Genomic DNA, 576,575 nt, shown 5'->3' with positions numbered 1-576,575 from the left:
AGTCACTTAACCCCAATTGCCTCAACAAAAAACAAAAAGAAAGAATCTCAGCTTCCTCAAAATTCATGACTGACTTCACTCCATCTTGGTCACAAACAAGGATCATCACCCCCTGGATCTCACCATTACTCAGCAATATTCTACTTTCTTCTTAAAAAAAAATTTCTGATATTCCTGTTTGACCAGAACCTTCTATCCTTCCATTTCTTCCTATGTATTACCTCTCCTATACCAATTCTTTGTTTTTATCATGACCTGCAATCCCTCTCCTCCGAAGTACTTTCTCACATCCGTATCATTGCTGTGACTTCATTTTTCTGCCTTCCCAGTCTCCACTCAGTCTCCATACCATCTTCTACTCTCAAATCCCTTGCCCCCTTGTCCCACACCTGCTCATTCCTTGTCAAACCCCAACCCTAGGTTATTTTCATTATTCCCTCATCCATTCCTGCTCATGTGAATGGAGCTGGAGAAATAAACATAAATAAATATGTCATTTGTTATCTATTTATGCTCTTTTAATAATATTTATCTATTTATTTTAATAACACTTGTTATCTATTTTATGTTATTTATTTGTTTATTTTAATAAAATTTATATGTTATTTTAGTAACATTTGTTACCTATTTTATGTTGCTGTTGTATTTGTCCTTTGTTGCCAAAGAAGACCATGCCATCAGAGAAATAATGACATGATTGGCACTTGACTTTGTTTTGAGTGAGGGAGGGCTGTACAGGTCACCAGCTTCACTTCTCCTCCAGAGCCATCTGAATTCAGTGACCTGATATTCCTCAGGATAACTGGATAGCCAGTTTATGTTATCTAATCTCAACTAGGCCCTCACTGTAGCAAGGCAATCCTTTCACTATTCCCTAATTGATTCCCTATCCCATTCTCCTTAGAAGCTGTTTCAAACCTTCCCTTCTCTCCTCAAACTTCCCCCACCCTCTTTCTTCTGTCCTCTTATCTGAGGACCTTATCTCAGAAAACATTCATTGTGAGAATCTTCTTTTCTTATCAAAACTTCTCGCATTTCTCACTTTCTCCTACTTTCCCCTAGTGTCTAACCAAGAGATGACCCTTCTTGTTATTTTCTTCACCATTTTTTTGGGTTTCCTTTAGCAAGCTGTTGACTCACTTTTCATGCTTTTCTTGCATGGCTCTCATTTCTCTTCCCAATTTTTCCCCCACCTCTTTTAATTGATTTTCAAAATCCTTTTTGAGCTCTTCCATGGCCTGAGACCACTATATATTTATTTTGGAAGTTTTGGATGCAGAAGCCTTGACTTTTATGTCTTCCTCTAATGGTATACATTGTTCTTCCTCATCTGAAAGGATGGAAGAAAGTATCTGTTCACCAAGAAAGTAACTTTCTATAATCTTATTTTTTCCCCTTTATCAGCCAGTTACTTGACTTTTGAGTCCTTTGTCAAGAGGAAGGTATAATCTGGAAACCTGTAAGTTCTCAGTTCTCCCAACATGGCACAATCAAGGGACAGGAATTTACTCCTCTCCTAGCCTGTGCACTAGTCTGGGAGCAACCAAAAAATTTTCTGCCCAGGATCTGCAAGTAGGGTTCCTTCTCCACAACCGCCTCCAGTTCCACCATGCCAACACTCCTCCTTACCCTAGGACCACTATTCAGGGTTGAGACCCAGATCAATGGCTCAATTCCCTCAGGGTCTTTAAGCTGAGGGCTCCAAAAAAGGATGCTTCTGCTACAATGGCTGCTGCTGGCAGGGCTAGACCGAGTTCCCCTCTCGCCCATGTGAAAGAGCTTTCTCACTGACCTTTGAAACTGTCTTTGGTGTTTGTGGGTTGAGCAATCTGGGAACTGCAGCTGCTATCTGGGATTCCACCCCTGAGGCCTGCTCCAGTCCTGTCCCTGCTGCGCCATGCGGCCAACACTGAGCTGTGCTCCGTTCCAAGCCCAGTGCAATAGACTTTTCCTGTTGGCTTTCCAGACTCTCTTGGGCTGGATATGTCTTTCACTCTGTCATTTTGTGGCTTCTGCTGCTCTACAGTTTGTTTAGAGTTTTTTACAGGTATTTTCTGGACTATAGGGGAGAGCTTTTATAGGTCCATCCTTCTACTCCACCATCTTTGATGACCCTTCATGTTAAGGCCAACACTTCTTCACATGCTCTAGACTTTATTTCATCCTCTCTAGCAGACCACATCCTTAATAACCCTCCTCTTTTATCTTCAATCTCTATCTTTTGGTTTCTTTGCTAGGGCCTTCAGACTTGCTCAATACTCTCCTATCCTTAAAAAAACAAAAACAAATCCCCAAAACAAAAACACCTTCGTTAGACCCTACCTTCTCCTCAAACTGTCATCCTATATCTTTCCTCCTTTTCATAGCCCAACACCTTTTGTTCAGTCTTCATGATTCTGTGGACCATAAAGTCCTTGGAATTTTCTTGGCAAGGATACTGGAGTGATTTGACATTTCCTCTCCAAGTTGATTAAGGTAAACAGAGGTTTAGTGACTTGCCTAGGGTCACACAGTAAGTGCCTGAGGCCAAATTTGAACTCAGGTGTTCCTGACTCCAGGCCTAATGCTCTATCCACTGAGCCATTTAGCTGTCCCCAGCCAAACTCTTAATTAATGTAATAATTCTAAATCTGAAGGAACTTTCTCAGTCTTTATCCTTCTTTCTTTGCCATATTTAACACCATTGTCTACCCTCTCCTTTTGCATACCCTATTCTCTCTAGGCTAACACTACTCTCTTCTGATTCTCCTTGATGGCTGACTGCTTTCTTCATTTCCTTTGCTGGCTCAGCATCCCTATCACACTCTCTAATTATGGCTGTTCCCCATATGGGGAACTAAATGTGGCTGTTCCCTCCTCTTCACTCTCTATACTCTCTTGGGAAATCCTCTGGGTCTATTGTCATCTCTAAGCAGATGACGCATAGATCTACATATCCAGCCTGAATTTTTCTTCTGAACTGCAGTTCCAATCACTAGCTGTGTATTGGACATTTGAAACTGAATTCCCTGAGCATATCTCATATTAAACCAGTCCAAAAGATTCATGGTCTTTCCGCATAAAACTTTCCATCAGTCACACTTCTTTACTTCTCCTAAAGACACACTATTCTTCCATTCTTTGAGGTGCATGACCTCAACTTATCCTTGACCCCCACTCTTTCTTGCCCCACATATTTAAGCATTGGCCAAATCTAATTGTTTTTATCTCCACCTCTCTCCCATCCAACCCCTTCTTTCTACTCACATAGCTATCACCCCAAGTTGGGTTCTCATCAACTCTTGCCTGCAACAGTAACAATAACTAATATTTAATATAGTATTTAGTATATTCCAGGCACTGTGCTAAGCGCTTTACAATTATCATCTCAGTTTATCCTCACAACCCTGGGAGGCAGATGCAAATATTAACTTCATTTCACAGATGAGGAAACTGAGGCAACCAGAGGTTAGATGAATTGTTCAGGGTCATACTGCTCGTGTCTGAGACTAGGTTTAAACTGACTCCAGGCCTGGCACCCTACTATTGAAATGGCTTTTTAATGTTTTCCTGGCTCAAGTCTCTCCCCACTCCAATCCATGCTCCACATCAAAATTATTTTCTTTTCAGTCATTTCAAGTCATGCCTGACTCTGGGTGATCCCATTTGAGGTTTTCTTGGCAAAGATACTGGAGTGGTTTGCCATTTTCTTCTCCAGCTCATTTTTAGATGAGGGAACTGAGACAAAGAGGGTTGAGTGACTTGCTCAGGGTCACACAGCTAGGAAGCTTCTGAGGCCAGACTGAACTCAGGAAGATGAGTCTTCCTAATTTCAGGGTCAGCATGTTATACACTGCACTACCTAGCAGCCCCAGACTGAGCTAGATGATAATAGACAATTAGGAGGATTCAAAACTGGGTACAAAGTAGTAAAGAAAATTAGTAGAGTTCCTTGTCAACCTGGCAAGTGGTCACTACTGGAATACTCTGAGCATCCTTGATTGGCCCTGCACTGCGTAACTTTTTCATCAGTCACAGATAGCATATTCATCAAATCTCCAAGTCACAAAACTTAGAGAAATAGCCAAAATATGGAAAACTATCAGGATCCCAAAACATCTTAACAGGCTAGAGTCATGGACTGAATCTAGGATGGAAGTCAATGACAGTAACTGGAAAGTTGTGCCCCTGGATATTAAAAAACCAGTTTCACCCATGCAAAATGGGAGAAACAACATTAGATACCAGTTTATATGAAAAAGACATAAATGTTCTAGTGGGCTGTAAGGTCAATGAGTCACTTATGATGTGACAGTCAAAAAAGAAGCATAGATTACAGGAATAAGAAGGAATAGTTTACCTGGTCAGATTTCATCTGGATCATTTTGTTTAGTTCTGGGCACTTTGGGGTTTTTTGTTTCCTTTAGTTGTTTATTTTTCCAATTATATGTAAAGACAATTTTTAACATTCATTTTTACAAAATTTTGAGTTTCAAATTTTTTTCTTCCCCTCCCCTCTTCCTTAAACAGTAAGCAGTTTGCCATACATTATATACGTTGGACACTTAGTTTTAAGGCTGGGCGTTTGGAGGAGGGCAGCCAGGATGGTAGGATCAGGGCTCCCAAGAGATGTGAATATCATTTGAAGGACTTGGAGGTGGGTGGGACATGATAGCTATCTTCAAGCATCAAGGGCTGTGATTGACATAGGAAGGGAAGGAGATTTTTATTTTGGCCCGAGGGTAGAATCAGGAGCAATTCTGGCTTCACGTCCCAATAATTACAGCTGTCCAAAAGTGGAATGGCCTGCCTCCAGAGATGATGGTTTCTCCTTTGAAAGACCCCTTGGCAGGTACATTATTTGTATTTGTTCTTTTCATACTTATTTCATATATACTTATGAAAGGTGCTTCAAAAGTCTTAGCATAGTTTTCAACTATTAAAACTTTCCTTTTTTCCCCATACTCTTCTCTACCTTCCCTTCAACTATTAAAGCTTAAGACTGCACTAAGACTTTTGGGACACCTTGTATACGTACTTGTCTTCCCCAGTTAGAAGCAGCAGTAAGCTCCTTAAAAGTTGGTTTCACTTTTTTGTACATCCAGCATCTATCACAGTACCTGCCATGCTTATAGTGTTTAATAAATGTTCACTGATATTATAGGAGGGAATCTTTTCATGTATGGGTTGGATTGGATGACCACTGGGTCCCCTTCCCACTCTCCAATTCTTGTGATTGATCCAACCCAAATACTGCTTACGATGCCAAGAATCACTGTGATACCCTCTACCCTCCTCCCAAGGTAGTATACACCAGTGGCCAACATCAGTCAAGTTTGGATGCAACATGTATGTCATCAGTATGTTCTATACTATATGGCTCTAGTTAACTTACTCTTTTCTGTGTACCTACTTTTACAGAATTTTTCTAGGGCCTTAACCCCACAAAGCTCATACACAAATATGATTTTTATTCCTTGCATTTGGCCGAATAGTTGACCCAAGAGATGTCCATATTTTACTGCCTCACAAATATCACCTGCCACGTAGTAACACTGAGCTTTCAGGTGACCACTTTCTAGCAGTTGGGGCAAAATCACCAGGTGTCTCCAGGCTTGGTAAGATGACTCATGGCTATACTAAGCTCCTAGGGACAAAGCCTAGAGCTGTGACTTCATTAACAGAATATTCCAGGTGAGGAATTTCTCTCTACCAATGCTGGTCAGCACCTTCTCTGCCACTTACAGCCTAAGAGGACAACCTAGAGCTAACATATGTCCCACAACACTTTTGAGTGCAGATTAATATGTAGTTGCTTTCTGATTTTAACATGTTGATAAAAAAATAAATGCGATTTTCTAAGTCCATATGCAGCCCGCAGCGGTCCTTATGGCTCCCATTTCTGTTGCAGTTTGACACCACTGACCTGTCACACTTGAGGTCAAATACCTTGTCCAGGGGTCACACGGCCAAGATGGATCATAGGCAGAAGTTGATCTTTGACCTTCCTGACTCTAACCATTACTCAGTGGCTGCCTCCAAACTCCTAATGCCTTAAACTTTAACTTCTCTAATTTCTGGAGGCTTCATGCTACAAAGCAAGCTTCTGCCTTCACCTTTTCTTCCCTGCACACTTCCTGAGCATACGGAAGATAGCTGACAGGTAGGTAGCATCCTTTCATTATTTGATATTGTTACCTAAAGACTCCCACCAATCCCCAAGTAAGCACAAACACAAAGTCTCATTATTTAATTTTTCATCATAATCTAATTCAACATCAACACCTCCATTGGGATGCTGCTGCTGCCAGTTACCAGCACTGGCATGGTGTGAAAGCTAAAGTTTCTTTCTTTTTGCGGCATTTTGAAAACCATCATGCAGTCTTCATGGGCAGAAGATGGGCAACAGTTTACACCAAAAAGGTATCAGAAGCAAAAAGCTGATAATACGCTGATGCCCAACGTACCAAGGGGAGCATGTTAAAACCCTTCAGGGAGGATGCTACTGCAAAGCAACCTCTGGAGATCCTAGTACATTGGTTGTGTGGGTATTTTAATGCTGTGTAGAAGTTATACCACCTGAATGTGTCTTAGATAAAGTCACTTGCCCTCCCCACCCCCAAATAGACAATTAACACTGTTATAGCCAGTATGGAAGTAGGACCGAGGCCCTACAACTTCCCAGACTTTTGGACTCTGGATCCTGGGCTATCTCCACCAAAGTAAAAAGACAGGTGGCAGTGGTTTAATCCACCTGCAACATGGTACCTCCTGTCTATTTGGCTAGGCTGGCTTGTTGCCTTGTTGGTGGCAGCTGGTTGGTGACTGGTGGAAGAGAATGGCAGACTCCCCTTTTTCAAAGGGTTTTGTTTTCCTGGATGATAGTTGTGGGCCAGGATGAGAGCAGGGTTGATGGTTTGGAGGGGACACTAATATTCCTGGGGATCAGTCATGCCCCTGATATTCATCAGTATGTTTTATACTATACAGCTCTAGTTAACTTACTCTTTTCAGTGTACCTACTTTCAAAGAATTTTTCTAGGGCCTTAATCCCATAAAATTCATACACAAATATCATTATGATTTTTACTCCATACCTCTGGCCTAATGGTTGACACAAGAGATGTCAACATTTTACTGCCTCACAAATATCAGCTGCCATATAGTAAGTAACACCCAGTTTTTCAGGGTGATCATTCTATAGTGGCTTCATTGTGATTTAAGTGAATTGATTTATGAGTTGAATAATATTATGAACGTAAATGAATACCCAGTGCATTTCAACAGGACTATTTCAAACAGAATATTTATGCCATATGGAAGTACGAAATATCTTCCCATTGCTGCATATTAACTTCCCTCACCAACAGGAGGATTAACAGAGAAAAAAAACTGAAGCAAAGGAAAAGTTAATCCAATGCCATTGGAGATAATTAAAAAGCCAGCACTGGAAATATTAGGCTTGAATATGAAAAAGGATGCTTATTCCCTCAAAGCATCCAGACAGATTAGCCAGATACTGGCAAAGATTCATCAGAGAAAAATGCCTAGCAGCACTAATAAGATGATTCCATAATAGCTAAACTGAATTTAGGATAGAAATATAGGAACAGGAAGCTATGAATAGAAGAGAAAGAAGAGGGATGAAAGATAATCTCTCCCAACCAAGGGATTCTGCTATTTGACTCTCTCTAAAGCATAAAGCTTGCTAACAGCCCTAGAGATTTTCGCAAGAAAACAGTACATGGGTTTCAGAGAATGTTTCACCTAAAGGATATTCAGTCAGTGGGATATGATTCTTTAAACACACCACTGAGATGTGCACCGATCAAGTGAGCTACTTCCTTGTCTTCCGTTCCCCACAGTGAGATTTCAAAATATCCCTAGAAGAACTAGAATCCAAGCTCTAGCAACTCCTGTCAAGCTCCACACTCTAAAGGCTTTATGAGAAGGTCCAGCAACGAATGAACTTTGTTGTCTATTGTCTAAGGTAAGCACCAGCTTGGTTTTATGTTTGAGGGGGTCCTATCACCAGAATGTTAGCCTCAAGGTGATGACTTTTTTTTTTTTTTACAGCAAACTCACTAACACCCACACAAGAATGTGGAAAGGTTATGATCTGTATCAGTGGATTATAACTGACAAAAGCACAGATCTATATTAAAATATTGACTCCAAGTCACTTCAGACATACTTCGTGGTTATAACAAAATTATTGTTGATTTAAAAACTGCATGTAAAAAAAGTTTTTATTTAAAAACATCTAGAAAAATTAGTAGGCAACGTTATCTCATGTTATTAGTAGCAGATGAAGAATACTGCTAAGCAAGTGCTGTTGGCTGCTTAATTTAGAGCAGGGCAATAACAGCAGCCATATACAGCAGTCCCTTTGTGAAGACCAATGCAAAAATTCAATTCCTCAATTGACATGGGAACATGGAAGTTCCTCCAAGTTCCATGGGACTATCAATAGCCCAGGTCCCTAGTTAGAAAGAGGCAGGTAAGAAAAAATCAGAGAATTGAATCTGAATGAAGATGAAGAACAATTGTAAAAAAAACAGATCATTCAATTTAATTCAAGTCAAGATGAAAAATGTCACAATCCCTGCCCTCAAGAAGTTTACAATCTAATGGCATGGACAAGAGATACACAAAAATGCGTATAACACAAGGTAGAATTCCAAGAGTTAGAGCTGGGAGGGAACATTGAGATTATCCTTGATAATCTTATCTCTTACTGAAATGAACAAGGGATGTTTCAGAAATTCACTGATTTGATCAAGGTCACACAGCCAGTAAGAGCCTGAAACCAAGGTTCTGTGACTTTAAATCTAGTGCTCTTAGAATGGGAAAAGGGCAAAAGCGATCAGGCAAAGCATTCCAGAAAATGTAAGGGAGAAACGACTTTAAGCTTGTGCGCAGTGACAGAATGTTTCTTGGAAGAGATAGCACCTGAACTAAGCCCTAGAGGGAGAAAGGATTTCAATAAATGGGAGATGTGTATGGAGTCCATGGAGAAGGCCTGGGAAAATGGACAGAGCTAAACAATTACAGAACAAAATCAGGGAGGAAAAAACCCCCCAAACCAAAGCCAGGAATAGCCAGAAGTTCAGAAACCCAAACTAATAAACTAAAGACAAAGGAAAACGATTTGGGAGGTAACAAAGCGATTTTGGGCAAAGTAGTAGAAGCTTCAGTTTATAAAGGGATGGTGAAGTTTGAATGAAAGGGAATGAAAGCAGAGGGAAATGAAGAGTTGGTTAAAAAAAAAAGACTTCCTCTTCTAAGAAGGTTTCCCTAACTCCTCTCATCCTATTCGAAGGGTTTATTTGACTTACCCACAACCCAGATAGGCAGAAGAGACTAGTTCTATGAGGTAGAAGATATGCATGGAAGAACCAGACCCCATTTCCCCAATGCCTCCTCTTCCTCAGTCATGTTATTCATTTCTATTCCAGTGGCGCTTGTGATACCTTCCCTCATCTGCACTTTGTTTCTCTCTACTCCTGACCCTTTCCCTTAGGGATCTCTTCCTCATCTAGTGACACTCCTCTATCTTTCTACCTTTCTGCTGTTCCCAAGGGCAGCCTTGACCCCTTTGACAATCTAGCAATGCTGCTTCCTGCAGCCCAACCTTCAGATCCCCTGAACTGTCATTCCAACTCTGGACAATTCACTTTCAACAAATGCTCCTGAACAGCTCTTGCTCTGTGCCACAAAGGACCCTTTTCTTTTTTGCATAAGCTCATCTGTAAAAAAACATTTCTGCTCCAACAGCCTTATTCCCTCCACATCATCAGCGATGCTTCTCACAAAAACAGGAAGGAGAAATTCAAACTAGACGCAGTCAGTAGCCAGTTCTTCATCATGTCCACTGCTTGGTGACAGAGGCAAGAAGGGCTGGGGTTGGGGAGAGGACATTAAGTTCAAAATTTCCAGACATTTCTATAACTACTGCAACTGGAGATTCTATCTTTCCCCCCAAAAAGTTCAACAGAATAATGCAGTATTATGAAGTCACAACGAAATTCACTGTGATGTTGATATATAAAGGATTGTGATCCACAGACAGCAGGTTATAGGAACAAGAGTTCAGTCCATCTGTTTGCCAGACTCGTGACACCTGCTTTAAGAGCTTCATCCTAAAGATAAAAAAAAAAGTGACAAAGTTAAGCTACACAGAATTACCTTTCCACATAGTAACCCTTACTCTGGCCAACATTCCTGAGAGAAGTATGCAAGCAATCTTGCCAAACCACTACATTCAACTGTTTTCTAGCAGACACACATTCTACTTTGCATTCCTGCATAGGGATAGCAAGGCAAGAAGACCTGGGTTAAAGTCCCACCTCTGACACTTACTGGTGACGTAACCCAGGACGAGTCACTTCACCCCTTGATTTTCCAGGTAACTCTGCAAGGCTGTAAGGGGCCAAGCTGCAGTGGTCAAAGAGGGTTTTCTTACTTAGGAGTCCCCTACATGAATGAAATCACAGGCCCAGACTCTACTCCTAACCCCTATGAAATATTCCAGATTATAAAACCCACAATGGTCCCTAAATGAAAACTTAGGAAAGAGTTCATTTCAGAATTTGGTCTACTGGTATCTCCCAATTCTGAGGACTTTCGCTGGCTCCTCCACACCCGGCATGCTCTTCCTCACTATCTTGGCTTCCTGGCTTCCTTAAAGTCCCAGCTAAAATCCTACTTTCAAAAAAAAAAAACAAACAAAGAACACACACAAAGCCTTTTCCAGGCCTTTCTAATCTTAGGGCCTTCCCTCTGAGGCCACCCAAAATTTATCCGGTATAAATCTTGTCTGTACGTAAGTGTCCATATATTGTCTCCTTGGGAAAAGAGACTATTTTTTGCCTTTTTTGTATCCCCAGCTTAGTATGAGGCCTGGCACTTAGTAGGCAGCTGATGAATGCTAGCTGACTAACTGCTGGAAAAGACAGAATTTAGTGGGAAAGGCAAGGGGCAGGTGCTCCCTGAGAAGACAGAAGTAGATACTTTCACTGTGATCTTATCCAAGTACTGAGTCTTTCTCATTGCTTGAACACAATCCTGATTCAGTGGGTTCATTGGAAAATTCATTTCTTTACTGACCTCCGTTTAAGTGAGTAGGTTAAAAGGCCTAGCCTAAAAAGGTCAAGGTTTCCTACTGCAACCTGGGCCACCTCTAGTCATCCTGATGAATTCTGGTCACTGGACCCAGGCAGCTCAGGAGGAGAAAGTGAGGCTGGTGACCTGCACAGCCCTCCCTCACTCAAAACAAGGTCAAGTGCCAGTCACGTCATCATTTCTCTGATGGCATGGTCTTCTTTGAAAACGAAGGACAAACATATTTCCAGAGCTTACCTTTCTGAGTTCTCCTCATTGCCTTTATCTCTGGTATGGAATATCATTGTGTATTTAGCTATGGAAGGAGGTGGCCGAGATATTTTCATCCCTTGTATCTCCACCCTGCAAAAAGAAAGGCACCATGTAAAGCTAAGTGAACGCAAAGAGGAATCCCACAGAACTAAATGATAATGAGACAGACATGGGGCTTGTTGATTTGACCTCTCTGTGACTCAGTTTTCTCAGTCTTTAAAATGAAGGCGCTGTACTCAAGGGTCTCTAAGTTCCCTTCCAGCTCTAAATCTATAATCCTATGATCTACTATTCACATTTGTCCAAAACTCTCTACTAAGACAGCAAGGTCCTTGAAAAGTTAAATTAAGATAAAATTTCGGGCCCCACGGCTACATCACTATACGAGTAACACCACAGACATTATGATCAGTCTCACCCCATAAGTGACTTGCCCATGTCACATGGAAATAATGGAGCAAAGTTGGGTTCAAATAGAGAAGTTTCTGACTTCAAATACAGTGCTTTTCCTACTGGAAAATTTTGTCCTGTTTTATGTTTCTTTAAGACCCAGTTCAACAAGCAAGTCGACAAACATTTATGAAGTACTTACTATGTGAAAGGTACGGCACTAAGCCCTGAAAACACAAATACAAAGGATGTTAAATTTAGAGTTGGAAGGGACTTAGAGGTCATTGAGTCTAGCTCCTCCATTTTACAGATAACAAAACTGAGGCACAGAAAGGGTAAGTGACTTGTCCTGAAACAAAAACTACTAAATGCCTAAGGCAGGATTCTGATTCAGGTCTTCCTAACTCCCAAGTACGGTAACTTATCCACTATACCAAGATGCCCCTGCAATAGTCCTTGCTTTTGCTCTCTTAGGGCAAACAGTGGATAAAACACTGAGCCTGGAGTCAGGAAGACCACAGTTCAAATCCAGCTTCAGTTTTCATCTGCAAAATGGAGATAACAGTACCTACCAACCAAGGTTGTTGTGAGGATAAAGTAAGACAATAATTATGAAGCACTCAGCACAGTGCTTGGCACATAATCAGCACAATATAAACGCTAGCTACTGTCATGATTACTATCTATTCTTTAAAAGCTTTTTTCCCCTTTTTTATTATTATGAACTTGAAAAATAAAAATGAATATTTCTCTATACAAAGAAGAATATAAAAAGAAGTCTGCACATGAAACCATGAATTTACACCGGGTACATATTGTTTTATTTTTAACATTTCAGAATTAACATGGTACCTCTAATATTTCCCTGCTTGTCTATGTCCCTTTTTGGACTTTCTTCTGCTCTTTTCCCTTTATTTTTTAATGATTTGTTGATTTTTTTTTTCTATCACTATCCTCTAACTCCCCCTTCTCCCTGATTCAGCTTTGTAGGCTGCCCTTCTTCACAGCACAATAGTACTCAATTACAATCACGTACCACAACTTGTTCAGAAAAACCTGGAAAAGCTTAAATGAACTGATGCAAAGTGAAGTGAGCAGAACCAGGAGAACGTTGTACACAGTAATAACAACACTGGATGATGAGAACTGTTAATGACAGCTATTCTCAGCAATGCAACGATCTAAGGCAATTCCAGAAGACTCATGATGAAAAATGCTGTCCACATCCAGAGAAAGAAATGGGAGAGTATGAACACAGATCAAAGCATACTATTTTTCCACTTTATTTTTGAGGGCTTTTTTTTTGGTCTATGTTTTCTTTCACAACATGACTAATATGAAAATGTTTTATATGACTGCACATGTACAACCTATACCAAATTGCTTACCATCTCAGGAAATAGAAAGGTGAGGAGGAGGAGGACAGAGAGAATATGGAACTCAAAGTTTTACAAAATGAGTATTAAAAATTGCTTTTATGTATAATTGGGGGGGAATAAAATATTATTAAATAAATAAAAATTAAAATATGTTGTATAACTGCCAGTAAATTTTAAGTCCCTTGATGGCAGGGTCTATGTTCATAGAATCACAGATTCAGAGCTGAAAGGGCCCTTAGAGGTCACTGAGTCTAGCCCTCTCATTTTACAGATGAAGAAACTGAGGCGTAGAAAAGTTAAGTGACTTGCCCAGAATCACACAGCAAGTAAATATCTGAAGCAGGATTTGAACCCAGGTCTTTTCTGACACTAAATCCAGTGTCCTATCCACTATACCAAAATAGTTCCATGTTCCTTCCTCTTTGAATTACCAGCCCCTAGCAATATTGTCTTTCACAAAGTTGGTATTTAATTTGGCCCAGCTGAATTGAACTGGTGAGGGGAATCACTGAAGGAACTTGCATGGAAGAGCTGAAAAACATTTCCCTGTTCTGATCTGACATCCCTGAGCCACTACACACCAGGATCCAGAATCTCTCGCAGCAGGACGTGTCAAAGAGCTGAGAATGGAATTCTCTTTCCCCAAAGCAGGGGTCTTCTCTAGGCACCTTCCTTAATTATGCAGACTTAACCCTGGATAGGGTAAGGACAGGCTACCCCTAAATAGGTATTTGCATGCTTTAGTAGACCACAAGGTAATTCTTAATCAATGGAAAGTTGCAAACATTATAAAAATGAAGCACTTTTAAAGACTCAAGAACAACCACTGAACAACACAATAGCTATCCCACAATCCCAGAGAATCAATTATGAAGAACACTACCCACCTCCTGATAAACAGGTTCAATATGGGCTCGATATGAAGAAAGAGATATACATTTTTAGACATTCAATTCAGAAATTAGCTTTGCCCTCCTATGTGAATTTGTCACAAAGGTTTTGTTTTTCTTTTTAAATGACAGAGAATGTATCAGCAAGGACCCTGGCATGCACAGGAGGGCCTGCTAAGAACACAGGTTCTTAGATCTGCTTTTCTAAAAGGAAACAACTTTTGAGGGGTCAACAATCACTTTAATCAAGCACGTATATCATGCACTTAGTCCAGGGGAAAAAGTCAGCACCCTGAACTTCAGAGAAAATACAAACAGAAATTACAAAGACCCAACAGACGTGCTTCCAACTGTCTGACCATAGATAACACATACATCGTTACCAGAGAGAGAAGCACTATCTGGATTTTCAAAGCCAGGGGGTTTCTTAGAGGCTTCCCAGAGTCTCATCTGGCACATGAACTTTCTTCCAAAAACTAAGCCCCAAAACAAAACCTCACCTCAGAGTATATACACTCTTTTCAGGGCTGGAGGGCACAACACTCATGACCCAGTGTCTCATTAGAAATTAACAAAAGGTAATGAGGCCTATTAATGGTCAGGGAAGATCTTTAACTCTTCCCCACCCTCCCACCCCTATTAACCTTACAGGGAGGTACTGGTGGAAGAAGTAAGAAGGAGAAAAAAATGGTTTTTTTAATTGAAAAAAATCTAATTTTTAAATGAAGTTAGTGTTAGGTACAAGCTTGGAGAACACAGTCCAAGGGCATTTGCAATTTGTTTCCACTTTATAATGAAAACTGTGTCTACATTTCATTTCTTCCTACAGAATTAGATCCTCATTAATGTAAACAATGAATCCCCTGAGGCAGCCACATCATTCAAATTTGTTTATTTTGATTATGCTAGAACCAATCACCATATTTCATACAATTATAACTTCAGATACTATGGATTTATTTTGTTTTGTTTTTGGAAGCAACTGGGGGTTGTGACTTGCCCAGGGTCACATGGCTAGTAAGTGTCTAAGGCCGGATTTGAACTCAGTTCCTCCTGACTCCGGGGCTAAAGTTCTATCCACTGTGCCACCTAGCTGCCCCCTAGAGAGTATGGATTTGAAATATATAAGACCTCTTTAGGGATTCATTATTTGCATTAATTGGGACCCAGTTGTAATATAGTATCTATGCTAACAAAGACATTCCTGCACTGGGCCAAAAAGAGGGTTTTCTCTGCTGATTCACCTGATTCTAAGGTCATCATCTTCTCCACCCCAGCCCCAGTAGTTGTTGGAGAATCCATTCACCATGGAAAACTGGTCTCTTGTTAGAGCAGAAACACCTCCAAAATATCCCTTGTAACGCAATCTGTAGATTAAAAAAAAGTATAGGGAAAAAAGAATGAGTACAAAGCAAATATTTCCAATAAACACCATATGTATTTTATGCTTTCCTTGCTAACATCCTGTGAATGTTTTGATGTTAAACTGACAACCATCCACCAATTTTCTTAGCATCATCCAACCCCCCAACTTTCTTTACTCACCTTTTTAACTTATTCCCTCCCTCATTCACCAAACAAGGTACCATTTTACCTATTCATTTCTTCTTCTGCATGCCTGTATATGCATGTATGCATGAATGCACGGATGTCTAGGTATCTCTTTGTATCATGGATTATTATACTCAGTTGCTCCTTAGGGACTACCTGTTCTTCTTGTACATAAATTAATAAATGCAAATAAAGGGGGTATACTTCCATGAAAATCCAACCCCACATCACCACCAATCAGTACATGTCTGATGATGCCCTTAGAATGTATCTCAGAAGTTTTCCTGAATTAAAAAGTAAAAGAAAAATGCAGTGACTGTCCATGATCCAAAGGAACGAGAATAAAACATGCTGCCAAGATGCAGAATGAGACATATTTTTTGGACATGACCAAGCTGAGAATTTATTTGGTTTGACTATGCAGATTTTTAACAAGGATTTCATTTTTCTTCCTCCCCACCCTGACCCACGGGCAGGGGATAGGGGAGTGAGAAAGTGGAGGAGTAGGAAGGAGGCACAGAGATACAGTAAAAAAAAGAGAAAAAAAAATGAGGGTTAATTTTTTTAAAAGAACCTTGAACCTAGCCAAAAATATGAATTTCTTTTTCTTCCTCTTACCATCACCACCCACCTACCCAATACAGAAGCTGAATGTCCCCTCAGGGGCATAATTGGTCCAGACTCCTCACCCCTAAAGGGTTCTGATGCCTTGTAAAACCATTCCAGGCTGGAAGAGGGAGAACCAAGTCCAACTATGCCAGGGAAAGGCCTAATGACCCACTATTCTAGGTGTTGGCTCTGCACAAGGTGATGGATGTTGGTCACCCTATGGAGGATAACCAGTAACAGTCAATCCATCATTTCTCTAAGTATGTATCTGTGTTTCAGCTGCTGGTGAGGATATGCGTGTAGGGTTGTGTCCCACATATGTGCATGCCTGTGTGTATCAATTGTGGTAAATAAACTCAGTGTATTTCAATGCGTATAAAGTAGATGGCCAACAGCAGGTGACAACAATTAGTTGAACATATGACTGAAATGCCAGTTGTCTGAGGGATTTCACACCTGCAAAATCAGGCAGGAAAGACCAAGAGGCATCTGTATACAAGATGTCTAACAAATATTATGCCTTATGAGATGAAATAACCGAAAAAAGACACCAAGGTCAGATTGTTCAAGACAAGGAAAAGATCTGCAGTTTTTTGGATTTTTTTCCTGAGGTAAAAGCTTAGGAAAGTCAAGTTGTAAATATACCTCTAGGGGCATCAACAGAGTTGATGGGGAAAGAAAAAACCCATGGCTGCCATTTCCCTCAAGTCTGTGGGTAGCACATAGTCTGACTCAAGGTAGTCTTGCAGAGACAACTACACCCTCAGACTGGGGGCCACAAAGGAAGCCTCTAATTCACCCAGCACTTCGTACAGCGTACTTAAAAATCATCAGATCTAGACCTGGAAAGGATTTTGCTATCATATAGTCAAAACCCTTTTATTTTACATATGAGGAAACTGAAATCCAGGCAGTTTAAGGGAATTTATTCAAGATCCTGCAGGACATCAGAGGCAGGATCTGAACCTACGTTCACACTGCCTCCCTAATTTATCTTATCTTGTTATTTTATATTATTATATTACCTTGTTATATTGTAAGATTTTAGATTTAGAGATGGAAAATGTGAATGGTCACTGGGTCCAACCCCCGCATTTTACAGATGAAGAAGCTGAGACCCAGAAGAGTGTAAGGTACTTGACCATGGTCACAGAGCTAGTAAGTATATTGGAGGCAGGATCTGAATCTAGATTCTTCTAACCGCATTTCCAGCACACTCTCCACTATACCCATATTGGCTCTCATAGGGACTTAGGCTAAGTGTCCCAAATCCTCATCCAGTTGCAGAGCAGAGTTCTCATTTTAATTTTTTTTGGGGGGAGGGGGCAGGAAGTGACTTGCCCAGGGTCACAAAGGCTAGTAAGTGTGTGAGGCAGGATTTAAACTCAGGTCCTCCTGACTCTAGGGCCAGTGCTCTATCCACTGTGCCACCTAGTTGCTTCCCCCCACCCCCCCCACTTAATTCTCAACAAGATTCTCAAGATGCACTATTGATAGTCTTGAGAATTATTCAAAAAGATCTGTGGCAAGAAAAGACCACAGGAAGTAGACCTAAAGATTGGCTCTGCTTCCAGGGTCTTTAATTGTCTGGTTCTTCCTTATTCCCTGAAGACTGACCACAAACATGCCCAGAGGAGAAGCAGAAGGTGATATTCATTCAATGTTGTGTTTTGTTCTCTGGGTTTATTTTTTTGAGTTTTGGGGGGACACAATTGGGGTTAAATGACTTGCCCAGGGTCACACAGTTAATTATTAAGTGCCTGAGGCAGAATTTGAATTCAGACCTTCCTAAATCCAAGGCCCGGTGCTCTATCTATTGCTGTGCCACCTACCTGCCCAATATAATGTTTTCTGTGTGGTGGACCCCTCTGGCAGTCTAGTTATAGACTTTGGACCTTTTCTCAGAATAAGATTTTTAATAATTGAAAGAAATGCAAATTTCAGTTACAGCACAGTAAAAATAAAGATGTAATTTGTTTGTTTTTCCCATCCAACTTCACAAACCCTCTGAAATCTATCTAGGAGCCCACAGACCGCAAGCTAAGAGCTTCAGATAAAATGTGAGCTGCAAATATTATAATTCAATTAAATTTAACAAACTTTAAAAAAACTGTTATGCGAATGATGCCATGTTTTGACAGTCCTCTATTGCCTGTTATTTGAATTAGCTAATCTCTCTGGTCCCTCCATTTTTTCCTATATCCTCACCTTCTCCATTTCCAAACCCTTACTGTTAAATTTTGTAAGACATCAATATAACCAACAACAGAATTCAATCAGCAGTCACTGGACACTATCCCTACTGAAAGGTTGGTCTTTCTAGTGTCTCTGACTAGAAGGCATTATGTTCAAAATATTACTCTGAAAGACCTAGGTCAGTAAGCATTTACTGAGCTTCTACCATGTGTAAGGCACTGTGCTAAGTGCTAGGAGTACAAAGAAAGGCAAAAGACACTCCTTGCTCTGCAGGAGCTCAGATTCTAAAGGGAGAGATCACATGAAAACAACTACGTTCAAACAAATTAAAAACAAGACAAATTAGAGACAATCCACAAAGGGAAGACATTAGCACTAAAGGGCATCAAGAAAGAGGTTAATAACAAGATGATAAAAAAAAAAAACTGCTGACAACTCCACTCCTACCTGTAGCCAGTGCTGTTTCTGCCAACCACCAGGTGTTTTGGATGAGCATCACACATGTAGAGGTTAAGGTCATTTTCTGGTACCAGATCCACATCATGGAATATGAAACAATCCCAATTTTCTTCCTTAAGGGCTTCTAGGTAGCCAACATTCAGGAGCCTGGCTCTGTTAAATTTGTCATTTCCAGCCTTAAGGTATTAAAAGGAATGGGGTGGTAATAACCAGATTTACAACTGAGTTACAACTTTGTACCATCCTTTTGAAATCATAAAATTTACGTAACATCAATAACGTTCAGTGAAGTTAAAAAAGCATGGTTAAGGAAAGTAGGAGGGGAAGGAGATAAGAAAAAGGGGTGCTCATAGAAGGGAGTGTGGCCTGGAGTAGTTAGAAGCAACACTTCTGAGAAACGACAGGGTGAAAGGAGAGGACAAAATAAACTGGGGGGAGAAGAGGATGGAGGGAAATAAGTTAGAAGTCATAACTGCAAAAAAAATTCAAAGCAAGTTTCTCTAATAAAGGCCTCATTTCTCAAATATGCAGAGAAATGAGTCAAATTTATAAATATAAGGGTCATTCCCTGATTGACAATGATCAAAAAATATGAACAGTTTTCAGATGAAGTAGTCATATGAAAAAATGATCCAAATGACTGACTGGAGAAATGCAAATTAAAACAAATTTCATGTACTACCTCATACCTATTAGACTGGCTAATAGGACAGAAAAGGAAAATGAGGCATATTGGAGGGGATGTGGGAAAATTGAGACACTAACAGACTGCCGGTGGAGTTGTAAACTGATTCAGTCATTATGTTGAACAATTTGGAACTATGCCCAAATATTTACAGCAGCTCTTTTCTGGTGGCAAAGAAATGGAAATTGAGGGGACGTCCATCAATTGGTGAATGGCTGGACAATTTGTGGTATATGGTTATGATGGAATACTACTGTGCTGTACGAAATAAAGAGCTAGAAGCTCACAGGAGAAACCTGGAAGCACATGAAATGATGCAAAGTGAAATGAGCAGAACTAGGAGAACATTGTATCCAGTAACAGCAATATTGTAAGAAGATGTAAATGACTTGGCTATTCTCAGCAATACAATGATCCAAGATAACTCTGAATTTTCTTTTGTCTGTTTTCTTTTACAACATCATTAACATGGAAATGTTTTGCATGACTGTGCAAGTGTAACCATATCAAACTCCTTGCCTTATTAATGAGGGAGGTAAGGAAGACAGGGAGAGAATTTGGAACTTAATTTTAAAAATGAATGTTGAAAATTGTTTTTACATGTAATTGGAGAAAGTAAAATACTAAATAAAATGGGAAAAAAGTGAGGTTAAAAAATATTCATCTTGAACATGACAAATATATACACTATTACCCTACAGTTGTATTCTGTATTTCCACTTTGGGTTTAAATATTCCACTAGACAGCTAATCATAAAAATCTGGGCAGTGCCCACTTTAAGCCACTTAGCATGCCTAAAAGCAGCAATACAGGGCTGATCATTATAAAGTAGATTGCATTTTCTACAGCATCAAGGTCACAATTAGGGGTTATAGACTTTAGCAAGGACTCTAAATCAAAGAATTAGATGACCACTAAGCAATCTTTCAGCTCTGGATCTATAATTCCAAAGCTAGCCTAATTGTGGCCAACAATGCCCCAAAATCCAAGTTACAACAATGATAAACCTGCCATAATCATAAAGAAAAAGTGTGTCCCAAGATCTATAAAATGGACATAAATATGTCACAATTAAAGAATATACATAACACACAAAATAGAACTTTGGGACTTCTAGAAAGAAAGAGGAATGAGAGGTCTCAAGCAAGCCACATGCCTCATAATACACCCCCCCAAAAAGGACACAGAAAATAGGTCATCTTAATGACTGATCATGATTCCAGAGAAGTAGTGATGAATAATGCTGCCCACCTCCTAACAAAGAGGGCATGAAATAAGTATGCAGAATGAAACACACATTACTGCATATTGCCAATATGGGGATCTGTTTTGATTATCGAGGTATATTTGTTACAAGAATTTTGCTCTTCTTTTCTTTTTTTTTCAATGGGGAGAAGGGAGGTAAGAAAGAGAAAATAAATGACTGTTAATTGAAAAAAATCAAATCTAATTTTAAAAATCTTTGTCATAGTTTCAGACAAACAGAGGGATAAATCAGAATAAATGTACATCAAAAGAGTATCAGGAGTAGCGTAAGAAATGATCTAAGAAATATTGGAAAAAACACTCAACTAGGTAACACTCAAGGAATTTGAGGAAAAATTAAAATGGGGGTGGGGAGGTAAGAGAACAGTTAAAAAAATAAATGTAACTATAAAATCCCAGGAGAAAATAATGAAAGAGAGAATTCAGCTAAGGAAATCTTGGAAGGAGATGATGGCAAAGCTCATTAAAACAGACAAAGGCATAGAGTAATTAGTAAATATAGAAAGACAGCTAAAAGTTGGATCAAGAAAGGGGCAGTGCAAGCAGAAAAAAAAGCTCAGAAAATGATTCAATCTGAAAAATATCTGGAGGCAATTCAGGTGCAAGTATGGTATCCCCTATGGTATCCCCACAGAACAGTGTAGGGTAACCTGTGATTTCACTGCTACAGGGAAGCAGGTGAGGTGGTTAACAGAATGCTGGGCCTGGAGTCAAGAAGAAATGGGTTCACATTCAGTCTCAAATACTTACTAGCTGTGTGACCCTGGGCAAGTCATTTAACCTCTGTCTGCCTGAGTTTCTTCATATGTAAAGTGATGATAATAACCACACCTACTTCCCAGATTTGTGAAGCACTTAGCACTGTGACTGGTGCTTAGTAAATCCTTCCTTCCTTCTCAGGGAAGAAAACTCCCTCTATTAATGCAGATCCAAAAATATCAAGGGGAACTAGGAATAAAATTGATGGAGAAGAATGTCAGATTTCAAGTGTGTGTTTTTTAAAAAGTTCTCATCCAGTAGCAGATGGTTTTGATTAAAAAAAAGAAAAAAGCTCAGTGGACAAAAAGAGAGAATACAGATATCGAACCAAACATCCATAGGCCAGTGTTTGACAAACTCAAGATTACAAAATGCTGAAGAAAGAATCATTAAAAATTGTTAGGAAAATTGGACAGAAGTATCCTGGAAAAACTGATTTTAGACACATTCCTTACAACATATGCAATAATAAATTTCAACCAAAGATCCAAACATTACAAAGATTTAAATGGAAGGCAGAAAAATTGACTTTATTGAATAAATGGAAGGAATTACTGGAGACAAAGTAGACAGACTTGATTATGAAATATGGAAAGATTTTGTGTAAAGGGGTGTGAAAAGGAAGAAAGAAATCTTTTCGTAACTGTGATGAACCTAATATAAATTTATGAGTAATACCTGCTCTCCAACCCATAATGACTGAAAAATATTAACAGGCAATTTTTGAAGATATATACACTGCTAATAATTCCCTGAAAATTATTCAAGTATTTTAAATAAATAATAAAAATACAAATTTAAACAACTTTGGAATACTGCCCTACAACTATCAAATTGTCGAAAATAATTTGAAACTGTATTATTGAATATGGAAGAGACTTAGGCAACAGGCATTTATTATATAGTATTGCAATGGAAAATTGGAGCAATTTTTTTTGTAGAACAATCTAGTAAGAGCCAATAAAAAGCTAAAGTTAGCTGTATAATTATGATTCCAGGACTCTATCCTCAAGACACTGTTAAACAGAAAAAAAGATCTTTGTATAAAAATATTCATAGATGTTTCCCTTGTAATTTAAAAAAAAACAACTGGAAGCAACCTCAACATTTGTGAATAGCCAAATAAATTATGACATAGCAACATAGTGGAATACTATCACACAAATGGCAGATGGTTGGTTGGTTGTTGGCCTTCATCTTCGAAGAGGACCAAAATGACATCACCATGATAAAGGTAAATTTCAGTGTGTCCAACTGTGGGTGATCAGACCAATATGAGCTCGGAATGCTCTACCACAGACTGGGCACATATAGTCCATTTGAATATTTGGGGTAGATATCCCAAATTTGCGCATCCTGTATTTACTTTGTGTAAATAGCAGGTAAGAATACAAACAAATGAGGGAAAATTTATACAAAGCATTGCAAAGCAAATAAGCATTAGAAGAACATTCTATTGTTATAAACACACACACAGAGCAAAAATGTCTATAAATATACCAAAATAAAAAAGGAACAAAGTTAGTTATTGTTATTATTTTGACAAAGCTATTTTCTTTATCTGAGATACTGCTCCTTATTTTGTTTGTATGTGTTGGGATTATATTTATAATTTCAAAAAAAAAATAAAAACTAAACAAAACACTGTTATTCTGTATCATCTGACCTGTAACTATTATCTTAGCTTATTACAACTTCTAAAATATTGATAATTTTGCTTGGCTTCTTAAATTTTTAATTACTTTCCTGGAATGATTTTAAAAAGTTTTTCAGGATAAAGACAAGCATGACAACTTCCAAAGCAACATGTTGGATTTACTACATACTTTTTTTTTTTAGGCATGCAGACAACACACTGTTGACAGAACTGTGAAGTGGTCCAAACAATCTGGAGAACAATTTGGAGCTTTAGCCAAAGGACTATAAAATTGTGCATACCCTTTCAGTCAGCAATACCTCTACTAGGTCTATATTCCCAAAGAGATCAAATAAAAGAGAAAAGGACCTATATGTACAAAAATATTTATACCAGCTCGTTTTGTGGTGGCAAAGAACTGGAAATTAAGAGGATGCCCAACAACTGGGGAATGACTAAACAAGTTAGGGTATATGATTGTGATGGAATACTATTATGCTAGAAAAAATTATAAGGGGGATAGTCTCAGAAAAACTTGGGAAAGGCACATTTGAACTTCTTCAAAGGAAAGTAGCAGAAACAGAATATTACACACAGTTACAGAAATATTGTGACAATGATCCACTGTGAAAGACTTAACGGCTCTCCAAAGGACTCGTAATGAAAAATGCTATCCACCTCCCGGAGAAAGAATTGATGAACCCTAAGTGCAGACCGAAGCATACTTTTTCACCTTGTTTTTTTTTTGCTTTTTTTTTCCAACATGGCTAATATGGAAATGTTTTGCATGACTTCACATTATAATGAGTGTCACATTGCTTGCCTTCTCCAGCTGTAGGAGAGAGGCTGGAAGGAGAGAAAAAATTTGGAATTCAAAATTATTAAAAATAAATTTTTTATAAAGGCAAGCTCTATGTAACAGATTAATGGATTCATACGTAATCATCTTTTCCTGTTGTACACCATACATGGAAAGGCTTTGGGTCTTTAAATGCAGAATAACTAATTTTTAAAGTTTTACAGAGAAGTTTAATTGATGATCTTTCCTTAAAGGAATAGATTTCTTTACTGTAAGGACCTCAGAGGTCATGTAATCCAGTCTCTTCCTTTTGCAAACAATTAAAGGTCACATAGTTAGTAAGTTTACATATCACATATGATACATTTTTCCATTATTGTAAATAGCATTTATAATAGTATAAATAGTATTCTCTCTTAATCTCCTTCACCCCCCACTTTTTGTTAGTAATATATAAAAATACACAAAATACACAATATTTTGTGACCTTTTCTTATACCCAACATTAATAAAAATCTTGGCATACAAATTCATTATACTGTACTTTTTCAAGAAGAGTGAGAAGTCTTTCACAACTAGACAGATACTCTGGTGAACCAACAAAGTTAAATGTGTGACTGATGGCAATGACAAGTCAACAAAAGATCTATTTTAATTAATTACTGAAAGGCAAAATGCAAAATAGTGGGGACTGCTTGTTTAGTACTTTCAAAGCCACAGTGCAACAAAAGTTACCAGTACATGATTTCATCAAATAATTGCCTCTTTCTAGTCCTTCCTCATATAATAATCACTCTTGATGATGAAAAAAAAATTAAAACATCAGCTTATGTGGCATGCAATAAATATTCTGAGAACATTAGGGAGAGAATTTAGGGAGATTTTTATTTTTAATTTTCTTTGGTAGGCAATAAGGAATCACTCAAGGTCTTGAGTAGAGAAATGGCATGATCAGATCTTTTTTGTAACCATATGAAGGATGGACTGGATGATGCTGATACAGGAAAGATTAATTAGGAGGCAACTGCAATAGTTTAGGAAGGTAATTAATGAGAGTATTACTAACACGAAAAAGCAAAAAAATTGCTTTCTTCAGCAAGCTCCTTGAAGAGGCAGTAAAATTTACCAGAGTTTGGTCAAATGGAACCCACATACCATGGGACAAAAATTTTCTCTTGCCCCTTTACAGGGATTAAAAAAAAAAAAAGAATAGTAACTTTATCCAAGAAAGGTTGAACGATAGCAATTTTACCCAAGAAAAGTTAGAAAGATGACCATGTAGTCAAATAGAATCTTACAAAGTAGATTTGTAGGATCAAGGGACCAATTCCAGTAACTGCTTACCTGATGAATGACATAGATGCCATATTCCATTTGCTGTCTCTGCAAGAATGGATGGAGGTGTTTCAGCAGGTACAATAAGTGCTTCTCTCTATTCCGGTGTGGAATTAGGATGGCAACCCGTTGTAAAGCCTTACAGTCTTCTGGGTGGTAACGGCCCTTCTGAACTTTAGGATTCTCTGTCTGCACTTCTCCCCATGTGAGATCTGACTTGAAAATAAGTTTGCTGGTTCCTCCTAAATAACATATATAGGCATCAAAAGTCTAGTTTCCAAGCTACCAACATGCCAAACAGACAAAATTCTCATGTCCAAAATGGGAACCCTGGAAAAAAACCTCAATCTTTGCTTCTCTTATTGGGAAAGAAAACTAGGAGAGAGAATAAGATTCTTTTCTATTCTAAAACTCTATGATCCTCTAGTAATTTTAATTTATATTCTGTTAAAGCATGACAATATTATTATGGAATAGGATTTTACAGTTCTAATTAGACCCAGCAATTCTACCTCTAAGTCTATATCCCAAAGAGATCAAAGAAAGAGGAAATAGACCCCATGATTGGGAAATGGTTAAACAAATTATGGTATATGAATGTAATGTGTATTATTGTGCCGTAAGAAATGATGAAATGGGCAGTTTCAGAGAATAATGAAACAATGCAGTGAAGTGAGAAGAACCAGAACAATTAACACAGTAACAACATCATAAGGAGAAATAACTTGAAAGTCTTGAGATGCTGATCAAGGCCATGACTAACTGGGATTCCAGAGGACCAGAGATGGAGCATACTACCCATCTAATGACACGTGATGGACTTAATGCTCAGAAAAGGACATAACTTTTGGACACGTCCAATATGAGACTTTGCTTTGCTTGACTATGCATTGTCATCCTACTGGGGGGCTGGTGGGGGAGAAAATAAGTGCTTGTTAATAGAAAAAAATTCATTAAAATTTAAAAATTGTAACTACATAATATTTGAGACAACATACTCAGGATGATACAGTGACAAGGGTATCGAGTTTGTGGTGAGATAGTAGAACTGAACTTGGGAGTCAAGGCCTAGGTCTGAGTCTTAGTTCTAGTACTATCTATCTCTGTGATCATCATCTAGGTCAGACTACTCTGCACCTCAACATCAGCTAGAAAATGAGAGGGGATGAACTCGATGAAGTGCAAAACTATTTCCATTGCTAACACTGTACTATTTTCTATTCCCAAACCCGAATGGCTATCCATGTGAGAGAATAATAGCATATGGTTAACATTTATTAGCATTTTTATGATTTGCAAAGCACTTTAAAAATATACTACCTCAGACAGTTTCAAAAAACACTTTGGAAGACTTGTATGAACTAATGAAGAGTGAAATAAGTAGAACCAGAAGAATAATTTATATAGTAAACTCTGAAGGACTTATAAACTCTGATCAAAGTAAGAACCAGCCACAATTCCAGAGAACCCATTATGAAGCATGATAACCACCTTGTGACAGAGTGGTGAGAACATCAAAATAAAGAATGAGATATTCACTAAGACCTCCTTGGGGAAGGGACTTGAACAACTGGGCCAGAGAAAGGTACAAGATGTTTACTAGTCCAAAATACACCTGTTATCCCAACTCTGGCAGTAAGTGGGAAGTGGATGCATTTCAAACAGGAAAAGGAACCGAGGAAAGTGGGATTCTGATGAAATCAACAATGAAAGGCTAGGCTTAGAAAGGGGCTGCACAGCAACGGAGGCCTTGTAGTCCCCAACTCCACAGCAACCCAGGAGTCAGCCCAAATTCCAAGGCAAGACAAAAACAAAAGTCCAACACCAGTTAAAGAAGAATAGCTATTTATATTTAGGTAGTGAATTTGCTTCAAGAAAACATTCAGGAAGAAAGGAAGAGAGGTGAAAGAGAAAGTCCAATGTCTTGAATAGCCAGTACATGACCACCATGAAATGAAGGTTAGGGGAAGAAGGGATCTCCACAATCAGAAGTAAGGGCAAGAAGCAGAAACCTAATCTACAGGCAGTCTATATCTTGATCACATCATCACCTTGAACTTAGCACTGCAGCGCCTTCCCTCTCCCTAAATCTACTTCTGCAGACTTCATTGTTTTTGTTCACGACAGCCTCATTTACTCAGTCTCCCAAATGGGAAAACCTTAGTGTTATCTCTCACACTTCTCTCTTGTATCTAACAGACTATGGCTAAATGTTCTCCCGTCCCTTTGGTGCCAACAGATTTCCTACCCATCCTGTTTTGTTAATTAACTTTTTAATTTTTATTTTCATTTGCAAATTTTCTCCCTCCATCTACCCTGTTCCCCTACCCAGTAAGAAAGTAAGAAATAGGATGCCCATTATACAAATGAAGTCATGCAAAATAGTTTCACATTAGTCACGTGGGGGGAAGAGAGGGAGCAAAAAAAAAAAATGAAAAAATGTGCTTCCATTTGCCTTCAGAGTCCATCAGTTCTCTGTCTGAAGGTGGAACACTTTTCATCTGGAGTCCTTTGGAACTGTCACAGATCACTGCATTGATCAGAGGAGCTAAGCCTTCAAGAGTTGTTCATTATTACAGTACTGCTTTTACTGTGTACAGCGTACTCCTAGTTCAGCTCACTTCACTTTGCAATGTCCCATAAAGTGTCCCTGGGTTTTTCTGAAACCATCCTCTTTCATTTTTTACAGCACAATAGTATTCCATCACAATCATGTATCAGCATTCCCCAATTGATGGGCATCCTGTTTCCAATTCTTCGCCACCACAAAATGAGCTGCTATAAATTTTATTTTTGCACATATTGGTCCTTTTCTTTGACCTTTTTGGAAAAAAGACCTGGTGGTAGTACTGCTGGGCCAAAGGGTACGCAAGATTTATAATAGCCCTTTAGGCATTGTTCCAGTTTGTTCTCCAGAACTGTTAGACCAGCTCACAGTTCCATCAACAGTACATTAGGGTTCCTATTTTTCCACATCCTTTCCAGCATTTGTCATTTTCATTTTCTGTCATGCTAGCTAATCTGATGGGTATGACATAAGTACCTCAGAGTTGTTATAATTTGCATTTCTCTAATTATTAATGATTTAGAACATTTTTTAACATGACTATTTATAACTTTTACTTCTTATTCTGAAAAGTACCTATTCATATCCTTTGACCATTTATCAACTGGGGAATGGATCACTTTTGTAAATTTGGAGTAGTTCCCTACTAGAAATGAGACCTTTATCAGAGAAACTTGATACAAAAATTTTTCCCCAGTTTCCCCATTTTCTTTCGAATTTTGACTGCATTGGTTTGTGCAAAAATCTTTTAATTTAATGTAACTGATATTATCCTTTTTATCTCCTGCAATCCTTTCTTTCTTATTTGATCATGAGCTCTTCCCTTACCCATAGATCTGAAAGGTAATTTTTCCATGTTCCCCTAATTTGCTTATATCACCCCTTGTATCTGAATTATATAACGATCTTGAGCTTTCCTTATTATATAATGTGAGATATTGGTCCTGATCCCCCATTTAAAGTGTAATTCAAATGTCACCTCCTCCATAAATTTTTTTTTAAAAAGCCCACAGGCTTTCCCATTTATACTTGTCGTAACATTCTATTCTAAGCCTAATGTAATTATTATGTGTTTGTGTCTTATCTCCCCATTAGGTTATATATTTCTTGGGGACATGGGCTCGTGGGCTCATAGTGCTCTGCATGGAGGAACTTAATAAATGTTTTTCAAGGGTACTGAAAATTGAATTTAAGCGACCTCAATCCTAGAAGTCTTCCAAATTCCAGCCCAAACAGGAGTGAACAGACTACCCCAAAGGATAAAATCTAGAATGTGAGTTTCAAACAAGAAGGCAGGAGGATGACGGTGACTATTACCACTAAAAATAATAGCCAGCAATCATACAGTTCTTTAAGATTTGTAAAGTTTTTAATAGGTGGTATCCCAAAAGTCTGGGGCAGAGAGAGGTTAAGTGACTTGCCCAGAGTCACACAGCTAGTAACAATCTGAAGCAGGATTTGAATTCTGGTCTTCCTGTCTCCAGTTTTAATACTCTATCCACTGTGACAGCCTCTTGACTAAGGAAGAGTAAGGCCTTAATCTGTACATTTTCATGAAAGAACAAGGTTATGTGTTAAGATCTCTATAATTTTGTAATTTCCCATGTCCATTTTAGACCACTTTTTGTTACTCTGTACTCATTAGAAAGAGAAAAGAAGAAGCAACAGAAGGAGGAGGAGGAAGAGGAAAAAGAGGAAGAGGAGGAAGAAGGAGGAGAAAGAGAAGGAAGAGGAGGAAGAGGAAGAGGAGAAGAAATACTACTAAAGAGTATGTGCTGATTTCAGGAAGTAAGGTATCCTCTCATCTGCCCTGCCACTGCCCCTCTTCTCCCTGCCTGGGTCAGGAAAACTCCCAAAGAAGCCTCCAGGTGCCACACTCACCCACCCACCCCTCCCGCTTCCCATAGAAGTTCAGTCCCACAGCTGAGCTGTCCCGTCTGGCAGGTGAGTACAAACTCACCATAACGTAGCTCACCCTAGGCAATGCTTCCCATTCTATTTGGCCAACCACCAGGAAAGCAGAACCTAGCAGGGCACCTTGTTATACTGCCTTGGCACCACCTCCAAACCCACAGGTAAATTGTTAACTCTGGACACAGTAAACACATTGATACCACCATGGCTACTGGAAAGGCTGTGACAACTGCCTGCTATAAAGCTTCATTTACAATCTCTGTGACTCACAGCCACATCCCTGTGGCTTCCTCAGACCACAACTCCCTGTCCTGGACACCCCCTTCCCCCTATATCTGTTGTTTCCACTCTATTAAGCACTAAGGGTACAGAGGCAAAAGGCAAGCTACCTCTGCCTTTAAGAAGCTTCTAGTCTAGCCAGAGGACATAGAATCTATACAAATAGATGGGGTAGGTAGCTAGATGGTGAAGTGGATAGAATCTGGATAGAGACCAAGAATCAGGAAGACTCTTCCTCCTGAGTTCAAATCTGGCCTCAGACACTTACTAGCTGTAGGACCCTGGGCAAGTCACTTAATCCTGTTTGCCTCAGTTTCCTCATCTGTAAAATGAGCTGCAGAATGAAGTGGCAAACCACGCCAGTATCTATGCCAAGAAAATCCCAAATGGGCAGACTGAGTAACAATGGGGGAAAAGAAGGAGATTAGAGAAGTCCTCAGTAGTAAGTTAAGTTAGAGAAGTACTAACACAAGGGAGGGTCTGAAGTTTCACGTTGAAGGTGAGATATGGTAATATCTATAAAGAGCTCAGCACAGTACTTGACACAAAGTAAGCACTTAATCCTTCCTTCTTCCCTCCCTCCTTTCCTTCTAGAACCTGACAGACCCCTTTTCAGAATTATGTTTTTTCAAAACAAAAATACATAGAACTACAAGGGAAACGGATTATATTAAAATACATTTATTAAAATACTAGAAAAAAGTATCTTCTCCATAGCTACTAACTTTCTGCTCAATGCAATTACCCAGTTTTCTCAGTATTTCATGTTGAAGGTAACATTTAGACTGAGCTTTAAAGGAAACTAGGTTCTCTAAGACAAATGAGTATATTCCAGACTTAGGAAACCACACAAAGACACGGAAGCAGAGATAGAGGGCCAGGTATAATGAACATCATGAATAACATATGGATGAATGAGGCCAGGTTGTCTAGTTGGTTTGTGGGATTAATATGTAACTAGAAAGGTAGCCTGGAACCAGGTTGTAAAAAGTTTTAACTGACAAACAGAGGAGTTTATATTTGATTCTAAAGTGATAAGGGAAGATAAGGGAATAAGATAATAGACAATAGATAAGGGATAAGGGAAGATATCGGAGTTTATTGGGTAGGTGTGGTAAAGTGGCATGCTGTAAAAAAATCACAGCACTGGAAAACCAGGCTTCAATAAAGTCCACTGGAATTCAAATAGAAGCACTTGACCAAGCCTTAAACCCAAATCGCTCTGGCTCTCACCGATTCTTCAACAACAGGTCCCAGTCCAAGCCTCACTTGGTCACTGTTTGGGTTTTGATGGCTCAGAGTGAATGTAAATAGCAGTTGTTTCAGTTTTGGCCAGAAACTCAGAAAGTTCAACCCCTTTCAGATTGTTTTTTTTTTTAAAACAGATAAAAGAAGACATTTTTTTGGCCTCATTTCTTACCTAGCCTTAATCATTGAATGGGTGTTACCTCAGACAAACTGAGACCTGGGAAAGACATACAGGGCCATCTCCTATTGTCCTGACTCATCCAGCCACTGGACCCAGATGGCTCTGGAGGAAAGAGTGAGGCTGTTGACCTTGAACAGCCCTCCCGCGCTTGAATCCAATTCACCTGCAAGTCAAGACATCACCTTCCTGATGTCACTGGTCCTCTACTAGAATGAAGGACAAAACAACAGAAATCACTTTGAAAGCTGTATGAGAGACATACTGGAGTAGGTAGGCCAATTAGGAAGCTACTGAAATCATCAGAAGAGGTTCAACAGGCCTAAAGTCTAAGGTAGTGGCTGCATGAGTAGAGAAACGGGGATGCACATATGAGGCAATTTATTCAGAGCCTTCTAAGTCCTAGTTCCCTGTTCTAGGCATTATTACGGTTACAAAGAAAAACAAAACAGCCTCTGACCTCAAGCTTACATTCTGGATAGGGAGACAGTATGTCCACATAGAAGTACAAAAAATATATCAAGTCAAGTACAAATTAATTTGGGAGGCAGAGGGAACCAGTAAGGGGGTTGATCAGAAAAGGCCTCACCTGGTTTTAAAGCTGAGCTCTAAAAGGAATGAGGGCAATGGTGAAGGTGTACCTTCCGGCCTCAGTAGTGGGAGATAGAATGTTGGGTAGGAGGTCCAAGCAAGAGGGCTGGCTGGGGAAGACGTTTGGGATAATGATCTCTAAATCTTTTCATTTGTATTTACCTAGGTACACAACAACAACTCTAACAATGATGAAAATTAGTCAGGTATACAGCAGGGATTCTTCACCCACTGTATATCATGGATACCAAATGAGATAACATTTATAAACAGCTTACTTAGTATTGTGCCTAGCACATGGTAAGCACTTAATTCATCCTTTCTTCCTTCCTACTGCCTATAGATCCCTTCTCAGAATTACGCTTTTCAAAATATAAAATACACAGAATGACAAGGAAGACCAATTACATTGAAATATATTATCAAAATATTACAAGAAAATTAGTTTATGTAGCCCGGGGTGTTCATGCCCCTTTGGTAGAGAAGACTATACTATTCACTCATTATCTTCTCACTAGCTTTTGGATCACTATTTACTAACTTTCTGCTCAATGCAATGACCTAGTTATCTGAATACAAGATACACTTTTCAGATATGGATGAAACTGAAGTTAAAGGTCATAACAAATACATCAATGGACTTCAAGGAACATATAGTTCCCTAGTAGAGCCCACTCTAAGAAACAAAATTCAAAAACAAGTTAGGAGATTATACAAAGTGACTCTCATTATCTTATTTCCAGTAAAATAAATTGGCTATTTCTGGAAATTAATGAATTCTATCTTACATTACCAAGTAGTAAAGAGAGTCATATTAAAGCTAATGTCAAAAATTGTTTTTTTTTTAAAAGAGTACCCCTGAAAATCTGTTGTTCATCTTTTATTTTAAAATCATTTCTAAAAAGACTTTCTACAGACCCATGGAATTTCAAGGTCCTATCTTTATTTACCAATTTCACTTTAAATCACAGGGCCATATGAACCAGATCACAAACTGTGTCCTATCCCTACTCAAAAAATTTCAGTGGCTCTCCTTTGCCTCGAGGTTAAAATACAAATTTCTCTTTTGGGCATTTAAAGCCTTTCATATCCTGTCTTCAACCTATCTTTCCAGATTAGTTTCATATTAATACCTCATTGGAAAAACAACTGACCTAGAAAAAAGATAATTTAAGAACTCTTGGACCACTTGGAAGCCATGATCAAAAACAAAGCCTGGACAGCATCTTTCAAGAAATTATCAAGGAAAACTTCCCTGATATCCTAGAACTAGAGGGCAAAATAATAACTGAAAGAATCCACCTATCACCTCCCCCTGAAAGAGATCCCCCAATAAAAACCACCAGGTATATTACAGCCAAATCCAGAACTCTGATGTCAAAGAGAAAATACTGTAAGCACCCAGAAAGAAACAATTCAAATATTGAGAAACCAGTCAAGATTACATAGAATTTAGCAGTTTCTACATTAAAAGACTGGAGGGCTTGGGATATGGTATTCCAAAGGACAAAGGAGCTGGGATTACAACTAAAAATCACCTATTCAGCAAAATTGAACATAATCCTTCACGCAGGAAAAATGGTCATTCAATGAAATACAAAACTAGAGCTAAACAGGTTAATTTCATATTACCCTACGTAAGGACAAGCAAAGTAGGATCTTCTGCTGTTTTTATTTTAGGATAACCAAGTGCCTCTGACTGAATCATGCCTTTATCCTCCTGCTTCCTGCCTTGTGTTACACTCCCAAAAGCTGCCTTTTGGGGTTTACTGGCTACATTTCTTGCTCAAAGATCAAGCCTCAAACCCAATTCACTCTGGAGCTTATAGACTGGACAACAAGTCCCCACCTACCTAGCACAGAGTGGATGTAATTACTAAAAAGTAATTGTTTTTCTTTTACCCAGGAACCCAGAGAGTCTTCCCCTCCCAGTTTGATTTTTTTTTTTTATTACAGGGGCCATCCCTAGAGTAATTTAAAGAATCCTATTCATTGATTGGGTGTATCTCACTCAAAGTAAGATTGTGATAAGCCCTAAGCCTGAAAGGGCCAGGGTCTCACATTGCCTCCTGGGTAGTATTGTTGACCTAGATGGCTTAGGAGGAGAAGAGAGGCTGGTGACCTTGCACAGCCCTCCCTCACTCACATCAAAGTTAACTACAAGTCATGTTTTCATCTTGATGTCATGGTCCTCTTTGAGAATGAAGGACAAACACAATCTGTGAGTGAGTAGCAGCTCTTCTCCTCTCCTCCCTTTTCCCCTCCTCTGGTGTTCTGCCCAGGGGAAGGAATACTCCATGCCCAAAAGCTGCCTTTTTTTCCTCTGGGTTTACTGACTACATTTCTTGCTCAAGGATTAAACCCAATTCACTCTGGAGTTCATAGACTGGACAAGGAAAGTCCTCCTTTGTTCCCTATAAAATTAAACTTCCACAAAATGTTATTACTGATTTTCCTGAGCTGTTGAGGTTTCCCCCAACTTCACATTCAGAACTTACTCTTTCATGTACTTCATATGCTTTCTGTACTTAACTAATTTCATCTATGTTGTTCAGAAACAGTTTTTTTTTGTCTGTCTATGGTACAATGACTGGCACATAGTAGGTATATATTAAATGTGTCCTGTATTGAGCACAAATACCTATTTTATGTGTCACAAATACAATCAAATAGCTTCCCCGCAAACACAAATAATAGCTAGCATTTATATAGAGCTTGAAGGTTTGCAAAGTGTTGTTTTCTCATTTGATCCTTACAACAGCCCTAATTCTGAGATAGGTGATAGTATTGTCCCCTTTTCTCAGAAGAGGAAATTGAAGCTGTAGAATTTAATGGCCTTGCCTGGTACCTGTATCACAGCTATTCACTTAATGTGAGGCACTTGAACTGGGCCTTCTGATTCCAAGTCCAGTGCTCTATCTACTTATACCACTTGGGCATATTATGATACAATGTTCTTCAAAAATCTACTACTTTAAATTGTATATATTTTAGATTTTTCGAAGAGCTTCTGAAATGCATTATCTCATTTAATCCTCAATACCCTGAAAAGTGAGGTAGGGAAAACATTACTGCTATTATTCAAATAATACCATACACAATTAAGAAAGAAAGATACAAATACAAAAGAGTAATTGTGTTGCGATCAACTAATTAATTCTCAACTTTTTCTGCCAGTTTCTCAAGGGTTAAAGCACTGCCATGCCAAGAAATACCACTGGTGCTTAACAGACCAGGGGTGGGGAACCTGCGGCCTTAAGGCCTTAGGATTTGTTCTATAAAATTTGGATTCAGTCAAAAGGCTGCACTTAAGGACCCAGAAGGGCATATGTGGCCTTAAGACCATAGGTTCCCCACCCCCTGGAAGAGACCTACCAACTCAATTCTATCTAACTTCTACTGGGTCCTTGCTAAGGCTTCCAAACCTTCTGTTCAGCAGTTCTTGATCCTTTTCTGTGTCATAGACCCATATGGCAGTCTAGTAAAACCTACGGACTTAGTCTTGAGAATAATATTTTTAAATGTATCAAATAAATACGTAGGATTATGAAGGAAACAAATTATATTAAAAATATATCAAAATATTTGTTTAAAAGTTCACATACTCCAGATTAAGATTTTCTGCTTTAATTTTTTTTTTTTGCAAACTTCCTAAAGTTTATTCCCTAGGGGCTGTTGCTCTCAGTTACCAAATCCAGTCTTTCATTTTCTCTAACTTCCCTGTAGCATACAACACCCCTCTTAAAAATTTTCCAACCTGAAATAAACGAATGAATAAAAATGTCCCAACCTTCAACTTGTCTACTCTCCACTATAAAAATTCCCTTCCCACCTCTCCACTTTCTCATTGACTTAATTTATTTAATCTACTTCCTCCCCAGATACCCCATGGCTCAGAGCACCTCCTACCCCACCTCCTACCTCATATATCCCAGACATTCAGCTTTCCCATTACAAAACCACTAAATCAAATGAATTTCCAGTCATCAGCTCCATTCCTGACAGCATTTCCCTTTGATTAGATGCTCCTTTAGCAAATGTCTGAATATTTTTCTTTCACCTTAAAGTCAAAGTTATCTAAAAACCCAAATCCTCACTTTCTCTCCAAAACCATTTTAATCTGATTCTTTCCTTTCTTCAGTTCTTTCACCTCATTCAACTTTTATGTCTAATTTTTTCATCCTGATTAGTTACCCCCTCCTTATTCAGCTTTTTGTTTCTCTACAACGTAGTCTTTTCTTCTCTAATGATGATAGCCACTAGGGCTGAGACAAAGGAAATGATGTGTATAGCCCTCAAAAGCTACCTGAGAAATCTGGAAGGGACTCTAAGGTATAGAGACCACAAAGTAAAAGTTCCACAAATGCTCACTAAACTTTTTGTGTTAGCAAAAACAAAACCAAAAATGCAAGACTAAGGAACGGCTGAACAAAACAGATCACATGTGACACGAACTTAAAAAAGTACCGTTACTATGGGGTCCTAAGAAAGCACAAATAAAACAAAGTAGAGAAACATAGGAAGACAAAGAAAACCGAACAGATTTAATTGAAGAGGGCAGAACCAGGAGAACAAGAAAAGAACCCTAAAAAGCAGCCAAATCCAAATTAATCGTAATGGCCTATCTTCGACTCAGGGAGCACAAGAAGGCTCACCTCTTGGTCTGCTAGGTGGTGCAGCAGATAGTCAAGATCAAATCCCGCCTCACACATTTACGAGCTGCTTACAAGTCACTTAACCTAGGCCTCAGTGTCCTCATTTGCAAAACAGGGATAATGACAGCACCTGCCTCACAGAGTTGTCTTAAGGATTAAATAACAGAACATATTTGAAGCACTTTGCAAACCTTAATGATAATAACCCTAACGTGCTATATAAGTGGTAGCTATTTTATTATTCTAGAGAGGCTAGAGATAAGGAGAAGAGGTGACCTCCAAGGTCCCTCCTGGCTCTCAATCTACAGATCCCATGCTCAGTGTTCCCAGGAAAACCTCTAAGACTAAGCCTCAAAACTGCAGACATGGTTTGGTGGAGGAAACTTCCTCAGGCTCCCACACTAAAGAAATCACATCCAAAGAAAATTAAAGTCAAGCACAAAATACTTACTCAGGTATGGAGACAAAAGAGGACATTTTTTCAGTTTTGATTCTGTCACGGAAGCCTTGTTAGATGAAGCTAACTCCTTCCTCCAAATGATGGTCCTGTTGAAAATCTTTGCTTTAGGAATCTCTTGGATGGCAGCAACCAGGTAGCTTGAGGTGGCCCATCCAATCACCATCATGCATAATGCAAAGAGCAGCAACAGTCTGAATTTATATGGAAGTTGAAAAGTCAAGTTTATACCCATGTCTTATTATTAGAGGGATAGGATGTTCCTCACCACCTCTCATGAGACAGAGGGAAAAAATGGTTAACCTAGAAGAAACTTCACAGTCCAGTCACAAGTTGTACGGCAACAGGTACTGCAACGGCAATTCTTTTTCCATGGTTCTATTCCAATAATTTCTGGAAAATAATCACAAAAGATATTTTACTTCAAACAGGCATTCCAAACTGAAATATGAGGGTATGTTAAATAGGTGTATATGTGCTAGGTGGTACAGTTCCGGACTGGGAGTTGGCACAACATGACTTCAAATTCTACCTCACACATTAGTGGTATGACCCTGAACAACTCAAGCTCTCTGAGCCTCCATTTCTCCAACTACAAAATGAACTTAATGACAATACATGTTTGTTGAGAAAATCAAATAAAATAATCTTAATTAATTCAATTAACCTTAATTAATTAAATAACCTCAATTTGTTAATAACAAATTAAATAACCTTAAAGTATTATATAGATGTTTGCTATTATTATTTCCAACTTTAAATTATTCATATATATGTGTATATATGTGTGTGTATATACATATATATATATATATATATATATATATATATATATATATATATATATATATATATACACACATATATATATGAGATTTCTTTAGTGTAGGAAACTTAATAAGATCAATTTACCAATCACGAGTTTTAGAGACCAAGTTAATCTTGACCCATGGAGAGACTTTTTTTTTTTTTTGGCAGAAATATATGAATGGTTAGGGGATGGCATAAGTAAATAGGAGTGAGAAGGAAAAGTGGGGAGAGATTCTGAAAGGTTCAGTTCAGTTAGTTATTTCAGTCATGTCTGACTCTTCATGACCCTATCTGGGGCTTTCTTGGCAAGATTCTTGAGCAATTTGCCATTTCCTTCTCCAGCTCATTTTATAGACGAGGAACAGGGGCAAACAAAGTTAAGTGACTTGCCCAGGGTCACACAGCTAGTGTCTGAGGCCAAATTTGAATTCAGGAAGATTAGTCTTCCTGACTCCATACCTGACACTCCATCTACTGTGCCACCTATATGTCCTAAGGTGTTACCGTATATCTATTTTTCACGTGGTCTAATAGGGCTGTGCTCATCCCCCATAGAATCACCTCTTTCAGTGGGACAATAGTCCCTAACAACTTTTTAGATATTCTTAAAGGTAAGCAGAATAAAATACAGTCACTGTGTAGGCAGCCAACTTGTGACTCTATGAATTTCCCCCAGACATGACGACATATTTGGCTCAGGAAGAGAATTTGGGATGGAATAAAGAAGAGGCTTTTCTCCAAAGTCCAAGTAAATCATAGAAAAGCATGTTCCCTGTCACTCTGAGGACAATCAAGTTCATTATCATTGGTTAATGAATCCCCCAGTATCATCAGTTATTGTGCCATGTGGCATTTACACATCACACATCCCAAAGCATGCAGAATGAGAAGCAATAGGCAGAAACTGCAAAGAAGTAAATTTACACTTAATATCAAGAAAAATTTCTTTAACAGAGAATAGTGTAAAAAAAGTGAGTGGACTCCATCTCATTAGAGATTTTTAGGTAAAGGGACAATAATCACTTGTTGGATTATCTTGCAGTGAGGATCCTTTTTTGGGGTATGAGTTGGATTAAGATTTTGATCACTGAAGTCCCTGACTTCTCTGAAATTCTGTGATTTTACGGACAGGAAACATGTGGAAAATTTCAACATAACAAAGATCAAAATCAGAGAATGAACCTGAAAAGTGACCTATGGGGAGCTTTTCCACTGGCAGGGGGATAAGTACAAGAGATGACTTCCAAGGTCCCTTCTGGCTACAAGACTGGGATGAAGTCAGTGAAAGGGTTACAACTTTGCTGTAATTAATTTTGTGGAGAAAAAAGCTAAATATGAGAAAGAAACATAGGGAAAAGGGGATAGGGTTATAGGGTGTTTTGTGTAATGGAGACCAGAAAGTCAAGAAATTCTGATTCTGCCACTTTGGCCTCTCTGGGCTTGAGTTTCCTCATCCATAAATGAGTTAGACTAGAAGCCCTCTAAGGTCTCTTCTCTTCTGGTCAAGAGATTTGCCATACAGAAACCAAACAGACATTTACTGCAATAGTCTGAATTAGAGGTGAGGGTGCCAATTAAACAATATCACTATAACATGGTGATTAGGTACAAAGGCTAACCCACAAATGTAATAAAACTCTGTCTGAATTAGAGGTGAGGGTGCCAATTAAACAATGTCACTATAACATGGTGATTAGGTACAAAGGCTAACCCACAAATGTAATAAAACTCTGTGTCTGGTCAAACTACTATACCAAGCCCTAAGCTCACATTCTGAGTCCTGGAAATAACGGGCTGTACAGCGCTAGAAATGCCATAGGGTTATAATTTAGAACTGAAAATGCGTCCCATTGAGTCAAACCCCTGGATTTTACCAATTTCAGAGAAGTTGTTTCTTGCCTCATCACACAACTAGTAAGGGTCACCAGGCAACTCTCAACCTTCCATCAGCAGCCCAAAGAACATTATACCCCACCCAGGATATGCTAATCACCTGGAATCTTATCATCAGGCCGAGTGACTCGGTTTTTTACACAAAATACATAGTCAACTTCTCAGTGATCTCTCCCCTCTGATTAGAGGACTGGAAGGTGGAGCCCTAATCTCCTCCCAAAGTCTTCCTATATAGAGAGTTTTAAACCTTCAGAACTTTGCAATGAACTGTCCACTTTACATCAGTAACTCTGGTTTGGACTCCAGGAACATCAAGTCCTTTGTCCCCCCACTCCCTTTTTTTTAGTTTTCTTTTGTGTGTGGTGTTTTGGAGCAACTCGGTGGTTTGGTGGATAGAGCATGAGGCGTGGAATCTCATCGGGAAAATGAGCTGGAGAATAAAATAAGCCATTCCAGTATCTTTGCCAAGGAAACCTCAAATAGAGTCACACAGAATCAGACACACCTGAACAACAAGATTATACATTATAAACTCCTTGAAGTCAAGGAGTTTTTTTCTTTTATCTTTATTTCTCAGTATCCCCAGTGATTAGCCCAGTGCCTGGCACACAATGGGCAGTTGTTCATTCCCTGTGGACGAACTGGTCACGGAGGTCGTCTTGGCAAAGATACTGGAGTGGTTCGCCATTTCCTTCTCCGGTTTTATGCAGGATGTGGTGCCTTAGGTGACATTCAAAGAGTATCACACTTAACATGCACAGCCTTTACCCTCTCAGGGCTTCTTAAACTTAAACTGTGGGTCAGTTTAATTATAATATAATTATATTAATACATAATATTTATATGTGACAATATCATATATATTTGTATTTATAATTATGTTAATTATAATGTAATCATAATGTAATGCAGGGCACTCTATTCCTTGGGTCCCCAGGGCCTAGGATAAAATCACTCATACTCCAATGGTTATGTGATCTCTTTGATTTGGAAGTTATCTCCAATAAGGCAGATCCCAAACCACAGAGACCATCCTTCGAGATGCCAGGTGAAGTCCTTATCTAAATTCTTCATAAAGGGTCCACTCAATGTACTAGAAGACTTCCTCAAACTGTCCTGACCTTGGAAGAATACAAGTAGATTGCTCTGCCTGTCCACCTGTCATCCCTCACACCTGTCACATGAGGACAAGGCTGGGGCACCTGCAGCCTCAAGGCCACATGTAGTCCTCAAATGAGTCACTTTGACTAAATCCAAACATCACAGAACAAATCCCCTTAAAGAAAATATTTGTTCTGTAAAGCTTGGATTCAGCCAAAAGTCCACACCCAAGGACCTAGAAGGCAACGTGGCCTTAGGGCCCCAATGACCTACACCATTTCCAAACCCTTGGCCCACCCTTCTACAATTCTGGCATCTCTAATATGTGTTGTATTCCACTTTTAGACTGTAGGGACCGTCTAGCTTGCTTGTTTTTGTACCCCCAGTCCTTAGCATGGTGGCAGCCACATAATTAAGTGATTAATAAATGCTTTTTTCATTATTCCTCCTCCTTTGGGCCCAACTCATATTCCATTTGTGCCGTCTGTTAAAGAAATATGTACAGATGAACAACTCTACAGGTTATCCATTCAAATATATGTGAATCTGAGTAAAGGCCATTTCTTCTTCTATTTAGTCTTTTCTGTGCATATAGCCAGGCCAAGCATACATTTGTCACCTATCCTAAGTGTACTCCTAGACCAGATCTATGCTTCAAATGCTCAAAAATTACCTATTCATTCTCTTGCCTCAAGGAAAAACTCCCCCAGCACCATTTACAATGCATTTTATTCCTCAGTTAACAATCTTAAAGTCATTCTTAGTCAGGAAGCCTTCGAGGTTTCTGGTAGACTCTGGATACCGATTATTCCTATATTCTATATTCCTTAAGGAAACATTGCATGTCAGGGCTAGAAGGAGCCTAGATGATCATCTTCTAAACCTCCTTCATTGGGCAGCAAAGGAAACTGAGGTCCAGAGCTTAGAATGTGCTGGTAAATGTTTAACAACTAGCTCTTCAGGGGGAAATGTACACAGAGTACCCTTTTAAGTTTAATCGGTGTTCTTACACTTTCTTTTTTGAGGCAATGGGTTAAGTGACTTGCCCCAGGTCACACAGCTAGTACATGTAAGAGGTTGGATTTTGAACTCAGGTCCTCCAGACTCCAGGGACAGCTCATAATCTACTGCTCCACCTAGCTACCCAACTGTTTTTCCTCCTTACATTTTCTCCCTCACCTTCTTAAATCCAAAGGATCGAGAAAAAAATAAATCAAGTTTGCTGATTTCCCAGGGGGTAATTCTCATACTGAAAATTTAATAATCAGCTGCATTTGGGCCGGTTGAACAATGTTGCTGTGAGAGTTGTAACTGATCTCATTTAATGTCCCTCCATATAGCTCAGGTTTATATAAGTAGCACTTTAAGGCTTACAGAGCACTTGATTCACAAGAATTCTATAAGGTAAGTAGTACCAAATAATTATTATTCCCATCCTATAATATAAAGATGAAGTTCAAAGATATGAAGGAAGTTGCCACCCAATGTTCTAGAACTATTTTGGGAGCTCATATTTTAATATATGTCTTCTGACTCCAAGATTATTGCCACCACATCTTTTAATAATACATTTGTGATGATGATTAAATAATAGTGAATAATTTTGCATATATTTTATATTTACTGATCTACCTACATGCTGATTCATCCTAAAATGAACGTAAGACTTTTGAAAAGATTTCATTTTTACTTTGTGTCCCTTGTGCCCGGAATGTTACAGCTGGAGCTTAATAAATTCTTTAGAATGAAAGTGATTTCTCCCTTTTCTTAACCCTTGCAACATTTTGGTTCTACTCATCTTAATACTGTCTCCTTTCCTATAAGCTAGCTAGTTATTGACCCTCTTTGCCCAATGAGGGGGAAGAGTTCATAGAACATATCAATTACAGTTGTGTCCAAAGAAGAAATAATTTAAAATTATGCCCAGTTTACTCTTAAAAGTTTACTAAAGACATACCCTTTTCTCTACAACTTCTCTCTTCCCTCCCCTATTACTTACCAGAAAACTTGTACATTGCACAATAAATGAATAAAAGAGAAATTGAACATGAAATTCTGACTATTTAACATGAGGATGTTACTTGGAAACTGACAAATCAACAGCTGAAACTAGTGAAGCTAAACCAGGGGTGGGGAACCTTGGCCCCAGGCTGCAGGTGACCCTCTAAATCCTCAAGTGCGGCCCTTGGACCAAATCCAAACTTCAGAAAATGGCATTCAGTCAAAGGGCTGCACTTGAGGATCGAGAGTGCCACATGTGACCTCGAGGCCCCAGGTTCCCCACCCCAGAACTACTCCTAGTCAGATCTGATCTGAACCACAGGGCATTAAAGTAGGGACTACTTTATAAGGGCCAGGAAGGCAAAAGTATCCCTAAGTTCCTAAGGGCCAGAAGATCACAGTGGTCTGGAGTCTGCCTCAAGGCTATCACTGACCTGGGGAGAGGACCTAGGGCAGGGCCTGCGTACCATTCGAAGATTCCAGCGTCGTGGACCCAGCCTCCGGATGTGCAAAGTACTGCAGGGCATTCAGGAAGATACCGGGATAATTAAGAGTCCTCCCACGAGATTGGCAGGTCTAGAAACAAGTACGGAGCAGAACACCCGGTAACACATACTGCGCATTCTACCGCTAGCCTACCTTTCCAACCTCACCTCGTAGTAAATCCCCAGGGTCTCCAAGCAACCTGCTACATCCCTTCCCCCAAAAGTCTCTGCTTTCTCAAATCCTTGCCTACCTGCCTCTGCTCACATACTGGGAATGCACTGCTCATAATTCCATCCGTGGAAATTCTACGATCTTTCAAAAGGCAGGGAAGCCTTGACTCAATATCTTGGGGGAGGCTCGGTCTTTTAAACAGCAATGGGAAAAGCCAATAAGGTCCTTCAAACTTTGAAAAGGGCCAGCCCACAGCCGTAGCGGTGGCTTCAATTCCTTGCACCCGGGGCAGTCCACAAGTAGGTTATAAGCTTGCCTACAGGCCCGAGGCTGACCCTGGAACGCCAAGGGGGCTTTAGTTATTCCTCCCTCCCCCCCCCCCACCTTGCCAGTTGGCTTCCCCTTAGGCAGCGAGAAAACAAAAAGAAACTCAGCAGGGGGGCCCTGTAATGGCGCCCCAGGGACCTCCATCCAAAACCCGGCACCACCCCTGGGTTTTCGCTTTCTGCGCCCTGGCCGGGCCTCCACTCTCCCCCTCCGCCCCCAAGGACCGCGGGCTCCAAACTCTGCCTTCCTCCGTGGCCCCGGCCGCCAGCCGCACTTCGGCCCCCAGGCCTCCAGTCCGCCTCCCGGTACCCGGGCTCAGAACCTGCTGCAGCATTCCTCTTTGCCCAGCCAGCCCTCGGGGCGTTAAGCCCAACGCGCGGCCCCCTCTCCCCAAGCTCTCCGGGGCATCTGCGTCCTCCCCGCCCCTTCTGCCCAGGCCAGCCTCCAGCCCCCAGAGCAACACCCGAGCGGCCGGCCTGGGCAGCCGGAGCTCAGACTCACCAGGCAGAGGCTGCCGCGACTCCCTCCAGCGGAGCCAGGGCCCGGGAGGGGAAGTCGGGAGGCTGAGGGGAGGGGGCACCTCGGTCCGGGACCCCGCCTCCCAGCCGGGCCAGATATTCCCTTCTGCTCCTCCCTCCTCCTCCTCCGGCCGCTGCCCCGCCCCCTCGGAGGCTGTCCGCGTGAGGCGGGGCCATCTCCAGCCTCTCCCAGGCTGGCTCTCTCCCTACCTGAGCGGCAGCTGCAGCTCCCCACTTAGGGACACACCTGGGTGCCCGCAGGATCAGGCGCTGGACAACGAGCCTTCAGGAGCCGGGCACTCACGGTTTATCAAGTGCTTACTATGCGCTGGGCACTGTGCCAAGTGCGAAACATACAAAGAAAAGTGCAACATTGTCCTTGTCCTCAGCAACTTCTCATTGTAACGGAGGAAACAAATAGATACAAGATATAAAACCGCAACCATGACAGCTCGTGTCTCTAGAGCACGTTCAGGTTTCATAAGCACTTTATTCAAGTTATCTCACTGAACTGTACGGTGGGTGCTATTATTATCACCATTCCACTAATAAAACAAAACAAAAAACAAGCTAAGTGACTTGTACGATCGCACAGGTAGTCAAGGTTGAGATTTGAAGGGTGGTTACTAGGGAGTCTGAATACAGATCAAAGAATATTATTTTCACTTTTTTGTTTTTCGCAGCTTTTCCCTTTTGTTCTGTTTCTTCTCTCACAACATGACTAATGTGTAAATATATTTAACATGATTGTACATGTATAACCTATATCAGATTGCTTGCCGTCTTGGGGAGGGGAGGAAAAAATTTTGGAACTCAAAATCTTATAAAAAATGAATGTTGAAAACTATCTTTACATGTAATTGGAAAAAATAAAAATACAGAAGGAGGAGGAGGACAAAGAGGAGGAGAAGGTGAAAGACAAGGAGAAGAAGAGGAAGAACTCAGCAGTCTGGAAGTGTTGGATCTGCCTACCTCCATTGTAGCTGTAGCAGTAACACTTAGGAAAGAGAAAAGTCCTTGATAAAACAGTTGTTTTACACAAAAGACAAAGCTAGTAAATGTTTAACAGTGGCTCTGTGAAAAAAAAAATGTTCATGGGATGTACCTCTAAATTTAGTTTGCATTATTATCATTTTCCCAACAGTTTCTTAAGTCTGGACGATCAACAAAGTCATCAATTGTGCCAGATTTGTAGGGATTGCCAGTTTCTGGGTTGTAAATGCTTACAATGAAAATTTAACAAGCCTTTTTGAACTATCTTCAGTATACTCCTAGTTACTCCCAGTTAGAAGAAAACTTAAAAAGCCTACTTCTCAAAGGAAGAAATTCAAACTACCAACATACATATGGAAAAAAATGCTCCAAATCATGAATAATTAGATAAAAACAAATTTAAGCAACTCCAGTGTTTCACCTCACGTCTATCAGATTGGCAAAGATGATTTAAAGAAAGGGAAAATAACAGCTGTTGGAGGCGCTATGGGAAAATAGGCACATGAATGCATTATTCCTTTTCCTGTGAATTGATCCAGTCCTTTGGAGAGCAACTAGAAACTATGATTCTAAAAGATACCAAATTGTGCATAACTGTTGATATTCAGTAATAGTGATAGTAGGCCTATATGCAAAATCAATGAAAGAAAGAACCAATATGTACCCCCCAAAATGAATTTAGTAGTTCTTTTTGTTGTAGCAAAGAACTTGAAACTAAAGGATGCTTATAAATTGGATAATGGGTAGGCAAATTATATTTGAGTCTGGGTAGGTATATGCATGTAGTGAAATATTACTACAAAATAGAAGTGATGAAAGAAACAGTTTCAGAGAACCTGGGAAGATTTTAGAACTGATGCAATGTGAAGGAAACAGAACCAGGAGAATAACTTATGTAATAATAACACTACAAAAAAAAACAACTTTGAAAGATTTAGGACATTCTGATCAGTGCAATAACCAATGATGCTTCCAGAAAGCCTGATAAGAAAGCATGCTACCTAGCTTATAACTCAAGGTACAGAAGGATATATACTTTTGGGGGGACCTGATCAGTGTCTGAATTTGTTTTCCTTGGCTATGCATATTGGTTACAAGGATTGTGGTTTTTATTTTTTTTAATTGGGAAGGAGATTGAGGAGGAATGGAGTTAGCAATAGTATTGTCAGAAAAAGAAAAAGAGGGACACTAAAGGATTTTCCTAAATGCACAGAAAAGAATAGAAGGAAGTTCAACAAGAAATATAGCCAAGCAGGACAGATTTGAAAGTAATTTTGAATTTAATTGTAAGGCAGGGTAGACTGAATTAATGAACCTCCACATAAAGTAAGTGATTCAATGCCATGCCCTGGTACTTTACTTAACCTGATAAAGAAGCTTTTGTATTCCATCATATCAGTCAAACGCAGTCCAACTAAAAGTGAAAAGGCCTTAATCAATTTACATGTCCCTGATGAACCAGTGGATGAAATGGACTGACATGGCTCGGAAGTAATATTGGGATTGTCTGAGGAAACTTAGCTCCATAGGGATCATCTATAAAATACAAAACTAATTCCAAACCAGGTACCAAAGTAAAGCATTTTACTTAGGTTAGATGGAGTATGTGGGGTGGGAGCAGTGATTTGAGAGATTTGCTCATTTAATCCCATCTTTACACATTATATACTTTTGGGAAAACAAGTTATATATAACAGAGATTCAAGATTTCACATATCCTCTTTTTCTGTTCTGCCTTGTGCATGGTAATGTTCTCTATTTCAATGTTCCATTAAATTCAGAATGATTTTTTAAAAAGGTATGACTGCTTCCTTCATTCACAGATCTGAAAGGTAATTTCTTCCTTTTTCCATTAATTTGTTTGTCATATGACCTTTCATATCTAGGTTACTTATGTCTTTGATACTTTTCTTGGCATATAGTATAAGAGACTGGTCTGAACTTAATATCTGCCATTCTGCTATCCAGTTTTACCAGGAGCTTTGTTTTTTAGGTTTTTTTCTTAATCAGATAGTGACTCCTTATGCCAGTAGGTGGGGTCTGATTTGTATGGTGGCTATGAAAGTGAAGGGAATCTCTCTTCATAACAATGGGAACTGACTGGAGGTAGCCAGCATCCCGCCCTACGGCCTCCAATCCAGTGATTCTGGGTCCTGATATTATAATTCCTATGCATCCTGCTGAGATGGAAGCCATGAGATAGGATGAGAGCAAAAGTGAAGAGAAGCCCTGGAACCTCCTGCCTATGGTTTAGAAGAAAAAAGAACCCTACAATTATCTTTTTTCCTGCTCCTGGGGGGGAGGGTGATTCCAGGGCTTGAGGGAGCAGGAGTGGGTGGGGCTTCTCCACCAAAGAACTGGTGCAGTTGCATAAATTCAAATAAAAAACTGAGGAATTCCTGGAGGCTTGGTTTAATGGAATCAACTGCTAAACTGGTCTTCACAACAGAACAAGAAAATGATAAATGCTGGAGAGGATGTGGGAGAGTTGGAACACTAATTCATTGTTGGTGGAGCTGTGAGCTCATCCAACCATTCTGGAGAGCAATTTGGAACTATGCCCAAAGGGCTACAAAAATGGGCATACCCTTTGACCCAGCAATATCACTATTAGGACTGTATCCCCAAGAGATCATAAAAATGGGAAAGGGTCCCACATGTACAAAAATATTTATAGCAGCACTCTTTGTAGTTGCCAAAAACTGGAAGTCAAGGGGATGCCCATCAATTGGGGAATGGCTGAATAAATTATGGTATATGAATGTAATGGAGTACTATTGTGCCATAAGAAATGATGAACAAGAAGACTTCAGAGAGGCCTGGAAGGACTTATATGATCTGATGTTGAGTGAAAGGAGCAGAACCAGGAGAACTTTGTGCACAGCAACGACCACAGTGTGCGAGAGTTTTTTCTGGTAGACTTGCAATTTCGTAATAATGCAAGAACTTATTAAAAAAAAAAATCCCAATGGTGGATTTCTAAGGCAAAATGTCTTCCACACTCAGAGAAAGAAATATGGAAGTCATTCGCAGAATGTAGCAGATCATGTTTGTGTGTATGCATGTTTTTGTGTATCATGTTTTGATTTGTTATATGATTTCTTCCATTTATTTTAGTTCGACTACATAGCATGACTATAGTGAAAATGTATTCAATAGGAAAGTATATGTAGAACCTATACAGAATTGTACGCAGTCGTGGGGGGGAGGGGGGTAGTGGGGGGTAGGTGTGGGGGGGATAAAATCTTAATTTTATGGCAGCGATTATAAACCATTAAAAATAATAATAAAAAAATTAAAAATTAAAAAAATAAATAAATAAATTGGTCTTCACAGTGGATTTGCTTGGATTTAGGGAGTTCTCTAAGGATTTAGTATTACTACTACTACTACTATTACTACTGCTGCTGCTGCTGCTGCTACTGCTGCTGCTTCTACCACTACCACTACCACTACTGAATCCGCTAAATTTATTACAGCCTTCAGACAAGAACTACCCCCTGTTCCTTTTTTTCAAGTAGCTAAAATGGGAAATTATTCTCATGTGGACCCAAGATGCTTTCCCACTGCAGTTGACTTCCCAAGGGGAATGAAGGGAATGTGTAAGGGAATAAGTTTTATAGATTGGATTTATGCACTCCTCTTCCTCCTTCTCCTCCTCCACCACCACCACTACCATCATCACCACCACCACTGGCTGCCATACTCTATGCCCAGTCTGCCCCAGGAGTACTGAGATCTCCATTTCTAGGTGGAGTCCCTCTAGAATTAAACTATATAGATGTAGGCAGATCAGATGGTAAATTCTGAGCTGAAAGTTCAGGGAGATTCAGTATGAGAACATTAGGGATCCTTTAGCCCCAACCCCAGGCCTAAAAGCACATGCCCCATTTTGATCATCTAGGGGAGGCTACAGAGGGCAGACTATGGAGAGGAGGGGTATCGTGGGCTCTAGGAAGTCAGTATCATTCTTCTTTGGCAACCTCTATTCAGAGAGTTATCCCAACCATCTGATGCAGCTAATACCAAAAAATTTCAGATCCCAGAGTGGGTAAAAGATAAAAAATAGATCTCTAGTAATGGGGATAAAGAAAATTGTAGTATTTCATTATACCATTTCCTTTTACAAAAATCCTTTGTTATCCAAGAGGAAGGTAGAAGGTACTTGGTAGCTTATGGTGGACTATGGGGAGCTGAACAAAATGATCGTGCCTGTTGTTACATCTGTTTCTGACTTTATCACTGCCGTAGACCAGGTTAACCTAGACCCAAATGAGTAGGTGGTATGGGGTCATCCACCTCACTACATTCTTATTCTCTGTTCCTGTGGCTGAGACAACTCAGAAGCAGTTTGCTTTCCTAGGAAAAATTCCAGTATAATTTCATCATTTTTCCCCAGGGCTACTCAAATTCTCTTTCATACTGCTACATTACTATATTACTGAAAGAAGTCTCCCTTTCTGATGGCATTGGTGTATACCACTATTTTGATAACTTAATGTTGACTAGACCTGATAAGGCCATAGTGGCTGAGATCCTGTGTAGCCCATATAGGGAACAAAAGGTGAGAAATCCACCCTAAGAAATCCAGGGTCCAAGCCTCTCAGTCAAGTTTGGAGAATTACAGTGGATGGCAAAAATCCAATGGAATCTCTGTACTATTAAGGAATAAACTAGTGACATTTACTTCCCTACAATCTATGGAGGAAGCCCATAGAGACTTTTTGGACATTTCAAGTTTTAGAGAACTTACATTCCCAAACTGGATATTTGATAGCCCTTATTTACCAAGTTCCTAGCCTCTTTAATATGGGGTCCAGAAAAGGTTATAGCCCTGGAAGATCTAAAGCCAGCTGATCCAGCAGTCTGGCCCCTTAGGTCTTTCCAGCCTTTCAAGGTCTGGTATTGTTAATGTATTTTTGCATAATGGGAAGATCTTTTCCATCCATTAATAGGCCCATGTGACCTGCTTGAGTTACACTGAAGCCTGAGTCACAAGAGTCTGTAGTGGGAGGATCCTGGCCAAATGGTTGGAGCAGGAAGGGGTAGAGCAGAGCTGAGAGGAAGTGGGACACAACAGTTAGAGCAGAGGGAGAGAGAGGAAGCTGGAAGAGAGCTGTGATGGTTCGTTTCTGGGAAGGCCCTAGCATGGGGAAACCTTGGGGATGGTGGTGCCCCCTGCATTGTTATTGTGTATAGATTTCTTGGTTACTATGATGGATTTGGCTTTCTGGTGTTTAAATAAATGTTTTGGTTCTGTCTTCCATGTGGTAAGTCTGTTATATTTTGCAATTTAAAATTACGCCAGCATATTCATAGCCACCATAGGCACTGTGACTATCATGCTGGCACTACAGGTCCATATTTCTGGAGGTCAATGTCCATAAATGCCAGCCTGAGTAGAGTCATTGGCACATACCAGGATATGGTGTGAATAAGCAACTGTTAGGTTTCTGGTACTGTAAGTTCCCCAAAGTAGCCGCTCTCTCTACCACTTTTGAAAAGCAGTTGCTCAGCCCTGCTACACCATGGCTAACTAGTCACAGGGTATCCAGCAGCTGCTGCAGGATGAGGAATATGTCACCAGAGGTTTCCTAAGCCACAAAGGAAAGCACCAGAGACTGAAGCAAGCCAAAGAAGATTCCTCGCCTGAGACTAAACAGTTCTGACTGCAAAGAGGAGAAGCTGAGGCTTTTAAGTAAGCAAATAAGCTGCAGCTCTTGGTTGTCATGGTAGTTGTAGCACTAAAGTAAAGAAGGAAACCCAGGAGATGTTCATCTACCAGAACCACTTCCAGGAGATCAGGGAGGAAATCCTAGAAAGCCTGTTGACTTTTGTGTGTGCCATCTTTCCAGAAATTAATAAAAAACTGTGCCATAATGGATAGGAAAAAGGAAATAAGTGCGTTTTTCATAAGTTGGTGGTTCAGTTGCCCTACTGTAGAATGCAAAGCTTTAGCCAGACTGCAGTTATGGTCTTGTGTTGAGACTTTAAATTATCTCCATATAGTTTTTGATGTAGTCATTCAAACTTCTTAGAGACTAGCAAATCTAACTACATAACTACATACATACAAAGTGAAAGCTCATCCAAAGATTTCATGTTCTTAATTCTTATTTCATACTATCTCATTAAATGAATATGACTTTGTTTTGCCTTTTGACTGGTAAGCAAAAGAATGCTACTCTGCCTTCCTAGGTGGTCTTAGTGAAGAAGAAAGTTCCTTAAAGAAAGAAAATGCAGTTCTATGTAGCTTTCTCAAGGGTTTTTCATTATTTTAAACATAAATGAAGCCTTGAGAAGTAATGGGCATCCTTAAAATAACTCCATCTAAATGGGGGTTAGAGCCTTTGAATTACCCTGTATGGAAGAGAGCCTGCTTACTGAACTCAGATGCTTTGTTAAGAATACCAACTTACATTTAGTACACAGATGGTTACTTGAAAATAAAGACCATTTAACACAAGTACTCCTTAGTTGCATCTTTTCCTCTGGCTCACACACTTTTTAAAAACAAATAGTCCAGAAGAAGGGAGCCAAGATGGTAGTGACTGGATGCAATGTAATTGAGCAAACTACTCCAGACAGATCTAGAAAATGCAGCAGATCAAATCCTGATAGAGAATCTACTAAAAGTCATTCCAAGGCCTTTTCAGCATAGGCAGGGAGGTCTTTGAACACTAGAGAGATCTGATCAGGAGCACTTTGGTGAACAGGGGAAAGAAGAGGTCTTGGATCTATCCTGAGGTATCTTCAGACCCAAACCAGGGCACTGCCATGAAACAGGTACCAAATGGCAGTTTTGCTGCCCAGTACCCAGTCCTGGGTTACAGATCCAGGTGGGGAAGCCTTAGACAGCGTAAAGAGAAAGGAGGAAGTTCAGAAGCCAGCACCAGCAGCAACCACAATGATGTGGCTCAGACCTAAGGTGCAAAGCAAGGTTTCACTTCCAACTTCCGGCTCAACCTGCCAGGGGAATAACCAAGGCAAGAATCCCAAGCCAAAGGGAAGCTGTTGCTCCAAGCCAACAAAATTTTCCAGCTGGCTGATAGGGGAGGCATCCAGTAGCATTCTATTTTTGCTCAGACACAAATCAGACTCTGCCCTATTTCAGACCACGTTGGGAACACTGAAAGATTACAGGTCCCCAGGTTGTCTCTGAGATCCTGAAATAATATACCACCCTAAAAAGCAGCAGGAGGATCAGCCTAGACTTTCCAAAAGTGCCATAGAACCCAGCCCTAACATCAAGTCCATGGGAAAATGGACAAACAAAAAAACACCCCACCATAATGAGCTATTATCATAGTAGAACAAATACAATCTATTAAGATACAAAGGGAGAATAGAATGACTCCAAAAAATCTACAAACTTTATCTCAGAGAAAAACATACCTTGTCACAAACTAATTAAAACTGCTGGAAGAAATTAAGCAAGAGTTTTAAAAAAGAGTTAGAAAATCTTTTCATAAATGGAATGAGAGTGCTTGATGAAAAAAATTGGAAAATAAATGAGAGCTAAAGAAGAAATCATTGGAAAGGAAATTAACAGCTTGGCATAAGAAACACAAAACCAAGCTTGCTCAAGTAACAAAGTCACTGAGTACTCAAATGGACCAAATAGAAACCAATGACTAAATTAGTCAATAAATTAAAACAAAATCAAAAGGTTGAAAAAAAATAGAAAAAAGTTACCTTGTAGCAAAAACAACTATCTGGAAAATACATTAGGGGAAAATTTTTTAAAGAATCATTGGATTATCTGAATACCATGATCAAAAAAAAGGGAAAAGAACCTAGACATCTTGTTTCAAAAAAACTTAAAAGAAAACTACTCAGATCACTGAGAGTCATAGGACAAAGTAGAAATAGAGGGAATCTACTGGTCACCTCCTGGAAAAAAAAATGCAGAATGAAAACTCTCAGGAACATAACAGTCAAAATTCAGAGCTTCCAGGTCAAAGAGAAAAATGCTGCAAGCAGACAGAAAAAAAAAAAGAACTGAAGCATTGATGAGCAACAGTCAGGCATGAGTTAGTAGTCACAACTGTGAAGAAACAGAGAACTTGGAATATGATATTCCAGGAGGCAAAAGATGTAGGATTACAACCAAGAATAACTTACCCAGCAAAACCAAGTATAATGATATAGGGAGGAAAAAACATGACATAGAAGACTTCCAAGCATTTCTGATGAAAAGAGCAGAGCTGAAGTTCAAATACAGGAATGAAGATAAGTATAACAGGGTAAACATGAATGAACAATGATAAAAGACTATATACAAGGATAAACTGATTATATTCAAATATGAGGAGATGATACGGTTCCCTCTAACCCCTTTTATCATCAGAACTCATAGAGGGAGTCTCATTAGACAGGGCATGGGAAAGATTCTCTTCTGTCTTGATGATCTCAAGCAAAAAATGGAAACAGAGGGAAAGAAGCGTACATGTTGGGATGAGGGAAGAAATAAGGTTAGTGAAAATTTTTTCGCATAATGAGGGTACATTAGTAGACCTCTATACAAATAAGAAAGAGGAAGTAAAGGGGAGCAGCTGACCATCAAAAAAAGGAAGAATAAATGTACATACAGAATTAGGTAAAGAAATAGATTTCACCTAATAGTGAAATAGGAGAGAAAGGGGAGAATGCAATAGGGGGATTTAGAGGACGTACAGATTAAGGCCATTGTTGTTGTTGTTGTTTAGACGTGTCTGACTCTTCATGACCTCATTTGGGATTTTCTTGGCAAAGACGCTGGAGTGGTTTGCCATTTCCTTCTCTAGCTCATTTTTACAGATGAGGAAACTGAGGCAAACAAGGTTAAATGACTTGCCCAGGGTCACACAGCTAGTAAATGTCTGAGGCCAGATTTGAACTCAGGAAGATGAATCTTTCTGCCTTCAGACCTAGAGCTCTATCCATTGTAGCACCTAGCTGCCCATTAAGGGAGGGATTAGTCCTAAGCAAATCAAATTATAAGGGATGTGCAAAAAACATGTGTATCTCTTTTTGAGGTGGCAAAGAATGGGAATCTTAGGGGTACCCATCAATTGAGGAATGGATAAATAAGTTATGGCATATAAATGGGATGAAATATTCTTATGCTGATCTCGTTTCTGTGTAATGAGCAACCAAAGGACTAAAGATGAAATCGTGCTACCTAACCCCTGATGGAAACAACAAGATGAATATTTTTTAGTACATGACCAATATAGAAATTTATTTTAATTGACATACAGGTGTGTAATACGTTTTGTTTTTACCTGTATTTACAATGGGAGCAGGTGAGTGGTGGGAGACTGAGAAATGTCAGGTGATTTTAGGATCTAGGATGATTCAAACAAAATATATTGGGAGTGGGGGGAAGGAAAGAAAATGTGGGAACTCTGATCAACATAATGATCATCCACAATTCCTGAATACTCCTGATGAGATATGCTGTCTGTCTCCTCACAGATTGGTGATGGGCACGGAATGGTGATTGGGACATTTTTTAAACATGGTCAATGAGAAAATTTGTTTTTCTTATCTAGACATGCTTACGACAGGATTTTGTTTTTCTGGCTTTCTCAAGGTAGGGAAGAGAGGGAGAGATGGCTGATCTTTGAAAATGAAATAAAATGTAATTATTTTTAAAAAAATAAAGTCTAACACCCTACTCCATCTCCTCCCTTTAATTCAGCTATCTTATAGCATGTTATTTGAGAAATTCATAGTCCCCAAAGTCTTTAGAAAATGTGTACTGTGGGCACCTTAGTAGGAAAAATAGTAGTTTTTCCTTACATTAAGTAGTACATGTTAGTCTATTTGCCTTTTCTCAGGAGTGCCCCACAGTACTGATTTTTGATATCTTGTTTAATTTGCAAAGAGGTTTCTTTTCTAGTGTGCTAAATGCCTCATACCATTCTGAAGGCATGTAAGTGTCCTATGTACTGAAGCTGATAAAATATTCATTGAACTTCCACTCCATGTTCAGTGTTGCGTTGGGTACAAAGAGGCAGGCACTAAGGTTATAGAAAGAGAAGAAGAAGAAGATACCAGCCAACCCTCAAAGAATTCTTTGTCTATTCCTTTGCTGTGGTTAAGCTTTTTAATCGAAGGAGAAGGCACTGGAATTTATTGGGATTTTTTCATCAGAATCTCATATTTCATCTTCCTCATGCTAGAGGTGAGCTAGTTACCACAGGAGCATCTTCACAAATCTCAGGACTTTCAGAATTATCACAGGTACAATTATTTAAACTTGGGACCCCAAAGGTCTGTAAGATTTGATAACTCTAGACTTGCCCTTAGGTATTCATTTCCTAGTGTCCCTATTGGGAACTCCTCTAGGTAACCCTTTCTAGCTTTGTGATTCCTAGGTCATACTCTTAAATGTTGTTGTGTTAAAGTGCTGTATAGATCTACCCCAGAGTCCATTAAAGTAACTATGCTATAATTTTATTATTTTTTACCTATAGGATGAAAATAGGTCCAGAACCTCTCTTTTTACTGAAGCAGGAAAGTGACAGCACCTACAAATGCCAGTCAGCATCTTCTCTGTTACTAAGAATCTTGGTCTATTTTGCCAATACTTTTGCTCCTCCCCCAAACATTAGACCTGTGAGAATTGAGTCATAGAATTTGCATTGGCCATACTCACATTTCTACTTATTGCTATTGTATAACTTTTAGTTTTCTCCACTTCACTTAAGAACATTTTCTCTCAAGACTCCCTCTGGGGGCAGAGCCAAGATGGTGGAGTGAGAACACAGACTCATCTGAGTCCTGCCACAAATTCCTTCAGATACTTCTAAACAGAGAATCTGAACAAATTTTAGAGTGGCTGAATCCACTAGGAGACAGAGTATGCCAGATTTCCCGCCCAGGACAGCCCAGAAGGTCAATGGGAAGGATCTGTTAAAGGGGCTGGCAGAACACAGAGCACACAGGCTGCACCAGTGCAGACTGTAGCAGAGCAGAGCACGAATTGCTGGAGTGGACTGAAGCAGAAGCAGCAGTGTGATTTCTCAAACATATCAGCACAAGACAGGAGTCTTGTAGAGCTAAGTGAGAGAGAAGTACAGGGCCTGCAGTCACAAAAGCACCCACTTCTGAACTAAATGCTTGGAAGTCACCTGCTTGAACTTCTGGGAGCCAAGATGGCGGAGTAAACTATAAGTATTCTCACCCTCCCCTTGTTGACCTTGAAAAACCTAGAGTATTTCTTCAAGAAAAATCATGGAATAGTGGGATCAGCCAAAGGGGTAAACAGTCTTTAACCTCAGGAGGCTAGGGAGATCATCAAGGAGAGTCTCTCTTGCTGTGGCTGAAGGGGACCTGTATAGGACCAGAGCTGTCCCAGACAGCCCCACCTCAGCAAACCAGGAAGAGACCCTGAGCCCCAGGGGCGGGGAGCCTGTAAGCACCAACACCAGGACCCCAGGCATGCCTTAGCACAGCCAGGGGAACTGGGCAGACACCAGTGCAGACAGGGATTCACCAGTCACTGAGTCTACCTGTGCTCTAGCTCAGGAAGGTGGAGACCTCCTGTGGCCAGATCACCCCTCCCCCACACCTCACAAAATGAGCTTCAGGGTAATCCAGGGGAAAATCAGAAAGACTCCACCTGGCCTCAGCCTTGGCACATACCAGCCAGCTCAGCACCAGGTAAGCTGCAGCATTCTAGCTACTAGCTGAAAGACCCAGAGGCCACAACACACAAAGCTTCAAGTTCTTAGCACAAGAAATGTGGGACAGAATTCCCTGTGCCCCAGAAGCAGAGATCCACTTTAAAAGCCAGGAAAAAGGCCATCACCATGAGCAAGAAGCAAATCAGAAAAGCAAAGACCATAGAATCTTACTATGGGAAAAGAGAAGACCAAAATACCAATTCAGAAGAGGAACTATATCCAAAGGGCTACAAAAATAGCCAAAATGTGCATACACTTTGACCCAGTAATATTGCTTCTAGTACTATATCTCAAAGACATCATAAAAATGGAAAAAGGTCCCACATGGACAAAAATATTTATAGCAGCTCTCTTTGTGGTGGCCAACAACTGGAAATCAAGGGGGAATGGCTGAACAAGTTATGGTATATGAATGTAATGGAATACTATTGTGCTATAAGAAATGATGAACAGGCAGATTTGAGAAAAACCTAGAAAGACTTATATGAGCTGATGCTGAATGAAATGAGCAGAACCAAGAAAACATTATACACAGTAATAGCCACAGGGTACAAGGATTGTTTCTGATAGACTTAGCCCTTCACAGCATGCAAGGACCTAAAACTTTCCCAAAGGACTCTTAAGGCAAAATGCCATCCACATCTGAGAAAGAACCATGGAATCAGAACACAGAATAAAGCAGACTATTTTCTCTTGTTATGTTTTGGTTTGGTTTGGGTTTTCTCATGGTTCCTCCCATTCATTTTAATTCTCCCATGCAATGACTAATGTGAAAATGTGTTTAATAAGAAGGTGTGTGTAGAACCCATATAAGATTGCATGCTGTTTTGGGGAGGGAAGAGAGAGAGAGGAGCAGAAAATTTAAAACTTATGGAAGTGATTGCTGAAAACTGAAAACAAATACATTTATTAATTTGAAAAAAAAAACACCCCCACTCACCCACACAATATGTCCTTCACCTAGTCAGAGATTCTACCTTTTTATGTCTTTTATTTTTCTCCTGGAAAAAAGAAATATTAAAAAAAGGCATCATAATCAATCTCTTTGAGATTTGCTGACTACTATAATTCAGGAAAATGTCTGTGTGTGCACACACACACACAAGAATAGCAGGTGCTTGCCTGTCAATGAGCCTTCATTGCAACTGATAACATAGGAAGTAGGGTCATGCAATCATCCTTCCCCTGGAGTTGTCTATTTAGAGTTAGCTATACAAGATGGTGGCTCTCACAAGATGAGCAGAGCACAATTACCAATCACATTTGGGTAATGTGTACAGATACAGAGTAAAGTGGGCAGAACTAGAACAATTTATGCAAAGACAATATTATAAAGAAAAACAATTTTTAAAGACTTAAGAATTCTGATCAATACAGTGACTAACCACTAATCCAGCAGATGAAGCAACTGCATAGTGAAAGAGGGGGTGGACTAAGTAAGGTACAGGAGGCATTCTTTTTAGAAATGACCAGTTATAGAAATTGATTTGCTTGACTACATATATTTGTAAAAATGATTTTGTTTTCTTCCTTCCTTCCTTTTTTCTTTCCTTCCTTCCCTTCTTCCCTCTTTCTTCTTCCCTCCCTCTCTCCCTTCTTTCCTTTTTTTTTTAATTTGGAGGATGGCATGAAAGAGTGAGGGTAGCTAGGTGGTATAGCGGATAGAGCACTGGGCTTGGAATCAGGAAGACTCATCTTCATGAGTTCAAATCCAGCCTAAGACACTTACTAGCTGTGTGACCCTGGGCAAGTCATTTAACCATTTGATCCTCAGTTTTTTAATCTGTAAAACGAGCTGGGGAATAAAATGGCAAACCACTGCCAAGAAAACCCCAAACAAGGTCACAAAGAGTCAGACATGACTAAAAATGACTGAACAACAACAAATGAGAGTGAGGCAAGATAGGGATAAGGAAGCAGGAAAAAAAAGGAAAAGAGAAAAAGAAAAGAAGTTTATTGAAACATCTTCCTTAAAAATACACAGAGGAAGAGAAGGAAGGCCAGAAGGAATTACAAATAGGAGAACTTTGAAAGTTACGTTGAATTATTATATATTCAAAAACAGAAAAGCAAGTCATACAAAAGAGAGATTCACAATCTCATGTATATTCCTATTTTTCTTCTATTTTATAAATGAAACTGCCTGTTTTATTTGATGTTTGTTGAGTTCAAAATTTCTTTTTTAAAAAAGACAAAGAAGGAGATAGAGGATAGAGTCTATTCAAGTTCATGTAATTAAACTTCAAGATCTCAATAATGTAGTAATAACAAAAAAATTTACCAGTTCCCATTTATATAGCACTTTAAAGGTTTTGATGAGAATCAGAATGATGTAGCCTATAGATAACTGACCTTAGAGTTAGGAAGACCTGCCATCAGGTCTTGAATGGTACAGCTACATAACCACAGCCAATTCACTTCAATACTCAGAGCTCCCCAGCAACAATCTCGGACTATAAACAGCAAACAAAATTCGGAGGTGAAAGGAGTTTGCACAAGGTGAGTGCCTAAACTTACAAAATTACCATTCTAGGTTTAAAGAAAGGATTTACCAAGTACTTTCTTCACAACATGCCTATGGTATTAAGTAATATAATTATCAATATTAATCCCATTTTGCAGGTGGACAAAATGAAACTCTTAGAGATTAAGTGTTTTGTTGATGTTCACTTAGCTAGTAAATAGCAAATCCAGAACTCCCAAAGTGGAACTGTTTCTATTATGTGATGCTATCTCAAGCTTCATAAAAATGTCTTGAAGACAGTCAGCAACTGAAATTCCTGAAGGTTTTATGTATATATACACACACATGTATACATTTACACAAAATCCATAGACCAACTGCTGCTGGGGATGGAAGCTCAATTCCATGTGGACAGTCTCGGGCGGGTAAAGGTGGGAACTTCTAAATCTTAGAGTTCTCACGAGACCCCCCAGGAAACGACTGGGAATCGAGGTGAACCGAGCTATCTCGTGTATTTCCGCCTCTTCCCGTGAGAAACGTGATGGGAGGAGCATCCCCCTCGAGACTGTCCCGGGTCTGGGCACACCTATTGTTATCTAACAGGCACGGTATTCAGGTGCAAACTATGCGGCTGGAGAGCTTAATTAGGATCAGCAAAGCCTGAAAGCGCTCTTAGGCGGGAGGGGCGCAGACAGGACAAAAGGCTCCATTTTTCCTCTCTTCGCTCTCCCCTCCCCCTCTCTCCCCACTTACACTTCTACTTCCAATCTCTTATTGTAAGATCTTTGCCTCCTTGGGAGATTCCTCGCTCCCTCCTAAGGAAGAATTCCCCTACACTTGTAACCAGAACCCTGAATAAAAGCTTAACCCTTGTTCGACTCTGGGAGGTCTCTTCTCTCATACGACTATCCGGTTTGGCCAGCCGAAGACCTGCGAGAGGTAAGGTAAGAAGACTCGGGTAGCCCTCAGGCCTCTAGGCCTGGCAAACTGTCAAACAAGGTTGGCCCCAAGATTTCAGACAAGAGATGATTGAGGGGGAAGAAAGGCAAGAGGATGAGAGACTATCTTTGATATTCTTTTTTTCAGTGAGGCAACCAGGATTAAGTGACTTGCCCAGGGTCACACAGCTAGTAAGTGTCAAGTGTTAAAAACCAGAATTGAACTCAGGTCTTTCTAACTCCAGGGCTGGTGCTACCACCTAGTTGCCCCTGAGGACAGACTATCAAGAAGAAGCTAAGGGAGAGAAAGTAACAAAAACTCTGAATTCTAAGTTGTCAAAAAAAAAACCAAAACCTTCCAGAAATAGATTGAGTTGTTATAGAGCATAAAGGGAATCACAGGTAAAGAAAATCAATTCCTGTCTTCCTGGTTCCTGAGGAGCATGGTTGTACAATATGAGAATTAGATCCTCTCCTGGCTCTGATCCCACCCCTCCACTCACCTCTCCATTGACCCCTCATCCTCTTTTTTAACTAGTAGAGAAGCCACTGTCCAGGGCCGCCTTCTCTTTTCTCCTTCTACTCTCCCTTGGCAGCTTCATCAGCTCATATGGATAAAATCATCATCTCTAGTTTAATGACTCCCAGATCATATCTAATCCTAGTTTCCTGAACTAAAGTTGCTCATCACCAGTTGCTTACTAGATGTTTTGAACTGGATATCGCATTGGCATCTTAAACCCAATATGTAACAACTTGACTCATCTTTCCTCTCAAATCTGCCTTGTTCATTTTTGCCAAGGGCACATCATTCCAATCTGTGTCATCCATGAATCCATTCATCATCTAGTAAGTTGTTAACAACATGTATGTATGAGTATATGTGTATACACACACAGAGTCCTCTAAATTCAGAAAGAAACAAGAGGGCAAGGGGATAGGAAGTGAGGGAAGGATCCTGGGGATGGGGGGGGGGGAAGGTTAAGGAATAAGAGGGCAAGGTCGTGAGTAGAAGTAAAGCATAGGAGTGAAGAAAGATAGGAATAGGATGAGAAGGATAATGAAGAAAATAGAAAGGAGGAAAATATACTACAAGTAATTATAGTTTGGAATGGGAATGGGAGGAATTTACCCATGAAATGGAAACTGAAAGCACATTAAAAATTTGAATTCAACAATATGTTGCTTCGAGGAAATACTATGAAAATGAGAAATACACATAAACATAAAATAAAGGTCAGGAGTAGAATTTATTAAGTAAAAAAAGCAGGGGTAGTAATCATGATGTCAGACAAACTAAAAGCTAAAATAGATTTAATCAAAAGAGAAAAATATAGAAACTACTCTACGTGTCAGCCCTATTATTTAATATTGTTTTAGACCATTTAAGATAACTACACAGTGTGAAAAACCTGAGAGTATACCTGCCAAAACAGACACAGGAACTATACAAATATAAGCACAAAATATCTTTTATATAAATAAAGTTAGATCTAAATAATTGAAATAATATTTATTGTTCATGAATAGGTAAAGCTAACATAATAAAAAAATGACAATTTTACCTAACTGATCTATTTATGTAGTGCTGTCCCAATTAAATTACTAAAATAATCTTACTGAGTTAGAAGAAATAATAAGAGGGTTTATTTGGAAGAGCAGAGAGTCAAGGAAACCAGGAGAAAAAGATATGAAGGAACCAGATTCAGTAGTATCAAACCTTAATCCATATTATAAGGTGAGAACATTGTTGAAGCATAAGATGGACAATTTTGATTATTTTAAATTATAATTTTCTTGTATAAATAAAACCTCAACATCTCTCTCATAGACACTGCTATAGTTCAGGCCTTCTTCAACTTTCATTTGTTCTATTGAAATATAGTCTCCTAACTGGACTTTCTACCTTGTGTCTCCGCACTCCAAATCTTTTTTCAAACTACTGTCAAAATCAAGTGGAATAGACTTGGCACTCAAGATGCAGTAGGCAAGGAATATAGTAACCTTCTGTTTGATAAACCCAAGGACCCCAGCTTCTGGGATAAGAACTCATTGTTTGACAAAAATTGCTGGGAAAACTGGATAACAGTGTGGCGGAAATTAGGCATAGACCCATACCTGACACCGTACACAAGAATAAAGTCCAAATGGGTACATGATTTAGGTATAAAGATTGATACCATGAATAAACTGGAGAAGCAAGGAATAGTGTATTTATCAGATCTATGGAGAAGGGAAGAATTCTTTACTAAAGGAGAGATAGAATGCATGATGAAATGCAAAATGGATAACTTTGAGTACATTAAACTGAGAAGTTTTTGCACAACCAAACCCAATGCAACCAAAATCCGGAGGGATGTAGTAAATTGGGAAAAAATTTTTACAGCTAAGCTCGGGGATAAAGGCCTCATTTCTAGAATATATAGAGAACTGACCCAAATGTATAATCATACAAGTCATTCCCCAATTGATAAATGGTCAAAGGATATGAACAGGCAATTTTCAGAGGAAGAAATTAAAGCTATCTATAATCATATGAAAAAATGCTCTAAATCACTATTGGTTAGAGAGATGCAAATCAAAACAACTCTGAGGTACCACATCACACCTATAAGATTGGCAAACATGACAGAACAAGAAAATGATAAATTCTGGAGAGGATGTGGGAGAGTTGGAACACTAATTCATTGTTGGTGGAGCTGTGAGCGCATCCAACCATTCTGGAGAGCAATTTGGAACTATGCCCAAAGGGCTACAAAAATGTGCATACCCTTTGACCCAGCAATATCGCTACTAGGACTATATCCCCAAGAGATCATAAAAATGGGAAAGGGTCCCACATGTACAAAAATATTTATAGCAGCACTCTTGGTAGTCGCCAAAAACTGGAAGTCAAGGGGATGTCCATCAATTGGGGAATGGCTGAATAAATTATGGTATATGAATGTAATGGAGTACTATTGTGCCATAAGAAATGATGAACAAGTAGACTTCAGAGAGGCCTGGAAGGACTTATATGACCTGATGCTGAGTGAAAGGAGCAGAACCAGGAGAATTTTATGCACAGCAACAACCAAACTACTGTCAAAATGATTTCTCCAAAGCACAGATCCCCTACTCAAGAAACTCTGTTCAGTGATTTTCCAATCTTGTCTGACTCTTCATTTGGCTTTTCTTGGCAAAGATACTGGAGTGGGTTACCCTTTCTTTCTCCAGCTCATTTTACAGATGAGGAAACTGAAGCAAACAGGGTTAAGTGACTTGCCCAGGGTCATGTAGATAGCAAGGGTCTGAGGCCAAATTAGAACTCAGGAAAATGAGTCTTCCTGACTGCAGGCCTGGAACTCTATTCACTGTGCCATTTTGCTGCCCCCAATAAACTCTAGTAGGTCCCTCTTACCTCTAGGATTTTTAAATTTTCCTATTTGGCTTCATCTTACTTTTCAGGTTTATTATACATAATGACCTTTCATGTACTCTTCAGCTGGGCCAAACTGGCCCTCATACTGGTGCTCACACAGGGCTCCCCCATCTCCCATCTCTGTGCTTTTTCCCTGGTTGTCCTCATGCCTGGAATAATTTCCAGCTCACCTCAGTCTCTTTAGTATCCAAAACTTCCTTCAAAGATCAGCTTAAGTACTACCTTCTACAAAGGAAGCTTTCCCAATACCCTCTAATCTAGCTAGTAAGGCCCTACTCCACCTCTGTCACCTGGTATCTATTTTGTATCCACTTCTACATGTATGTGTAGTTTAGCCTCTAGACTAAATTCATAGAGGACAGGAAATATTTTTGCCTTCCATAGGGATTCTCTCTCTCATTTACTCTGAGCCGGATAATCCTCCTTCACTCTTTACCAATGTATAGCTACCTACTTACTCACTCACTAAATATGAATAGAGCTCATGCTACCTTGTTAGTACTCAAATGCACCAGTATGTACATACACATCTCACAGAGCGCCAATAGGTGGCAGAGTTAGATCTCAAATGTTAGAGAATGACTTCAGAGACCACAGGATGTTTCTGTGGGTGTTCTGATACATTCCAGCATCATTTCCTGCGATGGCAGGCCATTAGATGACGTTTACGGGGTCGAAAGGAACATTCTAATATGTTTCATTGGAATTTATAAATGAACTACCTCATGAAAGTGTTTGAGCTATTTCCTCACATATAGAAGTCAGGTTTGTAATTTCTAGAGTCATCCATTCACCAGGATGTAGTCTGCTTTGTGCAAAGTATAGCATTAAGATGGATGGCAGTTTCACTTCTCTCCCTCAAATAATAACCATAAAACTATAAAATGGAGAAGCATATTCAGCAACCTCACTCCATTAGATCTCATCTATAATCTTTTCCTTCTAAAATGAAATTCAATTCAACGAGCATTTATTAAGCACTCTCCATATACAAGACACTATGAAAAATGAAGATAAAAGAGTCCCTGCCTTCAAAAGACTTACGGAAGAATAAAAGGAAAAGAAAACATATACTAAATATGTACAAAATTTGTTGTCATTGAGTTTCATGTGCGACTCCTCCTGACCCCATTTGGGGTTTTCTTGGCAAAAATAAAGGAGTGCTTGGCCATTTTCTTCTCCGTCTCATTTTGCAGACGAGAAACTGGGGCAAACAGAGCTAAATGACTTCTCTAGAGTCATGTAGCTAGTCAGTATCTGAGGCTAAATTTGAAATTAGTTCTTCCAGACTTCAGGACCAATGCTTTAACTTCGCCGCTCATATGCAAAGTAGGCCCGTCTTATTTTGCATTAAATATAAAGCATGTACAAAGTAGAAAAGCAATATGGTTCAATAGTAAGAAGGACAGTTTCACAATCACAAAGGCCTACATTCAAGTCTGGCTTCTGACACATCCTTGCTGTGTGACCTTGGGCAAGTCATTTAACTTAGTGCCCTAAGCAATTCTCAAAGACTGTAAGCTGTAAAGCAGTTGCCAATCTGCATTGATAGATGGAATTTCCCCTATACCACTGAAATCACAGTTCTAGTCCCCATATACATAAGAAAAGTCTGAATGCAATGTTAAGCTTTAATTGTTTTAATAACTTAAAACTTTTCTAAGACTTTTGAGATATCCTATGTTTGCATATACTTATGTGCATTTGTATGTATACATATATGCATATATGCATACATACACAAAACACATATACATGTATATGTATGTGTATATATATATATATGCATATATATATATATATATATATATATATATATATATATATATATATATATATATATATATATATAGGAGTGTGCTGGAGACAACTCTTATCACCTCTTAAGAGTCAATTATTAAATTTTCAGTGTGAGAATTCATACCCTCCAAAAATCAACACACTATAGATCAGGGTTTGACTTGTTATTCAGTCATTTTCAGTCGTGTCTGACTCTCTGCAACCCCTTTTGATTTTTATTTTTGCAAAGATACTACAGTGGTTTGCCATTTCCTTCTCCAACTCATTTTACAGATGAGGAAACTGAGGCAAACAGGGTTTAGTTACTTTCCCAGAGTCACACAGCTAGCAAATATCTGAGGCCAGATTTGAACTCAGAAAGATACGTCCTTCTGACTCAAGGTCCAACGCTCTATCCACTGCAGCACTTTAAAAAAATCATGGTGAGGGGAAGCTAGGTGGCAGCTAAGTGGTACAGTGGGTAGAACATCAGTCTTGGAGTCAGCAGGACCTGAGTTCAAATGTGACCTCAGACATTTACTACCTATGTGACCCTGGGCAAGTCACTTAACCTCAAAAAAGGGGGGGAATGGTAAAAATGTTAATGATACAGATTAAACTTCAAAGCATATCCTGCACAATTTTTTTGTAGAGTCAGTTAAATATCAGAACACCTACACACACTTATATGTGTCTATACACATAGGTGTTCATGTTCATGGACATGCATCATTTGTACATATACATACAAGGTAATTTCAAGAAGACAGGCATGACCACCGGAGGGAGCAGGTAAGGAGGAGGCACAGTGCATCCCTGGGAATGTAGTCAAATAAGATTTTTAGAGGATTAAAATACCTGAAGATCATAACTGTGCACATCTTTTGAATACTTAAAAGGTAAAACAATAAAGTCACAGGACTTCTGTACTGAGATGTAGTGGAAAACACTCTAGACTTGGCGTCAGAAGATTTGGCATTGGATCAACTCCCAGCTCTGTAGCTTACTAATCCTGTGACCTTGAGCCTCTTAGCTCCCCTCCCGGGGCCTCTGTTTCCTCCACAGTAAAATAAGGGAGAGTTGGACTAGGTGAATTTTAAGGTCATTTCCAGCACTAATATTCAGGGAAATAAGCATTATCCCCTTCAAAGCAGTCATCATGGGAGGTTATATAAACATTTCAAAGATGCCGCACTGATCAAAACAGTTTTTGAACTTTCTTTGGAATCGCCTGCAGTCTCTGTTTGGAAGTCACAGAAGAAATTTTGCCTTATTACTTCATAGGCACACCTTAGGAGGTTTTTTTCCCCTCTCCTTTATTTCTATAAATGTTATTACCTGTTTAATCTTCAACTTTATTTACCAGATTTCCCTCAGAATTACTTTTGGTTGTTTCTAAAAATCAAAACCACCTTCAAAGAATGAAGATTTACCACACTAAGCAGATGGTGCTGAAGGCACCTAAAAGAGGAGTGCTAAAATGTTTTGAGTAATAGTAGCATCCTTGGAATCATTGCAAATACAAGGGTGTGGAGCAAAGCACATTTTTCAGACTGCCCTTTTCAGATATTTAATGACTGCCTTGAGTCACCTATTTGCAAATTATAAAATGTTCAAAATGAGGAGTGGCTCATTCACCATTTGTTAGGAAAATGTAAAAGAAATTATACTTCTTTACTTCTTTAGAAGGTCTGAGGAACTTCTTCAGTTTACTTGATGGCATTATAAGGCCAGTTGCCTTTGGCTGGGGAAAAGATTACTCAGTAACCTTAAAAAGCAGACAACATTGAGGAAAGTCAGAAACAATCCTCCCTACGAGTCAAGAGAATTAACTATAAAGTCATGTAGTCTCAGAGCAAAACAGGCCCAGAGATCCCAGTGAAGTTACATGCCCAGCACAAACAGTGTAAGGACACCACAAGACGAAAAAAGACATCAGGCCCTTTTGTGTTGCAGGTATTAGTTCCCTTGACTATTTGTATGCCCCGTGTGTTTGCCCACTTTAGATGGTATGTCTTTATGGGTGACTGAGTCCAAGGTTTATGAGCAGAATATTTTGTTACTACTATTGATGCTGTATGGTTTCAATAAATGCCTTTGCTCTGAGTTAATTTTACTAACTGGCTGACTGTTACAGATGAACCCACTGATTGGGGCTCATATATTATAGTTTTAGGAGTGCTGACCCTGAGAGTTGAGATGAGAAGTAACCTATATAGAGCTGCTCAATATGATTAGTACTGAAGGGGATAGTACTATTGGGATATATAGGTTCATGTCTCTTAAAAATCATGATCCCTAAAATGTGGGAAGACTTGTAAGGAGAACCAAGAGAACAACTTACGCAACAATGTAAAGGAAAACAGCACTGAAGGGTAACAGAATTCCTATACATTCAATCATCAGTCTTGATTCCAGAAGACTATTTGTGAAATACAGTCTCTGGAGGGATGGTGCAGAAGAAGGCATACAATGGCCAACGGACATAGACATAGACGTGGTCTGTTTTTCTTAACTACATTTCTCTGTTACAAGAGAAATTTCTATGTGTGTGTGAAGTGCCAGTCAAAAAACATTTATTAAGCACCTACTATTTGCCAGGCACTGTATTAAGTATTGGGTATACAAAGAAGCAAAAGACAATCCCTGCCCTCAAGGAGCTCACAATCTAATGGGGGAGACAACAATCTCACAACTACGTACAAACAAACTATATACAGGACAAAAAGAAAAGTATTAAGAAAGGAAAGGTACTAGAATCAAAGCCAGAAAGCAGGGGGTTGGGAAAGTGATAAAAGTGCAAGAAAATATTCAGTGAAACTTTTTTGTTAAACAAAACACATAATTATTTCAGTCATAGGATCTTTATCTAGACAAGGAATTTTTAACCTTTTCTATGTCCCGTTACCTTTGACAGTTTGGTAAAGCCTATGCACCCCTTCTCAGAACAATGTTTTTAAGTGAATAAAATAAAATACCTACAACTAGAAAGGAAACCAATCATTTTGAAATAAAATAAGTTGGTTTTTTACAAGTTCATGGATCCTCTGAAATCTATCCATTGATCCTCAGTTAAGAACCTTTCTTTGATCTAGACCATGGTTAGATTTGGAGTAGCATGACCAAAGGGTGGCTGATGAATAGATGAAAACACTCCAGGGTAAGTAGGAGAAAACAGGGAAGTTTTGCTCAGCTGCAATAATAGGGTTATAGATTCAGAACTGGAAGGAACCTCAGAGCTTATCTAGTCCAGTTCCTTCATTTTATAAATGAGGAAATTGAGACCTAAAAAGGTTAGGTATCATGCACAAAGTTCTACAGGCAATAAATAACATTTAGGTTTCAGTTACAAGTCTCCTTTCCCCAAACACAGTCCTCTTTCCCCTGCACCATCCTGTCTCCAATATAGTATGACTATCCAAACATCAGAAAATACTACAAAAAGTCTCAGCCACTGGATTTCAGGGTGTGGGATGTGGCCATTTGCCCAGAGTCCTTTGCCACAGAATAAAACATAGCCAGTGCTTGAAAGCTAGCTATTCAAATGAAGAATCTGGAATAGTTTAAAGATTCTAGTCTTCTTTCTTTAAAAAAATAAAGTGAAATCAGGGCAATATTTCTAACTGAGAAGCTGGAGAGGTGGCAAAGAGTCAAAAAGAGGCATGTGGAAGGGGTGGAGAAATGGGCACTGAAAAAACCAAGCCTCATCACAACCAGGGTTTGGAGAATGTCCTTTATTCTCATTGCTTGCCTTTTTCCTCTAATTATCTAAAAATAGCATCCCCAAATATGGCACCAAGTAGATGATTTCCTTGCCTCCTCCTCCAGTTAGAGAAAAGTTTTCTGGCTCATAGTACCATGCTGGTATCCCTTCTTTGAAATGCATTGGTGACCAGAAAGTTATTTTGCCAATAAATGCATAAAAGTCACCCATTAAGTAGGACAAAAGCTCAAGTTTTCTTCAACCAACCCAGAGCAGCAGAAGCTTGCTCTAGGCTCAATCAAAGCTACCAACATTACTTTAGCTTCCATAAGAAGTCTAAGTTATTACGGAATCATTTACTAGGACAACATTTACTATTGCTGCAGGACTGTGTGTGGGCATGGGTAGATAGAAATAGTCATAGCAGCTTATATTTGTGTAGTTCTTTAAAGTTTGCAAGTGTATTACATAAAGTATCTCATTTAATCCTTACAGTAACTCTGTGAGGTAAGTGCTATTTTCAGACTCAATCTACCAATGACGAAACTGAGGCTGGGAGCAGTTAAAAGACTTTGCCCAAGGTCACACAACTGTTTTTAACAATGGAATCAGATTGGTAAGTATAAATCAAGCCCTATTTACCCAGTTGCCAAAATAATCTTCCTAATATTAGCACAGGTCTTATCATTGCCATTTCAACGCTCAAAAACATTCAGTGGCTCCCTATTCCTCATAGGATAAAATAGAAATGACATAACCTGATATTCTGAACCCTCCACAACTTGGCTCCATCCTACCTTTACAATCTTATTTCAGATACTATACCTTCCAACTAAACTAGACTAGTAGCTAGTCTACAATTTGAACCTGCATCTCCATATATTCAGGATTTCCCTCCCATGACTAGAATATATTCCTTCATCGCTGATACCTGCTGAAATCCTTCAAGGCTTAATTCAGTTGCCACCATCTTTGTGAAGTTTCACTTATGAGTTTCACCCTCCTTCTGCCTTTTTTACCTCTCCTCCTCTCTCTGCCCCCATTGCTAACAGGGTTCTCTGTCTCTTCAAGAGCATTTGTCTGGATCTCTCTTTTACCCTCATTAATCTCTCCCTGGTGTTCTACTGACTTATGTAACACCTAAGACACCCTTCTTTCACATATGAAGCCTCTAGCATAGCTACCCCAAGATACAAGATACTCTATGGATCTCTATCAACTCAAAACCATTGCTACTGAGCCCCCATTGGTGATCTTACTGTTTTTCTTTAGTCAGCCAGAAAACACATATAATTCAAAGAAAAGACATTTAAATGAAGCAATAAGTTTGTAAGAAAAGTCAGTCAATAATCATTTATAAAGTGCCTACTATGTGCCTGACACTGTACTAAGTGCCTGGGATATAAAAAGAGACAGACAGACAGTCTCTGCCCTCAAGGATCTTACAATCTACTGGAGAAGATAGGCAAATAAATATGTACAAACAAGCTATATGAAGGATAAAGAAGAGAAAGCATTAGAATTATAAGGGATTAGAAAAAGTTACCACATAATATTTCCCCCATAAATATGGGGTATATTCTCCTATAAATACACACAACATCAATGAGGATAGTGAGGACACATAGGGACTGCACATGAAGGACATACATTTAGGGAACACATGTGACCTGGGCACATATAGAGAAAGGCCTACAGTGTGGTAGGTTGTCTTTGATTGATACCATCACATGCTTGAAGGTTCCTACCGATCTTGGGGTGACTTCTGCTCAGTCAATCAATCAACATTTATTAAGTACCTGCTTAGGTGTCAGGCAATGTGTTTAGCTCACAATCTAATAGGGGAGACATCATGCAAATAAACATTTTTATAAGCTATATACAAGATAAATAAGAAATAATTAATAGAGTGAAGGCTAGAATTAAGAGGAATTAGGGAAGGCTTCCAGGAAAAGAGGGACTTTATTTGGTACTTAAAGAAAGATAGGAAAGCCAGTTGGTGGAGTGGAGGAGGAAGAGCATTCCAAATATGGGGTACAGCTAGAGAAAATGCCCAGAGCCAAGGGATGGAACGTCATGTTCATGAAACAACAAGGAAGCCAGTGTCACTAGGTTGAAGAGTATGTAAAGGGAGGAAAGCAAGACAGAAGTCTGAAAAGGTAGAAGGGGTTAGGATGTGAAGGGCTTTGAATGCTAAATGAAGAATTTTGTGCTTGATCCTGGAGGCAATAGGGAGCCACTGGAGTTTGGTTGGTTGGTTGCAGTCCTTTGTTCACAAGAGGATCAAAATGATATCACTATACTAAAGTCAAGTTGTAGTGTATCCAACTGTGGCTGATCAGATCAATTTAAGCTCAGAATGTTCTACCACAGGTTGGATGCAAATAGTCCATGTGAACATTTGGGGTGGATTCTCTAAATTTGCACTTTCTGCATTTTCTTTTGAGCTACTTCAATTCTGCTTTGCTCACAGAGCACAGCACCTTTTCTGAGGTGGGCATGCCATGCTGAGTGGTCCTGTGCTAGTGTCTCCTATGTCCCACAATCAGATCCAAAGTTCATGAGAGAGACCTTGAGAGTGTCCTTGTATTACTTCTTCTGACCACCATGTGATCACCTGCCCCAAGTGAGTTCTCCATAAAATAGTCTTTTAGGCAAGTATACATTTTGCATTTGAACAACATGGCCAGCCCATTGAAGTTGCACTGTCTGAAATACAATTTGAATATTTAGTACTTTAGTTCAAGAAAGGACCTCAGTGTCTGGTACCTTATCCTGCCAAGTGATCTTCAGAATTTTCCTAAAACAATTCAAATGAAAGGGATTCAGTTTCCTGGTGTGGCGCTGGTAGATTGTCCAGGTTTCACAAGCATACAACAATGAGGTCAGTACACTGGAGCTTTCTGAGTAGGGGAATGACTTGGTCAGACCTCCTATTTAGGAAAATCAGCCACTTTTTGTGGCTCATTGGATAGATTGGAGTGGGACAAGAATTGAGGCTGATAGACTCACCAAGAGGCTATGAAGTGATGAGGGCATGTACCAAGATAGTGGCAATGTCAGAGGAGAGAAAAGGGAATCAGAAGTCAGCAGAGTGGTTGAGAAAGGATTAGGTAGATTTGAGAATTACCAACATAGGGCTGATAATTAAAGTTAATGAGAGCTGATGAGATCACTAAGTGAAGGAGTAAAGTGGGAGAAGAGAAGAGGGTCCAGGACAGACTCTTGTGAGACATCCATGGTTAGATGGCATGATCTGAATGAGGATCCAGCAAAGGAGACTGAGAAGTAGTCTGTATGACAGGACAAGCATCAGGAGAGAGTAGCGTCCCAAAAACCTAGGGAGAAGAAAGCATCAAGGAGGAGAGAGTACTTGACAATATCAAAAGTTCCAAAGCAGTCAAGGAGAATAAAGACTGAGAAAAGCCTACTGGATTTGGCACCTAAGAGATCACTGATAACTTTGGAGAGAGCAGTTTTGGTAGAATAATGAAGCTAGAAGCCACTTTGTAAGGGGTTAGGAAGCAAGTAAGAAAAGACAAAATGGAGGCACCTATTATAGATGGACTTTTCATGGAATTTAGCTATAAAAGGCATAAGCGATGTAGGATGATAATTATTGGGGATGGAAGCATCAAGTAAGAGTTTATTAAGGATTAAACGAACATGGACATGTTTATAGGCAATAATGAAAGAGCCATTAGACAAGGAGAAAATGAAAATCAATGAAAGAGTGGGGATGATGGAGGAGGCAATTTGTTGAAGGAGATGGGATGGAGTGGGATTGTTTGAGCAGGTAAGGGAGTTAGCTTTGGTAAGGAGTAAGGGCACCTCATCTTGTGAGACAGGGGCAAAGGAAGAGATGGTGGCAGAAGGCATTCATATGATATGAGATGGGGAAGAGGGGAGAAGAGGGAACTCAGAAAATGGTCTCAATTTTTTCAGTAAAATATGAGGCAAGGTTCTCAGCTAAGAGGGTGGGAAGGGAGATCCATGGGAGGTTTGAGGAGGGATAAAAGGTTTGGAAGAGTTGTTGTGGAGACTGAGATTGTGAATTGATAAGACATGCATAATGCCTTGCAGCAGTAAGGCCCCTGTTAAGGTAGTATAACATAACTTTTTAGTGCACCAAGTCAGAATGGTTGTGTGATTTTCTCCACTTTTGCTCAGCAGCACATATATAGAAGTGAAAGCAGTGAACGAGTGGTAAGAGTAATCCAGGGCCAAGGTTTGGTAGGACATAATTGGTGAAATGATAAGAGAGCTAGGGATTCAAGAGAAGAGAACAGCATAGAGTTGGCTTGGTTCACCAAGGGGTCAAGATGGAGAGAAGAGGTGAAGGTGGCTAGTGCAGGGGAGAAGAACTAGAAAGGAACAGAGGGGCTGAAGGATTGGAGATCTCTATACTGACAAAGGGCAGGATTTTTTAAGGAAAGCAGGAGAAGCAAAAAAAAAAATCAAAAGATTATGGCCAGATAAGATTTTGGATTTCTTGGATGTGGAGACAGTATATTTGCGAGTGATAGGAAGATCAAGGGTATGACTATCTTTGTGTGTAGCTGAGGTGGAGTGGAGAATTAGTTGGAAAGTAAATAGTTGAGTAACTGAGTAGTTAGGGTATTTGAGGGAGAGTCAATATATATGTTGAAGTCCCCTATTATGAAGGCTGGAATTAGGGAGGAGAGAAAAATTGTGAGCCAGGTATCAAATTAGTTGAGAAAAGGGGAGGTGGGGTGTGATCCTGGGCTACCAGGATTTTGATTGGGTAGTAGATATGAAGAACATGAAACTCAAAGAGGAGAGGTTACTGAGTGACAGAGGTAAGGGAAAAATGTAGAATTGGCCACGGGGAACAAGGAGTATTCTATGTCCTTCATCTCCACCAGTGAGCTGAGGGGAATGAATGAAGGTGCAGATAGCACTGGAAGCAATGGCCAAGGAGGTTGTGTGATCTGGAGAAACCAAATTTCAGCAATGGCTAAGAGACAGAAGGAGCAAAAGAGGAAAACAGTTAGGATGAAGGGAAGTTTGTTGGCTATGCAACGAGCATTCCACAGGGCACGGTGGAAGGGCTGGCTGGTGTTCAGCTGAAACTTTGAGGGGTATGGTTGAAGAGGACGGGAATAAAGAATTGGGTGATGGAGCATGGGGAATGGGTTTTGGAGAATGACCTACAGAGGTTGTGGATCACTGGAATATGAAGGGTATGACCAGATGAGAGAAAGCTCAGAGTGGAGGATGCCATTCCTGTTCCCAAAGGAGACTAGAGATACTACTGGAGGCAAATACAGTATGTGATGGGAGGCATGTAGTCAGATGGTCAGATGGGAGGCCCTGCTTCACCACTCCTTTTCCCTCTGAATGATGGAGATTAGGTAGGAAAGCACACAGACAGAAGTTGAACCTGCACAGAAGGAGAAGTAAGACATGTTTCCTACCAACTTTACTCTTCTTCCGCCAAGGGACAGGCACAGCAAGAGATGAAAAGACTAAGGTCAAAGGGAAGTTTGGCTGTCTTTGTACCAGAGGTTCTCCACATCCCAGTTAGGAGATTGGGCTGGCAACAAGAGGCAGAAGTTGCCTTTGGCACAAGGAAGTTGTTGCTTTGGGGCAGATGGAAGACACCAGCCCAGCCCTTTGCTATCTTCTTCAGTGACACTCTGCACCCAGCAGGAGATGGAAGATGCCCAGTTCAGCCCTTTGCCATCTTCTTCAGTGACACTTTGTACCCAGCAGGAGATGGAAGATGCCCAGTTCAGTCCTTTGCCATCTTCCTCAGGGACACCCTGCACCCACCAGCAGATGGAAGGCACAAGGATCTCAGGCAGGGAGAGGAACTGGCTTCTTTTGTCTCGGGAATGTAGTCTCAGCTGTGTATCGTTCTACTCAAGCTGACTTCTGGGTGCATAGATTCTCTCTGCTACCAACATAGGGCCTTTATCTCTTCAAGGCCTCTTGCTGCTATCTCAACTCCTGTCCTGTAGTGTAGAGAAGCTAGAACTTCTTAGGGAGAAGAGCAGGCAGACAGCTCTTTAATCACAGCTACCACACCCAGCTAACAAAAGACAGGAAGCCTGACTGCCTTCTTTGTAAAAGTGAGAGACAATGAGAGTAGAATATTCTATATATTGTCAAGCACAATTAATGTGTTCCTTGCTTTTGTTGAATTGCTTTTTTCTTTGTTTTCTATTCTTTAATTTTTTTTAACTTACTGGACAGAGTAGAAGAAGAGATATTCCAAAGATTCTCTCTGGTTTAATATGGAAATTTTTAAAATATATTTTTATTGATGTCATTACATATTTCCCAATTACATGTAAAAAAAAATTTAACATCCATTAAAAAGAATTTGAGTTCCAAATTCTCTCCTTCCCTCTCATCTCTCCTCTTTCCTTGGGAAAGCAAGCAATTTGATATCAATTATACATGTGAAGTGATGCAAAACATATTTCTTTATTAGCTGTGTTACAAAACAAAGCAGACAAAAGAAAAAGAAAGTTTAAAAAGTATGCTTCAGTCTTCATTCAGAGATCGTCAATTCTTTCTCTGGAGGTGGGGAGCATTTTTCATCATGAGTCTTTTGGATTTATCTTGGATTATTGTCTTGACCAGAGTAGCTAAGTTGTTCTCAGATAATCATTCTTACACTGTTGCTATTACTGTCTAAAGTGTTCTCCTGGTTCTGCTCACTTCACTTTGCATGCATTCATATAAGTCTTCCCAGGTTTTTCTAAAACCATCTTGCTCATCACTTCTTATAGCACAATAGTGCTCCATCACAAACATATACCACATCTTGTTCAGCCATTCACCAAATGGATGGTCATCTCCTCAACTTCCAATTCTTTGTCACCACAAAAAGAGCTTTGGCATACCATAAATTTGAGCCAAAATCAAAGGTAAGCTAAGAAGACAGGTTCATTGTTCTATATTCTCTTCGGTGGCATTTCAGTCTTTATTAAGCATTTCTATTAGTAGGAAAACCTTGTTGTTTTCCTTCCATATTTGGTGAGAACTTGATGTTTCCACACTCATATTCATGTTGTATACTTCCTGGAAGATAACAAATTCCTAAGGACTATGTCATTTTACAATTCTTTTTCTCTTCACTGTATAGCATAATTCCTGATGTCTTTTTTTTCTACATGTGTGATTTCCTCAGTGTTGTAAACACCCACTCAACAACTATTCTTCAGTTTATAGTCTGAGACAGTTGCCTGGGGCTCTGGAAGGTTAAGTGACTTTTCCAGGATGACACTTCTGATGTCAGAGCATGTGTCCGATGCAGCCTTTGAACCCAGGACCTCCTGCCTCAGAGGCTACCCCTCTATCTCCTATGTCACAGTGTTTTCCTCCTTATAGATATTAGTCATGTAATAAATTTTCGTGGAATGAAATATGTGTAAGCCTCCAAAAAAGCATCCCTAAGTAGCTATTAGAGTTTCAGAAATCTGCTAAGTACCTAATATTGGCACAATGTTTGTGACTGCTGAAATCTTTATGTCCCTTTGTTTGATTACCTACTTTGTTAACTGCTTTCAGGGGTTAAGAACATATGGAAAGTAAATTTACACATACTGAGGATTGGCAAAAGTAGAGTTCTCAATGAAGAGAATATTTTATTTTTATGACCAATTAGAGACAAATATTATTCCAGTGGATACATAGCACCAAAATAATAATGAAATTTGATGACTGTAAAACAGTCTGGCAGAAATTAGGTTTAGACTAACACCTTACATCATATTCCACAGTACATTCTAAATAAATATGTGATCTTAATATTAAAGAAAACACCAGAAAAAAATAGACAAGAAGCATATCAAATACTTCTCATAGATATGGGTAAGAGATGTATTCTTAACCAAACAAGAGACAGAAGTAATTACAAAAGATAAGATAGATAATTTTGATTATTTGAAATAGAAAAGCTTCTGCACAGACAACATTAATACATCTAGGATAAAAAAGGAAATGATCAAATAAAAAAACTATTTTTTCTATCAGATTTCCCTGATAAAAGTTTGGCATCCAAGATATACAAACAATTAATCATTTTTATGAGATGAATAGCCATTCCCCAATAGATAGGTGGTCAAAGGTTTTGAACAAACAAGTCTCAAAAGCAAAATATTCACAACTACATGAAAAAATGTTCAAAATCACAATAAAAATAGAAGTAAAAATCAAAACAGCCCTGAAGATTCACCTCAAATCCTATAAACTGACAACAATGACAAAAAAATTACCATATTGGAGAGGTTGTAGGATGATAAGTACTCTGATACCTTGTTGGTGGAGCTATGAAATGATAAAACTATTTTAGAAAGCAATTTAGACTAATGCAAAAAAATGACTAAAATGTCCACAACCTTTGAACCAGATACTCCATTAGAAGGCTTGTACCCCAAAGAAGACATTAAGAAGAAAGTCCCTATATATGATAAAAATATTTATAGCAGCACTTTTTATGATAAGGACAGAGGGAAGGAAGGAAAGGAAGAAAGAAAAACAAAGAAAGAAAGAAAGAAAGAAAGAAAGAAAGAAAGAAAGAAAGAAAGAAAGAAAGAAAGAAAGAAAGAAAGAAAGAAAGAAAGAAAGGAGGAAAGAAAGAAAGAAAGAAAAAGGAAAGGAAGGAAGGAAAGAAGGAGGAAGGAAGGGAAGGAAGAAAGAAAGAAAGAAAAAGAAAGAAAGAAAGAAAAGAGGAAAGGAAGAAAGAAGATGCCCATTAAATGGGAAAAGGCTAAATAAATTGTGGTGCACAAACGTAATAGACTATTATGGTACTGTAAGAAAAGCAGAGACGCGTGGAAGATCTACATGTACTGATGCAAAGCAAAGTAAGCACAACCAAGAAAACAATATATGCAATAATTACAATATAAATGGAAAGAACAACACAAAAAAATTTCAAAATTGTGAATATACCAAAATCATAAAAGTCAAGCATGACTTGAGTGAAGAAATATGAGTGGCACCCCTAACCTACTTCATTGTCAAGTTGCACATTGCGCATGTTTTCAGACTTGTTCAGTGCTTTGATCAGTTGTGCTGATTTTTTCCCCTCTTCTTTTTCTTCCCTCCCCTCTTTAAAAATATTATTTGTCACATGGGATAACTCTGAGGAGAGGGCAAGGGATGCTGGGGAAAACCATGAGAATGAAGAAAACAAAAGACATAAATAAAAACTTATTTTAAAAAATTCAGTGGAAAAATATCATTCAATTTTTAAAATTATTCACTTTCAATTTATTCAATTCCATCCAACAGTACTTTTTATACACGTAACATATGCAAGGTATTGTTCTTGGAACTGGTATAAAAAAAGAAAAAAGTAATTACGGTCCTTAAGGACAGTATACAGTCTATCAGCTCTTGTAATTAAATCTTTCTTAGAGAAGGGTGAGGAGAGACGGGCTAGAAATGTCTATTATACAGATGACACCCCTCTGTTATACGTGGGGGGACAGCCTCATTACGTTGAAATAAAATAACTAAGGTGTTGTTGGAGTGAATACCAATCTCCCTTAATGTTAGTGCCTTCCCTCTGTTGATTATTTTCCATCTAACCTGTGTATAATTTCTTTGTGCCTTGTCATTTTGCCTGTTGCCTTTCCTGTTAGACTGTGAGCATTTTGAAAGTAAGGGCTGTTTTTACCTTTCTTTGTATCCTCAGGTCTTATCATTGTGTTTGGAGCATAGTAAGTACTTAATAAATGCTTCTTGACTGACAGAAAAAACTGAGGAAAGTGAGTTTCCTACTTGTGGACCCACTTCATAGACAAGGCAGTAGAAATAAGAGTGGTTATGGAGTCAGAAGACCTGGGTTCAACTATTTAATTTTTAGTATTTATTAATATTTACTATCTGTGTGACTTCAGGCAAGTACTTCCACCTCTCTATGTCTTACCTGGACTTCACCCCTGAAAGCAATTTGTCAGACAGATAACTAAATTGAGGGACATCAGTTTTTAAGCGAGCACAAAGATGGTGCTAACATTCCATGGACTTCCCAGAATTTCTAGAGCTGAGAAGTTACCTCAGGCTGCTTTTTCAGATGCTGATACATCCTTTCCAGAGATACATCCTATGAACTATTGTCTTTTATAATGAACAAAAAATGAACTATTATCTTTTATAATGAAAAAAAGGCAATGTGAACCTCAAGTAAAATTTACAGTTGCTATTGATTGTGTGCATATGTACATATTTTGAGTGGGAGAGCTGAACAGTGATAGATATATGTGCCAAAAAGTATTCATACCTTAACTTTTTCTGGTTGCAACAACAACAATCACAACAAAAAACTGAAAACAAAGTGATTGCCCATCAGCTGGTGAATAACTAAATGAACTGATTTAAAAGTATGGATGAGCAGCTAGGTGGCACAGTGATAGAGTTCTCGGTCTGGAGACAGGAAGACCTGAGTTCAAATCTAGCTTCAGACATTTACTAGCTGTGAGATTCTGAGTATGCCACAGTTTCCTCATTGGTAAAATGATCTAGAGAAGGAAATGGCAAATCACTCCAATATCTTTGCCAAGAAAACCCCAAACGGGGTCACAAACAATCAGACACCTAAAATTACTGAATAGCAACAAAAATGTCTGTTGATTTCACGGGACTGTGGTAAGAAATGTCAGCATAGTACGAAGTCAGAAAAGTATGGGAAGCTTTACATAAACTGATGCAGAGCAAAGAAAGTAGAACCAAAAGAATATGTATAATACATATAATATGTATAATTTACATAAATTAAGACAATACAAAAAGATACCAGGATCCAGATTAATATATTGCTTTATCTTGACTCCACAGGACCAGTGAAAACACAGTCTTCCCTCCTCTTAATAGAAACATGGCAGATTCCTACGGCCCCTTCTCATCCCACAAGTAAGAAATAGTGTATATTCTGTGTCTGTTGTACTGTATGTTTCTCATAACTTGTTATTGTGGTTGTGAAAAAGAAAGGGTTGCATGAGAGGCAGCTGAAAAGTAAAAAACTAATAAAAAAATTCAAAAATAGTAAAAAAAAAGCAACCCCCCCTCCCAAAAAAGCTATTCATAAAATATTTTAAAATAAGTTTTGGGTGATGGGCAACAGGGAGAGGGTTTCAGTAAAGGAGAAAAAGGTAAGAAGTTTGTGGGATAAGATGCCAGTACACCATCTTTATCTGGGATGCCAAGAGATAGCAGTGGTTAGGAAACTGAGCATCCAGGGGAAAGCTGAAGTGAAAGGGGAGGAGTATAAAAGAGGTAGAAGATTATAGTGTGTCAAGTTCTAACAATAAACCGTGTGTATCAGGAAAACAGTTTTATTCAAGAGGGCTATTTATAGGGATGTTTTTCCTCAGAATTCCCTTCCCCCATCTCCTCCCTTTTGTGTTGAGAGGCGCCTGGCAGATTGGTAGCAAGTTACAGACCAGAGACGGGAAACTATGGAACACAATGAACGGGGAGTGGACAAATAAGCGCCCAAGAATAGGACTTGCTCCGTTACTTTGGGATCCCAGGAGGGGAGGAGACGGATGAGATCCTGAAGGCTCCCTATTCTTTTCCTGCTATTCTCCAAGTCATAAACATTAGCCAACTAACCTCCAAATTAAACTGTTCTAGCACTCTAGCACCTAGAGTGCATCCAAGTGAAAACAAATCAAAACAGATCTAAAAGTTTAAGGCTAAATAAGGTTCCAGGGGAAAAAAAAAACCCCAAAAAACCAAAGGCAAAGAAAATAGCAAGAAAAATATTGTACCAAGAGAACACTTTTCACAATGATCATACCACTATAAAGGAAAACAACATTGAGGACAATAAGTGCTCTGATCAATATAATGACTTTACATGGCTGATGGTTAAACATTCTTCCACCTTCTCAGGAAAATGGTGGTGAGCTATGGGTGCAGAATAAAGTGAATAGTTAGATACAGCCAATATATTTATTTGTTTTGCTTGATTATACTTCTTTGTTAAAAAGAGAAAGAGTTCTGTTTGGACTGGGGGCAGGGGAAGGATAGTGGGAAATGACAGCAAAGATACAAAGGGTGTGATGAAGTAAAATATTTTGTAAACATTAAGGTTATATAAATGCTTTGTTGTTTACTTGTTTTTCAATCATGTCCAGCTCTTTCAGGTCCTTTTAGGAACATTTTAGGTGGTCTTCTTGCAAAAAGACACCATTTCCTTCTCCAGCTCATTTGACAAATGAAGAACTGAAGGCAAACAGAATTCAGTGACTTGCCCAGGGTCACACAGCTAGGAAGTGTCTGAGGTTAGATTTGAATTCAGATCTCCAGGACCTATCCACTCTATCCACTTTGCCACCTAGCTACCCCGCATAAAAATGCTACTTATTATTGTTATTAGTACATAAAAAGAAGACTATGGGGAGTGGAGAGGGCAGGAAGGCAAGAGAGTCCCGATTTGTGCCAGGCACTGTGATAAGCACTTTACAAATATTATTTCAGGTGCTATTATTATCCTCATTTTAAAACTAAGTAGGGAGAAGGGGAGTGATTTTCCCAGAGTTGCACAGTTAGGAAGTATTTGAGGCTGGATATGAACTCAGGTCTTCCTGACTCTAGGCCCAGGACCCTATCTACTGTGACACCTAGCCACCTCAGTCAATCAACATACATTTCTTAAGTGCTTATTATATAGTAGGCACTGTGCCTAGTGCAGGGCATACTAAAACCAAACCAAAACAGCCCCTGCCTTACATTTTAGTGGTACACTAAATTGGTAGAATAAGAATAGGGATTAGACCTGTGACTCCATTGGTACAAAGAACTCCTGGATGAGAAAATTCCCTCTATCAATATATTGTCAGTACCTTCTCTTCAACTTATGGTCTTAGAGAGTTGTTAAGAGCATTTTATTTTGTGTGTGCATGTGTGTATTTTTCTTTTCTTTTTTACAATTTTACATAATGTAGGGTTTTTTATATATAATTTTAAATAGTGATGTTTTTTCCAATTACATGTAAAGACAATTTTTAACATTAATCTTTTTATAAAATTTTAGATCCAAATTTTTCTCCCTCCTTCCTTCCTAAGATGTTATTTGATATAGGTTATGTATGTACAACCATGTAAAACTATTTCCATATTAGTCATATTGTGAAAGAAGAAACAGAACAAAAAGAAAACACTACAAAAAAATAAAGTGAAAATATTATACTTCAATCGGCATTCAGACTCCATCAGTTCTTTCCCTGGATGTGGATAGTATTTTCTGTCATGACTCTTTTGTAATTGTCTTGGATCATTGTATTTCCAAGAAGAGCTAGGTCATTCATAGTTGATCATTATGCAACGTTGTTGTTACTATGTACAATGTTCTCCTGGTTCTGCTCATATCATTTTGCATCAGTTCATGTAAATCTTTCCAGGTTTTTCTGAAATCTGTCTGCTCATCATTTCTTATAGCACAGTAGTATTCCATTACATTCATATATACAGCTTCTTCAGTCATTTCCCAGTTGATGGTCATCCCCTCAATTTCCAATTCTTTGCCACCACAGAAAGGGCTGCTATAAGCATTTTTGTACATGTGGGTCCTTTACCCTTTTTTTTATGATCATTAAGAGCACTTTACTGGACTTCTTGTTTAAGTGACATGCCCAGGGCCCCCCAGCCAGTATATATCAGAGGCAGGTCTTGAACCAAGGTCCTCCTGGCTTTGAAGTCAACCTTCTATCTGCTGTGAAGAGTATGTACTGAGTAGGCTCCAGCTCTGCCTCCCAGAGTCAGGTAGTCTACCTCTGTCTCCCAGATTTCTAGGGATAGCATTAGGAGTTTGGAAGTATCACTTGTCTTTTGTTATCAGTTCAAACTCCTATTAAAGTTTTGCCCCCACTGTGAGGTACCAATGAGTTGTTACAGTCCAGTTCCATTTAAGCACTTAACATCACTTAACTTTTATAAAGGGATATTTACTGTAAAGATATAGCAAGAACAAAAATATAAATGTTTTCCTACCTAACTCTTGGAGGCACACATCTATCATACTTTAGGTCCCTGGGGAGAGTGGGCTCAGACTTAATTTGGCTACTCTATAGCACAAGAGTGAAATTGCTTCCAAATGAGTCTTTACCTCAGATACCACTGGCCTTGGTCCTGAAGATCACTTCCAAAGGTCACTCCTAGTTCCTGAGGACATCAATGCTGAGCTAAATCCCAAACCCAAATGATGGGACTCTAGATGGCTGGATGCTAGGATTCCCAGACGTTTGCTCTTTTGACTTTCCAAACTCACAAGATTGGAGCCTCAAGATTAATCTCTTTCACCTAAACAGATAGCAAGGCAAGCAATTGAGGCCCATTTTTCATAGGGTACCATGTCAACCTCAAAAAGGACAAGGACTAAGACCTCTGCCCTTACAGCATCATCTCTCACCAGATGCTGTCAGTGAAGGAGTCAAACAAGAGGGACAATTGAATGAAAGAATGCAGGTGGCTGACTAAGGCCATTTTGGAGTTACCTCCAGTACTAAATCTTCTGTTAGAGCCTATGGAGAAAGCTTTTCTTAACCAGCAGATCAGAACTCATTACAGAATGTCTATGTGTGCTCCAACGTCTCTCAAAGGGATTTCTATTACACAGCAGGCTCTTCAGCTCTCCACATGAGAAAACTCTATCTGAGTTACTCTGTGTATGCCCCAGGCCCCATTACAAGTAACCATAATCATAATTGTATAACATTTTAATTTTGCAGAACACTTTATGTACGTTAACTCATTGATCCTTACAACAAACAACCTGTGAGGTAGATAACATTATTATCTTCATTTTACAGCTGAGGAAACTGAGGTATAAAAAGGTTAAATTGACTTGACCAGGGTCCTACAACTAGGAAATATATGTATTTAAACTCAGGTCCTCCAGATTCCAAGTCCTGTGCTCTAAACACTGGGTCATCTAGACACCTTAGAGGGGCAAGCACTAGAAACTGGGGGTACATGGGAAGGCTTCTCGGAGGAGATGGTACCTGAGCTGAGGTTAAAGGAAACTGGTGATTATTATAAGAAAGTGGGCAACAATATGGCACAATGGGTAGAACTCTGGCCCTGAAGTCAGGAGGACTTGAGTTCAAATCTGATCTGAGACTTACTAACTGTGTGATCCTGGACAAGTCACATAACCTTGTTTGCCTCAGTTTCCTCATCTGTAAAATGAGCTGGAGAAGGAAATGGTAAAACATTCTAGTATCTTTGCCAAGAAAACCCAAAAAGGGTCATGAAGGGTTGGCCACAACTGAACAACAACAGGCTGACTGCATGTTCATCTATCTTTTACTCCTCTGAATTACGACCTCCAGTTTATACTTTGTAGCTGGGATCCACTATGGTCAAAGGCATGAACACCATTCAAGCCAGTCTCTCTCTTAACTGAACAACAAAAGGTGGTAAGCAACAGAGGCAGCATTTGAACTTGGATTATCTGACTCCAAAGTCATTGCTCCTTCTATTTTCTGCTGAATCAGCCCTCATCCCAAGTGCTATTTGATGGCAGATGGCATCAGAGGTGATTTAGGATAAATGGGTCTTGTGTTGCTGGTTTCCTTCAAGACTCAGTTAAACCTTTTCTGGTCCCCTCAAGCTCCTTCTTGAATCTGTTTGAACATGCATGGTGTTTTCCTAGGCAGAATAGAAGCTCTTTGAGGGCAGATTTGGTTTTGCTTTCGTCTTTGTATTCTCAGCACCTAGCCCAATGCCTGACACACAGTAGACACTTAATAAATGCTGGACTAATTGATTGAATAAATGCTTACTGGACTTGTTTATATTTTCTGGAGTCCTCAAGCCCTCTTAAATTCAGAGAGTGCAAGTTCAATGGGCTAGTCCTATTGTTCGAATGTCAAACATACATTTGCCAAAAAGACTATTTTACAGAGAACTCACACAAAGCAAGTGCTCACATGGTGGTCAGAAGAAGCAATGAAAGGACACTCTGAAGAACTCTGGAATTGATTGTGTGGCATGGGAGACATTGGCACAGGAACACCCAGCATAGTGGGCTCTCATCAGAGAAGATGCTGTGCTCTATGAGCAAAGCAGAATTGTAATAGCTCACATGAAACATAAAATGCAAAAGTTTAGAGACATCTCCGTTCCAAAGGTTCTTATGGACTATTTGTGCCTGACCTGTGATACAGTCTTCCCAGCTCATATGGGTCCAATAGGCCAGTCATATACACTGTACCTGAACTACAACATAGTGATGCCATTTTGGGAGTCTTCAAACATGAAGGACAACAACCAACCAGTTCGTGAATAAGAGAAATTCTAACAAAGGCCACCAAAATGAGAAGAGGTTTGGAAACCATATGTCTCATGAGGAATGGATGAAAAAAACTAAGAATACTTAACTTGGAGGAAAGGGGTAGTGGTGGGAGGGGACCATGAGAAACAAATTCAAATTTATTCTATGTTGTTTCACAGAACAGAACTAGGGCCAAGGGTAGAAGTAATGAGAGGCAGATAAAGAACAACCTTCTAACAATTAAAGATAATCAACATGGGAAAGGCACAGGCTAGATGAACAAGAATGCTTCAGAGGGGGTTCATTCCAAGGGTGAGTTGGGTTACATAGAATAGAGGAAGGAAATAAGCATTTATGAAGTTCCTACTGCAGACCAAGCACTGTTCTGAGTACTTAACAAATATTAACCTGCTTGATCCTCACCACAATCCTGAGGGGTAGGTGCTATTAATATCTGCATTTTACAGTTGAGGAAACTAAGGCAGGAAGCACTTAAATGACTTCCCCAGGTTCACATAGCTAATAAGTACTTTGAGGCCTAATTTGAACTCAGGTTTTCCTGATTTCAGACCCAGTGCTCTAACCACTGCACCACTTAATTGCCTCTAAAAGCTGCCTTTCTAAATCAAACATTCTCTGTTTTTATGGACTCTTTTAATTCACTCATTTAGGTACCTGACATTACTAGCAAAAATTCCCAACATACGCTATTCTTACTAATTTAGGAGAAACAACTTTCTGCTGTGCTTTACATATTTTTCCATTCAAATTGTTTTTTTTATTTTGTTCTGTTTTTTTACAAAATATGCTATATTTTTGTGCTGTTCAATAAAAGGTAAATCTAACATTCTACGGGTATTTCCAACATGGTGTTATTTATTTCTGTGCAAGCTTCAATACAAACAAACCAGCACCACAGAAATAAAGAGAGGGAGAATTTATCTACTCAATAAAATTTCAAATACTGAATTATGAGATGTCCTTTCCTGATATTACCTCTCTGTGCACTTCCATATTTCCTGTTGTCTTCAGGACATCTCTGTCTGGAGGTTCTAAAACCTGAAACTTCGTACATCCCCAAAAGAATTTCATTATTCATTCCCCCATTTCATCACTATCTCTTTTTTTGTTTCCAAGGCTGGACTTTTCTCTTTATATTTTTCAAGTTTTAAAGTTTATTTTAAACTTAAATACAAAAGAAAAAAAAGCATTGTCATGTAAACAGCAGACCATTAGAGAGGAATAGAAAGCAATAAAATTTCATTTCAAGAAAACCTGTATAATAAATACTATATCTTGTTTTAACCTGCCCAGCTTTTATTTGCTCTCTTGTATGTTTTCTTTTGTCCTCTGCTGTGCACTTTTAATTTTTCCCTCTTCTTCCCTCCCCCAAGAAGGCTACAATTAAGTGTGGATATATTTTGATATGTGTGTGTGTGTATGTATCTATCTATGCATAGATATCTATAAACATGCATATATGTACAAACATATACACTCAAACACATATATGTAAGATCATATTATGCTTATCTCCACTTGTTATCTGTTTCTCTGAAAGTGAATAGCATCTTCCTTCTTAATTCCAAGTATTTACATATTTTTCTAAATCCACCAGCTCATCATTTCCTACATCACAACAATATTCCAACCCAATCATGTACTATCTGAGAGATTGTCTATGAGAGTTTTTTCCCTTAATTTTCTACATTCCCTCTATTCTTGGCTATATAGTTTTTATTTATACAGGAAAATGTTAATTTAAAATAATTAAAACTATCATTTTATAGTTCAATAATGCTTTCATCTTATAATATGGTTTAAGGTACTACTACTGAATCTGGTTCCTTCATATCTTTTTCCCTTGATTTTCTCGAAGTTCTTGACTCTCTATTCTTCCAAATGAAACCTGTTATTATTTTTCTGACTCAGATAATTTTAATAATTCAATTTGTATGACATTACATAAATATATTAGTTAGGTAAGGTTGTCTTTTTATTATTATATTATATGCAATATAGTGTCATATGAAATATTATATTAATATATTAAGTTATAATATTATAAAATAGTATTTATTATTATATTTAATATTGTATATTATTGATATGTTACATATAATTACATCATATTTATGCATTATACAAAAATTATATTTATTATTATATTATATGTCATATAATTAATAATCATATTTCATTATAATATTATATGTTATAATATTATGTTATATTATCATATTTTATTAATAACATTGTTTATTATTATGTTTAACATCATACATTATTAATATATTTTATATGATTATATCATATTTATATTTTATATAGAAATCATATTTATATCATGTTAATGTATTATATATAATTAATAATTATATTTTATTATGATATTATATATTATTCTGTTCCATTATAACATATTATTATATTAGCTTTACATGAACAATAAATATTGCTTTAATTATTTAGATCTAACTTTATATAAAAGGTGTTTTGTGTTTATATTCATATAGTTCCTATGTCTTTTCTGGCAGGTAATATTCGTATTTCTTCATACTATCTAGTTATTTTATATGGTCTAAAACTATTGACCAATGTAACTGACAGTGTAGTTTACCCATTTTCCTCTTTTGATTAAATGTGTTAGTTTTAACCTTGTCTGAGATCATGATGATTATCTCTGCTTTTATTCCCCTAATAATTCTACTTCTGGTCTTTATTTAATGTTTTTGTATATCTCTCATTTTTATAGTATTTCCTGAAAGCAACATACTAATTCAAATTTTTAATCTGCTCATCACTACCTCTTGTCCAACTTCCCATTATCAGCATCAGTACTACCACGTACTTTATCCAGGTTATAAATGTAGAGACTCTTCTTCACTGTCTACACCACCAGTCATTTGCTAATTACTCTTCCGTAATCCTCATTTTAGAAACAGTTAAGTGGCACAGTGAATAGAGTGCTGGGAAGATCTGAGTTAGCTAAGAATCTGAGTTAGCTAGTAAGATTTTTACTAGCAGTGAGACCCTGGATAAGTCACTGCAGCCTGCCAGAGTTTCTTTAACTGCAAAATGTAGTTAAGAGTAACACCTACCTCACTGGACTGTTGTGAATATCAGATGAGATAATATTTGTAACACATAGCACAGTGCCGAACGTATAGCAAGGCTTACTAAATTCTTATTTCTTTCTTTCCTTCCTTCCTCCTCTGGCACCTATTACATCCATTTCCACTGCTACTACTCTGAGACCAGACTCTGCTTCAGTCTGGCCTAAAATAGCTTCTTAGCTGGGCTTACTGCCTCAGGTCTGTCCTCCCTTCAATCCATCCTTTGAAAAATGGTGATTTCAATATTGGTTCCAAAAAGACAACAGATGAAACCTATCTTCCTCCTTGTGGGAGGATGGGATGATAGGACTACAGGTGCCAAATGCTGTATACCATCAGTAGCTGCAGACTGAGATGGTTTGCTTAACTGTTTTTCTTTGTTACATGGGAAGGTTCTATGGCGGGGAGGACATTTGGGAAAATGAGAGTGGTATTTAAAAAAATAAAGAAAACTAGGGACTGACTGTTTGATGTGCCTTGGAGTGTTATTGCTGGTAGAAGAAGAAAAGCACTATTACTGTTTTTTAAGTAATGATGTGGCCAGAAAGGGACCAGTCCTAGAGTCTCTCATCTTTTCCCTCACATCACCTCCCTCCCAAACACACACACATGCTCACGGGCCCACACACACACACACACACACACACACACACACACACACACACACACACACACACACACACACACTCTTCATCTCTATCCTAGTATGAAAAGAAAGGTGAGTTGTTTTTTGTTAGGATAAATGAAGTGACCCATTTAGAGCTTACAGACAATCTAATCTGGCCAGTGACCAGAGACTGAGAACTAGTGCTAAGATTGAGAACCAATTGTTTAGGGGAATATCTTTCCCCTAAAAAAAAGGGGATGGGGAAATGGAGTTCCCGGGTAACAGTGATATGATGTGCTGTTTCCCTTCTCTGATTGCTAAGGACCATCTGTTCCTTCCGGTACACCATTTTTCTATTTTGTATTATAATCATTTGTGCCAGGTGTCTTATCTCCTTTTGTAGGTAGGCACCTGGCCTTATTTATTTTTGTATTGCCTCATTGTAATAAGTGCTTGTTGAATTTAAATTTGTCAGATCTTTGCTACATAGGTCCTCCACAAAGCTGATGGCAGAGATGATGGTGGTGGGGATTCAGAGACAGGGTCTTTGTGAGTTTTCCTATCCCATATGTTTTTTTCTCCCATTACACATTATACCACTTCATGAGTTCTGCAGTGCAATCCAAAGTGACCTTTTTCTTGCTCCTTACATAAAACAAGTTGTTACCCATGCCTAGAATGTCCTCATTCCTCATCTTTGACTGTTAGAATCCTTAGCTTCCTTCACAGTTCAAGTCTCCCTTACAACAGGTTGGACTATATTCAATTCAGTAGTTTAGTTCTAATATTTGACTCAAGTTAGACATTAAAAAGTAATTCAACTTCAAGCCTGAGAGAAATAGGGAGACTCAGACTCCCTAAAAGAAAAAAGTGGTAAACCTTAACCAAGAAATAGACTCCTTGAAAAGTAGAATACAACAAAGAGAAATCAGTGAGACAGTAAGAAATAATAGAAAAAAATCAGAATATTGAAAAGATACAAGAAAATATGTTGTCTAATATAAAAGCAATTGACTTGGGAAACAGATCAAAGAGAGATAATTTAAGAATCACTGGACTCATAAGAAAGGAATTTGCCAGATTAAGGGCAGTCACCTAACTGAACTCTCCCAACATTCCCCTCCAAATAACTTTAAAATGAAGCCTCTAATCAAATTTTGGAACAGCTCAGCTAACAAAAGATCAGGGTGAGACATTTTTCTGGCCTAAGAAAGCTTAAGAGGTCAGCAAAAGAAGTCTGTAACACTGGGGTGGAGAGCTAGCAAGAGCCCACACACACAGTCTGGCAAAAGAAGCAGCAGGAACTTTGGGAACTCTCAAATGAGAATGGTAAGGAGGTCAGACAACTGGTCAGAAAGAGATTAAAGAGGACCCTTTGCTGGCACAGAGTACAGCTAGTGCTGACTGTTAATTCTATTACCCATACACAGTTCTGGGTCACAGGAGTACTGGTGGTCATCACAAGGGAGTAGGGGCCCTGGCCATAGTTCCAGAGCCAAGAAGGGTATTAGCATATGCAACTTCAGAGGACCAGAGGCCCTTCCTGGGTAAACACCAGGGCACAGACCAGAAAAACAGTGGCTGCACCCTTTCCAGGATTACACCACCTTGGAAGCACCAAAATCTTGAAGACCCCCAAAACTAGCTCTAAAAATAACAGCACAACAAAAGCCTGAAACTTGGAACAATACCTTATTACCTCCAGGTGAGCAAAGCCCAACTTTAACATAAAGTTCAAAGTTAAGAAATAGGCTGAGAAAATAAGCAAATAACAAACAAAGAACTTAACCATAAAAACTGGAAAGTGACAAAGAAGACCAAGACATGAACTCAGAAGAAGAAAGCAATGTGCAAACAAGCAAAGCCTCAAATAAAAATGCTAATTGGACACAAGACCAGCAAGAATTCCTGGAAAAGTTGAAGAAAGAGATAAGAGTAGTAAAGGAAAAATTGGGAAAAAAAATTAGAATGATACAAGAAAATTCTGAAAAGAGAATTAACTGTTTGGTAAAAGAAGCAAAAAAAAAGAAAAAAATACTGAAGAAAATAACACCTTAAAAAACCAGAATTGGCCAATTGATAAAAGAGTCACAAAAATCCATTGAAGAGAAGAACTCCTTAAAAAGCAGAATTGGCCAAAGGGAAAAATAAGTACAAAAATTAACTGAAGAAAAAACTTTAAAAAACAGAATTGGTCAAATGGAAAAAAAGAGTTATAATAGCTCACTGAAGAAAATAATTCCTTAAAAATTAGAATTGATCAAATAGAAACTGATTCCATGAGACATCAAGAAACTTTAAAACAAAATTAAAAGAATAAAAAATGAAAGAAAATATGAAATATTTCATTGGAAAAACAACTGACCTGGAAAATAGATTGAGGAGAGACAGTTTAAGAATTATTGGACTACCTGAAAGCCCTGATCAAAAAAAGAGTCTAAACATCATATTTCAAGAAATTATCACCTAAAATTCCTCTGATATCTTAGACCTAGAGGGTAAAATACAAATAGAAAGAACCTACTGGTCACCTCCTGAAAGATATCCCAAAATGAAAACTCACAGGAATATTATAGTAAAATTCCAGAGCTCCCAGGTCAAAGAGAAAATACTCCAAGCAGCCAGAGAGAAACAATTCAAACATCATGGAGTCACAGTCAGGATCACACAAGATTTAGAGGCTTCTAAGGAGTTGATGACTTGGAATATGATATTCTAGAAGGCAAAGAAGCTAAGATTATAACCAAAAATAACCTACCTTTCAAAACTGAGTGCAATCCTTCAGGGGAGAAATTGATATTTAATGAAAGAGAGGACTTTCAGGACTTTTTTTAAAATTTATTTTATGTTTTCAACATTCATTTCTACAAAATTTTGAGTTCTAAATTTTCTCCCCATCTCTCCCCTCCCCCCACCCCAAAGTGTGGAGCATTCTAATTACCCCTACCACCAATCTGCCCTCCCCTCTAACATCCCTCCCTTCCCTTATCCCCATCTTCTCTTTTGTCCTGTAGGGCAAGATGAATTTCTACACCCCATTACCTGTACTTCTTGTTTCCTAGTTGTATACAAGAACAATACTCAACAATTGTTCCTGAAACTTTGAGTTCCAACTTGTCCTCCTTCCTCCCTCCCCACCCATCACCATTGAGAAGGCAAGCAATTCAATATAGGCCATATATGTGTAGTTTTGCAAATAATAGTCATGTTGTGTAAGACTATATTTCCCTCCATCCTATCCTGCTCCCCACTTCTTCTATTCTCTCTTTTGACCTTGTCCCTCCCCAAGAGTGTTGACTTCTAATTGCTCCCTCCTCCCACTGCCCTCCTTCCATCATCCCCCCTGACTTTCAAGACTTTCCAGAGCTGAATAGAAAATTTGACATTCAAAACAGAAGACTAAAGAGAAACATAAAAAATGTAAACATGAAAGAGCACTCAGAAGGGACTCAATAAAGTTAAACTGTTTACATTCCTACATAGGAAGATAACATACATAACTTCTAAGGATTTGAATCACTATTAGGACAGTTAAAAAAAGTTTACATAGACAGAGGGCATGGAGGTTAGTCTATTATGTTAGAATGATCTCCAAAAATTGAAGGAATGAGAAAGAGGGATGGACAGGGAGAAGGGGAAAGGGAGAAGTAGAATGAGGAAATTTTTCTTACGTTAAAAAAGGAAGAGCTTATACAATGGAGAGGAAAATGGGGGGAGGTAATTGAGAGCTAAGACTGAACCTTACTCTTATTGGAATTGGTTCAAAGAAGGAAGAAATATGTGTGTGTGTGTGTGTTTTCTTGCTTTAAAAAATATGGCTAATATGGAAATATATTTTATATGATTTTACATATGTAATTGATAGAATATGGGGTCAGTGGATGTTGGAGAAAGTAGAAAGGATGAAGAGAATTTGGAACTCAAAATTTAAAAAGAAAATAATATTAAAATAAATAAATTAATAATAAATTAAAATGGTTAAAAAAAAGAAATTAAACTGAGTCTATTCCCTACCCCCACACCCAGAGACCAAGGTGTTACTGGAGAGAAGAGACCCTTGAAGTGCTGGGAAAAATATTTGTACATTCTTTCTTGCTATGTCTTTGAAGTAATATTCCTGTCCAAAATAATAGTAACAATTATAACAAATGCATTCTTAAAATCTTTACAAAATTGAAAATCTCTGTACTCCAATAAAATTATGATTTTTTAAAAAGGCGTGGATCAAATCAATGGAACAAACAAATATATATCTATTGCACATTAGCCGCCTCTTATCACAGAGTTGATGGAATCAATGTGGAATGTTACATACTTTTTTAGACACGGACAATGTGCAAATCTGTTTTTCTTGGCTATGTGCATTTGTTACAAGAGTTTTTTCCCCTTCTCTCAGTTTATAATGGGATGGTGAGCCTAAGATGAAGGGAGGGGCTGTAATTCTGATGCCAATAAAAGAAGGCTGTTGATACATTTGTAAAAAAGTTTATAGGAGAGAATGGAAGGAAGTTCTGAATGAAGCACAGACAAGCAGGACACTTTTGAAAGTGACTTAAAGAATTTATTATATACTTAAAAAAAAAACAAGTAGCATATAATGGAGGTTCATGACTTCATTATAGAATCATCTTTTTTGTGTTACGTTGTATGTATGGAAATGTTTTTTTTAGAGGTATTTTTATTTATAATAAAAATTGTCCAAAATAATTTTCCAGAAGAGAAAAAGGCACTCCCAATTCCTCATGGATGCCTTAGAAGTCTGAAGGAGTGGTAAAACCACTATATGGCACCCCATTCTGGAAGTGCAAGTAGAAATTGGAATAAACACTCCCAAAGTTTATATAGGTTACCACTATTTATTTTGTTTTGTTTTGACATCTGCGTCCATGTTACTTTCCTCCTTAAAGACAAAGACTATTTTCATTTTTCCATCGTATTCCCAGTGTCTAGCACATAGTAGGTGCTCAATAAAATGTTTATGGTTTATTCATTGATTGATCTCCTTCCCCAGTCCTCATTTTCTACTCCTCCTATGCACATCTGGTGGGTGGTGGTGGTGTGAGCTCTTATTATATTGTGAATAATGCATGGCATCCCTTACTAAGTAATGTCATTCCAATCATGAGTCAAGTCATGAAGTGTGACTCAAGACTTAACTGCACCATCACTTGAAAAAGAGATGAAAGGAAGTTAATGAAGATAAGACAATTCCGCTAAGCCCTCAAATGTCCAGTTTAGAACAACAGAGAGAACCAGTCCCTGAGAAAGAATATGGTGAGCTCAAGTACTTGGGAAGGAAAAACTGAACCACTTTGAACCTTGCTGACTAAAGGCTTTGTTTAATGAATAAACAAGAATAAAAAGAAACTGTCAACAGGGGCAAATAACCCCCTCTCCCCGTCCTCAACCCTATAATGCCAATTTATCTTTTAAGAAATTTTTATTTTCATTATGAACTTTCAAAACAACCAACAGTCATTCCAATATACAAAATATACACTATTTATACAAGAACCAAAGAAGGGGATGGCATAGGAAATGTCAACTTGTTATTGTCATTCTTTTTCTTAAGGGTAGCAACAAATCTGTCCTGTTTGTATCCCCCTTCTGACCTTTTTTGTTTTTTTCAGAGTATTTTATTACATTGATGTCATTTCCCCCAGCCTCCACCCCATCCCTCTTCCCTTTATTACAAATAAGCAAAGAGAAGCCAGTTCATTGGCCATGTTTGAAAATGTACATCCCATTCTCTACCTCTAGTCTACAACTTCTCTGCAAGAGTGGGAGGGATGTTTCATTATCAGTCTTTTGAAATCATAATTGGTTCTACATTGGTCACAGTCTTGATGGCTTTAAAAGTTGTTTTTGGCTATAATATTTTGGTCATTGTACACTTGGTTTTCCAGCCAATGACATCTTAATGTTCGTTTGGTCTTTTTTTCAGTAAAGTCTGGCTCTTTGTGGCCCCACTTGGGATTTTCTTGGCAACGATAATGAATTGGTTTGCCATTTCCTTCTCCAGCGCATTTGACAGCTAAGGAAACAGAGGCAAACAGGATTAACTGGCTTGCCCAGAGTCACACAGCTAGAAAGTGCCTAAAGCCAGATTTGAACTCAGGTAGATGAGTCTTCCTGACCCTAGACTCAGAACTCTATCCACTATGCCTCCTAGCCTCCTCATGCCTTTTAAGATGCATACTCATTTAATGTGCACCTGACAGGGCATCAGGAAGAGAAGTTACACAATTCATTAGACTTTAAAGAACACAGGTATGGAAGTCATATGCCTCCAAAAATGGAATTGTAATTTGGTCTCTCTGCTTCGGGGTAGCCTTCTTCCAGTCAGTCAACACTATGGCTTATCCTATTAAACTTCTAACTCATATTAGCACCCCCTAGGGAGAACTAGGTCCTCTGTTGACATCATACTATCACAATTTAACCACACAAACAACCTGCAGCAGAATGGGAAAGCCCTTTAAAACCCCAAACTCTGGATTTGCTTCCATGCACCTAGGGAAAATTTTTAGAAAAGCAGCAAAAAGAAATCAGGAAAGAGAAAGAGTTAGAGTGGCCTAGATGGATCTTTTTGAGTGAGGCTAAAAGCGTCATTTCCCACAGGTGCAGGGCAAGGAGGAGTTGAGCAGAAAAGAACCTGATAGGGAAGTGAAACAATTTTTCAGCTCCAGTCTGAGTCAATGCTTTCAGTGTCTGGCTTCATTATTTAATCTGACATCCTGACTTCTCTCCAAATCATATGGAATCATTTTCAAATGTTGGTAGGAGGATGGATTATCTATATCTTCACACTTCACCTTTTAGTGCAAATGGTTGAAAGTTGATCATACGTGCATGTGAAGACAGGTAAAAGGTGTAATGGGTAGAATTCTATAGTTACAATCAGAAAGATAATTGACACATCCTAACTATGAGACTCTGAATAAGTCACTTCACCTCTCTTGACCTCAGTTTTCTCATCTGCAAAATGAGGACAATAATAGCCCCTACCTCTCAGAGTTTTTGTGGAGATAAAATGAGATAATATATGTTGTAAGGATATATAATATATAAAATACTTTGCAAATCTAAAAGCACTATATACATCTTAGCTATGACTACTATCAAATCAGTGGAATTAAATATACTTTACTGTCAATTAGAATTTATTCAATCAAAGTATTTGAGTTCCTGTAAAGCACTCAATACTACATTGAGTACTGTACATCTGACAATTTGAACCCAGCTTAAGATAATTAAAGCAGGGGTCCCTTTGTGGGATAACATAGGTAAAATTACAGAAAAAAGTTTTGGCTAAAGCCAACCACAATGCAGGCTTTGCTCTGATTTTTTTACAGTCTTTATCACATGACTATGAATCCCTGGCAAGCCCTGAAGCATATAGTACACTTGTACTACAGATGACTTGTTACTTACTATATCTAAATTAAGGTAGAATAAAGTCCCCTTGGCTCAATAGTAGCAAACAGTCGGTTCTATGCCCCACCGCCCTCAAACAAACAAACAAATTCTTTCAAATAGGTCTACAAAATACAACAAACAGAATCCTTATGGGGAAATCCAGGAAAGCCAAGAAATAGAAAGTTCTCATTGTTATCCTAGGTCAGCATAGGGAGACAGACTGAGAGATCAGTGGACACCAGAGATAGGGTCTTGCCAGTAGCCCATGGCCATGAGGAGCACTCCAGTATTCAGGGAGAAGATGTGCACCAAGATAAGGGTAGGTCCCAAATCTATACAGGTGCAGCTTTGTCACGCAGTTTCAGTTCACAAGTTCAGGGTGAATTGAGAAGTGGATCTGAGCCCAAGTCTCAAGCTGAGTACTAAGCAAGGTGTATATTCTAAAGCAGCTACGTGACTTAAAGCCTAGGTACCGAGGTGTGGAACCTGCAGCGTCAAGGGCACATGTGAACCTCTAGGTCCTCAAGTGAAGCTCTTCAACTGAATCTAAACTTCACAGAACAAATCCACTTAATAAAAGGATTTGTTCTGCAAAACTTGGACTCAGTTAAAAGGCTGCACCCATGGACCTAGAAGGCCACATGTGGCCTCCAGGTCACAGGTTCCCCACCCTTGGTCCAGGAGAAGAACAGAATCTCAATTCTAACTTCTAGCCTAGTTGGAAGCCTGCAGAGGAATAATTAGGGCAGGAAGCCCAAACCAAAAGGGAACTTGCCATTCCATCACTGTAGCAGCACAACTTCCCAGCCAGCTAATAGAGCTTGAGTCCAGCATCATTCTGTTGTTGCTCAGATGCAAACTCAGGTTAGGAATTTGAAGATCTCAGAGCAGGGAATAGCAGTCAGATATTTTCCTGGATCAGATCACTCTGGGAGCATTGTAAGCTTATAGGTCCTTAGCCTGAGCTGTCCCTGAAATCCTAGAATAACATAACACTCAACACCCCCAAGAAGCAGCAACAGCACCAATCTAGACCTGGCCTCCAGAAATACATATAGCCCGGGCCAGGCCAAAGCCAGGAATGAGCAAACAAAAAAGGAATCCACCATGAAAGGCTATTGCAATGACAAGCATCCTAAAGAAACAAACTCAGGCAAAAAGAATGACCCCAGAGCATCTCTAAACAAAGCCTCAAAGAAACCTATAGCTCAGGAACAAATTTTCCTGAAAGAGGTACAGCAAGAATCTAAAAAGAGTTTAAAATATGTTTTTACCAATGAAATGAGAGGAGAATATGAAGAAAATTCGAAAAGAAATGAGAGTTACAGAAGAGAGAATTGGAAAGATTTAGCAGCTTGGCACAAGAGGTACAAAATCTTGCCCAACCACAAACTCCTTCTTCGTCATCTTATATCTCATAGATGCCTTCTATCACTATTTCCTCCTTTGCCTTTCTCTCACATGAAGAGATGACCTTGTATGGATTTGGCACCTCCTCTTATCTTGGTGCACATCTTCTCCCTGAATACTGGAGTGCTCCTCATGGCCATGGGCTACTGGCAAGACCCTATCTCTGGTGTCCACTGATCTCTCAGTCTGTCTCCCTATGCTGAACATCCATTTCCTCCAGCAAATTGGTGCCTCTGTCATCTCCACTTTATTAGTTATCTTCAATCTCTCCTTGTCTATCCACTTATTCCCTACTGCTTATGAACATGACTGACTAGCTATTATCCTCTATCTCTTCTGCCCTATGTAGCTTAAATCCAACACCATCTACAATAGATGCCTCTGTTTTTTTGTCTCTCACTCTTTTTAAATTCTTACAATCTGGTTTCCATCCTCATTACTCTAAAATTAATCAAGTAATAAGCATATATTAAACATATCAACATACTGGATATTTATTAATTGCATGATTGTCCAGACCTATATTTTTTATGGAAAATTTTAATGAGGAAATTCCCTTTACCAAGAAGGGATAGTGCGCTGTAGTGATTTACTGACTTAACCTCACTCAGAGGTTATTTGTCAGAGGTAGGAGTACTTGAATTCAGGTTTCCCAAACTGAAGACTCCACTCTCTCTCTCTACTAGACCAGGAAGCTTTTCAAGTTGTCTGTAAATAGAACATAGATATCTAGTTTCTGGGTCCTGGATGGAAAGGGTATCCTACAGCCCAGCAACTTTGCTGATATGGTGATAAAATTCACAATCAGAAGTCTTTTTTGGGAGTGTAGAATTATTATGGTAAAACAACCTACCAGCCACTCTCCTACTAGGTCTTTGTGGGGCTGGGTGGGACACTTAGGCAAGCGCTGGTCTGCAGACTGAGATAGAAGAAAGATGGAAAGGAAGAAAATTGGGAGAAGGTATGGGACTCATTGATTAGACTCAGGATAACTGGGTTATAGAAGGATCTGATGAGGGTCATAGACAATGAAATTTGATTTGGACTTCACTACCTGCTGGCACCCAGGGATTAGGAGGCACTACCATCTAATGGAAAAAGAACTGAACTAAAAAAATACAGGTGATTTGGGGTCAGGTCCCAGTTCTTCCAGTAACTATCCTGTGACTAGTCATGGGACAAGTCATAGAACTTTGGGATTACAGTTCTAGAGCTAGAAGAGATCTTGGAAGCCATTTTACTATTTAATCTCTCCACTTCACTTGACTCATCATTAAAATGAGAGTGGGGATGGACTACACGACCTCTAAAGTCACATATTCTATATGCATTGGCAGAGGATAGACAATATTCCTCAATTACAATGAGGAATGTTATTCCTCAGTTACACCAAATAGCCTATCATTTGCCCTTCAGGCAAGTATTTTAGTTCAAAGCATCTACAATTGGCTTGAATTTTGCCAAACCAAGCTTTATCACCCATCTGGGGAAGGCATCTCATTATTCCTAAACAGGAAAGAAAGATATTTTTTAGGACAGCAAAGATCAATTACAGGAGTCAGTTACAGTATTAGACCATTACCGTTTTTTTCTATGCCAGCCACTGTGCAGCATATAGAATTGTGTTTGTCCTTTGTTTTCAAGGACCATGACATCAGGAAAATGATGATATGACTTGCAGTTGACTTTGATTTGAGGGAGGAAGGGCTGTGCAAGGTCACCAGCCTCACTTCTCCTCCAGAGCCATCTGGGTTCAGTGACCAGATATTTTCATCAGGATGACTGGAGATGGCCCAGGATGCAATGGGAGACCCTGCCTCTTTTAGGGTAAGGCATTTTCAGGTGCTCACTCACTTAGAGTGAGGTAATGTCCATTCAATGAGTAGGTTTCTTTAAGAAGAAGACAAGAGATAGCCCCTTTAATTAGAAAAAGAAAAAAAAATCAAGCTGGGAGGGCAAGACCCTCAGGATTGCTGTTCCAAAGAGAAACAGTTAGTATTAATATTTACTCTAAGCCAGGAGGGTCTAAAAATAGCCATTAAGTGGAACTTAGGCCAGGACCTATTGTGGTCCAATCTATGGGCTTCAGCATATAGAATACTGAATAGCAAAGAACTGAGTATACATCTATTCATATCTTTTATAAGTTCAAGTCTATAGAGGACTGTAATCAGTCAAATTAGTCAAATAAACAAAATTTATTGTCAGCAAAATTAATTGTTCTCTATGTGTTTACAGCATGTTACACACTGTGGTGAATATATGATGAAGGTATAAAACATTGTCTGCCATCAAGGATCTAAACATCTGCTTATGAAGATAGGGTGAACACATCTGAAATAACTGTCATTGTCATCAACACATTTTTTAAAAATTATTTTATTGTTTTAATTGACAAAAATCTACTTTCACTCTCTCCAACCTTCCCATTAGAAAAAAAGAAACAAAAGAAACCTTTGTAATAAATGTGCATCATCAAACGTAACAAATTCTTGCATTGGCTCTGTCTTAAAAATATATGTTTTAATCTGCACCTTCATCATGTCTCTGCGAAAAGGTGAATAGTGTATTTCATGGTGGTTCCTCTGAGATCATGACTGGCTATTGCATTGATCAGAGTTCTTAAGTGTTTCAAAGTTGTTTTTATTTAAGGTGTTTTTGCTCTTTTATAAGTCATTGCCCTGGTTCTTCTCACTTCATTCTACATCAGTTCATAACACCCTTCCCGGGTTTATCTAAAAGTCTTTCCTTTTTTCTTTCTTCCAATAATATTTCATTACATTCATACATTCTAATTTGTTCTGTTATTTTTGTTTATAAATGGGTACCCTGTTTGTTTTCAGTTCTTTGCCACCACACAAAAAAAGCTTGCTTCTATAAATATATTTTTTTAATATTTACATCCCCATTGGTTAGCACCACGCTTGGCACATTGCAAGGGCTTAAGAAATACTTTTTTCATTCAAATTGTATGGTGTCCAGCAAAGAAAGTGATCAAATAAAAAAGGAACAGTTAGGGAAGGTTTCACGGAAAAAGTAGCCAGAGAACTGGCCCTTGTGGGTTTTGAATAAACAGAGAGGAAAGAAGAGGCCATTTCAGGTGAGTAATCCAACTACAGAAGCCAAGGCACAGAGTTAGAATGAGAATGAAATGTACTGAAACAGGTAGGAGATTGACAGGATGGAGGGTGCGCCATTAGAGATGTAGGTCAGATTAGAGAGGGCCTTGAAAGTCAGGCAGAGGGGTTTAGATTTGGTTTGAGAGAAAAGGCTGGCCTTATGAATAGACAGACACCTGAGGGTGTGATTAATGAGAGGGTGCCAAGTATCCCCAAATATCAATTTCACTTTTTGACATAGCTTTATTTCTTTGAGACTACAAGGCTTCCCTGACTTTTCAGATCACTTCTTAGAATGAAAATACCTGCTAGAGGAAGCCATGCCATTGCCTATGCCTATGGGAGAAGACCACAGACCATAAATAGAAGAGGTATTAGAGGTCATCTAATCCAACCCCCTCATATATGAGGAACCTGAGGTCTGAAGAAGTTAATTAACTTGCCTAAGGTACTAAAGTAGTAAATAATAATAATAATAATAATAGTATTACTACTAAGGATTAGCTAGCATTTATATCTCACTTTGGAGGTAGTGAAGTGGTTGAGTCAACTGAGTGCTGGGCCTGGAGGTAGGAAGATCTGAGTTCAAATGTGACCTCAGACACTCACTAGCCGTGTGACTCTGGGTAGGTCACTTTACTTCTGTTTGTCTTAATTTACTGAAGAAGGAAATGGCAAACCACTCCAGTATCTTTGCCAAGAAAACCTTAACAGACAGCATGGTCCACAGAGTTAGAAAAGGCTGAATAATATAGCATTTTAAAGTTTACAAAGTGCTTTACAATATTACCTCATTCAATAAATCTAGCAGGGGAAGTGTTTTAGAATTGAGGAAAATAAGGCAGGTGGAGACAAAGGGATTTGCCCAGGGTCACGCAGCTAGTAAATGTATGAGGTCAAATTTGAACTCAGGTCTTCCTAATTCCAGGTTCTGACTTCAGCTGTCTGCTAAACAATTTTGATGTTTTGGGGGGGTGGGGAAAAGGGTGAGAGGGGGATGGAAGAGGGTGGAATTATACCTGTGATTAAATCAAAGTAGCAAACTCCTTGTATAAAAATTTTCTTTAAAAAAAATTTTAAAAATTTCCTCCAGCACAGAAAGCAGTAACCATCTGTAACTGATAATCTTAGAGAGTTGCCTAAAGATACTGAGATGGTAAGCATGACAGGGAAGACAAGCCAGGTCTTCCTGACTCCGAGATCCAATCTCTTTTCACTACGTTTTAATATTATCGGCTAACACCTTAGTAGATATTGAACTCAGTACCACAGACATTCACTAGGTGTTTGACCCTGGCAAGTCCCTTGGCTTCTCTTTAGCTGTAAACTTGATGGAGCCAATGTTATGTTAGAAGTGAGGTAAACTGTGTCCTATTCTGTCCCATCCCCCTCCAGACTGAGGTGGTTTAGGGAGGGGCATGGCCTCAAGATTTTCTAGAGGCAAATGTTTATTTCTTGGTTTGTTTTTGAAGCAAATATCCATTAGCAAAAGTTACATGATGTTAAATAGTTGTGGCTAGCCAGTGGCCTCTAATAAAATGTGTGAGTGTGTGTGTGTGTGTGTGTGTGTGTGTGTGTGTGTGTGTGTGTGTGTGTGTGTGTGTGTGTGTACACAGCCTATGAGGGTTTTAATCAATGGTAGAGAAGAGACATCCCACCAACCTAGTAGGCTACCTTAGAATCAGGAGGGATAGATATAGCAGCCTGGCTCTGGGAGAATTGAGCCAGAGAGATCACACACAGTGAATAAAGAGGCAGACCTGGAATTACCAAGACGAGTTCAAATGAGATCTCAGACACTTACTAACTGTGTGACCCTGGCAAAGTCACTTAACCCTGTTCCCTCAGTTCCCTCATCTGTAAAATGAGCTGAGAAGGGAATTACTCCGGCATCATTGCCAAGAAACCCCTCGCCCCCCAATGGGTTTGGACCCAACAAAACCCAGGACTATGGTGAGGATCAAATGAAATGACAATTGTAGAACCCCAGGCAGTAGTAAACACTGTATAAATGTTAGCGATTGTTATTTTGAATTCCCTTCCAGCTCTAAATTTATGATTCTATAATCTTGAATCAGAAGAGAAGTAGGTTTAGGAGAAAATATGGTAAGCTGTCTACCTGCAGTGGTAAGTTTGAAAAGCTAGCTGTGGGACATCGAGGTGCAAAAGGACCCAAAGCAGCTGGAAATCCAGGTCTGGAAAAGAAATGAGAACAAGAAATAGCTTCATCCTTGAAGAATGAATGAGGAAAGGAAAAAGGGTGCATTCTTTAGCAACTTGCAAAGGAATGAGGAAACTTACACAAAAGAGACAATCCCTGCCTTCAAGGAGTTTACATTGTATCCAGAGGGGTGGGTGGTTAGAGAAGAGTGTTTTGGGGAAGTTAATGACGAGACTTGGGGCAGTAAATAGATCAGCCCCGCTTCCAGGTCCCGGGAGAGGTTTCTGCCGTTTGGGCTTGTGTGGTGGGATATGCCCATCACCGCAGTAGACGACCGAGGTGAAGCATTGTTGAAGTAGTGCTGGCTGAAGTCATAGGAAGGAACGGAGGATATTGTCAAGGAATTGTAGACAGATGAGGGAAGGACTTCGGGGGACTACAGATCTTTGGGGACATTTGCTCCCATCACTATTTTTTACGTTTGCCCAGGAAAAAGAGGGGGGTGTCACCCAAAAAAGTGTAAAAAAAAAAAAGGATAGCAGTTTAAAAACACTAGAGAACTTTTTTTTTGGAAGTCCTATCAAATACCCCCTGCCCCTAAGTAAACGCCCATCTCCTCCTCAACTCTTCAAAGAGAAGACTTTGTGGGACAGGAAGCCTGTGCTCCGAGTTGCGGCAGGCCCATTGGAAGAGCAGCGATTTCCTTTCAAGCGGCCCAGTTATCTATAGACTCAAAAACAGTCTCCGAAGAGCCCGTCCTCTCCCCCACCCCTTTACTCCTCAACCCACCCACCTACTTCCTCCTACTCTACACACAGATGCAGAGGGCTGCCAAAAATTTCCACCCTCCGCGCCCACCCCCAACCTCCCCACCTCCCTAGCTAACTTCCTTCCAGCATTTCCTGAGCTGGATGATCCTAGGATTTGTAAGACAGGAAAAAAAGGAAAGAGTGAGGGCGGTCGAGAGAGACAGGATGCTTGTTTTTCATTTGACCAAAGCGGTCTGAAGGCAAGACACCCCGGGCCTAAGAAAGCAAGCTCTCTGCGGACTCTGCCCAGGCTCCCTCTTCCCTGGCTTGCTGGTGTGCTAGCCCATTATCCCCCTCCGTTATATTCTCCTCCTTCTCTGAATATATTTAGTCGGGAAGGGAGTGAGGGAAGGAGACCGCTCCCCTTCCCTCCAAAGCAGAGGAAAAACACCAGAAGACCCAGCAGGAGGCTGTGAAAGTCCCTGGGACTCCAGCAAGGAAGTGACACTCCCAACATAACATCGACTTCAGCTGCCAAGTCCGAAGCGGGGCCCTCCTCCACCCACTGCTTTCCTTTGATGAGAACTCTTTGGATTGCAGGCTATGCTCTCTCCACTGCCTCCTCCGGAGCCGGGCTGCGTCCTTCCCCTCCCCCGCCCGAAGAGGGGCTGAGCGGAGCCGCCCCGGGTTCGCTTTCATGTGGATGTCTCTGATCCCGAGTCCTTCTCTCCTCCACACCCGATGTGACCCTCCCGAGCCGTGCTCCAGGCGCTGATCTCAGCAGGAGAATCCATCTTCAGCCCGGTGCCAAGCGGAGGGGGAGGGAGGGACCAGGAGGGGGGTGAGCCTCTTTGGGACTAACTCATGAAGAACAAGGGTGCAAAACAGAAGCCGAAACGAAAGGGTGCTACCGGTGCATTTGGCTGTGACCTGACTGAGTATCTGGAGACCTCGGGCCAGGATGGTAATGTGTTCATGCTCTTGCTGGGTCTTTTCTTTCCTGAGGTGGGGGGTAGGAAGGAGAGGAGAAACAGACCATGCCAGGGTGAGCTGGGTTCGGATCTCCCAGGGAATTGGGTGGTAAGCGTAATTAACTACGCCCCATAGGCTCTTAAGAGGATCCGCTACACTAGCTGTCACCCAGCTCTGCCCCGTCGTACGGGGCAGTCCGCGGAAGCTGCCAGGTCCTCCGGAGGCGCGGGCTCCTTGGTGCTTGGGCGCTGCCAGCTGATCCGCCGGCTCTCCTCTAGGATGCCGGTGGAGAGTGGACTCTCTAGTCCTGTCCCCAAGCTGGGACGCTGGCAGATAGCTGGAAGAAAGACGGACGGAAAGACGGATGCATGGGACTGGCGGGCTGAAGGGTTTGCTGCCTGGAGAGTATCAGCCTGGAATGTCTTGGGTGTCCCTCCCTTATTCCAATTTTAGAAATCCCATCTCCCTTTTTAAGAGTGTATTGGAAGGGAATGGGGTGGGGGGGATCCTTACTGGGGGAGTGGTTGTGCTAACATTTTCTGCATTTCTGAACAGATGCCAGATTTATACTACCTCGCTTCTCTCCGGCTCCCCCCGCCCTCCCATGCCTCCTCCTGGGCTTTCGGATTAGCATATGGTGTGTCAGACAAGGGGAGTGTTGTAAAAAGGTCAAAGGGCTCTGGCTTGAAAATAGTTTGGGATGTGTAAAAGAAACAGAGAACATTTATGTTTTCAAGGTTGGAGAGAAAGAAAAGGGGGCCTAGAAGGGTAGAAACAATTTAAAGATTCATTGCCAAAAAAAAAGTAGCGTCAAACAAGGCAATAACAGTAATGTATTTCAGGTTAGAATATAAATTATGGGAAAAGCCAGAAAATTGAGTGTTAAGGCTCCTCTTGTAAAATTCACTGTCCCCAGCACCACCACCCTCATCAACTAACCCATCACAATTGAGCCTTGTCCATTTATAAACAGCTTGTACTGCATTTATGTTCGAAATTGTAGCAAAAAGGGAAGTTTGAATGGGGCTGCACAGGGCATCATCCACACCAGGGGCAGTATTCCTGCAATGGTAAAAGTTATCTTAAAGACACTTGAAGGGGCTCCCCACCGTGTTTGTCCAGTGTTCTGTGTCCCGCACAACAGTCCAGGTCTTCTGCTTTAACTTACTTAAAAAAAGTTTAAGTGGCAACACTTAGTTATTTGCAGCTTTGTAACACATAAAATATTCCAGTTTACTTCATAATAGCGTAATGTAATAATAATTAAAGTAGCACTTTAAGGCTTGCAAAGTATTTTACAACATCTCATTTAGTCTTCGTTACAACACTGTGAAGTAATGCTACAATTACCCCTTCCCTTTTGATAGATGACAATACTGAGGCTGAGTTTGCTTAGGAAACTTGCCTAGCTAGTCACATGGCTAGTTAAGTTTCCCAGGGAGGATTTGAACTCACGTCTTCCCCTAACTCCAGCTCTTGTACCCTATCCACTGCTGTGGACTGTCTCTTTCCAGAGGGTCTTACCTTATTTAAACAAATGGATAACTAAACTAGAACTTACTGGGGGAACACAAAAGTGAATCAGTCATCAGAAAGTCCTTGACTTAAAATTCGGAAGTGGTTTATACATATATTCAATTTTTGTAGCACTCCCATGACCCATATTTGAGTCAAGAAATAAATGTGGATAGATTCTCCTTGGGGCAGGAGAGAGCGTTTTAAAAAAATTTTTATTTTTCCCAATTACAAAAATTTTTTAACACTCATTTATGAAAATTTTGAGTTCTACATCTTCTCCCTCCCTTTCCTTCCCTCGCCCTGAGAGGGTAAGCAATTTGCTATAGGCTATACTTGTGCAATCCAGTGGTGAGAGAGCTTTAACTCTGTATGAGCATTATTAGGTTTAAGTCAACAAGCAATTCAAGTCAACAACTCGTATGAAGTGCTTATTGTGTGCCAGGTATTGCCACACTTCGACACCTTTTCTGCCCTCTTCCCATTTTCTCAAGTGCATTCAGGTTCAAGCCCATATGTAAAATGAATTCCTTTGATAAACCACCTTTAAGCGATTCCCTGCTTCTGGTCTGTTTTGTTTGTTTCGTTCCTTCTTCCTCCTCCCAAAGGGAGCTGAGAATTGGGGGAAGGTAGGGAGGGAGATTGGGGGGAGTACTTGTCAGCTGTACTCTAAAGATCCTAGAAATTTAGAACAGGAAGACACTGCACTGTATGACCTTAAGGTCAAGGCACTTAACCTAAGGTAAGGGTTGGAGTAAAATATTTTCTTCCAGCTCAAATCTAGTATTTCTATTATTCTAAACTATCAATCAACAGGTATTTATTAAGCTTCTATTATGATCCAATCACTGTGTTAGGTTATAGGGACACAATGACCACAATGAAATATATAAATCTATAAAAAATAGATAGGAAGGAAGTGACTTTTTTTTGTAGGACAATGTAGCAGCAGCTGAGTGAATCAGAAAAGATTTCATGTAGAAGAAGGTAGTACTTGAGCTGAGTCTTGAGGAAACCGAGGCATTTCATGAGGTAGATGCATTTCAGGAATGGGGAATGGCCAATGCAAAGGCATAGATGAGAAATGGAATTCGTATATGGAGAGCAGCAAAAAGAGAAGGTAAACTGAATCATAAAGTTCATGAGAAGGAGTGGTATGTAATAAGGTTGGAAAGGTAGATTGGGACCAGGTTGTGAAGAGCTTTAAAGTTTTATTTGTATCTTCTGTGTTTGACATAGTAATTTGCATATACTAAGAGTCTGATAAATATTTTTTCATTCATTCATTTAAATTTCAAACAGAATGTGGAGTTCATATTTGATCCTCTAGTAATAGAGAACCACTGGTATTAAAGTAGAGAAATAACATGATCAGAACTATGTTTTAAGACTGTCTCCATGGTGGTGGTGGGGAGGGTAGATGGGTATGAATTGGAGTGGTGAGAGGCTTTAGGCAGGGATACCAAATAGGAGATAACTGCTTTAGTTCAGGTGAGAGGTGGGGTCTGGACTAAGGTTGTGTGTGTGTGTGTGTGTGTGTGTGTAAAGAAGGGGATACATGCATTTTAGAATATAATGAGTTTGTTTAAACATTGAGTTTAAGGTGCCTATTGACATACAGTTCAAAATGTCTAATAGACTTTAGATGGTGAGGGACTGGAGCATAGGAGATATTGTTGATCTCGGAAGCATCTGCAGAGGTGATAATTTAACCCTTGAGAGCTGATGAGATCACCTAGAAAGAGTACAGAGAGTAGAAGGGGGACCCAGGACTTTTTGGGGAGGGGAGAACTTGTTTTGTATCCCAAGCATTTAGCTCAGTGCCTAGTACATGTCATCTTGTCTAAAAGACAAGCTGCATATAGTGGAAAAGTATGACATCAGAAGAACTAGGTTGAATTTTTGACTGTCACTTCCTTGATCTGTGATCTTCCCCACATCATTTTATTATCCTGCAAAATGGAGATAATAGTAGAATTTTGGAACTGAAGCCTGGTCCAGTTCCCTCATTTTTCACATGAGGACCTTGAATAAGTGAGACCAGAAGAGTCAAATGATTTTCCCAAGATCCTATAGCATGTTAGTAGCAGACTGGGGGCTTGAAATCTAGATTACCAGACCAAGATAATTACACACACACACACACACACACACACACACACACACACACACACACAGCCTTTCTTTCTGGAGGTTATAGGAATCAAATATGAAGATTTATGTAAATTCTATGTAGCCATAAAATCCTACACAAATGTTCACTGTTATTAATCAGATAAAGAAATGAAGAAAGGAAGTATGGTGGAGTTGATGGAGAGTTGGTTTTGAAGTGAGGAAGACTGGGTTTAAGTGAGAGGCAGCAAGGCAAAAAACTAACTTCAATGGCAAGAACATCGAGGTTCAATCCCAACTGTCTCTGAGATCCTAGGAGAGTCACAACATCTCAGTGTTCTAGGCAACTCTCAAGACTATAAGCTGCAGAAAAGATACCCATGTGTATGGTAGGGGGAGTTACAGTATCCAGTAATTCCCTATTCAGGGAAATCACAAGTACAGTTCCTACCTTGAGCCACTCACTTAATCCATCTCTGCTCCCTAGGCAACTAACTCTTTAAGCCTTTAAGGTCCAGAACAATTGTCCAACCGCAGTGATGTAAGAAATACCCTACACCAATGAAACCACAGATCTGCTAAAAAAAAAAATTAAAATTTAAGTCTTATTCTGATGACTCAGTGTGGTACGGAGGTGATCTGGTTTCTCAAGCCATGTTGGCCAGTTTTGGAAGCTGAAAATACTCGGAATGCAGTCTAGATCAATTTGGAAAAGTTCATTACTAAAGTTGGGAACCAAGTAAATTAGCTGGTTCGGTTATGGTATTTCTGAAACCACTAACCAATTCCTAGAGGGGTTGTGATCCTGGAAGTGGAAAGAATACCCATACTTGATGAAACCACAGATATTTCTAACAACTGAAGAAGTAAACTGAGGCAAAGAAGGCCTAAGCAGCAAGATCACAAAGTTGATTAATGACAGAGCAAGGACTAGAACCTGAATCCAGTTCAATTCTCCCTCAGCATTTGGCAAATTAGTGTCCTATTTTTTAAAGTTATGAGCAGATAAGCAGCAATGGATCTACTGAAGTGATTAAAGGATTCATGTTCTAAGACAACAGTGAAAACTGAATACACACAAGCAAGAGTTTAGCATTGTAATTTAAAGAAAGCTTACCCCTAAGCCATCCATTTAATGATTGGCATAGTAATGATTTTTCAGCATGATAGTTACAAATAAAAATTATATAAATCACTGTACTTTTGTAATGATTCTGTACATGGAAATCCTGGAGACAATGTGAATGATAAATACTGAGGAAGACAAACCTCTAAGAGGTTTAGTATAAACCAGAGAATCTTGAGTTCAAATCCTGTCCCCACTTACAGCAAGCTGTGTGTCCTTGGAACAAACAAGTCACTTTCTCTCTGGACTTCAGTTTCTTCATCTGTAAAATGAAGAAGTTGGACTTGGTGATGTATGAGATCCTTTCCAACTCCAAATTTATGATCTTATTTCAAGCAAGGAAGAGAAGTATGTAGGATTAGGGGTAGGGGGTGAGGGTGGGGAGCAATAAGCACCCGGAGAGGGAAATGGCTCCAACAATCCCTATTACCTTTGGATAATGTTCTCCCATAGGAAGTCCTTAGGGTTTAGAAATTAAAGGGACTTTTTGGGTGAAGATCTAGTACAAAACTCTCATTTTACAAAGGAAGGAGACCAAGAGAGGTAAAATGACTTCCAAGATCACACAGGTAAAGAGTCAACATTCAAAACTTGATTCTCTGACTTCACATTCAGGGTTTCTTCTTATAAATACCTGCCAGCCTACTCCAGGTAATGAACCTCCATCAATCAAAGACTAGGGTAGAGCCTCTGAAAGACATGAATGAATGAATAAAAGAGAGAAAAAGCATTTCTTAAACGTTTGCTAAATGCCCACCACTGTTCTAAACACCTGGGAAACAAAAACAAAAGTGAAATTGTCCCTCTCTTCGAAGAACTTACATTTCAATACGGGGAGGCAGCAGTTAGACAGGAGTGGAGGTCAGGGAAAGGGAGGTGAGAAGATGGAAAATTGTGAATTAATGATCAGACCCACAGTTGACTTTTCCAGGAATAACCTTGGTATGGGAGGGTTGATTTCATTATTGAGCCCAGCACTAAAGATGGAATACTGGAAGGGTGTGGAACTGTTTGGGAAAGCTATAGAGTGGGTGGGTGGTTAGGATGTGAAGCATGGTCATGGATACAAAAGTAGAATTCACCTCTTAAACTCCAAAAAGCTGTGTCTTCCTTAGTATAGATAGTCAATTCAGTTGAACACAACGTTTACTAAGTGTATAAGGCAGTTAGATGGTGCAGTGGATATCTTTGCCAAGAAAATCCAAGTGAGGTTATGAAGAGTTGAATGTGATTGGAATGACTCAACAACAAAAATAAAAAAGAATAGTCAACAGGACTGGTTCTGGTCATTATAAGCAGACAAACTTGTTGTTCTTGGAAGACTGTGATTATGGAACTGTGGACACCTCTTAGTCTAAGAAAACAACTTAGCTTCTGTCCTAGGCATTTAGGTGGCCCAGTGGATAAAGTACTGAGGTTACAATTAACGAGACTCATCTTTCCGAGTTCAAATCTGGCCTCAGACACTTATTAGCTGACTGGACAAGTCACTTCACCGTCTTTGCCTCAGTTTCCTCATCTGTAAAATGAGCTGTAGAAGGAAATGATAAACTACACCCAAAATGGGGTCCTGATTCAGAAACAAAAACAGTCCCCAGTTATAGGTACTAGACTTATGGAGGTGGATGTGGGCACCTTTCTTTGAAACTTGTAGTCTCAGAGAGCCTAGAACCCCAAGAGTTTCTTTGAACTCAAAATTTCAGAGTCTATAACACCAAAAATTTCTTTGGAACTGATAGTCTTAGCCTAGAACATGGAAAATTTAAATGTTGTGTCTACGGTCGTGCACCCAGTTATTTGTTAGAGGTAAAACGTGAACTCAGATCTTCTTGGGCTCTGAGGCCAGCTCTCTATCCAATACATATATCACATTGCCCATGGCACCTTGCTGCTTTTCATTTTTGAAAGGAAGAACTTAAACCATGTCTTTCTTGCTCTAAAATCAACTAATTATCTACTGCTTCTTATTTCCTCTCTTAATTTCCGATTTCATGCCTCTCCATTATGTGTGGGGCTCTGTGTCTGGTGCTGAATATTAAAAGCACAAAAAGGAAACAAATCTGCCCTACTCTTTTCATGAATTGTTGAGGCCCTAAGTATTCATCATCTGGTGGCCAACCTTCTGGGGATGAGCCCCTCTGAGCTAACAATCCATCAAGCATTTACGAAGTACCTACTCTTCCCCACTGTGTTAGGCTCAAAGCTAAAAAGGAAATTGTTCCTGCCTTCAAGGGGCTTACTCCTTTCTTGAGTTGCTGCTGCCCAAAATATTCAATTATCTGGTGACCAACCTTTGGAACATGCCGAGATTCTGCTGATATAACCCAAGACTCACTGCCTGGCCACAAGAGTGGCTTTATTACTTTAGAGGAGAAAAAGACAATTGACTGATATAATATTAATCTTTGATAGGACTGAAGGGAATAGGGAAAGAAAACTGGAAGGAAGATGGGGAAAAGATAGATCACTGAGGGGGATATTTATTAAATATTTTATATCTATTAAATATATTAAATTTAATAAATAAAATTAAAATTAAATGTTAAAATATTAAATATTTGTTGTTATATTCCAGGCAATGGGACTCATAGTAGATTAGGAAAAAACCCAACCAAACAAACCCAGATACAGCCCCTGCCCTGAAGGCAAGGCTATTGTACGGTATAATAACAGAAAGAAAGCTAAGGGCATCCGAGGCAGAGGTCAAGTATTTCCTTTTCTTAGGGCCATCTTAGTTTATCTGCCGCTGCACTTTGAGGTTGTGGGTGGGCCTTTCTAGAGATCTGTCTCAGACACAATTGTGTTTAAGCATAATTCCAAGTGGCAGATTTCTTTATCGCCCTCCTTTTAACCCCTTCTTCCCTGACCAGTTGGTGTACTCAAAGCAACAAGTTCACCTAACTGTTCCTTTAGAGCCAGGCTGGGTTCTATTATAGTGGGTCCTAGATTTGTAGCTAGAAGGGATCTCTGAGGCCATGCAGTCCAACCCCCTCATTTTACAAAAGAGGAAACTGAGGCACAGAGACATTAAAATGACTTGCCTAGGGTTAGAACTTGAGCTTAAGTCTTCTTTCCTTCAAGTTTAGTGCTTAATCCCCTATGCCACACTCCCTCTTTTTGGGGAGGGGTGGGGGTGCTTCTTTTATTTGCTGCCCTGCCTTATGGCAATGACGTGCCTAGTCAGTGGGTCTTCCCATTTCTCTTCCTTTCTGGAAAAGGAGAAAAATCATCCATTCTTCAACTACTGAGGGTGACTTTGTTTCTTTTCCAAGAAATATGAACTTGTCCCACATTAGCAGACTCATGAGAAAATTCTTTGCAGAAAATGATGTGAACATTTGCAGGGAAGTACTTGGGCTAGTGATTCACTAAGTGTCCCTTACCTCTTCCTTGTGAGTCATTTATTCTGAGTCTTTCACTGGGGCTTATCTGGGATCATGTGACTTACTGAAATCTTACTGAGAGACCTTTTTAAAAAAATCCGTCCTGGCTACTCTTCCCCTTTTAGTCTGGGATGGAGAATCTCTGACCTCTCCTAATAGGTCTGCTTTATTTCACTGAGCCCCTGACAAGGAACTTATGAGGTCAAAAAGATCTGGTACTACTCCTATAATGTCCAGATAACCAATTCTGCCCTTGGGGAGCAGTTGTGATCATTCTGTGCAGAAGATAACTTCAGATGGTTCCATTAAGAGAGTTAATTAACCCTCATTGCTTTAGATATTTTTGGAGGAGGTGGGAAGTCGCTATACATATTATGTCCTCCTAGAATACAACTACACCATAAATCTGGATTTAATTTTGAAAAAGAACCTCAGAATAGCAATCCCAAAATATTCATTCCCAAGGTAGCTTTCCAGAGCTGTGGAAATCAGACATCCCCTGTCTCTTAAAGAATCAAGATAAGGAGATAGCACTGTTTTTTATTTCAAAGGAATCTTCTGCCCCAGCTGATAAATTGACTAACACTTCTAAGCTTCTAAAGCAAATCTTTAAAACCTAACTCATTCCTTTATACACTTGGAAAGCATTCAGAATTCTTTGGTGAAACAGATCTTCATTTTTCAAACTGATCTTCATAAACTTTGAAGGAGGCTATGAAGTTGAAATGGAAATCCCCAAACTCTATGTAGAGTTGGGTTGAAGAGACTTTTTAAAATACCAAAATGGGTTAGGGAGGGGGAGAAGGGGAGGAACACAACTTAACTATCAGAAGATAAATGTTTTATAATTAATATTAATTTAATAATAAGATTTAATATTTAAAGAAGTAGGATGAAAACTATTAAGATTTTTTCACTTTTCAAGGAGAGGGACACTATCTAATACTTTTTGTTCATCTCAGTATCCGGTACATAACAGTGTTTGACATATTGTAGTCACTCAGTAGCTATTTGTTGACTAGATGAATGAATGACCAGTTGTTATCCAGTGTGGAGAGAGTAATTCTAAATTCCTTAAAAGCCTCAGAGGATGATAACAGTCAATAACTTACTTGAATCACAAGCCCAAATGAACAACTGAGTATAAGGAAGAAAGTTACCATTTGCCAAACCCCAGGAGCTTAAGAATCTACTCTCTTCTATCTGTCTGTCCAGTTTCTTTCCCTTTCGGTCCATCCTTTTTTTTATGTTCCACTTGTTCTTAACCTCTCTTATTTTTTTCTTTCCCTTAGATGAGTTGAACATTTTATTCTGTATTGCCCAAATACAAAACAGCAAACAGGATTACATATGCATACACACATACATACATATACATACACACACATATATAAAATCACCAAGGAAAAGCAAACAATTAAAAAATCTTTATGTACAAATGCCACCTGCTTTTTAGTTTTGTACTAGAGGCGTAGCTTTTCTACTATTAAATATGGAGAGTTAGTTTAGTCAATTAGTTCACACAAATTTATTAAGTGTCAGGCATTGGGCTGAGAATACAAAAAAAAGGGCAAAAACAGTCCTTGCCCTCAAGAAGCTTAGCATTTAATTAATGGGGTGGGAAACAGTACATATAGGTATATATAGAATAGATGCAAAGGAGAAGGCTCTAGCTATTTGAGGAGGAGGAAGGAGAAGAAGGAGGGATGGGAAAGGCTTCCTGCAGAAAAAGACATTTTAGTTGTCTTGAAGGAAACCAGGAATTCTAAGAGGCACAGCTGAGGAGCAACAGGGATGGAGTAATTTCTTTAGTTCATTATGGGGAGAGACACGGTTGGTCACTCTCTTGAGAGAGGAACATAATTCATCAGTGGAACTGGAAGCTCCAATTCAGGCAGAGGTGTGAAAAAATTTTGGGCTTAATAAGTGAGAATCTAGGGTGATTTGATAAAAACTATAAGGATCTGAGAACTGGGGAAAAAAAGATACTGGAGCAGATAACAATGGTTTAAAGTGAGGGTGGGGAATCTTCGCCCTTGAGGCCACAAGTGACCTTCTACGTCCTCAGGTGCAGCCTTTTAACTGAGTCCAAGTTTTACGGAACAAATTCTTTTATTAGGGGGATTTGTTCTGTGAAGTTTGGATTCAATCAAAGGGCCGCGCTTGAGGACCTACAGGGCCACATGTGGCCTGGAGGCCTCGGGCTCCCCTCCCTTGGTCTAAAGGGTTGGGGATAACCATGAAGGATAAAAAGTCGATTGTATACAAAAACTTTGACTTTTCTGACCCCTCTACGGCTAATCAGCGGCCACGTCAGGTTGTGATCTAATCAGGCCACATCTCTTGAGACAGCATCTCCCACATGAATCCCCTCCACTCTGCTCCTAACACTACACCAGTGTAATTCACATTCTCTGGATCTGTAGCACATTCTATCTTTCATCTCTGTGACTTTGCATAGGCTCCTTGTCTCTTGTACTTGGAAGACATTCCATTCTCCCAGCTGCTCCTTGGAATCTCTAGTGTTCTTCCAAGCTCCTTTCAAATGCTACCTCCTAAAATGACACCTTTCCTGTACTCTCCCCCTTCCCAAGTTTCTACTGCTTCCCTCCTCCCTGGGTTTGGCTTGTATTTACTTTGTATATTTAGTTTGTCCTTGTTGTGTACATGTTGTTTCCCTCAGACACTGCCCACTCCTTAAGAACAGTCTTTCATTTTTTAACTTTGAATCTCCAGTGCCTAGTAAACAATTAATAAGTTTTTGAATTGATTGATTGAACCAGACTACTGTGATAGCCTTTCCTCCCTTCATCTTTCATAGTTAGGTACCACCTCCTGCAGGAAGCCTTCCCTGAAACTCTCAGCTATGTGATTTCTCCCTTCTTTAATCATTCCTCTTACTCTCTAAATCTCTCCCAGGCAGCTAGGTGAGCAGTGAATAAATAAAGCACTGGGCCTGGAGTCAGGAAGATCTGAATTCAAATTCAGACTCAGACATTTACTAGCTGTGTGACCCTGGGCAAGTCACTTAATCCCATTTGCCTTAGTTTCCTCATCTGTAAAATGAGCTGGAGAAGGAAATGGCAAACCAGTCCAATACCTTTGTCAAGAAAATCCTAAATGGCATTACAAAAAGTTGGACACAACTCTTACAACAACAAAACCAGTGTTCTTTCCACCATCTCATGCTGCCATAAAGTGAGGAAATAGAGGCTGAGATAAGTTAAACGACGTACATATAGTCAGAAGTGAGGTTTGAACCCAGGGTTCTCTTGACTTCAATTCTAGTGTTTTTTTCTACTTTTCCACACTGATAACTCACTTTGTAACTTTCTTATGACCCTATGTCTTATGTGTGCATCCAATACATCCATCCATCCATCCATCCATCCATCCATCCATCCATACATACCCTTATCTTATCCCCCTTTAAACTTTTGGAGGGCAAGGACTATGTCTAACTGGTCTTTGAATCCAACACAATGAATAATGGAATACAATTACATGTATTAGATGCTTAATAAATGTTGATTGGTTGCATGCATGCATACATGAATGAATGACTGAATCATTAAAGAAACAAAAGTAGCCAGTCTCTGAGTTCCAAGAGCCTAGATTAGGGAAGAGAATTTTTTATGCTCATCAATAAATCATAATAGCCAAAAGTTACCCAGGTAAAACCTTGACAGGTCTGGGGAATCTTCTCCAGAAGCTCCCTTTCATCACAGAGGGCACCCCTGGAGCTATGCTAACTAGGTAAACCTTGACTGTAGCTGCTCCAAGTCTTCAGGTTTGAGCATATAGAGGGAGTTATGTTGTAAAATTTTTATTTTCTTTAAAGAAACTTTGCTTTATATCTGCCAATGTAGTATTTCTTCCCCAAACAAATTTGCTTTTCATCTATGTTCATTCAGCTCCACCCTACTGACCAATCTTTTCCTGAGTACTCACCAAAACAAAACCTTTCCAGTCAATGCTTCCTTGACTGCCATCCTTCCCCACCCTGCCCCCTAGGTACAGAGTTTTGTAGTCTGCCACCACAGAGAAGGATGACTTCAGGGACTTCTGGAAGACTACCTTATCCAAAGCAAAATTCTCTTCCTCTTGATACAGGACATTCCATAAATTCAGAGGCAAAGACTTGGTAAGAGTCTCCCCTGTAAGAGAGAAGGCTTGATGTTCTAACATCCTTGGGAGTAAAATCCCAGAGGACTTGATGCTTACTGATTTTCCCCTTTTCTGAACTCAGAACTCCATCATTTATGGTCTGTCTCACAAAATTTAATTATGTGACATCTTGTAGTATTCTCCAGTGGCTTCATCTGAAAGTTTTATCTTCCCAATTTAATTGCCAGCTTTTCGCAGGAAGGCATTATATTTTATTCATTATTTCCCATAACCTCTTAGTATGAGTCTGGGCCCATAATAAACAGTCAATATCTGCTTATTGATTGGCCCGTGTTTGCTATTCCAGACAGCTGAGAGGTTTTGAAGGCAGCTGCAATCATTTCATATGAGTCTAAAACCATCCTGGAGACTTAATCATGGAAACTTTCATTTATCATACATTTGTATTGTACACAACAAATACAGTGCATTTAAGGTCACCGAAGGGATTTATGTTTACTCTAAGACAGAAATGGAAACCAGGTCCAGAGTTTAGGTGTGAAACTCTCAGAGCCATTGAATATTTGATTAGATCTGTTGGACCAGAGTTCAACAATTGAACAAACATTTACCAGCTTTTAGAGGCCTTGTACTTTGTTGTTGTTAGCCATATCCATTATGTTATTCCAATGAAAAGCATAGATCCTATGTCAGGGAATTAATAATGCAAACACGGTTAAGTGACTTGCCCTGGGACACACAGTTGGTGAGTGCCTGAGGTCATATTTGAACTCAGGTCCTCCTGATTTGGGGCAGTAGCTCTATAAGCTAGAAGCCATCTAGTTGCTCTGAGGCACTTTCTTAGATGTTGATATATGCAAAGCAGGAAAAAAAAAAGAAAGGAAACCCTTTAATAACAACACAAACCAGTTCTTGCCCTCAAAGATTTTACTGCCTTGAAGTCCCTTCTTGATTTGAACCATATCCTCATGCTGTGTTAGGAAAACCAGAATTCCTGGAGTCAGGGGCCAGGATATCTTTTGCTCTAATGTAGGTCTGGCTGATGTATGCCAGGCCATTTCACTCCTCTCATGGAGTGATGATGAATGACTTTATTGAACTATCCCATTACTCTTTTGCTGAGTGATGGAATGTGACACAATCTACCTGCCTACTTCAGATTTGAGATAATATTTGTCATCAAGAGATGAGGATACTGAAGAAAACCCTTTGCCAATAGAGACAGCAAAGATGCACAGATTTAGGGAGGCCAAACCCTGGCTCTACAAAAGGACAAATAGGTAAATAGAGAAAGAAATGACTGGAAAAATAACAGTCATCTTAAAATGACAGGTATACCTCCTTTCAGGGGCAGTAGACTCCATTACGTAGTTTGAAATGGGAATTAAAACTTAGCTCAGAAGTAAATGTATAGAATTTCAAATGGAATTTTAGCAAATATCCATGATTTTTTTCTCCTCTTTCTTTTTCTGAATCTTTCCCTGTTTTTAATCTGAGACATTCTTCTAAAGTGCTTTGAACCTAGGTGGAATTTTCACATGGGAAATAGCTGAGGGAAAGAGAACAGCAGGAGCATCACTCTGAATAGGAAGTACTTTTTAAAAAAAATCAATAAAATTATAGTATTAGAAACATCTGGCTGTGAGTTGAACCAGGTACTGGAAGAATGAGCATCAGATTCCCCAGCTCAAAAGTACTAAGGTGTAATGGCAAGAGGGCCAGGTTTTGAGTCAGGAATTCTGCCTCTGACACTTATTGGTCGTGCAGTAATAATGGGCAAATCGCTATTTGTCTGAGATTCAGCTTTTTCACCTGTAAAAACAAGGATGAGAACACCTGTAGTGGTCACTTCACGGCATAAAATTGGAGATAGGAACCCAGAACCACATTTCTGCATTATCAGCACCATTTTAGAATAGATTCTAGACTTAGAGACTTTTCAGTCTTACTTGTTTTATAGATGAGGAAACTGATACCTGGCAAGGTGGCACGTCTTGTCCAAAACAGGACCAAAACTCAATTCCTGATCTAGAATCCAGTGTTGTCATAGCATACCACACTGCAGTATTCTGATTGAGATTTTGCTCATCAAAGGAATGATATCCCCAAGGGAAGCCCACTCCTGAAATAATGATATTTGAACTGTAATTCTATAACATTTACACAGTTAATTACATACTGTGCATCCTATGATATTCCTATAACAATAGAATAGATACAATTGTTGTGGGTAATATATGATTATTGACATAGGGCTTTGATTTTTGTTAAGAAATCTTAGTATAGATCTGCCAGCTGTACAAAGACTTTGGGAATATTCTGTATGTTACTCTGTTTGGTCCTTACAACATACATTTGAGGTAAATGCTTTATTATTACTGCTGTACAGATGAGGAAACTGAGGTAGACAGGTTTGCACACAACTGACACAGAATTCAGATTCAGATCCTCTGACTCCCCAAATTCGATGCCTTTTCTTTTATACCTCCTAATGAAAACTAATTCAAAAGATAGCTTTTAAAAGAAGAATCATGAACTATCAATAATCATAAAAGATCATAACTGTAGAGCTGGAAAGGATCTCAGAGGCTATCCAGCCTAATCCCCTCATTTTACAGATATAGAACCCCAAACCCAGAAGTTACATGATTTGCCTGAGGTCACACAAGTACTAAGTGTCAGAAGTGAGATTTGAACCCAGAGTACATGAAAGATTCCAAATCACTAATAATTTTTTTTAAAAAGTAAATTTTTAAAGTTCTGAGTTTTCATCTCAGACCCATCAGATTGGCAAAAAGACAAAAGACAAAAATGGTACTTGTTGGAGGGGCGATGTAAAGACAGGCATGTTGATAATGCATTATTGGTAGAGCTGTGAATGATCCAACCATTCTTGACAATTGTTTGTAATTTTACTAGAAAAGTCATTAAGTTGTGTATAACTTTTGACCCAGGAAATATCTGTAGTGAGTAGACATAAACTAAAGACAGAATGAGAGGTCCTATAAAAATATTCATGGCAGCACTATTTGCGGTAGCAAAGGAAAATGTGGGCTTGTTGTTCAGGGAAATGCTGAGCAAACTGACATATTGATGTAATGGAATGTTACCTCATAGTAAGAAATGACAAGTATGAAAAATTTGGAGACAGATTTGTAAGACCTAATGCAGAATGAAGTAAACAGTGCCAGGAAAGCAATATGCACAGTGAACATAATGTAAGAAAACCAGGGTTGAAGCATCTGAGAATTCCCAGTGAGCAATATTGATTCTGAAGGACTGAAATGGAAAGATCCCTCCCTCTTCTTCATAGAGAGAAGGGAGACAATAGCTATGAAATAAGACACGTTGTCAAGCATGGAAAGGAGTCGGGTTGTTGTGTTATAAGCCAGCTAGGTGGCATAGTATATAGAGCTATGGATTTGGGGTTAGGAAGCCTTGGGGTTGAATTTGACTTCAGATATTTGCTAGCTTGTGTGACTGTGGCAAAGTCATTCCTTCATCACCTCATGCCTGAATTTTTGCAATAGCCTGTAGGCAGGTCTGCCTGCTTCAAGTCTCTCCTCACCCCAATCCATTTTCCTTTCAACCCCTAAAGTGATTTCCCTAAAGTTCAGTCACCCCCTATTCAATAAACTTGAGTGGAGTTTATTGGAGGCTTCCTGTGACCTCCAAGATCAATTTTAAAATGCTCCATTCAGCTTTCAAAACCCTTCATAAACTAACCTACCTTTCCAGGTAGGAAACTAAAATTTTACACCTTGCTCCCTGCCATATTTTCTTCTGTACAGTGACACTGGCCTCCTTTCTATTTCCACAAACAAGACATTCCATCTCTCCTTTCTAGGCATTTTCTCTGGCTGCCTCCCATAATTGGAACTCTTTCCATTCTCTCTCTATGATCTGACCTCCCTAGCGTCCTTTAAGTCCCTACTACAGTCTCACCTCCCTAACACCTGTTAATTCTAATGCCTTCTCTCTGTTAGTTATTTCCTACTCATCATGTATATAGCTTGTCATATATATATGTATATATATACGTGTGTGTAGATATATGTTTATACGTATAGATACAGATATCTATATAGACACACGTGTGTGTATTTGTTGGCATGTTGATCCCCCCATTAGATCATGAGGTCCTTGAGAGCGGGGGGACAGTTCTTTGCCTTTTTTTTGTAGGCTCAGTCCTCAGTACTTAGCAGAGTGCCTGGCACACAGTAGATGCTAAATAAATGTTTATTGATTGACTGAAGAAACTTGTATTGATTCTTCTGTACCGAACATGGGAAGACGTGGGTAAGAGTTGTACAGAATGGGCAAGTATTCCGGTTTTCACTGGCATCCTTCTTGGAGAAAACGTCCAGATTTATGAGATTTCAGGTCCCTTTAAGTATTTGAGTCTATGTTCACACACACACACACACACACACACACACACACACACACACACACACACACACACACACACCCCTTCTTTACCCCATCTACTGTACTTCCAGCTTTTCATTTATCCTGGTATTTTAAATAAATTGTCTGTAACTTTCCAGAGTCTATTCATAGTTCCTCTTATCTCCAGTCTCAGTGGGTCAAATTGTCTTTCCCCCTCACTATTGTTTTAATTTGCTTTGCTTTTCTTGTTAGTGATTTGGAACAATTATTCATAGGAATGTTAGTAGTTTGTAATCTTTTGAAAAAATTGAAAAAATATTCCTTAACCTTACTGGGGAATAGTTCATGATTAGAAATTTTCAGTTTTACCAGAGATATTTGATATAAATGATTGTTTTCCCCTGAGCACAAATGTTTTTCCTTCTCAGTCTACTTGTTTTTATTTTGTTCATACAAGACCTTTTTAATTTTGTAAGATAGAAATTATTCATTATAACTTGTTTTGTTAAGAGCTATGAGTTTTATTAATGGCATCTTGCTTGGAGTTTGCCTCCTATGTTTCTCTCTCTCATAGTTACTTCCTACTTCCTATGTTGTCTACAGGCTGCAGTTTTCAACTTTTTCCATTTCCAGACTCAACAGTCATAATTCCTATATTTTTATTTGTAGCCCAGAAATCAAAATCTTGTTTTCATATGCCTTCTTCCTAATTAACTGTTCATTTTCCAAATGTGCTTTTCTCTTTTGAAGCTTTTGTTTCTCGCTAGCAATAATGACCTCCTTCGTGATGCTTATGGTTGTCATTTTCAATTGTGTCCAACAGCTTTGTGACCCCATTTAGGGTTTCCTTGGCAGAGATAGCGGACTGGTTTTCCATTTCCTTCTCTAGCTCATTTTTACAGATGAGGAAACTGAGACAAACAAGATTAAGTGACTTGCCAAAGGTCACACAGCTAGTATCTGAGGATGGATTTGAACCCAATAAAATAAGTCTTCCCGACTCTAGGCAAGTGGTGGCAAAAATGCGTCTCTTCTCACTAAATGTAAAATGCGATTTTGATTTGTAAATAATCTTCAGAACAGGGACTAATGTTTCCGGAATGAAATGTCTATGTAGGATCTTAAAAAATATATTTAAATGCTAAGAGAAATTCTTGTTGGCTTCCCTGGACAAGATTGCCTTTAATATGCATATATGTTTTGTGAATCTTAGAGTCTTAGAGTTTGAGAGGTCTTAGAGGTCATCTTATCCAACTCCATTCCCAAGGGATGAATTCCCTTTACAACATTGTCATTAAGTGGTGATTCAGGCAATGCTTTAATTTCTCCAGTGATGGATCCCAGCTGGACTAGGAAACTGGTGACTTGGGAGGAGGTATGAAACAGTTAAGTATACTTTTTGGGGATAAAAAAAGAGGTGCAAAAGGGAGAAAGAGAAAGAGGGAGAGAGAGAGAGAGAGAGAGAGAGAGAGAGAGAGAGAGAGAGAGAGAGAGAGAGAGAGAGAGAGAGAGAGGAAGGAAGGAAGGAAGGAAGGAAGGAAGGAAGGAAGGAAGGAAGGAAGGAAGGAAGGAAGAAGAAAATAATGAATCAAAGACATATAAGCAGTGGACAGAGCCTGTCAGAAAAAAATAGAGAACATATCTAGGGCAGATGATTGAAAATAGTCACCCAGCTTGGGATGACCTTCTAGAACAGATAGATGGAAAGGCCAAAGAGCTGAGGAGAAAAAGATTTCCTCAGAGGAACTGGAAAGGCTAGTGAGGGAGATGCTAGTTTTTAGTATATTTTTTTCCAAATATCCAAATAGGAGCACTTGACATGCAAACATGAAGCATTTTATTTTTTTCAGAAGTCAAAAGAGGACTAAAGGCTAAAGCCAAAACTAAAAGGTTGAAATATGGTGAGCTAACCAGAAAAACCTTACCCTAAGGGCTACTGCCTAGAGGAAGAGACTACTGAGTAAGAGTTAAAATATGGTGCTTTTCACTTTACAAAATGCATTCCCACAGCCCTGTGAGATGATTAATACAAGAATTATTAGCCCCATTTTACAGATAAAGTAACTGAGACTCATAGAGGTTAAACAAATTGTCTCAGTTCACATAGCTAGTTAGTGGAAGAGCCAGGATTTGAACTTAGATCCTCTGACTTCAAATTCAGCCTCCTTTCTATTGTACCAGGTGAATTTTTAAATTTCTCAGAGTCTCAGTTTCTTTTTATATAAAGTGAGGGCAACAAAACATTTGATTTAGGTAGCTACATCAAAGGGTTATTGAAATTATCAAATAGAATTATATACTTCAATCCGAAAAAACTATATGAATATAAGTTATTGCTCTTCCTTACTGGGAATGAAGAAGACAAGACATTCACACTCCTGGGGTATAGAGCCATTACATTTACTGTACAGTGAATTCACTGATGTGGCTATTCCATCCAACAGTGCAGATTGCAACACATAAGCCTTCTCAACCTGTGTGACCCTTTCCCATATTCTCATCCTTCCATAAATCCTCCAAAGGAATCTGTACTCTAGAAAGTTTAGACAGCAAGCAAATATTAAATACCTACTACGCGTCAGTCAATGGGGATACAAAGAAGGCAGACAAACAAACCAGCCCCAAAACAGTTCCTGCTCTCAAAGAGCTCACAGTCTAATGGGGTTGAGTAACTGACAACAAACCACTGTGTTCCAACAAGATATGTTTTATGAGATTAATTGGGGCTGATCTCAGAGGGAAGGCATTAAGATAAGGAAGCCTGGGAAAAAGCTTCTTGCAGGAGGTGAGATTTTAGTTGAGACTTGAAGAAATTCAGGGAAGCCAGGAGGTGAGGAGGAGGAGGGAGAGAGTTCTAGGCATGGGGGGCTGTCAGTAAAAATGCCTGGAGTTAGAAGATAGGTGTCCTATGCAAAGAGTAAGGAGACTAGTGTCACTTGATTACAGAATTTGTGGAGGAGAATAGTTCATAAGACTAGAAGGGTAGGGACAGGGCAGGTTATGAAGGACTTTAACAGCAAAAAAACCCCAAGGATTTTATATTTGATCTTGGAGGAATGGGGAGACATTGGAGTTTACTAACTGGGGCAGGGGTAGGATGGGGTGTGAAGTTGAAATGGTCAGAGTTAGACTTTAGGAAGGTCACTGTGACAGCTTAACGGAAGATGTACTGGAATGGGGAGAGCCTTGAGGCAGGGAGACTAACCCGAAGGCTATTGTTATGGTCCAGCAGGTGACAGGCTATACCTGAGTGGTGGCAGTATCAGAGGAGAGAAAGGAGGTTACAAGAGAGATGGAACAAATGTAAAATCAACAGACCTTAGCAACAGATTAGATATGGAGTGGGGGTGGGGGGTGAGAGAGAGTGAAGAGTTAAGGATTACTAGATTTTAAGCCTGGGGAACTTGGAAAAGTGGTATGGTACCCTCATAACATGGTGCAGCTACCACGTAGGGCTGTCACGTCTTATTTTTCATACATTAAGAGCCAAATTATTTTTTGTGCATCTCTTTGCTATTTTTTACACTGCTCTTTGTGTGTGAATCATTTTTGATAATCAGTTGCATCCGATTTATGTAAATGGCATACATTTCCTTTGCTTTCATTGACACAATTTTGATTCTTCAGCGACCCTAGTCTTCCATGATTTGTAGTCAGGTAGTATCTGACTCTAGGCAATTTATACCATGGCTTCCAGGCTGAATATAATAGGTAAGCCACAAATATTTATTGAATAAATATTGGCTAAACTTTATTCTGAGATTAAAAACAAAAACAAACACAAGCATGAAGACCCAGGGAGAAAAAAAATTAACGGTAGATGATAAAGCAGCCAACTGAATAATATTTATTTAGACTTTAATGCAACATTTGGCAGTGAAATCTCTCTGACGGTTTCAGTTATAAAACAATTCAGTTACAAATGGGGTGGTTTTTAGCTAAACCATGTCTTGTTCCATTCACAGGTTCTGTTACCATAAGTAGCCCCTTCCACTATTTCTTTCCCATCTGTTTCCTGTGTGATGTGTATTATTGGGAAACAATGATCTCACAGCTTCCCTATAAATCCACACCTCCCTGGCTTGCCCTCCCCCACAATGCATATTTTCATTTCTCTTTCTGGCTTTTGTCTTACTGCTGCAATCTTTCAGGCAGTATTTGTTTGGCATTGGCTGTTGCTTTCTTTTTGATAAGTTTAAAGTTTAGTTTCATAGAGGTCTTCAAAACATCTCTTTGGTGGGTACTTGATTAAGGCAGTTGTTATTTGACTAATGACTCACTACTAAACTATGGTTGTGTCTCCTGGCATAGTGGTAAGAGCAGAGGTCTTGAACTGGTAAGGGTCCCATGTGATGTAATGGTAAAATCCCTGGTTCTGGGCTGGAGAAGTGCTATCTGTTTAACCATCTATTTAGTCACTTCATCTCTCTGGGCTTCTGTTCCCTCATCTATAAAATGGGGATAATGGTCTTGTATTAGCTGCCTCATAAGGTTTCTTGACGTGGGGGTGGTGATTTGCCCACTGTGGGACGTCATGAGAATAGCGCATGACAATGAGAAGGACCTATGATTTTCTTAGTATTTGAGAATTCTCTTGGTGGGGGAACTCTCTACCAAAGCAAATCACAACCCAGTTGTGGCTTAATGGATTAATTCTAGGATGTTATCTGAATCACAAAGAAGTTAAATGACTTGTCTAGGGTTACCCAGCTAGAAAGTGGTATCGCTGGGATTTGAAACAGTCATTTTGGCATTTACTCATTTCTTAAACTTTTGTACAGTGATAGAACCCTTTGATTTAAACAAAACTTTGATAGAACGCTTGTAATAAAATCCTCTAACATCATTATTTCTAATGCTTAGTAACAAATATATGACAAATTAAAGCAAAAGCAAACCAAAAATACCCTTGGTGTTCCTTACAGAACATTTTAAGAAACCTTGTCCTGTACCCCGATATTTCTAACACCTGAGAAATATTGTTATGTTTTTTAATATGAGGGATTTTTTTACATGACAGGGGTTCTTAACCTGGTGTCCATGAAGCCACAAGGGATCTGTGGATAGATTCCAGGGTGACCTTGGATGGGAGGAAAAATCACATCTTTATTTTCACTAACCTATAGTTGAAGTTTAGCATCTTCTTCAATTATGAATTTAAAAAGATTCTTCTGAGAAGGGGTCCATAGACTTCACTGGATTGCCAAAGGGATCCATGACACACACAAAAAAGTTGAGAACTCCTGCGCCATGTCTTAAATGCAGTCCTTCCTAGCTGGCTTTCTCCTTCCTATTCCTTCTCCCCAGGGCTTCTGGGTCATAGTGCTAAGCATGAATTATCCTTGTAAAATATTATAAGTGAAGAGGGATAGAAGATTGAGTCGATTACATATGTTGGTTCCAGGGCATACATGAAGCCTTCATGTCCGTGTAGTTCCCTGCTATCAGCTTGATTTCTGTCCTTTTTAGTCCTTTTAAATTGATTTTTATCTACTTTATGTCTATATCCCCTAAATTTCTCCTATTTCCCCTCTTCTCTCCCTTATCTTATTACAAAGAACTTAAAAAAAATTCAGCAAAGCCATTCAGTATATTGAAAAAAAATCTGACAATATATGCAATGCTCCACACCTGCAGATCCCCCACTCTTGCAAAGAAATATAAATAGATGTCTTCTCATCTCTTATTTGATGTGGAGCTGGTTCTTTATAATTTTGCAACATTCATTTTCACTTGTTTTGTGTTTGTTTTTCTTTCCATTTCCATTGTTGTAGTCACTGCTTATATTGTTTTCTTGGCTCTGCTTACTTCATTTTATATCAATTCATGTAAGTCTTTCCATGCTCTCTATATTCATATTTCATTTCTTATAACTTCTTATAATTTTCCATTGCATACATGCTCCATAATTTTCTTAGCTATTGCCTGATCAATGGGCATCTATTTCATTTCCAATTCTTTGAAATTATAAAATGTGCTACCATAAATATTTTGGTGTATATGGAGCTGTTTTTTGTTTTTTTGTTTTTTCTGGTCAATTACCTTCTTGCTTACTAGGGGAATCTCTGGGTCAAGGGGCATAGATATTTTAGTTACTTTATTTGCATAATTCCAAATTGCTTTCTAGATTCACAGTTCTACCAACAATGCACTTATGTGTCAGTCTTTTCATAAGCCCTCCAACATTGGCTGGTAATACCATTTGTAAATTTTGCAATTTGCTATGTGTGAGGTAAAACCTGAGTTATTTTTATTTGCATTTTTCTTAATATTAGTGATTTGGAACATTGTTTTATATGGCTAATAGTTTGTAACTGTTTTGAAAATGCTTCGTTTATATACTTTGACCACTTATCTATTGGGAAATGACTTTTGGTCTTATATATTTCCATTAATTGTCTATATATCTTGGATATGAAACTCATCTTAGAAATTTGGTTTTTTCCTCTAGTCTTCTTCAGATGAATTATTTTTTAAAAGTTTTAGTTGATATCTTTTGTTTATACATTTTCGTGTACAATTCCTCACCCCCATTCCTCCCTATTCCTACCTCAATGAAACTTCCCTTTTAAAAAAGATCAACAGTTAGGCAAAAATAATAAAACTGAGACTGTGGGTGTAAACCTATCAAATATTCTTCATTCATAGTTTCCCACATCTCCAAAGAAAGGAGGGAGGTGCATTTCTTCACCTATTCCCCAGAATTAAAATAGGTCATTACGATTACACATTTGGCTTCATTTTAATGTTCTTTTCATTTATATTATAAGAATCATGTTTTATTTTGTTTTCTTGGTTCTACTTTCTCCATGCTGCAATAGTTCACCCAAATCTCTCTGTTTCACTGTGTGTTCTTCATATTCATAAGTTTTCATGGCAGAATAATATTCCATTGTGTTCACATTCCACAATTGGTTCAGATGTCCCCCCTATAGGTACCCACATTGTTTCCAGTTCTTTGCTACCACAAAGAGTGCTACTATGAATACTTTGATACATACGGGATTTTTCTTTCTGTCCCTGACCTTGATGTTTATGCCCAACGGTAGGATCCCTGAATCAAAATGGATGTACAATTGAATGACCTTTTAGACCTATTTTTAATAATTTGCCTTTTCCTCATAAAATTTGAATGTTAAAAAAAACTTTTTGAATTTTTATCAAGTTAATAATTCCTGGATGGTGAGTTAGATTTTACCACTTAAAGAATCAAGAAAAGATTATTTTAATTCTATCACTCTCAATTTCACATTTGTCTGTGCCTCTCTCTCTCTCTCTCTCTCTCTCTCTTTCTCTGTCTTCTTTCTCTCTATAACAGTTGCTGAATAGGGGAGGACTTCCTATTAAGCTACAAATGAATGAAACAAATTACAAATGAACAGTATGATATGACTACTTAATAAACTTCGAAGTTTAGAAATCTCACCAAGTAGTGTAGAAGTTGTATTCCAGCATCTGGGACCCAACAGTCCTGATCTATGGTGTATTAGGTCAGCCTACATCTCCGGTAATGTGTTTCCTTCTTGGGCACCACATTTTAAGAGGTACATGCCCAGAGGAGAGTCATCAGACAAGAGGAGACATATTTTAAGAGGAGTTGTTGATGGAACTGGGTTTTGGGATATTTTGTTACCTGATCTGACCTCAGACAGTTTCTAGCTGTGTGACCCTGGGAAATCCACTTAATTTCTATCAACCTCCGTATCGTCATCAGTAAAATGGCAGTGATAGTAACACCTGCCTTCCAGGGTTGTTGTGAGGATAGAATGACATTAATATTTGTAAAGCGGTTTGCAGAACTTTAAGTACTATGTAAATGCTATTATTATCATTTGTTAATATAATTGCTAGCTATTATTATCTTCCCAAAAGTACACCAGAGGGGGCACCTCAATGTATGGAATTATAGATCTAGAGTTAAGAAGACACCTTAGAGGCAACTGGTCCAGCCCTTTTATTTTATTTCATGTTACACTGTATTTTTATTTATTTTGTTAAACATTTCCCAGTTATAAGTTTACAAGTATAAGAAAGAAAAAAGTATGTTTTAAACATCTTAAGGAGCATTTTCGTAAACTTTTCCATCTATCTATATACACCCTTAATAACATTTGGGCAGGTAGGTGGTGCGGTGGTTAGAGGGCTAGTCTTGAAGTCATCAGTTCAAATCTGGTCTTGAATATGACCCCACCATGATTTTTTTAAAGCATAGAGAGTTTTTTGTTCCTTTTTTTAGTTCTAGATTCTCTCTCTCTCTCTCTCCCTTCTTCCTCACGCAATGAGAAGGCAAGATAAATAAAATCTAATACAAATACGTAATAGTTATTCAAAACAAATGTCTGCATTAGTCATGTCTTCCCTCCCTCCCCAAAAAACAAGAAAATTTAAAAAAAAAATAAGCTTTAATCTGTACTTTGAGGCCATCACCTCTATATGTAGTGGTTCCATTATGAGTTTGTTGGAATTTCGGCGGATCATTGTATTGATCAGAATTACTATGTCTTTCAAAGTTCATTATCTTTACAATATTGCTATTACTATACTGATCGTTCTCCTAGTCCTGCTCATTTTACTTTGCATCAGTTTATACGATTCTTCTAAGATTTTTCTGAAACTATCCTCTTCATCATTTCTTAGCCATAATATCAATCCTCATATTTCATGTATGAAGAAGGGGTTTGCCCAAGGTCACACAGGGAGTAAAAGACCCCTTGCTTTTTCCACAATACCCTGCTTCTCTCACCTGATAACTCATGAATCTTAATAGTCAAAATAAAATACCAAAATATTACATTGTATAGATACATTTTATTTAGTTAGTGGCATCAGCAGAGGACAGGTATCTTGATAGATCATGCTTCAAGAGGTATGGGTTGACTTAAAATGGGCTTTTGGACCAAAATGGAATTTTCTAGGATTTGGGTTCTGAGATCATTCTGGGCAGTATCATAGGAAATCAGAATCCTGGTGTTTTTACAAAAAAAAAAAAGAAAAAGAAATTCCCTTCAAGATGGCAGATGGGGCAGGATATGCCAGTTTCTCCATAATTAATTACATCTCCTGAAGTATTGGTGGCAGTGCCTCTGCTTGCTTGTTGGCATCCTAGTCATAATCAACAGCTTTGGAGAGTTTCTTCCATTCTCCCAACCACTCCTCCAGCTACAGGAAGTGTGTGTGGGGGGATGGGGAGTGGGGAGAACAGAGCTTATGTTGGTTGTGCTGACTTTACAAAGAGCTGGCTGGGGCAGAGTGGAGCACTTATGATCTAATCAGGCTACAGAACAATTGCCAAATCTGACATTGTCACCACCTACATTTTCCAATTGTTCTCAGTTAGGGGGTGATTTATTTGTGACTTGCACAGGGCACCATGAACAAACCACTCCCAGAAGTTATTTCCATAGGCCTGGGCTGCAGGTGTACATGTGGTTGATCCCTTTAGCTTTATGTCCCAGGGAAGCTTGCAGGCCAATCCTTACCCTTACTGTCTCCAAGTGTGAGAAGCAGGGTGAGGGTTTTAGAAAGAGATGCCCTACATTTATACAATACCACAATATTCCCACATACATCATCCCTCTGAATCTTAAAATAACAATGAGATATTATGATTCTAATTTTATAGACTAGGAAGTGGAAACTCAGAAATTTAACATGTTTGAAGCATTGTACTAAGTATTAGGACTAGAACAAGGGTTAAGTACTGTATCATGGCCCTCTTTGGCAGTCAGGTGAATCCTAGGGACCTCTTATCAGAATTCTTTTAAAAATGCATAACTGAAGGAAATGTTAAATTTCAGTTAGAGATCAAGGAAACTTTAAATTTCATCTTTCCCCATTTGACCCCCTGAAATCTATCCATGGACTCCTTAGAGGTCCATAATATCAAGGTTAAGAGCTCTTAGACTAGACGCTAGGTTTATTGACTCCAATGCCCTATTTGCTACACAACACAACACTACAACAGCTAGAACTAACGTTAAGTTTTCAGTATGTGCCAGGTATTGTGCTGAGCACTGGAAATATGTGTGTGTGTTCATCCTTCATTGCTGAAGAAGACCATGCCATCAGAGAAATAATGACATGACTTGCACTTGACTTTGTTTTGAGTGAGGGAGGGCTGTGTAGGTCACCAGCTCATTTCTCCTCCAGAGCCATCTGAATCCAGTGACCAGATATTCATCAGGATGCCTGGACATGACCCAAGATGAGGCAGTTGGGGTTAAGTGACTTGCTCAAGGTCACACAGCTAGTGAGTGTCAAGTGTCTGAGGTGAGATTTGAACTCAGGTCCTCCTGACTCCTGCACTGGTGCTCTATCCGCTCCACCACCTAGCTGCCCATACTGGAAATACAAATATAAGCAAAAAGGAAGATAGTTTCTGCCCTCAAGGAGCTTGTTTTCTAATGGAGGAAGATAACATAAAAAGATTCTGCTGGGGTTGGTAGAGAAAGTTTGGAGAGTCAGGATTATACCCTGGAGAGGAATGAAGACATTGTTGGCCTGGGCATTTCCCTTAAAATGGAGGTTCAGGGAGGAACCAGCTATGAGGTGAGAGTACTTCCAATATGAGAAGTAGTCCAGGGCTAGAGCGTGTCTGCAGGGTAAAGAGGCTTCCATACTATGTACAGGTATAGTGCTTATAGACACTACATTTGTGTATGAGCAGCAGCCTAGGAAGTGGCTGTCTTCCATCTTCTTAAAATAATGCTGGAATAATCCACTAGCCTGTGCTGAATTGAGGCTTTCCTTCTGCCATTCAGAAATCCCTGTCACAACCTGAGCTCCCTCAATCAATAAAATAATGACTCATTTATTTAGCACTAAGAAGCACCCAGGTATAGTGGATAGAGAGCCAGGCTGTGGGTCAAGAAGACCTGGTTTCAAGTTCTGCTTCTGATCTGCTTTGGCTGGATGACCGTGGGCAAGTCCCTCAGAGTCAAAGTTGAAGAACAGACAATGACCTGCACTGGTGAAAGAAGCTTCCTTGCCTGGGAGCTCCCTATACCAATGAACTAACAGGTTCACTATCTATAGAGAAATGGAAACACATATTTATATTTGTCTGTATTTACATATTTCAAACATATGTGTGTATGTGTATATATAAAATATTGTCAGTATATTGCTAAATCTGACATTGTCGTCACCTACATTTTTCAATTTTATGTATAATATATACACATATGCATATGTGTATGTGTGTGTATGACATTTTTGAAACTTTACAACGCTCTATAAAAGTTGGCTATTATTCTAGAATTATATATGTATATTTGTGTATATACATATAAAATTTACATTTTCAGTTATATAAAATACATAATTACATTTTCAATTGCTTTATATAATAAAACATTTTGGAAACTTTACAGTGCTCTATAAAATTTGGGAGTATATATACATATCCTACATATGGGTGTTTGAATAGCCAGCTGTTTTAGAGCATTGGAAAGTTTCCAAAATGTTTTATTTAAGCCTCATGGCTATCCTATGAGGTAGATACTACTAGTATTATCCCCATTTTGCACAGATGAGGAAACTGAGATGCAGACAGGGAAACTGATTTGCTATGGTCATATCACTGGTATTATAGACTAGTTTCAAAATCAGGTCTCTCTGACTCCAAATTCAACATTGCATACAGCACACTAGAAATTCTCAAAATGTTTTTAGTCTCAGGACGCCTTTACACTCTTAAAAATAATTGAATACCCCAATGAGCTTCTATTTATGGAGTTTATATCTATTGATATTTACCATATTAGAAATAAAAATTTTAAATAATGAATTCATTTAAGAACTAAAAGAAGCCTATTACATGTTCATAATAAAATTTTCATGAGAAATAACTATATTTTCCAAAATAAAAAAATTAGCAAGAAGAATGGCATTGTTTTGCATATTTGCAAATCTCTTTAATGTCTGACTTAATAAAAGACAGCTGGATTCTCAGATTTGTTTCTCCATTTAATCTATTGCATTATCTATTACAATAAACTGTTTTATTTAAAGCATGGAAAAAAAATCCAGCCTTACACAGATGTATTGTTGGAAAAAGGAAAATATTTTAATAGGCAAATAACATCTTAGTATTATTATGAAAATAGTTTTGATTTTGCAAACCCCCTGAAAGGTAGAAAATGTGTCTCAGATATATATATGTACACACACATATTACTATTGATTTCCTCAGCTCACTGACAAGGAAACTGATTTTTTTTTGGTGGATCTATTGTGGGCTAAGCATAGTGTTTAGCACCGTGGGGGATATAGGTCCCTTCCCTAAAAGTCTTTGTTGAAGAGAGGAGACCTATGCCTAAACTGATAGAGAACCATACAAGGCAGTATATGTGCTAGATTATGTGGTACAGATTCTAAGTGTGTTAAATGGTTAGGAAAGAAAGAGGTCAATGTATGGCTGGGGAGACTGCATGGAAAAGGTGGTACTTGATGAGGCACTGTAGGATAGGTAGAATTTAGATGAGTAGAGAGAAAGGAAGCAAGCATTTTTGGCTGGACAAACAATAGAAGGAATGGCATAGAAGGAGAGGAGCCTGTCCTACTTAAATGCTGGGAGATTCTTTTGGAGAGTAATGAGAAATAGATTATATAGGTAGGGTGAGACCAGATTTAGAAAAGCCCTAAAAATGATAGGCTTTTAGGTTTTAAGTGTTAGGGCATAGGAAACCATGGTAGTTCTTGAGCAGGTTAATGTCATCATGAATTAAAGTTTTTTAAGTAAGATTAGCCTAGCAGCAGAGCCATGTATCACCCAAAAAGGAGGTGGGCCAGTCATACTGTGAGAGTGAGTAATAACAGATGGGAAGGCTTAGGGCTTTACTAGTATCCATGAAATATTAAAAAACAAGGAGAAAGATCTTTAATATGTTGGGTAGATTATCTGTAGACAATTTATGAAAGAACCATAGATAAGACCAACATGAATATAGAGGATTAAAAAAACTTAACCATCTGGTTCTGTGTTTTTAAGTATTCATGGTAACCAGGCAATTGGTTAGTTTCACTTCTGTTTATAAGTGTTATAGGTGGCATAATTATGGTTCTAATATGAATCTCCAGTTGTCCATTTTGTTAATAGGGAAACATGGGCTTTGTCGCTTCATAAATAAAAAATTATCTCCTTAGTTATTTAAAAGGCATGTAATACATTTTTAAGTTAATCCTAACTCACCCTAAACATGTATTCCTCTATGATCCTTGGCTGTGAGTAGGGAAAGAAAGCAGAGCCAGAGATATCGGAGCCAAATAATGTGTATGTTGGATGGAAAGCTGGAATGGAATCAGGCAAGGATGAAAACAGTGGTGCCCATTTTAAACTCTAGTTTGGGAATGGAAGAGTTCTCTTTTCCCTTAAAAAAAAAGTACAGAAATTTGTTTTGCTTGACTATGCATATTTGAACAAGAATTTTCTTTTTCTTTTTAAGGGAAGGGGAGGTGGGAGGAAGAGGTGAATTTTTGTTAATTAAAAAAAATTTGAAACAAACTGTTTTCTATCAATCGTTCAAAAATCTCCTACATTTAAAAAAAAAATCTACATTTCTGAATATATCCCTCTCCTTTCCACCTACTCTGAAAGCCATCCCTTTTAACAAAGAAGGAAGAAAGATAGGTTGGGGGAAACAAGGTGTTGTTCAGCAAAACCAATCAAACACACCAAGTCTGACAACCTATGCAGTGCTCCATTCCCATAGTCCACCATCTTTCTGCAGAAGCAAGGAGATTCATTTTCTCTTCCGGAAGCGATCTTAATAAATATCACTTTGGAAAAAAAAAACAGACCAACCATCCCAAAGACAAAATTTTTCTATACAAACTTAAGAAGAGGCTAAACCTTAGGGAAATATAAGAATTAATGATTTTAAAAATAGAAATACAAGCTGTTTCATTTACTTGTTTGAATAGTAGGGCCAGTTATAGAACATTAAAACATGTGGCAATTGCTGTAAAAAACCAAGAACAATAAGAAAACAAATCATATTTATTACTTAAAACAATAAATTATAAATCTCAATAGACCATAAAACTAATTAACAAGAAACAATAAATCTGAAGTCAGAAAACTAGAAACACCTTAAATATGCAACATCAGAAGAATGGTTAAATAAATTATGGTACATTAAGTAATAATAATCGTAGCCAATATTTATATAGCACTTACTGTGTGCCAGACACAACAACCCTAATAGGGGCCATTGCCGTTCTTGCTTAGTCATTTCTCAGCCGTGTCTGACTCTTGGTGATCCTATTTGGGGTTTTCTTGGCAAAGACACTGGACTACAGTGGTTTGCCATTTCCTTCTCCAAGTTATTTTACAGAGGCGGAAACTGAGGCAAACAGGGTTTAAGTGACTTGCCCAGGGTCACATAGCTAGTAAAATGTCTGAGGCCAGATTTGAATTCAGGAAGAGAAATATTCCTCACTCCAGGTCTAGCACTCTATCCACTGTGTCACCTAGCTGCCATGTTTCAAAGTGAAGTAATGATAAAGGTGGAAAAAGATATGAAGTGGAAGATGGAGACCTTGGGGAGAAATAAGAATGGGACAAAGATATTGGAATGGGAGGGAGATGTGGTGTGGCTTAGGCTTCAAGGTTACCAAGACAGAGTTGAAATGACCCTTATTCAAAGAGCTTTATGCTTTATGAGGGAAATGGCATGTACCCACAGAAGCAGATAAAAGTATATATACAAAATAGAAGGTAATTTGGAGCAAGGGAAGGCATTAACAGCTGGAGAGGATTAGAGGCTGGGATGTCTGAGCTTTAAAGGATACTAGGGATTATTCTAAGAGGTAGAAGTAAGGACATTTCATTCCAGACTGAGAACAGTCTGTACAAAGACATGGAGATGAGACATGGGGCTGTTATTTGTGAGGGACAGCAAGTTGGTATAGAATTCATGAAGAATAGTAATACCTAATAAATCTAGAAAGATAAGATAGAGCCAGAATGTGAAGGGTTTTAAATACCAAATAAAGGAATTTGTTTTTGGCTCTAGAGATAATGGGGAACCACTAGAACTCCTTGAGGGGAAAAAAATGCCTTTAGGAATATCACTTTGATAGATATGTTGAAGATGTATTCATTTTTTAATGGTATTTTATTTTTTTCAATTGCAGGTAACATCCTTTTTTTTTTTTAAGATTTTAAGTTTCAAATTTTTTTCCCTCCCCTTCTTCCCTCCCCAAGACATTAAGTTATTTGATATAGGTTACATGTATATGTACAATCATGTAAAACCTATTTCCATATTAGTCATATTATGCAAGAAAAAACAGAACAAAAGCAACAACCTCCACCTCCCCCCCAAAATCAAGAAATTGAAAATAGTATGCTTTGACCTGCATTTAAACTCCGTCATTCTCTCTCTGGATATGGATAGTATTTTCCATCACGAGTTTTTTGGAATTGTCTTGGATCATCATATTGTTGATGAGAGTTAAGTCAATCATAGTTGATCATCATACAATGTTGCTGTAACTCTGTACAAAGTTCTCCTGGTTCTGCTTACTTCACTCAGTATCAGTTCATGTAAATCTTTCCAGGTTTTTCTGAAATTTGCGAGCTCACCATTTCTTTTAACACAATAGTATTCCATCACAATCACATACCCCAACTTGTTTATCTGTTCCCCAATTGATGGGCATCCCTTTAATTTCCAATTTTTTACCACCACAAAAAAGAACTGCTATAAATATTTTTGTACATGTAGATCTTTCCCCCTTTTTTATGATCTCTTTGGGATACAGCTCTCATAGTGGGATTGCTAGATCAAAGGGTATGTGCAGTTTGATTACCCTTTGGACTTAATTCCAAATTACTCTCCAGAATGGTTAGATCAGTTCACAACCCCACCATCAGTGCATGTGTCCAATTTCCACACATCTCCAACATTTATTATTTTCCTTTTCTGTCATATTAGTCAATTTGATAAGTATGAGGTGGTACCTCAGAGTTGTTTTAATGTGGATTTCTCTAGTTAATAGTGATTTAGAGCATTTTTCATATGACTATAGATAGCTTTGATTTTTAAGATGTAATAAAGGGGAAAAAATCATGAGGCAGGGAGACCAGTAATTAGGAGTCCATTGCAATAGTCCAGACTAGAGGTAATGTGAACCTGAACTAAGGTGGAAATGTGTGAGTGGAGAGGGAGAGGCAGATGAAAGCAATATCGTGAGGTAGAATAAAAATGAATGAATGAAAAAAACATTTATTAAGGCTTACCATGTCCTAGTCTCTCTGTTAATAAGCAAAAAAGATAGAAGTACAGAAGTGTGACTGTCCTAACCCTCTCAAAGCTTCCATTTCTTCATTTAAAATTTTAATTTGAAATGAAACACCACAATAGGAAAAAAAAGTAGAGCATAAGAGACAATTGTATGGGAAATGAATCTCAATTCCATGCATCTTGCCTTTTTAAAAATACATAATATTACAGTGCTTTCAAAGCTGTCCTCTGTCTCTGTGCCTCATTCTAAATTTGCTTATGCCGTGCCTTTAAATTTTTTTTCAATTCCCCCCCCTTACTTTGTCTATTTTGGGGGCTTCACTATTGCTAGCTCCCCTCTTTTCCCTCAAATCTCTGTCCCGGTTTAAAAACGAAAACCTTATAACAAATAAATATAGTCAAGGAAAACAAATCCACATAGTCTCATGCCCCAAAATGTATGTCTCTTTCTGAAAGAACAGGGGAACACTACACATTTAGGGAGTGGTGGCCAGAGCTGGGTGTTTTGGGCTAGGAAGTCACCGGGGTGGTGAGTGGAACAATGGGGGAGCCAGTTGACACACCCTTTCCAGAGGCAGTGATAGTTTTATTTTGAATACTGTTCCCAGAGCAAAACGTGGAAGCAGATGGGGTGCAGACATCTGGGACTGGAAAACGATCAGGGTGAAACAGCATGGCCAGGGCCGAGTCTTCAACTTCAAACAGAATTTGCATTTGAAATGTTTAAGAATTCATAGGTCATCTCAGTGACATTCAAATGATATTTCTGCAAATTGTAAACAGAATTTGACAATTTATGGACCTGAAAAGCAATAGGTTTAGCCAGTTGCTTATGTGGCTCCTAGTCCTTCCCTTCCTGGATTTCAGAGTACTCTAAGGAAGGAGTAAGGCACCTTCTCTTTATAATGTAATTCTCCTTCCTTGGTCCTGTGGCGCTCCATGTTTTGGGTCAACAACTGCGTTCCTTAAGTCCTCTCCATTTTTGGAAGACCATCTCCACTTCAGACTCCTTCCCACCTCCTTTTATCCTTCCCTTTTATCTGCTATCCATTGCTCAAATTTAACTTTAGCCAGGTTATACCCTTGGGATCAAGGATGGGATGGTGGAAGGGGTAGGTCCCCATTAATGTCAAGAGAATGTTAAGAATTCAGATCTAGACATTCAATAAGCTACTGGGGGCTGCTGAAATGTTGATGAATAGGGAAATGGATGCCTGGCAGGGCACTTTTATATGGAGACTGTCTTTATGTGGCTTCCTCTTCACCCATGCTGCCTATCTTCTATCGAGTTGTCAGAAATTCATATGTGATAACTCTATCCACCAGAGTCCCTCTTCATCACCTGCAGGTTCATGAACCTAAAAATATTGCTGCCTCTCAGGCTAGCAACCCAAGAAAGAGACGATTGGGATTATTGAGGCCCAGAGACCATCCAAAACCAGAACATACTGGGTTAGAATTAGATTCTTCATTATGGCTTTTGTCTTTACCGAGAATTTTTGGAGGCAGCTAGGTAATTCAGTGGATGAAGTACTGGGCCTGGAGTCGGGAGGATCTGAGTTCAGCTGTAGCCTCAGACACATACTAGCTGTGTGACCTCGAATAAATCACTTAATCTCTATTTGCCTTAATCCCCTGGAGAAGGAAATGTCAAACCACTTCAGTATCTCTGCAAAGAAAATCCAATGGTCCATTGGGGTCATGCAACAAGATCTCTTTGTTCTTTAGAATCTTTTTATAATACTGCTAGATTCTGTTTTTTGTCTTGGCCTATATTTGGACTCAAGGGTATGCTGGTAAATATTTAACAACTGCCTCTCTGCAAAAAAAAGTACACACTATATACTTTTAAGATTAATCTGTAGTTAACATTTTCTTCATCACTTTCTTGAGTCTAGATAATAAGAAACAAAAAATCAAGCCCTGTTTGATATATTTGCCTTTCAAGTTTTAAATACTCACACTGAAAATTTAACAATGAGGTCTTCAGTTGGCTCCAGCATACCATAAAGAAAGATGGAATGGAAGGCAGTGTGGCACAGTGGAAGGAGCATTGGATTTTGAATGCGATGACTTAGGTTTGATGGGCTTGGCTACTTTCTCCCTGGATTACCTTAGGAAACTCACACATAAATGATAATAATTGTATCTTTGGGCCTAGAATTTCTTATCTGCAAAAGGAAGCAGCTGAGTCATAGGCTATCACTAAAATCCCTGACACAGAATACCAGAGTTGGCAAAGACCTCAGTGGCCATACATACATCAGCCTATGTTCTGAAAAGATATGGCTCCAAAATGACAGGGCCTACCAGGATCATTAGGGTTTATAGTTCCACAGGATCTTAGTCCAGATTTTTAATTTTACAAATGAAGGAAACTCACCCAGGTTTGCACAAGGCAGGGAAGAGAAGTAATATGCCTGTACATAACACTTAATATCTGCCAGGCACAGTGCTAAGTGCTTTACAAATATTATCACATTTAATCCTCACACTAACCTTTTGGGGTAGGTGCTATTTAATCCCCATTTTACAGTTGAAGAAATTGAGGTAGACAGAGATTAAGTGACTTACCTAGGTTTACACAGCTAATAACAGAGGCTGAATCTGAACTCCTATCTTCCTGACTTTTGGTCCAGCAGTCCAGATCCACTATACCACCTACCTGCACCTAAGTATGGCACAAGTGCTAAGTATCAGAGTCTGGATTTGAACACAGGTTCCCTGACTTTAAATACAATGCCTTGTGAGATATGTTTAAATCAACAAGTATTTACTGAGTAGTCACTAAATACCTAGTGCTGTTTTTTTTTTAATTGATTCTCCATTTTTGACGTCACATTTTTTTCCCAGTGTACCCCCTCCCCAGCAAGCCTTTCCTTGTAACAAAAACTTATCAAGCTGGTCAGTGTCTGTGGCTTCCCACACCCATAGTACTAGCACCTCTTCCAAGAAAGCAGGGAGATCAGAGCGCTGTTTTCATAGATAAATAACATAGCTCCTATTATCTACAACTCAGCAAGTAACAAGAATGTTCTTCTGTGCCAATGAAGGTATACTCTTGAGTAGAGTATGATTTATGACTTATTCTATTAGTAGCTACAGATTTGCACTGGTCTTTCCAGGCTCTTTCACCTGGTGCTTCCCTCAGCCAATAGCCTACATTCACAAAAGAGACAGTTGGGGTTTAAGGTCAGTGGCCTTGAAAAACATAAAGCCCTCTAGTTTACAGGGGAAGCAAACCTATGTCCTTGGCATCCCAGTTCTATGATCTAATCAGCTGAGCCAACCAACCACAGACAATGGAGGTCCGGGGATAGAGACTGGAGGACATTCAGGGGCGGGGGTGGAAACCAGGGTGAAAGAAAAGATATGACTCAGTTAAGAACAAAGACACTGGGATGGGAGAAACATCAATTATATTTGAGCAGGATGTCTCCAGGTGCTAAGGAAGTGCTTACTCCCTAGAGTAAAGGCTTAATTAACACGAGGTACCAATCCTGGAAGGATGACAGGTGGGAGGCATTAAAGACCAGATTTGGTCCAAGAAAATGTTTTTCTTTGGGTGGAAAACAGTGATGTGAGGAGCAGTCTAAGCCTTGGGAAGGGATCCTGTGTCAGCCGCCTCCTCCTCAAGTTTCATGTTAGGTTTTTATCATTCATCTTAATCACACAATTGACCAAAAGGTTCAAAGAATACAAAATCCCACTTTGTTGAAAATTTAAAGAAAAATTTTTTTTTCATTCACTACAAGAAATTACATCTTTAAAAGACTCTCTAGCAAGGTATTTCCTTGCTGCATATATTGAGATGAAAGAATATTCATAGGTGGCTATGATAAAAGATATAAAATGTAATAAGATCTTCTGATTATTAATAGCAGTCAAAGCATGAACCAGAGGTACTGAGTTGAGATGTCAACTGTAAGCAGGACTGCTCCAAAGCTAATGTGTTGTTTAATTATATTCTTTTTTTAGAAGCAAGTTATGTTTTAAATTCCTAATTTCAAATATAATCACCTTTTCCTCTTCTTTGTATATGAAAATGAATGTATTTACTGGCCGTGGTCCCATTCAGAATAACAAAAGATAAAAACAGTATTTTGAAATATCTAGTATACAAGGATTCCCAGTAAATGGTGAGGTCCTCACCATTATATATCTGTGACCATTATGTATATGTGAAGTATATATTTGATATAGTACTATAATTATGTACTATAATATATAATTATATATAAAATGTATTATATTGCATAATATAATGTATATTATGCAATATAATATACATTGTAATATTTGATGGAACATTACAGAACTTTCTAATGAAGATTCACAACTATTCAAAAGAGCCATCATAATGGCATAAAAGTGTGGGGAGGGATAAAACTACGTTGAGTTGCACAGAACTGGATTAGTTGCATTGAACATCCCTTTAATACATAGAGGGCTGCATGAAGTATAATATGGGTTAGTTCCAGGGTTGGGAAGGTAAGGAACTTAGGTGTTGTGGGGAGAGAAATAAGAGGAGTGAATTAGGAAATTGTTTTTACAGAATATGTGGTTGTTTCTTTCTTATCTTTCCATCAATGTCCTTGAATATGGAAGTTTCTTTGTCTTAAAAGAAGCTTCTTCGCTTTAGCTTACAAATACTCCACTCATTCCCTTTCTATCCAAACAGGACTGGCCACTGCCCCCTAAAAAAGTCTCATACTGCTTCCTGATTTCCCCTCTGTGTCTGCACTCATACCATTCCCTACAACGGGGTTCAAATCCCATTTCTCCCTCAGCTATGTGACCTCTATGGGCCTCAGTTCCCTTATCTGTATAAGGGGATTGTACTGATGGCAGCTGTAAATCTTGGATGCATTTATATTATTGCTATTTTGTCCTTTCTCTTCACAAGGACTTGTTAATGTCATTCCATATCTATCTGCATAAAGGAATGATATGGTACATAATATATCTTTGGATGTAATTAGCCACCTGATGGGGGCATGGACCTCAGGCTTTAGATCCATAGTCTAGAAAATTACAAGGATAGAAACTTGTATGTGTCTAAGTAGGTGGTGGAGGAGGATGTAGGGTGACAGCAGAAGGGTGCTGACTATGGCAGCAGCAGATCTGAGTTTCACTCCTCTTTCTATCACTTATCTCTATGCAATATTGAGAAAGTCATTCATCTCTCTGAATCAACAATTTCTTTATTTGTAAAATGGAAGGGATGGGGTGTATTTAAATGGACTCTAGGGTCCCTATCAACTCTGAATCTATGAGCCTGCAAAATTATTTGAAGTTAAGAGGGTGTTCTAGAATTTTTTAAAATGTTGAGATTGGAAAAGAAAACCAAGAGAAATAATATATCCCTTCCTGCCTTACCATCCATTTTCCTTTTTCTTATTTCAAATACTGGCTACCATCCACAGTTGCAAGCAAAGCCTCTTCTTTTTTTTTAAAGTAACTATTTTCAACTAATAGCCATTTATTTTCTCTTTTATTGCTGTTCACTTGTTTCAGTTGTGTACGGTTCTTCATGACCCCATTTGGGGTTTTCTTGGCAAAGATTCAGGAATGGTTTGCCACTTCCTTCTCTATCTCATTTTACAGATAAGGAAACTGAGGCAAACAGGGTTAAGTGACTTGCCTAGGATCACACAACTAGTAAGCATGTGAGGCTAGATTTGAGCTCACGTCTTCCTGACTCTAGCCTAGCACTCTATCCACTATATCACCTAACTGTCCCTTCTTTTTCTCCTATCCTGCCCAGCTGGGAGAAGAAAAAACTTTTAGAAAAATGGGAATAGTCAAGGAAAACAAATTCATGAAATGGTTTGTCCAAAATAAAAATTGCACCTTGAGGCCATCACCTCTCTCCCTGGAGGTCGGTAATTGATGATAATCATTATTAGTCCCCTAGAATCAATCAACCAGTAAGTATTTTATTAAATAGCTATAATTTTTCTGTCCCTGTCCTAGACTCTGGAGATAGAAGTGCAAAGAACACAGTCCTACTCATCTATAATAAGCTTACATTGTTGTTAGCCATTGCACTGATCAAGGTTCTTAGCTTTCAAAGTTGTTTAACTCTACAACAGTATTGCTATTGTATGAACTCTTCTGGTTCTACACACTTCACTCTATACCAACTCCTACAAAGCTCAGATTTCTCTGAAACCATCCCCTTAATCATTTCTTATAGCACAATATTGTTGTTCCATTGCATTCATATACTGTAGTTCTCAATACCATAAATCCCAAATCAATGAGTACCCCCTTAGTTTCTAGTTCTTTTTCATTTCAAAAATTGTTCTAAATAAAAATATTTTTAAAATTAAGTTTCATTATTTAAAAAAGACATCTTGAACGGGAACATCTTCCCCAGACGTCTTTTGATCTCTGAGATATAAACCTAGTTACCATATCAGCTGAGTCAAAAGATGCCCACAGTTTAGTCACTTTGGGGATGTTGCTCAAAATTGGCTTTCCAGAATGGTTGAATCAATTCACAGCTCCACCAAAAGTACATCAGAGTGCCTGTTTTTTCCCCACAGCTCCTTCCACATTTATCATTTTCTTTTCTTGTCATTTTTGCCAATCTTATGGATACAGGGTGGATCCCAACAGAGGACCTTAGGAGAGGCTTTAAAAACAATCAATTTCACTTCTCATTCCTTTATTAGGAAACACTTTCATATAATGCTGCATGTACTTTGTCCATGCCAGAGTAGATGATGTTAATTTAAAGGTGTAACAGGTAGCACTACTACTCAGTTCCCTTGAAATGTCACTGAATTCTACTGCCTAGACAGCCCTACCATCCAAAATAAATGTTTACTGAATGGAATTCTTTGCCATGCTGGCTGGAATTTGTGAAAAATATTTGCATAACACCTTTATAGAGTGAGTGTTAACTAGACTTATTTCATTTTTAAAATTCACCTCCAAGCTATTAAAGAAGTCTCCACAGTCTGTAGAGAAGTTAGAGGATAATCTGCATTAGGCAGAATGAGCTGGCCAATATATTGTCCCATTAAAAAAAAAGATATCTTTAAAGACAAGTATTACAAGCATATCATTAATCAATCAATAGGCATTTATAAAGTGCATATAATATGTCAGACAGAATGCTAAACACTAGGGATGCAAAGGAAGAACTCTCGAGGAGCCTAGATTCACATGAAGAAAACAACATGTATACACCAAGTAGATACAAGGCAAGAGTGTGCTGGAACCAGCTCTCACCTGTGTAAGCTGATTGTCAAATTTTCAGTATGAATTTCAGCAATTGATACAAATCAGCACTGGTTCAATCCCTGTTGTTAAACATCTTCTAATACGCCTTGTATTACTCTATAACCATCCCTTCAGCTCATCAGGAGTGCAATCAAAGTCTCAGGGAATTAAGGTAGGCTAATAATAGTAATAACTTGAATGTACTTGGTATTTTAAGGTTTACAAAGTGTTTTACATCCACTACCTTATTTGAGCCTGTGATACAGAGTACCTTTAGAGGAGAAGACACTGGGAGTTGGGGTTTGGAGGTGGAATGGAAAGATCTTCTATAGAAGGAGGTAGATGCTTGAACTGGATCTTGAAGGAAACCAGGGAATGAACCTTAGACAAAGGTGAGGAGAGAGTGCATTCCAGACATGTTGTTCAGTCATAAAATTTTGTTGTTCATTTTTCAGTTGTATCCATCTCTCTTCATGACCCCATTTGGGGTTTTCTTGGCAAAGACACTGGAATGGCTTGCCATTTCCTTTTTCAGTTAGTTCATTTTACAGATGAGGAAATTGAAGCAAACAGGATTAAGTGACTTTTCCAGGATCACGCAGCTAGTAGATGTCTGAGGTCATATTTGAACTTAGATCTTCCAGACTCCAGCGTGATCACTCTATCCACTGTGCCACTATAGAGTGACTGGGTAAATTCAGGCATGGGACAAGGCACAAATCTTAATAGATAAGGTTTGAAAATTGAACCTCACTGGGTGTTGCTGACTATTGGAGGCTTTAATCCTTTGATCTAGTACATGATTCTACTTATCACAAAATAAACATCTGTAAGTTATAAGAAATCAATCAATCAATCAACACTTACAGACCAGAAAATATTCCTTTTTGATATACACTAAATTTAATGTGGTAATCTTAACACTGTCTTGCTTGTCAGTTTCCTTCTATGAAACACTTCTCTGGCTTCTTCTGTGTGTTTTTTAAATGTTTCATTCACATTCTTTTCTTCCCCTGTCCCCCATCCATTTCTCTCTCTCTCTCTATCTCATTACTATCACTACCCTCCCCCCCACCTTTTGCCATTCCCCATTCCATCCCTTATAACGAAAATAGAGCCAAGCAAAACAAAATTGTATCGTAATGGAAAGATCTGAAAATCTATCTCACTCTATACCTGAATTCCATCCATCATCTCTCTACCAAGAGGTGGAGATCCATTATTGATCTTCTGGAGTCAGGACTGATCATTGCACTGATTAGAGATGAAAGTCTTTCAAAATTCTTTTCCTTTACAATATTGTCTTCATTGAATAAAATACTTCTCTTGGTTCTACTTACTTTACCCTATTTCGGTTTGCTTTAAATTTTTCTTCCTGGTATAGACTTCCCTATTCATTTCTGTAGAAATTAAAGAAAAATTTTTAGGAATTCATCTTAGCAGGAGTTCTAGCTTCTGATAGCTTTAACTAAGTGAAAGTCAGGCTGGCAAGAGTTGGAAAAAGCATTGGCTGTGAAGAGTGAGCTTCAAATCCTTCCTTTGATGTTTACTAACTTTGTGACCTTAGAAAGACCTTCTCTGGGCCTCAGTTTTCTCACCTGTAAAAAAAAAAAAAAAAAAAAAAGAAAGGAGGTTGGACTTGATGTCCTCTAAATGAAAACAGTTAAAAACCAAATCACGTAGAAAATTTGTACCTATTGTTCCCTACCTCTCAGTGTGCTTGTGAGGCCCCTTGGAGCCATGGTGCATGCTGTTCTCCTGGTTCTGCTTACTTCAGTTGCCTGCTAACATTTCCATAGGGTTTGTTGGGACTGGGGAGGGCCTGCTGAGCTATCTGTGCGGGTTTCCTAGCATATGGAGCGCAGAGGGAATGCCACCAGATCCCAGAAGGGCAGCAAAAAGGCTGACTGATGGGATTGTTGTGGCATTTCGATTTCTCTGATGCTGGAGAGGGCCTGGCTAGAGGCCTACTGCATATTTTCTAGAGTGTGTTCCTGGAATGTCCACATGACTGCAGGCTGCCTGTCAGAGGAGAGCAGAGCCAGCACCATTACAATGGATTAGGATTGAGCAAAGCACTTATTGCCCTTGGGTTGTTAAGCAAGTTTGGCTGCCTAGTAAAATCTTCCATGATGATATAATTAATCAAGTGAAAGCAGGCTATGTCTTATCGGAACCATTCTCCATTGTTAAGTAAAGCAAGCTGCCTAACAGATATAATTTCATTCATCCTTGTTAATGTAGGCCTGCCTAAAGAGACAGCCAAAGACTGAAAGCTGGGCTCAGATTCTATTTTCACTGGTGTAGACAATTATACAGACAACTGGAAGGGGTCTCTGAGGGCATCTGGTCCAACCTTCCTCCGCCTTCTTACCTCCATCCCTTCAATTTACAGATGGGGAACTAGAACCTGGACAACTTAAAGTAACTTGCCCAAGATCACACAGATGATATGAGAGGCAGGATTTAAACCCAGATCATCCAGTGCAAGAATGAGGCCTCTTTCCATTCCATTTCATTCAATTCAATAAACATTTATGAAGTACCTACTTCATGTCAGGTATTGTTCTAAGTTGTGAGGATACAAAAAAAGAAAAAGAAAAACAGTTCCTACTCCCAAGGAGCTTACAGCCTAATGGGGAAATATGCCATACCAGAAGAGGCTGGAAAAGGGTTAGGGGTGTGCCCAGCACAAATGTCATTTTATTACTTGACTGAAGTAGGGCTATCTAGTTCTTTCAGCTTACAAATTATGCATCAGTTAATCAACAAACAGCCAAACAAGGGACAGAGGTGATTATAAAAGATATAATAGATAAAAATAGATTATTTCAATTTCATTAAATTAAAAAACTTTTACATGAGCAAAATTAATGCAGGCAGAATAAGAAGCATTGACTGAGGAAAAGAAAAGATCTTGTTAATATGAGAGGGTTCTGATTTCCAATATAGATAATTAATAACCCCTTCTCAATAGATGTTATCAAAGATATAAACAATTGTAAAAAGAAGTGAAAAATATTAACCCTATGAAAGAATTCTTGAAATCACTAATAAGACAAATGAAAATCAAAATATTTTGAAGTTTTACCTCAAAACTTGGCAAAGAGGTAAAAGGATGGTAATAGTGTTGGAAAGGTTGTAGGAAAATGGGCACAGCAAAATGCTATTGATGAAGCTGTGAATTGATCCAACTTTACTTGCAAACAATTTGAAATTACATGAAGAAAGTGACTAAAATGGCATACCCTTTTATCCAAGATATCTCACTGCCAGGCAAGTTCCAAGGAGGTCAGTGATAGAAAGGCAGTCCACATAGATTTAAATATATACATATATATACTGATATAGAAAGAAAAAAGGAGAACCAGGAAAACAATATGCACAATGAATATACCTATGTAAGTGGAAACAACAACAAAACAAATAAAACTGAATGTTGCAAAATTATCATGGCCAAGTATGACCCAAACAAAGAGGTGAGAAAAAAAAAACTCCCTCCATTTGTTTAAGTAGGTTGGAGACTATGGGTATGGAGCACTACCTACAGTGTCAGAATTTTTGACTGTGTTGGTTAGCTTTGATGAATTGGGTTTTTTCCACTTTAAAAAAAAACAAATAAAGGATAGTTCTCTCTAGGACAGAAGGGTGCAAAGAGAAATCCTGGAAAATGTAGGTGATATAAGATCAAAATATTTCAATGAAAATTTATTCTAAAAAAATTCACAAAAATCTCAGAATACTCAATTATCTGGCCTGACCACAGGGAAATAAAGACAGACAGATTCTGCCCTCAAGAGGCTTACCTTCAATGAGGAGGAGAGGGAATAATGTATAAGTAAATGCAAAATACATAATAGATACAAGATTGTTTGGAGGTGAGGGCAGCAGTGTCTGCAGAATGGGGTGATCAGGAAAGGTATCCGGTAGCAGATAACTTTTAAACTGAGCTTTGAGGGAAGATTATTTTTCCCAAACTCTGAGACACTGTCCAACATAGAAGTTTCTGGTATGCTAATGATTGTGCCTTCCCATTTGACAATAGAGACAAAAAGATGGATGCAAAATTGATACCAGCTGCACGAGTTTTGCATTGTGTATGGATGGGGCAATTTGAACTTGTCAGCATGGAGGAAACTATAAATATCCACAGATTGTTTACCCAGGCTGCCATCGGATTCCGCTGCCAACATGGCCTATTGTCTAGAGCTGTGTTGATTGATGGAACAAAAGAATATACCACTGTTACCCGTTTGTGTCATTTCTTGATATGATGACTTTGGGTCCACTCGTATTGACCCATCTCTAGACAATAGGGTTTTGCACAAATTGGAGCAACGTGAAAGGAGTCAGAAGAGTTAGTAGTGACAGATGGAGTAATGAGGAGATGGAAAAGGAAAAACAAAAAGCAAAGGAAAACTACAAAGATATGTCAAAGGCAGGGCAACAATGATCTAAGGGCTTATGCAGGGAGGAGGTGGAGAACAGATATACCAAAAGGGTCAAAGGAGAGTGAGGAAATGGGAGAAGTAGGACTTTTTAAACTCATTTTGCTTTAATGCCCTCTTATCAAATTCAACTTCCTAATCTAGGTCTTCTAGACCAGTGTATTCTAACTCTTTTCATATGCAAAGCCATTCTAGATTCCTAATTTTTCCAGGATACATGGGGACTGTATCCACAGAACAAATTTTATGACTGATGAGGAGTGAGTATAGATAATGAAAAGAGAAGTAGAGAGGGGGAGAGAAAATATGATTTCAGAGATAAAGGGAAAAAAGAAAAAGAGGAATGAGTGGGAAGGGCAAAAGGAAAAAAAGAAGGAAAACAAAGAGCAATGGAAAAGATGGGAAAGATTTTTTAAAAAAAGAAGGCTGGGAATGTGGGATTTTGTTCTGCTTGACTATGCATATTTGTTACAAGGGCTTTGTTTTTCTTTTCTTTTTTTTCTCTCCTCCCTCAGGTTGGGAGGATCAGAGAAGATAGGGATTTTTTAAAAAAAAGAATAAAAGTAATTAAGAAATGAGAGTTGGAGCATCTTATTTTTTTAAATGCAGAAAAGAAAATAATCTAGAGAGAAGCACAAACAAGACAGCTATAGGCTAAATTTATTATAAGAAATGTAGAATCATTTGCAGTTTTGGATACAATCCTCTTTTTCTGCTATACTATGTAATATGGGTAGATTCATTTTACTTGGTATTTGCTAAATTAAGAACAAATAATTTTAAAAAGAAAAAAATATGCTGGAAACCTCTTCTATGCTTAGCTGAGTAAATAGTTCGCCACCACTGGACTGGTAAAGAGTTTGCCACTTGCTTCCTCTTGACAGCAGGGATTGGTTGGCTAACACTTGGAGTTGATTTCCTTCCAAGTGTGGCTAAGTTTCACCTTTCTCCTTCCTCCCTGCTTGCACGCTCTCCTCTTCTGCTTTAACTGATGAATAATAATGGATCTGGGAGACTTATCTGAAGAGTTACTTCTACTCCCACTCCAAGGCATTTCAGAGTTAGGGATTCTAGTTATCCAGAATGCTTCTTAATTATTTTACTTCAGAGAAAACAAAAGGACATCATTGATGGTACTTACATTAAGAACTCACCAGAAAAGTTTCTAAAGTTACTCAAATGTTCATATTTTTTGACCCCAAGATCTCACAACTAGGTACACACCTTAAAGAGGTCAACGACAGAAGTATCCCGTAGATAACGAAATTATTTATAGCAACACTTTTTGTGGCATCAAAAAACTAGAAACAAAGTTGATACCTATCGCATGGGGATTAGCTGAACAAATTGTTGTGTACAGATGTAACTGAATATACTCTAAGAAAGGATCCATATAGGAAATTTAGAGAAATCTGGCAAAGGCAAACTGATGCAGAATGAAGTAATCAGAACTAGGAAAATAACATACAAAACAACTGCAGTAATATAACTGAAAAATACAACAAAAGGTCATTGAACTCAGATTAAATAGTGACCAATGTAAACAAGATAGTTAGCAGTTTCCTTAAACCACCTGACAGTAAGAGCTGAATGTCATTACCAAATTGACCGTATAACAGAGTTTTTTAAAATAATATTTTATTTTATTCTAATTTCATGTGAAAACAACCTTCATTTTTAAAAATTTTGAGTTCTAAATTTTCTCCCACCCTGTTCCCCTTCTCTGAGACAGTAAACAATTTGATATATATGTGTAATCATGTAAAACATATTTTCATTACTCATGTGAAAGAAACAGACCAAAACAACAAGAAAAACTAGAGAAAAATAAAGATAGCATGCTTTGATCTTATTCAGACTCCATCAATTCTTTCTCTGGAGGTGGATAATATTTTTTATCATGAGTCTTTTCAGATTGTCTTGGATCATTGTTGAGAATGGCTAAATAGAGCTGGTCATGCAACATACAATAATACTGCATATAACAAAGTGTTAAGAAATTCTTTAGTCACCCTGATGGTATCATAGAGAATTGGCCATGGGATGAAAGAAATGATGCATGCACCACAGCTGAATACTGCTTTTAAATGGCCACAACCAACCCCTGGAAGTTCCCAATGTCCCATCACTTACTCTTCACCCCATGACCAACATCCCATAATCCTTTCAGGTTGAATGAAGAACTTCACAGTTTGTGGTCAAGTTGTTCAAGGAACTCCTATTTCTATTATCAGTTGTTTGGGAAAATTACCAATGTCGCTTTTATACTTATATTCAATTAATCAATCAATAAGCATCTGCCACGCACTGTAGACCAAGAGAAAAATGAAAAAGTCCCCACCTTCAAGGAATTTGCAAACTGGTAAGAGAAACAACATATACACATATAAGTAAAGACAAAACACATGATAAGTAAATAATGTAGTTTTTTTGTGGGGAAGCGCTGGCACCTAAGGTAGGAACTTGGGAATCAGAAAATGACTTGGGTAACACCTGACATTCACACTAAGCCAAAGGACAAATCTTTCTCCTTTAGATAGAGCTAGAGAAATAGTCTAAGAATACTGGAATATTACATAAGACTGATGCCATAATGGTGCATGGACTGTTGTTTGATTTTCCTTAACTGTTTTTCTGTATTGCTTTGGGGACGGGGATAGATGTAATACATCAGAAAATGGCTATGATGTGAAAATAAGGCATCACCAAATAAAAATAATTAGGCCACTGAACAACTTAGATTATGGATGCTCAGAAAAATAAATTTAGAAACAGACACACATATCCAGCTCTACAGAAGAGTGAGGCTCAGAGGTTGGTATGCAGACAAAAGAACCCTGAACTGAGAAGTCACAAGACTCTAGTCTTCAGTGCCTATCACTTGCTTTTTTGTTTTGTAATGCTGTTCAGGATTTCATTAGTGTAGGGAATGTCAGGTGAGGAGCCTATGCAGATGTCCTGTAACTTTAAGTTTTAAAGAGTTACATGAGAGATCATACAAATTGCCCAGAGTCAGACATGTAGTTGGTATCACAGGGAGGACTTGAATGCAGGTCTTTTGAACTCCACTATTCAAGGCTGCTGCTCAGGATAGTAGGAATAATTGTATTCTCAGTATAGGATGAAATGTATAGGATATATCTGGTAATATTTAGAGTGCTATACAAACATAGGGTGTTATTACTGTTGCGTGTTCACTGTAGGTAAATACAGAATTCACTTACAGGTCTCATAACCTTTTGACTGTAATAATGTTCAATCATTTTTCAGGCATGTCCGACTCTTGCAACCCCATATGGGACTTATTTGGCAAAGATACTGGAGTGGTTTGCCATTTCCTTCTCTAGTTTATTTTACAGATGAGGAAATTGAGGCAAATGGGGTTCAGTGTTTTGCCCAGGGTCACACAGCTAGTAAGTGTCTGAGGCCAGATTTGAAGTCAGAAAGATGTTTTACTGGTTATTACTACTCTTACATACTATTATTACTGGTTGTAATAATAGCTAGAAAGTGTCTGAGGTGGGATTCAAACTCAGGTCCTCGCAAGTCTAAGGCCATCATTGTAATCTTTACACCACCTAAGCTCAGTACCATTTGGTAAAGCCCATCCCCCTTCCCTAGGAACCCAGACATTCTTTCTTTCTATCTTTTGGCTTGGTGAGGGTCACTCACTCAGCTTGTTGACCATTAAAGAAAGCAAACAAGTTTCAAGGAAGGAAAGTCAGTCCCTGCTAGCTATTTTCCCTCTGTAAATATAGCCCAGATAGCACACTCTCCCCTCCCCCAAGAGCAGTGGGTCTAGACATATGCTTATTTCCTATGTAACATAGGCTAAGGGGCTTCTTTCTGAAATGTTTGCTTGGGAATCCAGGCTTTAATCATAAACAACTAGTCCAGCATGTTTACTCAGAGGAGACTTCAGCATAAATACCTTAAATCATCTTTAAAGTGTTATTCTGTTCTAAGATACATCATCACTACATACCACTGCCACATCTGTTCTTCTGTTTGCCTTTCCTGCCCTCCCTCATCTCTCACTCTAGACATCTGCTCTCCCTTAGACCCGCCTTATGCCCATCCTCCTGGGCATGTCAGTTTGTCGAGAGGTCAGAAGCTCCAATTATTCCCCTAGGAGTACACAGGTCAAGCTATTTCCTTGGCAAGCGCTGAACATTGTTAGACCCTACTAAAAGCTGTCAGAACCGATTTGTAAGGTGCTGGCATTTTTCATTAGAAACTTCTTAGTAGAGAAATCAGATGGAGACAAAAGATTGGCATTAATCTAATCTCTCTAGCAGCCTGTGAATAACAGTTTGCCTTTATGTCCCTGTAGATTTATTAAAGGATCCTTTCCTTCATAACTTCTTCACCATGTCCTCTGGTAAGATGTTTCTTGCCAAAAAGCAGAAGCAAAATCATCCCATCAATCAGTGATTTTGCATCACAACTGGAAATAAGATCAGGAACAACTGAAAAAAAAAACCCACCACACTGGGGAAGGAGCAAGCTAGGCTTAGAAGGAGTAGCTATTGTTATGAAGTACATATTTCTGCTGTACCAAGGTCAAACACTCCCTGATAAGTAAATACCTCTACCTTCCTATTTTGGAAGCTATTTGCTAAGGCACAGATGGAAAGCAATTTTTCAGTAAAAAGATTGTTTCTGCAATTTTATTTTCATGCATTGTATTAATAGGTTCATTAATAAATATATGCATGACTTTTTAAAAAAACACCTATGAGAACACTTCATGTATAAGCCTTGTACCAAGTTTGTTTTTTAAAAAATGTTTGGATTTGCTAAAATATGTTTTTACAGTAATGATACAGCAGTAGGATGAAAATATTTTATTTTCTTGACACATATGAAAGGTAAAGACTGCTCTCTTGATCTGAAGATTCAGTTATTCAGCAAACATTTCTTAGTAGAATCCAAAAATCTCCTTTTCATTTTCCACTATTACTTAAATATATTTCTCAGAATGAAATGTGTCTGCCACATTGTTGACTAATCCTTTCATTTTGGAGACTTGCGATTTATCGTAGATAGTTCTGCAAAGTGAAAGGCAGCGTGCCATATGGGAGAGAAGAAGAGTAAGAATAAAGAAGACCTGGATTCAGGTGTTACCTCTGATATGTACTTGCTGTGAGACCTTGGGCAAGTCATTTAACTCCTTAATGCCCCCGGGAACTCTTTAAGAATACTAACTGTGGAAGAGTTCCAGTCTATATCTGTGGAAAGAATTTCTATACCTTAGATGACAAAAAAAAAAAAATTAAGGAAAATAAAAATAATTCTTCAAGCTATTCAAAGGGAAACCTCACTGATCTTTAAATAGGTAGAACTAATACAAGAACTAATCTGAAGAACTGTTGCCATCTCAGCTTCATTTTTTTCAAATGTAGGAAGGATAAAATTATGTATGATCACATGAGTATTCTTAAATGGGAAGTTGAATTGACTGGAAGTGACTAAATTTTCTTTTTTCAAAATACATCTACTTTTAAAGCTCCCAATCTTTTTCTGTGTCATGGCCCCTTTGGGCAACCTGATAAAACCTAGGGACCCTTGTCAGAAAAATGTTTTTAAGTGCATAAAGTAAAATACATAAGATTATAAACAAAATCAATCATATTAAAATAGTTATTAATTTTTTTAGAAGTTTACAAACCTCATGTTAAGAACCCTTAAATTCTAATAGATGGTTTTAAAGTCAAAATCTTTGCTTGGCAGCTATAAGTAAGCTTGCTTTATGTGTAACTTGGGTCTAAAGTACCGCCTCAGATTGGTTGGCAATTTAAGGAAAAATGCAACTTAACCAATTAGGAAAAATTCTTACCATGCAATCCAATAGGGATTTCTTTTCTTTATAAAGCTTAAAGAAGCAAGAGTGCCCCTTCTCTTCACTAAGGAAGAAAATTTCTGAATAATAACAACAACAAAAAATTTAGACTTTCTTCCCCCAATTCTTAGAAGCAATTTAACATCAAGTTTCCAGAAAATGAATATAGTTTACTATGCCTGTGAATGTTTTTTGGGACAATCTTCAAGTCCCTATCCAAAACTCACAAAATAAATTCTTCTGGGATGGAATGCCATAATAATTAATTTTATGAGGAAGAATGTGTGTGTGTGTGTGTGTGTGTGTGTGTGTGTGTGTGTGTGTAGTGTTGTCAAAAAACATTCATTGGTCCACAGACCTTCTAGTTTTTATTGTACCGTATAATTCTGTTAAAAAATGCTGTTTTAAAATAATCAGTGCTGCTAGTTGGTCTGTCCTATCTTAAGAATCATTTCTAAAGACTCTTTCCTCATGATGGTTTCAATACCAAATGAATAGTTACAACTGTGAAACAGATGTTAGAAAAATTGAGGAATCCAAAGTGGTGGTAAAATATAGCATGTACATAATCCACTCATCTCTAGGTGGGGGTGTCACTAGATTAAAAACCACCTTCTGGATTCCATCACATCTTTTAAAATAGTTTAGAGATTTTTTTAAACCGGACACAGTCAGAAAAATTATTATGTTTCCTGAGTCCAAATGTCATCAAGTCCTTCTGTTAAAATTCTCCTTTAAGGTGAAATGAATGGGAACACTCATTGCCCTGTTAATACAATTTTTATAAGATGATTTGAAGTGGGGGAGGGGGCGGGAGGTTGTTCTCTTATTTGATTCTGATGAAAAGCATGTTTTGAAGTCACTGGACATTGTGGCAGGATTCCTCATAGAGTGTTACCATCTGATTGAATCGAGTATTTCCAGGAGAATAGACTCAGTAATTCCTATCTACTCCCTAAAGAGAAACAAAGAGTTACATTCACAGAGGGCTGCATTTTCTTTCCCTTAAATTATTAATAACAATAGCAACAATAATCTAACACTTACAGTACCTACTGTGTGCCAGGCACTGTGCTAAATGCTTTACCATTATTAACTCATTTGAGCTTTACAACAACTCTGGGAGGTAGGTGCTATTATTATCTTCATTTCACAGATGAGGAAACTGAGGCAAACAGGGCTTAAGTGACCTGGCCAGGCTCACACAGCTAATAAGTTCTGAGGTCAGCTTTAAATTCACTCATTCAATAGCATTTATTAATTGCCTGTTATGTGCCAGGCAGTGGCACTGGGGATACAAAAAGAGGCAAAAAAAAGGTCCCTGCCCTGAAGGAGCTTACTATCTAAAGGGGAAAACAGCATGCAGACAAACATAAGTAAAGTAAGCTGTCAACAGAGGAATTACTGGAATTAAGAGGGGTTAGAGGGAAGGCTTCCTGTAAAAGATGGGATTTTAGCTGGGATGTAAAGGAAGCGAGAGAGGTCAGTCATCCTCCTGACTCCAGGCCCAGTGTCCCATCCACTGTGCCACCTAGCCATCCCTGACAAGTCTTTATTGAGTTCATAATATATGACTAGCCCTGAGATCCAACATCACCTGCTACTTCTAATATTCTGATAGGAGTGCTTGGATGAGAATTTCACTTTATAATCTATGGCTGGTAAGGATGATGGACTCAATTTACTTTCATAAACATTTAATTGAACATCTGCTCTGTACTGGGCTGGCAGGATGTATTCTAGCTTCTCTGCCTTTTTTCTCTAGTGCTCTGTCTACAGTTTACAGCATCATAGTAAAGGCAAGGCAAGAAAGAGTAAGGGTTTAGGCAGGACTCATGTGTTGGGGTATAATCATTAAATCTGCCCAGCATGGAGAAAGGGCAAGGAGGAGAATGAGCTGGGCCTAAAAGAAAAGGAAACAGCATAACAGTGCTGGTTTTATGTGCTGTTTTTACTGTGTATGTAGAAATGCTTGTTGTATCTGGTATTTGTTAAGTTCAGAATTTTTAAAATTAGAATTTAAATTTAAATTAGAATTACAATTCAATTTAAATTAAATTAGAAATTAGAAAAAAATTAACCAAAAAAGGACTAGGAGAAATGCTAACATCCCTATCCCATGTCTCCCTTTGCTGGAGTGCAACTGATGATGGTGGTGGTGGTAATAGGGAGTGGAATTCTTAAAATATTTCATTTACAGAGAAATCGAGCATAAATACGGAAGCTCAGAATCAGGGGAAATGAGAAAGGCAAGAGTCACTCAGTTGGAAGTAAGATCATAAATTGAGAACTGGAAGGAATCTTAAATGTAGTAGAGTCCAACTCTTCTCTCCACTCCCCCACCCCCACCCCCCCACCCACCATTTTACAAGCAAAGAAAACTAAGACACAGAGAGGTTAAGTTATTTTCCCTGGGTCACATTCCTGGTACGTGACTGAGGTAAGCTTTGATGTCCACTGTCCTGTCCATTACACTGTTCTTTGGTATAAGCAGATAAGGCTCAGAAATAGTGATCTGATCTAGTCAAAAATATCCATTTAACTCAGAAAAGATTCCATTGGATGAAGTAGTAAGATCCTGGAAAATAATGCTTAGAAGTCGTAAGCTTACCATCAGTTTTGTGGATTCTAAAGAACATTTGGATCTGGGTCTCAGTATACAAAGCCATTTTTCATCTTCATGTTTCTTGTGAATAATTGAAAGGAGTAGAGATCTAGCCTCATTTGTTCATGTCAAGTGGGGGAAAAGCTATAACTAATGAGAATCTACCTAGATTGGTTCTGTCTCTTGTCAGAATTAGCTCCTGTGTCCTCCCACCCCCTGACCACCACCTCTACTTTATCAGTCTGGAACCCAAGGAAGACATGAGCATTCTCATACTCAGTATATAACTCACTTAAGAAGCTGTGCATAGTGTAGAATGTATCAGGAATTTCAGGTTACAAGTGAGGTAGTTGAAGGTATCTGCTTTGACCAATGGAAATATTTTTTGGTGCAAAGGAGCATTGCCTTGCATATAGAGTATGTGCAAGTGATATTAAAGCAAGGCTTGATTGCTCAAATTCACCGTTCCTCATTGTCTCCCTTAAAAAGTGGCAATGAATTCTAAAAGAAGGGTGTCTTCTGTCCTAATACTAAATTGAATTCAACACACAATATTGTGTTTATTCTGTACAAGGCATTGTGCTAGGTGCAGAGACAAAACCCAAATGGTCCCTGTCCTCAAAGACCTTACATATAGTCTACCCTTAAGTCACAAAATTTAAGATCAAGTCTGTTTGCACATTAAATAGGGTGATGGATTTGGATTAAAAAATATTTAAGTTCAAATGCCACCTTAGACATTTACAAGCTGTGTGGTTTCGGGCAAATCACTTAACCTCTCTGTCTCAGGTTCCTCATTTGTAAAATGGAGACACTTTCCTTATAGGGTTGTTGTGAGGATTGCATCAGATAGCATAGGTAAAAGGTTTGGCAAACCTTAAAGCATTAATTATATCTACGCTAGCTATTTTTCTTGATTATATTGGATCTTAAAATTTTTTGTTTTATGTTTGTATCATTCATCATTTATCCTACTACTGGTGAAATCTTTGTTCTTCTTCCACAAAGACTTGTTGATACAATTATTTGTGGGTATGGAAAGAGAGAGATGATGGGATGTTTCATATGATTTGAAGAAGTACATTTGGTTTTTAGTTCCTGAATTAGATACAAAATGTTATTAGTAGTCACAATTCAAATGTTAATTTAGTTACTTTATTCATGGATTTGCAATTTCCTCATGATTAAAAAATTACTTAGTACTTAGTGAAATATAGTGAATATGACAAGCAATGCATGATATCTTACTCTCCCTTTTTTCTTCTTTATCTAGGAAAGCATTTAATACAATCAATTTTTTTTCCTATTCCACTCGTATTAATTAAATTATTTAAATTAAAATTAATTTAAATTAATTAAATATATTGTCCCAATTTCTACCTTCCATGGCTTAAAGAGAAGAGGTCTTTGCCATCCCTACTACCACCTGCATTTTGACAATCATTTTCCATAGTCTGAATTATTGAAATGACCCATTTGTTCACCTACTTCCAGTCTCTTCCTTCTCTCATTTTCCATACAGCTCCAAAATTGGTATTTAGTGGTTTACTATAGCCCCTACAATAAAATACAAATATGCCTATTTGGCATTTTAAGCCTTTCATACTCTGGCTCTCTTCTTTTTAGAATGATCTCACATTACTCCCCCTCATACACTCTTCATTTAAACTAAACTGACCTACTTAATGTTCCCCATATTCAATCTTCCATCTCAGCCCCAAGTCTTTGGATAGACGAACCTCTACATTTTGATCACTCTCCTTACTCACTCCTGCCTCCTAGAGTCACTGACTTCCTTTGAAGCAAACCTAGGGTACCATCTCCTACGTGGACACCAAAGATTCATGGGCCATTCATTTGTTGGCTTCCAAATCACATGATGTAGCGTATTTCCTGAGTTCTCCCTTTCCCCAATTATTAGTGCTCTCCCAGCACCCCCAAAATTTCTTTTTATTTACTCTCTCTATGTCGTGTATACTCCTCAGTTCCAGTGCTTTCCCTTTAATATCTCCCATTTATCCTGTATATAAGTTGCTTTGCATATATTTCTTTGCTTGTTGTCTTCCCTGTTAGATTTAAGTCCCTTGAAGGCTGTGACTCTTTTTGTCTCGCACAGTGCCTGGCACATAATAGGCACTTGATAAATATTTATTGCTATTTTCTACATATTTTGTATACATACACATATATGCTGTATATGTTGCACAAGTTATATACGTCATACCCACACACGCACACACATATATATCTGTGTACATGTTTTCTGCCAATAGAATATAATCACTTGGAGGGCAAGGACTCAAGACTTTATATCTCCAGAGTCTGGCACAGAGCCTTGTCCTAGCATATAGTAGACACTAAGTAAATGCTTGTTGAATTAGAAATAATCTCCGGACCCTTCTTCTAACATTTTTTTTAATCACTTAAATTTTCCGCTCTATTTCACTCAGTATCAGTTCATGTAATTCTTTCCATACCTATCTACTTTTCATATTTGTTGTTTCTTATAGCATAGTAATATTCTAACTGTGTGGCACAGTGACACACTAGACATCTCCGGACCCTTCTTCTAACATTTTTTTTAATCACTTAAATTTTCCCCTCTATTTCACTCAGTATCAGTTCATGTAATTCTTTCCATACCTATCTACTTTTCATATTTGTTGTTTCTTATAGCATAGTAATATTCTAACTGTGTGGCACAGTGACACACTAGACCGGAAGTCAGGAAGACCGGAGTTCAGATCTAGCCTCAGATTTTTATTTGTTCCTACTTTTACTGTTTTTTAACCTTGGTAAATCCTCATGTGTAAGAGGGAGATGACAGTAGCACTTACCTCTTAGGATTTTTGTGCAAACCATAATGCACTATATAAATGCTGCAATCATCATTATTATTATATTAATGTGCCATAATTTGTTTATCTACTCCCTAATCAGTGATCATCTACTTTGTTTCCATTTTTTTTTGCTACCAAAAAACATTGCTATAAATATTTTGGTGTGTATAGGGACTTTCTTCTTGTCACTGGTATGCTTAGGGGTATATGCTTGGTAGTCAAAGGGTATGTTCATTTTGGTCACTTTATTTATGTACTTCCAAAATGTATTCCAGATTGGTTATACTAATTCCAACAACAAATGTTTAACTTCCTACAGCCCTTCCAAAATTGACTATTGCCTTCTCTTCTCATCTTTGCCGTTTGGAGCGGTGATGGCATAAAGCAAAATGTCAGGGTTATTTTCGAGTTGCATCTCATATTACCAATGATTTGGATCATTCTCTCATATAATTGTTAATAACTTACAATTCTTCTTTCAAGAACTATTCATCTATATCCTATGACCACTTACTGTAGAATATTTTTGGTCATATCTATAAATAAATATGTTAGCTGTTGATATATCTTGTATAGTAAACTCTTATCTGAGAAATCTGATATAAAGATTTCTTTCTCCCTTTAAACCACTTCTCTTATCCTAGATGCATTAATTTTGTTTCAGTTTGCCAATGCTTTTCACTAATCCCCTTTTGACAGCAGATGGTATGGAACCTTTTGGGACCAGGCTGCTGCTCTGAAAAGGCATGCCCCTAATTTTTAAGTCCCAGTGTAACTTGGTCATAGCTACCCAGTGGAGAGTGAGCCTGAGATACTTGAGGGGAACAAAGAACCTACTCTGTACTGTGGAAAAGGAGCCAAAAATCAGTTTGTATAATCTTGGAAGCCAGAGAAGAGGTGGGGATTTCCTCTCAGCCCCACCCTGTCTGAACATGCAACTTTCAAGACTCAGTCTTCACTCTTCTGCCCACAAAATGCACGTGTATCAGAGACTCTTAGAACTTAAAGGAATTTGAGAGGATCACCTGGTTTAGTCTCCCGCTCTCTAGAAGGTGAACATTTAAACCAGGGGTGGGGATGCTGGGATCCCTGGAGCTATTATTGGTGGCTAGTTACTTCTCTCTTGTCTCTTTGTTTCTTTACCTTCCCTCTCTCATCTTCTACTCCCCACTTTGTTTCCCCCACTTTTTTCCTTCTCCTTTCTCACTGTCTTAGACATACCAGTCATCCTGATCTATATCTTGCCACTGGACCTCTTTCACTTAAATCCAATTCACTTGCATGTCATGCATGCATGCATCACCTCCCTGATGTCATGGTCTTCTTTGAAATCAAAGAACAAATAGTAACAACAGACATACCAATGTGCCCCATAGACACCATCTTACCCAGCTCATAGTATTCAGGAGATTGACCCCTGGCTCCAAATCTTGAAGCTAAAAGTTAGTTTCTTTTCCTTTTGAAAACCTATTGGATTGGAAATCCATCATAACCCTCAATAATACAGTCTTGTGACTGTGGCCATCAAGAGGGGTCCTCTGTTTAGCCAACCGAAGTTTATTTCTCCTTTTTAAACTGAAGTCCACTTCCTCTTAATCTTTGTTTATTTAAATATTTCAAAAGAGCTATTGTTTCATCAGACTGGGTAAACCCTGTGGACCTTAATGGTGATTTTCATAAGATGCTTTGAGCAAATACCAATTAATAATAATAATAATAGTAAACCTTTTTGACAGCCGGACTTCTCATTCTGAGCTTCTCTGTACTTAGCTAATCCTCATGATCAATTAATCAACAAGTATTTATTAACTGGGGAGTTCAGGACAGACCTCATGCTATATATAAGTGGCAACAGTTGACTTGGAGGAAAATTAGGGATTCTCAGAGGCAGAGGTAAAGAGGGAGTGAATTCCAGGTGTGGGGCAGCCTGGGAAAAGGCAGCGATAGGAGACAAAAGGTCTTATGTGAGGAAAAGCAAATTGGCCAGTTTGGCTGATCCTCTGATCAGTAGAAGAAAAGGGTTAATATGTAATATGCCTGGAAAGGTAGAATGGAGCCAGATTGGAAAGGGCTTTTAACCCCCAGGAGAGCAGTTTGTATTTGTCCTGGATTGACAAGGTCAGTAAATCATCATTCCATGGTTGTTGCAGATGTGTTGGACTATATTAGACTTGGGCAAGAGACCCAAGGTCACTTCCAGTCCATGGTGAAACTTCAGAATAAATTTTAGTAGGGAGTGAAATAGAACAGGTATTCTTGTTCTTCGTATGTTTGTACAGGTACCGTGCTTGTTTTGTGGTGTACTGGGCACACTTTCACCTTTGTTTCATTTTGTTTTGAAAGTAGAGATTCCCCCGTGGTTGGAAATACACTTGAGATTTTCTGATCCTTTCCTCACACCTCCACCCCCAAGTTGTTATTCTTTGGTAAATATTAATGTGGGGTCCACAAAACTTTTTCCACCGAAGGCCCTTACTTCTAGAAATCTATTTTAAATAACTGAATCTTCCTGTCTTTTCTCCTTTGAATTGTGGCCTGGCCTTCCCCAACCCCACCCCATCCCAACCATTCTTCCTTCCCAATTCTCAATCCTTCTTCCTGTTCCGTCAAGCCTGACACTGCAGTGGTCAGCAGTGGATAATTTAGGTCTTTTGCTGATCAGCATTGAGAAATACTGTTCTAGTCTACTATCATCCCTACAAATGGGACCTCACTTTAATCATCCCAGAAAAGAAAAATTCTCTACTGTTTTAAAGATCCTTTGAGTGAATTCTAGACCCTATCCAATGAAATTACTTGAAAAAGGGATGGATATGGTGACACCTGTGCTTTAGAAAGATCAGTGATACTGGAGGTTGAATTAGAGTGAGAAAACTTGGGGGAGACCAGCCAGCAGAGCCTGGCAGGTATGAGGTGATGACGGCCTGAGCCAGAATGACGGTAGTGTCAGAAGAGAGAAGGGAGACATGACACATGCTATAAAAGTAGAATCAACAGGCCTTCACAAATGATTGACTATGGGGGATGAGAGAGAGTGATGAGACAGGAGTTAAAGATGACATCTAGGTTGTAAGCCTCAGTGAAGGAAGATGGTGGTACCCTCAATAGTAACAGAGAAATTAGGAAAAGGGGGAAGGGTGAGAGTTGGGAAACAACTCTTTAGAATTTAGTTTTGGATATGTTGGGTTTAAGATGTCTACAGGACATATAGTTCAAGATATCCAATAGATAATTGGAGATGTGAGCCTGGAGACCAGAAGAGAGATTGAAGCTGGACACGTAAGTCTGAGAATCATCTGTATAGAGATGAATGCAATCATCAAGTGAAATAGAGTATAGAGGGCCTAGAACACAGCCTCGTTGTTATTCTTGTTGGGTTATTTCAGTCTTGTTCAATTCTTCATAACCCCATTTGAGGTTTTCTTGGCAAAGATACTGGAGTGGTTTGCTATTTCCTTTTCCAGCTCATTTTACAGATGAGGAGACTGAGGGAAACAGGTTAAAAGTCTTGCACAAAGTCACACAGCTAGTTAAGTGTCTGAGGCTAGATTTGAACTCATGAAGATGAGTCTTCTTGATTCCAAGTCCAATACTATATCCACTGCACCACCCAGGACAGAGCCTTGAGATCATACCCACTGTTATCTGGTATGACCTGAAGAGCCATACATGGATGACAATTCAGCAAAGGGGATTGATTTCCTCGAGAAATGGTAGGTGGAGAGTGCTAAAATTAGGAGAAAACACAAACAGCATGAACATATGTTATAGATCGCCTTCCCACACCCTTTTCCACATTCCCTTATCATCCATCTGGAGTACATTTTAAACTTCCCAACTACCTCTGTCGCTAAGGTTATGTCTCCAAAAGTGAAAGTTCCAGCGGGCATTAGTTGACCTGGGACTAGCTTGCTCCCCACTCCCTGCACCACCAAAGCATTCCTTGCTAGTGTTTCAGCTATTGTTATTTTTTCCTTTTTCTTTGTTCCTAAATTCTCCCTCTCTCTCACACCCTTCCCTCCAGGGAATTATGGGGCGGGGTAGTTATAATGGTGGTCTTGTGAAAGAAAGAAGAAAAAAAGGTGAAATCATCTGTGTCTCCTATCCAGAGCCTAGGCAAATAATGGCATCTGCATCCCACTTCCTCTTCTCCACCCCCACTCCCCCCTCTCCTTCTCCCCACTGTTCTAACAGTTCAGTCTCCTTTCCCTCCAGCACTCTTCTCCTCCCTTGAGAACCACCCTGACTGCGGATTTCCTCTTTATCTTGCTTCACCTCTCTGCCATCTTCTCTAAACTGTTCTGACAAGCACTATTTTGCCTACTCTCATCCTTTTCAGCTCCCCATTATATCTTATCCTCTCTCATCAGAATATAAGCTCTTAAAAGCTTATAGGGTAGGAACTTTCTTACTTGCTTCTCTTGGGGGTATGATTATAAAATAGGTACACCCCCAAGGTTCTGTCCTGGGAATCTGAGTAGTGCAATGAATATAGCCCTGAACTTGGAATCAGAAGGACTCATCTTCATGAGTTCAAATCCAGTTTCAGACACTTACTAGCTGTATGACCCCAGAAAAGTCACTTAACCCTATCTGCCTCAGTTCCCTCATCTGTAAAATGAGATAGAGAAAATAATGACAAACCACTCTAGTCTCTTTCCCAAGAAAACCCCATACAGGGTCAGATAGAGTTGGACCTGACTAAAGGACTGAACAACAACAATGCTATATCATGCGGTATAATGTAAACTACAGGCAGCTAGGCAGTACAGTGGATAGGGTGCCAGGCTTGGAATCAGAAAGACCTGAGCTCAAATCCAGCCTCAGACACTTACTAGCTGTGTGACCCTGGGCAAGTCACTTAACCTGTTTCTCTCAGTTTCCTCATCTGTTAAATGAACTAGAGAAGGAAATGGTAAACCACTCCAGTACCTTTGCCAAGAAAACCCCAAACTTTACCTCTTAGTAAATGTTCAATAAATGCTGTCTTTGCCTACCTAAATTCTAGTGACTCTCTGTTGCTTCCAAAGTAAAATATAAAATCTACTGTTTGGCACTTTGAAGTCCTTCACCATTTGATCCATTCCTACCTTTCCAGTCTTCTTTCATTTTACTGCCTCCCATATGCTCTAGAATCTGGTTATACTGACCTACACTGGATGTGTTCCTTACATGCATCCCTCCATCTCTGGACCCTTGGCCTTTTCACACTAGCTGTCCCCCATACTGGAATGCTCTTCCTCCACACTTCAGATTCCTGGTTCTCTTTAAGATTCAGCTCAAATCCCACCTACCTCCAATTCTTTCTCTCTGAGATTATCTTCCATTTACACAATATATATCTCATATGACATGGTTATTTGTGTAAGGAAGGTGTGTGCTGCCCATGTAAGATTGTGCAACAGGGATCTGGAAAACGTGCAAAACACTTAGGACAATATCTCCACATGCAGGAGAATTATAAAGATAAATAGGGGAAATGCCTTGAAGAGACATTCAACAGAGTAGAAATTCAGTAACTGGTTCCAGTTGGTTAACTAATCAAGAAGAGATCTCCATCTCATCCAAGGAGAAATTCCTTGAAATTTCCAGGGAAGCAAGCTGGAAATGAAGGACATGTTGAGAAGCTAGCTTCTCCTACATTTCTGCAGCTTCCAAAGGGAGAGCTTTCTTAAAAAAAAAAAAAAAAGATGCACAGAGAATTAATTGATCAGTTTAGATTTGGAAAAAAAAAAACAAAACCAGAAGATGGAAATCCAGGACAAATAATGGGGTATGGCACGAAAGAGTTGAGCTAAAGCTTTGGATGATGTGAGGTTGGCTATGAATGCTAAAGATAACAACTCTGTCCCTGTCTCACTCAACAAATACTTGTTGACTAACTGCAGTTTTCCTACAATTTATTCCACTTCATGCACTCTATAATCCAGACACACTGTTCCTCTAATATTGCAGGCAATCTTGCTTGGTTTTTCCCTTTTTCTATCCTCCTCCCAGCTCCTTCTCTTTAAGGCTACCTGGCCTATATCTTTTACACACAATTATTTACATGTTGTCTCCTTCATTAGAATGTGAACCTAAATGCTTTTTGACTGAGTGACTGATTCTGGAAAAACTCTCAGCAAGGCAGCACATTCTATTTTGAAACAACTCAAATTGTCAGTTATTGTCCTGAATTTGAGCTGAAACATGCTTCCTTCTAACTTCCCGTTTACTTCTAGGTTTGTCATATGGGGAATAAAAAAAAACCTAAGTCTAATTCCTCTTACATAATATTTCTAGACAGTTACCATGTTTATCTTAAGTTTTCTCCAGGCTAAATATTCCCAGGTCCTTTAATCAAATGTTGTATATAGCACAATTTTAAAACCTTTCACCACCCTTACTGCCTTCCTCTGGACACACTTATCTACATCCTTTTACAAATGTGGTGTACGGAACTGAACACAGTATTTCAAATGTAGTCAGGCTGAGAAAGAGTATAGAAGGATTATAATGTTGATCACTGTGGACTCTACCCTTCTCTTCATTCAGCCTCAGCTTGCTTCTTAGCCTTTGGCAACCATGTCACTCTATTGACTCATTTTAAGTTTGAAATCCATTAAAAACTCCAGGATCCTATTTATAAATTGTCTAGCCTTCCTCCTCTATCCTGTACTTCTGCATTTGATTTCTTTAAACCTAAGTGCAAGGCTTAACACATGTCCCTATTAGATGTCATTTTATTAGATTCCACCCATTGTTCTAGTCTCTTGTGTTCTTTTGGGATCCTGCATGTTATCCAAAATATTAGCTATCCCTCCTAGCTTTGTGTTATCAGCCATATTTAATTATGACATTCATTTCATTGATTTTTTTTTAAATGCTAAGGTCAGATCTTTGAGGGACATTAGAGACTTCTCTCCATGTTGACATTGACCCAGTCAAAACTGCTCTTTAGATCAGTCAGTCATTCCACCTTTAGTATTATCTAGTCTGCATGTCTTTATTTTGCTAAAAGAGTTGAGTAGATTCTTTTTTACCTCTAATTCTACCTTGGCTGTATGCTTGTGTGTGTGTGGTGGTGATGTCAAAAAATATTCATTGGTCAACAAACCTACCAATTTTTCCCTATACGGTGTCTAGTTTATGTTGTTAAAAAATGCTGTTTCAAAATAATCAGCTCTGCTAGTCGGAGAAAGAGAGAAAGGTGGGTTTGGACTTAAGATTTTAGCACTGTAGGGAACTCCTAGCACAGAAACTCCCTTTACCAATATAGATCTCAACTCATCTGCACAAAAGACAACTTTAAAAGATTTTTCAAATCCAGACATATTAAAAAAAAATGCCCCTGGTTTATCTAATGATTAAAGTAGTCAAAAAGGAAATGAGATTTGTCTGAAGTCATGTTAATTATTAGTTATTACCACTTCCCTTTCTAACTGCATGGAAACCATCCCTTTAATAATACATTATAGAATTCTACTGCAAATTCAAATAAAACTCATTGGGCTGTAATTTGAAAATGATGCTTTCTTCCTTTTTAAAAAAAACTTGGGGTAACATTTGTTGATTTCCAGTCTTATGGCACTTTCCCTTTCACCATCTTTCACTGAAAGCACCTTAGCAATTACATTTTCCAGCTCATTCAGTACTTGAACTCGGGTTGGAGCTAAGTATTCTCTTCTCTCATTTGACCTTGTCCCTTCCCAAAAGTGTTTACTTCTAGTTACTCCCTTCTCCCATTTGCTCTCCCTTCTATCATCCCCCTCACCCCCACTTGTCCCCTTCTCCCCTACTTTCCTGTAGTGTAAGCTAGATTTCATACCAAATTGAGTGAGCATGTTATTCCCTCCTTAAGCCATATGTGAAGAGAGAAGACTTCACTTTTCCCCTCTCCCCTTTTCCCTTTTCTCCTCCATTGAACAAGATTTTTCTTATCTCTTTTATGAGTGATAGTCTGCCCCATTACATTTCTCCCTTTCTCTTCCCAATATTTTCCTCTCACCCCTTAATTTTATTTTTTTATAGATATCATCTCTTCTGATTCAACTCAACCTGTACTCTCTGTCTATATACATGTTTGTGTGCATGTGCGTGTGTGTGTGTGTGTGTATAATCCCTCCACCTACCCAAATACGGAGAAAAGTGTCAAGAGTTACAAATATTATCTTTTCATGTAGGAATGTAAACAGTTCAATTTTAGAAAGTCCTTTGTGATTTCTCTTTCCTGTTTACTTTTTCATACTTCTCTTGATTCTTCTGTTTGAAAGTCAAATTTTCTATTCAATTCTGGTCTTTTCATCATGAATGCTTGAAAGTCCTCTATATCATTGAATGACCATTTATTCCCTTGAAGTATTATACTCAGTTTTGCTGGGTAGGTGATTCTTGGTTTTAATTCCAGTTCCTTTGACTTCTGGAATGTCCTATTTCAAGCCCTTTAGTGCCTTAATGTTGAAGCTGCCAGATCCTGTGCCATCCTGATTGTATTTCCACAATACTCAAATTGTTTCTTTCTAGCTGCTTGCAGTATTTTCTCCTTGACCTGGGAACTCTGAAATTTGGCCACAGTATTCCTAGGAGTTTCTCTTTTCGGGTCTCTTTCAGGAGGTGATTGGTGGATTCTTTCAATATTTATTTTGTCCTGTGGTTCTAGAATATCAGGGCAGTTTTCCTTGATAATTTCATGAAAGATAATGTCTAGGCTCTTTTTTTGATCATGGCTTTCAGGCAGTCCCATGATTTTTAAATTGTCTCTCCTGGATCTATTTTCCAGGTCAGTTGTTTTTCCAATGAGATGTTTCACATTATCTTCTATTTTTTCAATCTTTTGGTTTTGTTTTGTAACTTCTTGGTTTATCTCATGGTCATTAGCTTCCCTGAACTCTATTCTCTCTTTTAAAGAACTATTTTGTTCAGTGAACTTTTGAACTTTCTTTTCTATTTGGCTAATTCAGATTTTTTAAAGCCTCCTTCTTCTCATTGACTTTTTGGACCTCTTTTTCCAATTGAGTTAGCCTATTTTTGAAGTTGTTATTTTCCTCAGCATTCTTTTGGTTCTCCTTTAGCAAGCTGCTGACTTGTTTTTCTAGTTCTTCTATGGCCTGAACCCATTTCATATTCATTTTGGAGGTACTGGAGGCAGAAGCCTTGACTTCCTCTGACAGTATGCCTTATTCTTCCTCATCTGAAAGGATGGAAGGAGACACCTGTTCACCAAGAAAGGAACCTTCCATGATCTTATTTTTTTTTTCCTTTTTTGGGCATTTTCCCAGCCAGTTACTTGACTTCTGAATCCTTTGTCAAGAGGAGGGTCCTAGTGCTCCTCCTCCCCCCAGTCCTGTGCTCAAGGCTGAGATTCAGATGGGCTGTTCAATTCTCCCAGGGGCTTTGGGTAGGGCAAGGCCACCACTGAGGGCTGAGGTTCAGATCAACAGCTTAATTCCCCCAGAGGATTTAAGCTGAACTGCCTGAACAATGGACCCAAGCTGCTTCTGCAGCCACCGTAGTTGGCAGCTGCTGCTGCTGCCACCACTTCTGCCACTGCCTAGGGCCAGTGCTGGGGGAACCCTGCTCTCCTCTCACCCAGCTGGGAAAGCCTTCCCACACTGACCTTTGGAGCTTTCTTTGATGCTTGTGGGTTGAGGGATCTGGGACCCTCCCTTGTGGGAATTCTGCCCTGGAGGTCTGTTCAGGTCCTGTTCCTCCCAGTGCTGCGCAGACAGGGCTGTGCTCTGCTCAGCCTCCCATGAGATAGACCTTTCCTGTTGGCCTTCCAGGTTACCTTTGGCTGGAAACCTTTTTCGCTCTGTTGTTCAGTGGCTTCTGCTGCTCTAGAATTTGTTGAGAGTCATTTTTTACAGATGTTTTGTAGGCTGTGGGGGAAGCGCTAGAGTGTGTGCATCTTTCTACTCTGCCATCTTGGCTCTGCCCCTGGAGTTAAGAATTTTCTTATTATCTTCTCTCTTTTCTTGGGTTTCTATAGCATTAGTCATTTTAGTTTTATGCTTCCTTCTCAAAACAGGTCACAGAGAAGTAGGGGTTGAGGAGTTACAAAGTACTTTCTCACCTCCTCTTCAATCTTACTCTTGCCTCCAATATAACTTTAAAAAATATTAGTTAAAACTATTTAGAAGAGAAAATTGCATAAAACCAAAAGACAGCAATACAAATGAAGATAAAACAAAAAGAAAATTTTTTTTGTTATCTTTAGGATTCTTAGCCAACTTCAGCTCATCTAAAGCTTTAGCTTATATCATACATTGCCTTTATGCAATATTTATTTATATCATGTAATTTGTCTTTAATTGTCTGGTTTGGTTTTTTTTCATCTAAAATGGTCGATGAATTTTCTGTGTATCTACATTCATTTTTCAGACAGCCCTCCCTTTTCTTCCTCTTCTGAACTTTCTATCCCTCTTGAACCAATTTCCTGAGTAGTATTTAAGGCCATAGGATGTACTTATCCTTTTTCTGTATGTCTTGGAATATGCTCTTCCCCTAGGAGACATTCCAGGCTATTTTTTTTGGAAGCAATCAAGGTTAAGTGAGTTGCCCAGAGTCACACAGCTGGTAAGTATCTGAGGCTGGATTTGATCTCAAGTACCTCCTGACTCCAGGGCCAGTGCTGTATGTACTGGGCCATGTCACTGCCCCCATAGGATCTTAGCTGTAGAGCTTGAAAGGGATCTTAAGGGTGAATAGAGTCCAACCTCCTCATTTTGCAGATGAGGAACTGAGGTTATTTACTTCAGATTCTGCAGGTGGTGAGTGGCAGATCCTCTGACTCTAAATCCAGCACACTTTTCTTTCCTTCCTTCCTTCCTTCCTTCCTTCCTTCCTTCCTTCCTTCCTTCCTTCCTTCCTTCCTTCCTTCCTCCCTTCCTCCCTCCCTTCCTTCTTTCTTCCCTCCCTTCCTTCCTTCCTTGCTTGTTTTCATTTTGCCTTTTTTCTTTCCTCCCTCCCTTCCTTCCTCCCTCCCTTCCTTCTTTCCTCCCTCCCTCCCTTCCTTCCTTCCTTGCTTGCTTTCATTTTGCCTTTCTTCTTTCCTCCCTACCTTTCTTTCTTTCTTAGAAACAAATTCATTTCTTTATTGTATTTCATATGTATCATAGTATCTCTGGTAAACTCAAAAATTTCACATTGAATATGGGAATGCAGGAAAGTTTACTGAAAAGTCAAAAGGGCCATGGAGATTTTAAAAGGTTGGGAACCCTCACAGAAAATCATGTCACTTACAGCAGTGACTCATAAGTATAACTCAAGGTGAGCTACCAGATCATCTCCCCCATAGATAACAGGGAAAACATGAAGGAATTTGCATTCGCCATCTTCTGTCCCTCAGAATATCATGGGAGGATGAGAAGCATACCACATTGGCCATCAACAACCTGAGATTAGATCCTAGTTTTACCGCCTTCTGTGTGGCCTTATTTCCTTCCCTGCAAAAGTTTAGACGAGGGGTCCAGTAAAGTCCAGCCTGCAGGCCAAATTCCTTGCCTGTTTTTATATGGCCTTTCAGCTAAGAATGGTTGGGGGTTTTTTTCCATTTTTAAATACCAGACTTGACCCTTGGACTATAGTTTACTGACTTTCCAACACACTTTTCACTTTAACGCTGCCTACTCAGCCTTACTTCTCCACTGTTTTGACCTCTAAAATGAAGTGGTCTCTTTCTTTCCATAATAATAAAGATAATGTTAATTAAGAACCTACTATGTGTCAGTGCTTGTACTAAGCATGTTACAAAGATTTCCTCATTTGAACCTCACAACAACCAGAGAGGTAGGTACTATTACTATCCCCATTTTTCAGTTGGAGAAACTGAAATAGAGCAACTTTGGCTGAGGTCAATTGCTGGTGAATATCTGAGTTCATATTTGAACACAAGCCTTTCTCTGCCCAAACCCAGTTCTCTATCCACTGTGCCACCTAACTGGCTTTAATGTCTAGATTATTTCTGTTACATAAATCTCCAGAACTGGGGAAACCAATTTCTAAACATTTCACATAGAAATGATAATGACTTAATGTTACTTCTGGGGTGGATTTGTATCTTAAAAGAGTACTTGGGGTGCTTTCCCAGTTCCTAACCCAAAAGGATTTCTAATGGGAAATTTCAGCCTCAGGCCCTGTGGTAAGAGGCCTTCCTGGAGTCCTGCCTATTCATGGTGTGAGGCTGGCTTCTTATGTCTCTGCTTATGTTTCAAAACACAGAATAACTTTTAATAAACTCCTACCTTTAAATTCCTAGTGCCATTTGCAGAGTGCCAATTTTGAGAGAACTACTTTAATTTCGTTCACAGATCAATGAGATCTGATTCAAACAGATCGATTCACACAAGTCTTCCCATGTTTCTCTGAATTCTTGAGGCTAATTTGTAATTTTGACCTTAATTATAAAGGGAGAGACAGTTATTCAAAGTTTGATCCGCTTGACAAAACAGAGGAACAATGACTGAATCATTTTCAAACTTTTTGATCCCAAGAACCCTTTACATTTAAAAATTGAGAATCTGCCCCACCCACAAAAAGCTTTTGTTTATATTGGTTTTATCTATAGATATCTACTGTGTTCAAAATTAAAATGTCATCATCATGTTATTTTTTTTTGAAGCAATTGGGGTTAAATGACTTATCCAAGGACTCTAGGGCCAGTGTTTTATACACTGGACTACCTAGCTGTCCTTCATTGTAGTATTATGAAAGTAGATTTGACTTCACGGACTCTCTGAAAATGTTTCTAAGACTTCTGAATAGTACTTTACGAACTGCTGGTCTACAAAGAGAAAAAATGAAAAGTGAAAATTAGTGGGAATTTAAAAAGTTAATTGAAAGCAAGAACCTTCATTTTATTTAGATTGGTTTGGAAAGGATTCTTACATGTTGTAGAATTCAAAGAGGACATAGTTTGATGAACTAGATTGTTATTTTCAAAAACATGAAGGGCTATAACATGGAAAGTGGGTTAGACTTATTCTGTTTAGCCCTGGAAGACAGAACTAGCACCAGGGTTTGAAGTTAGAGGGAGGGATGTATCGCCTCAACCTGAAAAATCATTAGCAAAATCCTGTGTAGTACCATAAATAAACAGGCAGACCACCACAATAAAGTCAATCACAAAAATTTTTTGGTTTCGCAGTATATATAAAAGTTATGTTTATGTAGTCTGCTAAGTGCGCAGTAGTATTGTGTCTAAAAACAATGAACATACTTTAATTTAAACAATCCTTTATTGCTAAAAAATGCTAACCACTCTGAGCCTTCATCAAGTTACAGTCTTTTCGCTGGTGGAGAGTCGCCCCAATATTGATGACTGCTGAGTGATCAGGGTGGAGGTTCCTGAAGGTTGGAGTGGTCATGGCAATTTCTTAAAATAAGACAATGAAGTTTGCCTCATAGATTTGAACACTTTGAGGCCATTGTAGGGTTATTAAGTGGCCTAATTGTTGTGGTTCAGGGAATTGGGAGGCCTAAGAAAAGCTTGAGAGGAACTGCTGGTCTTCTGAGAAGTCAGAACACACACAACATTTATTAAGTTTACCACCTTATGTGGGCACTGTTCACGGTACCCCGAAACCATTACAATAATAACATCAAAGATCACTCATCACCGATTACCATGACAGATAATAATAGTGAAAAAGTTTGAAATATTGTGAGAAGTACCAAAATGTGGCACAGAGACATGATGTGAACACATGCTCTTGGGAAACGAATTCCAACAGACTTGCTCAATTCAGGGTTGCCAATTCAATTTAAAAAAAAAAAACAACCCCACAATAAATAAATGAACTTATTTTATTTATAAATGTATTTGCAATAAGGCAAAGCATATGAAGTAAAGGTAGAGAGAGACACCCACCTTTCTCACAGTAGTATTTATGCCCTCTTAATTCTAGAGAAGAAAGAGGACATTTCTAGCATGCTTCTAAGCTTGAAGGGGAAGAAATATAAATGATCTTCAAGTGGAAAACTAATTTTGCACTTGAATAATTGTATACTACCTAAGGCCTCAAAATAGAACATGTGTCAATAATAGCCAGTTTCTTTAACAGTATTTGGTTATCCATCAATCAGCAAATATTTTTGTAAGAAATCTCATTAAGGGCTAGACTCAGAGTCAGAAAGTGAGGGAGGTGGGCCAGGGAGAGAGCAGAAGAAAATGACAATTGTGTCCTGATTTCAAGGGTCTCCTCCTGTTCAAACGCCCTCAACCCCCAAACTTCCTCTCCCACCCACCCTCCCTATCCCCAATCCAGTGCCTTCCAGATTTTCACAAGGTGTTTCAGTGCTCTTTGGGTCCCTGTGTAGAGAGATACACAGCATTTCTTAGAGTTTCAGTGAATTTCCCTAGCAGTTTTCTATGAATGACCCACCTTTCATTGTGTCAGGAAGACAGTGGCTAATTGGGGGAACAATGATTTTTTCTCTTTCAGGTCTATGTGGGAAGTTTATGTATGGAGTCAGCAGTCATTATAATAATTGTAATAATATAAATGTTAGCCATCAACATTGTCATAATTACCATTATTTGGAGAGTACTTCATACTGGATTCAATTCTTTGTTTTAATTAGTTCTATTTCATTAGTGCTTTTAACTCATGGTCATCTGGATTGTCTAACTAAAACAACAATAACAACAAATAAACACGTAGGTAGGGACTGACGTTCTGGATTTCAATAGAATAGTGAGACATTTCTGCGGATGTGAGTATAGCTGAAAAAGGATCATATCCAAGGACCTTATGCTACGTTTATAGAAGATTGTCTGGATATATGTTTTTGGACAGTCCAGCATTTCAGGGACTCTTTGAAGATTTTTCTTTTGGTAAATTTTATTTCTAGACTGCGATTGCAAGCACTGTTTTTGAGTACGACTTTTCTAGGCTATATCAGTTTATTTAAGAATAACTGTTTGTCTTGAAGTTCTTGCTTCTATTTGATGAAGTAACAGTGAATTGTTGTTGTACCTTGCATATGGAAATACTGGGATTGACAGCAAATGAAATATTCAGTTATTGGAATATTGGTCTGAGATAGTAGGGCTGAATCCTTATCAAAGACTGCTGGTTACATGACAATGTAAAGATGACACTATTCAAAGTACTTAATGGAGGGAGAAAATGTAAAACTTATGGAAGTGATAGTTGAAAACTGAAAACAAATTAATTTTTAAAAAGTACTTAATGTAATGTTGCAGGCACTTTAGGGGAGGATCAGAACTATCTAAGGCAAGGAAGGAAGTTTTAACTCTTTTTGTTTCATGAACTCCTTGGACAGCGTAAGGAAGTCTATGGATTTCTTCACAGAAAAAGCTTTAGGATTATGTTAGTATGCCTCCTCAGTTAGACAACAAGCTTCTTGTAGGTCAGCATTCAGGGAAGTGGATAGATCCCTGGGGCCTGGGATCAGGAAAACCTGAGATCCTTTCCAGTCTCAGACCCTTAAGAGCTGCGTGACCCTGAGAAAGTAATTTAATCCTTGTTTGTTTCAGTTTCTTCAACTGTGAAATGAGGGTAATAACAACATCTATTTCATAAGGTTGTGAGGATTAAATTAAATTAAGAGGATCATTGTAAAGTGCTTCTCACAGTGCTCAGCACCTAGTACTATTATAACTATTGTTATTTAGCTAATATAAATGTGGTAGTATAATAGCTATAATTTTAGCTATGGTTATTATTATGTGACTGTGGAGAAGTCACATAAACTCTGCCTCAGTTTCCTCAAATGTTAGTTATTATTATTTGTGTGTATGATACTGGGGAGTATCTTAACCGCTATTTACCTCAGTTTTGTCATCTGTAACACTGGGATAATAATAGCAACTAACTCCCAGAGTTGTTGTGAGGAACAAATGAGATAATATTTGTAAAGCACTTAGAACAGGGCCTGGCACATAGTAGGTACTTAACAAATTCTTGTTCCCTTCCTTCCTTCCTTCCTTCCTTCCTTCCTTCCTTCCTTCCTTCCTTCCTTCCTTCCTTCCTTCCTTCTTTCCTTCCTTCTCTCCTTGTTCCTTATACCCAGTCCCTCCTCTTCCAAGCGATCACAATCTCCTAGCAAAGATAAAGCCAGCACACAGAATACAGCGAGTGCACAGAAAAGATACAAAGTGCTGCTAGCTCTCTGAGTCTGGAAAGATTAGTTCTCCATGAAAAGGAAAGAAAAAGCTTCATCTTGAGAAGATGATTAGGATTCCACTAGGTGGAAATTAGAGGAGAAAAATAGTATATTCCAAGCACAGGCTATTGCTTGAGTAAATACCTGTAGGCAGGGGTGGAGAAGGTAAACCCTGAGAATGTCAAGTCTAGGCTGCTTCAGAGCAGAGGATATAAAAGAGAGAAGTGTAAGACAAGACTGGAATTAGCCTGTGAAGGGCTTTGAATGGCAGGTCAAGAAAACATACTTTGTTTCAAGGTGATGGGGAGTAACTGACAATTGTGAACAGGAGGCAACAAACTATCAGGATTCTGCTGTAGGAAGCTGGTTCTGACAGTTGTGGATGGGATGCATCTTAACACACGTGGCGCTATTATCTCCTAAGAATGAAATATGAAGGTAAAGCTTCTGGTGGGGATGAGTAACTATTTCCTTAAATAGTGGATTTTTAGATCCTATATTAGAAGGGAAATATACTAGACGATGTTGACTAATGACCTGACATTGGGATATATGTGTGATAAGATCCAACATTTTGATGGGAAAGGAAAGCCCAAAGAAATTTGTCTTGTGGTTTCTTAATTTTAGAACAGGGAAAATCATAACAGAATTAAATCAATGAAACAAAAAAATTGGAAGGAAGAGTTTAAACAGTAAATAACTTACAAGTCTGAAGGCTATTTTAAAATATCTATTAGCAACTTAAGAGAAATATATGCTACAGACTCCCAAAACTGTGTATTAATAAAAACTAAACAAATTCCATAATCTTCCATGATGAATTGTGATACTTGGTTTACTACTGAAATTTAAAAGTTACTATGGAATACACTCTGAAAGGAGAGAATATCAAACTCAAAGAAATGGAAAGATTGTCTTAGCAAAGGGAAAAGAGAAGCTCATCTTGATCAGCAAATCAATTAAAAATAATTTGAGAAATAATATGCAAGGAAGGATTAACATCATTTGCTATGTGCATGGACTCAGCCTAGGGTGCAAACTTTTTTCTTAAAAAATATTTTGATAATTATTTTTCAATATAATTTTTGCCATTTTAACCTTTAAACCTTTAAACCTTTGCAATTTTATTTTATATTTTATGTTTTAAAAACATTCTGAGAAGAGGTCCATAGGTTTCATCCTACAGCCACAGGGTCCAGGGCACACAAAAAAGGATCCCTGATCTAGAGAGTCTCAAATAGGCCCACTCATTATGCAAAAAAGTATAGTGGGCACACTGGGCAATTAAGTCATCCTTTGCCTCAGGTGTGTTCATTGGTACCTGACTTTTTAATAATTAAATAATTGTCAACGAGGGATTAGTGGTTTCATTCATGTACCTCTTCTGGGACTTCAAACAATCTACATACGCAATGGAGAATGGTCTATAAATGCTGTACATGAACATGTACCTTAGACCAGGAGTGGGGAACCTGAGCCTTGAGGTCACACATAGTTCTCTAGGTCCTCAAGTGCAGCACTTGGACTAAATCCAAACCATTTGGAAGCCACAGGTTCTCCACCCCTGCCACAGACAATAGATTTAGAAACTATTGAGGTCATTTGTTGTGTTACTGATGAGTCGTTTTTCAATCATATCTGACTCTTCCTGACCCCTTTTGTTGTCATGGAGTTGTCTTAGTAAAGATACTAGAGTGTTTTTCCACTTCCTTCTTCAGTTCATTTGACAGATGAGGAAACTGAGGCAAATAGGGTTAAGTGACTTGCCTAGGGTCACACAGCTAGAATATATCTCAGACCTGACTGGATCTTAAGAAGATGGGTCTTCTTGACTTGAAGCCTGTGCCACTTAGCGCAGTGCCTGGCACATAGTAGGAACTTAATAAGTGTATGTTGACTTGATTAGACTTAGGTAGCTCCCCAGGGTCACACAGCTTATGTCTGAGACAGGATCTGAACCCAGGTCTTCCATAGACAAAGTCCAGTGTCCCATCTATTCCACCATTCTTCTGGGGCACCACCATCACTTTCTAGATACTTGCTGGCAAGTTGTAACTGACATATCTTTTATTTGGACTTTAGCTCCAGGACAAACACAGCTTATATCAAAACATTTGGGGTTGCTCGATGATGTCTCAGCATTCTCTTGTATCCACGTAAACAAATTATGTTCATGCTGAAACCACTGTATTCATCCTATGAATATGTTTTGTATGCTGAGTTAGTAAATGCTTCTGCTTAAAAAGAGTTTTTGTCAAAATATTTAAGAAGTTAAAACAAATCTTATCCATAAATGCAAATGAACAAAAAACAAATTGAAGGAGCATTTATTTGGTAGGGCTGATGTTACATTAGGCATTAAAGGAAAACAATCTCCATAATGGTAGCTCATATTTATATAACGCTTGGAGATTTACAAAGCATTTCATGATGCCCATTTAACTGAGTTAAGTGTCTTGGTCAGGGTCTCATAGGTAAACAGCAGTAACTAATCTGTACCTGCTCTCAATCTCCTTATTGTGGACATGAAGAAACTCTGCACTATCTTTCAAGAAATTTCAACCCCCTCTTCTTCCTCCCAGCTCCAGAATCCAGATATTCATGGCCTACATTAAGGAGGCATCTCCCCAGGATTTTACAGTGACAAACAATGGCCTTCTTATAGGGGCTTCCCACCCCCATCTAACCAGTCTCCAAGGCTACAACAGAGAACTTTGAAACAGGATTTTACTTCAGACAGAGGATGCCCTGAGAGCTCATTTACAGATTTTGTGCTCATTCCACAGCAGTGAAAGAACGGACTGTTCTGTACTTGAACTATGGGAGTATTTAGAAGAACCTCAGTCAGCAGTGTCTACCCTAGGAGTTCCCATTAATGCTTCATTGTTTGGTTCTTGCAGTGCTGCTGAAAAATCCCTGCCAATGAAGATCCTGTCTGTATAAGCAAATAATAATAGAAATAACAGAAGTCACAGTCTCTAAAGAGAAGGAAGGACATGTCTGTGTAACGCCATTTGATCAATTATTATTACCGAGTCAACCAGTCACTTAGGTAGAAATTAGTTTTGCTGACATTTCCATGGAATTGACTGGGTTACCCAAATTATAGAGCCAAGTCAAGCCAAGAAACGTGTCTTTGTTGTCTACTCTTTGCCAGATACTATGCTGAGAGCTGGGGATACTCAGGAAGGCAAAAACAGTGCCTGTCCTCAAGGAGTTCACAATCTTAAGGGGGAGCTATCATATATAAACAATTATGCACAAGTAAGAGATATATATGTGTATATATGTGTATATATGTACTCACACACACACACACACACACACACACTCTCTCATGCACTTACATTTACAGTTTTTGATCTTCCATGTCATGGCTTTGCCCATGACAGTTCCAATATATGGTGGGTCAGAGCAAGAAATTAAATGGGAATTTGGGGGAGTTTTGTGGAAGTCGCAGACAACACAGAAAAAGTTTAGAAATTCAGAAATGCATAAGATTTATATATGGTATCATATAATAATATATTTTATCTTTTAATACTATAATAATTCAGATTTCTTCTCTGGTAGGAAGGGAGGGTCAAACAATTTTCCATGGATTTTCCAGATCACCAGGGTTCTGTGTCCCTTATCCTCATGATGTGGAACAGATAACTGTATACATGTGTGTATGTATTAGAAATGTATAAACACACACAGGGTAAATTGGAGATAATCTCAGAGGGAAGCCACCAGCATTAACAGGGGATGAGAAAGACGTCTTGCAGAAGGGGATTTTAGGTGAGACTTGAAGGAAGGCAGGAAGTAAAGGAAAGGAGGGAGAGCATTTTGGGTTCCCACTTACTGGGAAGGTGAAATGTTGTGTTTGAGGTATGGCAAGGAGGCCATGTCATTGGATCTCAGAACATGCAGAGGGGAATAAGGTGTAAGAAGACTGGAAAGGAAGGAAGGAGCAGATTAAGAATCATTTCAACACCAAACTGAGGATTTTATATTTTATTCCAGAGGTGATAAAGAACCACTGAAGTTCACTGAAAAGTGTGGGGATGGGATGAGAGGAGTGATGACATGGTCAGACCTGCACTTTAGGAAGATCACTTTGATAGCAAAGTGGAAAATGGAATAGGGTAGGGAGACATTTGAGGCAGGGAGATGTAAATCACAGACTGAGAGGCAGAAGAGACCTTAGAGGCCACCAAATCCAACCCCTTCATTTTACAGGTAAGGTAATGGAGGCAGAGAGAAATTCAGTAACTTTCTAAGGGTTACACAGCCAGTAAGTGTCAGAGGTGGATTGTGAACTCAGGTCTTAGTGACCCTAAATCCAGTTACCCTATCCTCTATGCTGAATCAGCCAGTTGCTGTGGCATAGTGTAGACACAACTTGAAACAGAAACAATTTAATTCAGAAATAAGGATCTCAAATGGCACAATTTAGAAGTTATTCTCATTTGTTTTCTTTTGTCTCCTTGTAGTTTTATGTAGATGATGGAAAAGTAAGTTATAGAGGATTTTGTTTGGCTCTACTTTTTGGAAGAGGTGGTTATTCCAGGGTAAGAAATAAACAGATTCCACCCTCGATATTCAGAGTAGTGCCGGCTGTTCATGTGGCTGGCTTTGGGATAAAGACGGGCCATCCTACCTTACCACCACATCCTATTGTCAATCTGTAACCACATGCAAGTAGCTAGTATTCAGTATCCTGGGTGGCTGGCTTCCAGGAGATGAGAAAAGAGCTCTCTTTCTCAAATGAAATCAGAATTATAGTCATTGAGTTCCCCAGGTAACCTAGCCTTAGATTAGTGGTTTAATGAATGGTGGGATATGTCTTTGCTGTGGGGTAATGACAAGGTTTTCTACATCTCCCTCATAGCACCTGCTAAATACATAGTAGATCCTTAATAAATATATGTTGAAGCCAGTCATAGAGGCTACCTATAATCCCTTATACTGGCAATACTGAAGCTGGGGGATCGATCCCATGAGCTCTGGATCTCTGAGCTGCAGTGATCTGTGCTGATTAAATAATAACAATAGCTAATATTTATGTAACATTTACTATATTTCAGGTACTGTGCTAAGCACTTTGCAATTATTATTATTATTTGAGCCTCCTAATGACCCTGGGAGGTAGGTGCTATTATTATCTACATCTTACAGATGAGGAAACTGAGGCAAACAGATTAAGTGACTTGCTCAGGGTCATAGCTTGTAAATATCTGAGTTTAGATTTGAACCCAGGTCTTCCTCACTCCAGGCCCAGTGCTCGATCTACTGCTTCACCTAGATGCCTACTTATTGAGGAACAGTGGAGAATGTGATGGTTGCCAAAGATTGAAGATGGACAAATGTCTTGAAATTATAGTCCAATTGTTTCTTTCTTGATCTCCAGAAAAGTTCTAGAATAAACATTAAATACTCCCTCTGTCCGTATTAGAGAGCTGTTTGCTACTAAAAGTACTGCTCTGTACTTTATATTTTTCTCATTTGATCCTTGCAAACCTGAGAAGAAGAAACTGACAAAAGTTAAGTGACTTGTCAAGGGTAGCACAATTATTAAATGTCTCTTTTTTATATTTTTATAATTAATTAATTTATTTTTCGTTTTCAACGTTCACTTCCATAAGATTGTGAGTTTAAATTTTCTCTCCCTTCCTTCCCTGCTCCCTCCCTGAAGTGGCGTGTGATCTACTTGTACATTCATATTAAACATTTTCATGTTAATCCCGATGTAAAGAAGAATTAGAACAAAGGAGAAACAAGGCAACAAAAGAAAAGAAAAGGAGAACAGTGTGCTTCCATCTGCATTCAGATTCCAAGGTTCTTTCTCTAGATGTGGAGAGCATTTTCGATCATGATTCTTTTGGAATGTCTATTCCATGTCTGACATCAAATTCGAACTTAGGTTTTCCTTACTTCTGGCCTGGCACTCTGGCCACTGCACCACCTAACTGCCTCTGTCTTTACTCAGTCTGGCACCATTGTAGAGAGCACCTGGTAGGGGAGGGGTCAGAGCACCTGGAACAAATTGGCCCCAGATCAGACACAGAGCAGGTCAGAGCTTCCAAGCTAATCATTAGTGGGTTTGGACCCATTGCCCTTCCAGCCTGAATGTCATAAGGACACCCAGAATACATACCTCAGTACTGAAATATTTTCAAATAGGTCATCGTGTTTACACAGCTAAAGATTAAAACTGATACCAATACACTTAAATACTTTGAAGATCTGTGACCTCATCATTGCAGATATTCCTACTAATATTGTAGATATCCGTGCCTTCCCATCTTGGGGAATTTTTGACTACATCCTTCCATAAATATCCCAAAAGGACTCTATCTGCTCGGTTAAAAGATCTTCAGAGTTGTTTAAGGTTTTATTTGTTCCTTTTATTTTTATATCATAATCATTTTTTGATATAATCTCTCCTCATAACAAAGAAAAAAACAGCTAAAAAAAAACCCCAACTGATACAGCGAGTGACCTCGCCTGAGAATGTTGGAACATTCTGCAGTCCCCTGCCTTCCTTCCAAGAGAAGTGTGATATGATTCATTTTATTGTTTTCTGGGAACAAGTTGGGTTATTACAGTTATTCAGAGTTCAGCTTTCTGATAGTGTTCTTGTCATTTATATAAGCGAAGTGGTTGTGTACATTGTTCTTATTTCATTCTTCTCTCTTCAGTTAAACCATATCATCCTATATTTCTTGTAACTCCATATATGTAAATACACACTCATAATTTTTCATTGCATGAGTCCATTATTTCTCATATGTCATCAGTTATTTTAGGCATTCCCCAATCAATGATCATCCACTTAGTTTCTAGGGGTTTTTTAATTTCCATAAATTATTTTGTTATATAATATACCTTTCTGCATTTGACTTCTTCAGAATTGATACGTCCAATAATGAGATCTTGGGGCCAAAGAGAATGAAGAATATAATCACTTTTTTGGTATAATTATAAATTGTAGCACAGGTAAAACAATTCACAGTTCTCTACAAGTGTTCATATCTTAACATAGTCCTCCAAAAATTTTATTGTTTCTGGTTGTTTAATGGTTTTTAGAGTCATCTTTGCCATTTTGCTAGCTGTAGGGTAAATCTTCAGAGTTCTTTTGTTTTACATTTCTCTTGTCTGGAACATATTTTTATGTCATTAATAGTTTTGATTCTTATTTTGGAAACGATTGACGTATCAATTTTTGAATGCCTGTTAGTCATTTTTGTTTTAATTCCCTACATATTTTGGCTATTAGAGTTATCAGTGATGCTAAATGCTATTCATTTCCCCACTCAATAAGTTCTTTTTTTAAAATTTTATTTTAGCTGCTTTGATTTTGTTCATGCGAAGGACTTTTAATTTTATAGAATTGAAAGGCTCTGTTTTGTCTTTAACGATCACCTCTCTCCCTCACCATGTTGTGAATTCTTGGCCTTACATATAGGTGTAAAAAGCTGTCTAGGGGTATACCAGTGTGGCACTGGGACTTTCCATCGGTTACACTGATATTACATAAATGTTTTGTTCAAAAAATCTTGCACTTATCCAAACTTTGTCATAGAACCTTAGGTGTTAAATGCTTGTTTCCTGAGCAACCTTTGAAGCCTCATTCATTGCTTTCAAGTTTTCAGTGGCCTCAGCAGTTGTGCAGCTTTGCACATTCCATAAGTGGTGGCGGGCTGCTGGTGGGAGTGAGTCTGTTGACACTTTTTAGATGGAAATTTCATCAGGCACTGCACTAGGATTGCTGACATGACTTGAGTATCTGCTTAGGAAGTTCCATCCTTCAAAAAGTGAATTCAAGGAACTGTGCTGGATCTAAATTTAGCTTCAAAGGGCCCAATTCTGAATAGTTGCACCTTTCCTGAGCTCCAAATCCCTTTATTTTGATAGGCACTGGGAGAAATAACAGAGAAGCAAAGAGATATATCCAAATCCCTCCTTTTCTTACGGAAAAGGAAACTGAGACCCCATGGGTTTAAATGACATCCCAAAGTCAGAAGGGTAGAAATTAGCTGGGGCAAGATTCACATTCAGATATTTTGATTCCAAACTCAGTGCTTTAACCACTGTCATACCTCTTAGAGAAAAGAAGGAATTTTTCAATCCTTCTTGTTCCCCTCCCCCATATTTATTTTTCAGTTTGGAGGAAAATGAAGAGTGCATTTTTGAGGTCCAAAATAATTTGGGGAATGGAAATAAAATTTGAAATCATTGAATGAATTAAATGTTGTTGTTGAGCTTCTTTTCAGTCATGTCCAAATCTTCATGATCCCATTTAGAGGGTTTTTTTGCAAAAGTAGTGGAGAGTTTGCCATTTCCTTCTCCAATTCTTTTCACAGATGAGGAAATTGAGGCAAACAAAAAACTTAAGTGATTTGCCCAGAGTCACACAGCTAAGTAAGCACATGAGGTTGGATTTGAATTCAGATCTTCCTGACTCCAGGGTGAGCACTCTCCACTGGGTCACCTATAATCACTGGGTAAACTCAGACATGAGCAAGGCACAAATTTTTATAGACAAGGTTATAGAGCCAATATTTGTTAGAAGTTGAGTTTGGGAGCTCTTGGTAAGTCTTTTTTCCCTCCTGTGATAGCATGAACATGTTAAAAAAAGTGATTTAATAACTTGTTTTCAGATCTGCTCCCTCCCCACAATTGTCCTCATAGTCATTCTGAAATTATTTGCTTATAATAACAACAGTAATTATACTTCACACCACGTTTGTATAAGTCTAGGATTATCATTAATTTGGCAGGTAAAGCCTGTCTAAATGCAGAGAAGTTTTACTCTAAGCTTTAAAAATACATAATAGAGTTTCTTCAAAATACATATACAAATATGCAAATAAATAGCTATGTACTGAATATGAAAAGTTAGTTCAAAAACAGTTAATAAAATTTCACATAAAAACCAAATTAGTGTAAAAAATTCATTTTAAAGCTTGTCCTTAAAACTCCATAGAATACTTTAAAAAAATTAATCCCCCAAATTTTTAAAGCCATGAATTTTTTCATGGCTTCAATGGCATGAAGCTTTTTTCAGCACTTGGGACAATCTTTTAATAAGTAGTAACGTACATATGGGGCAGCTAGGTGGCGTAATGGATGGAGTGCCTAGCCAGGACTCATCTTCTTGTGGTCAAATCTAGCCTCAGACACTTACTAGCTGTGTGACCCTGGGTAAGTCACTTAAGCCTATTTGCCTCTGTTTCCTTATCTGTAAAATGAAGTGGAGAAGGAAATGACAAACCAATCAACTATCTTTGCCAAGAAAATACCAAATGGGGCCACAAAGAGTCAAACCCAACTGAAACAACCAAAGAGCAACAAAACTCAGTAGTCTCTCCACACCCTTTCCATGGGAGATCTACCTCAAATCTGATCTAGTTACTAACTCCCTGAATTTTTACATGGATATTCTGCTATCACCTCAAGTTTAAAACATCTAAGATTGAATTCATCATCTTTTCCCCCAAAATGTCACTATCTATCAAAAGAATTATTTGGTCAAACCCTTTCATTTTACAGCTAAGGAAACCAAAGCTCAAAAAAGTTAACTGACTCTTTCATTTTGCTGAGGCCTTGTGAAGTGATGGTCAGGGCATCGGATGTAACCCTAGATTCCAAACCTACATCAAGCATTTAATAACTATGTGACCCTGGGCAAGTCACTTAACCTGTTTTTGGAAAATGAGGGTGTGAGACTTGATGATGTCTTAGATGCTTTCCCACTCTGCATATCTGATTCTGTAAGTGACTGGTTCTAGATCAAACAGATAACAAATAACACAACCAGAATTCAACCCACTGGCCTCTGATTCCAGTTTCAATGTACTTTCCATTTCCCCATTCTGCCACAAGAGCATAAAACCACAGAACTATTAAAAATAAAAATGTGCCTAGTGCAGTACAGAGTAGGCGCTCATTAAATTATCTCTTGATTTGAGATGCAAAGTAATAGTCCTTAAATAAGACATAAACTCTGAGCCTGTAAAGAAGTGATTAAAGCAGAGTAGGATTAGGTCAGGAAAGCTTCTTAGGAGAAGCAATGGAAATCTACTTGAGAAGAAGGAAGGCATATTCCTTGCTAGATTAATGGTGTGAGCAAAGCTTCAGAAGTATGAATTAGCAAACCATATGTGGGAAATGACAAGCAGATTGCTTTTAGCAAGAATTCATAGATACCAGAAGGGGTAAGCAAGAATCAGAGGTAGAAAGTTAGAAAGGAAGGAAGAAAGGAATGAAGGAAGGAAGGAAGGAAGGAAGGAAGGAAGGAAGGAAGGAAGGAAGGAAGGAAGGAAGGAAAGAAGGAAGGAAGGAAGGGAGGAAGGAAGGAAGGAAAGGAGGGAGGAAGGGAAGGAATATTAATTACTTATGTGAGAAGTTTAACTTGGATTTAATAAGTAGTAGAGAGAGAATATAAACTTTTCATCAAGGGAATGATGTACATAGTGTTTGAGGAAGACTTTTTTATTCTAATAGCAGTGTACTTGACCCACTTATGGGAAAAGCAGAGAAGATGGAGGAAAGTGAAGACAGGAAGACAGTTGTTGCACTAATGCAGATATAAAGTGATGGGGGAGATAAAAAACGGAAATATTAGACAAGGAGAGTCAGTAGGACTTAATGGCTGGAGGTAGGGGTAGCTCCTTACATCAAGGTTAATGGAAATTTGTCAGTTGGAACCCCTTTGTTGTTCTTCAGTCATTTCAGCCATGTCTGACTTCATGATCCCATTTGGGGTTTTCTTGGCAAAGATAATGGAGTGCTTTGCCATTTCCTTCTCCAGCTCATTTGACAGATGAGAAAACTGAGGTAAACAGGGTTAAGTGACTAGTCCAGGGTATCACAGCTAGTCATTCAATTCAGGTAGATGAGTCTTCCTGACTCCAGGACTGGCACTCTATCTGTTGCACCATCTAGGTACCCTACACTATTCTGAAATGATTTACCATTCTTTTATTTATGATACATTTTTAAATAGTTTTATTATTGTTTTTTGCTTTAAAATCCTCTTACTTGTTCCCCCTTTTAACTTTTACTTACGATAAAAAAAAGAAGTCATCTATTCAAAGCCAATAGACTGAGGAACCTTGCCTATCAATGTATACTCCATTCCACTCCCATAGTACCTATCTCTCTATTGGGAGCTAGAAGGTATGTTTTATTTGGATAAATTTTGTATGGACCAACAGATGCTTCTCAACTCATCCCCATATGATTATCTCTCCCCCACACTCCAGTATATTTTCCCAAGACAGTTTAGCAAAACCACATAATACTATGGTTTCGGCCATCTTCTGTATATCACAAGCTTACTTCTCTGGGCCACCCAGAAAACAGAAGTCTCGGAATCACAGAATCTTAGAGATTAGAAACTAAAATTGAGAAGTTACCTAGTGCAACCATGTTTGCATTGTTCTTTTTCTTTAACATGGGAATTACGAAGGAAGTGCTTCAAGATTTCAAAAATGCCCTAAGTTGTCTTTTCTTGGTGTATTGGAGATTTTTTTGACTGAAAACCAGAAGTTCCGAGTTCTAGTCTTGTTTTTAGCACTAATCCACTGTGTAACTTAGAGCATATGATCTTTGCATTCTGGGCCTAAGTTTCTTCTCTGTAGAACAAGAAGCTCAATCTCTAAAGTCCTTTCCAACTCTGATTCTCATGACAGACTTTTCTGTATAAGAAGGGAGATGAGAAAGCTGACAGTAGCAGTTATGGTTATCTAGCCTCCTGCTCTCCTCCATAGCAGGATATTAGATAAAGTTTTCTGAACTGACTGTTCTTCACCATTTCCAGAGATGGTGTTGGATAGAAACGTAACAAGGAAAGTGTCCATGTGATACAAGGACCAAGAGATTTGCTATGTGGCAGATACAAGAGAAAGAAAGGAAATCTATATGAAAGTCTACTCACTACTTGTTGATTTTACAAAAGTTTTAATGCTGCAGAGAACCATGTTAAAGTCTTATTTAATTTTGTATTTCTAAATTAGATTCTGTGATTTTAATGATCTTCTGTGGTTCTTAAGACAGTTTCTCCAGGCACTGGGTGAAAGGGACTGCAAATCAGTAAGCAACCATTGCTTTACAAATTCTACAAAACAGGAGGTGAGGGGGGTGGGAAGCTGTTCATACTTGAAAGAAATTTTAAAAAAATAAGCCAAAGAGCTCTGGAAACCTGAAACGACTGGGAAATTAGACACAAGCTTTTCACACTTGCTGAAGTCAAGGAATGATTTGTCTTTTTAACTCAGAAAATGGGTGAAGGGAAGCATACACACACAGAGCTGAAGGAGAGAAAATGGTTCATCTTGGTTGAAGATACCTACACAGGAAAACCCTGACTGAAAATTAAAATTAGAGACCATTTCTAAATTATAAAATGTTAGTCCTGGAAAGAGCCCTAAATGTCATGTAATCCAACTTAATTATTTATAAATGAGGAGTCCCAAAAGTATTTCTCAGTGATTTGTCTAAAGTTATACAGTTAGAAAGTAAGTGAAAAAAACAGATATGAAGAAAGCTACATTAACATTGTGCTTGGCACATAGTAGGCACTCGACAAAATGCTGGACAGCAATGTATCACAACATACAAGGTATATTTATTACTGATTGATAACCCCTCGTAACCCCTTCAATAGCTCTCACACATTGTCACCCCAGGAATGTTAGTGGATCCTACACAAATCAGAGCTCCTTCTCTCTCTCTCTCTTTCTCTCTCTGTCTTTTTCTTTCTCTCTGTCTTTCTCCCTCTCTCTGTCTTTCTCTGTCCCTCTCCCCCCTTTTCTCTCCCCTCCCTCCCTCTGAAACGTGTATTATATATTTATAATATATATCTAGCTTACTATATTGTTTTTTTTAATGTGCCTACTTCCTATCATTCTTTTGTTAAGGCAGTAGCTATTTTCCATTTTAATTTCTAGATATAGCACCCAAAGACTCCTGTTCCTCTTTTATTAAGTGCCCTTTTTGTAGAACAGCCTTCTGTGTGTATGATAATAAGAAGTGTGTGCACATTCCTTGAAACAGCATTAAGACCCCAGGCTGAAGACTTCAAGGATTTTTCCATTAATAATCTCCACATCCCTTCCCAGATCTAGTAATGCTTTGTTAAAAGGAGGTTGAGGTCATACATTTGTAAATGAAAACATATTAAGAAAAAAAATACCAAATGTACATTAACATCAAAAGAAAAAAATGAGTTTCTCAAAAGAATACTTAGTTTTATCCACAACCTGGTCTTTACTGCATAGGTCGCAGGAAATCGGAATAAATTTCAGGGTTGATAATATTAACCTACCTAAGTAGGTAGGGTGATTTGTGGAATACTGCAAGGACCTGGGCTTCCACAAATACAACTGGATCTTAAACTATGTGACCCAGATCAGAAACAATGCCCTTAAGGCTTTAACCCTTTCGACTCTGGAACTTCCACCCTGTCCCCCTTCTCCTCCTGATTCATGACTATCTTATCTGGTCCACCATTTCAAGAGGGCTCTAGCCTTGCTTCTCTTCACTCCTTATTCCCCTGACCATCTTCTCAATATAACCTCATCACAAGTTTTGGAACCATGATCAAATCAACACTGCCATATTCCTATATCAATCTACTCCCCTTTGGCTTCTGTTCATTGCCTCTGTTATTTTTAACACCAAAATGCCCCTCCCTGGCCACCACTTCCCTAGGTGTATTGTCTTCTCCTTTGAACTTAAAATGTAAATTCTCTGAGTACAGGGATTGCCTTTGCTTTTTTATATGTATCTCTAATGCTCAGCACAATGCTTTGAACATTGTAAGCACTTAAGAAATACTTTTCCATTCATATGTTCCTGAAAATCACCTTATAACCTGAAACCATCTACATGATGGTTTTCTACAGAAAACTGGCAAATAGAGACTAGTACCCAAGGTAAAATAACCATATTTTATAAAAGCAAAAATGTATCAAAGAACTATTTTAGAATCAGTATCCTTATTATAGACTTTATTTACAAATTACAAATTGATGAAATTTTAATTGAATGGATATCTGTCATGTCTATAAATTTCACCTTTTTAGTATTCTAATTATAATCATCTGGTTCCCATGAGTTGTCACCTCTTCGTTTTTGGAGGTATTCACAGCCTCTGAAGTCAGGCTGAAGTTTGAAAGTCCCAAGGATTCCATATCTTTATCATCACCCAGGGAAATCCAGGTGACTGGGATATAGTCTCTCACCTCTCTACTTAGAAGAGGCAAGGGCATCATTTGTCATCCTGGATCAATATATTGGTTCAATCCATGTGGTTTACAGTGATGTTCCATGGGCCCTTCATGTGAGATTATGCTTCTTGCTCCCTGGCTGGTGCTTGCTCCTTTACCAGCCTCTACTTTACTCTCTTCCTAATAATGCTGGGCTCTAACTTCCCTCACCCTTTGACCTACTTTTATAGGTCCCTTTCATTTGTTCACTGTCTAGGCTCTGCCCCACTGGTTGTTCACCAGTGTGGTCTTTATCCCTGCTATAGCTTGTCCTGTCTTCATAGGTCTCCATGCTCTAATTCTCTACTACATTGCTTTGCCTTCTCCAGAAAATGGTGCCAGGTCTTGAGTGTTACAGTTCTTTCAGAGCCAGCATATTTGTCCAAAGATGTATGTCCTCATTACATTTCTTTGTGTGTGAATAGTGACCGGTAGCCTCTTCCTTGGGAGTGACCAGATGGACCCCAGGTTAGTTAGATGAGCTGATTGGACTGAAAATAACCACAGAGTGCTCAGTTTACAGGGTAGATACAACTAGGTCAAGGAGAAAGGAATTACTGGAGAGTAGGCCAGCACCCAAAGTCCATTCTGCCACTTGCCCAGTAGGAAAGAAGCAGCAAGTTTAAGGGGAAATGATTTAGATCTAGAGTTCAAATCTAGCCTCTGAAACTTACTACTCATGTGATCTTACACAAGTCCCTCCATCCACTTCTCTGGGAAAGGGTCTAGATGACCTCAAAAATCCCTTCTAGTCCTTAGTATATGACACTATGTCCTCCTAATGATCACTAATTAGACCAGGAGTTCTTATGGACTACTTTGGTGGTTCATTTTAAAATGTCTAAGATAAAATACATTATATTACAAAGGAAACCAGTGATAGCAAAGGAAAATTTTTTTCTTCCATAGGCCCTTTGAAATCTGTCCATAGATCCTATATGAGTCCCAGGTTAAGAGCAACTGAATTAGATGTTTTCTTGAATAAACAAATAAAATCTTTAAATATATATATATTTAATTTAATTATATATATATATATATCCCTGAGAAGATTTTGTGACTTAAAAATTACCATGAATTACTTTAATCAAATAATAAGCTTCCCTAAAAGCAAAATGACCTCAGCGTAAATGAGAGTTTTAATGGAGGAAAGGGCAAGAGGGAGCAAACTGAAGGAAATGCCAGGCATACAGCAGGGTCATACCTGATTATTAAGACAGTGGAAATAATTAGGTGATTACCAGACAAATCACATATCCATAAGAACCATTTTTATTTTTCTCTCAACCTGAGATTTTGTTGGTATTATGACCTCCCACTGCTCTGCAGTTTGTAACCTCAGAGAAGCTGAGAGATTGCCATCAGAAATGGGACGGGAACCCAGGTCTTTCCAGTTCAGAAGCTGGTTCTCCAAGCACTACTGAGTATCACTTAAAAAAGCAAATTATCAATAATCTTCCTTCCCCTCCACATGCACATCCTTTGTTATAAAGAAATACAGCTAAATAAAGTAAATAGGGAAGGAAATATGTTTTTAAGTACCTACTGTATGTCAGATAGTGCAGTTACCACTTGATAATTATTACCTTATTTGGTCCTCACAACAACTTTGGCAGGTGGGAGCTATTATTATCCCCATTTTACAGTTGATGAAACTGAGATAGTGGATTATGTGACTTGCTCAGGTTCACATAGCTAATAAGTATCTGAAGCTGGATTTGATCTCAAATCTTCCTGAATTCAGACCCAGCTAGGTGGTGCAGTAGATGGTGTGCCAGTCCTGGAGTCAAGAATACTCATCTTCTTAAGTTCAAATCTGGCCTCATACATTTACCAATTAGTGACCCTGGGCAAGTCACAACCCTATTTTCCTTATTTTACTCATCTGTAAAATGAGCTGAAGAAGAAAATGGTAAGCCACCCCGGTACTTTGCCAAGAAAACCCCAAATGGGTTCACAAATAGTCAGACACAGCTGAAGTGACTGAACAACAACACATGACATTGGCCATGTCTGATAGTAATATGTCCCATTAATCCACTACTTCTTTGCAGAAAGTAGGGAGACAAATTTCACTGTTAGTTCTCTGAAATTGGCATTGGTCACTGCAGTGATAGAGCTCTGATGTTTTAACGTATTGTTTACCTTCACATTGCTCTGATTATCAAGTAAATTATTCTCCTGGTTCTATTTACTTTGTTTTGAGTCAGTTTATATAGACCTTCCCAGAGTTCTCTAGATTTTTAAAAGTATTCATTGTATAATATATGTGATGAGATTCTATTACATTACAAACCACATATAGGTTTCCTCCAAACTATGGGCATATATTTTGTTTTTAAGTTCTTTGCTAACGCAATAAGTGCATCTTGATATGTGCACATATGCATGTATGTTACAAACCTTTCTTTCAGTCTTTGCCATCATTGGGATATATTCCTAGTTGTGGTATTAATGAGTCAAAGGGAATATGCAATTTAGTCATGTTTTTAGTATAATTTCAGAGTAGTTGAATAATTCATAGTTTTCCCAACAGTGAATTTGTCTGTCTTCCTACTACCCTTCCAACATTTACCGTTTTCATCTTATCATCTTTGCTAATCCTATGGGTGTGAGTGAAACCAATAGAACTTAATCTAACTCAACAACATAGTATCCAAAGTTCCCATATTAGGCAAGTTTTAACTGGAAAAGGAAAGGGGTCATGAAAGATAGATTAGATATAGACAGATACCTACATGTCGAGCCGGCTCTATTCCTATGCCTAAAACCCCAGGGAAGTGCCAGAGGTCTCCCAATACAGTCATTCCTTTATCCTTTGTCACCAGACCTCTCCATGTCTCCATATTTAGTCTTGATTGATTTTTCCTAGTCAGGATCGGCTTTTGGAATTCAGCTGTGCTCTACATAAATCATACTATAGTAGAAAGACACTGACTTTGGAGTCAAAGAACCCGGGTTTAAATTCTCACCACCAAATGATGTTAACCATCCTGAGCCTCAGTTTCCTAAGCTGTAAAAGGAGGATGTTGGACTATCATATGGCCTCTAAGATCCCTTCTAGCTCTGAATCTGCGCTTTTCTGAAATCCTGGGTGTCAGGTCTCCTTGGGTCTTACAATTTCATCTTGGCACCTACTATTTTCAGTAGTCTTATGTGAAACAACAAAAGCCCATTTTACTCTTCCCACTCATGTTCAGTCCGATTTTAAAAGGACAATAACTTGACAAGAAGCCAAAAGCCCCAAAAGGGCCTCTCAGGGAGGACAGCAGGCTCTGTCCACACCTGCAAGCTTCTCCAGCTTGTCAGCCACCTCCCCCACATCTGAGTTAGGCATTTGTTCCCAGGGAGCTCCAGAAAAGGGGCATAGGGATGCTGGTGACCACTCCCTGCCCTTTACCCGGATCTTGCTAGTTCTTTATGAATTCCTAGTGGCTCTAATGTGCCAATACTCTAATGCCAACATATTGCCCTAATTTTTTTCTTTTCATTTTTCTTTCCTTGAAAGTTCTTTTAAAAATATGTCTGGTTTCTATTTCTTGTTGTTTAGTCATTTTTCCATGGTGTCCAACTCTTTTGTGCCCCCCCCCTTTGGGTTTTCTTGGCAAAGATACTGGAATAGTTTGCCATTTTCCATCTCCAGCTCATTTTACAGATGAAGGAACTGAGGCAAACAAGTCTAATTGACTTGCTAGTAAGTTTCTGAGGCTGAGTTTGAGCTCAGGAAGATGAGTCTGACTGACTCCAGGTCCAGCACTCCATCCACTGTAGCACCTAGTTTCACTGTTCCATTGATAGGATGAAAGATAAAAACATTGTCTTTGCTCTTATGAGGGAAACAAATACATATGCAAATAACAAAGTTGCTATAAGGTATACACACAGCATCTACCTTCTGGTTTCGATATCCAAAGCAGATTTGTGGCATTCTATGTAGTGGAACCAAGCCAGATCCAGAAGTGCAGAGAAATACTGAGCGCCTGCATCGGAGGAGAATGTAGCAGGGAAGCACTGGATCTGAAAGACCAAACGTACAGCATGTATAATGAACTATACAAACACTAAAGTAGATTAAATGCTGCTCTTCTTTATTAGTCATCATTATCATCTGCAGACAGAGGACTTGGGTGTCACGTGATTCCTCGGGGCCTCAGTTTCCTTATCAGTAAAATAAGGGGTTTACGTCCTTCCCACTTTAAATCTTTGAGATTTTGTAATAATAATGGCAATTACTATTATATTTACCTTTGTGACTAGAGTAAATTCTAAGAGTCTACAAAAATGACTTCAGTTATACAGAGTCCATAACTATTTGGGGCAGCTAGGTGGTGCGGTGGATAGAGTCGCTCTGTGACCCTGGGCAAACCACTCCAGTATCCTTGCCAAGAAAACCCCAAAGAATCAGAAACAACTGAAAAATCACTGAACAATAATTAAACAATGTAACTCTACCTTAATGTTGACCAGGAGGCATCATAATTGCTGCTTTTGTATAAACAAGGTGAAAGAATGCTTCCCTCCTTTCCCACTCTTTTATATATATATATATATATATATATATATATATATATATATATATATATATATATATATGTATATATATATATATATATATATGTGTGTGTGTGTGTGTGTGTGTGTGTATGTGTGTGTGTATTCATGATTCAACAAGCTTTTTAGTTTATATGCACACCATATACATGTTTTATTGATTTTTTTACGTTATTGACACTTCCCTATAGTCTACTAAAATGTTCTCTTATGGAGGAAAAAAAAGTTAAGCAAAAAAAAACCCCTCAACATATTGATACTTGCTGACAGGATATATACCTCATTCCACATCTATAGTCCACAACTGCCTTGCCTTAAGTGGGAAGGTAAGTTTCACCAGTATTTCATGATCAGTTTGCTAGAGACAGAATTGCTCATTGTATTAATGACTGTTCCGATGTCTTTATTTATTGTTTACTTTTCTATTATTGTGGTTAAGTAGCACGGTGGACAGAGCATTCGTGATCTCACACAATTCAGCCTCAGATAAATACTAGTTATGTGACCTTGGGCAAGTCATTCTACCTTTCCTCTTCTGTAAAAGCATCTACCTCTCTGGGTTGTGAGAATCAAATGCCATAATATTTGTAAAATACTTTGCAAACCTTAAGGCATGATATAAATACTAGCTATTGCTATTATTGTTAATACAAATTGTTTTCTTGATTTTGCCTACTTAGCTGCTGCTTCAGTCCATATGATTCGGCCCATTTCCTGAAATTTTCGTGTTTATCATTTTTAAAGTTATTCCTGCTATCACTTTACATCCTTATACCACAATTTGTTCATCCTCTCCCCTACTAATGTATTCCTACCATTACTGTCTAGACAAATTTATGGTCTAGGAAAAATAGTTATTTTGAGGCTATATTAGAAACATTGGCTTGGAACATCTTCTTTTTCTTCAAAGTTCACTGGGAAACAAAAGTTGGCAAAATACATAGAGCACTATGGCTTTATAAAACAGCAACAACGGGGCAGCTAAGTGGCACAGTGGATAGCGTTCCAGGCCTGGAGTCAGGAAGACCTGAGTTCAAATGTGACCTCAGACACTTATTATGACCATGGGCAAGTCACTTAACCCTGTTTGCCTCAGTTTCTTCATCTGTGAAATAAGCTGTAGAAGGAAATGGCAAACCACACCAGTTTCCTTGCCAAGAAAACCCCAGATGGGGTCATGAGGAGTTGGACATGACTGAATAACAAGTCTTCCCCTATTAGTCACTTAACTTCTATCTTGCCTCAATTTCCTCAACTGTAAAATAGGGTTAATAATAACACCTACCAACCCTCCTTCCCCCCACCAGGGTTATTGTAGAGATCAAGCTAAGTAATATTTGCAAAGCACTTAGCACGGTGCCTAGCTCAAATAACCCTCCTTCCCATTCAGAATCTGAACAAGGAAGAGAAAGCAAAAGACTTTCAGGGAAAAATATATTTCAAGAGTTGTGTCTGCTGAAGTCGACCCTCAAAAGCCTTCATCAAGAATGTGTGATAGGAAAACAGATCGTTAGTTCTTTCAGGGTGGCACTAAGACTTGGAAGTCCATACAGGTTTCCAAAGTGGAGTGAACAATGCAAGGAATGTGCTGGGATGATCACCAAGGAGGAAGCAAGAAGACAGCTTTTGGCGTGGCTTTTGCGTGCAATAAAGCAGGCTAAGGACAGAAATTTTGCATTTGTGTAAAATACCATTCCTAAGGAGGGCTGTTTATTTCAAAGCAGAAAAGACATAACAGGGATATGGTAGTTGTCTTCAAATATTTGAAAGGCTGTCATGTGCAAGAAGCAAAGGGGAGAAGTGGTTGAGAGTCAGATTTAGTCTTAGCATAGGGAAAACAAACCAGCAAACAAACTTTAAAAACAGTTAGTGCTCCAAAATTGAATGGATTAATGAGGTAGCAGTGGAGGTCTTCAAGTGGGAGATGTCTACTCATCGTAAATATATAAAAATATATATATATATATAAATATAAATAAATATAAATAAATATAAATACATCATTCCTCTGAGGCAAATTCTAGGTAACGCAGTTTCTTCTACAAGCTTTCTTCTTGTTCTTTTGACAGGTTTGTGCTGGTTAATGACAGTTCATTTCACAGAGAATGATGTAAAGAAAACGATGCATATGTGTGGCAGAATCTGCCATGAAGATGGCAGTCTGTGGGGAATATTCTAAAAAATGAATTACAAGACACTTTTATTGGTAACAGGGCAAGTGCTCCTGTCATGCTGACCCTGGGATCTCTTTAAGTTTCTGCAAACTGAACAATAATTGTTTATATTTTTAAAGTGCTCAAAATCCTTTCTTCACAACAGCCCCGTGAAGTAGCTTGTAAAAGTATTAGTATGTCCATTACAGAGATGAAAAAACTGGCCCCTGAGACACCATCAAACAGTTACGAATCTGGCAAACCGGGGTTTCCCATCCAACTCTTCTACATCCATTTCCTAGGCTTTTCCCAGACAGATCTGGTAATAATACTTACGGTAGTAACAGTATTTGCTGAATGCTTTGTAGTTTACAAAACACTTATAAAAGGTTAAGTCAAAGTTTTGTTGTCCCTTCAGAAAGGCCCCTATCCTGAATAAAGCCATCGCTGATAATAAAGAAGTAGAGCTTGGGTTGGGGGGATGGGAAGAGAATATGAATCTATTTAGTGCCTTCTATGTGCCAGGGACTATGCTGAGTAATTACAAAAATTATTTGTAAAATAATTTACAAATACTATTTCTTTTGCTTCTTGGAGGTTTATTGTTTGATTTGATTACGTCTGACTCTTTGTGACCCCATTTGGGGTTTTCTTGGCAAAAGTACTGGAGTGGTTTGCTATTTAGTGAGTTGTCTAAGGTCATATGGGTAAGAAGTGACGGAGGCTAGATTTGAACTCAGGTCTTCCTGGCTCTAGGCTCAGTGCTTTATCCATTGCCCTACCTAACTGCCTCATAAAACTATGAAAAACAAATCCCTCCATTGTCCATGTCTAATTCTGCACCTTTTATTTAATGCTGACCTTCGAAAGGTTAAATGAGGCCTCTCTTAGATCAGGATCCAGTGACTCATAAGGAGAGAAACAACAGTCCTCCTTTCATTAATGGCAGCAGTGAGTTTAAGACTTTCATCAATTAAGGGAGGGTGAGGACAGAAATTTTAAGAATAAATAGTATCTATAATGGATTTAAATATCCTATAGAAATAAGGAGCACCTGGTGTATGTATTTGTCATTCAGTTGTATCTGACCCCATTTGGGGTTTTCTTAGCAAAAGTCCTGCAGTGGTTTGCCATTTCCCTCTGCACTTCATTTACAGATGAGGAAACCAAGGCAAACAGAATTAAGTGACTTTTCTAGGTTCACACAGCTAGTAGGTGTCTTCAGCCCGATTTGAACTCGGGTGTTCTGACTCCAGGCTCAGTGCTCTGTACACTCAGCCACCTAGCCACCCGTGTGGCCTAGCACTATGGAAAATGTTTTATTTGGAGTCAAAAGACCTGGATTGGTGTACTAACCCTGTCACTTACTACATGTGCTGCCTTGGGCAGAGTTCTGAATCTCTTTGTGTCTGTGTGATCTCATGAAGCTGAAGGACGAGCATTTCCTTACCATCCAACCACTTATATGCTGCTGCAACCACATCATTTTCTGTGCTATTTATGACTGTTTCCTCCTCTCATGGAATTTCCAGAATCTGACGCCATCGTTTTTCTGTCAGTTCTTATTACTAGGCAATAATCTAAATACATTTGGAATGAATTACTCGTGCAGGCATTATTGAATGAGCAATTAAAAGACAGCGCGGGTAAGAGAGGGAGAGAAGAAAGAATGCATGGGATTTAGTTACTGGGATTTTTATTTTTGACCTACAAAGTCAACAGCTGTTTTTCATGGGATGTGAGCCTGGCATGGCACGTACATTAACAAAATCCTTATGTTCGTTAAGTTGAAAGGTAACACTGTAGAGAGCACTAGGTCTGTAGTCCAGAAGGCCTGAAATCAAATCCTGCACCAGACACTTACTTAGCTATGTGACCTTGGGTAGGTTGTTTCAGGTTCCTGAACTTTAAAATGGGGATAATCATAACATGTACCTTCCAAGGTTCTTATGAGAATCAAATGTGATAAAGCTCTTAGTACAGTACTTAATAAATACTCATTCTCTTCCATATATTTTTTTAATGATTTTTAAAAAACATCACAACAAGTACTTTGGATTTTTCCTTATTTTACTACACAAAAGATGACAAATTGTCTAGAAAGGTAAAGGTCAATCTATTCTTCCGCAACAAAGGAAGGAATTTAAGAAAGTGGGTATATAACTCTTTCCTTGCATCATTCCCTCCACCTAGGTTCAAATGTCAGTTCTGCTATGTACCTCCTTTGGGATCTTGTACATACGATCTAATTTCTCTGAGTCTCAATTTCTAAATCTGCAAAATAAGAGAATTAGACTACATGACTTTCAATGTCCCTTCCAACTCAAAATCTAATCCTATGACCCTATTATATGGAGGGAATTTAAGATGAAAGACAGAGTAGATAAAGATGATGGAAGTTATATAGGCTGTTTGAATAGATTTTAAGCAGGAATAACAGTAAGTATTGAAAAAAAAATTTTTTTCTTGTTTTGTAGTGATTTCTTGATCCACTGATCCATTCCCTCCACACTTTTCTCCCTTCTCCTCTCCATACCCCCTCCTTCCCATTGAAACCTCTTTGGTAACAAATAAAAATTATTAAGCAAAACCAATTGACAAAGCAACATTCTACCTCCATGGTCCTCCAGTTCTTGACAGAGAAAAGCCTCTGTTCCTTGGGACCTATTGTTGCACTCAATCTGAACTTCGTTGTCTTTTAGTGAGATCTTCATTTTCATTATCCTAGGCTTTGTGTATGTTGTTCTAAAAAGGCATCGATTGTCTGGGTGTCAGTGACTGGTAGTGAGCTGGGTAGTAGTGGCAGTGAATATAGAAAGGAAGGGATATATTTAATTGCACCCATTTCCTGGCTAAGAGGTACTGGGCTAAAACCAAATACACAGAATGAGACACACATTTTTGGCCATGTCAAATATGGAAATTTGTTTTTGCTTGACTAGGCACATTTGTTAGGAGGATTCTGTCTTTCCTTTTCACGGGTGGAAGAGAGGGAGAAAAATGAACATTTGATCATTTTTAAAAAATAGTCACCAAAAAAAGATGTTATGAGAGAATAGTAAAAAATATAGGTTTAAATGGTTGTTTCAAGGCCACTTACTTTTAGCTTTTCACTTAGTAGCAGCATTTGGAAACTATGAATGCAATACTTTTAGGCAATCTTTATTTACTAAATCTCTTATAATATCCTCTTAGGAACAGAGATTTCAGATCATAGAATCTGAGAATAGTCGTCTAGTTCAATCAGTATGTGAAAGAAAATCTCTGACATAGCATTTTCAACGAGTAATCATCCACCCCTTGCTTGAAGATCTGTTAAGGATGAGGACCTCAGTACCTCCCCAAGTCCATTCTACGTTTGGACAGCTAATGGCTAGGGCATTTTTTCTGGCATGCAGCACAAATTGGCTTCTTTTCATTTTCCAGCCATATATTTGCTATTCTGCCTTCCGAGCTTAAACTGAACAAGCCTAATCCCTCTTCCAAATGTCAGTCCTTCAGACATTGGAAAACTGTTATCATGTTCCTTTTGAAGTTTCTCTTAGCCAGACTAAACATGCTTGGTTCCTTCACCCGATCCTCAGATGATAAGGACTTTCATTAATCCGGGCTGCCCTACTGGGCTCTTTCTCATTTATTAATGTCCTTAAGCTGTGGCACCCAAGTTGAACACAGTCCTCCAGATGTGGTCTCAGTGGGGCAGGGTAGAAAACTCTGCAGAGTTGTACCCAAGTAAGCTTGAACCTTGAGCCAATTGTTAAATTTTCCTCCTGAGTATTTGAACCTCATCTGCAAATGCTGCCTCTGGCTTGATTTACTGTTTTGTGGATTGTCCATACTTAAGAAAATAAAGGAGAAGCATGTTAATAATGCAGAATAAACTTAAAAGTGTATCATGTGCCCCTTTTTGTGGAGAGTCCTTTATTAAACATTTACCAGCACTCTCCTAAAGCTATCTCTCTTAATAGAGCTCAAAATTGCGTTAGCATTTTTGGCTTCTGGTTCATACTGACTCGCATTGATCTTTTTTCAGATCCCCTGCTGCCTCACCACGTCTCCCCTCTGTTGTACTTGTGAAGTTGATATTTTTGTGGGAATAGGGGCCTTGAGTGTAAAATTTACATTTATCATTATTGAGTTTCATGTTATTAAATTGACAGAATTCTAGCCTGACAAGTTACTTTGGGATACATCCTGACTGTGATCCAACATGGTAGCTGTTCTCTCAGCTTTCTGTCATCTGAAAATTCAATAACTGTGCCCCTACTCTTTTATCCAAGTCATTGTTAATAATATCAAATAGCATTTGATCCCTAGTACACTCCCTAGGAGATTTCTTGCCAAGATGACATTGCACCATTAACAATGAAAGACTCTGGGTCCAGTCATCCAACTGGCTCTGAATCCTTCAAATTGTACCATCATTGAATCCATCTTCTTCACAAAAATGGCAGGAAATATTTTATCAAAAGCTTAACTAAAATCTAGTTAAACTATATCTAAAGCAAACCTCTCATTTAATCCCCCTTGTTTAGTAATTCTGCTTTTTTTCGTAAAGTAATTGAAGTGGATCTCCATTTCCTCCTTGATGAAGCCTTAATGACTCTTGGTGATCACTTTCTTTTCTATCAAACCACCCCCTGAATGATATGTTCTCAGTCATCAAAATCCAGCTCACTGGCCTGTAGTTTTTGACACTGTTTTCTTCCTTTTTTCTGAAAAGGGGAATAACACTTGCCCTATTCAAGCCAATGGATTTCTCCTATTTTCCATGATCTTTCAAATATTGCTAACAGTAATCTAGCAATCACATTTACCATTTCCTGCTATAATCAAGAATGTGGTTCACCTGCGTCAGGTGACTTGAAATTCATCATAGGGATCGAGATATTTTCTTACTGTCTCCCTACTTCTCTTGGTCATCCACTCAATATTGGTCTTCTTCTGTAGTGTCTAGTGAAAAGGTCATTCTTCTTGACATAGAAAACAGAAGCAACATGAGAAAATAGTTCTGTCATCTCAGTTGTCAGTTATAACTCCAACTGTCCCAAGAAAAGTCCCTAGCTCTTCTTTGGTATTCTTTTGTTTCCCAGTATAACTCTATGGACACCCCCTTTTTGCTGTCCTAAGCTTCCCTCTTCAGCCTCAGCTCAGTTTGAGCTGTAGCGTTCCTGAGGGTGTTTTTACAGTGTCTTATACACTCACTTTTATTCTCAGTTCCCTGATCTTGTTTCCATCTACTTTTTGACATCTAAGTTGGTTGAAAATTCCTCATACATTCACATAGGTCTCCTCAGACTATTCCCATTTTCCCTTCTTATTGGAATTGTTTCTTTTCCTGTCATCAGAATTTTATTCTTAAGTATCTCCTGTCCTTCCTAGGCTGGCTTCCCTATGATGCACCCACCTTTATCTTCTTGAAAGTAGGTATGATGAGCTAGGTTCACATGCCATCCCTTGCTAGCTGTGTGGCCTTGGACAAGTCCCTTAAGCTCTCTGAGTTTGAATGTCTTCATCTGCAGAATGGGCGTATATTTATCTGTAGTAGCTACTTCATTAGGGTTACTGTGAGGTTTAAGTGAGATAATTGAAGCAAATTAGTTGTTTTGTTTTTGCTTTTGCAAACTTGATACTTTTACATGAATATTAGTTTAAAATGACATTTTCTTTCAAATTTCTACAACTTCTAGCATTTTTAAGAGACCACAGTTCCTAATTTAAGATTAGGAATGATTAGAGACAGTGTGTCTAACTAAATGAAAATGGATGGGCATTTTTGGTCTATCGTATTATAGCCATGTAAGACTATGACAAAAGACCAAAGCCTTGGATATGTGGTAGGAGTATAGAAAAGAGAAAATGGGTTCTGCCACTGTGGTGAATGGGAGTCACATAGGAGTAATTATATTTTGCTCACTTAATTTAAAATTAGATTAGTTAAATTAGTTAAAGTTAAACCAAGTTTCTTAATTATATATGGAATGGTCTATGATATTTGGATAGGAAATGTCTTATGTTTAGGGTAGGAGTGGGTGATATGGACAGAGAATTATAGATTATGATCCAGAGAGGATCGTTGGGATTATTTAATCTCACTGCCATTTTTTTTCATACTTAATCACATTCTTTTCCAATTACAGGTAAAAATAGTTTTCAACATTCATTTTTGTAAGGTTTTGAATTCCAAATTTTTCTCCCTCCCTTTCTTCCCTCTCCCTTCTCCAACACAGCAGGCAATCTGATATAGGTTATACATGTACAATCAAACATTTCCACATTAGTCATGTTGTGAAAGAAGAATCAGAACAGAAGGCAAAAACCATAAGAAAGAAAAAGCAAAAAACAGTGAAAATAGTCTGCTTCGCTCTGCATTCAGACTCCATAGTTCTTTCTCTGGATGTGAATAGCATTTTCCATCATGAGTCTTTTGGAATTCTGACTGCCATTTTGTAGATTCAGAAATTGAGGTCTAGAGAATGACTTACCCAAGGTACTTGTTCAAAGTGACACAGCTAACAAGAGGCAGAACCAGGAAGTGAACCCAGGGCCTTTGATTCCTACTACAACACAATTTCCATTACATGATGATGGAGATTTGGAAAAAAGAAAATAATCAGTGACTCTAAACTTTTCCCCACATCATTATGAGGCTTTACTTTACCTTAGCTTTACTCTTAGAGAAATTCACCATCAGGAGGCTTAACTAGGGTTAGGCAGTGACAGTAGCATCCTGGGCAGTTTCCCTGACTCATACCCATGGGGGAGAGGAAAGTTCAAAAGTTGGGCTGTTAATATAAATTTAATATTAACTTAACTAGGATTAGGTAGTGACAGTAGCATCCTGGGCAGTTTCCCTGGCTGATACCCATGGGGAAGAGGAAAGTTCAAGAGTTGGTCTGTTAATATAGACGTTAACGGGCAGTTCTATTGCTATTACAGACTATCTTGTTATGAGTGGAGGGAGGGATTTAGGTAGTTATGAGATTGTTGATTTGGAGCTAGAAAGAATCTTAGAATCTTTCTAATTCAATCCCCTCATTTTACAGATGATGAACTAATATTAAGTGATTTACCCAAGGTGACACAGATAGTATCAAAGCCAGTATAGGAATCCATTTTCTTTGCCTTAAAAGATTCTTTCCATTTGTCCCTTTCCACTGATTATATGACTCAGTTTTCAATATTAGCTTATTTGCTGAGACAGTTTTAGGTGCTAAAAGGGCCTCCAGGTCACTGCTCAGGTCCCAGCTATCAGCTTTTCAAAGGAACAAAGAAGACCCAATTCCCTTTCCTTCTGTTCTACCCAGAACCCTTTTTACTCTCCCAGACAACATGGTGGCCACCAATTTTGAGCAGACCCAGTGCCAACAAGCACTCCTCATATTTCTGCTTTGAGAAAGTCTCTTTGCTTCACAATCTGCATTAGAAAATAATTGCCTACAGATCTTTTGAAAAAAGGGTTACAGGCTGAAGGGAAGTCCTGTTGTTTTAAGCAGGAAAGAGAGGCCTTATCACAACAGGAAGTATTGTGAAGCAAAGTTACGGAGGCTTCCAAGTGAGAGAGACTTTGGAAACAATGTCGGCCTCTAGTTCAGGAATATCAGGCAGGAAATGAAAATATGCTGGTGTGTGGAGTAGAAAGGAACTGATAAGCACTACCTGGTTGGCCTTCATGCAGATATAGCCCAGTAAAGATGAAGTTGTTTTTCTAAATGTTCCCAATCTCTCATCAGCAAAATTTATTTTAGAAAAACATGGGGATAAGAGGAACCAACAGTAAAATATGGCTGGAAGCCCTTAGGTAATGTTAAAAAAAAATAGGGAAAATAAATGGTATAATAAGCAAGGAATGATAGTCAATGATCAACTTGGAGTGAAGCTGCATTGAGTAGGGCAAGAGCACTAGTTTTGGAGGAGTTGTGGGTTTGAGTTTATTTACTCCCTAAACTAGAATTTATTATCATGAGGTAAGCAGCATGCTAAGTGCTGGGGATGCAGAGACAAAGACAAAAACAAAAAACGATCCCTGACCCCTGAGGAGATTACCTTCAACTGGACAAGTTTACATTCTGCTGGATTTCCTTCTGACCTTGGGAGAAGCTGTAGATAGGCAGATGTAGGTTCCGTGTAAGGCAAATGTCATCCAGGATCCAAACCCAGGTTCTCTGATTCAAACTCAGCGGAAAAAACAGTCCATGATCTCTCCTCCACCCCACCCCAAGAGATAGGGTTCACCTTTATAAGGGTGACTATAGGTCAGGGGTTACTGCATCGTCTTACCACATTTGACATCCATACTTAAAAGTTCATCTTGCCCTAATTCAGTAATGCTTGACAGATGTTCCTTTCTTTAGATTTCCCCAGCCCCTCCAACCTCAGTGAAAATTGGGTCCCTCCCCTTCCCTGATCCCCCCAGGTAGTAGTGCTTTCCCTCTCCTCAAATTGTCTTTCATCTTTATTTGACAGCATAGATATTGTATCAGCAGAAAACAACTCATCCAGGGGAGGAATTTAATCATTCAGAATTCATTTTATTTTTTTGTAGCACATCTGACATTATTTTTAGTCATTGTTTGATAAGTATTTTGTTTTGTTAACATAAACACAGACATCTGACATCCTGGTCAGTATCTGTATGTAATTCCTTCTGTTAATGAAAATTTTAACCAAAAAGTGTTAGTGTCTAATTAATACCTTTTCATTAATAGAGGAATTACTCAAATATGAATGAGAAATTATAAATCTTTCAAGCAGTATCTCTATTAAATACCTACTTAGCTGAGAAGCAGGATGGCATAGTGGAAGAAGCATTAGATTTAATGCCAGGAAAAACCTGAGTTCCTTCCTATCTCACCTTAGACACATACCAGCTGTGTGGCAGTGGGTAAAGGATCTTTGTCTCACATGGAAAAGATACGGTACAAGGGAAAGAATACTGTTTCCTGCCGCTCCCAACCCCTCTTGATTCAAATCCCTTCCCTCTTTTAATTATTTTTTAAAAATTTATTTTTTATGTAGCTTGATTATACATAATTATTTATTTATTGTCTCCCTCATGGAACTGTGAGTTTTTTGACAGTGGTACTATCTTTTGCCTCTTTCTGTATCTCTATCACTTAGCATACTGCCTGACACATAGTTGGTGCTTAATTTATTGACTGACTGACCAGGATTCAAAAAGACCTCGGGTGCATGCTATCTCTGTGACTATGGGCAAGTCCCTTAGTTTCCCCAGACCTCAGTTTCCTCCTCTGTAAAACAAAGAGAGTTGGACTAAATGTTCTCTGATGTTTTTCTAGATGTTAATCTATGGTCCTATGGTTTCAGTTCCCTCATCTATAAAATGAGAGTAATGATACCTAGAGTGGCTCTTCTACAATCCTGTTGTGAGATACAGTGAAACAATGTATTTAGAAGCAGTTTGCAACCCTCACAACAAACAGCTATTTTTATAAGGTATATGAATATTTCGGAGAGGGTAAACTCCCTGAGGTGGCTAAGTGGTATAGTGGATGAAGCCCTGAATCTGGAGTCAAGAAGGACTGGGTGCAAGTCCAGTTTCAGATATCATTAGCTGTGTGTTCTTGGAAAAGTCATTTAACCCAATTTGCCTCAGTTCCTTATCTGTAAAATGAGCTAGAAGGAAATGGCAAACTACTCCAGAATCTTTTCCGAGAAAGCCCAAATGGATTCATGAAGAGTCAGACATGATTAAACAATGGCAAACACCTTGAGGTCAGGGACTTTTTAAAATTTTATCTGTATCCCTAGCCCTTAGCACAGTGCCTGGCACATGTCATTGTTGCTGACTCTTTAGTAAGTGTCTGAGGCCGGATTTGAACTCACAAAAATGAGTATTCAGTTTTTGTGGAGACAATAAAACTTGGTTATCTGAGGCCAGCAGGTTATTTTGTGGAAATACCTTTGCTTTATAGCTGATTCCCACAGGAGCAGATTTACTTTGGTGTCATTATAAAGTAGTTAGGCTTAAAGGAAAAGTGGAGACTTTTTAAAAATCACTTTTGAATTACCCCATTGTTTATATAACCATCTTACATCTCTACTGTCTTACATTTCTAATCAAACTTTATTTTTAAAAAATAGTTGTTATTACTAAAGGTTCCTGGAGCTTTCTGCTTTCAACCTTTGAAAAGTTTAGGGGATTGGTTTTATTTTTCTCTCTACATTTATTCTTCCTATTTAAAAATGTAGTAATCATAATATTGATATTCTTTGGAATTATCTTATTTGATTTCTATACAAGTCTTTTGAAGTAGGAAAGACTGATACCAGGGCTTAGTGGTAAAATAGGATAATCAGAAGATCTATTTAGCAATTAAGAAATTAGGAAAACATAGCAGTCATTTGCTAGCGACATGATTTAGGCAATTCTTGGTGAGGAAGAGGAAGATGACTCAAAAGATGATAATGCTGCTGATGAGTAAGATAATGTTGATGAAGATGATGATGATGGTAGCAAAGCTGACATTTATATCATTCTAAAAGCACGTACAAAAGTGTTTTTCGTATGCAATTTCACTTATATCTCAGAACTCACAATATTTGTCTCACAGATGAAAAAGCTGGACCCTAGAGAGCCAGTACATTTCAGAAAGAGTATTTGAAGACAGCTCTTCCCTAACTTTAAATTCAGCAGCCAATTCTAGGCTGCCTATTTTAAGTTCAGTTTTCTCATTTTAATCTGTCAATAAACATTTAATAAGCACTCACTGTGTGTTGGGCACTGTGCTAAGTGCTGGGGGATACAAAAAAAAAAGGCAAAAAAGAACCTTGTTCTCAAGAAGGACACAACCCCATGAGGAAAGACAACACAGAGAAAGATGCTGAGAAGGTGGTGGAGGGTATCTGGTGGAGAGGGAAATGATGAGACAGTTAACCCTAGGTGAGCTTTTTAAATGGAGGATCTCTCTCCCTTGCACCTTCTACCTTCTTCTATTGGAAGGAGGGAAAGGTCCCCGGGGCAGGGGGAAGTTTCCGAATTGATGTGATCTTGATGATGAAATTCTTGGAAAACACCAGAAAAGTCCAGAAGAGTGTAACCTGGTTAGAAATGATGGGCAAAGTGAGGACAATAGTGGCCATCTACCTTGTGATTGTTTTAAAGATCAAATGAGATGTGGCATTTAGAAAGTATTATTTCCTCCATTTCATATATGAAGAAATTTATATCTGCCCAATATTACAGAACCCCCAACTCCTCATTCCTAGCCCAGTGTTTTTTCTTCTGTAATGTCATTCTGGCCACACTTTGTCCTCACTTTGATATGCTAACACAAGCTCATCCAAAAGCCCTCCGTCACCTTACACTTAGCATAGAAACTGGTTAATAGACTAAAATTTGTTGAGGGTACCAGAAATGACTGAGAGGCATCTTGAAGTAGGAAATAGAAAATTTCCCTCTGTGTTAAGGAGACTTAGATTCTTGAAATTTGTATCAATTTAGATACATGGACTTTGTGACTTTTGGGCAAGTCTCTTAACTCATTACCCCCAGGGAACTCTATAAGATCTTAAATTACAGAACTGTTACCCAGCCTGCTTTGGTACAGTAAGCCTCCTTTCCAAATGCCTGTACACTGATGAAATCACTGGCCTCTAGTAAAAAAAAAAATGTTTTAAGTGAGCTCCATTCCTTTATGTGAAAACTATGAATATGAAGAATGAAATATGAAGAATAGGGTGGCATCTGTACCACTCAAAAGAAAGTTTTCTCTGGGTAGGGGAAATGAAAGTCCTTGCCTTGGACATTTGCACTATGGGAAGCCTGAATTCAAGTTTTGTGAAAGCCATGTGTTAGAAATAGAGCCTCAGGTTGTCGGAGAAGGGAGAGTGTTGGCCAGTATTAGCTTAGCACTACTAGCCTTGGGCAGCACTGAGATAGAGGCAACATTTGTATGTGGCACCATGCCCCCCTTCTCTGTCTGTGCCTCTCTGGTGAGTCATCTCCATCCTACCTTTCCCCTCAGGCTACCATCTATTAGCTGTTAACTCATCATATGGCAAGAGTAATTCTTTTTAATACATTTTAATAGGAGATTCTTGAGAACCCAAGGGAATGATGCTGTGATGATGGAATTTGAGGCACCCTGATAAGCTTGCTTCTTCATGCCTCTAGCCCCCTCCTAATGCCCTGCTGCTGCTGTGATTCCTCTCTAGCCCCCACCCTATCTTTAACAACAACTACAAACTTGTATAAAACACCTTAAGATTTACAAAGCGCTTTACAAAATATGTCATTTGATCCTCACCAGGATCCTGGGAGATAAGGGCTTATTATTATCCCCATTTTGCAGATGAAGAAACTGAGACCTAGAGAGGAGCCCAGGGTCACAGAGCTATTAATTAAGTGTCTGAAATAGAAATTGAAGTGAGGTCTTCCTAACTCTATCCACTACCTCCTACCTCTCTGCTTCTACTTTGGAAATTGTTCTAGTATTGTCCGCTTTTTAGAATGTTAGCTCCTTAAGGGCAGGGACTGTCTTTGCTTATGTATATGTATCCCCAACACTTAAGCCTTAAGCCTTTTCATCTATTTATTCCTGTGGAGCTAGGAAACTTCCCCAGGGCTGACAAATAGTATTGTGTGTATTCATAAAGGTCAGTCCTACTAGTGATGAGAAAGTTGATGGCAAGAGATTTGAGACACAGATTTTTGACTTTCTCTAGATCTAAGAGAGATAGTAGTGATGGATTGGAATGACACCATACTCAGTGTCTGAAAAAAGGGTAATAGTTTCAGTTCTGCCACTAAATAGCTGAGTGACACTCTGACAAATGAAAGGGTTGGACTAATAGTCTTTTAATAAGGTTTCTTCAAGCCCTAATATTTTAAGGTCTTCATCTGCCTTCTTTGATAAGCGTCAGTTTCCTTACTTCTAAAATGAGGCCAATACTGCACTAAGAAAAGCATCAACCTTAGAATGTTCTTTCTCTGTCTCCTTCCCTTCTTCCCCTTCCCGCTTTTTTCTCTCTATGTATATCCACATGTATGTATAGTGTCCAGGTAATAATTGTGCATGTGTGTGATTATTATAGCTTCACAACCTGGTGGATTCCAAAGTCTGCCATAAGGGTGTTGTAAGGAACATGCTTATGGAACCTCCTTCAGGACTGTAATGTTAATGTAAAGCTGAAGATCTTCCCCTGCCCCATTAGAAAGCCCACACCTTTTGTTAATTTCTATGGAGGCACTGGTTCTCAAGGGTCCTGATGCCTTCCAGCTCTGAAAAGTGTGTGTGTGTGTGTGTGTGTGTGTGTGTGTGTGTGTGTGTGTGTACACTGAGGTGAGGCTTTACTTTAGGGCTTACTCATTGGAAGTGGTCATTTGGCCAGATAAGACTCTAGGTAGCCATTAAGAATCCCCTGGCTTTGAAAACCCAAATGCTGGTGCTTCTCCCTCCGGGAATGATGTATGTATTGCTTATGGTCGGACAGTTAGAAGCCCTGTCTGTTGGTCTTTATTTCTCTACTTGTATTTTCTCTGTTGGTATATGTGTTTGATTAAAGTGATTGTTGACCCCTCAAAAACTGCTTTCCTTTTAGAAAAGCAGATCTTCTGTACAGCAAGTCCTCTTTTGTATGCCGGGGTCCTTATTGTTATAAGGGCCCATGGCAGTGAGAGCTGAAATAAAGACTCATCTAACAGTGATGGTATCTATCTATCTGTCTATCTAATTTATCTGTCCATCTGTCTACCTTTCTTTTCCTTCCTTTTTCTGTCTTCCTTTGTTTCTCTCTTCCTTTCTTTCTTTGTGTTTCTTTTTGTAGGTATGTGGTTGTGTGGATACAATATGCAAAAGAAATGCTATTGTATGTTTTGTCTCACGTTGTAGTTATTGGATACATTGTATATATTTTGTTCTTCCCATTTCACTGTTTTTAAGCAGAGAGAGAGAGAGAGAGAGAGAGAGAGAGAGAGAGAGAGAGAGAGAGAGAGAGAGAGAGAGAGAGAGAGAGATCTATTTTGGTTCCTGCTAAGTCGATTGCTCAGGCCACCCACTTGGGTAGGCTGCCACCTAAGCATAGGGTTTGCTTGGGGAAAGAGTCAGGAGTAGCCTTGATTAATATGCCCACAAGTCTGTTTATTTGACACACTCAGGGTTCTCAGAGGCAGTTTTCTTTTGGGGCTTATAGCTGAGACTGAGCATCTCATAGACTTCCTCCTCAAGGAATAGGGACTCCAATGAAATTAGTCTAATGGGGATCTGGACCATGTGCAATCCTCATCAGTTTGCTCATCTGTTGCAGCTTCCCAACCTGGAGAACCTGGGAAGCTTGCTTTTGGAAGGGAAGTACCTTGAAGAAACTGTGAAGTAAGGGTGGACATTTTGAGATTGGTTCTGGTTGGCTAGCCACAGTGTGACTGGGAGAAGACTTCATTGACTCATTTAATTGAACTTCTGGGGTCTTCAAAAAGACCTAAATCGCCTCTGGCCACCTCATGGCACCTTTCATATCAGGGGGACAGCAATGACTTTTTGATGTTGGCCGGCAAGACACCACGTGGTGAAGGGAATGGAGCCTTACAACCTAATGAAAGGACATCATAAATCTGTTCCAGAGGCTGGACTCCAAGATGGGCATTGCAGCCAGTCCACACCGATGCCCTGAGCAGGAAGAAGCAATCTTATGAGTTACCCTCAGGGCCCTTGGCAGCAAGCGCTGAAACAGGCTGATCTGGCAAATGATCCTTTGTATGGGAACTTGGTAGGAGCAGTGCTATGTAGGAACGGGGCTAAGTTTTAAGATAACTCCTTCAGAGAGTGACAGGGTATTATAGAGAGTATGCCTCAGAGACATTAAGGAAAACGTTGTGCTTTGTTTGTGTTATGTTTTTAAAGTAAATATCCCTTTGCAAAAGCTGCCCAAGTGTTTAAACGTAACTAGGACACTAGTTACAAATCTCAAACAAAGAGGGGATCTGGTGGGATTTCAAGTCCCGTCGCTGGTAAGGGCTCAAGCTGGTGGCCATGGAGAAAAGAGATACTCCATCTTCTCAGGTTTTCGTCCCTGGCAGTCTGAAAGATAATACAGCAAGTCTGGCTCCAGGAAAGAGGGCCAGAACATACATGTACTCCAGTTTAGCTGTTCATACGGACAGTAGAAATCTTAAGTTTGAAATAGCTAGTAGCAGCATTCGGGAGAGAGGCCAGTATCTGTCTGCTCACCTTCCCTCCACTTGCCTTGTTTCTGGTGTACTGAAATACCTTAGGGTACATCTACATAGCACTTTTATACTTTCTCTTTTGATCTTCAAACAATGTTGAGATGTTAGGAAGGGCAAATATTTTTGCCCCCACTTTTCAGATAAGAAAACTGAGTGGCAAAAGGCTTTTTTTAAGATTTTGTAAGAGCTGGAACTAGAATCTAGGCATGTCCTGACTTCTACTCCATAGAGTCATAATCATGCAGAGTCATTTTGTAGTTTTTCAGGACAGCATAGTGTTAAATGTTAAAAGGGTGAGCATTTACACTTTGAACAATTGGCAACCTCTACAAGTCAGGGATTGATTTATTGTTGATTGTCTAGATTTAAGAAAATGACAGAAAAAACAATGCAGCTATAACTTGAAAGTGTGTCATGTACCCCAAGGTTTTTGGGTTTTGCCTTGGAGAGCTGGTTGTTAAACATTTACCAGCGCCTCCTGATCATAATGTTACGTCTGGAAGGGACTCTAAAGATCATATAGTTCTTTTCACATTAGGTTGCTGGGACTAAAAAAGATTAAGTGACTTACCCAAGGTCACAAAGCTAATTAAAATTTAAACTTGCACTAAGTCCAGCTCTCATGATTTCAATGCTCATTCCTCAACATACTTCACTTCTTTCTTTCTTCTAATTATTACATGTATTTGTCCATTGATGTACATAGTATTATCTGGCTATGTACATGGATGGATATAAATTAGACTATTTCCAAATTAAATTTCTTGCCACCTGACAAATTTCTGCTTATCCCTTTAAAAAGCAGCAGATGTCTTTGTAAGTCCTAAGATTGTTGCTTACAAATTCCTGAGAAAGCCATTACTGCATCCTAGGAACACACAGAGTTGAACAATTAATATAAATATATAATTGGATCGTTGTTTAGACAAATTTCACCTAAAGACATCCTTCGTCAGCTTTTTGACTCCTATGCATTTTATTCTATACAATTATAAACATTATTCTGAGACAGAATCTATAGGCTTCACTAATCTATCAAAGAGGTTCATGATATGAAAGAGGTTAAGAAACCCTGCTCTTAATTAAAGGAGCTGATGATGAGAGAGGTTATTAGGGTGGTTCTAAGGGAGAAACTTTTTATGGTAAGGCTTTATGCAGAGAAGAAATTGACTTTCTCTTTTTTGGGATTTGTAGGGCAAAGAATTCGCTGAACACAGCTATCTGCCGTACTCTATTATGATCTCACCTTCATGGAGGAAAGTAGGTGAAATGGTGAGGTTGCAGTGAGCAGAGTCCTGTGTGGCTGAGGCAGCATGGGAGGATGGAAGGGTTACATGTCAACCACCAATGAAATATGTATCTTTGCATTTTGCTACAGCTGGGCCCCTTTGTGAGCCCTGAGGTAGACTGAGGGCTTATGTATTATGACACATCATTATGTGAAAGTGAGTTATAGAAATGGCTTCTCAGTTGTTAGAGCACTGGTGCCCTGGAATTCAAATGCATGCCTGCATGAAGCGATGCTGGTTTAGGGAATATCACTGTGCTGTGATGAGTGCAAAAATGTCAATTAACGAGTAGTAGAGATTTTTATGAACTCAGGTGCACTTTGTGGTTCATTCTCATTCATCTCAGCTCTTACGCAGCAGGCAGGAAATTTGGGGAATACACACACATGTGTATATGCATGTGTGTACGTATGTATGTATATATATACATGTGAGTGTGTGTGTATTAGCCAAAATGCCAGTACTGTATTCCCACTTGTCAACAGGCAGTTCATATTACTGCAGAAGAAAGTTTTTTTTAAAATACATTTTATTGATAGCTTTTAGTTTCATATGGCCTAAATTTCTTTGTGTCCCTCCACCTCTCCCCTCCCCGAGAGCCATTCTATATAACAAAGACTTTTTTAAAAAGAAAAAGAAGGGGAAAAAATGAGCAAAACCAATGAATATATCGAAAAAAATCTGATAAAAACATACAATCAATCCTCAGCTTCCAAGGAGGTAACTTTCCTAGAAAACTACATGAAAGTAAAAAACTCAGATGTTGAACCTGTGGGAAATGGGGGAGAGAGGGTCAGGTTCCTACAACCACCCAAAACTGGATTTTTCACTAGAGATGGCTGAAAATATGCCTTTCTAATACAGTTATTTATTAACAAAAACAATAATTCTTATAATATGCACTTTCACTAACATGGTAAGTATGAAATAACCCATAAAATGCAGGGGAGAGAAGAGGCAATGGGAAGGGATTGGGAAGGACACTAGCAATAGTGTGAGAAGAACAGTGAGATAAAAAAAAGAGAAACCTGCCATCCTTAATCACCCTTTCTGCTCTGTGGTTGGATGAAAAGCACATGCCTGAATGTGAGTCCCCAGCCCCCAGTCTGAGCTTGAAGCTCCAGCCCTGTGATTCCACCCACTCAGCACCACAGGCATTCTGGGGAACCCAATGGCAGGGGAGGCTGGTGTTGAGGACTGACTATGATGTTCTGTAAGCATGGATTATCCATCCACTTCTGTAAAGGAGAGTGGGGAAGTTTCTTCTCATATTTCTTTGGGACCATGCTTATCCTTTTGTAGACACCTTTTCTGTTCTTGAAATATGGAGGCAGATCACAAAATCATAGCTCTAGGGCTGAAGGGACTTCCGAGGCTCAATCCTTCATTCTTAGAGTTGGGGTCTAAGGAAATTAGCTTTGCCAAAGGTCACACACGTAATAAATGCCTAAGGCAGGTTTTGAACCTGTGTGCTCTGATTCCTGAACCATGGTAATTGTTTACACAGTTACCTGTATCTACACTACTCTTTTCCCCTCCTGTAGTACAGTGAAAAGATAACTGTGAACAAAAGTATGGATTCTAAACAGCCAGTAAGTGTCCAGGGAAACATGAAGAGCTTCCTTTGGCTGCAGTGTAAATCTGAATTTTCCTACTACTATTCCAGAAAAGTTTTACTGCCCACAATTCTTACTTTTTCAAACTTATAAACTTAAACAGATTTTTTAAAAACTTTTTCCCTCTCCTTTTCTGTCTTTTCTCCTGTACACCACCTCGCCACCCAAGGCTGAAAAAAGCAGGAGTGGTCTCTTGCAGATAACTTAGATATATTTTACTTGTCTGAAAAAGCCTGAGGTGGGAAAGACTGCCAAAACATATATGAGGAGGGAAGGAGGAAGACAGGGCTGAAAAGGTAGGTTGGTGCCAGGCTGTGGAGAGCCTTCAGGTCACATTAAAGTCCTTATCACTAGGCACTTCTGTTTAGTGGGCTCTTTGATGGATGCACTTTTAGAAGGAGGCCTGATTTTGCAATGTGAAGTTCTTGAATAGTTTATCTCTGCTGTTATTTCATTTATGAAAAAAAGGTAGAACAGACAATATTCTGTTTCTTTGTATAAACACTACCTATGCTTGCTCCCTCTCTATTTATTCAAGAAAAGATCTTTGTTCTAGTTTTTATCATAGAAATTTCAAAAGGTAAACAGGATCAAATCTTCTTTACCATATGTCAGAGGCAGAGCACTTTCTATAGCTGCTGGATAATATAGAGTCTCGAATACCTGGCTATAGATTTTGTCCCATATTCAAACCAGTGGAAAAGGACAACATGTGAAGCTTTTAGGGTGGAGAAGTGCCAGAGAATGAGGATGGGGGTGTGGCTGACCAGCGGCAAATTTCAACTACCACATTTCCTATTTTTAATGGTTCCTTATTTATTTATTGGGTGGTTCTTAATAAGGATCTTACTTTGACTTCCATTGACAAACACAGGTGAAGGAAATAAGTAAAATTAGTGTGTAAAGCTGAACATACAATAAGAAATAAAAAATTTTTACATCAGTTTGTACCTTCTGTTATTTACCAGTCATTAATCCTACCCTCAAATGATGTGCAAATTAACTTCATATGTGTCGACAGTGCAGTGGAAAGAGCCATCAGTCTCGAGTCAGAAGATTTGGGTTCAAATATTATCTGTGTGAGTTTGGGGAAATCATTTTATCTCCTTGGACCCTGATCTCCTCATGTAAAATGAGCGAGTTGGTATTGATGGACTCTCAGGTCTCTTTCAGTCCCAGAGCTATGGTCCCATGACCCTTTTACTTCTCTGATACCTTAGAAGCAGGCAGGTGGCCCATACACCTGGGGTCTGGAAGTTCGAATACTGCCCCAGACAATTTCTATCTTTATTCAAGAAAAGATCTTTGTTTTTGTTATATAAATTTCAACTTTTTATATAAATTTATTACACAAAATATTATACAAATTATAAAACCCTGGACAAGTCACTCTTAATCTTTCTCATCTGTTAAGAGGGGATAACAATAGCACGTATCTCCCAGGATTGTTGTGAGGATCAAATGAAAACATTTGTAAAACGCTTTGCAAATATTAAAATACTATAAAAATAAATCTTCATATATACGTACATACATAAAGCACCATACAAATAAATATTATATGTATACGATAGAAAGTACTACTAAAAATAAATGCTTATTACTGTCATTATTGTTATATTACCTTCTTTGTCATGTGTACCGCATGAATTTATGGCTGTTATTGGTGACTTTAAATATATCTGTACTCACACTGTGTCTTGTTCTCTTAGTTCTGCTTTCATTACCTGCATCTTCTCATATTTCTTTGATTTCTTCATACTAATCATTTCTTGCGGTACAACAATATTGCAGTATATTCATATACCCTAATTTATTAATAATAATTGGTTGATACCAATCGATGGATACCTAGTTTTTTTCTAATTTGAGTTTCTTGCTCTTCTTTTAAATCGTGCATAGGTCATTTTTTCCTTCCTGACTTAAAGCTTAAGGCTGACTTTCAGAAGTCAAGGGTGGGACTGATCTATGGGGAACAAGTGGTCTCAGTGGTAAGAATTTTTTGGGATCTGGAGTCAAAAGACTTGGGTTTCTCTCTTAGATCTAAAACAAGTCCCTTTACCTCTCTGGATGTCAGACCCCTCATCTGCGCAATGAAGGACCTTGCCTGGATAATCTCTAACATCCCTTCCAGATAGAAATCCTGCGAAGAGAAAGGGGGTATGGTGGGGTAGACAGGGTGGAGCAAGGTCACCATGCTGAGAACTGGTACATTCAGAGGAGAAGGAGCAGCAGTTTCTCCAGAAAAAATAGCTTGTCCCAAATGGGAGGGCTCAAAAAGAATAAGAGTTTCTGCTTCTAGGTCTTTTCTGCCACAAACCACAGTTGGTGCTCTGAGTTAAATAAGGCAGTTCTCCAAATGTATGTATAGGTCTATATGTGGGTTAAGTTGCACGCTATCAGATTTTTTTTTTCTGTTTGTTTGGCAGGAGAAAAAAATTCTAAGCCTCAGACAGTGGTTTATTTTACTTCAAGTACTATTGGCTAAAACCAAATTCCAGTTCAACCAAATTACTCAGGATGCCCAGTAGGGTGTTTTGTAATGGGATTCACCTTGAAATCCAAATTTCTGCTCTACTTGACTATAGATAGCCCTTGGGTCAGAAACTCTCACTACAGGATGAAGCAGGCTTAATTTGAGTGATTTCATTCCCTTCTCTTGGTTCAAGCCTTTGCCTAGAAACCTGGGAAAGTTACCAGCTTGTACCACATCTATGCACTTAAAAGCATACAGTTTTCCATATTACTAAATTTGCTATGGCACAAAAGGAGTCAATACATTTTGTTGTTTTTCCAACAATATACGTATTTAAAGAATGATCACCACCACCCAGGTGGCATTCCAAGCTGCATGCAATAATTTTCTACTAAAATGAGTGTCCCCAAAATGGTTTTTGATGCTATAGCCCTTCAGCAACAAAGGTGCTAGGATTTGGGAGGATGTGCTGGATACAGTGGAAAACATTGACTGCAGTCAGAGAACTTGAAATCCTGCCTCTTAGCATTTACTATGTGTGTGACATGGGGCAAGTCACAACTTCCCTCTTCCTCATTTTCCTCATCTACAAAATGTAAGAGGATTGGCCTCAGTGATCCCTCAGGATCCTTCTGATCCTCCTGGCATGTTTCTCCTCAATCCCTTCCATTCCCTTGACTAATTCCAACACGAAAAGCTCTAGGGCAGAAAAATGAGAATTCAGAGAGTGTCCTACTTTGAAATTGCCGAAGTATCAGCAGACATTATTGCTATGGGGCGGTAGGGAGAAGGGACATGAGAAACTTCCGGTTGGGACCAGGCATATAAAGGCCACCCTATGCCCCATTCAAAGAGCATCCTATTTTACTTTTACTGATCTGAGTTTTGATTGGAAGTCACTTGTGAAATATCTTGAATCTAAAATAAAATCTAACACCAAAAATTAGAATGGGGAGCTGCAAAATTTAAAATAATTCGATCCAACTCTAGCACAGCCTAATCAGGAACTGTGCATTCTGTTTTGAGACAGGAAGAAGGGAACGGAATGACACAGAGACTAGGACTTACGCTCACAGAATACCCTTTGTTTGGCATGCACTTTCATCCCCGAGTTAATCCTGATTGTCATGTTTGAGGTCAACCTTTTGTACTTCCACCCACCTAACATTAGAGTTGTAGGCAGGCAGCACTTTTCCCCTTACAGAAAATTCCATGATGTCCCTAACCCGGATTTGAACCTGCATACTATAATCTAAAGAACTGGGGGGAGCTTTGGGTCAAAAGTCTTAATAGCCACTTCTGTGTTCCTTTTTAGGAGTTAGCTTAGACGCTGTCAGGAATGGGTATATTGTAATACTTGTTATGTTCCACTCGTAGGGCATCTAAGTATTGCCTTTCCCCCTTGGCATGGTCTGAGCAAAGAGATTTGGAGAGCTGGTAGCCTTCCTAATACAGAAGAAAGGATTGTCCTCCTTGTTTAACTATTGCCTGCTATTTAAACTTAAATGGGTACAAGAGTTTCAGTAGCTTATGTACTAAAGCCAAAGTCAGTTCAGGGAGTGTTATTTTCCTGCTGCTTTTAAAATGAACTGAGCACTAGTTGATAATAATGGTGGCAAATAATGGTGGTCTTCTCTTTTCTAAGAGCAAATGTGGCAAAGAGGTCATCATCATTATAGTGACTCATAATGTGTATTACTAATTTTATATGACCACTTCTTGATGCTGGGGGAGGGGGAGGGCCTCTGCAGTTTACATAAGCAGTTCTATGACCTGGTTGAGTCTTAAGTTGTTTCTTCTTATGTGACATGCCTCATGAGTTCCCTGTAGTCTTGAGAACACTTGGATAGCTCTCAAAATATAATTCACGTATTACTGAACTGACTCATATCAAAACATCTCAAGGGCTAGACAGTGATAGAGACAAAAACCAAGAGTTGGAAGGGACCTTAGAGGTCATAGAGTTCAGTCCATATCTTAATAATTGAATTGATCCAGACACCCCAGGTCCTACCTCAAAGATAGACTAGGTAGTGCAGTGGATAGAGCACTAGTCCTGGTGTTAGGAAGACCTGAGTTCAAATCCAGCCTCAGACACTTACAAGCTGTGTGACCCTGGGAAAGTCACTTAATCCCGATTGCCTGCAAAAAAAAAAAAAAAAAAGGAGAGTAGGATGGCTTACTATTAAAGATAAAAGTAGGGAAAAAAATCAACTAGGAGGAAAGCGTCTTTAGAATTTAAGCATTAGGGGGAAAATGTCTAGCATTTAAATTCATTTCCAGCAAGTGACTGAAATACCCTACTCTAAATTAATAGACAGGAAATTGGCCCCAATAATTACCTTCGATATGGTTTGAGATCACAGTCATGTTAACGTATCTAACTCCATATCAACTGCCTGCGGCTGATAGAAAATCTTGTACCTTGCATCTGCTGTAATGTCTGAGAGACTGACTGAACTCTGGAAGTGCCCTAGAAAGGCCTGAGGTTTTATATATTTGATCACTCAGTACAGTTAGAAAGTTTCACAGAACCTTAAAACTAGAAGTGTCTTTCATCCTTTTATTTTATAGATGAAAAAACTAAGGCCCAGAAAAGTAGAGTGATTTATCTAAGAAAATAAAGCAGGGACTAAAACTAGTGATATGCTAGTTAATGTTTAGCAACCACGTTTTAATAAAAAAAAATTTTTAAAGGATGTATACAGGACATATTTTTAAGCTCAATCGGCATTATTAGTCTAAACTGAAGGTGTGAAAAACATTTTTATTTATTTTTTTGGATATTTCCCAGTAACATTTTAACATGGTTCAGTTAGTACTCCTGAGTGTTTGGCATCACTGTTGTTCAGTCATGTCTGATTCTTTGTGACCCCTTTTTTGGGGGAGGGGGCACGCTTGGAAAAGATACTGAAGTGGTTTGCCATTTCCTTCTCCAGCTCATTTTACAGCTGAGAAAACTGAGGCAAACAGGATTAAGTGACTTGCCTAGGGTCACATAGCTAGTAAGTGTCTGAGGAAGGAGTTGAATTCAAGTCTTCCTGACTCTGGGCCTGGTGGCTTTATCCACTGAGACACCTAGCTGCATCAAAAATAGGATAGATCATAGATAATGTTCGTATGTGGTTTTTCTAACTTGATATGCAGCCCTCAGGAATCCTTATGTCAGCTGAGAGGCTCCATTTCCATTTGAGTTCAACACCACTGGTCTAGACCAGGATATAAAGGATATGTTCTGTAATAAAAGGATATGTTCTGTAAAACTTGGACTCAGTAAAAAAAAAACTGCACTCAAGGACCTAAAAGGCCACACGTGGCCTCATTCCCCATCCTAATCTAGACAATTAACAAAACGTAAATCAAGCTCTGATTTGTAGCTTGCTGATCTCTGAAGTGTCAATGCTCACTGAAAATTTAACAAGTGTCTAGCTCCATCATATCCTGACTAGAACCCAGTTTTCCAATCCCTTCTTATACTATTATACCACATTCCTTCTTTAATAAGACAGAGTACTTTGGGACATGGAATATGACCAGCGTAGCTAGTTTAAGGATCGAAAGCTGAAAATAATAAACCATGAAGTATAGGGGGGAAAGTGAATGTGAAAGAATAAGCATTTCTATGGTGCCTACTATGTGCCAGGGACCATACTAAGTACTTTTACAAATATCATCCCTCTTTGATCCTATAGTAGCCAAAAGACGGCTGAACTTGGGAGTCAAGAATTCAAATAATAGCTCTATTGATGACTAGCTCTCTGACTTTGGATGTTATTTAAATTAGCCAAATAAACTGTGAAATAGGGATAATAATATGTGCCCTGCTGTACCTTGTGGGGTAGATTTGCAAAAGTCCAATAAACTAATTTCAGTGAAGTGCTTTGTAATGGTAAAGGCAGGGATGGGCTGAAGCCATCTAGAACAGGCTGGGAGCCGATTTATGCCTTGAAAATAAGCTTGATTTGTTATTTTGTTGATTGTCCAGACTCAAGAAAGTGATGGAGAAAATGTTAACAGTGCAGATTAAACTTAAACACATTTCATGCATATATACCCCCTGCCCTCCAGAAAGCTGGTTGTTAAACATTTACTAGCACACCTCTGAAAAGCATTATAAAAATAAAATACAGAAGCCGTTTCAGCCATCTCTATGGCTACAGCTGTCATCATCCTAAGCAGTAAAATAAGTAATGAAACTCACTGAGGAATTCCCCCATCTTCTGTCCTTGAGCCAGAGCTAGTTAATCTAGCTCTAGCTAGTTAATCTAGGTCCCAGGATGTAAAAAGAGTAGAGCTGTTATGCAAAGACAGATCAGCCTGCCTATCCCCGTAGCTCCTGCCCTAAGATAGTGAGAGGGAAGTCAAGTGGTCATTTCTGTGACTTTGGCCTGCTCAGTAAAGATAACTGATTCATATTTGACACATCTTTTCTTCTTTCAAACCAATTATCTCCTGCAGATACATATACACTGTTACCATTTGGGGACTGTCAAATTATGGATCTGATAAATGTTCCCATTTCTAACAATGGGCTGTGCTCTTGTGGGGTTTTTTTTCAATAGTGCTTTGCTTTTGAAACCTATATAAAAGTCATGAAACTCATAACATAAATCATTTATCGCTTACTATGATTACTTTCAACACGTGCTTATTTTATAAGATAACCTGGATTTTTAAAAGGCATTTGAAATAGACTATAAAGCTTTCCTCTAATGTGTCTTTCTTTTCCTTTATGTAGTTCCCCATGTACTGAGGACCTGTGCAGAGTTTATTGAGACTCATGGCATTGTGGATGGCATCTATCGACTTTCAGGAGTAACATCAAACATCCAAAAACTGAGGTATTCTAGCCTTGCTGCATACCCTACTTCACAGCAGGACCATAACCGACCCCTCCCAAACTAATGAGTGTATTCAGGTTCTCTGGAGGACAGGAATTCCAGGGGTGATTATAGTGCTTTCAATCAAGAGATTCTTTATCAAGTCCAATATAAATATCTCCAATAAAACATCTAGGGGGATTTATTTTTCTTCCCTGAACCCCTGATGGGTACATTTGATTTCAGCAAAATTTACCAGTAGGAAAGACTAGAGTTATTTTTCCCAACAACAGTAAATTCTTTTTTTTTCATAGAACATTAACATTTATTCTTAATAAGTCTGTAGGCAACCTCATTACCAAATTGTGCTAAGTCCTTGAAATTCAAACAGCTATAGAAAGTCCGTAAGTGAACTGAAAGGTCTTTTCTTAACTTTCTCATGCCTGTAATGATGAGTATAACTATAAAAACAGTTTTCTCTATTTTAGAAACTGTTTTACGGTGATGAACTCATTTTAGTTAAATATATGTTTTTACATACTTAGGCTACTTTAACCATAAATAAAAGAATTGCCCATTCAAAATTAGGGATTCTTTTAGCTAGACTAACATGAAAATATACACGAATTATTCTACTAATTAATCATCTATTTATTTAATGATAAACTAGGGAAAAATAGACAAGTTTTCTAGCTTTTTCATTTCTCAAATGGTTTCTTTCTTTAGAACGAAATAGTCAAAGAATTTTTTCTATAGATGAAGAGATTGCTGTAGAATGCTGGTTTATTCTTCCAAAGACTCTTTTCAGGAGCTTAAGAGATTTGCATTAGATCACTGGTTTGACTTTCCTCAAAAATTCATTAGCAATCATGTATTTTTGCTGGTTACTCATGTCATAACCAGTTCTTCCACAGTTAAGGATTGACCCTGTACTAAGTACTAAGATTATTGGCAAGAAAATCAACTGACAAGAATGTTGGCAAGAAATTGAGCTGGCAAGAATGTTGGCTAGAAAATCTTGTTCCATTCATTTTTTTAAATGCCTATAAATTAAATTGGTCATTGCATTTTTTAGTTTCAAGGTCTTACTCGGTTCCTTCCAAATTTTAACAGCATTAGAATCATAGCATTTTGTTCAAGGTTATGGAAATGGGCCTCAAGGATGGTCAGCAAACCCTGTATATTTCTTTTTAGTCAATCTTAGGAATATTATCTTGTCAGTTTCATCTGTTTTGTCAAAAGCTTAACCTAGCTTTTCCATATTAAAATTTAAAGATCTTATCACATAATTTGGAATTTACCCTCCAGTCATATGCCATTTTGAGACAATATATAACTTGTTATAGAGGCATTCCATGAATTTGTCATAATAGAGCATAGAAGATATTAGGGGCTCATGTATCCCCAGCTCCTTTCTAGATGCCAAGGTTTAGAAGATTCAGAGATGCAGTGACTCCTAGGAATAGAAAACCAGCTTCAACACCAGGAAAACCTGGGAAGACCACTTTGGATACATACTGGCTTTGAACCCTTGGCCAATATTAACTTAACTTTTCAACGTTTTGAGCAACTAAGAGTATTAGTTTAAGAAAAGGTGCTTAACTTAAATTGGATAAGGGAGTTTACTCTCCTGGTCCCTATGCTAATGAGATCACAGGTCTATAATGTGAAGATCTTCCCCACCCATTAACAGGCCTCACATGAAGTCCATTAAGGGAAGCTTGATTAGGGGAGGCTTATTTTATAGAAAGGCCCAACACCTTTTATTAATTGCTAATGATGCACTGAGTCACCAGGATTGTGCCCCCAAGCTCTGCAAAGTGTATATATACTCTGAGGTGAGGTTTTGCTTTGGGGGCTTACTCTTTGGAAAAAGGTTCATGTACAAGATGAGACTCTGGGAAGCCATTAAGAAGCCTCCTGGCTTTGAAAACCCAGATGTTGGTGCTTCTCTCTCTGGTAGCTGTGTATATATCTAATGGTTAGACAGCTGGATCTGTCTGTTGATCTCTGATATATGTACTGCTTATGGTCAAGAAGCCCTGTCAGTTGTTCTTTATTTCTCTGCTTGTATTTTCTCTGTTGGTATATGTGATTAAAAAAGATTGTTGACCCCTCAAAAGTTGTTTTCCCTTTAGAAAAGCAGACCTAAGAACCTGTGCTAGCAGGTCATCCTGGATATGTCAGGGGCCTTGCTGCTACAGGATCCAGTCCCTGTCTTTATTAATCATTGGGGTTGCTTAGTTTTAGTTCTTAGGTTGGATTTGTATTGTCAAAAACAAAAAACATTTTCTTGATAGTAATATGTGGAAATAAGGATAAAAGAAACAGACCTTTTTCACCCTATTTTCTCCTCCCCTCTCCCTACTCCCTACTCTTACTTTCTCCCTTTCTTTTCCCTCCCCCTCTTTTTCCCTCTTCTCTCCCTTCACTTCTTCTCCTTTTTCCTCTCCCCTTCCTCCTCCTTTCTTTTCTTCTTCTCCCCTTCCTTACTTCCTCCTCCTCTTCTTTTTTCTCTTTCTCTTTCCCTTCCATGTCTTTATTTCCCTCCACTCTCCTCCTTTCATCTCTTCTTCTCTCTTCTTTCTTTTCTCTCTTCTCCCTTCCTCTTTCTTTCCTTTCCCTCCTTTGCTCTCCTTTCCTCCCTCCCTTTCCCTCCCTTCCTCCTTCTCTCCCTCTGGAACTTATCTGGAACAAGTTATTAAAAACTAAGTTTTTAACACTCATACTAGCTAAACTGTTTTCATCCCCATCACTTAACATCTGAGAGATTAGAGATAGAACCCTGTATGGGAAACTCATTACTAAGTGATTGTTATGTCCTTCAAACCACTGCATCTGTTTTGGAGGCATACAGCACTGAACCAAAAGTCTTCCCACAACCTTTCCCTTAAAATTTTGCTTAGAATAGAGAATCTTGGGTGGGGGCGAGGTCAAGGTTGAAAGTACAGCTAGATCGGCTGTTTCAGGTTGGTGATACTTTTATTCTGTCTGCCCCTGATAGATCTAATTTGTGTTCTTCAGTATTGTTATGTCTCTGTCTGTGTTGTTTCAGGCAGGAGTTTGGCTCAGATCAATGTCCAGATCTGACAAGGGAAGTTTACCTTCAGGACATTCACTGTGTGGGCTCCCTTTGTAAGCTATACTTTAGGGAGCTGCCCAACCCTCTCCTCACTTATGAGCTCTACGAGAAATTCACGGTGAGCTTTTCTCTACTTCAATTACAGGGAGGTGGGTGGGTAGGGTACATGGGTGTTTGGAGAAAGAGCTGATAGCTCTCTGCTCCTTCCAGTTTTGAATATTAGGAAGTAGGTAATTTTTTGTGAAGTAGGAAGAAATGACTCACTGGTCCAATCTCATAGCTGGAGACATTATTATTATTAATTATTATTATTATTATTAGCAACCCTCAAAAATGCTAGCTATCCCATTTATACTTCTCTATGGAAGTAGTGAGGCTATTTGCTAATTTTCTTTCCTCCACTGTTATTTGATTTATTTCCTTTTGGGACTGAAGGAAGAGAAGAGAAAGGGACTGGGGAGGAGGAAGCTAAGCTTGTATGGAGAAAAGCTATTAGCAGAACATGTAGTCAGCTGATATATGGCAAGCTGATATATAACAAGAGCTATATAACAAGAAAAACTGCCAAAACTACAAAAAAGCTGCCAAAAGAATTTTTGATACTGGAAAAGAAATGGGAAAATGCACCTCCTTTCTTCCTTTCTTTGCATAGGTGGGGGACTATGAATATGGAATATGACTTAGATTGTCAGAGAAGACTGATACATTAGGTTTCTTAAAGTGCTTTTCTCCCTTTTTCTTTTTTAAAGAAATCTTTGTTATAAGGACTAGTTTGTTGGGGAATAGAAGAGAGAGAGGATCAGAAAAGAAGTTTATGTAAACAACATATATTAATAAAAATAAGATTTGTTAAAGGCGCAGCTTCAAAACTTGGTCTTAAATTCTGAAAAAGGACAATAGCCCATAATAGACCTAGCAGGCAGCAAGCAGGAACCTGGGGCTTCAGCTTAATGTGAATGGCAAAATCATAGAAGAGTAACAACCCATTCCTCAAATGCTAAGCAGGACGAACAAAACCTGTGAGTAGACCAAGCTGCCTGAATGGGGACCCAGCTAGCTGGGTAACTCAGCTCATCCTCTCCCTTCTGTCTCCCTCTCCCCTTCTTTCTCTTCTCCAAAGGAAGGTAAATTTGGATGGCCAGAGGCTGCCCAGTTAACTTGGGGTTTACTGGCTAGATGTCTCTCTTTCTCTCTTTCTTTCTTCCTTCCTTCCTTCCTTCCTTCCTTCCTTCCTTCCTTCCTTCCTTCCTTCCTTCCTTCCTTCCTTCCTTCCTATCTTCCTTCCTTCCTTTCTTTTTCTTTCTTTCTTTCTTTCTTTTTTTCTTTCTTTCTTTCTTTCTTTCTTTCTTTCTCTCTTTCTTTCTTTCTCTCTCTCTTTCTTTCTTTCTTTCTTTCTTTCTTTCTTTCTTCCTTTCTTTGTCTTTCTTTGTCTTCCTTTCTTTCTCTCTCTCTTTCTTCCTTCCTTCCTTCTTTTATTCTTTCTTTCTTTCATTCTTTCCTTTCCTTCCCAAAACCTTAAACCCAGTGCACTCTGCAGCCCATAGATTGGACAACAATAAGTCCCTGCCCATGCTCCACTTAATATCTGTTTTCTGGACCCTCCTGGCTTAGAATGATTATCAATAGTAACTGTTTCTCTCTCCCTCCCAGTTTGATTTATTCATTTTTTTCTTTTGCTCATTAAAGGGGCCATTCCTTGACTACTTCTTAAAGAGCCTATTCATTGAATGGGTATTACCTTCCTCTAAGTGAGTACCTGAAAACACCATAGCCTAAAAAGGCCAAGGTCTCCCACTGCATCCTTGACTGTCTCCAGTCATCCTGATGAATATCTGGTCACTGAATCCAAATGGCTCAGGAGGAGAAAGTGCTGGTGACCTTGCACAATCCTCCCTTACACAAAGCAAAGTCAAGTGCTAGTCATGTCATCATTTCTCTGATGTTGTGGTCTTCTTTGAAAATGAAGGATGAACACACAACAAGCACAGCTACAAAGCAAAGAGTCTTCTTCCTATGGGCCCACTATGGGTCCATATTGGCTTCCAAAGCTGTGTCTGCAGGTAAACCAAGATCACAGCTGATAGCATCCTCTTTGAATGGGATAAAGGTTGAATTCCATTTAATCAAATTTAGCAATGCAGAAGGACAGAGGGACTGGGTGGTGTAGTGGAAGAAACATTGACCTTGGCACCACAAGACCCTGCTTTCAATCCCAGTTCTCTTACTCCCTAGCTGTGTGACCTTAGGAAAGTCATAACCTCTCTGAGCCTTAGATTCTTCTTTTAAAAAAGGACAATAATACATATAATCTAATTTTATTTAAATCTAACATAATTAATCTAATTTTATTTAAATAGGGACCAATTGTTCCCTTGCGTAAAAAGGGAAATTTACGAATGGAGACAAAAAGATTGTCAGTATATGACTCTAACTTTGCTTTAGTGTTGAGGCACACCAGCTCTTCCTTTCCAATCTCAGAAGAGAACTTTGACTTCTGCCCCAGTCTAAAATTCTCTTATCCTTGAAGCCCAACTTGAAACCTGAGACTTCTGAAACTTCTGACACCTATACCTACTTGATTCCGAAGTCCAGGGATCTCATAAACTCGTTCATTACCTGTCCCCCTACCCAGGTCAGCTCCCAGAATCCTCCAAGAGCTTTCATTCACTACAGACTATGGGTACATTTTCTTGTGTTCATTAAACATGGAAAGGATATGTCTATACACATTTAAAAACATATGCAGGGCAATGCAGTTGGAAATGTGTACAGTCCATATCGTTCCAAGCCCTCAACTTTTCCTAAGTTATCCTAGCCTGCTTTTCTAGTAGCCAAGATGATCTGCAGATGAAAATGGCTTCACTTTAGAACATTACCTCCTCACCCCCAAGACAAATTAGATTCTCCCACATGGGAAAGAGTTTATTGATTGATGGGTACAGTTTCCTAATCACTCATTCCTATAGCCAATCAGGAGACTTTCTGACAGTATGGATGGATCCTTTTGTCCCAATTCAAAATATTATGTAATCCTTGACTTCATTTTTCTACTCTCCCTTTCCCCGCAAAAAGGGATAAGCAAGGACAATACAAGCAGGTACATTAGCTTTTAATTTTAAAAAAAAACTTTGATTCCCCGCCCCCCCCCAGGTACATGTTAAAACAATTTTTAACATTTTTTTTAAGTATTGGGTTCCAAATTCTGTTCCTTCCTCCCTCTCTCTCTCCCTGCTAAAATGGTAATTAATTCAATACATGTGTAATCATGTAAAAAATTACTATACTATTCATTTTGCATAAGAATACTACAACAACAAAAAAGGAGAAAGTAAAAAATAGCCTGCTTCAGTCTGCATTCAGACAACATCAATTTCTTCTCTGGAGGTAGATAGCATATTTCATCATTATGGTATAACCCTTTATGTGTAAATCAAAACAAGGACATTAACCAAGTTTCTCTCCCCTCAGAATCAAGAGTCAGTATGACACACAGGTCACCCCCACACTTTACAAAGGACACACTCCCATTCCCTTCCAAAATTACCAAACAGAAAGTGAAATAGGGGTAGGGAGTGGCTAATGGAAACTACTGTCTTCTCTTTCTTCAACTTAGGCTGAGAGATGTTACTCTTTGTATAGGGTCCTGTGGCTTTTGTTTTACAGAAGAGAAGAAAAGATAATCCCCTCTCCTACTGCAACGTACCTTGCTCCTTTGGCTCACTATAATGAGTCAGCCTGGAAACCAAGAAGACCTGGGTTCTCTGTCACATATTGACTCTAGGATCCTAAACAAATCACAGCCTTTTAACCTCTGTTTTGTCATCTGTAAAATGAGGAAGTTGCATTCATTGTCCTCTAAAGTTCCTTCCAGCTCTAAATCTAGGATTCTATGGCATTCAGTCTAGCTCACCCCCATCCAAAGCCTCCTTTAGGAATGGTTCTGCAAACCCAGTCGCTAGTTAGATTTAGTCCAGCATCTCCACCCCTAGTCTCCGGTCAGCCTTCTCCTCTTTCACTGAACAGTGGTTCGCTATGGACAATTGAGGTTGTTGAAAATAAAAGTCCGCTGTTGTTCCCTTTTCCTTTGACTGGCATACTGTCCTGCCTGTTCACAATGAAGGTATATAAGCTCCATATTCTGGGCCTCAGCTTCCTCACCTGTAAAATGAGGGGGTTAAACTAGATGCTTTCTGGGGTATCTTCAAGTTCTAAATTCTTTTAGCATGTGTAGCTTCTTGGGATGGACTGGAGCTCTTTCATCTTAAATTCTTTATTAAACTTCCCAGATCCTGAGGTTCAGTGTGCTGAAGTGTCAGTAGAGTTAGACTGGGAGTCAAAAGACCTGGGTTCTAATCCTGGTTCTGCCACACACTACCTGTATGACCTTGGGCAAGTCACTTAATCCTTCCCTGCCTCAGTTCTTTATCAGTAAAGTGAGAGGTTGAGAATAGATGACTTCTAAGACCAACTCAATCTCTAATTCTGTTGTCCTATCATCTGAATCTTAATTTGAAACCAAATCCCCTTGAAATCTCTCTGAACCTCGAATCCACCTGAATTCTTTAATTCAGGGATTCATTCTGTTTATAATCTGGTTAGTTGTATATCACCATGTGCAGGTGTCCTTTCCTAGAATCCTTTCTACCTTGTATCCACATACTCTAGACCAAAGGAGAGTGTTTTCTAGAGCTTACTGAACTAAAGAAAAGAGTATATATATATATAAACTAAGGAATAGCATAGGAGAGGAAGGTAATTATAAATGAACATGCAAGACTAATCCTAGAATAGCTGATGGTCCTAACTTTACCAAACTTCTCTCAGACCTGGCTTGCCCATGTTGGTTCTATAAGTTTAGGAGTTTCACCACCTCATCCATGTTCCTCATGGCCCCAGAAAAGAATGACTTCTTCAGTATAGAGCACCTTTTCCTCATCCCCCACCCCCAAATCAGAACTTAACCTCATCCCTTTTGAGCTCTCTGGTCTCCTGCTAGTAGAGGCATGGTAGAACATTGGACCTGAAGTCAGAGAGACCTGAGTTCAAAGTTGGCCACAGATATTTGCTTGACTGTGTGACCCTAGCCAAGTTACTTAACCTGTATCTGCTTCAGTTCCCTCATCTGTAAAATGGGCTGGAGGAACAAATGGCAAACCACTCCAGTATCTTTGCCAAGAAAACCCTCAGTGGGTCAGGAAGAGTTGAGTACAGCTGGCAAAAGACTAAACAGCAACAAGCAAAAATCAGGATGATAATAGCACTCACATTCTAGGGTGGTTGTGAGGATAAAGTAAATTAATATCTCTAAAGGGCTTTGCAAATGTTAAAGTACTATAAAACACTAGCTTTTGTGGTAGGGCCATCATGCTTTGTCCATAGTATTATATATTCTCTCAGTTAATGAGATATCTAATTTCGCCTCCGTCCATCAAAGGACAAATAAAGAAATACAAACAAATATATTAACCTAGTTCCCATCGTCTCACACAATTAGAATAAACTGACTTAGTATATGGGTTACCCACCCTCCCCAAACACATTTCAAGAAAGACTCCCCTGAAACTCTCCAGTTCCCTTCCACTTGTTTCTTTGTGTGTTTTTCTACTAGAATACTCAGTACCTTCCCCATTTCACTTGCCTGACTTTTTTAACCATTATATCATATTCTCCACATGCAACAGAACCCTGCAACTAAAAACAGATTTAACTGTTTCTCGTCTCCTTCTTGGTATATTTTTTTCAATTAATAAAAACATAATATTCTCTCCTTCTCAACTCCTTCACCTTCCTTCTCTTTCATTGGAAAGAAAAAGGAAAATCCTTCCAGCAAATATAAGTAGTCAAAAAGAACAAATTCCCACATTGGACAGATATATACCACGTCTGGTACCCTGAATCTGGCACCTCTCTATCAGGTGGTGGATAACATGTTTCTTTTTTCGGTGGTTGGTCATTGCAGTGCTCAAAATGTTCAATTCTTTCAAAATTATTTGTCTTTACAATGTTGTTACCAAGTTCTCCTGGTTCTGCTTGTTTTCCTTTCTATCAAGTCATATAGGCCTTCCCAGGTTTCTCTGAGACCATTCCTTTCATATTTTCTTGTGACAATAATATTCCATTACATTCTTATATTATAATTTGTTAAACCATTTCCCAGTTGATGGACAACTCTTTTGTTTCCAATTCATTGCCATTACAAAAAAGCTACTATAAATATTTTCATGCTTATGAGTCATTTTCCTTTCATTTCTTTGAAACATAGGCCTTATAGGGGTATCCTACAGACATCACTTTTTGTAAAATCTGCCAAATCTTATAACTGTTTATATTGCATTCAAACACACATACCTACCATGACAAGTATATATACCCAGGTCTTTGATATAAAGTTGACTTAAACATGAGCAGGAGACCAGCAAAAGAGGATTCAAGAGGATTAGTCTAGTGGAGACTTCTTTATAATTAACAAAGGATATTGCAACGGGCCTTTACCTTGAACATGCACACCTTATTCACTGGTTACACATGGCAGTGCTCGTGTTTAATAGTGTTTATCAATTTCAGAATAACAAAAAATAAATTATAATAATTACAAAGACAGCTAGTTGTCATAGTGAATAGAGTACTGGACTTGAAGTCAGGAAGAACTGAATTCAAATCCTGCCTCTGACACTGATAATCTAATTGGCTTTGAGCAACATGTCTCAGTCTCCTCATCTGTAAAATAGGGATAATAAGAGCATCTATCTGTTAGGACTATTGTGAGGATCAAGTGACATAATATTTGTAAAGCACTTTGCAAACTTTAAAGCATTCTATAAATTCCAGGTAGTAGCAGTAGTAGTAGTAGTAGTAGTAGTAGTAGTAGTAGTAGTAGTAGTAATAGTATACTAGTGGTGGTGGTGGTGGTGGTGGTAGTGGTAGTAGTGGTAGTGGTAGTGGTAGTGGTGGTGGTGGTGGTGGTAGTAGTATGATGGTACAGTACTATTGTAGTAATAGTAATAGTATAGAATTACAGTAGTAGCAGCAGCAGCAGCTGCAGTTCTTATTCATATTATAGTACAGAGAAAGAGAAAGAGAGTAGGGGACCAAGAGTGGAATATACCCCCAGAATCAAATTGTGAAGCCGGATGATCTACACTCAAAGTGACAGACAGATATTAAAAAGCAAATAAATGCCAGCATGCCTCAGTATGCTTACAGGAAGGAAGGAGGAAGGAATATAAGTATTCAAAATAAAAAAATTTAATATGTGAAAAGAAAGAAATGGAATGATATAAAAACAAAAACTATAAATAAGACGAAAACATACCCTTAAGAAGGCTGATCTCATGCCACTTTTCAGGGAAAGGAGCTGAGGGCGTTTCTGTGTGTACACATGCAGGGTGTCTGTCTTTCAATGTATTCACTGAACTCTTTTTGCATTTTTCTCCATAGCAAGCAGTATCCCACTGCCCAGAAGAAGAATACCAGTTGGCCCGAATTCAAAATGTCATCCAGGAGCTTCCCCCACCACATTATAGGTAAGCATTTTTACCTTCATTGTCATTGTCATTATCATCTGTATAAACATAATTAGTTTATTTATGATCATTAATTAATTAATTAACGGTGGGCAGTAGTAAAAGAATCAAAGATACCAATATCCCATAGAGAAGGCACACGATCCATACGCCTTCATTACGTTCCTGTAGCAATTCTAAGTTTGTAAAGTACTTCATGTGCATTATCTCATTCGAACCTAAAACAACCCTATGAGAGTACGTCTAGCTATTAGTATCCCCACTTTGCAGATGAGGAAACTGAGGCTTAGAGTGTTTAAGTGATTAGCCTGCATCACACAGTAAACTTCAGAAGCGGGGTTTGAACCAAGTTTTTTGGGAAATAAGCTCAATATTCTCTGCACTATAGCACCCTGCCCCAGAGTCTCTTACACTCAGGCACAAGGTACATTGTCCTGGGCATGGAGGGCATTGATGATGAAATGGGCCTAGCAAATATGTTTCAATATCACAACCTGCCAGGGTCTCTGGGGAGGAGGCAAGCTCTTAATATGGAAAGAGGGGGTTTGTAGAGGTTTGGGATTCAGAAGGCCAAGGTGTCAGAGTTTAGAGTATCAGGACAAAATGAAGGAAACAGGTGAGATGAGACATCTTGGCAGATAAACAAGTACACCTGGTACCTGGAAGAAAATGGAATTTGATTAGATGGGGAAGAACAACTCAGTGTCTAGAATGGGCAAAAAGGTAACAGCTCAGGTAGAACTGGTCCTGGGATGGAGACCATTTTCTGACTTGGTTTCTAGTGTTCTTTTTGGGCCCAGCAAGCAGGTGCTACTCTGCAGAGAGTGGAAGGTGGTACTATTGCTCTATCTTGAAGAAATCTAGAAATCCTAAGTGGTAAAAATGAGGAGGGCCAGCATTCCAGGCCTGGGGGACAGCCAGTGCCAAGGCATCGAAATGAATGCTGGAGTGTCCCATTTGAAGAACTTCAAGAGGTTAGTCCAGCTGGACTGCAGAGTTTGTGAAAGGGAGTGATGTGTGGTCAGGCCAGAAAGGTGTGCTGGGGCCAATTCGTGAAAAGTTGTAAATGCCAAACATAAGCGTTCATCTTTGAGCCCAGGGGTAACAGATGGCCCGCTGTAATTATTGAATAGAGGGGAAGAGAGCTACTGAAAAGAATAAATTAGGGAATTGGGCCCTTCTCTCTCACCAAACATTCAAATTTAACAAACATTTGTTAGTGCCTACTAGTGCCTACTATGTGCTGCAAAACACTATGGGCTAGGGCTCTGAGGACATAGGAAAAATGAAAAAAAATCACACAACCTTATCTCTCAAGCAACTTAAAATAATGACAACACTAACTATTCAAATAAAGTTTGGCAGGGCTTTACATACGTCATCTCGTATGAGCCTCATAACCCTGTTGCAGATGCACAGGAAGCCCAAAAATGCACTAGCCGAGATACATCATGTACATAAATGAGGTAGGATGCATTGGGAAACACAACTCAAGTTCTCTAGGAAAATGGGAGGAGACAAAGAATTTTTTGTTTTTCAGAGGGAGTTGAGTTCAGTTGAGCTCTTTACTGACTCTCCAATAAAGTAAACTTCTTACTGTTGTCTTCAAAGTGCTCTAGTGGCTAATCCTCCCCAACCTATCACTCTTCCAGCCCCCCAATCCACACCCAAACCTTCCTTCTTCCTGCCACCAATGTCTTTTCCTTCCTTCCTGAGTCTGCTCAGACCATGCCTCAAATACTGAGTAGCCTCTTGGTTTTCTTCCACCATGCCATGTTCCTCTGTTCTTTAGATCACTCCTCAAGATCCAGTCCAACAACACTCCAATCTAATAAGTATTTATTAAGTGCCTACTGATTATAAAAGACTTTACTAAGCAAAGAGGGTGCAAAAGCAGCATGGAAAATTAGCCATACCTTCAAGAAACATCGTACTGAATCTTTCTCCTTCTGGAAATTTTTATCCATCTTTGCCTAATAACTTAGATTAGAATTTATGCCTTTCTTTTTGCACTCATAGGTATTTCACATCTCCTCCTTTTATAAGCACAAGACCTGACCAGCCCTGACCCTTTAATCACAATGTTCAGAATTATATTGAGTTGCGTCTTGTACTAATTATATGTGTCTTGCTGTTGGCTTTCCGTATTTATGAAGGGCAAGAACCATGATCTATTACAGTTATATACCCCAAGTACATTACCTTTCTAACTCTTTTGGCCTCAATAACATAACAGAAACCCATGGGAAGGTCAGTGTTAGGGAATAAAGCTAATGACCAATTATGAATGAAAGAGATTCTCTCCTTATCTAACACTTGAGTGTACAGGGGCATGATTAGGCCCACAATAAAACCAAAACAGTGAACTACAAGGAAGAAGAAAGTTTTTTTAAAGTCCAACTTCAATAACAATAAGGTTTTACCATTTTTGTTGACACATTAATGGATGATTCCCACTTCCCCATGTAGCCCTGCTGCTGAAATCATCCATACCTTACAGTTCATTCTTACAACTTATTTTCTTTATTTTAACATCCCTCTCCTACCTTTCCTCACCTTTCTCCCTCATAACACATTTTCCCTAGAACTTGTCCCTGACTGTTTTGCATTAGGGCACAGCTCAGGTGTGACAAACCTCCCAAATTCACGGAATAATGGAGTGCTCCAGCTCCCTCATTTTATGGATGTGAAAACTGAGGCCCACAGAAGCTAAGACAATGTCCTTTCATGGCCTGTGCCATCCTGCATAGACAGAGAGTTACATCCAACACATATTTATTAAGTACTTCATATGTACAAATCGATATATATAAAGATGCTAGAGATAATACAAAGGCAAGGATTAATTAATACAGTTTCTGCTCTAAAGGAGCTTGCATTCTCCTGGAAGACTGAATACCAATGATATCATGAGATCTTCCTTATATTTCTCCAACATTCCTGGGAGAAGAATTCACTGATAACCCTTTAAATCTAAACTTTGAAATTATCTACAGATTACAGCATTCACAGTGGCACTGAAGTTTTTTACTTTATCAAAAAATGAATCCTTACAGGACCTTGGAATACCTGATAAGGCACCTGACCCATATCGCCTCCTTCAGTAACAAGACCAACATGCATACCAGGAACCTTGCGTTGGTGTGGGCACCAAATCTTCTCAGGTAACATCTTTACATTAACTCAAACTTTTAAAAACTGGTCAGTGAATTGATGCGGAACCAAATCAGCAGAAACGGGAGAATAGATATGATGACTACACAGATCCAAATGAAAACGACTCTGAAAATTTGCTGAGCTCAGATGAATTATCATGGCAGATATTGATCCTAGGAAATGGATGAAATTCATTTTCCTCCTTAACTGGAATATTATACACCCAGTTGAACAGTATCATTTTGTTGGCTGGTTTTGCTTAAATGTTTTTCTTTATTACAGGGGAGTATCAATGCGGAACAGGGGGCTGGGGGGGCGGGGAACGCCGAGGGAATTAGGAAATGACCTTGCTATAGAAAACTTAAGGGAGGGGGAATCAAAGGACAACCCTTTCCCCAAAAAGCAAACAACAAGCAGTCAATGAGTTCAAAGCAACAATTATGGGAAAATTAAAACAGGAGATCATATAAAACTAAAACCCCTTTTAAAGAAACTTGTTTCAATTAACTAAATCAGGAGGAAACAATTAGTAAGTCTTGGGGTCTCTGTGTGGTTTAAATTGATTTTGATGGCAAATCTCCTTCAACAGCTAATTTGGAAACATCTGGAACCAGATGGAGTTTTCTTATTATAACTACAGTAGAATAGAGAGAGACTCATGGGCCATCTCTCAAGCAAAACTTTCTAGTCTTTGTATGTGGATGACTGGCTATTCTCATCTTCATGGAGTCACTTTTAACTGGCCGAAGCCCAGAAGGTCTGCTTACTGAAGGAAAAAGACAGGCTCCTATTACTTAATGAATGATGACAAGCCCTTTAGAACAATAGGGGGAAAGGCTCTTTGAGGGGAAAAAAAAAATCTCCTTCCTTGTTACTTACTTGTACAGACTGTTTTGTTTTTAAAAGCCCTCTGTGAGTAGTTGATTCTCAGTACCTACAGCTAGTAATGGTCATTACATAAAACAGGTTTGCTGTATAATATTTAGAATAAGGTACTTGATTATCATTCAACATTCATTTATTAAGCATCTATTATGTTCCAGGCTTTAGGGACATAGACAGGAATTTAAGTCATGACCTGCAACAAGCGAACATTCTACTGGGGTAGACCATATATTCATACAGAATAAATACAAGATGGTTTTGGAAGAGAGTGCACTAACATCTGGAAAGGCTTCATGTGCAACAGGAGTTCGTAATATTTTCCCTGTAATATGTCCCTTTGGCATTCTGGTGAAGCCTTTTGACCACTTCTCAGAGAAACGCTTTTAAATTAATAAAATAAAGGAAACAGATTATATTGAAATACAATTAGCAAAATATTTATTTAAAAATACACAGTTCACAGACTCTAGGATAAGATTCCCTGATGGAGAAAATGACATTTTCATCTAAGCTTTGAAGGAAATAGATTCTTAGACATGCAGGTGAGGGGGGGATGTGTTATAGGCATGGGGTACAGCTAGGTCTAAAGCTTGGAAGTGGGAGAAATAGGGTTGTGTGAAGAACAGTAAGGAGGACAGTATGGATAAGTATTGGATCAGTTAGTCAACCCTAGCTGCGTCACTGTACAGGTTAGCAAATGTTAAAAAATTGAGGGATTTGGCTCATAGGTTCTTTCTGGTTACTTTTTCTTTCCTATCGCATAATGCATTGCCATTCACTGTATATTTTCCCTTATGCCTTAGGTCCAAGGAAATTGAAGCTATTGGCTGTAATGGAGATGCAGCCTTTCTTGCCGTCCGAGTCCAGCAGGTGGTGATTGAGTTTATCTTGAATCATGTAGATCAAATTTTCAGCAGCTCATCCTGCTCCATAGAGAATGACGGTAATTGTTTGTCCTGACATTTGTCACATGATCTGGCAGCCCATCTCAATCTTTCTTTTCTGTAGCAGTGTAAGCCAGAAACAAGTTGGTACAGGAATGGAATCCAAACCAGTGTCTGTTCCATGCATGGCCCCATGCCTTTAATATTTGTTGGGCCTTGCCATGCATATGTCTGTGTCTGCTGGATGTATGTGCCGTGTGTTTGTAATTGCCCTTTGCATGTTTCTGTCTGTTCTGTCATTCACGGCTTGCACCTGTCATGCATGCAGTCCCTGTGATGCGGTTAGGGGCAACAGGATTCTTGCAATTATTGTGGTCATAATGATTTTTCTAAGCTATTCACAAGGTTGATTTAATATTTGGCAACAATGGGCACATTCTTCTGTTCCAATGCCTAGCTGCCTTCTTATTTCTTCATGTGTCATCTCAGAAGATGCTGATGCCTTCATCTGGATTACAAGAGCTAATCAATTAACTAGTCAAAAGGTATTAGCGCCCACTAGGAGTTGGGTCTATGGTGGGTGTTGAGGAGACATAGACAAAAAGGTAACTTCCCCCATATCAAGGAGCTAATACTCCACTGGAGGAGACTAATGGTGTATATATAAAATATATAGGGACTGGATCTCTGATTTCATTGGTCCAGGGATTTCCTAAGGGAAAATACCTCTTGTAGGTCACCATCTTCTCTCTGCTTAGAACAGTGAGGTTGACTTGTCAATAGTCACCTAGGCTGTATGATTCAGAGTAGGATTTGAACCCAGACTTCAAGGCGAGATCTGTCTACTATATCACAATAGCCTCCCTATGTCCAAAATAAATGGAAGGGAATTTGGGAAAGAAACACTATAGAAGATGGGGCAGTCAGGAAAAGCATGATGTAGATGGTGGCATCTGAAGGAAAGGAAGTATTCGAAGAGGCTAACGTGAAGCAGGGTCGCATTCCAGGGATGGGAGACAATAAATACAAAGAAATGGAGATGAGACATGGGACATCTCATAGGAAAATCAGTAAAAAGGTCAGTTTGACTGGACTGTGGAATGCAAAAGGGTGAGGATTATGGCCTAGAGCTCCTTTTATTTCCCTCCCAGGCTTGGGAGAATGTGCGTCACATGGTCTGAAGTGGAGCTGAACCCACCAGGAAGGATTAAGGATCACAGCATTCAGAAGTTAGAAAAATGCAAGAAGCTTCATAAGGGGGATAATAATAGCATTTACCTCCCAGGGCTTTTGTAAGGATCAAATGAAATAACCTTTATAAAGCATATTGCAAAGCTTTAAGGGCTATATAAATGTTAGCTCTTATTAATAAAGACTGTTAGTGGTGCTCCTGACTTGAATTGCCCAATAAATTGGAAGAAGGCTTAAAATTTTTTGAAGTTTTTTTAATTCTCCTCCAATATTTGTCCATGGTACATATGTTCTTAGAACTTATGATTTTGTGGATTGCTTGCTAGGAGCATTATAGAGGGGTTTCTGGGTCAAATATGGTACTCTCAGTCAGGAAAAGGTGACTCTTAGATTAGACATTATGGGTTCTATATCTTGGTGAGATTATCACAGGTCTAGGGTCTGACTCTTGTAGGTCTAGTCTCTATGTAGTCAAACTTGGGGCAACCCAGAGTCTGGGGAAAATGGCTATTCAAACTCACATGAGATTCATTTACGTGCTAAAATACCAATCTATCAATTGTCATGGTTAATCTCATACAGATGTAAAAAAATATAACTGCCTAGAAACCAGAATGTTTATGCTGGAAGAGCCCAATCTCTTCCCAGTAGGCAACCTTACTTGGAAAAACAAATTAATAACCAGAAGATTGCTTGGTAAATAAAGGCTCCAGGAAAGGAAATTATATGGCTTCCTGGGATATTTCCCATATCAGGTTGTGATGCTCTCATCAGTCACTGCTCTCCTGGGGATAATCTGCCTGGCAGCTTGGCATACTGGGCACAGCGCCCTCTCTCTCTGCTCAGTGCTGGAAACACACCAACAATTCTTATGCTCCCCAGCTGCCTTTGTTGATTCCATGAAAACTATTAGGATCATAACTGCTGTGAGCTGTTCTTTTTTAAGGGTTTTTGCTAAGTTAAGCCTTTTTGGATTTCTAAGAGAAGTTTAGAGTTAGTGGGAACCTTCAGTGCTCTTGGTTTGATATGGCTTAGTTGGGTCTCAAGCTTCAAGTACAACCTCCTCGTTAAACAGATGAGGTACACAGACATTAAATGTTTTGCCAAAAGTCACATAGTTAATAAACAGAAGAGTCAGGATTTGAACTAGTTTCATAATAAGATAATACCTTATTTAAATCAATTCCACTCTAAATGAGTTAAATTGCTGTTCAGTTGTGTATGACTCTTCATGACCCTATTTGGGGTTTTCTTGGGAAAGATACTGGAGTGGTTTACCATTTCCTTCTCTAGCATATTTGATAGATGAGGACACTGAGGCAAAAAGGGTCAAGTGACTTATCCAGGGTCACATATCAGGTAAGTGGCTGAGGCCAGATTTGAACTTACAAAAATGAGTCTTCCTGACTCTAGGCCACCTAGCTGCCTGTCTTTTACTCACTAAAGTGAGTAGCTACCCTATAACATCTTAATCTCCAGTCCCTCTGTGTGAGCTCTTGGAAGTTTTTTTTTTTTTGTGGGAAGGAAGAAAGTACCTTACTGTATGCACCAGGCATTGTGCTAAGTACCTTATACATATTTTATTTGATTCTTGTAACAACACTGGGAGGTAGGTGCTATTATTATCCTTATTATACAGTTAAGAAAACAGGCAAACAGAGGTTAAGTGACTTGCCCAGGAGCACATACCTAGTGTCTGAGATCACATTTGAACATGATCAGCTGTTTCTGACTCCAAGCTTGGCACTCTATCCACTGCACTACCTAGCCACCTATAAGACTTACTATATGACTCATTATTAGTCATAAAAGTTGTCCCTTTACAGTTTTTGGTTTTCCTATTAGTCTTTGCCTCAGTTTATTCCTTGTTCCAGATCTTATTTTTCAGCCTTAATTCATTTCCTGTCTCTCTTGCTAAAGTGCATCTCCCAAAAAGTACCTTTCTCCTTAAAGAATCTTAGATCTGGAAGAAACTTCTAAGGTCCTCTAGTCTAACCCATACCTGACCAAGAATACCCTCTATAGTCCTCCTAACAAGTAATCAACAAAGGGATGATTTATAAGAATACATGTACCATGGACAAATGTTGGAGGAGAATTAAATAAGCTTAAAATATTAAACTTTCTTCCAATTTAATCAGTTTAGTCTTTGAGTAACTAAAGTCAGGAACTTCACTAAAAGCCTTTGTTAATAATAGCAAGCATTATAGAACTTAAAGTTTTGCAAAAAGCTTTATAAATGTTATTTCATTTGATTTCATTCTGATAACAACCCTGGTAGGTAATGCTGTTATGATTCCCTTTTTACAGATAAGGAAATTGAGGCACAGAAATGTTAAGTGATGTGCATCTCATCTCTTAGCCCAGTGCCTGGCATGTAATAGGCAACTTAATAGATGTTTCTTTATTGATCACATACCTAGTGAGTATCTGAGGGAGGATTTAAAGTCAGATCTTCTGTATTCCAAGTCCAAGACTCTGTCCACTATGCCACCAAGCTGCCTCACTTCCAAACAAGTGAGAGGTTTTAAGAAGCGTATTTAAAAGTTTTCATATTTATTAACCAATACCTAAAATGATTCTTCTCCCTAGAATTATAGGACATATCAGCATAGTATACAGGGATAGCCATCATCATATCCCCTTGATCTATATCATTTCACAATAAGTTCAATGAAATATTAAAACAAAAATATTATTACTCAAGTAAAACTACTATAACTTTGCAAATCATAACATCCATCACCCATTCATAACTTTACTCCTATGAACTAACTAACCCAAATAATGTCATTTCATATAATAGTTTGTGGAAAAAATTAACAGCATCAGGAGGGGAATACTTCAATACAATTCCAACTTTCCAAAAGACCCTTTATCTGAATCTTTGGATCTATTGCTTCCTATGGAGAAGGTCATATTATAATGCTACATAATATAATAATCAATCATCAAGAATTTATTAAGCATCTACTATATACCAGGCTTATCTAAACTTTGAGCATACAAATACAAATGTGAGATTGTTCTTTTCTTTGAGGAGCTCATGTTCTATGAGATAAGAATGTTTTATGTGGTGTGTCATGCTCTATAATAGAGCATAGTCATGTTACATACGTGCTATGATTGGAGTTAACCCTATAATGTTTTCTTAGCCATTCATTGAAGGCATCACAGAGCCTCGTTGGTGTTCAAAAATACACTCAGTACTAATGTAGTTCCCAAAGATTGAGAAAAGGTCAACTTGAAGCTCCTCTATTTATTAGAGAAAAAAATAGAACTCTGGAAACAAGTGACAGTCAGCATCACTTTCCTTTCTAAGAAAATACTCCAGCATATCATAGAAGCATCTCCTAGACACCAGGAATGTTACTGAGTATTTTATATAAAGCAGTATCTTTGTGAGTACATATATATATTCCCCCCCCCCCCCCCCCTGTAAGATTGTGAATCTGGAGCTAAAAAGGATTCCAGTCTGATCTTTCATTTTATAGATTTTACAGATTTTTTTTTTTGACATTTTACAGATGAGACTTAGGGAGTTTATGTGATTGAACATGGTTACATACCATAGTCACTTATTGCCCTTCTGCGCTAGAATGGTAAACTTGGTAGATCAGAGCAAATCCAGGCAGAAATACAGTTAGGTTGTTCAGTTATGTCGGACTTTGTGACCCCATTTTAAGGTTTTCTTGGCAAAGATACTGCAGCGGTCAGCCATTTCCTTCTCCAGCTCCTTTTATAGATGAGGAAACTGAGGCACACAGGGTTAAATTACTCGTCCAGGATCACACAGCTAGGAAGTATCTGAGGCTGGATTTGAACATAAGAAGAGGAGTCTTCCTGACTCCAGGCCTGGCATGTTATCCACTGCACCTTCTAACTGCCCTAGAAATACGGTGTATATCAAGGACCATTGGTTCTCCAACTTTTATGGGGAGAATAGCCTCCTACCTTCCTTCACTCAGGCTCTGCCCAACAGTTTATCCTAAACTCTGCCCTGCTGATTTCAGAGGAAGAAGTAATCCTCCTTTGTTAGTGACCCAGGAACACTATCACGCCAGCATCAGAGCTAACATTAGTACAGTGCTTTAAGGTTTGCAAAGTGCTTTACAAATCTCATTTCATTTTATCCTCACAACAATCCTGGGAGGAAGGGTTATCATTTTACAGATGAGAAAACTGAGGCTAAGAGAGATTTAGTGATTTGGTCACCATTACACAACTTATAAGTATCTGAGGCACTTCCTGACTAAATCTGGCACTTTGTCTATGATACCATCTACTTGCCTCACATAGTTAACATGTAGCATAGCAAACTGGGTGGGTACCTAGGTGGCACAGTGGATAGGGCACTAGGCTTGGAATCAGGAAGGTTCATCTTTCTAGCCCTGGAGTCAGGAGGACCTGAGTTCAAATCCAGCCTCAGACACTAACTGTGTGACCCTGGGCAAGTCATTTAACCTTGTTTGTCTCAGTTTCCTCATCTGTAAAATGAGCTGGAGAAGGAAATGGAAAACTACTCCAATATCTTTGCCAAGAAAACCCCAAAATGGGGTTATGAAGAGTTGACTCAACAACAGCAAATCGTAGTAATACCTTCATGAGACAGAGCAGTCTAATTTCCATCATGTTCAACCACCAAACATAGTACTTACTGGATAGAAAGTCACTTTCACTCCTATTTTCAGTTCTTCCCTCATCTGCAAAATCCAGACAAAGGCAAATCATTGCCAAAGAAAGTTGTCCTCTGGGCTAATATGGTTCTGGTGATGTCTTCTGAATAACCAGGAGGAAAGCCAAGGGCCTGTTCTTCCATCCTTGGGATCTGGGTTTGTACTCAACAACAGTTACTGAGAGAGGGGCTGTAGGAAGTAGGGATGGTTTGATTTCAATCCTTAGGTTCTCCTCACTGGACTGACTTCCTCCTGTTTCTTTACAGAAAACAGGCCAATTATGAAAAGTCTGACCTTGCCTGCCCTCTCCCTCCCCATGAAGTTGGTGAGCCTTGAAGAGGCTCAGGCTCGGAGTCTGGCTACTAACCACCCCGCACGCAAGGAGAGGAGGGAGAACAGCCTGCCTGAGATTGTTCCTTCCACGGGAGCCCTCTTCCATACTGTCCTTGAGTTACCAGACAGCAAGTAAGCTTGTATTTTTTAACCTAAGCCCTTAAAACATATTTCAATGCTGGGAAATTTTAGGAGCAAGCTGGAGAAGCAAGGAATGGTTTTCCTACTTCTCTGCCAGGTGAGGAAGTCAATTAAACAAGGTTATATTAAGCATTTATTATGACTGACTAACTACTAAGCCTTGTGCTAGATGGAGAGGATAGAAGTATGAGAAATGAAGCAGTCCCTACAAATAAGGCTCTTATATTCTAATGGGGCAAGTATCAAAAAAATATATAATTATATTCAAGCATAAAAAGAAAGTCAGTAAATACAAATAAATATAAACGCAAATTAAGTACAAGGTAGATTAGAGGGAAGGCACTAGCATTTGGGAGTATCAAGCAAGGAAGTGGTACTAAAGTCAAGCCTTAAAGGAAAAGAACCTCCATAAAGGAAAAGTAAGGAGGGAATACATTGCAGGTCTGGGGGAAGACCAGTGCAAAGTTTTGGAATCAGGAGATGGAATGTTGGGTGTGGGTTACAGAGAGAAGGCTAATTTGACCGGATAACAGAGTAGAAAGAAGGCTACCATCCACAAAGGCTGGGAAGATAAATTGCGACCAGCTTTTGAATGGCTTTAAAAGCTCAATAGAGAGATTTATATTTTATCTGAGAAACAGTAGGAAGGGAGAGAGGTCAGATTATATTATCACGATAACTTTATATATTTTTTTGAGAGTCAAAAGAAAGTCCTTGGACTTGACTGAGTAGGAGAATCCCATGCTTAGATATGCGTTTAAGGAAAATCCCTGGCAGCAGTGTGTAGGATAGAGTCCAGTCGAGGGAAATTTGAAGCCAATTAGGGGTCTATTGCACTAATCTAGACCAGTCAGTCAATCCATTAGCATTTATTAAGGTAAATGTGTCAGTGGAGGGAAAGGGTCAAGGGCAAGAAATGTCATATTTTCTTCCAGGACAGGGCAAGAAAAGAAGAAATGATTTCCAGAATTCTGGTACCAACCTCATCACTTCCAGCAGTTGTAGGAGAATTCTTCTGTGCCAGGAATTGTTTGATTTCTATAGAGTAGATAACTTTTCGGTGTAGCTATGTATTTTTTCCCAGCTTATTACCACACCTGGGGTGCGTTACTTACAGAGTTGTGCAGCTGTGTGAAATAGACTAACTCTGATTGCCTGAAAGACACCAGACCAGACCTGTAGCACCAAGGATGTTCTCTCTTGCTGCTCTGCCTCGCTGTTTGTTTTTAGAAGCATACTATCTTTGCAATGCATAAGTCCCACGTAAGTGACTTGAAATCTTTAGAGCAAGGACTTTGTGCAGAAATAGACATACAATGTCCGGGTCCAGTTCTTACTTGGGCTGAATTCCTGAGTTTCTCCCAATGAGTACAAGGCTTGGACTCTGCTCCCCCTGGTGTTTTCCTGATTTACTGCACTTTCTCAGCTAGTATCACAGGTTCTCGTTCCTTTCTTTGAAAGAAATAAAAATGAAGATCACAAATCGAACTCTCTATATGGTGGTGATTGTCCATCGCCTACATTTGCAATAATAGCTACAGAGGCCAGTGGAAAGCAGCAATGGACAGTGTTTTCTAATCCAAAGTCTGCTTTCAGTTCAGGTTTACAGCCAATTTAAAGCATGTCCCCCCAGTTCGTGAAGTTGTCAAGGGTCTTTTTTTCCCTTATTGATGTCATAGCAATGAGGGCTGTGAGGGCATGTTCAGTAAGTAGCCTGAGAAGTCTAGCTATAATTGGCTTTAAGCTCCTTACAAGGTTCTCCCCTTGTTTTCTATGTCCCAAAGCTCTTGAGGGAGCTACCCAGCTATTCAATGTCTTTGGTGCATGAGCCCTCATCACTGCCAAGTCCTCACAAGAACCTTGGCTTCCTCTGCTGGAACTGCCTGGGATTGGAGGTCTTTCACCTTGCCTTATCCAGATACAGGTCCCCACTTCACTGCTTGGCCATTCCACTGTATACTTTCATTTATTCCATCATCTTCATGTTTTCCCTATTACAACCTTGGACTCTTGTAACCTGGAACCACTCCCCACATAGGTAGTACAGTGGGTATGGCACTGGGCTTAGTCAGAAAGACTTGAGTTCAAATTTGACCTCCACTTATTAGCCATCTGACCCTGGGTAGGTCACTTAACCTCTGTCTGCCTATTTCCTCAACTGTAAAATGGGGTTAATAAGAGGGACAGGATTGCTATGAGAATCAATAATTTTTACAGTTTGGTGATTTTACATATGATGCAAATTTACATATTACAAATAATATATGTAAATGATTATGCCTTTCCCTTCCTAGCATAACCTTCCACATAAACCTTGATTTCTCTGTTGATTAATAGCTGCCATACTAGTTCAGGGTTCTGTCATTTCTCACCTGGATTATTTCATTGAACCATCATCGCCCACCCCCATGTCCATGAACGTTGTTTTGTTGTTGTTTCTAAACTTTCTATTTATAACTTTTAGATAAATAGAAACATTGAGCATTTATTAAGTAAGAATGTAATACATATCAGGTATCTTTCCAATTTACCCCATTAGAATATAAACTCCTTGAGGGCAGACTGCCTTGCTTACTTGTCTTTTTCTCCTCAGCATTAAACATAGTGCCTGGCATATAGCAAGTACTTAAATACTTAATGAAATAGTCCAGGGGAAGGATGATGGATCCTGAACTAGGGCAGTGGCAAATCAACAAGTATTTATTGACTACAGTGTGATAGGTACCCTGTGTTGACACAGGGTGAAAAGGAAATAATCTTTACCCTTAAGGAGCTTACATACTCTTGGACTGTGTTGAGGTTTGTGCCATGTGCTCAGGGTAGAACCCCTATCCACACAGTAGCCAGCCCTTTCCCCTTTGGGTAACATTTAAATTTTTTATTTACAGCTTTTGTTTTTATAACACCTTCATTTTTTTATATCCTTCTACATTCTCCCCTATCTAGCAATCCATCCTTTGTAACAACAACAGAGCAAGAATAAGGACAGATGAGCAAAACTAACCAAACTGTAACCTGGGTCTGACAGTACTTGCAATGTTCCACACTTATAGTGACTCACCTATACAGAAATGGGACAGAGATTTTTTTCTCATCTCTTCTTTGGGGACAAGCTTGTATATACCACTCTTCTGTATTTATAAATAAATTATATTGATACTTGTTTATATCACCTACATAACCTATCATCTTTCTCTTTCCTTCCCAGAGAATTATCTTTATAAATTAAATAAAATAAAAAGGAAGAAAAAATTCTAAATCCACAAAATTAACCAACTTTGCAAAGTAGTTTTACATTCCATGCAGTGTGGATGTGTATATTTTTCAAATGGAAGAGTTTCCTGGCATGGTGCTGGTAGACTGTCCAGGTTTCATAGGCATACAACAATGAGGTCAGTACAATGGCTCTGTAGACCTTCAGTTTAGTAGTCAGTCTGAAACTTCTTCTCTCCCATACTTTGCTTCTGAGCCTCCAAACACTGAGTTAGCTTTGGCAATGAGTGTGTCAACCTCATTATCAGTGTGTACATGCCTGGCAAGTACACTACCAAGGTAACTGAAATTACCCACAACATTCAAAACTTCTCCATTTGCTATAATGGATGGTTACACGTATGGGTGGTGATCAGGTGGTGGTTGATGGAGCACCTGTGTTTTCTTGGTGTTAATTATTAGGCCAAAATTAGCACAGGCAGCACAGAATCGATCCATACTTTGTTGCATCTCAGCTTCAGAGGCTGCATTGACTGCACAATCATCTGCAAACAAAAAATTATGCAACTACACTCCCTCCACTTTGGTCTTGGCTTGTAACCTTTTCAGATTGAAGAATTTACCATCAGTATGGTGACTGACCTTGATACCGTGTTCATCTTCATTGAGAGTATTTGACAACATGGCTGAAAACATAATGCTAAAAAGCATGGGATCAAGAACACAGCTTCTTTCCCTCCATTGGTGACTGGGAAGGCACAAGAGCATTGTCCATTATCTAGAACCCAGGCAAGCATGCCATCATGAAATTGACATACAATACTGATGAACTTCTCTGGGCAAGCAAATCTTGACATAATTTTCCATAAGCCCTCATGACTAACAGTATCAAAGGCCTTGGTCAGATCTACAGTCGTTGTGTACAGACCTCTATTCTGCTCCTGGCATTTCTCCTGGAGTTGTTGGGCAGCAAATATCATATCAACTACTCTTCAGCCCTTTCTTAAGCCACACTGACTCTCAGGTAGATACCATTTTCTAGGTGAAAGATCAGTCTATTGAGAAGAGATCTGGTGAGAATCTTACCAGTAATGACTAAGAGAGAGACCTCCCTGTGATTGTTGCAGGACTCTCTCTTCCCTTTACCTTTATAGAGTTTGCAATGGAGGCATCCTTGAACTCCTGGGGGATAACCTCCTCTTGCCATATAACCTGGAAAATTTCAATCAGCTTTTTTATAAGCAATTGTCCCCCTACCTTGTAAATCTCAGCTGGAATAGAATCAGCACCAAGTGCTTTGCCACATGAAAGGAGCCTAATGGCCCTCAAAATCTCTTCTTCAATTGGAAGTTCAACTAAGGAGGGATTGACTTCAAACTGAGGTAACAGTCATTGGCCTCAGCATTGATTGATGATGGTCTGTTGAGAACACTATGGAAGTGTTCAGCCCATCTCTCTAGGATTATGTCCTTATCACTAATCAATGTGGCTCCTTCAGCACTATGTAGTTATGAGGCACCATGGGTTTTTGGTCCATAAATAGACTTCAGGGAATCATAAAAGCGCTTTGGATTGTTACTATCAGCTTAAGACTGAATTTCATCTACCTTCTTCCTGAGCCAAGAATCCTGCATCTCCCTAAGCTTTGCTTGTACTTTACTTTTGAAGAAATTAAATGTCTTAAGAAGATTCTGAAGGTCATCTGGCAAGATAAGGTACCAGACACTGAAATCCTTACTCAAACTAAACTGCCAAGCATTCAAACTAAGCTTCAGAGAGCACAACTCCAATGGGCTGGCCTCGTTGTTTGAATTCAAAACGTTTGCCTAAAAGACTGTTTTATGGAAAACACACAGGGCAAGTGCTCACATGGTGGTCAGAAGAAGTGATACAAGTACACTCTCAAGGTCCCTCTCAAGAACTTTGGAATTGATTGTGTGACATGGGAGACACTGGCAGAGGACCACTCAGCATGGTGTGCCCACATCAGAGAAGGTGCTGTCCTCTATGAGCAAAGCAGAACTGAAATAGCTCAAAGGAAATATAGGATGCGTAAATTTGGAGTATCTACCCCAAATGTTTGCAGGGTCTATTTGTGCCCAATCTGTGGTAGAGCATTCCAAGCTTGTATTGGTCTGATCAGCCACAGTTGAACACACTGAAACTTGACTTTATCATAATGATGTCATTTTGGTCCTCTTCAAGAATGAAAGACAATCAACCAACCAGTCAACCATATGTATATAATGCAATAACATTATGTGTGTACCTTTGGTCCCCCACTTTAGGAGGATATCTCCTATCAATTGTGCAATACTTCTATAAAATCAGACTGCCCCATAGGAATAGAAGTGATTCTTTTCCTTTGCCTATTCAAATCTGAGCTGAGACATTCATTTTGTGGCTCTCCTTGCCCACAGGGAAACATTGGGCTGAACTTGTTTTTTCCAGGGAGTAAGTTCCTAAATGTCATGTTCATCTGTTGCTAAGGAAATATCATGATTAAGAATGTAATTGCAAGCTCTTTGTATAAGAAGAAAGTACTATCGAAATTTGTTATTGCTGTTGAATTATCTTCAGTTGTGTCCAACTCTTTGTGACTCTATTTGGGTTTCCTTGGCAGAGATACTAGAGTAGTTTGCCATTTCCTTCTCCAGCTCATTTTATAGATGAGGAGATTGAGGTAAATAGGAAAGTGACTTGTCCAGGGTCACACAACAAGTAAGCATCTGAGGTGGGATTTAAACTCATGAAGATGAGTCTTCCTGATTCCAAGCCCAGTGCTCAAACAATAAAAATAATTATTGTTGATTTTTTGTTTTTAGAAGGAAACTCTCTAGTAAATCTAAGAAGTGGAAATCAATATTTAACCTGGGACGTTCTGGCTCGGATTCAAAATCAAAGCTGAACCGTAATGGGAGTGTATTTGTGAGAGGACAGAGGCTTTCTGGTAAGCATATTGTTTTATACTCTGTTTTCCCTACCTCAATACATTTCCTTCGTTGCTTTGGGTATGCAGAACTCTCCAGCCCCGAAAGATAAACTTGTATGTCAATCAAGATGATCGTGACCCTTAAATATGTTGAACTTTGTCTCTTTTTTTGTTCAATTTTTAAAAAACATTTTTATTTAAAGTTTTCAGTTTTAAATTCTATCCTTCCCCTCCCCCTTCCCTCAGAAGGTAAGCAATCAGATATAGGTTATACAAGTGCAATCATGTAAAACATTTTTATATTAGTCATTTTGTACAAGAAAATTTGAATGAAAGAAAAAATGAAAGAGAAAGTGAAAAATAATATGCTTCAGTGCATATTCCAATAATATCAGTTCTTTCTCTGGAGGTGGATAGTGTGCTTCATCATTAGTTCTTTGCGATTGTCTTGGATCATTGCATTGCTGAGAATAACTAAGTCCTTCATGGTTCTTTATCAAACAATATTGCTGTTATTGTGTACAACATCCTACTGGTTCTTTTCACTTCACTCTGCATCAGTTCATTTCTTTCCAGGTTTTCCTGAGATCATCCTGCTTGTCATTTCCCATAGCATATTAAAATTTCGTTGCAATCATATAGCACAACTTGTTTAGCCATTCCCCAATTGAAAGGTATTCCTTTGATTTCCAATTCTTAGCCACCACAAAAAAGAACTGCTATAAATATTTTTGTCCAAATGGGTCTTCATCCTTTTTTTCGAATGTCTTTGGGATATAGACCTAGCAGTGGTATTGTGGGATCAAAGAGTTCTTTGAACATAGTTCTAAATTTAGAACTATCTAGAATGATTGAATCAGTTCACAACTCAATCAACAATGCATTAGTGTCCCGGTTTTCCCACATCTCCTCCAATATTCAACATTTTCCTCTTTTGACATATTAGTCAATCCATCGATGTAAAGTAGTGAAGTGTGAGGTGTGAGTTGTTTTAAATTTGTATTTCTGTAATCTATAGTGATTTAGAGCATTTTTATATGACTATAGATAACTTTGATTTCTATGTGTGAAAACTGTCTGTTCATATCCTTTGACCATTTGTCAATTGGGGAATGACTTGTATTTTTACAAATTTGACTCTGTTCTCTATATATTTCAGAAATGAGACCTTTATCAGAGATAATTGTTCCAAACATTTTCCCCTAATTTTCTACTTTTCTTATAATTTTGGTTGCATTAGTTTTGTTTGTGTAAAAAAATTTTATTTCATGTAATCAAAATTATCTGTTTTATACTTTGTAATGTTCTCTATATCTTCTTTGGTCCTAAATTCTTCCCTTATCCATAAATTTGACATAATAATATTCTATGCTCTCTTAATTTACTTATGGTGTCAACATTTATGTGTAAATCATGTACTCATTTTGACCTGATCTTGGTATATAGTATGAGATGTTGGTCTGTATCTAATTTCTAACTTACTGTTTTTCAGTTTTCTCAGTAGTTTTTATTCATTAATGGGCTTTTGTTCCAAAAGTTTGGCATTTTGGTTTTATCATATATTAGGTTACTATGGTCATTTACTATAATGTCATTTGTACCTGGTCTATTCCACTGATCTACCACTGTATTTCTTAGTCAGTATCAGATTGTTCTTATAATTATCACTTTATAATACAGTTTGAGATCTGGTAGGGCTAGACTACCTTCTTTCACACTTTTTTCATTGATTCCCTTGATATCCCTGAACTTTTTTTCTTCCAGATGAATTTTGTTATTATTTTTTCTAGCTCTATAAAATAATTTCTTTGATAGTTTGGTATGGCACTGAATAAATAGATTAATTTAAGTAGGATTATAATTTTTCTTATTGGCTAGGCCTAACCATGAGCAATTAATAGTTTTCCAATTGTTTAGGTCTGACTTTATTTGTGTGAAAAGTGTTTTATGGTTGTGTTCATATAGTTCCTGGGTTTGTCTTGGCAGGTAGACTCCCAAGTATTTTATATTGTCTATAATTATTTCAAATGGAATTTCTCTTTCTATTTCTTGCTGCTGAACTTTGTTGGTAATATATAGAAATACTGATGATTTATATGAGTATGTTTTGTATCCTGCAACTTTGCTAAAGCTGTTAATAATTTCAAGTAGTTTTTAGTTGATTCTCTGGCATTTTCTAAATATAGCATCATATAATCTGCAAAGAGTGATAGTTCTATTTCCTCATTGCCTGTTCTAATTCCTTTAATTTCTTTTTCTTCTCTTATCACTATAGCTAACATTTATAGTACAATATTAAATAATAGAGGCGATAATGGGCATCTTTGTTTCACTCTGACTGTATTGGGCAATCTTCTAGCTTATCACCATTATAGACTGTACTTGCTGATGGTTTTAGATAAATATTACTTATTGTAAGATAAGCTCTATTTATTCCTGTACTCCAGTGTTTTTAATAGGAATGGGTATTGTATTTTTGTCAAAGATTTTTTCTGAATCAGTTGAGATAATCATGTGGTTTCTGTTGGTTTTGTTATTGATATGGTCAATTATGCTGATAGTTTTCCTAATTATGCCAATAGTTTTCCTAGTATTGAACCAGCTCGACATTCCTGATATAAATCCCACTTGGTCATAGTGTATGATCCCTGTAATATATTATTATAATCTCTTTGATAGTATTTTATTTTAAAAATTGGCATGAATATTCATTGGGGAAATTGGTCTATAATTTTCTTTCTCTATTTTGGCTCCTCCTGGTTTAGGTATCAGTACCATATTCATGTCATAAAAGGAATTTGGTGTAGGATTCCTTCTTTGCCCATTTTTCCAAATAGTTTATGTAGTATTGGGATTAATTATTCTTTAAATGTTTGGTAGAATTCACTTGTAAATCCATCTGGTCCTGGGTTTTTTTTTCCTTAGGAGATTCATTAATGACTTGTTCAATTTCTTTTTCTAAGATTGGGTTATTTCAGTATTTTATTTCTTCTATAAATACAGGTAATTTTTATTTGTGCAGATATTCATTCATATCATTTAGATCATCAAAATTATTGGCATATAATTGGGCAAAATAGCTCCTAACAATTGTCTTAATTTCTTCTTCACTGGTGGTGAATTCTTTCTTTTCATTTTTGATACTAGTAATTTGGTGTTCTTTTTTCTGATCAAATTAACCAATGTTTTATTTTATTTTTTCATAAAACCAGTGACTAGTTTTATTTATTAGAGCAATAGTTTTCATGCTTTCAGTTTTATTAATATCTGCTTTGATTTTTAGGATTTCCAATTTGGTGCTAAATTGAAGATTTTTAATTTGTTCTTTTTCTAGTATTTTGAGTTGCATGCCCAATTTACTGATCTGCCTTTTATCTTTTTTATTGAGGTAAACAATTAAAGATATAAATTTTCCTTTAAGTATTGCATTGGTTGCATACCATTAATTTTGGTAAGTTGTCTCATTGTTGTCATTTTCTTTAATGAAATTATCTATTGTTGCTATGATTTGTTCTTTGACCCACTTATTTTTTAGGATCAGATTATTTAATTTCCAATTAATTTTTAATCTCTTTCCATTGTCCATTATTGAATGTAATTTTTATTGCATTATGATCTGAAAATGATACATTTACTATTTGTGCTTTTCTGCATTTGATTGTGAGGGTTTTTATGTTCTAATACATGGTCAATTTTTGTGTGAGTATCGTATACTCCTGAGAAACTGGTATATTCTTTTCTATCCCCATTTAATTTTCTCCAGAGGTCTATTATATCTAACTTTTCCAGAAGTTTATTCACCTCCTTAACTTTTTTCTTTTTTTGTTTTCTGTTTACATTTATCTAGTTCTGAGAGGGGAGTTGAGGTCCCCACTAGTCTAGTTTTATTATCTATTTCCTCCTGTAATTCATTCTTCTTCAAAAATTTAGATGCTATATCATTTGGTGCATATGTTTAGTATTGATAGGACTTCATTGTCTATGGTACCTTTCAGCAAGATATCATTTCCTTCCTTATCTTTTTTAAAATTAATTAATTAATTAATTTAACTTTTAACATTCATTTTCACAAAATTTGGGGTTCCAAATTTTCTCCCCTTTTGTCCCCTTCCCCCACCCCAAAACACCGAGCATTCTAATTGCCCCTATCACCAATCTGCTCTCTCTTCTATCACCCCTCCCTGCCCTTGTCTCCATCTTCTCTTTTGTCCTGTAGGGCCAAATAACTTTCTATACTCCTTTATCTGTATTTCTTATTTCCTAGTGGCAAGAACAGTACTCGACAGTTGTTCCTAAAACTTTGAGTTCAAACTTCTCTTCCTCCCTCCCTCCCCACCCCTTCCCTTTGGAAGGCAAGCAATTCAATATAGGTCAAATCTGTGTAGTTTTGCAAATGACTTTCATAATAGTCATGTTGTATAAGACTAACTATATTTCCCTCCATCCTATCCTGTCCCCCATTACTTCTATTCTCTCTTTTGATCCTGTCCCTCCCCACGAGTGTCTACCTCAAATTGCTCCCTCCTCCCCATGCCCTCCCTTCCATCATCCCCCCCACCCTGCTTATCCGCTTATCCCCCACTTTCCTGTATTGTAAGATAGGTTTTCATACCAAAATGAGTGTGCATTTTATTCCTTCCTTTAGTGGAATGTGATGACAGTAGACTTCATGTTTTTCTCTCACCTCCCCTCTTTTTCCCTCCACTAATAAGTCTTTTGCTTGCCTCTTTTATGAGAGATAATTTGCCCCATTCCATTTCTCCCTTTCTCCTCCCAATATATTTCTCTCTCACTGCTTGATTTCATTTTTTTAAGATATGATCCCATCCTCTTCAATTCACTCTGTGCACTCTGTCTCTATGTGTGTGTGCGTGTGTGCATGTGTGTGTGTGTAATCCCACCCAGTACCCAGATACTGAATAGTTTCAAGAGTTACAAATATTGTCTTTCCATGTAGGAATGTAAACAGTTCAACTTTTATAAGTCCCTTATGACTTCTCTTTGCTGTTTACCTTTTCATGCTTCTCTTCATTCTTGTGTTTGAAAGTCAAATTTTCTTTTCAGCTCTGGTCTTTTCATCAAGAATGCTTGAAAGTCCTCTATTTCAATGAAAGACCAATTTTTCCCCTGAAGTATTATACTCAGTTTTGCTGGGTAAGTGATTCTTGGTTTTAGTCCTAGTTCCTTTGACTTCTGGAATATCCTATTCCACGCCCTTCGATCCCTTAATGTAGAAGCTGCTAGATCTTGTGTTATCCTGATTGTATTTCCACAATACTTGAATTGTTTCTTTCTAGCTGCTTGCAATATTTTCTCCTTGACCTGGGAACTCTGGAATTTGGCCACAATGTTCCTAGGAGTTTCTCTTTTTGGATCTCTTCCAGGAGGTGATCTGTGGATTCCTTGAGTACTTATTTTGCCCTCTGGTTCTAGAATCTCAGGGCAGTTTTCCTTGATAATTTCATGAAAGATGATGTCTAGGCTCTTTTTTTGATCATGGCTTTCAGGTAGGTCCATAATTTTTAAATTGTCTCTCCTGGATCTATTTTCCAGGTCAGTTGTTTTTCCAATGAGATATTTCACATTATCTTCCATTTTTTCATTCTTTTGGTTTTGTTTTGTGATTTCTTGGTTCCTCATAAAGTCTTTGGCCTCCATCTGTTCCATTCTAATTTTGAAATAACTATTTTCTTCAGTGAGCTTTTGAACCCCCTTTTCCATTTGGGTAATTCTGCTTTTGAAAGCATTCTTCTCCTCATTGGCTTTTTGAACCTCTTTTGCCAATTGAGTTAGCCTATTTTTCAAGGTGTTATTTTCTTCAGCATTTTTTGGGGTCTCCTTTAGCAAGGTGTTTACTTGTTTTTCATGCTTTACTTGCATGTCTCTCATTTCTCTTCCCAGTTTTTCCTCCACCTCTCTAACTTGATTTTCAAAATCCTTTTTGAGCTCTTCCATGGCCTGAGCCCATTGAGTGGGCTGGGATACAGAAGCCTTGACTTCTGTGTCTTTCCCTGATGGTAAGCATTGTTCTTCCTCATCAGAAAGGAAGGGAGGAAATACCTGTTCACCAAGAAAGTAACCTTCTATAGTCTTATTTTTTTTCCCTTTTCTGGGCATTTTCCCAGCCAGTGACTTGACTTCTGAATATTCTCTTCACACCCACTTCACCTCCAGATCCTCCCAGCCAACACTTGGGGGTCTGAGATTCAAATGCTGCTTCCCAGCCTCAGGGCTTTTGGCGGGGGCAGGGCTGCTATTCAGTGTGAGATTAAGTTCAGGTGCTCAGGTGGGGACATGGCTGCCTCACAGGCTCAGTTCCCTCAGGGGGTTTATGCAGAGACCTTCAACTATGGATCCGGGCTCCTGCCTGCTTGGGAAGCCCTTGTCTGCTGCTGCCTCCCGAGGGGGCCTGAGTTATGGGGGTACCCCACTCCCCTCTCGGCAAGCCGAGAAGACCCTCTCACCAACCTTTGGGGCCTTTGGGTGGAGGGACCTGCACGGCCACTGGAGATTCCATCCCTGAAGCCTGTTTGGATCTGCTCCTCTCGGTGCCGCACAGCCAAGGCAGGGCTGGGCTTGGCTCTGGGTCCTCAGCGCAAGGACCTTTTGTGAGAGGTTTTCAGGGCTCTCTGGAACAGAAATCTCATCTGCTCTGTTGTTCTGTGGCTTCTGCTGCTCCAGAATTTGTTGGGAGTTCTTTTTTACAGATATTTTATGGGCTGTGGGTTCGGAGCTAGCGTATGTGTGTCTTTCTACTCCGCCATCTTGGCTCCGCCCCTAAACCTTCCTTATCTTTTTAATTAGATTTATTTTAGGTTTTGCTTTGTCTGAAATCATGCCTGCTACCCTGTCTTTCTTTGCTTCACTTGAAGCAAAATAAATTCTGCTCTAGCCTCTTACTTTTACCTGTATGTATCTCTCTTTTTCAAATGTGTTTCTTGTAAACAACATATTGTAGGATTCTGCTTTATAAACCATTCTGCTATCTGCTTCCATTTTATGGGTGAGTTAATCTCATTCACATTTATAGTTATAACTAAATGTGTATTTCCTTCCATGCTATTTTTTCATTATTTACCTCATACAGGTAAATAATGCCCACAACCCTTTTCTTCATCACAAGTGTTTTACTTCTCATCACTGCCTTCCCCAATGCACTCTCTCTTTTATCAGCCCCTTTCCTCCACCTTCTATTATCCTCATCCCTTTTTAATTCCTTATTGGGTAAGATAGATTTTTGTATACAGCTGAATACGTATTGACTCTTTGAGTCAATTTTGATGAGACTAAGGTTTAGGCTTTACCCACCACCCGTTTCTCCTCCATTATAATAGTTCTTTCATGTCTCTTTTATGTGAGATAATTTATCCCATTCCATCTTCCCCCTCCTTCTTCCAGTGAAATTTTCTTTCTCACCCCTTTATTTTGTTTTTGGGGGTATCATCCCATCAAAGTCCCCTTATATCCATACCCTCTGTCTATATATTCTCTTTCTAATTGTTATTATGGTGATAAAATTATTAAGAGTTACAAATATTATCTTGCTATAAGGAAATATAAGCAGTTTAACCTTGTTGAATTTCTTATGTTTTACCTTGTTTCTTTTTTGCTTTTTAATGTCTCCCTTGAGTCTTGTATTTGGAGTCAATTTTTTTATTCAGCTCTGATCTTTTAATTAGGAATGCTTGAAACTCTTCTGTTTCATCAAATGTCTGTTTTCTCCCTGAAAGATTGTATTCAGTTTTGTGGGGTAGGTGATTCTTGACTGTAATCCTAACTTCTTTGCCTTCCGGTATATCATATTCCAAGCCCTTCAGTTTTTTAATGTGGAAGTTAGCAAATCCTGTGTGATCCTGACTGCAGCTCCACCATATTTGAATTGTTTCTTTTTGGCAGCTAGCATACTTTGTCTTTGTTCTGTGAGCTCTAAAATTTTGCTATGATGTTTCTGGGAGTTTTCATTTTGGGATCTCTTTCAGGTGGTGATCTGTGGATTCTTTCAATTTCTATTTTGCTCTCCGGTTCTAACATATCAATACAGCTTTCTTTGATAATTCATTGAAAGATGTTGTCCAGGCTTTTTTTTTATCATGGCTTTCAGATAGTCCAAAAATTCTTATATTATCTCTCATGGATCCATTTTCTGGATCAGTTGTTTTTCCAATGAGAAATTTCACATTTTCTTCTATTTTTTTAAACTGTTTTGGGGGGGTTGAATTACATCCATTCCAGCTCTATGAGCTTAAGATCAATATATTTATATAAATAAATCACTGAGGATTGGAAGGACTGAATGAATTCTAATGAAACTCAAGGGTGAAGTTGTGGAATTGCCCCAAATTTATGATCTATCATTAGAGGCAGCCACTCAGCCACTTGGCAGAGGATATGATAGCTGCCAAAGTGAGGATCATGCATAAAAATGACTTCTAAAAAGATCTGAGGAGTTGTAAACCATGGTGAATTTTTGTTCTATAATAGTAGTGAATTGATATTAAGTCATAGAATTGACAAGTACTTAAACATGACCTGTTAAAGGAAAGCAGCCCAGTTTTTCTGAGTGACAATCATACTAGACTAAATCTGTTTATTGAAATTCATAGGAACAGAGAGATTAAGTGACTGGACCAATTTCATGCAGTTAGTAAGCATCAGAGATACAATTTGAACACAGATTATAATGATTAATAATGCATAGAGAGCTGAGTATGCTGGTGTATCCCTGTAATTCCAGCTACTGAAGCTGCTAGAATTTAGAACTTCTGAGCTAGAATAGGACAAAAGCCAATCAAGAGCTTGTACTAAGTCTACATTCAGTATGGTGAGCCTGTGGAAGTGAAGGGTTAAAGGTTCTTTGTGGATCAACAGTGAAACTGGGCTGGTGAATGACCACTGCACTCTATCTTGGGAGAAATACAGAGACTGACCCAGTCTCTCTTACTCTGTCTGTCTCATATACATACACATAAATGCACATGTACACACATACAAACACACACACACACAAACACACACATACCTTCCACTAATGCATAGACCTGTGAGTTTTCCCTAAGATTAGATCTTGAAATGACATTATTTAAAACTTTTACAAATTATGTAGAAAGTGAAATTCAGTAAAATATTCATTTATAAGCTCTTCTGGATACTGAAATGTCAAAGCAAAAAGAATAAACTGCTGGAAAATCCCTCAAGGCTATGTGATTTGTCAGAAAAATATGTTTCACTCTGGCTCTAAGCAGAGTGTCATGCACTGTTTTTCTCATGGATGTAATCTCATCTGGGAGATGTCTTTTTAAAAAATAGTATTTTATTTTTTTCTAATTACATGTAAAGACAGATTTTTAAAACTCATTTTTTTAAATTTTGAAATTCAACTATTATTCCTCCCTCAAACTGCCCCCTCCTCCATGATATGGTGAGCGATTTGACATAGGTTATATATGCACAAGCATGCTAGACATTTCCATATTAGTCACGTTGTGAAAGAAAAAACAGACCAAAAGAGACACACACGCACACATACACACACACATACACACACACGTGAAAATATGCTTCAGTCTGCATTCAGACTCCTTTACTTTTTCCTCTGGATGTGGATAGCATTTTTCATCATGAGTCCTTTGGAAATTGTCTTGGAGCTTGTCTTGCTGAGAATAGCTAAGTCATTCATAGTTGCTGTTGCTGTGTATAATGTTCTGGTTCTGCTCACTTCACTTTGCATCAGTTCATGTAAGTTTCCCCAAGTTTTTCTGAAATCTTTCTGCTCATTATTTCTTATTGTACAATAGCATTCCATTACATTCATGTAACACAACTTGTTCAGCCATTCCTCAACTGACAGGCATCCCTTCAATTTCTAATTCTTTGCCACCGCAAAAAGAGGTGCTATAACTTTTTTTTACAGGTAGGTCTTTTTCCCTTTTTTAACTCTCTTTGGGGTACCCCTATAATGGGACTGCTGGATCAAAGGGTATGCAGCTTTATATATACATGTGTTTATAAAATAGAAGATTCTCATAAGTATTGTATAGTGATGTGAAAATAGGAATATGTGTTGGTATTTGCTGATTTGTTCGTAGGCATCTTTCTGTTGTAATAATACTATCTGAGATCTTTTCTATTCTTTCAGCATCTTCTTCCTCTTTGGCATGTCTTGAAAATTAATCAAATAATTTTAAGTCTGTCTTGCCTCCATTATCAGTTTTTATGTGTGTGGATTTGGCAATATCCATCCCTCTGCTTCCCATTCCTCAAAATTAAGTGCAGTTTACATTTCCTCGCCTAGTGTCTGGAACTAGGATGGTTTCCACTTGTGGTGATTTGATTATAGCAATGAGGAGAACAGATTATGCTAGAAAGGCTGGCAAATTTATTTCATCTATTTGATTAAATAGATGATAATGAATTTATCTATTTGAGGAATAGATTTCATGTATTTGTTTCATCTATTTGACATCTATTTGAGGTCCTTCTTCCAAGCCATCTACAGATGTTTTCAAGATGATTTGACTTAGCTGGATCTCAAGTTATCCAGGAGATAAAAGCCTTGTTTCAGTTGCATCTTGTCAAATGAGAGATTTGTAAAAATTAATTTGTTGTCTCTGTCTTATTCAATCATCATAAGTTTGCCTTTATCACCCCTTCCTCCCCCCTCTTTTTTTTAACATTACAAGATAATTGGACCTCTAAGAACTTAGGTAGTCATGTTTTCTGATGGTAGATTTATATGTATGATGTTAAGATATTTTTAAATATAACCATATTCTACCTGCAGTTTAATATGGTGAGAAGTACATTGGACCAGAAATCTAAAAACGTGGGCTCTATTCCCTGCCCCCTCAGTAATTATTAGCTGTGTGACCTTAAGAAAGTCACTTAACTTCTTACTTCGTACTGAGAATCTGTAAAATGGGAATAATAAAGTCTGGCATACTCATGTGAAGGATTTTTTTTTTGGAAATAATGTTTCTAAAGCATTTAGTAAAACTTAAAGTGCTCCATAGATATCAGCTATAATAATTATAGTTATCATTATTATTACCTCATGATGTTTTTGAGGTTCAAGTGCAGTGATACATTCAAATACACTTTGAAAACTGAAATGCTAGACCAGGCAAGGTAGGTATGAAAGTGGCAGTGACAGACAGTGGTGGTAGTAATTGTTGAAACTATTCTAAGATCTTACATCCATACCATTTCAGTGAGATTATTTGTTTAAATAGAAGTTCCATGCGGAAAGAATACATATGCGGTCAGATTCAGCAAATGCTGACTAGTTTTGCTGAATTGCCTTTTTAAAAAAAATTCCTTCTTTAATTTTTTGTTTAAGGGACCATAGGATCATAAATTTTACCCTGGACAAAACCTTGAAGTAGCAGTTCTCAAAGTGTGATCCAGGCAGCCCCACCCTTTCAGGGTTCAAATTATTCTTGTAATAATACCATGACATTTTCATTTCTAATGTGGTAAATGCTGAGAGATATAGTCCACATAAATAAAAACTCTTTGTGAAATCCTCAATAACTTAAATGTGTGAAAGGAGTAGACGAACACCAAAAAGTTTGAAAACCACTGCCTTAGAGAGATGGCATTCTGGGTAAAGGAGGAAGGGGAATATATTTGCTAATTATGGAAAAACAGAAGATATCAATACAAATGGAGAAAACAAATAAATAATTAAAAAAAAACCAAACCTAGGCTATTTGGATTCCTTGGGGGATGGGTCTTTTAGATATCTAAAGATTTAAATCTTTTAAGCACCAAAATTTATTTTTATTCAAATGGACAATGTTATAAAACAGATTACTTACTTCCCTGATTTAACAGCATATAGAAAATAATTTAGTCTTTTTTTGGATGAATTTGTGTCATTATTATGAATGTCCATTTGTGTATTGTGCTTTAAAACAAAGATTGCCTTGGGATATGTTGAAGTATTTAGGACAAACTGGTTCTGGCTGAGGTGCATTTTAGTTATTTTTGAATTTTTTTAGGAAGTTTTTCTACACCCTCACTGTCAACTATCATTTCTCATTGTTGTCTCTGAGCTTACCCAATAAAGCCCCCTCCCCATATCTGAAATTTAATTCCTGTAGGTTTGGAGACCACATCACTCGTCTTGGTAGGAATACATGTAAATAAGAGTAAGTAGTAACAGCCTGATAACATCTTCTATAAATAAGATGTGTGAACTTTAACAATGGGGGGATAATAAATAAAAGGAGGCTCCACTGAGAAACTTCAGTACTTGGCCAATGATTAAGTTTTTGGGCTGGCAAATTTTCAATACTACGTAGAAAAGTCTCATGAAATTTTTTTTGCTACATATTTATAATCTGATTGTACTCTAGGATACTATTTCTTTAATGATATTGTTACATTTTTTAATAACTGGTGTTTGTTTTTTAATAGAAAAAGCTACCATACGACCTGCCAAAAGCATGGACTCCCTCTGTTCTCTGCCGGTAGAAGGTGAGACTTAATAATTGATATCTGAATTGGCTGTTTTGAGGTGTTGGTTGCTGGCATTCGTACACTTGCAAGCCTCCATTTCTTGCCCAATCAGATTTGCTCTTACCCTATATTCAGTGTAAAGAGGCAGTACAGTGATTAACAACCTTAGTCCTGAGGCCCATTGAGCAGCCTGCCCTTTCAGAGGAATTCTATGACATGTCTCTTAAGAATTAATGTCATTAAAGTTAACATAGCTGGAGAGCAATGATCTTCTTCATCACGAGCTTGAAATATAATCCTTTTGAATAATTTTTTTAAAAAAGAAAAAAAATCAGTTGGGAATATTCATTAACTTAGCTTTTAGGGCTATCCCTCATCTTTACACTCAGCTCAAATAGGGGACATCCCAGGCAAAGACATAAGGAAAATTGGGAGAATATAGTGTGTGTTAAGTAATACACAATAGCCTAATTTGGCTGAAACATAGTTTGTGGAGAAAGAAGTAATATTAGATCAGGTTGGAAAGGTACTAGGGAGCCTTGAATGAGGAATTTCTAAAATTTTTTGAGCAAAAACAATAAGACCAGATCTGTGAATAAGAAAGGTTAATCTTTCTTATAAGAATAAGTATGAAAAATGAAGTGGAGGGGGCAGAGACTGGTGATGGGAAGATCCATCAGAAGTTTGTTACAATATTGGAGTGACTAATAGTAAAGGTAGAGACTCTGGAAATAAATGGACAGGTACAAGAGGTATTCTGAAGGTGGAATGTATAGAACTTGGTAGCTGATTGGATATGAGAAATGAAGAGAGAGGACAGGCCAAAGGTGACGCTAAAATTGTGACGTCCATTCAACAAATATATAATAATAAACGTTATTATAGATATGTCATTTTATAAAATCCAATACTAAAATCAATAACATTAGAAAGAAATTATAATTTGTATTAACAAAAAGTATCTATACCTACGTGGTATGTGTAGATAAGTTTTTTCTATGTACATATGTATATCTGTACGTATGTAGTATTTTCTACTACTGTCCAGCATATAGTAGGCGCTTTATAAATACACCTCTTGAGTTTAATTGAATTGCAAGACAATGAACACTCATTAGTTGTTGTCAGTCATTTCTGCCTCTTCATGACCCCATTTGGGGTCTTCTGAGCAAAAATCTTAGCGTGGTTTGCCATTTCCTTTTCTACCTCATTTTATAGAGGAGCAAACTGAAGCCAATAGAGTTAAGTGACTTGAGCTAGTAAGTGTCTGAGGTCAGACTTGAACCTCAGGTCTTGGTGACTTCAGGCCTGATGCTCTATCCACTGCACCATCTGGCTGCCTTCAGTAGTATCTAAGTTACAATATGTGTGCACACAATTGCACATGCAGTAGTAATTGCCATGATGTGTTGGAGCTAAGGAGTTTTGGCTTCCACCAGGTGATAGTGCTGCATTACAGATGGTGGGCTGTTATGCCTGTTTTGTACGTAAGATTTAAAAGGTAACTGTCTGTTCAAATTTATTCCTACGTTTATACCCACACATTTCCTAGGCTTATTTTTAAAAAATAATAAATAACTGTATTTAAAATTAATTTGTGGTATATTTTGGGTTTTTTTTAACATCACCTTTCTTTATGTGTGTGTGTGTATATGTGCATGTGTGTGTTTAAATATGTGTATCTGTGTGTGTATTCACATATATCCCTTCCTCCTATACAAAGTAGACCATTTCTTATGACAAAGAATGAAAAGCAATTCAGCAAAACTAATCTTTCCAGCAAGTCAGACAGTATATAATATTCTACACCCATATTTCTTTTGGAAAATAGTGAGGGAGATGCATTGCCTTGTCTCCTCTTCAGGGCCAAGCGCGGCCATTACAGTTACATAGCATTCAGCACCATTTTGTTTTAGTCATTGGTTATATAGTTATCGTGGTCCCAAGTTTTTCCTCCCAGTCATTTTATTTGTCTTCCTGTGCTTTTCTGAATTCTTATATGCCCTTATTAAATATTCTTTAAGAAAGACTAAAGAAGATAATCCATTTGATTTTTTTTAATTTTAATTAATTATCGTTAATAAGTTTAATAGCAGCCAGTTTTAATATCACTTAACTTTTATGAAGGAATATTAACTGGGAAGGCATAAGAAGAACCCAAATGCACAAACAAGATAATCCTTTTGAATAATTTTTTTTTTTTAAGAAAAAAATCAGTTGGGAATATTCAGTGACTCAGCTTTTAGGGCTAGCACTCATCTTTACACTCAACTTTCTAGACTGGGTTTGAAAAGCCCCTGGGGCCACTCCATTTCAGCTCTCCAAGTTTCAGAATTCCCTGTAGCAGCAACCAGAGCTGCCAGCCCACTTTCCTTATGGGCATCTTTTCCCTTTCTGGTTTCTGAGCCAGTCAAGTTCCAGCTCTCACTTCTCTGCTCCCTCCCTATCTGCTATGTACTCCAGGGCTGGGTTAACTCAGATTTCTAGTTCAGAGAGGGAGGGAAGGAAAGAAGGAAACAAATCTGGCATCTCTGTTCACCTCTTAAAGCCTCAAAATCCCTGACCCTTTCTCTCACTCTTTATGAATTTTGTGGTAGCTCCAAACCTGTGACTTCATTTTTGCAGGGAACTCCCAATGAAGAAATTCCCTCTACCAGTGCAGATCATGGAAGGGACATCAGAGATGATCTGTTTCAGCTTCTTTTTAGAGAGGTTCAGTGATTTGCCCAATGCCATCACCAGAGGCAGGATGTTCTCTTACCCCACAATTAGTCCTATTTTGCCAATAATTTTCTGCCCTGGAACTTATATTCTTAGAGGGTTGCCTAGGGCCCTGAGGGGTTACATAATTTAACAGAGTCATAGCCCGTGCTTATCAGTGGCAGAATTGGAACCTGGGTTGTGTTGATTTCTCTGTGCCCAGCAAGCTGCCTCATCAATCATAAGAGGCTTTTATATTCCCTTCAAGTTTTACTGTTTTCTTGAATAAGAAATCACTCACTTCATTGTATCCTTCCCACTGTCCCCCCCATACCCTTACCTTAACAGTTCTTACTTTTAAAAAGACCTTAATTTAAGAATCCCTTAAAGGATCAAGCTAATTTTTGCATCAATCAACACCTGTGGTCCTGCCAATGTTAAAGCACAACCTTCCTCACCCCTAGCAACCTTAACAGCTGGCTTCTTCTAAAAACCCTCTTAGAGCTGAAAATGGCATTATCCTTCATGACTGCATAGTAGACAAGGAACTGAATGATGGTCAGCCAGTATTTGACCAACTTGACGGATACTTTCTCATCTAAGCTGGTTGCTCCTTCCTGATAGGCTATAGCTGTTTTACTGTTTTTTTCTCTTTTAATCTGGGTGAAATCTGTTACATGACATCCATCTCAGAATTCTGTTGTCGATCCATATGTGATTTGTTTTCCTTATAACTGGCATGGCTGTTTATGAACAGGTAGGTATGTCCTGGTGTATTGTGCCTGAATAATGGGCATCATTTATTTGGATGAATAGGAACTTTTGTGTGCTTTTGGTGTCACAAAACTGTCCCTGTTTGCTCTGACTTTCCTAGGGAAGGAAGCTAAAGGACATTTCAATCGGACTGTCACCACTGGAGGATTTTTTATCCCAGTGATGAAACTGCAGACAAAAAGTACCGGCAGCTCTTGCGACCTTAGCAAGCAAGAGGGTGAATGGGGCCAGGATGGAGGCCCAGCAGGAGCCGAGGGAGGCTCAGTTGTGGGTGGCAAGGCTGCCCAGGTCCGACCACCACCAGAGCAGCTGAAGGTATTTCGAGCTGTGGAGGATCCAGAGAATGACCAGGCATCCCCCAAGATGCTTGCCATGTTCTACACTTCAAGTGATAGCTCCAGCAAATCAGTCTTCACCAGCAGCCTCTTCCAGATGGAATCCTCCCCTCGTCACCAGCGGAAGGCCCTCAACATCTCCGAGCCATTCGCTGTCTCGGTGCCCCTTCGGGTATCAGCAGTTATCAGTACCAACAGCACCCCTTGCAGAACACCTCCGAAGGAAATGCAGTCACTCTCTAGCCTAGAAGAATCTTCTCTCCAGGGGACTGAGGGCGGGGGTTGGCCTGGGTTTGAGGAGGAGAAGACACCTACAGCTGATGCTTCTGCAGGTAAAATTTCATGGAAGGTATCTCTTGATTTTAACAACCATTCTCTTCTGCTTCCAATGTGATTCCTAAAAATGTGGCCAGATTCCTTTTATCTCAGTTGGCATTGGGAAAGGGAGAGATGTCACCTTTTTAGAAAGCCCCCTGTTCCTCCAGGAGTTTTTGTTTTTTTTTTTAAGCAGTCAGCTGCAGTAATATAGGGACAAGAGCCCCTGAGCTGTGTCAGATACATCTGGGAGAGCCCTAGTCGGAAAATAGTAGCAAGGCCAGGAATAGCAATTATTAGGTGATGTCTATTTCCTAGAAGTCTTGGGAGGCGGGTTCTTCAGGGAGAAAACCATTCACCCTTTCCTATTTTGCAAACCTAACTATACATTTCCAGGCTCATTCCAGGAAGTATCTTAAAACTCAAAATTTCATTTTTCATGAAAGGCAATGGCCATACCTGAAAGTACTTGCAAAGAGAAAAGTATCAGATAATGTTGTCAATGATAGGGACCAGACGTGGAATTGTATTGGTACTGAGAAATCCGAGGTGAGAAAACTACCCCTCCCAATGCAGGGCAGGACCTTCTTAGTGAGTTGCCTAAGCCCTGAGAAGGTGAGATTTGCCAGCATCACGTAGCCACTTGATTTTGACTTGATAGACTGCTTTATTGATTTCTAGTCTTAAGATAGTGATGGAAAAAATGTGAATAATGCAGATTAAACTTGAAACTGTAGTGTGTGTGTGTGTGTGTGTGTGTGTGTGTGTGTGTGTGTGTAAGAACTAATTGTTAAACTCTGACCATTGTACCTCTGAAGGTAGTATATTTATTATTGTCATCCAAATCCAGTCTTCCTGGCTTCAAGGCTTGCTTTTTAGCTACTATGTCACTCAAGGACTCCAGCTTAAAATTCTCATCCCCTCATCTTAGATTTCTTGTGTGAGAGGATACAGAATTCTATAACAACCCAGTGGCCAGATATCATTGAGTTACTGAGCATGAACAGAAAAACTGGTGATATTAAGAGCTCCCAAAATTTCCCTCTTCACAATCAGTGTCATTATAATAACACTGGGGAGGTTGGATTAGAAACCAGGAGTGGGAAAGCTGTGGCCTGGAGGCGATTTGGCTCTTTAGGTCCTCTAGGTTCAAACTTGGATTCAGTCAAAGGGCCACACTTGAGGACCTAGAGGGCCTCAAAGCCACAGGTACCCCACCCCTGCACTAGATAGTCTCTAAGATCTTTCAGATCTTCAACATTTTGATTAGACTGATTCAAGGTTACTTTTGATTTTGAGTATAAAATCTATAGAACCCATGGAGAGTGACATTCCTTTACCATAGAATTCCCAGCATGAGAACTGCAAGGAATATGGCTTTAGGCAAATCCAATATGAATAATCTGGTTATTAAATATTTACCAGTACATCCCAGAAGGGAGTGCAAGTATTATCATCTCTGTTTCCCAAATGAGGAAAATGATGCATGGAAAGATTTAGTGACTGCCCATAGCTAGTGACCATTTGAGCCCCTGGTCCATCATATACAGCTTTATCTTGTTAATATTTGATTAAACCAGGTCTCTACCCTTACAATTTAAAAAAAAATCATTCTTCAAGTGATTGCTCCCTTCCAGGCCCTGTGCTGAGTGCTATGTACAAACAAAAATGAAACAGTTCCTGACTCAGGGAGGTTATAGTTACTGGAGGAATTATAATATGTTCACAGACACAGAGAGAGGACAGGCACATATAAGTAGAAATAAAATGACTAAATTCCTGAGTCCAGTACCTGAGTACCCCCTCCCCTCAATTTTTTTTTTTTGCCAACCCCTGTGTATTTTGACTGGTATATTCAAAGGTGCCTGGGGTTTATTCACCTTGAATTGTTGTATTTTTTTTTAAAAAAAAGATTTTAGCTCCTTTTGTCTACCTTAACATAAAACCACATAGCCCTTAGCTGCCTAGGGTCATTCTAAAGAGAGCCGATTTCCTACAATGAAGTTACATGTGAAGTTTCAGTTCCTAGAACCAAAATGAGTGTGTGTGGGTGAATATTTCCCAGCTGGTTTTTATGTTATTAATAACCCCTGTAATTAGATTGTAGGTTAGCATAGCGGGATTTCTGTTGCTTGAGATACAGAACTAGACTAACATACATACCTCTCTTCTGTTTACTAAGAATAATAGTTTTACATACAAGTTTTCTGGATACATTTATTTCATAAAATGAAGCTCCTGAGTATCTTGGAATATTTTCCTTGGCATATATATGAGGAACATATTTTTGCTCCTCTTACTGAATTATGAGTTCTCTAAAGCTAGATAGATGTCAGGGTGAAAAGCTGTAGGAATTAGTAAATCAGTCAGAGGACAAAATATATTCTTGAATTATTGTTTTATAAAAGGCACTATGTGAGACCACTCTAGGACACAAGTCTCTGTCACTACCCTAATGTCTCTAGCATTACTGAAGGTTCTGAGAGTAGGTCTTAAGAAAAGAGATGAGCAGAGATTGACTACTTAACTATAGATAATTTAAAAATTGGTCACACGAAAGAAAGTGAAAACACTGGAGACAATTCTCACTTTCCATAGATTGGAGAGCTATTCTTCTAGCAATCCCTGTGCCATGAACTTTTTGGGAAAGAAATCAAGTCATTTAATCACTGAGTTAACTAATCATTCATTTCTATTTCTACCACAGTTTCTGCACCTCAGAAATTAAGAACCATAAAGTCTGAATCTCTGGAAGACTCCAAATCAATACCTGAAAAGGAGAGGACAGTGGAATGTAGCTGTAATCATTCCCCAGAGCCAAGTACCCACCCTAGAGAGAAAGAAATCTCTACCATCTCAGCAAGCTTGCCATTTTCAACCACACTCGAGAAGAGGCACGATTCAGAGGGAGCCACAAAGACCAACGAAAGTCCCCCGAGGGAGCTTAGAGCTCAGCAGGAGAGCTCCAGGAATAAAAACGAAGATGCTATGTTCCTCTCAGAAATGGTAAGGTGGCCACAGTTAGAACCTGGAGAACCCTCCTTCCCTGCCCCATTTTCTAAAGTCTTCTTGCTCCAGTTGAAAATATCTCCTTCAAGGCTTAAAGAGATCCCAGATAATCAGAAGAGTATTGCAGTTTCATGTTAAATTTTTCTTTTTCTTTAAAAAAGCAGAACAAATTCACATGATTTTCAATTTCATGTATAAACCTCCTTTTCTGTTTTATAGTGTATAGGGAACTGTGCACTTTATTTGATATTTAAGATCAGAACAAAAAAAATTTAAGATTATGCAAAAAAAAAGAAATTAGAAAAATTTTAATAGCTAGGGCTAGAAGGGACCATGGATATCACATCATCCAACCTCCTCATTTTTACAAACTATAAAACTGAGGCTGAGAAGGGTTAAGTGGTTTGCTTCAAAATACATGGTTAGTCAGTGGCACAGCCAAAACTTTAAAAAGCAAACCAACAAACCCAGGTCTCCATTCCATCAAGTCTTTTCACTCTACCAAGAGTTCTTTCCTAACAACATACACTGTGGTATGTAACAAGTGTTTCATGAATGGCAAAAGCCATTTAGAAGTAGTGTTTGAGAGATGCTGGGAAACCCAGAGGGTAGCTAGGTGTAATGGCAAACCACTGCAGTAACTTTGCCAAGAAAACCCCCAATGGGATCATAAAGAGTCTGACACAACTGAAAATGACTGAGCAACAAGGAGAGAAACACAAGATTTCAAAAGTTCTATACTGAACTATTTTTCAATAGGAATAGGCCAAGATTTGAGGGTAGGGAAATTTTTTAAAAATTACAAACTTCCCCAAACTCTAACTAGATTTTCCCAATTCTAAATGAGCCTTTGGGCTTTGAAGTATGTTGAATGGAGTAAGGGATAGAAAGAAGGGAAAACTAGAATCTTGACCACATCACTGAGGAAGACAGGAGAGTGATAGATTGGTAAAATAAGTCAAAGGCTTGGGCAAGTAGAATTCCAAACTTTGGCTGTTACTGTCTTATTTGGTATAAGTTATGCTTAAGTGAGATATGTTTATAAATTCGTTATCCATTTACTAATGAGGGCATTTATTTGGAGGAACTTAGAAATGTACCTGGCATCAGAATGTTCACAAACTACCTATTATTTCAGTTTCCCTCACCCCTAATAGAAAGTCCTGGTGAATTTCCTCTTTGTCTTTGTACCCCCAGTGTCTTGCATGTAGTAAAAGTACAATAAATGTTTGCTGAATGAATATCAGAACTGAAAAAAAAACAATCCGGCTAATCAGATAAAGGAATTTGTGATATATTTCAGGATGAAGATGATTCTTCAAGTGCCCTGATGTGGCCTGAGATTCAACAAGAGCTGAAAATCATTGAGTCTGAAGAAGAGTTCCAGACCCTACCATCAACTGCCCCAAAGATTAGCACAAGTCAACCAATTCTTATTTCAAGTCCAAAGACCACCCTTTCTCCATGGGCAAGGAGCTTCTCTGATGACTCCAGCCTGTCTGCAGTCACCACGGAAGAGACAACAGATAAAACCATTCAGGCCCCACCGTCAGAGGCTGCCATCTCCATGACTGGAGCCCAAGGAGACCCAGAGAAGCTCCACAGCCACCAGAGGACTGAACAGGTAACCAAGCTGTTGTCTGAGCAGAATAGGCAGGGGAACTCTGCACAGACTCCCATGCTGGAAACGATTCCACTTGACTGTGCTTCTCCACAGGATAGTCTCCTAATGGGCAGCATAGGGAATCCCCCATCTCTAGAGCAAACTCTTCAGAAAGAAGACTCTGGGATAAATAACCTTGAGAGAGAAGAAACTTCAGAGGCTATGGGAACAAATCCTCATTCAGACCAGACTCGGGCTGTAGCCAGTCCTAGTGAACCCATCAGCTTCTACCAGAGAGAAGCTGTCCCAGATCAGGGGGAAAAGCAAAGTCCCAAGGAGAAGAAAGAAAAATTGGCTTCAGGGGAAGAAGGCCCACTAAGGGAATTTGGGACCATGCCACATAGAGAGAAGGATAGAGCCAGTCTAATGCAAGAGACTTTTGACTATGATGAAGAAGACACCTTCACTGACATTGCACCACAGAGTTTAGAAATGGTAGAGCCCTGGGAGGACCACCAATGGGTTACAAGCCCTCTTCATTCCCCAACACTGAAAGATATTCAGGAAACTCGCCCACAAGAACTGCTCCTGCAAAATCAAAGAGAAAAGAGGCTCTCTCATAGACCCAGTTTCGTTCAGAGTCATTCCCTAGACAGTGAAACTACTATGAGAAACCAGTGGACTCATCCATTCCCTTCATCGAGTAGCTGTGTCAGTCTGGGATCATTAATAGCTTTTGACCCTTTACAGCTCCTGCCACCCAACAGAGAAAAAGGTGAATGGGAAAAGAAAGCACCAAGACATTCCAAAGAGCTCTCTGAGCCAGAAGGTACAGAAGATGCCCTTGGCATAAATTCAGGGAGAGACATACAATCCAAAACAGAAAGAACTAGTCCTGTCTGCTTTACAGAGAAAGAAACAAAAGTAGATCAAGAAAACCCTCAGCCAGACCCTTCGATGCCCATAAATCAACGAGGTGGCTGTGGCTTAGGATCAGAGAATGTTAGGGAAAATAGTCCATCCAGAGTTCAGGACAAGGCCAGCCCTGGGATGGCTCTTGTTACCAAAGGTGACTTGCTTCCTTCCCCCAAGTTACAGCTGACAAATAATGACTGTGTGCCTCCTAAAGGGAAAAATAGACCCTCTTCCCTCAACCTGGACTGTGTATCTCTCGTAAATGACTTCTTTAGATTTGAGAATGTGATTTCCTTCAGTTCACCTGGAAGCCAACTATATGACCAAGGAGAAGCTACCCATGGTCCCAACTACCCATGGTCCCCCATCTGCATGACCTCACCTCACAACAAAGCAGACCCCTGGAGAGCTCACTGTGGTCCCCAGGACCTAGATATGGTCACTCATGCCTTAACAGGTCGCCGCAATTCTGCCCCTGTGAGTGTGTCTGCAGTGAGAACTTCCTTCATGGTCAAAATGTGCCAGGCCAAGGCTGTGCCTGTCATACCACCTAAGATTCAGTACACTCAGATTCCACAGCCACTCCAGGCTCAGAACACAGGGGAAGATGTACTTCCCCCTGTAGAGAAGGCCAAAGCTGAGGCCAGCCCAACTGGTGGGACACCTCCAAAATCTGCCAGGGATGACTCACCTCCTTCCTTAGGGAGACCTAAAGAGGAGAACACAAACCAAGAAGGAAAGGGAAATGACGATTCCATCCAGACGGACTCCTCATCTTTTGTGTCTGATGACCACACCCTTTCTCCAGATCCCTGCGTGTCTTGCCTTCTCTCCTCCCAGGATGCTTCAGTACCCTGCAGAAAACGTACATCAGAAACAGAACCATCTGGAGACAATCCACTTTCTTCAAAAATTGAGCGGTCATCTGGGGTTTCCAAACCTTTCCACAGGTCAAGACAGGGAAGGCCTCAAAGTCTAATCTTGTTTAGCCCTCCCTTCCCTATCATGGATCACCCTTCTTCCTCTTCAGACTCCAGGGTCTTACTTTCCCCTATCAGAAGCCCCACCCAAACAATTTCTTCTGGTCTCATTTGTGGTGAGCTGGCTGAGAACACGTGGGTGACCCCAGAAGGAGTCACACTTAGGAACAAAATGACTATCCCTAAGAATGGCCAGAGACTAGAGACCTCAACCAGTTGCTTTTACCAGCCTCAGAGAAGATCAGTGATTCTGGATGGAAGAAATGGGAGGCAAATAGAATGACATCAGCTTACATACTACTCCTTCACTTGGAACCTTTTACTGTCTTAGACTACAGGGCTCTGTTAAGATTTGCCTGGGTATTGTTTTATGGCTAACTCTTTTATCCCAAGGGAAAATTAGCCAGCTTTGGGATTTTCCAGGCCTTTTGTCTCCCTTTTTTAGCCATTCTACTGGTAATCTTGAGGCCATTCAGGTGCTCATTAATACTTAACAATAGGATTGGCGTGCTCAGTGGAAGAACAAAGAGATGAAACTCAGATCAGTCCATTTTCCTGCTTATTAGTAGCTGAAGGGAAACATGTTCAGTGAGAGAGATGACTAAAATGCAATTTGGAAATTATCTGAGAATTGCATTTATTCATGCATGTTATCTTCATCTAATACTGCTGAGAGTTGGCCATAATAATACCCTTTGCAACAAAGAAAAATCTTTTTCCTGTATCAGAAGACATTGTTTCTGAGGTTTCTGGTTTTCCTTCATATTATTTAATGCTTTTTAAAGCTCATGCTTCTTTAGTACCTTTTTCTAATATGCTTTATAAAATTCTACTACCAGAAAAGAAAGCAGATTTGGAAATATAAACCTACTGTGCCCTTAGAAATTCAGGCAGGTGGATTAACAAATACATTTTTTCCTTGGTGGTCCCACATCTGTGCATGCCACCAAGCCGGTGCTACTGGCTAAAAGTACAGCAAAAAAATAAAAACACACAATAACCAATCCTGTGATTGACACCAATTAAAAAGAGACTTTTTCTCATGTGTATTTAGCAGTGTGTGAATTTGCCTGCCTTTCTCATTTACATACCCAGTGTGTAATGGAAGTAAAATCAAAGAAAGACATTGAGGGCTATGATAGTGATGGATGCTCTTTTTATCTAGGGGCACTGCAGTGTTAAATTGGAGCTATTTTGCTTCCCTCCAAATCTTCTTTCAAATGTCAGAGTGAAGGAATATGTTATTCTATGTAAACTGCCTGCATAGAAAATTTGGGATGGTGCCAGTACTTTTTAGCTAGTGAAGAGAGATTCCTCCTTATCCCCTCCTCCCTGAAAGGGCTGATTCTTGGGGGAAAGATGGAGAAGAGGGAGAGTGGCTGGTAAGGAACCTGCCCCCTTCCCCTCCATCTATCCCAAGGTAAGAGTTACCTCTGTAGAAGATAATTTTAATTGTAGCCAACAAATCACCTCCTTTCTCCCTGCTGTCAGTTCTCATGGATAAATTTGAGAGTCCTTATCTCTCCATTCACCCTTATGCTCCTACGTGCTCCTTAGAATACTTTCCCTTGATACTTAAGGAAGAATCTTGCCTGACATTCCTCTAGCCCCAACAGTTCTTCTTTCCTTATTGGATGGAAGAAAACAATCTGAGTATGATCTGGAGTTAGGTTTTTGGAAAAAAGCACTCCAGCTTCAATACCATATAAGACAAAATAAACCTATATACCAGTTCATTTGCTTTACTGCCCCAATTAAGGAAACTTCCTGTTTGCAGGTCAAATGGAGATGTGACCATATTGGTAACGCTTTTGCTAGTATCCTTTCTCATCTCTCTGCCCTCACCATCCTCTTCTCCGGTCAAATCCTGGCTAAATCTAATACTCTGCCCAAGTTCAGCCACCTAAGAAGAATTGGGCAAAGATGCTGCCCTGACCTGGCTTGTTGCCATTCCACTTCATTTATAAATTCAAATGTTAGCACAAGAAGGGACATTGGAGATCACCTATTCGAAGGCTTCATTTTATGACTGAGAAACAAGGCTCAAAGAAACCAAGTGATCTGCCTAAGGTCATAGGACTAGCAAGTGAGAGCTTTCACTTTTTCTCCAATTAACCAGAAAAGTAAACATGAATTTTTTTTTTCTGGGCTGGTATCTTGATCAGAAATATCGGACAGGTCACTGTGTAGCAAGTACTGAGTCAGCTGGTTTGGGAGAGAGTCCTGCATATCAGGGGAATTGAGATAGTTTGAACAAAAAGGTTGAAGATCTTTGACTACTTTTGATACATTCCTAGCAGAGGCAATAAAAATGGTGATAAGCACAGCAGAAGAGGCAAATATTTAGGCACTAAGGCAAGAGGATCTTCTTAAAAATTGACATATAGGAATGGGTTCAACTGGCATAGAAAGTCATTCTGGAGTCACATTAATTAAAAATAATTGGAACGAGATTATGAATTTGATGTCTAAGAATTTGAAGTGTTGGAGTGGTTTGCTGTGGCAAAGATACATTTCTACCCTTTAAAAAACTAGTTTATAAGACACAACTCAATTCCTAGGCTCTAGTCAACTGCTCTTTGGTATGGACTTTTCTGCCATCAGCTCTCCCATATGAACTGCATGTTAAAACACAATTAGAACATAAATGATGAAAAAAATCAGCATTTTGCTTCCTAGTTCAGTAAAGGGATATTTAAAATATATTATAGATATTTTAAATTCTTGATTGTAACACACTAGAGTATATTTTTGTTATTTTGCTATTAGACTGACAAGTCATTGTTTTTCCTATTAATAAGTGATGAAATTTTCAGTGCTCAGTATTTGAATTCATATATGTGTATATATACATGCACACCATGTATACATGTATGTATGTATATACACACGTGTCTTCAGTTTGACTTTAGATTCTGACACTACATTTACAGAAGAATCTTCAAGAGCCTAAGTGGAATTTTTCAAAATATACGTTGCAATTTGTCTAGGGACAGACAGGGATATTCTTCTCTCTACTGTCCTTCCCAAGTCAGTCAAATCCCACAGGCTTTGCATGCTGACTTTTCCTCAGAATGCCTCTGCTAGGATTTGAGAAACTTATTCTTTCATGATTGCTAAAAAGAGTGACACCTTCTTTAGTCTTCTATTTGACTCTTGAACAAAGAGACCCTAAACTTCACAAAGATTTTCTCAGGCACTGCTGTATTTGCAGGTCTGGTACTAAAGAAGTCCGTTCAATACTTGTAAATGGTATAGCAAACCCCTCCAACTGAAACACATTGAAACCACTGAGTAAAAAGTGACCCATCTGATGTCATTGTCCAATGAGGAAAAATACCTTGGGCTTTCCCATTCATTCACTTAGTTCATGCACTGAAATTTAGATCCTCTGAGAGTAGAAGCAAGTCAGGGCTGGCCATCTGTGACTGGGGAAGTTACAATGCAGGGCCATTTCACAGCCTGGCTATTGTAGGAAGACACTGCAGCATTACAGACCTGGTCTCATACTAGAAAGAAAATGGCAATACCAGTTCCTTAGGGAATTCTCCAAATCATCTGAAGTCAACTGATACAAATTTTATCCCACTCAAACATATGCTATAAGTAGAGAAACAGTTGAATTTAGTCACAAAATGGCCACAGTAGGCCAAGACTTGATGATCCTACTGTCAAAATAAACTAGATTCAAGAAATCTATCTGGAGAATTCAGATGGAAATGGAAGTTTTGACTTTTAGTTTGATTCATTTGAATAGGAAGGAAGGAAGGAAGCAAGGAAGGAAAAAAGAAAGGCCAATTTATAGCGAAATCTGAGTCAAAATATTGCTAAGGACATTAAAAATCCAAGCAGCAGCAACAGTGACCATTAAGTGCCTACTATGTACAAGACATTCTCACAGTTTCATCAATATTTCTAAAAAAAATTTATTAATTTCTTATGTAACTCCGTATTGTGAACAAAAAAGACTGGTAGTTAAGGCAGAGCTTTTATGAACTAGAAACACTGAATACAGAAATTGAGATTGAGAAAGAGGGCAATGTTGCTTATCCCATTTCCAGACAGGTATTTTCCAAAGGCTGTGGGGTTTTCCTACCGAAATTGGAGTACCATTTTGAGGGGATTCAATACTAGATGAAGTGTCAACAGATTAGATAACCATCTGTGCCTTCTCATCCTGCAGATTTTTCCCATTTTCCCCAGATAGTGGAGAAAATACTCCATAAAAGGGTCTATCCAATGTGCTGAGAATCTCTTAACATTCTGTTGGTACCAGTGCCAGCACTGGGATTGTCCTTTTGTGATCTCTCACACTTGTTCCAATGTCCACTTCTAATCCTACATGTCCTGGATGATCCCTTTAAGGTTTGTATTAAATAAATAAAACCAGAGATACTTTGTAGTAGGAGGTGTTTGGGCAATATTCCAACTTTCAGTGTTTTGCTCTGATGGCTTTGATGAACTAGGCAGGTATTTATTTTGCATGTTTCAAATGAAAACTAAGGTTCAAATGGTTTTAAATTCCCCTAATTGGTTCTATCTCTGGATCCCACCTTTGTATCTGAAAATGGATAGGTTCACATGTGATATTCTTCAGTGGCAGATTTTAGGTTAGATAATTATATTTATTTCTATTGTTTCTTATATATAGTAATCAGAAGAGCTAGCCCAAATTGGGTAAAGGGGGATGGATAATAGGGAACACAGAATGTTTGTGTCTTGGAGTCTCCCACATGAAGGGACACTACTGAACACCAGATTTACATGTCTGGAACTGGGGTGGAAGATCTTGGTTATATATCTGACACAACCTAGTTCAATAAGAGTCATGTACTGTATTATGGCCTAGTCTCTCAGATGATGCCTTGAAGCTTAGAGTGATGTGTTCCCAGAAGGGTAATTCCAGATACTTTAAGGGCCAGAGGAGAAATGGGGCAGAGCAGTCTTTTGGATGAGAAAGAACAATAAGTAGCCCTCACCCAACTCAATACAACTCAATTTTAGCAACTAAGGGACAGAGAACACCTGTCTAAATATGGAAGATGAGGAGTGATTAGCTGGGAGTGCTACCATTTCAGAAAATACATAATTGGGGATCATCCCAATCAGTGTCAAGCACACAACAGTCAGTATTTCTTGATAGTAAGAAGGGAAATGTGAGCGAGGGTTACTTTTCTAATAAAGTAAGGGAGGGTAAGTATAGGAAATCGACGAAGAACCATCATGTTATTGGAATGTGTGTTACTGGATGAGTTACAAGGCATTGCTGTAATTTAGCGTCATAGTACTTCCTCATTTATGATTTTGCAAGGTGAAGCACTTTTCCAAAGGTTTCTATTTGAAAGCCACAGGATTTCAGTTGTGTGCTGAAATCCACAAACCTGTTTTCCAAGGTATAATCGAAATATTTTTTCTGATTTAAAATAAAATGTATGAATATTACATTAAACATATACAGAGAAACGTATAATGTGTAATTAAAGATAATTGTTATGCTTCCAAAATTTATACTAATAAATATTTTAAAGTATAGTGTTTGTGCTGGGAAAATGAACATGAGACACTGGGATGCTCATTAGAACTTGGTCATGTCAATGACAAAATAAAGGAGTATCCCTTATGCATTCACAGGGTCATTATTTTGGATTGCTCTGGCTTTATTTAGGGTAATTTCTGGGATTGGGGATGAGGTTTGGGAATGGAGTAGTGTTGGCCTTGATACCAGCACTGGAGTTTTATGTTGGGAGTTAAAACTGGGATAATATTGGTATGGCACTGTATTGACTGACACTAGATCCTGGAGTATTAGCACAGAAAGGTCCCTAGAGATCATTTAAGTCTAATTCCTACTCCCCCACCCCCATTTTACATTTGGGAAACAGACTCAGGGGAAGTGGCTTGCTCAAGATCACACAGCTAATAAGTGATAGTCAGGAAGAAATCACTTCTCACTGCACTAAATCATACTTAGTTTTAGACCCAGTTTCAGGTCCCGTGTTTAAAGTGGAGGTGGGAGGGCTGGGTTTGATTGTGCATGCTGGCAGTCTCTGCTACTGGGGGGACTGAGGCCACAAACTCTGTAGTTCTGAGATCCAGTGGGCTAAGCCAATGGAGTGTCTGCAGTAAGTCTTGCACCAGTACAGCTAAGCCCCCAGGCCTGGCTAAAGAGGGGTGAATTGGTCCAGGGTAGAAACGGAGCAGGTCAAAGCTCTCATATCAATCAAGGTATATGAATGATGGTGGCACTTCCAGCCTGGGTGAGATAGAAAGACCTAATTTTTTTAAAAAATGGAGGTCAAAGGAGTTGGCAGTAACAAGTTAACATAGGGTTGGGACTTTACATTATAAGAGCACCATGTACTGCCTCTCAGGTCAAACTTTGGGATTGAAAAAGTTGAAGAAACTGCATTAACACAGCCCAGATTCACCCTGACAGGCAGTCCTTTTTGATGCTGACAAAAAATGTTCTCTCTCAAAATAGGGCCGTCTAGAAAAATCTCAAAACGCATAGGAAAATACACTTACTGAAGAAAGTCTGATGACAACTTCCATCACTGAGATAAACCCTGTCCCCAATCATTATAAGATCATAGCTTTACAACTATCAAAAGATAATTCATGAGACACTGCTATTTCTCGTATATTGACCAGACTAGCAATATTCTGGGGCTTAATTGAGCTCAATTTCACTTTTTCATGAGCCCAGAGCCAAGTACAATCTTATCTTTTAGGCTCCCCTAGGCCTAAACCGAAGCCCACCTAATCCCCTTTGGACTTGACTTCTACACTACTAAATTTTCCCAAGTAGCTTCCTCAGGAGAAGGGGTTTCTAGCCCAGAAATTAGTCAGTCTTTCTGGGTAGAGTTGTGGAAAAAAAGGGTTGCTAAGTTGTTTTAAAACTAGTGTCATGCCAAAAATGTGTGATTTTAGCAGCGTGACTACTCTCTTGACCAACCTAGATGACAATCCCTAACTTAGTAGATGGTCTTTGAGAGTTGCAGTAGCAAAACAAAACATTAATCACCCTGTGGCCAACCTAGTGATAAACCTCTTGAAACTTAGCAAAACTGATCCTCAGATGAGTTATATCATGTCTGCACTAGAAGCTGCTCTTAACTTGAAAAGACCTACCAGAGCTTGATAGGACCTACCTACCTACCTCCTGGCATAGAACTCAGAGGCATCTCCACACTATAATGAGCCAATGCAATATAACTTTAGTGGAGGTTCACATCCTAATCTTAAGATAAAGATTGTAAAATAAGAGGATTTGCATGTACATGTAAGGGGGTGGGGGTGGGGGTGGGGGAAATGCTATCGTCTGCACCTAAGGATGGTCTACCACCTCCATTAGTGGATAAACCTTAAGAGTGGCAACACCTACTACTCCAGAACCAAATGAGTCCCTCATGCTTATAGAATCATAACCTTTGAGTTAGAAGCAACCCTCTTCGAATCCTCTATAGTGACATATGGCCATACAGCCTCTGCTTAATGAAAGGGGATATCCTATCTCCCAAGGTAACCCAGTTAACTTTGAGACAGTGCTGTCACGAAGAATTCTTTACATCGAACTTTGTCCCACCCACTTCTCCTACTTTTGTTTTCTATAGTGAAGCAATACAAATCTTTTCCAAATAATCAGGCCTTCAAATATTCAAACAACTATTATATCTGCCCCCCTTCCCCTCAAGGTTAAATATCCTGTTTCTTTAACCAATCTTGCGATAGCACAAACAGTGGTCACCTGTTCACCCATTGTAGAAGAAACTAGTTTTTCAAAGTCCTTCCTATAGTGTGATAATCAGAACTACGTACAGTATTCCAGACAAAAGCACAGAGGGACTATCACTTTTTTCAGGTTGAACATTATGCTTCTTAATGGATCTGAAGGCTGTATTAGCTTTTTGGCTATCATGTCTTATGACTGACTCCTATTTACCTTGTAGTCCACTCAAACCCCCAGATCTTTTTCACACAATGCCTACCCACATTCCTCAACCCCATATTTGTGAATCTAATCCTCTTTAATCCAAGAATAAGGTTTTACATGTAACCCTATATTGATTAATGATTATGTTTAATTGATATGGTATGATTACCATTTTGGTTGAGATATTTTTAGATCCTGTCATCTAAGACATATGCCATCCTACCAGCTTTGTTATCCACAAATTTGAAAAGTATGCTTTCTACACCTTCAGACAAGCATTAATTTTTTTGAGTACCAGGCCAATACAGGGTCATTCCATTAACGACCTCTCTCCCTACACAGACCTTGATATTACTTCATTAAAGACAATATCCTGGGTCCAGTCATTTAACCAGTTCCAATACACCTAACTATGCTGCCATCTAAGTCACACCTCTGTACTTTATCTACAATGCCAGCATGAGAGATTTTTTGTCAATTATTTTGCTTAAATGTTAAAAGATAGAGACAGAGAATATTCCTCTCTGGTTTAATAATCACATCAAAATAAGGAAACAATATCATTCTGGCATATGCTCTTGATGAAGTAAGTCATGCTGGCTCTTAGCAATCACATTTTTCTTTCTAAACGCTGACAAATACATTCTTTAATATTTTAGAATTTTGTCAAGATCAGCAGCTCTGTATTGTAAGTTGCATATATTCTCTTGGCTCTGCCTTCTTCACTCTATATCAACTTTTATATCTTTCCAAGTTTCTCTGAATCCCTTATACTTGTTCTTTCTTCCATTGCAACCATATGCCACTATATTCACATACCCCAATTTATACCATTCACTAATTGGGCACCTAGTATGATTCCACATTTCTGTACCAAAAGTGGTGGATGTGTACATGCGCATGTGCACACATCTGCAGGATCTGTCTTTAACCTCCGTGGGTTATTATATTCCAAGTAATTTTCCTATCCTATTTGAGTCAGCTTCATTTCATAGAAATTTAGGTCATGGGAGCCTAGTTATCTTTCTATTTTGAAATCTTCTTCCAAAGTCTAAAGTGCATGTCAGACTTTGCCTGGCTTTTTTTTTTTTTAAGATATGAATTCTAAGATCAGTCACCTCCTTTCAATGTTCTCAAGATTTCTACTTCAGCAACCAGGGTTGGCTTTGGGCAAACTTAGGAAACCATGATGTTTGTGTAGGAATCATTTTTCTCCTTTATGCCTTCCAACCCTTATTCAATTTTGCCTTTAAATAATCTCTTTAAGGTTAAGTTGATAAGAACAGATTTAGAACTCATGATGATGTATATTTTTTATACGTACACACACACACACCCACCCACCCACACATACACACACACATACACACACACAAACCCATACCCAATCATTTTCTTTGTTTGGGAGCAGCTCCTAATCTATTATCTTCTAACTAGCATGGCTGTTCTCATCAGCAACACCAAATAAGTGTAGATGTTGACTCTGAAGCAGGTCCTGGGCTGATTAAACGACAATTTAGAAATCATTCTTATAACAAAAATCTGTGTGTCACTGACAATTCAGTAGAACTATATCCATATATGTATATATGTAAGAGAAGAAAGGGCATGAATGACAAAAATTAGTACATACAGGAAAAAAAAATGTGGAGATAAGTTGATATGAATGTGATTATGAATACAAGTAGGTAAAGAAACTCAAACTATTTCTCCTTCATTAATTAGATTCCAATTCCTTCTCCACCAATCCAGATTTATCATTCATTTTCTCTAAGAGGCTAATACTTTCTCCAATCAGCTCAACTGCATGCTGATCACTCACTTCATAGCATTTCATAACAACACCTTACTTTTCTCTTGTTTCATGATGTCTCTTACCTCCCAAGCTGGAATATAAACTCTCAAGGTTGAGGATCATTTCTTTTATTTCTCTATCTTATGTAGCACCAAATAAAAGGTAAATGTAGTGGATTTCCTATAAATACCTATTAATGAACGAATGCATTAGTGAGAAGGAAGAAAGTGGTTAGTGACAAGTCCATAATAGAGAATGTGACCATGGAACTCATTTCAACATGGAAGATTGGGCACTACACCTAAATTTAGGTTTCATATAAATGAACGCGGAATTATAGACTTTTAGAGCTAAAAAGGCCTCAAAGTCACAAAGTCAGAGCAGCAACCGAACCCAGATTTCCAGATTCCCTGATAAGCATTTTTTTATACCATACCATATACCATACCATACCATATGTTTCACAAAACCTGAATGTTATTCAAACCAGCCCCTACTACCAATTTAAGATTATGATGGGTTTTTCAATTGGCTAAACAGTAACATGAGGATAACCTGGGATGAAAAATGATGGGAATGAGAAGAGGTTGAAAACACTAATAGAGAAGTCAGAAGCTTATCGAAGAGAATATTTCAAATTAATACAGTAGAATAGTGCACCTAAACTTTTCTTAGGAATTTTTCTCATTACTGTCTTGATTCAGTAATCTATTCAAGGCTCTCACTCTAGCCTTCTCTCCAGATTTCACTGCTGACCTACAGAGGAGAAAGAAAAGGATCCACAAAAGGAAAGCTCTATTTACCTTGAGTAAAGGAAGTCCCTATGTAAGGAGAAGAATTGGAGAATAGACAAATATAGCAATGCCATTGCCCAACTGAAAACACAAAATGTGACTTTAAAACGATGAATTTCATTTCTCCATCAGTTTTTCTATGTTCGTGACCTGCATATGCATAAACTCAGAAACAATTAACACAGGAAAAAGCACATCACCTTGTTTATGGAGACATTTAATAGCCCTTACCCTTCCCACCTTTCAAAACACATAGTATACAAAATATAAAATATCTTAAATATTTATAAACATTGCAAGAAAAAAATAGAACTGTATGAAAATATTTTTATCTGGGTTTTCCCTCACTGTCGGACAAGCAGCTTAATTTGCCTTGAGTTCGTAACTGTTGAGCGGGTAGGAGTATGCTCTGCCTAATACTATTCGGTCCCGGAGGAGTTTAAATAAGACATAGTAGTTGCAGAAGAGGATGAGGGCCATGGAAAGTGTGTGATTCCATTTCTCTGATCGAAGCAGGGAATAAAGTTGGTAGCAGACAACACTTCCCTCAATGAGGATGAGCAGATTTAACAGCCTTAATGGACGATGAAAGAGAAACTGTAAAAAAAAAAAGAAAAGTTGGGAAAAAAGCTATGTAAAAGAGTGACTAAAATCTCTCTTCAGTGAAATAATGTTTCTTTAATGACATTATGCTAATAAGTATTTTATATCAAAATGTGCAATAACCATCAGATCTGGGTACTATTTAGGACAATTAAAGCACTTTTAATTTCCTGTTTCTAGGAATACCAGAGAACATGCTAAAAAATGTGGCTGGGCACAGGCCTGGCTTTAAAGCACTTTCACTTTAAATCTAGTCTTCATATGAAAATCAGTAACTTTTGAGATTTTTTTCCCTAAGCAATATTAGTAGAATGTATTTCCTTATTAAATCTTATTTCAATACCTTCAAGAAAAAAGAAAGAAAATCATCCCCGAAGGCAGTTCTCTGTGAGAATATCAGGGAGACTACATCCCAGTATATTTAATGCTGAAGAGCACCATATGTATATTTCTACTGAAATTTGTAAAAATCCTACGTAGCACATTTTTCCAGGTAATTTCAAGGAAAAATAACACATTTAATATAATCCCTATTTAATTATTCTCTTTATTTCTTATAATTACTCATGACTTAGACCCCTTGCACCATACATTTCTGGCATATTTTCTGGTTATAGAGAAGTTGGATATACAGGACCAGCATGAGAGAAATGAAGATAAAACAGGATTTCAAGTTCTCCCCACCAGCCTCATTAGTACCAAGTATTTAGTCTAAGTGATACAGCAGTAAGAGTATTCTTATCACAAAGTAAACACTATGGGTTTAGTGCCTGTGAGTGTCGATGATAAAAAGACATGCCTTAACAAGTCATTTTAGACTACAGCAGGCATGGGAAGAGGAGAGTATAGGGGACTTCTCTCGAAAGGAAGCTAGACCTAGAAGGTCTAATTTGCTGTGAAGTAGACTTCTGCACTTGACTAGGGTAATCCCAATTCCTCAAAGGCAGCCTTTGAAGCCAACTCAACTGCCAGAAGCCTCTTGCTAGGAAGATAAGAAATAATTCAAATGAATTGTCACCCCATACCGCCTTATATTACATTGGCTTAGAGAAGAAACTCAGGAGCCAGTGGTAAGAGAAGACCTAACTGCCAAACCAAGGAAATATATATGAGAAAAAATTTTAATTCTGTTTGCAGGCTTTTCTAAAAAATAATAGATCCTTAGCACTTAAAGCCACTACAATTTAATAAGCCAACCCCAGCAAATTATTGATGTCATTATTTCCCAGGTAACTCTCGCTAAGTCAGCAACATTCTCCTGAACAAAGTGTCCAAAAACACATGTTCAGCTCTCTGCTGCTTGAACATCTTAGTAAAGCATATGCTTATTGTAGTTTTCAAGAAAGCAGTGAGAGTCACCATGACCTTTGTTAATGCAATAATGGCCTACAGGCCCCAAGTCAGGAAACACTTCTCTAAGTATGCTAAAACAAATCACACATATTTGGAAATGATCTGCTTTATTTAACTACAGAGTACTGCACACATCTTAGTTATTTAGAATAATATATTCAGGTCTAAATCATAACAGTTATGAAAGCCTTTTTCTGAGGCAGGCTTCTAAGCTCTACCTGGAATGCTCCTGGACAAGAGCTTTTGGTAATCCCCTACTCCCAGCACAGTAGGGAATGCAAGAACCCTTTCAAGGCAACAACTCACACAAATCCTCCACTCTGAACTCCCTGATGTACCTTTCACAACATCCACACTTCCTATGGTCTTCATTTCATTGATCTATATAAATGTTTATTAAATACATGCTTTATCCAAAGCATATCCAGAACATAGACCCTCACCCAGGGCAAATCTACTAAGAATGATCCTCACTCTCACCCCAGAATGCTTCTTCTTGCAATCCATCTGTCTCCAAGAATCAGAATTTCTGAAACTGAGGATGTGAAATGTAATGTAACTGGGAACTTGGTTCTAGAAGGGACAGAGGAGGGCAGAGTGACTCACCCAGATGTAACTCCTCTTTGCACTCTAAAAGAAAGGACAACCTGATCCACAGTTCACTGACAAGCTCTTGATTTTTCAAGTGGGCTAATTTGATTTTATCTCCCTAACTTTTACACACTTTGCAGAGTTGTTGTATTAGAATTACTAAGTAAATTAATAAACTTGAGTTGCTAATATTTAAGGATATACAGATCCAAATCCTTTTCACAGACATTATTATTCTTTTTTCTATGCAGCAACAACAAAAATCTGAGCAAGAAAAAGATCTCCAAACCCTAAACAATGGTCCATTTGTTTTTAAGAGTTATTAGATACAACAAATTCTAATATTATTTTAAAAAACTGGACAATTCCTTAGTTTTGCTCAAATTTTAATTGGGAAATATCTGCTTTATACCTCTGTGGAACAAGTGTCCAGAATTAGAATTAAATTAATACAATATCATATTCTACACTTTCCCCAACCCCAATTTAGGTTTGAGAATAAATAAGAAATACTTGCATAAAAACGAGCATGGGAGACATCTGAAGGCACTGCTACATTATAAGGCCCCACAGCTCTATACAAACAGCGACTATGTCGTACCAGCACACCTTGAGGCCATATCGTACTTTCTGACCATCTAGAGAGGAAAAATTTACCATTAATACAGACAAAAACAGATTCAATATTCTCTGGTAGCGACAGCTACATTTCTGTAGGAAGTAACAAAGTGTTCACAAAGGGAAGTGTTCAAGGCTCGACCTGTCTGGGTTTCTGGAAATACAGAATCCCTCTGTCAAGGTGAAAGGAACAAAAAGTATTTATTACACTAAACTTCAGCATAATAAGAAATAGGATGCAAAGTGATACTGAAAACTCTTGGAATTAGAAGATTCAATTAACTGGTTTAGAAGAATGAGCAAAGATAAATATATGATGTACCAGAGGGTTAAGAATTTTAATACAAGTAGCTGGCCTGTCACCTCAAGCCCAAGTGAATGAGATCTGTTTGAAAGTACTAAAAGGAAACTAATTACAAGAGAAGCTGATTCTAGCAAGAGCAACAGTGAAAGAAAGCAGAGTCAGGGCTTATATATAACGTGCTATTGATAGATATACCATACAAATTATAATGTCCTCCCTTATCATCTGTATACATATATCAAACATCTAAAACATGCTGTACACAACGCAGTAGGAGAAAGAGACTTTTTCATTTTTATTAAAGTTCTCTTAGTTTGAGTTTATATTAATTTATTTGGGTAACAATACTTCCCATTAGCTATTTGGCTTTGTAGGGTAAAGTTTGAAAATTGCAGAGTATACTTTGATTATATAAGTTAACTCACCTTTCATTTTATAGCAGTTATGTTTTTAAGTTTCCTAGGTCAGGAGTCAGGTAAGGTTATATGTTAAGCTTATAACATATGTACATGTATATGTTATATAAGCTTAGATATGTTTATGGAATAAAAAGACTACTGGCAACCTAACATTTTCCCATTCCAGAATATTTTCCATTGGCCCTACTCACACTTACCAGCATCATAGTGATGATACACCTCATGGCCATGTGCCATCAGTAGCCTGCAGAAGTACAGTACTAGTGCTGTGGGTTGTATTTTCAATTTTTATTGAAATATGTCCTTTGCCCATAGTCAGGTTTCTTTTCAGCCTGGCCCAATTTCTTTCAGGTCCTGGACTTGAGGGCCTGTGCTAATCTGTATCAGACATCAAGGCAGATAATTGAAGGGAGAACTTTGGGTGGGAGTAAAGGTTACCTGAATCTGTTCCACTAAATCAGAAAAGGATTTCTACACATGATGGGATCTGTGTAATGTTTTGAAGAAGAACACAGTAGAATGGCCCAGTCTTAAGGAATATAACGGAAGGCATGGGACTAACTCAAAGGAAATAAAGAGATCTCAGCTCTAAGAAGACTAAACACTGTGCAGATGAGCAGGAGATGAGAAAATGTAAAAGCAATGGAAGATTTAAGGAGGACTCTGGAGTCAACAAATGGTCTGAATCTGAGCTGGGAGCCAGTTGAGTCACTAGAATTTGGGAAATAAGAAGTGAAAAAGATTAAGGAACAGGGAAAGCAGATGTCCAATCAATGTCCTCATTAGCAAAGGAGAAAAGGCTGGTCAAAGAAAACAGAAGTTACAGTTTCCTGGATATGATAACTAGTTAATTAAGTGGGCCTATCAAACATTGATCTATGGCAATGAAGTTATAGAATCAATCTTTGAGCCCCTTGGAAAGAAATAAAGATGTGTGACGATCACCTGATTTTGGGAGAGGAAAGCTAATTTGGGAAGCAAGTTACAACATTATCTAGAGTAACCATGCAGTTGAAAAGGAAGAAGTGAGGGGGTTTGAAGGAGAATGAAGAGTTAATATCTTTACTTGTGTTCAGTTTAAGGTGGTAAGATAAGTATCCATGTGAACAACAGTGAAAAATTACATGTATGGAGTCATGAATATGAATGGCACACAAAGCAAATAAACACAATCAGCAGCTTGCAGAAAGGGTGGTATGTGGTATCTCCCTCAATTCTACTCACATGTGTTGTGGAGCATTGCTGTAGGACCCATGTTCAAGTTTCTGCCATTTGCCCAGGTGAGCAGCTGATTTATGCAGCAAATCACAGTATTTAGACGGTAGCAGCTGTGTGGTGAGCATGACAAAGGCATTAATCCACACCATAATGAGGTGCTCACATGACCAGCGCATGTCATAGTACTGGGTACTCTGGAAGAAATCAGAAGAAAGATAAATGATTCATGCATTTCTGAACAAAGGAGACAGGGTTGGGTGCGTGTAACATACGCCCTGTAGACATGTTGCACACTTGGAAAAAATCATGCATTGGCTGCCCTGCTGTCGGCGCAGAAAATTCAAGAACAGGTCTTCCAAAATCCTTCAACCTGACTCTTTGGTGGTTTGGGTTAGGACTAGGGAGATACAATTATATTTCAATTGTGCTTTCTTCCTAGAAGCACACCATCTGAGTGTTTCCTGTGAATGAATTCACTCTGGCTGCAGAACCGCTTCAGGATGAGTAGTGGGCACTAAACTGTCCCAAAATATGCAGGCTGCTACATTGCCCCAAGATATCCAGCACCATATTCCTTTTCAGTGGAGCGAGTTGAAAATTGGATAAAGGTTAGATTAAATTCAAAATAAGTCCTGATGTAAAAGTAAGACCAAGAGTAATCATTTGAGTTGCAGTAAAACCCTGGACTAAAGATACTATGCACTATACTATCAGTATAGATTTTATTCTCTCCAGGGGTACAGAGAAATTAATAAACAAGGGAGGGGGCACCACAGGTGCATCACATATATGGAAATACCTATCGACCAACCAGGAGCGGTACTAGTGCACTCCAGATGCAGCCGCACTCCACCATCCAGGCTGCCAAAGGGGAGACAGAGAAAAGGGGAATTAAACAAGAAATACGGAGTTTATGTAATGCACACAGAAAACTAGAAAATACACAAAAACAAGACAACCACTACCTTCACAAAACAGAGTGGCAGAAATGCAACGTAGTAGGCACTGAAGAGGGAATTGAAGAGGACTTCCTTGATCCTGTGGTTGAAATCTGCTTTTAAGCATTCTACCTCATTACGGATGAGGTCTGGTGACAAAGGACAGCTGTGAGTGGGGATGGGTGTGGCATTATTAAATTGTTCTTTCAGAGATTCTCGCAACAAGGAGATGAAGTCTTTGGATTTGGCCAAACCACCCATAGTGGAGGAACTTTCCTCCACCACCGGGTGCTGAACCACATAGTTATAGTCCGTTGGGAGAAGATGTGCTCTACTATCTTGATGGAAACAGCAGAGGGGCACATAAACACCAAACCTGTGAAACAAGGTGAAAATGAAGATGAGTAGATCACAGATACATGTCCAAGACAAGATTTTGTAATCATGCCAATAAAACCCTTGTGAATGAGTAGCTATTGGAAAGAGTGAACATAACCCAAGATTTCTATCTAAGGCCCTTTCTGATGGTAAGGTAGCTTAGGAAAGCACATTAATTCTCCGTAGTATACTACTAACTGACTCTCTAGTAGCACGAGAAAATCAAAATGCTTCTCTATGTGCCTATTAGGTTAGGGTTAGGTTAGGGTTAGGTGACCTAGGTAGTAAATGAATGGTGATCATTATTTCACATCAACAAACACAGTTGTAGCATAAAAATAAGGGCAATTCAAGAAAATTCATTTCATTAGAGACTTCTGACTGGAATGTTACGATTTCTTGAAAATATATAAACTCTATGACAGATTTATATCAACCCATATTGCATATAAATCAATATTAAAGACATTTTCATGGAGATAATATATTTGTGTATATGTATATACATATACACAGATATATGCAGTATACAGGACAAAGGAAAGGGAGAGATAGTGATAGGAAGGTATCATAGACTTGAAATGGTGAGGATTTGTCACGACTGTCAGAATGGAGAGAGGGAAAGATGAATTGGAGCAGATATATTTACTTTGGGGAAGGACATAGAAGTGTAGAAGCTAAGACCTGAACCTTAGAAAACTTTCCAATTAATGGAATAAAAAGAGAAAGAAGAGGGAATAAAGTAGACAGAAGAAATGGGGAAAATAGTAGGAAGAAAATCAGAGAAGTCCCCAGTAACATGGAAACAAAAGTAGTTGAGTTTCTAGAAGTACTGGTGGCCTGTAGCACAGTTCAAGGAGAACAAGAACAGAAAGGGTCTCTGGATTTGGTGTCAAGACTAATAGTAGCGACCTTCAGTTTCAGCAGTCAATGAAACATAAGCAATAATATTAGTAAAGGAAAAGAAGGCAAAAGGAAAAGACTACTCATTCAAGAAAAGAGTAGCAAGGTCAAGAAGGGGTGTTGGTTTTAGCTTTTTTAAGATAAATGTAGCTCATAATTATTTGAAGGTAAAAGGGAAAGAACTTAAAGGAAGAAAGATGAAAAATTCTGGGGAACAAAGTGAATAAATATGAAAGTCCTTTAGGATTTTGGGAGGGAGTGGAAGCTATAGCACAGGGCAACTGTAACCTTCAGAGAAAAGGGAGACTTTTTTTCTCTGACACTAGAAGGATGGAAGAGAGGACAGAGGTAGAAACAGAAATATGTTGAAAGTTAATAATGGACCATAGAAAAGGAATACTGTGATATTTACCCACTTTTTGCTTCAAAATATCTGTCTCTACGTCTACCCTCTTAGTCTTTCTTGATATCTCAGAGCAAGAGCTATTGTTCCTCCTCTCCAAAGCTGACTCTTCTTCTGTATCCCAGCCCTTCCACTGGTTTCTTACTTTCTGCCAATCATGCACAGGTATCCTCTATCTTAAAAAACAAAACAAAGACAACAAAAAACAAAACCTTCACTGACCTTAATGCCCTTACCTCCTATCATTCTATTTTTCTTTCTTTCCTAGCCAAACTTCTTCAATAAATGTCCCATACCTGCTGCCCCCATACCTTCACTACTTTAAAATCTGGCTACCACCCACTTGAGCCCAGTGAAATTCACTACTGACTTTCCATCTAAAAACAATGATTTTCTTAGTTCTTGCCTTCCTTAACCTCTCAGCTACATATGATTTACCTGTTCCTTCTTAAAATTCTCTTCCTTTGGCTTCTGTAACATTATTCTTGATGAACTCTAACTGCTTCTCTGTAATTGCTGATGGCTCCTTTCTCTCTTCTATTCACTATAGGCATATATCAATGCTCAGTCCTTAGTGCTCTACTTAGTGCTCTACTTTTTTTTTCCATTTATTCCTAAGAGTTCTTTCACTCTTATAGCATCATTCCTCAGTTCTATGATGAGGATTCCCAAATCTAAGTTTTGATACTTCACCTTTCTCTACTCCCGCATATCCAGTTGTTTACAGGTCATCCTGACTGGATATCAATCACCTCTGATCCAACATGCTTAAAACTAAATACCTTATCTTCCCAGAAACCAACTACTCACCTCTACTTTCTCATTCTTCCAGATCCACTAGTTTGAAAGCTGTAAGTCATTTTCATGTTTCCTCTGTCCCGCAAATCTCATTATCAAGTTCTGAAAGACTTTTCTGTGCAAAATCTCTCAGATTTGTACTTCTCCATTCCCAATACCACTACCCTGATCCAGATTCTCATCACCTTTCCCCAGCATTATATACCAAAAGACTTCTCTCACTCTGCTCTTCTGGTTCATTTTACACATAAAAAACCTACAAATCTGTATTGATTCTCTATTGCCTTCTATATCCCAACTACCTATACCTATCACATCCAGGCCCCTTTTCACCCGTTTAACCTTGTCTCCTTTCACTTTACACCACTTTCTGCCACAGTATAATGTTAATGTAAAGTTAAATTAAAGATCTTAACTATCCATTAACAGGCCTCAGGTGGAACCCATTAAGAGAAACTTGATTAGGGGAGCCTTGCCATGGAAGACCCATACCTTTTGTTAATTTCTAAAGATCTTCCCCCACCTGTTAATGGGCCTGCCCATTAAGGGATGCTTGATTAGCGGAAATTTATTTTGTAGGAAGGCACATTTGTTAATTTCTGAGGAGGCACTGGTTCTCAAGGGTTATGATGCCCTCTAGCTCTGAAAAGTGTATAAATACTTGGAGGTGAGGTTTTATTTTGGGGCTTACTCACTGGAAATATTTGTTTGGTCAGATGAGACTCTAAGTAGCAGCTAAGGAGCCTCTGGGCTTTGAAAACCCAGATGTTGGTGCTTTTCTCTCTGGTAACTATGTATGTTATGTAATGGCCAGATAGCTGCATCTGTTGATCTATGATGTAGGTACTGCCTATAGTCAGACAGTTGGAAGCCCTGTCTGCTGGTCTTTATTTCTCTGTTTGTATTTTCCCTTATCATCAGGGTGTAGACTTTTTCCTCTGAACTAAGTGAATAATACCTGTGCTTGATTAAAGGAGATTGCTGACCCCTCAAAGCAGATCTAAGAACCTGTGCAGCAGGCTCTCCTGTGCATGCTGGGATCCTTGCTGATACACATGGTTAGGGTGATTTCCTTGTTGTCCATTACCATTCAACACTGTTCTTCCCCTCATTTGGGATCCTCTGCCTATTCCTCTCCACCAATCCACATGCTGAACTTTTTTTGAGAGTTGGCTTACTACTCTGGCCCATAATGGTCTTTCCTTTCTCTATTTTCCTTCTCTATTTTGGTGTAGATACCTGACAGGGTATATCTCTGATGATGATAATGCCCTGAGAGGAAATCATTTGTAAGGTGCTATTAAAGAAATAGCCTTCAACAACTGTAACACATTCATTATAGCCAAGTCACTTTGGTGTTTCCCAGGCCTTATTAGTCTTCAGGAAGTTGAACAGTGTGACACTGCCCACCAATTACTTTAGTGATTGGCACATAAGAACATGGGGAACACTCACAACAGAGAATACAAACCTGCAAACGCACATGAACATTCAATCCCCAAAACTGTACTCACCACTACAAGTTCTAATTGTTTCTTGCTTGTCTCCTCCAAACATTACATATTCCGTACCAAAAATTCAATTAGGGTCTGCCTTCCAAAACCATAAGTGAATACCCTACTTCTACCTGTTTTAATGTGCTGGCAGCAAACAACCCCAGCTTAGGAGAAGCTTGTATACTTTTTGGAACTATTGATCTGCTAGCTTCTTTCTCCCAAATCTCAACTGCACTTCCTCCCTTGCTATGTTAACAATACCAAACTATCTAGCACTTGATTATATACATTGCATTTACTTATCTAGTTTTCTGCAGGTTTATTATCTCTCCAACAAGACTTCATAACTCCTCAAAGACAAGGTCTACATCTTAATTCTTCTGAGTATTCTCTACCATCTAGAACAGTGCTGGGAACATAGTAAATACTTTATCATTCAATCTATTGAAGCACATGTTGACCTTATGATTATAAATTTAGTCAGCAAACAAATTATAGTTTAGTACCTAATGTAAATCTTCATAATTAAAGTGTAGCAATCTAAATTAAAATATCATTAATATAATTATGTTATTAAAACTTGTCAAAAATTTATTCAATTTGCTGAGGTTAATTGTACTATTGTGGGCAAGAGGTGTCTGTTAAAAAGATGACTATTCTAGTAAATTTAATGCCTTATGTTGCATCATGAAAGGCAATTTTATGTGCATGGAGGAAAGCAAATTCTCTTTAACTTTCCTTTCATTTCTCCTTTCTTTGCCTAGGCATTTCATAAAAATCAGCTTCCTATAGAAGCCATACTCCTGGTGCAAAGTAGATCAAAATTTAAAAGAACATAAAAAACCCTCATACTTTAAAAAAATATATAAATCTGATTCTTGAAAGTTTTCTTAAAATCTTTCTTTAATAAAATCTATGCAGTAGAAAGTTTTAAGATATATTTAAACTCAAAAGATTTTATAATAAAGATTATACTTTCAATTTACCAAATATGATAAACATACTTTTATAAACCTTTTTAAAAATGGGTCAACCATCCATGACTTGCCAGCCCATTTTTTTGCTTGTCAATATTCTCACAATTGTAAACAAAAAAGAGGCTATGACATGGGCATGTAGACACAGGAAGCAATCATCACTCTAAAATATCAACAATGATCAATTTTAGGCTCGGGGTAAAGCACTACAGAAATATGTGTATTGATGAGGTTTCAAATAAATTCACACTGGAAGTCACTTAAGCACCTGGATTCAAAGGCTACTGAAATGAAAAACCCAGTTTTTAGCAGCAATATCTTCTGCAGGTGTAGAAAGAATGTTTTCTTCTTTTAGTCTAATTCATCCTAAATTGAAAATCATTTGGGAACTGAGAAAACAGGAAAGCTCCTCTTTCTTTTCTAGTGTATGAATAAAAAGGAAGAGGAAATTAGCTGTATACTTTATGCTTCTCTTATTGACCCAACTGAAGTAGTTTATTTTTATAGATGATTATGTTTGGTGAACTGATATTTAAAGGAATAAGGCATAATGTAGATTTGTACTCAAAATATATCCTTGTTTTTATCTCAACTACATGTTGAAGAAAAACACCTGGAATATTTGTTGTTTTAACTAAATAATATGATTTCAATAATTTTTACCACTGATTCTTCTTAATAGTACATGGCAAAAAAATTCTAGAAAATTTTGATTTATCCATTGAATAAGATCTGACTCACATTCTAAAAACATCACACCTTTATCCCAATGGGCTTTAGAAAATAAAATTACCAAATCATTATTTTTCTGATGCAGTTACAAAATTAAACTGGAAATATGAAGATAAATCATTGGCATGAAATACATAGGCACAAAATCAAATATGCTTCTTTAAGGAAAAAAACCACTGCACTAAGCTTTATTGTTTTTGTTGTTCAGTCGTTTTAGTCATGTCCAACTTTTTATGACTCCGTTTGGGATTTTCCTAGCAAAGATACTGGAGTGGTTTGCCATTTCCTTCTTTGGCTTATTTTACAGATGAGGAACTGAGGCAAACAGGGCTAAGTGACTTACCCAGGGTCAAACATCTAGTAAGTGTGAGGTCATATTTGAACTCAGGAAGATGAGTCTTCTTGATTTGAGGCCTGGCACTCTCTACTGTGCCACCTAGCTGCCCATACCAATTTCTAACTGAAATCCAAGTTTTAATTCTATCACTGACACCAAATAGAAAGTCATCCCTTATACCCAAAATATAATTTCTAACCAAGTCTTTGTTTCATATTGGGTGTCCATTAAAAAATATATACTACTATCCAGAGTTAACCTGTCCCTCCTACTCCGAAACAGAAACAGTCAAAATGATTCAATGTATACAGGAGAATTACTTTTATCGTTCTGAGCCTCAATTTCTTGAAATGTATGAGAAGTGGACTATATACTTCTAAGAGCCCTTCCTACTCTAAAGGGCTATGATTCTAACCATATGAAGGAGTTCATTATTGAAAAGCACAATGTTCTACCTATATTTTATTCTACGTACTTGAGATCCTTTCTAGTGAAGTACCAAAATTATACTGTAGTTGTATGATTTAATAAAGAAACAAGTGCATCATCAATAAATCAACATATCTTGACATTAGATTATTTTACATAAGCCAAGAATATTTTTTATTAAGCAAGTAACTGGTTCAAAAAGAATTATAAACCAATTCCTCCTTCAACACATTAATAGCCTCATACTTACCCTCCTAATATAAGAGGTGCCAATAGCTCATACCTGACAAATAGAACTCATCAAAATACCTCCCCTGTCACTTGCACATTATATTGTTTCTTTTCTATCTTTCAACTATTGCTTTTTCTTTTTAAGTATTTAAGTTCTACCTTTTTCTTACTCCTTCCTACATTATTTCATTAAGGGTTGATAATAAAATATTAAGACTGTGTTACTCACGGGTAGCCAAGGAAAAGGAGATTGAGGACTGAATGACTTCGGAAGAGATTGACCAGAGTCCAACAAAGCACCCATCCACACAAGGTAAGCAGCACCAAACGAGCTGTTATGAGTAATACGTAGTGAATCACAGATGCTGCGCCCACTTTAGAGGCCTGGAAATTTAGAAGCATCAGATATAAAATTTCATAAAGTAGAGAACACAATGGTAGTTATCTTGTCCAAAATAAATATGGTTAAAGTGAGGAGGATACCTGGGTTTATCAACGTACTAAGCAAAAGAAAAAAAAAGAAAACTCATTATAGTTTCAACCAATTAAGGGTTCTTTTTTTGGTAGGATTATAAACTAATGAAACGGAAACAAACAAATATGTTAAGACTTTTAAGCTTTGCAAACAAGGGAATGTACAGTCAGATAAAGGAATCTAACTTTTTTTTCTTAAATCCAATATTCTGATGGCTAAAATAAGGCAATGAGAAAACATATTTGACAGAACCTGGAGCTATGTAGCTCCCAATTTCCTCTTCAAAAGAGACTGAGAGGAAAAAGACGAAGCAAGAAGTAGGGGGAAAATTGCCTTTGTACAACCTCAGAGACAGTGGTCTGCTCTCATAAAGGAAAAGAAGATCAGAAGCATATGTATAGAGAAGAAGAAAATGCAAGGAGTGTTCCCAGGGTTCCCCATCTCTTGAGTCAGGTCATGAGTAGCTAAGTGTAAGGATGAGGAAGAGAAAAAAATACCTAGAGTTGCGGATTGCATATTAAGCCAATAAAAACAATAGAAACCCTGGCCCCAGAGTTGAGGAAATGCTAGTATATGTACTTAGGTAAATTTCTGTAGTGTAAAGGCTTGAGGTCAGGATTCTTCCCTTTAAGTATTCTTCATGCTGCTATTAACTATTGGAGTTTAATAAATGTTAAGAAGCAATAATAAGATCATAATGTAATACGTAAGCCTAGAATGATGCATAAAGCTCAGCTCTCCTAAATAGGTGCAGTCTTACACTGCCCCCTTAATGACACCCACTTCATTGCAGATTTATTTATCAATTCTCTGCCAAAACCCTGGAGAAGGAGCCTCAGCCATTGGACCCACTCAGCCCCATTTCCAAGGTCCCCAGGGCTGGCTGCTATTAATTAGTGAGGTAGCAGCCCAGTGAATTTTAGTCCTGGCAGAAGGAAGGTGGGCTTGGAGGTGGCAGAACAGGGCCCAATGGATGAGACTCACCTCTGAATGGCCTCTGAGTTTGTAGTTTTATTAGCTCCAGCACCTCCTTAAAGAGGACTGGTTTTCCTCAGAGCAGAGATCCTCCCTGTTACATAGATAATAAACAAAGAGGAAACAAGAGGCAGGCAAACTAACATTAACATTTATTTAAAAAATTGCACATTTTTGGTACTCTCCCAACTAACAAATTTTTTAGGAAATTAAAGGGAAAATAAAGGTCATGTTCTGTGCAAAAGATAAAGGTTCTTTTAGGAAAGAACTCTCAGATTGGAGAAATCTGTAAAAGTTTCAGTTTGCTAAAATGTTGGTAGGAGTTGCTAAGTGCTCGTGTAGATCAATTTCAAAATGGAGCATATACCACCTCAAAAGCTTGCAGGAAGCACAGGTGGATATTTTATTCGTAAGTGGAAAGTTATCTAGGCTTTCTTACTGTATCGATGCCTTTCTGCTATTTCTGCAAAACCAAACTGAAAAAAGAGGAGCTCAGAGAGAGAATGGAGTTGAAGTTCACAGGCAATTACCTTCGTTGCAGCCTGTGAATGGCAGCAGCTACAAGAATGAATTTCTGATAAGTAGACAAGAGTGGGTAGTACAGAAAAACTCAAAGGGTTTTTAAGGCCAAAATGGGTAAGTCCTGAAAAAATACACTTGGGTTTGACTCTAAGGGAAGATTCAGGAAGAGTAAGAAAGCAGCGTTAAAATAAAAGTCTGGGGATAAAAATCTGGATTATCTCAGTCTGTGACAGGTGGCAGGTAAGGAAGGATCAGAGAGAAAGGTGATCTAATTGAATCCAGACTTGACTTTTTAAAATAAGTATGCTCTTTGAGAATGATCTACTTTATTAAACAATTTTACTTAAGTTCCACCGATGTAATAGTTACATCATTTTTATAAATAAGTAATGAACAATACATGGTCATAATTTGGACTGCAGGCAAATATCTGCCTTGCATCTGGATCACTGAAATATCATTACCACCTGTGGTAATATATTCTCAAGGGCAAGAAAAGTATCTAAGGAAAATAATAGCTGAATAAATGCTGAAACTGCAACCCAAAAGTTCTGAAGCGGCAACAAACATCCCAGGAGATTAGCATGAGGCACGAAGGAATAAATATGCAATAAAATGATAATGAGGAATAAAACGATTTCTCTTCATTGAAAACATTCCCGTTGGGTATTATGCTTACTGACATCCACTATCATTTCAGTCTGTGTTAAACACAAAAAATTTCAGCTAGGTTAACTCTAGCTATGCAAATTTTCCCATAAGAAGATGTAAAAGCCAATATAAGTATCACTACTGTTAACAAAAATTGCTCACTTTTATATATTACTTAACAGTTTATAAAACACATTGTCTTACTCTGAAACAGGAATGGTACAAGTATTAACATTTCCATTTTACCGATGAGAAAACTTAAGGCCTAGACAGGCAATGCCACATCCAGAGTATCATGCCCAATGAATGAAAGAGCTGGTGCTTAAAACCCATGTGTTTTGGCTGTGAGTTCAGCATCTTTCCATTACAACATATATCTGTTTTTATAAACATGGCTTTTTACACTTTTCCATTTCTGAAACAATTTTTCCAAACAGTTTTTACAATAGCCATATTTTCCAATACGTCATTTGTCTTCATTTCAATATGAAATATGTATGGTATGGCAAAAGCCACAGTCAATAATAGCAACTGTTTGAATAAATCCACTTGGTTTTCTTTGGTTAAACTCTCAAGGAAAAGACTGCCTGTCAGATGGCTTAAATTACTTTTAGGATATGATAATTATTAGGCTGGGTTCTAAAGCTGCTAAGAAAAATCTTCACTGTTGAGTTCACAATTGCCAAAAAGACTGTGAAGTTGAAAACCATGGCACAGGGATGTTCTTATATATAACAAGGACCCCCAAGTTCCACATGCAAGATGTTTCAGTCATTAAATAGTCAACCAAGAACATTTATTTACTTTCTTTCCAAGGTAAATACAGAAATAAAACATTTCTAACTACTTGGTGCTTTTCTGCACAAGCTTCTTACATGAATCACATAAAACCAACTCAGCTCAGAATCACAAGCCAGGGCAGAAGCAAGCCATCACTTTTCTAAAACATAATTTACTCCAGGGTCTTCTAGATGAAAGATTAAATTGAATTGCTTGCACATTCCCTTGTTCCAAGTTAGAATGGCTCTCTACAAATGTGAGGCCTATTGTTTGTTTCCTTAGACTTTCTACAATGCTGAGACTAATCACTCTGATTCTAAACGAACATCCATTGACTCTAGCTCTTTCTAGGCTACTGAAGTGGTCAGACAACACAATTCCATGGCCAGTTTAGTGAATATATATATATAAAGCATTTTACAAATATCCAAATTTTTGGAGCCAGGGCTCCCTTGAACTCCTCCTAAGGGAAGTTTCTGCATAAATTCTCAATACATCTAGACCGAAAAAAACTTTTCCTCCTTATATAGGAAGCTGAGAAGAAAAAAAAAGCACCCAAAGAGTATCTCTTAATTGTGAAAAATACACACTACCTTAAATATCCTTCTTGCCTGTAAAAACAAAGCTAAAAACTGGGGCTCACATAAACGATCTTAATGATTTTTCAGTGCTGAGCCCTCTAACAAAGCTGCTCTTTTTGTTCTGTTTAGTAATCTTCATGGGACTAAGGCAGGATTCTCAGGTCAACAACTCCCAGGTCTAGCTGCTATATGACTGGAAAACAGACTATAGTACAAGAATCTAATGTGTGAAAGACAATACACTCTGAAAGAAAATAAATCTTACCCCCAGAAGATGACTTTTTTTAAAGACTTAAATCTATTATAGATTATAATCCTTAGGACTAATTGTATGCAAAGTCTGAAAGTTGGTAGTTTCAATTTTTAAGTCAAGCTTTAAAAAATGCAAAATAATTCCTTTAATTAAACACTCCAAATGGACTTCAAAGGAATTTTTGTCTATAAACAATTCCAACTCAATGCCATTGCAAAAAGAATTATAATTTCATAATCAGGGGGTTTGGGAAACTTTCTATTAACTATTAGTCAATATAGTGCAAGAAAAAGTGAGGAAACTAAGCTCTCCTTAAACAAGTCTTCTAGCATGTTGGGGAAGAATACTTTTCCCTTATACAATATGCAACAAGAAAATCATTTTTAAAAGATTCGTGACAAATTTTAGCTTCATAAAGTTATATCTGCACAGTTCAAATAACTGTAAGATCTTCAACTTGAGCCCTCCAAGAGAAACACTGTATAGCAAATTAGCCATTACCTCTGAGATGAGCGCCCAGACAAGCCTCCTTGCTAGCATCACTGTGATGAATGCAGCCAGGTGGTAATCAATGAGATGAAAATTCTACAGAGGACAAATATTTGCATCAGAAAGAAACAAACTGTATTTAGTTGAAAACTACTATGTAGATTTTGGTTTCCAGAGAACAGAAATTTGCACTAAGAGCTGAAGGATCTTCAAGTCACCATCACTTCAAGGTTACACTTCCTATAGGGGCACCCTTATAGGCAGGGATAAAAATTATAATGTGTTGTAGAAGTACCTGAATCAGGAAAAATGGCTTTAAAACCAGCTATGACACTAATTGTATAACCCTGAACAAAGTTCTTCAGCGTTCTAAGACTCAGCTCTCTCAGTCTGTAGATGGGATAATACTTGGCACTATACACCATACAGAGTTTCTGGGAATAAAGCATTTTAAACAACTTAAAGTGCTATATAAACATTAGCCATAATTCATGAATAATTACTGATTGACCAATGAACTAAACATTAATTGGACATCATTAAAAAATACAATAAAAAGTTGGCATTATGGTTTAGAGCAATGGTGTCAAACTCAAACAGAGATCCTTGCAGGCTGCATACTGACTTAGAAAGCCACAGATTAACGTTATCTATATGGTACTGTATTTTTATTTATTTTGTTAAACATATCCTAATTACATTTTAACTTGGTTCCAGTCTCTTTGAGGGCTATGAGTTTGATACCACTGGGCACAGATGACTGGACTAGAGTCACAAGATTTAAAAATTATCCCTAGCTCTAGTAGATTCTGGGCTGAAGTATGTTAATTAAACTCCCAAAACTTTAGTGTTTTTACTCATAAAATGGGAAAGCATTTTGACCATAGACTTTTAGAACTGGATAGGACCTTACACATGATTAAGACATTTTAGACAAAAAGAAATGGAGGCTCAGAGCAGTCAAGTTATTTGCCCAAGGATTCAGTTAGGTCTCTTGACTCAGTTCACTACTCTTTTGAGTATATCACACTGCCTTGCCTGCCAACGGTATCAAGGATAGGAGCTGGTACAAAATAAGTATCAAATGACACAGCAGATATTTAAAAAAAATTTTTTTTGGTCTTTATATCACAATTATTTCTGAGACCCTCACTCTCCCGTACCCCTGAGATTATTGAACCTTCCCTTGTGACAAAGAAAATCAATTAAGCAAAAAATAGTGACTAGTTCTGAAAATGTATACAATATCCTGCCCCACTGGATCTCTACAACGAAGAGGGTGCCATGTGTCATGATCTCTGTTCTAGGATCTTCTCTGGTTTCCCCAATTACCCAAGGTCTGGCCTTGTTTTACTGATTTTTTTCATTTACATCACTGAAGTCATTGCATTTATTTTTCTTCTGGTTCTGTTTATTTTGTTCTTATCTTATTCTGTACATCATACAAATCTTCCCAAGTTTCTCTGAATTCTTCACAGTCATTTCTTACTGTGCAATAATATTCCATTACATTTACATATATAAATGTATATATATAAATGTATATAGTGATATCACTATGTAAATGATGAGCACCTATTTTATTTCCAATTCTCTGCTTCTATAAAAAATATTACTGTAGCACATTCAGCCTATTTTCTTGAGCTATGCCAAAGAGTGGGACTGCTTGGTCAAACGACAATTTTATCACTTTTCTCGAATAATTTCAAAATGATATCCAGAAAGGTTGGTCCAATTCACAGCTTCACTAACACGGTCCTCCCTCCAATCTTGTTTTCATACAGCTCCTACCCCCTCAACTGAATACTCCCCTTTTCTGTCATCTTTGCAAGTTTGCAGAGAATGAGATGGAATCTCAGAGTTTGAATAATACTGTATATAATTTTAAGACAATCTCCCCAATCACAGAAAAGCTCAGGATGTGCAATGTTAACAAGAGAATTTCAAGACAGTTTCTATGGGCTTCTTTAAGGCTTCAGGACTGGATTACATTCATGTCAGAGATAATAGTGAAGAGTCTGCAGTTGTTCACCATACATTTAAAAATAAAAATTCTAGTCACAATGGTTTGGGCAGAGAAGTTCCCTACTTAGTCTTAAAACTCAAATAAGGCAAAGTTTTTAAGGGAATCATCATAAGTACAAAGAAAATTTCAATTAACCAACAAGTAATTACTGAGTACCTATTACACACTCACTTCTGCTGGGTACAGTAAGCAGAAGTATCAAACACATACCCAACAACACTCCCAAGTGAAGCCTGAGCCAGATTATAATGTAATTGGGAAATGTTTAACAACAGCAACAAAAACCAATAAAAGACAGATAATATAACATTTTAAAACTTAAGTCACTATATGACCCACAGGTATCCTTATGTACAGATGAGCGGCCTCCATTTCAATTCAAGTGTGACACTACTGCTGTAAAGAATATAGAATATATAAAGAATATATGGCATAGTTCCTGCCTTCCAGAAAATGACAATCTTATCTAATTGAAGAGCTAAGTAAACACAGGAAGTAAAAATTATGACAAGTTAACTAATTGTGTGGCATATTAACTGTGAAACAGACTAGTCCAAACTTTCCTGAAAATAGCATATTAGTCAATGGCAGGAGTTCTTAATCTGAGGACCATGAACTTCTTTTTAAAAATGTTTTGATAATTGTATCTCAAGGCTTGTTTTTGTATTACCCACGCTTAGCACAGTGCCTGGCACATAGTAAGCACTTAAAAGAAAAATGCCTTGCTACCTTATAAAAGCATCCATCTTCTAGACATTCTTATTCTTCTCTCCACAAGGATTATCATCATCTTCCATTCCCTTAGTCAACAATTTGCAGAGTGCAGGGAAGAAATCCAGGAAAGCATTACACAACAAAACCAGCTTTTGAAAGCACCAAAATGTCATGACAAACTGGCAAGGTAACACTGAGCCTGCTCCATTTCAAAAAAATAAAGCCTTACATGTTTCCATTACATTGGTACTCAGAAGAATCAAGTTTCACAATGTCCCAAATTAAAGCTTGAATATTTTTTATTGGCTGGTAATTAAAGTTTCTGAAATATTGGATGATACTGGCAAGAACCTAAACACTATCACACTAATTCTTTGTGCCGAAAGGTCTGCTACAGCATAATTCAAATTACCACAAACCTTTGAGGTTGAGGTGTTGTTTTTTTAAACCTTAGACCTGTGATTTCATCAATGTAGGGATATTTCAGAGAGGAAACTCTCTCTCATAATGAAGACTGGCAACTGTTTTAAAATTTATAGTCTACCAGAGCTGTCTGAAAAAACTGAAATTAAATGACTTGTCTATGGCCACATATCTGGTATGTGTCAGAAGTAGGACTTGAACACAGATTATCTTGACTCGCAGTCTGCTTGTATTACCCAAAATGCCATGCTACCCTTTGAGACAATATAATTTAGATTTAGAAGTACTTGTGATGGTGCAGGAAATAAGCATTCATGCTACAGAATTCAGAACAGTAATCAATTTACATATTTCCAAGTATTTTCATTCTTTCAAAACATGAACTATTAGAAAAGATTCTTGCAATAACAACTTGATTAAAAGTCACTCAATTCCTCTAGGTAATGCAAGTTTTAATGAAAAGATATTTTGGCTGCACATAATTTTTATACCCATATAAGAATCTAGTAAGACCTCAAGGAATATGAACTTGAAGGTCAATAAAGACTTACCAGGGAAGTACAAGAAGCAGGATGATTGTAGGGATACCACCACACAGTTTTGTAGATGTTGATATACTGAATGAACAGGGCTACTAGAAGGTAGATGAAGAAGAGAAATTCAAAGAGCAGGCTCCCGTCCACAGGCAAGTCTGGAATCTGGCAATGACGTACAGGCTCAGGAGTGATTAAGGCTGTGATAGGAGGGACTGAAAGACCAACAGCACTACCATTCCTGAAACAGATAATTACAATTAATTCAAGACCTTATTAGATTTAAATGACAATAAAAAAGGGCTTAAAAGAGTATTATAGTGTGTAGGGACAGAGTATTAAAATGACCTATTTTACCATATACATGGAGAGGGGATACGTGAGTGTGCACGTGTGTGTGTGCAAGTCAGCAACCCACCTATCTGGCTCAAGTGAATGGCCACAGGTTTAGTAGTCTCTGCTCTCTTTATTCCTCTAACACAAAGTTTGACATTCTTGTATTTAGTCTACTATTCTGTCCTACTTTCTTGGTGTTCTACTTCCATTTCTCCTCTTCAGCCTCCTCTCATCCACCTCCCTAGCAAGCCACCTGTTCTTCCTTGATTCCTTTAGTCTTAGAATGAATGATCTAACACACTAATACCTTATTAAAATGTAAAAATAAAATTTTAAACATGACTAATGTGAAAATGTGCTTAATAAGAATGTAAGTGTAGAACCCATATAAGATTGCATGCCTTCTCAGGGAGGGAGGGGGAGAAAATTTAAAACTTATAGAAGTGATTGTTGAAAACTGAAAACAAGTAAATTTTTAAAAAAATAAAATAAAATTTTAATGTCAAGTATAAATTTCCTAGAAAATTTCCAAATACATCTCTTTGGTTGTGATGCAAGCATTATTTTAGTGACTGAAGTAGTTACCAATAGACTTGTGTCAAGTTCATTTAGTACGTGGGCCCCTAGTCTTTTATCTCTTGCCCCCACTGTAGTCCACACGATCATGGACATACCTTTTCCAAAGTATAAATCTCTATCTTTATGTCTCTGAAAGTAACAGGTATATTTAACAATATATATGGTAGCTGGGGCTGGGTAGGGAATTATAGATGTCACAACAGACCAACTAGTGGATAGCAATCATATTCTAATGCCCCTATTCCTTGATAAAGCATAAGGGCATGGATGCAAGAGGTATAAATCTCTAATCTACAGCTGCCACCACCATTTGGAGTATTACTTCCAAGGAGACACTCTGCACAGCTCAGAGGTAGGGGACAATCTGCTCACTATTACAAACTGAAAGAAATCCGTGGTGCTTAAAGTCAAACCAATTTCAAAACTATTGAGGAATCAAACATTAAGGCTCTTTTTCCCTGACAGAGGATTTCCCCCCAAGCAAATGCTTAAGTATCTAATCACTTTGGGTGAACTAGATTCAAGAAAGGGGTTCCTATTCCCAGCATGACAGAATTTCTTTTGATCATATCTCCTACAAAATCCCTACTTCCCATCTTCTCTCACAAACAGCCCCAAATTAAAGCACAGTAGTACACAGACAACATATCTACACCTCCTATCACAGCAGAGTTGTATAGTTGTGTTCCACCAGGAACATTCCAGTGTGGCCCTATTCTATACAGTCCCTGTCATCTTCTTCCCTGTGGCTCAAGCCATTTCTTTTGTGTTGCACATTTTCCTTTGTATTTTGCAGCTGTAACCTAGGTAACCTAATACCTCTAAGATAGGAATATTATGCTGGCATCACATAATTACTGTATGCTTTGTGGATTATAACATGTTAATAAAGAAACCAGAGGACCTGGAGAGCAGATATGTGAAAGATTCACAGTTTTAACATCTATACCTATATATTTACTAACCGTAATCTAAACAGTTATCTGTCATATCTCTCAAGTAAATTCTAGTTTCTTATTGCCAAAAAAAAATATTATTTTTGAAATTAATCAGGTTTTAATATCACTATTTATTTTGGTGTCTACACTAACTCACCCTAAGACAATCAAAGGAGAATGTAACCTCTAAGTACATCCATCCAAAAAGAGAGCAGCATTCTCATCTTCTTTCTGTCACTGAAACAAGCAGTGTTTCCTGTTCCACCTTGATCCTTTTTTAAGATCTATCATCTTTAGCCCCTAAAAAGATAAGTTTATACCTGATAATACCTGAAGAGCAGGAATGAGATACCACTTATGAGAATGCCCAAAGAGTACTAAATATCTATTTTTTAACCCTGTACTACACAATAGATTGAGGGCCCTGATCTCAAAACTTAAGTGGAGAACAGACTTTCTATTGCAGAAAACTACTCAAGCAAGAGACCTTATGCTGAAATGCAATAGAACAAGACCAGCATTTTGTAAAATTACAAAAAGAATGGAGCTGCTTTGGAAGTGCTAATTGTGTCATGTGGGGGAAATAAGGAAAATCCCTGGAGTAGTACCCCACTGTGAGGAAAAAGCTAAGTTCTGGTTCTAGTGAGTCACTTGAAATACAGCAAGTTGTCATTTATCATGCAGTAGTAGCATTCTAGGTTTGAAAATTTTAATGTAGGATGATGATTCTAAAATTGATGCCTCTTTTGTAAAATCTCTTGAAGATGCTTTCTTCACATACCCATGGCTTTTCCCCATGTCCTATGAAGAATATTTTAGGTCTCTGAAAATATTCCCGTTATATAAATAGACGTTGCGCAACTTAATTCACATCCCAGCGAGGCCTCAGTTTTTCTTCTCGTCTATAAAGTCAAGTGGCTAGACTAGATCTAAGGTCCTTTCCAGCTCTATTCTACAATTCTATGATTACTGGTATTATTTTGGTTGCCCAGGGAGAGCATATAACCATCTATTTCTATGACTACTATTCTGCCTCTCACTGTTTATTTCTTATAGTCAGATATCCTATGCTAAGCACTGGTTAGTAACCAACTGGTCTTATGAATGTGAGCAAAGATATGGACAACCAAGCTTCCTGTTGTTTATACAACAGGAGATATTTTCAGAGACTTGAAGGTTGTTTGCAGAATACAGGGAAAAGCTCTGGTCATGTGAAGGTGGTATTTTCAGAAAGATTTTTCTAAAAAAGAGGGATCAATTTCAGACTCACTATCCAACATTAAAATTTCTAAAACAGAATGCTATTGCATTGATACATAAGAATTTTCTGTACTTTAATGATACACAGAAACCAGAAAACAGTTTTTTTCTTAATGGAGACGATCAAGAACATTGCAGCTGGCCCCTGAAAGGGATAGAAGGAAACAATAGGTGAAAAGATCCAGGAAATTGGTTTAGTAAACCAAATGTTTACTGAACATTTGGAAATTAACGTCTCATTTGTATCTCAAATTCAACAGCCCAAAACAGAACTCATTATTCTCTAAAAACTATCTATTCCCAACTTCCCTGTTTTTGTTGATGGCACCATCTACCTTCCAGTCATTAAGGTATGTTACCTCAGAGGCATTCTCAACTCCTCACACTCCCTCAGAGTAAAAGGATAATAATCCCTAGGGATGAGCTAAAGCAGCAGCACTGAGAAAGAAATGAGATGGGAAAAGAAGCAAAGCGAATTAAAAGAGATAGTATAATAATTAAGGGGCATGTAGCATGGGTCAGGGGTCTTATTACAAAATAAACTAAGTATAGGTAAGGAGAAAAGAGAAGAGAAAGGAAGAAGCATTCTAGCTAATAACAATTTCCCCACACACAAATTCCCAAACCACAAGATTACCACTTCCATTAGAAAATCCCCTCAAATGCTCCAAGACACATATCTCACAATCCCCTTCTCTGAAAAAAGACCGTCATAACAGACAGATTGGACAAATGGATTTATGTCCTGTTGATATCTAGGGCATATTCTTTACTATGTGGTACATGATCCGAAGGAGGAAATAATATTCATTCAGGGTTTTCCTAGGGCAAAACCAAAAGCTTTATCTGCTTCAAAGTGTTTAAAAACAGTTCTTATTTTGTTGGTTTTCAAGGTTTTCTTTTTTTTATAACAAGTACTTAGAAACTATAGCAAATATTAAGAAAATAATATGAGTCTATTAAAAAGTATAAGGCCCAATCCTTTCCTATTGGGAGTTTAAACTTTAAGTAAAGAGATAAGATATAAACATGTGATAAAATTAATAAAGGAGTTAAGTAACACCTTTATACACAAATACAAGAGAATTTACAAGGCAGAAGGAAAGATATTTTTAGTTTTCAACATTCACTTTTATAAGATTTTGAGATCCAAAGATGCCCCCTTCCCAAGACAGCATGCAATCTGATGTAGACTATACATGTACAATCATATTAAACATACTTCCACATTAGTCATGTTGCAAAGAATCAGAAAAGGGAAAAAAATCACAAGAAAGGAAAAACAAAAAAAGAGAGAAAACAGTATGCTTTGATCTGCATTCAGACTCCATAGTTCCTTCTCTGGATGTGGATAGCACTTTCCATTATGAGTCTTTTGAAACTGTAGGGTACTCGTTTTAACCAAGAAACAGACAGTACTATATTCTCTAATCTCTTAACTATGGCATGCCCCTGCTAAAATCTTGCTATACACAAGACATTGTAAAAATATTCAAAAGTTTTCAAACAGTTTTAACAGTAGGATTCAGGAATAATTTTTGATGAGGTATATTCCTCTTTGCAGTCTGATGACTTCCAATCATATCACATTACAAAGTAGCATCATTCTATCCGTACCTGTTTCTTAGACCTGTTCCATTGCCACAGCCTCCTCCAACCAAAGTCTGTAGAGAAGGTAAAGCTGAACGGCTTAGCTGTTGCCGACTAGGGCCCCTCCTTCCACCGGGCATGTCCAGGAACCAGAATGTTTCCAGTGCCACCTGCAGCTGTGACCCAGTCAATAGTTTCCAACTTGTTCCACGTCTGGAGAAATATTTAAATACAAGTTTACTACTTGGGAATAACATATCAAAGAAAGGAGAAAAAGTAAATGGAAAACTTCGTAAGACAAGTTAGTCAAATATTTACAGTATTCTTCAGCTATGTTAGTCTAATGTAGTAGTTCACAGGGTCCCTAAGGTCAAAACTATTTTCACAGTAAAGCTAACACATTTTCATTTTGAATACAGCAAATATCAATACCCATGGAAACAAAAGGGGGCGGAGAGACACAGTGTTCTCAACGATTTTTAAAAGTGTAAGGAGTCCTGAAACCAAAAAGTCTGAGAAACACTTATCTGATGGAAGGATTAACAATCTTTATCCTTCTGACCCCAGAACAGTCAGAGGATCAAAGTTCTAATCCACTCTCTAGAAAACTGTAAACAAATCTTTGTGCTTCATTTCATTCAATGTAAAATTATTGTTTATTTCTAATTTACAACATCTTATGAAGCTAAATGAGATGTAAATGAAAACATTTCGGCTGTGGTATTTAGATGAAAAGAATGCAGAAAAAAGTTCACTAAGGCTAATCCTACAAAGTATCTTTGATTCCAAAAACCTCCAATTCACACCAGGAGACTGCAATCATAATCATCCCCTGTAAATGTCAACCTCTTTCTATCTAATGGATCCTTCTCTGCTGTCTACAAATACACTCAAGTCTCCTCCATTCTTTAAAGACACGCAGACAGACAGACACACAAAACTGAGCTCTAGAACTCACACTTGACTCTATCACCCCCTGAAGCTATGCTTGTATCTCTCCTCCTTTCAGAGCCAAACTGCTAGAAAAAAGCTACGTACTCAAGGCCTCCAGTTTCAATCCTGCCACTTAAACTCTGAACCCTATGTAATCTAGTTTCTGACCTCATCACTGTACTGAAACTGCTCTCTCCAAAGTTATCAATGATCTATATGAATTGCCAAATCTGAATCCTCCTGACCCATTTGACAGGGACAACCACCTTCTTGTGGATACTCTTTTTTGGAGGGGGGAGAGGGGATGTTACTCCCTCTTGTTCTATTCAAAACTGTAATCACTCCTTGATTTCCTAGATCATCCGTCACTCTTAATGTGGGTATACTTCAAGACTGTCACAGGTTCTCTTTTCTCTTTACAGGCTCTCTCTTGGTGACCTCTATCCCCTCCCATGACCTTAATTATCACCTTTATGGAGATAATCCCTAGATCTATATATCCAGCCCTAGAATCTCTCCTACTGAACATCTGGAAATGGATGTCTCACAGGCATTTCAAATTCAACAGTCCAAAACACAACTCATCATCCCCTAAAACCCACTTCTTCTCATTCCCAATTTCCCAATTTTTGTCAATGGCACCATCAACCTTCCAGTCATTCAGAAATGCAACTTCAAAAACATTCTCAACTCCTCAAACTGCCTCACCCTAAATACCCAATCAATTACTAAGTCCTGTAAATTCTACATCTCTAATATCTCTTGCAATCATCTCCTTTTCTCTATTAACTTGATCACCACTGGTTCAGGCCTTTATCACCTTTCACCTGGACACTGCAATAACTTCCAAGTTAGTCTCCTTGGCTCAAATCTCTCTCCCCTCCAACCCATCCTCCACACCAGAGGTATCAAACATGGCAGCTAGGCCAGGCATGCAGGTCCACAACACTACTCCCACAACGTTGTCAAGTGCTGCCATACCAGATTAAAATGTAACTGGGAAATATTTAACAAAATAAAACATAAATATTACATTTTAAAACTAAGTCAATATGCAGCCACATGTATAGATAGATCAATGTCCCTCATTTTTATTTGAATTTGACATCACTGCCACACACATGCCAAAGGGATTTTTTCCTAAAGCAAAGATCTAATGATCATGTTATCTCTCTGCTCAATAAACTTCAGAGGCTTCCTATTATTACCTCTAGAATCAAACATAAATTCCTCTGCTTGGCATTTAAAGACCTTGACTATCTGTGTCCAACCTCCTTAAACCATTCTTTTGCCCAGCCAAACAGGCTAACTTGCTATTCCACAAACAGAACATTCCCACCACTCTGCTCTGTACTTTCATGGAGGCCAAGATCCAGGCCTGGACACTCACTTTCTACGTGAAGCTACTCCTGAGTCCCATTCTCCCACCCCCACCACCCTGCCAGTGCCTTCTCCCAAAATATCCCTTTATTTATTTTGTATACATTTTGTCCAAACTACTCTGATAGATGTAGGTATAGATACTCCTTTAGGAGTATAAGGATAATATCAGTATAAGGATAGATAATTCTTTAGGACAAGGGATGTTTCCACTTTTGTACTGTACCCTAGCATAGTGCCTGGCATGCAGTAGGTGCTTAATGCTAGACAGAACATAAATATAAAACCCAATCTGCCATGACAAGAAATACTATAATAATCATGTCATTTAATTTTCAATCAACTGAAACAATGAAGGGGTATTGTGATATACTGGAAAGAGTCTGGAAAGAGGAATTAAAAGATTCTAGTTCTAGTTCCACTACTATCTGAATATAAAAGTTCAGACAAATCACTTAAGTTTAACTCAGTTTTCTCTGTGAAAATAAGAATTCTGTGCTCTATCTGCTTTACCTTTCACAGAGGATTGTTATGAGAATCAAGTGATATACTAGATAAGAAAGTATTTTCAAAAATTAGACGTTACAGAAACATAAAATACTGTTAACAATGCATGAACCTTTGTCCAGACGGGCTGTTTTTCTTAGTATGGGTTGGCTGGCCTCCATGGTCACCAAAATCCCTTTCAACAAAGAACTAGTAATTCTCTCACAGAGAACCCTTAAAAAGTTTGCTTAGAAAAAGAGATATTCAAATTTAGGAGAAGTTATTCATGCCCTGTGACAGCGGTTTCTTAATATAAGGCCCATGAATTTTTTAAAAAATATTGATAATGGTATTTCTATATAATTGGTTTCCTTTGTAATGCTATGCAGTTACTATATAAATACATATACAATACGCACGTATATCTTACGCATGTATTTGCTTATGTAAAAATACTATTCCAAGTAGTCCACAGGCTTCACCAGACTGCCCAAGAGATCCCAGGCCAAAAAGAACCAGACAGCTTCTGTACAGAATGAAGGTGTGTCCAAGGACTGAAAATAAAATCTTACTAGATACGGAAGAAAAACTTCCTAATCATCAGAGGTATTTAAGAAGGGAATAAAGAGCAACTGGGGGCAGCGAGTTCCCTCTCCGGGGAGGTCTGCAAACGTGAGCAGAGGCCCCCTAGTCCAGGATGTCAGGGGGAGCTTCTTTTTTAGGGGGCGGACCGTCCTAGAGTTTCCACGACGGTCCCCGACGCCTTTCCCATCCCGTCCAGCGGGACCCCTAAGCCGTCTGCCCAGGAAAAGGCAGCTTCCCAGCCACAAGAAGCGCGGTTTCCCACCCCAGTGACCGCCCCGCGGGCTCGGGGAGCGTTGGCGAGCCGACCTCTAGGGGCCACCGCTTTTAGGGTTCATCGGAGAGCCTCAGGGTCCCACACGTCCCAGGCGCCTTCCTGCTAACCCTCGGTGTGGCAGGACTAACAACCGGGAGGCGAGGAAGGCGTCTACAGGGCTCGGGTGCCTCATTCATAAAGGGCTTTTCTACGAGGCAGAAGAGGGGAGGCAAGAAGGGTTTAGAGAAAGGGGCCCGGAGGGAGGCTGTGCCGATACCTCTTCCTGACAAGTAAAAGCGGAGGTGGAAGACGAGATGGGGGGCCAGACCCGGCGGTGGGCCAGCGGCCCCGGGACTTACGCATGGAGGCCCGGACGGCGGGGCGGGTTCCCCAAAAAGGCGGTGGTGGCTTCACGGGCTGTCCCTGGGGCGGGCGGACAGGTTCCCTCCCCCGCCCCGACCGCGACGCTCCAGGCCTGCTGTCCCTCGTCGCCGCACAGAGGTCCGAAAAGGGGTGGTCAGTCTGTCTCCGTACGCCCAGCGGCCAGACCCCAGCGGTCCAGTCAGCAGTGACCAGCCCCGGTTGCCGCGGAGCTGAGGAGACGTGGCAGCGCGCGGTGATGACGTCAGCGGAGCGCCCGACAGCCGGCCTCTTCCCCCTCCCCGGTCCCCTCTCCCCCGGAAACTAAACACGCAGAAAGAGGCGGAAATCTCGGGGCTCCGGCCCTCCCAGGCTCGCATTCGCCGCGCCTGCGTCGTGGCGCCAGTGCGCGTGCGAGCGAGGGCGGGACTCGTTCCCAGGGCGTACGCACCTGCGCAGTAGTGTATCTTCCCGACTCGCAGCTTCCGGCGACGGTTGAGCCCCTAATGGTGTTACCTATGCCTTTCCCCATATCCCCGGGCGTTAGTTAAACGTCGGTTATAACTAAGATATATCTTTGTATTCCTTTCTTGCCGAACGCGTCTGAACGCTGTATGTCTGCCGTCGGAGGCCCAGCTTAGCCGAGCGCGGAGAGGCTCGTCAGCAAAAGGTCAGCCCGCTGGGTGCTCCCTCCTTTTTTTTTTGGCCGCGAAAACTATGAATCGGGCAGAAATACAAAATGGCCCCCCTCCCTGTGAAGGCCCTTCCTGCAGCGACGGGGGCCGAGGCGGAAGCGGAAAGGCGCAGAAAGGCCCCCCGGGCGCCAAGAGACCCTATATAAACATAGACCTAGCCGTGGGGACTTTCAACGTGGGCTCCCTGTCCACTGATGAGTTAGTAGACACGCTCCTGGAGGAGCTAAAAAACATCCACATCGATATACTTGCTATAAATGAAACTAGGCGGGACGAAGAAGTTTCCTCCGAACGGAAGGATGGCTGGCAGGTCCTCCTTGGAGAGGGCAGCGAAGGCGTTGGTGGCGTTGGGTTCATGGTGGGCCCAAAGGCAACAAGGAATATCATTTCGTGGTATACGTGGTCGTCTCGGCTGGCCGTGCTCACGATGAGGGTCAGCCGAGAGGCCACCATGAAGATCATTGCTGCCTATGCGCCGAGATCCATAGCCGAGGAAGAAGAAGTAGATAAGTTTTATGAGGATCTTGACAAAATCCTCCAAATTGAATCCGCATATACTTTGATCCTTGGGGACTTCAATGCCAAAGTGGGCACGGGAGAGGAAGGGGAAGAGTATGTTGGAAGATACGGTTCTGGATCAAGAGATGAAAGAGGCCAAAGGCTTGTAGACTATGCAGAAGCTTCACACCTTTATATCATGAACACTTTTTTCATGAAGAGAGTAGGAAGGCGCTGGACATGGTCACCAGATGAAATTGTGAAAGAAGAAGTTGACTATATTTTAACAGACAAGAAACAACTGGTTACAGATGTGGCAGTCATTTCAGAATCAGTTGTCTGTATGCAGTCATATCATCGATTGGTTCGGGCAAAGGTTAAATTAAACACCAAATTAGAAGAAAGGATGAAGATGAAAAGAAGGCACTGTGTACGATTACAGCAGCTTGAAGAAGAACTGTTTCAACACACTGTAGAATCCCAAAATTGGGAAATGAACAGAAATAGAGACTATGATTCTGAGTATGAACGGCATTTACTACAAAAGATTAATAGGTGTAAAAAAATCATCACCATGAAGAGACCAAAAGAGCCCAGAAATCGCCTTAGCCAAGAAACACTCAATCTCCTTGCAAAGAGGAGAGACATGGCAGCTAGGGGTGATAAGGGCCCGGAATACAAGGCCATTTGCAAAACACTACGGAAGAAGATGACCGAAGATTATGAACAGTATCGCCAAACTAGACAGCAAAAAGCAGTTGAAGAGAGAACAGTTGCTCCTCAAAGAGATAGGCGTGAAAACCAGCCAAAATATAGTTTCCAAAGAGGATTTGCAGAGAGAATTGGAAGGAGGACCGCGAACAGATGGGAAATAGAACATACTGTTCCTGGTCGTCCAGAAACAGCAACTTACCAGTCGGGAGGTAGTGGAGGTGAGCAGGGACCAGCTGATCCAGAAGATCAGGGGGGTGCTCACCTCGTTGAGACTGAAAAACTATGAAAATTCTTTGCTTGACCTCAGGTTCTTCTTTTGGCCGTTTTCCAGTTTTTCTGACCCTTGCTTTGGCCTTGGACTGTTAGTTGTCTGCTCCCTTGGACTGTTAACTTGTTGCTGACTTCCTTACCTTGATACACAGACATATCCCTTTATCTCTGGCCCTTCTGGATTGTGCTTAACAACCTGGCCTTTGATTTCTTCCATTGTGCATACAACCTACTTCTCTAACTCTGGTCCTTCATAAATTGACTCTCTTGTTACTTACCCTCCTTTCTCACCTGTTTCAAACCCCTACCTTCCAACTGTATCTAGGACATATTTGGATATTACTAAGTTAGAAATGAACCAGTGGCCCACACATCTGCAGAGGGCTGGGTCACCTTATGTTTCTGATGAAAAGTTGCTGTATCAATGGCTTTGGAATATTCAGTTGATATCAGGTAGTATGTTGTCACATGTTTTTACTTTTTAAGGGGTCACCACTGGAAGTCAAGGGAGTAGTTATTCTCTCCTTAGTCCCTGAGGCATGGGGTAATCATACTGGATGGTGGAAACCTATATGATCTGAACCTTACTTTCAACTTAATGTTAGTAATATGTTTGTTTTTTTTTTATTTTTATGGTAAGCCCATTTTTTTAGGGTGGACCATGAAGGATTCCAGGGTGCTTCCTGAGGGAGTATGGGGGGTGACATTAGAAGTTCCACAGAGACTTCCATTTGAATGATATTAAGGGTTGAGGCTGTTAATATTTCTACTTTCTCTTGACATGTACTTGAAACTCCTAATTCTGTAACCCTATAAAATGAGAATTTTTTAAATTATAAATGAAACTGGGCTTTGCTGTACTTCCAACTATACAACTAGATAGAAACAGGGGAATGACAACTTGACTGTTCCTGTTAAAAACCCCAGCATTCTACACCTCTTACTGGAGTGGTCAAGCTTCTGAAATTTCCTAAGGTGGGATAACAGCTAGTAGAGGACCCAACATATACAAAGAATATCTACTGGCTGCTGCTACCATGCTGCAGTTGCCTTACAACACATCAGTTGGACACTTGCTAAATATTGTGGAAAAGGACAATTTGACGAACTGAACAATAGTTGGTGCTAACAGTTTGACTTTTTTCATTTTGGTTCAGGTAACTGTGGTGAGAGTTGCTGTGCAGGATGGGACCTATGTGGATTGTATTTGTTGTCTGCTATTTGGGCATTGTAAAGGATCCCTCAAAGTTCACAAAACAACCCTGTTCCTTACATTAACTGACTCCCAAGATTATGATTCTCCAGAATCACTTTTAGAACTTGTAATTCTCACAAATAAAGTCTTTTGTTCAGATATGAGTCTTTTAGATTGAAAAATAAGGTGAAAATGTTGGATAGAAAAAAATTTTTTTCCCCAACAATTAGTGATAGATTTCCTCTTTGCTTTTGATTAGACTCCATTGCTGTTGCTGCTAGGTGATCAGACATTGAACACCTAAATGAAAATAACTGCCTTTCTCCCATCCCCACCTTGTGTGTTACAGTTAAAAGTTGATTGTCTAGGCACACTCTTCTAGAAGTCAGCTAACAACATTTTAAGGAATTGTTCAAGCTTTCTTCCATTTGCCTCTTGTACCCCAATTTATTTGTAAGGATAAGTAGAGTCACCACTGGGGCTAGAACATTAACAGGGCACCTCTGTGAGGATTTCTTGCCATATCTAGTAGCCATTTACTACTATGTAGTAATAGTTTATTACTGTGGACCTTTCATTCTCACCTTCTTGCTGGGAAGGAAAAATAAATTATTTTAAAATTCTAATTGTAGCTCCTTTAGCTCTATGTGTTTTCCTCTCCCAGAATTCTGGGGCTAAAGAAAAGTTGGCAGCTACTCATCCTTTGGTGGGCTAACAATAGGGGCAGTCATGTCTTTTCTGAGGCTTTACATTATTATTAGGGCTTGTTTCTACCCATGTAACATGAATCATAGTCTTCCTACTAGGGAAACATGTAGGTTGTCCATCTCTAAGGGACCTATTCTCAAGGGCCACCAGGGCTGTACCATACACTCAGCATCCTGGTTTCTGTCGTTGGATGTGTATAGATCATCATGTCCAGATTGTACTGGGCTTTACCTACTCTTGGCAGTGGGGGTGGGGGGTGGGCAGATAGGAGGGAGGAAAGAGGGTAAGCAGGGTAACAGGGTTTAGAAACCAGCTGGTTCTCTGCAATATCTAGGCAGCTCTTCTCAGTTATCCTTTCTTACCCATAAATGGAAATTACAGGCAAGATTCCCACAGATCTCCTTGGTTTATGACTAATCCATGCCCTTTTGGAAGCTTGGTCAGTTTCATTTCTAAGCATAATTTATACCCCTTGTCTTGAGTAAGTCTTCTACGTGAGTACGCTAATTCCTCTTTGGAGAACTTAAAGGGAAAATTTAGTTATCTTTTCCTCCCCCCTCCAATTCCAAGTGGGCAGGGTCACTTTGGTCTTATGAAAACTAACCTAGATTCAGAGATACCCCAGATTTGTCTTATGTGCTTAAGGTATGGCTAACAGCCCAGTGGAACTTTTGAGGTTCTCTAAGCACTGTATACCCAGTGTTGCTATCAGTGTCTAACAAAATCTCTTCCTCTGACTTCTCTGCAATAAGTATCTTTCTGTTCATCTCAGAAAATCCCCGTGGAAAGATCCTAAAACAACAGCTTCTTTGCCACCTCAGTAGCATAAATTCTACTCTTTCACAACACTTATTTTTCTCGGTTTTAGTCTTGAAGTTCAGAACTTTCAATGACTTCCTAACAATTCTGGAACTACCAGTGTTAATGTGACTTCTCTTCTACTAGACCACCTCTAGCAGATTTGGGGATTTGCTCACCCAATGTACTGAATTCCCCTCATTCTGGTTTGGTTTTGTTTAACCATCTCAGGCTTTCAGCCAAAAAGGAAATTTGATTGAAGGATAGGTTTTTTTGTGTTCACCCATATTACGACATAATCATTTGACCAGATCTTTCTCCCTCTTGCCCCCTATCAAAGGAAAATAAGCAAATGTAACTGAAATTGATCCTGTTACCTCAAAAATAATAATTCTTCCCAATACACAGGCCACCTTCAAAATTCACAAAAGAACTCCATTCTTTACAGACATTGTACTTGTTGCTTTGATCCTGGGCTGGCATTGTTAGTCTGTATACCTGCTCAATTCAACTTAAAAAAAAGTCAAGCATTTACTATGTTAAGGCAAGGTGCCGTGTTACAGAGGTGTCAAACACTGGGCTGCGAGCCACAACACTCCTAAGTGTTGCCCAAACCAAATTAAAATGTAATTGGAAAATACTGAACAAAATAAATAAAAATACAAGAACATAGATAACATTAATATGTGGTTTTCTAAGCCAATATGCAGCTCAGAGGGAGATCCTTACACACACTTGAATGACCTCCATTTCTATTTGAGTTTGACACCACTGCTATAGTGGATAGAGAGCTAACCTCAGAGAATATCTAGGTTCAAGTTTTACCCCAGGCAAGTATGACCTCAGTTTCCTAGCAACTTTCTAAGGTGCAGACCAATTGCCAGTCTCCACTGGTAGAGCTAGTTTCCTCAACAGGAATTTCCTATATTAATGAAATCTCAGGTCTGGACCAATTTAAAAAAAAAAAATCAAGGCACTATGCTAGATGATGGAGAAAACAAAGGTGAAAAGGAGATAATTGCTGACTTTGACAATCTTACATTCTATTGGGGATTAAAATACATACACAGATATGTAAGCACAACATAGAGCATTAAAAATTAGGAAGATAAGAAAAGCCTTTAAGGAGTAGGTTGAGCCTGAACTAAGCCTTGAAGAAAACTTTCTTAAGATGTAAAGGAGGATACACATTCCAAACATGAGAGGGGGAGGGGAAGGCTGAAAATTTACATATGTACCAGAGGGGTGCCATGAGGAGTAATGGGAAATAATGCTTGAAAAGTAGTTTGGAGCCAGCTGGTTATGGGTTTAAAATGCTAGAGTAAGGAGTTTGATTTTTGGGTTGGAGATACTAGGGAGGCATGGAAACTTCTTCTGCAAAGTAATGTTAGGGTCAGACCTGGGCTGTAGTAATATATCTAGGTAGCATAGTATATAGAGTAGCTATCTGGAGTCAAGAAGGCCTCAATTCAAATCATGCCTCAGACACTAGCTGTGTGGTCCTAAGCAAGTAATTTAGTGTCCCAGTTTCAGTTTTCTCATCTGTTAAATGAGGATAAATAATAGCATCCCCCTCAGGGTTGTTGTAAGGATTAAATAATGTGTAAAGTGCTTTGTAAACCTTAAAGCATTATATAAGTGTTAGCCATTATTTAGGTAAATTGTTTTTGGCAACTATGCAGAAGATAAATTGGAGAGGAGAGAGACTAGAAGCAGGAATAACAATGAGACAAATATTGTAGTAGTCCAGGAGAAAGATGATCAGAACCTGAAGGAGGGTGGTGGTCTTATTGAGAGAATAAAACCAGTGTGAGAGATTCTGTGGAGGAAAAAACTAACAAGATTTCACAACTAATTTGATAAGGGAGGTAAGAGAAGAATCAAGGATGGTTCTAAACGGGTGTAGAAATGATATTGATTAGGAGAGTAAATATGAAACAAAACAATGTCTAATATTTTACTGTGTCGCCTGAGGTAAATACCTCAGTTCTACCTCTGTCATTTAGAAACAAATACATGTTATTTATCCATCTTATAGATACAAAATAAAGATTAGAAAAACTTAATGATAAAAGTAGTCAAGAAAAACCTGAGAATGAAGTCCTAAAAATCTAATGGAGAAATCACTATTCAATTTTGCAAATACAAGCCATGCCTCCTAAAGAAAAGGTATCCACATGTCCACTCAAGCACCAAAAAGTGGCACTCAATCCCTTTTTGTCATCAGTTGGCTACTGGTCTCTAAAAGATTTCTTTAAAGTTCTTCAAAAAATGGTTTCTCTTTCTCATGGCTGACAAACCAGTGATTGTTGGACAGTGGTGGGTAGGAGAGCTATCTTCTCCCATTCTTGAAAAATAGTAAAACTAAAATGTGAAAGTTTTAAGAATTTTAATCATTGCAATAACCAGCCATTTTTCCAGTCTGATGAAGCATACTACCCAACTTTTGACAGAAGGCTGATAGATACAAATTGCAGGGAAAAAAAGACATTCTTTTGGCTGTGGCCATGCTGTGGGTTCATTTTACTTCATTTTGCTTATTTGTTACAACGTTGGGTTTGTTTGTTTGTTTGTTTGTTTAGGTTTTTAATTGGGATGGAGAATTGAGGACAAGGAAGGATTAGTAATAGTTATGGCAAAACGAGGTCATTTAAAAATTTTTCTAAATTCACAGCAGAGAACAGAAGCAAATTCAGAAGAAGCACAAATAAGCAGGGCAGTTTTGAAAGTAACATGTAGAATTTATGTAAACTTTTTTAAAGCAAGGATATGGAATGATTCTTGATTTCATAGAGAATCTTTTTGTATTCTACTTTATATATGGAATTGCTTTCTTTTTTACTGTTTAAGTTGAGAATAATTTACCCCCCCAAAATCTTAGGTGACCATAAGAGTATACGAGCATAGTATACAAGTTTGAGGATTTTTTTTTTTAAGTCTAGAGACTAAGACCAGAAAGATAAAGGTTGTCCTGTTTATAGGAAAAAGACCTGACAAAATGCAATTCATAGGATCTTCCTTTCTTTTTCGTAAACAACTAATGGGAGTAGATACATAGCAACTGAAATTGTCCTTTGTTGACAGCTGTCTTTTTTATATGGAAAAGAAGGAAAGTAGAATTCCTGTAACTGTACATTCAACTGAATTAATAGTCAAGAGAGACATGAAAAAGAATTTTGTGAGGAACAGAGATAGGGATTAAAAAAAAAATCTTCACAGGAACAGATAAAGAAACATATATTCAAGATAGGGAGGAGAGGCAAAAAAACAAAAACAAAAAGAATGCTTTCAAGTCTTTGCCTTGAAGAAAGATGTGCTATGTAATGGCTAGTAGTTGCCATTTTAGAAAAGGTATTTACAATGTGACCTTTGACTTTTGTATATTCTTATGTCCTAACACCATAAATGGAACTGTTGCATATCTCTGCCTCAGGAATGATTCTATGTACTTCTCTTTATCCAAGGGGAGAAAGTTTTATTTTAAATGCCTAAATCTGAGTGACTTAAAGCAGGAATAATGAGACTGATATATTAGAGCCCTGTGTCTGTAAAGGTGGAAAAGAGTTCAGAAACACCAGAATCAGTTGGACTAAACATCCCCTAGCCTGATGGAATTGTTTCTTGCTGAAAAGATTACCCTTGGTTGTCAGAAGGGGAAACATATCACCTTAGTTGTGACTTTCCTGGGGCCTCTTATTAACCTGTACACCTGCAGGACATGTATCAGGGTTTCCTGAACAAAATATAGTTCACATCACTTATTAAATGAGGTTGTGATACTCAGTATTGAGTCTGAAAATGTTCTTATTCTGGGTGACTAAGAGCCCTATACTCATGAACTCCAAACTTTTCAAGCTCCAATAATCACAAACATTAGCAACTATTAACATATATTCCTGCATTCTCATCTCTACAAAATTGTTATTCAGAAAAAAGTTTTATTAATTCCACTTATTTTTACATTAGTCATTTTTAGTTATGCTCCTTTATTGAGCCCTGTTTTGCAACAAAAACAGTTGAGCAATACTATTGATCCCATAACTACAACTGTAGTCCACCACCATTCTACTGAAAGGAAAGAAGTTTGTTTCCTGTTACCTGGGAACAAGATTAGTCATTATAGTTATTTTGTGTTTCTCTTCCTTTTGGTGCTCTTTTTAGTTAACAGTCATATATGTATATATTTACATTGTTACATGGTTATATTAGTCATATATGTCATAACCATGACTAGTTCTACTTACTTCCTATCATTTCATTAGGTTTTCCTGTGTTTCTCTGAATTTTTGATATTCATCATTTCTTTCAGTATAATAATAATACGTTACATTTACATACTATTTATGTTTAGCCATTCCTCAATCAATGGGTACTTGTTTCCAATTGCTATCACAAAAGGCACTGCTTTGAAGTTTTGTTATATATGAAGCCTTTCTTCTTGTCTTTACTTTCTTGCAGATATGTATATATATATATATATGTGTATATATATATATATATATATATATATATATATATATACATACTCATTATCAGGATACCTGGGGTCAAAGGGTATCGAATATTTTAATGACCTTTCTTGCAGGGTTCTAACTTGTTTTCAGGAATGACTGGACCAATTCATAACTCCAATAGCAGTGCATTAGTGTCCCTATCTTCACCCTCCAATAATGACTCTTCCTCTTGTCATCTTTGCCAAGAGGCCTTGGAATTAGGGAGATTTGGGCTAAAGTCCTAGTTGTGACATATAGTGGCTTTGTGACCATCAGCTAGTCAGTCTCTCCGTGCCCTAGAGAACTCCTTAATAAAAGTTACAGAAGATTTGCCAAATTTGGTTGGTAAGGACTTGACAAATTAATACCAAGAAATCATAGCTCTGGACCCTCACAAAAATTATCTGTCATTATCATGAATGTGCAATAAAATACACAGAGGTGTACTAATCTGTATTTCTCTTTATTGTTAGTAATTTGGAGCATTTTTTCACATAATTGTTGATAGTCTTCTTTTGAAAACAGTTCATATCCAGCCAAGCTGAAGCGGTAGGTCACCCTGAGAAACAGCCAAGTGAGCCTTCTCATGTAATAAAAACAAATACTGGATACAGCGAACTTCTTTGACACTATTCCTCAAACAGCATATGCAAGATTCAACCCACACAGTCCCCCATGACAGAGAAAGAAGTGTGGTACATTACCTAATCTCTTTTCCAGGATAAAAATAGGAAATTATTGATCAACAAGCATTTTTAAATATCTGCAATGAACCAGGTACCGTGCTAATCATTTTTGTTGTCATTTCAATTGTGTAAGATTCTTTGTGACCCCATTTGTTGTTTTCTTGCCAAAGATACTTGAGTGGTTTGCCATTTCCTTCTCCACCTCATTTTAAAGTTGAAGAATAAAGCTAATCATTAGGGATACAGAAACATAAGTAAAACAGTCTTGGCTCTTGTATTCTCTCAGGGGAGACAATATGTACATATAAGTAGGTATAAGAATATCTGTGAAACGAATACAAGGTGGTTTTGTGAAGGAAGGATACTAGTGGCTAGGTCAGCTTATAAGAGATTTAAATATCAAACAGGAACTTATACAAGAACCTAGAGCCACTGAAATTTTTTGGGTAGGGTGGTGAAATGGTTAGAACTACACTTTAGGAAAATGATTTTGGTGGCAGAATGGATTGGAGTAGGGAGAAATAATGCAGGGAGACCAAATAATAAACTATTACAGTAGTCCTGGTGAGAGGTAATACAGGCTTGAACTAGGATAGATAGATGCAGTGTCGGGGGAGAGAAAGGAATGTATGAGAGATGTGGAGTAGAAGTGACAAGAATTGGCAAGTAATTGAATATTTGGGCTCAATAAAATTGCAGAAACAAAGGTTATGAATTTGGGTAACTGAAGTATAGTGGCACCCTTAAAAGTAATAGGGAAATTCAGAAAAGGTGAGGAGGTGTTTTTTTTTTTATTTTGTAAAAGTTTGGGGGTTTGGTTTTTTTTTTTGGAAGGAGAAAATCAGTTCTGTTTTGGATATGTTTAGATTGAGATACCTATGGAACATCCAGTTCAAAATGCCCATTAAGTAATTTGTGATGAAGGACTAGAACTAAAGAGTGAGATGAGACTAAGGCTAAATGTATTGATCTAGAAGTCATCTGTACAAAGATGATGATTAAATCATGGAAACTGATGAAATCACCATGAAAGAGAGTATAAAGAAGAGAAGAGGGCCTGGAGGTACAACTATAAGTAAATGGCTGTGACATTGATGATGATCCAGCAAAAGTGATTCAGAAGGAGTAGTCAGATAGGTAAGAAGAAAACCAAGAAAGAGTAGTATCTTACAAACCCAGAAGCTAGAAGAAGAGTTTTGTCGACAGTGTTGACTGATACAGAGAACAAGAATAGGGATTATAAAGAGGCTGTTGCATTTGACAATTAAGACCTCATTGATAATTCAGGAGAGAACAGTTTCAGTTGAGTGATAAAGTCAGAAGCCAAATTGAAGAGGTTTTAGCAGAGAATAAGAAGCAAGTATGACGGTGCTTTATCCAGTCTTTTGGTGTTTTTCTCTTACACTACTATACTTATTGTATAGTTTCCTTTCTTCTATTTGTTTTATTCTGTATTCATCTTCCCATGTTGTTTCTGAATTCTGTAGATTCATCATTTCTTAGTTACATGGTATTCTGTTATAGTTCGGTCAATTTAAGTTGCTCACCATTTTACTGGTCAATGGACACCCACTTTATTTCCAGTTCTTTGCTAGTCTCCAAAAGTGTTGCTATGCCTTATTTTTGTATGTATATGGCCTTTCCTTCTGCTTTTGAGCTCCTCAGGATATACTCAATGGGAGGATTTCTGGATCAAAAGATATGAATGAACAGTATAGTCACTTTTCTTGAATAATTCAAAATTATTGAACCGGTTCTTAGCTACACCAATGATATATTACTATGTTTGTCTTGATACACTCTTCCAGCAATAATTATTTCTCTTTTGTAATTTTCACCAGTTTATTGGATGTGAGCTGAAATCTCAGAGTTGTTTTTATTTTCCTTTCATTGATTTGGAGCAGTTTTTCAAATGGTTGTTAATAGTCTATAATTCTTCCTTTGAATAATGTGTTCATCAGCTTTGTTTATTCATCTGTTGGGGAATGACCCTTGGTCTTGTATATCCTGGATATATCATTTTGTCAAAAACATTTGACATAAAGCTTTTTTTTCCAACTTCACATTTTATCCCTCATTCTAGCTTAATTTATTTTTTCCATGTAAAAGTTTTAAATTTTTGCTTTTATCAAAATTGAAGCATTATGTACTGGATAATATTCAAAACTTAAAGTTGGAAAGACCAGCATTCAAATCTCACATTTGAGAATATCTTACCTTACCCTGAACAAGCCACTTAAACCTCTGTATTTTTCAGATAACTTTCAGATTTATCTAAGTCACAAACCAGTTATTGGCCCTGGTGGAAGAAGTTTCTCCATTTGGACTTCCCAACACTGAGGCTTTAAAGCACAGATCTTTCTTTTAGGACCACCCCTCTGCCTTATTAGGTTAAGAATTCCTCCCTCTGGTTATTGTTGCAAAAAGCATGTCCTATTTTCCTCTCATTTTTCTGAACAATGTGATTTTTAAAAATACTTAAAGTCATGCATTTGGAATATATTGTGATATGTGTATAAAATGCTAATCTAAACCTAATTCTATGTAGTTGCTTTCTATTTTTCTAAGCAGCTCTTGTCAAATATGGAGCCTTCCCCTAGTAGCTTATGTTCCTGAATTTACTGAACACTGTCTGATTATTCTGGGTTGCTTCAGGTTCTTGGTCATCTGCTCTTTCCCACTAATATACTTTTCTATGCATTAAAGACCACAATACTTTCAATTGTAACTACTTCATAATATAGTTTGGGTTCTTGAATGCTGTTTCTACTTTCATTCATTATTTACCTTGAGATTCTTGACTGAGAAAAATGTGAATTCACAGTAGAGAAAAATAAGAGATTATCAGACACTGCTACACATACTTTGTTTTCTAGAAAACCTAAAAATCTAAAGGAAATGGACAGTTATCTACAAGAGATATAAAATGCGAAAATGAAGAAATCATGAAATACAGATCCTAAATAATCCAATATTAAAAAAAGAAAAAGTGAACAAACAATAAATGAACTACCAAAAAGGGGTGAGGGTGGAGGCCTGACCCTGCTCCAGACAGATTTACAAGTAAATTATATAAAATATTTAGATATAAGTTATTACCCTTAATATGAAAATTATTCTCAATTAACTGGGGAAAAAACACTTTACCAAATTTATTATGAGACAAATATAGTCCTAATACTCAAACGAGGGTGTGACAAATCAGACATCAAGAATTATAGATCAATCTCATTAATGGATATTGATGCAAAAAATGAAATAATATCCTAGCAAAGATATTACAGCAATATAAGATGTTTCAGAATGAATCTTTATGACTTAGTTGAATTTATGCCAGAAAAGAAAAAGTAGTGCAACATTAGGAAAAAAATTTACATAATCATCTAAATCAGTGGTATCGATCACGTGACTCACTTCCCAGTTGATAGGGAAGCAAATTAAAATGTAACTGGGAAATATTTAACAAAATAACAATATAATGAAACATAGGTTATGTTATGTTTCAAAACTAAGTCAATATGCAGCCTGAAGGGATTTTTGTGCATGTACTTGTGGCCCTCACTGATCTAACAACAGAAAATATAAGATTATAGTGCACAGAAAAAAACCTTTGAAAATGCCGCACTCATTTATGCTGAGAGAGAGCAGAGCGTTAAGCTAAGAAATAAATTAAACTAAAAAGTATCAGCATGGATTAACCTCAGAATAAAGGGTTTTTTAAAAGCATGTATATATAGACACACATGTGTGTATATGTGTATGTATGCATATATACACATATATACATACACATATACATACATATATATTTATATGAAGAACTAGCAGTATTTTCAATGGAGAAATGTTGAGATCTTCTCCCTTTGCCTCACTGTTATTTGTCTTCAGAAAATAAAAGCATAGTGCAGTAAGACGAGAAATAAAGGCATAGGCCTTAGCTAAGAGGAGATTCAAATTTTGCTTAGTTTAAGGAGACATGAAGAAGATATATTTAGAAAACTGAAGAAAATCAGCTAAAAGATCTAACTGAGATTATTTTTACCTTTAGTAGAAAAGGTAAGATATAAAATAAATCCACAAAAATCATTGGCATTTCAACAAAGTAATATAAAAACCGGAAGGAAATAACAAACATATTTCATTCAGAATAACTGTAAAATGCATAAAATATTTAGGAATTAACCTATCAACAATTACTTAAGAGAAATAAAGGAAGACAAATATTGGAGGAATGTTCATCTTAAGCCCAAAAATGAATGTGTATGGCATATGAAGGATGAAATGAATGAGGAAAACAAAGGTTTGATCTTTAGAGCATATTGATTTATTAAGCAATGCAAACCAATTGCCCAACAAATCAGGACCAGACCCATTCTCAGCTTAGGACTGGACCCCAAATACAGGGAGAGATTTTTATTCATTAAGAACAATCAGATAAGGCCAGTTAAAAGGAAAAAATATTGGCTAATCTGATTTCTAGTATCTGTAAATAATCAAGGGAACATGGAAGCAATAACTGATTGATCAGAACAGGGCCAATTTTCAGATAAGAGATATGGATTGTTTGAGATGTACAATTGTAAGAAAATTCCTTGCATCAATCTTTGGATCTGCCTGAGTATCTGATCAGCATAAACTCCTGGGTCCTTGGTTAAGGGTCTCTAAATAGCAGGGGGAGGAGGTCCAATTTCCCAGCCATGAAGGACTAGGTAAAAAAAAAAAATGCAATAAGATTTTCTCCCAATTCCTGCAATTGAATAAAGTTTTCTCTTAAGAAGTTGGACTAGACCCATAATTGAATAGAAACTAAGCTAGCTCCGGAACTGAGTCACAAGATAAGTCAAGGTGGTTCACTCAATTCCCAAAAATTACTAGCTGTCCTTGCTGGCTTACCCATTCCCTCATAAATCAAAAGAGAGAAAATTGTGGGGATTAGGACAGCAATTGTGGGAATTGAGTGAACCACATTGATCCATTTTGTGACTCAGTTCTAGAGCTAGCTGAATTTCCTTTCTATTCAATTATAGTCTAGTCCAATTTCCATCTTTGGAGAAAACTTTATTCAATTGTGGAAACAGGGAGAAAACTTTATTGCATTGCTTGAACCTAGTCTTGCATGGCTGGGAAACTGAACCACTTAGAACACCCTTAGACAGGAACCTAGGTAATACTGACCAGAAACTAAGTCAGATCCAAAAGCTGAGGCAAGGAGTTTTCTCCCAGTCTTAAATCTCAAGCAATTCATGTGTCATCTGAAAACTGGCTCCATTCCGCTGGATCAATTATTGTTTCCTGGTTCCTTTGATTGTTTACAAGACACTTTGGGGAGTGGTTCACCTCTTTTTCTGATTTCAGATTTCAGTATACCTCCCAACTTGGAAAGTCCCTAATCTTTCATCCAATTAGAGATCAGATTTCCTAATGTTATATTGTTTCCTTTTAATTAATTGTTTTTTGGGGTCCAGCCATAAGCTGAGGAAGGGTTCTGATCCCGATTTGTTGGGCAATTGGCATACATTGCCTAAACTACATTTGGGTTTTTTTTGGCAAAGATACTGGAGTGCTTTGCCATTTCCTTCTCCAGCTCATTATACTGACGGGGAAACCAAGGCAAGGTTAAGCTACAAGTGTCTGAGGCCAGATTTGATATAAAAACTATCTTCCCGACCCCAGGCCCAGCACTCTATCCACACTGTCATCTATTGGATCCTCGTTAGCCTCCTTCCCCACCCAAATGTGTGTGTATTTATCCATCCATCCATCCACTTATTTATACGTGCACGTTTCTCCCTGACAGTTTCATCCCCAATATCTAGCACAGCGCCTGGCACACAGCAGGCGCTTAATAAACGCTGATTAGCTAATACGGGAGTGGATGTCCAGGGGAGCGTCAAGTAACTCTGAAGTTCTGACCCTGGAGGCTGGAAGTGCGGGATGCCAACCACAGGGAACCAGGGAAGCTGAATGCCTGCCTGTGCACACGCAGCGGTGGGCAGCGCAGGTGGGCAGAGGCGCCTCCAGGGCAGCTCCAGCGGTGGGCATTGCAGGTGGGCAGAGGCGCCTCCAGGGCAGCTCCAGCGGTGGGCAGCGCAGGTGGGCAGAGGCGCCTCCAGGGCAGCTCCAGCGGTGGGCAGCGCAGGTGGGCAGAGGCGCCTCCAGGGCAGCTCCAGCGGTGGGCAGCGCAGGTGGGCAGAGGCGCCTCCAGGGCAGCTCCAGCGGTGGGCAGCGCAGGTGGGCAGAGGCGCCTCCAGGGCAGCTCCAGCGGTGGGCAGCGCAGGTGGGCAGAGGCGCCTCCAGGGCAGCTCCAGCGGTGGGCAGCGCAGGTGGGCAGAGGCGCCTCCAGGGCAGCTCCAGCGGTGGGCAGCGCAGGTGGGCAGAGGCGCCTCCAGGCAGCCCCACGTCTACACGCTCCTTCCACCCGGCTTTGCCCACGGCTCGGTCTCCAGCTCCTTCGGCTCCACGGAGAAGAGGTCCGACGAGCGAGAGCGGATCACTTCGGGGTGGAATCGTGATTGTGGCACCGAAGAGGCTGCCCGGAAGGGCAGACCCAGCCACCGAAGAGTCCTCCCGCGGTGCAGGAGCTCGGCCCTCCCGAGGAGCCCCCGCGCCCCCGGCTTGGGGCGGGCTGCGTGCGGCCCCACGTGGGCCTGCCCCTCCGCCGCCATCTTTGTGCGGGACGGCGCTTTGGCCCGGGCCGCGGGAGCAGCCGCGGGGCTTTCCCGATGGCGCGGCCGCCGCCCTCGCGGCTGCTGCTGTGGTGGCTGCTGCTGCTCCCAGCGGCCCAGAGCCGACAGCAGGACTCAGGTGAGCGTGCCCGCCTTTGGAGGCTGAGCCTGCCTCGGCGGACCCCCGCCGTGCCCGCCTCCCTCTCTGGGGCCGGGGCCGGGGCCGGGGCCGGGGCTGGGGCGGCGGCGCGGCCCGGAGTCACCCACGGTTAGAGCTGGGAGGCGCCGGCCGAGGGCGCCGGGTTTCTCTCTGTTCGAGTGGTCGGTGCTCCGCGGACGTGCAGGGACGTGGGCCGTCACCCAGCAAGCCGGCAGCAGGTCTGCCTGGTTCCCCGAACACTGTTCCCACTAGAGGGGGGATACGGGAGCCCCGGTGAAAGGAGGCTCTGGGGGGGCAGGGAAGGGGAACGAGCTCCGCGCTGCGCAGGGCCCCAACGCCGGCTCTGCCCGGGCTGAACTAGGCGTCCCAAGGCGTGCGGCTTGGCTGGTTGTTTTCCGTGCTAGGATTCTGAGAACAGAGGGCCAAGGGAAAGAAGTGTTCAGGGCCGGGGGGAGTCTGAAGGAACGCCCGCGTTTCCGTGATTCCGTGGGACAGCCCGAATGAGCGGCTGTGGGAGACCAGCAGGCTGGATGGCGTTCTGGCCGCTTGGAGACCTTTGGTACTAGTGAATTGCTGGAGGAAAATGATGCGTGAATCTTCTCTCCTACCTGCCCCATCCCAACTAAATAGTTTTAAGTTCATAAATTGAGAGCTGGAAAGGGTGTGAGAGGTCACCTGGTTCAAGGCTTTCACAGGGATTTGGAGCTGTGTTCCTGGATTCCAAATCCCCACCCTAGGTGTCTTGGCCGACCCTCACTTCTGTGTGCTTGCGGTAAGTGGGCGGTGGACCTAGTGCTGGACTTGGATTCTGATGGACCTGAGTTCAAATTCTGCCTCTCACTAGCTGTGCTACCCTAGACAAATCGCTTAAGCTCTGTTGTCTGTATGATGTAGATTGTAGTAGTGCCTGCCTCCTGGGGTTAATGCGAAAACTAAATGAGGTAGCTTGGAGAAAGCACTACAGAAAGTTTAGCTATTACTATTATTTTTCACTTGCTTTGACTTTCCTTCTGTAGGGCCAAAGTGGAAAGGCTTTATTGACCAAATTAACAAGTCTGTAGAGAACTATCAGCCATGTCCAAGGGAAAACTGCAGCTGCCACCTTGGGTGAGTTTTCTTTCATGCCGCTTATTGTATAGCCTGACAGATTTTGTTCCTTGCCCAGATATTGGCTGTGATGTTTAATGAATCAGTCATATGTATGTTAGCCTGATTAATCTCTTTGGAGATGTAGAACCCATAAACGGAGATTAGAATGGCTTTTTAAAAAGGCAGTTTTTAATACAGTGCTAGAGAAGTCTCAGAAATGAGTATCTTATTTTCAGTTGGTATTTATTGTTAGCATGGACCTTAGAAACCATCTGTTTCAGCTCTCTTATTTTTACAGATGTGGAAATCTAGCCCCAAGGGTGGGGAACCTGTGGCCTCAAGGCCACACATGACCCTGTAGGTTCTCAAGAGTGGCCCTTTGACTGAATCCAAACTTCCCAGAACAAATCCCCTTAATAAAAAGATTTGCTCTGTAAAACTTGAGGCCGCAAGTTCCCCATCCCTCATTTAAGTCCCAAAATGATATAGCTAGTAAGTGACAGAATCCAGGTCTTCTGACTCTAAATACAAATACTTTGAATCTAGACCTGAATACCCAGTAGTAGAGATAGGGAACTTCTCAGTATTTGGGTACTTAGCATCATCTTATCCAGTCTTAAGTATCTTTCAAAAGATTTAAAACAGACAAAAAGATTGTATTCTCATCACCTTTTCAGAGAGAGCTTAGGAAATAATTTTCTTCTGGTTAAGTTATTGTGACTATCTCATTCAGAATTCTGTCCCATAAAATTTGATGAGACCTCTGACTAGTAGATTACTCTATTTCTTAAATAGTTTTTCCAGTGAGTTTTTGTTTGTTTGTTTTTCTATAGATTATTCTCCAGCAAGACCCAATAATGGATTTTGGCAGGAGGTCAGGGTAGGTGGGAAGAAGAAGGGTAGAAGAAGAAAGTCAGGAAAAAAAAATGAAATACATGGCTCTAAATATACTCTTCAGATATAGAATGGATTCACTTTTTAAAAGTACAAAAATAAGATTTTTGAGTATCAAGGTCATCTTCAGGCACTAGATTGAATTGAATTGAATCTCCTGGGTTCCAATCTAATTTGCTAAAAGCCGGGTTATTTCTTCATAAGCATGGAAAACCTTCAACCCTCTGTGAGAAAGTAACTTTTTATTTCAGAACTATACTCTAAAGTTAGAGAATAAAGGGCCAGCTGTTTCTCAGTGGACAGAGGAATTATGATATAATCGAATTTGTTGTTGTTCAGTCATTTTCAGTCGTGTCTGACTCTTTGTGACCTCATTTTGAATTTTCTTGGCAGAGATACTAGAGTAGTTTGCCATTTCCTTCTCCAGCTCATTTTATAGATGAAGAAACTGAGGCAAATAGGGTTAAGTGACTTTCCTAGGGTCACACAGCTACTAAGTGTCTGAGGCTGGAGCTGAACTCAGGAAGATGAGTCTTCCTGATTTTAGACCCAGCACTCTATCCACTGCACCACCTAGGTGCCCTTGCAGAATGAAAAGACCCATTAGATGTTTGGGACATGTAGGTTAGAGTCTTGTTACCAATCAGTTATGTCACCTCGGACAAATCATTACCTTCTCTGGGCCTCAGTCATCTCTTCACTGAAATGAGAGCTGTGGATGATTCTATAGTCCCTTCTGACTTGAATATTCTAGGATTCTCTTGACATTTTATGATTATGTTTCTTTCTTTAAAAAAAAAAATCAGGCATTTAAATATGAAGGAGGTAGACCTGGAATCAGAAGACCTACATTCAAAATCTAGCCTTCCACATGTGACTGGGCAAGTTACTTCACTACCCTCTCTCTCAGGCTTCCTGTAGTAAAATAAGGACTTGCATTAAATGACTTCTAGGGTCCCTTCCAGCTCTCCATCTAAGATCACCATTACTGTACTAAGTGCTGAGAAAGAGGAGAAAAAGCAGTATTAGGCATCCTTCCTTACTTTCCTGGAGCTTGTAATGTAGTTTAATAGACAAAGGTGGAACACAGGAAACAGAAGATAATATTGTAGGATATATATATATAACTAAGTGTTGGATTGCATTTCAGTAGCTCACAGGAGAGGGATAACCTGTGACTGGGAGAGGCAGAGAAAGGTTTCATGGAGAAGGTGGGACTTGAGCTAAGTCTAGGAGGCTATAGGAAGGTCCTTCTAGAATGGGCGATGGGTATGGGTAGGGGGAGACCATAAATAGGTCTGCTTTTTATTTGTTTTTGACTTTAAAATGATATTTATCATCTAGCAGCTCCTAGTTGGGGAGGGGGGGGTTCTTCCCCTTTTGTGTTTCATGGACCCCTTGGGCAGTACTTCTCAGAATAATGTTAAGTGCAGAAAATACAAAGGAAAACAGTTTTATTGAATTGCAGTTGAATTCAAAAGTTCATGAAGCTGGAGTTAAGAACCTTTACCTTAGTAGAGGAAAAGTTATATACATCTAAAACACAGGCTTTGTGTCCTCTCTCCTTACTCATTGCACTCTCTGATCCTAACTCAAGTACTCAGATTCTTAAATGGTTTGTGATCTCCATGTTTCCCCTAACAACACTGATGGTAGCCTATCCATGCCTGCCCGTCCTATGCTATTCCTGTTCCTGTGTTCCCAAAAGTTTACCACTGACTCTATCCTAGGTGCCAGAGGTCCTTTCTCCAAATGTTAGAAGAAGACCAGTGGAATATTTGAGCTGTCCGCTTGCCTTCACTGCACTTACCACTTGACAGCAGTATTAAAAGCAGGAGAAAAAAAAAGTGTTGTCTGCCCCCTAGTTTACACTTGGTGATTTTCATTCCTTTTCAGAGTCATGGAGAAGGATTTGGCCCCCTTCCAAGGAGGCATCTCCAAAGAGGTGATGGCTAATGTGGTTAGCCGGAAACTGGGGACACACTATCAGATTATCAAGAATGAATTGTACAGAGAACATGATTGCATGTTTCCTGCAAGGTAAGAGATGTATAGAATATACATATAGAATATGTATTTTCTGTCTTCTGGCGTTGATACGCATTTTTTTATAGCTAAGCCCAGTTTCTGTGAATTGTCCTCCAATTTCACTTATTCTATAAATAATAACGGTAGCTTTTATGGTTACAAAGCATTTCGTTTCATTTATTACTTTGTAACATGCCTGGCACATAGTAGGTGCTCTATAAATGCTCATATGATAAATGAATAATCTGCTTTAATCCATGTGAAGGCTCTGTCACTGAGGTGGTATAAGTGATTCCTGCTTTTCATGTTAGGAAACAGGAACAGAGAATTAAATGACTTGTTCCAGGCCATTCCGATAACTAGTAAGAGGCAGAGCCAGAGCTAGAACCCAGAGTTTCAGACCACACAGACTGCTCCTCTGGCTGCTTTGCTTTCCCTTCCAATTTGTTCTCTACTCTTTCAATATGATTTCATGGATCCCGATGCACAGTGCAGCTCTTATCACTTAATAGGTCTTCAGGACTTTTTGCTGGTAGAAAAGTTCTAGTCTGGGAATGAGCCCCTCTGAGCTTAGGCTGGTCCTCAGATGACAAATGCCTAACCAGTCACTGGCCTATGCTCAAAGCCTTTCCAGCTTGGGAGGACCTGCCACAATTTATTTTCTCATGGCATATCCCTCAGGCACTCACTCTCATGTCCACAGTGTAAAGAGGTGTCAGAAAATTCTCTGCCTACAAGGAATTGTTCTCCTTCACATGTCAGTAACTTGGTTTCTGGACCCTTTGTTAGGTATGTGCTTTGAGTAAGGCACTGAAGATGCAAAGATGAAAAAATCTCTGCCTTCAAGGAGCTTACGCTCCTAATAGGATGACTGACAGGTACACCAGTAAGTGTGATACAAGATAGAATGTGATAAATGCAAAGGACAGATCAATCCAGAGTGATAATAGGAAAATCTAAGGAGGAAGAAACCACTTCAGCTGATTATGTCAGGGAAAGCTTCACAGAGGAGGTGGTACCTGAGTTGGGCCTGGAAGGAAGAGAGACTTTAGCATGGGAGGAGTCTGTGTAAATGGATAGTTGTAAGAAGACAGGTAATAGTTTACTTTCTGAAAAACAAATTCATGAAAGGGAGTTAAAATTGGAAAACCAAATTTCAGCATACTATGTAGTGCCTCAAATGCATGACTACAGATGTTGTATTTCCTCCTACAGACAGTAGGGAGCCCCCTTCAGTGGTTTTGAGCAGAATGTGGCCAGCCTCTGTTTTAGGAAACTTATTTTGGCTGTAGTGTGTAAAGGCTCAAGTAAGACTTAGAGGCAAGGAGACCAATTAGAAGGGTATTGTAATAGACCAGGTAAGAGGTGATAAGGGCGTGAACAAGGATGGTGGCAGTATGAGTGAAAATAAGAGAGGGAGAATGTGACAAATATATAGATAAAATATACAGGACTTAACAGCTGGTTGGATGTGAGGAAGAGGTGAGAATCAAAGATGATGCTAAAGGTATAAAGCCTGGTTGACTAAGAAGATAGTGATGCCATCCACAAGGTAGGGATATTGGGAGAAGTAGGTTCAATGGGCTCAGGTTTGAACTACACAAGGAGATATATGGGTCTTTGCCTAGCATTCTTAGGGGAAGCAGATGGCAAGTGTTGCCCTAGATCCACTCTTGGCAGTATTGTACCATGAAGATAGATTGTATCTATCCCCTTTCTTTCCTGAAGTCATCAACAAGCAATTAACTAGCTGCAAGTCTGCCTCTTCCCATCCATATAGAAAATAGGAAAACAGGATGTTGACTGGCCAGACATGGTAAGAATGCATCCAAGGGAACCAGCAAGAGAGGGCCAGGCTAAAGGAGTGTGTGCAGTACTGAAGAAGAGTAATTGAGGGTAATATGTGGTGATCCATAGGTATAACAAGCTACAGTGATTTTCAGTAGCACGTCTGAGTCAGCACACCAGCAAGTTGGAGGTCAAGGGGCAACTAAGCAGCAGGATAAGTCTTTAAGTATGCCAGGCCTCTATTAGGTGATTGTTAAGAATACCTCTATTGAATGGATAAATGTCAAGAAACATCCTGAGGTACAAACCAAAAAGCTGTCTCTTACGTAGGCATCTTTCCTTTTTCAAAAGGCCTTGAACAATTTCAGAAACTGCAGAAATTGGAGGGCGAAATAATCTTTCTTTAAGGACCCATTTTCTGTTTTGTAATGTTATGATTTGAACTACTCTACCCTTGGTACACATAAATAATTTGTCTCTTGATATTTTTGAGAATCTGAGGGCATGAAAAATGGTACAGAAATAAGATGTACTAAAAGGCTTATTTGGGGAAAATTGTCAAGGTATTTTAAGCAGTCATTGGTTAGGGGCAAGACAGAAAAGTTGAGAAAATGCACCTCCCTTCCTTCTTTGCAGAAGCAGAGGACTGTGGGTCTGGATCATTACATGTACTGTCAGACTCAACTGAAAAGTTTATTGTTTCTGCTGCATATTTTATACACACATTTATACACATTTTATGCACACACATATATTTGTGCGTGTGCGTGTGTGTGCGTGTGTGTGCGTGTGTGTGTGTGTGTGTGTGTGTGTGTGTGTGTGTATGTGTGTGTTTTGAGAATGGATCTCCCTATCTCACTCCAGCTGAAGGTGCAGCAGTCCTTCACAGGCCCAGCCTCACTTCTGATCATAGCGAAAACTTTGACCTTCTATTTCTGAACTTGATTGGTTCACCTCTACTTAAGCAGCCTAGTGCCTTTCCTTTTTTCCCCTGCCATACTCTCTGGACCATGCCATAATGATACTAGATTTGATTCCAGCATGCAGTCAACTTTAGCCCAACTGCTGCTCAGATCTACCAAGCTGAAGTGATCTACCAGCTTTACCATGCTTAGGAGTAGGGACTAAGGTGTTCACAGCCATACTTGGCTAGAGAGGGATATATTCAGAAATGGAGGTTACATAAAGGTTATATTAAAAAAAAAAAGATACAACATTTAAAAAAATTTTAGTGCAAAAATTAGAAGTTTTGTGAATAAATTCTCAGGAAGGAGGGGATTTTACTTCAGATACCAGAAACAAGTATAAGGACACGCAAATTATAGTTACTATGCAAATTTGCAAGTATACCTGTTGTTCACTACTTATTGAACATTTAAAATTTTCAAAGCCTCTGAACCATGCATGGTTTTATCAAGAGTCAAAGCATTTTGATCCATTTCAAGAAATTGTAGAACTGTTCAAAAGGGAGCCAAAGTTTTTGCTTCTTAGCAAAAAAAAAAAAAAAAGATTCTTTTTTTAAAATGGTATTCTATTTTCTTTCCCAGTTACACGTCAAGACAATTTTTAGCATTTGTTCTTATAAGATTTTGAGTTCCAAATTTTTCTTCCTCTCTCCCTCCCCTCCCCTCTTCTTAAAATGGTAGACAATTTGATATAGGTTATACATGTGCTATCATGGAGAATATATTTCCATGTGTGTGCATACATAATTGTGAAAGAAGAAACAGATCACAGGGGGAAAAAACATGAATAAAAGAATAAAGTGAAAAAAGTATGCTTCGATCTGCATTCAAAGTCCATCAGTTCTTTATCTGAATATGGATAGCATTTTCCTTCTTGAGTCTTTTGTACTTGCCTTGGATCTTTATATTGCTGAGAAGATCTAAGTCATTCACAGTTCATCATCACACAATATTGTTGATACTCTGTGCAATGTTTTCCTGCTTCTCTTCACTTTACTTTGTATAAGTCTTTCCAGGTTTTTTTGAAATCTGCCTGCTCATCAATTCTTATTGCACAATAGTATTCCATTACATTCATATAGCACAGCTTGTTCAGCCATTCCCCAATTCATGGGCATCCCCTCAATTTCTAATCTTGAATGCATTGGTTTTGTTTGTGCAAAAGCTTTTTAATGTAATCAAAATTATCCATTTTACATTTAATAATGCTCTATATCTCTTGTTTGATCATAAACCTGTAACTCATTTAACTTTAAGAATTTGGATGCTATACCATTTGATGTATATATGTTTACTATTGATATTACTTCATTTTCTATGGTATCTTTTAGCAAGATGTAGTTTGCTTCCTTATCTCTTTTAATTAGATCTGTTTTTTCTTTTGCTTTGTCTGAGATCAGGATTGCTACCCTCGCTTTTTTTTGTTTCAGCTGAAGCATAAGAGATTGAACTTCAGCCCCTTACCTAAAGGTAAGACATATACTCTGTATATGTCTCTGCTTCAAGTGTGTTTCATGTAAACAACATACTGTAGGATTCTGGTTTTTGATCCACTCTGCTATCCTCTTCTATTTTATAGGAGAGTTCATCCCGTTCACAGTTATGATTACTAGTTGTGTATTTCCCTCCATCCTCTTTTTCCTCCTGTTCGTCATCTCTCTCCATTCACCCTTTTCCATTCTCACCATACTACCTTCCCTGATCTGCTCTCCCTTCTGTGAGCTCTCTACCCCTCCCCCTTTATTTAATCTCTTCCCCTCCTACTTCCTTGGTGGGTAAGATAGATTTCTATATTCAGCTGATTGTGTGTATTATTCCCTCTTTGAGCCAATACTGATGAGAATAAGGTTCAAGCGATGCCCTTCTCCAACCCTCTCATATCCCCCTCTACTGTAATAGATTTTTCCTGTGTCTTCATGTGAAATAAATTACCTCATTCTCCCTCTCCTTTCCTTCTGCACCCAGTGTACTCTTTCTCATCCCTCATTTATTAAATTCACCTTATACCTGTACCCTCTGTCTATGTATATTCCTTCTAGCTGTACTATTAGTGGTATAATTTTTAAGTATTAGAAGTATCATCTTCCCATGTAGGGTTGTAAACAGTTCAGCTCCATTGAATCCCTTATGTTTTCTTTTCCCTTTTCCCCTTTTTAGGCTTCTCTTTGATCCTGATATTAGAGATCAATTTTTTTTTTTTAAATTCTGATCTTCTCCTTATGAAAGCTTGAAATCCTTCTATTTCACTGAATGACCATTTTTTTCCCTAGAAGTTTTATTCTTAATTTCATCAGGTAGGTGATTCTTGGTTGTCGTATTAGCTCCTTAGCCTTCTAGCATATCATGTTCCATGACTTCCAGTCCTTTAATGTTGCCTCTACTAAGTCCTGTGTGATCCTGATTGTAACTCCTTGATATTTGAATTGCTTCTTTCTGGCCACTTGCAATATTGTTTCCTTGATCTGATCTGTAATTTGGCCATAATGTTCCTTGGAGTTTTTATTTTGGGATCTCTTTCCTGAGGCAATTGGTGGAGCCCTTCAGTGCCTATTTTGCTCTGTGGCTTCAGGATATCAGGGCAGTTTTCCTTGATAATTCTTGAAAGATGCTGTCCAGATCCTCCTCTTGATTATAGCTTTCAGGTAGCCCTGTGATTCTGACCAGGTAAAAGGTTCTTTAGCAAGGTCCCAGCTCTTACACTAGAAAGTTTTTTATTTGAACTTAGTTTGTAGCTAAGGTAAAGAATAGGACCCTTTCCGCAATCTGGCGCCATCCAGTCTCCTTTTCCAGCCTTCCTCCTATCAGCATGCTCTCTGATTCAGCCAAATTGTATTACTTAGCATCCCCTAGACACATTTTGAGCTTTCGTGTTTCATGAAAACATGTGCCTTTGCTCACACTGTTCCTTAGGTCTGGCCTTCCTGCAGAGTTTATAATCTTGTAGAGGGATTCTCCAAATACACAGAAAATTCATAATGTATAGTATAGTGTTATGTACATGAAAGAGACACTAAACTAAGACTTTTTGAGACCTGAAGGGAAAAGATCATTATTGATTATGGACAGTAGGTGGAGTTTGACTTTAGACTCAGAGGAAAAACCCTAGATTGGGAGCCAGGAAAGCTGAATTCTGGTCCTGACTCTGTCCTTGGGTTGGTATGTGTGACCTTGGGAAAGTCTAGTGAGTCAGCAAGCACTTACTAATCATCTACCATGTGCAGGGTATCGTGCTAAGTCCTGGGAAAAGACAGTCTTTGCCCTTAAGGAGTTCACAATCCAATGGGGGAAACGACATGCAGACTACTATGTACGATAAAGAAGAGATAATCAATAGAGAGAAGGTACCAATAATAATTGTAGTAGTAGTGACTAGCATTTATATGGTGCTTTAAGATTTGCAAAGTACTTTACAGCTCAGTCCCCAGTTGATGGAAGGAAGGAAACAAGAATTTATTAAATGCCTTCTATATGCCGGGCAGTGTGCAAAGCACTTTACAAATATCACCTCATTTTATCCTCACAACTGCTCTGTAAAGTAGGTGCTATTATTATCCCTCATTTAGTAGATGAGGAACGTGAGTCAGACAGAGGTTAAGCCCAGGATCATACAGCTAGTGAATGTCTGAGGCCATATTTGATCTCAACTCTTCCTGACTTTAGGCTTAACTCTATCCACTGCAACACCGATCTGCCTCAGAGAGTTGTAGAAAGAAATAGTAGAAAGTATACAGCTGGGGCAGCTAGGTGGTGTAGTGGATAGAGCACTGGCCCTAGAGTCAAGAGGAGCTGAGTACAAATGTGGCCTTAGTCACAATTGCTTCACCACCCCCAAAAGAAAGTATCCAGCTGACTCTTCAATCTCTCTGACTCCCAAGCTGTACCCCTCACCCCCGCCCAATCTCATCCCTTGGCGAGGCCTCCAGACATTCCATTCATCATTCCCCACATCTTCTCCTCCAGGCCCGTATCCACCTCTGTGTATTACAGAAGTCTCATGCTTGGCCTTCCAACATCTAGTCTCTATTCCATCTGATCCCTTCTTCACACAGAAGCCAAATTAATATTCTTAATATTCAAGTGTGAACACATTATTCTCTTGGTCAAGAAACTTAGGATGATAAAATACAGCCTCCTTTGTTTGACATTGCATAACCTTCATGGTCTGGAAGGTAGAATTTGAGTTAAGCAAGATAAAAAGACTCCAAAGCTTTCCAGGCTGATTTTACATTGTTCTCTCTTACATACTCCATGCTTCAGCCAAACTATCCTACTTGCCATTGTCTCTACATGATATTTCTTCTCCTGCCTCAATGCCTTTCATGCTTGCAATGTCTCTCTTTTTATCTCCACCTCTTGGAACCCCTAGCTCTCTTTAAGGTAAAGCTCAGGTGAATCCTCCTTTAAGAGACCTTTCCCATTTCCCCTTGTCCTCCTCCATCATTGTGCATTTACTTTGTGCATATTCTATGTATACTTTTCTGTGAATGTGTATCCCTCTCTTTGAGAGCTGACTGCTTTTCTTTTGTATTTATATCCCCTGTGCCTAGCACAGGACTTAGCATGTAAGTAGACAGTAAGTGTTGTTGATTGATTATTATGGATATCCTTGAGTGCTAGGCTAAAGAATTTGAACTTCGGTTAAGTTCAAAACTAAAATGTTTTGAAAGAGATCATATCTGTGCAGAGGGAAGATTCTGGCATTGGGACAGTAATAATGCTGATAATTAGCATTTACATAGCATTTTAAGATTTACAAGGCACTTCACATAATTAGAGACAATATGAATAAACCTTTAGCATCAAATTTAAAAATTCCAAATAAAATATCTATGATTTTTTAGTAGGTGGTTTAACCTCTCAGAGATTGCCTTAAAGTGGATTTTTATCTTGTTACAATTTATCTAGGTCTCAAGTTTTAATCATGTACATTACAGAGACTTTCATGGTCTTTAAAAAAATAATGATCTAGGGCATGGTGGGAACTAAAGTATACATGCAGAATTTCAAAGATGAGCAGAGAGATTTTGCTTAGCGATGGGACAGGTGACTTTTCAAAGGAGTAATTAATACTCAAGGAACTAAATTTCACAGAGGCAAGAGAATGAAGACCCTTTGAAGGGTACCAAATGAAATGTTGTACATGGTTTTAACTCTGCTTCTACAGTGTAGCTTTTAGGAGTTGTTCATAAGCTTTATGTAACTTTCCTTTCATATACTGTGTTCTGGTATATTACTAGGATGCATGGTTGGGGATAGGGAGACAGACAGGGAATGAAGAGACACGTGCCAAATCTGTCTTCACTGCAGGTGTTTTATCTTCACAATTTTTATATATCCCTTACTTCCCAGCATATTGCTTTATAAATAATAAGTGCTTAATCGATAGTTGTTGAATACTGGTATAGCCACGTTTTGAACCTTAAGAATCTCTAAGGAAACTTAAACATGGTATGTTATGATAATGTTTGATTCATAAATTGATTTTAATATTGCCTTTGATTCAGGTTGTGTGTGATGGAAATTGAGAGTGGAGGTGGTCTGTAAAGGCTATTGAAGCTAGTGTGAAAGATAGAAGAACACCTTGAGAGTCTCATAATTATGAAGTTAAAATGGCTAGAAGGCAAACCTTTGGGAAAGATGGAACAGTAACAATGTAGGTTTCAAATCTAATCACAATGAGAATAATAATTCCCATCCCATTGCCCTATTAAGATTTACAAAGTACTTCCCTTATGGCACCCCTGTGCAGTACATAGCACAAGTAGTTTCTCCATTTTATAGAGGAGCAAATTGAGGTTCAGAGTGGTAAATGGACTTGCCCAGGGTCATATAACTAGTAAGGGTCAGAGTGGGATATAGAAAGTTTGATCTAGAAGGAACTGTAGAGATCAACAAATCTAGGCCCTTCATTTTAAAAATAAGGAAATTGAGTCCCAGGGAGGTCAAATGATTTGATGAAGATGATAGAGATGTTGAAGAATCAGGACTAGAGCCCATTCCTTCCTGCTGTACCCTACTACTTGTGCATCTGTGGATGGCACTTATTGAGGACTCCTTAAAACTGGAAGACTACAAGAAAACTATCTGGGGAGAAGTACCAAAGCTGGAAGGTTCAGTATTTGTCCAGGAAAACTTGTAACAAGGGAACCAATTGACAAATAACTATTCAGCAACCAGAGCAGCTTATCCCCAAATAGATGAGATGCATGATTGTATAAAATGAACATTAACCTTCCCAGCAGGTGAGTCATGTGATCATGCTTCTGCTCTACCTTGGTAAAAAGTGTTGCTGTAGTGAATTTGCAGTATTTATGCTTGGCAGGTGCAGCGGTGTAGAACACTTCATTTTGGAAATTATTGACCACCTTCCTGACATGGAGATGGTGATCAATGTGCGGGATTATCCTCAGGTTCCGAAGTGGATGGAACCCATTATTCCAGTCTTCTCCTTCAGTAAGGTAAGGAAAAGGAATTTACTGTGCAAGGAGAGCCATTTTATGAAAGCTTATGGGAACATGTACTTGGTGCTTATGTGCTTTATGTTACTCTTACTGTGATACAGCAAGAAGCACCATTACTAATTCTTCCATTTTTCCATCTGTCTGCAGTTTGCAGTGTTTACTTGCATTCTCTAGAACATGATGTGGAAAGAGAGTTTTACCATATGAATGTAGTTGTCACATTTATTGAGTCCCAATAAGTTTGGTACGTGGTAGGAAATGAATGGATTGTGTGTGCCATTATGGTAAAGAAGGAAGAATAATTTATTTTTTTTTTTTACCCATTTGCACGTGAGAAGTGGGAAAGTTAAAAGTATCAAATAAAAGAGGCTCATCAGAAATAAACTTAGAGAATGGGAGGATAGCTAGCTAGCTTCCTGAGAAGAGTAGCATCCCACCTTTTTGTTGTTATTTGGTCATTTCAGTCACGTGTGACTCTATTAGGAAACTAAGGCCAACAGGGTCAGGTGAGTTGCCCAGGGTCACACAGCTAATAAGTATCTGAGGCCAGATTTGAACTTACAAAGGGAAGTATTCCTGACTCCGTGCCTGGCACTTTATCCACTATACCAGCTAGCTGCCTTTTATTAAGCCTCCCATTCTATTTTACTATGATTTGGGTTCTGATTTGTTAATCAGTCAACAAGCATTTATTGAGCATTTAGGAGATAAGAGGGGATATAAAAGAAGTATGTATAATATAGTTCCTGGCCTGAAGGAATCTGAGTGTTGTTGGGGAGACAAAATCAATATGCATGAAGGAATTTAAAGCAAATGTTCAGAGAAAGAAGATACAAGGTATCATCTTGGAACCTGACAGCCCCTGAGGTCCCTTATATATTGAGAGTCTCTAAACTGAATACAGGTGAACTGTTTTCTTGAATTGAAAAACCCAGCAGTTTTATGCTCATTTTTTCCATTAGCAAGACAGTAGTAATTTTAAATTCATCCATTGCCAGCTTTGCCATTTTATTTCTAGACATTACAAGGCGGGGAACAAAATTTCTGGAACAAAGAAAAACTCGAAAAAATGAAGACCTTGTTGGGAAACTTGTGAAAATGACTGTAGTTGGGTTCTTGTCACTTCATCCCAAGATCGTTTTAGAGTGATTTTTATGTTTCTATTGAAGACTTCTGAGTACCATGATATCATGTATCCTGCATGGACATTTTGGGAAGGGGGACCTGCTGTTTGGCCAATTTATCCTACGGGTCTGGGGCGATGGGATCTTTTAAGAGAAGATCTTGCAAGGTAGGATTTTCAGAGAAGTATATTGTTTGTCTTGTATTTGTTTCCTTTGCAGAACCTACAGCTAAGAAAACAAAAATGAATAATTTAGAAAGAAGTCATAATCGGGGTCTCAAACCAAGGTGGTTTGTCTAAGGCAGTATTTATATGTAACATGACATAAAAAAACAGGTTTTCACCCTATTTTGACAGTATATCAAAATGCCAACTTAGTTTATGGGCATTTGTTGCACATTTTGCCGTATTTTGGAATAATATTGAAATTTACAGTATTTACATGTAACTACTTTTATTGCCTTGTATTTTTAATGTTAATACATTGTTTCAACACAGCGAACACTCCCCTTCTCTCTCCCTTGCCCCCAACCCTCAGCTCCTTCTGAAGTACATTCCATGAAAAGCTCTTCGGTTCTCAGTTGTTAACAGGGTGGTTGGTAGTAACATTGACTGTTGTTTTTGACCAGAATTTTGTTGCTTCTCTAGGCTGACTATTACAACCATTACATTGTTGCTGTCGTTGTGCATTTTGTTCTTTTGGCTCTGCTTTCTTTACGTTGTATCACTTCATACCGCCCTTCTCATGTTCTGAATTCCTCATACTTGTCCTTAAAGTGCAGTAATAGTTCATTACATTCTCATGCCATATTTTGTTCAGCTATTCTGAAATTGTTGCTTTTTTCTGAGAAAGGAGAAAAAGCCACTTTTAAGGTGAAAAACTATAGATATTTTGTGATGCAGAGAGTAGGTTAATGTTACTTTTTGGAAACTCAGTAAAGCAGGAATGATTCAGTTTATTCATCTGATGACCCTGTATTCAGTTCAATTCAAAAGAAATTGTTTAATCAGTTACTGTGTGCTGAACAGCAAAAGTGTATGCAGAGTATGAAAGGTACTAGGAGAGAGAGAAAATACTAAGCAAGACAAGGTCCCTGCCCTCCTGACATTTACATTTTAATGCCTCCTTCCTGTGAGTCTCCAAACATAGTCAGCTCTTTTCAGTTCCAAAAAAACAAATGAACAAACCTCAAAAATCCCTTCCCTTGCATTTTTTACCTCTTCTAGTTACTGTCCAATTTGTCTCCCCTTCTTTCCTAAGAAATCTCATGAAAAAGTTATCTCTACTCACTATATCCATTTGCTTATCACTTTTTCCCTCCGCTCTCTCTCTTGAAAACTGAATTCTATCTTTATGGTCTATTTCTATTGTCTGATTTGTGTGTGTTAAAACTACTCTTGAGGTCACCAGTGACCTCTTACTCATACCAAATCCAGTGATCCTTTTTATTCTTCATCTTCCTTAATTCATCTCAAGTATTTGACACTGTTGACCATCTCTTCCATAAGCATATGGTCTCTTCATGTCTTTTAAGACAAATGGTTATCTTAAAACTATTTGTTTTATAATTTTTATTATTTGTAATGTTACTAAAAAGTTGCATAGAGAATGAATGTTTTTGTCAAAGTATATTTTCTCATTTATCTGCTTTATAATTTTTAAAAATACATTTTATTTTGCTAAATATTTTCCAATTACATATAAAAATTTTAAATATTCATTTAAAGAAATTTTGAGTTTCGTTCTTTTCCTCCTTCCCATCCATCCTCCACCCATTGAAAAGGCAAACAATATGATATCAATTATACATGTGAAGTCATGTAAACCATATTTCCATGTTAGCATGTTACAAAAGAATACAAAAAGATCCAAGAAAAATAAAGTTAAAAAGGATGCTGCAATCTGTTCATCAGTTCCCTCTTTGGAGGTGGGTAGCATTTTTCATCATGAGTCCTTTGGACTTATCTTAGATTATTATCTTGATCAGGAGTAGCTAAGTCTTTCACAATTGGTCATTGTTACACTATTTCTGTTACTTTGTATAGTGTTCTCCTGGTTTTGCTCACTTCACTTTGCAACAGCTCATTTAACTCTTCCCAGTTTTTCTGAAGCCGTCCTGCTCATCATTTCTTATCTGTATTAGAATTTTAGAGATATATAATATCCAAAAGTTTTTATTCTGCAGTAAGGAGGGACAGAGAATTTCCAGACCAGGAAAGAGTGAGGCAAACCTATAAATGGAAACATGCAGGGTGTGTATGGGGGGGAGGACAAGTAGTTTAGTCTCATTATAGCATAGCATATGTTTAGAAGAGTAGTATGCGATAAAGCTGGAAAGATAGGATGGTATCAGATTATGGAGGGCTTTGAATGCTGGGGTAAGGGATTTTCAGCTTCCTCAGTGCCATTGAAGTGTTTTTGACAGAGGAGTGATATAGCTGTATTTGACTGGCATGTGTGTATTTTAGGTCTGCAGAGAAGTGGCCATGGGAAAAGAAAGTATCCAGAGGATACTTCAGAGGATCTAGGTGAGTATGCTCATTGGTGTCTAAGAGTCTCCCAAGTTACATCATGAAATAATGTGACTTCAAAGAAGAAATAAAGAATGCCCATAGGCATCATAAATCCAAGGTAAATTCAGACACTGTGAGAAATAAACATAAAAACATAAGAGTGTTAGAAGTGGCAGAAAACCTAGAGAATATCTAGTCCAGCCCTATCATTTACTGCAGAGGAAACTAAAGCTAAAAAAGGTGTCATTTTAGCCCTGACCACTTGGGAACTTTTATGAAAACGAATTTGAAGCAGATCACTATCAGCTTTCGCCTGCACAGTTTTCATATGCATGATATAGCCTTTCACATCTTTGGTTGGTTTTGAAGTATGGGAGGAAAAGGCCGTATCCTTATGTGACAGATGCTCTTGACACATAAATAAACACTTCTTATTTTATTACAGATATTCTTAAAATTTTACCCTAATAGAAAAACAGTCATCTCCATGAAATATCTTACTGACCTTCTGTTACATCATTCTGTCAGCCATTTTACATGCTGTTACCAAGCGAATAGGTGAGGTAGGAAGGACAATATCTTAAGGATAAACATCCTGATTTTTCAGTCTTCATACTACAGGCCATTGAATTTCATTTTAATTCTAATCAAAATCATAGAACATATTATTAATGGTTTATGAGCATTTAGCTTGAGAAGCTGTCATGCCTAACGCATTTTCTTTTTTGATGTGGTTATTACTAGCTATGGGAATGTCATAATTTATTGTTCTTCAAACTTTTTTGACAACACACCCCTGTGAGGACAAAATTTTTGAGAACTCTCATCTCAGCCCTGTCCCTCAACACAAAATAGCTAGGTGACACAGTAGACTACTGGATCTAGTCAGGAACACCTGCGTTCAATTTTGTCTCACATAATTTATTAGCTTTGTGACCCAGAACAAGTCACATACCCACTGCCTGCCTCAATTTCCTCACCAGTGCATGTGGGGTTTACAATCCAGGGACTTTTCCCATTGATACCTACAAAGATGCTGCTGTGGGTATCAGGGTAACAGTTAGGTTATAACTGCCCTTAGGAGCCAGCACAGACAAGAAGAGGGCAGGTTGAGAGCTTGCACAACATAGAGAGGAGATAGTTATGTAGATAAGAACAAAAAGTGGTGGTACTGGAGACAAGCCCCATAATTGTCAAATGTGAGGAGGGTGAAATGCCACAAAACTCATTTTGGAAACCATTGTCATAGATAGAGCACACTTGGATTTTACAAAGCATTTGACAAAGTTTTTCGTGCCATTTTTGTGTACAAGTTGAGATACATGAAGTAGACAGGTCTGGGGAACTTGCAGCCTCAAGGCCACGTTTCCTTCTAGGTCCTTGGGTGTGGCCTGTTGACTGAGCCCAAGTTTTACAGAACAAATCCTTTTATTCAGGATTTGTTAATTCAGTTAAAGGGCCACATTTGAAGACCTAGAGGGCCACATATGGCCCCAAGGCTGCAGGTCCTCTCCTTCCCCTACCTCCCAACTAGATAATAATAAGGTAGGTTTGAAGCTAGTTGAATGATCAGACTCAAAGAATAATCATTATTGGTGATAATGGGGATAATTCTTTCTAAGAGTGAATCCCTCTTTGGTCCTGTGTCATTCAACATTTTATCATCAAGGATTTGGATGAAGGCACAGAAGGCAAACATCAAATTTGCCATTGATACAAAGTCACAAAAGTTAATGAACATATGGAATAATAGTCTGGATCCAAAAAGAACTAGATGAACTAGAAGATAGGTTGAATGTTCAGTTGTTTTAGTCATGTCTGACTCTTTATGACCTCATTTTGAGTTTTCTTAGCAAAGATACTGGAGTGGTTTGCCATTTCCTTCTCTAACTCATTTTACATATGAGGAAACTGAGGCAAACAGGGTGAAGTGACTTGCCCAAGGTCATGCAGCTAGTAAGTGTCTGAGGCCTGATTTGAACTCCGATCTTGCTTACTCCAGACCTAGCACTCCATCCACTACACCATCTAGTTGCCTAGGCCAAGTATAAGAAGATGAAATATAATAGAAATAAATTCATAATTTTACACTTGTATTACAAAGTCAGTTTCTCAAGTACAGGAATAAGTAGAGAGAAGCTATGTCTAAGCAGCAATTCAAACAAAAGAGATCTGAGGGTCATATTTGAATTTGATGACTCATCAAGTCAACAAATGACCTGGCAACCAAAAAAGCTAACGTGCTTGTAGCCTAACTGAAGAGAGGCGCATTGTCAAAATTAGTGAGGCAAAATTCTCATTGCATCTTGCCCTGGACACACTGTAGGAAAGACACCGACAAAACTGGAGCACATCCAGAGGAGGGCAGTCAGGTTAGTTAGGGCGTTTTTGCTCTGTGAGCCCTGGTTGTAGGAACTAAGGCTATTTCATCTGGAGATGAGAAGTTTTGTAGTAGATTAGACTTGGTCGTTTTTGCCCCTGATGGCAGGACCAGGACCAGTGGGTGAGCATTGCAGAGAAGCAGACTTCAGCTCCATATGAGGACAAATTTATTTATATTTAGAGTCATCCAAAAGTGCATTGGGCCGCCTTGGAATATACAGGATTTTCTGTGACTGAAGATCATCAAGCTGAGCTTGGACAAACACTTGTTTGAGATGTCATACAGCTGATTGTCTTGTTCAGATATGAGTATTGTAGCCATTTCTTATCCTGAGATTCATTCATATGTAGCAAAAGTACTATACAGATTTTCACTTGGAAACCACTGAATGTCAGAGCTGAAGGAAACCTAAGAGATAATTTAGTACAATTTCATTAGACAGACTGAGGCTTGGAGATGAGATGTGTCTTGCCCAACTGGTAATTTGTCATTGAGTTAGTGGCAGAAGCTAGATTAAAACTAATTGTGAGAAATGAATGTTTAATTCTTTGTATACATCCCCAGTGTTCAGCACACTGCCTGACAGCAGCAGGGACTTAAAAAGCACTTATTGATTGATTGATTCTATCAAATAAGAATTTCATATGTGAATAGATGAAGCAACCATGTAGCTTTTTTGGGAGTTCATTGGTAATAACATCACTTTTCATCCTCATGTTCAAGACACAAGGAAGGAGGAAAAATAGGTTTGTTTACTACTTCCTTGATTTTAACAACTATTATAACAGGAGTAGTGAGCTTTTTTCCCTTTGGAAAACATCAGCCAAAGATCACAAATGAAAAGCCATTTAGATTTTGTTTTTAAGTTTTTTTCAAGAAATACAGTTAATTAAAATTAACTGTTTCCTCATGTAAAATGGGGAGAGTCATGCTTGCAATACTTCCCTTCCAGGATTGTTAGAAGCTCAAGATAATGAGTAATTATCATGTTAATAATATTGTTAACATGTATAACTCTTTAAGGATTGCAGGCATTTTACATACATTATTTGATCCTCACAATAACCCTATGAAATAGGTGTTATTATCCTCATTAATGTATATAAGCTGTTTTAAAATGCTATATAAATGTGATATTATTTTTTATTACTCTCTTAGTAGTCATTATAGAGAATTTCAAAGGATTTATATGATCTGTTTCTTTTATAGGACAAGTCCAGAGCGAGATCCTCTAATTCTTCTATCTCGGGAAAACCCAGGTCTTGTTGATGCAGAGTACACTAAGAATCAGGCCTGGAAATCTGAGAAAGTAATTATTATTTTTTTAAATTATTTTTTAATGTTTAACAATCACTGCCATACAATTGAGATTTTATCCCCCCCACACCTACCCCCCCACTACCCCCCTCCCTCCCCATGACTGCATACAATTCTGTATAGGTTCTACATATACTTTGAGAAAGTAATTATTGACAGACTCAGTGCAGTGGATGTCGTTCTTTGCATGGGATTCCAAACTAGATTTTCTTTGGGTGGTGGGGTGAAGATGGATACTATTTAATATATCAGTAACTGCAATATGGAGACCATTATTTTGGTTAACACTGCAAGTTAAGTCTGCATTATTCCTGGTAGCTTTTATTATGGAATGAAAGTGTATGTCCTATACATGCTTTCATTTGTCAAAATGACGTTGATACTGTCTGCCAGGAAAGCTTCTAATTCCTTGGAGAAACACTGGCTAGAATGTGACAGGTAAATGGAATCTTTGGAAACCTGGGAAAACTTGTATGAGTCAATGTACAGTAGGGTGAGCACAATCTGGAGATTACAATTACAATACCATTTTAAAGAAAAACAACAACTTTAAAAGACTTAGGAACTCTGATCAATGCAATGACCAACCAAGGTTCCAGAGTATCAGTGATAAAGTATACAGGTCACCAACAAGGAAGCATTATAGTTAAAGTTATTTTTCTTTTACATGTCACTCTCATTTGGAGGAATGAAAGGTCTAGAATCTCAAGGTAAATAATGAGAAAAAAATACAAATATAAGGGAACATAGTATTAACTAAAGTTCAAATTGTACGGTAAAGCTGTACTTACCAAAATTGTTTAGTACTAGTTATAAAACAGAAAAGTAAATCAGTGGTACAGATTTTATAAGCAAGAAACAGAACTGTTTGAAAACAACTCAATATTTGATAAGTTGGGGACATAAATCATAGAGAAAGGGACTCCCTTTTTGGACAAGAACCACTAGGAAATCTGGGTGGGGTAGGGCAGTTTGACAGAACTTAGCCTTGGATCAACACATTATATTGTCACACTAAACTTCCACTGGATATACAGCCTGAGTAATAGCTAATGTATAGAGCTCTTGAAGGTTTGCAAAGCATTTGAGATATATATATATATAATCTCATTTGATCCTCATAATAACCCTGTAAAGTAGGTGCTGACTTCAAGGTCAGCACTCTATCCAGTATGCCAAGCTTCTACTGCAATTTAAAGTGAATACAAAGGGTCACATCATTAAAAAATTAAAGAGAATGAGAAAGTACCTATCTTCCCCTAAAATTGTTAACCAAAATAGTTGAATGAAATTACAAAGCTTTTGCATGAATAAAACTAACAGAGAGAGTAAAAATAGAACATGAGAGTGGCAAAAAACATTCACATCAGATATTTCTGATAAAACTATGATGTACAATCAGCATAGATACAGAATTGACACAAACGTATAATACCACAAGGGCTATTCCCTAGTACTGTGAACTCGTTTTCAGAATAATTAGAAACTTTAAATGGACTTTTGAAAACACACCCTAAATCACTACTAATAAATAATACAAATTAAAACAACTTTGAGGTTACAGACCTCCCTTAGACTCAGTTTCCTCATCTGTAAAATGGAGTAGTTGGACTAAATGATTTCTGAGGTTCTTTCCAGCTTTAGATCTATTATCCTGTGGTGTCAGACCCTTCAGATTAGCAAAGATGGCAAAAATCAGGAACAATCAGTTCTGTGGGGAGGCAGATACACTAATACACTGTGGGGCTGGAAACTGGTTGAATCTTTATGGATATCAACTTGAAATTATGCTTGGAAAAAAAGTGACTAAAATATCTATACTCTTTAACCCTGAGATTTTGCAGTTGGGCATACATCCCAAACAGGCCAAAGACAGAAACAGAATTCCAATATGTGCCAAAATATTCATAGAAGTTCAATTTGTGAAAACAAAGAACCAGAAATAGAATAGGTATCTATTGATTGGGGAATGACTGAAGAAAAACTAAAATATATGAATGTAATAGAATATATCATACCATACCATACAATACTATAAAAAATTGTGAATATGAAAGATTAAGAAAAACATGGGAAGCTTTAAATGAATTGAAAAAAGAATAAAAATTGTGTTTGATGACTATAATAATGTAAATAAAAGAATCTCTAAAAGAAATATAGACTGGATAAATGAGGAACCAGTGATGATCCTGGAGAACAGATGAAGAAACACATGTTTCTCTTCATGGCAAAGAGGGAAGGAACTGTGAGGAGAGAATATTGTATATACCATCAGAGGCAATCCTTTTATCAAGTGGTTGCTACTTAATTGCTTTTCCTTGCTATATGAATTGGTTCAGTTTGGAGGAGCTAGGAGAGTTGGGGGTTTCTTTTTTCTTTCTCAGAAATAATTTTGATGTAGAACACCAATAAAATGTATTGAGTTCTAGAGGAGAGGTGGGAGAAAGAAGCAGAGAAAGAGGGAAAAGGAAGGGAGGAGAGAAAGAAATCAAGAGAATGAAAATGCTTGCTCGTATTAGAATTGTTTATGGAACCTGTTTGGTGAACTCTTTTTACTTTGAGGTTCTGAAATTTCAAGGTTCACAAACCAAGAGGTGATCAGACTTTTAGGAATAATCAGACTCCTAAAACTAATAAGTAAAACAGAATTACTCATTTGTGATGGAAGAAAATACCTGGCAAGATAATCAGTACCAGGCATCTGTGCAAGTCCCTTCCCTTCCTCTGGGTGAGTCAGTCCATTCCAGAGACCAAATGGTCTCTGGTAAGCAAAGGGAGTTAGATGTTGTTAAAGCAGTTTAATAGAAACAGCACTGGGGCCTAGCCCAGTGATTCTCTCGCTTTTTTGTGTCATTGACCCCTTTAGCAGTCTAGTGCAGCCTATGGGCCCCTTCTCAGAACCATATTTTTAAATGCATAAAATGCATAGAATTACAAAGGAAACAATTTACATTGAATTCCAGATATAATTTTTTTCCCCCAGTCTAAACCCCCTGAAATCCATTTGTGCACCCCAGGTTAAAAATACCTGATCTAGTTAGAAAAATTTGGTTTTGATTTCCCTCCCTGTCTCTTACTAGCATGGGTAAATAATCTCCCTGCAATTGTTTCTTCATTTGTAAAATGATGATATTACAGCCTACCTCATCTACATACTTGCCTTCCTACATCTCAAAATTGTCGTGAAGAAAGAGCTTTGTACACCTTAAAGCACTATATATGGGTACTATTTTTTTAAAAATTAAGAATAAGGGTTATTTTCATTAAATTTTGGTAACTAGGAAAGTAATGAATTAGCCTCAATTTCAGAGATATTTCATCTAAAGAAAGGGTAGTTATTCAGAATCAGGGTACTCTCTACCCCTGAACAGTCTTAGGCAAACAATTATTGGAAAATTTTTACTTTTAGACTTTTCTCTTGGGTGTGGGCAGAGCATCACCTTTACGACAGTGATTTTGAAATTAAGCAGATTACTGGTTACATATTATTTCCTTTAGTGGACTATTTCTGCTGCTGTATAATCTCATCCATCTTCTATTTATTTTTGATGTCCTTATAGTTTTCTGTGCTATAATTACACGGTTATCTTTGTGAGTCAAGAATTTGAAATAGTATAGATCACTTACTCGTGAACTGTCAATCCATAGCCTTTCAACAGAAATTATTTAAAAAAACGAATTACACTGAAATTTTTAAAAAATTTCTTTCTAATTTAAAGGATACCCTTGGAAAACCACCTGCCAAGGAAGTCCCACTTGTGGATCACTGCAAATACAAGTAAGGCTTCAGTTTGATTTATCTCTCTTTTCTCCCAGCATTGATTTATGCATTAATTCTTGATGAGTCAGCTCATCAACTCAAGGCAACTCAAGGCATGACTGGAATTTAAGAGCAAAATCATAATATTCAGTATAAGATTAGCAGAGTAGAAGTTGGTGGAGATCTTTATTAATAACTATTCTAAAACTCCTTTGGACCACAAATCAAGCAAACATTTGGTCAGATCATTTTAAAAATTGAGGCCTGATCACATAGGGAGCTAGAGAAAAACTTATATGTCTGTGACCAGCATTGAAAACTACCAAAAGGGAATAAGGGAGACTGCAGTAGAATTTAGAAATAGGAGAAGTAGGGAAGAGGAGAAGAAAAATAGGAAAGACATGATCAGTGGGAGAAAAGAAAAAATAGACAAATGAGAAAAAAGTTGCCATTTGTGGCCAGAAGTATTTAATACCAATTTTCTCTTTTTCAGATATCTGTTTAATTTTCGGGGTGTAGCTGCAAGTTTTCGATTCAAACACCTCTTCCTGTGCGGCTCACTGGTCTTCCACGTAGGTGAGGAATGGCAGGAATTCTTCTATGCACAGCTCAAGCCATGGGTTCACTACATCCCAGTCAATACAGACCTCTCCAATGTCAGGTATGGGGGTGCTGTTACATCAGCTTGCTGATAATGATTTTACCTTTTCCTTTTATTTCTGAAGGGTTTTTTTTAATTGAAGTTTTTATTTTGGCGGTTTTGGGTCACAGATATATGTATTATTTCACTTCACTACGCTAGTTGGACCCCAACTAGATCTGGTGTGGGGGGAGAAAGGCAAGAAAGAATGTTGAGTGATCTGTTCAGTTGTTCATCAGTCACTAGACACCTACTGTGTATCATAAGTGCACTGTAATAGATGCTAAAGAGGGTATAAAGATAAATAAGAAATAATCTCTATTCTCAAGGAACTTGCATCCAAGAGAGCACATTTTAGTCTAGTAGAGAAGATTCATTCAAGCACTGTGAAATAGGCCAATGCTGATTTCTTAAGAGAGTAAACATACACCAATCTGATATCTCTTAAATTGTCAAAGGGACTTTAAGATGTAGCTTGCGAACTGATACCTCAAAAGGCCCAAATTAAATTTCTAAAAACCTCTAAATCATTCTTTCATATGCATATAATACTTTTAGAATTCCTTGGGAAAAAAAGATAAGACTTTTCAGAAGTAAAATTTTGAAAAATTAAAAAGACTAGCTATTCCCTGTTATATATAAAAGAAGATTCCAAGTGGCCTGGGGCTAATCAGAATTTCAAATATTAGTGATAAATTATCATGATACCCACAGCCCAACTTGTAAGGTATAAGAGTTTACCTCAAAATCTATTGGTCCCTTCTGCTGTCCTTCCTCATTTCTCTTCTTATCTCTTCTTTCATTGTCTCAATCTTCTCATTTTAATCTCTCAGCTTTACCCCACTTTGCTTTTCCTTTTCTCTGCCTTAATTAAACTTAATTTATTAATTCATGATTAAATTAAATAATTGTTAAATTAATTTAATTAATAAAACTGCATTAGTTTTATTTCTTGTATTTACTGAGTACTGAGTTTTGAAATGTCCTAGTCTTGTAATTCAATATAGGTGAACTGAACATTTTATATTTCGGGGGGGGGGGGGCGGGGAACCATGGCTTCCCTAAATTAAGTGGCTTTTAACCTGTTCATGGCCTTTGATAAATGTTTCCTATGCCTGCTTTAAGGAGAGTACCTGATATCCCCCAAGTCTAGAGCTATTTGTGACCGTCAGTTATCTGCAATATCCCTGTCCTCTATTAGAGTGAGTAATTCTGGGTCCTACAGTGTTACATAGTTTTTTTCATTTTAGGGAACTCCTACAGTTTGTGAAAGAAAATGATGATCTAGCCCAAGAGATTGCTGAGAGGTAAATTTTGTCTTCAAATTTCTTGTATCTCCTACCCTCCTTCTGCTGCTTTTTTAACTTTGTTCTGTGTGTTATCTTCCCTGATTAGAATGTATTCTCGATGGCTGGGAGCATCTTTCTTTTTTCTTGTATTTGTATTCCCAGCACTTAGCACTGCTGGGATATATAGTAAGTGCTTAATAAGTGCTTCTTAACTTGTCTTGCTTACGCCTTCCCTATCATTTCCAATGTGCCCTGTATCAAGGGTGCTTAATTGTTTTGTGTGTCATGTACCCACCCCTTTGACAATCTGGTGAAGCCTATGAAATGAGGTTTGTTGCCTACATTCATAATCGAAGGAAGAGTTAAATTTCAGTTAAAGATTAGTGAAAATGAAGATACAGTTTTTTACACAGATTATTTTTTTACACACATGTTCACGAACCCCCTGAAATCTCTCCACAGACCAGGTTAAGAATCCCTGTCCTAGATAAAAATGTCTTAATATTGTGATGGGCATGTCATATAAGAATTCCCCTTCATTCAAGGGAGCTAGGCTGTGGTCCTGTAGAAGGAAGGAAGTAGAAGGAAGAATCTTTATGTTTCTTTAGAAATACAACAACTACTATTGAGTAATTCAGCGTAGGAATGAGAGTTGCAAGAAGTAATGTGTATCCTTGTTAAGCCCTTTCTTGGACAAAGGGAAGAATTTTTACTTTGTGTGTCTTAGAATGGAAATTAAGGCCATCATACAAAAATAATACAAACAGAACACACTGGTCCTGTCCTTAGCAACCTGTTATTTTCTAGCCTTGCATTGAATCTGCCAGGCCTTACTTCCTAGGCATCAGATTTTTAGAAAATATTTTTTAAAAATCTAATTACATGTGTCTAGATATATTAGTTTTCAGTTTCCTTTAATGATTGACTTGTCATTGCTATCACTTTTACCTACAGAGGGCGACAGTTTATCATCAACCACTTGCAGATGGATGACGTTTCCTGTTACTGGAAGATTTTGTTGACTGAATATTCCAAAGCCTTGTCCTACAAAGTGAAGAAAAAGAAAGACTATAGCAAAATTTCCCCCAAACTGTTGAAAACAGAACTTTAAGAACTAATATTATCCTTGTGGTAGAGCAACTTAATTTGGATATCTTCATGGCAAAATGCAGAGTATCTCATTCATTTGAATGAGAATATACTTGCTTGTGGTAACTTGTATGTTATAGACTATCTAATACTAACCATATAACTGGTTTTCCTTATCTTTCTACAGTAAGAGACTCTAGAAAGATCCAGACTCTCAGAGTCACACAATACTATAACACAGACTTGGAAGCTAGATTTGTAGTTAGAGGACCTGGCTTCTATTCCTGCCTCTTCTGGGCAAATTACTAAGCTTTCCAGGCCTTGGTTTCCTTTTTTATAACCTGAAAGGGTTGGACTAGATGTCCTAGAAGGTCTCTTCTAACTCTGGTCTGTGATCATATAAGCAGTATTTATAGGGACTAAAAATCAAGACTATGTGAGTTTTTATGTCTGTGTCGTTGGACACCCTATGTTGTACTGGACGACCTATGTGTCTGTACAACCTCTGCCTCATTTACTTATCTTGGTAAGAATCATGCTAGTTATTATATTTGTGATCACTGTGAAATGCAAACCTTTTGGGCACATTATCTGAAGAAAACAAGTTACCACTTAGAAATATAATAGGTTCTGTCTCTGGAATTCTACTGTTTCCCTGGTTTGATCCTACTAGCTAAGTTTAGCTGATGTATATAAAATATTTAGGGATCATTTACTGAAACGTCCATAGGAACAGAAAGATATGTCATGCAATTGTTTTTTTTTTACTTTTTTAAAAAACGTAAATTTTTCTATACTTGGAGAAGATTTTATATTTTTGTGTTGAATGGAACCAGTTCTTAATTATTGCAGTTGGACTTCTAATCCCATTCCTAGTTTTCTCACAGCTCATTTTATTGAGTTTATTCAATCCATTAACACACATTTCTTAAGTATTTACTATGTGCCAGCTACTGTGTTAAGTACTGGGGAGGAAAATAAAAGCAAAAACAATCCCTACTTTCTAGCAGTTTACAGCACATATATAAATAGTCCCATATGTACTTACAAGATACAGTAGATGGCAGGTAACCATAGATGCAAAGGCTATGGTAAGGTAAGAAAATGTTTGTTCCTTCAAAACAATTTCAAGAAGCTATCTACATTTGTACCTTTTTAAAAAAGGTAGCAGGAGCTACCTACACAAAATGAATCTCTCCTATTTACTGGAATTGACACTATCATGAGTGTAGGTGACACCAATAATCCACTTTAGTAAATGTCACCAACTGAGATTTATAGCACCTCCTACTCTAAATCAATTCTATATAGCAAAGAATTTATTTCAATGCAAGGTTGTGTTGGACTCTCATTTTTTTTTCTCCAAACTTTTAGATAATGAGATCTGTAAAGAATACCTCCACAATATAATTAAGTATGGTGGGAAAAAATTAGAGTTAAACCAGCAGAGTGTGGTGTCTTGGAACACATTATTCAGAACACTTTCCTCCACTCCCTTTAGGTAAAAAAAAAAAATAATATTCAGGGACCACACATGGTAAAACATGTTCTCTGAGGATGCTTCATACCACTATTTAGAACAGTAGGGTTTTTATTGCATAACGCTAGGTCTCTGAACCTTTTTTCCATAGGGATAGACTACTTAAGAAGTACTGTTATAAAGACTCACTATGGAATGCTTTATTTTCTCTTTTAATCTTATTTTTTCTTTTGTTTTTACATCTTTATTTCTATTTATGTGTCTCCCCACTTCCCTTATACATCGTTACCCTTTTCTCTTTGTTATCTTAACAAAAAAAAAACAATTCTGCCAAACCAATCAACACATCAGCTATGTTTCACAGTGTATGTAATGTCCACACCCCTATTTTCCTACCTCTGCAAAGATGAGAGGGGATTGTATCTTTTAAACTGTATTCTATAATACTATATAGGATGTTGTTAGTTATGACATGATCTGGTATGTGGACTCTGTCCAAGTGAGGTTGTAATGTTCTTGTAAATGCTTGAACAGATCTGATTTAATTATCATTGGGGCTTAAGTTTGATCAGTGTCTTACAATTTCAGATTTGCTCCTATTGCTGAGAAATACGATACTTCTATGTGGAAAAGACTAGGAATTAAGGTTTTGGTTGTCACTGGGGAAGAAAGTCTTTTAAATTTTTTTCTTTTTTAAAGCATTAATCTTAGTGTTTTAATATGTTTCAACCTTTGGATGATAAGCATTAGATACAATAGCTGATCACACTGTTTTTCTAAAAGAAAGGAGAGTTGGTAATGAGTTCCAGCATTTTAATACAGAACCTTTATTTTCCCCCCATTCACCTTTTACTTCTTTCCCTCTGACTCTCTTCCTTTTCCTCTTTGCTTCTTTTGATGTTAGCTGGTTTTGTAATAACAGTGAAGTAAAATTCAGTCACATGAAATCAGTGACTTTATTCCATTTGTCCAAGCTCTACTCTCTCTAGCACACTAATCTTTCTTGGAAAGTTTAATTCAGAAGTTTTCCAAAAGGCCAATAATGAATCATGCTTCCTACCACCTAATAAAGGGGTGATGTACTGATGGTGAAGATGTGTAGTGTATTTCTAGATATTGCAAATATGGGAATTTATTTTTATTAACTGTACACATTCATTAAAAGGGAATTTTTTTAATGTACGGGGAGGCTAAGATAGAGATTTCAGTTCTTTGGAAAAAATAAAATTTAATTAAAAAAAGTTCACTTTAGAATTTTGTTACCTTCTATGATAGCACAATTAGTGCACAAATGAAGCATACCTATTTAAATCTAAATGAAAAGGAAAATTTCAAAACATATAGAAGATGACTTCTAGTGTGCCCAATTCAGAAAGGAAAATCTGGGTTTTTGAGCTTTAATTGTAGTTTTACCTGACCACTGTGTATGTTGTAGCCAGCATTATGTATCTATATTTGGCATTATATTGAAGTGAAAAGTGAACAAAATTTCCCTACCTTTAAAACTGAATTGAGGCTTTGTACACTGTTGCCACCACATGTAGCCCTGCCAACTCATTCCTTCCCATTTTCCTCCCTTCTCTTTTGTGCCTGTTTGCTACCCATCAAGTTGTATACAATCAAGTTACCAATCAATCCAGGTACCGAGCACAGTGCCTGATAATAGTAAGTGTCTGATAAATGTTTTTCATACATTCACAGTCTTGGGTACGCTGTATAATAGCTAGTTGACTCCTAAGGGAAACATAATTTTAATGATCTAAATAAAAAGTTGGCAAACTTCAGCAAGGGAGTGTGGCTACTGCCTTTTTTTTTTACCGTTGAGTCAAGAATGGTTTTTATATTGTGAACTAAAGTTTCATTGTATTTAAAAATATAAGAACCATTCTTAGCTTGAGGAAGCCTGTTCTAAGTAGTAGATTGATCACTAACAAGTAGTTTCCAAGGCAGTCTGAGGCCAGAGGATAAAGCTAACTACATAATGATGAATTGGTGCAAAGCCCCTTGCAGTAGAACTGAGAACTGAGAGTAACAAAATCATGTTAGGAAATATGTGCCAGTAGTACAAGTTAAGCGAGTGATAGAAGATGCATTTTTATCTTGAACTCTTTGGATAGAAATCTGATATTAGAAATAAAATTTTAGTTAACAAATACTATGTACAGTGATCAACAAGATGGAGGAGTAGATATATTCTCCGACCCACCAACCCTTCAAACCTCTCTAAAACAGGAATTATGTACCAAAAATAAAGCAACTTCAGGTGTCTCCATGGTCTAAGACAGAGGTATACAACAGCAGCTAAAGGAGCCTGCAAAACTACCCAATACAGCCTGAAGCAAATAAAAATGTAATTGGGAAATGTTTAACAAAAATAAAAAACATTATAGATAGTATTAATTTGTGGTTTTCTAAGTCAATATGGAGGGGCTTACCTCTTCTATTTGAGTTTGATATCACTGGCTTAGGACACTGAATCTAAAAGAAGGTTAAAAAAGGAAAATAGCTAACAACAACTCCCATGAACAACTCAGCATTCCACCCTGCCACCTCCGACACTATTACTACCTGACCCAAAGACTTGACATGTCTGTTCCCTTCCTCTTATGTGTGCTATGGAGATCTCATGAAAACTGATCTGGATAATGCTCCAAGAATAGAAGCTTGCATGGGCCATGATAGATAGCACCTCAACAGCCAGCTTGGTGTATCAACAACCAGCACAGACATTCAGTGGTTTGTGCTGCAAAGGATCTCTGCAGGAAACCAGGAGCAGAGGGAAAGGGGCACCTCCTCATGGAACTTCAAAAACCCAAACTACAGAACTCAACCCAGTAGCACTAGCTTAGCAATGCTCTGAACTATCAGTGCTAAGCCAGAGAACTGAGGAGCAGAGGGAGCAGCACATCCCCTGGACAGAACAGTGTGAGGTGGGGTGGGGATTGGGAGAGGTACAGGCCTCCACTAACCCTAGGGAAAGAGCTCAACATCCAACTGAGGTCAGTTCTGTCCACCCAAGTGGAGGGTGGTGAAGGAATATTTCATATCCCTTGAATAAAGTAAGTTCACTCTGTCCTTTTGGTGACCTCTCAAGGAACATAACATGCGCGAGTTGGCCATGTATTAATGTTTTGGGAACTAGCCACCCCTGGAACACATAGATAATACTTGGAAGATTTGGCTAGTCTTCCTAGTATGTGATTAATTAACATATCTTGTGGCCCCCGTATGATATCTCCTTGATGGACAAAACCTGTATTCCCATGGCCATGTGCCTGACCAGCTTGGAACAGTGTGCGGAGCCGTTGGCAAAAAGCCTTCTTTGTCTAGGTCCCTATAAAGTGCCCCCACCTAGTGTAAGTCCTCGAAATCTCACCCATGGAGAGGACGCTCTGCCTGGGACCTCTTTGCTCCCAATTTGGACCCTGAACGCTGTATCCCGGGATTCCCCAGCTGATGAAATTCAGGTGTTGGTGCTCCCCGAACTGGTGATGTTTTTCTATTTCCTCATATCTATATTAATATTGCTATAATTATATTAGTATTAGGCTATATTAATTATTTATGCTATAGCTCTAAACTGTTCATACATTTGCCTTTTCTGTAAATCAATAAAATATCCAGCTTCTTCTTCTCAAATGCATCTTATTGTAGGTGCGAATCTGAACCATAAATTTCCTTAATCATACATAATGGGACGAATCCGAATCCCTTTTGAAATCACAATATAGGTGGAGACCTAGACTGATGAACCAGAAATTGTCCAATGTCTAAGAAGAAGCTGACACTCTGGGACCTAGCCCCCAAGGAAACAGCCATCAGAGGGGAAGAAGTCAAAAGGGAGCAACGGGAAAGTTAAGGTGAAATAAAAGATAAATTACCAAAGATCTCACCAAGAAGAAAACTCAGACTTTGAACTGAAGAAGATAAGCAAAGGGGAAAACAACAAAAGGAAATGTGGCCTCTAGTAAACAAGTTCAGACATCTGTGAATAAATTCTATAAAACAAAGGAAAATGATACAGCACTTGAGACAGAGAACCTGTGGAATGTAAAGAGAACACTGAATCACAACTTGCTGTTTCTGAGTGGTTCAAAGGAGAAATGAAAATTATGAGAGCAGAATTTAAGGTTTGTAGAGCAAAAATAATGGGCACAATGGAAAAACTGGAATCTGAAATGGCAAGTCTCATCAAAGAAACAAAACAATAATTGAGAATGCAAATACATAGAAGTGATGGACAATTTAGAAGAAGAAAAGCAAAAAAACAATAACACTAAAGGAAAATATGGTCACTATCTAGGGAAAATATATTGATCTCAAAAATAAGATGCACAGAGATAGCCTAAAGACCCACAGGTGTCCCAGAAGAAAACTGCCTTGTAAACTGCCAAGAGTGGGGAATTTGTAGCCATGAGGCTACATGTGGCTCTCTAGGTCCTCGAGTCCTTCATATTCTGTGATGGATTCAAAGGGCCGCACTTGAGGACCGAGAAGGCCACATGGCCTCAAGGCTGCAAGTTCCCCACTCTTGGCCCAGAACTTCTGAACAAAGAAAATGAAGATCTATGAAAGAAATCATAGATCATCTCCAGAAAAAAACAAAAAACAAAACCAAGGTTGCAAACTCGAAGACACTACTAGTTAAATTCAACAATTCAATTTAGAAATAAGTTCTGCATACAGTCAGGAGAAAGACCTTCAAAATATGAAAGAAAAGAAATTCAAGTAACACAAGACCATTCTGCAACAACCATAAAATATAAGAGGGAATGGAGAAATGTGTTCCAAAGAGCATTGGAGTTCAGGATGCAGTTCAGGGTGACCTACCCTGAAAATTTTCATAAATGAAAACAGATGGACATGCAATAATAAAGAGGCATTTGAATCATTCTTAGAAAACCAGAACTAAAGAGGTTATTTGCTTCTTGAACGTTCCAGACAACAGAAATGTAGCAGGGCTGAATAAATTCGGTAGTCAGTGATAGGTACAGCAACAGCAGGAGCAACATAGTGATGCAAGCAAGACCAGAAACTCTTCTTCCTGAACATAAACAAGGAGACACAGGTGAAGAAAGAAGTCAGGTGGAGGTAACAATAGAGAGGCAGGCCTGGGGTGTTATGGTCAGAATCAGACAACTGTCTACAGGTGAATCAATGTACACTGTGGGACTTCATTAAAAAATGGAAAGGGAGGGAGAGGATCAAGGATATAGAGGGGAAGGTGTGCTATGCCTGAGTCAAATAAAGGGCTAGCAATGAGGAGATGACTCTTGTGGTCTCTCAGGAAGAGAAGCCTACAGGGGAATGGGTGAGGAGAGGAAAGGATTGAAAAGATTGAAAAGACTCCTTGCTTTTGTGGTGGGAGGGGGTTCCACTGATGATGCTTCTATGGGTGAGGAAAGTAGTTCTGTGATAGGAGATAGGGATCTTGTGCTGGGTGTCATTTGGGGGGATTTGGTGCTTTAAAAGACCATCTGTCCTGCCTTGGGAAGGGGGGAAGAGGTAACTCATGGGGACAACTGGCACCTGGGGGAGCAGGACAGCACGGCCCCAGAGAGGAGATTTTTAGATAAATGGGAAAAAAACTCAGGTAATGGGGGAGAGTAAAGATCAGTGATGAACTACATAATCAGGGATGGGGAAGGAGCTAACATGGGGCCACATCCTCTCTGACACCTTCAAGAATTAGCACCGTCCTAGGAGTGAGACACAATGGAAAAGGGGAATCCACTGGACAAGCTCTAAAGGGTAGTGAAGAAATTGCCAAGAGAAAAGAGCTAAAAATGAATAGCTTTGAAGTTTAGATTACATGAAAAATACTGAGAATAGAGAGTAACCGGATAATTATAGGGACTGTGAACCTGAGAATAAGGGTCTAGTGCAGTCAAAGAGAATGAATAAAGAAGAGAAAGAAATTCTCTTTGCCAAGAAGTGCAAAAATGAAATTAATGAACAAGACTAGTTGAATATGAAAAGGGGGAATCTACTTGCCTAAGGAGAAAAAGAGGAGAACAATTAGAAACAAATCAAGAAGAAAAAAGAAACTAATAAAGCAAAACCCTAAAGGGAAAGGGTTACAAGAGAGAAGGGGATCAGGGGTGAAAAGCCAGCTAGTGGGAATAGGGCCATCTTAAAAAAATTAAGTTAAAATAACTGAAGAAACATAGTTCTGCTTCCCACAGAAGTGGGAAAAATGATAAAAACCCAATATGAAATACAAATAGTGACAAATATAAACCCAGCTGTCATAATATGAACTCTAATGAAATAAGAATGATTAAATAATCTAAATCCTCTACAATCTTACAAGAGACACATTTAAAAATCAAAAGTATATGCAAAATAAAACTGAGGGGATGGGAAAAAAATTTACTATGTACCAACTGAATCCAAAAAAGCAGGAGTTGCAATTATGCTATCTGACAGCGCAAAAATAAACATTCAAAAAATAAAAGAATAAAGAAGGAAACTATACTACGCTGAAAAAAACTGTGGACAACAAACCAATATCAGTAATATGCCTTAGCGCCCGAATTCACATAGGAGACATCATCTGAGCTACAAGAAGAGACAGACAGTAACACAATAGTCACAAGAAACTCCAATATCTCTTTCTCAGTTCTGGATTAAGTTTAATAGATAAGCAGAAGGAAAAATATGGAAATGAAACAAATTCCTGGAGTAGCTAGAGGAAAATTTGTGAAATTTTCTAAATGGGACAGCAAAAGAAAATACCACATGTCACTTTTACAAAAACTGACCATAAAGTAGGGCACAGAAATATTGCAAATAAATATTAAAAAGCAAAGGCAGTTAATCCTGTATAGAAGATAATGCAACAAAAATAGTAACTAGTTCAAGGACCACAAACAAAAGATAACAACCCAAATAGAAACTTAATAATGAAACACTAAATAATAAGTGAATCCAAGCACAAATCATAGGAACAAATAAAAACTATGCAAAAGAAAATGACAAAGACGAAACAATGTTACCAACTTTTAGATGCAGCTAATTCAGTCCTCCACGGGAAAATCATACTCTTACACAGAATCAAAGCAGAAAAGGAAAGGATTAATGAAGTGCGTGTGTATTTAACAAAAATGAAAAGCAAAGAAATCTAAGATAAATATAAAAGAGGAGATATTAAAATGAGAGGAGAAATAGATAAGCTGGAAAGAAATCAAAGAAAGAATTAAAAAAATCAAAAGAGGGTTCTTTGAAAAGACTAATAAAATTGATAAATCTTTAGTTCACCTGATTAAAAAAGAAGGGAAGGGAAAATCAAATCCAAAAACTGGCAAACGTGCAGGGTTACGGCCAGTCCCATGCTAATAAAACTGAGCACACAAGGAGAGGGCTCCTGGGGAGCCAAGGGCGCTGCCCCTCCCCCTCCACAAGCTCTGGGCACACAGTGGTCGCTTAATAAATGCTCTATCTGATCTAGGAAGAGGGAACGAGCTTTGCCCCCAGCTTCCTTCTCATCAGATCTGCACCGGCAGGGTAACCCCTTCCTCAGTTTCCTCATCCGTAAGATAAAGGGTGGCTGGCTCACACACAAATTCCCCAAGGGTAGGGCTGCGGCGGAACGCGCCAGAAAAAGCGCACCAGCCCTTTCGATCGCTAGGCAACGGCGTCGTGCGCAGCCGCACCTCTGCGCCTCCAGCGCACCCCGGGTCATGGGCGGGACTTCCTGTCTGCTGGTGGGAAGAGCTTCCGGGTAAGACCCGAGAAGCCGGTAAGGGAGGGATAGCTAGAGTCGGAAAGGATCTTGGAGGTCATCTGTCCGGTCCCCTCTCAAGTTTTGTGTCTTTTTTTTTTTTTTAAAGTGATGGAGAAAGAAGTTTAGAGGCGTTAAGTGAGTTGGCCAGGGCCGCACAGTTAGTAACTGTATGAGTCGGACCTGGAAGCTCGGGCATCCGGACAGCCCTAGTCCGGCGCTTCTCAGGTACCCTTGTCCCGAGGCTGGTGCCCCAGAGGTGGGGAGGGCTGGAAGGTAAGGGCCGGCTCTGGGACAGAGGCAAAGACAGACAGGGGTGCGTGCGTGCGCGTGCGTGCGCGTGTAAAAGACAACGTGTGTGTATAAAAGTCGTGTGTGTATCCAGCACAGGCCCATGTACGTGGGGAAGTCACAAACTAGGTTTTTTTTATTTCTAGCCCATGTTTCCTTGTTGGGGTTTTGGTCTTTTTCTCCCTTTCTTTTCTTTTTTCTTTCTTTCTGTTTATCTCCCTCCTTTCCTTCTCCCTCTTTCCCTTCTTTCTGTTTCACTGGCCCTCTTTTTCTTGTTCCTTTTTACCTTTTTTCTTCTTTCCTTCCTCTCGCCCCTTCTGCCCCTTATGCTTTCATTCTGTTTCTTTCATTCTTCCCTTTTTTGTTTTATTCTCTCAACCCATTTTTCTCTCTGTCTCCATTTCTTCCTCTCTTTCTCCTTGTTTCTCTCTTTCTTCTTCTTTCTCTCCTCTGTTTTCTTTCTTTCTCCCTTTCTTCTTTCTCCCTCTCCCCATCACTCCCTTCCTACCTTTTTATTTTTGCCCCTTCTTTTTCTTATGCCTACCGCCAAGATCTCCATGGCACTAACTTTTGTCACTTGGCTGTGTTTTCATAGTTGCAAGAACTGGGATGGAGAGACCGCAGAAGACCTGTTTGAGAAGAGTATGGGAGGCTCTGGTGCCTTTCCCAAGGGTCCTTGCTGAGGAAAGCACCATTGCAACGGACTCGAGCTGCTCTCCTGAGAAGACTCTACCTCCTCACATTAAGGGTCCGTTTTACCCAGAGTCAGGATGGGACCGCCTCAAGGAGCTTATTGTCAGAGAGTAAATATAACGATTAATTCTCAGTGGTTATTAATAATAATTGTTCATTGGAGACGTTGCAGAATAGGGTTTTAGCCTCAGTGCAGCCTAACATGGCCTTAAGTAGAACTCTGAGATTCTAGTCTGTTTCTCATTCCCACCTACCACTTACTGAACTTTTCTTGACTGGTTGCTTGTTTTTGTTTTTCATATTTGCCCCCTGTGATTTCATTATAAGATATACAGACCTTGCAGGTCAGTAATTGTTTGACAAGCCTGTCTAAGTTTTCAAGTGGTAACTTCCAGGAATACTTAATAGCTTTGTTAAGAATAAAAGACTTTGAATCACAATTCTTTCAATACATTTACCTAACATTGTATGGCCCAGGAAACTAGAAAAGTTTCACAGGCTCATACATTATAGGAACTAGAAGAGATCCTAGAGATAATCTAGTTCAACCCCCACATTATCAAATGATAAAAAAGAAACCCCCAAAAATTAATTCATCTGTTCAAATTCCCACACAGAGGTGATAAATAGTAAAGCAGGGATTTATTGTTCTTACCACTCATTTTTGTCAGAATTTTGGTTGATCATCTGTGACTTATAGAAACATGGGATTTTGAAGTTGGGAGAATTATGAAAAGCAATAATTCCTTTATTTTATCTAAAAGAGTGAGGAGGCCTAGGAAAATTATATGTCATGTTAATTAGTAGCCCAGCTAAACTTCAAACCCAATGTCTTAACTCTTAATAGTAGTAGTAATAGTTACAAGAACACTGAATTTGCAATCAAAAGATCTAAATTCATATCTTGACTCTTGGGATGAAGGATGAAGACTATCACTTTGTGAATAAGGAGTCCCAGAGGGTAGAGGTGTGCGGAGATTAGAGATAGTAGAGGAGACCTTCCAGCATAGGTTGGGTGACCACTTGGGAATGTTGTAGAGCACAAAGGGTGGGCCAGTTGGTGTCTGAGAATTTCCAGCTCAGATTCTACTAGTCTTTGATTGTCCATATGAATTGGGCATATCACTTCTTTTTTAAAAATTATTTAGTATTTTATTTTTTCCCCAATTACATGTAGAAACAGTTTTTAACATCATTTTTAAAATTTTGAGTTCCAGATTTTCTCTCTTCTTCTCTCCCTATCCCCCTCAATTGAGAAGGCAAGCAATTCTATATATTATACATGTGTAGTCATGCAAAACATATCCACATTCATATTCTTGTGAAAGAAAACAACACAAAACTTCCAGAAAAATAAAGTGACAAAGTACACTTCAATCTGTATTCAGACACCATCAGTTCTTTGTTTGGGGATGGATAGCATTTTTCATCATAGATTTGTTTTGGATCATTGTATTGCTGAGAATAGCTAAGTTATTCACAACTGATCATCTTACAATATTGCTGTTACTTTGTATACAGTATTTTTCACTTTGCATCAGCTCATGTCAGTCTTTCCAGGTATTTCTGAAAGCATCCTACTCACTATTTCTTATAGAACAATAGTATTCCATCACAATCACATAGCATAGTTTGTTCAGCCATTTCCCAACTGATGGGCATCCTTCTAATTCCCTGCCACCAGAAGAGAGCTACTCTAAATATTTCTGTACATATAGATCTTCTCTCCTGGCTCCCTTTTTTAATCTCTTTTTGGATGCAGACCTAATAGTGGCACTCTTCACGGTTTATAGGGTTTATAAGGGTATTCACGGTTTTATAGCCCTTCAGGGATAGTTCCAAATTCCTCTAAATAATGGTTGAATCAGTTCACAACTCGACCAACAGTACATTAATGTCTCATTTTTCTCACCTCCCCTCCAAAATTTGTCATTCTCCTTTTCTGTCCTATTAGCCAATCTAATAGATATGAGGTGATACATCAGAATTGTTTTAATTTGCATTCCTCCAGTCAGTAGAAATTTAGAGCTCCTTCCCATATGACTGTAAATAGCTTTGATTATTTCATCTAAAAGCTGTTATATCTCTTGATCATTTATCAGTTGGAGAATGACTTCTGTTTTAGCAAATTTAAAACAGTTCTTTTTTTATATTTGAGAAATGAGGCCTTTATCAGAGAAACTTGCTTCGAAATTTTTTTCATAGTTATGATTGCTAAATGTATTTTCCTCCATCCTATTCTGTCTATCCCCATTTATTGTTTTTTCTCTCCTTTGACTTTATCCCTCCTCAAAAGTGTTTTGCTTCTGACTACTGCCTCCCCCAATCTCTTCTCCCTTCTATCGCTGTCCCTCCCCTTTCTCTTATTCCCTTCACTTCCTGCTTTCCTGTAGGGTAAGATAGATTTCTATACCCAATTGAGTGTGTGTATGTTATTCCCTCTTTGAGCCAGTTCTGATGAGAGTAAGGTTCATTCACTCCCCCTCCCTCAGTATTCCTCATCTTCCCCCCCACTGTAAAAACTTGTTTTTTTGCCTCTTTTGCGTGAGTTGACTTACCCCATCCTGTCCCTCTCTTTCCTCTTCTCCCAGTGGATTCCTCTTTCTCATCCCTTAATTTTATTTTTTTGGATAATATCTATATTCAACTCACAGTTGTGCCCTCTGTCTATATATACACTCCTAACTGCACTAATAATGAGAAAGTATTTATAAGTTACAAATATCATCCCCATGTAGGAAAACAGTTTAACCTTGTTAAGTCCCTTATGATTTTTCTTTCCTGTTTACGTTTTTATTGCTTCTCTTGAGTCTTGTATTTGAAAATCAGATTTTTCTATTTAGCTCTGGTGTTTTCATCAAGAATGCTTGAAAGTTCTCTATTTCATTGAATATCCATTTTTTCACCTGAAGTATAATACTCAGTTTTGCAGAGTAGGTGATTCTTTGTTGTAATCCTAACTCCTTTGCCCTCTAAGATGTCATATTCCAAGCGCTCCAGTCCTTTAATGTAGAAGCTGCTAAATCCTGACTGTGGCTCTACAGTACTTGAATTTATTCTTTCTGACTGTTTGCAATATTCTCTTCTTGACCTGGGAGCTCTGAAATTTGGCTCCAATATTCCTGGAAGTTTTCATTTTGGGATTTCTTTCAGGCGATGATTAGTGGATTTTTTCAATTCTGTTTTACCCTCTGATTCTAGAAATATCAGAGCAGTTTTCCTTGATAATTTCTTGAAAGATAATGTCTAGGCTCTTTTTGTAATTGTAATTGTGGCTTTCAGGTAGTCCAATAATTTTTAAATTATCTTTCTTGGTTCTGTTTTCCAGGTCAGTTGGTTTTCCATTGAGATATTTCAGATTGTAACATTGTCTTCTATTTTTTCATTCTTTTGGTTTTGTTTTATTGTTTCTTGATTTCTCATTAAAGTCATTAGCTTTCATTTGCCAGGTTCCAATTTTTAAAAAATTTTATTTATTTAACTTTTAACATTCATTTCCACAAAATTTTGGGTTCCAGATTTTCTCCCCATTTCTCTCCTCCCCCCACCCCAAAATGCCGAGCATTCTAATTGCCACTATCACCAATCTGCCCTTTCTTCTAACATCCCTCCCTTCCCTTATCCCTATCTTCTCTTTTGTCCTGTAGGGCAAGATAACTTTCTATACCCCATACCTGTATTTCTTATTTCTTAGTAGGAAGAACAGTACTCGACAGTTGTTCCTAAAACTTTGAGTTCCAACTTCTCTTCATCCCCCTTTGGGAAGCAGGCATTTCAATATAGGCCATATCTGTGTAATTTTGCAAATGACTTCCATAATAGTCGTGCTGTGTAAGACTAACTATATTTGCCTCCATCCTATCCTGCCCCCCATTGCTTCTATTCTCTCTTTTGATCCTGTCCCTCCCCAAGTGTGTTGACTTCAAATTGCTCCCTCCTCCCATTGCCCTCCCTTCCATCATCCCCCCCCACCGTGCTTATCCCTTTCTCCCCCACTTTCCTGTATTGTAAGATAGGTTTTCATACCAAAATGAGTGTGCATTTTATTCCTTCCTTTAGTTGAATGTGATGAGAGTAAACTTCATGTTTTTCTTTCACCTCCCCTCTTTTTCCCTCCACTAAAAAGTCTTTTGCCTGCCTCTTTTATGAGAGATAATTTGCCCCATTCCATTTCTCCCTTTCTCCTCCCAATATATTTCTCTCTCACCACTTAATTTCATTTTTTAAAGATATGATCCCATCCTATTCCATTCACCCTATGCTCTGTGTGTGTGTGTGTGTGTGTGTGTGTGTGTAATCCCATCAACTACCCAGATACTGAAAAGTTTCAAGAGTTACAAATATTGTCTTTCCATGTAGGAATGTAAACAGTTCAACTTTAGTAAAGTCCCTTATGACTTCTCTTTGCTGTTTACCTTTTCATGCTTCTCTTCATTCTTGTATTTGAAAGTCAAATTTTCTTTTCAGCTCTGGTCTTTTCATCAAGAATGCTTGAAAGTCCCCAATTTCATTGAAAGACCATTTTTTCCCCTCAAGTATTATACTCAGTTTTGGTGGGTAGATGATTCTTGGTTTTAGTTCTAGTTCCTTTGACTTCTGGAATATCCTATTCCACGCCCTTCGATCCCTTAATGTAGAAGCTGCTAGATCTTGTGTTATCCTGATTGTATTTCCACAATACTTGAATTGTTTCTTTCTAGCTGCTTGCAATATTTTCTCCTTGACCAGGGAACTCTGGAATTTGGCCACAATGGTCCTAGGAGTTGCTCTTTTTGGATCTCTTTCAGGCAGTGATCGGTGGATTCCTTGAATACTTATTTTGCCCTCTGGTTCTAGAATCTCAGGGCAGTTTTCCTTGATAATTTCATGAAAGATGATGTCTAAGCTCTTTTTTTTGATCATGGCTTTCAGGTAGTCCCATAATTTTTAAATTGTCTCTCCTGGATCTATTTTCCAGGTCAGTTGTTTTTCCAATGAGATATTTCATATTATCTTACATTTTTTCATTCTTTTGGTTTTGTTTTGTGATTTTTTGGTTCCTTATAAAGTCATTAGCCTCCATCTGTTCCGTTCTAATTTTGAAAGAACTATTTTCTTCAGTGAGCTTTTGAACCTCCTTTTCCATTTGGGTAATTCTGCTTTTGAAAGCATTCTTCTCCTCATTGGCTTTTTGAACCTCTTTTGCCAATTGAGTTAGCCTATTTTTCAAGGTGTTATTTTCTTCAGCATCTTTTTGGGTCTCCTTTAGCAAGGTGTTAACCTGCTTTTCATGCTTTTCTTGCATGTATCTCATTTCTCTTCCCAGTTTTTCCTCCACCACTCTAACTTGATTTTCAAAATCCTTTTTGAGCTCTTCCATGGCCTGAGCCCATTGAATATTTATTTTGGATGTTTGGGGTACAGAAGCCTTGACTTTTATGTCTTTCCCTGATGGTAAGCATTGTTGTTCCTCATCTGAAAGGATGGGAGGAGATATCTGTTCACCAAGAAAGTAACCTTCTATAGTCTTATTTTTTTCCCCTTTTTTTGGGCATTTTCCCAACCAGTTACTTGATTTTTGGGTCCTTTGTCAGGAGTAGGGTATGCTCTGGGAATCTGTAAGGTCTCAGTTCCTCCAAGGAGGCACAATCAAGTGTGTACACTGGTCTGGAAGCCTGGAAGATATTTTTGTGCCCAGAATCTTAGCAGTTTCCTCTCCACAGCCACCTGGCCTCCAGTTCCGCCAAGCCAGCACTGGGGGGCTGGGATTCAGTCAAGCTGTGGGGGCAGGGCTGCCATTCATTATGAGACAAAGACCAGCTCCCTCAGGGCCTCTACACAGGGCTGAGGTAATAATTAGGTCCTCAGTGCCCCCAGGGGTTTTACGATCCAACAATGGATTCAGGCTGCTGTAGGAGCTGAGGTGGGAACTGCTGCTGCCTGTTCCATGTGGCCTCTGTGGCCTCAGCCTGAGGCTAGAGCTATGGGAAGGCCCTTCTCCCTTCCTGGCCAGCTGAAAAAACCCCGTCACTGACATTTGGTGCCTATGGGTTGGGAGATCTGTGGACTGCTGCTGCTGGGACTGGGGATTCCACAACTGGAGATTCCACCCCTGAGGGCTGTTTGCAAGCCATGCGCTGCATGGCCGAGGCTGGGCTCCACTCTGCATCTGGTGCAACCGACATTTCCCGTGGGCCTTTTAGGTCACCCTGGGCTGGAAATCTCCTCCACTCTGCTGTTCTCCATTTCTGCTGTTCCACAATTTGTTGAGAGTCTCTCTCTACAGGTATTTTTTGGGCTGTGTGGGGAGAGCCCGCATATGTGTGTCTTTCTACTCTGCCATCTCGGCTCCTCCCCCCTTACTTGATTTTTAAAATCCTTTTTGAGCTCTTCCAGGTCTGAGACCAATTCATATTTTACTTTGAAACTTTGATGCAAGAATTTTGACTTTGTTAACAGTCTTCTCCTGAGTATATTTTGGTCTTCCTTGTCACCATAGTAATTTTCTCTGGTCAGAATTTTTTTTTTGTTTGTTCATTTTCTAGCCTGTTTCTTGACTTTTAACTCTATGCTAAAGTGGGGTTCTGCTTCCTAAGTGAAGGGGACACTGTCCTAAACTTCAGGTTTTTTGTGCAGCTATTTTCAGAGGTAATTCTAGGGACCTGTAATTTTTGTTTTTTTCAAGTTGGTATGGTGTAGGGAGAGGTATGTTTACTACTTTCCTGTGCTGTGAACTGGTTTGTGAGTGACCACAAGCACTTTTCTCAACCCTGGAACTAAAACCAGCATCCCTGCTCCCCTGTGGCTGCAAGGTGTGCTGTTCTTGTGCCCCTCCTCCCCCTGGGACTACCATCCAGGACTCCAACCTGGATCCTAGTATGTGCAAAGCACCAGAGTTCAGACCCCATGGCCAGCAAAGAGACCCCTGTAATCTTCTGATCAGTTGTTCAGCCCCCTTACTGTCTGTAGGCTGAGAGCTCCAGAAGCAGTGGCTGCCGCTGCTAATTCAGTAACTTCCAAGGTCTGCTCCTGTTCTGCTGGGGCCTGGTCCACATCAGCGCTGAACTGTTCCACTCTCACCTAGGTGTGACAAAACTTGCTTGCTGACCTTCTAAGTTGTCTTTGGCTGAAAAATTATTTTACCTTATCCTTTTGTGAGTTCTGCCACTTCAGGAATTGTTTTATAGCGTTATTTTAAAGGTGTTTGGAGGGGTTTTGGGGAGAGCTCAGGCAAGTTGCCACCTTTTCTTTGCCATCTTGACTCTGCCTACTACGTATATCACTTCTTAAGTTTGTGTCTTAAGTTTCTTGTTTGTAGAATGAGATTGGACTAGATGACATCAAATATCTTTTCTACCTCTAAATCCTTAAAGTTTTGATGTGCTGAGGAATTAAAACTTCGTCATTATAAATACAAATACTATGTAGATTTACACTGAAACGTCATTAATTCAGATTTCAGAAATTTGTAATTACTTCTCTGGGTCTCAGTTTCCTCAACTTAAAAATGGAAGGAATTGGAGTAGATGACCTCGGATTACTCCCCCCACCCCCACCCCAGTTCAGAAATCTGCGATCCTTTGAACCTAGGCCTGACTGGAATGTGTATTTTCATTAATCCTCAGGAAAGGATCTTTTAAGCAAATAGAAAGATAATAGAAAGTGGAGACAGGGTGCTTAACCTGCTTAAGAGAGTAAATTTATACAAAGTAAGTATTTTAATTGTTTGTAATTACAGATGAAATAAGTTGATTTTGCTAATTACAAACAAACCTTTTATGAGTTCATCAGTCAGCCCCATCACTTTGCTTCAGTGTACTTTGTTTACTTATAATAAAATCTTCTTTGGAAAAAAAATCTAATTCAGATTTCTTTCCAATTCAGTTTGGTTTTCCCTTCCCAGATAGTCTGGATTACTGTCATTTTACTGTATATGTTTTCTATAGTATAGGTACTAGTTATACTATACTATAGTTAGACAAAAATATCCATATTTCTTTTTATACCTCTGGGTTTTAGTCATATATACAACATTCTGGAAGCTCATTTATATTGGGCAGTTTCTAGTTTAAAATTGAAATTCAAATTAAGGAATTAATGGATTCTGTAACAAATTTTTTTATAATTTTGTTCTGGAGACTGATACTTTAGTGATAATATCAAAGAGAATGGTCCTCAAGAGATGAATTCTAGACGTAAAAACAGCTATAATTACATTTAAGTACATTTTAGTAGGTTCTGTGAGAACCACAATTAATAAAAATATAAGTTGTTTGCATTTAGAGTGTTCTAGGGGAGTTAGTTATTTTGAAGAATTAAACCCAAGGAACTTTGTCTTTCATTATTGTTTCAGTAAACGCCTGCCAGTCCCAGAGGAAATTGATTATATTTACAAATCAGCAGCTTCAGGGGCAATCGTTGGTTGGATATATGGTGGAATACCTGCTTTTTATCATGCCAAACAACGTTATATTTCTCAGAGCCATGCAGAGATTTATTACAACCGATTTGATGCTGTGGTATGTATGTATGAGCGATGAATAATAGGATTTGATTGCTAACCAATTTTGAGAATTGTTTTACTGAATGGTTTCCTGCCGGGATGATGTGATTAGAAATGTCTAGTTCAGTTAAATATTGGACTGATGTGTGGAAGAGAAGTTGAGCTCACAGAGTTAGAAAAAGGGAAAATTCATATTTACTTGTTAAGTTAAGGAAGTACAGATGTATATAAGTGTAAGTGTTTGAGTGGAGTTGGTTCAAGTGAGGCTACTTTTTTTTCTCTTCAAACACCTCATTCATTCTGTCCTGTTTTTGCATATATTTACTGTATTGTCTGCCCATAATACTTTTCTAAATCTCTATCCATCTAAATCCTATGTATCTTTGAATCCCCAGAAGTCTTACTCCTCTATGAAACCCTCCCTGAGTGTTCCAGACCACATTAATCTCTTCTTTCTCTGACCTCTCATAAAACTTTAGGTTCTCATGCAAAATAACACTTAATACCTTGCTGTGTATATGTCATCTCCCCAACTAGAATTCTTTGAATGCAGGAAACGTCTTATATTTTTGTATTTCATACATAGATGCTCAGTAAATACTTGTGATTGGCATCAATATTTCCCAGTTTTCATTTTACTACTTGATGTTTGGTCATTTCCATAATTAGTCCATAAATAACAGGCCCATAATTATTTCACCTCATTTGTATTAGATGACAAGTATATTTAACAACTCTGTATGAGACATTGCTAATTAAAAAATGTACTTTCCCCCCATAATCTAGAATTAGTAGCAGAGAAAAACCCAGTTCACTTGGTTAAGGTAATGGACCTTAGGCTCTCTTTTTAGTGTGTGTGTGTATATATATCTCTATATATCTATATCTATAGATATGTAGGCATATCTATAGATATAGATATAGATATATAGATATTTCAATCACATTAAGAGTACCTCCTGGTCTGCGGCTCATTCTTCTACCATAGTGCTGAGTATAAGGAAGATACATCAGACAGCTAATCCAAGCCTTCCTTTCATTTCAGCAATCTGCCCATAGAGCTGCCATCCGAGGATTCATTCGGTATGGCTGGCGGTGGAGTTGGAGAACAGCTGTTTTTGTGACTCTGTTTAAGTAAGTTCTCTTTGAATATTGGTGAGAACATGTTATCTCAGAACACTTTGAGTAATGCAGTTTAAAAAAAAATTTATTGCTTTATATTTTAAGCAAACTGACATAGGGACCACATGATAGTATATGCCACTTTCCAAATCCATAGTTGCTGTCTTTCTCAAAGAGGAAAAAGGCATCCATCCCTGTTTCTCTGAGATGGAGATTATTTCTTGCATTTCATCAGGGTCTAATTGCTTATTGTTGTCATTGTGTATATCTTTTTAGTTTTGCTTTCTCCATTTTATAACAGTTTTCATATGTTTTTCTGAGTTCTTCAGTTGCATTTTTTATGACACAGTAATATTGCATCATATTCATATTCCACAGTTTGTCCAGCTATTCTTCAATTTCTAACACCCATTTTTTTTTAGTTATTTGCTATTACAAATAGTGCTACTATGAATATTTTGTTATAGGACCTTTCTTTCTGACATTTACCTCCTTGTGGTAGGTATCCAGTAATGGAGTCAGAAAGTATAGACAATTTAATTACTTTCTTCCTATGATTCCCTGTTTTCAGAATAATTGGACCAGTCCATAGCTTCATCAATGCTATATTAGTGGGGTAAATATGTTTTTGTGACTGTTTATTAAAAAAAATATTAAAAAAAGCTTGTTGCGCTTATTTCTTAGTAAAGTGTGTTTGACTCTCTACGTAAAGTGTATTGTCCTCATCACTAGATGTATGTGATTTAAAGATTATAAATAGAAAGGGGCAAACAACCTGCATGTATAATTTCTTCACTGTCAACCTCTAAGGTAGCTCCTTGGGGAGAGATTTGACAAGTAAGCTGAAGAGCAGAATCAGCTGTTTTGGTTGTATTTTTCAGAGTCCGTGTTATGGAGCTCAGGGTGTAAAGACCCTGAAGCAGGATAGAGACATGATAAAGGACCTGAAGCAGGGCTAATGAATGGAAATGATAGCCTTTTCCTTTTCTTAAAAATATTACCAAGAACTAATTGTATTGGGGAGTTTTATGACCATGATGTTGGGAGAGTGTTGTCAGTATGCTCAAAAGCATATCTTTTTTCTTGCTTTTTTTCGCTACTGCTCCAGCACAGTGAGCACTGGTCTGAATGTATACCGAAATAAAAATGCCATAAGCCATTTTGTTGTTGCAGGAGGTAAGACTTTTTTTTTTTATATTTCTCATTGTATGCAAATGGTTTAATGATTAGTGAAGGGCAGTGGAAGTTAGGCTTTCTGGATCAGTTCATCTCTTGACTTGGCACATTGTTTTTTAATTCTGCCTCAGAACTTGCATAATGTAAAAGGAGTTCGTGAAACTTGCTGCATATGAGATGTTTTGATGAAAAGAAGTAAATAATTCAATCTAAAATTACATGGCTTGCTAGAGTAGAATTCATTGAAATGAGATCATCTATTTTAGCATATAGTAGTAGCATTGTTAGACAACATGTAGCATTAAATCATTGCCTATTAGAATGATCTACCTATATTTCAGTGGTGGTGATAGTGCCTATACTATATAGTGCTTGGGATTAATGCAGATAACTTTTAAACTTGATGCTGTCTGTAGGAAGACAAATACTTAGGAAGAATTTGAATTATTTCTCTATATAGTGTTAAAATGAGCAAATTCTCTGGTTTGTCTAATAATGAGAGATATAGCTCTCATTTTCTGGAAGGTAATACATATCCCTGAAAGGTATTTGTAAGCAATTTCATTCATTCAGCAAACATTTACTAAGTATCTTCTGTGTTCCAGGCGCTGAGCTGAGGACTGGGTAGGAAACTAAATTGCAGAAGAAAAGAGCTTGCCCTCAAGGCACTTATGATTTAATATGGGAAATAACACACTTGTCCTTCTGGTTTTTTTTGTAAATGAACTAAGTACCATCAAATGGGGATAGAGAAAAGTGCTATAGGAATTTAGAGAAGGAGTGAGAGAATATCCAGTAGGTTTCTTGGAGGAGGTGAGGTATTTGAACTGGGCCTAGGAGAATGAGGAAGGTATTAACAAGATAAGAAGAGAAGAGCATTTCAAACAAAGAGCCCAGAAAGGAAAGTGAAGAGATCTGTAGGAAGCTTATGGTCTCATTAGGCAGACAGCATGCATTTGTAAAGTAATTAAATTGAATGAATGAATGAATAAGTGAATGAAAAAACATTTATAAACATTTATTAGATGTCATACACTGCTCAGTTCTAATGATACAAAGATTAAAAAAAAGTCTTTTTAGGAGACAATCCCTGCCCTCAAATAGGTTACAGTTTAGTTTCAGGAGGTAACATGTACATATGTAGAAATATACAAGATGGTTTTTGGAGGAGGGGAAAGCAGTAGTAGTATAGTAGCTGGGGGATATTAGGAAAGGCTTCATGTAGAAGGTAGCACTTGAGCTGAGCTTTGAAGCAGAAGCAGGGCTTCTAAATGGTGTAAGTAAGGAATTCATTCTGGGCATGGGGGGGATAGCTAGTGTAAAGATGGAGATGGGAGATGGAGTGATATTATGAGTTTCAGTAACAAAGCCGTTTTAGTGAGACTGTAGAGTGCAAAGTTCTTTGCCTACAAAAAAAAAAGGCACAAACACCATCCCTGGCCTCAAGGAATTTATGTTCTAATAGGGGAGACAACATGCAAAAAATTCTACATACAAGATATATACAATATAAATGGAAGGCAATCCCAGAGGGAAGGCACCAACAGTAGGACTATAGGAAAGGCCTCCTCCAGAAGGTGGGATTTGAAGGAAACCAGGAAAGCCAGGAGGGAGAGCGTTTGAGGTGTGAGGGACATTCAGTGAGAAGGCACAGTCTGGAGATGGGAGTGTCAGCTGTGAAGGACAAGAAGGGAGTAGAGTATAAGAAGACTTGAAAGAGAGGAAGGGGCCAGGTTGCAAAGGACTTTAGAAACAAAATAGAATTTTGTATTTGATCCTGGAGGTAATAATTGGGAGGCAGTGGAGTTTCTTAAAGATTGGTATGTGACATGATCACTTTGGCAGCTAAGTGGAGGATGGATTGGAGTGTGCAGAGACTTGGGGCAAGAAGACCTAGAAGAGGGCTATTGCAGTAGTCCACCAGGATGGAAGCTGTAGGAGTGGAAAGAGGGGTACATCTCCAGGAGGCATGTGAAAGGAGAAACAAGAAGATGTGGCAACAGATTGGATATGTGTAGTAAATGCAGGAGAAGAATTGAGGATGACATGGAGGCTGTGAGCCTGGTTACCTGGAAGGATGGTGTTGCCCTCAACAATAATAGGAAGTTTGGGAAAGGGAAGAAAGTTTGGGGAGAAATATAATGAATTTTCTTTTGGATATGTTGGACTTGAGATGCCTATGGAACCTTTAGTTCAAGATATCTAAAAGATAGTTGGTGATATGAGACAGACCTCAGGAGAAAGGTTAAGGCTGGATATACATATCTGGGAGTTATTTGCAGAGAGATGAGAATTGAATCCATGGGAGCTGATGAAATCACCAAGCAACATAGTATAGAGTGAAAAGAGAAGTGATCCCAGGACAGAGATTTGAGAGACACTGTAGGGAGTGTGACCTGGATGAAGATATAACAGAGGAGCCTGAGCCTGAGAGAGGAGCAATCATACCAGTAAGAGGGAAACTGGGAGAAAGCAGTAACATCGTAACCTAAAGAGGATAGAGTACCCAGAAGAGGGTGATCAGTTAGGATTTCTTCTTCTTTGATCATGGAAATGTTCATATTAACTAACTGTAGGTTATCAAGTTTAGCCAGTGTCTCCTACACTTCCTTCTGTTTCTTTTTGTGTATTTTTCAGATCTCTCTGTTTTTAACATTCTCTTTAAAAACAATTCTGAGTTCCAAGGTCTCTCCTTCCTGTGCTTTCCCCACTGATTGAGAAGGCAGGCAGTATGATATCAAAATGTGAAGTCATGCAAGATGTATTTCCATATTAGCCATGTTTCAAAAAATTAAAAGCAAGAAACATAAAAAGGTGAAAAAAGCTTAAATATGTACTCAGAGTTCATCAGTTCTCTCTCTGGAGTTGGATAGCATTTTCCATCATGAGTTCTTTGGAATTGCCTTGTATTGATCAGAGTAGTTAAGTCTTTCACAGTTAGTCATCATTACAGTATTGCTGTTACTTGCATAATGCTCTCCTGGTTCTGCTCACATCACTTTGCATCAGTTCATATAAGTCTTCCCAGATTTTTCTGAAGCCATCCCCTTCATTATTTCTTGTAGCACAATAGTATTTCATCAGAAGGGCTTGTTCAGTCCTTCCCCAGATGATAGGTTTTCTTTTAGTTTCCCCCCCTTTTTTTTTGCCACTACAAAAAAGAGCTCCTATAAATGTTTTTGTACAGTTTTTTACAATCCTTTTTCCTTTGATCTCTTTGGGACACAGACCTAGCAGTGGTATCCCTGAGTCAAAGGATATGCACAGTTTTATAATCCTTTGGGTGTAGTTCCAAATTGATCTCCAGAGTGGTCAGATGCTTTCTGTATATTTTAGAAAATACTTCAAAGACCCCCTTTATTTTATCTTCCCTTTTTTGGACACTACTATGACTCACTTCTCCGTGCTTCTCCACTAATCTTCCCAGAATCAAATCAAAACAAAGAACTCTTATGACAAATAAGCATCGTCATATAAAACTATCCATGTTAGTTGCCTTTGCCCTCTCTGTTTTCTAAAATGTCATTGCTACAACCTTAACATTTGAAATGTGAGCTTAGCATGTCTTTGTTTCTTGATAACCTCAGTGACTTTTTGATAAGCATTTTGCAAACATTAAAGAGGTATCCCAGTATGAGTTGTTGAGGGGCAGGTGGGCATAATGGAAACAGTGCTGGACTTGGATTCAAGATACCTTGGTTTTAAATCATCCCTCAGACAACTTTTAGTTGTATGGTCATGGGCAAGTCATTTATGATTTCAGAGCCTTAGTTTCCTTATCTATAAAATAGATAATGCACTATCACAGTTGTTATGAAGAAAGAACTTTATAAACCTTATGTTTCAGTTTATGTAGTGTAAGTTATTTACTTCTGAACAATTTTTTTCCAACATAGTTTTTGCCATCCTCCCCTATGGGTTGATTTAATTTGGAAAATCTCTTCAAGTTCTTTGTAGATTTTTGCTGCCTCTTTATTCTCTACCACAGATAATAGCAAATGAAGTCATCTTCACAGAGGTATTTGCAAATGCTTACATGTCCTGCAGTATGTAATGACCAGCAAAATTATGTTTCTTGTTGCTTTGGATATATGATAAAACATATTTTGTCAACATCTTTATTTACCTCACCAAAGAAAACTTGGCAGCCATCCTTCTATTTAGCTGTGTTTTCCTTTTGTGTTCTGATTTCATTTATAGTGAGAATCTCAAGATTGAATTGAATATTCTTCAGATGATACCCTGTGGCAGCAAGTCATAAAATGCCACAATCTCCAAAGAATATGTTTCAAGGGTCGCCCAAAAGTCAATGGAGGGCGTGAATGTCCTGCAGCATATTATTAATGAAGAATAGTGCCAAAGAAGCAGCATAAAGGATGTCTTCAGAGAGATGTATGACTGGAAAAGGAGGTAGACCAGTCCTGTATTGAGAGTGTAGGATAACTGAGAGCCTGCATACTCCTTTGGCATTCTGGGAATGTCAGGAGATCTAGAAGAATGCCCCTGGCACTTTGGGTAGTCACATAGAGAGAGTCTTCATGAGTACCTGGACAAAAGTCACATGGGAAAAGAAGCAAGCATTTATTAAGCCTCTCCTAAGGCATTAGCAAAGACAATAGTGAAAATCCCTGCCCTCAAGATATTTACATTCTGATGAGAGAGAAAACACGCAGATATGTAGGTATATGCAAAACACATACATGTAGAGTAGATACAGGGTAGGTAACTTGGGAAAGGAAGGCACCATCCACTGAGGGGTCCAGCCAGGAAAAGAGTCCTGCAGAAGATCTTCGAAGGAAACTAGAGGTAGAACTGAAGAAAGTGTGCATGCTAGGGAAGGGGGAACAGCCAGTACAAAAAGTGGGGAGATGGGATATGATGTTGTGGTGGAGCAACAGCAAGAAAGGGCTGTGTTTGCCTGGATTGTAGAGTACAAGGAGATGAGGCTAGACAGGTAGGAGGGGCGAAGTTGTGAAGAGCTTTAAATGGCAAACAGTATGTATTTGATCTTACAGGGCAATAGTAGAATTTATGAGTAGGGGTTGACATGCACTTTAGGAAAGTCACTTTGGTAGCTGAATGGAGGATGAATTGGAGTGGGGAGAGTCTTGAGGCACAGACCAATTAGGAGGCTGTTTTCATAGTTCAGAGGAGCGGTGATCAGAGCCTGAAGTGGGGTGATGGGTGGGTGATGGTTTGCATCTTTGGAGGCATTACCAACACTGATGAGATCACAGACTTTTCCATCTTCTTTTGGTAGTACCTAGCTCACTGATTTTTGATGCAGCAAGGATAGGAATTTGAATGCTGGACACAGTCAGGATGATCTGAGTTCAAGGACTTGCTGACCCTGGAGGTGGTATCTGGCCTTTGCCCTCTAATTCCAGAACTTCTCACTTTTCTAGCACTACTACTTTTCTAGTATGATTTTCTGAAATCTTCCAGAAAGGTTTCAGGGTCTTTGTTTCGTTTCTGTGAGTGGCCCATGATTTTTAGATTGTCTCACCAAGTTCCTTGTTTAGAGCCAGTTGCTTTGAATTTTCTTTCCAACTTCCTCTTTATGAGCTTGGTTTCCTTCCTTATATTGTTTATAAAAAATTCTCTTTTATCATGAACTTGATCATCAACAAATGTGAACATTTCAGTATATAAAGAAGGATAAAAAGAGTGTAGTATGTGAAACTGAACTTTTGAGATGCTTTTAAAAATTTTATTGTAAAAGCAACATAGCTTAATGGATAGCTAGCTTACTCTATAGCCTTAAAGACCTGGATTCAAATCTTGCCTCCATTCTATATTGGCTGTATGACAGTGGGGCAAGTAACTTAATTTCTCAGTGGCTTAGGCAGCTTGCTAAGACTATAAACTGCAGAGAAGATGTCAACCTGCATTAGCAGAGATAATTCTTCTGGGAGTACCCTGTACCAGTGAAATCACAAAACTCATCGTAGGCATGTCATATTAATTTTAACATGGTAGAAATCAAATTGCCCTGTTCATGATTTGTTTCTGAACTTTTTTTCTTTCTTGTATTTTTAAATGTTTTCTTGATGCTTCTTTTTTTAAATCTCTTTCATTGTTAATTTAATCTCTTTTTAATCTCTTTCGTTGTTCATTAAATTATCCTTCATTCTCCCAATACAGGCCCTTCCTTTTTACAGATATGTAGAGTCAAGCACAACAAATCATCACGATGATCATTTCTGAAAGTGTATGTCTCATTCTGTACCTCTGCCCCATCAGCTCTCTGTGAAGAGGCAAGTCCCTTCTTGTAGTTTCCTTTCATTTTTTAATTCAAATTCTTAACCACGCTGGGTACTTTGTGATAATTCCATTCTCACTTCTGGGGGTCAGTTGTTATTTCAGGATTATTTCCTTCTACAAACTTCTCTTCAATTCCTTTTGCCCATAGTATTTTTTCATAGTAGAAAGAGTGTCTTTCTGTTTTTTCATTCTATCCCAGTCAACTTTCTCTTGTGAGAAAGAGAACAGTTAAGCACAATTACACACATGGTGACCATGTCTAATAGTATGTACAACCATTAGCACATACTTTAGTACTGTTCTCCAAGGGCAGAAGGGACAGGCATATCTTTACCTTGTTCTCAGGTGTCACATTGAGAATGACAGTTGTACAATATTCAGCTTCATTTTAGGTTTCTTCTTGTTTACATTTATTGTCATTATATATTGTTTTCCTGGATCTGCTTGCCTCCTCCTGCATTACTTCATACATGTTTTCACATGTTTCTCTGAATTCTTCATAGTCATCATTTCTTTTTTGTAATATTCAGTTCTGTGACTACTCAAGTTTGTTGAGCCATTCCATAATTAATGGCTAGATTCCTTTTTCTAGAAATTTGGCAATGATGGGGATAGGGAGAGATAGGATACTGACAAGAGAGAGTGAATGAGGAAAAGTTTGTGTTTATTTTTTAATGATAGGAGAGACCTGAGTTTATCTGAAGGGAGAAGAAAATAGAGCAAGTGTTGAAGCTAAAAGAGAATGAAGATATTGATGGGTTGGACTAAGTATTCTCTAAGTTCCCTGGCAGTTTTCAGTATCTGTGTAATTCTGCAGTGGGAAGGTGGTTGGACCAAGACCATAGATGGGTAGGTTAGCGTTGGCAGAAAGAAGGACCACCTCATTCTGTGAGATCATGAAGGGAAAGAAAAGAAAGGGTCAAGACACTGAAGGGGTTTTTGGGTGGATTTTTGGAGGGGTTTTTTTTTGGTGTGGAGGAAAGATAAATGATGTCACCTAAGAGAAGAAATGAGGAGGAGTAGAGTTAGGAGAAGAGAATGCTTTGGAGTAATTGCTGGGAGAATTACATTAAAGAGTCATTAAGAGGTAAATAAAAGAAGTGTTATTCCACAAAGGCCTGATTAAAGTTAACCCAGAATCAGCTTATTTCCTTCAGAGCCTAAGCATAGTGACTTATACATAGGAGGCACCTAATAAATGCTTGAATGTTATAGATGTTATAAATAGTTAAGATGTTATAAATAGTAGTTAGGTTCCCAGACCAGTCCACAAAAGTCTTGTTCACCCATAATCTAGTTATGTTTGTAGTCAAAAAAAAAAATTGAAGACAATGCTAATAATTAAAGATAACAAACAAAATTGAATAAATATGTCTTAAAGCTTATCTAACATGTTGGTAGTAGTGGAAAAATTCTGGACTTAAAGTTAGACTTAAGAAGAAAAATCTGGACTGGGGACATAGGATCATAAATTTAGAACTTTGCAGGGACCTTACTGATTATTTACCTCAAATGCTTTTTTTTTATAGGTAAAGAAATAGGCAAAGAGATTGACTTGTCCAGGATCATGCAGCATTAATTGGCAGAGCTTATTTTTTAACTTAGATTCTGTTGATTCTGTTTGATTCAGATTTCTTTCATACCACAATGCTTCTCAAAGTGGCTGGGTTCTAGTTCCAGCTAGGTCTTGGCCCCAGGCCTGCCACTAACTAGCTCTGTAAAGTTGGTCAGATCACTTAACTTCTCTGGCCCTCATTGTCCTCATCTCTAAAGTGAGAGGGTTTGAGTAGATGTTCTCTAGTTCTAACGTCTTAGATGTTTTGGAATCAACAGTTTGGGCCAAAGAAAAGTAAGGATGCAATTAGAAATTTCTGGGTAGACTACAGGGAATGTCAGTGAAACTGTCAAGGATTTTGTTAGATGCTGGCACTTCTTCAGAATTTCTATCTCCTTTATTTTGATAGAGACATTCGTAAGCAAGCATCTTACACTTATCATTCAGAGTAGCTTCATTTGTAGGCAAGGGATGCAAAAATGAAATGAAAAGAGTGGGAAGGAGGGAGAAAGCATTTCCTCACCTGAGTTGTTTGGCTCAAAAAAATCAGAGAAAGAAAAAAGGAAACAAAAACAATATTATTAAAGGGTGTATAGGTATAGGATTACCCATGGTAGAGATGTGCTGTAAGTCAGAGATGGAGGGAAAAGGAAAAACAAAATCTTTGTGTTTTAATAACCTTTTGAGGTGGTAGGGCAGGTATTACTGTCTTCATTTTAGAGAAAAGGAAATTGAAACTCAGTAATGTTTATTGACTTGTCCATGTTCACATATAGATGGCGAAGTTGGGATTCAGTCAAGTGAAGATTTTTTTAAGATGGGAAAGCTTCTGCATCTTTGGAGACAGAAGAGGGAAAACCAATGGATAGCAAGAGGTTGAAGGTGCTGGAGAAGGAAGAGGAGCAAGGTCATGCAGGAAGTAGGAAGGGATGGTACTTGAATGTAAGAAAAAAGAAGAGCCCCTTTGAATAGGCAAGAAAACATGAAAAGATCAAAGTAGAGATTATAGAAAGACTGGAACTATAGCTTATGGTGGAGTATTGACCAAGAAGCCCAACAGAATTTCTGTGCCCATTTTAGCAGAAGAAAAACTGTTAGAAAGAAAAAAGTATGCATTAATTCCAATGTTTAATTCAAAATCTGCCTTCTTTTCTGTTTTCTAATAGCTGCTACAGGAAGTCTTTTCAGAATACACTTGGGTTTGAGTAGTCTGGTGGCTGGTGGTTTAACTGGAGCCATTCTGGGGTATGTTTTACATGGTTTGTGTCCAAATTAGCATAATTTTACTTAATGCCTCAGATTATGATAGATTCCCCAAGATAAAAATTTACACTTTAGAGTGTTAGAAGATTATGACTCTTAGAATGACAGGGTCCTTCTGTCACTTTTGAAATTATATATGCAGTGATATTCCGTACTAATTCAGGGTCTTTTTTCTACCTCCACTTTTTTTCTTGACAGGCTTCAGTACAAATGATTCCTAGTTAAATACCACTATTTGAAATGAATAGAAACAAAGTTTGAACTAAATGGTTTGTAGTTGAACATAGGAAAAGAAATTTAATTTTTTGTTTTATATTTGAAGTATAACTGCCTCATCAGGGAAATACATATTTAAATGTGTGACAAAAGCCATTTTTAATAAGACATTGCTTAATAATTGTCAAATGGGAGAGTTAACTTCTATTAAATTGAGGAAAAAAACACTTCCCTATTCAAGCAACCTTTGGTCAAATTTTCTTCTTCATGAATACAACTTGCCTGTATAACTACAGACATAAACAAATGCCACTCTGAATTGGAGCAGCATAGAGCTATTTGCATAAACACTGAAGACTGCTAAATAGAACTTTGAATGCAAGACCATTATCATAATCTGCTTTCATTGTGGTCAAATGGAAAGAGTGCTGGATTTGGAATCAGAGTAGGACTTGGGCTTAAATCTCAGTTCTTGCACTTATTGTCGGTGTGATCTTTGGCCAAGTCACTTAGTCTTTTCTGTGCCCTGATTTTCTCATCTTTAAAATGAGAGGATTGACTGAGATAACCTGTAAAGCCTCTTTCAGATCTAAATATATGATCCTTTCCAAGACTACTACTATTACTTAAAGGGATAGGTCTTGTGAAAACCAACAAATTAAAATTGCTATTAACTTCATACTCTGATTATGCACTGACATAATACAATTTTGAGGGACTGATACAAGGTATCTCAAAAATCTTAATGCAGTTTTAAGCTTTAGTCATTTAAAACTTTACTAAGACTTTTGGGACATCCTAGATTTTAAGAATACTTTGAAGACCCAAGTAATGCTTATCACATGCGTTAGTTATATCCTTGGGCATTTTTAGATTCATAAAATCATAGTGTTTAGAATTGTATAGGATCTTAGAGTCATGCCTTCTAGCCTCTGAAATGGCATCCTGAAAAAACCCTTTCTGTAACATCCTTGACAGGTAGTTATCCAACTCCTTTTGAATACTTTAGTTAACACAAGTTTGTTGATTGCTTACTGTGTACAAAAAAACCATTTCTAGGCACCAAGGATATAGGACAGGAAAATGAAGCACTACCCCTTCTCTTCAGAAGCTCTTGGTTTATTGGGGACAACCAGGGATCCTCACAGAACCAGTCAGTGCAAGGTAGTGTCTGTTGAAGTACTTAGTATGGCTCAGTATATAAGGAGGTGGTTCCACTCGTGGATCTTTAAGGGCTAGTCCAGTTCCACCTTTGATGAGTCCATTAACACCATCAACCTAAGGTTGTTATTGGGGTTTCCTCAAGAAATATATATTTTCATATTTCTGGTTTTTCTTCTTTGAGAGCGAATCATAGACCCTGCTTCTAGGTGTGATGGCTTATCCTTTTAATCTGTCAGGGAATCTCCCTGATTTTCTCTTTGTTATTGCCACTACATAGAGAGCTGTTTCATTAGTTTTCCTCTGTTTGATTGTGATCTCATCTGTCACAAGTACCATAGAAGCTTTATGTAGTGGAATTGTTGGCATTTCCACTGAGATAATTATTTAACTAATTGTAATGTAGGGCCGTGTTTAGTATTTTTTTTGTGTGTTACAAAATTGCATTTTTTCCCTCTACCCGCTCTCCCAAAACCCCAACCCAATCAATTCATGCAACATATGAAACAAAGTAATGACAAATCCTAAATAATTAAGCAAAACAACATTAAAAAGTGGCTGTTGAGTGATTGTCCATGTGCCCACTTAGTTTTCCTAAGCAGCCACTCTCTGTTTTCTTTACCTCAGTGCTCCTTTTGGAATCACACTCATGGCCATACAGAAGTTTCAAGGGGAGACTGTTTGGGACAGAAAACAGAAGGAGCGAAAAGAGCAGTATGAGTCCAAGCTGAGTGAGTGGTAAGTAAGGAAGGCTCAGCACCCGTTCTCAGGCTCCATGTTCTTGGCCTCATTGAGCTTCCTGCCAGTCAGTGCTAAATAGCCATTGTTATTGCATTCAGAGAAGCTTTTTAATTGTACTATACATTTAGTTAAAAAGTTTTAAAATTTAAATAACAAAAAATTAAAACACATTTATTATGCTTATTTCTGTTACGAAAAACAGTACAGTATGATGGATGTAGAGCTGGCCTTGAAGTCAGGAAGACTTCGGTTCAAGTCCCGCCTCTTGACATACGCTGATTGTATGTGTCTGGGCAAATTCCCTAACTTCTCAGGGCCCCAGCAAGATTCAGCAGCAGGGGAGGTACCAGCCTGCATGGTTAGAGGAAGTTCCCCACCAAGAGTTCCTTACCCTCATAAAATCACAGACCTGGTCAAAAATAAAAAAGTAAATGTACATAATGCAAATAGAAAGCAGATGGAAAGAATGATAGGGTTGTAATTTTTCTCCCTAATATGATGTGGTTCTTTATGTGTGTGAACCTTTGCTGTTAGGAGAAGTAAAAACATGCTTGATGTAGTTGACTGCATTTTTTTTTTTTTGGCTTTTCCTCTTTATATAAGAAGTAACTTGAAAGGAACTACAGAGGCAAGGGGTGAACTTTACTTAGATCTGGAGAGCTGATACCCATCCCCCTACATATCACATCTCTGTTGACACTATAGAGTTTACATTTCTCCGGATGGTGAGATTCTCCTTCATTGACATTTTGGGAAACTCAGAATTTAGAAGATTGTTATGAAGAGAAACATTTTTTGCCAGTTCTTTTAAAAGCCCAGTAAAAGAGTTTATTTTATTGAACCCTCTTGCAATAGAGATGAAAGCTCAGGAAAAGCCATAAGGCCTGAAGAATGCAGCTAGCTATTCTGTTTTATCTTATTGTGTGTCAGTAGGAATCTTGGAATGATAAAGAATTTAGAAGGTAGATATGGTTTCTACCAAACAGGGAACTGGAATTTTACTGTGTGGTCCTCCAGCCTTGCACCCATAATGAGAAGCTATTTCAAGAAGTGAATTTTGAGAAAGAGTTTGAAAAAGAAGAAAAACTGTACTGTGTAATCATAAGATAATTAGATCCTGTGTAGGGAATCATGGAAAATGAATTGGGTTTGCCTTAAAATCCTGATTCTAATACTTACTAGCTATGTAGTCTTAAGTAAACTCCTTAAACTTCTCTGAATTATAGTTTTCTTTTTGTAAAATGGGGATAATAATACTTTTACTACTTACTCCAAAGGACTATTATAAGGAAAATGCTTTGAAAAGCTTCAATTTATAAATGTAAGTTGATAATATCACAGACTTTCAAAGGCACAAAAAAGATAAATAGATATTCTCTGGCTTTTTTTGTTTTGTTTTATTTAAGATCATTAAAAATAATTTTTTGAGAAAGTGATTGAAAACCTTGGAATGCAGGATGGGCACATAACTAGTGGAGGAATTTGAAGAGGGTGGTAAGGTACCACAGCAGAAGTTCTTGAGCTAACTCTAAAGGTAAATTGTAGAAAGACCAGTTGGAATGAGAATAAAATGAAAAAAAAAATGCAGAATTATTGCTTGTTACTGAGCTCACTAAAGGTATGGAAAGTAATAGGAAAACCAGTCAGATGCTAAGAAAAACGGTATGAGGAACCCACAATGAATGAGTCTGAGTACAAGAACAGTTCAGGGCCTTTCTGTTGGTTAGTTTTTTAAACTATATTGAGGAAAATAAGATGAACCAAGAAGGGATAGCGATCACTTAGTTGGGGTGACAATTGTAGGTGATTGAGAGCAGAGCTACTCAATTCTTATTTCTGTTTTCTCTGCAAAAAATAGTAACCCTGGTACGAACAGAACAGAAATGATTTATAGGGAGTTGAAAACTGAGAAGTCATCGATCTGCTCTTAAGGGGTTCATATTAAGCTGTTTGGCAGAAGATGAGTATCTGAGCAGCAGTGCCCTAGGTATAGCAAATAGCAGTGCTTGCCCACTGGACAAATTTCAATCCACAGTTCATTATGTCATTATAAGAAGAGCCAGAAGCCAGGCACTTTTTTATTTTTTGCTGTGATGTAAAGAAATGGAGTTGTGCCTCTTCTGTCTCTTTTCTTTTGCTGCAGGAAGGCCAGACTACATGTTACTGATGCTGTCACTGAAGAATTCCAAAGTAACTTCAGAAAAAATCAATCAAAAAGAGATGCAGAGAGAATTGAAGAGCTGTTAAATCTTCCTAGAAACCCTTCTTCAACAATAGATAGTAAAGATGGGGAATAGTTTGATTCATGATATAGAAGAATGAGATTTTTTTTTTAAGGGAACTAGATGAACTCCTGGCTGTGTCCCTAAAGTTTTATCATGAGTGTCATCTTTGTATTGGACTACTGCATAAAGTAAACACTGACTCATGAAGTGTCTGTTAATGACTGGTGCTGGGCACACTCACCAGGAGCTGGGCTGCTGGAGATGGTATCTGGTTTCTTCCTTTAAATCTAAGAATGAGTTTATTTACTTGTCTTTTTTTTCCCAAAGGCAAGAGAATGTTCCCCCAAACACTTCCTTAGGTAATAGAGTTTTATTTCTTTGTTTATATAATACCATTCTTCTAAAAGGGAAGGGTGTGAAGAAGGCACTACTTCTTGTAGAAAGATCACCTCAAAACGAGTACAGCTCTGAGTGTCTTTTTAAATGAAAAAACAGATTTATTTAAATATATGGTTGACTAATGTGTTTTATATAACTAATTTAAGATATAAAGTTACATATGATATTTTAAAGATACAAATGTAAACTGCAAAAACAGTTTAACAAAAGCCACATCAGCAACATAAGATGCATTTAACAAATATTAAGCCTGTTATGCACAAAGCACTGTGCTAGGTACTAGGGATATGAAGATAAAAATGAAGTATTCTTGCACCCAAGGAGCTTACTGTGAAGAGACAACATATGCACAAGTGTATTGTGTACGATGAAAATTGAAGGGTGGAGAGGAATTAGGAGAGACCTCATAGGCTGCATTTGAGCTGAGCCTTAAAGGAAGAAAAGGAATCTAAGAGATGGAAATGAGAAGAGAGTGATGATTTGTGCCACTATATAAGAAATGACTCTTTTGGCTAGAATATAGTGTTCATGTAGGAGAGCAGTATGAAATAAGGCTGGAAAGCAGGTGAGTGCCAGATTTTGGAGGGTCTTAAATGAAAAAGCATTTAGTAAGTGCTTAATAAAGTGTTCCAAGAACTATGCTAAACTCTGGAGATACAAATACAAAAGTAGAATCCTGGACTCAAAAAGCTTACTTATTCTAATAGAAGGAGACAACACTTATAGGGGATTGGTGGCTAGTGAAAGATGTTTTTGTTTGGGAAGTATGATGAGTAGAACTGCAGGACAATCAATTGCCATACCTTTTCCAGAGGCATAGTGTTGATTTGAATAAAGTTCCCAGAGGAAAAGGTGGCAAGCAGGAATGTACCTGCACAGTAGCTTGTCAGAAAAATATCTAGGGGTGAGATCAAATATTAAGCACCTGCTGTGTACCTGGTACTGTCCCAAGGATATAGAGACAGAAATGAAAGCCTCTCAAACAGCTTACATTTTGTCGGAGGAAAGATCAAATATGAATATATATCAAAGAAATGTACGTAGAATAAATGCAAGATGAATATGATGTAATTGCATACAAGGTAGGGAAGGAAGACATAAATGAGGGAATCAGACAAGGCTACATTTGAAGGTGATGCTTTGAGTATGGGAGGGAGAAAAATGAATGTTGAAAACTTTCTTCACATGTAATTGGAAAAAATTATTCAGTGGGGAGAAGAGGAAAGAAGGAATTCTATGAAACAACAGTGAGCAAGGATTATAGGGAGATGAGAGATAAAAGAACTGACTTAGGGGGTCAGACAGGTGAAAGGAGAACCAGGAGAACCCAGAAAGAGAGAGACTTTTTTTTTTTTTATTGCAATCTGTATTTATTTATTATTGTTATTTGCATCCAATATTTCACAATTTTCATATTTTTAAAATTTTAAAACAAGGAGATAATATTTGTGTCACTCTTCCAATGCTGTCACTTATCTTTGAAAATGTCATTTTTTATTTCCCAATGAACAAGGTCAAATTTATATTCAATATTTCTTTCAGTCAATCCTTGAAGCCATGAAAAGTTCTTAAAGAAAACTAGAAATATTAATATGATTTTGAAGGAAAAAGGAGAAGTTAAGGGGAGGAAAGGAGAGGGCAGAAGAGGGGAAGAGAGGAGACAAGATAAAGGAAGAATATAGATAGCAACACACACCTATACTCACATACATACAAATGTAACATACCTATATACATAAATATATCTCTCATGTCTAATTTATAGCATTTTCATGAGACTCAAATTATATAGTGCATTTAAATCACTTGAAAATCATGTTATTATTAATTTAGACCCTTCCTAGTCCATATATTTCAGGAGGTATGTATAACGGCAGCTGTCAACTAAGCTTAGCAAATTGGGAACTCAGTTAAGTGTGAGAAGATTTTGGTCATGAAAATTTTTCTCTTTATTATAAAATGACAAAACTAGAGTTTGAGTCAGAAAATCATAAATTAAAAATCAGACAATTACTTAGTGGTCACCTAATCCAGACCAGTTATTTTAAATATAAAAAAAATCATGCAAAAAAGAATAGTTATTGGCACATTTAATCTAGTAGCTAAGCTGGGGTTCAAACTCTAATTGTACAACACCAAGGTCAGCACTATATCACCATTGGAAAATACAGTATGCCAGCTACCTTTTAAATGATACCATTTCTTGTGCAGTAAATTTTTTAAAATTTTTTTTAAAAATTTATTTAAGTTTTCAACATTCATTTCCATGAAATTTTGGGTACCAAATTTTCTCCCCATTTCTACCCTCCCCCCCAAAACGCTGAGCATTCTAATTACTCCTATCACCAATCTGCCCTCCCTTCAAACATCCCTTCCTTCCCTTATCCCCATCTTCTCTTGTCCTGTAGGGCAAGATAACTTTCTGTACCCCATTACCTGTATTTCTTATTTCCTAGTTGCAAGAACAATACTCAACAATTGTTCCTAAAACTTTGACTTCCAACTTCTCTTCCTCCCTCCCTCCCCACCCATTCACTTTGGGAAGGCAAGCAATTCAATATAGGCCATATCTGTGTAGTTTTGCAAATGATTTCCATAATAGTCGTGTTCTGTAAGACTAACTATATTTCCCTCCATCCTATCCTGTCCCCCATTTCTTCTGCTCTCTCTTTTGACCCTGTCCCTCCCCAAGAGTGTTGACTTCTAATTGCTCCCTACTCCCATTGCCCTCCCTTCCCTCATCCCCCCCATCGTGCTTATCCCTTTCTCCCCCCTCTCCTGTATTGTAAGATAAGTTTTCATACCAAAATGAGTGTGCATTTTATTCCTTCCTTTAGTCGAATGTGATGAGAGTAAGCTTCATGTTTTTTCTCTCACCTCCCTACTTTTCCCTCCACTGAAAAGTCATTTACTTGCCTCTTTTCTGAGAGATAATTTGCCCCATTCCAATTATCCCTTTCTCCTCCCAATATATTTCTCTCACCCCTTAATTTCATTTTTTAAAGATATGATCCCATCCTATTCAATTCACCCTGTGCTGTGTGTGTGTGTGTGTGTGTGTGTGTGTGTGATCCCACCAACTACCCAGATATTGAAAAAAGTTTTCAAGAGTTACAAATATTGTCTTTCCATGTAGGAATGTAAACAGTTCAACTTTAGTAAATCCCTTATGATTTCTCTTTGCTGTTTACCATTTCATACTTCTCTTGATTCTTGTGTTTGAAAGTCAGATTTTCTTTTCAGCTCTGGTCTTTTCATCAAGAATGCTTGAAAGTCCTCTATTTCATTAAAATACCATTTTTTCCCCTCAAGTATTATACTCAGTTTTGCTGGGTAGGTGATTCTTGGTTTTAGTCCTAGTTTCTTTGACTTCTGGAATATGATATTCCACACCCTTTGATCCCTCAATGTAGAAGCTGCTAGATCTTGTGTTATCCTGATTGTATTTCCACAATACTTGAATTGTTTCTTTCTAGCTGCTTGCAATGTTTTCTCCTTGACCTGGGAACTCTGGAATTTGGCCACAATGTTCCTAGGAGTTGCTCTTTTTGGATCTCTTTCAGGCAGTGATCGGTGGATTCCTTGAATACTTATTTTGCCCTCTGGTTCTAGAATCTCAGGGCAGTTTTCCTTGATAATTTCATGAAAGATGATGTCTAAGCTCTTTTTTTGATCATGGCTTTCAGGTAGTCCCATAATTTTTAAATTGTCTCTCCTGGATCTATTTTCCAGGTCAGTTGTTTTTCCAATGAGATATTTCATATTATCTTACATTTTTTCATTCTTTTGGTTTTGTTTTGTGATTTCTTGGTTTCTCATAAAGTCATTAGCCTCCATCTGTTTCATTCTAATTTTGAAAGAACTATTTTCTTCAGTGAGCTTTTGAACCTCCTTTTCCATTTGGCTAATTCTGCTTTTGAAAGCATTCTTCTCCTCATTGGCGTTTTGGACTTCTTTTGCCAGTTGAGTTAGCCTATTTTTCAAAGTGTTATTTTCTTCAGCATCTTTTTGGGTCTCCTTTAGCAAGGTGTTAACCTGCTTTTCATGCTTTTCTTGCATGTCTCTCATTTCTTTTCCCAGTTTTTCCTCCACCTCTCTTACTTTATTTTTCAAAATCCTTTTTGAGCTCTTCCATGGCCTGAGCCCATTGAATATTTATTTTGGATGTTTGGGATATAGAAGCCTTGACTTTTATGTCTTTCCCTGATGGTAAGCATTGTTGTTCCTCATCTGAAAGGATGGGAGGAGATACCTCTTCACCAAGAAAGTAACCTTCTGTAGTCTTATTTTTTTCCCCTTTTTTTGGGCATTTTCCCAACCAGTTACTTGATTTTTGGGTCCTTTGTCAGGAGTAGGGTATGCTCTGGGAATCTGTAAGATCTCAGTTCCTCCAAGGTGGCACAATCAAGCATGTACACAAGTCTGGAAGCAGGAAGAGATTTTTGTACCCAGAATCTTAGCAGTTTCCTCTCCACAGCCACCTGGCCTCCAGTGCCACCTGGCCTCCAGTTCCACCAAGCCAGCACTGGGGGGCTGGGATTCAGTGAAGCTGTGGGGGTAGGACCACCATTCAGTGGGAGACAAAGACCAGTTCCCTCACGGCCTCTATGTAGGGCTGAGGTAATAATTAGCTTCTCAGTGCCCCCAGGGGTTTTACAATCCAACAATGGATTCAGGCTGCTGTAGGAGCTGAGGTGGGAACTGCTGCTGCCTGTTCCATGTGGCCTCTGTGGCCGCAGCCTGAGGCCAGAGCTATGGGAAGGCCCTTCTCCCTTCCCGGCAGCTGAAAAACCCCATCACTGATTTTTGGTGCCTGTGGGTTGAGGGATTTGAGGACCCCCTCCTGTGACTGGAGATTCTGCCTCTGAGGTGGCCTCCTCCCAGAGTCATGCCATGCCGCATGGCCAAGGCTGGGCTGGGCTCCATGCTTTGCTCTGTCTGGTGCAACTGACATTTCCCGTAGGCCTATCAGGTCACCCTGCGCTAGAAATCTCCTCCACTCTGTTGTTCTCCACTTGTGCTGCTCCAAAATTTGTTGAGAGTCCCTCTCTACAGGTGTTTTATGGGCTGTGTGGGGGCAGCCTCCCTATGTATGTCTTTCTACTCTGCCATCTTTGAGACTTTTCTTAAAAGGAGCCCATGGTAGGCATTGTCAGATCAAGCAACAAAGTGGAGAAGGATGAGATAAGAAAACAAAATCATTCTGGAGAGGACAGTTTGAGTTGAATGATAAAGTTCACAGCCAGATCACACAGCGTTAGTGAGAGGAGATGTAGTAACAAGTATAGCCTACTTCTAGGAGTGTGACTGAAAAAGGGAGGACAAATAAAGGATGAAAGCTTGAAGGGGATGGCAGTGTCTGGTGAAGGATGAGGGAGAATTGGGCATATTTGAAATCAATAGGTAGAAATTTAGAGATTAACAAGAGAGGGAGGGGGATCATGGAGGAGGCAGTCTGCTGAAGAATGTGGGGGGGAATGGGATTAAAATTCCACATGGGGAAGATATGACCTTGGCAAGGAGGCCCACCTCATTGCCAGAATCTGGGAAAGGAGGAGAGACCGAGGGAAGATGTCAGTAGATTTTGAGATGAAGAGGAGAGAAAAGGGAGCTCAGGTGCTTCAGTTAACTCAAAAAAGTAAGAGATGGGAAGGAACATGGTCAGGTCTGTGGCCTGCTGGATCTACTAAAGTCTCAACACAACCAGGCTTATGGAATTTATATTTTATCCTATAGCCAGATGGGAGTCATTGAAAGTTTCTTAGTAGAGGAATGGCAAGGTCATAGCTATGCTGCAGGAAGATTATTTTGGCAACTGGATTAGAAAAGGGAGAGACTAGAATTAGGGAAACCAATTAGAAGTAGACCAGAAGGTGGTTAGAGTCTGAACTTGGCTGGTGGTGTGTGAGTGAAGAGAAGGATTTGGTGTCCAAGCAAGTCACTTCCCTTCCTTGAGCCTCGGTTTCCTCATGTAAAATGAGAAGATCAGATTTGGCCTCCAAGGTCTCTTCAGGTTCTCATTCTAGGATCCTAATGGACTGTATCTTTTCTGTCTGTGTCCCTAGCACTTAGCATAGCACTTTGCTCATAATAAACACTGAACAAATAAATGCTCATTCCTTCATACAGACAGGAGATATAGAGGCAAAACTAACAACTTGGTAACTGATCGGATTAGGGAAGTGTAACTGGACCTTAGAATCGAAGCAGAGGATCTAAGACAGAGTACATTCAGAATTTTAGTTTGTATTAAGTGAGAATTCCACCGTCATAAAAGCAAATAAATGAGGGAAGCTTAGAATCCTTTACTTTCTAGAACGTCATGATGACTCAAGCATGACTGTCTACATGAAGTCTTTTCTGATCCCTTCCTCCCTAAATTACTTTGTATTTATTCTGGATCTACCCAATAGTTACACATGTCTTTTATTAAATATAAGCTCCTTCTGGGCTTTGGTCTTTGTATCCCCAGGATTCCCTGATTACTTCTTAGAGAGGCTTATTCACTAAATGGCCTTACCTCACTCTAAGGGGGTACCTGAAAAGGCCAAGGTCTCCCATTGCATCCTGGGCCATCTCCAGTCATCCTGATGAATATCTGGTCACTGGATCCAGATGGCTCAGAAGGGAGAAGTAAGGCTGGTGACCTGCACAGCCCTCCTTCACTCAAAACAAAGTCAAGTGCAAGTCGTGTTATCATTTCTGCAATGTCATGGTCTTCTTTGAAAACAAAGGACAAACACAGCCTAGCATGTGGTAATTGCTTAGTAAATGCTTGTTGAATTGATTGATAGAGGAAGGATTGTTTGCACCATTTTACTTCCCATCAAAATGTTTGCTAGGTCTCGTTTTGGTTCTTTTTCACCATGCTTTCCTAGGAGGCCTTGTTTGGTGAATTCTGCCATTATTCATAAGTTGTTCACAATTGGCTGTTTGCTGGCAATCTAGTCATCATTTCTGTGTGCAACTAGCCATAGCCCTCCCACTAGGACTAAAATTTAACCCTTTTTTGAAGATAGTTTTATTAAATAGGAAAATATTCTTCCATCAGAAAAAAAGCTGAAGATGAGTACTCTGAAGGATAAATGACTTCATGTTTTTATTTTCCTAGATATTTCAGTATTTCATATAGTTACATAGATAACACATATTACATACAGCCTAAGAATTAAGAATTGCCTCCAGATGTGCACTTCTGTTACAATTTTAATCCTTTGACTTGCCTCACTTCCTCCAGAATGTGGATTTTAAACCCAGAAATCTGCTATTCCTTCCCAGTCCCCTCCCCACCCACCTCAATTTTCTGTTCTTTGAGCAAAGGTAAGAAAACAAAGCCACTTTAGAGTGAAAGTGGTCATCCAAACTCGTGGAGGTCAGGGGGACAGAGATACAGATTTGTAGTTAGGGGCATCATTAGGATAGTGGGCCTACAATAAAAAATAAAGTGCCAACCCTAGTTAGAGATGAGAATGGGAAATGGAAGGTATGGAGACTACTGCCACTGTGGAAATTGAGCTTCCTGATCACCAACCACATGGTGGCAGTAGAGTATCCAAATGGCATCAAGCCTTTAAAGGGTGAGACTTGGCCTTGGAGAGGGAGAGAAAGCAAGACACTTCCTTTGGTGAAACTGTGACTACACTTGGCATGGGAGTCAGATGCTTTAACAGCTTGGGATGAACATCCCACCTCATTGAAACAAACCTAATCCTCACAAATCAAGACTGGAGAGATTATTTCTCAGAATGTCTTAGACTATGACTTGGAAGATCCCTTCCATCATCATCATCATCATCATCATCATCATCATCATCATCATCATCATCATCCCACAACCCTAGACAGTGAGCTCTGACTAGCGTAATAAAATTGTACCTGTGTTGTATTTATCACACTTTAATGCCTAAAACCTATATCCCTACTCATTTTCTAATGGCTATTCACAGAATGTAGGTCAACTATAAATATTTTTCCTCATTTTATAAAGGGAAAACTTTAATCACATCTCAACTCAAGAAAAGGTTAAAGTCTTTTAATTTTTAAAGTTTAAAGCCTTTAATTTTGAGTTTTAAAACATATTTGCACTTCCTAGGGTTAATGATGTCACAATCAACACATTTTACAGGTGTATAGGACCTTCATGTTCACATTCTTAAGTGGATCATGAATCCTTGATTATTTCTGACAAATTGCCATTCAGTCTCTGGATATAGTCAGAGATGGAGAACTCACTATCTTAAAAATACGCTCATTCTGTTCTTGGAGAGCTCTAATTATCTATGTTTTAGCCCAATATAAGGAGGAAATTCCTGCCTCCCAGTAATATCCACCCATAGTTCATATTTTGATACTACAAATATATGAGAACAATCCTGCTCTAATGCTTTAAGGATCCGTAATGTCTCCTGAGTAGGTACTTTTTTTCACTGAAGCAGATGGCAATCCCTCTAAAATGTTATAGGTGATTTTTGAGAGTTTATATGAGAGAAAATTTTTATTGTTTGGTGGCTAACCTTCTGATGAGCTTGTCTTACCTTAGGCCAATCCTTGGACAATAGATTTATCTGTCATCTCTAGGATTGGTGGGAACTACCCTACCCCACTAACCACAACTGTGTTGTGCTGCCATAGTCACTGAGAATCCAAAGTTGTCTCCTTTCCATGATGAGTTAGCAGAATAGTTCATTGGTGGAGCTACAACTATCATATCCTCCCTAAAACTTTTTTCCTGAGCTTAATAATCCTAGTTTTTCAACTTGACCCTTATGTGACATGATTTCAATTTCCCTGACCATCCTAGTTGTACTTCTTTAGACATACTCCAGTTTGTCAATGTCCCTCCTAAAATATCCCATGGATTATAACATTCCAGATGTATTCTGGCAAGAAGAGACCAAGGGGATGAGTGATTACTTTCCTCATTTGAGACACATTACTTCTCTTAAAGCTACCTAAGACTATGGATCCATGCATGTCACTGTCAACTTATTTTGAGTCCATTAAAATCAGATCTTTTCACATGAACCCTAGCTCCTCCATCTTGTACTTGTATAGATGATTTTTTGAAGCAAAGAAGCGAGCTGTATATTTATGAAATGTCATCTTACTAAATTTGACGGTTATTCCAGCCTCTTGAGATGTCAACTCTATTTGGATACCAACTGCCATGTAATAGATAAGTTTTCTCTCCTGTCTTGATGTCTCCCATGAATCTTGTGAGCATATTAGCAATGCTTCTGTCAGCGTCAATGATTTAAAAATGTCAAGGTGCGCAAGTTAGAGCAGACAAGTTGCCTTGAACCTAAGTGGCCCACTCTGCAGCATAACTATTTATTTAGTTTTATTTTTTAAATAGGGGTAACTAGAAGGTACAGTGGATAGAGCCCTGGGACTGGAGTCAGGAAGCCCTGAGTACAAATCCAGTCTAGATACTTACTAGGTGCATAATTTTGGACAAATTACTTAACCTCTGTTTGCCTCAGTTTCCTCAACTGCAAAATGGGGATAATAGCACCTATGTCCCAAGGTTATTATGAAAGTGAATAACACAATAATAATAAAAATAACTAGCATTTATTAAGTGCCCACCATGTGTCAGGCACTGCATTTAAGCCCTTTACGATGTTATCTTACCTAATCAAATGAGATAATACCTGTAAAGCACTTAGCACAGTGCCTAGCATCTAGTGGGTACTTAATAATTGTTTCCTTCCTTTCTATTTCATTGCATCTCAGTACTGTTTTGTTGTTCACTGTAAATATATTTTAAAATTCAAATTTGAGAAAATTTGTCTACTACCCACCTGCAACTGGGAAATATTTCCCATTTACAAAGAGAAAGACTACTTCATTCTGTTAACTTACGTTGGAAAGACTGAGAAGTGTGTTTAAAATATATGCACATTAAAATTTAATAAAGGCCATTCCACATTTATTTTTTAAGAGGGTGGGATCTAGATAAAATAATGAATAGCTGCAAAATATTTTAGTTCATTAGTCTAAGCTATACTGAGAAATGACCACTTGGTAAGGAAGAGTTGTGGTTAAAACAGCTAGGACTTTGGGTCCAAGTTCTTACTTTACCAGTGAAATAGAAAACTGAAAATACTCTGACATTTCCATTTTATTTCACTGTCATTTTTTTTAAACAATAAAATAAGACACAGGCACAAAGTTCTTACCTTAACCCTTACATACCCATTCACCTGTCTACATATGCCTAAAGGGTGAGACCTTGAACAGCGAGTGGCTTGTTAGCAAGGACTACCACTGTTAGAATCAAGCTTTCATAAGTTTCATAAGAAAATGAAACTCGAATCTTAAAGTAACACAACACAAGTCACCAGAGAGCACCCTTTTTTGGTTCTAGAATTGAGAAAAACTGGAAAAAAAAATTTCTCTTTGTCCCTTCTCCCTTCTTTCAACATGACTTTTTTGGTCAGCAAAAAGTTTAAGGGGGAGACCTGAGAGGATCCCATGAAGTCTTCAGAATGTTTCCCATGAAGCTATTGCTATCTGACCTCTGACCACTTTCTTCCTTTTCTCAAAGATGTGTTATTAAACACACTACATATGTATAAAAAAGTCATATACATTAACAAATAATAATAATAATCCTAAATTTATTAATACCATAAATGAGAACTCTCATAAAAATGTTTCATAAACAAGTTAAAATATGGCATAAAGCCATTTATGGAAAACTGTCAGTCCAATATGAACTAGAGGTGTGTCAGAATACTTGGATCCTGGATCTGCCCTGATCCTCAGTGCTGAATTTGGCCCCTCCAGACATTTAATACACTAAGATCTTGAATATTTCAGAAGCTTGAGACTGTTCTGCCACTTTTTCCTAGGCCCTGGGGGGCAAGTTGTAATAGAAGAAAGGTAGGCAGCAAAGGAGAACAGTGAAAAAGGAACTGTCTCCATGATTTAAAAAAAAAAAACCCAAATATAAGACGCACAGTCTCATATACTGCATTTTTATCTCCTTAGCAGCAATATACACATCTCCCCAGGACTTAATTCAGTAACCAGATCAACTGAAATTCTCTTTGATGATAGATAAGATACTGTAGTGAAAGGAGCTCTGGGGCAGCAGCCAGAAACTCTTGGTTCTTAATGTGACCTTGAACTGATTTTCTTGGGCCCTCTAGTTTCCCTAGTTGCCCTCTTTATGAATTGAGACACACTGGAGAATGTCCCAGTTTCTTTCTAGTTCTTACAAATTCCAAAATAAATGTAGCTGGTTAAAGTGACCAGAAGTTCTTCTGCTTCCTCTGCCCTCTTCTATTTTCTTCCCTTTGAGAAGCCACTGAGAGGAGGTGGAGAGGCATCCAAGAATTAGAGAGTAAATAAATCCAGGGTAGCCATGAGGACGGTCCGGATGGACATCAAGACATTCTGAAGAAAAGCCAGGTGGGACCTGAGAAGACAAAGAAACATTAGAACTCAAAACCCTAAATTTAAGTTTTAAAAAATTTACCCTTTTTTAGACAGTTTCAGAAAAACCTGGGAAGACTTATATGAACTGATGCAAAGTAAAGTAAACAGAACCAGAATATTGTACATGATAACAGCAATATAGTGAATGACTCTGATTAATATAATGATTCACAACAATTTCAAAGGACTCATGATTTTTAAAAAATGCTGTCTACTTCTAGAGAGAGGCCTGATGAATTCTTCGTGCAGATTGAAGCATGTTTTTTCTTGCTTTTTTTTTTTTACATGGCTAATGTTTGGCATGACTACACACACACACACACACACATAAAATCATATCTATTATTTTTTCAATGAATGTTGGAGGAAGTAGAGAAAGAGAATATAGAATTGAAAATTCAAAAAAAATTTCCCCTTTTAAAAATGTCAGTACTTTTTCATATCACTGTCACTTCCCAATTACCCTCTTCTTCAATAGAACCATCCCTTATAACAAATAAATATGGCCAAATGAAGCAAATGAACACATTGACCATATTGGCAAATAAATGCCTCTTTCAACAGCTATTGTCCACTACCTCTCTGCTGAGATACAGGAAACATTAGTGCACCACTGGCCCTCTGAAGTTGCAATTGTCTACAACACTTATCTGAGTTCTGAAGCCTTTTAATGTTTATATATTACTGCGGTCATCATGTGAACAGGTTTTCTTCAATTTCATTCTGCATCAGTTCATACAATTCTTCTCAAGTATTTTTGAATTCTTATTTTTTGTTTCTAGGATCATAACATTCCATTACATTCACATACTACAATTTTTTCAGCTGTTGATGGGCATATCCTCTATAGTTAAGAAGCGTTATTCTATGGTTCTATATTCTATAGTTCTTCGCTACCACAATAAGTGCCATTATAAATATTTTTGTGCATGTGGATTCCTTCTCTTTGACTTCTTTGGAGTATATAGTTAGCAGTGGCATTACTCAGTTCAAGAGTATGTAGAATTTAGTGACTTTTTTTAAAGTAAAATTTCAAATTCAAAACCTAAATTTACAAAGAACAAATGAAAAGTTATAGAATTAGAGTGTGAGCCTGGAAGAAAGGAATTGCATTATTTATTTTGATGACTAAAGAATCTACTGAGGAAAACTAATTATAGCATCTTGGATCTTGTGTAACAGTTTACTTAAAACTTTTATTATTTAATCAATCAAATATATATTAAGCAAACACTTACTGCAATTAAGACACTGTGTTAGCCTCCATTTCTTTGCAGAGCTGGGAGATATTGCATATAATGTGAGACTTTTTCAATGTGTGGTATAGTTTTGCTGAATTACTTTCCCCCCTCTTTCTTACTAAGAATGGTTTTCTGGGAAGGTGGGGTTAGAGGGATACGTTGGGAAATAGATGAAGATAAAACATTCATAAAATGTTATTTTAAAAAGATACTGTGCTAAGTGCTATGGGGGATCAAAAGCGTGTAGGACATTAACTCTTGTTAATGTTAATTCAAGGAACTAATAGTCAAATTGGGAAAAATAAGGCATATACTGGTCAACACTAACAGTACAAAATAATAAATAAGTGTAGGCAAACCCTACTATAGGAGTTAAGAGGAAAAGCTCCCAGTTGAATGGATTATTAGTCTAGAAAGGCTTTATAGAGGGATCTGTAGCATCATTAGGAAGTTTCCAAATGCTACAGCTAGTTTTGTTGAACTGGGTTTTTTTTTTTGTTTTAACATGAGATGGTTTGGTGAATGGGTGTGATGTTAAAAATAAAATATGTAAATTAAAATTGTTTACATTTACATACAGTTTTAAAGTTTTCAAGGTGTTTTAAATGTATCATCTCATTTGATTCTCAGAAGTATTATTATCTTCATTTTTCAAATGAAAAAGTACAAGCTAAGAGAAATGTTGATAGTCATAAAGTTAGTAGGTGTTTTAGGCAGATGTTGCTTAATGCCAAGTCTAGTGTGCTTGACATCATGTTGCACTGCAGATGTTGTAATGATCAAACCCAACAAAATGCGTGGAAGTGTTTTGAAAATACAAAGCTGTTGTCATATTCTAAGCTACTATTAATGTTATATTTGAAGATGAGATGATCTACCGTATCATTAACCACACTGCTGCTCCCAAAGTCAGCAGCACTGAGCCACTTTCAGAGGTGGTGAGTCTTCTGAACATTCATTCTACTATTTTGATAACATAAGCTGTCCTCATTTTGAACTTATTAAGAATGCTGGAAAGGTAACTTTGCCATGTAAAGCTTCCTTTGCATAGGAAGAGGAAAAGGAGCCATATGTGCAAAAAATATTTATAGCAGTTCTCTTAGCTGAAGTGGCAAGGAATCAGAAACAAAGGGAGTGTCCATAAATCAGGGAATGATGAAACAAGTTATGACATGTGAATGTAATAGGATATCTCTGTAAGAAAAAATGAAAGGGATGGGTTCAGAGAAACCTAGGAAGACTTGTATGAATTAATACATCGAAGTGAACAGAACCAGGAGAGCAATTTATACAATAATAATGACAATAATTATGTTATAAAGACAGACAACCTTGAGAGACTTAAGAACTTTGATCAATGCATGTCCAATCACAATTCTGAGGGACTAATGATAAAGCAGATTACCTCACCTGCTAACAGACAGGTGATGTACCTCATTAAGATACAGAAGGAAATACACATTTTTGGCCAATATAGTAATTTATTTTGCTTGACTATGTATATTTGTTACAAGGACTTTCTTTTTCAGTTGGGGTATAAGAAAGAGAAAACAAATGTTGGTTAGAGAAAAATCAAATTTCAAAAAACAATAAAAATAAAAGGAGGGAACCTAGAACCCAGCTGGTCTGCAATCTCTGTTAAGCTATGTACCCTGAACTGAGGCTACAGATTTCCTCACCATAGTAGTACAACTGCTAACCCTACCTAAGCTCTCTCCAGGCTCTCTCCCTGGGCTGGTGCTGGCTCAATTATGCCATTGGTATCCTCTTCACCATATTGGGGTGATTTTTCAGAGGGGCCATGTGACTCCATCTCACTCCCAGAGTAGTAGGAGAGTGTCCTACCCTAATGTAGGACTTCCTCTTCTTGCCACTATAGTTCCTCACTCTGTGCTTCTCATATGCACAAATTAGTCACAATGACACCTTTGACTCTTGTATGTGAAATACTTACTAAAAGAGAAGGCAAAACCAGGCATAATCAGAATATTTGCTCAATAAAAAGCAAAAGCAGGAAAAATCAAATTATAAGAATCAACTCATAAACCTGAGTCATATTCTCCCACCAATGAACACAGTGTCCATGGGGAAGACGAGGCAGACACAGAAACCTAGAAGTGAGGCATATGAATGTGGAAACCCACATGCCTGGGGCAATTCACAATTCTGGTTTGCAGTCCTCAATATCAGTGATCTTTTTTAGGGAGTTCTCTATACTGTGAATCAACTTCCCATCCTGACTCTGATGTCCTGCAGGATGAATCCATGACTTTGCAATTCTTGGGTCACTGAAACTTAGTGAAGCAGCAGCATTACATTCTTTCATTGAAACAGCAGCCCTGTGCTAAGGGTCAGCTCCCTTGTCTGTGCACTGAAGCAGTCTTAAGCCAGTTCAATGACAAGAATTTGTCCTCTCAAGCTAGGGATCTGCAACACTCCTCAGATGAGCTGATCTCTTGGTTCTGAGGAGTTACTCCTTTTCAAACCACTGAGGGCAACAGAGAACAATTAATTCAATCCCCTACAGCTCTCTCAAGTTATAGATGGCGCTAAAGAACAATTCAGACGAGTCCAGCCTGCAGGATTTAGCTTTCTCCAATAATTCTCAGCTTCCACAGAGCTGTCCTCCAAAACAATTCCTAGCTCACACACAGGGCTTGTCTGTGATCTCAAACTCTAGATGGTGCTAAAGAGCATTGCATACAAGCTCAGCCAGATTCTTCACATAGCAAGAAGATTCTGCTTTCTCCAACCAGCTTTTTTCTGTTACAGTTCTCTTATCAACCACAAAAGCCTGTCTACTTCAGTCAGTTCTCTTGGCTGACTCATCCCAAAACTGATACACTTCTCTTTAGATTCTCCTCTATTCTTTCTTTCTTTCTTTCTTTCTTTCTTTCTTTCTTTCTTTCTTTCTTTCTTTCTTTCTTTCTTTCTCTCTCTCTCTCTCTCTCTCTCTCTCTCTCTCTCTCTTTTTCTCTCTCTTTCTCTCTTTCAAAGGTTGGGTGGCAGTTCTTACTCTGCTTTTGTATCTGTCATCACATTTTCTTTTCAGGTTTCAGTTTTTCTTCAGATTCCTGTTTCTCTTCTCCTCTCTGTCTTCTGATGTCTTGAATCAGGGACTCCTTGTGGATAGAGAAAGATCCACTTATCATCATGGTTGAGAAACCCAGTGTTCACAGTTCTATCAGGTACACTAGCAGATGATAGTCTCCCAAGTTGTTTTCCGATGTTTAGATTTTCAGCTATATCCTTTAAAACCGTGAAAATAGGCATTTACATGAACCGATGGACAACCATGTGCTGAAGTCAGCTTTACATCACTCATTGCTCCTGGCTCGGAACTTCTTTGAAAGTAGGTCTTCTTAGCATATTTTTCTAAGGGACTTTTTCCTCTCAGGTCTTTGGAACTGTTTCAATCTGCTTTTCTCACACAACTGTCCTTTTTTTCTGCCTCTTTCAGCAAGTAAGCTGCCCACATATTGCTGGGATAGTGTTTCACATATTTATTTTGATTATACTTATATATGCGTATCTTGTCTTCCCCATAAAAGTAAGTTCCTCGAGACTATGGATTCTTTCATTTTTCTTTCTTTGTTTCCTTAATATCTAGCATGGTTCTTGGCTCAGATTATGTGTTTGACTGTAGTTTATGTGACAGTCTACTTAGAGAATCCTAGAAAATCAATGGAAAGAATAATCAAAATAAGTAATATCTTCAGTTAGTGGCAAGAGCATTGACCCTGGAGTCAGAGGAATGGCAGAGAAACTGTGTCCAATATTTATTTCCTATGTGACCTTGGGCAAGTCATTTAACCTCCTTAGGTCTTAGTCTCCTCATCTGTAAAATGAAGGGATTGGACTGGATGACTTCTCAGGTTTCTCCCAGCTCCAGATTTAAAATTCTATGAAAGCAACAGAATATAAAACAACCTCACAAAAATCAGTAGTTTTCCTATATATTACCAATAAAACTTAGTAAGAAGAAATGAAAAAGGAATTGCATTTAAATAATTACAAAATGCATCAAGTATCTGGGAGTCAACCTACAAAGACTCCCACCCTTGAATACAATCTCAAAGCACTCTTTATAAAAATAGGAGATCATAAATAATCAGAAAGATATTTATTGTCCATGGATGAACCACACCAATATAATAAAAATGATGTTACCTAAATTAATTTATAGGTTTAGTGTCATATTAACTGAACTACCAAAAAATTACGTAATAGAAGTAAATGAGATAGTAAGTCATTGAAGGAACAAAATGTCATTCATTCATTTTTTTTTTTTTTGGAGACAGTTGGGGTTAAATGACATGCCCAGGGTCACACAGATAATAAGTGTCTGAAGCTGGATTTGAACTCAAATCCTCCTGATTTCAGGGCCAGTGCTTTTTTCACTGTGCCACCTAGCTGTCCTCGTTATTTCAGTAGATATCATGGGAAAAAAAGTAGGAAGGAAGGGGAACAGGATCACTAGATCTTAAACTATTCTATAAAGCGTCATCGAAATGAGTCAATATTGGTTAAAAATAGAAAAGTTAATAATGCAATTGGGTAAGCAAAATCCAGAAGTAATGGAACATAGTCGGGTGTTATTATGTAAGTTTGAAGATGACATTACTTATATAATATTAACTGTTTGGCAAAATCACTGAGAACACTGAAAAGCAATTTGATAGTAATTAGTTTTAGTTTTAGACCAAAATCTTATACTATATATCACAATAAACTTCATCTTTTAAAAGAATTGTAAGGGAATGAAAAGAAATAGTTTATATAACAATGGCTAAAGTGAGAATTTGCACCTAACCAGATATATAGGTAATCATAGAAGATAAAATGGGCATGTTTTTATTATATCAGATTGAAAAGTGCTTGTATGAGCAAAATCAATGCAGCTAGACTTATAAGAGAAGCACTGAATACGAGAAAATTTTGTGGTAAATATTTCAGATAAAAGTATCCCTGATATCCAACGGATATGGGGAATAGATATAAGAATAAGAACCTAAATGTGAACAGCCAATTTTCAAAAGAAGAAATACCAGAAGAAGACAGAATTCTCCAAATCATTAATAATAAGAGAGATCTACGTTAAAACCACTCTGAAATATCAGATTATCAAAGAAGATCAAAGGTGAAAATTATAAGCATCAGAGGACCTGTAGGAAGATAGGAAAGCTAATGTACTATTGATAGAACTGTAAAGTGGTCCAATCATTCTTGGAAACAATTTGGAGTTGTACCAAAAAGTCACTAAATTATACCTATGATTTTACTCAGAAATATAATCCAAGGAGGTGAAAAACAGAAGGGAAAGTCTCATATGTATAACTACTGTAGAGAGAGTGAGACTTTTTTGCTGACCAAACATAGAACACCCAGATGGTTAGGCTTTCCTCTTGATAAATATGAATACGAAAGACAGGAATGTAGGTTATATGAGTGGAGAATACAGTTATCATTTCCTAGCTCAAACTCATTTTCAGCTAAACCAGGGAGAATCTTGGGAATATGAAAGACTGTTTAACCATAAGTAAGGTTGTTTATCCATAACTGAAAGCTTTGATCTCTTGTTCAGACACAGGACTTGAAAAGGGCAGGTTTAATCTTATCTTGGGAGCCCTCAGCCTGACTTTTGCTATCTGGGTTTATGTGTTTGTCCTTCGTTGCTGAAGAAGACCATACCATCACAGAAATGATGACATGACTTGCACTTGACTTGGTTTTGAGTGAGGGAGGGCTGTACAGGTCACCAGCCTTACTTCTCCTCCAGAGCCATCTGAATCCAGTGACCAGATATTCACCAGGATGACTGGAGATGACCCAGGTTGAGGCAATTGGGGTTAAGTAACTTGCCCAAGGTCACACAGGTTAGTGAGTGTCAATTTTCTGAGGTCAAATTTGAACTCAGGTCCTCCTGACTCCTGCACTGGTGCTCTATCCACTGCACCACCTAGCTGCCCCACATCTGGGTTTAATGATTTTGACTAAAAGCCTTCCTACCTTTATTAGGATAGGTTCTAGTCAATATATCCTTCTAGCATATCCAATTTACTGAAGCCCTCAGCAAAGTAGAAATCCCATGCTCAATGAGGAGCATGTCCAAAGGAGATGTCATCATTCCTGAAAGGGAGCAGGCCATGTAGAACAATATGTTCAGGAGAAACAAAAGTCCACTGAAAGCAGCATGATAAGATAACCAGATCATATCTTTCAATATTGGAAGTATGAGTTTCTCCCACACAAGTAGTTACCTGGTGTAGACTCATCATTTTCCCTCATATACTCTCGTACTTCATCGCTATGCACACTCACTTTCCCCACTAATGGTCTGTATATTTGTGAGAGAGTATGCTCTATTTTTATGAGTGGAATGCTCCATTGAAAATATTCTTACTATGATATTTAATTTACTATTTAAAAAAACAATTATGTCCTCTGGGTTACTATAGATAATGTACTCCCACTGCTGAGGATACATTAGCTATCATTTTTAGTGGCTAGAGACCCACAGAGAACCTTGAACCTGGGATAGTTATTCTGAGTGCCCCAAATGTGAGAGTGAGGTGCTACAGGTACTATACAAAAATATTGATAGCAGCCATTTAAATGACAGGCAGTATGTTTTAGTGGCTGGGGAGTAGGTCTCAGAGTTAGGAAGACCTGGTTCAAGTCCTGCTTGTGGCTCCCCCTAAAGGCTATGCAACTCTGGGAAAATCCTTTTCAGTTCTCAGTATTTTAAACCACTCTGAGACTATGAATTGTAGAGAAAATGCTGACCTCCATTGATAAAGTGAGTTTCTTCATTTATGAGTTCCCTATATCTATGAAATCACAAGTCCAGTCTCTAGCTCTATTTTTTAATAGCAAAGTGATTATCAATTGAAAGATGATTTAATAAATTAATTATTAACTTAAATTGTAGATAACAATGTTATGGTTAGATAGTTTGCATTAAGTAATAATGTAACAGAACATTGTTTTCTATAAGAAATGACAAATATGAAGAATTCAAAGAAAGTGGGGAAGAGGGAAGAAAGGAGAATTTGGAGGACAATTTATAAAAGGATTGCAATAATGTAAACTACATTAAAAAACCCCAACATCTCATGACTAATCAATGCGGTGTCCAGTCATGGCTTCAGAGGACCTTGTGGTGAAGCATGACTTCTGCCTTTTGTCAGAAAGGGTAGGCCACAGTTGCAGAATGAGGCATACATTGTCAGACATGAACAATGTGGTGATTTGTTTCATTTGACTATATTTACTTGTTATGAGGGGGTTCTACTGGTGGAGAAGGAAAAATCATGGAAAAATGACATTGGTTTTAAAAAAAAGAAGAGTTAATAAAACATTTAAAATAAGAAGAAAAGGAATAATTGAAGTTAATTTAAGTTTGTCAAGGAAGGCTTTTTGAAGGCAAGTTTGGAATAAGGTTTAATAGGAGGGAAGGGACACAGACTGCCAAAGAGGAAGGAGAAAGGTTTTTCAGGAGGGATCAATTTTAGATGAAAAAGCACGGAGTGGAAATGAGGAAGTTTTATTCCTTGGAGGTGGTGGGAAATAGTAAGAGACTAAAGTGAGATGATTAAAGCCAAGGTGTGCCCAATGATAAAGGGACTTCAACCAAGGGATGTTGAAATGTTAGCGCGAAAGCAAATGGAAAGCAATGAATGATCTTGGGTCTCTTGTCCCAGATGACTCCAGGTGATGGGGTAGTGGCATAGGGGAGGTTGTTAGGTTACCTTCACACACTGGCTACCTTGCCAGATGTTGCAGCCGGCTTAACACGGGCTAGTGTTAGTGCCTGAATCATTTGCCTCTTCCTCTGTGACTGCCACAGTAGGTCCTTGGGGGATGGAGCAGAGGCCAACCTCTTGTTGTTTACAGACTAAAAGAAAAATTGCACACATATTTCAGTTATATTTTGGCCATGTACTTTTTTAGCCTTCACTAGAATATAGATTTGGAACTGGAAGAGAATTTCAAGTTTATCTAATGACAAGATTCTAACCTAATCCTCCCATTTTACAGATAAGAATGTTGAGGTGAAATGACATGCCCAAAGTCACATAAGTAGCAAATGGAAGAGCTGAGATTTTACTCCAAGGTGTACTCACTAAATCCAGTCATCTTTCCACACCATGTTGCCTTCCTTCAGAATTAGAGCTGGGAAAGGCTTATGGAGCCACCTAGTCTCTCCTTATTTGACTCATAAGGTGAATTCTTCCCAGTAGATATTCTCCCTTGAACCTTTCTCATAGAACCACAGAATGTCAGAGCTGCAAGACATTTTGGAGATGACCTCATTTAACCTTCTTATTTTACCGACTTGGAGAATAAGCTTCTGTTAGGAGAAAGGACTTGCCCAAAGTTCCACAGATGCAAGAACACAAGTCTTCTGATTTTGTCTAATGAAATTTCTAAAAGATCTTCACAGTCTCCTCTTTGGGATCTTGGCTATTGATTATTTGCTTTTATGGTCAGAAAATAACAAATAACTCCGTCTTCAAATTTCCTTTGCTTGTTGTCACTTCATTACTACCCCTAAAAGTCTTCATGATAATCTCAGATAACCAGTCTTTCAACTTTGGCCAAGAAATGCATCTATTTCCTACTTGGAGGACTTGAAAGGATAAGGGGTGCAAAGAGTCCAGTATGAGTCTATGGTCTGGATCAGTTCTCTAAATGTAAACTGGAGCAGAGTGTAAAGGGTTTAGCAGAAGGAATGAAGGACAAATGCCTTCCTTTCCAACCCCACCTTCTAGTGTTGCTAAGAAAAGCTCCATTGTATTCTGCTTGGCCTTGGGCACAATGGGAGCTTAATTTATTCACATCAGTCCAAAAATCAAACCCTGGAGAGTTCTCACTATGGGTAAGATGGGGTAGAGAAAAAGAGAGATGAGAGATGAGTGATTTTAATTTACAAAAGAGCTGAAGGAGTCCCAAAGCTATGGACTGGCTCCCCAAAGTGCCAAAAATATTCCCCATGGGGGAGAGGCCTCCTGCTAGCTTCAATTAAACAGAGAACAGTAAGTGGCAGCGGCAGCACATCAGAGAAGTAGCACCATAAGAAGTCCAGGGAGAAACAGAAGACTGCAGTTCATGAAATGGTAGTGCAGCAAGAAGTGCAGGAGATGACAGAAGAAGTTCTTCAAGGAAGGGATCAATGGCAGCTTCCAAGGCAGATAAGAGATGTCCAGGCTTTAAGTCTTCCCTTTTCCACTAGACACATGACTTTATGGATGAGTATGCCTCAGAATACATACACACACATACACACACATATATACATATCTCTCTCACACACACACATACATATGTGTGTGTGGGAAAGGAGGAGAAGAAGAGATAGTTTCCTTGTTATTTCCTTGTTACTCTCATCAAACAAATGCCTTTACTTTGAATGACTATGTCTCCTGGGTTAGTCTAACAAAAGGGAAACATTGTGGGGTGGCAGGCTTGTGAGTCATGTTTGGATGTATGTGTACCCAAAGACTACCTTGAATCTTGATCTACATTTCAGGGAGTCATAATGAAAGGCCTGGGTTACACAAAAATTACATTTTGATTTACAAAAAATAATATCATAAATTTCCCTCCTTTATTTCACCATCACTAATCCTTTATTTAGAGATTCATTTCCAAGGAATAAAAATAATAACAATTCTTATTAGTCTTATATTTTCCTCAACCTCTATAATGGAGGTGGAGGGTCTGGGACTGTGATTTCATCAATGTAGGAAACTCACTTTTTTATAGCCAGAGATTAAATGATTTTCCTGGGGTCACATAGACCTCTATCCACTAACACACCATGCTACCTTTCCCTTAATTTATATTAAATAAGAGATCCATTTTCCTAAACTCTATACTCTAATATTTGCCCCTCCCTAATCTGGGACTGGAATTTTAGTTGGTATCAGAAATGTTTTCTATAAGACCCGCAGTTTCCAAGGTCTCAGATGGGATTCAAGTGAGCATAAGAGCTTTTTAGTCACCAAAAGGAGAGAGCTAAGTCTCCACAGTAGAAAGCAAGCTAACGGTTTCATGAATCAGATGGTACTTACACCGGCAGTGGTGTCGTTTCAGACAGAGTATCAAGGCTGTGCAGAAAAAGAAGATGCTTATCGCAATACAGACAATGATGAGTGGTTGGAGAGTCTCCTCAGGGGGTGAGTCTATTTCTGTGGGGCAGGGAAAAAAGAGTAAGTGTGAGCCACAAAGCTATGGCAGCTATTTTGATCCCTCACAGCTGATAGAAAAGGAAATTCTCTATTTCTTTGCGTAAAGTACTATACAATGTTCAACAATTGCAGTTTCCATTACAAAAATATTTTTAATCAAGCACCATCTTGATCTGAATAAAAAGGGACTTCAAATCCAATAACAACAGAACCATTAACTGTAATAATTACTGTGCAGTTATTTCAGTCATGTCTGATTCTTTGCCACCTCTTTTGGGGTTTTCTTGGCAAAGACACTCCAGAGGTTTGCCATTTCCTTCTCCAACTCATTTTACAGATAAGGAAACTGAGGCAAAAAGGGTTAAGTAACTTGCACAGGGTCACACAACTAGTAAGTGGCTGAGGTTGGTTTGAACTCAGGAACATGAATCTTCCTGACTCCACATCTGGTGCTGTATTCACTGCACCACCTAGCTGTCCAACTGTAATAATAATAATATCAACATTTAGCACTTTAAGGTTTACAAAGTGCTTTTTGTACATTATCTTATTTGAGCCTCACAACAACCTTTTGAGTTGAGTGCCATTTTTATCTGAATTTTATAGATGAGGAAATTGAGGCTGAAAAAAGTTCTCTCTTTTACACAAGGCTGCACAGCTACTCAGTATCTGAATTAGGATTTGAACTCAGGACTTTCTTATTCCATGTCTAGCACTCTCCACCAAGCCTAACTTAATGAGCTTCAATCAACAACCAAGCTAAATGCCTATAATGTGCCAGGCGCTTGCTACAATCCTGAACGCACAAAGACAAAATGAATTAGTCCCTGATGTCAAGGAACTTACATTCTACTGGGGTGAAGGGGAACAATGGATGCACAAGTGCATACAAAATAAACACAATGTAATTTCAGGAAGCAGGAAGAGTAAATAGGGAAAATTAGGACCACCCTGTACCCCTGAATTAATTTCTTTGAAAGAAAAAAATATATTGGTATACCCTGAAAATAACACCTTTAAAGCCATGTTTGATGCATGCCCAGTCTGGGAATAAATATGAGGCTGATAATCAACCAATTAAAAAAAACTTGTGGGCAGTGAATATCTAGATGGTGAATGCCAAAAATGAAAATCAGTATCATAAAGATATTTTATTTTGAAAAAAGGCATATTACCTTCCCACCTCACATTTTGAAATTACTCTTTCTGTTTACTATTAACTAGTTACAATCAACTTTCATTTCACCTGATCTGTCTTTTGCCTCATCTCTCTCTCTCTCTCTCTCTCTCTTCTCTTCTCTCTCCCTTCCTTCTGTCTTCTCTTTCTTATTCTTTCTTTCCTCCACTTTCTCTCAATTTCTCTGTCTATATGTGTATATATAAATCCACACATATACATGTTTTATATGTATGCATTTATATTCTGTGTCTAAGGACACACACATACAGGTGTGCACACACATGCACACTCAATTTCCTCAGTAGAACAGACATTACTTGAGTTCATGCTCATAGAAACTCAGTAAGATACACTACACAGTCTACATATGCATGTAAGATAGAAGTGAAGAGTAAGGCAACGAATCACAAACCACAGCTAGGCATAATGACAGGACTATGACAGAAGGGAGTCAAGACAATTCCAAAGGACTTATGATGAAAAATGCTATCCGCCTCCAGAAAAATGAACTGATGGAGTCTGAATGCAGAACAAAGCATACTTCTTTTTACTTTTCCTTCCTTCCTTCCTTCCTTCCTTCCTTCCTTCCTTCCTTCCTTCCTTCCTTCCTTCCTTCCTTCCTTTTTGGTCTGTGTTCTCTTTTGCAACATGGCAAATATAGAACAATGTTCTGTGTGACTACATATGTATAATCTATATTGAAGTGCTTGCCTTCTTGGGGAGGGGAGGGAAGGATAAGAGGGAGGTAATTTGGAACTCTAAGATCATTTTAGAAAACCAAATGTTAAAATTGTTTTTGCTTGTAATTGAGAAAAAAATAAAAACATTCTTTAAAAAAAGAAAAAGAAGGAAGTCAAGAGGACCAGAGTTCAGCTGCAGGTACAATCTTATTAAACTATTCAGGCTGGACATTCCTCATTCATGCAGACCTCAGGAGGAACAAGTAACAGGTATAGATAGTTCAGGACAATAATATGCCCTCAATATTACAGGGCATAGGATGCTATTGGAAGCCGTAGCCTATGTCCTTTCTTAGCTCCTTGGCTGACTAGGTAACAACAGCTAAGAGAGGGGTAGAATAGGTGACTGTTGTTAAGTCAATTTCTGAGCCTCCTTGACCTCCTTTGGGGTTTTCTTGGCAAAGACACTAGGGTGGTTTGCCATTTCCTTCTCCAACTCATTTTGCAGATGAGAAAACTGAGGCAAACAAGCCAAATGACTTGTCCAGGGTCACACAGCTAGTAAATGTCTCAAACCGAATTTCAATTCAGGTCCTCCTGACTCCAGGGCTGGCACTCTATTCACTGAAACACCTAGCTGTCCCTGGGTTGAATAGGAGATGAAAGGAAAACATCTGATTTGCACTTGTCTCTGGAATAGCTTGCAAACAACTGTTGAACACTTATCAGCTAACTGACTTTGTTGTTGTTCCACTGGTCCTTATTTCAATCAATTAATCAAGAAAAATTAATTAAACACCTACGTACCAGGCATTGTTAGGTGTTGGAGATAAAAAGATGAAAGTGAAAACGGTCCCTGATCTCCAGTTTATGTTCTATCAGGGGAGACATCATGTACATAAATAGTCATATACAAAAGAGATATAAGGTGATTTTGGGGGGAAATCCCCAGCAGTTAAGGGGATGGGGAAAGGCCTTTTGCAGAAGGTGACACTTGAGCTAAGCCTTAAAGCAAACTGGGTATTCTGAGACATGGAAGTGAGGAGGAAATGCATTCAAGGTATGGGGGATAGTCAGTTCAAAGTTATGGAGATGGGAGAGAGAGAGAGAGCCATGTGTAAGGAGCAGCACTAGGGAATGGGTGGAGAAGAATGCCATACTATGAGGCTGAAAAGGTAGGTTGGGAAAGTCTTTAAATGCCAACCGGGGAGTTTGTAATTTGATCCTACATGTCAATGGATCATAAATTTAAAGTTAAAAGGAACCTCAGTAGCTAGTAGACAAGCCCCTGATTTTACAGATGAGGAAACTGTAGGCTCTGGGTGATTTACTCAAGATCATGTAGGAAGTGAGTAACAGTAGGGAAGCCATGGAGTTTATTGAGGACAGCAAGTGACATGGCCAGATTTGTGCTTTAGAAAAATCAGCTTGGGAGCTATGTGGATGGATTGGAGAGAGATGGGGAAAATGTGAGGTAGGAAGACTAATCAGAAAGCAATCGACATCATCCAGGTTAAGAGGCAATGAGGGCCTGAACTAAAGTGTTGGCTATGAGAGAGGGGGATTGATATGAGAGACATTGTGGAGGAGGAAACTGTAAGATTTGATAACTGACTGAATATGCAAAGTGAGGATGACAATGAGGTGGTGAACCTGGGTGACTAGAAGGATGGTGGTACCCTCAACTGGAATGAGAGAGTTTTGGGGACACTGGAGACAGGCGGACTCATGTTCATGAGTTCAAATCTAGCCTCAGACATTTACTAGCTGTGTGATCCTGGGCAAGTCATTTAACCCTGTTTGCCTCAGTTTCCTCATCTGCAAAATGAGCTTGAGAAGGTAACCACTCCAGTATCTCTGCCAAGAAATCTCAAATAGGGTCATGAAGAGCCTGACATGACTGAAACAGCTCAACAAAAAAAAGTTTAGGGGTAAAGATAAAGAGTTTGGTTTTGGCTATGTTGAATTTGGGATATCTTTGGAACATCTAGTTCAAAATGTCTAGTAGATGGTGGTGCAGTTGGCAATTAATTGGAAAACTAGAGCTAAGTATATAAATCTGGGAGTCATAGAAATGATAACTGAACGTATGTGAGGTTGGTGATGAGGTCATCAAGAGAAAGGATGTAGACAGAGAAGAGTGTCAAGATAGAGACTTAGGATATGCCTACAGTTAAGGGGCATGTTGTGGATTATGATCCAGCAAAGGAGAGTGAGGAGTGGTCAGATCAGTAGGAGGAGAACCAAGAGTGTCACAGAAATCAAGAAACAGAGAGTATGCCAGAGGAGCTGGTGGTCAGCAATGTCAAATGCCACGGAAAATTTAAGAAGGATAAGGATTAAAATAGATCTTGAAGTTTGTCAGTGAAGACGTCACTGGTGACTTTGGAAAGAGTAATTTTAGTTGAATGATGTGTTAGATTACAGAGGGTTTAAAAGAGATTGAGAAAAGAATAAATTAATTGTATAGATAGTTTTTCAATGAATTTATCTGAGTGAGGAGAGCTATAGGATGATATGCAGAAACATTATTGTTAACTGAAAAGATCCAAGCTCTAGAGCTGGGGTGACCTTAGAGGTTCATCGAGTCTAGCTCTATCTTTTCGAAGATAAGGAAACAGATGGCTTGCCATCTTAAGTGACTTGCCCAAAGTCATACACATGCTAAATGGGAGAGAGGGGATTTGAATTTAGGTCATGTTACTCAAAATTTAGCATAGTTTCTGCTGCATCATGAAGCTACACCCCTGACATAAATGGATTCATCCTAGATGAGGCCATAGTAAGTTATTTGTAAGAGAATTAGCTTATGTCCAAATTGGGCAAAATTTCAGCAGAAGTAATTAGTAATTGCTCCAGATCTTACAATCGCTAGTTATGCCTCTCTATCCCTAACATTGTTAGAGGTGTGTGTGTGTGTGTGTGTGTGTGTGTCTGTGTGTGTGTGTCTGTGTGTGTGTTTATCCTTCATTGCCAAAGAAGACCATGCCATCAGAGAAATAATGACATGACTTGCCCTTGACTTTGTTTTGAGTGAGGAAGGTCACCATAGCAGGTCACCAGCCTCACTTCTCCTCCAGAGCCATCTGAATCCAGTGACCAGATATTCATCAGGATGACTGGAGATGACCCAAGATGAGGCAGTTGGGGTTAAGTGACTTGCTCAAGGTCACACAGCTATTGAGTGTCAAGTGTCTGAGGTGAGATTTGAACTCAGATCCTCCCGACTCCTGCATTGGTGCTCTATCCACTGCACCACCTTGCTGTCCCTGATTTACAGATAAAGATTTCAAATAGGTAAAGTAACTTGCCCAAGGTTGCACAGAGCAGTGGATTAAAAATGCCATTCCCAATTAGAGATAGTCAAATGATGTGAGAAGGAACCAAGAAATGATTCCTCACCTAGACAGAGACAAACATAGTTGTTGGGGTTTTTTTTTCAGTTCTCTTAAAATCATTATAGATCCATCAGGGGTCTGAGATTCCTTGACCAATTTGTGCAGATGGTCCAGAATCTATCATTGTCCATTGTGTAGGTCTCCACTAGATAGTGGTAGACTGCTGAGTTATCAAGTGAGATGATTAACTTCTGGGTTGAATTTTTGACTTCCATCTTAACTTAAAGAATGTCATCATCTTTGCTCTTTCAAGTAGCTATTGGTATTGTTTTGGTTCACAGAAAAATCTCAGGAAGGAATGAAATTTGCACCATGGACTTTGGGTTTCAAGCAGGGGTTCTCAAGCCTACGGAACCTTTTTTGGAATAATGGTTTAAAATAAAACATAGGATTACAAAAGAAATCTATTATATGTAAAGAGCTATGTATAAACAAGATATACACAAGATGGATGAAAGATAAGGCCCAGAGAGTAAGGAGTCAGGAGTTAGGAGTCAGGAATCTAGTCTTAACTTTGACACTGACTCACTATGATGTCTAATTCCTTGAAAGTAGGGATTGTCTGTTCTCTTTGTATAGTTACCTCTTCCACATCTCGGATGGTAGGGGCATGGCATCCCTCCATCTGAATAATCCACTTAAAAATTTTTTGTCTCCCCCTTTGTATCAGAGAAGAAGTCTGAATATTTTCTTTTTCTTTTATGGGGCGTTTAATGTAAAATTTGGGTGAAGTATTTGGTCATAGACTCTATGTTATCTGCTGGCTTTTGCATGTCATCTGCAACTTCCACAAAACTCCCCCAAAATTTCCATTTAATTTCTTATGCCAAACCTTGATATAGTAAGACTGTGATGGTAAAAATACCAATGTGGAAGAGATAACTGTATTTTCAGCACTTAGGACAGTGTCTGCAGCATGCTAAGCACTTAATAAATGTTTGTTGGCTGGAATCAATTCATTTGCAACTTGAGGGGGCTGGATTTGATGATCTCTAAAGTAACTTGTAGCTATGAAATTCCATGGTGCTATGTTTCCATGACAGAAGTTATATAGTGGAGTGGAAAATAGCAATAGTATAGACAGCTAGCATTTATATAGCACTTTAAGGCTTGTAAAAGGCTTTACAAATGTTCTCTCACTTGAATCTCACAACAACTCTAGGAACTAGGTGCTAGGTGTTACTATCATTCTCATTTTACAGATGAGGAAACTGAGGTTAAGTGACTTGTCTAGGGTCATACAATTAGTTTCTAAGGCTAGATTTGATCTCAGGTCTTTCTGACTCCAGATCCAGTGATTAATTATTATACCACCTATCTACCTCATTAAGCTTAGAATTACTAGAACAAGATTTGAGACCTATCTCTGTCCAAATACCTTGTATCTATGGGCAAATCACTTGGACTTTCTGAACCTCAGATTTCTTATCTAAAAAATGGGGATAATGACACTTGTATAATTTGCTTCAGTGAGGTGGTTAGTAAGGAAATGCTTTCTAAAACTCTAAAACAGTCACAATGGGTGACTCTTTCTACCTATTACAGTGATGCTGCTACTATCCAGAACATTTCCTGAGCTCTTCTCATAAATCAACTGTGCAAAAAAAAAAAATCTAAGATATCACTTTTAGGTACATCCAGGAAGTTTTTAGACTCAAAACAAGAGAATCCAGCCTCATTACCTGCACCCACCTTGATCTCTTGTCTGGGCTGTCAATGACTTTTTGACTAGTTGGGAAAAAATCAAATGTACCCTTCAAGGGCATAAGTTTGGACCATTCAAAAGGTGCATGTTCCAAAAACAACGTGCAGCAGACAATTCTCCAAAAGAAATTTTTAAAAAACTTTGGAATACATATGTAGCTTCCCAAGTTGACAACTTCAGTTGGACACATTAAGTTCACAAATTTTTTAAAAAAAACAAAACAACCAAAGCTACCTCCAGAGCCATACCAGTTTTTCCTTTTTTCAGCATTTGTCAAATTCAGAATTTTAAAAATTTAATTTTTTTTTCCAATATAGAGAAGCATACTCCTTACTTCATTGGATTGTTGTGGGAAAGAATCCTCTAAGTACAAAACCACTATGAAAAATAAGTCAATGCTATTAATAATGTTGTATTAGTCAAATAGAGCTTTATAATTTTTTCAAAGAAATTTGTATGACATTATCACATTTGATCATCACAAAAACCTTGGGGGGGGTCATTAGAATAGGCTTTGCTCCTTTTTTACAGATGAGGAAACCAAGATGATAAGGGGTGGTGGGAACTGTTCCAAGTCATATAGAAGTAGACCAAAGCACACAATTCTTGACTTCAGTATTGTTGAATATTATCTTTGTGTGCCACCCTCTACTATAAGAGGTACTTAAATAAATCCCTATTGAACTAAAGATTAAAAAAGAAGGTAGAACTTAACCCTATGGTAGGAAAAAATGTGTTCATCAATTGGGGACTGACTAAGCAAATTGTGGTATAGCCAAATGTAATAGAATATTACAGTGCCATAAGAAATGTTGAATGGAAAGAACTCAGGGAAGTATAGGAAGACTTATATGACATAATGGTGGCTGAAGTAAGCACAACCAGGAAAAGAGTATTCACAATAACAACAATGTAAACAGAATGAAAATAAACCTAAGGTAACCACTATGTAATTAAAATGATCAAGCTTGACCCTGTAGAAGAGTTGGGAAAAGATAGCTTCCTCTCCCAGTAATAGAGGTGTGGAATGTTGAATATACTGCCAGAGTTAGCTGATGTGTTGATTGGTTTTTCTGAACTGCTTTTCTCCCTCCTCTTTCTTTTTAAATATTTGTAACAAGTGATGGCTCATTGGGTGGGTGGGTGGGAGATATATTAGGAAATACGTTCTCTACCTTTCCAGTCTTCTTATACCTTATTCTCTTCCACCTAGTCTATGCTACAGTGACATAGGCTCACTTGCTCTTCCTCTAATGTAACACTCCATCTTTCAAGTGAACATTTTCACTAACTGTCTTCCATTCCTGGACATCTTTCCCTTCTCATCTCTACCTTCTGGTATCACTGGCTTCTTTCAAATCTCAATTAAAGTCTCACAGTTAAGAAGCCTTATCAGTCCTCCTTAATCTTAGTGCCTTCTCTCTGAGATTGTCTCCAGTTCATCCTGTATATATCTTCATTGTACATTTGTTTGTTTGTTGTCTCCCCCATTAGACCCAGGAACTCCTTGAGGGCAAGGATTGTCTTTGCTTTTCATTTAGCTCAGAGCCTGGCACATAGTAAGCACTTAATAAAAGCTTGTTGACCTTACTTGATTTGAAATAAATGTGATATAAAAATCAAAGATGTAAATTTTTAAAAAGTTAATTTTTTTAAAAGGGAGTAAAAGGAAAAAATATGATTAATTAAGGATTTTAACTTGTCATGTTTAAGTTAACCAAGTTTTCTGAAATGGTACTTACGTAAGGTACGATTTGTTGACACGTGAAAATCACCATACTTGATTAAGCAGGTTATAGAGAAATTGTTGGTTTGATTGACATGCAGTTCACTGTCAATATTATATAGCCTAGTGATTGAATCTTGGTACGTGGTGGTGTTGAAGGGAATTAGTTCTTTCCCGTTTCTCAACCAGAAGAGCTTAGGACTTGGATAACCTTTGCTAGATGCACAAGTTATCCTCCAACCAGGAAAAGACCATTCTTCTTTATACACAAGGATAATAGGATCTGAGAAGTCAGCTGTAGAAAAAACAAGGAGGTAAGTATGTTCAGAAGGTAGAAACATGTGCGTAGATGCTATATAGTGGAATTTGAAATTATTAGTCTTGCAACTGGAAGAATTATAAATCTGAGACAGAGATGTCCAAGACTGTTTTGCTAATCAGCTATATCTCAAGGAATAGTTTTTCTGCTTGTACTTGACCTGGTTATCCCAATTCTCATCTGTTTGTAGTAGGGAAACAGAAAGAGGACATACAGGCCAGCCATCTGTGCATTTCTCACCAGGTTACAGTCTGAACCATTCCATTATGTCTCAGAAGTCTCTTCATCTTAGAAGATCATTTCTTTTTGGTAATGTATATAATAAACTTTCTGTTATATGGTATGGTCCAGGAATATATTTCTAGTTAAACAAATATTCTAGTGAATAAAATGTTAAATTTTTATAAGATATGTGGATTATCAGCTTTAAATAATTAAAATACATATATGTATATACATGTATGTGTGTGCACACATCCCTGTATATACACATGGGAGGGATAGCATGGTTTAATAGATAGGTTTAATGAGCCTAGTGCTCAGAGTCAAGAAAACCTATATTCATGTTCTACCTCTAACACAGATGGGTCATACAAACTACAACTGGTTGTTTAAGCTTTCAATGTCCCAAGCAACTCCTTAAAAATTATTGATATCTTTTGTTTTCATGTAGTCTGCATTTCTCAGAGTATCCCTACCTCCTCTCCCTCCAAGAGAGCCATCCTTTCCAGCAAAGAATAAAAATAAGGTGAAAAAGCAGTTCAATAAACTAATATATTGAAAATTTTTGAAATTAAATGCAGCATTTGACACCCTCTGTCACCCATCTCTGTAAAGAAGAAAAGAGATCTAGACAGTTTTCTAAGGTAGAACATTTGCTGCAATTTCCCTGTATCAATAAACTCACAAGTGCAGATCCCTTCAAACAAATATACCTTCCTAGAGAATATAATCAATATAACAACACTCTGTGCATAAGCACTTGCTGAATGGAATGATCATTTCATGTATACTGTTGCTTATGATTTTCAAAGTTCTTTTCCATGAGTTATCTCATTCAGTAAAATAGAATTATCATTAAACCTACAGTGCATATACTTTTAATATCCTTTGATGATGCAATAAAGACCTTTAGGATTTTAGAGTGTTTGGGGTCATCATTTATTATTTTACTGCTCATATGGAGAAAGGTCATCTAATAGAGATTTGTAGTTGGCTGAATGAGCAATAAATCTGAATTTACTATGTGATTAATATTTCCTATACTTCAAAGTTCTAGGAGTGTGGGTACCCCCTCCACTAGTGCAGATCTCAGCCCTTCAGCAACTTAGTAAATTGTTTTGAAGAGTTGCTATGCCTAAAAATTCACTTCATTGCAGCCTAGACTGAAGATGAGCCTCTGAACTTAGCTCTGCCAGTCCTCAGACAAAGGCTCACAAACTGTCATTGGTCCACTTTCAAGTACTTTTCAGCTTGATACAATCTGATGTACACAGCAGAAGTTAGCATCATTTTCATGCTTTGATGAGGCACCAGAGCAGGACTTTAATGAAATCATATAGAAGATAAATCTGGCTAGAGGTTTTGCTTTATTTATACTGAATAAAGTTACTAGTTCTACTTTAACCCTGAGAAAATGGAGTCTGTTCTCCTTTATTGAATCTTCTGTTAGGATTATGGGAACTGCCAAAGTGATCTTTAAGTATAGGTCTATGTCACTCCTTGACTCCAGTAGCTTCCTGTTGTCGCCAGGATAAAATATAAACTCCGTGGTTTGGATTTTAAAGCCTTTCACAACCTTCACAAACCAAAGGAAAGTTTGGAAGCACTAACCTTCCTTTCTGGACTCATTATCTTTTTACTCCCCTTCCTACCCACCAAGGTCTACCACCTTTCTGTTCCTATCAGCTTCCATTTCCTTGTGCTTGCAGGACTATGCCCCTCACCTGGAATTGTGCCCAATAAAATGTAGGCTTCTTGAGGAAAGAAACTGTTTTATTTTTTTTCTTTTAAATTTATTTATTTTCCGTTTTCAGCATTCATTTCCACAAAATTTTGAATTTCCAATTTTCTTCCCATCTTCCCCTTACCCCCACCCCAGGAGAGTGTATATTCGGATTACCTTTTCCTCCAATCTGCCCTCCCTTCTATCACTCCCCCCCACCCCTCCCCTTCCTGCAGGGCAAAATAGATTTCTATATCCCATTGAAAAGGAACTGTTTTAATTTTATCTTTGTATCCCTAGGATCTAGCATAACACATGACACAGAATAAATGCTTAACAAATAATTATAATTAATAGGTTAATTAATGTAAGTAACTCACTAGCTGTGAGCTTGGGCAAGGGGAAAGGAAAAAGTATTTATATAGCAACTACCATGTGTCAGGCACTTTACAAGTATTATCTCATTTGATCCTTACAACAACGCAGGAAGAGAAGCTATTATTATCCTCATTTTACATTTGAGGAGACTAAGGCAGACAGAGGTTAAGTGACTTTCCTAGGGTCACACATTAAGTATCTGAGGTTGGATTTGAACTCAGATTTTCCTGAGTCTAGACCCAGGTTCTATGCACCCCAAGGGCAAGTCATTCAATTTTTCTCTCCTTAGCTGTAAAAAAAACAACCCCCAAACCCAGAGATTAAAATACTTGTGCTGTGTACCGTATACGGTGAAGATCAAATGAAATAATGGTTAGATAGTACTTTGTCAACCTTAAATCAGTTATTATTTAGTGACAGTAGGAGTTAGTCTTTTAGCACTTACCTCTAATCGATAATTTAACATCAAGCTTGTGGACACGTTTGTACTGTCCTCCTACCAATTCCTGCACTATACACTCATAGGTGCCCTCATCAGACACTTGTAGAGACAGGATTGTGATAGAGAGGTTATTGGACACGTCAATTGCAGTCGTCCTGTTCACATATGAGGGGTCTATGAGCTCTTCGACCGTTCTCCCACGCACATAAGCCTGTACCACTCTCTCAGCATTTTGCCAGTAGACTCGATAGTTTGTCATTTCCTTTCTAGGAATGTCATAGTTACATGAAAAGGTAGCAGCTTCATTCAGTCTTGCTACCTGGGTCTCTCCTAAAGGAAACAAGCACAGACATAGGTTGTATGACTGAACATGAGCTGGGACTTCAGGTCATCTAGAACAAAGAGATGGAATTTTTGTGATTTAGGGTCAGCAGTCCTCTTGGGTTTAAAGATATGAGAATCATATAGCCAAGAATTTTTGAATAGTTCCAATATTTTCAAGTGATCAAATGGGATAATATTTGCTGAGAACTTTGCAAATCTTAAAGCACTCTATAAATGCTAGTTGTTTCTTTTAAAGTATGCTTTTATTTATTTTAAAAAATGATTGATTTCCCCTCCCTTTCCCTCTCCCCTTGTTACTCTTTCCTGATGATCCTACAGATTACTACAAATGAAAGCTTGGAAATCCAAGGTAGTGGTGATGGATGACTCATGGAGTTTTTCTCCAGCCAGCTGTGGAACAATGTGGGTGTTTTCTCTAAAAGGTCATTGAAATGTATCATTCATGAGTTGCTTGGGGTTCCTGCTAGGGGGCCGGGGCATCCTCCTATAAAATTCAAGAGCTGTACAAGAGCCTGACAAAAAGGAGGAACTGAAACTGGTCTGGGCAATAGAAGTTGAGAGCTTGGAAACTCCCACTGAGGTTCCGCCTAGAATGATCAGGTCCCGTGAAGAAAGAAGGAAAGAAATGGGGGCAGGGGGGAGAGAGACAGAAAAAGACAGACAGAGAAATAGAGACAGAGAGACCAAGAGAGAGACAGAGACAGAGACAGAGAGAGACAGAGAGGAGAAAGAGGAAGGAAGGAAGAAGAGAAAAAGAATGAACAAAAAAAAAGGAGAAAAAGGAATGGAGAAAGAAAGAGAGAAGGGAGGAGAAAAACAGGAAACAAATGAAACAAAATAAAGATGAAAAAGAGGAAGGAAAGGGAGACAGACAGAGAAAAAGAGAGGAGAGAGAGAAAGAGTCCAGAAACCAAGAAAATAGACTTAAACTGAGTCATCTAGTTACAGCGTATTTGTGCTTCAATCAGCCCAAATCCCACCCATTTGTGGGTAAAGCCCCAAAGTCCTAGAATGACAGGTAGGAATCTCTCTTCCTTTGAGTTGATGCTCAAGCATCGTCTTCTTCTGCCTGAACTCTTTCTTGATCCCTCCAACCAGATAGGTAAGAAATTGTTTACCTCAGTTTCCTCATCTGTAAAATGAGCTAGGAAAGGCAAACTACTCCAGTCAGCATCTTTGCCAAGAAAATCTCAAATGGGGTCTCAGAGTCAGACACGACTAAACAACAGACATTTTTCTCAGTTTCTCTGGGGCACAGATATACTTCTCTCACCTACCATCTGGTTAACTGACCCTTACATGTTCTATGGTCCCGGCTTAGTGATTGTGGCTGTTATTAGATACAGACAAATAATGCCCATTCAATTGGAAAATCCAGGAGGGCATGGATTTTCCCTAAAAATCTTTAAGACAGAAATACAACTTTAATCAACTGAGTGTCTTAGCTACTGACTCATCCAATTGAGATAGGCCAGTAGAGAGATACTTGTCTAATGATATCAAAACCTTCCTAGAAATGGGTTGCAAAGATTCATTTTGACTGATGAAGTTTAGGGTTTGACAACTCTCAGAGATATTTGCATTTTAATAGGGGAGCAGAAGCTATAGCTAAAGGCTTATCTTTTCTGAGAATCTTCTCATGAAAAACCTAATATCAGAACTAGCTTCCTGGGGCTTCACCCTAGGACACCAGCATACAGCATACAGATGGACACATTGCCTCCCTGAGCGGACATGCATTGACCTGCTGTCTCTCTCCAACAAAGTACAACCCCCCAGGGGCCTCTTTCCCTTCTTCCCCAGTGTCTCATTGCCTTGGCATCTGAAAAGTCTCTTCCTTTTCCCTCAAGCCTTTTGGTGGCAAAGGCCAGCCTCTCCAGGGAAATGGACATCTTATCTCCCTGTATCACTGCACCCATAGCTAGACTGTCCTCTGCACCCACTTTCCAAACCTTTCTTCTGCCTCTGGTCCCCACCCAATCACTGTATTTGCCCAATGTGAAATAATTTCAAATTAGGACTTTGCCTAAAAGTATTTTCCTCTCTCTTGTATTGACTACAGTGTCCATACTAATAATTGTCATTTATTTAGCATCATACAGTGTGTCATGTGCTTTACATAGAATATCTTGTGTCCTGTCTATACCCAAATCTGGTAGGTGTAGATCTGATCCCTTCATTTCTTTAATTAAATTTTCTTTTTTTTTTATTGTGAACTTAGCGATCATCAACAAAGGTAAACTACTCAGTGAATGATACTAAGCATTCTCTGATTATGAGCCCCCAGAGAAGGGCATCCATACTTAAGGAGCTTAACATATTTCCTACCTCTGACCCCCATCCCCAGATAAATATTCTCAACCAGAAAAGACCTGAAGAGTGCAGTGATCTTATTTTCTGAAAGAACAGTTGAAGTCCACAAGCTGGCAAAGAATATTCTTACAAAGGCTTAGTAAAAGTTCACTTTCTTTTATTAAGATTGGGACTACCTCAGAAAAGCCCCAGCTGAAGTTGCTGAACTGAGGCCTATTGCTGAAGGTGCTTTTCTAGCGATCTCATTCTTTACCAGCCGCTTGTGCCTTTCCCAGTTCTGTACAGACAAAGGTATTCTGGGCAAAAGGGAAAAAGAGGCAGTGCTGGAAGAGTCAGCCCAGCTTCTGAGGTTTGTTTAGAAGGAGGGCTTGTGTATTTTCCTGGTCAAATGCTGGGTCAGCCAGTTATAGGTAAGAAATGAGCTCACTTGTCTGTCCCCTCCCTGCTAAGGAAATGAGTAATCTCCTGGGCGTTTGCCTGCCAGATGAAAAGGCTGGGGTGTATCTGTGGCCCCTGATTCAGGAGAAGGCAAAAGACTGGGGGAGGGGGTAAGAAGAAGGGAATCATCCGGAAACAGGTTAAAACATAGCCCTATACCCATCTGAAGGGAGACCAAAATCTTTCTTTGGCTGACTATTAGGATTTCTGTAATCTCTGATGTACTTATTCTAAGGAATACCATAGATCTGCATCATAAGGAGCCTCTAGTCCATTTCTCCCTCACTTTACAGAGGAGTAAACTGAGGCCTAGAGACAACAATTGATTTGTCCAGGGCCACAGAGGTAAAGTTGAAATTCAATTTAGTTTCTGTCCCTTCAATTAATTTAATTTAACTTGACTATTTGTAAATATTTTTTTTAAAGATCCTTTTATGGACAAAAGCATTGTGTATGGGTGGAGGGCTGTCATGGAGAAGGAAGCTTTGGAGGTTTGAGGAGATTATGTCCCATTTATCAGTATATTACAGTAGAAAAAGAACTTGATTTGGAGTCAGAGGACCTTGGATAGGAACTCTCTTTTTTTTTTTTTTTTTGAGGCAACCAGAGTTAAGTAACTAGCCCAGGGGCATACAGATGATAAGTATCTGAGACTGAACTTGAACTCATGTCCTCCTGACTCCAGGGCCAGTTGTTCTCTCCATTGGGCTACTTAGCAACTCCAATGTGGAAACTAAATCTTGCCACCTGCTTCCTATGTGACCGAGAATAAATCACTTTACTCCTCTTTGCCTTAGTTTCCTCATGTGTAAAAGAGAGGGGTTGGATTAGATAACCTCAAAAGTCCCCTTAATTTTGAAGACTATGACCCTCAAAGTAGACCGTCTGCCAAGGAAGTGGAGCTCAGTGGTCCTGCACCCACCCAACATGCCCATTCTCACCTCTGTTCTCAGTGCAATTCCTCTGGCCTAGGATACTCTCTTTCCTTCCTTCCTCTTCTTGAAACCCTATTCATCTTTCAAGGTTCAGCTCAAGCCTCATCTGTTATGTGGAGAATTCTCTAGCTAGTTCAAGCCCGATTTGATCTCTCTAAGTTCTGTGAAGCCCCGGTGCCCACCCAGTCAAAACCACCCAGTGAGTGTTTCATTCTCTGTGTGTTTCTTCTCTGTTTTGTTTTGACATTCTCTGCTTATTCCTGAATGAGCACTGTGAAAAACACATAGTGAATATACACTTATAGTATCCATCAGTTCAATAGGATTATAGATGCATTATCTATATTTATTATTTATATATTATAGATATCAAAATATAATATTATATGTTAGAGACAGACTGGGTGGAGGAGATTGTAGAGGCCATAATAGGTGAGGAAATTTGGGTCCAGAGCTATCAAATCTTTTATTCAAGATCACATTGGTGGTGTCAGAGGTAGAATTTGAACTCAGGTCCTCTGGCCTCAAATCCAGCACACTTTCTATTCTACCATGCTACCTCTATAATATCCATTGATCAGTTAATTCATTAAGCAATAAAATCCCAAAGTAACTGTGAATTGAAAACTCCCTCTTCCACCTCAGTCTTCAGCTGAAGGATAATTTTATCCTTTTGTCCCTAGGGCTTAGTTTCCTGGTCCAATTGCTAAGTCCACAATTTCACTTCTTTTTGCTGATGGCAGGGGGAGAGGTTTCAGGTTTTTAAAATATATTTAAATTCATTTCATGCTTTCAGAATTCTCCCCAAAGATTAAATTCATTCTGCCTGAGAGAAAACCCAAATTTCCCCTTTGCCTCTGTTTCCTTTTCTACCCAACACCATCTTTTCTGAGCTAAAAGTTAAGGGGAGTTATTGACCCATTCACTCTCACACTGATCTTTGCAGGAAATGTATTGGGCCCCTGAAAGCCCTTCTATTCTTTAATTTAAGCTGATCAGTCATTTTCATCATCACAGAAGGCTGATCTTAACTGACTGAAGAATGAATAGGAAAGCTAAACTGATTTACCTGATAAAGAGAAAATCAGAGACGGAAGGACCCAGGAGACAATCTAATGCATCCCATCTCATTTTATAGGAGAGGAAACTGAGACCCATAAAGGGTATAGGACTTGCTGCAGGTCACATAGCTCTTTAGTTTAAGAACAAAGACTAGGGGAAAAGAAGCCACAGTTAAAGACTTGCAAGTCATCCATCTCTCCTAAGGACTTTCTTCTCAGGAAAACCTAAAGTCAGAGAAGTAACTACCCTGGGGTAATGGGTTTAGTCTTAAGACACCAGCAAAGAGAGGAGCATACTTTCTCTCTGTGTCTTATCTTGCTACCTCACTTGAACACTCCCCAGGGGTCGTTGCAGCCAATTCTTGCACCACCACAACATCCCACTCCCCCGCCCCGCCCCAAAACACACACAGTATCTCATTTCCTGACTCATGAAAGAAGTCTTTCTTTCCCCTCAAGCCTTTTGGAGGCAAGGACCTGACTTTCCAGACTACTGCTTTTCTCCTGTAACTTTTTGAAAATGGTTACATCCATGTCAATCCTTCCTTTTCCTCTCCTGCCATGAAATTTCTCAAGGACAACATAGATATAACTCTTCTTGTTGATGAGGATGCACACTGTGAGCTATCTGTATCTACTTCCTTCCTTCCTTACCCACCTACCAATTTACCTATCTACAGGGTGTCTCAAAAGTCTTAGTGTTTTAGCTTTAAACCACACTAAGAATTTTGGGATACCCCATATATCTATAGAAGTCTCTGTGTAGATATAGATATATATGGGTTAGATCACCTTTGAGGTTCTTTATAACTCAGATTTATAATCTTCTTAGCCCTATGATCCTTTGATCCCTAAGAAAAGTATGGCAGATACAGAAATCCTGAAAGTATATACACACATAGACACACACATGTGTGTGCATATATGTATATGTACACACATATATACACATGTATATATATTTATATGACCCTTAGGATTTCTATAGGAATAGAGCATGTATGTATACATATGTGAATGTATACATACTTGCATATACATGTACATACATTTGTTGTTTTTAGTCATTTTCATTCATGTCTACTTTTTGTGACCTGATCTGGGGTTTTCTTGACAAAAATACTAGAGTATTTTATAGATGAAGAAACTGAGGCAAACAGGGTTAAGTGATTTGCTCGGGCTCACACAGCTGGGAAATGTCCGAGGCCACATTTGAACTCAGAAAGATGAACCTTCCTGATTCTAGGCCCAGCCCTCTAATGACTTTGCCACCTAACTGCCCACACTTACTGCACATTATGTATATCCACATAGACACACAAATGCACACAGATATGCAGGTGCCTATCTGTGTGCATGATAGAAGAGTTCCTTGCTGTTCCACAAACACTCTGCAGGTTTTCTTTGGCTGTTTCCCATGCCTGAGATGCTCTCCCTCCTCATTTCTACCTCCTCTCTTCCCAAGTTTCCTTTAAGCCCTATCTTCTACAGGAAAACTTTACCAACTCTACTTAACTCAAGTGACTTTTCCTCTCTTAATTATTTCTTACTTATGTTGTATATAACCTGTTTGTACACATTTGTTTACTTGTTGTCTCCCCCTTATATTATAAACTCCCTGGGATCTGGAATTGTCTTTTGCCTTTTTTCTGTATCCCTAGCACTAAGTACCAAGCACATATTAGGAGCTTCCTAATGTTTATTGATTCATTACCGATGCACAGCAGAACCTGCTCAGTACACACATACACACACACACACACACACACACACACGCCTTGAGTTCTAGAGTTTCCATATAGGACAGTTATGTGTATTTATAATATACATGTTTCTATATAGGATGGTTATGTGTATCTATAATATGCACATGCAAAACTGCACTAAGATGGAGTATCTTATTCATGGAAAAGCAAGGGAAAGCCTTCTTAGTACAAAATTGAATTAAGACTTTTGGGACACCTCCATACAAATGTACCCTATAAAAACATAGAACTACCCTGGATGGAAATTCCCTTAATCAAAGTAGATCAGCAGCTCCTTTCTAGCTTGAAGTGCTAGAGAGTTTGCCTGGGGCACTTTGAGCTTAAGTGCTTTGCTCCTAGTCATATGTACAAATACTGAGAAACAGCTAAACAAACAAAAAATATGTTCCATTCAATAAAGGCAAAAAAGTCTTGGACTTAGATCCAGCCAGAATTATGCAATCTCCCTCATCTTCCACTTCCTACTCTTCCATTTTGCCTGTTCATCTGCACAATATTTAGTTACCTAAAGTATGCACTCCTTCCTCTCTTCGCACCCCCACCCACTGTCATTATTTCCAGCCTACAGCAGAAGCGATATAGACAGTTGTTGCATCAGGTTGCCTGCTATAGGAGTAACAGATATATCAGATGCTGGACTTCAACGTTAATTTTCCAAATTGGCAAGACTCATTCAAGTGAGAGGAAAGCAAGGATGTGCTGGTAAATGTTTTAACAACTGGATGGGGGTCGGGGGAAAAGAATGCATAGATGACATTTTTCAGTTTAATTTGCATTGTTAACATTTTCCCTATTACTTTCTTAAATCTAGACAATCAACAAAGTAATAATCCAAGCCCAAATTAATAGCGTTCTGCTGATTTTTGAGGAGTAAGTGCTCATACTGTATATTTAACAATTGTCTGAGTCAGCTCTGGCACACCCCTGGAGCCATGTGCCCTCCAGCTCCAATCCATTGGTGTGGGGACTTACTGGTGGTATGTGATAAAGAAGATGGAGAGAGAAGGGGCTTTGAGTCTGGGGAGAGAGGAAAAGATTACAGAACATGAACAAGGAGAGAAAAGAAAAAGAAGCGAGAAAGAACAGGAAGAAATGAAGAGGGCAACTACAGGAAACAAGAATGTCTGGTCATGTAAACTCAAATGATCAGGAAGCTAGGGCTCTAATCTCTAGCCGTAAAGTGGCCAGACATCTGTTTTTGATGGGATGATCCCACTATGGATACAGATAGATACAGAGAACCAGAGGTGAAGGATGAGAAATCTGGGAGTGGCAAGGGAAGAAGTCTGTGTCATGAAGATCTTAATTAATCTCAAAGATTCGTTGGAAAAGAGTAGTCAGCCCTAGGCTTGGAACTTGAACCTGGAAGACCTTTGACACTTTGCTCTTGTGTGACTGTAGATACACACACAAACACATACACACACAATTTACCCAAACCTCAGCTTCCTCCTCTGTAAAATGGAGCTGGTAATCATGTAAGTGGTATTAACCCACCAGGCTATTGTGAAGCAAGTGTTTTCAAAAGAAGTACTATAGAACTTGGTCTCAGTCTCTTTTATGGTCCTTGTAGCTCCTAGCACAATGCCCGATATAGATTAGTTGCCTAATGCATGTTTATTGACTGGTGATGAAGCACATAGCTGTACAGTAAAGGAAGTTGGAATTCTAACATACCTGGCAATGGTCAAGTCAACAGAGGATCATAGATTAGAGATAGAAGGCACCTTAGAAGTCATCTAGTATAAACACATACACACATTTTACAGATGAAAAACTGAGGCTTAGAGGAGTGAAATAACTTGCTTAGGGTTGCGACTAGTTATTGACAGAGTTAGGATTTAAACCCAGGTCCCATAATTCCAAACTAATGCTCTTTTCCACTGTATCTATAGTGGGACCATCTTACCAAAGACAGATGTCTGGCCACTTTATGGCTAGAGAGTAGATTCCTAGCTTTCTGATCATTTCAGTTTACATAACCAGATATTCTCATTTCCTGTTATTGGAAGGAAACTATTCCCTATAATCTGATTCCTATTCCCTGAAGAAACTTATTTTTTAAAAACAAATTATTTATGCCTAAAAAACCCAAAAATTTGTCACAGTCATTTCTCAGTGTAGTGCCCATCTCCAGCAAAACTGGCTGACAAAGTCTGTGTCCATCATCTACTACAAAAAGGGAAATGTGCTTCATTCTCTTGTTTTCTGGGACTGAGATAGTTTGTTTTGCTGTTTTGTTTTTTTTTTTTTTAGTATTGCTGAAGCAGTTTCTTCTTAACCTTGCCCAGAAGAAAGATTTAACTAACAGGGCTTCCCCTACAGGTATAGAGCAATCAAAGCTAGTCAAAGAGAGCCTCTTGCAGAATACACCAAACATACGTCACAATGCACAGATTAATTTCATGTCATAGAGAAGCCATCATACAAGACCACCATTCTGAATCCCTATAACTGATGTGGTTATGGGGAAAGCAGAGGAAACTCCATCACTGTGTCCCTCACCTCATTGGGAATAGTGAGTGTGTCAAATACCTGAAAGTGGATTACCTGAGCTGAAGTAGACAAAAGTCAGAAAGCAACAGAGCAACTTGAAGGATGAGAACCTGGGTTGGGCCATCCCCAGTTCTGGTCCAGGATGGCTTATCTCCAAATACCTGAAACCCAAGAAGAGAAAAGAAAAATAAAATGTCAAAGACAAAGCCAAGATGTGCAGTATTTAGGGCTCTCCCCCCACGGGTAGAAGAAACAGGAAGAAGCCCATAATGATTACCATTCATCAGAGCTCTGGAGGGTTTTCCTGAGGTTTTAAAATAACCTTTCAAAGTGCAAGGCCCCTGAAGCACTTATTTTTTTTTTAACTTTTAAAAAATCTTTTAAAAAAAGTCTCTAGAAGGAAAGGTCCATCCATTTACTGTTTCAAAACCAACCAAAGGATGCTCCTTTAAAAAGAAATTCAATTTTATTTCAACCATGCTTTGTCAGATTATACACACACCACAAAAATCTATGCTGTTTAGTAATAAAAGAAATCCACCTTTTTTTACTTTGTGAATTTCATTTCTAGTATTTCATGTATCTCCAGTGAAAGGAGTTTACTTGTGCCTGGATAGAGAACACAAGTGAAAGTAATTACAAAAATTGTCACATTTACAATATGTTCTATGATCAGCTTCTCATTATTGTAATTTGGGAATCATTTCATTTCTCAACAAAACTGTTCTACTATTTTTGTCCAAAATTGCCAAAAAATGCAAAGGAAAGATGATAAGGAAAGGGAACAAGCACTGATATAGTGCCTATTACGTGGCAGATACTGTGCTTTATAAATATTATCTTAAAGTAAAATACAAAGATCAAAGTAGTCTCTATAATATAAAAGTCTTTTGGTTGGGACAGGGTGAAAAATCAGAGCAATCAATAAATCAAGAGATATTAATTAAGTCCCAACTGTGTACTAAGCACTGTGCTGGGGCTGGGGATATAACTCCAAAGAATGAAACGAAAAGAAGAATTTGCCTAAATTTGAAAAGAATCTTGTTTCTTAATTTAACAAAGTTTTCTTGAAAAATATGCAACTGGATTTAGATTCCCCTTCTACACCTTCATCAATGATAATTAGTAAAAATATTAAGGAAATAAATTTTGCATGACAACATAAATAATTGGTATCATATGTATTTGCCTTCTCAATGGGTGGGGGAGAGGCTGTAGGGAGGGAGAGAACTGGAAACTTAAAACTAAAAAAAATGAATGAATAAATCACAAATTTAAGGGGGGGGGGAGTAACAATATTAAGTGCCTAAAGGAGTGCAGTAGGCTATATCAGTGGAAAGAACCTATAGGCATATAATAAAAATGACTTCTCGTTGTCCTGGGTCAACATAACTGGAGACAATGAGACTTATTCTTAGATAAATTTACTTACAGGAATGATTTAGGAGCCACACAAAATCTTGCTTATATATTTTAATTATTATCTCAATCTATGTGAGTTTGGACAAGATTCTCAGCACCTAAATTCTTTCATCTATAAAATTAGAGGCTTAGAAGCATTAACTTCTAGAGTTCATTCTGCCTCTGAATGAACCTGTGACCAAATGATTTCCAAGGGCCTTTCTATCTCCAAAGCATATGTTAAAAAGACTATTGTCAAAATGCATTTTAACCCAGCTCATTCAGAAGACTTGGGAATTTTCAAAAGCATCTTTGAAGAAGGAAGGTTTAACATTATTATTTTTTTTAAATTCTAAAAATCATACTCCAAGGCTGAAGGCAAATCTAAATGAAGACTTCTACAGGACTCTTGGAAGAAGTACAGAACCTCCCAAGGGGACTACTTTGAAAGAGGCAAAACTCATTCAAATCTACAAGTTCCAGTCTGCTGGTTTAAAAAAACCAAAAAACTCACATCGCATTGACCCTAGTAGCCCGTAGTACTTTAAAAATCATCCACATTGAGATGAGCAAAATTGTACTTACCAAAGACAAGTTCCTTCCTTTTCTTCTCTAGAAAAAGTTACAAGGAGAGCTGACCCTCTTATTCCACAGGCTTCCAGCTTTGAAATGGAAAATCAGTCTGGTTAACTATCTTTTTCTCAGAGTGATGTCACTAAGATGTCACTTCCCCACTACTTCCCTAAAATGATTTGAGGATCTGATCCTTCTTTGACCCAGAAGTATTAAGAGTCAAACCCAGGGTTGGCTTGAGATGAAGTCACAGATGGAAGAGACGCCCACACTGTGATTTCAGGAAGGCCCTAAAAGAAAGAAAAAAAAAAAACCTTGACACCAGGGCTGTCCCTAGGGATGAGTGAGCCCAGAGTGAACAACATCGGGATTGGCCACCTCTGCCCCCTCTCTACCTTTTTCTACAAGTGAAATCAGCTTAAATGGACACCAAGAGGGGGAGCCTTGAAGCAAGGGGAAAAGTCAGAATAGAGATAGAGACATTCTGAGGGGTGATTGTGTAAAAGTGGGAAGGGCAGTCCCATCTGCATTGCTGTGTAAAGTTGGGTGCTTTACAAGCTGATTACATGTGTGTGTGTGATCCTCAAGTCAATACCAACTGGTAGGAACAAGCTCCTGCAGCTGCAAGACACCTTGAGGGACAGGTGGGAGACAATGTGTGTCAGCAGAATCAAATCACCAGCACCACCTTGAGCATAACCTCCCCTCCTCCTCTGATGGAGGTAACATAGGACCCAGAACCCAAGACTTTGGGATAGCAGTACACTCTGAACTACTAGCCAAAGACATGCAGCCAGTGTAAACGGAACAGCCACTGTGGAGAAGAGGTCTTCTTCTTTATCACCACTAATATCAACTGCTGACCAGCTGCCACCCCAAGGCCACAGAAGCCCAAGAGTCTTGTGAAATGTGCTTCCCTCTTCCTGCATCCCAAGACTGACAGCAACTCAAATGGAGATGCAACCCGGAACCACTTCTGCTACTGGGGTAGCCCCTACCTCCTCAGTAACCACAGCTACCAAAGACCTGAAAAAGCAGTTCTCATCACCAAAGTCCTTGGCACTGTCAAGTGCTACAGCGTCAGAAACAGATGGGATTTTATCAGTAGAAATGACATTAAACAAGACACATTATCATCTATGCTGCTGTTCTACGCTAAGGACAAATGGACATTTCCATCTGATTTGTAGCTGAAACTTTTTATATGTGTTTTCTCCCCCCTTAGCATGGGAGCTATCTGACAGCAGAAACTGTTATACTTTTCTATTTGTAGCCCTGGTGCTACATGCTAAGCTCTTAATTAAATAGATGCTTTTAATAAATAAAAGCTTAAATAAATTATTTTTTCTCTTCTTTCCTAACCCTCTTCCTCCTTCCCTCCTTTACTTCCTTCCTTCTATCACTTTGGGTGATAGCTTTCAGATCCTTGACTACCTGGGTCACCTTCCTCTATATAGACCATTTTATCATATTATCAGTCAGTGTTCCTCTTAAATGATAATGTCCAGGACTTGATGACATACTCCAGACATCGTCTCATTAGCATAATACGTTATGACTATGAAGTACAGTAGAATAAGTATTAGGTTTGGAATCAGAGAACCTGAGTTCAGACTGAGACTGTGAAATTTACTGTGTGAGTTTGTACAAGTCACTTATTTATCTGAACCTTGGTTTCCTTATCTGCAAAATGAGGAGGTTGGGCTGAGTGATTTCGATCCCATGACTATTTCTCCTCATGGCTTATACAGTATACATATATTAATACAACCTAAAATTATACAAGGTTTTTTTTTAGTTCCAACTCATTATTAAATATTGGAGTTTATGAAATCACAGCTGGAAAGAGAAGTCGTGCGTGTGTGTGTGTGTGTGTGTGTGTGTGTATGTGTGTGTGTGTGTGTGTGTGTGTACATCTTTCTCTCTCTCTCTGTCTCTGTTTCTTTCTAATATATCCATAGCAGCACTTCTACTCCAACAAAGAAGCAGGAAAAAATATGGAATCCTATAGAGTGAGGAATGATAAAGCACATTGTGGTTTATGAATATCATGAATGTGAGGAATTCAGAGTAACGTAGAAAGACTTTATGAATTTAATGCAGAGTGAAGTAAGCAGCACTAGGAGACCAGCTGATGTAACGACTAAAAAAGATAAAGAGAACCCTAAAAGAAGAGTGATCTTGGAGAGACTGCAGTGACTTGTCTTCTTCAGGCAGAACGATGGAACATACTTCCTTCTTCTTGGAAGAGAGGCCTGACCAAGTTCTAAGGGTTCCACAGCACCTGCTTCAGCTGTCTTCATGACTCTTGGAACAAATTGCTCTCATCTGCCAGGGGAAATCTTCACAAGCTTGGGGTAGATCCCCTTTCCCCCCAATTCAATGACTGGTTGTGGTCCTTTGGTTGCCTTCAACCGGGGTTAGTCCATCTGCATGGTTTGCCGGGGTGTGGGAACTGAACATGGTACAGCTCCTGAGAGCCACAGGTGAGAGCTGAATGACAGGTGGACAACAAAGGTGGATGAGAAGTCCTGCAAAGGCCTAGCAAGCCCTCACACCAGAGGCACTAGTGCTCCTAGAATACCTGTATTCCCAGTACAAAGCAAGTGCTTAATGAATGTTCATTGATTTGATTTAACTTGGAAGTGCATTGAATCTAGTATTAGGACCCCAGAATTTAAATCCAGGTTCTACCTGTACAAGTTAGCTTTGGATTCCTTTGTTATAAAATGAAGATAATAGTAGTAGTACTGCCAATCTGAGAAGCAGATTAGATAATCTTTGTAAAGTACTTTATCAATGGCCACTGTTACTATTATTGTTGATTTGATTGGCACCTATGATTTAATCAGTGTGTGGGAAGTCCCATTATGGAAACTCCCTCTCCTGTTGCTAATTGGCAACTATTTGTGACCGATAGTCTTAGAGAGTTACTTGGGGACATTTTGAGGTCAAGTGACAGACCCATGGTCACATAGCTGGTATGTGTCAAAGACAAGACTTGAACTCGGGTCTTCCTGACTCTAAAGTTAAACTTCTATCTACTATTTTGCATAGTCTTTCATTATTGTTATTATCATTGTTACAAATTTGCCTAAATGAACTAATATCCAATCCATATTCCTCTATCCTGACTTACCTACCTGTCCAGGTAATTTTAAATGTTGACTGTCATCTATGGTGGTAACTCAATTTCTACATTTATGATCCCCTCATCCTTGCATTTATTTCATGTATAGTTACATGTGTCCTTGTTGCCTTCCCCTTAGAAGGTAAGCTCCTAGAGAAGAAGACATTACTCCATTTACTCATAGGCAGCTATGAGGAATTCAGAGGCCCCAGCACGTGGGAGATACTTGATAATTATTTGTTGACTGATCAATCCTAGAAACTAGGTATACTATCTTTATGATGACCGTCAACTTTTTGATTACCTTAGAACTGTTCATTGGTTTTGGATGAGTTTTAGTAAGATAAGATGGTATTTTTTTGCAGATTGGATGAGGACTATGGTGATTCTGTAATAGAGATGTTTACAGAAAAAAAGGGAATTTGATCACTTGTCCTGCTGGCACAGTCTTTGAGAAGCCAGAGTGACCAGAGTGCCACATGAAGTAGGTCTTTTATAGCTGGTCATAAGCATCATCAATAGCGAAATACTTATTGAACATCTAGCACTGAGCTAGGCCCTAAGGCTACAGACAATATGCTGTGTATACTATTACTGTGCTAGAGAGGCTTATAGTCTAGACAATTCATGTATAAGCATATATTTATTTGTACAAATACACACTATATGCATATAGAGAGTACACACATACATGTCATAGACATATATGTATATCTATAGAACTCCACATGTAAGTCTATAGTATGTGTATAACTACACATATACACCATTTGTGTATATACATGTATATAACACACACACCTATACAGATTTTTGTTGTTGTACAGTCTTTTCAGTTGTGTTTGACTCTTTGTGACCCCATTTGGGGTTTTCTTGGGAGAGAGATATGGGAGTGGTTTCCCATTTTCTTCTCCAGCTCATTTTACAGGTGAGGAAACTGAGGCAAACAGGATCAAGTGATTTGCCCGGGGTTACTCAGGTAGTAGGTGTCTGAGGCCAAAGTTCAACCCATGTAAATGAGTGTTTCTGACGCCAGGCCCAGAACTCCGTTCACTGCACCACCTAGTTGCCTCCTGTTTATCTACGTCTATATCTATCTATCTGTTTGTCTGTCTGTCTGTCTGTCTATCTATCTATCTATCTATCTATCTATCTATCTATCTATCTATCTGTCTGTCTGGTCACATCATGGAAGGATTTATTTCACAAAAAATAAGGCTGGAGAGGTTGATTGGAGCCATATCATGGAAGACCTTGAATACGAGACTAAATAGTTGAGATTTTACTTGGTAGGCAATGGGGAGCCTTAAAATTTTTTGAGAGGGGATTGACAAATACAGAATTGTGCTTCAGTAAGATAAATCTGGCTGTCCCCCAAAGTCAGAAAAATGTGCATGCTCTTTGATCCAGTAATACCAATGCTAGGCATATACCCCAACAGAGATGAAAGGAAGAGGAATAGGGTCAAGTTATATAAAAATATTCATAGCATCACCTTTTGTTGTAATGAAGAACTAAGGTGTTCATTAATTGGGGAGCACTGTTGAAGAAATTATGATGTATAAGCATAGTAGAATATTATTGTGTCATAAATGACGAAAAGGATTCAGAGATATCTGAGATTATTCATGCAAAGTGTGAAATGAGAAGCAAGAGGACAATTTATACAATGACTATAACATTGTACAGAGAAGTAACTTTGGAAGATCTGAGAACTCTGCCTGATCGATGTGACGATGACCCACCACTCCAGAGAACTGATAATAAGAAAACATACTATCCCTTTCCTGAGAGAGAAGTGATATATCGTCAGGCAGAGACATGAGCTTGAAAGCTCAGGAAAGAGGAAAGAATCAAAGATAGAGGAGTGGAAGTTATATTTGTAGAATGATAGTTGATGTTACAGGAACGAATTTCTGTGCTCTGACCTTTGAAGAGAGGAAAGAGCTAATTTTCTTCTCCTAACTGAAAAATGTGTTTAATTCCCCTCATCTCTACCAGCTCTGGATATTGGGAGTTCCTGGGAGTTCCCATCTCTGAACACACTGGATTTCTAGGAAAAAGGCTACAGCTGTTTGGCCAGGCCAAAACCATGATGCCGTAACCTCAATCTCTGCATAGTGATTGGCTTGTTGTTGCCATAGTAACAAAGCCAAATAGCATGTTGACCAAAAAAATAGAGGAGATTTAATTTCCCCCCCCTTTCAGTGTTTCATTCCATTAGCAGCTACCGAAAGCACACTCAGAGTAGCATGCACGACTCTGTGCCATGGGACTACAAAGAGGCACCAGGGATTTTCCTGACTTTTCCAGGACAATCAATCAATAAACATTTATGAAGTGTTTGCTGGGACACCTAGGTGGTGCAGTGGATAGAGCACTTGGTCTGGAGTCAGGAAGACTCATTTTCCTAAGCTCAAGTCTGGTCTCAGACAGTAGTTCTGTGACTCTGGGCAAGTGTCACAATCTTGTTTGCCTCAATTTTTCTCATCTGTAAAATTAGCTGGAGAAGGAAATGGCAAACTACTGCAGTATCTTTACCAAGAAAACCCTAAATGGAGTCATGAAGAGTCAGACACAACTGAAAAATGACTGAACTAGAAAGTGTTTATCTATTATGTGCCAGACACTATGCTAAGCATTCACCAGTCAACAAATTCTCTTAACTTTGCTAGATGAACAGGGTGTATGGTTAGATTGAGGGGATCCTAATCTTTCTCTGGATCCATATAACTGACAAGAAGATTTCCCCTTCTTTCCTTCTGGAAGCCCCGGAACCAGCAGCTGGGTATATTTGCTTAAAATCATTCTTCTCTATCCTGGAAATTTCGATGCCTGGATCCCCACAATTTGAGATAAACCAATGGTAAATTTGAGAGGTATTATTTCTTCTTCTTAAACCACTAGTAAGTACTTTCTGATTCTCTGAAATAAAAATCACAGGAGCTTCAACTGAATAGAGAAGTAAAAATTTTGAGCAAAATCTTTGTCCTCTAATCAAGCTAAGACTTCTTAGTAAGCACACCCACACATACTATGCTCATCCCTTCCCCCATGCCTTCTTTATGCTACTTCTCTGATCTAGAATGCTCCTTATTCTCCTCTCAGATTCATAAGGCAAACACAGATAACTAGAATTCACAATATCAAAAATGTTTGTTTTGTTTGACTTACGCATATTGACGAGGGTTTTTACTTTTTCTTTGGTGTTCAGTGAATAGGATCAGGTATTGTGTGCAAGTTGGTCAAGGGGTGCTTTTATGTAAAGAAGACACAGTGGACTTAAGCTAAATATTGACATGAAACAAAAAGTCTTCTTGCATCATTTTTGTTTTATATCTTACTACAAGATGGATCCATTTAGCATACTAATCAGTTCTAGCCCCCAAGCTATTCCACTGAGTCCCAGAAAGGCAAACAGGGAGATAGACAAAGCAACAAAGACCATGAGATGGACTTGATAGTAAGGCAAGGTTGAGGTCCAGTAGGAGTTTTTTAAATTCCTCCTCTAGTTATAAGAAGCAATACCAGGTGTGGGAAGCTAAAAGCCATAGTTAAGAGCAGGTAAGTGAATGCATCTAGTTAGGAAAAAAAAAAAAAGCAAAGAGGCCATAGCGGAATACAAATTCTGATACCCTCTTTTATTTTGCTTGTGTATTAATTGATGTTTTATTGATGCTCCCCCACCCCCCCATTACTTTCCAGTAACTGTCTCCCCATGACCATAGAACCTGCCCTTAACCAGTCACAGAGTATCTTATGACTGAGAGTGCATGCAACATTCTACATCTGTGGCTACTTCTTTTCCATGGGGAAAATGACAAGTGTATTTCATTCTCATTACTCTCAATGAAGATTGGTCATTGTATTTAATCAGTCTTGTGATATCTTTTAGCATAATTATCATTTTCATTTATACATTTCATTTATATTTTTGTGCATAAATATATATATGAGATGTATGTGTCCCCAGTTCTGTTTTCTTCACTATAGATCAGTTCATGTCTTTCCATGTTTTTTGATTTCCTCATATTTTTTGTTTCTTATAGTATAATAATGTTCTATTACGTTAATGTGCCACAATTTGTTTAGCCATTTTCCTGTCAACACCCACTTCCCCTTTCCCCTAAGAAATGGGCTGTTGTGAATATTTGTTATACATGGAACCTTTACTTTTAGGCGATACTGTGTTGCCTTCAAAGTTTCTGTTGTTAATGGATATTTATGCTTCAGGTCAGACTAAACCATATTCATCTGCGGTGCCTTAATTTCAAAGTTTCCTAATTGGTTTCCCTTGTGGCCAACACCATCTTTCTAGTTGCCCAAGGTGCTCAATTATATTATTAGTCAGGACTCTTCTTCTCTCTCACCCTCACCCCTTTACCCCACATATTTAATTAGTTGCCAAGTCTTAACAATTTTATTTTACATCCACTCCCTTCTCACTATTCACATGACTACTAAATCAGTTTATGCTCTCACTCTCTTTCTCTTGGGCTATCACAATAGTCCCCTACTTGATCTCACCACTTTGTTTCTTCCCTGCCCATTTTCCCAAAAAGCTATCAAATTAATATGCTCAAGATAGGTCTGATAATATCTCTATCCTTCTCAAAAACCTCCTTAATTCCCCTAGGACAAAATACAGACTCCTCAGGTTGGCATTTAAAGCTCTCCACCATTTAGCCACAGACTATCTCCTCAGGCTCTTTTTTTTTTTTTTGGTGTTATTCTTTTTCTAGCCCATTACATTTCAGTCTAGCCTCACACATTTTTGTGCTTCAGTCACTTCAGTCATGTCTGACTCCTGGTGACCCCATTTGGAATTTTCTTGCCAGAGATACTGGAATGGTTTGCCATTTCCTTCTGTAGCTCAGGGTCACACAGCTATTAAGTGTCTGAGACAGGGTTTGAACCCAGGAAGTTGAGCCTTCTTTACTCTATGCCCAGCACTCTCTCCATTGCATCATCTAGCTGCCCCTTCTGTTTAAAATGGCTAGTACTACTAATTAGATGGCATGTATGTAGTTTCGTGTGTAATAGAAAGAGGTCTAGATATATAGTCAAATGACCTACATTCAGACTTGGGCTCTGTCACTTGCTATGTAATTCTGAACAAGTCAATTCTCTTTGTCATCGTCTGCAAAATGATGGAATTAATAGAGGATCTCTCAGGTCCCTTCCAGCTCTAAATCCATGATGCTGCGATAATTTCAGACACATGCACTTATAATCTCATTTAACTTGAACCTCACAACAATCCTGGAGCGTCTCTAGTATCATTCCCATTTTGTACACAAAGAGACTGAGTCCTTGACAGGTTAAATGACTTGCATTAGATCATATAATTGGAAAATGATGTAACTAGGATTTGGACACAGGTCTTTTGATCCTAGAACAGTGGATAGCTCACTGGGCCTGAGTCAGGAAGATGTGAATCCAAATCTAGCTTCGGACATTTGGTAACTGTATGTGATCTTGGACAAGTCACTTAACTTCCATCTGCCTCAGTTTCCTCAATTGTATAACAAGGATCATAATAGTGCCAATCCCTAGCATTATTGTGAGAATAAAATGAGATAATATCTGTAAAGTGTTTAGCTCAGTGTAGACTGACTCATAGTCAGTATTTAATAATAATCTCTTCCTCTTTCCTTCCCCCACTTCTTTCTCTTTGCCATTGTCCCTCTTTAAAAGTCATGGGTAATTTTTTTTTTAAATAACCACCATCTCTGATACTGTCTTTGAGAAGAAATAACTTGACTGTAAACTGTAGGGGTACCCTTGTACGGTTGCCAAAACATTTGTGAAAATATCATGGAGAAGTTCAAGGGTAAATGTGTCCTGTGCCACATGCCATTTATACTACATTTCCACAGCCTGACCACTGCCTATGTAAAATAATACACTTGATATGCCGAGAAAAGATCTCCAATAGTCATACACATTTGCAGAAAATTTTATTTTCTATTTGAAAAATGTTTAATAGACTTTGTTGTTGTTGTTCAGTCATATTCAACTCATGACCCCATTTGGGGTGTTCTTAGTAAAGATCCTCCAGTGGAAGATGAGGAAAACGAGATAAACAGAGTTAGTGACTTGGCCAGGATCACACAGCTAGTCAGTGTCTGAGACTAGATTAGAACTCAGGAAGATGTATTCCTGACTCCAGGTCTGGCACTCTGTCTACTGTGGCACCTAACTGCCCTAGCTGGGTCTTCCTATTTCACCAAGGCTGGAAGTACAGGGGTTCCTCATGTCAGGATTTCATTACTGATTAATTAGTAGCTTTAACTTGCTCTGTTTTCTGTCTTGGACCCATTTGTCCATCCTCAGGCAACTTGGTGGTCTCTTGCTTACATTGGTGCACAACTTAATATAGACAGCCAATTGGCGTTGCCCTACTAAGCACAAAACTCCTGAACTCGAGAAATATGCACAGTCTCCGACTCTCCAGTAGCAGGGATTTACAGGCATGTGCCACCTTGCCTAACTGCAGAATACTTTGTAAAGCACTTCCCTTCTAAAGTTAAACTATGAGGCAAGTGGGGTGAGGATATAGAGACTGAGAGAGCTTCAGTGACTTCTCCAAGAGCAAATAGCAGAGTTGGGTCGCAAAACCTCAGGTCATCTGGCTCCACCTAGTTCAATTCACATTCCACATCCCCTTGTCAATCCAAAAATATAGCATTATGACGGTATTTACCAAAATTATTTGGCTATATAGCATTTTAGGGTTTTCAGGGGTGCGGAACCTGCAACCTCAAGGCCACATGTGGCCTTCTAGGTCCTTAGATACGGCCTTTTGACTGAGTCCAAGTTTACAGAACAAATCCTTTCATTAAGGGGATTTGTTCTGAGAAGTTTGGATTCGGTTAAAGGCCTTAGAGGGTTCCTCACCCCAATTAGCTGAATTCATAAATTCTAGGCCACTGGGCATGGAAAACAAGCAAGATAAAAGAGAGTCAAGGAATTTTGGAGTAAATCAATCCATTTTCATATTCTGAAATTTTTTAATGTAAGCTAGATATAATTACTTATACATTAATATTTTAATTTAGTACATATAATTTAGTATTTTAAAAGGAAAAATATTGCTAACTTTGAATTTTTCACTTTGAACTGATATTCTTAATAAATGACACTTGATGGTTTGATAGAATAGAGGTTGGGAAATAATGTGTTAAGGGAATAAAAGCAGTCATGATGGTAACCCAGTGTCCCTGAGCTGTTCCCATCTCAAAAAGGAGGAGGTTAGAAAATCATTTCTGGTTTCTAAAGCTAGCAATGCTTTTTGCTATAAGTTTAACTATTAGATATTCCATTAAATAATGCAAAAATTCCCTAAAGGCAAATATAAAGGTGTGGAACACATACTTTCAGTTGGTGGAATCAGAAGTCAGTCCATGAATAAACATCAAGTGAGCATTATTTGCCAGGCACTGTGGTGGGGTATTTTGGGGGTACAAAGAAAGGCAAAAGACAGTCCCCGCTCTCAATAAATTTTACAACCTAATGGGAAGGACAACACATACAAAGCAGCTGGAAAAGGCAGGGAATGCTAAAGGGGTGCTATTGAGTAGGAAATGGAGATGGATCACCTGGGTACCCTCCTTCAGTGTAGAATCTAAGCTTAAGGAGCTCTTGCATAGACAAATAAAGTTAGGTGGATACCGGTATCCTATGTTTATAGATTCATAGAGTCCTCACTGAAAGGAACCTTGGGGACCATCAAATTCAGCTTCCTCATTATATAGAGGAAGAAACTATTCTGTTGGGAGGGTGGGCCTCAGCACTTGTTAGCCTACTGCTTGATGTATAGAGTAAGCACTTAATAAATCCTTTTTCAATCAATTGTCCAACTGAGCTATCAGAGAGATTTGTGAGTAAACAAATCTGCAGGGATTTGGTAGATGTGGCAATGGGAAATTCACAAGTTGAGTAATTTAACAGCAAGGGATGATAGCAGCTCTGAAAAAGAGTGAGTAGCTAAGTAGCACAATGGATATAGAGCACTGGGCCTGGAATTCAGAAAACTTCAGTTCAAATCCAGCCTCCGACATATACTAGCTGTGCTATCCTGGGCAAGTCACTTAACCCTGTTTGCCTCAGTTTCCTCATCTGTAAGATGAGCTGGAGAAGAAAACGGTAAACCACTCTAGTATCCTTGCCAAGGAAATCCCAAACAGGGTCATGAAGAGTTGGATATGACTGAAACGACTCACCAACAACAACAACAACAAAGAGTTTTTTATCATCCATAGGACTGGCTCTGGTGATTATTACAGACAAGCTTGTTGTTCTGGGGGAAACAGTGATTATGGAACTAACTGTGTATATGAATTGGCCTAAGAAAACAACTTAGTTTCTGTTCCTATGATAATTCTGTATTCTGTCCCTGTTTTGTTTTGGTTTTTTACCCTCACATATGAGCTTTGTGGGGCTTTACAAAGTAGAAATCACTCAGAGGGGATTGGTTTTGCCTCACTGAGTTCCAAGAGAAGGGATATCTCAGAGGAACCTCCATTTGTCTGGATGTCCATGTTGTTGAGGGAATGATTTGAAAAAAATCAAAAAACTTCCTGCCACTTATGTAGCACTTTAAGGTATTCAAAGAGTTTTACATGCTAACTTATTGATCCTCACAATAATCTTGTAAAAGAGATGTTGTCCCCATTTTACAGATGAGGAAAAGAGAGATTAACTGAATTGCCCAGGGTTACGCAGCTAATAAAAGTCTGAAGCAGGATTTAAATACAGGTCTCCCTGATTGTAAGTCCCATATACCATCCATTGAATGGCCTAATTGCCACAAATGTGACTTAGATCAGAGGTTACTCTAAAGATTGTCCACAAAGATAACAAAATCTAGGTTTTCCACACCAATGCTTACCGGAAATCTTGTTCTGAAGTTTTAATTTACCCTTGGTCAGAAAACTGTAGGGAGCTAGGTGGCCCAGTGGATAGAGTGCTGGGCCTGAGGTCAGGAAGACTCATCTTCTTGAGCTCGAATCTGGCCTCAGATGCTTAACAGCTGGGTTACCCTGGAAAGGTCACTTAACTGTCTGCCTCAATTTCCTCATCTATAAAATGAGCTGGAGAAGGAAATGGCAAACCACTCCAGTATTTTTGTCAAGAAATCCCCAAATGGGGTCACAAAAAGTAGACCACAACTGAAAATAGCTTAACAACAACAAAAAGAAAAACATAAAGGGAACAGAAGTTGATAAATAGTGAAAATGTAGTTCTCACACAAACACACCTTGTTTCAGAGTGTCTCTAGTGTCTTTACTTTTCTGAAGAACATTGTCAGGTGAAAGCTATGACTGAGAGACTGAAACAAAGAGCAGGGGATATGTGTGTGGTAACAATAAATAAGAAATATTTGTATATCATATTATATATAAATATTAAATATCATATGAATATATTTATAAACATGTGTATTTATTTGTAAATACACATATTTATAAATATTATCTATAAATAAATATAAATAATAAAATTTAGGGTGTTGATTGCAGAAGTCTATGAGGATTAGAGTGTTTTCACCAAGGCTAGGCTTAGGCAAATAATCAGGAGTCCTAGAGCTGGAAGGATATTTTAGTCTAACTTCCCACCCTGTGAATAAATCCCTCTGTAAGATCCCTGACAACTAGATATGTAAGTAAATAAGAATATCATACAGTTCATCTATGGAAAGTGTTCTAATAATTCAAAGAGGAAAAAAACTTGAATAGAGGACATTCAGTCCCCCTGATCCATATAATCCTAATCAATAGTAAAGCTAGTAATCCCTTCTCCAGAATTAGCAGACACAACACTAACTTTCAGTGGCTAGTCTATGAATGGTGCTGCGTAATTTGATGGGGAAATGGGATACAATTTGGAAACCATATAAAATGTGTGGCCTAAGGAGAAGGAAATATATGAATGAATGTGCTGAGACATGGATCTGAGTTAGGGATCAATTGATCATAAGATACGAGAGCCAAGAGGGCAAAATTGGGAGGTCTAAAAAGTTTGCCTCTGCTACCATTCTGTGTACCTTTCAGAACTCTTATCTCCTTTTTTTTACCCAGCTCCCCTCTTTCCTTATTTAAACACAGTCCTGTGATCCATTGCCTTAGGAATTTTCTGAGGCCACCAGAGACTAGAGGGCAGCTAGGTGGCAGAGTGGATAGAGTACCGTGCCTGGAATCAGGAAGACCTGAGTTCAGATCCAGCCTCAGACACTTACTAGCTGTGTCACCCTGGGCAAGTCATTTAATCTTGATTGCCTCAGTTTCCTCATCTGTAAAATGAGCTGGAGGAAAAAATGGCAAATCACTTCGGTATCTTTGCCAAGAAATTCACATGTGGGGTAATGAAGAGTTGGACACAACTGAAATGACTCAACAACCATTTTCAGGGATATTACAGAGGGATTTACTCAAGGGGTAGGAGATTAGACTGGGTTTTTGCCTGACTTGTTGCGTGACCCTGTGCGAGGACCCTGTCCATCTCTCTGGGCCTCTATTTCCTTATCTGTAAAATGAAGTGGTTAGATTAGAGAAGTGGGGTCAAACTCAAATAGAAATATTGGGCCACCAAATTGTAAATAAGGTTATCTGTGGGCTTCATATTGACTTAGAAAACCACAAATTAATATTATCTATGTTTTATTGTATTTTTATTTATTTTGTTAAATGTTTTCCATTGACATTTTAATCTGATTCAAACCAAGACCTTCTGTTGTGGGCTACATGGGCCTGTTATCAACATTTGACACTTCTGGACTAGAGTCTAATCTTCTCCTGCCCCTCTCCCTCACCTCCCTAACATTCTGTTTGTTTGTTGTTGTTTTTTAACCATTCTAGGATACTCAGCCTCAACTCCTACCTCATGTGGACATCCTCTCTACAAAATACGTATGGGCAACTGCTTCTATATTGTAATCTGAGGGACCCGAAGAAAGTCCTTCTGCTCAGAAATGTCTCCCTCACTGCTACAGTACCTAACATTCCGCTTTGGGGTCCGGAAGATTTCTCAGTCTCTAAACTCTTATGGGCATGCAAATGCTCTCAGGCTATGTTACTTTTTTGTGTCATTAACCGGCATGTTAACACCTCAGCAGTTTGGGGATTGGGTGAGAGAAAATTCCCCAAGCAATGAGTCAGAATTTTACTACCTGAGAAAGGAAAGCTTAGTGAAAAAGGAGAGGAAGGGTAGGTGTGATGGCAGCAGAGACAAATCTCTGGAGTTTGTAATCTTGCCTGCTGGATTCTTCTGTCTTAAGATGGTTAGATCTCCAATTTCAGATCCGTGTCTTAGTCCACTCACTGCAATCACATGTTTATTTCTTTTCAGGCCACGCACATTCCCAATAAATTGTACAGAACCATACATAGAACAGCTATTGAAAGTTATTGTTGTGGAGACAGAGTCAAGAGGTAGAGTGAGAGTTGGCATTTTTGCCCAGTTTGCTCAACATACTTCTTCCACAACAACCTAGAAAATCTCCCAGACCAAATTCTGATTGTGAAAACCAAGAAAAAGTGACAATGCATAATTTTTCCAGCCCAGTACAGCTTAGGAAGATAGAGAGAGAGGTCTGTGGACACTGAGGAGGGGGCTGGCCAGGAGTGTAGCTGTGGACCTAGTGATGGGGGGCATTCTAGTGCCCAGGGATGGTAAGGAGACTGAGACTGAATCCAAGATTGGAAGCAGAGAAGCAGAAACAGATCCTGAGGCCCCTTGAATCAGAACTGGGAAGAGGAACAGGTACTAGCAGGCAATTCAGTTGCGCATTACTCATTTCCAGGTCACAGTTTCAGGGCAGAGAGTAATGGTTGTGAGTGAGAGAGACACTAGCTACGTATGGAGCAAAGACCAAGTTTCAAAAACTTAGCTTATGACTGAGGCCAAGAGCAGAGGGAAAGTCAGCTCTAACTTCTAGCCACACAAGCCTGCAGTGAAATTACCAGGGGAGTCAAGCAATTCAGTCACACTGATCCTACAGTCACACTGATCACTGATCTCAGTGAGTGAGGCAGCAGTCTATTGAAACTCAACCACACACAATCCAATAGATCCAAACCTGGATCAAGAACTCATAGGGGTTATACTAGGATATGAATAAGCAGTTTTCAAAGGAAGAAATCAAAGCTATCTCTAGTCATACAAAAGAAAATGCTCTAACTCATCAAAAGTTAGAGAAATGTAAATTAAAACAACTCTGAGGTACCACCTCATACTTACCAAAGGAGCGAAGATGACAGAATAGGAAAATGATAAATGCTAGAGGGAATGTAGAAAAACAGATACAGTAATGCACTGTTAGTAAAGCTGTGAACACTAGTTTGACCATTCTGGAAAGCAGTTAGGAACATTGCCCAAATGGCTATTTAATTGTGCATACCCTTTGACCTAGCAATACTCCTACTAAGTCTATACCCAAGTGTGCTCATCCTTCGTTGCTGAAGAAGACCATGCCATCAGAGAAATAATGACATGACTTGCACCTGACTTTGTTCTGAGTGAGGGCTGTGCAGGTCACCAGCCTCACTTCTCCTCCAGAGCCATCTGAATCCAGTGACCAGATATTCACCAGGATGACTGGAGATGACCCAGGATGAGGCAATTGGGCTTAAGTGACTTGCACAAGGTCACACAGCTAGTGAATGTCAAGTGTCTGAGGTGAGATTTGAACTCAGGTCCTCCTGACTCCTGCACTGGTGCTCTATCCACTGCACCACCTAACTACCTATACCCCAAATATATCAAAGAAAGAGGAAAAGAAACCTTTTGCACAAAAAATATTCATAATAAGTTGTTTTTTGTTTTTTTAATAGTGGCAAAGAATAGGAAACAGAGTATACCCATCAACTGGGGAATGAATGACTGAAGAAATTATAGTATATGAATGTGTTGAATTACTATTGTGCTATTAGAAATGATGAGCAAGATAGTTTCAGAAAGTCCTGGGAAGACTTATATGAGCTGATGTAAAATGAAGTGACCATAAGGAGGAAAACAATCTGCACAGTAACGGTAATGTTGTAAAGATAATTAATATACGAAGATGGCAGCTCTGAGCAACACAATGGACCACCACAATTTCAAAGGACTTATGGTGAAATATGCTATCCACTTCGAGATAGAGACCTGATGGACTCAAAGTGCAGATTGTAGCTTTTTTTTTTTACTTTACTTTTCTTTGTTTTTTGAAAATGACTAACATAGGAATTTGTTTTGTATGACTACATATTTGTAATAGGTTTTGTCTTTCATGTTTTCACAGTGGGTAGGGGAGATAATTTGGAACTGAAAGAAAAAAGCTGTGCTTTAAAAAAAAAGATATTACTGTTCAATTCTAAAAGATTTAAGAACTCTGATCAATCAATGATCATCCATCATCCCAGAGGGCAGAAGATAAAGAACATTACCAACTCCTGAGAGAGATATGATAGATTCAGTAGGTTGAGACATGCCAGAGAGATGGACTAGGTTTGAATGAAATATACATTTTTGGTCAACATGGGAATTTGTTTTGCTTGACTATATATACTTGTTACAAGATGTGTTTTTTTTTTCCCCAGTGAGAGCAGAAGTGGGAGATGAGGGGAAGAGAAAATAAAAGCTTTGTAAATGGAAAAAATTTTAGAAATAAAGTTGTTTTTCTCAGTTTCTGGAAAATAAGAAGAGAAGTGGGAAAAATTTGTGTGCCAAACAGTTCTGATAAAAGTTTAATATCCAAATTTATGCAAAGAAGACTAATTTTTTATTTAATAGAGCACTATTAAGGCTTGTAAAACACTGTGACACACATTTTCTCATCTGATTCACACAATATCACTGTGAGATGGAACTGTTGTAAGGTGTAAGTTGTAAGTATTGGCCTCATAAAATAACTTGAGGAAACAGAGGTAGAGAAAGATTAAATGATTTTCCTAGGGCCACACAGAAAACATGTGAATCAGAATATGGATCCCAGGTCTTCCAGACTCTAGGTCCAAAACTATAGCATTCTATTTCCCTCCTACTCTCATAGGTCATAGAATATGAATGATTTTCAAAAAAAAGAAATGCAAACTATAAGCAGCAATATGAAAAAATCCCAATGGTTAATAATAAGAGAAATACAAATTTAAAAAACTCTGAGATATTCTCTTATACCTATCAAATTAACACAGATGATAGAAGATACAAAGAATCAATACTGGAGGGGTTATGGGAAGTCAGATACACTATTACAATGTAGATAGAGCTATGAATTGGTCCAACCATTTGGAAAAACAATTTAGGGTTATGTCAGAAAGGTGAATAATCTGTTTACAGTCATGCATCTGAAAAAGATTAATGAAATAAGTATACCAAATATTCACAACAGCTTTTGTAGTAGAAAAAAAGAAAACAATGAGTGTACATTGACTGGGAAATGGTTACGATTGTGGTGTATTCATTACTGATGCCTTATAAGAAATGATGAATATGAATAATTAAGAGAATTGTGGAAAGACCTATATGAAAGTAAAATCAAGAAATCAAAATACACAGGCAGGTAGGTGGTGCAGTGGATGGAGCTCTGGACATGAAATCAGGAGGACCTGAGTTCCAACCTTAGACACAGCTGCGTGACCCTGGGTAAGTGATTGAACCTCTATTTTCTTCAGTTTCCTCAACTGTAAAATGGGGGTAATAATAGTACCCACCTCCCAGGTTGTTGTGAGGATAAAATGAGATAACATTTGTAAAATACTTAGTACAAAGCCTGGCACCCAGTAGGCACTTAATAAATGCTTGTTTCCCTTCCCCCATTATAAACACAAAAATGTAAATGAAAACTCTGTTAAAAGACACCAGAAATCAGAATATGTAAGTGCCATGACCAATCCTGGTATAGAGTAATAAGAATACAATATTCCTACCGTTTTCCCCATAGAAAAGAGTTAGACTATAGGTGTAGAATGTTGCAAGCATGGTCAGTCATAAATTACTCTGTGACTTGGTTTTGCTTGCTTTTTGTTCTTTGTCATAAGGGCAGGTTTTACTGGGAAGTGACTGTACTGAAAAAGCATCAATAAAATATAAACAAATACAAGCAAAATAAAGGAAGATATCAGAATTTGTCTTCATCTGCTGCCCTCTGGCCCCTTTTCTTTTTTTTTGTTTTTTTAAATTAAATTATTTTATTTGTTTTCAGTGTTTGACAATCACTTCCATATATCTTAGATTTCTTTCCCCTCCCTCATTGCCCCCTCCCTCCCCACTTCCTCCCTGAGACAGCGTACAATCTTATATAGGTTCTACTCGTACTTTCCTATTAAATACATGTTGCATAGAAGAATTAAAATGAATGGGAGAAACCATAAAATAAGATAAAACGAAACACAATACAAAAGAAAATAGTGTTTCTATCTGCAATCCAATTCTATAGTTCTTTCTCTGGATGTGGAAGGTGTTTTTGCCTCGAGTCCATTAGAAATTATTTAAGCCCATGCATTTCAATGAAGTACTAAGTCTACCAGAAAAATTCCTCGCACCCTGTGGTTGTTGGTGTGTATGAAGTTCTCCTGCTTGTGCTCCTTTCACTCAGCATCAGTTCATTTAAGTCTTCACAGGCTTCTCTGAAGTCTTCCTGTTCATCGTTTCTCATAGCACAATAGTATTCTGTTACATTCATATACCATAACTTGTTCAGCCATTCCCCAATTGATGGGCATCCCCTTGATTTTCAGTTTTTGACCACAACAAAGAGAGCTGCTATAAATATTTATGAACATGTGGAACCCTTTCCCATTCTGGTCCCTTTTCTAACGAGATTAATTTACTTACCTGCTCTAAATTACAGCCTCTGAAGTGCGCATAGTATTATAAGGTATTAAAATTACAAGACCCATTTTATTGGTTCTTATAATTACAGGAGGTGTTTAAAAAGCTCTTATCTGGACCCAAACCTTGCCTTAGTACCAAGACTATGTCATAGTCTTTCATGGATTATCTATCTGTCTGTCTTTCTGGACAAGAAACCTATTTTCACTCTGACCTCTAGTAATGACTTACTTCTTACACACCTGCTTGTTACTGATGACCTGCTCTATCTGTACACTCCTTATTTCTGGTGTTCTCAGATCTTGCCTGCTCCGCTCCCTCACCCCTGTTTACTTTTAGCCTTGACTTCTGGGTATCTGGATTCCTTGTGATTATTGCTTATACAATTAATCCTTCCACATCATGACTTTCCCACTGAAGTTTCCCTATATCGTGGGTAAGCATAAGAAGTTAAATAAGAATTTTGGGAGTTTTGAAGAAGCCACAGATAACACAAAAAGGTAAGCAGATGACAAAGAAAAAGTTTAGAAATTCAGAAATTCATAAAATATATGTAACATATTATATAATATCAACATATTTTATCTTTTAATATTGTAAACATCCCACGAAAAAAAGAAGAAAAAATTCAGACTTCTTCTCTGGTACAAAACAAAGAACAAAAATTTTTACCCTGATATTCCAGATAGCAGGGGGAGAGGTGCCCCTAACCCCCTATGTCAGGCCTGTATAACATATGACCTACTCACCACTTTTGGCCCATGTGCTACTTGCGGCCAACTGAAGGATTTTGGGCAGCCTGTGAAAAATATAGTGGGTGTAAAACAGGCTTGCACAACATAGCATTCACAGGCTGCTCTGGCAGGTGGGCTATGTGTTGTGTAGGCTTGCCTTATGTGTAAGGGATAACAATATTACCTAGTGATTCCCAGAAGTCCTTGTCTTAGTTCTCTCTGACCTAGGTCTGGTGTGGTACCTTTTCATCAGATTCCATGTTTTCCTCTACTGTGACACATTCCTTCACACATAGCCAACTTTCCATCACCTTGTTTATGACTGAGTGATAGGCTTCCTATGACTAAATCACAAAAACAAAGGGGAAATAAGATAGGTAATCTTTTTTGAGTTTGACTCCTCATTTCCCATAAAATATTCTGATCAATAAATTAAGTAACTAAAGCTAGATGAGTAGGCATCTGCTTTATAGGTAGTGACCAGTGGTTTGAGTGCTAACATTGATTAGTGTCCTCAGTAGATCTGTCTTGCAAGTTTATTTAATATCTCAAGAACATGCTCATTATATTTATAAGTGATGCTAAACTGTGCTTAGATCACAAAAGACAGAAAAAATTCAAATCACCTAAATGGGAAATGGCTTTGTAAGAACAAGATAAAAGTAAGTGGAAATAAGTGAAAGATGAGATGTTCATTAAAACAAAAAAACCCAACAACCAAATAACACAGATAGAGTTTGGGAAGAGGTTGGTTTCTTTTAGGTGTAGAAGAAAAGAGACCTGAGTATCCTAGCTGAGCATTTATTCATTCATTAATTTAATGGATTTGAATTGAGCACTTACGTTGTGCAAGTATCAAAGGGGAGTATCAAAAAAGATTAATACATAGTTTGTCCCTTGAGGAGTTAATAATCTGAAGAGGAGATCTGATTCAATTTAATTCAAGAATTTATTAAGTACCTAGTCTGTGCACAGCATTAGACTAGAAATTAAGAATATAAAGACAAAAATGAATCACTTCATACCTTCAAGGAGTTTACATTTGACTGGATAGAAGTAACTTTCACGCAAATTAGCAAATACAAAGTGTAGACAAATTAAATACAGAGTAATTCACACTAACAACTGGGGAAAGCCATCAGGTGGTATAGTGGATACAGTGATGATTTTGTAATCAGAAGACCAGAATTCCAGTTCAGCCTTTAAAACTTACTAGCTGTGTGACACTGGGCAAGTCACCTAACTGTTGATTGCCTCGGTTTCCTCACTGTAAAATGGGGATGATAATAATAATACCTGTAACTCACAGAGTTGTTTTGAGGATCAAATGCAGTAATGTTTGTAAAGTACCTGGCACATAGCAGGTGCTTAATGATTGTTTCCTTCCTTCCTCCTATTGGAGGTAGCACCATCATCTGAGCTATACATTAAAGGGAGCTAGCATTCTAGGAGATGGAGGTAAAAAGGGAGATGATTCCAGGTATAGGGGCACAGGGGCAAGACTCATACACAGAGATCCACGATACAAGGTAGAATGTAAGAACTTGGGAAAGATAGGAAGGTGGCCCAATAGAGTGAGCTTTGAACTTGGAGTGATGGGACCTTGGATTCTAGCTTTGCTACTTAATACCTGTGTGTACTTGACCAAGTCACTTGACCTCTGTGGGATTCAGTCTCTTCTTTGGCACAATGAGGGATATGGACTAGATGAACTATGAGGTCGCTTCAAGCTCTAGGTCAGGGGTTTCTTTACCATTCTTTGTATCATGGACCTCTTTGGCAAGTCTGATGAAGCCTATGAACCGCCTTCTCAGAACAATGTTCTTTTAAAAAAGTTTTTATTCATTATAAACTTTCAACATTCACTTTCACAAAATTTTGCATTTCAAATTTTCCCTCCATCTCCTTCCTCCCCCCAACCCAGGACCACTTGTATTCTGATAACTCTTTCCTCCAATCTTCCGTCCCTTCTATCACCCCTCCACCTTATCCCCTTCCCTTCTATTTTCCTGTAGGGTAAGATAGGTTTCTATACCCTATTGTCTTTTTATCTTATTTCTTAGGTGCAAGTAAAAAACTATTTTTAACCTTCATTTTTAAAACTCTGAGTTCCACATTCTCTCTCTTCCTCCCTCCCCATCCACTCTCACTGAGAAGGCAAGCAAACCAATACAGGTTAGCGAAACACTTCCATGACGGACATGTTGTAAAAGACTATTTCCCTCTATCCTGTCCTTCCCTCCATTTATTCTATTCTCACCTTTGACCTGTCCCTTTACAAAAGTGTTTGCTTCTGATTACCCCTTCCCCCAACCTGTCATCCCTTCTATTATTCCCCCCTCTTATCACCTTGCCCCCTGCTTTCCTGTAGAGTAAGATAAACTTCCATACCCAATTGAGTGTGTATGTTATTCCCTCCTGAATCCAAATCTGATGAAAGTAAGGCTCACAGAGTAAGGTTTTTAAATGGATAAAATAAAAATATATAGAATTACCAAGCAAACCAATTGTATTGAAATATGGTTATCAAAACGTTTTTTGGTGTTTTTTTTAAATTCACAGACCTCCTGAATTCTAGTCACATAGGTCTGATGCTCCTATATCCATGACCCTACAACTGGAGCACTTCTGCGTAATAGGAGCTCAGAGAAGGTTTCCTGAAGAATATAGCATGTCGGACTTGGAAGAGAGCAATGGAAATGAGAAGTCACAAAGTGAGTATGAATCAAAAGAATCATCTACTTGGAAAACATGATGTGACTGTGGGTGGTGTCCATGAGAAAGTGGTGTGTAGTAAACAAGAAATGACCTTTCTGAATTAGTAATATTCATGTTAAACCAGTGAACTGGATTTTAAAAAGATGTGGAAAAACTGAAGAGGACTCTGGAAAAGCAACAAACATTGCCATAGGAAAGGTGATAGGAATCAGAACCGGATATTCTGGAGAAAAGAAGACCAAGGAATGAGTGGATTAGCCTCTTCAAGGACAGGAAGCACTTTTATGAGGAAGATGTGCTGAGGTTGTTGTTTAGTTCTGCGGATGACCATATAAGAGGAAATGGTCTTAAATTAGCTCAGAAGAGATTCCGGTTGTAATGGCTTTACTGAAGGAAGGTTTTCTTCTGATAGAACATTGGAATAAGCCCTCATGAGAAGTGGGGTGGCCTTGATCCCTGGGGATCTTTAAAAGAATACGATACAGGTCTTCTATCCCCACTGACTAAGGCTGCCTTGGGTCCCTGGGTTGGAGCAGATGAATTCTGGAGATCCCTTTCACGTTGGGTATGGTGTGATTCAGGGTTTATCACAAGCAACTCACCTAACCTTTCTTGTTCTCTGTTTTCCTTGTCTGTAAAATGGGGGTGTGTCCAAGTCACACAGCTAATAACTTGTTATTATGCTTTAAACAGATTTTAACAATAAGTTACTTCCACCTCTACCATCCAATTCATTGCCAGAACTGAAATTCCATTTTTAAATTCTATCTTTTGTCTTCTCTGGTTAAAGGGCTAAGTAACCCAAAAACTGGGCAGTAGAAGAAATAATGGCTAAAATACAAATTAGACAATTAGGCTTCAAATAACTTAGAGGACATCATCCTCATCATAATCACTACTAAAATTTATATAGCACTTACTATGTGCCAGGCATTGTGCTAAATGCTTTACAACTATCTCATTTGATCCTCCCAACAACCCTGGGAGGTAGGTACTATTATTCCCATTTTACAGATGAGGAAACTGAGGCAGGCAGAGGTTAAGTGACTTTTCCAAGTCACATAGCTAGTAAGTGTCTGAGGTAAGATTTGAACTCAGACTTTCCTGACTCTAAGTCCAGAACTCTAGCCATTCTGCACCTCATACATTCCCAAAGTTCTCAATATTAAATTAAAACTACATTTATTATTTTTTTCTGGAGTTTTGTGAGTATCCTTGCTAGAGACATGGGATTACAGATTTAGGGCTGGAAGGTACCCTAGAGAATGTCTAATCCAACTGGCTGATTTTACAGATGAGGAACTGAGGCCCAGACTGGCTTAGTGACTTACCCAAAGTCACAGAGGTAGGAAGTAACAGAAGGAGGATGGGAGTCTGATTCATTGTACTATGCTGAATCTATAGGATAGACTGGAACTCGGGAGCTCACCAGTTGGGATCCAGGGATTGTTACCTACTCATTGATTTATCTCACATATGGAAAACATATTTGTAAACATTAAAATACAATATCATATATGAGCTATTATGACTGTTTGCCCACCCTGTACCTATTTTCCTGTCTGTAAAATGAGGATATCTGCTCACTCTCTCTTCCCTATCTCCCCTTAAGACTGTTGCAAAATGAAAGATTATTTGCTTCTTACTGAAAATCATTAAGAATTGCTTCTCCAGATTCAATTCCCTTCATAAAATAAAAGTGAAATTGCTCTAAGGTTGAGTGTATTGAGAAGGGAATGGGGATTTCCCAGGGCCCCCATTTTTATCTGATGGAGAGAATGTACATATGATGCCTCTGTTTGAAAATGGAAGATATATACTATTGGTTCATCCACCAGGCCTGGTGGGCAGTCCCATGGATCTTTTCCCTCTCCTGAAGAAGGTCCTGCTGACACACATACTTTTAAAAAGCAGATACACTTATTTTAGTAAAGAACCACACCATTAAAAAACAGAACTTAAATGAGTGGAAGGTAAAAAGGACAGTTTCAATTTGAGTCTTTTTCTGGAGTCTGAGCTAAAAATTCTCAAGAGACAGAGCAGTGGGATGACTTCCATAGGGACCTCAGAGAGGCCGATGATGTCTCCCACAGCTGCAGTTCTGAAAGTGCTGGACTTCCCAGGGGCCTGGATTGTGGGTTCCACGCCTTCCTTCCAAAGACGAGGTTTAGAAATGAATCTGCGACTCCTTCGGTCTCATTAGTTATATGGCTAACACTATTCTTTCAGAGGCAGAAGGAAGAGAGGGTTGGAATGGTTAGACCAACTAGATTTTTCCCCTTTAAACTCCTTTTCTCTGCTCTCACCATTTTTGCTCCCCCAGGATTCTTTAAGGAGAGGCTGGATAAGATTGATGGGTACTAATCTGTACAAAGCCAAGGGGGCTCTTTCTTGCCCTTTGGTTAAAGAACAGGGACTTGAAAGACAAGGGCCTGTGGTAGTGGTCCCCCCTCTTCTTTCATTTCCCCAAAAGTCTTGAGTTTGCCTGTGGGGTGTGTGTGTGTGTGTGTGTGTGTGTGTGTGTGTGTGTGTGTGTGTGTGTGAGATGGCGGGAGGGGAGTGGGTGGTGTAACAGTGAAGTCCCTGGGGGAATGAGGGGAATGCTGAGGGTAAAATCCTGATGCCAAGCCAAGAAAGGGCCATTCCTATTGGCTTCCCTTCCCTCCCCATGGGAATCCCAGAAGATATTGAAGATTGAGGCTTGGTGGAGACAAATCACTTGGAGAGCTACCAGGTAAGGTTTTTGAGATATTGTGGCATATCCTAATATAATGATTACGGGACCAGTTACTATAGATCTGGTTAAGAGGCCAAAGAAGGGGACAAAACCTAGAATGGATTTTCCCCAGACTCTCAGTGCATTAGAAATGAAGACAAGTTCCCCAACTTTTTTGGTTTTTTTTTACTGCCATTTCATAGAATTGGAAGGGCCTTAGAGGTAATTTAGTTCAACCCCCACATTTCATAGCTAAGAAAACTGAGTCCCACATTGGTAAGTGTCTTGCCCTAGATGATACAGGTGATAAGAATGAGATGTGGGATTTGAACTCAGGTTCTCAGGCTCTAATTCCAACACTTTATTACACCATGCTGCTTTCCTTCTATCTCTTCAACCGTCTTCCCCTTCCTTGATATGTAATGATTTGCTTGGTTCTCTGCCTCTGTATCCTGCTAACCCTCAAAAATGAGAATATTGACTCTCTATCATAAATCCAGTCCCTTCTTGGCCCCCAAGATTGTATCTCTTATCACATGGAATTTAGGAACCCTAGGTCAGTTGTTTAGGAGCTCAGCATTCAATGAACCTTCTTGGTTTTCTTCTGACCTTGTACTTCAGGCGTAATAATGAAAATCTTACCTTGTCTCTTGTGATCCGGTCCCTTGTTTATTTCTTAATTCTGTTAACTGAAACTTGATTTGACCCACCTGTGATTGAGTCCCTTCCTTAGCTGTCTGATTTCTTTGCTTTCTTTGCTTTTCCGGGACTGGAGTCCCACCCCTGAACTCCTTATGGCTGGGTTCAGCTTCTTTAAGCAACTGCATCTCATCCTCCTCACACCTACACTTATTCTTGTAGGAGCACAGAGTCTCTATGATGACAAATATTCCCCCTCCACCAAGTTACGTTTTTAAAAATGAAACCTCCTGTACTGATCACTTCAGTACAAGGATGACCAGACATTTCATTTTCCTAGACTATGCTGTCATTCCACACTTTTAACTGGCATTCTCTAAAATCATGCTTAAAAAAATCTACTTTTTCCCCATTGCACAAGTTTCGTAATGCTATGTATGTGGGCAAGTAGAATGAAAGGGAAAAGGGAGACAGTTAAGGCTTTGTCTATTCATAGTGCTCAGGGATCAAACAGATGGGGGTCCCAAAATATAATCAGTTACAAAGGGGAGGACGTAACCAAGCATGTGCTTAGGCAGAACAAGAGGGAAGGAGGGATGTGATAGAAACCATGCTTTCATAAGATGACTCTGGCATTTATGTGTACCATAGATCAGAGCAGAAAGAGCCCAGAGTAAGATAAGCCAGTTCTTATGGTAATCCAAGCCAGGATTCAGCCTCATTGGGAACAGAGAGATGTGAGGGAAAAGCAAATCTTTAAAACTATACTATACTTTCACATAGTAGGGAGGAAGCTGGCCTGGGAGTCTAGAAGGCCTGGTCAAGTCTGCTCTATATGACCCTGCGCAAGACCCCTAATATGTCAATACCCCAGGGAGCTCTATAAGACTATAAATTACAAAGAAGGTGTCAATCTCCATTGGTAGAGATGAGTCCTCACCAGCAGTTTTTACCAATAAAACCGATAAAATTGCAGGTCCGGTAAAAAACAGCAATAATAAAAAAAACCTCCCAAACCGTAAACTTCTAGAACAGGTGTTCCTTCTAACATTGAAGTCACAAGTTCAGACCCTCTTCCTCTGCCCTCTGCCCCTCCCCAAATCCAAACCTTCCAAATAGAAGTCATGTCTGAATCAGATGAATTTGGAACAAACTGCAGCTCTTTACATTAATACACTAAATTTCTAAAACCAGATTATTCTCCAAAAGTAGATACACAGGTAGAAATATTCTTATTTATGCTATTAATTTGTGCACAAATCATTTCTTCACAAAACCCACAAAGGTCAACTTTATAATTAACACAAATTTCAAATTATGACGAGTTTTAATTAATTTGATTTTGCCGTGCAATTATGGGAATCACATTATAATAGAGAGACAGCCAGATTTAGAGTCTGTAAAACTTGGGTTCCAGTCTTGACCCTGATGCTGCCCAGCTCTTTGGCCGTGGGCAAGAAAGAGCCTCTCTGAACCTTGGGAAACTCTAAGATTTCCAAGTCACAGAGGAGTTGCCATTGGCATTGGTAAAAGGCATTATTACCACACAGACAAAATCATTAATGTGTTAGACTGATGGCTCCAGTTAATTTCTAAGTTAAGGCCTTTAATATTTTTTAATTTCTATACATTGTCTCCTTTTTTGGCCTGATCTGTGTTTAGTGGTATGGAGAACTCCCAGTGTGCAAATGCCCTCCACAAATGCAAAATGGCAGCTCCTTTGTCACTCATACTGTTAGGGTTGCCTGGAGCACAGGGAGGTTAAATGATTTGGTCATGTTACACAGCTAGTCTGTATCAGTGACACTATTTAAACTCAGCTTTTCCTTGGGCTGCTTATATATCTACTAGATCCTGTACCTTCTCAAAATTGTCCTTGGAGAACTTTTAATAACTACTGTTTCTGAGACCATTGATATGGGAAAATTTTCTAGCCAGGTCTCAGTCTATAATCAATTGTTATGAAATAATTGTGGGCATGCTTATTTGTTTTAGATTACTTACCAGAGTAGCTATTATAGGGCAGAACAAGATCTCTGTCCCAGGGCACTGAAACTCAGAGTCACCCGATACAGCACTTTTAGTCCTCCAGCTCGATAAGCTTAGGACACTGTTAGTGAGAATAATTAGTTAAAATAGAAAACTACCAGATGTGGGATATCTTGAGGTCTCTGCTAATTAATGAATTGTTGGGTTTTCCCTCCCTCACCAGCTGATTTTGTCTTAAAATGATCATTTTGATGAAATTTTTATTAGCATATATTATGATTTAGCACATTTTTTGCTGCTTACCCTGGGTACACTTCCTGGAGCTTTTCCTGGGACACCAAATTTTCTAGCTACAGTTCTGCATTTTGACCTTGCAATTTTGTCTTCCTGTCAGACTAGTTAAAATCTACCAGACATTAATATGTGTTTTTTTAAAAGAGGAAACATACTTATCAAGCTAGTGCTATGGCTTGCATTTTAAATAGATGCCTGCCCAATATGGGGTTTGTTATTCAACATGAAGATGCTAATTTAAGAAAAGTTTTAATAATTCACTTCAGCCAGCATTTAATCTAGTTGCTTATGTGTTTGGTATCGGTGTTTAGTAGTAGAAAATCGATTATATATAGTGAAGTATATATGAAAAGTTCATTCATTAAAACTAAGACATCATTGTGTTTCTATCAGTTTAATGATTCAGATATTATGTCAAGAAAACTTGATATACACCTGTTGTATGACCCTATGAAAGTAACTTCCAGGGCTCTAGGTGACTTTAAGTTACAGAGAAGTTGCCAACCTGTATCAACAAAGAGAATTTTCTCATCAGAGAGGTCCCTATCTCTAAAAGTCAAATCAGATTCTTCTGAACAGCATTGCCCATTTTGTGGGGTAGAGGATGAAAGGAGGGGAATGCAAGCTAATGTAATTTTACAAAGAAAAAATCTCAAGTGGTTGTTTTATTTCAAGAAAGCAAAGATATTCAAACATTTTATTTCAGCTCTCTGGTTCTGAAGATCCTTCCAGACACTATTCCCAAGAGGGTGGCATCAGGATGTGTCTGAGGGAAGGGTTGATGGGGTTTCCCTATACATCTGATTTCCCCTAAAGTTGGTTACCACCACCTTCATGCCTTCGGTTATTGTCTTCTTTCTGCCTGGAATGTCTTACTCATCTATCTTAGACAGAAATCCCATCTCTCTTTTAAGGGTTAATATCATTTTCAGATGATGTAAAACTTAGGGAGTTAGTTAATCTATTGGGTGTCAAAGTCAGATTCCAAAATGATCTTTGAAGGCTAGAACAACATTGTTGAGTTGTTTCAATTGTGTCTGACTCTTGGTGACTCCATTTGGGATTTTCTTGGCAAAGACGCTGGACTGGTTTGCCATTTCCTTCTCCAGCTCATTTTACAGATGAGGAAACTCAGGTAAACAGGATGAAGTGACTTGTCAAGGATCATACAGCTGGTAAATATGTGAGACCATATTTGAATTGGATTTTCTGACTCCAGGGCCAGTGCTCTCTGCATTGCACCACCAACTGCCCCTGGGCTAGAACGATGGGTGATATCTAATAAGGTGAAATGCATTAGGAATAAATTCAAAGTCCTACATTTGGGTTAAAAAAAGAAACACCTTCACAACACAGGTGGGTAGATGCATGATCTAGACAATAGTTCTGGGGAAAGGACCATGGGGATTGAAAATGAAAGCTTGATATGAGTCAATAGTGTATTATGGAAGCCTAAAGAGCTATTGTAATCCTAGGCCACATTAAGGGAAGCACAATGTCTAGTCCCTTGTACTTTGCCCTGGTTAGATACATCTAGAATATAGGGTTAGCTTCTGGGTCTCTCATTTTATACAGAACAATGACAAGACCATACCATATGGAGATCAGTTGAAGAAATTGGGGATATCTCGTTTGGAAATAGTCATCTATTTTCAGTATTTTTCTTCATACGGAAGAGAAATTAGATTTTTTTCTACTTGCTTCCAGAGGGCAGAATAAGGAATAATAGGGTAGACATTGTCAAGGCAGATGTGAAAAAAAACTCCCTCACAATTAGAGTGGTCCCAAAGTGGAATGGTCTGCCTTGGAAGGATCCCCTTCAAATGGGGAGGGGATGCTGTGAAAGGGATTCTTATTCAGGTTAAGGTTTAGAGTTGACTAGATGATCTCTGAGTTCCCTTCTAACTCTGAAATTCTATACTTGTAGGAAGTGGGGAGGAGGAGTGAAATACGGAGATAGAGTTCAGATGCATAAGCTGCAGAATTTCCCAGCATGTCTGAGTTGATTACATGTGTACCTCAAGTTAAGAAAATCAACTTTAAGAAAATCTAAATTGAAATGAAACATGAGAGCAATTTTTAACGTTGTGAAAGGCGTCTACACAAAGGACTTCATCAATGAAAGAACCCATTCATTTGTAAAAAAAAAAAAAAAGTTTCCCTACTCTACCTCTTCTTTGTTTTTAATACCTCAATTTTTTTTAGTGCTTTGCTGTTTGCTAAGAGCTTTTCTAATAATAACTCTGAGGGACAGAGAGTGAAAGTACTATTATGCCCATTTTACACATGAGGAACCTCAAGACGAGAAGTTCTGGACCATAAATATCAACCTAATTCTTCTTTTTATAATTTTTATTTATTTTACTTTTAATTTACGGACTTTTTTGGAATTTTATTACATGCAATTTTATTTATTTTATTCTTACTGTATGTAGTAAAACAAGGATTTCTATAACATAGTATAATAAAAGAGATAATTGCACATGAAACTGTAAATCCATCATTCCTTTAAAATATATAATAAAGTTATCATGTAAATTTCTTTTTCCTTTTTTTCTTCTCTCCCTCCCCCACCCTAGAGATAGCTACCATGAGATACAAATATATATATGTATGTCCTTTGTAGTTAATTTGGGTATTTATAATAGTCAAAATGGTTTATTTCCTCAAATTTGTTCTTAAAACAATATTACTGTTACTGGATACAACATTTTCCTAGTTCTGTCCATTTCCCTCTTCATTATTTTGTGCAAGTCTATCCGTGTTTTTTTCTAAGATTGTAGAGTTCATCATTTCCAGAGTTGTTTTTACATTACAAAGTGCCAATGAGCACGATACCACCAGTCTTCTGTATGCTTCATGTTGTTTTTCCCATAGTGCTGGAGGATTTATGCTTATCTGATCACATTTTTTCACCAAAAGTATATTTAGACAGTTAGATTGATAATTTATTTAGGTACTTACTATGTCCCAGGCACTGTGACTGAGCACACACACACACACACACACACACACACACACACAAAGGCAAGTAAGATATTCCCTGACCTCAAGGTTCTTATATTCTACATAAAGCCCAGAAGAATGGAGGAAAGGAGGGAGGGAGAGTGAGCTCAGATGGCCTGGATGTATGGTGGAGGCATGAATCCTGGGAAGTAAGGCCAAGACTGGCTTCTCAGGTTCTGGTAAAGAAGTGAGATTTTAGGGTTCTAGGTAGAGGTGATGGCCCCAGCGAAAGCAGAATGATATGGAGGAAGCTTGGAAGTGGGCAAGAAAAGGCTAAAGTTAGCCTATCAGAGCAGGGGGCTGTTCTGGGGGAGGAGCTCAAGGTTTCCATGGGGAGGGGTGGAGATGATGGACTCAGCAGAACCAGCATTTACAAAATGGCAGGCTGGATTTAGAGATGTATTCTGTGATCATGGAGCAGAGTGGAGTTCTGGACTGAAGCTTAGACCTAGAGGACAGCCTCTAAGGTCTTTTCCTACTTAAAGTTCTGTGATTCTAGGCTAATTCTGAAATTTGCTTACCTACTCTAGTCATACTTTGATCAGCTGAACTAACAATTTAAATGCTTCTTTATGGTGATCATCAGATCATTACTTCCTTGAGAAGGGCAGCAAGGTGGTGCAGTGGATAGAGCACCAGTGCAGGGGTCAGGAGGACCTGAGTTCAAATCTCAACTCAGACACTTGACACTCACTAGCTGTGTGACCTTGGGCAAGTCACTTAACCCCAATTACCTCATCCTGGGTCATCTCCAGTCACCCTGATGAATATCTGGTCACTGGATTCAGATGGCTCTGGAGGAGAAGTGAGGCTGGTGACCTGCACAGCCCTCCCTCACTCAGAACAAAGTCAGGTGCAAGTCATGTTATCATTTCTCTGATGGCATGGTCTTCTTTGGCAACGAAGGATAAACACACACTTCCTTGAAAGGACAAGTCAGTCAGTCAGTTAAAACACACTTAATTAGATGTTTGCTTTGAGCCAGGCACTATGCTAAATGCTGGACAGAAACAAAAACAAAGCATTTCTATGCTATTGTTAAGAACAACTAGGAATGAAGATAAAATATTTTTGGAATTATACTAAAAATCAATTGAAAAGTATAACTCAGTGACAGATAATTTTTTAAAAATGTTTTGTTTTTTCCCAATTGGATGAAAAGATAATTTTTAACATTCATTTAAAAAATTTTTTTGAGTTCAAATTTTCCTTCCTTCTTCCCTCGCCTCCCCCCTTCCCAAGATGGTAAGCAATTTGATATAGGTTATCTATGTGCAATCATGTAAAAGGTATTTCCATATTATGAAAGAAGAAACAGACCAAAAGAAAAAAAAAGCCACAAAAAAAGGAAAATAGTATCCTTCGATCTGCTTTCAAACTCCGTCAGTTCTTTCTCTGGATGTGGGCAGCATTTTTTTTCATTGGGAGTCCTTTGAAATTGGACAGAAAACTTTTAATGAGTATGACTGTTGAATAGGCATACTTGCATTTAGTTTGAAATCAGGTAAATCCACAGAACATCAGACAGTATCCTAAGTTTGAAGTATAATAATGCCACGGGTAGACATTATTAAGGGACAGTGTGACATAGTGGGTAAAAAGCCTACCTTAGGGGCAGCTAGGTGCCATAGTAGAGAGAGCACAGACCCTGGAGTTGGGAGGAACTGGCTTCAAATCCAGCTTCTGATGTGTACTAGCTGTGTGACCCTGTCCAAGTCTCTTACCTGTAACTGCCTTAAAAAAATTCCATCTTGGAGTCAGGGCAACCTAGGTTCCAATCCTGCCTCTTACATGTATTGGTTGTGTAATTGGGGCAAGTCACTTAACCTTTCAATGCCCCCCAGGCTGCTCTATAAGACTATAAATTTCAGATCTACCTTGGTACAGGGAGTTTCCACCTGAAAACTCAGCACACTGTTGAAATTACAGGCCTAAAATATAACAACTTTAAAAAAACCCAAATTATCCAGCATGATCAAGGAGTAGACTCTGGACAAGAGATGTTTAACTGATGGCTAACCCTTTAATCACCCAAGGCCTTGGAAGCTTTCTGATTTTATTGATATTTGTACGAGATCTACTAATAGCACAAAAACCTTTTTATTTCTTAGGAAGAAGTTTAATGAAATAGTTTTGTTAAGTTGTTTCAGTCATGTCTAACTCTTCATAACCCCATTTGGGGTTTTCCTGGCAAAGGTATTCCAGCGATTTGTCAGCTCATTTTACACATGAAGAAACTGGGAAAAGCAGGATTAAGTGACTTACCCAGGGTTACACAGCTAGTAAGTGTCTGAGGCTGGATCTGAACTCAGATCTTCCTGACTCCAGGCCCAGAGTTCTATTCGCTGCACCACTTAACTGCCCCCAATGAGACAGAATGGCAAAACAAACAAACCCCTCAAAACCCCAAATTATCACCTTGTGTCCAGTGTTCTGAAAATGAGCTTTTCTGAGTTTAATTAGACTTGTCCTTGGAGTACAAACGTTTAAATTAGTGATGTCAGACTCAGATAGATATATTATACATATGACTCTCTGCCATAGCATACTGACTTAGAAAACCGCATATTAACATTATCTGTGATCTATTGAATTTTTGCTTATTTTGTCAAATATTTCTCAATTAATTTTTTATCTAGTTTGGGCCTGGTGTTGCAGTGTGTTTGATGTGAGAAATTGCCAGGTCTGTACTTAAAGACTTGGTATGATTTGTCAGAGTTTGTGACTTAGCTTTTGAAAAACCAGGGTCATCTTAAAAACTTGAACTATTTTTATTTTCAATTTTTAAAAAAGATGAAAATATTATTTAGATATATAGATATAAATAGACTATGTGTGAGACAGATTATACCCCAAAGTCAGAGATATCTATGACAGGGGAATGTGGAATAGAAGGTGGAGGACAATGTCATCTTGCCTTTTTCATTTAACTTTTCTTCGTCCCAACTTCATCTACATGCCGATATTAGAGGATCTTGAGAGTGAAGTGTGTGTTTTATATAGTACCAATCTCCCCATAGTTCCTGTAGGTTGGATTTTTTTTTGGCAGAGTCCTTGAAATCAATTTTTTGAGTGGCACAGGATTCCCATCAAAGATTGAACAGTAATTACAAGAAATTTTCTAATTCTATGTCATTTGACTAACATCACGGATCAGTAACAGAAACACATAATTAAAAACTAAATCTTAGCCAGGGATGCTCTGGTCAGTTTTTGTTGGCTGCTTAGCTGTATGTGGTAGCTCATGTGGTTTTATACTAAAGGAGATCAAGTTGTCTTTGTCAGGGAGAAGCTTTCTAATCTTTGTATCTTAGAAGATAGGAACATTGAGAACTAGCAAAGTGTGAAAGAGTTGAAGCCCTAGAGGTGGTAGGAGATAGAAGCCTGGAGATCAGAGATGCCCAGCAGAGAGAATGCAATGAATGCCCAGTAAAGATAACAGTAAAGGTTGGATACATTTACTCAACAGAGAAAGCACACTTAGTGGAAAGCAGAGACGTGATATCCTATTGATGGTAGTATGATGACAGCACCAGAAAACACTGACCATCTTGTAGTATCAGAAGTGGGTGTTGTTCCAGTCGCATATGTGCCTTGGTCAGTTATTTCCCTCCATGTTTGTTTGTTCCTGAGTCATACATGTTCTCTGTCCATGTGCCTTTCTCCACTGTGGCATGGTAACATGAAGGAGAGTATGTCCCATGGGGTGATCTTTTTCTGTCACTTTATTTGCTATGTGATTTGGTTAATTATATTTTGTTTTTAACTATTGTACTACTGATAAAAGTAAACACATAAGGGCTTGTAAACTGTGGTTTTGAATGGGTACTAACTCACAGAGTGCCTTGATCTGGAAGGAGTTTTTCCAAGTGCTAGTGTGTGAAGTGGAACCTTCAGGTCCTATATATATATATTATATTTCCTCATCTTAATATTTCGAGTCTATAAAATTTCTCTCGTTGACTCAGATTATAATTATAACTATGGCTGCCTCTATTTGTGTACCAATTATCATTGTTATCAAAGGGTCTATTTTTTGTTTCCATGACTGCCTCTAATCTCTGCCACCCCTTTTACTCTCTGTCTAGGCAATGAAGTGGTGTAGGTCATAGAGAGTCAGACTTAAGAGTTAGGAAGATCAGAGTTCAAAACCTGCATCAGACAACTTACTCACTGTGTGACCCTAGGCAGGTCATTTAAACGCTCTGTGCCTCAGTTTCCTCATCTGCTGAATGGGGAAGATAATAATAATACTTACCTCCCAGGGCTGTTGTGAGGATCAAATGTCTTTGTAAACATTTTGCCAATTTTTAAACTCATATAAATGCTAGGCATTACTATTACTGCCTGAAACCTTCATTATCAACTTAGAAGACTTTTATTGCTCTCATTCCTTTTCTTTCCTCTCCATGTATTTTCCCCTCCTTTCTTGTTCCTGGTGTCTTCTCTCCTTTCTCTGTCACTTCTTCCATATTTCTTGGTTTTGCCACTAGCTTTTAGAGCAAACGGAAGCTAACAATAGCATTTTTTTTCTTCTGGTCAGCAAACTGAGTAATTACATCACCTCTCCCGTAATCTTTTGCATCTTGGGCTTTTCTCCACTTTCCCCCCCACTACTCCTCTCTGTGGTCATGTAGTGGTTTGTAGGGTTATTTCCAGGTTCTAGATATTCAAGGATCTGAGCATCTTCTTTTGGTTCACAACTTCTACTAATTTCCCTTGTTTTCTTGATTCTCCATCTCCCACAAAGGAGGTCAACATTTCCCTTTCGTCTATTGCTTCCTGATATTTTCACAATCCATTAGTTTTTTCTCTCTCATATCAATCAATAAACATTTATTAAGCACCTACTATGTGCCAAGCACTGGGAATACACAAAGAGGCAAAAGACTGTCCTTGCCCTCAAGGAGCTTACAATCTGATGATTGAGAGGCACTATTTACTATTCCTTGAATATCACCATTATTATTAACTGCAAACATATGTATGTATGTACATACATATGTGTGTATGTATATACTCTGCAGTGATTTGGATTTTCTGTGATCCAGGAGGACAACAAGCTGGAGTCCTCATATCCAGGAAACTCCAAAGGAGTTACAAGATCTGAGCAGAACATTGCTCAATGGTGTACTTAGTGGGAGGCATGTGGATCAAGGCTTGGTATTGAAACTCATCATCATTAGCTAGCTAAATGAGGAATTTACTACAGTCAGTTAGTCAATCGATTAGCATTTCTTAAGTGCCTATTATGTTGCAGGCCCTGTGCCTCCCCTCTGTCTTTTTTTGATCTGTTTCACTTGTGGTATTTTGCCTAGTGACTTTCTATGAAGTCCTTTTCCAATTCTTCATTGAAGGTTGAGGTAATCTTGGGTTTTCAAAGGCTATACCAATGAAGCACATTCCACAACACCAGAAAGTTTTCAAGCCCCGTCCTAGCATCAGACTGTATGTGCTCTATGGATTGGCCTAGCTTAGTACAGAGAGGCCCATTACTACTAGGCTGGCCATTTTGTGATGGATTCTTTGACTATGACCACCCATAAAAGAAAGAGTGGTAGAAAAGTGGGCATAGGGAGCTAAGATTCACAGTCTTTAGATTATCTATAAATACCATCTTAGCTGTTGGTACTCTAAAAGGAAAAGACTTGTCCAAGACCAATGAGTGGATATACTGCTAGAGAAAGAGAATTATATTGATTACTCTGTGTTCCTTCAAAGTATAATTCAGTTGCCACCTCCTATGCTGTCTTTTCTGAAACTTCCAGTTATCAGCATTTTTTGCCTTTTTAAACCAATTTTATTTTAAAAGAACATGTCTTTCCTTTCCTCCTCCACCTCCATTTAAAAGGAAGAGAAAAAAAAAGCCTTGGTAAGAAATGTGTGATAAAGCAGGATATTAGCTACATTAGCCATGTCCAAAAGTGTACATCTTATTCTGCATCTTGAATCCATCTCTCAGGTGATCTGCAGCATGACTCACCTTCAGTCCTCTACAGCCATGGTTAGCATTGATCAGAGGTCCTAAATCTTTCAGAGTTGTTTGTCTTTACACCTTGTTGTTATTGTATAAATTGTTCTCCTGATTCTGCTCATTTTAGTTTAATTTGGTTCACATAATTCTTTTTTTATATTAATTTTATTTGTTTTCAGTGTTCTACAATCACTACCATATAACTTAGATTATTTTTTCCCCTCACTCCCTGAGATGACATACAATTTTATATAGCTCTATACACACATTTTCACTATATTCATGTTGTGTAGAAGAATTAAAATGAATAGGAGAAATCATATAACAAGCCAAAACATAATACAAAAGAGAATGATCTGCTACATTCTGTGATGGAATTACAAAGTTCTTTCTCTGGATATGGAAGGCATTTTGCCTTAAAAGACCATTGGGAATTGTTTTAAGTCCTTGCATTGCAATGAAATTTCAAGTCTACCAGAAAAACTCTTGCACACTATGGTCATTGCTGTGCACAAAGTTCTCCTGGTTCTGCTCCTTTCAGTAAGCATCAGATCATATAAGTCTTTCCAGGCCTCTCTGAAGTCTTCCCGTTCATTATTTCTTATAGCACAATAGTATTCCATTTCATTCATATACCATAATTTATTCAGCCATTCCCCAATTGATGAGCATCCCTTTGACTTCCAGTTTTTGGCCACCACAAAGAGGGCTGCTATAAATATTTTTGTACATGTGGGACCCTTTTCCATTTTTATGATCTCTTGGGGATACAGTCCTAGAAGTGATATTGCTGGGTCAAAGGGTATGCACATTTTTATAGCCCTTTGGGCATAGTTCCAAATTGCTCTCCAGAATGGTTGGATCAGCTCACAGCTCCACCAACAATGAATTAGTGTTCTAACTCTCCCACATCCTCTCCAACATTTATCATCTCACTGTTCTGTCATGTTAGCCAACCTGATAGGTATGATGTGGTATCTCAGAGTTGTTTTGATTTGAATCTCTCTAATCAATAGTGATTTAGAGCATTTTTTCATATGATTAGAGACATCTTTAATTTCTTCCTCTGAAGACTGCCTGTTCATATCCTTTGACCATTTATCAATTGGGGAGTGACTTGTATTCTTGCACATTTGATTTATTTCTCTCTAAATTTTAGAAATGAGGTCTTTATCACAGACACTAGTTGCAAAAATTCTTTCCCAATTTTCTGCTTCCCTCCTAATCTTGGTTGCATTGATTTGGTTGTGCAAAACCTTTTCAGTTTAATGTAATCAAAATTATCCATTTTGCATTTCATAATGCTTTCTATCTCTTCTTTAGTCAAAAATTCTTCCCTTCTTCATAGATCTGATAAATTCACTATTCCTTCCTCCACTAATTTGTTTATAGTATCAATCTTTATACCTAGATCATGTACCCATTTGGACTTTATTTTTGTGTATGGTGTCATTGGTCTATGCCTAGTTTCTGCCACACTTTTATCCAGTTTTCCCAGCAATTTTTGTCAAACATTGAGTTCTCATCCCAGAAGCTGAGGTCCTTGGGTTTATCAAACAATAGAGTGCTATATTCATTGACTACTGTGTCTTGAGTACCTAGCCTATTCCACTTGTATACCCTTCTGTTTTTCAGCTTGTACCAAGTGGTTTTGATAATTGCTGCTTTATAATATAATTTGAGATCTGGTGGAGCTAGGTCACCTTTGCTAACATTTTTTTTCATTAGTTCCCTTGTTATTCTGGACCTTCTGTTCTTCCAGATGAATTTCGATATTATTTTTTCCAGCTCTAGAAAATAATTATCAGATAGTTTGATTGGTGTGGAGTTAAAAAGGTAAATTAATTTAGGTAGAATTGTAATTTCTATTATATTGACTTGGTCTACCCACGAGCAACTGATGTTTTTCCACTTAATTAGATCTGACTTTATTTGTGCAAAAGGTGTCTTATAATTGTGTTTATATAGTCCCTGGATTTGTTTTGGCAGGTAGACTCCCAAATATTTTATAGTGTCTACCCTAGCTTTACATGGGATTTCTCTTTCTATCTCTTGCTGCTGGGCTTTGTTAGTAATATATAGAAATGCAGAAGATTTGTGTGGGTTTATTTTGTAACCCGCAACTTTGCCAAAGTTGTTTATTATTTCAAGTAGTTTTTTACTTGAAACTCTGGGATTCTCTTAAGTATATCATCATATCATCTGCAAAGAGTGATAACTTAGTGTCTCCTTTGCCTATTCTAATTCCTTCAATTTCTTTATCTTCTCTAATTGCTACAGCTAATATTTCTAGTACCATATTGAATAATAGTGGTGATAATGGACATCCTTGTTTCACCCCTGATCTTATTAGAAATGCATCTGGCTTGTTTCCATTGCATATAATGCTTCCAGAGGGTTTTAGATAGATACTGCTTATTATTTTATGGAAAGTTTCCTTTATTCCTGTGCTCTCCAGTGTTTTTAATAGGAATGGGTGTTGTATTTTGTCAAAAGCTTTTTCTGCATCTATTGAGATAATCATGTGGTTTCTGTTAGGTTTGTTGTTGATGTGATCAATGATGCTAATAATTTTCCTAATATTGAACCAACCCTGCATTCCTGGTATGAATCCTACCTGATCGTAATGTATTATTCTCCTTATAAGTTGCTGTATTCTTTTTGCTAAAATCTTATTTAAAATTTTATCATCTGTATTCATTAGAGAAACTGGTCTATAATTTTCTTTCTCTGTTTTGTCTCTCCTTGGATTAGGTATCAAAACCATATTTGTATCATAAAAAGAATTTGGGAGGACTCCTTCCCCAATTTTCCCAAATAGTCTATATAGTATTGGAATTAACTATTCATTAAATGTTTGATAGAATTCACTTGTAAATCCATCTGGCCCTGAAGATGTTTTCCTAGGGAGTTCATTGATGGTACACATAATTCTTTTCAGATTTATCTTTTTTGGAAACTATCCCTTTCGTCAGTTTTTATAGAATAGCAACACTTCATTTCATTCATATATTACACTTTGTTCCACCATTCGCTAGCTGATGGTACTTTCTTTAGTTTCTAGATCTCTGCCAACACAAAAAGAACCACTAAACATATTTGAGCAGCTAAGTGATGTGATGAATTGAGTGCTGGACCTGAAGTCTGGAAAACCTAAGTTCAAATCTGTCCTCAGACGCTAGCTATATGAGTCTGGGCAAGTTACTTAAACTCTGCTTGCTTTGGTTTCCTGATCTATAAAATAGGAACATAATAACAGCACCTACCTCCCAGGGTTGTTGTGAGGATCAAATGAGATAATAATTATAAAACTCTTAGCACAGTACTTGGCACATAGTGAGCTATATAAATGTTATCCATCTATCTATCTATCACCTATCTATTTCTATCTCTATATCTATATAAATGTTATCTATCACCTATTTATCTCTATATCTCTACCTATGTAAATGTTATCTTTCTCTCTCTCTATCTGTATATCTATCTATCTCTATATAAATGTTAGCCATTGTATTATCACTATTATTCCTTCCTTTAGAGCATAAGCCTACTAGAAGTATCAGTGGATCACATTATATCCAAAGTTTAGTGACTTTTAGCGAAGAGTTCCAGATTACTTTCCAAAATGGCTATCAAAATTCACAGCTCCACCAACAGCCTATTGATGAGACTTTTTTCTCCACAGCCCCTTCAGCATTTATTTTCATTTTTTGTCATCTTTACCAATCTGATGGGGTGTGAGGTGAAACTCATACATGATGGGTGTGAAACGAAACTCTAATAGATACTTTAATTTTTGTAATTATTAGTGTTTTGGAGTCTTTTTTTCATGTGGATTTTGGTAGCTCGGATTTCTTCCTTTCAGAATTGTTTTTCAAATCCTTTGATCATTGATTAATCTGGAACATTCTTAACTTCTTGAAATGACTTTGCATTGCTTTGTATTTACTTTTCATTTATTTGATTTGCATACATGTTGTATCTCCCAGGTAAAATGTAAGTTTTTTAAAGGCAAAGACTATTTTCTTTTTGTCTTTCTGTTCCTAGAACCTTGTACAGTGCCTTTAATGTTTGTTGAATTGAACCCTAAATTTCCCACTTTAAATGTGCAACAAGGGACTGGGTTTGGGCTCTCATTGTCTAATCCCAGTCCCCATTACAAATGAAATCAGAAGGAGTGAGAGATAATCAATAAACTATTAAGCATTCTCCAAAGAGGTCCATGCAATATTAAGAGGAGTCAGAAGCCTTGAGTGTGAGCCTCAGCTTTTAAACTTCCTAACTGTGTAACCACATAAAAGGCATTTCAACTCTGAGTCTAAGTTTTCTCATCAATAAGGACTTTCTTTTTTAGTTTTGTTTTTAAAAACATATTTTTACTGATTTTAAAATTTTTATGTTTTGTTATTTTAATTTTTTCCCACTTAATAGCATCTTATTTTTTCCAATTACATATAAAGATAACTTTCAACATTCACTTTTATAATATTTTGAGTTTCAAAATTTTCTTCCTTCCTCCTCTCCCTCCTCCCCAAGATAATAAGCAATCTGATATAGGTTATACAGGGTACAATCATATTAATCATATTTCCACATTAGTCATGTTGTGAAAGACAAATTAGAACACCAGGGAAAAACCATGAGAAAGAAAAACAACAAAAAAGTGAAAATAGTATGCTTTGATCTGCATTCAGACTCCATAGTTCTTTCTCCAGATGTGGATAACATTTTCTATTCTGAGTCTTTTGGAACTGTCTTGGATCATTGTATTTCTGAGAAGAGCTAAGTCTATCATTATTGATCATTGCCTATTGTTGTTACTATGTATAATATTTTCCTGGTTCTCTTCACTTCACTCAGCATCAGTTCATGTAAGTCTTTCCAGGTTTCTAAAATCTGCCTGTTCATTATGTCTTATAGCACAATAGTATTCCATTACACTCATACGCCATAACTTGTGCAGCCATTCTTCAACTGATGGGCATCCCTCAATTTCCCAATCTTGGCCACAACAAAAAGAGCTACTATAAATATTTATGTACATGTGGGTTATTTTCTCTTTTTAATAATCTCTTTGGGATACAGACCTAGTATTGGTATTACTAGATCAAAGAGTATGCACAGTTTTATAGCCCTTTGAGCATAGTTCCTAATTGCTCTCCAGAATGGTTGGATCAGTTCACAACTCCACCCATAATGCATTAATGTTCCAATTTTCCCACAAGTTCTCCAACATTTATCATTTTCCTTTTCCATCATATTAGTCAATCTGACAGGTGGGGGGGGGTACCTCAGAGTTGTTTTGATTTGCATTTCTCTAATCAAAAGTGATTTAAAGCATTTTTATGTGACTAAATAATTTTAATTTCTTCATCTGAAACCTGCCTGTTCATATCCTTTGACCATTTATCAACTGAGAGATGACTGGTATTCTTACAAATTTGAATGAATTCTCTAAAGATTTGAGAAATGAGGCTTTGATCAGAAACACTGACTGTAAAAATTGTTTTCTAGCTTTCTGCTTTCCTTCTTATCTTTGTTGCATTGGTTTTGTTTGTGCAAAAACTTTTCAATCTAATGTAATCAAAATGATTCGTTTTGCATTTCGTAAGGTTCCCTAGCTCTTGTTTGGTCATAAATTCTTCTCTTCTCCACAGATCTGACAGGTAAACTATTGCTTGCTCTCCTAATTTGCTTATGGTATCACCTTTTATGCATAAATCATGTATCCATTTTGACCTTATCTTGAACTTAAATATATTTGTTGTAATGTCTTAGGTTTCCTCACTCTCCTTTGCCAATTTTTGACCAAGAGGATCATAGATTTAAAAGTGAAACAGGCCTTAGAGGTCATTGTACAAGCTTTTCATTTTGTAGGTATGAAAACTTAATAATAGGGAAATTAAGTGATTTGCCCAAGGTCACCTAGGTAATGCTGAGATCTGAATTCAGATTCTTTGATTCCAGGTAACAGATTCTTTCCATTGTACCACATTGCTCTTTAAGTCAGTAGTGTGCTCTCCAGAAAAAAATTAATGAATGCATAATACACTTTTTGTACTCTTGGAGACATATTAGGAGCACAGAAAATCCAAATAGCTGCAAAATATGTTACAACTTAATTTAATAAGCACTGTCAACATTTTCTCCATTACTTTCTTAAATCTAGACAATAAAGAAAACAATGAATCAAGCCCTGATTTAACACTATTTGCTGATTTCCAACATGTAAATGTTCACACTGAAAATTTAATAATAGGTTCTCAAAAGGTGGTGGAGCTGGTGCCAGCACACTCCTTGGCTGTATCCTTTACCAGGTTGGGGAGATATTAGGGAGGTTCATGGAGTAATTAAAATCTGTTTAATTATGAGAAAGAGCAGAATTGTGAGTCAAGAAGACTGCATTCTAGTCCTAACTTAGCCAAGAGATGACTATATGATCTTGGACAAATCATTCACTTCATCTCTTTGGGCCTCAGGCTCCTACGATGTGCAAAGGATTGGGTTAAATTACCTCTAAGTTCCCTTCTGGGTAACTAGATGGCACAGTGGATAGGGCCTGGAGTCGGAAAAGCTCATCTTACTGAGTTCAAATCCAGTCTTATACATTTACTAGCTGTGAGACCCTGGACAAGTCACTTAACCCTGTTTGCCTCAGTTTTCTCATCTATAAAATGAGATGGAAAAGGAAATGGCAAACTATTCCAATATCCATGCCAAGAAAACCCCAAATGGGGTCATGAAGAGTCAAAAGTGACTGAACAAAAGTTTCCTTCCAATTTCAACACTGTGATTTTTAAAACCAATTATTATCTAATTGGGCATAGATGGCATAAATGGAAAGGCTACTGGATTGCATTACGTGGGGATGGGGAGGAGGGATGACAAGTGTGTTTTGGTATATAGGTTCTATGTGTATGACACATATTGAAAAATGACTGAAAACCAGGCTTCCTATAAATTCTGGAAAAGTTCGTGCAGAGTTCTGACTATATTTGGGAAAGCTTACCAAACAATAGCTTTTCAAAATCTGGGAAATTCAGAAATTTCAGTTAGGCTAGGCAAAAGACTTGATCTGCAACTAAATCTTGAAAGTCACCAGAGGAGTAGGTGGGGAAAATCACTTTCAGTGGTTGCTTTGATGTCCCCTGACACCTGAAAGTTGGCATGGTGAACTTGCCCCAGATCTCCATTCTTAATCACAATGGTTTTGCCAAGATCAATATAAAAGTTACTTAGTAGTATCTCAGTGGGTCTGAACAGGGTGTGGCCCAAGAATGGACTGAATGGGATCCATGAGGATAATGATTTCGTGTTTTAAATGCCATCAAGAAAGTAAACCGAGGTTACGATAGTATGGAATCAGAGAGCTAGAAAAGCACTATCCCTGGCCAATTAAAAAAAAAAATCTTTACTTTTTGATCTGTTTTATTTGTGGTGTTGGAGATATACTAGGAGCTAGTGCCAGCACATGTCTTGGCTGTATCCCTGTATTTCTGAATAGTGAAGAAAATCAGAAGACCTAAGTTTGAGTGTTAGCTTTGGTACTTCCTAGCTAAATGACTATGAATAATTCACTTCACCTCTAGGATCCCTCATTTCTTCAACTTTTTCTTCCACCTTTCTTCCAATCTCAAACCAAACTTCCTCTAGGTTCTGTCCCCTCATTACTGGAAAATACTCATAGCAATCCAATTTGACCTCAAGCATGCAATCTGGTCTCTCAAAGGTCAGTTTTATGATATTTCAAGAAATCTATACAATCTTCGAAAGGATTGAAAAAAAATCCTAGGATTTCTGTTTTGTGTTTTTTTACCCACATACACTTTACTCAAAATGGGTATAACAATCCTTCATTATAGGCTCCACAGGATTATTGTGGGGAAAGTGCTTTAAGGTTTAGAAATGTGAGTTTCAAATTGACAAATAGGGCCAAAGATAAATAATCTTTGTTGCAGGAGGTAAGGAAAGATTAGCATGCTGCTGATGGACCTGTGGATCTCTCCCTCTCTGTATGTATGACTGTCTCTGTCTCTCTCTCCTCCTTTTTGCCTGTGTCCATCTGTATGTCAATTTATCACATATCTGTACATCTATCATCTATATACCTATCTTTCTCTATCTCTATGTATCTAACTACACTGATTCCTGACCATTGTCCTATATATTCCACTCCACTCATATACCCCAAGGAGGTCAAAGAAAGAATGAAGTATTCTATATAATCTGAAATATTATAGCAACACTTTTTATTTTTTTTTATAACAAAGAATTGGAAACAAAGTAGGTACCTGCCACTGGGGAATGGCTAAACAAATTGAGCTACATGAATGTAATAGAATATTACTGTCCTGGAAGAAATGATGAATATGAATATTCCAGAGACTCTTGGGAAGACATATAAACTGATATTGCATTAAATTAGCAGGAAGTGAGGAAAAACAATATATCCAGTGACTACAGCAACTTAAACCAAAAGAGCAAAAAACCCAAGCAAACTAAATGCCATGTCATTGTAATGATTGGGCTTGAGTCCAGAGAAGAGCTGAGAGAACACACCCCATTTCCTTGGGAGTGGCAGGGAGATTATGGATGTAGAAGGCTGTATACCCTGTCAAACCTCATCGCTGTGCTGGATGGTTTTCCTGAACTGTTTTTCTCCCCTCCTTCTTTTTAGTCTTTATTATTCGGTATGACTACCGAACAGGGAGGAATTGCATTTAGAAATTAAGGAAATATAAAAACAAAATATGTTAATAAAAAGAAAATTTAAAAAGAAAACACAAAATGAAAAGAAAACAGCACCCCGCTTTGTTACAAAGAATGGCTCCTGAGTAGGGAAAGGGGAAGGAGGTATTGTGAAATGAATTAAGAACAAAAACCATCCGTTAGAAGAAAACAGACTTTTTTTTTCCTTTTAGAAAAAGCTGCATTACACTTGGATATATCAAAGGCTCCATACGATCTTTCCGAGAGCCAAGCCTCCTGACATGTCATCGTAAGCCCCTCAGGAGCTCCTCCTTCTCATGTCGGCTCTGCCCGACTTTTGGGACACGTCTCCCTGCCTTTCCTGGGCCTCGGTTTTCTCGTTCGTGAAACGAGATCCCGCTTTTAACATTCCCTGGTCCTCGGCCCTTTCTTGCGAGGAGCAAGGGGAAGGATAAAGGGTTTCCGGCGGTTCTGTTTTGAGAAGATTCAGAAGGCGGCAAGTTCTCCGGGGCTCTGCCCTCCCGCCCAGCCGCAGCTCCGGACCCGCCCGCCTTCTGTCAGGGCGCGGCCATCCCGGGAATGAACCTTCTTCCGTGCCAACGTCTCGCCTGGGCAGAGTCCGCTTGCCCCTGCAGATTCCTTGAACCTCACCACCATTGGCTGGCTAGTCACTCTAGGCTGAGCCCGATTCAAGGCCAAGGCTCGAGAGCTTTCTTTTTCTGAACCCCACGCCCAGCTTGCGACGGGAAGGTATTGGGGAGAGGGGAGGTTGTCTCCCCGGCACAGAAACGGGTCACGAACGCTCATGGATTTCCCCAGGGATCCCTATCGCTAACTAGCTAGAGTTGGGTGGGTGGTGGGTCCCCGATCACAAGACTGGGTGGTTTCTGTTTCTTTGTGTTTGGAGAAGGACCCTGGGTATGGTTTGTTCCGAAACTGTAGCGCCGGGCTAGGATTTCCGGACATCTTGCTGTCCAAAGCCCTTGATGAAGCGAGTGAGTGGCACTCAGCCTTGCAGTTGATTTCTCCACTCCAAAAGCCCAGGACTGTAAGGAAACCACTGTCTGGGCCTTATTCTAGAGCATCTGACTCCGTAGATGTGAAAGTGAAGAGATCCTCTCTCAGCTGTCATATTTCAAAACCATGCTGTACCCCTGAGGAGTCTCATCATAGGCTCTGGTTTAGAAAGGCAGCAAGAAATTGCTGCACTGAACTCAGTAGACATTTGCATTCAAATCCTAATTCTGAGGGTAGTTAGTAGATCCCGAGCAAGTTACTTGATATCTTTGAAACTGATTTTTTATCTGTAAAATGTAGAAAACAGTTAGCTCCCTTATTTACTTAGGAAGGGAAAAAGTACTGAGTCTGAGGATTTGAGTTCAAATGCTGGCTCACCACTTATTTCTTATAATGACTGGGCAAGTTATTTAAGCTTTCTGGGCCTCAGTGGCCTCATCTGTAAAATGAGTGGATTGGGTGGTGTGACAAAGTTCATCTTAAATATTTGATGATGCTATTAGTAAAATGACCAATGATTGTGAAAGAAGAACCTTACTGGGAAAGGTGGGGTAATGGCTCTGAAAATTCCCAAAGGAAAGCCCTGAAAAAGTAGAAACCCACACAGTCACTGGAGGGATTCACCAAGAAAAGCAAGACTATTTAAAGTAGAAAGACCACCTGTTCTACAGTCGGAAGATTCTAGATTAGGAGCTAGAAGGAATTTTAGGGGTCATCTAATCCAATGAGAACCAGAGAGGTTGTGACTTGTTCAAGGTCACATGTCGTGGTGAGTGGGAGAACCAGGATTTGAGTTTAGGTCCAAATCCAATCAGTCAACAAGCTTTAATTAAGTGCTTATTGTGTGTCAGACTCTGTGCTAAGTAACAGAGGTACAAAGGAGCAAAAAATGGCACCTGCCCTCAAGGAGTTTAGAATCTAATGGGGGAGAAAACAAATATACTCAAAGCAAGAGATATACAATTAAATATAAAATGATTAGCAGAGTGAAGGCACTAGAATTAAAAGAGGTTGGGGAAGCCTGCTTATAAAAGATGGAATTTTAGTTGGGTTTAAAGGAAGCCAGGAAGGTCTCTAAGTAGAGCAAAGGAGGGAGAGCATTCAAGAGGGGTGTGTGTGTGTGTGTGTGTATCTGGAAATCATATACATTAGAAATGAAAGCTGAACCCACAGGAGTTGATGAGATCACTGAGTTAGTATGTAGAGAAAAAAGAAGTGGAACCAGGAAAGAGCCTTGGGAGGTTGCTGTTGTTCAGTTGTATCAGTCATGTCTGACTGTTTGTGACCCCTTTTGGGGTTTTCTTGGCAAGAATCTTGCAGTGGTTTACTATTTATATCTCCAGCTCATTTTACAGATGAGGCAACTGAGGCAAACAGGTTTAAGTGACTTCCCCATGGTCACAGTGTCTGAGTCCAGATTTGGACTCAGAAAGATGAGTCTTCATAACTCGAGGTCTGGCACTGTATCCATTGTGTCCCTGTCTGTCCCAGAGAAAGACAGAAGAGGACAGGATGAAAAGGTAGAGATGTAAGGGAGGTGCTGTTGGCAAAGAGAAAGGTTGCCTTTTCATCAGACGCTGGGATGAAGTGAACTCTCAGAAAATGGCTTCAGCTGTTTTGTTCAAATGTGAGGAACGGTCCTTAGCTCAGAGGGTGCGGGGAATGTGCAGTATCAGAGGCCTGAGGAGTGAAGAGAGGGTTTGGAACAATCACTATGGTTTCAGTTATTTATATGTACATGTATATTTGTAATAGCTATTTAAAAAGCTCTACTAATATAGTCTTAAATAAAAAAGCATTCTGTGCCTACTGTGCGCAGAATACTGCGCTGGAGACTAATGAAAATATAAGGTGTGGATAAGAAACAGGTCCTTCCCTCAAGGAACTTACAGATGAAACAATACTGGTAGTTGTAACATACAATATTATGTATAAAACCTAAGTGCTTTAGGGAGATGCAAGGCAAAATGCTCTGTGAGATCTGAAAAGTACAGTAATTCTGAGTGCACACTATTTATAGGTACAGTTACTTATAGGATATCCCAAAGGTCTAAGTGGACCAAACTGAAAGGAGAATCTTATTTGACTTCATGAGGTCTCTCACAGAATTAAACTGGGCACTCAGAGATGGTTTTTTTCCTTTGTGTGTCATACAGATTTTCCCACAGAAGGCCTTTTTGAGATCCACCATGTCCACAGGACTACTAGAGAGATATGTAGCTGCCATGGTACTGAGTGCAGTAGGTGACTCCCTGGGATATTTCAACAGCAAATGGGAGTTCCTATTGGATGGTGAGAAGATCCATAAGCAGCTTGCTGAGCTTGGAGGATTGGATGCTATCAATATTGAAGGCTGGAGAGTCAGTGATGACACAGTGATGCACTTGGCAACAGCAGAAGCCCTCATAGATGCTGGTAAAGAAGAAAATTTGACTCGGGTGTATTCCCTTATAGCAAGACATTATAAAGCATGCATGGATGACATGGCTGGCCGAGCTCCAGGTAATTATCATCTTAGGGATGGGGCAATCAGGTGTGATTAGGTGGAAGAGAAATGTTGGCTGAATTAGATTGAGATATGGAGTATTCTTCTGGTCCTTCAACTATTACTAGTCCATTTTGTAAAATAGCTATAACTCTAATGTGATAAAATAGAAGAACCATGGTTTAGAGTCAGGGGGTCTGATTTCAAATCCTACCCCTGCTCCTTGCTACCCAGGTGACCTTAGGTAAATCACTTAACCTCTCTGGGCCTTAATTTCCTCATCTGTAAAACAAAGGATTGGACTAGATGGCTTCTAATGGCCCTTTCAATCCTAAATCTATCATCCTGGGACCTTCAGGGAAATTGATGCAGGCTAGTTTTCCTTGTGGTACTTAAATGACATGCTTCCCAGCTCATCTACTCTACTGCTCTTGCCAAGGAGATCCACTCTCCTTTCATTTTTCCAACATTCCATATCTTGCACCAACTGTCTACCGGATATATCCTCTTTCATGTCCCAGAGTAAACTCTAATTCAGCACAATACCACCCTGTTGAACCACTCATCATCTTTACTCCTGTAAATCTCATCTCCCTCCTCCCTAACCTCTCCATTTCTGTGGATGACTACACATTCTTATCATCCAGACTTGTAACTTAGCATCAATTCATGGTTTCTTTTGATTCTTCTCTCTCCCTTCCCATATACTTCCATTCAGTCACCAACTTCCTTTAATGTTACTGCCTCAATAACTTAAGACTTCACATAAAGGTGGCTTGTTGGGTTAGAGTCAATGTGATATATAGTTCAAAAGAGTGCTGCTCTTCAGAGTCAGGAAGACCCGACTCCTGAGTAAAATTCCACTTCAGATATTTAGTAGCTGTGTGACCCTGGGCAAATTATTTCATCACATTGTGTCTCAGTTTCTTCCTCTGTAAAATGATGGCATAGAGTTGATTGGACCTGATGTCCCATTTAATTCTGAATTTAAGATTGATCCCTTCCTTCCTATTCCCACTGTATGCATAGTTCAAGTCCTCATTTCTTCTTTTATCAATTTTTATAATAGTTTCCTAATTCATCTTTTTGCTTCCAGCCTCTTCCCTCTCTGATGCGGCCTACAAACCATTACCCAAATCTCCTTCCACTCTGAGCCCATCCATCCTTTTTACAGAATCTTTCAGCCACTCTCTACTGCTCCCCAAACAAGCTCAGGCTCTCCATCCTTGCCCTCCATCATCTGACCTGGATTTAGTTCTCCAGTTTTATCTCATCAGACTCTCTTCTTACAACTGTTGCCTCTCTTTGTCTTTCATTCTCTGTATGTTACTTGCCACTGAACCTTTATTCACACCATTCCTTATGCCTGAACTGGACTCCCCCCTTATCTCCACCTTATCCTTATCCCTTATCCTTTATCTCACCCTTATCTCCATTTGCTGAAGACCCTCCTTTCCTTCACCCCAGGGGCCACCCCTTCTACAAAACCTTCCCTCCATTTCCACGGGTGAAAAGGAGCTTTCTGCTTACCATTTCTCATGGCGCATTGCCTAAACCTCTTCATCTTTTTATACTATCTCGCAGCTAGGTGGTACACTGGGCTTGAAATCAGTTAGACTCATCTTCATGAGTTTAAATACTGCCTCAGACACTTACTAGCTGTGGGACCATTAGCAAGTTACTTAACTCTGTTTGCCACAGTTTCCTCATCTGTAAAATGAGCTAGAGAAGGAAAAAATGCAAAACCTTCCAGTATCTTTGCCAAGAAAACCCCAAATGGGGTCAGAAAGAGTCAGACCAAACTAAAACAACTGAACAACAGCTTCCTAACTCTAGACCCAGCATTTTATCTACTGCAGCACCAGCTGCCATCAAGTTCAAACTCTGCACTTTATAGTTAGGAAGGCTGAATCATATGAAGGTAAATGGTTTCCCCAGAGTCATGCAGCAAGTAAGTGTCATAGGTGAGATTTGAACTCAAGTCCAGTGTTCCATCCATGCTAACCCATGCTGCCTCCCTGGGACAAGAGTTCAGTTTTTCTGATGCCAGCTGCTCTTCTTTCTAGATTTAGGCATCTTTCTGTGATACCTAGGAGCTTCGGTTGTTAAAACTCTTGTTGGGAAATTGATTCATTTGCTGACTAATGATGTTGCATGATAAATTGAGTTGGATGATTTTAAACTTTTTTGTGTGCTTTGCCTTTTCCTTGAAAGTACTTCATGAGCATCAGTCTTCCTCTTTCCTCTTCTTTGAAGGCTATTTTTGCCCCAAATCTTATAGGGGATACAATGTAAAAGAGAAAAACACTATTCTTTTTTTTTTTTTTGAAGCAGTCAGGGTTGAGTGACTTGCCTAGGGTCATACAGTTCGTAAGTGTCTAAGACTGGATTTGATCTCAGGTTCTCCTGACTCCAGTGTTCTAGCTACTATGCCACCTCATGGGCCCTAGATTGGATCTATTCTTGAAGAGTGATACTGACACATGGGGATGGTAGTTATGGAGGGAGGATAGATACCAATGGCAAAGAACAGAGGTATTCAGCCCCAAATGTCAGTAGTTACACAGGTGGCAGACAGCTGATGGCTCAGATGTGCTAAAGAATACTCACTCTGATCCAAGGTCCAGAGCCACACAGGGCTCAAAAAAGAGCCCCCAAATAGAGACCTTTTAGACAAAGGGCTGGTGTGACAGTAATAGAAGGCTTCCCCATCACCCATTGAAAAAATGAGGTAGGGAGGACCACTGAAATAAGGATATTCTCTGAATCGTCTAGTAAGGAATAAGAAATGAGAAGTAGGAACCCCCAAAACTTAATTTTAACTGTGCAGAGGGAGCTGGTGGTAGAGTGCTGGACCTGGAATCAGGAAAACCTGAGTTCAAATTCAGCCTCAGCTCTTACTAGCTATGTGACCCTGGGCAAGTCACTTTACTACTCTCTGCCTCAGTTTCCTCAACTGTAAAATGGAGATGATAATAAAATCTACCTCCAAGGGTAGTGACAATCTGAGGTAATATTTGGAAAGTACTTAGCACAGTGCTTGGCATATAATAGACTCTCTAGAAATGGTTATTCCCTTTCTTCCCCTCTCACCCCCATAAAAGAAGCTGGATTGGGGTGTGTCATGGTATGTTCCCAGGTTAATGAAGCCTTACTATAGATGCATCCTCAGGATTGGAGTCAAACTAGTCAAGCTGGGTTTCACCAGTCCACAGCTGGCACTGATACATTCCCAACCCTAATCCTTTATAGGTGGTGCCAGTGTGTCCAATGCTTTGAAGCTGGAGCCAGATGAACTCAATGGATGGAGGATTCCATTCAACAAGCATGAAGGGGGCTGTGGTGCTGCCATGCGTGCCATGTGTATTGGACTAAGGTTCCCACACCCTGAACAACAGGACAATCTAATTCAAGTGAGCATAGAGAGTGGCCGCATGACCCATCACCATCCCACTGGCTACCTTGGGGCTGTTGCCTCTGCTCTCTTTACCTCTTATGCGGTGAATGGCAGGCCACCTCAGGAATGGGGAAGAGGATTGATGGAGGTGCTACCAGAAGCCAAAAAGTATATTGTCCAGGCTGGCTATTTTGTGGAAGAGAATCTCAAATCCTGGTGAGTCAATATGCATGTGTGTGCTATTTCTCAGTTTAATGAACATCATGGTCATATGGTAGGATTAACAACTTGTTCTCCACCAGTGGCATAGAGGAAAGCCCTCAGTAGGTGCCTTTACCTTTTCTCTAGCCTCCTCCCCTCTCTGCCTACTCACTTGGATTTTCAGGTTTACTTCCAGTTAACAGTTACTGAAAAGTTGGCTCTAGAGGGAGACATCTTGGTTTGAACCCCACCCCAAATGTTCATGCCTTCAAACTCGGTAGCCTATGATAATCAAGGTGGTTCAAGTGAACATCCAAATGATCAGTCTAAGACATCCGTCCCCCATGTTATTTGTTGAGTTAACATCATGCTTTCCAGTTTCCATTTGCTAATGAGAGGCATCCACACATGCTGGTGATTTTCATGACGTATTTGTTCGTGCAAATGCAAAGATATAAAATTTGTCTACCCTTGATTTATGGCACTGATGCATTGCAACACTTGGCGATGATCCCTGGGAGCTGGCTTTTTTACATCACTCATTTTGCTATGTAGGAAGCCAGTGGAAAGGCAGCCATATAACTTCCCTTTTCCTCAGCATTCTAGAGGTCACTCCACACTGCTGTTCTTAGAATAAGAAAGGCATGGGAAGGTTTCTCCTGAAGACGTTGGTTGTGGTTATGTGAGAATTGAGTGTTCCCCTTTAAAAGGTGAAACTTTGCATAATGTCCCTCCTGTCCCAACACCTCCCATGAAGATCTGAATTTCTGTTCCCATCCTGCTATTCAGAGTAATCTACTTTGTTTCAATTTCATTTGTATTTATATCTCCATATATTGCTCCCCAGTTCTCCCAAATCCTTGAGGTCAAGGAATGTTTCATTTTTATCTGTGTCTACAGGACATAATAACACAGCACTTGGCATCCAGTAAACACTCAATAAATACTTGTTGAGTTGAACTCCTTTGGTTGAGGGAGAACTGATTTTGAGTAGATACATATCTATATTCATAGTTATAGCTATACATATATATTCCTTCCTTCCTTCCTTTGTTTCTCTTTCTCCTTACCCATTTCACTCTCACACTTATAGGTTGGACCACAATAGGTCCCTGCCCAAGCTCCACTTAATGGCTGTATTTTGGGCCCTCCTCCCTCAGAGTGAATGTCAATGGTAACTATTTCTCTTTTGGCCAGCAAAAAGGTCTTCCCCTCCCAGTTTGATTTTTTTTCTTTTTTGTAATTTAAGAGGCCATCCCTTGACTGACTTCTTAAAGAGGCCTGTTCAATGAATGGGTGTTACCTCACTCAAAGTGAGAACCTGAAAAGACTTTAGCTTAAAAGGGCCAGGGTTTCCCACCGCATCCTGGACCGTCTTCAGTTGTGCTGATGAATATCTGCCCCTTGGACCCAGATGGCTCTAGAGGAGAAAGTAAGGTTAAGCCCTCCCTCACTCAAATCCAAGTCAGCTGCAAGTCATGTCATCATCATTTTTCCTGATGTCATTCATGGTCTTCTTTGAGAATGAAGGACAAACACAACAATAATAGTCATATCTCATAGATCTAGAACAGAAAGGCACTTATAAGGTGTTCTAGACCAACCCCCTCATTTTGCCTATTTGGGAAACTGAAATCCAAAGATGTTAAGTGGCTTGTCAAGATCACACGGATAGAAGTGTCAAAGATGGAATTTAAACCCAGGTTCTCTGACTACAGAGCCAATATTCTTTCTGTTATGCTTTATATCTATCTATCTATCTATCTATCTATCTATCTATCTATCTATCTATCTATCTGTCTGTCTGTCTGTCTGTCTGTCTGTCTGTCTGTCTGTCTGTCTGTCTGTCTGTCTGTCTGTCTGTTTACCCACCTACCTACCTATCATGTTTACCTATCTATCCACCTCTATCATTTGTATGTCTGTCATCTATTTGTCTATCCATCTCTGTCTATCATCTGTCATTTATCTAACCATCTCTATCATTTGTTATCTTTCTATCCATCCCTGTCTGTATATTTGTGCTTCTATCATCTGTTACCTGTCTATCTAACCATCTCTATCTTTCTATCATCTGTCTTTCCATCTCTATCTATCTATCTTATTTACCTATCATCTATCTATCTATCTATCTATCTATCTATCTATCTATCTACCTATCTAATAGAAATAATACTTTTTTGGGAGCCAGGATTCTTGGGTTTGAAACACAATTCTGACACTGTGACCATGGACAATTCATTGATCCTCTCCAAGTCTCATTTTCTGCATCTGTAAAATGAGATAAAGGCTACCTGCACTATGTGTCTACCTCACAGGATTGTTGTAAGGAAAGTGCTTTCCAAATCCTAATTAAGCCTCAATAGAAATGTCAGTAATTTTTATTTTTATTCCTGTAGGTTGCTTGCTATCAGTCTACAAATTTCCTTAGTAAGGCATCTGCTTTGGCTTTCTCCTGTGGGTTGTTGACTTTGGGATTCAGAGTTTACTGCAGATTTTTTCCCTTCATTTTTTTTGGCTACAGGAACTACTTCAAAGATCAATGGGAAAAGTACTTGAAACTTCGAGGGATTTCAAATGGTGGACCCCCTACTTTCCCAAAGCACTTTGGTGTGAAAGAGAGAGATCAGTTCTACAAGTCAGTGAGTTATTCTGGCTGGGGAGGCAGTAGCGGACACGATGCCCCCATGATTGCCTATGATGCCATTCTGGCTGCAGGAGACTCTTGGAAGGAACTTGCCCACCGGGCTTTTTTCCATGGTGGGGACAGTGACTCCACAGCTGCCATAGCTGGCTGCTGGTGGGGGCTCATGCATGGATTTAAAGGGGTTAGCCCCTCCAACTACAAAAAATTGGAATACAAAGACAGATTGGAGAAAGCAGCCAGGGCATTGTATGCTCTCCAGGCACAGGAAAGCTCTGCAGTTACCCTTTAGGGAGAAACATGGTTCTTTCCTAATTGGTTATACCTCCTTGTTGAGGGGGAGAATAATTACAATCCCCCTTCTGTCTAATCTGGCATTTAACACAGTGCCTTTCACATAGAAGGCACTTAATAAACGCTTATTGATTCCTGACTGACTGACTGTCTCACTTTTTCCAAAGCCAAGAGATTTAACTAAGTAGTCAAGGGATTTTAAAGCATTCAGTTACATTAGCTTTGGAAGATTGCTTCCTGCCAAGTGATCCCACTCCCTGGACCATATGCAATTCTATACCAGGCTCCATACAGGCATTACTCTCTTGGGCTAAAAGAGTGACATAGCCAGAACTCTGAAAGAAACCTGATCTAGTGTTTCAAGAGGGAAGGTGGAGGCAGTAGGGTCTTTCTTTCCTTCACCTTGTTTGCAAGCCTCATTTTTTATCAACTGCATGCTTCAAATGAAAGAGTCAGAGAAGTAGGGGAGGGGAAGGGAAAAGCAGGGGGAGGAGCTGAGCTAAAATATGAACACAGAATCAGGATTTGGAATTGCAAGGGACCTCAGACATCTATTCACTTAGGGATATATTGAGCTTGAGAAGCAAGGGACAGGCCAGGTGAGGCCATGGTTTTGTTTTAATGGCCTGTGAGGCCATCAACAATATTAATGCCAGGTGCAGGACAGCGGAACCTGTGTCCTTGTGTTGAATGTCAAAACTGTCGTTTGGTTTCAGACCACCATTAAAAATGTTTGCAGTGGCAGGAGACATCAAAGTTTCTTTGTTTTAAGTGGCTTTGTCTGCTTCCTGACAGCAGGGTGCATGTTCCAGCTTTCCAGCACCAAGACAAGAATCAGAACTATCTTTTAAAAGAAAGGGCACCAGATCAGAGAGTCCACTCACATTTGATTCAAGCCTGTGTAAATGTGATCCGTGTCTACACTGTTTTATTACTCAAGGGAATACACTTTCAATGGGAGGCTGGGGGAAACAAAAAACAAAGAAAAATGAAACCCTCGGGACTGGTCCTGGGATGTCATGCTGATTAGACTTCTGACCCACAAGTGCAAGTAAGGGGGAGAATGGCAAGAAGAGGAGGTATAACACTGCTGCATTGCTTCAGTAGCCACATTTGCATATGTGTGGCAGGCACTGGGGCAGATACAAAATGATGGTAAAACAGATTTCCCTGCCCTTGTGAAGTTTAAAATCTAGCAGCATGTGAACTGACAGAGGAATTTCTTCAACTGTGCTTGTTCAAGCTCATTATATACTGCTCCACATATTTTGAAGCAAAAGATGTGTGGAACCGTGATTGTGGTTGTCTGCAGTTGCTGAGAGCATTCCAGAGAGTGGAGAATAAAATGACGTTTTCTGGGCATTCATTCATAACAAAACATTTTGTCCTGTAGCATTTTCATAGACTCCGCCTACACATATCCTTTTTGTTCCCATGAGATCCACTCGACCGTACCCATTTCCCTTTACTTGTCCTCTGTCTCACTAATATAGATGAACTGGAACATCTGTGGCCTTCAAGTTTCTGTAAAGAAGTCTTAGGGTCCCATGGAACAAAAGGCCAGGAGATCCATATTTGTGTTTCCAGCTCCCTTCAGTGTGTCTTGATTTCTTTGAAATTCATGAGTATGTGGGTTGTCATCACTAGGTACAAACCCCCACATGTCCTAGAGGCTCTTCTATAGTTCTGATTTCAAATCTGACCTTGAAGAACTGGAGCTGAGAATGTTTAAACCACTCTGATCTGTTTCCAGGCCCGTGATTTTGATTGGGCTCAGTCTTGGAGAGCCTGGCCTTTAATGAGAGAAGGCTCCCTTTTCTCACATACTCACATTGGTTCATTGAACCACCTGCTCATGTACCACCAGAATTCATTTTTATGTAAGGCTCACATCTAGGGCTTTCTCAAAGAGGGAGAGTAAGAAAAGAACACCATGTGCAGGTTGAATAAAATATAAGAGTAATTTATTCCTCCACACACTGAACAGAACAGGATTGATTTGATAACTTAACTTATAAGTACTGGTACAATCTGCTGGGAGGATGACCCTGAAAGCTCATTAGAAGATAATGTAGTAAAAACCGCTGTGAATTAGACATTTTACATTTCTTCCTGGCATTGCACTGTTCATACCATTCCTGGTTCATGTCTGATAAATTGGTGAGGCTTGGACTGATCCCCTTGTGGGTAGTTGTCTTTTCTGATTCAGATTTCTCTACCACCACCCTACTCTCACTGCTACTGCAATCAACCTCTCCTCTAATTGGATGCAGGACCCCTGGTCCTCTCAGACTCAAGAGGTCACCTCCAAGCTTCAACAAAATGTCTACCTTGAGAATGATGCTTGGTTACCCATTCCAGAAAACACAAAGCAGAAAAGATTGGTAGGGGTCCAGAGGCAAGTTGAGTACATTTCTCCCCTTCCCGGCTCCCATCCTCTGCATGAGAGAGAGACAAAGCAAAGTGCTTCCTCCTTGTTACACAGGAGAGTTGTAGCCAAAAGGATGAACTGGAGGCTGTCTATTCTTTTAATTGATAGAGTCAGTCATTTAGGCAACTAAAATTTATTAAGCACTTAATTGTGCCCAACATTTCACTAAGTGCAAGAGATACAGAAAAAGGTGAGCGATGGTTCCTGCCACAATCTAATGCAGCCCCTGCCATCCCCCACCCCTGCTGTCATGAGAGATAGTGACAATTAACAGATCACTCAGTATTCACTGCATCATAATAAAATACAAAGTCCTTTCAGTGCCCAGACACCACATGGGTAGAATCAAGTCCCAAAGCACCCATGTGATCACCAGAACCAGCAACTGCAATTGGAGCATGTTCAATGGGGGATGGGGGAGAAAGTACCTCATTACTCAAATTTTTTTTCTTGTTCCTATTAATGATCAGCATCCCAGAATTTCAGTAGTTTGGCATATAATTGCTAAATGAATCAGGTCAGTGCTCATTGCAATAAAAAAGATGCATGAATCACAAAAGAGCCATCCAAGCCACTGAAGCACTATGAACAATTGTGAAAGGGGAGAGCACTAGGCTGTCCCATCATATAACTCTATAGTTAGTGTATGCTGTGGGTGTACACATGACATTTGCAGTGTAGTGGGGGTGATGGCTGTCCCCAGTGTTTCTCATCATATAATTTATGTTTTATAAATAGAATTACAAATTAAGGGGAGCCTTCATCAGGTCACATGTCTCAAATATTGGTTTAGATCACATGGCCATTTTGTCAATAGGGCAGAAGGATGGGGACTTGAGGTTTGTGATTTCCTACCTGTGATTTCATTTTGGTTTCCACTTTGCAAGGGGTGGGGCAACCCATGTACATCTACTTTTACTCCTCTCCAGACAGATGAGGATGCAGTGACTAATGTTCAGTTGTTGCCACTGTTCCAGTAACCAATATCCTAGAAGTCATCCTCTTGGACACTTGGTATCAGATCATGTCACTTAGCATCTGGTTACAGAGAGTTGTGTGTGTATTCATCCTTTGTTGCTGAAGAAGACCATGCCATCAGAGAAATGATGACATGACTTGCACTTGACTTTGTTTTGAGCGAGGGAGGGCTGTGCAGGTCACCATCCTCACTTCTCCTCCAGAGCCATCTGAATCCAGTGACCTGATATTCCTCAAGATGACTGGAGATGACCCAGGATGAGGCAATTGGGGTTAAGTGACTTGCCCAAGGTCACACAGCTTGGGAGTGTCAAGTTAGAAAAACAGGAAAAGACTGAATGCTAGAGGTTAAAGACTCTCTACTATCCATAGCATGATTTGTAGATTGGTACAAAGCATTTACTCACACATTATTTTAATTTGATGTATCCCCTATCCACCCCAAATGTTCCCATGGATTGTTTGTACCCGACCTGTGACACAGCATTCAAGTTCCTATTGGTCTCATTAGCCATAGTCAGACATGCTGTCTCTTGACTCTAGCATAGTGATGTCATTTTGGTCCTCTTCAAGAATGAAGGACAACAATCAGCCAACCCCCTATGAAGTAGGCAAATTGAGATTGTCTCCATTTCACAGATGTGAAATTGAGGTTCAGAGAAGTTGAATTACTTGCTCTAAGTCACAGAACTGGTTGGTATGTCTCTACTTCTCATCTCTACTTCTCATTTTACCCCTACCCTACCTTCTACCTCACCTTTTTCAAATTTCAGTACAAACTCCAAGTTTCTGGTCTTTTTCCATATGCAAGGATGCCTAAATCACATTTATGGTCTAGCCCAGTGCCTAGCCAGGTCCTGATAGGCTAAAGCCACCAGGGTTGGTGACTTTCAACAGTCTCTGTCCTTTACTTGCCCTTCAGATTTGTCCTAGGTTCATTGCTCTGGGTTTCCCTGCCTTCTCAATAGAGGATCTTGGCATCCAGTGATGAACAGATGCGTGAAGAACACTTTTATTTTTGACTCTAGGGTAAGGGGTCCTCGGGGAGGACATAAATATTGTTACCCAGGCTTCTACACCTGACTCAGAAATAGAACAGGCAGTATTTTTCCTACATAGAAAGGGGAATGTTAAACAGTAGATAATTACAGTCATTTGAAAGTCTAGTTTCCAAGCCTCTTTGGAATATTTTGTATAAAATTGCTCATTAGCTATTTGATATTTCACTTCCACCAAAGACAACCCAGTCAACCTCAAGTGGGTTCTTTCCTTTCCATTGAATTGAGTCTTTTTATGGTGTTCTCTATCCTTGCCAGCTGCTCCACCCAGGTCTCTGTTGCTGCCAATACTGCTGTGTTGTCCCAGTAGCTGATACCTCACTAACAGGGTGCTCAGAAAGGAGGGAAGATACTAGTTGCCTTTGCTGATCACACAAGGTCCAAAGGAAACAAGATACAATGAGAAGCCTACCCATCTGAGACAGACTTCCACAGGAGGCCTTATGCTCACAGGTCAGGACTGGTAGGGGATGGAACTCAGTGAGTCATTCTTACATCTGGAGCTCAGCAGTAAAGAGGGACCTCACAAGTGAGGATTGTCCTTTTTTCCCCATAACCATGGAGTTCTGACCCAGCAACCAATTAAAAGAGTCACCATGGCAATAAGAATCAGTCAGAGGATATCTGTGGCTACTTTAAAGTGGGGGAAGGGGAGAACCTCAACCTACCCCATCACACACCTTTACTGGGGTGCTACACTGGAAATATGTCTAGGGGTTTGGAATTACAGTTAAAATAGGCTGGGGAAAGAGCTTATTTAGAGAAAACTATGAAGTAGTCAAAGCTTGTTCTCACCTCTCCTTTCAGCATCCTTTTTCTATCATGGGAACCTTTTTTTTTTTTTCCACTCCAATTCAGTGGTGCCTTCATGCAGTCATCCCTGTAAGCCAGGATCTTCTCTCTCCTCAATCCCCAACTCTGCTTCTTCTTTTCCTCCCTAGACCTCACAAATTCTTCCTCCTAATTAAAATTTGCTTCTTGTGTCACCTAGGTTCTGACAAACAACTTTGCACAAGGTGGGTATAAAGAGAGACTTGCTTACCCCTTCCCTCCCTTACCTTTTTAGATCAATGCTTCAACCCAGGGATTCTTATCCTGGAATTCATGAACTTGTATGTACTCATACATATAATAGTTTCAATAATTGGTTTTCTTTCTAATCCTATGTATTTCATTTTATGTATTTGAAAACATTATGGTGAGAAGTATTCTCTAGGCATCACCATACTGCCAAAGGAGTCCATGACTGCTTAAAAAGTTAAGATCCCTTGCTTAATAGAAACAATGAGCCTCTTGGTAGAATTTTAGGTGGGAAAGAGGAGAGGGAAATTTCTAAACAGGAGAAGTAACAAGGAACAGGAGAAAGAACACTGTATTTCAAGTCAAACTATGTGGGCTCAAAGCCCAGCACCACTCTGTGTTTTGGAGCAAGGCATTTAACCTCCCTGGCCTATGGTTTTCTTATTGGTAAGATTGGGATGACAACGTCTGCCCTGTTTAACTCTTAGGGCTGAAGAAAGGATTAAAGGAGATAACAGATGTGGAAGAAAAGTGCTTTATATGTTGTCAATGAGTTAGAGTTTTTCCAAGGGCCTCAAATGCCATCAGTATAAACCTGGTTTGAGGGACTGGGAGCCTTGGGACCTCAGGCAATGAGCAGCTTGTACTGTCTATGATGTATACTTCTTTTCACTGCCTATTGAAGATTCTAGGCGCTGTTCTCTCCTTTCCTTCCCCTTCCTTTAATATCAATGTTTAACAAAATGTGGCCCAGGGCAATCCCCAAGCAGCCTGTTCCTAGGCTGGTTCCTGCCACTGTCTTAGGTAACTTTCAACTGCCACCATCTGGGAGAGCAAAGGGGATTTCTTCTCTAAAGATACCAAGTCGGGAATTAACAACTTTCCCACTTTCCATTCTTCTACAGAGCTCCTCCCCATACCAAGTTCCACCCAAATAGAGCTCATTCGAAACCAGCTTTTTAAAAATCTACTCAGTGGGTTTGAGGGAGGGAGGAAATCACAAGGTATAAACACAGGATCATAGAATGTGAGATATGGCAGGCACTTCAGAGATTTTCTACTCCTACCTGCTCATTTTATTCGAGACCCATAGAGATGAAATGACTAGCTCAAGGTCACACAATCATGTAGAGGTAAGAAAAGAATTAGACCCAGTTTTCTTGGCTCTCAGTATAAACATCCTTTCTATTACACCAAGGTCTCTCTTAATGGGTTAGTTTCAGGTACAGGTCCTTATAAATCAATTTGTTTATCATCCTCCAGATCCAATACCACATAGTTGACCATCTGCAAAATATAGACTCATGGAATTTTAGAGTTGGACAAGACCTTGGAGGTCATCCCAAACAAATCTGCACCCAAAGCAGGAAGCTTCTCTGTAACATTCCTGACAAATGATCACCCAGTCTTGGCTTGTAACAGTTCTAATAGTTGTTCTTAAAAAAAATTCTTCCTTATATTCACACAAGGTCTCCTTCACTGTAATTTCCACCACTGTCCCCAGTTTTTGCCTGTGGACATAATTAGATGGACAGATGGATAGACAGATGACAGACAGACAGACAGATGATAGGTAAATAGAATATTTATTAAAACAGTTACTACACATCAATCTCTGTGCTAAGAACTGGGGATACAAATACAAGCAAATGTGATAGACTCTATCCTCAAAGAACTTTAATGAGGAAAAACCTCACATCAAAGGAAGCTAAAAAGTGGGAGATGCTACCAGAATCGGGGCAAAGTTGGGGGAGGTTGGAGAAGAGAAGCAGAAGTCAGGAACGTGAGCTGACATGGAAATGAGGTGAAGTTTAGCAAGGAACCTTCTTTAAATAGGTGTCCAGGAGAAGGAATCACCCATCAGGAGAGAACAGGGGCTCAGGGCAAAGGTTTCTCCAGTGTGGGAAGGTTGCTGGTGAGGAACAGGAGAAAAAAATCTTTGAAAGCAGTTATCCTATTTTCCTTAAACCTTCTCTTCTCTGAACTGACCATCTCCAGTTTCTTTAATAGTTTCTGACCTCCCCACCCTTCACTATATTGGGTGTCCTCCTCTGGGTAAGCTGTAGTTTGTCAACAATCTAAGAGGATCTTGTGTCCAGAACAAAATACAATCATTCACATGTAGCACAGGAAACATTGTAATATACTGGACGGAATACTGACAAGCAATGTGGTGCAATGGAAAGAGCCCTGGATCTGGAGTCAGAGGGACGAGGTTCAAGTCCTCACACAATAGTGTTTACTTCTGATTATCCCTTTCCCCTATTTGCTGTCCTTTCTATTATCTTCCCTCTCCTATCCCCTTCCCCCTTGCCTTCTTGCAGGGTAAAATAGATTTCCATATCCAATTGAGTATGTGTTATTCCCTCCTTAAGCTAAATCCCATGAGAGTAAGGCTCAATTATTTCCTTTCATCTCCCCCCTCTTCCCCTACATTGTAAAAGATCTTTCTTCCCTCTTTCATGTGAGGTGATTTGCTACATTCTACCTCTCCCTTTCTCTTACTCCTAGTACATTCAATTCAACAGTAAATTTTATTTTTTAATGTATTCTCCCTTCATATTCAGCTCACCCCGTGCCCTCTGCCTATGTGTGTATATATATATAATATATATAATATGTATATAATGTGTATAATTATATATACACACATATATGTATATATATACACACACATATATACACATACACCCATGTACATATACATGCCTACATATATAATATACACATACATACTTACCCATACATACCTGCATATATATATATATATATATATATATATACACATATACACACACACATACACACACACACACACACACACATATATATATATATATATATATATATATATATATATATATATATATATATATATATATATATATACACACATATATACACACATATATATTCCCTCTAACTACCCTAATACTGATAAAGGTCTCATGAGTTACAAATAACATTTTTCCATGTAAGAATGGAAGCAGTTCAACTTTAATGAGTTCCTTAAGACTTCCCTTTCCCGTTTACCTTTTCATGTTTCTCTTGATTCTTGTATTTGAAAGTCAAATTTTCTGTATAGCTCTGGTCTTTTCAACAAGAATGCTTGGAAATCCTCTATTTCATTGAAATTCCATTTTTCCCCTGAAGTATTATGCTCAGTTTTGCTGGGTAGGTGATTCTTGGTTTTAATCCTAGCTCCTTTGACTTCTGGAATATCATATTCCAAGCTCTTTGATCCCTTAGTGTAGAAGGTGCTAAATCCTGTGTTATCCTGATTGTATTTCCACAATATCTGAATTGTTTCTTTCTGGCTGCTTGTAATATTTTCTCCTTGACCTGGGAACTCTGGAATTTGGCTACAATATTCCTAGGAGTTTTCTGTTTGGGATCTCTTTCAGGAGGTGATCAGTGAATTATTTCTATTTTACCCTCTAGTTCTAGAATATCAGGGCAGTTTTCCTTGATAATATCTTGGAAGATGATGTCTAGGCTCTTTTTTTGATTATGGTTTTCAGGTAGACCAATAATTTTTAAATTACCTCTCCTGGATCTATTTTCGAGGTCAGTTATGTTTCTAATGAGATAGTTCACATTGTTTTCTTTTTTTTTCATTCTTTTGGTTTTGTTATGTAATTTCTTGGTTTCTCATAAAGTCATTAGCTTCCATTTGCTCCATTCTAATTTTTAAAGAACTATTTCCTTCAGTGAGCTTTTGAACCTCCTTTTCCATTTGGCCAATTCTGCTTTTTTAAAAAAATTTATTTATTTAACTTTTAACATTCATTTTCACAAAATTTTGGGTTCGAAATCTTCTCCTCATTTGTCTCCTACCCCTACCCCAAAACACCAAGCATTCTAATTGCCCCTGTCACCAATCTGTCCTCTCTTCTATCATCCCTCTCCTTTGTCCCCATCTTCTCTTTTGTCCTGTAGGGCCAGATAACTTTCTATACCCCATTACCTGTATTTCTTATTTCCTAGTAGCAAGAACAGTACTCGACAGTTGTTCCTAAAACTTTGAGTTCCAACTTCTCTTCATCCCTCCCTCCTCACCCATTCCCTTTGGAAGGCAAGCAATTCAATATAGGCCATATCTGTGTAGTTTTGCAAATGACTTCCATAATAGTCGTGTTGTGTAAGACTAACTATATTTCCCTCCATCCTATCCTGCCCCCCATTGCTTCTATTCTCTCCTTTGGTCCTGTCCCTCCCCAAGAGTGTTGACTTCAAATTGCTCCCTGCTCCCATTGCCCTCCCTTCCATCCTCCCCCCCAACCTTGCTTATCCCCTTTTCCCCCACTTTCCTGTATTGTGAGATAGGTTTTCATACCAAAATGAGTGTGCATTTTATTCCTTCCTTTAGTGGAATGTAATGAGAGTAAACTTCATGTTTTTCTCTCACCTCTCCTCTTTTTCCCTCCACTAAAAAGTCTTTTGCTTGCCTCTTTTCTGAGAGATAATTTGTCCCATTTCATTCTCCCTTTCTCCTCCCAATATATTTCTCTCTCATCGCTTAATTTCATTTTTTTAAGATATGATCCCATCCTATTCAATTCACTCTGTGCTTTCTCTGTGTGTGTGTGTGTATGTGTATGTGTGTGTGTGTGTGTGTGTGTGTGTGTGTGTGTATGTAATCCCATCAACTACCCAGATACTGAAAAGTTTCAAGAGTTACAAATATTGTCTTTCCATGTAGGAATGTAAACAGTTCAACTTTAGTAAGTCCCTTATGACTTGTCTTTGCTGTTTACCTTTTCATGCTTCTCTTCATTCTTGTGTTTAAGGTCAAATTTTCTTTTCAGCTCTGGTCTTTTCATCAAGAATGCTTGAAAGTCCTCTATTTCATTGAAAGACCATTTTTTCCCCTGAAGTATTATACTCAGTTTTGCTGGGTAAATGATTCTTGGTTTTAGTCCTAGTTCCTTTGACTTCTGGAATATCATGTTCCATGCCCTTTGATCCCTTAATGTAGAAGCTGCTAGATCTTGTGTTATCCTCATTGTATTTCCACAATACTTGAATTGTTTCTTTCTAGCTGCTTGCAATATTTTCTCCTTGACCAGGGAACTCTGGAATTTGGCCACAATGTTCCTAGGAGTTTCTCTTTTTGGAACTCTTTCAGGAGGTGATCTGTGGATTCCTTGAATACTTATTTTGCCCTCTGGTTCTAGAATCTCAGGGCAGTTTTCCTTGATAATTTCATGAAAGATGATGTCTAGGCTCTTTTTTTGATCATGGCTTTCAGGTAGGTCCATAATTTTTAAATTGTCTCTCCTGGATCTATTTTCTAGGTCAGTTGTTTTTCCAATGAGATATTTCACATTATCTTCCATTTTTTGATTCTTTTGGTTTGGTTTTGTGATTTCTTGGTTTCTCATAAAGTCATTATCCTCCATCTGTTCCATTCTAATTTTGAAAGAACTATTTTCTTCAGTGGGCTTTTGAATCTCCTTTTCCATTTGGCTAATTCTGCTTTTGAAAGCATTCTTCTCCTCATTGGCTTCTTGAACCTCTTTTGCCAATTGAGTTAGCCTATTTTTCAAGGTGTTATTTTCTTCAGCATTTTTTTGGGTCTCCTTTAGCAAGATGTTGACCTGCTTTTCATGCTTTTCTTGCATCTCTCTCATTTCTCTTCCCAGTTTTTCCTCCACCTCTCTAACTTGATTTTTAAAATCCTTTTTGAGCTCTTCCATGGCCTGAGACCATTGAATATTTATTTTGGATGTTTGAGATACAGAAGCCTTGACTTCTATGTCTTTCCCTGATGGTAAGCATTGTTCTTCCTTATCAGAAAGGATGGGAGGAGATATCTGTTCACCAAGAAAGTAACCTTCTATGGTCTTACTTTTATTTCCCCTTTTCTGGGCATTTTCCCAGCCAGTTACTTGACTTCTGAGTTTCCTCTCCACACCCACCTTGCCTCCCGTCTGCCCAGCTAGTGCTTAGGGGCTGAGATTCAAACGCTGCTTCCCAGCCTCAAGGCTTTCGGCAGGGGAGGGGCTGCTATTCAGTGTGAGATTAAATTCAGGTGCTCAGGTGGGGGCAGGGCTGCCACAATGGGCTTAGTTCCCTCAGGGCGTTTATGCAGAGACCTTCAACAATGTAGCAGAGCTCCTGCCTGCTTTGGGAGCCCTTGTCTGCTGCTGCCTCTGCTGCTACCTCCCGAGGGGGCCTGAGTTATGGAGACACCCTGCTCCCCTCTCGGCAAGCTGAAAAGACCCTCTCACTGACCTTTGGCATCTGTAGGTGGAGGGATCTGCGCTGCTGCTGGAGATTCTGTCCCTGAAGCCTGCTTGGATCTGCTCCTCTCAGTGCCACGCAGCCAAGGCAGGGCTGGGCTCTGCTCCAGGTCTGGTGCGTGACGGGCCTTTTGTGTCAGTTTTTCAGGTCTCTCTGGAACAGAAATCTCCTCCACTCCATTGTTATGTGGCTTCTGCTGCTCCAGAATTTGTTGGGAGTTCTTCTTTACAGGTATTTTATGGGCTGTGGGTTAGGAGCTAGCATATGTGTATCTTTCTACTCCGCCATCTTGTCTCCTCCCCCTAGTTCTGCTTTTTAAGGCATTCTTCTCCTCATTGACTTTTTGATCCTTTTTTGCCATTTGGGTTAGTCTATTTTTAAAAGTGTTATTTTCTTCAACATTTTTTGTCTCCTTTATCAAGCTGTTGACTTGCTTTTCATGATTTTCTTGCATCACTCTCATTTCTTTTCCCAGTTTTTCCTCCACTTCTCTTACTTGATTTTCAAAATTCTTTTTCAGCTCTTCCATGGCCTGAGACCATTTTGCATATATTTTTGGAGGTTTGGGATGTAGAAGCCTTGACTTTTATGTCTTCCTCTGATGGTGTGCTTTGTTCTTCCTCATCCAAAAGATGGATACCTTTTCATCAAGAAAGTAACCTTCTATAGTCTTATTTTTTCCCCTTTTTTGGGCATTTTCCTAGCCAGTTACCTGACTTTTGAGTCTTTTGTCAACTGGAGGGTATACTCTAGAGACCTATAAGTTCTCAGTTCCTCCAAGGTGGCACAATCAAGGGAGAGAGGAGTTTACTTCTCTCCTGGCCTGTGTTCTGGTCTGTGGGCAACCACAAGCACTCTTTTCTGCCCTGGAACTGAGAGTAGGATTCTCTCTCCACAGCCACCACCAGCTCCACCATGCAAGTGCCAGTGTTCCTCCTCACCCTACGACCTCCAGTCGGGGCTGAGATCCAGATCAGCCACTGGATTCCCCCAGGGTCTTTAGGCTAAGGGCTCCCAAAGTGGAAGCTGCTGACACTCTGAGGCCAAGTTTGGGGCCAGAATGCCCTCCCCTCTCACCCAGATGAAAGAGATTTCTTACTGACCTTTGAAGCTGTCTTTGGCATTGGTGGGTTGAGAAATCTGGGAATTGCAGCTGTTACTCTTGATTCCATGCCCTGAAGCCTGCTCCAGACCTGGCTGTGCTGTGTGGCCAAGGCTGGGCTGAGCTCCACTCTGAGCCTGGTGTGATAGACCTTTCCTGTTGACTTTCTATGCTGTCTTGGGCTGGAAATCTCTTTCACTCTGTCATTTTGTGGCTTCTGCTGCTCTAGAATTTGTTTAGAGTCATTTTTTATAGGTATTTTATGGACTATGGGCGGAGAGCTAGAGTAGGTCTGTCCTTGTACTCCACCATCTTGGCTCTGCCTCCCAGGACTTTTTTCAAACTGTTATCATGTTAGTTCTTGACTTATGCAGTTGAATTTTGAGCTGAAACAAAGTGTTCTTCATTTATGTTCCTAACTGTGTCTTTCTAACAACTGAAATTTAACTAGACTAAGTTTAAAGTGACTCTATGGTTACAAATTATAGCCCTAGGGTGCAGCTTGGTGGCAGAATGACTAGAGCACCAGCCCTGGAGTCAGGAGGACCTGAGTTCAAATCCATCCTCAGATACTTGACACTTACTAGATGTGTGACCTTGGGCAAATCATTTAGCCCCAATTGCCTTCCCTTCTCCCCTTCAAAAAAAAATATAGCCCTAGCCCAGTTATTTGTTAGTCACAGGGGGACTAGCCAAGAGGATGTGGATGGCTCAACCACCCAGAAAACAGGTCAAATATGTGTGTCTTATTGATGGTGAAATGTCTTAGTCTAGAAGCTTTGACCACAACCAGTCCACAGCATCCTGCATATGACTAGCCATATATATATATAGCATATGACTTCAATGCCACTCTCTCTGCCATCATCCCGCTCTTATTGCAGGCTCACTATGGGAGAAAGAATGAATACTGAGGGGCTAGAGCAACTGCATTGAGCCCACCACTCCATCACTACCTCCATAGTCATGCTGTATACAATAAGGTAATCATGATATTAAGACTCATTCAAGACAGGTGAATTGCCCTTTGGCCAAAGAGGCATTAGCACCATTCAGTACCACCAATATACAATTTTGTACAACAGCCTGATTTAATAAATCTGTTATTCATCTCCTTTCTGTGATAAGGGAGACAGTGGTTGCAATAGAGAGTCCAGGAAACACCTGGATCCTTATCCAGTTCTGCTCCTAACTAGCTCTATGACCTTAGGCAAGATCATACAGCTTTCCCTTGCTGAACCTCAGTTCCTCCTCTATAAAATGATGGGGTTGGACTAGACCAGGAGTCTTTAACCTTTTTTGTGTCATGGACATCTTTGGCAGTCTGGTGAATAATAATCCACACTTCTCAGCATGTTTTTAAATGCATAACATAAAATATATGGGATTACAAAGGATACCTACTATATTGAAATACAGTTCTCAAAATGATAATTTTTTAAAATAAAACATTCATGTTCACAAAACCCAAGTTAAGGACTCTGGGATCAGTTGATTGCATGAGAAGGGGGATGGAAAGGTCTTAAAAACAAGATGTACTACATTCCAAGTTGAAAGGCATCTTTGTTGTCACTCTATTGATACAGACACATTGTAATGGGAAGTGGGAGAGGTACAGGAAACAGTTTCCTGAAAATAGTTGATTCAGAGAGGAAGGAGAATATGTCTAAATATCCTCTTGTTTAAAACAAAACAAAACAAAACAGAAAGCATCCAGCACATTTATTTCCAATGGGGAGAAAACAAAAACTTTGGCCATTGAACAAACATGGACTGAGTTGATTGCTACATTTTTCTTTTTTTGGGGTCATAAGGCCAGTTAATGATTAGGGTAGCAAAAGCAAATATTCGTGCCTGTCAGGGTTTGGCTTATTTGGCTCTTCCACTAAGCAGGAGTTCACTTCATCTCCATGCCCAAGGAGACCTGCTGCACAATGGCCAGCAGTCTCAAAAGATGCCTCTGTTTCTTGGGGATAATGATCTTACTCTCTTCTAAGGGTTCAGGTAAGGCGTTTTGGTTTGTTGTTGGTTTTTTAAAAATCTTATTATTCTTGATATCTGTTGTTAATACGTCAGATTCATTTCCAAACATATCTTATCCTTCTCCCCACCCCACTGAGCTCTATCCCTTTTAACAAAGATTAAAAAGGAAAGAAGAAACAATAGTTTAACGAAAGCGGCTACATGTGAGGTAATATTCTACGTACATGGCCCCTCATCTTCCCAGAGAAGGAAGGCTGGGTAATATTTTAACAAAAATGAAAAGGATCAGATACCTCTTGGTAAGTTTTGTCAAGCAATGACTTTGGCTCTTAATATTATATTAATGTGGTATTAACTCTGGGATGTCCCTGAAAAGTCTTTTCCCCCTAGTCAGCCTGATTTTTTTTTTAAGTCTGAAAATCACGTGAGTGACAGTAAAGATGGCACTTTCTCATTCTAGAAACACTAACTTCCCCCAGAGGGTCTGACTCATTTTTAAAATATTACTCAGATTCACAGACTAACATTGGAAGGGACTAAGGAGGACATCTGGACTAAACTCTTGGCTTCACACGAAATTTTATTCAATCTGCTTGGGATGACAGGATCCTAGATCTAGAGCTGGAAGGGACTACAGATCCTGTTTAGTCTGATCCCCTTATTTTACAGATGAAGGAACTGAGGCCCAGAGAAGTTAAGTGATTTGTCTTAAGATCACAAATGTAATAAATAGCATGGCCCTAGTTTTAACCCAGTTCCTCCGACTCCAGATCCAGAACTCTTTTCATCGTACCACACTGGCTACCATTGTACCACACTGCTCTCTCTTAGAGTCATCCCTTCCTTTCCATTCATTCTGTCACTCTCCAGATCCCATCCATGATCACCTCTGGTCTCTATATCAGGCTCTGAACACTCTGTCTATATCTGTCTCTCTTTCTCTCTTCTTCCTCTCTCTCTGCCTCTCTTCCCTTTCTCTGTCTCTCTCCCCCATCTCTGTCTTTCTCCTTTGTTTCTGTCTCTTTCTTCTCTCTGACTCCTCTGTTTCTATGTCTCTCCTCACTCTCTTTCTCCCTCCCGATCACACAGAGTTGTTAGAACAATTTCCCACAAACATCGCTTGCATCAATCTTCCACCTTTAAAAAAACTGCCACGTTGCTACCTTCATCTAGTCAACTGAAATTCCTCAGCCTGGTGTTTAAGTTCCTTCCCTGCCCCCAAGTTGCCGGAACACAAACTTCCTGCCCTGTGGAGAAAGTCCATTCAGATCCTCTGCTCTAACTGTGTTAACGTACTCTTTCATTTTTTCCACTTATTTGTTCTCACTTCCATACTTTTGAATGTGCTTCTACTTATTCCTGGAATCTCTGCTTGCCTCTCTTTGCCAGTCTATGTTACCTATGTCTTTTTCTTCCAGGAAGCCTTCCATGATTGACCCCAGCTCATCATTTATTCAGTTATTTAGGATCTTATCAACACTAAAGTATTCATTATGCATTTGAGTATTAATTTGAATTTCATGGCTTGTCACTCTGTAAATGTTTTATTTTGTTCTTGCATGAGAGGTCCTTTGCAGGACCTGGGTTCGGATCTAAGTTCTGCCACATACTACCTGTGGGAACCTCAAGGAGGTCTCCAGCTCTCTGGACCTCAGTTCTTTCATCTATAAAATGAGAGAGTTAGACCAATGAGAGGATAATTATACTGTGTGTCATCATAGAATTAGCCCTGGAGTCAGGCGTCAGGAGGACCTGAGTTCAAATCTGGCCTCAAGCCGTATGACCCTGGACAAGTCACTTAACTCAGATTGTCTCTAAAAAAATCTTCTCTCCGCCCTTTACTGTGTGACTTTGGGCAAGTCATTTATTCTCCCCAGGTCTCAGTTTCCTCATTTGTAAGATGAGGGGTTTGGAAGAGATAACTTTCTCTCCGTACTCATACATATAAAACTTTAACTATAACTGTGTATATAAATGTAACCATATATAGTTACATAGAACTGTATGCAATTATATACACATATATATTCAGTTAGAAAGCAATACATACATACATGTTGTTCTATATTCATTGTCTCATTTGAGTTTCACAACAAACCTGTCAGGAAGGTAGCATAGATATTTCTATTTTCATTTTATAAATAGGCAGACTGACACTCAGAGTTAAGTGACTTACCCAAGGTCACAGAGACTGTAAGCAGCAAAGGGAGGGGAGAGGGTACCAGGACTACGATTTGCAGCTGTTGTAATAGCCTCCTACTTCGTCTCTGTGGATCAAGTCTCTCACCACTCTGCAGCCTCTGCCATAGCTACCAAAGTGATTTTCCTAAAGCCCAGATCTGACCATGTCACTCCTTTACTCAGTAAGTTCAATGGTTCTTCTGTTACCTCTAGGATAAAATATTACCTTCTCTGTTGATATTACAACCTGGTCTCCACGTAACCTTTCCAGTTTTATCATGCCTCAGCCCCCTTTTTGTACCCTCCAGTTCTGCCAATTTGCCCTTCTTCCTGTTTTTCACACAGAGCACGCTATTTCTTTTTTTTTTTAATTTTGCTATTTTTTTTTCTCTCTTTTTTTTAATTTTGTAATGTTTAACAATCACTGACATACAATTGCGATTTTATCCCTCCCCACCTACTCCCCACTACCCCCCTCCCTCCCCACGACTGCATACAATTCTGTATAGATTCTACATATACTTTCCTATTGAGTATATTTTCACTATAGTCATGCTATGTAGTCAGACTAAGATAAATGAAAGAAATCATATAACAAATCAGAACATGATACACAAACACATACACATACACAAACATGATCTGCTACAATATGTGAGTGACTTCCATATTTCTCTCTCTGAGTGTGGCAGGCATTTTGCCTTGAGATCCTCCATTGGGATTTTTTTGGTAAGAAGTTCTTGTGTTATTACAAAAATCTAAGTCTACCAGAAAAAACTCTCACACACTGTGGTTGTTGCTGTGCATAAAGTTCTCCTGGTTCTGCTCCTTTCACTCAGCATCAGGTCATATAAGTCCTTCCAGGCCTCTCTGAAGTCTTCTTGTTCATCATTTCTTATGGCACAATAGTACTCCATTACATTCATATACCATAATTTATTCAGCCATTCCCCAATTGTTGGACATCCCCTTGACTTCCAGTTTTTGGCAACTACATAGAGTGCTGCTATAAATATTTTTGTACATGTGGGACCCTTTCCCATTTTTATGATCTCTTGGGGATATAGTCCTAGTAGTGATATTGCTGGGTCAAAGGGTATGCACATTTTTGTAGCCCTTTGGGCATAGTTCCAAATTGCTCTCCAGAATGGTTGGATGCGCTCGCAGCTCCACCAACAATGAATTAGAGAACATGCTATTTCTTATCTTTATCTTTCCGCTGACTGTAAATTATTCCAAGAATGCTCGCTCTCTCCTCACCCCACTGCTTAAAATTCCTTGTTTCTCTCAAAGCTCATCTCAAGTGCCACCTTCTGTATGAATGAAGCCTTTTTGCATTCCCTCAGATCCATTTAGTACCCTAGACCCCCTTAAATTACCTGGAGTTTATTTTGTAGATACACTTGTATACGTGATTGTTGTGTATCCTCCTAGGGTAAAGACTGTTTGATTTTGGGTTTTGTATGTCCATCAGTAGACACCATAAATGCTTGTCAATCATTAAACCACCTTCTTATTCTTAATAGCAAATAAACAAGCCTTCATTCTTGTGGCTCTCCAACCTTTCTATGCCAGACTCCAAGAAAGTATTGGCTACCCTTGTTACCTCTTCTTTCTCACCACCCACTCACTTCTCATCTCTTCTCAACCCCTAATACTCTACGGAAACCAATTTGTCAAAAGTTACCAGTGATCTTTTCTCTCTGAAAACTGAAGTTCATTTCTCAATTCTCACCCTTGTTGACCCCTGCAGTTTTTGCTTGATGACCATTTTATTCTCCTGGATATCAGGGCTTGATTTATCGTGTGTGCCAGGGGCTATCAGCAATTTTGTCTCTATAAGAATCTATTGGATCCATCAGGGATATGCTGGTAAATGTTTAACAATTGACTCTCCAAAAAAAAGTATGTTCAACATGCTTTAAATATTTAATCTCTCCAATAACAATTTCTTCATTACTTTTTAAGTCTAGAAATCAACAATATTTGTAGCATTTACCAATTTCCAAAGCATAAATGCTCACACTGAAAATTTAACAATCAGCTAAAAAGCTGGTTCAGCTAGCTCCATCACACCTTTGTACTTAATGATTCTTGGTCCTTGTGCCCCTAAACAAACTGCTGTTGGAGATGAGAAGTTAGGAACACTTTCAATGACTTTTTTTTAAAAAAATATGAGTGATTGACGTATTTTGTCTTTATATCGCAGTCATTTCTGGAGAACACAACTCTTTTTCCCACCTCCAACATACAGAGTCCTCCCTTGGGACAAAGAAAAAATCTGAGCACAGACATTAAATACCCTGATATGGGTATGGGTATGGGTATGATATGACAATGTCGATCATATTTTGTCCCAGCAGGAGGGAGGGGCACTTCATTTTCGGTTCTCTGAAAGCTTCACTGGTTTTACTTTCTTTAAAAAAAAGCAGGTGTTAATGATTTATTTAGTATTCGGGTTAGCATGACGACAGAAATTGCTTTGCTGTACGTGTAGAAGTGTTTTCACTGTAGAGAAATACATAACAACTGGTGTGTGTGTGCATGTGTGAGCATGCATGTATGTTCATGCATGTATATGTGAGTGCATGTGTGTGTCTGTGTGTTGTGCAAAATCAGGTCCTATAGGAAGGATATACGTGGAAGTATGCTATAGACTTCTTAAAGAGAGGAGCAGATGTTCTCAGAAAAGAATTACCTCGTGGTGTTTTGCATTAAGAAACTAAGAATTCATGTAATTAAAAAATATTGGACAAAAAGTCTTTGGGACAAAAGAACAATTACAGCCCATACAAGACAGTATGACATATGTGTGTGTTGGGGAGGGGGAGGGAGTCGAATCTACTTTACACCAACTACTTAATGGTTGCACAAAACAAATTATTACGCAGCTTTCAGTATGCAAATAATAAACAGGAGTTAAAAAGCACAAGGAACCACCTAACCATTTTTCATTTCTAACTTTTGAAGTAGACCAAGGTATGTTTCTAGCTTTTACATATCTGATTTATAGTTAGCTCTTTGTCACTAATCAGATGAGGAATTTGGCCTACTTGAAAAGCCTATCATATGTGGCCTCTTATCCATCATCATGCCCTTTAGATAGTTGTTACTGTTCAGTCATTTTCAATCTTATCCAACTCTTCATGACCCTATTTGGGGTTTTCTTGGCAGAGATACTGGAGTGGTTTGCCATTTGCTTCTCCAGTTCATTTTACAGATGAGGAAACTGAGGCAAATAAGAGTGTGTTGCCCTGGGTCACAGAGCTAGTAGATAACTGAGGCTAGATTGAACTCAGGAAGATGAGGTCTAATCAACTCCAGGCCAGGTGCTTTACCCACTATACCACCTAGCTGCCCTTTGTTTAACTGTATATGTTTGTGTAGCAGCAAGCTCCCCGACATATGCAGGATGGCCTGCTAGCACAGGTTCTTAGATCTACTTTTCTAAAAGGAAAGAAATTTTCACGGGGTCAATAATCTTCTTTAATCGTATATTCCAACAGAGAAAATACAAGCAGAAAAATAAAGACCAACAGGCAGGTCTTCTGTCTGACCATAAGCAACACATACATCACAGATCAACAGACAGATCCAACTGTCTGACCATTGCATACATACATAGTTACCAGAGAGAGAAGCACCACATCTGGGTTTGCAAAGACTGGGGGATCCTTAATTGCTACCCAGAGTCTCATCTGGCACATGAACCCTCTTCCAAAGAATAAGCCCCAAAGTAAAACCTCACCTTTCTTAGAGTTGGCGGGCTTCACAACTCATGTGACCCAATGCCTCATTAGAAATTCACAAAAGGTGTGAGCCTTCCTCCAAAACAAGCCTCTCCTAATCAAGTTTCTCTTACTAGGCTCTACCTGAGGCCTATTAATGGGCAGGGGAGATATGTAAATCTCATTAACTTTACAATTTGTAATAAGTTTTGTTCTTGCTTTTTCAATGTGGAGGAAAGAGGAGGTAAGAGGGATAGAATTCAGAACTGAAAATAAAATAAATTTTTAAAAAGACATTCCTCAGCTGATAGGCACCTACTTTGTTTCCAGTTTTTTGTTACTACAAGCTGTGAACATCCTGATGCATGTGAGATTTTTGTTTCTGCATGAAATCTTTCCTGATCCTTGTAGCTAGCTGAGTGCCCTAGATCCCGTAATAATCTTATATTCATTTTGCATATTTTTTTTATCCATATATGTATATGTAGGAATGGGAAGGACATTGGATTTGTATTCAATGCATATGGGTTTGAATCTTGGTTGAATTCCTTACTCTTTATGTGACCATGGTCAAGCTTCTTAACTCTTAACTTCTCTAGGCGTAGGCTTATCATCTATAAAATAAAGGGATTGAACTAGATGTCCCCCCAAATAATCATATGTTGTCCCTTCTATTGAATGTAAGCTCCTCTGGAGCAGGGAGTATTTAACTTGTCCCCTGTATTTATCATGGTGTCTGGCAGATAATTTTGTTGCTGTTCAATCGTGTCATGTACAACTCTTCATGATCCCATTTGGGGTTTTCTTGGCAAAGATACTGGAGTGGTTTGCCATTTCCTTCTCCAGGTCATTTTACAAATGAAGAAACTGAGGAAAACACAGTTAATTGACTTGCCCAGGGTCAAACAACTAGTGTCTGAGGCCTGATTTAATTCAGGAAGCAGATGTGGAACTCTATCTACTTAAGCCAGCTAGCTGGCACGTAATAGGTACTTAGTAAATATTTGTTAATTGGCTTGTGGTTAGCATATATCACATATATTTTAATGAGGCATTGGGGTACAATGAAATAAATGTTGGATTAGGAACAGAGTATGTCAGTTTAAACTCCAGTTCTGTTAAAGAACTGTGTGATCTTGAGGAAATCACTTAATCTCTGGGCCTTAGCTTTTTCATCTGTAAAATAAGAGGTTTGGACTAGCTAACTTTTAAGGTCGCTTCCAGTTCTAAGATCCTGTGGTCTATATTGATGACCCTTCATACTAATAATAGATAATAATAATTATAATACTAGAAATACAAATTAGAACAATTCTAAAGTTCCACCTCATACCCATCAGGTTGCTAAAATGACTTTTAAAAAAGGAAAATGGCAGCTGATAGAAGGGATATGGGAGGAAGAGGACACTGATACACTGATGGTGGAGCCATGAATTAATCCAATCATTCTGAAAAGCAATTTGGAACTATCCTTTACAAATCATTAAATCATGACCTTTGACACAGTAATAAGACAACTAAGCCAATAACCCAAAGAGATGAAAGAAAGAAGTGGACCCATATGTAAAAAAGTGTTCATAGCAGCATTTTTTTTGCAGTAGAAAAGAAGTGGCAACAAAGTGTGCTCTTGTCACCTAAGGAGATGGCTGAATGAATTATATGAATTATAGGAATATATATTATGAATTATATGATATATAATATATAATTGTATTCTATCATATAATATGAATTATATGACATATAATATATATATGAAGTATATGAATTAATGAAATTTTATTGTGCTGTAAGAAATGGCAAAAGGAAAGGATTCAGAGAAACATAAGATAACTTGTATAAACTGATGCAAAGTGAAGCAAGCAGAACCAAAGGAATAATTTATTCAATGACCACATCTTTGTCAAGTAGAATAAGTTTGAAAGACTTAATAACTCTGATCAATGAAATGATTGACTATGATTCCTGTTGATTGATGATGAGACATGCTTCCCAGCAGAGCAGAATGAGATGCACATGGTGGATTATTTTGTTTGACTATACTCCTTTGTTATAAGGGAAGACTTTTTTGAGGGCAGAAGGGAGAAGTGATAGTGATGCCTCCCCCCCCAAAAAAGGAAAAGTTAAGAAAAAAATGGCAAAAAAGTTTTTTAAAAAATAAGGCACAGAGAGAATGGAAGGAAGTTCAGAGGGAGACACAGATACATAGGATACCTTTAGAATTAATATGTTGAATTTATTTTATACTTTTAAAAGACTATACTTCATATGTCTTTTTGCACAGAGAAATGTCAGTTGATACTTGTCAAATTCATTATATTTACAAATTTAAAAAGAGAATATAAATCTCAAACACATAATCCTTTATTCTTTTCTTTGTCTCCTAAAGTGTGAATAAATAGTTTTTAATTTCTTGATTTTCTTCCATAGGTCATGAGCTTCCGCTCGTACACCAGAAATGCTCTGACTTTCAGAATGCCAATTTTCTACGGGGCACCAACCTTAATGTCCAATTCCTTCTTTTCACTCCTTTGCATCCTAACTGTGGGAAGCTGGTAAGAGACAGTAATGACCTTCAGAATTTTGGATTCAACACCTCTCTGGAAACCAAGTTAATTATCCATGGATTCAGGTAAAAACAAAGAGGTCAGTAGGAGCTCCCTGTAGAGCCCACACTTAGACCCACATTGTTACTTGATAATAAGTAGTATTTTGCTCAGTGGTACCTTGAAAGTACGACAGGAGAAGGGTAGAGAGAAGAGGGAATGGATTGGCTGACCACTTGTTCAGAGAGTCAAGATTTTAACAGTGTTTTATATATATACACGCATCCAGATAATATTACCAATTCCTGAAGTTACATATAACACAACCTTTCTGGACCTCAGTTTCCTCACCTATAAAATGGGGGTGATGTATTAGATAATTTCAAAGATCCCTTCTATCCAATCATCTGTCAAAGTAATTTTCCAAAGTAATTTTTCAGATATAACTATGATACCATCATCACCTCCCTCCCGTCCAAACTCAATAAACTTCAGTGGCTCCCTATTAACTCCAGGATCAAATATAAACCCTTTTGTTTGACTTTTAAAGCCCTTCACAATCCAGTCCTTTCCTTCCTCCCAGTCTTCTTATGCTATACTTCCTTTCCCTCCTCATTGTCACCTCTTAGCTTTCTTGACTTACTTCAAGGCTCAGTTAAAAACCTATCTTATGTAGACAGCCTTTCCTGATCCCAGGTTTCGATAGGCTCTCTGATAATTGCTTGTCCTGTGAATCTCTTTCTCATTATAGGATCCCCTTTGATGCTGCTACAGCATAGTGGAAAAAGCACTGGACCAGAAACAGGGGTGTTAAAGATCTATAGAAATGCCAGTTGTAATATTAAAATTATTATTACTATTAGCTCACATCATAATTAATTAACTAATTAACTTTAGCCCCTTTCACTGCATTCTTGCTAAACTCAAGCAGTGTTTATGGACCAATACAGGGATATGTTGGTAAATGTTCTATAACCAGTCTCTCCAAGAGAAAATATATGAACACATACTTTTTAGAATTATTCCTGACGTGTAAATGCTTTCATGGAAAATTTAATAATTACCTCAGTTTGAACTGTCTGCAGCATACCCCTGATTAGAACTTAGATAATCAGCTTAGATAATCCTTGATAACTGGAGTTTGAAGTGACTGGGAAAATCATCTAATCGAATTGCCTCGTTTTACAGATAAAGATGCTAAAGTGACCAACCCTAGTTACATAGCGGTATAATGGCAGAAACAGAACTAGTTCTCCTGGCTCCAAGCTCAGTCGTTCTCCTGAGCTATGCAGAAGGTCTTGAAGTCAGTTCTAGCTCTTTTATTTACTAGCTAGGTCACACTGAGGAAGTCCCTTAACCAGTCTTGGAAATGTCCTGAAGATGATGTGTACGAGCTTCAAGGTGACTGATGGAAGGACCTGGAGCTGCTGAGCCTGGAGAATAAAAGTCTTAGAAGACATGATAGCTATCTTCAAGTATCTGAAGGATTGTCCTGTGAAAGAAGGATTCAAATGGCCCCAGAGGGCAGAACTAAGAACAATGGGTACAATGCCAGAGATGTAGATTTAGGTTCAATATAAGAAGAAACATGCCTCAGGAATCCCAACCAGGTTCTGGCTGGATGAGATGGCTTCTGAGGCAGGGATGTGCTGGTGTTTAACTGCTTCTCCCCCCAAAATCACATGACGCATTTTTAAGTTTAATTTGCATTGTTAACATTTTCTCCATCACTTCCTTAGGTTTAGGCAATCAACAAGACAATAAATCATGCCCTGATTTGTAGCATTTTCCAATTTCCAAAGCTTAATGCTCACAATGAAAAGTTAATAAATTGCTTAAAGCTGGTAAGAGCTGACTCTAGTACAACCTTGCTCTGAGTTTGTATCTCTGGGCCTCATTTTCTCATCTGTAAGATAGGGAATAATAATTTTTGTCCCACCTAATCTATAGAAATATTGTCAGGATTGAGTAATATGATACGTATAAAAATTCTTTTCCAATTGTAATTTGCCATCAGTGTTTTTTCTGTAAAGTTTTTAGATAGTTGATCAACAAAGTAGGTACTTACTAGTACCTAGTATGTGCCAGTCATAGTGCTAGGCATACAAAGACAAAAATGAAACAGTCTCTGCTCTCAAGGAATTTTACATTCTATTCACAAAGTTTACGTGCACAGATAGAGATATATACAAAATATTGGGGGAGGGGAACGGGGAAGGCAAGAAGCATTTATTGTGTGCCTACTATGTGCCAGACACTATGCCATGCATTTTACAAATTTCTCGTTTGATCAAGGCACTAGCAGCTTGGGAGATCAGGGAAGGCTTCATATCAAAGGTAGTTCTTGAGTTGAGTGTGGAAATGAGCTAAAGAACTCTAAGTGGAAGGGAGGAGGGTGTGGGGAACAGTTAGCACAAAGGTTGGAGGGAGTGTACTTTGTGTGAACAGCAAGAAAGCCAGTTGGGCTGGGCAGCAGAGTGTGTGAAGGGGAATAATGTATAAAGGAAAGGGAGACTGGAGACTGAAAAGGACTTCTTTGCTAGATGAGGGATTTTGGCTGTTACTCGTTTCAGTTGTGTCTGACTTCATAACCCAATTTAGGGTTTTCTTAGCAAAGATACTGGTTTGCTATTTCTTTTTCCAGCTCATTTTACAAATGAGAAAACTGAGACAAACAGGGTTAAGTGGCTTGCCTGGGGTCAAACAATTATTAAGTACCTGAGGCTGAATTTGAACTCAGGTCTTCTAGACTCCATGGCCTGTGCTCTATCCACTGCACCACCTAGATAGGGTATGGGGCCTGGACTCAGACGAGGGATGATAAGAGAAATTAGAATATTTCTTAGTAGTAGAATACAAATTCATTGACCTGGCATTCTCACTGAGTGTCACCTGTATGAAGACAGCTAGGTGAAACAGTGGATAGAGTATTGAGTCTGGAGTCCAGAAGATTCATCTTCATGAGTTCAAATCTCATTTAGCATTGCTGTCCTTTATGCTAATCTACCCTTCCTTTATCTGGGTTCTCTTCCTCAGTTTGTAATGGGTCCTAGCTTGGAAGGAAGGTGCTTCTTTTATTTCTTTTTACCACCTCCCATAGGGCATTGGGAACCAAGCCATCATGGATTGATAAATTCATCCACACTTTTCTGCGTGTGGCAGATGTGAATGTGATTGCAGTAGACTGGGTTTATGGATCCACGGGTGTTTATTACTCAGCTGTGGACAATGTGATAAAACTTGGTCTGGAAATCTCCCAATTCATCAGCAATCTACTGGTAAGACACAAACAGGAATGCTTGTGTATAGGGTGAGGTGGTGGTGCATAAGGCAGGGATTGGGGGTGTTAACACTTCAGATGATAAAGCCTTTCTAGTGTTTGACTGAAATGTTTGATCTCCAAGGTATGGACTAGTTGAAGAAGTACTTGCAATCTGTGTTCAGTTGGTGAGGCCCGAACTGACTTGGCCAACTCATTCTAGATATCCCATTTCAGGTGCTTGGTGTATCAGAGTCATCCATCCACATCATTGGGGTCAGCCTTGGAGCACATGTTGGGGGAATGGTAGGATATTTCTTTAAAGGCCAGCTGGGAAGGATAACAGGTAATATTCTATCTTGGTTTCATTCACTTGATGTTTAGGAATAGTCCCATTAAACTGTGAGCCCCTTGCGAACAGGAACTGTCTTTTACCTTTCTTTGTATCTCCAGTGCTTAGCACAGAGCCTGACACATAGTAGGTGTTTAATAAATACTTGTTGCCTGACTGACAGGACATAACAGCCCTGAATATGACTGAGGTAAGGAGAAGAGATTATAATAGCATGTTGCTAATTTTAAACTAATAATTCCTTTTAGAACAATGTATTGTATTATATAACAACATAAACCAATATGGCTTGGTAGATTAGATGGCTGGCACTGGAGGGTGGAAGACCTGGTAACCCTGGGCAAATTATCTGACCCCTTGGTGTCTCAGGCAACTTTGTAAGATTTTGTGTTGCAGAGAAGGTGTTGATCCATATGGGTAGAGGAATTTTTCATTGGGAGGTTCCCCCACTGATAATAGTTCTGGTAGAAAAAAATACACATACAGCATGTATATGTCTACCTATATTTATATTATATACATATAAATATATATATACACACTTATATAGGAGATATATATGATTATTATATGAAAAGCTGCAATTATTGTCAGGATCACCAATCTAGAGCTGGAGGAAACCTCAGAGGCCATCAGTCTAAGATTCATCTTACATCTGAAAAAACTAAGTCCTGGGGATTTTTACTGACCTGCTTAAGACCATACACATAGTAAGTGGTAGAAGTGGGCCTTAAACTCACCAATGTCTTTGATTCCAGAGTCAGTGTCCTTCCCACTATACCAAACATCCTTATTGGTATATTTTCATTAATCTTTATGGTCTGAGCATGTCATAGGAAGAGCTCAGGATCTGGAGTCAGAGAACCTGCATTAGAATCAGGGTTCTGAAATATGTGACCTATGTAAACCTGGGTCATCTAATTGTGCAGATATTTATTAAATGCCTTCTAGGTGCAAGGAAAGGCACCTAGGTGGCCCAGTGATAGAGCACTGGGCTTGAAAGTAGAAAGACTCATCTTCCTGAGTTCAAATCTGGACTCAGACTCTTCCCAGCTGTATGATCCTAGGCAAGTCACTTAACCCTGTTTGCCTCAATTTCCTCATCTATAAACTGAGCTGGAGAAGGAGGTGGCAAATCACTCCAATGTCTTTGTCAAGAGAACTCCAAATGGAATCGGGGAGAGTCAGACATGACTGACCAACAGCTTGACAACAGCAAAATGTGCAAGGCACCACTGGGGATACAAAGCTTAAAAAAAATGACCTAGTTCTTGCCCTCAAAGTTCTTACATTTTATAGTCAAGTTCCTTAACCTCTCTAGGCCTCAGTTTACTTTTTAATAAAATAATGGCGTTAGACTAAGTTATCTCTTTGCCTTTGGCCCTTTTAGCTCTAAATCCTTTAACTCTATTGGAAAGAGAACTGGACTTGTATTCAGAAGATCTGAGGTTGAGTCCTTGGCTCTGGCTCTTACTAGCGAGCTTGGCTACACTCTCTCTGAATTTTAGTTTATCTATAAAATGGAGAGAGTAGTGATTGGCACTCTATATTCCAGGGCTATTGCAAGAAAAATGCTTTGTAAACCTTAAAGGATTACATAAAATGTGGCATTATTCTTATTCAGTGGTAGGTTAAGTCATTCTAATTTTATAGATCCAGAAAAAGAGGAAGCAACAAGAGCCCCAAATTAATTTTAATAAGGGAAGTATCTGAAATAAGTTTAATTCTAAACCTGTTCTCTCCCAAACAATAATTAATTCTTTTTCAATGAGCTTTCTTGGGGTGTGATCTAATAGGACATTTCTGAAGGGTGGGATGAAAAGGGAAGGAAGCATCTCTAAGACAGTACTATTTGTCCCCTTTAAATCTTCTCAATTTTCCCAGCCTAGTTCCAGTTATCCTCTCAGCTATTATCACTGAGTCTTCATCAGAAGACTCTACATTCCTCAAGAAAGTAAAATTCAATTTCTTAGACTCAACATGCATAGCTCTAGAGGCTACAACAATCAGTTTCCAGATAGCCTTCCACTTGTGGCAGGGAAAGGTGTTTCTGAAATCAGTGCTTGCATTTGTAGGCCTGGATCCTGCAGGTCCAGAATATACCAAGGCCAGCCTTGAAGAACGACTGGATCCTGGGGATGCTTTATTTGTGGAAGCCATTCACACAGATACAGACAGTAAGTCGTGGACCCTTTCCTTCTTCTGGTCTCAGGTATGGTGGGGGGAAAACCCAAAAGAACTGAGCACTGGCTGTGACTTTGCTACTAAGTAGATCTGTGACCTAGCACAAGTCATTTGACCTCCATGAATCTCAGTTTCCTCATCTGGTAAATGGAAGGGAGGGACAGGGTTGGACTTAGATCAGGGATCAGGAACCTGTACCTTGAGGTCATATGTGGCCCTCTGGATCCTCATATGTGACCCTTTGTCTGGGTCCAAGTTTTGAAGAACATTTTGGACTTCGTCAAAGGGCCACACTTAAGGATCTAGAGGGTCACATATGGCTTTGAGGCCGCAGGTTCCCCACTCCTGGACTAGCTGATCTCTAAGGGGCCTTCCAGCTTTATTCTCTAATCACTGAAGCAAGGGCTGTTCTTTTTAGCTCTCAGTGGGTAGGAATATTCTCATTTGTAGACTAGAAATGTTTCCTTGGAATTCTTGCTTTCTGACTCAGGCATAAACCCTGTGCTGATATTTGCAAGTGGGAGGGAAAAGGAGAGAAAGCAGGCATAACATATTTAGAAAGTCATTCCGTTTTCTCTCTTCATGGATTCTGTGGTTTGGGGAATTCCATCAAGACAACAGCCTCCTATGTCACTGAGAAACTCACTGAAAAAATGAGCTCAGGCCTTGATTCCAGTGAAGAGAGCGGTGATTTGTATCCTCCACAGTGACTTGCTAAGAGGCAGCTTGCTACAGTGAAGGCTGGCCTTGGAATCCTGGATAGATGACCCTGAGAAAGTCACTTAACCTCTGAGTACCCCGGACAACTCTCTAAGATGTACATGAGTGCATGTGCTACCCATCTGGATCGCTGGAATTTGTTTCCAAGCTGAAGTCAGAGGTTTGGGGTTGGGAAAAAATGATTGGCTGCCCTAGTAGTGCTATGGTAGCCACGATTGCCTACCTAAGCATTAAATAAATAGAACTGTACTGGAAGGAAACAAAATATGGGAGCATTATTCATTATTTCCATTCCCATCCCTGATCCCAAAAGATGGGAGCTTGAGTTTCTTTCTCTTCTGGCCAAAAAATCACTCAATACCAGAGAATATTAGAACTGGGAAGGTCCTTAGAGATAAACTGCTCCCATGCCATCATTCTACAGATAAAGGCATTGATCCAGGCCTCTGCCCCTCTAGTTTGCCAAGTGGACAAACCCATCTTTCCCTAAATTTAGTAAGCAGGTGACTTATCAACTACTCATTTTTTTTTCATCAAGGGCTCTCACCTTTCAGACCCATATTTAAAAAACTCAACTCAATTCAAGAAGCATTTATTAAATGTTACTATGTACAAGGTATTGGAGAATACAAAGACACAAATAATGGTTTTTATCCTCAAGGATTTAATATTCTATTGGATATTAGCTGATATCTCTTCCTGGGGTGTCTGAAAGAAGTCACTGCCAGGATATCACACCAAAGAGCAAAGGATGCAAAGTTCTGGGCAGCAAAGATGATGATTACCCTGAAGATGAAGGCTCTCACTATTCTGGGCCCTTTATATCCTCTTCTTTCAACTGCTCTGAATACAGACAGAAGAGCATTGGAGAAGAATCTCTGCTCTGCTGTTTACAGTTTTTTTTTAAAGAATTTTATTTTTGGAATTTTATTCCAAAGTTCCCCTTGCCCTTCCTTTCCGGGAGGATGAATAAGGGAGTGAAGAGAAAAATAATTTCCAGTTTCATACATCAACATACAAGGAGCTAGGGTTACCCCAACTCTTACCTGGGTAGTAGGCACTAAATGCATGTTTGGTGAAAGTGAATCTCTTGATAGCACCTGAACCTCCAGTCCCTAACTAGGTGAGCAGTAAACAATAGGATTCTCTAGACAAAGGGTTAGGACAGCTGTCTGGGCAAAAGTAGAGAAGGCATCCATGGAGCACATCAAGGCTAGCCTCCAGGGAAACCATCCTCTTGACTCTGATCCCCACCCTCCTTGGTAATGGAGAATTATTGAATTTCAAGGTAAATTGGACTAACTTTGGGCAAAACATTTCTCCTCTTTAATCTCAAATTTCCTTAGCTATACAATGAGGAGATTGGACTGGATGATCTCTGAGATCTCTCCTAGCTCTAAATGAAGTTCTTTCCAGTGCCAAATCATGTCCTACTGTCAATGTGAATGTTGAAATGTGGACTGTTGATGATAATTATACTACAGAGGAAAAAATGCTGTATTTGGAGTCAGGAGACATGACTTCAAGTGTTAGCTCTACCTTTGTGACTTTGGGTGGGTCATTTCACTTCTGGGAACCTCAGTTTCCTCATCTGTCATTTTGGGAGTGAGAGATAAGTTGGTCCCTTCTACCTGTAAATGATTCAATGAGACAGTGTGGAAATATACTCTAGTTGTCCCTCAGAGTGGGAATCACTAGAAAGCATGCAACTGATTCATAAACATTTCATTGAAATTCAGAAAAGGAATAGGAAATAATAGTCAAGGGAAGTAGATTTTTAACAGCAAGCTCTTTGCTTCCCCTATGCATGGAAATACTTGCCAGGGTTTAATAACTGGCTCTCCAGTAAAAAAAAAAAAGTATGGTCAATATATTTTAAAATTTAATCTTCATTGTTAACATTTTCTCCAACACTTAAAAATTTTTTTTATTCATATCTTCTGTTTCTTATCATTATAATTATCCCAAATATCCCTCCCAGAGAATCATTCCATGTGACAAATAGCATTTTTTTAAGAGAAGGGAAAAAATTAGCACAACTAATTGTTATACGGAAAAAGTCTGAAAACATGCAATATGTAACATCTGTGTACCTTGAACTTCCATGAAGAGGTGAGTTGGAGGTGTGTCTTCTCATATTTCTTCAACTGAGTCCTACTTGATTTTTATAATTTTAGTACATTTACTTTTGAGTTTTTGGCATCTGTTTTTAAATTTACATTGTGGTAGTCAATTGTGTATGTTGTTTTCTTGACTGCTTAATTCATTATGCAACAGTTCATGTAGCTCTCTCCATGCTTCTCTGTATTTAACATATGCATCAATGCTTACAACACAGTAACATTCCATTATGCTCATGTACCACAATTTGTTCAGCCATTCCCCAGTCAACAGGCATCTACTTCCTTTCCAATTCTTTGGTTGTTGTTATTTAGTTGTTTCCAACTCTCATGACCACTGTTGGAGGTTTTCTTGGTAAAGATAATATAGTGATTTTGCCATTTCCTTCTTCAGTTCATTTTATAGATAAGGAAACTTAGGCCAACAGGGTTAAGTGACTTGCTTATAGTCCCACAGCTAGTGTCTGAGGCCAGATTTGAACTCAGGAAGAAGAGTCTTTTTGACTGGTGCTCTCTGCACTGTGCCACCTAGCTGCCCCTTCTAATTCTTAACTATCTCGAAAAGTGCTGCTAAAAATATTTTGGTGTGTATAAGAACTTTCTTCTTATCAATGTGTAATAGAGTCTCTGGTTCAAAGGGTATGGACTTTGAAAATAATTTTATTTGAATAATTTCCAATTGTTTTCCCAAATGGTCACACCATTTCACAGCTCCACCAAAAAAGAAGTTGCAGTGATTATTTGCCAACCCTTCTCACATTGACTATTGTCATTTTGGGGATCATTTTTGCCAGTTTTCATATATGAGATGAAAACTTCAGATTATTTTGATTCGCATTCCTCTTACTATTAGTGATTTAGAGTATTCTTTCATGTGATTGGGAATATTTTGAAATTTTTCTTTGAAGAACTCTTTGTTCACATCCTTTGGCCACTTATCTATTGGGGAATAACTATTAGTCTCCTGTATATTTATTAATTGTTTATGTCATAGACACCAAACCTTTATCAGAGAAATTTAATCCAAGATTTTTTTCCTTCTCAACAACTTCCCTTCTTACCCTAGATGCATTAAGGTTGTCTGTGCAGAAGCTTTTCAGTGTTAAGTAATTAGTTATCTCTTTTATTTTTTTAATTGCCTCTGTCTCTTGTTTGGCTAAGTATCTCCTACTCACAACTGTGAGGAAGTACTTGATCTGTTTCTCTTCTAGCTTTTAAAATAGTCTGATCTTTAATATCAAGGTTGTGTATCCATTTAGGATGTATTGTGGAATATGGTGTAAGGTGTTGAGCTAAGCCTTATTTCTGACCAACTGATTTCCAATATTCCTAGAAGTGTTTATGTGATAAGGAGTTTTTCCTGAAGTATTTTATGCTTTACATTTTGCCAATCACTAGGTTACTGAGATCTTTTCTCCCTTGTCTAATCAGTTCAATTGACCTGTCTCTTTATTCTTTAATTAATACCAGATGGTTTTTAGGATTGCTGTTTTATAAAATGGAAAGTTAGCTGGTATAGTGGATAGTGCACTGTTCCTGGAATCAGGAAAATCTCAATTCAAATCTGGCCTCAGACACTTATTAACTGTGTCACCCTGGGCAAGTCATTTAACCCTTATTTGCCTCAGTTTTTTCATCTGTAAAATAAGGATACCCTGGAGAAAGAAATGGCAAACTACTCCAGTATCTTCTCATAGAGTGGGACACAACTGAACAACAAGAAATTTTATAAAAATTGTTTGAGGCCTGAAAGTGCTAGTCTCCTTCATCTCTACTTTTCCCCCATCATTTCCCTTGATCATCTAGATCTTTTGTTTTTCTAAATGAATTTTGTTATTATTTAATAAAATTCTATAAAATATGACCTTGGCATTTTGATTGGTGTAGCATCAAAAAGGTAAATTAACTGTGGTAGCGCTGTCATTTTTATTATATTGCATAGCCTAGCCATAAGCGCTGAATATTCTTCCAGCTATTTAAGTTTTTCTTTTTGTCTTTATTGAGCACTTTGCAATTGAATTTATACAAGTCTTTTATGTGCTTTGGTAAATTGATGCCCAGATATTTTATGCATTATATTGCTATTTGGAATGGGATTTTCCTTTCTATTATTTATTCTTTGGTTTTGTTATTATTATATAGAAATGATATTGATTTTTGAGGGTTTATTTTGTTGCCTAAAATTTTACTGAAGCTATTAATTGTCTCAATTAGTATCTTTGCTGATTTCCTAGGATTTTCCAAGAAAACCATGATATCCTCAGCAAATGGAGATAGTTTTGTTTCTTCTTTTCCTATTTTTATGCTTTAATTTCTTTCTTGTTTTATTGCTGTTGCTAGCATTTCTAGAACTGTATCAAACAATAATGGGGAAAACGGACATGCTTGCTTCACTTCCATATTTATTGGAAAAGGTCCTAGTATATCCTCATTGAATATGATGCTTACTTTTAGTTTTAGATACATGCTTTTTGTACTATTAAAAAAAATGTTCCTATATGCCTATACTTTGTAGGGTTTGGGGAATAAAAGAACCAATTAAAAAAACTATTCATTTCTAAAATATATATATATATTCTTTTATTGTCTCATCTAGAAGATGTTAGATGTCTTTTAATTCTAGTTTCTCCAGGAATTTTTTCAGTTCCATATTTTCCATTTTATTTATCTTTTTTTAGACTTATCTAAAACAGAGAGAGGAATATTAAAGTCACCTGTCATTGTTGTGTTATTATCTATGTCTTCTTGTAACTCAGATAATGTTTTCTTTATAAATTTGTATGCTAAGGCATTTGAAACATATTAAGTTTATTACTGTTATTGGTTTGTTGTCTATGGTTTCATTCAGCAAAATGTCATTTAATCTCTTTCTGTTTTTTGAATGTTTGTTTTTGCTTTGTCAAAGAGCATGATGGTAAAACATGCTTTTTTGAATTCGCTTGAGGCATAGTAAATTTTTTCCCATTCCCTCAGTTTTATTTTGTGTATGTCTTTGTTTTTAAAATGTATGTTTTGTAAGCAAGATTCCATTCACATGTAAAGTTATGAGGCATTTATATTTTCCTCCATCTGTCTCTAATATTGGAGTTTTTTTAGGTTATCGTTATTGTCTTTTCTGCTGCAAACACTGTATTATGTTCCTTTCATTATTTTGCCTTAATCTTTTTTGAGGTGACTCTGTTTCCACTGGCTCTCTTTCTCTCACCTCTGATCACCTCTTCTCATTCATTTCCACTTTCCCTTTGGAATTTTGCTTGTTATTTTTATCATTTAATTATTTAATTAAATTATTTAATATATATTATATATTTTTTATTATTCCTATTATTGTTTTCTCTCCTGATTTTATCTGATTATATTAGTTCTTTCCTCTCTCTCTCAACTCTCTCAGTCTTCTTTTTTCTATCCCATTCCAAAAGGCTTTTTTTCACTCTCTTCATTGTCTATCCTCTCCTGTCTGCTCTAACCCTCATTCTCTGATTCATGACCCCTATAATTATCTGGTCTCTCTTTTCTCTTTATTCTGCCTGCAGTCAAAATTTCCAAGGTAACCATTTTGGATTCTCCCTTTTAGGCAGTGTCTGCTGCTGCCTTGTAGAGTTTGTCTTGTATATCATCCTTTTCTGTTGGACATCACTCCCAGAATAATGCCAGCTATTTTAGGTGTCAAGGAGGACATTTTCCTATAGTAGGGCCCTTCCCGAACCATGTCCCTGATTATGCAGCCCACCTTTATCTATACCCTTTTCTTGTTTCCTTTCTCCCCCTATTTTCTTTAGGTCTTCTCTCTGGGTCCATACTCTCCCACTCTGGGGCTAGTTGCCCCTAGGAATTCCACCTTCCCTCTTCCTGAGGTAGGACAAGTAGATTTTTCAAGTACATATTCCAGAGGCCACATCCAGTGTAAGGTCCCCATCTCCCTTCACAGATCATCTCTCTTCACCTATAGGAGCACTGATCAGTGGCCACCACTGCCAAACCTTCCTTTTCAATCCTTCCCTCTTCCTCCTCCCACTACCCTGTAATGTCTCTTTCTGAGACATCAAATGTCACCTTCCTAGCCCTAGACTCGAAGGAGGAATATCACATATTCCTCTCTGTTCCTCTGCTCACTTCTCCCCATTTCATGTACCCTCCCATGTATTCCCACCAACCCCACCCCCCCCCAAAACATTGCTTCACCAATAGATAGGAAATTGTAGGTTATGTTCATGAAGCCTTAGGTTGATGTCTTCACTACTACCTCCATAGGACTTAGGCTTTCATCTTGGTCTCTGTGGACATTGAAGAAGAACTTCTTACTGGTCTCTCTGAAGTTACCTTGTTGTTGCCGCTGTCCTTGGCTGCAATATTGATTCATTCCTCTTGCCTTTTGTTTGGGGTGTTTCCGAAACCAATAATCTCTTCAGTTCCAGTGTTCTTTTGAAATATGTTTCAAAACATCTTTATTATTGAACATCCATCTTTTTTTCATTTATGGTTATGCTTAGATTTTCAGGATAGGTCACTGAGCTGAATCCTGAGTTCCATTGCTCTGCACAAGGCATTATTCTATTCCCTCCTATATTTTATGGAGAGTACAAAATAGTCTTGCATAATTCACATCTCTTTTCCTTTATATTTGAAGGTCTTTCACTTTTCTTCCTTTGTATTTGAAGGTCTTTTTTCCTTATGGCTTGCAGAACTTGTGGTTTCTGAATTGAATTGTTAAATTTAACCACTATGGAGTTTACAACCTTGGTGTTTTTTTTTTCCTGGAAATATTCTGTGGATTCTTTCAATTGATATTTCATTTTCTATGATTGGAAGTTCTAGGTAACTCTCCTCTATTATTTCCTATATTATGGTGTTAAGGTTTTTGTTGTGGTGGTTGTGGTGGTTCTGTCATATTCTTTTGAGAGACTTACATTCCTCAGGTTGTATCTTTATACCCATCTTTGATATCATTATGTTTTGCTTTCATGGTGAGCATATTTTCTTTTAATGCTACTGTTTTTTGTTTCTCTTTTTCTAGATTGTCCTTCACTTCTGTTTATTTTCATTCCCAATCTACTATTCTCTCTGTTTCTCTGGTGAGATTTTCCATTGTAGATTCTAGTTTTTCTATTTTGTTCATTATTTTTGATGTATAGGACATAATTGTTGCTCTTGTAATTCTCATTTTGCTCTTGAAATGCTCAGAAACAGTATGTTGTGACTTCATAGGGTCCTCTCTCTCTTCAAGTGTTGGATCATTTTCCTTTGTTTTGCAATATTTATTTATAGACGCCTAAAACATATTTACTAGATCTGAAGGACGTATTTCCTTTTGTTATGTTTTCCCTGTTGATTTTTCTGTTTATGTTCAAAGTCTTTGAGTTTTCTTCTTCCTGAAATCCTTGGTCATTTCCCCTTTATTTTTCCCTATCACTCATTTTCTGACTCCCTCTCCTTTGAGGGTGATTTCCTAGGTGGCTGGATGTCAAAACACCTCAGATTCTTTTCATACCGAACAATTCACAGTTCACCAATCTCTTCTCCAAATGACTTTTGAGTGTCAGAAACATCTCCAGCTAGATGTTGTGCTTTTTCCCTCAGTTTTACTGGAAGGCTACATATCACCATCTTACACAGAGTGCCTAATCCTCATATTCCCTCTTGCTTCCTCCTGGAAGTTCAGAAAGATGTTACATAGGTGGTTCTAAGGAATTGCATACTTACACAGTGGCAATTCACAGCTTTGCAGTGCAGGAGTTATGGGGTTTAATCTAGCATGATTTTTACTCCTCAAGGGCTGCTATCTGTGACACTGGCCTTCTGTCATTGCCCAAGTAAACTTCTGTAGCCTGGATCAAGGGTCTCAATAACATTGGAAAGAGGGAGGAGGGAATGGAGCGTAGGATTCAGTTTTGCTACAAGCCCAGACTTGTGTGTCAGGTCTTGCAGCCCTGGTGCCCATCACCATAACATGGGAGGAAGAAGAGGTGTGCTGAGTGAGCTCAGGATCACTAAGTTTCTCTTCATGTTTTTCTTTACCTTTTTTTGAATTTTAGGTGTCCTAGGCCATGGAGACAGCTGAAGCTACTTTATTTTTGGTGCATAATTTCTGTTTTGGAAACGTTTGAGAGAACATGGGGAATAAGGAAAAATACCGTCTTCCATTCTTCCTCATATGACTTCTCTATCACTTCCTTAAGTCTAGATAATTAGCAAAATGAAACAGCAAGCTCTGGTTTGTAGCATTTGCCCATTTTGGAAGTATAAACACTCACACTGAACATTTAGCAACCTGCTCTCATGAGCTAGTTCTAGCACACGTCGGGGAATATACATTTTTTTTAAATTACAAAAAGTTAAAGTTCTTCCAAGGATGGAGCTCTGTTATATGTTCATAGATCTAGAGTTAGAAGGGATCTCAAAGACCATCTTATATAGACTGCTCATTTTAAGGATAAGGAAATAAAGGGTGACTTGTCTAAGTTCACACTGGTCAGAGGCAGTTTTGGGACCCAAGTCTTCTGTCTCTAGAGTCAATGTCTTATATAACCTGCCCTATATACTTCAAAGTCTGGCAATAACCTCAGTTAAAGTTTGTTTTCCACAACTCTCGGGGGAAATGAAAGTTCCTTTGGGCCCCAGAGAAGGAGGCTAATAGATTTTTTACTTCTTTCAGATTTGGGTATCCGGATTCCAGTAGGACATGTGGATTACTTTGTCAATGGAGGCCAAGACCAGCCAGGATGTCCCTCATTTATTCATGCAGGTATCTAACATTAGAGATTAAGAACTAGAAGGAATGACAGGAGCTATCAAGTCCAGCTCTCTCATTTTACAGATGAGGAAACTGAGATCCGGGGAGATCCAGGGAGACTAAACAATTTGCCCAAAGTCACACAAGTGGTGAGAATCAGACCTGGGATTTATGGCGGATCTTCTGATTCCAAAGCTAGTGTTCTTTCAACTGCAGACAACTACAGAAAGGGAGGTTCTTATACTTTCTCTTAACTCAGAAAATAACTGACAAGAAGTGCTGACCTCTGGAATAAGCTCCTGTGGATAACAAGGGCAGATGACTACAGTTTCCTTTGAAATGGTCTAATATATTTAGGATGATATCTTTTAAAATTTTATAATGAATTAATTAAATTTTAGTTTTCCCCATAAGATTTTGAGTTTTAAATTTTTTCCTTCTCTCTTTCCTCCCCTTCCACAAGACAGCATGCAATCTGACATAGACTCTATTTATACATTCATATTAAACATATTTCACATTGATCGTGATATAAAGAAGAATTAGAACCAACAGGAGGAACCACTTAAAAGAAGAAACAAAACAAAACAATAAAGGAAAAAAAGAGCAAATAGTATACTTCCATCTATTTTCAGACTCCAAAGTTCTTTCTCTGGATGTGGATAGCATTTTTAGGAGGGTACTCTTTAAAGAATGTTTTTAATTTCATTTTTCTCAATTACACATAAAACAATTTTTAACATGTGTTGTTTTATAATTTTTGAGTTTTAAATTCTTTCCCTCTCTACCCTCCCTCCTCCTTGAGAAGGCAAGCATTTTCATATAGATTATATATTTCCATATTAGCATTGTTGCAAAAGAGGACACAGACCAAAAAAAAAAATAAAGGAAAAAATGCTTCAATCTGCATTTAGACTCCATCAGTTCTTTCTCTCAAGGTGGATAGTATTTTCATGATAAATCCTTTGGAATTGTCTTGTGTCATTGTTGAGCCGAGAACAGGTTAAGTCATTCATAATTAATAATCATGTAATACTGCTGTTAATATGTACAATGATCTCCTGGTTCTCCTCATTTCACCCTGAATCAGTTCATGTAAGTCTTCCAGGTTTTTCTGAAATCATCCTGCTCATCATTTCTTATAGTGCAATAGTATTATATCACAATCATATAACACAACTTGTTCAGCCATTCCCCAACTGAGGGGCATCCTTTTAACTTCCAATTCTTTGCCACCACAAAAAAAGGTGCTATAAATATTTTTGTACATATAGGGCCTTTTCCTTTTCCTTTGATCTCTTTGGGATACAGATCTAGTAGTGGTATTGCCAGATCAAAGGGGATGCACAGTTTTATAGTCCTTTGGACATAGTATAGAATGGCATTTTGAACAAGGACAAGCATAGGGGATGTTAAACAGGTGCCTGGTCCTGGGGGTAGGACTAAACCTAGGTGTTTTTGAGACTAGGTTACAATCCAGAGCGCCCAGTCCAGTTTTTAAGAACCCCAGCCACTCTTTAACTAATCACCTAAGCCAGCAACACCTCTCTCCGTAGGGCACTGACTTTTGGCTAAACACACTTGCAATACTCTCTACAAAGCCCAGTAGGATGGCTTCTCAGTTGCCTGACAGCTGGGTTGTGGGGTGGGGAAGTGAGAAATATTTATGTGGATGACTAAGGTGAACATAAAAATGTACTCTGTGGGAGACTTGAGGACATTTTTGCGGGGTGACAAACAGAGTCATTTTAAGAAAGTGGCATAGAATTTCCAGAGAGATGGGCAGACAGCTGCTCTCTCCTTAGTGCTTTCTCCAAGAAGTGGAAAAGTCCAGAAGGCACAGTTTGAGATTGTTTTATCTGCCATCTTGCATTTTAGGGGCACAAATACTGAAAAGAACCAAAATAGGCACTTTGGTGCCCTATTCTAAAGGCTCTATAGGGCAGTAATAGGGCAATAACTGTCTATGGGGACAGTTATTAAGAACCCTTAGCCATGAGCATAACACAACTATTTTTTCAGGGGGTCAGTGTAGACCTCTGATTTCTACCCCCATGGAGAAATTCCTTTTACTGACACAAATCAGCAAATCATTTGTAAGCAACAGTGTTAGAAAGTTGCCTGAGGCAAAGAGGTCAAGCACCCATGTTTACCTATGTTTGCTTAACTAGCATATATCAGGTAAAGGAAGCAGCTAGTTGACTCAGTGGATAGAGTGCTGGGCCTGGAATCAGGAAGATTCATCCTCCTGAGTTTAAATCTGGCTTCAAACACTTACTAGCTGTGGGACTCTGGTCAAGTCATTTAACCCTGTTTGCCTCATTTCCTCATTGTAAAAATGAACTGGAGAAGGAAATGGCAAATCATTCTAGTATTTCTGCCAAGAAAACCCCAAATGGGATCATGGAAAACTGGACACAACTAAACAACAAATTCACCTCTTCACCCATCTTTTAACCCCCTTGGCTACTAGGGTCTCACTTCTCCCTCTGTAGAATAGAAAAGAGGAATGTTATATAGGTCATTTGCACAGTGTAATGAAAAAAACTGTTGGATTTGGAGTCATAAAACCAGGGTTTCTTTTTGGGCAAATCTCCCAGCCTCATCAGGCCCGAGTATCTGTAAAGTGAGAGTAACGGGAGGAGATAATCCCCAAACACTATTCCTGCTCTAGCATCCTACTGGCATCTGAGGTTATACAAGTCAGGAGTTGAGAATGAATGTCTCATTTTCACTCTCCATGACAGGTTCTCCCAGGGTTTACCACATTTGCTCTTTCTGCAAAATGAGAGGCAGCTAGACCTAGGGGATAAGAACTTGACCTCCAAATGGTTGTGACCTGGGTTCACTTCCCACTCTCAAAAGAACACTTAACCTCTCAGTGTCCCAGGCACCTCTAAAACTATAAATGGCTAAGAAGGTGCCTATCCATATTAGTAGAAGGAGTTCCTCAACCTGAGTTCCCTTCCTCCCACACCCTCCAAAATACAATGAGCTATAGGGTAGAAAACCAATAGTTAGCCTTTAGAAACTTTAACTGCTTTAGACTAGAGAACAGGCCTGGAGTCAGGAAGACCTACCACATTTCCCCTCATGGTATAATGGGCCCATCCTGTTTTTTCAAGTCAAAAAATTGGTTTATAACCTTTCATCACATAATGATATAATTCTGCTTGAGACGCCCCTTAAAAGTGAACAGAGCATCCATGTATTCAACAGTGGCATATTTATCTGTCCCCCATTGCAAGCTGCAAGCCTAGAATTCTCAGACCACGTGCGTTGTCAGCATATTTCCAAAAGATGATTTACATGGTTTTTTAGAACACCGCAACCCTAATGGTATTGTTATTTAACCCAATGAAGAACCATAGGAACAAGAGAAGTGGGCGGTGAAACCGCCATGAGTAAGTCACAAGGTAAGACTAGCATCTTGCCAATTTTACTGTATATTCATGAGTATTCTGTGCATCCTAATATTGCATCAAAGACAGTTTAGTAATAAAAAAATTTTAAAGTAATACCAAATTTCACATATGGGCACACCCTACTTTTTTGCAAAAAAAATTTGGCATAAAATCTGAAAAAATTATTTGTTAAAATATGGTTAAGTTCAAATCCTGCATCAGGCACTTACTAACTCTGTGGCCCTGGGCAAGTCTCTTAATCTCTGTCTGCCTCAGTTTTCTCACTTGTAAAATGAAGATAATAACAGCCCCTACTTTACAGAAGGGTTGTTGTGAGGATCTGATGAGATGATTCGTCAAGCTTTTTAGCACAGTGCCTGGCACAAAGTAGGGGCCGTATAAATACTGATTCCCTCCCTTCCTTCCCTTTGTCAGTCTCTCTCTGAATGCTGCTTGTTTCCATGTTCTGAAGAACAGGCTACTCTATTGTGTGGGAATTTGGCTCAGACTGAGCTTTATGCAAGGGGGTGTATGTGTGTGTGTGTGGGGGCACCAGTGGTACAAAGAAATCAGATCCAGTATAGCCCCTATCGCTTAACATTCAAAATAATGTTTCAGTGGGGGAAGTCCCGAATGCTTACAGTCTGCCAGTTTAGAGGTGAAGGAAAGTTACTGGCAGTTGGAGGAGAGGGGGAATTTCCATCTGTCTTCATCTGTTACCTCATTTTTATATTTCTATTCAGGTTACAACTATCTGATTTGTGACCACATGAGAGCTGTTCATCTCTACCTCAGTGCGTTGGAGGATTCCTGTCCGCTGATGGCCTTCCCTTGTGCCAGCTTCAAGAACTTCCTTTCAGGAAGTTGTCTGGATTGTGCTGACCCTTTTCAGCATTCCTGTCCCAGAATTGGTAAAGCCTTCATCTCCTCTGGGGCAAGTTCAAATGCTAGGAACTGCCCCAACTTTAAGTCCTGATCCCTTGTGGTCAACAGCAGTCTTTTCCCTAAGGGAAAATAGGAAACAGTTGATAAATTTTAAACTAATTCTAATTTGTAAAAGTGTATTCTGTGTTCAGCTCCCTACTATCCTCCAATTCCTTGATTCACTTATTTACTTGTTCATTCATTCTACAACTACTGCGTGAAAAGTGCTAGAATGAGATAACAGCCAGGAATAGTGCTTTCACTCAGAAGACTGTTGGATCTGAAATCAGACAATCTGGGTTAAAATTCCAGCCTTGACACTTATTTACTTTGTGACCCTGGGCAAGTCACTCAGCCTCTCTTAGATTTGTGAAGTTTTGTTATCTGTAAAATAAGGTGATTGACTAAGTCTGAGGTGTCAAACTCCCTTAAAGTCAGAACCAGATTAAAATGTAACTGAGAGATGTTTAACAAAATGTTCTTGTTCAGTTATGTTGGACTATTTCTGACTTTGGGTTTTTTTTTGGGGGGGGGCAAAGATACTGGAGTGGTTTGCCATTTCCATCTCCAGTTATGTTATAGATGTTCCATCTCCAGTTCATGTTATAGATGAGGAAACTAAGTCTGACAAGGTTAAATGACTTGCCCAGGGTCACAGAGCTAGTGTCTGAAGCTAGATTTGAACTCAGGTCTTCCTCACTCCAAGCCCAGCACTCTATCCACTGTGCCACCTAGCTGTCCAAAATAAATTTAACAATAGAAATAAATACAATATGACATAGGTAATGTTAACTTGTGGTTTTCTACGTGCAGCCTGCACGGATCCATTTCTATTTGAGTTTGACTCCTCTGGACTAGGTGACCTCTAAGGTCTCTTTCAGCTCTAATTCTTTTGATCTCATTTGATCTTCATAACAGGCAGGTGATGATAACAACTCATTTCTATAGCACTTTAAGCTTCCGAAAGCATATTCCTACTCCCCACCCCAGCCTAGCTGGTATAATCACTAAATGTTGCAATAGATAGAGTGCTGGACCTAGAATCAGGAAGACTTGAATTCAAATTCAACCTCAGACACTTACTAGTTAGGCAAGTCACTTAATCTCTCCCTGTTTCCTCAACTATAAAATAGGAATAATAATAGCACCTACCTCCCAAGGTTGTTGGGGGACAGAATGACAAGATTTGTAAAGCATTTTTTGAATCGTAAAGTACCATGTAAATGCTAGCTATTGTTGTCATTAAGGAAGGAGATAAAAGAGAAGATAGGGATGTTAATGTGGCAAAGAAAATTTGAAGGTGTGTCTGTGCCCTGTTACTCTTTTGCAAAAGGTGTAGAAGTAGCTTGCCATTGGCTGACTGAAGATTGGCCCTTAAAAAGCTAAGCTTGCTCGTCTTCCAGAAAGTCAAGAAAGGAAACAGTTTTGTGAAGTGAGACTCCTGATGTTCTATCAGAAAGGGAGAGGGAATTTGTCTTCATTCTTCCCTCTTGGTCATGGTGTCTTGTAACAGACCTCCTTGCCCAGTAGGAAGTACAATACCTCGTAGGGAAGGAGAAAAGTCAAGAGACAAGTGGAGGAAGCTCTTAAAGGCGTGTGAGCCCTGGCAGAAGAGAAGAGAGTTAACTATGGATTCAAGAAAGAATTAGCCATGGAAGTCAGAAGTTGAGTTATAAACAAGAGAAGGCTCAGGGAACCCAGGAGGGATCAGCATGAGGATACCAAAAGGAAAAAAAAATATATATATATATGGCTCTACAGGGTTAAGAGATTGAGTTTGCTTCCCTGCCCACATGTGGTCCCTACATGTACACCTCACTGCCAGCATACTCTACATATAAGACCAATCTCCCCACTGATGCTGTATGTATTTGTGAGAGAATGTATCTGGGGTAATTTAGTGGTGGGAGGTTGGTATCTTGTAACTCTTGCTCTTACTAATCATCTTAGTCAATGTCTTTTCTTTGAGTTAATTGTATTTTTTGCTGACTGACTTAAAGGTAAGTACACTGGTGGATGTTGGTGAGCAATAGTTTTAGGTGTGTGAATTCCCTTTGATCCCAGGGTAGTAGCGTTCAACCCCTTGGAGACAGAATTCAATCTGCAAGTGCAATTGGGGTAAGATGCTACACTTACAACAACCCTGTGAGATAGGTACTACAGGAATTATAACTCCCATTTATTAGATAAGGAAACTGAGGCTAAGCAAGGTAAAGTGGCTTGCCCAAATGTACCTAGGAAAGAGTCCTGAATTTGAGCTCAGGAATTCTGATGCCAAGTCCAGTGCTCTTTTCTTTCTGCCATATTGACTCCTGGTTATTTCCTTTTCTCTCTCTCTCACAAATGCTACACACACACACATACACGCACACATACGAGAAGATGTGGGCTCAAACCCTGACTTTAAAAGTTACTAGCTATATGATCATGGACAACCTCCCAGGGCCTCAGTTTCCTCATGTGGAAAAAGTGTGTTGAGTAGAAGGGTAACCATTTAGACCTGCACTTTAGGAAAAAGCACTTTGGCATTTTAGTGGATGATGCATTGGTGTAAAGAGAGATTTTGGGCAAGGACTTACAGTAATCCAGGTAAGAGGTGATAAAGGCCTGAACTAGGGTGGTCGCTGTGTAAATAGAAAGAAAAAGGGAGGGCATTCCAGGCATGGGGGACAACCAATGCAAAGACACAGAGGTAGGAGATGGAACTTTGTATGTGAGAAACAGCAAGAATGGCTACACTGGAGAGTACATGGAAGGAAAGAATAAGTAAAAACATAGAAGGAACTAGGCTGTGAAGAAATTTAAAAGCCAAAGAATTTATACTTGATTCAAGAAATAATAGGTGATCATTAAAATTTATTGAGGAGTAACATAGTTATCCTGGTACTTTAGGAAAAGTACTTTGGCATCTGAGTGGAGAGTAGATTGGAGTGGGGAGAGATTTGAGGCAAGGAGTTGTATTAGAAAGATAATTCCAGGCAAAAGATGACAGAAGTCTGAAGTAGAATGGTTGTTGTGTGAGTGGAGACAAGAGGTTATATTCTAGAGATGTAGAAAAAGAAATTATGTAATTTAGCAACTGATTATTTATGTGGGGTGAGTGAGAGTGAGGAGCTGAAGATGACAATGAGGTTGTGAACCTGTGTAACTGAAAGGATGGTGTTTTCCTCAATAGTAAAAGAAAAGGGGTGGGTGTGGGGGAAGGGAAACAATGGATTCTATTTTGGACATGTTGGATTTGAGATGTCTAAATGACATCCAGTTCAAAATGTCTAACAGGCATTTGGTAATGATGGACTGAAGCTCAGGAGAGAGTCTAGGGCTGGATATTTCAATTTTGATATTATCTGTATAGACATTAATATTGAACCCAGGGGGGTTGGTGAAAGAGTATAGAAAAAAAAAGAGAAGAGGGTTCAAGATAGCATTGGGGTGAATACCCTCAATTCATGTATGTGACATGAATGAAGATGCATCAAAGCAGACTGAGAAGGAAGGGCCAGATAAGTAAGAGGAGAATCCAGGAGTAGTGTCACCAAAATTCTAAGGGGAAAGATCTTTGGTAACTTTAACTTTGGAAGAAGTTTTATTCGAATGATGAAGTAAAAAACCAGATTGCAGAGCATTTAGAATTGAGTGAGAGGGCAGGAAAGTACAAGTTAACTGAGAAATGGAGTAGATAGAGGAGGAAAGTGAGCAGTAATCATCAGATCAAATGAGGGTTTTTAAGGAGGGTGAAGACTTCAGAGTATTTATATATAGTGGGAAAGGAGTCAGAAGATAGGAAGAGACTAAAAACAAGAGAGAAACAGAGACAGACAGACAGACACAGACAGGGACAGAGAGAATGATAATAGGAACAATCTGCTGTAGAAGACAGGAGAGATAAGATCAAGGGTTGACCTTACCAAGAAGGGTTATTTCTTCAATCCAAGAGTGGAGTGGAGAAGATAGTGGAGAGATGATGTCAGAGGTATGTAAACTAAGAAGTGGAAAAGAAGGAGTTTACCCCAAATTGCCATATTTTCCCCCGGTAAGTATGAGGCAAGGTCAAATGTAATGACCTTTTCTCATTTCTCAGATCTTTGTGCAGTGTCTAAGATTGTTGATCACCTTACCTGAGAGAATGGGTGAAGGAGTTCCATGGGAGGTTGACAGAGAGAAGAAAAGATTTGAAGTAGCCACTGTGATGAGTTGAATAGAGAATCAATGGTCTTACCTAAGTGAGGGCCCAGCTAAGATTAGATAAAAATAGATTTGAAGTGCACCCTGTCAGCATATTTTTGTAACTTTGTGGCACCATTCAGTATTATGTGGTAGGCATAAAGGGGATAGGTAGTGGGATTAATCCAAGCTTCAGATTTAGCAGTGTCTTAGTGGAGATAAGACAAGGATATTAAGGGACTCAAGATAGAAGATGGTGAAGAATTAAAGTGGTTCAGAAAAAGGGTTGAAATTGTCAGGGGAAGAGAATGCAGCCAGAGGAGAAGTAATGACCTAAAAAATACTGAGAGGCAGAGGAACTGGTGGAGGTCACCATGAAGACACATAATAAATTTGGGAATAGTGATGCATAAAGATCCAATGATTAAAAATTATGATTAGATTAAAGAATTTAAGTAGAAGTGGAACACTTGGGGGCAATGACAAAATCAAGGATGTGATTACCCTGTGTGTAAGTAGTTGAGGTTAAGTGGAGGAGGAGGTCATGAGGTTGACTAGACGGAGGAACTGAGAAGTCAGTGTGTTGGAGGGAGGATCAACATATTTTTGAAATCCTGTAGTATGAGAACAGCAGTTGGGCTGGAGAAGAAGACTGCAGCATTGAACTTTCTGAGAAAGAAAGGAAAGTGTTCTAGGAGTCAGTTGATAATGACTTCCAGGATCTGAATTAGGTGATAAGTTTAGATAGAGTGAACCTCAAAGGAGAAGCTTCTGAATGAAGATGGTAGAATATTCCAACTCTTTGAATGGGACCAGTGAGTTGAGGGGCATGAGAGGAGATCCAACCAGTATGGAGAGGGTGGCTCAGAATGCAGTGACATGGAAGGAACCAGTCTTTGTGAATGCCAGAAAATGAAAGGAGCATGAGATACTGTGCTAAACTCTTTACAAATGTTATGTCATTTGGGCCTCACAACAATCCTGTGAGGTAGGTGCTATTATCCCCATTTTATAGTTGGGGTACCTGAGGCAGACAGAAGTTAAGTGACTTGCTCAGGATCACACAGCCAATAAATAGCTGAGTCCAGATTTGAATCCAGGGCTTCATGACTCCAGGTCCATGCTGCCTAGTTGCCTCAGTAGAAGAAGCAGTAAGGGCTGAAGTGGTACCATGTGCATTGAGGTGGAAACAAATGAGGGAAGGCACAACTGGTTGGGAGGAAGGCTTATTTTTCTAAAGGTAAATGTTTAATATCTCTGGGATGGAGAGAGTAAGAACGGAAGAGAATATACTATACAGGGGATAGTGGGGAAGGGTGGGGAGGGGGGAATGCATCTAAGCAGAATATCAGTGTTTGGGAGGAGGTCAGCTGATGAAGGCAACTGTTTAGAAGGTTCAAGGTCCACCTAGCCTATCCTCAAGGTCTTGGCACAGAGACAGGAGGCAGTGTTATATCTGAGGGCATCTGGAAGATTGACCTGAGAGAAAACATGACCCAGGCCTGGCAGTGTTATGTGAGGATACAGAAAAACTTGAAGGGTCTATAGTTTTCTTAATGTAGAGAAACTCTCGGTATGGAAACTCTCTCCACTGGTACAAATCACACAGCATCTATGACTTTGTAGATAAAACCTAAGGAGTTGCTTGAGTTACCTAATAACTTGCCTAGAGTTACCCTACTAGTAAAGGTCTGAGACAGGATTTGAACCAGGAATTTTGGACTCCAAGTCTAGTCTTCTATGTACTACACCAGTGGTGTCAAACTCAAGTAGAAAAAGAGCTGTCCACATGAGGATCTCTCTGGGCCACGTGTTGATTTAGAAAGCTACAAATTAACATAATCTAGATTTTATCGCATTTTTCTTTACTTTGTTAGCTATTTCCCAATTATATTTTCATCTGGTTCAGTCCACACTCTGGCGTGTTGTTGCATTCATCTGACACCTCTGTACTACTCTATGGTGCCTCTACAATGTGGGCATATCTTAGGTCAGAGACTTTGAGAAACTCTGTCCTGGTGTCACCTAAATGTAACTGTAATGGCCAGGACTCCTGCCTTGAAAAGAAGTTTCTTTTATATCAGTTCAGCAACATTAAAAAGCAAAACAAGATAAAAACGAGATCCCATACTCGAGCAGTCAAATAAAATCACATTTTTAAAATTTTTTTTTTACTACCTGCCTGAGAAAGGGAGATCAGTATTTCCTGTGAATAAATTTGGCTGTTTATTAGGTTGTTTCTCTAAAGAGAAACCAGAACAGTCTCGCTTTTAGATCAGGCCTTCAAAGGCTCAGTTCTTTCTGTTTCTTTTTTCTAGGTTTACTGGAACAAGGAGGGATCAACATGGAAAAGCCTCCCAAAGAAGTGAAAGTCTACCTCCTGACCACTTCAAAGGCTCCATACTGTGGTGAGTAGCAACTTCTTCTCCTCCCAAATAAAATCAAACAACTATAATAAAGAAAAAGAGAAACCCACCTCATCTCAGACTCCTAATACTGAAAGCAGCCTTTGTTATTATTCAGTTGTTTTCAGTCATGCCCATCTCTTCATGGCCCCACTTTGGGGGTTTGCTTGGCCAAGATACTGGACTGCTTTGTCATTCCCTTTTCCAGCTCATTTTACAGGTGAGGAAACTGAGGCAAACAAGATTAAGTGACTACTAAGGGCCTGAGGCCAGATTTGAACTCATGAAGATGAATTTTCCTGACTCCAGGCATAGCACTCTCTCCCACTGCTCCACCTAACTGCTCCCAACAGCTTATTATGGAAGGAATTTGATGTCAACATGCTCTGACCATTAAATTATGCCACCTGAGGACTGATTCAGGAGTTACAGGACCTGCATTCAAATCTCACTTCTGCTCCTTACTATTTCTGTGACTTTGGGCAAGTCACTCCCCTCTCCGGCCCTCAGTTTCCTCAAGATGATCTTTAAAGTCTTTTTCAGATCTGTCTATGATTTTATGTTTCAAGTCAAGTCTGGCTACACAGGCCCTCATGCTCTTCCTACACATCTACTCCCTCCTGTACTGGGAGAGAAGCAAGTTCCAGGAGGGGTGACAGACCTTTCTCTTTATTCTATATTATGCCTCAGTGAGGAAATTATGTAATGTGCCTGAATAGTCAATAGGTAGACTCCGACACAGGGCAAAGCACAAATCTTTATAGATAAGGTTGGAAAACTGGGCCTCAGTGGGTGTTACTTACTGGCCACTGGAGCCTTGAAGCCTTCATTCTAATATATGACTCTACTTATCACAAAATAAATACCTGTAAGCCATAAGAAATCAATCAATCAATATTTTTGAGCATGTGCCGGGCACTGTGCTAAGAACTAACGTTACAAAAAAGGGTAAAAGAAAGTTCCTTGCTCTCAAGGAGTTCACAATAGAATGGAGAAGACAACAAGCAAAAAAAAAAAATATGCGAAAAGAGCTATATACAAGATAAACAGAAAATAATTAACAAAGGGAAGATTCTAGAATTAATACTGGATATAGATTCAGAGGATCTAAGTTCAAATTTTACCTCTGATGCTTACAACCTGTGTATTCCTGCGCAGGTCACTTAATTTCTCTGGGTCTAAGTTCCCTCAAATGTAAAATGATAGGGTTAGAATAGATGGTCATTAAGGTACTTTCCAGGTTTACATCTGCGTTCCTATGACTAGTCCAAAGTGTCCCTCATTGTAGCCTCCCTGGGTCTTGTGCCTTTCAGCAGCTGTCCACCTTATCTATCCCTAGTCCTAGCTCTGAAAGCACCACCACCAGTTTGGATGATACAAGGAGAAAGTTTCATGTTCATCTTCCACCCTCTTCCCCTGCCCCCCCTCATCCCCATCTCACTTTCTTGGTCCTCTGGTATGTTTTCTTTTCCTAGTCTACCATAGTCTTGTGGAGTTTCATTTACAGAAGGCGAGAAACAGGAACACCAACATTGAAGTCACTTTGCATAGCAGTAATCTCACAAGTTCCATAAAGATCACCATGTAAGTAACCCGTGTGCCTAACCCCCCTCCCCCCCACCTTGGGCACTTTCTTTCCTTTTCTTGGATGTCTGTGTATGTGGTCTCACCCTATTAGGATGTAAACTATTAGAGGTCAAGAACTGTGTTTCCTTTTTCTTTGTATCCCCAAAGACTGGTATAGTCCCTGGCATATGGTAGGTGTTTAAAAATTGCTGCTTTCATTCATTCATTCACTCACTCATTCGTTTGTTCATTCATCCTGGCATCCGAGGCTAGGAAAGGGACTATGGGACATCAGTGCATTTCCTAAACAACTGAATAGGTAGCAAAAATACAAGTTTTCCTGCCACAGCATGACACCATTCCACCCTCAAGAAACTCCCTGCTTTAGATCATAGACCTAGAAGTGTTAGGGAACTCTGAGGTCATCTAGGCAAACCTCTTCATTTTATAGATGAGAAAACAGAGTCAATGAGGGATCAAGTGCTTGACCCAAGGCCATGCAGGGAGAAAACAGCAGAGCTGAGACTATAGTGCCCAACACCTGTGTGCCTGACCATGGTTATTATAACAGGTCACATTCAAATAGTGAAGTGAGATTTACAATGTCTTTCCCTTATAACAACCATTGGGGTGCAATGAAGAGTTCTAGATTTAGAGTCCAAGGACCTCCATCTGAATCCTAACTCTCCTACTTATTGACTTTGAGACCTTGGGTGAGTCATTGACTTCTTTAGGCCTCGCTTTCCTCCTGTAATGCATGAGTTGGACTATTTTTAATCAATGAGCACTTATTAAATGCTTATGGTATGCCAGGCATTGTATTAGACACAGGGAGTACAAAGACAAAAATGAAGATACTTACTGCCTTTGAAGAGTTTCCAATCTAGTTGTGGAGTTAATAATATATACATGCAAAAATATATAAAAAATAATTTGAGGGGAATGTTGAACAATTGGGGGGCACCAGGAAAAGTTTCATTTATTGTAGACCAGAGGTATTGAACACCAGATCATAATACTCCTGGTGGAACTAACCGGGAAATATTTAACAAATAAAAATACAGTAGAACATACATTTTTATTAATATGAGTTTTTCTAAATTAATATGTGGCTGCAAAGATGCTTGTGGATGGTTTAGTGGGCTTGTTTCTATTTGATTTTGGTGCCACAGTTATAGAAAGTGACATTTGGGCTGAATCTTAAAATATGATTGGAATTTTAAGAGGCAGAGATGAGCAGGGAGTGAATTGAAAGGAGAGAGAGAAGGATGATGCCAAGGGGTCATGAGATGTAGGGACAGGAAGAAGAGAGAGATCAGTGTGAATGACCTCTATTTTCTTAATTAAGGTTGAGACAAGGTCCTCAGTTATTAGGGTCAGGGGAATAGATGCCCTATAGTAGATGTCTTTCCAGGGCAGCTAGGTGATGCAGTGGATAAAGCACTGACCCTGCAGTAGGGAGGACTCATTTTTCTGTGTTCAAATCTGGCCTCAGACATTTGCCCATGGCTGGGCAAGTCACTTACCCTTGTTTGCCTCAGTTTCCTCATCTATAAAATGTGCTGGAAAAGGCAATGACAAACTACTCCAATATCTCTGCCAAGAAAACCTCAAATAGGGGCACAAAGAGTTGGACATGACTGAACAATAACAAGGAATAAATTGCCCAAGTCATAAAGTTTCTTGCTGACTCATTTCCCTTCTTCAATGCTATTAGCATTGAACTACTTTGAGACTATAGATTTAGAGTAGAAGGGACCTCAGAAGTCATTTCATCAGTCAGATTTTAGATGAAGGAACTGAGACCCAGGGAGTTTAAGTAATTTGTTTAGGGCACAGGTTCCCACAGTGCGTGCTTCTGCCCTGTGCAGGTATTGGAATGATGACTTTGGGGGCCATTGAATAAAAATAAGGGGGTGGTGGAAGCATAAAGAAAGAAAAGAAGAAAATTTTGAAAAACCATTCATACATGTTTCGTCTGTTGTGTAACAGTTAAAGACACAGTGATTACATTATTCTATCTATACCTTTCCACTGACTGTGTCCCTGTGCCTGGAATACACTTTCTCCTCACCTTTTCACCATTACACTACGAGCTGCTTGAGAGCAGGGGTCATATATTTGTCTTTCTTTGTATATCCAATAATTAGCACAGTTCGGGCACTTAATAAGCATTTAATAAATGCTTGTTAACTGTTGACTGACTCCACCTCTTAGAATCCTTAGTGTCCATTCAGAACCCCTAAAGCACCGTCTTCTAAATGAAGTCCATCCCCTTGGCTACTAGTACCTCCCCCCAAATCACCTGGAATCTATTTTGTGTATATATTTATGTAAGTATATATTGGTTCCCCTGATACTGTGTAAATAAACTCTTTGAGGATGGAGATTGTTTCATATCTGACATGTATCCCCAGGGCCAAGTATAATGCTTGGCACCCAGTAGACGCTTTTTGATTGATTGGCAAATACAGATCTGGAGGGAGCCTAAAAGAGGATCTAGTTCAACTCTTTGTTTTATCATTGTTATCATTATTACTATTAATAGTCTCATATTTCTTTGAAAATTCTTTTTCACTTCTGAATTCTCTCCCTCCCCTCTCCCTCTCTCCTACTTATTAAGAAGGAAAACCCATTACAAATATGTATTGTCATGCAATGTAAATTCCCACTTAGGCATGTCCGAAAAAAGGAAAGAAAAGAAAGAGAAGAAAATAGCCTGGCATTGCATTCTAAGTCTACCAGCTTTCTATTCAGAAGTGGATAGCATGTTTCATCATGAGTCCTTGGAATGGATCATTGCATTGACCAGAGTCCCTAAGTCTTTCAAATTTGATTGGAATGGGTCATTGCGTTGATCAGAGTCCCTAAGTCTTTCAAATTTGATTGTCTCTACAATATTGCTGTTACCACGTAGATTGTTCTCCTGGTTCTCCCAACTTCACTTTGTACTTTCAGATAAGTTTTCCTAGGTTTTTCTGAAACCATCCCTTTCATCATTTCTTATAGCACTATAGTATCCCATTATATTTATATGCCATAGCTTATTTATCCATTCCCCAACTAATGGACATTCCTTGAGTTTTCTGTTCTTTGCCATCACAAAAATTGCTGCTATAAATAGTTTTGTATATATGAATTTTTTCCTTCTTTCTTTGATCTCTTTGGATACAGACCTAATAGTGGTATTGCTGGGCAAAGGTCATGCACAGTTTAATACCTTTTGGACATAGCCCCTAACTGCTTTCCAGAATGGCTACGTCAAGTCACAGCTCCACCAGTAGTGCTGTTGTGTACCTATTTCTCACAGTCCCTCTAGTATTTATCATTTTCCTTTTTTTGTCATCTTAGGCAATCAGATGGGTATAAAGTGATGCCTCAGAGTTCTTTTTAACTTGCTTTCATCTGATTATTAGTAATTTAGAGCATTTTTTAATGTGACTATTGGTAGCTTTGATTTCTTTCTCTGGAAACTACCTATTCATATCCTTTGATCATTTGTCAATTGGAGAATGGCTTATTCTTGTAAATTTGTCTATTTCCTACTAAGTCAAATTTCCTTAAAAATGATACCTCAACACATTCAGAGAAAGAACTATGGAAATCAATCGCAGAATGTAACAGATCATTTGTGTGTGTGTGTGTGTGTGTGTGTGTGTGTGTGTATTATGTTTTGGTTTGTTACATGATTTCTCCCATTTATTTTAGTTCTTCTATACAGCATGACTATAACGAAAATGTATTCAATAGAAATATATGTGTAGATCCTATAGAGAATTGTATGTGTCTTTGGGAGGGAGGGGAGTGATAGGGGGTAGGTAGGGGGAAAAAAATCTAAGTTTTATGGTAGGGATTGTAGAGCATTAAAAATAAATGAAATGAATATATTTTAAAAAATGATACCTCAATCAGAGAAACTTGTTTCGAAAACTTTTTTTTTCACACTTTTCTGTTTTTCTTCTAATTTTAGCTGCATTGGTTTCATTTGTGCAAAAACTTTATAACGTTATCAAAATTATCTATTTTGTCTCCAATTAACCTCTCTATCTCTTGTTTGGTCATAAACTCTTCCCCTATCCATAAACAGGGAAAAACAGGTAATTTCTTCCATGTTCCACTAATTTGATCATGATGTTATCCTTTATGCCTAAATCATTTACCCAATTTAAGCTTGGGTATCTGGTGTGAGATTTGGCCTATACCTAGTTTTCCGCTCTTCATTTTATAGAATAGAAAACTGAAACCCAGAGAGTTCAACTTAGCTGTGTAACCTTGGATGAGGTTACACAGAACTGACAGATGAACATGGTTGTTCTGACTCCTAATTCAGTATTCTTTCTACCACACCATATTATTGTAGGTGATACAGAGTCTTACTCACAGAAAAGAAACCAATTTAATTAACCTTTGTGCCTAAGAATAAACTTGTCCTAATCCTGATCAGAGTGGAAATGGAAACAGTCCTTAAGCCATGTGAGTCTCCCTCTCCCTTTCAACATTATACTAATACCTCTCCATTCTTTCACAGAGGTAGGGAAGCTGTGGCCTCAAGGCCACATGCGGCCCTCTAGGTCCTCAAGTACAGCCCTTTGACTGGAAATGAAGTTTAAATTCAATCAAAGGGTCACACTTCAGGATCTAGAGGAGCACATATGGCCTCGAGGCCACAGGTTCCCCATCCCTATATCAGGAGAACTCAGGGACACCCAAGCATGAATACCTGTCTCTACTACTTTCTCCCTTTGCTTACATCAGAACTCAGAGTGTGTTGAAAAAGAGTTTCATAAGAAGTCTGTCAAGGAAGGAGCCCCCTTTATTTAGTCATGTAGCCTCGCTCTGCTCCTTCTAGTCAAGACTCACAATTCCAGCCTTTCTTTGTAACCTCTGTGAGCTCTTAGTTTCTTCCTAGGCTATTTTTAACTACCCATCTCGTGTTTTTCAGATTCTCTGTTCTTTTCCCTGACACCCCATGCTTTCTTCTCCTTGAGTTTCATAAAGTGATGTAGTGGCCTAGAGAGCTGGCCTTAAAGCCAAGAAGTCCTTCCTCTGGAGGGCACACACTGGCTGTGTGACCCTGGGCAAGCTAGTTAACTTCTCAGGAATCAACGCAGCTCTAGAAGACTCTAAATTGCAGAAAAGTTGCTGATTTGCAATGCTACAGGGAATTTCTTCACTTGTAGTTCCCTATACCATGAAATCAGAGATTTCATTAAAGGTCCTTTCTGGAGTTTCATATCTCTTAATTTCCCTGTCTCTGAGCTCCCTGGTTCTGCTCTGGTACCTCATAGCCCCTCTTCCTGTCATACTACTCAGCAGAGCTTAGGCAATATTGGCCAAATCTGGGTCTCAAGGCAAGGAGGGTGGGAAAATGGAGCCCCAGTTTTATAAGGATAGAATATAGAAAGAGGGCATCTAGTCCTCTGTTCAAACTTTCCCCTTAGTTCGAAAGATCATGCATACACATCCTTATACCTCAAACCTAAGGGCAGGGGCCAAAACCCTTGACAACTTTGCTTTTTTTTTTTTTTAACAGATTTAATACATGCCAATGCTGCCATTTAACGGCTGCAAAAGGCTAGTCTTAGAGGAACTTTGTCACAATCCTCTCAGTCAAAAAACCCTTCCCATGCTAAACCAAACCAAAACCCAGACCATCAACAACAACAAAGTCAACTCATTCTAAGTTCCTAAGAAAGAATGAAATTTGTTCAACTAAGAATTTTAAAATAAACTTTCCATTTCTAGGTAACTGAACCTGAAAGTGAAGCTCTCTTCCAATCTGATCTTTGCCTCATATTAGGAACCCAACTGGGTATTTTTCCCCAAGTGATAAAAATGTCAAGAATTAGGAGAGGTTCTTTTTCTAAAGTTTTCTCTTTCTCCTTCTTTTCCTCCTTCTCACTCTCCCTGTTTTCTTTCCCTCTCTCTTTCATTCTCTGCCACACCCCATCTCCCCTTTCTCCTTTCTCTCAACATAGAATCACGTTTTTATTGAGGACCTACTGTATCCAAAGGACTTTGCTATCTCAGTCTTCAACTGAAGAAGTATAAGGTGTAGTCTCTGCCTTCCAGGACTTCATGCTGTAATACCATAGAGAGCATCATAACATGTCAGAGCTGGAAGGGAACCTCAAAGTCCATCTAGTCTAAAGATCTCAAACTTGATGTGTACCAGTGCATTCAATGTCCCTCAACTCTCCAGCTCTTCTTTTGTCCCTGTTCTGAGGTAGCATTATGTAGTTCCTAGAACCCTGGACTTGAAGTCAGGAGAATGGGTTCTAGTCTCTTCAACATGGGACCTTTAACAAGTCACTGAATTTCCTGATATGATATATATGTTTGTATGTGTGTGTGTGTGTGTGTGTGTGTGTGTGTGTGTGTATTCCTTTGTGTGTCCCACTCATTGTGTTGTGGTGAGGTTCAAATGAGCTAAGATCTGGAGAGCACGTTGTAAAGTTTAGGGTTTAGTTTGTACTATTAATGTTTATTTATTCAGACAGATATCAGAATCAGGTGAAAACATCTTTAGGGACAGAAACAAATATATACGTTAGTAGTATACCATCAACTCATGTAATAAACTTTAAGAGCAAATTTGAGGCCAATCTTTACCTGCTGTATGAATTCTCCTATTGAACATCCTAGATGAGAGGTCATCCAGTGACTTTCTGGGAAGAGAAAGGAGAAAGGAACTATTCAGAAATACATGTAATGTAAAAACAAAAAGCATCAATGAAAAAAAGGGAAATCATCCATCCTGAGCTTGAACAACTCCAGTGATGGGGAACTATCTAGCTGAAGAGCTAAGATATACATGTTAAATGAGGGGTTAACTAAAAGTACCAGGTAATATCTGATAAGTCTTACATTATAGATTTGCTAGGATGACTCATTACGGAGTAGAGGTGGCTTTAAGCTCTCAAAGGAAATACCTAAGAAATCCAGTCTTCAGCAGGTCCTACCATACTGGAAAGGCTTTGAGCACCTGACTCAATTTTAAATCATTAAACATTTGTTGTTGTTTAATTGATTCTAACTCTTTGTGACCTCTTTTGGGATTTTCTTGGCAGAGATACTAGAGTGGTTTGCCATTTCCTTCTTCAGCTCATTTTACAGAGGAGGAAACTGAGGCAAACAGGGTTAAGTGACTTGCCCAGGGTCACACAGATAATAAGTGTCTGAGGCTAGATTTGAACTCAGGAAGATGAGTTTTCCTGTCTCTAGGCCCAGTGCTCTATCCACTGCAACTCTTAGCTGCCCTCATTAAACATTTACTTAGTTCCTATTGTGTGCCAGGCATTGTGCTAAGCACTGGGGATACAAAGAAAGGATACAAAAAGATAGTCCCTGGCATAAAGGAGCTCACAGTCTAATGGGAGACACAACATTCTAACAATCATGTACAAACAAACTATGTACTTGATCAATTGGAGATAAACAGCAGATAGCAAGAACTAGCATGAAATGGGATTGGGAAAGGCTTCTTATAAAGATAGGATTTTAGCTGGGACTTAAAGGAAAACAGGGAAGCCAAGAGGTGGGGATGAGGAAGAAGAACATTCCAGGCATGGGGGACAACCATGAAAATACCCTGAGTTAGGAGATGAAAAAGCCCAGTATATTATTTGAGGAACAGCAATGAGGTATCTCTGGATCCTTGATTTCAAGCTGAGTTTGTGAGAGGTGTGAGTGTTGGTCCTTCATTGCCGAAGAAGATCATGCCATCAGAGAAATAATGACATGACTTGCACTTGACTTTGTTTTGAGTGAAGGAAGGCTATGCAGGTCATCAGCCTCACTTCCCCTCCAGAGCCATCTGGGTCCAGTGACCAGATATTCATCAGGATGACTGGAGATGACCCAGGATGAGGCAACCGGGGTTAAGTTACTTGCCCAAGGTCACACAACTAGTGAGTGTCAAGTGTCTGAGATTTGAACTCAGGTCCTCCTAACTCCTGTACTGGTGCTCTATCCACTGCACCACCTAGCACCACCTATCCCTGGAGGATAAGTAATGAAGGCTTCAAATACCAAACAGAAGGCTTTATATTTGATCCTAAAAATGATAGGGAGCCATGGGAATTTATAGGAAGGTGACAAGGTCAGACCTACACTTTAGGAAGATCACGTTGGCATCTGAATGGAGGTTGGACTGCAATGGGGAAAGACTTGTGGCCAGCAGACCCACTAGCAGATTATTACTTTAGTAAAGGCATAAAGTGATGAGTCTATGTTTCTGTTATCTGAGGATCACTCTAGCTAAATTTAAAGAGGTTCAGTGCTAGAAAGTTGACCATAGATTATTAATTTATTTGGGGGATATAGCATTTAATGAAGACAATGTCCTAAAAGAGTCATGTGTAAATTTCTCTGAATATGTGAAAATGTTGTGAGTGTGCAATCCCAATTTATTTCTTCATAATTTATATATATGTACTATTAGACTAATAATTAGGCACATTGTGAAACTTACAGAAAGAAAGAAAATGTTAAAAGTATAAGATAAAAATATTTGATCCTAGAGTCAATAGAGAAGCCAGTAGGATTCATTGGTGGAGACTGGGGGAGTGACATGGTCAGATCTGCACTTTAGGAAAATCACTTTAATATCTGCATGGAGGATGGATTTGAGAAGAAAGTTACTTGAGAGGGGAAAATAATGGGTTATCAGAGTTCCAACTAGTGTGGTGGCTGCATGAGTGGAGAGAAAGACATACAAAGATTTCGCAGCTTATTGGATCTGGGTGATGAAGGAGAATGAGGAGATAGCTTGTGAGCCTGGGTGACTTGGGAGGAAGACAGTGCTCTCAACAGAAATAGGGAAGTTTAGAAGAGGAGTGGTTTGGGGGTAGGTGGAATAATAAAATGACATCACAATGTATCCCTTCTTGCTCAATCGGTGTGCCTCACTCTGTTCCAACCAAAGCGGAAAGGGAAAGGTGGGGGGATCTTATTAGTTAGACCCTGTGGTTCACCAGCTCTCTGAGATGTATCTTCAACAGTCATAAAGTGAGATGGGGGTAGGAGGTGAGTATGAGGGTGTAGGTTTCTTAAGAAAGCCTTCTGCTGTGTGTGCCTGAGTGTTTGTTGGTTAGTAATGACTGAAAAGGGCAGCATAATACATTGAAAAGGTTTTCTGCAGTTAAAGGACATCACTTCCAATCCTACTTCCACCCTTTATTACCTCTGGGATTTTGTCATTGCCTAAACTTCCCTAGACCTCAGTTTTCTTGTATATAAAATGAGAGATGGATTAGGTGACCTTTGAGAGGTCTTCCCCAGCTCTAAATCTATGATCCACTTTCCTTTTCCCTGCTTGTTGATCTCCCCCTACCTTACCTTTATCCCCAGCCCCCAAGGAAGAGGTCAGGAGCTTGAACAACAGAGGGAGGGGATAGAGTGTGTAGCGTGGATAGAGGGTAGGTGTAGCCGTGTTGTAGATAAACCCCAGTAAGTTATTGTGAGGAGGGCAGAAGGGACCGATCTTTTCACCCTCTGATTGGTTGATCATACACCCATTGGAGTCAAGCCAAAGACATGGCCCTTACTTTGGAGACCATTGTTCCGAAGATTAGAGGGGTTTCTCTCAGCACTCGTGGAAGGATCATTCCTATAAATGAAATAAAAGATACTTGGAATATAGTATGGAAGTATGGAAGTGCCAGACAAGTAGCCTGGACAATAGATTCTCCAGAACTTGACTCTTGTGTCTCCTTACAGATTGAAAAACCAGTTCATCGGCAAAGGACTGATAGCCCACTCAACCCCACATTGCCAAATAAATCAAGTGATCCTGAAGCTTCTTTCTTCCCACCAAATTTGGAGGAAAGACAAGAGCTCCATTGCTGGAAGATTCTGCACCATTCCTTTGCCTGCTAACCAAAGGTAAATAGACCCTTTCAGTGACCATTGACAAGCGCAGACATCTATCCTTTCCACCTGAATATAGCACTCCTAATATCAAAATCTCTCCAAAACAAACCAGGGCTAGTAAGTAGGCTTGCTGTGGCCAGAACTATTTTAGTCTTGGCTAGTAGGGTCGGCCTGGGATGCCATCCTGAATCCTTAGGGCTTCTGGGTGATGGGAACAACATGAAATTTGATATGACAAAATAGCATTCAGTTACCACTTTCCAATATGGAAATATATGAGTATGAGTCAGTGGTGAGCAGGACTTCCCTGCCCCGCTTGGTATCAGGTTCTTCTAGCTTACCACTCAAAGCTGGAAGTATTCCTCTGAGTCAGCCCTTTTAGCTGTTCCCCTTTATTCTCTATTTATATTTCTCTAATGTGCTAGTTAGTCTGTCTGTTACACACTACGTCAGAAATAATTTCCAAGCTGATATTTCAATAGCATGAAGGTTGCTTCTGAATAAGTGACTTCCACTGAGGATGGAGGAAAGGGAAAAAATAAAGAAGTAACTAACAAGCAGTGGGAAGCTGCTTACTGACCATTAAACAAATATTCTAGTGCAAATCACTTAATCTCTCTAATCCTCAGCATTCTCATCTGGAAAAGGGAATGGTTGGACTCACTTACCTCTGAGGTGCCTTTCAGCTCTCAGTCTGTGAATTTACCTCACAGGTAAAATTTGGAAGCTCAAATAAGAGAAAGTACGCAAAGTGACTTGCGTACTTTAAAGTATGCAAAAAGGATAAATAAAAAAGAATTTCCTATAAGACTCCATGGAATAGGACTGAATCAAATTCTCTGATGAATAGGTTAGAGCATGTTGGTTTCTGTCAAAGAGGCAGAGGACTTGCTAAGGTTCCAGGGGCACAGCGATGCCAAGAAGTTTATCACCTTCACAAGAGAGTGACGTCATCCACATTGATGTTGCTGTCCTATTGTCCTCTCTTCCAAAAATGAAACTAATCAAAGGCAGACCAACAAAATGGGGAGGTGTGACTGAAGAAGATCTCACGGGACCTTTCTGCATTGAGAAAATGTAAAGGAGAATCAACATGGAAGAGTGGATGGAATGGTGAACTAGAGTCAGAGAAATTCTCGATTCAAACCTTGCCTAAGACTAACTCTCTTGGAGAAGTTAAACTCTTAGCCTGGGAATTATCCTCCCTGGGTTGTTGTTGTGAGGCTTAAATGAGATGATATATGAGCCTCACAGTACTAGCTAGATAATTATGAGCTATTGTGATTAGGGTTATTATTGACGTGGCAACTAGAACCTCACTCTGAGAGGCTCATTCCTAGGTGATGTACTGGACTCAGAGCTGGCCAGAAGCCTTCGATAAAAAGAGAAACTCTATTCTCTAGAGTGCCATGCCAGCTGCTTTGGATTAATAGTATCTAAAGCTAAAAACATAAGAAGAAATGGAAACTTTGGAAAGTGAAATGACTTTTCCAAGGTCACGCATAATAAATGTCAGAGCTGGGATTAGGTCTTCAGATTCTGATTCAGATGGAGACATCATGTCTCACCATGTTTCCCTTGTAGTTGTTTTTCAGTGGCCTGAATAGTGACAATAATTATAACAACACAGTCAGAAGAGTACTTTGAAGTATGCAAATCACTTTGCATACTTTATCTCATCCGGCCTTCAGAATTTTACCTGGGAGGTAAAGTCACAGCCTGAGAGCTGGAAGGGACCTCAAAGGCTAGTGAATGCAACCATTTCCTTTTTCAGATGAGAATGCTGAGGATTAGAGAGATTAAGTGATTTCTATATGGTCAGAAGCAGGATTTGAACTCTGGTCTCTTTCACTCCAAATCCAGTCCTTTCACTCTGTCCATTATGCCCCACTGCTGTAAGGGCCTCATAGCTTATGTGTTAGACTACTGATCTTGTAACCCCCTTTTAAATCTGAGATTATGAGTTATGAATCTCGAAGCTGAATTAAAACAACCTCAGCACTACTCAACACACCTCTAATCTTGCTTGGCTCACTACCACCCACTTTGCCCAATCAATTACCTAAATCATGATGACCACTCCTAACCTGTTATTGTTCTTCCTTTGTAGTATGAAGAAGTGGTGCTTTTCTGAACCAATGACCTTGCAAACAAATGTAAATGCTTTTGCAAAACTGGAAATACCATGTGCATAGTCTCATCCCTGAAGATGTTCAGAGGGGATCAAGTGGTTTCATTCAGATTGCTCTTATCAGATTAAGGATAATACCTCTCTGTCATTATCTACTAAGTAGCACAAAACTACTCATCAGGATTTTTATTGGTCCATTTTTGTTTAGATACATGTACCAATTACTTGCTAATAAACAATGCCCCCTCCTGCCCAGGACCTTTCTATTAAAAAGTAGTAATTTGGCAAAGCTATCTAAGACAGCTATTATGATTGATAACACACATAATTTTCCACTTTTATAGTTTCTTCCTTCTTAACTGAAAGGAAATATGTCATCTCAGACCAATACTGACGGTTGCTATTGGCCCAAATTTCTTTGCCTTTTGGTTGCCTTTATTTGCATTATTAAAATCATTATGTATATTGTTCTGTGCTTTTGTTTTCCTCACTCTGTATCACTATGTAAGTCTTCTCATGTTTCTCCAAATCCTTCATTTCTTACTGTCTAATAATATTCTACAGTAATTCCTATTCCCACCTATTCCCAAGTCATTGGACATAATTTGTCCCCAACTTTTAACTATTATAAATAGTGCTGCTATGGATATTTTGATACCTTGAGGATTGTACTTTCTGTCCCTGATGTGCTTGGGGGTATAAAACCCAGAAAGGAGATCACAGTGTCTGACACATAGTAAGGGCTAAACAAATGCTTGTTGACTGGCTGGATCAAAGGGTATGAACAATTTAGAAACCTTCCTTGTATAATTCTAAATATTTTTTTCAGAATAGTTGGATCAATTCACTGTTCAATCAGCAGTGAAGCAGTATATCTGTCTTCCAGCATTGTCTTTTTCTTATTAATATTATAGGCAGAAATGACCCCATATCTTTAGGCTCTCTATCTGGAACCATACCTGTTATTCAGCAGAAACATTTAGAGGGGAAAGTCCAGAAATTCCACAGAATAGTCAGATTGTTTTGTTTTAATGAAATTGTGTTATGGTGAACATACCGGGGAAAAAAAATCACATTTGAAATCTGTAGGACTTAGAGGAAAGGAAGGTGAAGTGAATCTTCTCTAAAGTACAAAGGAGAGGGCGTGTTCTGAATAGGCAAAAGCTATCACTCAAACACAGTCTTCCACCTCTCTGTGACTTACTTCCTCCTCTAAATTCCAGGATTTTTTGTTTTGTTTTTTATTTCGATGTCTGCTTTGAGAAATTAGATAAGTCTTCTCTAGGGAACTTGAATGTTTCAGTGGACGGTAATTAAGGGAGCTGATGGGTAAATTATTTGATGGCACATCAGGAGTGAAGCTAAACTTGTCTCTCCCAATTTTCAATGCAAACAGCAAGCAATGAGGGGCATTCGTTATAATGAATGACATGAACACGGGCCAAAGAGCACAGCATTAAGAAAATATTTTTTCTTAAATGACCATTATGACATGAAAATGACTCACTTAGAATCATAGATTCCAAGAGTTAGAAAGGATCTCAAAATTTACATATTTGATAATCCCACCCAATACAGGCATCTCCTTTACAGTCTTTGGCAAGTAAGTCTTGGAGCCTCAGTTTCCATATCTGTGAAATAAAGAGATTGTGTTGATTGGTTTAAGGAGGAGATTATTAGAATTAAACTTCCATCTATTTGTACAAAAGTATTCTTACCAGGATTATTCTGCAGAGTAAAACACCTAGAGACAAACTGTGAACCCAGTATCAAAGGAATGGCTGAAGAAATTGTGGCGGTATATGAAGGTAATGGAATATTATTATTCCATGAGAAAGGACAAATATGAAAATTTCAAAGAAATACGGGAAGGCATATGAAGGGATGTAGCATGACAAAAGCAGAACCAAAAGCATAACTATAACCATATAAATGAAAACAGCAAATTCATTTTAAAGATGTAGAATGACTTGGTTACTGCCATATAAAAGTTCGTATGCACATCTTCTGTTTAACAATCAAGTCAAATCAACAAGTACTTATTATGTATCAGGCATTGTACTAAGCAAGAGGGATACAAATGCAAGCAAAAAGACAGGAGCTTGCACTCTGATGAGGGAAGTCAACCCATAAATGGGAGTTGAAATCAGTAAATACTAGAAGTGTATGGTTCCATCTGTAATCACTTTTTTATTCCATTTGTTTGTTTTTATTTTTGCATTTTATTTCTTTTGTTATTGTTTATGTATTTAAAGATACTTGTGAATTAAAGTTAAAATGTATTCATAAAAAATAAAGAAGAGTGAGGGTATTGGACTAAATTGGACACTGCTTTCTTCTGTGTCTAAAATCCTATGATCTCACCGTTGCTTTTGAGTATTTTCAGGAACTGTAAACTCACTGCTTCCTAAGGACACCCATTCCATTTTCACTAGTTCTAATTGTTAGAAAATTCTCTTCTACCAAGTTGAAATTTGCTACCCTGTGCATTCCTCTGATGGTCTAGAGCTCTAGAGCTACACAGAGTAAGTCTACTTACTTTTACAAGTCATTCTTCCAAATGGTTGACGTTCATATTCTTTCCATGTCTTCTTTTCTCCATGATAAAAATCTCCAGTTCCTTCTCCTGTTCCTCATATGTTCTTGTCTAAATACACTCTACTTTTCTATTATTGCTTTCAGAATATTTTATCTAGAACTCAAATAATATTTGAATATATGTATAGATAATATTGCATATGCAATCTGATCAACTCGATGTTCATTTCTATGAATGAAACCTAGGATGGCACAATTACTTATTATTACAGCCATATTATGCTACTGAGTCTTATCGGCTCTCCAGACTCAGAGCTAAACAGATCATCTAGTTAAAATTCTTCCTTTTACAAATATGGAAACAGAGGCCTAGAGAAATGAAGTGGCATATTCCAGGTTATACAGAAAGTAAGTGGGAACTTTCCCTGGGACCCTGAGCTCTGGATTAGGGCTTGACTGAGACCTATAGTGCTGCTGGCCTCCAACCACCTTCATGCCATGACACTGTCCCATACCATTTCTCAGCCCTCCACTCCTTTTCAGCTCTTGCTTTCAAAATGCCAATCAAACACTGCCATTCTTAGAAAGGACATGCTAGTGAATTGCCCTATCGATCTACTCACCATCCCTCTTATTTCCCATTCCAAAACACTCCTCCCTGGTCAACTCTCTCTTATATGGAGTATCTTCTCTTATTAGAACATAAGCTACTTGAGGGCAGACTATCTTTTCATATTTGTGTCTCCAGCCCTTAGCAGGTGTCAGGTATATAGTAATTGCCACATTAATGTTTTTAACATTCTTTCATTCTTCAATGAATCAATCAAAGGGTACTAGTTGGAGAGTAAGTCTGGCTTCAGATTGACTGACATTTTGTCTCTCCCCCATTCATCTTGAAAAAGTTCTAGTGTTGACCACACCTTCTGCATGGGTGCTATCAGTCAGCTGAAGGGTGGGAGTGGAGGAGGATCATCCAGTATAGCTGCAGAAATAAAGTTCATTGGGAGGGAGATCCAGTGGATGTTAAGGAATAAACTTTCTATTTTCTTTCTTTTTTTCTTCCTTTCTTTCTTTCCTTCCTCCCCTCCCATCCTCCTTCCTTCCTTTGTTCCTTCCTCCTTCCTTCCTTTGTTCCTTCCTCTTCTTCTTTCTTTCTCCCTTCCTTTCCTTCTTTCTTTCATTCCTCCTTCCTTCCTTCCCTCCTTTCTTCTTTCCTCCTTCCCTCCTTCTCTCTCTTCCTTCTTTCTTTTGCTTCTTTCCTTCCTTCCTTCATTTCCTTCTTTCTTTCTTTCCTGCTCGCTTCCTTCTTTCTTTCCTTCCTTCCTTCTTTTTTCTTTCTTCCTTTCTTTTTCTCAGCATAGTATTGAAAAGTGTTGCTGTTTGCAGTCCTATGACCCCTCAGTCTTAGTTAGATTGTGAAAGTAGCTTTAGTTTCAGAGGAAGGTCATGGTTCTGGTGCTGGAAGGGACTTCAGAGGACATCTAACCCCCATGTCCCACTCTCCCTCAACATTTACAGAAGAGGAAACTGATAAACTGGAAAGTGATTTGTGCAGAGATCCAAATATCTAAGTGTTAGTCGCTAGATTTGAATCTAGCTCCATTGGTTTAGAATCACTTTCTGCTATTCATACTGCCTCCCTGTCCATTTTAGGATTAAGGGCACATAGCAGCATATTATCTGAAATACAGAAAACAATTTATGAGTGGTTCCTATCCCATATTGAGAGAGTTTGCTCCAAAAATGAAATGTATTTCAAGGTCTTATTTTCCTGTGGACCTTGTAGTATAAGCCTCTGTTTGGATTTTAAATACATTCCTAACCTGTTCCCTTCCTACCTTTCCAGTCTTCTTTCACTTTATCCCCCTCCCTATAATCAATGGTCTAGCAACTTTGACTTTCTTGCTGCTTCTCACATATGACACCCCATCTCCTAACTACATGTCTTTTCACTGGCTGCCCCCATACCTGGCTCCTTATTTTTACCTTCTGGCTCCTCTTGCCTTCCTTCAAGAAATCCCCAAATCCTACTCTCTGCAGAGGACTTTTCAAACCACTCCCATCCCACTCCTAGTACCTTCCTTTTCAAATTACCTATGGATGGAGCCAAGATGGTGGAGTAACAGCACAGACTTTCTAGAGCACTCCCACCAAGCCCATCCAAATACCTGTAAAAGAATGGCTCTAACCAAATTCTGGAGCTTCAGAATCCACAGAATGATGGAGTGAAGCAAATCTCCAGTCTAAGACAGACTGGAAGGTCCCTAGGAAGTATCTATTGTGCCACGCTGGGAGCAGAGGGAAGTACAGGATGAGCCACATGGGCACAGACAGAACTTGAGCAGGCTTTGGGGAGACTGAATCTCTCACACCTGTGGCAGTTTCCAGACTTCAGGACCCCAAAACACCGAGGACAAATTCGAAAGTCAGTGGTAAAAGCCTGTGGGACCAGTGCAGGGGAGTGGAGTGGTCTGGCCCCAGCCCCAGGGCAGCAGAGGGAGAAGGGGACAGAGGAAACTGTGGCAGCCACAGTAGCAGCAGAGGCAGCTGCAGCCACTGCTTCTCTAGTCTCACAGATTGGGGGGGATTGAGCAGCTGACAGCACACTCCCCCACTCCCACTGGAAGCAGAGAACTACCTTGACAAAGAGCCCAAAAGTCAAGTAAATGCCTGGGGAAAAGAACAAAAGCTGGAGAAAGAATGAGACTACAGAATCTTACTTTGATGACAAGGAAGACCAAAGCATGCAAACAGAAGAAAACAAAGTCAAAGTTCCTCCATCCAAAGGCTCCATGAAAAATATGAATTGGTCTCAGGCCATGGAAGAGCTCAAAAAGGATTTTGAAAATCAAGTAAGAGAAGTAGAGCAAAAATTGGAAAGACAAATGAGAGTGATGCAAGAAAATCATGAAAAACGAGTCAACTGCTTGCTAAAGGAGACCCAGAAAAATGCTGAAGAAAATAATACTTCAAAAAGTAGACTAACCTGTTGGGATTGGAAGCTCAATTCCGTATGGACAGTCTCGGGCAGGTAAAAGTGGGACTTCTAAATCTTAGAGTCTTACGAGGCCCTCCATGAACAGCAGGGATTCGAGAAGGTCAGACTGAGCTAGCTCGGCTAGCTCGGGTATTTCCGCCTCTCCCCGGGAGATACGTGATGGGTGGAGTCTCCCTGCCCTCGAGGTCGTCCCGGATCTGGGCACACTATTGTTATCTAACTGCACGGTATTGAGATGCAAACTATGCGGCTGAAGGTTAAGTAGGATTGAGGAAGCCTGAAAGCTCGCTTAGCACGTGAGGAGCCAAGAGGACAGTAGGCTCCGCTTTCTTCTTTCCTCTCTCCCCTCCCCCTCTCTCCCCGCTTGTACTTCTACTTCCAATCCCTTAAGATCTTAGCCTCCTTAGGAAATCTCCCCCTCTTCCTCCTAAGGAAGACCCCCCTGCACTTGTAACTAGACCCTGAAATAAAGCTCAACCCTTGTTCGACTCTGGAACGTCCTTTCTCTCATATGAGCATCCGGTTTTGGCCAGCCGAAGACCTCGGAGGTGAGGTAAGAAGACTCAGGTAGCCCACACAGGCCTCTAGGCCTGGCACTAACCCAGATAGTAAAAGAGATCCAAAAAGCTAACAAGGAGAAAAATGTCCTAAAAAGCAGAATTGGCCAGATGGAAAAGGAGATCCAAAAGCTCACTGAAGAAAATAATTCCTTAAAGATTTGAATGGAGCCTGTCCCTTCTTGGCCCAGCAACGTCCATGAACAACATGTTGGACCCCCTATGGCCCAACAAGGTGCTCAGGTACAAGTCACCTGCCACGGAGAACAACCTGGCCCTGGAGGATCTGACCCTGGACTACATGAACCTGCTGGGAATGATCTTCAGCATATGTGACCTCATGCTCAAGTTGAAGTGGTATGCCTGGATTGAGGTCTACTATTCCTTCATCAGCTTTGCCAACTCTCAAAGCTCTGAAGATACCAAGCAGATGATGAGCAGCTTCATGCTCTCCATTTCTGCTGTGGTGATGTCCTCCTACCTCTAGACCCTCCAGCCTCTGACACCAATATGGTAGACATCAATCTCCTAGCTCTTCAACCTGGACCTCAGGACCCTAGGGCATTTATTATTGGTTCCTGGGCCAGAATGAAGAAAAAGCAAGAAACTGGTTTATTCCTCACTCCTGTGTTCACCTCCCAGCCTCTGTTCCAAATCTGGGGCCTCAGACAGTAAGTCCACAGTGGGACATCCCCACTCTGACCTTACCTCTGCTGAAAGATTGCCTGTTCTTGGGCCCTGACCCTATAAGTGTCCCCCAGTCCCAAATTCCTCTCCAGCTTCTGTGCCCCAGGCACCTTGAAGAGAAAAGTTTCCTGCGCCTGCCTGGCCTCTCATTGCAGTGTCTTCCCTTTCTCCCAGGCCACAGTCCTTCCCAGGAGGCTGAGACTGGGGACAGACACCCCCAGGCCCAGGCAGGTAGCAACCAATACAGACAAATGTGTAAGAAAAAAAGATTGGAAATGAGCGTATGAAAGCTAATGACTTTATGAAAAAATCTAGAAATTATGAAACAAAACCAAAAGAATGAAAAAGTAGCAGACAATGTAAAATATCTCATTGGAAAAACAACTGACCTAGAAAATAGATCCAGAAGAAAAAATTTAAAAATTATGGGACTACCTGATCAAAAAAAGAGCCTAGACATCATCTTTCAAGAAATTATCAAGGAAAACTGCCCTGATGTTCTAGAACCAGAGGGTAAAATGAATATTAAAAGAATCCACTGATCAACTCCTGAAAGAGATCTGGAAAAAAAACTCCTAGGAATATTGTAGCCAAATTCCAGAGTTTTGAGGTCAAGGAGAAAATATTGCAAGTAGTCAGAAAGAAACAATTCAAGTATTGTGGAAATACAATCAGGATAACACAAGACCCAACATCTTCTACATTAAGGGAACAAAAAGGATTTGGCATATGATATTCCAGAAGTCAAAAGAGCTAGGATTAAAACCAAGAATCACCTACCCAGCAAAACTGAGTATAATACTTCAGGGGGAAAAATGGTTATTCAGTGAAATAGAAAACTTTCAAGTATTCTTGATGAAAAGACCAGAGCTGAATAGAAAATTTTACTTTCAAACATAAGAATCAAGAGAAGCATGAAAAGGTAAACAGGAAAGAGAAATCATAAGGGACTTACTAAAGTTGAACTGTTTACATTCCTACATGGAAAGATAATATTTGTAACTCTTGAGACTTTTCTCAGTATTTGGGTAGTTGAAGAGATTATATGCATATAGACAGAGGGCACAAGGTGAGTTGAATAGGAAGGGATGATATCCAAAAAAATAAAATTAAGGGGTTAGAGAGGAATATATTGGGAGGAGAAAAGGAGAAATGGATTGGGGCAAATTATCTCTCATAAATGAGGCAAGAAAAGGCTTTTTCAATGGAGGGGAAAAGGGAGGAGGTGAGAGGGAAAAAATGAAGCTTACTCTCTTCTCATTTGGCTTAAGGAGGGAATAACATGCACACTCAACTTGGTATGAAAATCTGTCTTACACTACATGAAAGTAGGGGAGAAGGGGATAAGTAGGGTGTGGGGAGATGATAGAAAGAAGGGCAAATGGGAGGAGGGGTTAATTAGAAGTAAATACTTTTGGGGAGGGACAAGGTCAAAAGAGAGAATAGAATTAATGGGGGGCAGGATAGGATGTAGGGAAATATAATTAGTTTTTCACAACATGACTTTTATGGAAGTCTTTTGCATAACTACACATGTACAACCTATACTGAATTGATTGCCTTTTCAGAGGGGATGCGTGGGGAGGGAGAAAGGGAGAGAAGTTGGAACTCAAAGTTTTAAAAACGAATGTTAAAAATTATTTTTACATGCAACTGGGAAATAAGAAATACAGGTAATGGGGTATAGAAATCTATCTTGTCCAACAAGAAAATAGAGAATATGGGGCTAAGAGAAAGGAGAGATGTGCTTGAAGGTAGAGCAGATTGGGGGAAGAAGTAATAAGAATGCACAGGTGTCTTGGGGGGGAGCAGAGAGATGGGGAGAAAATTTGGAATTCAAAATCTTGTGGAAATGAATGATGTTGCAAACTACAAACAAACAAACAAACAAACGAATGAATGAATGAATGAATAGAAGAAATTATCTTCCACCGTATATAAGTTGCACTTACAGTTTTTCCATGTTGCCTCCCCCATTAGAATGTAAGTTCCTTGAAGGCAGAGACTATTTCAGTACCCAGCACAGTGCCTGGAACATAGGAAGTACTTTATAAAAAAATTTTTTTTACTGATTGATTGACAAATGAGATGGCACTAAAAATATCAGCTACACAATCTGGGTCATTCATCTCTCAGCTCAAGACTCTATGGAATTGATTGGGGGCCTTGCTCTGTGATATGAGGGTGTGGTAGAAGCAACATCTATTTACCAGGGTCTCCCTTACCATGTAGATTAGTCTAATATTTTCCTCAAAAGGCAAAGCAGCTGTCCCTGTGGCTTAATTGGTCCAAGGCGCTAAGGCCTGAATTTTTGACCAGATACATTTCCCTGTAGAGATAAGGAGTATGACATTTATCTGAACCAGTGCTGTATCCTTGTTCAGTAACCTTTCCATGCAATGGCTCAGTAAACCTTTTGATAACTGTTAGATGATCTACAAGCATCTCATTATATTCTAGTATTAAAATTTAAGCACCAGATTGGCCTGAGTGAGGCCTGACATAGAGATTTCTTTGTTTTTCATTATTTTATCTATTTCCCTCTTACTAAGCCATACTAAGGTCAAGAAGGAAACTTTGCTCTTTGAAGAAGAATGTGCCTATAAATAATGCTGGTTTAAAGGCAAGCAAAATGTGATTACAAAGGATTCCAAGGAGTTCTTTCTAAAACCACTCAAAATCCCAGGGGGCTTTCAGGAGGAGAGCCCCTCTTGGTTTCCAGGAGAAAGGCAGTCAAGATACTGCAATGTTTTTGAACCTATCCCTTTTTAGAACCAGACGAGGAGAGGAATTTTTCAAAAGAACAATTGAAAGCAGAAAATCTCCTGACAGATCAGATAGAGAGGGCAGGAGTTGGCAAGGCAACCCTTGCCTAGTTTGTTGGGAGAAAAAGTGGATCTTCCAAAAGTGGCCTAGGTGAAAATGGAATGGAGGAACAAAGGGAGGAAATATACATACGTTTTCAGTCTTTTGCTATCTCCAAGCTGAGAAAAGCTCTCTTCTTTTCACAGACACATCTCATGAATATGGCCTTGATAAGTAATCTTTGAGAAAGTATTTTCCCAGAATCACAAAAAACTTCACGGTAAAAGCCCTAGTGAGGACACAGTTATTTAGCATTTACCAGTATATACAGCTCCTTTTTGAAGACCGTGGTCTTAAATTAGAATTAAAAATAAGTATCACTCAAAGGGCAACAGAGAGGTATATGGTGGGTGTAGGCAGGTTGCAAACCATAGCAAATAAGGAACTCTAAAGGAGAACCAGAGTAAAGGACGTCAATCCAGTAGTGTATAATTTTGAAAGATGAGACAGTCCTGCGGTGAGAACAAGGACTAATTGATGGAGAATCTACGAGTTCCACTGGTGTCCTTTTCATGCTGAAAGAAAAGGAAGTAGGTTCCCAGGATGTTGAACAGATCATCTGTGATGAATGAAAGAATGAAAGGGAAAAAATATATTTATTAAGTGCTTAGTATGTGCTAGACAAAACACTAGAAATACATATATTAAAATTAAATATCAATTAATCAATTTGACTAATTAGTTAATTATTAATATCAAATTGATTAAATTAAATATTAATATTAAATACTAAAATACATATATTAAAAAGACATTAAAAGTTCTTGCCCTCAAGGAGCTTTACATTCTAATGAGGGGAGGGGTTGGCATCAGGAGAGGTGTCCAGGGAGGGGTGTTTTGGGAAGTCACAGGGCAGTTGACATACCCTTCCTGAAAGAAGTATTATCAGAACAACAGGATGGAAAGCAGGATAGAAGGAGTGGAGAAGTATAATACCAGAGAGTTCAAAGCTGAGTAATTTAGTAGCCTGGGTAAGGAAGCATCAGAGCTGAGTGGCTTAGCTCCCCATGGGCACCAGTCTCTGTAGATCTATTCTGGAAGTTGGAGAAGCAGTAGTGAAGTGACTGGGGTAGAGAAACATGGTAAATTAATGGGGACATGGAAGAGTCACACAGGCTTAATAGGTTACAATTTGTGTTACTGCAGAGAATATCCACATTGCTGTGGTCACATATAACTCCTTTTGTCATAGAATGATTTAGGGTTGCCCTTTTGTGACTACTCTTCAATTTTGGGGAGAAGTCATTGTTTTTAAACCAAGTTTTCTTAGTGAGGATTTTGAGTTTTCAACTGGTGATGGCCAAAGTCACAACTGATTAAACATGGTGTTCCTTCAATCTATTGCTTAGCCCATTGAACCACAGGTTTTTCCAGGAGTAGATCATAGGATGTTAGTGCTGGAAAGGGGCATTAGAGACCACCTAGTTCAACCCCCTTATTTTATAGATGTGGAAACTGAGGTCCAAAGGAGTCAAGCAACTTCACAGCAATCAAGAAGTTAGCCAGAAGCAGAGCCAGGATCTGAAGTCATGTTGAAGTTATTCAGATTTTCCACTCTCACCATCCAAACCAAAGAAGGTTATACTCTGCATCCTTTCCCCACCTGTGCAGTATATGACCTGACCTTCCGCCAATTCTCTGTCTACCTCTTCCTTCCCACAAGGTCTTCCATTAGCTGGTATTTATTGCAAAAATATGTTTTGTCCAAAGGGACACCAGATCACCCAATTCACAGCCATAGGGCTGTGCTACAATTAGAGAAAAATTATCAGCAAAGAGAGTATATTCATAACTGAAAAACAAAATTGGCTCACTAAGCAGAAAAAGGGAGGAGAAATCAGGGAAATGAAGGAGGAGAAAGCAAGATAAAGGGGGAACTAATGATAACAGAGTTGGCTCATATTGGCACACATACATGCAGGACTTCCTCGAGTTCCCTAGGGACCTTGAAACAGTTTCCCTTGGTCACTCGCCCACAAATTGTGGTTTCAAAGCTTCAGTGACTAACTTCCCTCTGAGAGCTAGGTCTGTCCTCGCCCACCCAGTGACCTCTGATGTATTTATAGTTAATTTGCCATCTCAATGTGAATATCCTGAGTGTGACTGCCCCTGGGTCTAGCCATGAACCTGTACATTTCAGGGGGCAGTTTGAGAGCAGGGAATCTTTGTGAGCCACTCTGGGCCTCTTACTCGCTATGACTGCACCTTTTCCCATCATTCAGTCCATGGTTCCTCTTTGGGTTTTTTATACCGCTAGTCTCCATTTCTTTCCTGGCTCTTCTATGTCCCATTTGGGGGAAATGGCAGAGGAGAGAATGGATAGGCCTTCCTTCGCCCAAAAAAGTAAATAACGCTTTTTAAGCTTTTGTTTGAGAAGAGTTTGCTACCATACACATAATGGAATAAAATAGCAAGCAGAAAATTACATGGTAAAAGTGGTTGCTCAGTTAACCGTAGAATCGTAGATTCCGAGCTGGAAGGGATCTTAGAGGCCCCCTAGCACACTCGGGATGGCCTGCTAGCACAAGTTCTTTGATCTGCTTTTCTAAAGGAAAGACAGTTTCAAAGGGGTCCGTAATCTCACTTTAAATAAGCCACACGGACAGATAAGTAGAAAGTTGAGTATCCAAGAAACAATCCAATAGACAGGGCTCTAACTGTCTAAACAAATTAATAGATTATTACATAATCACCAGCACAAACATCTAAGTTCACAAAACTGGGGGCAGAGGGCCCTTAACAACTGCTACCCAGAATCTCATCTGGCCAAACCACAAAGAAACATTTTTCCCACGAGTAAGCCCCCAAATAAAATGTCAACCTCCCAGTATATGTAGGCTCAGAACCAGAAGGCATCACAACCCTTGGTGACTGCCAAATGAGCTTATAACCAAAAGGTGTGAAAGCCTTCCTGTGAGCAAACCTCCCCATGAGAAAGTTCCTCCCTCATGGGGCTCTATGTGACTCAGGATATTCCACAGCTGTGAACTGAGTTGAAGTTCAAAGCAATAAGACATCTGTGATTGAAATACCTGTGACCTTTAGACCTGGAAACATGGCCCTTGTTCCAAGGAAAAGGAGACATATGTGGTTACATAGGCCTAGTAATGGACGGGGAAGATCTAGTGTTCTATTAATCGAGCTTCCAGTCTGCTCATTTTATAGAAGGTTCTTTATGCAGTCAGCCTTGTTGTTGTTCAGTTGATTCAGTCATGTCTGACTCTTCAGGACCCCATTTTGGAGTTTTCTTGGCAAAGATACTGGAGCAGTTTGCCATTTCCTTCTCCAGCTCATTTTACAGATGAGGAAACTGAGGCAAACAGGATTAAGTGACTTGCTCAGGGTCACACAGCTAGTAAGTGTATGAGGCTAGATTTGAATCCAGGAAGATGAGTTTTCATGATTCCAAGCTCAGTGCTCTATTGTGCAACCATGTGCTCAGGCACTGTGCTAAGCGTTGGAGATACAAAGGAGATACAAAGAAAGGCAAAAGACAGTCCCTGCCCTGAAGAAGCTGACAATCTAATGAGGGAGACAAGAAGTAAAGAAATACGTCCAAACAAGCTATAAACAGGGTAAATAGAAAATCATTAACAGAGAAAAGGCACTAGGATTAAGAGTGACTAGGAAAGGCTTTCTGTAGAAGGTGGAATTTTAGTTGGAACTTGAACGAAGCCAGGGAAGACATCTAAGGAGATAATATTTGTAAAGTACTCAGCACAGTTCCTGGCACAGAGTAGATGCCGTATAAATGTTTATTCCCTTCCCCTTTTTGAATTACATCTTCCATTAGCTGTCTTTTACCTCTTTTTCTATCCCCAGTGCTTAGGACAGTGCCAGGCATGAACATGAATAAATGTTTAGTTGATTGATCTTCCAGGAAGACCTTCTAAAGTAATTCATGAAGCAAATGATGCTTTTTTCCTCCCAATATACAACATTCCCAATGCCCTTTAAAATCGCTGTTAAATGCCTTTAGTCTCTGGCTTGGGCAGACACTGAATACAGATTTACAACATGACATAATATTGTACATAATGTACACATTGTTATTCAGTCACGTCCGACTCTTCATGATGCTATTTTGGGGTTTTCTTGGCAAAGACGCTGGAGTGGTTTGTCATTTTCTTCTCCATTTTACAGATGAGGAAACTGAGGCAAACAGGGTTAAATGACTTGTCCAGGGTCTCAGAGCTACTAAGTGTCTTGGTTCAGATTTGAACTCAGGTCTTCCTGACTCCAGGCCTGACACTTTATCTACTGTACCACCTAGCTGCATAATGTTTAGTATCTGGTTAACACTTAATGACTGAAAGAATGAATGATGCAAACATTTGATTCATTTATTGATTATTTCTGTACCTATAATTGCCATCTATCTAGCTCTCAGAGGGAAAAATGTTAAATGTATTGATCAGTAGGACTTGTTCTTTTCTAGTCCTCTATTCCCCTCTTAACAGAACTCCCCTTTCTTTCACACATTCCTTGTCTTCTAAAACTTGCAGCCTCCTTATTCCTTCCTACCTCTCAGACTGGAAGCTTTTAAAGTGATATTACTCTTTCCCTTTAATCAGAAAGTGTCTCTCTTCTCTTCTCCCTATCCCCTATCATTACGATAATAATTAACACTTTCTAACATTGGATATGTATGCATATGGCACATATTGGGGTAGAAGGTGAAGGGTTAGAGGCTAGAATCAGTAACTCTTGACTGGTCTCCACCCTTAGCTGTGAGATACACTGTGATCCCATCACCTCCCTCCAGGTGTGATTTTCTCTTAAAACGATAGTCCCACGACTGTCCCTAGAGAGGATAGGTTTCTTTAACAAAGGAATCAAATTTGTCTGAAGTAACTATCCTTAGAGTCAATGCTAGCTTTTCCCCCACAGAAACTATTATGAAATTCAATTGTGCCTAGGTTTCTTTCAATCTAGGTCTAATTGGTCTTTCTCAATGTTGGGGAAATTATAAAATGCTAATGAAGAAAATCTCTTTCCAGTGCAGCTTTGAGGCACTTGTTTGATTGGAATATTCTCAGCAACATGAAGGCCATTGAGGAGTTCTACTCTCCTACATATACTCCAGCAAAAGAAAACTTAAAACTAACGTAAGTTCCTCTGTTCAGTTAGAACTATATAAAAATATGACCAGGAATCTGGGAGAGAGTTAACATTCTTTCAAGAAAGAGAATGAAAATGTTCTATTACACAAAACTAGTTATGCCTGGGAAAAATGAGTTAAACATAAGAAATTACCACCAACAGTGAAGAAATATTACAGATTAAGAGAAACCCAAGAGGTAATTCCAGAGGAGAATAGCTCCCTAGCAACTATGAGCAAAGCTGTGGAGAAAAAAAATTCTTAGTTGCAAGGACTTTAGGAGTGCTTGGAAGAAATGATGCAAGAGATAACAAAATTTTTTAAAATGGAGGAAAAAATTGGAAGGAGAATGATATCTTAGAATAACAATGTGTTCTTTTTTATGAGAAACATAGTCACAACACAAAGATTTAAATAGAATTAAAATGATGGATGGACACAAGATTTATTATTCGTTAGGCATATTTTTTAAGAAGCTGGAGTAAGTCAAAAAGCATTTATTTAATGCCAATTATTTGCCAGACACCGTACTAAGTGATAAAGTTACAAGAAAGGGCAAAACATCTCTCAAGAAGTTCACAATCTAAAGGGGGAGGCCACACAAACAAATAGTACAAACTAAACAGGAAATTTTTAGTGGAGGGAAAGTACTGGAATTAAGATGGATGGAGAATGGCCTCCTGCAGAAGGCAGAATTTTAGTTGAGACTTGAAGGTAGTCAGGGAAGCCAGGAAGTGGAGAGAGAGAGGGAGAGCATTCAGGCATGGAAGACAATCAGAGAAAATGCCCGGAGCCAACAGAAAAGAGTGTCTTCTTTTGTGGAATAGCAAGGAAACCAGTGTCCTGAATCAGAGCGCACTGGGTTTTAGGGGTGATCAGTGAAACAGATACACAAGAACCAAAGGCAATCGGACCTGAAAATATTTTTATTATCTTTGTTTTTATATCATCTATATTTTCCTCCTCGTTTTTTTAAAATAGAAGAGGACCCTGAAATCCAGGGAGATAAAGTGACTTTCAAAGGTCTTATAGGTGATATCAAAAAGTGAGTTTTGATCCCCAGACCTCTCTCTAGCTCCAGTGTACCACACTGCCAACTCACTCATTGCTGTATTCAAAAGGTATCCAGGTCTGTTTACCCTTGCTGGGTGCATTTTTCCTTCTGTTTCTTCTCTCTGAGCATAGAACGGTGTTATCCCTTATTAGACTGTGGTTGCCTGGACGACAAGGGACGTCTTTTGCCTCTCTTTGTATCCCTGGTTCTTAGCACAATGCCCAGCACATGGTAGGCACTTAATAAATGTTTATTGATTGATTAATTAATCATTCTTAACCTCTGTTGCCACTCAGGCCTAGCTTATAGTTTGGAACTGAGCTGGTTTTCTTGGAACTCCAATATATGTTGCTTTTCCTTTCAAAGACCTGAATATACAGCTGGGAAACTAAGTGGCATGTACTGCCATTGATTTGTATGTTATTAAAAAAACTCTTTTTGTAATAGTTAGATTAAGGAATATGGGGACTGTGTTTCTGTTCCATATATCTAGAATTGGACTAACTCAGTCTTACATATTTCCCTGACTTAGTAAACAGATTATATTGAACATTATGTAAATTTTCCATAATGGGATATGTGATATCATTAGCCCAGGGAATTCCCTCCACCAATGCAGATGGACAGCTGTTTTAGAATGTATATATATTCTTAGAGAGTTGCCTGGGATGCTGAGAGATTAAGCATCTGGATTATAGTCACTGTGTCAGAGGCTGCACTTGAGCCCAATTCTGTCTGATTTTTAGGAAAGCCTTCAATCCACTTCACCAAGTTGCTTCTCCTTTCTATGTGAGCACAAAATATTGGTGCTCTATGATTGGGTGTTCTCTTTAGGGGCTTGCTTTTGAGGTATTTGAGTGACAGATGGATACCAAAGGTGAGCAGCCCTGAACAGGGCTCAGTAAGCCCTCACCCTAGAGGTGCTAGTCCTTGCTGAACATCCCTTACACCCCACTGGAGTTTGATGACTGGAAGAGAGAGGCTGACAACTCTGCAGTTCTGCCTCAGTTAAGTCCAACTCACACAAGAGTCAAAACACCTCTTCAAGGGAACAACAATATTGAGGTCTTTAATGCTCAGTTTGCACCCACACTCAATAGTCCCAAGATTCCAGTGACATTCTAGGTACTGTAAATTGTCCACCCTTTTGTCCTCCACTGTCACTGCTTGAGGACCCTGGAGGGGTCTGCTTATCTCTCTCCCTTTCTCTGCTACTTAAAGATATCAGAGTGGGTGGCAAACAGCAACAGTTACTATTGATAATCAGTCTAAAGTTAGGGAGGTCCAGGAGCCCTTGGTAGGCGCCCCTTGGAGTCCCAGTTTCAGAGTGTCATAGGTTGAAGGTGTTGGGAGAGGAGAGGAGAGGAGGGCAGTGGAGGGGAGGGGAAGGGAAGAGAGGGGAGGAGGCGAGGCAGTAAACCCAGGTCAACTGGGCAACTTTTAGCCATCCAAATTTACCTTCCTTTGGAGAAAGAAGGAAGGGGAGGGAGAGGCAGACAGGAGAGGAGGAGGTGAGATACCCAGCTAGCATTCAGCCAGCTGTATCTACTCACAGGATCATGTTCATCCTTCCCCAACAAGACGACCACGCCATCAGAGAAACGATGACGTGACTTACCCTTGACTTTGTTTTGAGTGAAGGAGGGCTGTGCAGGTCACCAGCCTCACTGGTGAAAGAAAAACAAAGCTATCAGGCTGGTTGGGAAACAACAACAGTTTCTCTTGACCTCATTAAAGGGGTCATGCCCTGGCTACTTCTTAAACAGGCCTATTCAATGAATGGGCATTACCTCACCCTAAGTGAGTACCTGCA

General features: G+C 38.8%; 8 protein-coding genes, 1 long non-coding RNA gene and 1 pseudogene across 17 annotated transcripts; 6 read left to right on the top strand and 4 right to left on the bottom strand.

The window, feature by feature from the left end:
- Positions 1-8,530: 8,530 nt before the first annotated feature.
- Positions 8,531-44,621, bottom strand: B4GALT4 (beta-1,4-galactosyltransferase 4). 4 transcript variants are annotated; one of them, XM_072613931.1, is made up of 8 exons: positions 44,489-44,621; positions 43,438-43,579; positions 37,193-37,591; positions 25,320-25,552; positions 18,818-19,005; positions 15,259-15,381; positions 11,341-11,445; positions 8,531-10,121 (listed from the first exon to the last, which is right to left on the bottom strand). In XM_072613931.1, exons 3-8 carry the CDS (start codon positions 37,431-37,433, stop codon positions 9,989-9,991), a joined length of 1,023 nt encoding a protein of 340 aa, XP_072470032.1. In that variant the 5' UTR covers positions 37,434-37,591; positions 43,438-43,579; positions 44,489-44,621; the 3' UTR covers positions 8,531-9,988. The 4 variants fall into 4 exon arrangements, with proteins under 4 accessions (XP_072470032.1, XP_072470031.1, XP_072470033.1 ...); XM_072613930.1 differs by having other exon boundaries at positions 43,471-43,579; positions 44,489-44,618; XM_072613932.1 differs by lacking the exon at positions 44,489-44,621 and adding an exon at positions 43,740-43,996 and having other exon boundaries at positions 43,471-43,579.
- A 59,878-nt stretch (positions 44,622-104,499) lies between these two features.
- ARHGAP31 (Rho GTPase activating protein 31) lies at positions 104,500-275,777 on the top strand. Its single transcript, XM_072613921.1, has 12 exons — positions 104,500-105,284; positions 223,545-223,647; positions 226,682-226,826; positions 234,146-234,231; positions 237,288-237,395; positions 239,076-239,215; positions 245,290-245,488; positions 251,536-251,660; positions 264,060-264,119; positions 267,676-268,242; positions 270,933-271,231; positions 272,538-275,777. Exons 1-12 carry the CDS (start codon positions 105,185-105,187, stop codon positions 275,013-275,015), a joined length of 4,410 nt encoding a protein of 1,469 aa, XP_072470022.1. The 5' UTR covers positions 104,500-105,184; the 3' UTR covers positions 275,016-275,777.
- A 9,676-nt stretch (positions 275,778-285,453) lies between these two features.
- TMEM39A (transmembrane protein 39A) lies at positions 285,454-315,536 on the bottom strand. 2 transcript variants are annotated; one of them, XM_072613922.1, is made up of 9 exons: positions 315,104-315,536; positions 311,135-311,320; positions 306,423-306,645; positions 302,721-302,804; positions 298,212-298,366; positions 291,326-291,674; positions 290,367-290,554; positions 288,319-288,439; positions 285,454-285,851 (listed from the first exon to the last, which is right to left on the bottom strand). In XM_072613922.1, the coding sequence occupies exons 2-9, from the start codon at positions 311,245-311,247 to the stop codon at positions 285,618-285,620; spliced, it is 1,467 nt and encodes a 488-aa protein (XP_072470023.1). In that variant the 5' UTR covers positions 311,248-311,320; positions 315,104-315,536; the 3' UTR covers positions 285,454-285,617. The 2 variants fall into 2 exon arrangements, with proteins under 2 accessions (XP_072470023.1, XP_072470024.1); XM_072613923.1 differs by lacking the exon at positions 302,721-302,804 and having other exon boundaries at positions 315,104-315,333.
- Positions 315,537-331,807: 16,271 nt separating this feature from the next.
- Positions 331,808-361,753, top strand: POGLUT1 (protein O-glucosyltransferase 1). Its single transcript, XM_072613924.1, has 11 exons — positions 331,808-331,965; positions 333,003-333,093; positions 335,866-336,009; positions 345,073-345,208; positions 346,381-346,502; positions 348,804-348,863; positions 352,441-352,540; positions 356,268-356,326; positions 356,802-356,969; positions 358,199-358,255; positions 359,192-361,753. The coding sequence occupies exons 1-11, from the start codon at positions 331,884-331,886 to the stop codon at positions 359,346-359,348; spliced, it is 1,176 nt and encodes a 391-aa protein (XP_072470025.1). The 5' UTR covers positions 331,808-331,883; the 3' UTR covers positions 359,349-361,753.
- A 6,751-nt stretch (positions 361,754-368,504) lies between these two features.
- TIMMDC1 (translocase of inner mitochondrial membrane domain containing 1) lies at positions 368,505-394,228 on the top strand. Of its 4 annotated transcripts, none has more exons than XM_072613927.1 (8): positions 368,505-368,805; positions 369,416-369,623; positions 377,846-378,011; positions 379,041-379,129; positions 380,226-380,293; positions 389,279-389,357; positions 391,380-391,490; positions 393,637-394,228. In XM_072613927.1, the coding sequence occupies exons 2-8, from the start codon at positions 369,430-369,432 to the stop codon at positions 393,788-393,790; spliced, it is 861 nt and encodes a 286-aa protein (XP_072470028.1). In that variant the 5' UTR covers positions 368,505-368,805; positions 369,416-369,429; the 3' UTR covers positions 393,791-394,228. The 4 variants fall into 4 exon arrangements, with proteins under 4 accessions (XP_072470028.1, XP_072470027.1, XP_072470030.1 ...); XM_072613926.1 differs by having other exon boundaries at positions 368,507-368,757; XM_072613928.1 differs by having other exon boundaries at positions 368,621-368,925.
- A 9,994-nt stretch (positions 394,229-404,222) lies between these two features.
- CD80 (CD80 molecule) lies at positions 404,223-452,259 on the bottom strand. The gene is given in 9 exon segments (XM_072613925.1): positions 404,223-405,542; positions 414,555-414,619; positions 414,621-414,700; positions 416,880-416,996; positions 425,702-425,980; positions 428,773-429,099; positions 438,178-438,284; positions 440,110-440,387; positions 452,121-452,259. Coding segments are annotated over 6 exon segments (936 nt in total). The 5' UTR covers positions 438,248-438,284; positions 440,110-440,387; positions 452,121-452,259; the 3' UTR covers positions 404,223-405,542; positions 414,555-414,556.
- Positions 452,260-485,673: 33,414 nt separating this feature from the next.
- ADPRH (ADP-ribosylarginine hydrolase) lies at positions 485,674-495,996 on the top strand. Of its 2 annotated transcripts, none has more exons than XM_072613919.1 (4): positions 485,674-486,569; positions 488,993-489,338; positions 492,574-492,934; positions 495,444-495,996. In XM_072613919.1, exons 2-4 carry the CDS (start codon positions 489,026-489,028, stop codon positions 495,853-495,855), a joined length of 1,086 nt encoding a protein of 361 aa, XP_072470020.1. In that variant the 5' UTR covers positions 485,674-486,569; positions 488,993-489,025; the 3' UTR covers positions 495,856-495,996. The 2 variants fall into 2 exon arrangements, with proteins under 2 accessions (XP_072470020.1, XP_072470021.1); XM_072613920.1 differs by having other exon boundaries at positions 485,756-486,668.
- Positions 495,997-510,317: 14,321 nt separating this feature from the next.
- Positions 510,318-559,430, top strand: PLA1A (phospholipase A1 member A). The gene is made up of 11 exons (XM_072613918.1): positions 510,318-510,696; positions 519,015-519,216; positions 522,231-522,408; positions 522,627-522,735; positions 524,817-524,918; positions 534,418-534,507; positions 538,643-538,810; positions 545,306-545,395; positions 546,868-546,976; positions 556,679-556,843; positions 558,942-559,430. The coding sequence occupies exons 1-11, from the start codon at positions 510,603-510,605 to the stop codon at positions 559,024-559,026; spliced, it is 1,392 nt and encodes a 463-aa protein (XP_072470019.1). The 5' UTR covers positions 510,318-510,602; the 3' UTR covers positions 559,027-559,430.
- LOC140506585 (uncharacterized) lies at positions 538,817-556,577 on the bottom strand. The gene is made up of 3 exons (XR_011967982.1): positions 556,507-556,577; positions 553,571-553,626; positions 538,817-538,903 (listed from the first exon to the last, which is right to left on the bottom strand). It is a non-coding gene; the product is annotated as an uncharacterized lncRNA (long non-coding RNA).
- Positions 559,431-565,162: 5,732 nt separating the features above from the next.
- Positions 565,163-565,609, top strand: LOC140506584 (PAT complex subunit Asterix pseudogene; annotated as a pseudogene).
- Positions 565,610-576,575: the final 10,966 nt, after the last annotated feature.

This window comes from Notamacropus eugenii, chromosome 5 (genome assembly GCF_028372415.1).
Source record: "Notamacropus eugenii isolate mMacEug1 chromosome 5, mMacEug1.pri_v2, whole genome shotgun sequence".
Lineage (NCBI taxonomy): Eukaryota > Metazoa > Chordata > Mammalia > Diprotodontia > Macropodidae > Notamacropus > Notamacropus eugenii.
Note: the sequence above shows the minus strand (reverse complement) of the source record. Positions and strands in the feature narration are given on the sequence as shown.

What these genes read in the sequence shown, in the direction of transcription:
- B4GALT4 (XM_072613931.1), bottom strand. Translation starts at nt 37,433, where the DNA reads ATGGGTATAAACTTGACTTTTCAACTTCCATATAAATTCAGACTGTTG. An exon ending in GCATCTATGTCATTCATCAG is followed by an intron (nt 19,006 to 25,319) that starts GTAAGCAGTTAC and finishes TAATACCTTAAG; the next exon opens with GCTGGAAATGACAAATTTAA. An exon ending in GATGATGACCTTAGAATCAG is followed by an intron (nt 11,446 to 15,258) that starts GTGAATCAGCAG and finishes TTCTTTTTGCAG; the next exon opens with GGTGGAGATACAAGGGATGA.
- ARHGAP31 (XM_072613921.1), top strand. Translation starts at nt 105,185, where the DNA reads ATGAAGAACAAGGGTGCAAAACAGAAGCCGAAACGAAAGGGTGCTACC. An exon ending in CTTCCCCCACCACATTATAG is followed by an intron (nt 234,232 to 237,287) that starts GTAAGCATTTTT and finishes GAATCCTTACAG; the next exon opens with GACCTTGGAATACCTGATAA. An exon ending in TGGGCACCAAATCTTCTCAG is followed by an intron (nt 237,396 to 239,075) that starts GTAACATCTTTA and finishes CTTATGCCTTAG; the next exon opens with GTCCAAGGAAATTGAAGCTA.
- TMEM39A (XM_072613922.1), bottom strand. Translation starts at nt 311,247, where the DNA reads ATGCCCGGTGGAAGGAGGGGCCCTAGTCGGCAACAGCTAAGCCGTTCA. An exon ending in TGCCACTCTGTTTTGTGAAG is followed by an intron (nt 290,555 to 291,325) that starts GTAGTGGTTGTC and finishes GATTTCTTCCAG; the next exon opens with AGTACCCAGTACTATGACAT. An exon ending in AGCAATGCTCCACAACACAT is followed by an intron (nt 288,440 to 290,366) that starts GTGAGTAGAATT and finishes TTTCCTCTCTAG; the next exon opens with ATGGTCAGAAAGTACGATAT.
- POGLUT1 (XM_072613924.1), top strand. Translation starts at nt 331,884, where the DNA reads ATGGCGCGGCCGCCGCCCTCGCGGCTGCTGCTGTGGTGGCTGCTGCTG. An exon ending in AGGCCTGGAAATCTGAGAAA is followed by an intron (nt 352,541 to 356,267) that starts GTAATTATTATT and finishes TCTAATTTAAAG; the next exon opens with GATACCCTTGGAAAACCACC. An exon ending in GCCCAAGAGATTGCTGAGAG is followed by an intron (nt 358,256 to 359,191) that starts GTAAATTTTGTC and finishes TTTTACCTACAG; the next exon opens with AGGGCGACAGTTTATCATCA.
- TIMMDC1 (XM_072613927.1), top strand. Translation starts at nt 369,430, where the DNA reads ATGGAGAGACCGCAGAAGACCTGTTTGAGAAGAGTATGGGAGGCTCTG. An exon ending in AAGGAGCTTATTGTCAGAGA is followed by an intron (nt 369,624 to 377,845) that starts GTAAATATAACG and finishes TTATTGTTTCAG; the next exon opens with TAAACGCCTGCCAGTCCCAG. An exon ending in ACAACCGATTTGATGCTGTG is followed by an intron (nt 378,012 to 379,040) that starts GTATGTATGTAT and finishes CTTTCATTTCAG; the next exon opens with CAATCTGCCCATAGAGCTGC.
- ADPRH (XM_072613919.1), top strand. Translation starts at nt 489,026, where the DNA reads ATGTCCACAGGACTACTAGAGAGATATGTAGCTGCCATGGTACTGAGT. An exon ending in CATGGCTGGCCGAGCTCCAG is followed by an intron (nt 489,339 to 492,573) that starts GTAATTATCATC and finishes AATCCTTTATAG; the next exon opens with GTGGTGCCAGTGTGTCCAAT. An exon ending in GAAGAGAATCTCAAATCCTG is followed by an intron (nt 492,935 to 495,443) that starts GTGAGTCAATAT and finishes TTTTGGCTACAG; the next exon opens with GAACTACTTCAAAGATCAAT.
- PLA1A (XM_072613918.1), top strand. Translation starts at nt 510,603, where the DNA reads ATGCCCAAGGAGACCTGCTGCACAATGGCCAGCAGTCTCAAAAGATGC. An exon ending in ACTCTCTTCTAAGGGTTCAG is followed by an intron (nt 510,697 to 519,014) that starts GTAAGGCGTTTT and finishes TTTCTTCCATAG; the next exon opens with GTCATGAGCTTCCGCTCGTA. An exon ending in CATTCACACAGATACAGACA is followed by an intron (nt 524,919 to 534,417) that starts GTAAGTCGTGGA and finishes TACTTCTTTCAG; the next exon opens with ATTTGGGTATCCGGATTCCA.